The sequence below is a fragment of the Bos indicus genome, chromosome 5 (genome assembly GCF_029378745.1).
Source record: "Bos indicus isolate NIAB-ARS_2022 breed Sahiwal x Tharparkar chromosome 5, NIAB-ARS_B.indTharparkar_mat_pri_1.0, whole genome shotgun sequence".
NCBI lineage: Eukaryota > Metazoa > Chordata > Mammalia > Artiodactyla > Bovidae > Bos > Bos indicus.
In genome coordinates, this window is record NC_091764.1 from 79771520 (window position 1) to 80260325 (window position 488806).

The following is a 488806-nucleotide window of genomic DNA, read 5'->3' on the forward strand; positions in this document are numbered from 1 at the left end:
GTCAGGCGAGTCTGAGGACAGTAAGAGATGCCTACTATCTTGGTCTCTGATTTTTAGGGTGAACAGAATAGTTGGTTTTATTATCAGCAGTGTAGCACTCATTGAAAACTGTCCTTAATAGTTAAGGATAAGTCTTCTCTAAGTTTGAGAGAAAAAATGAAAGTCAGATTCCACATTACTAAGTTCATAAAGCTATTATTACCTCATTTTGTTTTTGTTCTAAGAACATCTCAAAATATTTGCCCTAATCTGATGAGTGTATTAGGGAAGCAATTCTAGCTCTTGCTTATGTACAAAATTCCAATTCCCTATTTCTAGCTAGAGGCCATGCACACAACGGAGAGTAATGCAGCAGAAGCAACTGCCTGTGGATGAATGCAGAATGTTGTCAGATAAAAGTGAAGAGATGATTTTCAAAATTTCCCATGGATTTACCCTTTCTTTGCTTATGAAGTAAGTTAATAACAACTTAGTCTTTACTGGAAATGCAATAAGCCTTGTCCCATGTCTTACGTTTTCTAATGTTTCTATTCTGTCTGAAGAAACCAGAAGATGCTAGATCCTTTTCTAAGCCTTCCACTCAGCATTGTAGAACCAGATATTTGCATTTAAAGAATTTACTAATCTATTTCAGTTGATTTAGTTCTGGAGGCTAGAATTCTTAGTTTCCAGTAGTGTAAAATCTTGGTAATTTTTTGTCTTTTCTCTTGGGAATTGAAGAAAGCCTTTTGCTTAAAATCTACCTATTACTCATTCTATTTTGGTAGATTTATTTTTAGAAGAACTTGTTACTCATCCTATTTTGGTAGATTTATTTTTAGAAGAACTTGTTCTTCGGGGAGGAAACACAGAAGAAGGATGTGTAAGGATATTGGGCTTTGCCAAAAGGGAAAAGCTTGCTGGAAGAAGTGAGAAATAGAAGGAGTCAGCATCTGGGGGCAGTATTTAAAGGAAGAAGAGTTAGGGTGGGGTTAGGAAATGACAAGAGTTTAGCAGAACCAAAAAGTCTTAAGTTGTTCCACATTTTTTCATTATCTTTGGACAAAAAAATCCTTTAATGGAGCTATATTGAAGTCTGAATTTTGGTTAGAAGCTTTTTACAAGTCTTTTTTGCTCTTAAGTTATGTCTATAAGATGAATAATTATAATCATATTAAAAGTTCACCAAAGTGACCATTTACATTCTAAATTATCCTCACTGAAATAATTTCATTTTATAGGATATGCACAAGAATTTAGGTTATGACTGAAATACATATCAGATGAAGACCTTTGGCCTGGGAGGTGTTCATGTGTCATGAGAGGATCCCATTAGACTAGAGGTTAGTAACAGGTGCCACCTCTTCAACTTTTGCATCAGGTCCCCCACTTTAGACCTGACCACTGTCGGCCTCCAGTAGGTGGAGATTTTGGAAATTTCACCTCCCAGATCAACTCACAGGAATACAAAGATCGATCAGAAAGAAAAATAGAACTTGCAGGGTTTCCAGATAGTGATGCATAACAAAATTTATTAAGGGATGCTGGCCTGACCAAGCCTTAAAATTGTCAGTTATCGCAGGTATTGAAAAAAATGACCAACACTCACATCACTGAGTTCTAGTTGAGACTTAACTAACCAGACTTGTGAGAGTCCTCCCTTTTGTTTGTCGTTGATATACTCATGCTTTGGATACATACTGTGGTCAGGTGGAGTTAGGGGTGGACTAGAATAGAGTTGGCAAACCCATGGCACTTATTATTGCCATTACTCTTTCATTACCTGTGGAGTGTACCGTTAATTAATCACAGTCATTTTTTTTTTCTGGTCTGGACAGTTTTCCAGATAAGCACTATCAATAGATAATATTGGCTAAAGCAAGCCCTTACTATGTGTCAGACCCTCTTCTAAGCACTTTACAGGAAATAACTCCTGTAATTTTCACCTCAGTGCTCTTTACAGATTATGGAACTTGCCCAGAGTCACACAGCTAGTAATGGCAGGTCTGGGGTTCAATCCCCAGTGAGCTGTACCCAGAGTTGATGGTATCAGGGTGCAGTGTAAAACAGGTTGTTAAAATATTTAAATACTTCTGTAAGGTATTGCAAATAGCACCCCTCTCCTGCCTTAGTCTAGCACCCTTCTTGGGACCTTCTCTCCTAATTCTCTAATGATAAGGAGCTCATTTAACCAGCACAGAGGAGGCTTCTGGAAGCCAGATCCAGAGCTAAGGCTGGACCCTCTTCTGGTTGTACAGTGTTGGCCACTACCCATGTCTCACATATCATTAAAGATGGAATTTCAAATATCATCTCTGGGTGTGACCCTTTCAGATTTTGGCTGATACAATATCAGTATTGCTTACATAAAATATTTTTAAAGTAACATCAATTCACACATCATACTACATTAAATAAAACCATAGAAAATATAGAAAAAAATTAAAGTAAACATATGATAATATTACTCTTTTCTAATGAACCCTTTTCATTATGTTCATGGCCATCTGCTGTGGAGAGCCAACTCACTAGAAAAGACCCTGATGTGGGGAAAGATTGAGGGCAGGAGGAGAAGGGGGCAACAGAAGATGAGATGCCTGGATGGCATCACTGACTCAATGGATACAAGTTTGAACAAATTCAGGGAGATGGTGAAGGACAGGGAAGCCTGGTGTGCTGCAGTTCATGGGTCACAAAGAGTTGGACACGACTTGGTGACTGAACAACAACAATTCCAAATTCCACTGATTCCAAATTCCTCAGTGGAATGAAATCTCACTTTTAAGACTTTTATTTGTGATGTAGACTTTCCTGTTCAGGATGATTTCCTCATGTATCTCTGAGCTACGTCTTATTGCTTATCAGAACCTGCTAGGTATCTTTGAGATCCCCAAGGACAAGAGTCCCTGCACAGAGCTGGCAGGTTATTGAAGGCTGGTCTCACCACAGCCCTGGGGAGGTGAGGTAGATCCTGGTGGCATGTTCTGGAGTTCACTCTGCTTCTGTTGTTCTGAACAAACACCCAGCTCCCCTTCTCTTCCAAGATTCCACTTCATTCCAGGGCTCTGATTTTCTGGCTCCTGCTCTGAAATAACCACTGGCATTTCCTCCTGTGAACCTTGGCTATGGACCCATTCTCTGTCTCAATTCTTCTACTCCTCTGTCTGCTGTGGACCCCTTCTTGCGGAAGCTTCCACCACTGACCCAATCAGGCCTGGACTCCACTTTCGCCAAGCTGTATGGGGCAGAACTGACATTCTTTGAGCTCATTCCTTTTGAGATATAGTTTAGAGATGGTAAAGCTTCTATGAGTTCAAGCTCATCAAGTTGAGGTGAGTCTGATAGCTGGCAAAACTGAATTTTACAAAGACCAAGTTTATTTTGACATTCAAGCAACATTGTTATATAAGAAGAGAACCATTTAACAATAACTAGGAAAAAAACAACAACAAATGTATATTAGGAATTGTTCTCTTTTAACACGTGAAGAATAATGAGAAATGGTATTAAACTGGAGACATTGATTAATGTTAAAGCTCCTCTCTAGGTTTTTATTTTGAGCAAGAAATTCTGAATGTTCCTTCTTTGGAGCTCTTAGAAGATTTGCAAGGTGTCTAAAAGAATAGCACTAATTTTAGGAGATTCCTTCAAAAAAGCAGGTATGCTGCTGCTGCTGCTGCTAAGTCACTTCAGTCGTGTCTGACTCTGTGTGACCCCATAAACGGCAGCCCACCAGGCTCCCCTATCCCTGGGATTCTCCAGGCAAGAACATTGGAGTGGGTTGCCATTTCCTTCTCCAATGCATGAAAGTGAAAAGTGAAGGTGAAGTTGCTCAGTTGTGTCTGACTCTTAGGGGCCCCATAGACTGCAGCCTACCAGGCTCCTCCATCCATGGGATTTTCCAGGCAAGAGTACTGGAGTGGGTTGCCATTTCCTTCCTGCAGTTCTAAATCAGAAGTCAGGATTTACATCACTCAAAAGAAGTAACAATGTAGAAAATGAATTGCATTTCTAGTGTGGCCTATCTCCAGAGTATGAATCAATTCAACTTCACTTAGAAATTTATGAAAGTATATAAATGTGTCACTTTTTTTTAACTTTGAAGATATATATTATATACTTTATAATAAAACAAAGACAAAAGTGAATTGCCCTCATGCCTCCAGGAAATCCTGAATATCCAGCTTCAGAATATCTTGTCTTCTATCCCCTTATTAATGCATTCAAGCATTTATCCATTCCATCAATTAACAACTATGTGATTTGTTACTGTGTGCAAGCAATTTGCTAAACTCCAGGGGCAGCCCAGTGTTGATCCTGCTTTTGTTAATTTAAAGTGACTGAAAATGGTTTACAACAGTAAAATTTTTATAAAATAGTTAAATATTTGTAAAGACCTAACTGGTGTGGTCACTCACCTAGAGCCAGATATTCTGGAATGTGAAGTCAAGTGGGCCTTAGAAAGCATCACTACGAACAAAGCTAGTGGAGGTGATGGAATTCCAGTTGAGCTATTTCAAATCCTGAAAGATGATGCTGTGAAAGTGCTGCACTCAATATGCCAGCAAATTTGGAAAACTCAGCAGTGGACACAGGACTGGAAAAGGTCAGTTTTCATTCCAATCCCAAAGAAAGGCAATCCCAAAGAATGCTCATACTACTGCACAATTGCACTCATCTCACATGCTAGTAAAGTAATGCTCAAAATTCTCCAAGCCAGGCTTCAGAAATACGTGAACCGTGAACTTCCAGATGTTCAAGCTGGTTTTAGAAAAGGCAGAGGAACCAGAGACCAAATTGCCAACATCCGCTGGATCATGGAAAAAGCAAGAAAGTTCCAGAAAAACATCTATTTCTGCTTTATTGACTATGCCAAAGCCTTTGACTGTGTGGATCACAATAAACTGTGGAAAATTCTGAAAGAGATGGGAATACCAAACCACCTAACCTGCCTCTTGAGAAATTTGTATGCAGGTCAGGAAGCAACAGTTAGAACTGGCCATGGGACACAGTATATTGTCACTCTGCTTATTGAACTTATATGCAGAGTACATCATGAGAAATGCTGGGCTGGAAGAAGCACAAGCTAGAATCAAGATTGCCAGGAGAAATATCAATAACCTCAGATATGCAGATGACACCACCCTTATGGCAGAAAGGGAAGAGGAACTAAAAAGCCTCTTGATGAAAGTGAAAGAGGAGAGTGAAAAAGTTGGCTTAAAACTCAACATTCAGAAAATGAAGATCATGGCATCTGGTCCCATCACTTCATGGGAAATAGATGGGGAAACAGTGGAAACAGTGTCAGACTTTATCTTTTTGGGCTCCAAAATCACTGCAGATGGTGATCGCAGCCATGAAATTAAAAGATGCTTACTCCTTGGAAGAAAAGTTATGACCAACCTAGATAGCATATTCAAAAGTAGAGACATTTCTTTGACAACAAAGGTCCATCTAATCAAGGCTATGGTTTTTCCAGTGGTCATGTATGGATGTGAGAGTTGGACTGTGAAGAAAGCTGAGCACCGAAGAATTGATGCTTTTGAACTGTGGTGTTGGAGAAGACTCTTGAGAGTCCCTTGGACTGCAAGGAGATCCAACCAGTCCATTCTGAAGGAGTTCGGCCCTGGGATTTCTTTGGAAGGAATGATGCTAAAGCTGATACTCCAGTACTTTGGCCACCTCATGCGAAGAGTTGACTCATTGGAAAAGACTCTGATGCTGGGAGGAATTGGGGGCAAGACGAGAAGGGGACGACAGAGGATGAGATGGCTGGATGGCATCACTGACTTGATGGACGCGAGTCTGAGTGAACTCCGGGAGTTGGTGATGGACAGGGAGGCCTGGCATGCTGCGATTCATGGGGTCTCGAAGAGTCAGACCCAACTGAGCAACTGAACTGAACTGAACTGAAAGACCTAGCTGTCCTCCTGTAAGTCAGTCATCTTATTTAAGACTTATTTTTCCTAGCCTACGGTAATCTGTATCTACTTTGTTTACTAAGTTTATTCCTACTGTACTGGTTGACTCATATATACTATTTTAGGCAGAAAACATAAAAATTTTATCTTTCCACTCTGTATGCCTGGAATCCACATCACTATTTTCTTAGGGAGTCTTTACAAAGGAACTGACTAGCAAACTGGACTGTTTGTTATTATTAACTCCTTTGGCTTAGTTGCCTCGCATTCTTTTTTAAAAGCGCGTGTGTGACATGACACTCCTATAGAATAAGCATAAAGCATAATTGTAAAGCCTAATGACTAATTCTAACTTACCCTGTTTCCAGACAGTTTAGTGACCTCAGAACACTTCAGGTACCTCCTTTTAATTTGCATGCGATTGATATCATACATTTTGTCTTCTTTTTAAAAAAATGTTCCATTGGGAGATAATTTACATACCATCAAATTCACTGTTTTAAAGCATAAAACTTGATGGGTTTTAGTGTACTCTCAGAATTGTACAAGCATCACCAAAATATAATTTTAGAACATTTTCATGACGCTAAAAAGAAACTCTGGGCTCATTAGCAGTCACTCCTCATTATCCTGCTTCCAGCCCCTGGCAACTGGTAATCAGCTTGCCGTCTCTGTAGATTTGTAAGTAGGCAATTTTCAACTAGATTTAATCACATAGTACCACATTTACCATTTAGATTGCATTCTTTTTCTCCCCCTATCTCTATACTTTCATCTAAAATCATTTTCATTCTGCTTGGTCACCACCCATACTGGTCTTCTGGCTTTGTTAGTAAAAATTCTTCTTTTACCTTTACTGAGATGATCAAGATCTCTGGAAGCTGGGCTGGAGTCAGAAGCAGTGGTCAACTTCCAGTTCCTCTTATTGCTAGGGTGCCTCTACAGGGCCCCACCCTTACACACAGCTAGGGTCACCAGTGCGGGTGGAAACTGAACTCCTCCCTAGTTCCTAGAGCACTGGCTCTTCCTCTCACTCATCCTTGGATGAAAAGGACCCCAAGTGCTAGGCTTATCTTTTGTCTTCTGGTGCTTCTCTACTCCTTAGATCTGCTGTTACGAGACAAGTGCTATTGCTTAGTCTGAATGTCTATGCTTCTTTGGACCTGATCCTCTACCATAGTGAGGAAAAGTCAGTGGTGTTTTATACCGAGGACTCTCCTACTTCCTCCAAGGTTAATAAGGATACCAGTGCACTGTCTCCCACATCAGAGTTGTTCCAGACCTGTAACTTTAAAGAAAGAAATCCAGGATTTCCTTGAAAATCCTAGGAAAAGAATATCCTAGGAAAAATAGGTCTTTTTAGTATCTTCTTAGTTTTTCACTAGTTCATTTTCACTATACCTACTTAATTTTTTTCCTAGTTCATTTTCACTTTAAAAGTTTCACAAGGATTTTTTAAAAAATGTTTTAAGCAGACTGAAGAAAGGGGTAAGCATTATTGATAAAATGACCAACTAACTGCTAGTAATTCCTTTGTAACCATGAGGAAATCTAAAATATTTCTTATGAAGTAATTTTTTAAAATGTATGCACTATGATGTTAAAAATTAAAGATTTGGAAAGAAAATGATTAAAGTTTCCCTGAGAAGCAATTTAATACTGGCAGTCAGATTAAAAAAAAAAAAAATGAATAGCTGCATGACTCATTGGTGAGAAAGGCATTCTCTGGCACCAGGATTTGAGAGGGTTGATAATCTTGATCCTGCAACTGCAATGAGGCAACGGTGAACAAGGTAGACTGTGGTTGTCCAGAGTAAACCCAGGTTTGTCTGATAGCCACATTCTCAGAATGAATGAAACAATCAGTTATTGGGGAGCAGATATCTAAGAGTTGCTTGACAGTGGGTTTTCTATTTTTCCATAATGGAGAGAAATAGAAATTACTGGGAGAAAAAAGAGACAGAAAAATCACCACTACCATTATCATAATCTTTCATTTTAGCTAATTTCTACTGAGCAGACTTATTCTGTGTCATTTACATCAGGCACTAGGAAAGCTCTTGATTGAGCTCACTCAGTTTTCTCTATTGCCCTCTGAGGCACTTTCACCAAGTAGGAAACTGGAACCCTGTACAGTTCTGGAGGCCTAGTTCTCTGTGCACATTTTTGCTCCTCCCCCCGCCCCGACTTGGGGATGTCAGTTCCTTGACCAGATATTGAACTCAGGCCATGGCAGTGAAGCCCAAAATCCTAAGCAGTAGGCCACCAGGGTATTCCCATTTGTGCACATCTTGACTGTAAACCATTTGAAGCGTAAACCATTTGAAGCAAAATAGAGTGATCCGTTCAAGAACCAGTGTGAGTAGCTGGAGCATCAGATTGCGCTATTTCTAGAGAACACAGATTAAGTGGAATCCTCCTTTATTCATAAATGAGTAATTTTCAATTTGGGGACAGACAGTAGCACTCAAGATTAGACCTAGTGATGATAAATTATAGCTAAAAGTGTATGTACCATTAGGGTACTTATTTGTGCCTAAGTTATTGACTTCCTTTACAAATGGCTCTAAATAGCATTTTTTTCATGAATTTTCACATTTTCTAGGCCTCATAGTCATAGAAATACTCTAATACAGCAATTTAGTTCTTGTGTGATAATTTTCACTTATTTGGCAATATGCTTTCAAAATAGTGAAAATTGTTATGGGAAACTCCTAAAAAACACTCCAAAATACAACAGAGGTATGATCTTCTTAGACCTACTTAAACATTAACCAGAAATAAATTTATTCAAATAGAAGTCATAACATATACAGTTAAAAAAGTTGTGTATATATATTTACTTTGTTATGAGATTAATATAGATAACAGATTCATAAATTCATATTTGTATATAAACATGAAACCACTTTTTAATGCTAAACTTTTATTTTTATATGTTCACATTATTGTTTTGGTTTCCATGCTCCCAGGTAGCCATATTCCACTGGCTCAGTATAATAGAGGAGTTTCAATTCATAGGCCAACTTATCTACAGAGTGGCAGCCTGGAGGGTTGTATTAAGGATTCTAAGATTGCATCTGGAGTTCATGTGCAAGACTATCGCAATTGATTAGTCATGTTTTTTCATGATCATAGAAAGGAGGAGGATTTATGGCGAGTTTCCTGGGTTTGTCATTCATGATACTACCTCTCAGTAGCTGTTACTGGAATTTTGGGTCAAGTATGAAGGAAAAAACAGCATTTGGGTGTTTCCGTAAATACAATTCAGCATTGCCAAGACACTCTGATTCTTAGATGGTAGGTGTAATTTTCATTTTCTTTAAAAAGTTTGTCAGATGGATAAAACTGTCTCCTAACCCTTCCAACTACATAAGAGGGAAAGAATGAAATCACTGAATGAATGGGAAATGAAAGTGACGGTGTTTGTGAAACAGACTATGAAGCAAGAATCTTCTACTTTGTCTTCTAACAGGAAAGGGCACCATATTTAGTAGTCATCCAAGATGTACAAAGAAGACTCAAAATTATTTAAAAACCACCACCACCTCCAAAACCACCCCAACAAAAACCTCTGGTTATCTTATTCATAGAAACATGGCCAACAATAAAATCCAAGAATATTTTTCTTTTTTGTAAGCTGCAGTGGGGCCTGAAAAGATTCATTTATCCCTCTAGATAAATTCACATGTGGAAAAATAGGCCAAGAAATAAGACTTAGCAGCACAGTGAGGAAAGACTGTAGACTGTTATTTCTCAAGGGAAACTGTTTATCTCCACACATAATCTTCACTTCTTGTCAAAGAAAAACTGGCTTGGTAAGTTCTCCAACTACTTTAATAATATATGATGTGAGCAGAGTCACTGGCTTTTATACGTATTTTATTAAGTCCCTTGTACCGTGAACCTACTAATTTTGGCGGTCCCTAGACCCTCTAAAAAAGGTGAGGAAATCTGTGAGGTCAGGGATTTCTTAGCAAAATAATTTTTATAATTTAATAAAACATAAAGAAATGTAACACATAAGCAAAGTGTTACTGTACCATACAGAATGCAAAACACTTACCACTGATGAACAATAAATAGTTCATATAGAGCAGCCAACTCTCAGATTCTTCTCATTATCTGTCATCTTTTCAAAAACAGTCATTAGTGTTGAGCCTCATCCTCTACAAACTGACAATCACATAGAAGTTCCTGAAGTTAACCCCCTAGAAGTATTTATGCAGTGGCTCCAGGTTTTTATAATTTTCTTTATGAATTCACTTCCTTTCCTTTCTTCCTTTCTCTGTCCCTCCCTTTCTTCCCTCTCTCTGTCCCTCCCTCCCTCGTTCCTTTTTTCACTCTATCTTTCCATCCCTTCCTTCATCCCTCCCTTTTTTCTCCCTTCTTTTGGTTTTGTTTTGTTTATAAAGCTTTTTACTTTGACTTTGAAGCTTTTTAGTGAGAAAAAGAAGAAAACATTATAGCTTTGAGGATGCCTACTGTTTCTTCCATTCTTCTTGGATGACAGCTATTACATCTTTTAAAAGAAAAAAAATGTATTAAAAATTTAAAAGTAGAAAAATAGTATTAAGGGGCATTTGGGCACAGTCCTCACAAGAGTGCCCTCACTTTAACAACAATTGCAAGTTTAGGGGTGAGTCCCCAAACCACCCTCAATTTCAAAATTTGCTAGAAGGATTCACAGAACTCACTGAAAACTCTTCTGGATTATTACAGGGAAAGGATGCAGACGGAAGTCCAAGAGGCAGAGTCCATGAGAAATGCCAAACGAAGCTCATGTTGTCTTCCTCCATGAAGTCAGGACATGTCACACCCCTGGCATTACTCTGTGACAAGACGCATGGAGACAGCCAACCAGGGAAGCGCACTTGAGCCTTTGGCACCCAGAATTTTTATTGGGACTCATCACATACTGCCGGCACGGCTGACATTTTGGCATCAGTCCTTCCCAGAGGTCAGACTAATGTCTTTAGTTTCTGGTTCCCCCAGCAGTCAGAACTAATCTTGTGTGACCCAAAGCGCCCATCACAGACTGCATTATTAGGCTGTCTGGCACTCAAAGCCTCCAGCAAAGATCCTCCTGTCAAGTAGGACATTCCAGGGACCTAAAAATTACCTCCTAGTAGCCCAGGGCAAAGGCTAGACCTCTCTCAAGGTAAGGTTAGTTCCTCACTACACAAGTATAATGACCTCCCTGCCTCTGCCCATATTTATCACTGAAATTCAAAACCATAATACCAACAGTGACCAATCTTATTTCATCTAAAAGTGTGCCAGAGTCAAACTCATTCTAGCTCACAAAAACTGTTAAATATTTAGGAATTCTGTCAGCTAGTTGTTAAACACAGTCATTATACAAAGTTTAATTATACAAACTTATAATTATTTATAAGTTGGCCAAAAAGGTTTTTAAACCCAAATGAACTTTTTAGCCAACCCAATATATAAATTGGGCTTCCCTGGTGGCCCAGTGGTAAAAAATATGCCTGCACTTCAGGAGACGTGGGTTTTATCCCTGGGTCCGGAGAAGGAAATGGCAACCCACTCCATTATACTTGCCTGGGAAATCCCATGGACAGAGGAGCCTGGTGGGCTACAGTCCAATGGGATCACAAAAGTCAGACACAATTTAGTGACTAAAAGAACAACAACAAATATATAAATTAGATTAAACACAAAGGTAATAAATGTTCAAAACTCATCCTTTTCTAATTATTTTACTATATTATACTATGAATCTGCTCTTGATCTTATCTACGTCTAGTGTAACTATATGGTGAAAATTCTGTAGAATCTCATGTTACTATTCATCTCTTACTGACTCTGTGTGCAGTAGTGTCCCATTGGTAGCATGAAATTAACCATGGTTAAAATATTTACACCATGAAATTCAGCAAATGCTAGGAATCAGACTTTTTTGGATACTGTTTGATTTTGAGAAGCATCTTTCTGCTGATCCAACTCTTACTAGAGCTGTTAAAAGTATTCTGTAGGTTGTAACAACATTGGGATAAATTTATGATAAATTATTTCAAAACATAGTATTTCTAGAGCTGATGAGTCTGATGGAATAATTTTTCTAAAAAATTAACTCTTCATACAAATGTTTGTTGTAAGTCTGAATTTAATTTTATGTTTCCTCTGACATTACCTATAAATTGTGGAGGTTATACAAGAAACCAGAAATGACTTAAAAAAAAAAACATTTTATTTATATTTTGTATTGGAGTTTTTTTATATTGGAGTTTTATTTTATATTAGAGTATGGCTGATTAGGGGCTTCCCTGATGGCTCAGATGGCAAAGAATCTGCCTACAGTGCAGGAGACTGGGGTTTGATCCCTGGGTCAGAGAGATTCCCCTGGAGAAAGGGATGGCAACCCACTCCAGCATTCTTGCCTGGAGAATTCCATGGACAGAGGAGCCTGGCAGGCTAGCCCTTGGGGTCACGCAGAGTCAGACATGACTGAACGACTAACACACACACACACACACACACACACACACACACACACAGAGTTAATCAACAATTTTGTGATAGTTTCAGGTGGACAGCAAAGGGACTCAGCCATGCATATTAAAAGTGACTTTTTGATTTGTAAATAATTAAAATGTGAAATAAAAATGTATGCAAATAAAATTTCATTCATATGAAAAATTGTCTTTCTGTTGTGTACAATAATCTTACATTTTAATTTCCATTTCTAATACTGTGGATATGTGCTTTGCAATGGTGTGGCAGTTTTCAATTAGAGATTCTAGGCTCTGAAGAGTCTAGCGAGTACTTCATATGCTTTATTGCAATGTACACGTGTATGCTTTTGTCTTGTAATTTGTTGACAAAATTTATTGCCTGAGAGACAGAAATTGCAAGATCACAGATAATTTTTTATATTCTTTAGTTTTAATTCTGTGCAGATGCCACAGTTGTATTGCAGGAATGGAAAGGAGAGCCAGTTTACCTCCATGAGGAGCCCCTCCTGTCTCCAGGGGCCAGTCTGGAACCAGGTCTGGGTGCAGGCATTCCTCAGATCACTTGGCAACCCTGATCCCCCATCTGCCCTGCCAGGTGCTGGGTCAGCTTCTTAGGGAGCATGTTGCCTGTGCTACCGTAGCCCAGGGGTAGTGGGTAGATATATTTCCATTTTCTTTTTTTTCTATTTTCCTGCATTTTCTTCAAGAACAGAAGAAATGGTTAATAGATAATAGTTAAATAAATTTACAGGTAATAGTTAAATAACAAGGCAGCAAAAATTTATTTTTTGATGTAAATTATGTTATCAGCTCTTTTCTTGAATTTTTATTTTGTAACATTGCATTTGTCCTGCCAACTAAAGAATGTTGCTCACCAACCAGTTCTAGAAAAAAAAAAAAAAATCAAGTTATTAGCCATTGTAGTCGCTGACCTACAAATCACCTTGAAAGGAACTCAGAGTGAAGCTTAGGATGAGGCACTCTGTGTTCTGAGAAAACTGGCAGAACCGGTCTCAGAAAGTTGGATATTTTTAGGAGAACATTCAATAGACCAAGATTCTTGCATCTTCCCATACTTAGAAAAGCACTAAAATTATTGACTGAGATATCTGTTCCTCGTGACTAGTGGTAACCTTCTACAAAGATCTGTGCTTGATTGCACATACTCCTTTTTTTTAAATTGATGCCTTTTAATTTTTATTTTGGAGAAGGCAATGGCACCCCACTCCAGTACTCTTGCCTGGAAAATCCCATGGATGGAGGAGCCTGGTAGGCTGCAGGCCATGGGGTCGCTTACTTTTTTTCAATTAATTTTTTATTGGAGTTAGTTGATTTATGATGCTTTGTTAGTTTCTGCCATACAGCAAAGTGAATTAGTTAAAAATACACATATATCCACTGTTTTTAAGATTCTATTCCCATTTAGTTCATTACAGAGTATTGAATAGAGTTCCCTGTACTATTCAGTAGGTTCTTACTAGTTATCTATTCTATATATTGTGATGTGTATACATCTCCATCCTAATCTCCCAATTAGCCCTCCCCCTATTTTCCTCTCTGGTGATTACAAGCTTTCTTTCTACATTTCTGACTCAACTTCTCTTCTGTAAACAGATTCATTTGTACCATTTCTTTAGGTTCCATATATGTGATATCATATTTGTCTTCTAGGTCTGACTTACTCCTTTGCACATACTCCTTTGCCAAAAATCACATGTATGTGGACTTCCTCCCCCACTCCACTTCCTCCCCCATCTCCCACTCCACCTAATCTGAGCAGTTCCTCAGAACTATCTGGGAGGTTTTCTCTCTGGCTGTAGTCTTCAGTCAAGGACTATAAGGTCCGTCTAGTCAAGGCTATGGTTTTTCCAGTGGTCATGTATGGATGTGAGAGTTGAACTGTGAAGAAAGCTGAGTGCCGAAGAATTGATGCTTTTGATCTGCGGTGTTGGAGAAGACTCTTGAGAGTCCCTTGGACTGCAAGGAGATCCAACCAGTCCATTCTGAAGGAGATCAGCCCTGGGATTTCTTTGGAAGGAATGATGCTAAAGCTGAAACTCCAGTACTTTGGCCACCTCATGTGAAGAGTTGACTCGTTGGAAAAGACTCTGATGCTGGGAGGGATTGGGGGCAGGAGGAGAAAGGGATGACAGAGGATGAGATGGCTGGATGGCATCACTGACTCGATGGACATGAGTCTGAGTGAACTCCGGGAGTTGGTGATGGACAGGGAGGCCTGGCATGCTGCGATTCATGGGGTCGCAAAGAGTCAGACACGACTGAGCAACTGAACTGAACTGATAGTCCTCAGTAAGTTCCCAGATAAAACTACAACCCATAGCTCTCACATCATGAGTTTTCACTTCCATCAACAGTTTCTTTCTATCTGGGTTCCTGAACAGGGTGTAATGCGCAAAACAGCACAATGGGCAGTCCTTTGAAATTTATTTTATTAAATTATCTACTGTCTTTGATTTACTTTTAGTTGTTAGTCGTGTCCATAGTCTTTCAGAACTATGGTTCCCTTTAACTTTCCTGAGTGACTTAATATGTATGAGCCTTAGAGAAGCCCTTTGTAATAATTTATGTTTTAAATTGCTCTGAGTGGACAAAAGGTGTCTTAGAAGGTAGTATTGCTCTAATGATAAATCCTTTCAAAATAATCAGAGACTAAGTAACAAGAATTAATTTAATTTGCTTTGGGGCCTCTTCATTAGGCAAGATGAGTACTTTACATCTTAAGAGAGAAGCAGAGGGATGACAAGCCAGCATATCAGTATAAACCTTCTCTCTGTGATATCAACACTTCCACAGTTTTTTGGTAACACAGAATAGTATTGGATCAGGGAATGATGGGACTGCAAAGGAACTGTTTACTTTTAAAATGTATTTACTTACTTACTTGTCCTTGAGAAGACTTGAGGTATCTCATTATTTCAAAGTACATTAAACCCGAATTCATCATCTGAACTAAATAGAATGGAGATGCCAGTCAACCTAGAGCAAACCTAGAGCAAAGCTTGATGAAACTCTCTGTGCTCAGAAACCTGGAACCCCACTTACAGGTTTCCTTCTTTTCTCTGTTTTATTGTCTTTTTAGAGTTCAGCTTTGCCTTTCTTCCTTTCTCTCCATTGTCATGGAGAATTCTGGTAAGTGTTTTCTTCTAAAAGAGAAAATATCTCAGAAGAGAAGGAGGTGGGCAGGCTGTACCTACTACAAGGGAGATTTAAGGGAGAAAAAAACTATAAAAATCTACCATGAGAAGCACTGTTTGGGACTAAGATATTGTCTCAAGAAAGCCTTTATTAATTGTAGATAACAACTGATACGTTGGTTTATTATAGCTACTATCATTTCAGTAAGCACATGTTTACTGTCTTAGAAAGTTGTTAGTATTTTATGGTGTTAATCTTACATATCACACACAATTTGAGAAGCTTTGGTCATCCAGCACAGTACTTAGCATATTGTAGTATAACATAAACATTCACACATTTTAATTAAATTAATGGACAGGCAAAGAAGAAAGACTGTAATGTGTCCCGTGGGGGAGATGGTAGACTCAGGTGTGTGTGGGGTCTGGATATGAAGGCTACCCACGGGTTAAAAAGTTTTGATGCAAGGACGAACACATTTCTCAGTCACGAATTATGAAGTCACTAAAACGCAAAGCGAAATGGATAAAAACATCCTGACTTGGAATATGTCGTCTTAATTCATTGAGTTTTCAACTGCTCAGATGTATCTTAATTAAAAAAAAAAAAAAAGGTGTCCTAGAGTGACATAAGCTTTTAGTCAGTGCAAGAAGAATTTTTGCTTTTTTTCCCCCTACTCTTCTTTCTTTTTAGATCATCAAAACTCCTAGCGATTTTGGAAGAATGAGAATAATACGGTAAATTTTGTATTTAAATTTCTCTATCTGGATGTGTCAAATTCCAGGTAACTTCAATATTACATAGCAATAAAAATTCACAAGGTCCATTGAAGAGTTCACAGATATTTCAAACATGGAGAAATTCTACTGAACTTCATCACAACGGTATACTTAGCTTATTTATATATTATAATTAGCAATATTAAAAAAAAAAAAAAACAAAAAACGAAAAGAACCTTGCAGAGAAACTGTAAGATGGGGAGCCGAAGCCAGAGGCCTTAAAGCTGTTTGGGTTTTGTTTTGAATCCTACCGACTTAGCAGGAAGAGTTCAAATACACTCACAGAGTAGGAAGTAATAATCAGGCCCATGTGATCCACTCATATGGGGACAAAAAGTAATTTGCTTGGCATCTCCCGGATTGTTTTAAGAACCGCAGTAAAAAACAAACGAGGAGAAATGTTTCAGAAGCCAACTCGGCTCCCAAACCCAAACTCGAACCTGAGACTTTTTATAAAGGCGAGCAGAGGAATGGGCGGTAAAGAAAAACAGCCGGTGAACAAACCCGGGCAGGGCGGGCAGGAAGCCCACCTCAGGGAGACCGTCTCTCGGTTTTCAGAAATACGTTTCGGAAGCTCCATTTCCCTACGGTTTCCACCCCCGCCCCGAGGCTGCAACCGCGGGACGCGGGCAGTGGGGACAGAAAGCCCGGGAAGAAGACGAAGGAGGCGGAGACCGGACAGGAGAGCGGAGCCGGACGGAGAGCATGGCCCAGCGGCCGCTGCTGTTGTCCGGGGTGCTGAAAAGCCGGGACGTCCCGGGCGGCGGCGGCCACTTCCCTCTCCCGGAGCGCGGGCGGGGGTTCCGGCTACGCACCTGCTAAGCCCGTCCTGGTCCGGGAAGGTGCTCGTCGGTGAGGTCCCCCCCCATCAGACCCTTAACGGGGAAATGATGAGGGGCAGAGGGCACCGCGGGCACAGGGGAGAGGACCCCGGTGCCCCTTCACCGCCGCTCCGGGCGGCCCCACGCCGCGACCTCTCTACCTGCACACGGACTCTCGCCACCTCTTAACGCCGCGCCTGCAGGCTGAGCGCTACACCAGCCGGGCTGGGGCGGAGGGTGCGGGGCGTGGGGGGAAAGCGGCGCCGGTCCCGGGATTGGGGGGTGGAGGCGATGGCGAGCGGGGCATGCGCAGTGGGGCGGAGGAGGTGGCGATGGCCCGGGGAGGCGGGGGGACTGCTGTTTATCTGCAGCTGGGCCAACTCGGCGGCGCAGGCGGCGGCGGAGCGCGGGACGCCAGCGGCCGGTCCAGCTGCCGCCAGCCATGCCCGAGCCCATCTCCCGGCAGCTGCCGCGCACCGTCCGGGCCCCGGCCGGGGAGGATGCCAGACACCCGGGAGAGACCAGGACAGCGGCGGCGGCGCGATGGTGGTGACCAGCTCTGCCCGAGGCGGCGGCGGGGACCGCGCGCCCTCCCGGCGGCGGGACTGCGGACTCGCGCCGGCCGGAGCCGCGGCGCTGCTGGCCGGGGCGAGCTGCCTGTGCTACGGCCGCTCCCTGAGGGGCGAGTTCGTGCACGACGACGTGTGGGCGATCGTCAACAACCCCGACGTGCGGCCCGGAGCCCCTCTGCTCTGGGGCATCTTCTCCAACGATTTCTGGGGCAAGGGCATGGCCGAGAACACCAGCCACAAGTCTTACCGGCCGCTCTGCGTCCTCACCTTCAAGTGAGTCCCTCACCCTGGGCTCGCAGCGGCCGTTTCTACTCACCCTCTACCGGGCTGGGAGAAGTTGAGGGACCCGCTTGAAGGGAGGGGAGGGCGTTTCTTTTCTTGCTGCCCCTTGCCCTCCACGCCTCCCTGCTCTCCAGGTTGCCCACGCCCCTCTGCTTGTTGACCTCGGCCCGGCTTCTCCGGGCTCCCGGGGCGGCTCGGAAGGCGCGGGCTGCGAGTTGGGATCGAGTTTCTGGAGTCTTCGCTCTGGGCGGGCTGGTCTCTGGGGCCAGGGCTGGAGGGGCCGTGGAGCCGCCCACGCACACCTCACTCCCGTGGGGCTGTGGCCAAGTGAGACCAGAGCGCGCCCGACGATGCGGTGGCTGTAGTGGTGAAGCTCCCAAGTTGAGCTTTTCTCGGCGGTTGTTGGGCAGCTTTGCAGATGGGAAGTTATCAGCCTCTTAGCAGCCCTGAGCTGCCGTGGCGCGGGGATTTGGGGAGGAAAGGACCGCAGGCAGAAGCTCTCTCCCGACCTGCAGCCTTGACTGTTTCTGGAGCCTCTCGGATCTTTGGGAAGAGCTCCAGATTTAGACTTTAAAAGATGCAAAGCAAAGGAGGACAGAAAAACGTGGGGTCCTCTGGGGATTCCGGCGTCCCAGTCGAAGTAGTTTTTCTTTTACAACCTCAGAGTCATGATTCAGCATTTCAAGTGTGAATGAGGTGCGAAGGGAGTCAGATTTTTGAAGGATGGAGTATTTTCTTGAATTTAAAAAGAGGGCTAGCTTCAGATGGGAGGGGAGAAGGGCTGATTCCAGGGAGTGCTGGCTCCTATGTCATGAGCTTGACTCAACCCGTTATGATTTGGCTCAGTATTTAAGCTTATAATGTGCCGGACAAAACTGTTGAAATAATTTTGGTTCAGTATCATCAGCGTTTTAAGCCTTCTCCAACGGGTGTAATATGAACCCGTCCTCATGGTACTGGTCATATGAGACAGGGTAAGCAGCTTGAAAAGCCTGCTCAGATTGGGAGGCCCCAGGTCTCTTGACAGGTGGCTGATGACTTAGAAAAGGAAACCAGAGCGATTGGAAGAATGACTTCCACTGAAAGTTGAATGTTTTCAGGAGGGTAAGGAAATTCCACATTTGACTCTGAAGATTATTTTATAAACATTTATCCTGCTGGAAAGTGGTCTTGTTTTTCAGTTGAAAGATAAGCTCAGCTACTAAGTTGCTCATTCCTTTTTTCCCTAAATTTTTAAAAATGGCACATTCTCAGGTGGCACAATGTGTGTAACTTCTAAGCCCACCTGCTTTTGATTTATTACAGAGAGAGTTGTTGGTTACTTTAAAGTGTGGAAGCTCACAGCAGGAGGTGTGCTGGGCTTATACTAGCCATGGGAGACTGCCTAGGTCCCTCCTTTGAATGTTTTCCATATACAAAGTGAAGTGAAGTGAAAGTCACTCAGTCATATCCAACTGTTTGCAACCCCATGGACTGTACAGTCCATGGAATTCTCCAGGCCAGAATACTGGAGTGGGTAGCCTTTCCTTTCTCCAGGGGATCTTCCCAACCCAGGGACTGCACCCACGTCTCCCGCATTGGTGGCGGATTCCTTACCAGCTGAGCCACAAGGGAAGCTCATATACAAAAGTCAGGGTCAAATGCCTGTGCCCAGTTGGTGGACAGAGAAGAGTATCTTCACTTCTTGGCTTTCTAAAAAAAATTGTTTAAAATTCATGCAGGAAAAAAATAAATAAATAAAATTCATGCAGAAAGTGGCAGGGGCAGAAGACAGAGGAGGGGAGGAAAGGAGTAGACAGTGAGGCAAGACCATTTATGAAGAGGAAAACAGGCATTGAGCAGAACAGGGGCTAAGGAGAAGAATTGAGGGGGCAGAGGGCAACTTCACTTGTGATACTCACTGGTTAGAAAAAGCAGTCTGGTTGCTAAGATGCATTGCTCTTTGTAGAGTATATCTTACTGGCTGTGTAAGATATTCTTTTTGTTTTGTTTTGTTTGTTTTTTTTTAAGATGATTGAGTTGCAAATCTAGAGTGCAACAGAGCACTGACTGGAAAGGAATAGTGCCTCTTCAGAAAGAGAAATTCAGCTAATCTTTCTGTTCTTACAGGCATTGATTTGAAGAAGTTGTGGAGACTTTCTCATCATAGTCACCTGAGGTGCAACTGCATATTCTGCTGCAATAGTGTGAGGCTGGGCATGTATAAAGGATGATGTTAACAATATTAGGCCAACACAACTCTGATGATTGTTTTGAAGAAGGACAGAAAATCACATATACTAACTGTTTAGTGTGAATCAAGCATTGGCCTGGGGACTTTACATAGGTCATGTCTTTATGCTTTTTAATTTAGGTAATAGGGCTTCCCAGGAGGCTCACTGGTAAAGAATCCACCTGCCAATGCAGGAGCCACAAGAGACTTGATCCCTGGGTCAGGAAGATGCCCTGGAGAAGGAAATAACAACCCACTCCAGTATTCTTGTCTGGGAAATCCCATGGGCAGAGGAGCCTGGTGGGCTACAGTCACATGAGATCACAAAGGGCTGGACAGGATTGAGTACACAAGCACAGCTGGTGAAAACACAGAGTGACCTTTGAGATGCGTGCAAGCTTTCTTACCTGTATCTTAAGCTTTTTAAGGAAAAATTTTGAAAATTTAAAGCCATTTAATTAACAGCTAATTAATTAATATTGTAAGGACATCTGACATGAGATCTACCATCCTAACAAGTTTTTGAGAGCACAATATAGTATTTCAACTGTAGGTCCAATGTTGTGCGGCAACTCTCTAGCACTTATTCCTCTAGTATAATTGAAACTAGGTACCTGTCAAAAAGCAACTCTTGATGCTGCTCTCACCTCACCCTGCCCTTGGCAACCAGCATCTTAGTATCTGTTTCTATGAGTTTGTCTATTTCAGGGACCTCACGTAAGTGGACTCCTGAGGCTGGCTTATTTCATGTAGCATAGTACTCTCCAAGGTCTTCTGTGTTGTTGCACATTTCAGGATTTCCTCCTTTTTAAGGCTGAATAATATTACATCATGTGTATATATCACTTTTCCTTTATCCGTTCATCTGATGATGGGCACTTGATTTGTTTTTTATCATGATTACTGTGAATAATGCTATAGTGAACACAGGAGTACATATATGTTTTCAAAGTCATAATTTCAATTCTTTTGGATATAGACCCAGAAGAAGGATTGCTGAATCGTATAGTAATTGTATTTTTAATTTTTGAGGAACCTCTATCCTGTTTTCCATAGGGGCTGTACCATTTTACTTTCTTAACAATAGTGTACAAACGTTCCCAATTCTTCACATCTTTACTGATGCTTACCTTTTGTTTGTTTGTTTTCATAAAAACGAATCTAACAGGAATGAAGTGGTATCTCATTGTGGTTTTGATTTGCATGATTAAAGCACAATTTGCATGATTAGTGATGTTAAGTATCTTTCCCTCTACCTATTGGCCATTCCTATGTCTTCTTTGGAGAAATGTCTATTCAAGTTGTTCTTTGCCCATTTTTAAAATCAAGTTATTTAATTTCTTTTGTTTTAAGTTGTAGAAATTCCTTATATATTTTAGATATTAATAACATGCCTGATATTTGGTTTGCAAAAATTTTCTGCTATTCTGTAGGTTGTCTCTTCACTCTTGATTTGTTTCCTTTATTCTGCAAAGCTTCTTTAGTTTGATGTAGTCCCACTTGTCTAATTTTTGCTTTTATTGTTTGTACTTTTGTTATCATATCTAAGAAACCATTGCCAAGCCTAACATCATCAAGTTTTTCCTCTGTATTTTTCTTGTAGGAGTTTTATAGTTTCAGGTCTTATATTTAAATTTTTACTATATTTTTGGGTTGATTTTTGTACATGTTGTAAGAGTCTAATTTCATTCATTTGTATGTGGTTAGCCAGTTTTCCCAATACCATTTATTGAAGACTATCCTTTCCCCATTGTATATTCTTGGAACCCTTGTCAAAGATCATTTGACCATATGCTGCTGCTGCTAAGTCGCTTCAGTCGTGTCTGACTCTGTGCAACCCCATAGACGGCAGCCCACCAGGCTCCCCTGTCCCTGGGATTCTCCAGGCAAGAACACTGGAGTGGGTTGCCATTGCCTTCTCCAATGCATGAAAATGAAATGTGAAAGGGAAGTCACTCAGTCATGTCCGACTCTTAGCGACCCCATGGACTGCAGCTTACCAGGCTCCTCCATCCATGGGATTTTCCAGGCAAGAGTACTGGAGTGGGGTGCCATTGCCTTCTTCATATATACATGGGTTAATTTCTCTGTTCTTTTCCATTGATCTGTAAGTCTGTTTTTATGCCAGTACTGCACTGTTTTAATTACTGTAGCATTGGAATATATTTTGAAGTCAGGAAGTGTGGTGCCTCCAGCTTTATTCCTGTTGATCAAGATTGCTTTATATATTCAGGATTTTTTGATTCAATATAAAATTTATGATTTTTTTCTTTTTCTGTAAAAAATGCCTTGGGATTTTGATAGGGATTACATTGAATCTATAATATATGAACAATATTAAGTCTTCCCATTTATGAACATGGCATGTCTTTCCACTTATTTGTGTCTTCTTTAATTTCTTTCATCAGTGATTTGAAGTTATAAGTGTGTAAGTCTTTCATCTCTTTGGTTAAATTTGCTGCTGATACTCAGTGGTTTCAGTCCTGTCCAATCCCATGGACTATAGCCCACCAGGCTCCTCTGTCCATGGAATTTTCCCTCCAAGAATGCTGGAGTGAGTTACCATACCCTCCTCCAGAGGATCTTCCTCCCATGTCTCCTGCATTGCAGGCAGATTATTTACCACTGAGGAAACTCCTTTGGTTAATTTTATTCCTCAGTATTTCATTCTTTTTGTTGCTATAGTAAGTGGGATTTTTTTCCCCCTTAATTTTGGATAGTTTATTATTGTGTGTGCTTAGTCGTTCAGTCGTGTTTGACTCTTTGTGACCCCATGGACTGTACTGTAGCTTGCTAGGCTCATGTATCCATGGGGCCTCTCCAGGCAAGAATAGTGGAGTGGGTTGCCATGCCCTCCTCCAGGAGTTTATTATTAGTGCATGGAAACACAGCTGGTATTTTATGCTGATCCTTGGAAGAAAAGTTATGACCAACCTGCTAAATCACTTCAGGCGTGTCCAACTCTGTGTGACCCCATAGACGGCAGCCCACCAGGCTCCCCTGTCCCTGGGATTCTCCAGGCAAGAACACTGGAGTGGGTTGCCATTTCTTTCTCCAATGCATGAAAGTGAAAAGTGAAAGTGAAGTTGCTCAGTCGTGTCTGACTCTTAGCGACCCCATGGACTGTAGCCTACCAGGCTCCTCCGTCCATGGGATTTTCCAGGCAAGAGTACTGGAGTGGGGTGCCATTGCCTTCTCCGATGACCAACCTAGATAGCATATTGAAAAGCAGAGACATTACTTTGCTAACAAAGGTCCGTCTAGTCAAGGCTATGGTTTTTCCAGTGGTCATGTATGGATGTGAGAGTTGGACTCTGAAGAAAGCTGAGTGCTGAAGAATTGATGCTTTTAAACTGTGGTATTGGAGAAGACTCTTGAGAGTCCCTTGGATTGCAAGGAGATCCAACCAGTCCATTCTACAGGAATCAGCCCTGGGTGTTCTTTGGAAGGAATAATGCTAAAGCTGAAACTCCAGTACTTTGGCCACCTCATGCGAAGAGTTGACTCATTGGAAAAGACTCTGATGCTGGGAGGGATTGGGGGCAGGAGGAAAAGGGGATGACAGAGGATGAGATGGCTGGATGGCATCACTGACTCGATGGACAGGAGTTTGAGTGAATTCCTGGAGATAGTGATGGACAGGGAGGCCTGACGTGCTATGATTCATGGGGTTTCAAAGAGTCAGACATGACTGAGCGACTGAACTGAACTGATCTGAACTGAGCTTTACTGAATTATATTAGTTCTGATAGATTTTTGGTAGCATCTTTAGGGTTGTCTATATATGAGATCATGTCATCTGTAAACAGAGATAATTTTATTCTTCCTTCCTGATGTAGATCCCCTTTATTTTCTTTTCCTTGCCTAAGTGTTCTACCTAGGACTTCCAGTTCTTTGTGAATAGAAATGACAGGAGTGGGCATTTATACCTTGTTCCTAATCTTAGAAGAAAAGTTTTCACCTTTTTGCTGTTGGCTATAATGTTTCCAGTTTTGGGGTATTGCAAATAAAGTTGCTACAAACATTCATTTGCAGGGTTTTATGTGAACATAGTTTTTATTTCTCTAGGGTAAATGTCAGGAGTACAATTGCCGTGTCATGTGGTAGTTACATGTTTAGTTTTTTGAGAAACTGACAAACTGTTTTCCATCCCATCCCATCAGCAATGTATGTGTTATCCAGCTTCTCTACTTCCTCACAAGTTTTTTGTCATTGTTTTTTATTAGCCATTCTGATAGGTGTGTAGTGACATGTCATTGTGTTTTTCATTGGCTCTAATGGCTAACTGATGGTGTTAAATATTTTTTCATGTGTCCATTTGACTTCTGTATAGCCTCTTTGTTAAAATTTCTCTTCATATTTTTGTCAATTTTTCTAAATAGATTTTTTTTAATGTTGAGTTTTACAATTTCTTAATATATTCTAGATATAAATTCTTTGTCAGGATTTCCTTCTACTCTATAGTCTGTTTTTCCTTCATCTTCATGAGTTTTTTCCCAGTGCAAATCTCAAACTGATTTATTTCATTAAATATAGTTTGTTATCTTCGAATAAATAAATGAATGTCACACATACTAACAGATAGAAATTCCCTTATAGTAAATGCTAAATAAACTTATTTATAAAAAGAGTAATGCTTGTTATCATAAAGGTGCTTGCTTGTATAGAAATATATTAATACTAATCACAGTTTTTCTTATGTAAGAAATGGGTAGAAGTTGAAGTGGGGAAGTGGATTATTAGAGTGTCTACTTTGACCAGTTTGGGGGTCCAAGCACAATGGAAGATGAAGGCAGCTTCCCAAGATGCGGTGACTTTGTACTGTATCAATTTAGCTAACTGGAACCTCATCTTAGAAGTTTCTTTCCTGTGCTGTACTGGGTTAGGGGCAGACAGGAGAAATTTGTTCGAGGTTTAGACAGTGAAAGTGAAATGACTGTGTTACCAAAAATGCAGTCCTGCTGCTCATTGGTAGAAAGCCAATACTTGAGAGACAAGGTTGGTGGAAAGGAAAGTTCGCTTTATCTTGGAGGCAGCAACTAGAAGAGAGGGTGGACCCATGTCCAAAGGCTGACTCTTCACTGACAATTATTGGACAAGAGTTTTTAAAGGGGCATTTCAGGGGTGTATAGGTGGAGGGAGGTGGCTACTTGTAGAAATAGCAGTCATCTCTGATAGTCAGTCATCTTGAAATTGGTCATCACATGTCTGACCAGCTTCATTTTGATCATTTGAAGTACAGTTGATCTTCATTTCCAAGTTGGTTTGTTCCCATTTCCTTGAGGCCCATTCTTGGAATCACGGCAGTTTATGTCATGGCTATAGTCTGGTCATCATGTAGTTATCTTCTTCCACCTGGTGGAGGGTTTCAGTATCTGCAAAGGATATGGCTTAGAGTATTATCTATAGCCCTTGAAAGTGAAAGTGAAAGTGAAGTCGCTCAGTAGTGTCTGATTCTTTGCAACCCTATGGACTGTAGCCCACCAGGCTTCTCCATCCATGGTATTCTCCAGGCAAGAATACTGGAACAGGTTGCCATTTCCTTCTCCAGGGGATCTTCCTGATCCAGGGAGCGAACCTGGGTCTCCTGCATTGCAGGCAGATGCTTTACCCTCTGAGCCACTAGGGAAGCCCAGGAACTAAAATTCTTTGACTTGTTTAATGGCTAAACTATTTAGTCTTATTTGACTGCTTTCCTTTGCTTCTACATTCTCTCATCTCTCTGATTAAATTTATTCTTCAACTAAAGTTTTGCTACAGACAGAAGGCAGGCTGAGGACATTGGAGGTGGGGGTCTCTCCTGGGAATGTCCCAGAGTGCCCTGCTCTGTTTCAGCCATGTCCTCGCTCAGAAGCTGGGTGTAGGTTTTGGTGTGTCACAGCTCATGCTGGTTCTCCCCGACTTGCAGACTAACCTGCTCTGCTGTGCAGCAGAGCTGATTCTGCAGCTCCTCCAGAGTTTTCCATATTTCCTGTAGCTACTTGAAATCATGGTGCCCATGTGTGATCAGCTGTATGGACACTGCTGGCCTGTTTGCAAGCCACTCCCATCGTTTAAGTTGGAGCCTAGGAGGTTGCAAGAGAGAAGTGTATTTTAGTTCTTCTTTGTGGATTCCAGCCCCTTCTTCTTTCCCCTACTTCAGGTTCCATCCCTGCTTCTGGAATGCCTGCCCTGCTGGCTTTCCACTTGTTACAGACACAGTAGCAGCAGCCCTGCATAGGCTATTAAATGAGTTTCTCTGGATTATGAAAGGTCAAATCTCTGTAGCAAATTCCTTTAGCTGTATCATTCCTGGTGGTTCTGCTTCTCTGGTCAAACTTTAACTGATACAAATGATCATTTCTTTGTGTTGCTTGGAGTGAATGTAGAATTCTAATGAATTTCTGTCTCTAGTCAAATCTTCTATTCAGTCTTTTCATAATCTCATTTCCAAGGGCACACAGGAATATTTTTGGACTGTTGTAGAGCAGAATCAAAACATCTGTGAAAACTTAATCTGCAGCAGTAATCTTTTTTGTTTTCTTTCTTTATCCTTCACTGGCCATGACCTGTTTTTAACACTGGAATCAGGAGAAGCACTTGAAGTCCCTTTGTAGACGCTGAACTGACCCAGAACCAGACCCTGTAATGCCCACATTGAAAAATGGTCCTAATTGATTTAAAAGGTGCTTAGCTTTTTAACTTTCATGGAGAAGCAGCTCCTGCTGAATTCTTGGCTGTGCTATTCCACATCGAAAAGCAAGGAGAAGCTTCTTTCAACAAGAAAGAACCACTGGTTTTTCCATGATATAGAAGGAGAAGGAAGGCAAATAAAAGACCTTGATCTCTTTCCATGCTCAGGCTATTAGATCATAGTGTTCTACTAGTTTTCTGTAAAGTTTTATTTTATTGAATGCTTCTGATGGTAATATAAACCATATGAGTGAAAGTGGGTGGTTTAAATGTCAGAGTTAAAAAATAGAATATCTTAATATGTGCAGCTGTAAGGATTTTCAACATTTTAATATTTGGATCTTGAGAGGTTTTTTTTTTTTTTTGCAGCACTTTGCAACTTTAAGGCACAAATGATATGCCAACCATGAAAGTCAGCTCTAGCCTCTGTGCCCAAAACCTTTTGGTTCTGTTCCTTTTGATTTGACCTCTCTGGGCATTCATTTTGAAATAGTCTATTGCTACAAGACTGATAATCTTAAGACAAGTGAAGACTGTTTAGGATGTTTGACTAGATTTTCTAGGATGTTTGGTAATGGATGTAGTGTAGCTAAGAAAAAATGTGATTGGAAGTAATGAAGATTTTTATATAAAAAAATGAAAAAAATGTTCTCTGAAAATTTCATTCTAAATGAAGTTTATCTTAGAAACCCCAAGAGAAGAAGGTTATGATTCTTGTCTTTTAGAATATGCTTTAGATGTAAAATAGACTTTAGACTACAGTCTGATGGTGTAGGAGGGATGGGAAATGAGAGGAATATATTTCTGAATCATGAGAGTTTTTAATAGGTAAGTTCTTCAAATCAGTGAAGGTTTGGAAAACATCTTCTGAAGCAGTCATTTTTGTTTTAATAAAAAATGTATTTCCTATCATCCTTGGGAGCTACATTCAGCTTTTTCAAACTTTGATTATGTAATCTCCCCACTTAAAAGGGGGATAAGGAATGCTAATCTTGCATCAGTAATGGCCTTGTTCCTTTTCCAAATGATAAGAAATGGTTCCTGTTTGATCTGCTCCTGGCCCAGACCTATAGTCTTCAGTCTCCACCTCATTCTCTCTGTGTCACGTGGTAGAGTCTGTATTCCTGGTACAGACCAAACTTTTGGCTCTCAAGGGATTTTGCACTTGGCTTCTTCTTCCTGGAATGCTCTTTCCCCAGGTCCTTGCATTGTTTCTTCTCTCACCACCTTCAGTCTCTGCTCAAATGTCACTTTATCCCAGATGCCTTCCCTGGCCACCTGATCTGAAATAGCTGGCACTCCTCCATGTGCCATCCTTACTCTCAGACTCTCCTACCCTCTTTGCCTTGGTAGCCCTCACTGTTATCTGGCATCATGTATTTATTGCTGCTTTTTGTATCTCCTCACTATTGTGTGAACTCTATGAGGTTTATCTTAAGCACTTGGAACAGTGCCTGACATGCAACGTAGATAGGAGCTTGATAAATTAATTGTTTAAATCATGTTTGTGAATGCCCTACTTCTTCAGGTAAATGTTTAGGTATGTAAATATTCAGTTAATGATTTAGGTAGGGCTACACCTTTACAGGGTTTCCCATGTAGCTCAGCAGTAAAGAATCTGCCTGCCAATGCAGGATGTCCCTGGGTTGTGACGATCCCTGGAGGAGGGAATGGCAACCCACTCCAGAATGCTTGCCTGAAGAATCTAAAGGAGAGAGGAGCCTGGTGGGCTACAGTTCATGGGGTCACAGAGTCGGACATCACCTAGCGACTAAACAATGGCAACAACACCCTTACAAGGTAGAGGGAAAAGTCTGCTGGACTTATTTCTTGGCTTATGTATCTTTTTCCCTTCCTCCATCAAAGACAAAAGTGGGAGCAGACCAGGAATTTGCTGGACACGCAGAGAGTTGCAGTGGGTCCTACTTACTAGGAGGTGAAGGGGCAGCTCTGATCCTGAAAGGGCTCCTATGGCTCTGCTGTAATCTGCTAAGACCGTGACCCTCTGTGGAGAGGGAGAATGAGATCTTTTGCACTTTTAAATCATAAGCTTCTTTTGTGGCAGATTGAAGCATTATGGTTGGGGGTTGCTTGCTGTAAACTGGACACAATTCTGGCAAACCTCAGAATTACATGGGATTCTCTCCACACCCTGCTCATGAAGACCCAAATTCCTCCATGCCAGTGTCCTGCTATCTGTAATGAAAGGCCATTTTTTTTCCCAGTTAATGAGTTAGACAATGAAATATCATTTCTGGTTGGATTAAATGGAGTATGCGTGTGTGTGTGTGTGCACTAAGTCACTTTAGTCGTGTCTAACTCTGCGACTCCACAGATTATGGTAGCTCGCCAGGCTCCTCTGTCCATGGGATTCTCCAGGCAAGAATACTGGAGGGAAATGCCATGCCCTCACCTCCTCCAGGGGATCTTTCCAACCCAGGGATCGAACCTAAGTCTCATGTCTCATGCATTGGCAGGTGGGTTCTTTACCACCAGGGCCACCTGAGAAGCCCACATGGAGTATAAGGACCTGAAAATACTTTCTCAAGGGTGCTATGGTTAAGTGGGAGAGACTTCCTCTTCCCTGCAGCTGTGCAAGAATTTGTCTGGCCTTTCTCCAGATTTCTGGGAAGGAGCTTCTAAACTATTCGAGTTTCCAGAGTGATAGGAGTGATTTTGTTGTTCATGGGGACTCCCTGGGACCGCACCTGAGTTTACGCTAAGGAGGAGTTGATTCACGGTGGGCCTCCAGATAGCCTTAGAATGCAGGTGGTCCTGCTGGAAAGACTAGTCTTATGATTCAAGAGTTGGGACTTGGAGCCAGATGATTTTTGTTTCTAAGCCAGGCTGGCTGGTAATGGTGCTGTGGCACTGGCTATTGAGAAAAGGACGTTATTGTGAGGTCAAGCAGCAAGGAGACAGCAAGCAGGGTTCAAGCTTTTAGGGTTAGTGGAGGAGGGTCGGTGTGCAGAAGCCCTGTTGGGTGGTTTGGATTGGAGAACTTTGTTACTTGGCCTCTGATGCTAAGGTGTGATGAAGGGGTGTCATACTGGATCTTCCTGAACAATGGATCGTTCACTTCTGAAAGGTGTTCAGGTTGCAGTCATGTTCCTGTCTTTTAGTTCCCTGTTGGGGGTTGGAGGGTAGGGTTGAGAGCAGAGAAACTTTGGTTCTGGGCATTATCTGAAGTCACAATTTTCTCCTAAGAGCATGCCTCAGCTGCATGACTTGTGGTTTTATTCTGTTGTCTCTGAAAAACACCTTGGTGTCTTGTTAGAAACAGCATGGGGCCAGTTTGAGCTGGTTCTGCAGTTACAGTATCTAGGAAGGCCCTACCCTCCAACCTCTGGGAAGGGAAAGGGGTGCTGGAGTGGCCAGTGCTGGAATCAGTTAGCTTCCCCACTGAAACCCTGGTTAAGTTTGGTTGTGATTTCCTGGTCGGCAGTTCTACATCAGTGTGCTGAGGGGCTGATGTGTCCTGAAGACACAGAAGGCTCGTGCTTAGGACCCTTTCAGACTTGGGCCCCATGGGTCTTTATTTTTTTTCTATCAGTTTTGGTTCATATCTTTTATATTAAAACTGTAATCGTAAAAGAGTATCATGCTTGGAGTGGGAGGTAGGAGAGAGGTTTAAGACGGAGAGGACATACATATATTCTTGTTGTTACATTGCAGAAACCAATACTATATTGTAAAGCAATTATACTCTAATTAAAAATAAAGACATCAATTAAAAAAAATAAGTATTATGCTTTCCTGAATTCTATGAGTCATTCTTACAAATTGTTGAATCTAAGGGCGGCATGGGAACCCCTGAATTTGTGGCTGGGAGGTCAGAGGTGCAGGTGGTCTGGTGTCTGAAGTGAGGGAGTCTTGGGCAGGGCTGTGTCAGGTAGTTGGTGTCTGAATGGCATTGCATCCAGGAACTCCACCAAACATACATACCTTGAAAAGAAAGAAACCCATTTCCTTAAAATTGACAGGTCAGATATAATTATATTATGTTTGGTGTTGATGTGTTAATTTTTATTCTTTGTGGACTCACATTTTCTGGGACTTGCTTCCTTCTATGGCCTCTGATCTTCCTGCCCTGTTTCCCCACCCTTTCTTTGCTCAAACAGTGACTGTGGCCTCCTCCTGACCAGCTCCACGCAGCCTGGTCCTTCCCTACAGCTTCTTCAGAGCTGGGGTGGGAGGCGGGGTGGAGGGTGTATATTGTGCCTTTGCCTCAGGGCACTGTCTCATCTCCGCACTCTTGTTTGCACCGGTGCCTGTGAATCACATCCTTTGGTTCTTTAGAGACATGAAGTGATGCTGATTTGTTGATTTATTCCTGGTACTGGAGGGAATGCAGAAGAAAAGCAACCAAAATGATGAAGGGCCTAAGGGACAGGCCTTAGAGGAAAAATGAGAAGATCCAGATGTTGTTGTTTATTGGCTGAATGATCTAAGAAGACTATGGGAAGCACTTAGAAGCATTTGAGAGCTGTAATGAAGGCAGGAGATGAGAAGAAGAAAAATGAGTGGTGAGAGAGGAAGACAGGAGAATTAGTACTGGGCTGTGGAAAGTCACCAGGGAAGTGTGGGAGAAGCCATCACTTGAGACACCAAAAACAGAAGATGAGGGGTACATTTAGTTTTTTCTTTCCCCCGTTTATGGTTTTTACTGGAGAAGAATGTATGTTATGTTATTGCTGAGAAACCTGGATTTTTTTTCTGGTAAACATAGCAACCATGTGCAGCTTTCCCTTAAGCTTTGAGATCTGAGCATTACAGTTCTGAGTATCACCTGTCTTGAATTATTGGGTTGCTTAGGGCAGATCTCTGGGCCCCGTCTCAGATCTGCTAGCTTAGAATATTTTGGGATGGGATCAGGGAATCAGCAATTGTAACCAGCACACTGGTGATTCAGAATCCCGGGAAGCCCTGCGACTCAGTGGGGCCTATGTTTAATGAGGTTGAAATGCCAAAATCTGCCTGGCATAACAGAGAAAGGAATCCAGACGCTCGTTGAGGTGGGAACATTGAGGTCCATTCATCACATCGTCTACACATGCCTTTCTTGTACCCCCTATCCTGCATCCCCTGAGAGGGCCAAATGCTTCTCTCTGCACTGAGGCATTGAGAAATTCATAAATAGGAGAGTGCCTGCAAGGTTGGGAAGCTCTGTGGCATTTCTTTGCTGTTGGCCAAGTGTGATGTGGGAGATGCTGCCACTGCAGCGGGCTTTCTGACTCCAGTGGGGTTGATGGGACCCTGGAGTTCCAGAGGCCGGGTGGCAGAGCTTAGCGGCCAAAGTCTAGGTGAGAGCATTGACATGGCAGGCACGAGGATGTGGTGAGAACTGGAATGTTGTGACCCACAGGAATGGTGACGTGAAGCGGACAGGCAGCCCTCTTAAATCTTACTTGACCTATTTATATAACCAGGAAAATTCCAGGTTCAGGGCCCCAAACTAGACTTGAGTCACCACAATGGAGAGCCAAGACCTCACACGGTTTCCATACCCCTGCCAGTTCACTAAGGTATGGCTCTTTGACTGAAATAGAGTTGGGGTCCCCTTGGGGATGGACCCTAGTATATTCTCAAGCAGAAGTCTCTTCCAGAGATATACTTGCTTTTATTTTCTTCGTTTACATAGGTGTTTTTCAAGAGGGAAATTAAAGTGATGGGCTTTATCTGGAAAGTGATGGGCTTTGCCTGGAAAATCCCATGGATGGAGGATCCTGGTAGGCTGCAGTCCTGGGATCGTGAAGAGTTGGACACGACTGAGTGACTTCACTTTCTCTTTTCACTTTCATGCATTGGAGAAGGAAATGGCAACCCATTCCAGTGTTCTTGCCTGGAGAATCCCAGGGATGGGGGAGCCTGGTGGGCTGCCGTCTCTGGGGTCACATAGAGTCGGACACAACTGAAGTGACTTAGCAGCAGCAGCAGCAGTCTGTGAAAGTGTGGATTCAGTTCAGTTCAGTCGCTCAGTCGTGTCTGACTCTGCAACCCCATGAACCGCAGCATGCCAGGCCTCCGTGTCCATCACCAACTCCCGGAGTTTACTCAAACTTGTGTCCATTGAGTCGGTGATGCGATCCAACCATCTCATCCTCTGTCGTCCCCCTCTCCTCCTGCCCTCAATCTTTCCCAGCATCAGGTTCTTTTCCAACGAGTCAGGTCTTTGCATCAGGTGGCCGAAGTATTGGAGTTTCAGCTTCAACATCAGTCCCTCCAGTGAACACCCAGGACTGATCTCCTTTAGGATGGACTGGTTGGATCTCCTTTCGGTCCAAGGGACTCTCAAGAGTCTTCTCCAACACCACAGTTCAAAAACATCAATTCTTTGGCGCTCAGCTTTCTTTATAGTCCAACTCTCACATCCATACATGAGTACTAGAAAAACCATAGCCTTGATTAGAAGGAACTTTGTTGACACAGTAATGTCTCTGCTTTTTAATATGCTGTCTAGGTTGGTCATAACTTTCCTTCCAAGGAGTAAGCGCCTTCTAATTTCATGGGTGCAATCACCATCTGCAGTGATTTTGGAACCCCAAAAAATAAAGTCACTGTTTCCACTGTTTCCCCATCTATTTGACATGAAGTGATGGGACCAGATGCCATGATCTTCATTTTCTGAATGTTGAGCTTTAAGCCAACTTTTTCACTCACCTCTTTAAATTTCATCAAGAGGCTCTTTAGTTCTTTTTCACTTTCTACCATAAGGGTGCTGTCATCTGCATATCTGAGGTTATTGATATTTCTCCCGGCAGTCTTGGTTCCAGCTTGTGCTTCATCCAGCCCAGTGTTTGTGATGATGTATTCTGCATCTAAGTTAAATAAACAGGGTGACAATATACAGCCTTGACATATTCCTTTTCCTATTTTGAACCAGTCTGCTGTTCCATGTCCAGTTCTAACTGTTGCTTCCTGACCTGCATACAGGTTTCTCAAGAGGCAGGTCAGGTGGTCTGGTATTCCCATTTCTTTCAAAATTTTCCACAGTTTCTTGTGATCCACACAGTCAAAGGCTTTGGCATAGTCAATAAAGCAGAAATAGATGTTTTTCTGGAACTTTCTTGCTTTTTCGATGATCCAGTGGATATTGGCAATTTGATCTCTGGTTCCTCTGCCTTTTCTAAAACCAGCTTGAACATCTGGAAGTTCACGGTTCATGTATTGCTGAAGCCTGGCTTGGAGAATTTTGAGCATTATTTTACTAGCATGTGAGATGAGTGCAATTGTGTGGTAGTTTGAGCATTCTTTGGCATTGCCTTTCTTTGATCATTCAGGTATGACTTAAACCAAATCCCTTATGATTATACAATGGAAGTGACAAACAGATTTAAGGGACTAGATCTGATAGATAGAGTGCCTGATGAACTATGGACGGAGGTTCGTGACATTGTATAAGAAACAGGGATCAAGACCATCCCCAAGAAAAAGAAATGCAAAAAAGCAAAATGGCTGTCTGAGGAGGCCTTACAAATAGCTGTGAAAAGAAGAGAAGGGAAAGGCAAAGGAGAAAAGGAAAGATATACCCATTTGAATGCAGAGTTCCAAAGAATAGCAAGGAGAGATAAGAAAGCCTTCCTCAGTGATCAGTGCAAAGAAAGAGAGGAAAGCAATAGAATGGGAAAGACTAGAGATCTCTTCAAGAAAATTAGAGATATCAAGGGAACATATCATGCAAAGATGGGCTCAATAAAGGACAGAAATGGTATGGACCTAACAGAAGCAGAAGAGTGTGCATTACTGGGGGGCAAAAACAATGAGTCTTTTTCTCCCCTCCTCACCCCTCCTGTGACTACTCGGAGCCACACTGTGTGACCCTGTGGTCTTTCCTGGGGACTGGTGCCCTCCGATTGCTGTGTGCTGCATGTGCCCCCTCCCTTTTCTGGGCGGTTTTACAAGGAGGCAGAGGAGTTCAGACGGAGAACGGGCTGTTTGCGTTTTATCTGCCAAAGTCTGGAAGGCTTTCAGCCAGGCAGACATGACTATTAAGATTTTTTTAGGAAAAAAGTTTTATTTCCTACTGCTTGGCCTAGTTTTAAATTAGAAATGAAAGTTAAATCAAGTAAACTTAGAGATTAGTTGAGAAGAAAGGAAAAGATGTTTTTTTTTCCCAACCTCCAGCTTAACGTCAGTTTATTTGTTCATTCATAAACCTTTATTTAGAACCTACTGTGCTCCAACTGAGATGGATACCATGACAAAAATGTTAATTTCTAACAATGAAGGAAAAATTCTCATAACACTTGAGGGATATAGTAAATGAGTTTTTAAAAACTGATTATATGCTGTAATGGAAGTACATTCATGGTGACATGAAACCTGAGATTGTTCTCTGTAGATGGTATTTAAGGTAAGCTGTTGTCAGGCTTCTGTGTGAACATTCCTGCTTATCCCACCACTGATTTTAGTTTTAGATATTACATTTTTCTTTGAGCTGAAGTCTGCCCCCCAGTAGTTGGAAGACCCCGTGGCAAATTATGAGTACTTGAACCACCTAAATTGGCACTCAGGTATTTCCACGCAGCCATGGAGGCCCAGAGTTGCCACATATTTTAAGATTTGAAGAAAAGTTGGAATTTTTATATGAAATCACCTGTTTTATTGTGTGATAGCACATACCAGGGATAGACACTGGGAATAAAGCTGTAAATATGCCAAAGAGCCTTTCCCCTGAAAAACTGGTTTCATACCTGTCTGTCATCTTTCTGCAGGCTAAGCATTACCCATTCCTCAAACCTACTTCCCTGAGACATCACTTTGAGACTCCCTCCCCCAGCATCCTGAAGCTGTCCTGTGAAGGTGCTCCAGCATTTAAGTAACACCCTGAGGGGCTGCTGCCCTGTGTTGGAGATCACCCCCTTCCCTCTCCCATCCACAGGGAGAACGCCTCTATCTGCCTTATCTCAGTACCTGGTAGGTTCTCCTGCTGCTGGAATTCTCTCACTATGAAGTATTTTCTCTCTTTCTCCTACTATGCTATTAACTCCTTGGTGGCAGGTGCCATGTCTTCTGTTTGTTCTTCTGGGCCCTACATTGTACCCAGCAACTAGCAGGTGTTCAGTAAATATCTGTTAGAGTGCATTGAAATGAAAAATACTGACTTAGGCAGTTCCCTGACTATCGGTGTTGGTGCTTTGGACTGTTTTGATAGCTAGGACACAGTAACTCTGACTTTGGGGTAGACTTAATAACCCTTGGACAATACCACATGTAGAGTTTTAATCTGGATTGCAAGGATTTTGTTCTGTTTTGTGTCTAAAAGTGGGTCTTTACTATTAGCCATATTCTGTCTAATTGTTAGAATTAGATGTCAATTTTCATCATTTAAGCTCTTTGTGAAGCTCAGTCTTCAGTACAGTTTCTCTCCTTCCCTGATACAGGCCACGTGCAGGCTTGGTTAGCATACACTACGGATTCATTTAAGCCTTTGATAAAAATATTGGACAGACCAGAGATATTATCAGAATGCTGTGACATACCCTGGAGGTCTCCAGCCAAGGAGACATTGATTTAGTATTCACCACTCTCTGTTAGCTCATATCTATTTTATTCTGCCTTGTATGCCAGGAGATTCTGAGAGGTCCTATTTAATGACATTCTTAAAGATGTAACATGTCTATCACACCCCTCTCCAGAAGTTAATCAGTTAAATCCCTTTTTGTGAACCTGTAGTAACTCAGAATCAGATATTCTTTTTCCAGTGCCCACACATAGGATATACTCAAAAATTTTGTTACCATTTCATCTTAAACTTACTTAGCTATCATTTAGAGAGTTCAGGCTCCATCTTTTTAGATAATTTGGGAAATTCTCATAACTAGATTTTTGGTGACTTCTCAAAGCTTAGATTTAGGTACCAGGTGAGGGGCTTTCACACTGTTACCTTATCTCTACAGTGGTTCCACATTCAGCAACTTATTTTTATATTTTTGGATCTAATTGAATTCATTTGCAACACCAAACACTCCCTTCTAATCAATTTCCAGAAATAATCTATATGGATAACATCTGCACATTTTTAGATATGATACATATAGATACATGGATGAGTCATACCTACTATTTTATATCATTTTGGAAGGGGAAAGGAGTGTATGTTAAGTATCTCATAAACATGTCATAACATAGTAATAACATCATCTTTAATGATGCTTTTACTTGTTAAATGGTTGAATAACAAATAAATGGGAAAAATAGCAAGTCCTTTGTCTTAAAAAAAAAAAACCTGCTATTATTTGTAATCCAGGGTTATGATTTAAAGTATATCATCGGTGGGAATGTGCTCAGTCACACAGTTGTTTCTGACTCTTTGTGACCCTGTGGACTGTAGCCCACCAGGCTCCTCTCTGTCCATGGGATTTCCAGGCAAGAATACTGGAGTGTGTTGCCATTTCCTCCTCCAGGGAATACATAAATACATAGAGGTTTATTAGATGTTTTGCCATCTCTGTGTTGCCATTTTTATAATTAACACAATCTTTGTACATTAACAGGAAAATTCCTCTTTCTTCCTCTACTTATACTCACAAGATTTCTAACACCAGATATGTGGGTTTACTCCTACACCAAACAATTCTCTCACACTTGCTGGGTGTCCTGGAGTTCAATTCAATTTGGACACTGTCTACCTGGAGTTAACATCAGATCCCCCAGGCTAAGGGCTCAGTTCTGCAAGAGTGTCCCTACTTCAGATGGCAATCACAAGTACTGGTCCTCAGGTTACTCACATTTATGTCTGACTTGGCCACAAGTTGGGTCTTCCCTGGTGACTCAGATGGTAAAGAATCTCTCTGTGATGCAGAAGACCCAGTTTGACCCCTGCATCAGGAAGATCCCCTAGAGAAGGGAATGGCTACCAGCTCCAGTATTCTTGGCCTGGAGAATTCCATGGACAGAGGAACCTGGCAGGCTACAGTCTCTGGGGGTCTCAAAGAGTTGGACACGACTGAGAGACTAACACTTTTACTTTTTGGCTACAAGTTGGGGTTTCCCATGACCTCCCCCTTCAGACTTGATAATTTGCTATAATGGCTCACAGAACTCAGGAAAACCAGTCTATTATATAAAGAAGGGCATGATAAACGGTACAGATAATAGCCAGATGAAGAAATGTATCAGGCAGAGCCTGGAGAGTCCTGAATACAGGAGCTTCTGTCCCTGTGGAGTTGGGTTCTATCACTCTGCTGGCACGTTGACGTGTTCACCAACCTGGAAGGCTTCCAAAACCCATAGTTCTGGGAACTTTTTTGGAAGTGTCATCATGTAGGCATGATCAATTATTAGCTCAGTCTCCCTCAATTCTCCTCTTCCTGAGGATGGGGGTGGACTAAAAGTTCCAAGCTTCTAATCACATGTGGTCTTTCTCGTGACCACCTCCCATCCCGAAGCCACCCAGGAGCCTGGTAAGAATCACCTTGTTAAGACAAAAGTCACTCTTATCTCCTAGGGAATTCTAAGAGATTTAGGAGTTCTGTGTCAGGAACCAGAGCCAAACACCAAGTATTAGAACAAAAGGTGCTCCCAGTGCTCTTATCACTTAGGAAACTGCAAGGAATTTAGGAGAGTGGTGCCAGGAACTTGGGGGCAGAGACCAAATATTAAAACAAAAGATATTTCTAGCACCTTTATCGCTTAGGAAATTACAAAGGTTTTAGGGTCTCTAACCAGGAGTTGGGATGAAGATCAAAATACATATTCTTATTGCATCACAGTATCACATATGTATAATGTGATATATATATATATATATATATATTTGAATACTTTTCTGTTTTTTCCTTACAGAAAATTTCTAGAAGTGGAATTTTGGGGCAAAGGGTGTGCAATTTGTAAAGTCTTTTATATATATTGACAACCTAGAGACCTATCACATATGAGATTGCCTGTTTTCTCTCACTGAGATGAATGTGAATGAATTTTAAATGAATGGCTTAGCTGGTCTGGAAAACTCAGCCTGGTGAAGTGGAAACAATATAAAATTAATGTCAGGGGAGTGGGCTGTCGGGACCACCCCCACCTTCCCCGAGGACAGGGACTCAGTCTCATCCTTCTCACAGCTCCTCCATCCTGTGCTTTCTTTCTTTCTTTTTTAAAATCTTATTTATTTATTTAATTTTGGCTGTACTGGGTCTTCATTGCTAAGCAGCTGCTGCTGCTGCTGCTGCTAAGTCGCTTCAGTCGTGTCCGACTCTGTGTGACCCCATAGATGGCAGCCCACCAGGCTCCATCTCCAGGCAAGAACACTGGAGTGGGTTGCCATTTCCTTCTCCAATGCATGAAAGCGAAAAGTGAAAGTGAAGTCGCTCAGTCATGTCCGACTCTTCATGATCCCATGGACTGCAGCTTACCAGGCTCCTCTGTCTATGGGATTTTCCAGGCAAGAGCACTGGAGTGGGGTGCCATTGCCTTCTCCGATTGCTAAGCAGGCTACTTTCTAATTTTGGTGCAGACGCTTCTCATTGTGGTGGCTTCTCTTGCTGGGAAGCCTGGACTTTAGGGATCACGGGCTTCAGTCAGTGGGCTCAGGAGTTGAGGCTCTCGGGCTCCAGAGCACAGGTTGTGCACAGTAGTTGTGGTGCACCAGCTTAAGTGCTTTGCAGCATTTGGGATCTTCTTGGATGGGGGATCAAACTCATGTCGCCTGCATTGGCAGGTGGGTTCTTTACTACTGAGCCAGCAGGGAAGCCCCGTCCTGTGCTTTCTGATTCCCAGCAGCTCTCTCAGCGTGTGTAGGTCCTCTTGTCCTGGAATGGCAGGGATGCTGTTCTCCCTTCTTTAGCCGAACACACCAGTCCCCTTGTTCACGGCCCTTTCTTCTTTCCCTCTGAAGGAGGTATTTCGCACCAGGTTCCTATCTTCAGCACCTTGGAGTGTGAGCAGATGCATAGGTCTGCAGCACAGCTGTCTTGAATTTTGCACTGAGCCCCTGGAGTTGGCCAGCAATTCATTTTTTTAAGGCTTAGTTGGGACCATGATTACTTCAGTGGAAATGAAAATTGAGTTGATTAGTGACTATGACATTTAGATTCGTGTGTCCAAATAAAGCTTGAGATGTTTAAAATTCTGTAAATTAAAGCTGAATCAACTCAAGTATTTAGAATATGCGTATGCCATTGCTAAAGTTGACTTTTAGATTCTCAGCTGTTTTTGGCAAAGCGGAGGTAGCTGTATAAGAGAAGCAGATCAAGAGTGTGAGGATAAAGATATGGAATTACTGTTTTGGTAAAATGGACTGGAGTCTAGATGACTATAGACAGTACCACTTAGGGTGTGTGTGTTCTCCCAAGAGAGTCATTCCCTATGCAGTTACATTTTTTTCTATAACCCCACAGACTTATTTGAGGACATTATGTCCTATTCTTAACATAAAGGCTACATTCAGAAGTCTCTCTGTGAAAGTGTTTAAAATTTTGAACAACAAATTTCTCTTCTCATTGTGGTCCTCTTTTTATTTTCTTTTTGTTGTAATCCTGGAATTCAGATTCTGAGATTCTATAGGAATTGATATTAGAGAACATTTAATACAAATTCTGAAATGCTATGCTCATTCTCACCCTTATATTAATAATTTCAGCTACAGCTGGTAATGGTGGGTAGATGCCCTGGAGATGCTTTGTGGGGTGGTAATTAACAATGATTCCTTGTACATAATCTGGAAATTTGCTTCCTGGTGGCACTGTGGGTGAGAGAACACAGTTGTACTTGGTTTATCCCACCCTTGACCACAGGTGCCAGTTTCTTGGTCTGTTTCTCATCGCTGGTGACCATGGCTCCAACCTACAGCACTGAGGACTTGCCTGTGAACACTCAGCTGCTTAGGAAGAAGCAAGAAGCAAGAACATTCAGCTGTTAGTGAAGCAAGAATTCTGGGAGGTGTTTGGACCAGCCAGGGAGTGAGGGAAAAAAGCGAGTGAGGGAAGAAAAGCATTCCACACCTGTCTGCCTTTTCAGTGAGGCCACCAAGTTTTCTGAAGTAATATCATATTGCATTTACAAAGATTTCTGCAGATAGAAAATTTTTTAGGTAGGAAAAAACTTATATACAGAGTAACCTGATAGTGGAATCATTTAAAATAATTAAATAACTTACCTTTTAAAGTGATGGATTCCCTTTGCTTTCCTTGTGCTTACCTTCTGTTTGTAGCTAATTCGGTTTTTATTTGTTGTCACAGGCTAAACATCTTTATGACTGGCATGGACCCATTCTACTTCCACGCAGTAAATGTCATTTTACACTGCCTAGTGACCCTTGTGCTGATGTACACCTGTGACAAAACTGTCTTCAGGAATCGTGGACTTGCTTTTGTTACAGCGTTACTTTTTGCCGTGCATCCTGTTCACACAGAGGCGGTGAGTGTCACTGAGACTCAATGAAATAATGAAGCACAAAAGTCATCTTTTTCTCCTCTCAAAACCATGTGAATTTAAAGCTCTACTGAAGTGTTTATATATAAATCATTCTGCTTGACCACTTTTCTTTTTAAATGTTCTAATGGCCAATGCACCTCCAGGACTTAACTGCTTTTCTAAATAACCACTGTCATTATTACAGGTAGTCATAAATGACCACAGTTCTTTATTTGTGGAAAATTTAAGTCCTAATGTGTTTTAAACAGCAAGGGGCATTTTGAAATACTTAGCATGCTGAGTTATTGTTCCCGCTCTATGATTTTTTAACCTATTCTTGCTCTGCTTAATATTTATAACATTCACGATACAGAACTCTTAAGTGCTAGGGTTGTTTAGTCACTAAGTTGTATTGGACTTCTGGTGACCCCATGGACTGTAGCCCACCAGACTCCTTGTCCATGGGATTTCCCAGGCAAGAATACTGGAGTGGGTTGCCATTTCCTTCTCTAGGAGACTTTCCTGACCCAGGGATCAAACCCATGTCTCCTGCTTGGCAGGTGGATTCTTTACCACTGAGCCACTAGGAAGCCCAACAGCTGGGGGAAGACCATAAAAAGTTGAACTGACATTCTTCAAATTAAACACACATTCAAGACTTACCAATAGTTTTCCAAGTTATTTAGTATGAACTGTAGTTATTTGGAGGATGATGAGAAATGGGTTTAGAAAGTATAGATCTGGAGTCCTATTTAAAATATGGGCTTAATCATGCACCAAGATGGTGTCATCTAGCCTGGCTTCACATCTCAGTAACCACAGCTGGTTTATTTTATGTATTGCTGAGGGTGGATGAAGACTTTCTAAGCAGTCCATGCCTACCACAGTTTTATAAGAATTGTCTCAAGAGTCACAGATTGCATCCAGGCATTTTCCTACAGTTCACATCCTACAGTTTACATCCAGACCTGAGAACCTGGGGGAAAAGTGTCAAGTTGATTCTCTTCTCCCTCTTCCCTTTTCAGTTGCCTTTTGCTTATATTAAAAAAATAAGGAATGTCTTGCATACATCAGAATCTTACTATGCCCCAGGGGTACAAATGGCACCATACAGTGAAACAATTTGATATATTGGTGTCAGCCAAGTCTCCCCTAATTAAGGCATCATAAACCCAAAGTAGGTTTATGTCCTTTTCTGTCTATACATGTTTCTGTGAAGAAGGCAGCAGTGTATTAGAAGTAGGGTAAGGTGGCCTGCAAGATGTTTATCATGGGGATGCATAATACTTTCATTTGATCTGAAGCAAGACGTCTGATTTGGCCAATTGGTTTGATGATGAGGACTGGTTAGGCCATATGATGGACATTTGCCACAAACAAAATTCTAAATCTGTAAGCCCAAGGTTTTGACACAAGTATATTTAGAGTGATAAGGAAGAAAATTATTTTTATAAACAATTACGTTGTTAAGTGTAATTTTCCCAGTCCTTTCTGAGTATTTTGGACTGAACAAGGTGCCTGTAAGTGGAGGGCTGTAAAGTATACATAATAAGCCTTTGCAAAGTCTCAGTCAAGCCTTTTTTCCTTAGTTTTGAGAAACTATGAAAGCAAATGAATCCAATGACGGGTAACTTTAATGATTGGTACACTTCATTTATTTGCTTTCAACCAGGTTAAAGGAGAACCTGGAGCTGATAGATCATTAAACATTATGCAAGATGATAGATCGCTATGATTTTGCAGATAACTTGGGTGTTCAAAGAACTGTCACTGCTGTAACATGGTTACTTCTGTCCTCATTTATGTGAACTGCGTTCAAATACAAAAGCTACAAATAGAATTGATGCCTCATGCTTCCTTATTCTAACAAAAAGTAATATTCAGTCATAGATAAATGAATTTATTAAAAAAGCCTACACCTATATCATTGAGGACTATTCTTTATTTAATAATTTTTATCATTTTTTTCTAACATACTGTATTTAGCAATTGAAAATAATACTAATTGGAATAATAATACAAAATTGAAAATTCAACAATTTTGAAAATTCAGAAAATTTAGGTGCTTTTGATCACAGGAACTTTAAAAAATTAATCTGATTATACATATATTTTTATTATAGAGTGAGATGATAAATAGAACATTTTAAAATGTAATTGTATAGCATATTAAGAAAAAAATGCTGAGGTGGAAATAAAATGGGAACATGATTTCAAGGGGAAAGGGCACGTGAAATGTCTCTCATTTAAAGAGCCTGTTCATATTTGTGTAAATGGAAGATGATGAGCTTCAAACTGCTGTGGTATGTTTCAGGTTCATTTGGTACATTCAAAACAGTAATATTATGGCCTATTTTAAAATATCAATTTCTAAAATGCACAGGAAGTTAAATCCTTTGAAGTATTTAAAATTATGATGAAAAACTTTAGATATGAATTTTAAAAGATAAGAGTGATGCATAAATTTTCAATATTATTGTTGGATGAAGAGAAATAATCAAGGACCACTACTCCTCGCCATATAGAACATATGACACTGGGTCAATGGCAATGTTTTAATCTAAGCCCATTGACTTCATTATGTTTCTGACAGTTTCTTAGATAGATTTGAAAATTCATGCTTAGAGGGTGTTGGGGAAAATTTGTGTAGGAAAGAACAAATGAGTAGAATAAGACCAGTCCTGATTCGGTGCTTGCAGAAAAGGAGAGCATAAAATTCAGTGTGATCATGAACTGATAGAGTTAGGTTGAAATCTAAGAAAAAGGGAAAATTCTGTTAGCAAAATGACCTTTAAGAAAGAGTTTCAACCAACTTTCATACTAATTGGGGAAAAAAAAAATCCATGGTAACACAATTATGGGGACAAAGCAGCCTGAGAGATGGACATTTATTTAGGGAAAAATTTTAAACTATTTGCATTTACAAGAAGATAGGGGAGGCATAAGAAAGTAAAGAAATTAGACCTACATAATAGACTATACTGGAAAGTAAAATCTAGAGACCATTATTTAATTATAGATATTAGTTTAGGTTTCTAAAAAGGAGGACAGAGGAATAGTAAAAAAAGAAATGTGTGTTATGAAAACAGTGATAAATGATTAAAAAAAAGAAAAACAGACCATAGTGTGGTGAAAGAATAATGTATATTCTACATTAGTAGAATATATCCCCTCTCTGTTAAACAAGAATAAATATGGGACCATCAATTATGACAGGAAGGATAGTGGGTTTGAATTGGGGGGGAGGAAGGTTTAGTTTAAGCATGTTGATATGATTAACGATTTGTTTTCTTAATTATATAATCAACAAATTGTTAATGAGTACTTGTTTGGTACAGGCCCTATGTCAGGTGCCAAGGGGATATGTGAATGGGCAGTGGGGTTCCCTACCCACAGTTTGTTCATAAGCCTCTAGAAAGCCAAAGAGCGTACACATAAAAACATACAAGACAAAGCAATATGTTCTAATAAAACTAGAATTTCAGTGAAGGAAAAATTATTTCCACCTTAAATAGAGATGAACAAATTAATTTATTTACTTAATTTTTCAATAAATATTTGAGTGACTGGAATCTAGTCAATCAATGCAGGGCTATACAGTGAATAAGATAGACTTTCCTCATTGAAAACCTTGTGATTCTTGGGTTTCCTGATAGTATATTTCTTGGGAAATTTATGGGTTTTTTCTTAACTCTGAATCATGAGAAAAATCAGTAGAGAAATTAGGAAAATGGGGGAAATCATTGAAATTATCCTATGAGAATTAAAACTTAAGTCATTAAGAGAGACATTACTGTTTGAAGGAATGCTCATATGTCAAATCAAAAACAAGAACAGGAAATGCTTACACACGGAGTTGAAGGTTAGGGTGAGCATTTCCAAGGCTGGAACAGAGTACTAGGGGAAAAATTGGTCGTGATCTAATCAGCATGTCAGCTTTCAGCTGTGGCTCTGTGTTAAGTGTGTGTTCCTGCTCAGTCTGACACCAGGAGAACTCATTTTGCAGATAACATAATTAATAACTTTGTACATATAGTATACTTCATACAAATCCTATGAGTGATAGTCCAAGAAGTAACAAGTTCTGGGGACAAATGAAGTCCTTAATTGGCAGTTTCCACTTGTGATTCTGTAAAGCTTGCTAAGAGAGCTGAACGTTACATTATTTGAATTCAACTCAATTAGGTTCACTGATGTTTTTCAAATGTTTAAGTATTTCTTAAAGGAATACATTTCCCAGGTTACAACTACCCAATTGGTGATGGAAACCTGCAGCTTGAGGGCAAAAATAATTACTGTCCATCTCTGTATTGATATCTTTGACCGGTCTTTCTGTACTTCCCAGCACCCTATGGTTCAGCCTCCATTGTTGTGGAATCAGGCCCAAGGGGCTGCAACTTATTTCATCTTTGCTTTCTGTTGCTCACTGCTGCCCCCTTTTCAGTAATCCATGCTGTCATCACTTTGTCTTGGCTCAGTGGGTAAAAATCCTCCTGCTATGCAGGAGATGTGAATTCGATCCGTGGGTGGGTCGGGAAGACGCCCTGGAGAAGGAAATGGCAATCCACTCCAGTATTCTTGCCTGGAAAATCCCATGGACAGAGGAGCCTAGCAGGCTACAGTCCATTGGGTCACAAAGAGTCAGACATGATTGAGCGACTAAACACACACCCACACCCACACACACACACACACACACACTCATCACTTTATGCCTTCCCAGCCAGAAACACCCACATGCTTACAGACCTCTCTTTCCTCTCCCTGGAATGCTGCATTCCCTTTCTGGCCCAGAATTCACATTTTCCTGTCTCGAGTTTCCTGAAGTCCTCTGTGCCTGACCTGTAAGTCCCAGTGAATACAACCAGCATTTCCACAAACCCTTCCTGGATCCTGCAGTCCAAATTAATCCCTTCAGTCTTCTGTGATTTCTCCCCTTTACAATGCATGCAGTTTCCTTGTAACTTCTTAATACCCTTTTTTGACTCCCCACCAGATACTAACTGCTTGGGGCAGGCTTTATCCCTCCAGCTGGCATAATATCTGGCAAAGAGGAGGCGCTTGGAAAATGTTTGTTGAAGGGAGTGATACATGTAATTACTGAACAAGATGACATTGACAAATTGACTTGCAGTATTTGGCTGGTCTGGACATATATTAGCTAATGACAGTCACTTTGTTTTTAAGACACTAGCCTTCTTGCCCCCAGAGACCCCAGCTTAACAAGGATGTAGAATAGGGGTTCAGTGACTGTGTGGGGGTTTGGAGCCGGCAGCAGAGTCTCGATGTTAGCGCTGACTTTTCAACACCCCTTCTGAGCCTCTGCTCCAAGGGACACTACATTCTTTATATCTGGGCACATCCAGCTGGCACATGCTGCTGTTGCCGCTGTTTCCCAGCAGAGCTAACTGACTACAGTTCGAGAAGCAGGGCTCCAGACGCCTTCACAGCGTTGGTTTCACTCACCTAGCTTGTGATTGCCTTGCTCCAGCTTGGTACTCCCACTACCGACTTGTGAATCTTGCTGTGTCTGAGTTGGCCACCATCAGTTGTGCTGTGGCAGCTGTCCCTCTGGGCCCAGATGCCTGGCCTCATCCCAGGACTTTGTTGCTGAGCAGCTGGGCTCTCTGTTTAACCTTCCAGAAGTCTTGCAGGTGATGCTGAGCTCAGTGCTCTAGGAGGCAGTGATATAGAATGAGCAGAACTAGACTTCAGAAGTGAATCGAGTGCAGTTGTAGCTTTACAGACTGCGAGTCTGAGCCGGGCCTTGACACTGAGTGAAACCACACTGTCACTGCCTACTTCCCTCATGCATTCTTCCTGACGTGGCATGCAAGTTCCTTATAGATTAAGGGATCAATGAACAGCATGTGGCCTGAACAGCCACTTTAGGTAAGAGCTTTCAGTTCTATACTGCCAGTGAAATTCTTTGGCCATGTCCAGGTTTCTCTTGATGTGGATTTGACTAGAATTTTTCTCAATTATGTGACTCGCTATCCATCCTGATGCAGGTATTTAATTGAATTATTTTTTTATTTAGATTTTAACTAATAGATATATTAGATTATCTAGTAAAGTTAACATAAAATATCACACATGTAAACTTCAATGTAAAAAGATGATTTCTATACGTCACACAGGAAAACCTCAGTGATAAGAGTCTCCTTTCCTTGCTCTGCAGAGAAAAGGAAGACAGAAGGGCATCAACACCGAGTGGGCACTTTATATATTGGGTTGGCCAAAAAGTTCATTTAAAAACCCAAAGAACTTTTTGGCCAACCCAATATATCATTTTACTTATTACAGCAGTAACATGAGGTAGGGGGTGTAATAGTCATTTTAAAAATAACAAAACCAAATCTCAGAACTTAAAGATGACAAAGTTGAGTCTCACTCAGATGGCAAGAGGAGTCTATATTGAAGCCTTGGGTGGTGTAGCTCCATGTGTGTGTCATCACCTTTCCTTTATGACTGCAAAGTTTGCTCATTATTTGAGGATATTTATAGGTATATTTCCCAGAAATCTATTTTCTGCTATTAACTGTTGATTGATTCTTCAACACATCATGGGCTTCAGGTCCTCTGTGATTTGGGTGAAACTGTTTTCTGTGCCTGAATGTCAAATCTGTTTATTTCTCTTGCAAACTCTTCCTCCCCATGTGAGCTTTTCTTTGAAACTTTCTTTTAACCATACCCTAGTTTTTCCTTCATAATTTTATTTCTTGGATTTAAAATAGTTAAGAGAAATGTACACGTTTTAAATAGTGAAATAATACAAATATTTATAAATAGGCATCTATCCCCCACCTGTCTTTCATTTCAGTCCCTTTCTGAAGTAACACATTGAAAACAAAATTTCAAATTTAAGAAGTGTAAAGACCATATTACTCTTTGTCCAGAGTCACCAGTTTTTAACCTTTTGCAGCATTTGCTTTATCATCCTTGCTTTCTTTCTCCTTCAATATATAGAAATATTTTTTATTTTCTGAAACATTTGATAGTAGGTTGTGTAATTCATGCTACTTTATACCTTAATAATTCAGTTGTGATGTATATTTTCTAAAACCATGGTCATTAGTCACTGTTTCTTTTTAGCTTCTTTCTTTTTTTTTTCCTCTTTATTTTTCTAATTTTATTTTATTTTTAAACTTTATATAATTGTATTAGTTTTGCCAAATATCAAAATGAATCCGCCACAGGTATACATCAATCTTAGGTTTGTAACAGTTACAAGTCTTCATTGTCTTTCTGTTATATTATTTATATCTTTAGATGTAATTAAAATTATATATTATGATGTATATAATGTTATTATATATTATTAATGTGATATTTGTTATAATAATGTATACTATGTTGCATAATTATAGTATATATAAATTATAATATATACATATAAATTATAAATATACAAACAACTTTATATTATATAATTTATAACATGATTTACATATATAGCATATTATATTAAAATTTATAATATAAATAAAATAATGAAATATATGTAAGTACAATAATGTAAGAACATCTGAATATAAAATAGGAATTTATAATGTATATAGTATATTTGTAAGTATAATATATGTATGATATTGAAAATATGTTATATGTAATACTATATTATGATAGATTATGAGTTGTATTATAGTCAAGAAAGGTTAAAAATAAAGTTAAGCATGAAAATCTTGCCCCTTTCTTCCTATCTCCTTCTTTAAAATTATTGTTAAATGTTTAAGATAACCAGAAGTCATATATCAGAAATTGAAGAATAATGTGTTTTCTAGTGTACTGTTTCTTTCACTCCTCTAAAAACAAATACATTTCTGTTATGGGTCTCTGAGAAAGTGGTTTTCTAAGGTTTTTGTTTTTTCAAAATTTGTAGGTGGCTGGAATTGTTGGCAGAGCTGATGTGTTGGCATGCCTGCTGTTTCTTTTGGCTTTTCTCTCCTATAATAGGTATGTATGGCTAAGAATGCCCTTGTCTGTGTTTACAATCATGCTCTTCCCTGGGAGTTTCTGCTGTGTGTGTTTGTGTGAGCTTCTGAGCTCCTTCCTGAGAGAGGAGGGAAGCTTCTTGGCTGTGAGATAACCGTGAGCTTCCTGGAGACTTGGCATAGGAAACTGTCTCTTAACCAAAGACTAGGCTGTTCTGTTTTCCAGCCATATTCTGAACTATGTCCTAGCCTCTTAAAAGGACTGCTATCCCAGTGCTGGGAAGATAAGCTCTAGCTTCTTGATTTCTCTTACTGAGAATGGAATTTGAAATCAGCTCTGAGCCAAATTATACTGGGTATAGTCCTGTCTTCTATTTAACTATGATTTGTTTAATTTGTCCTTTTCATTTTGGTCTTAGTTCCCCCCCGCCTCTTTATTATACTCATTAAAGGAGCTTAAAGCTTAAAATGACAAGGCTGAATTGAAAGCACTATTTCTCAACTGTGATTTTCTAATTTGTACATCCTTTCATCAAAATACAGAAGCTTCTTGCTTTGTGAGACTGAAAAGCAATAAAACAATCTCCCATTATATTGCCTCTTTCCCCGAAAGATGATCAGATTCTCACCTGAGTTGTGACATAGCCACATAGGCAAAGGGGTGGGCTAAAAATAGGATGTAATACACAATGGAATATTACTCAGCCATAAAAAGGAATGCATTTGAGTCAGTTCTGATGAGGTGGATGAACCTAGAACCTATTATACACAGTGAAGTGAGTCAGAAAGAGATAAATATCGTATTCTAACACATATAGACAGAATCTGGAAAAATGGTACTGAAGAATTTATTTACAGGGCAACAGTGGAGAAACAGACATAGAGAACAGACTTATAGACATGGGAAGAGGGGAGGAAAGGGTGAGTTGAATAGAAAGAGTAACATGGAAACTTACATTACCATATGTAAAATAGATAGCTAATGGGAATTTGCTGTATGGCTCAGGAAACTCAAACAGGGACTCTGTATCAACCTATAGGGGTGGGGATGGGAGGGAGGTTCAAAAGGGAGGGGCACCCCACTCCAGTACTCTTGCCTGGAAAATCCCATGGAGGGAGGAGCCTGGTAGGCTGCAGTCCATGGGGTCACTGGGAGTCGGACATGACTGAATGACTTCACTTTCACTTTTCACTTTCATGCATTGGAGAAGGAACTGGCAACCTATTCCAGTGTTCTTGCCTGGAGAATCCCAGGGACAGAGGAGCCTGGTGGGCTGCCGTCCTTGGGGTCACACAGAGCCAGACATGACTAAAGCGACTTAGCAGCAGCAGCAGCATGGCTGATTCATGTTGAGGTTTGACAGGAAACAGCAACATTCTGTAAAGCAATTATCCTTAAATTAAAAATAAACAAAGTTTTAAAAAATCTTAAAAAAAAGAAAAGAATGTAATGGGGGCAGTGACTCAGTGGCTGGCCCAGATAAAGGGGGGACAGTGAACCATTGCCCTGCTTCATGGAGTGATGCCTAGTTAAGGATTTATAAACTTTGATCTTTGGGTCAGTTCATTGGCCTATAATCTTAGAAAACACAGTGACTGCAAGGAACACTGTTCTAAACCAGTGGTTCTCCATATGGGAGAAATTTGTCCATGTTGTCCCCAGGGACATTTGCAATGTCTGGAGATATTTTTGCTCACCTGGCATGTGAGTGGAGGCCAAGGATTCTGAAGCCTGTACGACAGCCCTTGTAACAAAGAATCATCTTCCCTGAGCTGTGCTGAGAATCCTTGTTGTAAACTAGCTTAGACCTTGGGTCAAGAATGAACTTAATTAAACCTTATAAAGTTTTGGTTTAAGAGCAAAACCTTTTCTTAATATAGGACCAAGCTTCTATCCTGGCTTTGTAGCCTCCCACTGCATTGCATGAGTGTTTGCTTAGTCGCTCAGTTGTGTCCTATTCTTTGTGACCTCATGGACTGTAGGCTACCAGGCTCCTCTGTCCATGGGATTCTCCAGGCAAGAATACTGGAGCGGGTTGCCATTTCTTTCTCCAGGGCATCTTCCCGATCCAAGGATTGAACCCGTGTCTCTTGGGTCTCCAGCACTGGCAGGAGGACTCTTTACCACTGTGCCACCTGGGAAATCCTCATGGCATTGCTAGTTATATACGAGTGTTGTGAAAATATTAAAAATGTAAACCCAAATTCAACAATTGTTTCCTGTTTACTCTGGTGTTAGAATAAGATTAACAATCACTCTTGAGTGTGAACTTGATCTCTCAGGCCTTTTCTGTGTGTTAATAAACTTGGGAATGTGAGTGGGTCTGCAGCCTATCCGTACCTGTGTGGTAAGAAGCCACATTGCTACAGCTTTCTGTTGTGCAGGTCATTCACACTTTGAGTAATTTTAGGTGTCAACAAGCTTCAGAGAAAAAGCTTGTCTCCTACAAATTTGGAATATAATTTAGGCAGTTGTTCCAAGACATAACAATAACGGTGAGACGTCACAACTGCAGATGTATTGTCCTACCAAGGAGGGGGAACAAATCGGTGTGTCACCTGCAGAAGGAGCTGTGAGGTTTCTTGCTGGGGAGCCGATTCTGTTTTGTAAGGTTAAAAAAGACTTTACAGCAACTGGAGGGTTTTAGAAAATCCCTGCTGGAAATTATGCTGAGAAAAAAAAAAAGTTTTCCCTAAATATTCTCATGGAAAATATACTTAAAACTACAGATTAGAAACTAATACAACATTGTAAATCAGCTATTCTTCAATTTAAAAAAAAAACAGATCAGCCAGAAGAAAAGAAAAAGACTAAAACATCTGTATTTTCATCATATTAATGATGATTGTGTTTTGGTATCTATCCAGTGTTTTCTTTGTACAGAAACATATAAAACACCTTCACAAAAACAATAATAATAACGATGATAAACACAGGATGAGGCACAGGGAGGCATTGACCTGCCCCTTGTTACCTTGTTAGTTAACAACAGAGCTGTGATCTGAACCCAGGAAACCTGGCTCCAGGGTTCATGCATGTGGCTTATGCTGCTGCTGCTGCTAAGTCGCTTCAGCCGTGTCCGACGCTGTGCGACCCCATAGACAGCAGCCCACTAGGCTCCTCTGTCCCTGGGATTCTCCAGGCAAGAACACTGGAGTGGGTTGCCATTTCCTTCTCCAATGCATGAAAGTGAAAAGTGAAAGTGAAGACACTCAGCCATGTCCGACTCTTAGCGACCCCATGGACTGCAGCCTACCAGGCTCCTCCGTCCATGGGATTTTCCAGGCAAGAGTACTGGAGTGGGGTGCCATTGCCTTCTCCACATGTGGCTTATATTATTCACTTAATATATATTCACCTAAACATCTTTACATGTCACTAAGTATATCTCTGTATACTAGCATTTTAAGTTGCTTTTTAGTGTTCCTCTGTTATATACCATATTTTACCATAACTTATATGCTTTTATCTAAGTACCAAATTCAGCATTGTCAGTCATTTACTTTTTCCCACCTTTGCAAATTATATTCTTAAAGATATCTTTGCTCATCTACTTAGAATAAAATGAAATCTGTGTTGGATCTTACCTTTAAAAGGTGGCATTTCTTAGCAACCCATATTTCTTCTTGGAGTAAAACCATGTCAACTTTATTTTTCAGGAGTGTGGACCAGTGTTGTGTTGGGGAAAGTTTCCCTCCCACGGCTTCTCCCTTCTTCCTGCTGCTCAGTCTGTTTCTGGGGACCTGTGCAATGCTGGTGAAAGAGACGGGCATCACAGTGTTCGGCGTGTGCTTGGTTTATGATCTCTTTTCTTTATCCCACAATCATGATAAATCGTAAGTCATGTCAAAGTTTTGCTGTCAAGCAGTGCATGATATGCAAAGGAAAATTACTTAAATCAATAGTTTTCAAATTTTCTTTAAAAAAATAGAGATACAACATTCTGTTAAATGTAACCTCATCTTGGGGGTTTTCATGGTGGCTCAGTTGTAAAGACTCCATCTGCCAACACTGGAAACACAAGAGATACAGGTTCAATCCCTGGGTTGGGAAGATCCCCTGGAGAAGGAAATGGCAACACACTCTAGTATTCTTGCCTGGGAGATCTCAAGGACAGAGGAGCCTGGTGGGTTGCAGTCTGTGGGGTCACAAAAGAGGCAGACAGGACAGAGCGACTAAATAAAAACAAACCTCACCTTAGACCATAATATGCTGCTAAGTCGCTTCAGTCGTGTCCGACTCTGTGCAACCCCATAGGCGGCAGCCCACCAGGCTCCCCGGTCCCTGGGATTCTCCAGGCAAGAACACTGGAGTGGGTTGCCATTTCCTTCTCCAATACATAAAAGTGAAAAGTGAAAGTGAAGTCGTTCAGTCGTGTCCGACCCTCAGCGACCCCATGGACTGCAGCCTTCCAGGCTCCTCCATCCATGGGATTTTCCAGGCAAGAGTACTGGAGTGGGGTGCCATCACCTTCTCCAACCATAATATAGTAAGGCTTATTTCCTTAAGACAGTTGCATTGTATGTGTTCAGACTCTTCACACTTGTGTCAATGAGGATTATAAAGTTTTTGTGAGCACCAAATTTGGAATTGAAAAGTACCTATGCTAATTGCAAGTTTATATCACTAGATTGTTTTGCTTGTATAACACTGAGAAATCTTGATTCACACAGGAGAGTAGTTACAAATGGTAACAGTTTGTTAACAGCTTGCCTAGAATCTCTGCATTCACATAAGTGCTATCCTTCAAAGAACACTGCTAAATTGGAGTCTGTTCACTAGCTTGAGGGGTGGTGTATTTACCTAAATTTTGAATGGGGCGGTGGGGGGCCGGGGGGTGTGTTTTTGGAATTCTACAACAGGCCAGTCTAAACCATACAGGAATAATTAATTGCATATCATATTCAAGTTAAAGAGTAAGTTTATTTAGTAGCCTGTTTTCATTTAAAAAACTTAGGCACTTTCATATTGTCCTGTGGGTTATAGATGATAAGAATGACTAAGGCGTTTTAAAGTTCAGGCACATACTGTGATTTTCTTCCTCAGGATTTACTAACAATTTGACATGCAAACCCCATTTTTCAGTAATTATAAGGTCCTTACATTTGAACTTTTAATAAATGCAGCTGATTTATTCTCTGGCCTTGTCTGGAAGAATTTTATCTTTTAAAAAAAAATCCTGCCTTTTTATCCCATTCGCTACCTCTTTATACTTCTTGACACAAAGATAAGAGCAGTGCTATTGCATGTCAACAAGCTGAGAGGAGTCATTAAATTCTGATCACTTTCCTGCCTGGGTGTACTTGGAGATAATTTAAATAGATTTTAGTACTCTGTTAGGTCTCTCCGAATCTCAGAGGCGTGTAAAAGGAAGGAGCCTAGTTATCATTTTGACCCAAGCTTAAACCGGGAAAGCCAGAGGACCTCCGCTTGGCTCATAGGAGTCCTCTTGACCCACCGCAGTAATTGCATTGCTGGCCTTCCTATCCGCTCCTCTGGCTCTCCACTTGCTTCTGCCTCCTCTTTGTGTGTACCACCTTTGCTCTGTGACAAGTGGCGGGAGATCTTCCCCTCTGGTCCTGTCCAGAGATATTTTCACCTCATATCGACTGAAAAAAACACCCACACAACTTGAAAGTTGAGAATTGCGTTTTATTTGGGACCATTACTAAGGACTTATAACCTGAGAAAGTCCTCAGATAGCTGTAAGGGAACTGTTCCATAGAGGTGAGGGAGGAACTACGATATATGAATTTGTGCTGCTGGGGGGAAAAAAGCCTATAGTTGAAACTCAAAAGAGTGCTAATCACAAAAAATCAGACATCTCAAGTTAATGATTTAGTGCTTTGCAGTATATTGAAAGATGCAAGAGTCTGGGCTCATTAAATTTTTCCTTTGATATGCATGTCAGCTGTCTAGGGTCAGTATCCTGTTTTTCTCCATTCTGAATTCCCTTAGGGTACACATGGGGCCAGCTTCAGTGGCTGATAATTTGATGGCAGGCAGCATTCTTTTGTGTATACTTATACTCGAAGTCTTAGCTCCTTTGGTCTTAGGACTCCGCAACACATGGTTCCTTATAGTCCTTTCTTCTTCATTTGGTCACTATTGAGCTAGGCTTTTTTCAAAGAGGATAATTATCTCTTTTAGTGCTTTAGTAATTTTCTTGACCTTCACCATACCAAACTGCTGAAAGTTCTATGAAAAAAATAATAACTGCTGATATGTAGCTTGGAAGTTGCATACTTCATAGTTTATGGGGTTTTTTGGTTTTAGTAACTTTTAGCTCTCACAACCACCAGCATCTATGCGTAGGTGGAGGCGTTCTTTCTTTCCTGCATCATTTTATCCACCTGTTTAATGCATTCCCATTTTGTGCCTGGCCACAAATAAGACAGATAAGATTCCTTCCCACAAAGGGCAGTGCTGGGGGAAGACAAACATTACGTAAGTAATTACATGAGGACCTGAGTACAGTCATGAACTTGGTAGAAAAGAACTGAGAACAGGTAACAAGGATTCAGTTCAGTTCAATCGCTCAGTTGTGTCCGACTCTTTGCGACCCCATGAACCGCAGCATGCCAGGCCTCCGTGTCCATCACCAACTCCCGGAGTTTACTCAAACTTGTGTCCATTAGAGTCGGTGATGCCATCCAACCATCTCATCCTCTGTTGTCCCCTTCTCCTCCTGCCCTCAATCTTTCCCAGCATCAGGGTCTTTTCCAATGAGTCAGCTCCTCGAATCAGGTGGCCAAAGTATTGGAGTTTCAGCTTCAACATCGGTCCTTCCAATGAACACCCAGGACTGATCTCCTTTAGGATGGACTGGTGGGATCTCCTTGCAGTCCAAGGGACTCTCAAGAGTCTTCTCCAACACCACAGTTCAAAAACATTAATTCTTTAGTACTCAGCTTTCTTTATGGTCCAACTCTCACATCCATACATGACCACTGGAAAAACCATAGCCTTGACTAGATGGACCTTTGTTGGCAAAGTAATGTCTCTGCTTTTGAATATGCTATCTAGGTTGGTCATAACTTTCCTTCCAAGGAGTAAGCATCTTCTAATTTAATGGCTGCAATCACCATCTGCTGTATTTTGTAGCCCCCCAAAATAAAGTCATCCACTGTTTCCACTGTTTCTGATCTATTTGCCATGAAGTGATGGGACCAGATGCCATGATCTTTGTTTTCTGAATGTTAAACTTTAAGGTAACTTTTTCACTCTCCTCTTTCACTTTCATCAAGAGGCTATTTAGTTCTTCTTCACTTTCTGCCATAAGGGTGGTGTCATCTGCATATCTGAGGTTATTGATATTTCTCCCAGCAATCTTGATTCCAGCTTGTGCTTTATCCAGCCCAGCATTTCTCATGATGTACTCTGCATATAAGTTAAACAAGCAGGGTGACAATATACAGCCTTGACGTACTGCTTTTCCTATTTGGAACCATTTCATTGTTCCATGTCCAGTTCTAACTGTTGCTTCCTGACCTGCATACAGATTTCTCAGGAGGCAGGTCAGGTGGTCTGGTATGCCCATCTCTTTCAGAATTTTCCACAGTTTCTTGTGATCCACGCAGTCAAAGGCTTTGGCATAGTCAATAAAGCAGAAATAGATATTTTTCTGGAACTCTCTTACTTTTTCCATGATCCAGCGGATGTTGGCAATTTGATCTCTGGTTCCTCTGCCTTTTCTAAAACCAGCTTGAACATCTGGAAGTTCACGGTTCATGTATTGCTGAAGCCTGGCTTGGAGAATTTTGAGCATTACTTTACTAGCGCGTGAGATGAGTGCAATTGTGCAGTAGTTTGAGCATTCTTTGGCATTGCCTTTCTTTGGGTTGGAATGAAAACTGACCTTTTCCTGTCCTGGGGCCACTGCTGAGTTTTCCAAATTTGTAACATATTGAGTTCAGCACTTTCACAACATCATCTATTAGGATTTGAAATAGCTCAACTGGAATGCCATCACTTCCAATAGCTTTGTTTGTAGTGATTCTCCCTAAGGCCCACTTGACTTCACATTCCAGGATATCTGGCTCTAGGTGACTGATCACACCATCGTGATTATCTGAGTCGTGAAGATCTTTTTTGTATAGTTGTTCTGTGCATTCTTGCCACCTCTTCTTAATATCTTCTGCTTCTGTTAGGTCCATACCATTTCTGTCCTTTATCAAGCCCATCTTTGCATGAAATGTTCCCTTGGTATCTCTAATTTTCTTGAACAGATCTCTAGTCTTTCCCATTCTATTGTTTTCCTCTATTTCTTTGCATTGATCGCTGAGTTAGGCTTTCTTAGCTCTCTTGTTATTCTTTGGAACTCTGTACTCAGATGCTTATATTTTTTCTTTTCGTCTTTGCTTTTTGCTTCTCTTCTTTTCACAGCTATTTATAAGGCCTCCTTAGACAGCCATTTTGCCTTTTTGCATTTCTTTTCCATGGAGATGGTCTTGATCCCTGTCTCTATACAATGTCACGAACCTCCGTCCATAGTTCATCAGGCACTCTGTCCCTCAGATCTAGTCCCTTAAATCTATTTCTCACTTCCACTGTATAATCATAAGGGATTTGATTTAAGTCATACCTGAATGGTCTAGTGGTTTTCTGCACTTTCTTCAATTTAAGTCTGATTTTGGCAACAAGGAGCTCATGATCTGAGCCACAGTCAGCTCCCGGTCTTGGGTTTTGCTGACTGTATTGAGCTTCTTCTTCTTTGGCTGCTAAGAATATAATCAGTCTGATTTCAGTGTTGGCCATCTGGTGATGTCCATGTGTAGAGTCTTCTCTTGGCAATACCTGGTCACTAACAGTATCTCTTGAGTGAAGGCTATGTTCCAGGAATAGGACCATGCCATTTACAGATATGAAGTCACTTACTACTAACAACTGTTACCCTTGTTTCACAGAGCAGAAAGTACAGGCATAGAAAGTAACCTCTCCAGGGTCACCCATCCCCAATTTAGACTCTGTCTGTGTAACTCCAGACTCACAGGGTTACCCCTGAGCACTTGCCTCCATGGGGCACATGTGACTGGGGCCAGTAACCTCCCAGGGCATCTGCAGCCCAGAGCCTGGGCTCACATTAGTAGCAGGATACGAGCTCAGAGGATCTGCCTGTATTGGAGAGTCTTAACTCGTTGAGAATCTCACAAAATTGTGTCTCCTTTTCCCAGAAATTCTTATCTGCTAATTTAGAATAAGGGCTTCCCAGGTGGTGCAGTGGTAGAGAACCCATCTGCCAACGCAGGAGACATAAAAGATGTGGGTTCAATACCTGGGTCGGAAAGATCCCCTGGAGGCGGGCACAGCAACCCACTCTGGTATTCTTGCCTGGAGAATCCCATGGACAGAGGAGCCTTGCGGGCTACAATCCTTAGGGTCACAAAGAGTCGGACAGGACTGAAGTGACTTAGCATACACGCATCCATCCTTTTGGATTCTGAATTTAGGTTGTTTCCCCTTTTTCGGTTATTATATACCATGCTGCAAACAAATGTTGTGTGCACATACCTGCAGGTTTCTCCAGGGCATAACCACAGAAGTGAGGTTGTGGGCCCACAGATAGATACACATTCAGTGTATTGATGTGGAGCCATTCTCTTGAAATAACTGCAGCAGTGGATGAGAATCCTCTTGTTCCACATTCTCCCCATCCCTGAGTAGTGTCAGACTTTAAAATTTTTGCCCAGCTAATGTTATGGAATATATCTCAGAGGATTCATGGAAGAACATATGAGAATATGTTGCATGGATCTTCTGTGAACACAATTTTACAAGATCATAATAATGTAAATCCCAAATATCCCTTCAGCTAAGTTATGAGAATTCAACTTATATTTATTATGAGAGAAATGTATGAGGAAGATAAGAAATGAAGAGTGTCTGTATGTGTATTGGTGACCACATAAGAGGATTGAATATACATCTTCTCTTGTAATGAGCCAATATGACAAGTTCTAAAATTGGAAATAACATTATTATTTAATGTTATTTTTAAAATATTGTGATAAATACCAGAAACAAAAGAGCTAAAAGATTGATGAATATTTGCTTCCAAGGAACAGGGCTTGGGGAGGGGATAGGGGATGCTGTTCCTTGTTGCAGGTCTTGTTGCTCCTTTTGACGTTGTTTCCTCCTCACAATTAGGAGCAACGGGGTCATCCATCAGCGCAGCCCACAGCAGCCTGGAAGCTCCCCGACAGCACACCCTCTCCGGGAGAATGGGAAGCAGCAGCGGTTCCCTCACAAAGGAGCCTGGGGTGGCTGCCATGCCATGCCGTCTGAACCCAAGAGCAGTGGATTCCCTGTGTCTCCTGGAGCTGTGTGGTCCTTGATGAGGTACTGGACTGGGCTCCTTGACCTTGTGTGTTTTCACCATCCAGCATCACCTGTTGCAGGGGGATCACTGGAGAAGTGAAGCACCGAGTCATTTCTTTGGAACACCCCCACTCCTGTTACCCTCCTTTCTTTTCCCTTCCCCATTTCCCTTCCTCCTTCTTCCTTCCTTCTTTTCCCTATCCCTGGCCTTCCCTGTGTCATATCAGATAAGAAAGGAGTAGCTGGAAGAAGTAGAAGCCCTGCTGGCTGCTGTTATTTGGAAGAAGAGATGAGGCTGTGAAGCCTCAGTTAAGCAGTACAAGCATTCTGCTGCTTCCCTGGGGGAAGAGCCCTGCACATCAGGGCACAGGCCCCTCAGTTTTCTTTGGGAGGAGAGCTCTGCCTTCCCCTACCCTGACTTCCTGCTTTTGGTGTGTGATAATGAAAGGTTGTTGCTGAGCCGTGAAAAATGCCAGGATTCATTTTTGGCCTTGGATTCAAAAATGGCCTCTGGAGGAGAGGAATTCAATCCAGGGCCAGTGACAAGGCTTGATCACTCAGAGCTTTTGTGTATTAGAGTTTTATTAAAGTATAAAAGAGACAGCTTCTGACATAGACATCAGAAGGGGGCAGAAAGAGTGTCCCCCTGCTAGTCTTTAACAGGAAGTTATATACCTACTCGCAGGCTGCTAATTAGAGAAAAGAAATGTCTCATAACTCAGAGAATGGCACCAGGCCCCTCACCCACAACATGCATTTTGAGATTGCATTGGCACAAGGTGAGTCATCTGGGCCATAAAATGATTGACATGAATCTTGAAGAAAGGCAGGTTTCCAAGCAAATACATAATCTCATTAACATAGATGAGGTGAACAATTGTATGAGTAAAACATACTGCTTTTTTGGGCCATTATCTGAGTCTTAGGTGGAACCAACTTGAGGAAAGACAGAGTTTAAGGTAAATGCATTGTTCATTAACATAGCTTAAGAAAAATATTTCCATAAAAAAAAAAAAACCTGCATTAGTTAGCTCAAAGTTTGAGAAAAGTTAAGTTCAGATGGAAGGAGGTGTTGTCATGACAACACAGAATTTTGAAAGAAACCTTCTTTTAATTCTGTATAGAGAAGGGAAAAAAAATCTGACACTTGTAGTTTGTTTCCTCCTGCCACTTAAGAGAGATTAAAAAATGTCTGATATTTCCAGCCTATTTCCTCCATTTGGGGGCCCCTAGCCTTCCTGCCTGTTACCCTCTCAATAGGAATTTATTACAACGCAGGTATATGAGGTAGCCCAGGGGATGCTGCCTCTCAGGCATGTTTCTGAGGGTTCAGGAAGATCTTCTTTAAAGTACAAAATTTTCTTTCCCTTTAAAAAATCTTTTGACCTAGCCATGAAAATTATCATAGATTCATCAGAACAGGTACTTGGCTAAATTAGCTTGTCACTGAAAGAAGGAAATGGCAACCCGCTCCAGTACTCTTGCCTGGAGAATTCCATGAACGGAGGAGCCTGGTAGGCTACAGTCCATGGTGTTGCAAAGAGTCGGACACGACTGAGCAACTTCCCTTTGAAAATAACTCAAGCCATGGTCAAGTAAGAATTTAATAAAGATGGAAATTTGACTCATACTATTAGCACTTAAGTAGCAGATTGCTGGAGAAGGCACTGGTGACCCACTCCAGTACTCTTGCCTGGAGAATCCCATGGATGGAGGAGCCTGGTAGGCTACAGTCCATGGGGTCGCTAAGAGTCGGATGTGACTGAGCGACTTCACTTTCACTTTTCACTTTCATGCATTGGAGAAGGTAATGGCAACCCATTCCAGTGTTCTTTCCTGGAGAATCCCAGAGATGGGGGAGCCTGGTGGGCTGCCGCGTATGGGGTCGCACAGAGTCAGACATGATTGAAGTGACTTAGCAGCAGCAGCAGGAGCAGCAGATTGCTATTCTTATTCTTCTCTACAGTCCCAGACAACTCCCTCTTTTCGGGTGTCTTTGTTTCCAATTAGTCCTGCCTTTACCTGTCTTTTAGATCATACTCCACTTATTCATTCATCAGCAAAGACCTACTGAATTTCTGCCATGTGCCCGGCATGTTCCAGGCAGGCACCAGGGCTGTACTGGGGTTTAAGGAGGACAAGATCCTTGCCCCTATGTAGCTTTCCTTCCAGTAGAAGAAGACAGACACTAAGTAACCAACAAGGAGTGAACAGTGTGGTGGAGAGTGGTGGGTGAGCCTGGCTGGGGCGAATTCCCATTGATTGGTCAGGGAAGGTCTCTGAATCCTTGTGGATGAGAGGAGGAGCTCACCCTGCTCAGATCTGCACAGAGGGGTCCGGCCTTGGGATAATTAGCAAGTGGGGATGGGAAGGGGCTAGTTCAGGGGGTGGGCAGGCCTAGATGATGAAGAATGTTTTGGCCATGGGAGCGAATTTGGATTTTATTCTGAGTGGAATGGGGAGACTTTGGAGGGTTTTGTTGTTGTTTGCTTGTTTAATGTGGCAAGATGTGGTTATATTACAAATGTTCAGTCTTATTTCTTGTAGTGCATTATTTAGGGGCAAGAGTAAAGCAAGGAGACTTTCATACTGACTGAGGGGAGAAAAGAGGTCTTAGCTGAGGGTGATGGAGCCTGAGATGTAGGCATAAGGTGGCTTTTGGAGACGTTTTAAATATAGATCTAACAGGACTTGACGATTTAGGGTAAAGGGGTGAGGGAACAGCAAGAATCGAGGGTGTTTGGGTTTCTAGCTTCAACTGCTGGGTGGATGGTAGTGTGAGTTACTGAGATGGAAAGGCTAGAGGAAAAGTTGGTTTGGGAAAGGATAAAGTCACAGAAATGCATGAAATTCCTGAGCAAGAAAGAAGAGCGATAAACTGTCAAAACCTTGAACTAATCTTGACTCTTTAGTACCGGGTATGAAAAAAAGAGGGCAAAACATCTGGGGAAATTGTAAATATTTTAAGGAAGGCAAAGGAGAAGAAAAAAGAATAAATAGATCATTGGAGACTCTCATGAAGGGACAGAAGGCAGGCTGCAGTGTGACTGACTTCCACCAGTCGGACTGTGTACATACAGTGACTGAGTTCCATACAGATCCGATTGTATAGGCTTCTGCTCTCAGTTGTATCCCCAGATCCTCTTATAGTGTCTAGTTAATCGTAGTTGTGCAAGTATTTGTGAAATGAATAAATTAATGGGTAGATGGTAAGAAAGTATTGAAATTAAGCAAAAATAGAACATTTTAGTCAGAGAAGGCGATGGCACCCCACTCCAGTACTCTTGCCTGGAAAATCCCATGGACGGAGGAGCCTGGTAGGCTGCAGTCCATGGGGTCGCTGAGGGTCAGACACGACTGAGCGGCTTCACTTTCACTTTTCACTTTCATGCACTGGAGAAGGAAATGGCAACCCACTCCAGTGTTCTTGCCTGGAGAATTCCAGGGACGGGGGAGCCTGGTGGGCTGCTGTCTATGAGGTCGCACAGAGTCAGACATGATTGAAGTGACTTAGCAGCAGCAGCAGGAGCAGCAGAACATTTTAGTAAATTTGGCAATAAAGAAATGTTAACAGGCAGTTAACATGCCTGTTAACTGCAGGCATGTGAGGTTTTTGTTTTCATTTTATTTTAAATTTAATGGATGTGTGTGTGTATGTATGTAAATAACTTGTAGAGAATATAGAGGTAAGTGCAGGAGCAAAAAGGAATAAGATGAAGTACGCATACCAGTGGTGTGCTGGTAATGCTTAATCATTGGCTGTCCAAAGAAAGTAAATCCTCACTTGTTGTGTTTACAGATTTCCATGTAACTCCTACCCTGGCTGATTTGAAGCTACAAACATGACATAGCTGAAACTGGAGTTGGGAGAGGTGTGCCATAGCCCACCATCTTGAAGCATTTCTACTGCCCAATAAACTGTAGATGTCAATAATCTCAGGAGCATAGACAAAAGTAAAATGAAGGAAACTGATTAGGAAATGATATGATTTGTGTACTCATTACCTTCATTTTTAGCTTGATTTATTTAAGCTTATATAATTCATTTTATTATAAAAGATATATAATATTATAACTGATATAAATATAGAATATATATACATATAATTTATTATAAGTTATTTAATTTAATTTTAAATAATGGCTGTATTTAATAACTGGCTTGCAAAATTCCAGAAAATTTAATAGTCATTTCTTATAGAACAATGTGAGCTTCAGTACTCCAGTGAAGAAGGTCCTTCAGGAGGGGAAGAGAGCTTTACATCTGTTATCTATCACTAGGTACCAGGAAGTGGCCTAGCCCTTCCTACGTGGTATTCCATGCAGCCATCACATTTGTTTAGGGTAAATCTTATAGTTTGCTTATCAGGTGGAAATGGAAGATCTTAGCTTAAATGGTCATTTAACACATTTACATAGTTGGTAAGTGGTAAAGTCAGGATTGGAATTACAACTGCACAGCCACTAATCCCGTGCTTTGCCTGTTTGCTGTGCTCTGAAGTCTAGAATCCCAGGTGAGAACTTGGCCTTGGGGAGGAGGCAGGGCAGTGATGTCATGCTCTGTGCAGCTGGCCTCCCTGCTCAGCTCTCAGTGATAGAAGATTCTTGCAGCCATCTGTGGGTCCACAAATGAGGCCTCTCCTGACTGGCTTTAATATAGACTGTTGGTGCTTATACATTGAATTAGGCGATATGCTTAAAAAAATTTTTTTTTTTCTAACTCCGAGCCCCAGTCTATTTAGAAAGAATGATGCTTGGAGAGCAGGACACAATACGACAGGAACTGGGTCAGGATCTTACTAAGTCAACATGTTTGTGAGCAAGAAGGACCATTATCCTTCCTTGAGAGGAAACTTGTCATGTATTTTCCTTCTCTGGAAAAGAAAGGTATCATGTATTTGACTATAAATTTGATTAATATCAAAATTAGTTTTAAAAACTATGCTTGTCCTTTTTTCAGAAGGTGATCAGGTAAAGAAAATAAAAGCTCAAAGAGGCAATGTTATCTTAGTTCTGAAGATCTCTGTGGATAGTGTTTAAATCATGAATCCTTCACTTAGTAGGTCCTGGATAAGTTATTTTATCTCTGAGAGCATCAGTTTTCTCATCTCCCCAAAAGGGGAACTAATTGTAACATTTTACTCACAGGTTGTTTGTCAGGACTCAGAGCTATAGTAATAAGCAGGTAATAAGTCTGTAAATAAGTGCCTGGCACACAGTGGCCATTTGGTCTGGCAGCCAGCAGCATCATTAGTAGTAGTTCAGAATTATAAATATTATTATTCTTTATGACTTTCTAAACCCTGGAATGTGACTTTCCAAACACTGAAACTGGTGAACCTGCAGTATACAGGCAAGGAATATGTTTTTATGGATTTTTTTTTTCTTGCTAGTATGTATTTGCATTGCATGGATGGCATTAGGCTGACAGAAATTAGTCTACATGTTGCAGGAAGGCGGACACCTTCCAGGGCCTGAAACTGGGCTCTTGTCTAACACTCAGAAATGAATTGTCCGAGGGACACATGTGCTGACAAAGCAAGAGATTTTATTGGGAAATGGCACCTGGGTGGAGAGCAGTAGGGTAAGAAAACCCAGGAGAACTGCTCTGCTGTGTGGCTTGCAGTCTTGGGTTTTATGGTGATGGGATTAGTTTCCGGGTGGTCTTTGGCCAATCATTCTAATTCAGAATCTTTCCTGGTGGTGCACGCATTGCTCAGCTAAGATGGATGCTAGCGAGAGGGATTCTGGGAAGTGGACGGACACACGGTGTCTCCTTTAGAACTTTCCCGAACTTCTCCTGTTGGTGGTGGCTTATTAGTTCCGTATTCCTTGTCAGGATCTCCTATCATAAAACAATTCATGCAAATAGTTACTATGGTGCCTGGCCAGGGTGGGCGGTTTCAATCAGTGTGCTTCCCCTAACATACATACTATTGGATAAAATGTATTCAGAAGTTACCAAACACAGGGGGACCATCCCAGCCCAGGGAAAAATCGTGCTGTAAGTCATTTACTTAGTTGCCTGTTTTTCTGTATAGTTTAGTGATTGTGTTATAGGTAGCAAGTGGCAAGTGCAGTGAACCTAGGACTTAGGGTAGACACTCTGGAATCAGATGAAATTTCAGTTGATTCCATCTTTTGCTCAGTTGCTCCATGTGAAGTGAGAAATGTAAATCTTCCTTCTCCCACCCTCTTCATTACATACAGTTCATTCACATATGAATATCCTTTCCCTTTCACCTTAGAAAACTCAGTGAATTCTACCTGAAATCTTATTCTCATAACTCACATCTGTTTCTGTAACTATATGTAGTCATTTTTACAGTGATTGCAATTGGTATTGAAGAGAATTCTTGGCCCAAGAGCTGTCTTCTTTATTCTGCTGCTCTGCGACATCTGTCATGAATCATTCATTCTGTCAGTATTTACCAAATGCCTCCTATGATCAGGCACTGTTTTGGGTGCTGAAAATATATGATAGTGAAGTGAACAAAGCCCTGCCCTTATGGAACTTAGCTGGATGATGATCATGGTGTTTTTATTTAAAATGGGCTCGTTTTCAATCTTTGTGGGTAAGAGAGTGGTTAGATTTTTCACTTCAGTGTGTTTTAAAAGTCTTTATTGTATTGCTTGCATAGAGGCCTGCAAATAAATACAAGTTTATTAAAGAGAACAGGTTGTCACTAAAGTGAAACTGTGAAGTCATTAAATTCAGGGGAATTAGAAAGGCATATAAATATTTTACCCTTTACTGATGGAATGTATTACTGACCTTTTAAGTGTTGTTTTAATACTTTGGGGTTTCCCTGGTAGCTCAGATGGTAAAAAACCTGCTTACAGTGCAGGAAACCTGGATTTAATCCCTGAATCAGGAAGATCCCTTGGAGAAGGGAATGGTAATCCACTACAGTATTCTTGCCAGGAGAATTCCAGAGCGAGGAGCCTGGTGGGCTGCAGTCCTACTTCTGTAGACACTGCCCTGTACTCTTCTTCCCTGAAGTAAGAAATGTTTTGTAGATTAAACTCCTGAAGTCAGATTTTGAACTTTCCACACATTGATCTTGTGAGTAGGGCAAAAGTGTTTCAGATCATTATTAATAGCCTTATGTCAGGAAGGAGGAGCTAAGATGGTGGAGGAGTAGGATGGGGAGAACACTTTCTCCCCCACAAATTCATCAAAAGAACATTTAAACGCCGAGTAAATTCCACAAAACAACTTCTGAATGCTGGCAGAGGACATCAGGCACCCAGAAAAGCAACCCATGTCTTCAAAAGGAGGTAGGAAAAAATATATAAGACAAAAAAAGAGACAAAAGAGGGAGGGACGGAGGTCCGTCCCGGGAAGGGAGTCTTAAAAAGAGAGAAGTTTCCAAACACCAGGAAACCTTCTCACTGCCGAATCTGTGCCGAGCCTTGGAAGCACAGAGGGCAACATAACAGGGAGGAAAAATAAGTAAACAATTAAAACCCGCAGATTATGAGCCTAAGGTAACTCCCCCAGTGGAGAAGCAGTGCAGACGCCTGCATCTGCCATTAGGAAGCAGGGGCTGGGCAGGGAGGCGCAGGGACGGCTGCATTGCAAGGATCTGGCCTGAACACCCCGAGCGCTATCTGAGTGAAATAATTTGGGCTTGCAAACCAGACTGTGGGATATCTACCACACGAAAAGCCAGCCCTAACCTAAGACACCACCAGGCCTGCGCATGGAAAAAAGGACTGTACAGAGATAGCCGGCTACAGACCGTCCCCCTCTGGTGACAGGGAGCCAGAGCTGGAAGGGGGCAATCACAGCCCCAGAAGGACATTATCTACAAAACTGTAAGCAGGCTTCTTTGCTAACTAAAACTTCTTGGGGGTCTGGACGGTCAACAGCCGCCTGAGAAGGTGTGCCAGTTGTACACCTAGATAACCAAGCCGCGGGGAGGCGATAAGTCGCAGCAATCATGCTCGCCAAACACCGCATCACCTGAGCTGCTCGGGCCTGGGAAGGGCACAAAACGCAGGCCCAACCGAGTCTGCGCCTCTGAGGACTACCCGAGTGCCTGAACCTGAGTGGCTTAGACCTGGGAGGTGCAAGCAGCCCAGGGCCGGCCACGGATGGTTCCCAGTGGAGCAGCCTAGAGCCTGAGCAGTGTGGGCAGGGAGGCTACACGCACCGTAAGCGGGGGCAGACCCAGTGTGGCTGAGGCACTGCGAGCACACGCCAGTGTTATTTGTTTGCAGCGTCCCTCCCTCCCCACAGCACAGCTGAACAAGTGAGCCTGAAAAAAAAAAAAAAAAGTGTACACCACAGTCCCCTTTGTGTCAGGGCGGAAACCAGACACTGAAGAGACCAGCAAAAAGAAGAAGCTATAACAGAGGGAACCACCTTGGAAGCTACAGGCAATAGATTAAAACCCTGTGGTTAGAACTGAAAACATAGGAAGGGGTCTATAGATCTTGAGAAATATAAGTCGGACCAAGGAACTAGCCGAAAATGAACTGACCCCACAATACCCAAAACAAAACCAGAGAAAGTCCTAGATATATTTTTACTATTTTTATGATCATTCTTTCTTTTTCCTTTTTTTTTAATTAAAAAAAAATTTTAAGTCCTCTATTATTACTTTAATTTTCACTTTTATAACCTACTATTACTTTGCAAAAAAAAAAAAGACCCTATTTTTTTTTTAAAAAGCAAACTTCATATATATATTTTTTATAATTTTTGTGACCTTGTTTTTTTTCTTCTTTTCTTTAACATTGTATTTTTGAAATTCCAAACTCTACTCTAGATTTTTAATTTTAGCTTTTTGGTATTTGTTATCAATTTTGTACCTATATATATATATTTTTATAATTTCTGTGACTTTTTTTTTTCTCTCTCTTTCTTTCTCTTCTTCTTTTATGTAACATTGTATATCTGAAATTCCAAACTCTACTCTAAATTTTTAATTTATGCTTTTTGGTATTTGTTATCAATTTTGTACCTATATTTTCTTTATAATTTTTGCAATTTGGTTTGTTTTTGTTTTTTTCTCTATTTCTTTTTCTTCTTTTTTTTAACATTGTATTTTTGAAATTCCAGACTCTAGATTTTTAACTTTTGCTTTTTGGTATTTGTTATCAATTTTGTACCTATATTTTCTTTATAATTTTTGAGACTTGGTTTGATTTTGTTTGTTTGTTTTTCTCTCTTTCTTTGCCTTCTTCTTTTCTTTAACATTGTATTTTTGAAATTCCAAACTCTACTCTAGATTTTTAATTTTTGCTTTTATGTATTTGTTACCAATTTTGTACCTTTAAGAACCCAATCTTCAGTACCCATTTTTCACTAGGGAGCGAGATTACTGGCTTGACTGCTGTCTCACTCTTTGGACTCTCCTTTCTCTCCACCAGGTCACCTGTGTCTCCTCCCTAACCCCTCTCTACTCTATGCAACTCTGTGAATTTCTGTGTGTTGCAGACGGTGGAGAACACTTAGGGAACTGATTACTGGCTGGATCTGTCTCCCTCCTTTTCATTCCCCCTTTTATTCTCCTGGCCACCTCTGTCTCCTTCCTCCTTCTTCTTTTCTCTGTATAATTCCGTGAACATCTCTGAGCAGTCCAATTGTGGAGTGCACATAAGGAAGTGATTACTGGCTAGCCTGCTCCCTCCTCTATTGATTCCACCTCATCTCATTCGGGTCACCGCTAACTCCCTCCTCCCTCTTCTCTTCTCCATGTAATGCTGTGAACCTCTCTGGGTGGCCCTCATGGTGGAGAAAGTTTTCATCTTTAACCTAGATGTTTTATCAGTGGTGCTGTATAGAAGGAGAAGTTTTGAAACTACTGTAAAAATAAGACCGATAACTGGAAGCAGGAGGCTTAAGTCCAAACCCTAACTCCAGGGAACTCCTGACTTCAGGGAACATTAATTGACAGGAGCTCATCAAACGCCTCCATACCTACACTGAAACCAAGCACCACACAAGGGCCAACAAGTTCCAGGGCAAGACATACCAAGCAAATTCTCCAGCAACACAGGAACACAGCCCTGAGCTCCAAGATACAGGCTGCCCAAAGTCACCCCAAAACCATAGACATCTCATAACTCATTACTGGACACTTCATTGCACTCCAGAGAGAAGAAATATAGCTCCACCCACCAGAACACCGACACAAGCTTCCCTAACCAAGAAACCTTGACAAGCCACCTGTACAAATCCACACACACTGAGGAAACGCCACAATAAAGAGAACTCCACAAATTGCCTGAATACAGAAAGGACACACCACACTCAGCAATTTAAACAAGAGGAAGAGACAGAAGAATACCCAGCAGTTAAAGGAACAGGATAAATGCCCACCAAACCAAACAAAAGAGGAAGAGATAGGGAATCTACCTGATAAAGAATTCTGAATAATGATAGTGAAATTGATCCAAAGTCTTGAAATCAAATTGGAATCACAGATTAATAGCCTGGAGACAAGGATTGAGAAGATGCAAGAAAGGTTTAACAAGGACCTAGAAGAAATAAAAAAGAGTCAATATATAATGAATAATGCAATAAATGAAATCAAAAACATTCTGGAGGCAACAAATAGTAGAATAACAGAGGCAGAAGATAGGATTAGTGAATTAGAAGATAGAATGGTAGAAATAAATGAATCTGAGAGTAAAAAAGAAAAACGAATTAAAAGAAATGAGGACAATCTCAGAGACCTCCAGGACAGTATTAAACACTACAACATTCGAATCATAGGGGTCCCAAAAGAAGAAGACAAAAAGAAAGACCATGAGAAAATACTTGAGGAGATAATAGTTGAAAACTTCCCTAAAATGGGGAAGGAATAATCACTCAAGTCCAAGAAACCCAGAGAGTCCCAAACAGGATAAACCCAAGGCAAAACACCCCAAGACACATATTAATCAAATTAACAAAGATCAAACACAAAGAACAAGTATTAAAAGCAGCAAGGGAAAAACAACAAATAACACACAAGGGAATTCCCATAAGGATAACAGCTGATCTTTCAATAGAAACTCTCCAAGCCAGGAGGGAATGGCAAGACATGCTTAAAGTGATGAAAAAAAATAACCTACAACCCAGATTATTGTACCCAGCAAGGATCTCATTCAAATATGAAGGAGAAATCAAAAGCTTTACAGACAAGCAAAAGCTGAGAGAATTCAGCACCATCAAACCAGCTCTCCAACAAATACTAAAGGATATTCTCTAGACAGGAAACACAAAAATGGTGTATAAATTCTAACCCAAAACAATAAAGTAAATGGCAACGGGATCATACTTATCAGTAATTACCTTAAACGTAAATGGGTTGAATGCCCCAACCAAAAGATAAAGACTGGCTGAATGGATACAAAAACAAGACCCCTACATATGCTGTCTACAAGAGACCCACCTCAAAACAGGGGACACATACAGACTGAAAGTGAAGGGCTGGAAAAAGATTTTCCATGCAAATAGGGACCAAAAGAAAGCAGGAGTAGCAATACTTATATCAGACAAAACAGACTTTAAAACAAAGGCTGTGAAAAGAGACAAAGAAGGTCACTACATAATGATCAAAGGATCAATCCAAGAAGAAGAGATAACAATTATAAATATATGTGCACCCAACACAGGAACACCGCAATATGTAAGGCAAATGCCAACAAGTATGAAAGGAGAAATTAACAATAACACAATAATAGTGGGAGACTTTAATCCCCACTCACACCTATGGATAGATCAACTAAACAGAAAATTAACAAGAAAACAGAAACTTTAAACGATACAGTAGACCAGTTAGACCTAATTGATATCTATAGGACATTTCATCCCAAAACAATGAATTTCACCTTTTTCTCAAGCGCACATGGAACCTTCTCCAGGATAGATCACATCCTGGGTCATAAATCTAGCCTTGGTAAATTCAAAAAAATTGAAATCATTCCAAGCATCTTTTCTGACCACAATGAAGTAAGATTAGATCTCAATAACAGGAGAAAAACTATTAAAAATTCCAACATATGGAGGCTGAACAACACGCTGCTGAATAACCAACAAACCACAGAAGAAATCAAAATTTGCATAGAAACGAATGAAAATGAAAACACAACAACCCAAAACCTGTGGGACACGGTAAAAGCAGTCCTCAGGGGAAGGTTCATAGCAATACAGGCATACCTCAAGAAACAAGAAAAAAGTCAAATAAATAACCTAAGTGTACACCTAAAGCAACTAGAAAAGGAAGAAATGAAGAACCCCAGAAGGAAAGAAATCTTAAAAATTAGGGCAGAAATAAATGCAAAAGAAACAAAAGAGATCATAGCAAAAATCAACAAAGCCAAAAGCTGGTTCTTTGAAAGGATAAATAAAATTGACAAACCATTAGCCAGACTCATCAAGAAACAAAGGGACAAAAATTAAATCAATAAAATTAGAAATGAAAATGGAGAGATCACAACAGACAACACAGAAATACAAAGGATCATAAGAGAGTACTATTAGCAATTATATGCCAATAAAATGGACAACGTGGAAGAAATGGACAAATTCTTAGAAAAGTACAACTTTCCAAAACTGAACGAGGAAGAAATAGAAAATCTTAACAGACCCATCACAAGCACGGAAATTGAAACTGTAATCAAAAGTCTTCCAGCAAACAAAAGCCCAGGTCCAGACGGCTTCACAGCTGAATTCTACCAAAAATTTAGAGAAGAGCTAACACCTATCCTACTCAAACTCTTCCAGAAAATTGCAGAGGAAGGTAAACTTCCAAACTCATTCTATGAAGCCACTATCACCCTAATACCAAAACCTGACAAAGATCCCACAAAAAAAGAAAACTACAGGCCAATATCACTGATGAACATAGATGCAAAAATCCTTAACAAAATTCTAGCAATCAGAATCCATCAACATATTAAAAAGATCATACACCATGACCAAGTGGGCTTTATCCCAGGGATGCAAGGATTCTTCAATATCCTCAAATCAATCAATGTAATACACCACATTCACAAGTTGAAAAATAAAAACCATATGATTATCTCAATAGATGCAGAGAAAGCCTTTGACAAAATTCAACATCCATTTATGATAAAAACTCTCCAGAAAGCAGGACTAGAAGGAACATACCTCAACATAATAAAAGCTATATATGACAAACCCACAGCAAACATTATCCTCAATGGTGAAAAATTGAAAGTATTTCCTCTAAAGTCAGGAACAAGACAAGGGTGCCCACTTTCACCACTACTATTCAACATAGTTTTGGAAGTTCTGGCCACAGCAATCAGAGCAGAAAAAGAAATAAAAGGAATCCAAATTGGAAAAGAAGAAGTAAAACTCTCACTGTTTGCAGATGACATGATCCTCTACATAGAAAACCCTAAAGACTCCACCAGAAAATTACTAGAACTAATCAATGATTATAGTAAAGTTGCAGGATATAAAATCAACACACAGAAATCCCTTGCATTCCTATACACTAATAATGAGAAAACAGGAAGAGAAATTAAGGAAACAATTCCATTCACCATTGCAATGAAAAGAATAAAATACTTAGGAATATATCTACCTAAAGAAACTAAAGACCTATATATAGAAAACTATAAAACACTGGTGAAAGAAATCAAAGAGGACACTAACAGATGGAGAAATACACCATGTTCATGGATTGGAAGAATCAATATATTGAAAATGAGTATACCACCCAAAGCAATTTATAGATTCAATGCAATCCCTATCAAGCTACCAATGGTATTCTTCACAGAGCTAGAACAAATAATTTCACAATTTGTATGGAAATACAAAAAACCTCGAATAGCCAAAGCTATCTTGAGAAAGAAGAATGGAACTGGAGGAATCAACCTACCTGACTTCAGGCTCTACTACAAAGCCACAGTCATCAAGACAGTATGGTACTGGCACAAAGACAGAAATATAGATCTATGGAACAAAATAGAAAGCCCAGAGATAAATCCACGCACATATAGATACCTTATCTTTGACAAAGGAGGCAAGAATATACAATGGATTAAAGACAATCTCTTTTAACAAGTGGTGCTGGGAAAACTGGTCAACCACTTGTAAAAGAATGAAACTAGAACACTTTTTAACACCATACACAAAAATAAACTCAAAATGGATTAAAGATCTAAACGTAAGACCAGAAACTATAAAACTCCTAGAGGAGAACATAGGCAAAACACTCTCCGACATACATCACAGCAGGATCCTCTATGACCCACCTCCCAGAATATTGGAAATAAAAGCAAAAATAAACAAATGGGACCTAATTAAACTTAAAAGCTTCTGCACAACAAAGGAAACTATAAGCAAGGTGAAAAGACAGCCTTCAGAATGGGAGAAAATAATAGCAAATGAAGCAACTGACAAACAACTAATCTCAAAAATATACAAGCAACTCCTACAGCTCAATTCCAGAAAAATAAATGACCCAATCAAAAAATGGGCCAAAGAACTGAATAGACATTTCTCCAAAGAAGACATACAGAGGGCTAACAAACACATGAAAAGATGCTCAGCATCACTCATTATCAGAGAAATGCAAATCAAAACCACTATGAGGTACCATTTCATGCCAGTCAGAATGGCTGCGATCCAAAAGTCTACAAGTAATAAATGCTGGAGAGGATGTGGAGAAAAGGGAACCCTCTTACACTGTTAGTGGGAATGCAAACTAATACAGCCACTATGGAGAACAGTGTGGAGATTCCTTAAAAAACTGGAAATAGAACTGCCTTATGATCCAGCAATCCCACTGCTGGGCATACACACTGAGGAAACCAGAAGGGAAAGAGACACGTGTACCCCAATGTTCATCGCAGCACTGTTTATAATAGCCAGGACATGGAAGCAACCTAGATGTCCATCAGCAGATGAATGGATAAGAAAGCTATGGTACATATACACAATGGAGTATTACTCAGCCTTTAAATTTGAATCAGTTTGAATCATTTGAATCAGTTCTAATGAGGTGGATGAAACTGGAGCCTATTATACAGAGTGAAGTAAGCCAGAAAGAAAAACACCAATACAGTATACTAACTCATATATATGGAATTTAGAAAGATGGTAACAATAACCCTGTATTTGAGACAGCAAAAGTGACACTGATGTATAGAACTGTCTTTTGGACTCTGTGGGAGAGGGAGAGGGTAGATGATTTGGGAGAATGGCATTGAAATATGTATAATATCATATATGAAACGAGTCACCAGTCCAGGTTCGATGCACGATACTGGATGCTTGGGGCTGGTGCACTGGAACGACCCAGAGGGATGGTATGGGGAGGGAGGAGGGAGGAGGGTTCAAGATGGGGAACACATGTATGCCTGTGGCGGATTCATTTCGATATATGGCAGAACCAATACAATATTGTAAAGTTTAAAAATAAAATAAAATTTAAAAAAATAGCCTCATGTCAGCTTTAAGAGAAATTTCGTAAGCTAATGAAATGATATTTTCAGATGACAGCAACAGATCTATGTTGAAAGCCATCTGTATTACTTATGAATAATTGGGCTCTCCCCCCAACCATTTTACACACTTTTCTGGCTGACTGATCTCAGGTGAGCCATTTTCAATTTCATTCAGTTACTGCTTTGATAAATGAAATAACCAAATGAAAGAGGGGTGGAGTTAACTAATAATCTACAGGGAAAATACCTCCAACAGTAAAAAGTGAAGTTTGTAGGTTCATATTGAGAAATACCCTTTCCTACTTTAAAATGTCTTAATGCAAGTATAAACCTAGTGATGAACCCACCTTAAGAACACAGACACCTCATGGAAGTGGATTTGAACTCAGATCTTATTTTATAGAGACTTGGTGAATTCTTCCACTGCTGTTGATCATTTTTCCTCATTTCCTTTTCCTTGTTTAAAGGTGAGATCTTTCACTGCTCTTCATTTTTCCTCATTTCCTTTGCTTTGCTATGGAATTCTATGTCTTCTTCAATGGTGTAAATACTTCCGTCTTCAGGTGTAGTTCTTAGGTGGCTGCAGCCAGATCACTATGACTTATTTGGCACGTCATGACAGTGGACCCAAGAAAGCAGTAATTCCCAGGCTGTATTTTATAAAGACAATGACCTGATTAACTAGCCTAACTAATGTCAGAGTTGTTTCTTATTAAAACAACTTTATTACTGTTCACACTCATGATTCTATGTTTTGTATATAATATCCAAAGGATATCCTCTTCTTACCTTTGTTCCATACACCCCCGGAGTTTTTCATAGTTTGTCAATTTCTTTTTAATGTACTGAGCTGACTGTAGCTTTTACTGAGATCCTATAGTGGCTCCCGGTGTGACTGAACCGCAGACAGGCTTAGTGGCTGGAAAGGGTCTGGAGAAGGAAGGTGGGTAATGGCTGCAGGCATTTGTCCTACAGAGAAGGACACATTTTACTAGGAAGGGTGAACAGTGCTGTTTTGATATAGGAATGATGGAAATAGTGGGAAATTTATTTTTTAAATCTTAGATAAAAAAGTTATTTTTCAAATGAATTGTCAGTGTTATCAGGCTTCTTAATTTTGAACTGTTCATTGATACAGTGTCATTAATACGTCTTTAATATCCTTTGGGGGTGTAATCTACCAAAGCTTGGCTCCCAAGTTCTTTTAAAGTAGCTTTTCTTGAATGTGGAATTTACCAGAGAGGTGTTCATTTCTGTGCATAGAGAATTAGAAGAGAGTTTTTTCTCTTTCTGTTTCCTAACCACTAGTTGACGGTGATGTTATTCCTTCTGAACCAGACCCAGAGTATATGGGAGAGCAGGAATTACTTTGATAAGTTTGTCTCAAAGCTTATTGAAATTTGCTTTGCTTCTTGAACTGAACTCAGCTTGAACTGAACTAAAATGAATCATTTCAATAAAGTGTCTCTTGGCTTCATTCAGAACTTAGCGCTTAAAAGCTTCTTCCAAATAAATCACATGCTAAAGAGGCAAAATTCCTTTTAATTTATGGATAGCACTTGGTAGAGTTCCTAACTGCTGACAGACCCTGGTTCATTCTGCTTAATCTTGACTGGATACCAATTCTTGGCAGTCTTCTATCCCCTGTGAATTTGAGTCAGTGGATGATAAGTTCTTTCCTTTCTCAGTGGAGAGCAATCAAGCTTGGGCATCTGCTTTCCAATTGGATGCATGGGGACATATGTTGAAAGAGAAAACTATCAGAATGTAGGCATTTCTGGTTGGCATCCAGTTGTGTCACTGCCTCGGTAAGCTCTTAGAAGAGGATGCCAGGACTCGTTTTCCATCAGCTCATCAGCCACCATATGGATACTCGATCTCTGTCCTATGTGGGTTAGAGCCTGGGTGACTTCAAGGACACCAAACATCTCTCCCTTCTTTTGCAGAACACAGGTAGGGCTCTTACGGTGTTTTAGGGAGTTTGCTGCCAGTTTCTTTGCTCTTTTAGTTAATGCAACTGTCATCCAGCTAAATTTTTTTAAATTTATCTTTTTTAATGTAGCCTGCTGAGAGGTTGTAGAATGACTGCAATAAAAGCAGTATCAGTTCATCTTAACTTTGTAAACAGAGTGTACATAGATAATTCTTTCATAGAACATTATTCTACAGTAGGCAATATATCATGATGGTTTCAGGTAATTTGGTGGGATTTCCAGTTTGTTGCTCTGAAAATTGTCTGCCATGAGTTTTGAACTGGTACTATGTTTTCTAGATTAAATGTGATGGAATTTTTAAAATGTAAATGCTTGGAAAAAATACTGAAAAAGTGCTCTATTGGGTTATTGTGAGGAACAATGAGTGAATACATGAAAAGAGCTTAACATGGCTTTTAGATGTGGCTTTTCATAAATGGTAGGGCTAGGACTTAGCTTTCCTGACCACCATGTTTTATGCCAAAGCCAGTGTGGAAGAATTACTGTTTAGAAATCATTTTATAGTGATCACTTATCCTTTGCTGTATTTATGGAAGTGGTATAGTCTTGATTTTATTTGTTTATGATATTTAGTTATTTTTTTCCTCTTTTTATGAGCTTACAGTACTTTAGAGGAAAATGATTGTAAAAGAGAAAAGCATTCTTATAGCAAAGGTGAAAAGTTTATCAAAATTTAGCAGGAAAACAGAATGCCTGTGTTAACACATTCTTAACTGGTAAATACCATCCTCATTATAAGTTGTGTACTTAGAGTTATTATTATTAGTTTCTGGAACTAAGAGCAGACTTTTTAATTAAAAAAAATTATGTATTTAGAATTACTATTGAATAAAACATTACTTTAATAAAAACAATTCACTAGGTTTTAGATTGATGACCTTATAGCCATATAGGAAAATGTGTTTCATGTTGTAGATTTATGAATTTTTAATACTCTTTGCATTACTGAAACCATGATCTTTACTACTTTATATATAACTTAGAAAATGCATATTGATTTTGAAATCACCCTAAGCAACAGTCTCCATGAGGAGCCTGGCATTAAAGGTTTGCTCTTAATGATTTAACCTCTAAAAGTATCGGTAAAATGTTTAAAGGGAACATAGTATGGGTTTTTAGGGGATGAAGGCAATTCATATATAATAATTTAGGGAAAAAAAAACAACCACATGCAAACAACCAGCCAGACTTGAACGGAGGGAAGGAATAATGTTTGTGTCTTGTGTTAAGAGCTAGACATGCCTCAGTTCCTAACGAATAACCAATGTGTTTCACTTTTCAAATGGTAGAGCTTTTATTTCGTGACAGTTAAGTCTGTATTATAGATTTCTTTTTGTACTCTATCTTTGGTTCCCTTAAGTAATTTTCTCTTTATGAGTTTTGAGAGGAATGTCACTTTGTGAAAACCATTATTCCATACTGCATTTATAATGAAAAATTTTTTATTTAAAAGTTGTTTAATTATAAAACCGTACTTTTGGTTTTCATGTAGAGTTAGGGAGAAACTTTACATATAACCTCAATGCAGTTTGTTTCTCTCTTCTTTTAAAAATTTTTTTATTAGAAATTTTTTTTTAAATTGAAGTATAGTTGACTTACAATGTTGTGCTAGTTTCAAGTGTACAACAAAGTAATTCAGTTATACATATATATATATGTCTATTTTTTTCAAATTCTTTTCCCTTATAGGTTATTACAAAGTGTTAAGTATAGTTCCCTGTGCTATACAGTAGGTCCTTGCTGGTTATCTATTTTATATATATTAGTGTACATCTGCGGAGAAGGCAATGGCACCCCACTCCAGTACTCTTGCCTGGAAAATCCCATGGACGGAGGAGCCTGGTAGGCTGCAGTCCATGGGGTCGCTAAGAGTCGGACACGACTGAGCCGACTTCACTTTCACTTTTCACTTTCATGCATTGGAAATGGCAACCCACTCCAGTGTTCTTGCCTGGAGAATCCCAGGGACAGAGGAGCCTGGTAGGAGGCCGTCTATGGGGTCGCACAGAGTTGGACACGAATGAAGTGACTTAGCAGCAGCAGCAGCAGCAGCAATGTACATCTATTCATCCCAAACTTCTAATTCATCCCTCCCCTCTCTTACCCTTAGTAGCCATAAGTTTGTTTGCCTGTGGATCTATTTCTGTTTTGTATATAAGTTAATTGGTGTCATTTTTTTTTAGATTCCACATATAAGTGATATCATATGATATTTGTTGTTTCTCTGTCTGACCTACTTCACTTGGTATGATATCTACATCCATCCATGTTGCTGCAAATGGCATTATTTCATTCTTTTTTATGGTTTATTGACATTTCGTTGTGTAAATATACCATGTCCTTCTTAACCCTTCATCGGTTGATGGACACTTAGGTTGCTTCCATGCCTTGGCTATTGTAAATAGTATAGCAGTGAATGTTGAGATAGCATATATCTTTTTGAATTATAGTTTTCTCTAGATACATGCTGAGGGGAAGTATTTCAGGATCATACTGTAGCTCTATTTTTAGTTTTTAAGGAACCTCCATACTGTTCTCCATAGTGACTATAGCATTTCACATTCCCACCAAGCCTGTAGGAGGGTTCCTTGTTTCTCTTTTCTTCACAGCGTTTAATTTATAGCCACAATGGGTTAGGTAAACCTTTAAGATAAGTTGAATTTGGACACCAATTCCCAGATATTTTTAAACAGAAAATACATGTGTGAAAATAGTCGATGACTAAGAGTACACGATGACTTGAACAATAAAACTCACATCATTGTGCTCATTGTTGTTTGTGAAAAATCTGAACATTGTATAATTGCTGAATTCTTCAAAAGAGAAGAACTATTTCCTAGGTTGTGCTGGATTTAAAGAAATGCACGGTAGTGTAAGTAGCCATGGCTTGGATGGAAGTAAACTGGAGTTCTGCTCCAATTCTGCTTTGCTCCGGTCCTTGGGCCAGTTGTTTTACTTCCCTGGATGTTTGTTTTTCTTATCTGTGAAATGACACAAGGAAGACAGGTAGTCTCATGTCTTTGGTACTCTGGTTAAACTCTTATGAGGCTATGCTGTACTTTTCTTTTTCTCTTTAATTGCTCCACTCCGTTGGTGTGCATGTAGTTGGAACTTGTGTGGGAGTTGGACGCTGACCCCGATTGATATACCATAATGGTATCCGCTTATAAGTGACCAAGCAGACTGTGGAGGAAATTTCACTAATGTGCATTTTGCTATTTTCTTTTCCTTTTCCATCTTGAATTCTTAAGTACTTAGGTCTTTGGAACTTTAGTCAAATGTATTGATGAAAAATATCAATATAAACAAGATTAAATTTTGCTTTCTAAGTATTTTTGCCTTCAACCGTCTTAGAGGTCATTAAAGCTGTGCATTCACAAACACCATAATTGGTGACTCTTCAGAGACGGTTGATTCATTTGATTTATAAACATTTATTAAACACTTACTGTATACAGATGTCATAGTGATCATTTGCTTACAAAGAATAAAATTTTTAAAGGAATTATTTAAACAAATTGAGGTTTTCATTAGAAAGATACATTGAACTCTAATGGCACCCCAGTCTGGTTATTGAGCCTAATTTCTGGACATAGAAACTGGCAAACTTAAAACATTTATTTTTTTTACCTTTTTGGGGCTTCGTGGTCTCTTTTTTGCTTTTTTAAATCCATGTTGCTTTCCTTTCCTCCTGTTCTTAAAGACTGACTTTTCTTAGGGCCACCTCAGTCCTGGCTCAGTAGAGCCTCTCAGTTCAATACTCTGTTCAAGATGGACTGGAATTATTGTGTTCTGACTCCAAATTCTCAAAAACAGAAATTCACATTGGCCCAGCATGGATAAGTTTACATCCCAGTGCGGAAGCCATGAAAATAAAAAAGATAAACTTACTGAGGGTGGCAGGTGTGTATACTGAATCATGGGACTCATAGAATAGGATACCTTAGTCAGCCTGGGAAGTTTTGTAGAAACTGAGTCTTTAACAGATGAGAAGATGAGCTAGAGAAAGGGAGGGTGGTCTTTCAGGCATAAAGCACAGCAGGAGGGAGGACACAAGAGGCTGTAAAGGTAGTATTATGTACCTGTAAAGTGTGCATGAAGAGTTTGTGTGTGCGTGTGTAACTACAGACAGCTCAGAACACAAGGACTGCAGGTGAGGCTGGGAAGGTGGGCAGGAGCACTGTTATGGAGGAGCTTGGGAGAGATGCCAAGGGACTGACTGCCCCTGTAACGGAGGGCAACCAGCGCAGGGCAGGCTCATCTTGTTTTTAGATTTATAGGTAAGAAAAGACTGATCGTAAAGCCAATTATTAAAGTATGAAGATTTAAAAATTCAAACTAGTTAATGTTAATTATTAAACTTTTGAGAATTAAAAACGATAATGCTGAGATTTTTACCATAATTGAATCCTGAATCTATATATGTGAAAGTTCAGTATTTTCTCTTTGTCTTTTGAGACAGTATCTTATATAAATATTTTTTATACATTTTTGTAATTTTGGAAGAATTCTCATATTTAAGAAAAATTGACAGGTGACCTAAGAGTACATTTGCCCATGATAGGGAGAAACTGCTATTTATACACACCTTAATTAATTTAAAACTTATCAATTTATGATTTTCCTCCAAAGGACAGAAATTAATGAAAAACTTCATGGAGGTAATAATCTCTTTCTGTTATGAATTCAGTATGCTAAGCTTATAATTTTGACTTCCAATTTCTGATTAAAATAATGACTTCTTGTGTGTATTGTGCCCGAGCAGTTGCATTTTGTATTGGTGCAGATAATTGCTTTTCTACTTGGCAAAGAAAATGAGCAGATGCCAAATAAGTATCTTTTTCTGGCATGATCGATTGGTAGCTCTGCAACCTAATGTTGACTGTGTTTTCAGAAGTGATGTAGCAAGCACAGTTTAGCATTAGACTGCAGCTGTTAGCTGTCAAGAATTCACTTTAGCAGAGATAATTTCTGACCAAATCTATATATTAGACTCTTAGTCTTAGAGCTTGAATTTAAGAAACAGTTTAGTTTTCACACAAGGAAAATTGTGTGCTAACTTGAAGGCCTCTATTGATGCAGTTTTCTCCAAAAGTTATTCTAGAGTTCTTACCTTGTTTACCTTTAATGATGGAACAATGGCATGCTCAGGGGTTAGGTGCATGGATCCTAGAGTAACAAAAAGTGGATTTGCATTTGAAATTTACTGCCCTAAAAATCCTCTGTGCTCCATCTATTAATCCTCTCCCCTCCCCAGCCCTTGACAATCATTCATCTTATTGTCTCCATAATAAGGTAAGATAGTTTTTTATTGTCTCCATATTGTCTTTTACCTTTTCTAGAATGTCATACAGTTGGAATCATATAGTATGTAGCCTTTTTAGGTTAGTTAATGTGCATTTAAATTTGTTCCATTTTTATGGTTTGATACTTTTTTTTTTTAGCGCTCAAGTGATATTGTGTTGTCCGAATATACCATAATTATATATCCATTCATCTACTGAAGAACACCTTGGTTGTTTTCAAATTTTGGCAATTATGAATAAGGCTGCTGTAGTATCTGTGTTTAGGTTTTTATGTGGACATAAATTTTTAATTCTTTTGGATGAATACCAGGGAGTGCAATTGGTGGATCATATGGTAAGATCAGGGCTTCCCAGGTGGTGCTAGTGGTAAAGAATTCACGTGCCAATGCCGGTAGATGTAGGAAAAGTGAGTTCGATCCCTGAGTTGGGAAGATCCCCTGGAGGAGGGCACAGAAACCCACCATAGTATGCTTGCCTGGAAAATCCCATGGACAAATGAGCCTGACACGTTGCAGTCCATAAGGTTGCACAGAGTTAGATATGACTGAGTCAGCCTAGCATGCACACATGGTAAGATCATAGGAAAAAACCCTGATGTTGGGAAAGATTGAAGACAGGAAGAGAAGGGGATGACAGAGGATGAGCTGGTTGGATGGCATCACTGATTTGATGGACATGAGTTTGAGGAAGCTCCTGGAGTTGATGATGGACAGGGAAGCCTGGAGTGCTGCAGCCCATGGGGTTGCAAAGAGTTGGACACAACTGAGCAACTGATCTGAATTAATGGTAAGATCATGTTTAGTTTTGTAAGAAATCACCAAACTGTTTTCCAAAGTGGCTGTACCATTTTGCATTCCCACTAGCAATGAATGAGAATTCCTGTTGCTCCATAATCACCATCAGCATCTGGTGGTGTCCGTGTTTTCAGTTTTGGCTGTTCTAATAGGTGTTAACGCATTGTTTTTATTTTAATTTTCCTGATAACATATGATGTGGAGCTTCTTTTCATATGCTTATTTGCCATTTGTGTATTTTTTTGGCAAGGTCTCTGCTAAGACCAGTTTTTAAATTGGGTTGTTTTTTAATTGTTGAGTTTTAGGAATTCTTTGTATGTTTTAGGTAACAATTTTCTACTAGCTGTGTCTTTTACAAATATTTTCTTCCAGTTTGTGGCCTGTTTCCTTATTTTCTTGACATTTTTCACAAGGAAGAAGTTTTTAATATTAATTAAATTCATTTTATTAATTATTTCTTACATGAATTGTGCTTTTGGTATTTTATCTAAAAAGTCATCACTATAACCAACTGTCATAATCTTGGTTTTCTCCTAGGATGTCTTCTGAGAGTTTCATAGTTTTGTGTTTTACACTTAAATCTGTGATCCCTTTGAGTTAGTTTCTGTTAAGGGTGGGAGATCTATGTCTGTATTTATTTATATTTTTTGCATGCAGATATTTAGTTGTTCCATTGCCATTTTTTTTTTGCAAAGATTATTTTTGCTCCATTGTAGGCTCTTTTGTCGATCAATTGACTGTATTTACGTGGGTTTATTCTGAGCTCTCTATTCCATTCCATTGATCTACTTGTCTAACTTTTTTTTTTTAATTAGTACTGTACTGTCTTGACAATTGTAGCTTTATTGTAATTACTGAAGTTGGATAGTGTCAGTCCTCCAATTTTATTCTTTTCCTTCAGTGTTGAGTTGGCTATTCTGGGTCTTTGACCTCATATATAAACTTTAGAATCAGTTTGTCAGTATCCCCAGTATAACTTGCTGGAATTTAAATCGGATTGCATTGAATCTATAGGTAAATTTTGGAAGAATTGAAATATTGCCAATATTGAGTCTCCCTGTTTGTTAACATGGGCTATCTCTCCATTTATTTAGTTCTTTAAATTCATTCATCAGAGTTTTGTAGCTTTTCTCATATACCTCTTGTACATATTTCATTATATTTGTACCAAAGTATTTCATTTTTTGGTACTTATGTAAATGGTATTGTATTTCTAATTTAAAATTCTACTTGTTCATTGCTGGTAATGATAATATAGGAAAGCATTTGACTTTTTAGATATTAATCTTGTACCCTGCAACCTTGCTATAATTGCTGATTAGTTTTAGGAGTTTTTATCAGTTCTTCCAGATTTTCTACATAAACCATGATGTCATTTTTTACGTCATTAGTTTTTTATTTTTATTTTTTAGGAAAGACACTTTAAGTAATAAAGGCTGCTTTTCTTTTTCCCCTGTTTTTGGTCTGAGAGACTTAAAATATACAGGTAGACATGAAAAGTAATATAACAAACATCCATGCTATGTATGGTCATATTTATTTCCAATCCTTTTTTGGCTTCCTAAGGAATGAAGCTGTATTGGTAGAGCTGAAGTCTACCTTAACATTATCTTTGGTCTCATTCCCTTCACTGTCTCCTCAGGGGCCATGCTGTCCTGTGTTTTGTATATATATATAGGATGTTTTTTTATTACCATATCTATTCCACCCAACTTATATGTCAACCTCTGATTAATCAGGTCATACAGTCAGTTTTCACACAGAAGTGAATTAGAGTATCTATGTACTACCCATAACAAGCTCCAGTTTCACCTTGTCTTGATCTCCTTAACTCATAGTCTATAATAGACCTAGAGAACATCTGAAAAGTCTGGATAACCTAGGGAGTGACTCTTACCAATACTCATCTCACGTTTTGAGGTTTTGCATCTGAGTTACAGGTATAGTCATGAAATTAAAAGACGCTTACTCCTTGGAAGGAAAGTTATGACCAACCTAGATAGCATATTCAAAAGCAGAGACATTACTTTGCCAACAAAGGTTCATCTAGTCAAGGCTGTGGTTTTTCCTGTGGTCATGTATGGATGTGAGAGTTGGACTGTGAAGAAGGCTGAGCGCTGAAGAATTGATGCTTTTGAACTGTGGTGTTGGAGAAGACTCTTGAGAGAGTCCCTTGGACTGCAAGGAGATCCAACCAGTCCATTCTGAAGGAGATCAGCTCTGGGATTTCTTTGGAAGGAATGATGCTAAAGCTGAAACTCCAGTACTTTGGCCACCTCATGCAAAGAGTTGACTCATTGGAAAAGACTCTGATGCTGGGAGGGATTGGGGGCAGGAGGAGAAGGGGATGACAGAGGATGAGATGGCTGGATGGCAGCACTGACTCAATGGACGTGAGTCTGAGTAAACTCTGGGAGTTGGTGATGGACAGGCAGGCCTGGCATGCTGCGATTCATGGAGTCGCTAAGAGTCAGACACGACTGAGCGGCTGATCTGATCTGATCTGATCTACAGGTATAGTCAACTTTCTTTCATGCCCATCAACTTATATACTAGAGTGTTTTATGAAATGTCATCACTTTAATGAATGTAATTTCTCAAGCATTTATTGAACACCTGCTAAATGAAGAGGTAACTGTTCTCTTATTGGATAAACTACTGAATTCCAATAATTAATCCTCCAGAATATACTGAGTATAATTAGTAATAATAGCTAACATTATTATATTCAAACACTGCTTTAAGAGTTTTATGTATGCTAACTCACCTAATCCATGTAACAACTCTGTGTACCATTTGATACCATTATTATCCACATTTTCCAGTGTGATAGTGGAGATACAGGGAGGATAAATAACTTATGCTGCATCATTAGTGAAGAACCTGGAAACCACACTTCTGCAGCCTGGCTCCTGAATCTTTGCTCTTAAAACCAATTCCTGTATTTTTCCTCTACAAAGAGAAAGCTGGTTTTGGTGAGAAATCTCATAAAAGTGATCAGGTTGTTAGTGTAAGGATTCTACCTCCTTGCAGAAAGCTGAGTTAGCCATCATGAGGATCCAGCCTTCTGAGTGGGTCTTGGTATTTCCTTCTGTCTTGGCCTTTCCTCTGCTTACTTAATCTAGACTCAGTTTAGTTCTGGGTTTTAATGAGAATATGGTGGGTATTTTATTGGTTGCTTAACAATTAGATATTTTAAACTAGTATAGAACAGGCTAATTCTTATGATGGAACTGAAATACTTTTGAGAAGCAGAGCGCACACAAACAGATCTACCCAATTATGTTCTGACTATTTACTTAAATTTGGAGCTGCCCCTGAGGTTTCAGGTAATCCCCTTAATCACACTACAGATTAAAGTGCAAATAGATGTCTTAAGGCACAGGGATTCCTGCCTCCTAGAAATATCTATCATAACAACTTCTCTTGTAAAAAGTGAAAGAAGAAGATAAAATTCTCAAGAAACCAATTATTGAAATTAAAATTGTCACTTTTTAAAATGAGCTTTGTGAAAAATTGCTAGTGCCAGTCTAACATGAAAGGCCTGGTAAATGTATATTCTTAAAGTAAAAAACTGCTCAGATTTCTCTGTCATGTGATTCATAATGCATATATTTTCTACATTTGGATTGTAAGTGTCAAGATAATATAGAGTCTTCTGGCTTCTTGGTGCAGGCGCTCATCTGCTTGCTGGGCGAGCTCAAAGGAAGGGCGTGCCCAATATGAGGAAACTCAGGGGAGGGCCCAGCACTGTGGGAAGGGGTCAGAGGTTCAACCTCATGAAAAATATCAGAGCTTGCCAGTTATTTTTCAAGTTAGAAAAGGCATGTATCCTTGTTAGAGACAGGCAAACTCAGCAGGATGTTCAGGACAAACAAATCGCCCCTGTGGATGTCACCATTGTTCTTTCCTGAAGTTTAAGAGACAGGTGAAAATGTAAAAAGACAACAGGCAGTACTGGAATAGGAAAGAATGAATCATACTTTAAATAGATGCCTTTTGTCTGCTCAGTGAAAGCAGACCTAACAGCATGTATTTTAAGGAGCGTTTAAGTTCCTCAGTTAAGTGAAAGAGAACAGGGCTTCTTTGCACTGTGAAAAGGTAGAGAGACTTATTTTTCCCAGTGAAGTGTTGGTTACATGTCCTCAAAGGGAAATAAGTAAACAACTTCATGTGCATTTATATTCTGTGGAAACTGTGTTGAAAAAAATGGCCTTGGGTTGTCGAAACAAAGTAATGGGAAGCTTCTCAAGAAAAACAATAGAGTGATCAGACCAGTGTTGAAGCAGGTACAGAAAAGAACATACTGTGTTGAGTAGAGAACAATTATTGATGGCACAACAACCGAGGAAGAGACTGATAAGAAGTGAATAGAGGAGTGGGTCATAAGAAATTCAGGCTCACACTGAGGCATAAGCCAACCTGATTACCATGTTTTGTCAGGTTGCAGCTCAGAGAGGAGAAGGCAGAATGTGTTCAGAAGATGAAAATTTTTATCAAAATATGTTAATTCTGAAAGAAAAAAAAAAGAGACATGAATGTGGTAACAGTTGGGACTTTAGCTTAACTCTTAAGTCCTCTCTATACCATCAAAATGACTCTTAGTCTTTTGTATAAGGGATAAAAAATGTGATAATAAGTAAGCAGCTTCCTAGAGAATGTGAAGGATTTCCCTCTGATTATGGCTTTTATGTCAACCAAAGACATTCTCGCAGTGACTGAATGACATGGTCAGGGCAGTCCTGAGCCTGATGAGGTTGACACTGGTCAATGTAATTACCTTTGTGGAGTTTTGAGAAGGTGGGGAGGAGTGAGACAGTGCTGGAGTCAGACAGCTTGATTCTGATGCTCTGCCATACATATCATCTGTGACTTGGCAGATTAATCTCTTTAAGCCTCAGTGTTTTTCATATAATGTGACTAAACAGAAGCATGTACCTCATAGCATTGTTTTCAGTGTTGACTATATAACAGTACATGCCTAGCCTTCTGTGTTAGATGATGTGCTGTTTGCTTTTGCTTTGCTTGTCTCATTTAAGCCTCATAAAAATATATCCAGGTTGGTTTTATTATTTGCATGTATTACATGTGAAAAAAATTGAGCTCAGAGGAAATAGCCTGTCAGGAGGAACACATGTAGTCAGCATTTGAGTCCAGGTCTTTCTTGCCCCATGTTCCATATTCACTGCAGCGTGAAGGTTAGCAGATATTGGAGCATATTGGGAACGTACAGTTGTGAGTAAGTGGTAAGGGGATAAGAGCTTGGTACTGGAAGCCTTTGGGTATAATGGGGTGATGTGGCTGGGTAAGAAGTTGATTCAAATCTCTGTTGTTGGATTGACTTCACACTGTGTTAAGAGAGCTGCATACAGTGTCTGTCTGAAGAGTGGCCCCCTCCCTTTGGTCAGGACAGTGCTCATTACTGACCAAATGAGTGCTGCATCACATCGCTCTACACCAAGACCTCTTTAACAGTGACACACGATCCAGGCCCTTCAGCGTGGCTAACAATAAGAACAGATTTAACCTTAAAAAAAAAAAAAAAACTCTTCATATGTGTTAAGCACTGTGAGAAGAGTGTTAAAATTTATTGCTTAGAGAATCTCTTTGAGACTGGTGCTGTTATTATCAGCATTTTATGGATGTGGAAACCCAGGTGGTAGGTAGCTGAACCAGATTTAGAACAGGATCTGTTTGACCCCAGAGGCAATTCCTGAAGCTTCCATCAGATCAGTTCAGTTGCTCAGTTGTGTCCAACTCTGCGACCCCGTGGACTGCAGCACGCCAGGCTTCCCTGTCCATCCCCAGCTCCCAGAGTTTACTCAAACTCATATCCATTGAGTCGGTGATGCCATCCAACCATCTCATCCTCTGTCATCCCCTTCTCCTCCTGCCTTCAATCTTTCCCAGCATCAGGGTCTTTTCAAATGAGTCCATTCTTTGCATCAGGTGGCCAGAGTGTTGGGAATTTCAGCTTCAGCACTGGTCCTTCCAGTGAACATTCAGGACTGATTTCCTTTAGGATAGAATGGTTGGATCTCCTTGCTGTCCAAGGGACTCTCAAGAGTCTTGTCCAACACCACAGTTCAAAAGCATCAATTCTTCAGCGCTAAGCTTTCTTTATAGTCCAACCCTCACATTCATATATGAATACTGGATAAATCATAGCTTTGACTAGACTCACCTTTGTTGGTAAAGTAATGTCTCTGTTTTTTAATATGCTGTCTAGGTTGATCATGACTTTTCTTCCAAGGAGCAAGCATCTTTTAATTTCATTGCTGAAGTCACCATCTGCAGTGATTTTGGAGTCCAAGAAAATAAAGTAGGTCACTGTTTCCATTGTTTTCCCATCTATTTGTCATGAAGCAATGGGAATGATCTTAGTTTTCTGAATGTTGAGTTTTAAGCCAACTTTTTCACTCTGCTTTTTCTATCATCAAGAGTGCTCTTTAGTTCTTCTTCACTTTCTGCCAAAAGTGTTGTGTTATCTGCATATCTGAGGTTACTGGTATTTCTCCCGGCAATCTTGATTCCAGCTTGTGCTTCATCCAGTCCAGCATTTCTCATGATGTACTCTGCATATAAGTTAAATAAGCAGGGTGACAATATACAGCCTTGACATACTCCTTTACCGATTTGGAACCAGTCTGTTGTTCCATGTCCAGTTCTAACTATTGCTTCTTGACCTGCATACAGATTTCTCGAGGCAGGTCAGGTGGTCTGGTATTCCCATCTATTTAAGAATTTTCCACGGTTTGTTGTGAGAAGCTCCCATAATACCTTTGTTTTCCTGTTCATAGACTGACTGGCTTCAAGCCCATCTGTTATCTACATCTCCCAATTCTTTCCTACTGGAAAGATTTATTTCAGCCAAATGGCTCTCTCATTTCCACTGAAATACACTTTGTGTTTCTGGTTGCCATCATTTTCTTCTCTGGTCATTCACCTCTGTGCCTTATCCTTTTCCATTCACCCAATAATTTCTTCCTGCCTTTGAATATCCTTTCCTGAGTAATACAGCTCTGCTGGTTGTCTCTTACCAGAAGCCCCATTGCGTTTGGTATTGCTTTACTGATTTTGCAATTATCACTGGCAACCAAGTATTTGCAACATTTGTTATGTGTGCCCTTTTCAAAAAGATTTCAAAGTTTTGTGTGAATCATTTTTTTTTAATCCCAACAGTGTTTAATACCATACTCTCTGCATAGATAATATTGAGTAAGTGTTCTTCAGTTAGCCATCTAGGGAGCCTGAAAGAAAGAATATTCTTAGCAAATGAAATAATCACAATACATATCTTATTTTATGGAAATTAGAAAAAAGTTGCTTGAATATTGTAGTAGAGAAAAAGGAATGAGCAAAAGAAAATAATACCCAAGATGGGATTTTCCTGGAGGTGCCCTGCAGGAGTCTGAGTTCCTGGTCAGGGAGCTAAGATTCTGCAGTGCCATGCGATGTGGCCAAAAAAAAAAAAAATAGCCAAGAAAAATTACATAGAAATAGAAAGAGTATGCCAGAACCACATAGGAATTGATATTCTGGTTTAGATGAAGAATTAAATTAATTAACTGTGTGCCCAAAATCTTTAAATGTATAACAAGTGGTAACAAAAGTGACTGGAAAATCTGTGTACATTTGTAGCAATACAATGAATTTTCCTTATTGTATTTTAATGGATTCCAAGCATAAACATTTTTTATATATTAATATTATTTGGTTATCTTCTTTCAAGTAAATGATAGGAGAAAATAAAATTAATATCAGATTCAGAGATTTTAAAACATTTTCTTTTAGTACTTATTTTATAAAGGATCAGTTTCTGAATAGCTTTTTCTTTTATTTTTCTTTTTGTTCCAAGGACATAAGCTTTATTCTCCATTGCTTTGCTATTATGTTGCTAAAAAATCCACTTTACTAGGTCAGTTCAGTTCAGTCGCTCTGTCGTGTCCGACTCTGCAACCCCATGATCGCAGCATGCCAGGCCTCCCTATCCATCACCAACTCCTGGAGTTCACCCAAACTCATGTGCATCGAGTTGGTGATGCCATCTAATCATCTCATCCTCTGTCGTCCCCTTCTCCTTTTAGACTGTTATTCAGACTGTTCCTCTGTTGAATTAGATTCTCCTGTAGTAGGAGCTAGAGTTCCCTGACAGAAAACTGCAGAAAATATAGATTTTCATTAATTTAAATTTACTACTAACAAATTATTCCTTCCTCCAAATTTTCATTCATGACCGTCCGCAAGAATATGCAGAATTCACTCCTATTTCATTTAGTGTTAATAGAGATGGTCCTTGCAGAAGGACCTACTGTACTTACTGCATAAATTCATTGCATAAAGCAGGGAGTAAAAAACTCTTGTTTAATGCTAACAAATTCTAACAAAATACCAACAGAGTGAGAACCTTCCCCCTTTTTTGAACAAATACTAAATGGAATTCCTCGTTATGATTCTTCCCCCTTTTATATCCCAAGTGAGTCAGTACTAAGTTGACCTTTAAAAATTTAGAACCTAAGAAACATTTTTACAGGTTTATTGGCCTTTATTCAGATTTGGGAACAGCTAAAGGAGGAGCTGGTGAAAAACCTTTGCTGTCATTAGGAAGTATTTACATGGTCTTAGAGCTAATCCCCACCAGCCTCTCCTGCAGTTGGCAATGCTGTCAACCTCTGGTGATCCTTCTCAGAGATGGTTCTAAGGGTAGAAATCTCTCTCTGCCTCCTAGGAAGTGTTTTCCACAAAATACATTTTTTTTTTTTTTAATAAGGCACCAGCCAGGATCTTTGTGAAGGGGATTTCCCATGGCAGATCATGGGAATTATGCAGCTTGCAATGGTTTGATATTAGGGAGAAGCTGCAAAACTCACCTTCTTGTGGTATTTATCTTTTAAGTCTCACTTTCTCAGGTAAAATATTTTCACAGCCTTTGATTTTATTAAATGAAAATAGCAGATTTGGATTCAAATCTGTAGAGCACTTATTTTCACTGTGGCTTCCATGAGACTCTGATTCCCTTGTCTGGCTAATCCCCTGCCCTCGTTTGGGTCTTGTTGGCATGTCTGCTTTTGTAACCAGCAGGCTTTTGGTGTGCTCTGGGGCCAGTGCTTCTGATACAGGATTAAGGAAAAGAGGAAATTATATTTATCCATTTAAAAGATTGTCTTCTCTGTGTCAGTCACAGTGTGAGATCCAAAATATAACTTCCACGAGTGCCAGGACTGCCATTTTAATTTTACCTCTGTATCTTCAGCCACTAGCATGGGTCTGGCTGGGCTGAAATGCAGGAATAGTTATTGGAAGAGACTTGGTGTGTTGGTCAGAGTCACACCCGTAAAGAGATGATACATTCAAAATAGGACAATAGGGGGAGGATTATTGACAAAGGGACTGTTTCCTCAGGTGAGAGCAGTAACATCAGAGGAGCAGTTATCACCCAGAACCTGGGAAGTGAGTGTCCTTCAGGAAGGGTCACCTTGAGACAAGCACCAACCCACCTGAGTGACCCTGGGCAATAGGCAGACATTCCTGTTAGTCCAGGGCTCCCTGCTGTGAACTGGAGGAGTCAGGCAGCTGACTGATACAGACCATACAGGCGAGCCTTCTGGGAAAGGTGGCTGGAGGACAGGTGGGAGAGATCTGGAGCACACAGACAAAATGCCCAGCCACTAAGATGTTTCTGATCCATCAGGGAGATAGAGGAGTAAGCAGACATTTTAATGTAGTTAGAATAATATTTAAATTATTGAGTACCCTCACAAGACACCTGTGAGATAGGTATTGTGATGATTTTTACAGATGATGCAAACTGAGGGATTAAGGGTTTAACTGAAGGTTTAAGGGTTTAACTGAGGGTCAGACTGCTAGTGAGCTGAGATTTGAACCCAAGAAGTTTGTCTGTGAAGTCTGAGCTTTGCTGGATTGCAGGAGTTAAGCAGTATGGTGTGGAGCAGTGCTTTCTTTCCAAACCTTGATGTACATGGGAATCTTTAAGGGCTCTTTAAGAGTACCTCCTAGTTCAATAGATCCTGCCACAGGGCCTGAGAATGTGCATTTCTGCCAACTGCTGTTGATCTGCTTCTGGCAGCGAGGGATCCAGGACCTGCAGTTAGACATGGAGTCCATGTCTTAAGGGTAAGACTCTCAACCAGTGGTCTCTCTGCTCTTCCTTTTTCTGATGTGTCACATGAGCAGGTCGGGTGGTATTAAGGCCCAGCCAAAACTGTGAACCCCGTGCTGCCTGATTTCAGCCTGGAAGCTCCTTCCAGCTGTCCTGGTGTGGGTCTCCTGGTCGTGATAGTCTAGGAGGCCCTGGAAGGGAGCTGGTGTGGCAGCCTCCTCCCCACAGGCTGAGTTCAGGTAACAGCACTTGACCTTTTGGCCACACAGGGGCTGCTCCGTTCTTAGCCGTTCCTTCCAGAACCAAGCCTCCCCCAGCATCTGGCACTGCTCCCTTTTGCCTCATGGGTTCTCATTCCTGCACACTGATTAGCTGGATCTATGAATGGAGCCTGATACTCAAGGTACCACATTGTGTCATTCTTGTCGCTCCTGTAATTGGAGCCCCAAATTGTAATAGGCCGGCAAAGCCACCTCTAGTATCTGAATAAAGCTCCTTTATTCTTTTTAAAAGCGTTTCTACTATTGGGCACGTCTAAAAGATGCCTAACATTGTGTGGCTTAAATTTTAAGCAGAGGCAGTGCTCTGCCTAAAACTCGTGATTTTCCAGGTCTTTTTCCTTTTGTAATAACTGGAGTATGCCACAGCTGGCACCAGCACCTGCGGATGGAAAGGGATAAACCCTCTCACTATGTAGCATTCGTAACAGTGTTTTGGTTTCCTAGGTCCCCAAGTTTTCTACCTATGATCTGGGGCTCCCATTTCTCTGTAATCCACAGCTGTATACACAATATGCAAAACTGCAGACTTCATGCTTGAGAAAATCAGATGGGGCCGCAATGCTGAGCCCTTTTCTCTTTTCGTTTCCTCTACTTTGATCATGTGGTGCTGTAGTACACGTTCGGTAAATCATGCATCGAATTTTTCCAGGTGCAGAACTCCTGCAACATTATGTATATGGTTTCCCCATCGTATTTTGACAGTCAAGGTGATTTAATTGCCTTTGATGATGCTCTCAGAGTAATCAGGCTGGAGCAGTGGTGTTATTCTCCTGCTGTGCTCAGCAGTGCCTTCTGGAAGGTTGCTGAGAAGGATGTTTGCTGTCCTCTTACCGTGTTTATGTGATTCATTATCTCTTAACTGCATCTAGTGCTACTTACAAGTCAAGTAGATATTTGGGAGGGATAATCATTATGTGTACATTTAATTTATCAATATAAACAAGTCTTTATGACTGTAGAATAATCTCTATATTAAGGATTTGGCTTTCCAAATTTTTTTTTTTTGATCTGTTCTTTGGATTGGTTTTATTTTATGCTGTTGTGTGTATGTGTTAATTGCTTAGTTGTGTCCAACTCTTTGCCACCCTATGGACTGTAGCTTGCCAGGCTTCTATGTCCATGGAATTCTCCAGGCAAGAATGCTGGAGTGGATTGCCATTCCCTTCTCTAGGGATCTTTCCAACAGGTATGAAACCTGGATCTCCTGCGTTGCAGGCAGATTCTTTATAGTCTGAGCCACCAGGGAAGCCCCTTTTTATGTTGTTGACACCTAGTAAATCATCCTGTTGTGGTTGGCGAACATCGTGTTGTTATGGCCAACACTTTACCAGCTACGGGATTTTTAGATCCTTGAAGAACAAGAGGTGCAGTAGTGTCAGATATCCTTCCAAAGCTTGTGATGAGTGTAGAGTGAAGGCAGGAAGGATTCCAAAACAAGTGCAGAGAGTCTAGGGCTGGCTGCCCTCCTGGGGGAGCACAGGTGGTCTGCACCTCTGTTGATGTGTTTGTTGGCCACTGCCTTATTCCCTCTTGAGCTTAAAGAATCAAACTTTGGTGGAAGAGAGCTTTTTAAAAATCTAGGGAGAGGTTAATATTAAGATTGGGAGATGGCATAAAAATCTCTATTATTTAGTGAATCACTGGTATTTACTAAGGAAGTAAATACTATGTTTAAATGTCCCTGGTGTTTATAAAGAGCAGCTTTCATGTTAATTGCTGTGACTTATGGTAAAGATATCAAAAACAGCTGGTGAGCTGGTTGAGATAATGAGCAGGCAGAGACGAGGACAGAAACCTGGGATGTTGTCCTGAGACAGGCTGCTCCCTTCCACCCTCCGGAACTCTCTGTGGCTCGGCTCAAAGTGCAGGCTGCAGCTCCCTCAGGCTTACGAGGTGGGTGGTGTCTCCTGGGACCGCATTGTTGTTTCCCAGAGCAGTGTTAGAGGAACTAGAACATGGTGTCTGCTTTTTAATTCCACTCAGGCTGAATACTTGGCAGCCAGCTCAGTCTAGCTGTGGAATTCTGAGCTTAGGTGGGTCTGTTTATAAACGCTTAGGTCTTGAAGAAGTTGAGAGGCTAGCATGGAATTCTGCCTCCAGCTGACAGCCCATTCTTTGGGGTCAGATGCACTTCTTTTGAAATGTCATTGGCAGAATTTGAAGGTTTGAATTTGAAGATTGGATTTTAACAATTGGGGGTCTTAAATATCATGTTTTCCCCCTGGAAGTTAGCTCTAATGATGACTTTGGAATGCTATTTATGGAAGATTAAATGCTTTAGCAAATAGTAGACTACTGTGAAATGGCAGATCAAATAAATATATTTCCCAAAGTGACAAAAAACTTTATTACTGGAGCATCTTGTCTCTTTAGGGCATGTAATTAATTGTGAAGCACACATAAATAATATATTTTATGGTACTTTTGTCATTTATCTGGTTTCTGTTTTATAAACACAATTATTCACTGGTAGTCTTTCAATTCTGCCTTTATTACGTGATCTGATAATTCAAAATGAGAAATTACTATATTAAGAACTTGTCAGAGATACAGCCAAGTTTTATAATGAATTTTAGGTTATCATTTGTAATAAAAAATGTGAACTGTCATTTTAGCTTGTGTTTGTTGGTACACTTTTATGTAATTTTTCTATTTTACTTTAAAAGTTAACTTTTGATTAGATAAAGAATTTTATTAAAATTTATTGAAAGAATAAGGAATTAATAATACAGTGTAACTGTGTGTGTAAGTCGCTCCATCATGTCTGACTCTTTGTGACCCCATGGACTTCACAGTCTCCAGGTCAGAATACTGGAGTGGGTAGCCGTTCCCTTCTCCAGGGGATCTTCCTAATCCAGGGATTGAACCTAGGTCTCCCACGTTGCAGGCGGATTCTTTACCAGCTGAGCCACAAGGGAAGCCCAAGAATACTGGAGTGGGTAGCCTGTCCCTTCTCCAGTGGATCATCCTGACCCAGGAATTGAAGCGGGGGCTCTTGCATTGCAGGCAGATTCTTTACCAACTGAACTACCAAGGAGACCTAGTAATACAGTGGTTCCTGTAAATTGGGCATCCTCCTTTCAACCCATTCTCCTCCCAGCCTCCCCAGAGGTAACATTATCCTGTATTTTGTGTTTATTTCCCCCTTTCTATTCTTTATGATTTTACCACATAAGTTTATATCCCTAAACAAGAAATTTTTGTAAACTGATCATACTGTATATGTATATATATATGTTACTAGGCCACTTGCACTTTTTATGGTTAGCATTTTTGAGCAATAAAGTATTTTTTAATGAAGGTATCTACATTGTTCTTTTAGATACAATGCTACTGCATGCTTAATTATACTATAGGGAAATTATAACTTTTATATATGCACTGGGAAACCAATAGATTTGTATGGCATACTGTGTGGTATTTGCTTTTATCGTAGTGGTCTGGAATGAAGCCCCCAGCATCTCCAAGGTATACCTGTGCCTGTACGCCGTTTGTATATCTTCTTTGAAAAAATGCTGGCTTTTTATTAAACATTATGTTTTTATGGTTAATCTTGGTTATTATCAGTAGCTATATTCATTTTCATAACTGTGTAATATTCCGTATCAGTTCAGTTCAGTCACTCAGTCATGTCCAACTTTTTGTGACCCCATGGACTGCAGCACGCCAGGTCTCCCTGTCCATCATCAACTCCCGGAGTTCACCCAAAGCTGTGTCCATCAAGTTGGTGATGCCATCCAACCATCTCATCCTCTGTTGTCCCCTTCTCCTCCTGCTTTCAATCTTTCCCAGCATCAGGGTCTTTTCCAGTGAGTCAGTTTCTTTGCATCAAGTGGCCAAAGTATTGGAGTTTCAGCTTCAACATCAGTCTTTCCAATGAAATTCTGGACTGATCTCCTTTAGGATGGACTGGTGGGATCTCCTTGCAGTCCAAGGGACTCTCAAGAATCTTTTCCAACACCACAGTTCAAAAGCCTCAATTCTTTGGCACTCAGCTTTCTTTTAAGTCCGGGCTTCCCTGGTGGCTCAGAGGTTAAAGTGTCTGCCTACAATGAGGGAGACCCGGGTTCGATCCCTGGGTCAGGAAGATCCCCTGGAGAAGGAAATGGTAACCCACTCCAGTATTCTTGCCTGGAGAATCCCATGGACGGAGAAGCCTGGTAGGTTACAGTCCATGGGGTCGCAAAGAGTCAGACACGACTGAGTGACTTCACTTTGTTTTTAGTCCAACTCTCACATCCATACATGACTACATTCTATAATATTCTGTATAATGTTGTATAAATTGTGTAATGATTCTATCACTATTTATCTAGAATATGATGGAAAGAAATTCAGGTTTCTAGTTTTTTCTATTGCAAATAATGCTTTTGTGAACATTTTTTGCATATGTAATGCATATATATGCACATGAATTTGAGTAGGTTGCATTCATACAAAGGGTGATTTTCAGGGTGTAGGCCATTCATATCTTCATCATTGTTTAGGCCATTTCCCCTAAAACTGATTATAACAATAGATACTGCATTCAGCAGAGTGTATATAATCAGAATGCTTTATATTTTTGTCAACACTTGCTATTGTCAGACTTCAGCATTTTGCCAAATTAGTGTGTTGTAAAATATTGTCTCACAGTGTTTTAATTTTTCTCCTAAATGCTAATGGGATTATTTTTGTATTTTTATGATTATTATTGGCTACTTTTTTTTTTTCTGTGAAGTACCTTTTCAAGTTTTTTGCCATTTTTTAATAGGGTGGTTAATTTTAATATAGTTGAATTTATCAATCTTCTCTTTTTATGCAAAACCATCTCTACTCTGAAGAAACAGAGAAATCCTTCTCTGTCCTGACCTCATGAATATGTTCTATATTATTTTCTAAACATCTTTAAAATATAATTTTGACTTTTTATATTGTCTTCACTTCAGATAAATCTTCTCTCCTAAATCTTATTTTTCATGTGAGTGATCAAGTATTTCAGTATGATTTGTTGCAAAGTCCAGCCTTTTACCATTGATGTACAAGGTCAGCTGTTCTTGCCTGGAGAATCCCATGGACAGGGGTACCTGGTGGTCTATGGTTCACAGGGTCGCAAAGAGTCAGACATGACTGAAGTGACTTAGCAGCGGCAACAGGGCCAGAACTGTCACAAATTAAATTTCCACATATGTGTGTCTGTTCCTGGTTCTTTGTTGTGTTCCTTTGTCTTCCCAATGTTAATACTACCTACTCTTAATTATTGTAGCCCTAAAATAATTCTAATATCTGTCAAAATAGCTACTCTGTAGTTCTAAATCCCTCTGTCTATATACACATGTACACAACCCCTTCAGTATTTGATGTCAGTTCTTTATTTCTTATTGACCTCAATTCTCCTATCTATAATCACTTTTTCACCTGAAAAATGTTTCTTAGGATTCCTGAAATAAGTGTTTGATGGTAGCATACCCCTTTGAGCGTGCGTGCTCAGGCACTTCAATCATGTTCAACTCTTTACGAGCCCATGGATTCTCCAGGTAAGAATACTGGAGTAGGTTGCCTTGCCCTCCTCCAGGGGAGATGCCTTGTCCTCCTCCAGGGGTAATCTTCCTGATCCAGGGATCAAACCTGCATCTCCTGTTGGCTCCTGAATTGAAAGCAGATTCTTTACTGCTGAGTCACTGGGGGAGCTCTGGCATACCCATTTGAAGTGAAGTGTAGTGAAAGTCGCGCAGTCCTGTACGACTCTTTGTGGCCCTGTGTACTAATACAGTCCATGGAATTCTCCAGGCCAGAATACTGGAGTGGGTAGCCTTTCCCTTCTCCAGGGGATGGATCTTCCCAACCCAGGGATCGAACCCAGGTCTCCTGCATTGCAAGAGGATTCTTTACCAGCTGAGCCACAAAGGAAGCCCAAGAATACTGGAGTGGGTAGCCTATCCCTTCTCCAGTGAATTTTCCTGACCCAGGAATTGAACCAGGGTCTCCTGCATTGCAGGAGGATTCTTTACCAACTGAGCATACCACTTTAGTTTTCTGTAAATTGTCTTTATTTCAGTTTAATTTTTAAAAGATATTTTTATCTCATTTATCTAAACATCTATCTTTCTGGATTGGGAGTTATTTTTTCTCAGCAGATTGAAGATAATGTTCTGATTTCTAACTTCCATTGTTGATTGTAAGAGGTCACCAGTCTGCCACTCCTTTGCAGTATAATCTGTATTTTCCTTTTGCCTGCTTTTAATACTTTTTATTTGGTCATCTGCATTTTCATCTTGATAGTTGACATGTGGATTTATTTTTATTTATACTGCTTGGGATGTGTTAGGAGTCCTGAACCTATGGATTAGGCTTTTCAGCTATCTGTATATTTATAATATATGTATGTGTATGTATGTGTGTTTGTGTGTGTAGATGAATTTGTAGCCGTTATCAGCTTAATTATTATCTCTACTTCATCTTTCTTATCTTTCCTTTTCCATCTCCTGTTGTTAAACTTTCTTACTCTTCCATTTCGGTTAACCCTGCTTTCATATATTTTTTGTCCCTTTATATTCTGGATACTTAGGTTCGATTCTACTTTACCAATTCTCTATTTTGATTCTTTGTGTTTGTAAAACTGTTCATGGAGTTTAATATTTCAAAACATACTTTAAAACATTTTACTGAGATATAATGACATATATAGAAAGTGATACATATTTAATATATAACTAAGTCGGTTTGAGAATAAATATTTACCTATGGAACCATTGTTGCCATCAAGTCCATGAACATCCACCACCTCCTTTATTATAGTTAGTAATTTATGTATGTGGTAAGAACATAAAGCACAATATCTACCCTCTTTGCAAATTTTAAATATATATATCTCTTTAGTTTTTCTTCAAATCTTCTTAGTCTTTTAGATATGCTTTTTCTTCTTACAATTATTTATAGATTCCTTAGACATTACAGAGCAAGAAAATGTAAAATACCTGAGAGTACACACCTCGGATTACCTGGCACCATTTATATTGGGGGATATTCACAGAAGAGGAGTCCATGTAGATATGTTCATCCCCCCCTTGCCCATTATTATGCAATATGTTCAGGGATATAGCATGGAGAGTTATAAGACAATAGGAAAAGGAATATGAATCTAGAGCTGTGAATGTCTAGGCTGCAAGATTAGTGTACTACCACTCCCCTCTTAATATGATAAATGAATGGAGTTCAAACCTTTGGGTATAGCATTCTGACAAGACTAAACCTTGACCTTCATCTCTGTTCTGCCACCTCAGTATTCAAGGATCAGGGGAATACCACTTCCTCCCTTGGGCTGATGAGGAAGGAGTCTGAGGTCCAAGCCTGGTTCCCAGCTTGATAGTAGACCCTTGGGTTGATCTGTAGCCTCAGTACTGTACAAGGATTGACCCTGAAGTCAGTTGTAAAAGGATTTGATTGAGCTTTGCAGGAAGTCAGCCTTCAGGGAATCAGTCATAAGATCATTCTTACTACACACTACTAATGTGTGTGTGTTCACTTCACTCATATCTGACTCTGTGTGACCCTATGGACTAGCCCACCAGGCTCCTCTGGGATTATCCAGGCAAGAATACTGGAGTGAATTGCCATTCCCTCCTCCAGGGGATCTTCCCAACTTAGAGGTCAAACATTCATATCGTGCATTGTAGATGGATTCTTTAGCCACTGAGCCACCAGGGAAGACCCAGTACTAACATACTGAGATACTAAGTGCATATCAGTCGTCCTAGGATAAGTGTTTTCCCCCCACATCTGGCATCTCTGAAGTTGAGATGCAGCTTACAGTTATAGTTGTTGTTGTCTAGGTGTTGTTTTCCTCTTTGTTTTAAATAAAATAATGGTGCATTTTAAAATGGATGGCTCTTTAGATTGATAAAATATGGAAGTTTATATTCCGATTCAGACAATTTTTATTTATGAAGCCTTTGTGGGTCTAATTTTGGCTTTTTTTCCCTGCAGGCCCTCTCATGGTGCTTTGTTTACTTGCATATTTTTGATGATTTACTCTGAGCCCATCTTTCTTGGAACATTTTCTGTGTGAATACTTACATGCCTGGGTTGCATAATTTGTATTTGCTTCATTTGCTTGGAGGACAGTACAAAACCCAGGAGTACTTTAAATTTCAACTGGTAGCTTTTTGGAGAATACGGTGATTCTCCAATTCTTTTGGTGAATTCAAGCTGTGAAACCTTATGCTCGTCCGTTTGTGATTATAAATTCTCAAAGGAGATTTTCTTCCCCTATTCATTGCCATTGTTTGTATCAATTAAGTTTCCTTGTAATGCCCTTACCCTGAGAGTGCAATCCTTTAGAACCCCAGCTTTATGCAGGGGAAGAGTCCTTTGGGGCTTCCCAGGTAAAGAATCTGCCTGCCAGTGTAGGAGCTGCAGGAGCCACGGGTTCAATCTTTGCATTGGGAAGATCCCCTGGAGAAGGAAATGGCAACACACTCCATTGTTCTTGCCTGGAGAATCCCATGGACAGAGGAGCCTGGCGGGCTGCAGTCCATGGGGTCACAAAGGATCAGACATGACTGAGCATGTGTGCACAGAGTCCTTTACTGATTCCCCATCTTGGGTGGTCACTGGGTTATTTTCTTTTATTCTTATAGTAGCTATAAGGCTAAGGACTAGAAAGTTCTACTATAATTTTGCTTGCAATTGCTTTCCTAGTCCCCTTACCCTTTTGATGTTCCATTCGCACCTGATATTTGGTCTCTGAGAAGTTCTTACCCAACTCATCAATATATTTACAAACTGGATTTTAAAAATATTTTATCTGACATTTTGTTTTTCCATGAGAGGATCTAACTTCCACACTACCAGAATTCGCCTCTATCTGTTCCAGACTATGGAGACAGTGCAGACAGAGCCCTGTACTGTTTTACGTGGGAACTTCATGGCTTTGAATCAATATTTGAATCTTGGAAATCCCATCTGCAATCTTGAAATTGGAACACTTTAAACACTTTGAGTTTATTTATGTTTGAGAAAAGCCCTTATGGAGGGTATACATGGCACTGTGTGGCAAGGGAGATTCCTTTTTCTAGAGCAACAAATTGTAGCCATTCTAAAACTAAAATAACTTTTGTATGTTATTCCAATAGCTTATACTTATCAAATTTAATCAAATACAAAGATCATTGAAGCTATTTTACAGAAAAGCAAACTGATTTTAAGCAACAAAGTTTATATTTACACTTGTAATCTTAATTACTGTGTAACATTTATAAACATACAGACACATTTACAGTTTCTTATGTGTCAGATATTGTTTCAAAAAATTTAATACTCTGCTACCTCGTTTGGTCTTTACAGAAACTGTATCAGATAGGCACTATTATTATTCTCATTTTCTTTTTTAAAAAATTAATTAATCTATTTCTTTTTAGTTGCACTGAGTCTTTGTTGCTGCACAGGGGCTTTCTTTAGTTGTGGGAAGCAGGGCTACTCTTCATTCAGGTGCACGGGCTTCTCACTGCGGTGGCTTCTCTTATTGCAGAGCACTAAGGTGCGGGTTCCAGGAGTTGCAGCTTGCAGGCCTAGTTGCTCCACAACACGTGAGATCCTCCTGGACTAGGGGTTGGACCTGTGTCCCCTGCATTGCCTGCACTCCCATCCACTGTTCCACCAGGGAACATTTTCTGAATGAGGAAACTGAGGCATTTATTCAAGGTTGCACAGCTAATAAGCAACAGAACCATGATTTGAAGCAATTTGGGCCAGCTTAAAACTGTGCTATCAACCATTCTGCTAAGCTGCCTCTCTGGTAAAATAGTATAGGGGACTAAATTGTGGCTTTTAAATATGAAATCATATTTTTTCTGAGTCTGTTGTACATCCTGTAAATGGAGTTATTGTTAAAGTTGAATGCAGATTAAGCTTCCAACCCAAATTCCCACTTCTCACTATCACGGAGCTTCACGAAGTTGGTTCCTGTATTATGCCCCTTCAGTTTTGTTGACTTTTCTTATCTGTGAGGTGCTTATCTTTATTATTTCTAGGTTTATTAAGGCATATTTTAATTGGGGAGCATTTCACTTGAAATGAAAAGGCAAATTCATAAGGAACATAGTTTTGATATAACAGATAGAAGCACTTTCTCCCTATGCTGAAGCTCAGGCTTATCTTTCTTGTGTGGGTTTTTTCCCTTGCCTCAGCTTATGGACTTCACTGACTTCTCCCTTGGGTGCTCATTTTCACTTCCTTTAGATTTATGGATGTATATTTTAATAACTCTTGACCACATCATTAGGCATGCAGTAGCAAATTAAAAGGAACATAGGCCTTATAACAGATATATGATGTATTTTTTATTGTTTAGGCTTTAAAATATTAAGCATTTCTGAATAGCTGTATTCAGAAGTCTGTATGAAAGGATACAGAGGGGCATTTGGTGGAAAAGGAGTTCCCTTGTTGTGTCTGTTCTGCCCCTGATAGAACTGACCACTGTTACTATGTTATTACCATATTGTGGGAGAGAGATTTTATCATCGTGAAATCATTTTGTCCTTCTCAGTTTCTTAGACTTGCTTTAAGATGACTGCTCCCTACTTGTTTTGTTTCAGCATTTTAATGGTAATGGTGCATTGCCTTATGTTGTCCTTTTTTTTTCAGTAATAGATCATCAGATATTATACTGTTATTCTCTTGTACTTATTTTCTTCTAGGTGTGTCTTTCTTTGCACTTATACTATATTGCGTTTACTGAATTCCCTGAATCTTAAATTTATACAGTTCACAAAATTTGGGAATGTTTTAGCCATTATTTCTTTAAAATTTGTTTTACTACTATATTCTCTCTCCTTTTTCTCCGGGGCTTCAGTTATACAGATCTTAGATGTTCCATACTGTTACTGAGATGCTGTTCATTTTTATTTTATTCTTGTACCTTCAGATTAGATCAGTTTGATCAATTCTTTTGATATATCTTCAATTTTACTCTCTTTAACATATCGTTCAGCTCATTCAGAGAAATTTTGTTTTATATCTTTGTGTGTGTAGGTATTTTAGTTGTAGAACTTACATTTAGTGCTTTTTAACATAATTTTGCTTAGGTGTCCTATTGGCTCATTAATTGTGATAATATTTTCCTCAGTTCAGTTCAGTTCAGTCGATCAGTCGTGTCTGACTCTTTGCGACCCCATGGACTACAGCACGTCAGGCCTCTCTGTCCATTGCCAACTCCTGGAGTTTACTCAAACTCATGTCCATGGAGTCGGTGATACCATCCAACTATCTCATCCTCTGTTGTCCCCTTCTCCTCCCGCCTTCAATCTTTCCCAGCATCAGGGTCTTTTCCAATGAGTCAGTTCTTTGCATCAGGTGGCCAAAGTATTGGAGTTTCAGCTTGAACATCAGTCCTTCCAATGAATATTCAGGACTGATTTCCTTTAGGATTGAATGGTTGGATCTCCTTGCAGTCCAAGGGACTCTCAAGAGTCTTCTCCAACACCACAGTTCAAAAGCATCAATTCTTCAGTGCTCAGCTTTCTTTATAGTCCAACTCTAACATCCATACATGATTACTGGAAAAACCATGGCTTTGACTAGACAGACTTTGTTGACAAAGTAATGTCTCTGCTTTTTAATATGCTATCTAGGTTGGTCATAACTTTTTATCCAAGGATCAAGCATCTTTTAATTTCATGGCTGCAATCCCTATCTGCAGTGATTTTGGAGCCCCCCAAAATAAAGTCTGTCACTGTTCCCACTATTTCCCCATTTATTTGCCATGAAGTGATGGGACCAGATGCCATGATCTTAGTTTTCTGAATGTTGAGTTTTAAGCCACCTTATTCACTCTCGTCTTTCACTTTCATCAAGAGGCTCTTTAGTTCTTTGCTTTCTGCCATAAGGGTGATGTCATCTGCCTATCTGAGGTTATTGATTTTTTTCCTGGCAATCTGGATTCCAGCTTGTGCTCCCTCCAGCCCAGCGTTTCTCATGATGTACTCTGCATATAAGTTAAATAAGCAGGGTGACAATATACAGCCTTGACGTACTCCTTTTCCTATTTGGAACCAGTCTGTTGTTGCATGTCCAGTTCTAACTGTTACCTCCTGACCTGCATACAGATTTCTCAAGAGGCAGGTCAGGTGGTCTGGTATTCCCATCTCTTTAAGAATTTTCCAGAGTTTGTTGTGGTCCATACAGTCAAAGGCTTTGGGATAGTCAATAAAGCAGAAGTAGATATTTTTCTGGAACTCTCTTGCTTTTTCGATGATCCAACGGATATTGGCAATTTGATCTCTGGTTCCTCTGCCTTTTCTAAATCCAGCTTGAACATCTGGAAGTTCATATTTTCCTAAAAAAGAGCATATTTTCCTAGCATAATTATAATAACTGCTTTCAAATTCTTATCTCCTAATAATACCTGGGTGGCCATGGATTGCTTTTTGTCTTGTATTTGAATCACATTTTCCTGTTTTTCATATGCATAGTGATTTTGGATAGTATTCTTGATATTGGTAAAGGCATCTTATAGTAGCAGTTAGCATGGCTACACAAAATTTTCAACTCTTTCTTCTGGTATTAGATGTCAGCTGAAATCTTTGTATCAATCTTATAGTCTTAAGGTCTATTTGGAGTTCTGCTTTGTATATGTACACTGGCTGCCAGCCAGAAGTTTGGGCAGAAGTTTTTGCACAGAATTTGGGGCAGTCTTCTGGGATTCTCCCTCACGTCATGGCTACCTTGGTTGTCTTGGACTCTGTCCTCAGCTCTTCAAGCTAGTAGGGCTGGGGCTTTCTGTCAGCATTTCAGCTGCTGTACTAAGTGGAGCTGGTTTTCCCTCCCTTCAGATGAAGAACCATAAAAAAAAAAAAAAAGGAAAAATAATACAGCATAAAAAAGTGCTGTTCCCTTCTTCAAATTTCCCTCTGATTTCTGCCTGCTTTTGATTACTCTCTAGTGCCTGCAGTAGTTATTTTTGGTATTTACTGCAAAATTTAAAGTTGTTTTTCATGGAAGCATTGGACCAATACAGAGTACTCCACGACTGTTAGAAACAGAACGCTCCTGTACTTGACATTTTAACTTAGAACATGCATAGTAATTAGGAAAACAGTGTTTGAGTGGGCTTAATTTATTGCAAGTGATATTCATTGTGTTATAGAGTATTTCTTTTTGTTTCATGCCTGTCATTACTTAATCAGAAATCAGTTGCAAGTTCAACATTGTTGCCTAACTGGAGAGTAATTACTGGATTATTAATTTATAATGAAGTACGCAAGCTTCCATTTATGGAAGGAATTATAAATCCCAATATGACAAAAGTTTTAAAATCCCAGTGTTTACCAATGATTTTGCTGCTATCAAATTAAAAGTGAAGGTTATAGGATAGTACTACTTCAAATCTAATATGAACATTTAAATTAAAGATTATAATTGCTAACTCTCTTCAGACTCAGACCTTGTTAAATTTATTTAATTTTTATTTAGGAACACAGGTGCGTTGCACTTTGATCATAAATAAAGCTGATCCCATTTCCAGTGGAATGACAGTTGGTAAATTAACAGTGTTGCGGTTGGTAAAGCTGATCCATCACATATGAGTTCCACAGACCTCATTCACTTTAGACATGTGGACTTCAAGTCAATCTACCAAAGCTCTTCAGGAGAAGATTCTGGAAATGTATTCATCATCAAGGACTGTATTATAAACATTTTGATGCACTTACTATCGAAATTAATTTGGAAAATCCATGGACTCTCTCTATATTTAGATTAGCATCTAAAATTTTTCTGCATAAGTTTGCACCACTTACAAAGGCTGTAAAATCCCTGTTGTTGTTCAGTCGCTAAGTCATGTCCAACTCTTTGCTAAGTCTTGTTTGACTCCATGGACTGTAGCACACCAGGCTCCCCTGTGCTTCACTGTCTCCCAGAGTTTGCTCAAAATGTGGTCCATTGAGTCAGTAATGCTATCTAACCATTTCATCCTCTGCCACCCCCTTTTCCTTATATGTTCAATCTTTCCCAGCATCAAGGTCTTTTCCAGTGAGTCATTTCTTTGCATCAGATGGCCATCCCATATATTATATATATTGACAATTTAAAATAAAATTATCCCTATTTTTAATGTGTCCAATGGAATATAAATGCTAAAAGTGATTTGTCATCTACCGTCATACATTTTTAAAACACATCATTAAGCTTCCTTTTTATTACTTCAAATTTTACATTATTTTTTTCCACTTTGAATTCATATTTCCATTCCATTTGACACATAAGATCTCATTCTAATGTAATACAGTTTTATGTTTTTATTAATCACTATATCATATTTCTTTGCAATAAAAGTCTGCAAATATATTAATATGATTTAAAAATTTTCCATGTCCTTAATGTCTAAGTATTAAAACTGTATATTAGTATTAATATTCAGTTTATCAAAACATTTTAAATAATGTATAAAGTAGCATAATATAGTAGTTGAAAACACAGACTCTTGAGTCTGAGTTTAAATCCTAGCTCTAATTCTTGTTGCTTTATGTCTTCAGTTGCTTTATCTGTAAAACAGGGATTAATATAATACAGGTGTTATAAGGATTAAGTGAATAAATATATGTTTATATATATAAAATATAAAAATTTTATATATAAATATTTGTAGTGAACAAACAATCTAGTGGAGGTGATGGAATTCCAGCTGAGCTATTTCAAATCCTAAAAGATGATGCTGTTAAAATACTGCACTCAATATGCCAGCAAATTTGGAAAACTCAGTAGTGGCCACAGGACTGGAAAAGGTCAGTTTTTATTCCAATCCCAAAGAAAGGCAATGCCAAAGAATGTTTACATTGCCACACAATTGCACTCATTTCATATGTTAGCAAGTGAGTGAGTGAAAGTTGCTCAGTTGTGTCCAACTCTTTGCAACCCCATGGACTATACCGTCCATAGAATTTTCCAGGCCAGAATACTGGAGTGGGTAGCCTTTCCCTTCTCCAGGGGATCTTCCCAACCCAGGGATCAAACCCAGGTCTCCTGCATTGCAGGTGGATTCTTTACCAGCTTAGCCACAAGGGAAGCCCATGTTAGCAAAGTAATGCTCAAAATTCTCCAAACTAGGCTTCAACAGTATGTTAACTGAGAACTTCCTGATATTCAAGCTGGATTTAGAAAAGGCAGAGGAACCAGAGATCAAATTGCCAGCATCCATTGGATCATAGGGAAAGCAAGAGAATTCCAGAAAAACATCTGCTTCATTGACTATGCTAAAGCCTTGGACTGTGTGGATCACAACAGGCTGTGGAAAATTCTTCCATCTCACCTGCCTCCTGTAAAACCTGAATGCAGGTCAAGAAGCAACAGTTAGAACTGGACATGGAACAATGGACTGGTTCCATACTGGGAAAGGAGCACATCAAGGCTATATATTGTCACTCTGCTTATTTAACTTATATGCAGAGTACATCATGCAAAATGCTGGGCTGGATGAAGCACAAGCTGGAATCAAGATTGCCGGGAGAAATATCAATAACCTCATATATGCAGATGACACCACCCTTATGACAGAAATCGAAGAGGAAATAAAGAGCCTCTTGATGAAAGTGAAAGAGTGAAAAAGCTGGCTTAAAACTCAACATTCAGAACACTAAGATCATGGCATCTGGTCCCATCACTTCATGGCAAATAAATGGGGAAGCAGTGGAAACAGTGACAGACTTTATTTTTTTAGGCTCCAAAATCACTGCAGATGTGACTGCAGCCATGAAATTAAAAGATGCTTGCTCCTTGCAAGAAAAGCAATGACAAACCTCGACAGCATATTAAAAAGCAGAGACATTACTTTGCCGACAGAGATCTGTGTAGTCAAAGCTATAGTTTTCCCAGGAGTCACGTATGGATGTGAGAGTTGGACCGTAAAGAAGGCTGAGTGGCAAAGAATTGATGCTTTTGAACTATGGTGTTGGAGAAGACTGTTGAGAGTCCCTTGGACTGGAAGGAGATCCAACCAGTCAATCCTAAAGGAAATCAGTCCTGAATATTCATTGGAAGAACTGATGCTAAAGATGATGCTCCAATACTTTGGCCACCTGATGTGAAGAACTGACTTATTGGAAAAGATCCTGATTCTTGGAAAGATTGAAGGCAGGAGAATAACACCAACTACAGAGGATAAGATGGTTGGATGGCATCACCAACCCAGTGGACATAGTTTGAGCAAGCTCTGGGTGATGATAAAGGACAGGGAAGCCTGGTGTGCTGCAGTCCATGGAGTTGCAAAGATTCAAACATGACTGAGTGACCGGACAACAACAACAAAGGGCTTAGAATAATTTCTAGCCCAGAATTAGTATTATAAGGTGTTGCTATATTATTTTGTTCATACTTATTAAAAATCAAAAGTAAAGTATTATTGGAAATGCATCTCTTAAGGAGGTGGAAATATCTTCTGAAATTATTTTACAATTAAATTCATATATTAAATAATGAAATTATTTGTTACCAGAAAGAATCTGGGTTTATAATCATGGTTATACCAATTTTTTATTTATATCCTTAGATGAGAAAATTTTATATATGAATGAGTAGATGAGATGAAAGGAGTCTTGATATAACAAAGTTTTTCAATTCCTTGAACTCTTTTGGATTATTTGTCAAAAAATCACTTACTGATCTTCTATCAGATATTTTAAATGATCTTTAAATGAATGACTCCATTAGACCCTGCTTCAATTTGTTGAAAGCATTCAGTTGGAAACCAGTTCACTTATAAAATGAGTTTCCTCCAGTCTTTATAGTCCTTTTCTTTTGCAACACAAATACCAGCATTTCTAATTATACTTTTGTTGGGTGCTCTGAGAGGACTTACCATCCAGACAGTACTCTATTCTGAAACAGGTACTGTTTCTTTTATAAAGAAGGAGTCAGAAATAATGTGAAAGGAATAGTAGACCCTAAGAACTAGAAGTAGCATCTGGCCTTTAGTGCTTCTGAAGGGAATTAATCTTAGAGAGTCTTTGTGTACCCTGGTCTGTGTACCCCAGTTTAGAGATCATGGCTCCTGGGGCCATCCCCTTTCAGTGACCAGTATGACCAGGGAATTACCCAGCCCAGCATCTGCATACCAGCTTGAGTTTCCCCTCTGGAACTTGTTGGTAGGTAAACTTGGAAGGCAGGTCACTTCTGTGGTTCCTAAACTGCTCTGAAGATCCAGGCCCTTTTAGGGGTCTGTGAGGTCCACCCATTCTGATGATAATAAAAGCAGCTTTTTGCCTTTTTTACTCTGTTAATATTTGCATTGATAATGCAAAGGCTGTGATAGGCAGAACAATTGCCCTTTTATCACAGATCAAGACAGTGGCACCAAACTGTGATAGCGGTCATTGTACATACTGCTGCACACTTGCAGTTTAAAAAAATGCCCTTTTCACTCAAGAATGTTCTTGATGAAGCAATATAAAGTAATTTTGTATTAAATGTCAACAATGGAGTATATTTCTTTTTAATATTCTGTGTGAAGAAATTGGCAGCCTGCACAAAGCTCTTCTGCTGTGCACAAGAGAATGATGTCTGGAGAAGTGTTGTGTGATTGTCTCAGTGGAAAGCCATACCAACTTCTCTTTTAAAAATGAAATATAGTTTTTAGTAGAAAAACTTACTGAAATGATTATTCAGACTATTTTTTAATAAGCACTTTCTCCAAAATGAGCAATGAAACCCATACTTCAAAGAAAACGACTAACAATATTTATTACTAGTGCAAAAATTCAAGTTTTCCAGCAGAAATCAAAATTTTTGAAAACTTTAAGCTGACATTGTGAGCTTAACGAACTTTCCAGTATCAAAAAGCTTTCAAAGATTGGTTGTGATAGTAGCAAATAGGCTTTTCAAAATATTGTATAATGAAATATGTATAAATATTTTGAAAGTTTGTGTAATTCAGTGACCTAGTATTTTCCAAATGACCAATGCATGATATTATAAGATCATGCATATATTTGTCAGAATTCTTCAGAGAATTGAACAAATAGAATATATTGATACATAGGTAGAGAGAGATATTTATTTTAAGGAATTGGCTCATGCAGTTGTGAGGGCTGGGTAAATCTGAAGTTTGCAGGCAGGCTGGTAGGCTGGAAATTCAAGAAATAGTTTGATGTAGTTCTGAGTACAAAGGTTGGAAAATTCAGGAACAATTTTCATGCTGCAGTCTGGAAACAGAATTCTCTTTTTTTTCTGCAGACCTCAGTCTTTTTCTTTTAAGCTCTTCAACTGAATGGATGAGGCCCACCCACATCCTGGAGAGTAATCTGCTTTATTCAGTATCTACTGATTTAAATATTAATCAATTTTACAAGAAATGTTCACAGCAAAATCTAGACTGGTGTTTGACCAAATAACTCGACATCATAGCCTAGTCAAATTGGCACATAAAATTAACTATTACAGTCAGTGTAAAAGATCTATTCAGAGTTCAAGATAGACCAGTGAACTCTACATTGCAACTAAGCTCTAAGTAACTAACCCTTGTTGACTGATGTAGTATCAAAAGATATCCATGATTACCTAGAAAACTATGAAAATGCTCTTTTTCCAGACACACTTAAGGAAGGACAGACTATCTTCCCATACTTCCACCCAAACAATGTATAGCAGAAGATTGAATGTGGAAGGAAATACAGAAATTTAGTTTCTGTTCTCTTAAATCAGCAGGTTTAAGAGATTTGCAAAAAATATTTTAAAAAATCCTACTCCTTTCATTATTTTTTTTTTTGTTTAGAAAATTAGATTTTTAAACTAAAATATCTTAATAGGCAATGGACTTAATGTTATTGCTGAGGATTAAAAGTTAATTTTTTTCTTCTTAGATATAAAATGTAAAAATTTTTTTGTTTCTTCAGTAATTTTTGAATGAGAGGTGTCCTCAGGTAAGAAATTGTTTGATAAATGCTACTTTAATAAAAAGGAGGTGATAGGTTGGGGGAAAAATAATTCTAATTAAGACAGCAGCACATGTGAGGATTAAACTTTTTTCAAGATGCTCACCGGTCTAAATACCTGAGTGTTTAGTGAGTGTCTTTACATAAGAGTGATTTGCATGCCCCACAGTAGTGCTGGCAATGGTGCCGCTGGATGTCAGATGATGAGTCTGCTCTGAGATGGTCAGGCTGGTCAGTTGGGGGCTTCTGTTCCTGGTGGTATTTATTTGAGAAGTCCATGTTCTGCTAGAGGTAGTGACCTCTCATGAAAAGCCTCCCAGATACTAGTGCACAGGCTAAAACAGGGCTGCTTTGCAAAGTGGGTCCAAAACCATTTGCCAAGTGCTTGCAGAATGCCAGCAGCTTTTTAAGGTCTTGCCCCCAAGCCTTAAATCCCTGACTGTCTGCTGCTTCAGTCCTTCTCAGTCCTTCTCACTTCATTATAGTAATGTTAAAAATAAGGTGCCATGTGCAGTTAATAGCTTGAGCTAAACTGGTGACAGCAGTGTTCCAGTTCAATGTCCATAACTTTTGGTATTAAGAACACAGAGGATGATGTAGATAGTAGTGACATATTTCAGAGGAAAGGAAAGCACAGTGCTAATGCATGGGAACTCATGGAAATCCGTTAATAATCCTATATAGTGTTCCTTTCTAGATCATCACATAAAACTAGCTCCTGTGTAAAATATGTCTCCTTCTGAACTTGTGAAATATCTAACTTTTATATTTTCTTCCATAAGAATGATCTTTTAAGGGTTCAGATGTGTTGCGCCAAGGCCATTTGAGTTCCAGGTTGATGACAAACAATGGGCATCAGCTTCATTTGGTATCTCAGTCACGTGGTTCCTGAGACATCCCTGAGATAGGAGTACGGTTCCGATGGCTGCAGAGAAAGAGCAGCCTGCAGACTAATTGGCATGCAGTGGGAGCACGAGCAGCCAAATGACTTACAAGGCATCAGCTGTGTCCTAACAGGCCTACTGAGTCTCTGCAGACCCCAGCCAGGGGGTACAGGCTGCCTTTGGAGTAGCTAGGTCTGGAAGCCAGCTAGCAGTGTGGCAGCTGCTTGATTCAGGAACGTTGTTCAATAGAAATGAGAGAAACAAGTGAGAAAACAGAAATAGACACAAATTCTGTTTGAGCAGAGGTGGAGAGAAACATGTTTTAGTGATGGGGTGCAGGAGAGCCCTGGCCGATCCTATCCCTCGGTCAACTCCTCTCAGCAACTCCTCTCAAAATACTCCTTTCAGGGTATTTTGCCCTCACATGTAGATTGTCTCTGTGATGACAGGGCAACTCCCCTTCTGTCATTGGATCGCACTTCTGGCTTTGTGCTGTCTCCACTGTGTCATTAGACTGTAGCAGAAACATCGAGAAGCCCGCCTCACAGGTGAGTGTGCAGGAAAGAACAAGACTTAAATTTGTAGAAGCACTTTTTAAAACATGTGACCATAAAGGTATTGTAAAATTTTTAAACTCTTTTTAGAAGGCATGTGTGTATCTGACACAACGTGTTCCTGTTGTGACTGGCTCTGTTCGTCTGGCATTTAATTCCTGCAGAGGATAGAGGGCAGAGAAAGGTAGGCAGGCTCCAGGAGGTGCAGAGTTTCTCTGGTTTCTCTTCCACTTTTTTCTCTCCTTTGAAAGTCTTGAGATATTTCATTCACAGTTTTTCTTTTGAATGTATTTGTATTTTAAAAAGTAGAACATGGAAGTGACTTGTTCCTTACTTGTGTCTAATGTGGAAATATTTTATCTTTGCTTCCTTTTTTCCTATTTCACTGTCCTGCCTAAATTAATTTCCTGACACACCAGGTATTGAATGTAAAATCTTTTGCATAGATTCTAGATGTATGTTTGGTTTGGTCTGGGTATGTGTGTGTGTGCTCTAACATGAAAGTATCTTGTCTTTAGAATGTATTCTACTGACCCAAGTTTTCCAAAAGACCTGGCTGTCTGGGTCCCCTGGAGTCTGCTTGGAAATGTACAGAGTGGTCCTGTCCTGAGTGGGATTATGGGTAAAATATCATTAAATTAAGCGTTTTTAACAGGGTCCCGGGGCTTGGAGTGTGCCACTGCAGTTCTATGCAGCTTTGGCTTGTTTTCAGATTGTCAGAGGGGCCTGGTGGTTAGTAACCACTTTTGGTGGTTTAGGTGGTCTCTGAAGTAACTTCCAACCAAATTATTTGTTCCTATGATTTTCAGTGTCCATTTTAATTGGATTTGCTCTGTGTCTTTCATATATATTTATTTAGTAAATAAAGTATATTAAATTGTTGTTACCTTTCTTGTCTTTAATTATTCATCCCTTAACTATACTCCGGAGAAGGCAATGGCACCCCACTACAGTACTCTTGCCTGGAAAACCCCATGGATAGAGGAGCCTGGTAGGCTGCAGTCCATGGGGTCGCAAAGAGTTGGATACGACTGAGCGACTTCACTTTCACTTTTCACTTTCATGCATTGGAGAAGGAAATGGCAACCCAGTCCAGTGTTCTTGCCTGGAGAACCCGAGGGATGGAGGAGCCTGGTGGGCTGCCATCCATTGGGTTGCACAGAGTCGGACATGACTGAAGTGACTTAGCAGCAGCAGTAACTATACTCATTCATCCACTTATTTATTACATCCTTAATGTACAGGCAGTGTACAAGAACAAAGCCTATGTCTCCTTAAAGTAAATCAGGTCACCTTGTTATACAGTCGTTATGCAATCCTGTATCCTTCCATTTCAGCTCTTAACACAGTCCTTGATTGTGTATTTGTGTGACGTCTACTTTAGGAAACTGAAAGCTCCCAGAGGTCAAGGCCTGTGTCTGCTTTCTGCTTTGGTGTGTCCCACAGTGCTGGGCACACTGCCTGGCACATAGAAAGGTCTGGGGCAGTGTATGTTGAATGAAGACATCTTTGTGTTACTTGAGTGAGCCAAGTATCTGAACAGGTATCTGAAGAGCTGTTTTCAACCTCTCTCTCCACTGTTCCCTTCCTCCCGGCCAGTGTTTTTTTTTTGGACATAAACACACAGGCAGCATCATCAACAAAATTTCTATTTATGTATGTAACTAAGTATATAGAAATGAAACACCTACATGGAATGCCATCTACAGAATTAACAGAATTGTCAGTGAACTGATTCTCGCCATACAGTGTGAAAATTATTTTCGTGGATGTCCGTCTCTGTGTGGTGTAAGATTCTTGGAGTGGGTGTTTTCAGGTGAAAACATTTGCTCCAAAGCCTGTTAAAGTACTTCCAGAATCACCCCCTTCACATTCCATTTTAGTGAAGAAGCCAAAATGTGGAAGTAATTACCTCAAACTCCATCATGGCACTAACAGCACTACCTCACTGGCATTGTGGCTCATGCACAAACCGAGATACACTTTTCTTTTCATTCCTTTAGAGCAGAGAGAAGATGAGTGTGGAACACTTGGGCAGAAGGGAAGTGCAGTTCCTTTAGATCTCAACATATAGGGAACCACAAAGTGGAGTGTGTTAGTTTTGTTCTTGTCTCTGCCTTTAATGTCCCTGGCTTCCCTTTGGGAAGTGCATGTCTCCCTTCACCGTGACCTTTTTCTTTCCGCAGGTCCCAGGTCAGATTTCACCCTCTCTATGAAGCTCTTTCTGTGAATTCTGGTGGCATTGTTTGGGTACCACATGCTGACTTTATGTGGGGGTGACAAAATTCTCTGCCTCCCTTTGAGTCAACATCCCTGGTAGATTGCTTGTATTTCTGGGACATTTAGGGAGAATTGTAGGAAACATATCCTGGGCCCCAGGGGAACCTGTGAAAACTAAAAACGAGAGAAATGGTAATGAGAATCACAGTGCTCCTTTTTATAGCGTTTTATAGTTTATATGATGCCTTTTTTTTCTGGCCGGAAGCAGACACATCTTTGGTATTAGAATTTCAGTAATGCAAGAAGTAGATCACTTGATTATGATTCTTTGAAACCAACCTGCACATGCTGAGGTTTCTCTCGGACAGGCTGGATCTAGCAACCAGTAACCAGAGAAGAGTTCCTGAGTTTGGTCAGTGCACCAACTGTAGACTCAGGGTTTGAAGAGACCTTGGTGGTTGATCATAGAGTTGACCCCTCCCATAGGACCCTCTTCATCTGTGTTTGGCCTCTACTCTGAACTCTGAGCAACCCTGGCCTCACTACTTTCTGAGGCTGCCCATTCCTTTGGGGTGAGGAAAATTTGACCCTTCTTCTACCAATAGTTCTGCACATATATTCAGGCAACATTTTCTCCTCCTATATCATTTTTTTTAAGGAGAAAAACCTTCCCATTCTTTAGTATTTCTTCATATACCAGTTTTCCATATTCCATATGCCATATCCCACAAACCAGTTTTCTTCATATACCAGTTCTTATTATTCTAGTCACTCTTCCTTAGATATGCTGTAATTAGTGAACATCTCTAAGAAGTGAGATGACCAGAGTTTAATTCTCCAAGAGGAATAGAACTTGCATTTTCTTCCTTATGGTCTAGGATTCTGTTCATGCAGCTATACTGGAGGAAAAATAATGTTCCTTTTACTTTTCTGAGTTCTTGAATGAGACCCTACAGTACTAGACAGGTTAATAAGAGAAAAGCAAAGGGAAGTTTATTAACACATCCAGGGAAAACTGAGTAATTCAAAGCAGTTGCTTAGAATTGTGGCTTATATAGCATCTTCAACAGAGAAAAGTAAGTTCACAGAGAAAGGATAGAATGAAGGGAAGTAGTTTCAGGATTCCAAGGGCAACAAACTATAAGAAGGTAAATATACTAGAGAAAACTAATGGTGGAAAAAAGCTAATTAGTAAAGTTTGTTCGTTTCCTCCAGTGCTGTCTCCAGGTTGGTAAAGGTCTGAAGTTGTCTCCAGTGATGAATTTTTGTCCTGGAGAGGGGAGGAAGCGTGCCTTTGAAGATTTATATCCTACTTTTAGGCAGAGAGAAGGAGAGCAAGGGACTTTGCTTGCATCTGCTGCTTCTCAGTTGCCTTCAGCTCAAAATAATTCTTATGCCAAATGGCATATTTTGGGGTATTATATTCTGCTGTTCTTTCTGGTCTACTGTTAAGTCCTGGGGCCAGACACACAGATCATTTGAGGATTACAGTAAATGTACTATCAGCAACATGGTCCCCTCAAGATCTTCCATTCCTGTTAAGCTTCATTTTCCTTCACTTCTTCTCATTACCTGTAAAATTATAAAGTCTTAAATTTGGATACTAAAAAAATTGTCCTATTAAATTTCAGCATTTTATATTTAGCCTCGTTCTTGTCTATTTGAGATCTCTTTGAATTTGTATTTGATTATGGATTTTCATTATGGTAATTACTGTCATCTCTCCCCCAACCTCCAAAGTTGCAGCATCTCTAAGAACTAGGGTGTTGAAGTCACCAGGTAGGCAATTTCCTTGTGAAATGATTTTATCAGCTACATCCCTGAGATTCATTCCTTTTCATTTTGACTTTCCATCATCAATTTATTTATTTGCTTGTTTATATTAGTCCTTCTGGTTGCATGGTTTGAAATTAAGCCACTTTAGTTTCTGATGCTACAAAGCTGTACTTGGCATTACTTTCTATTGTATTTTTTAAAAAATATTTATTTATATTTATTTAGCTGCTTTGGGTCTTGGTTGCAGCATGCAGGATGTTTGTTGTGGTACATGGACTCTAGTTGTGGCATGCAGGCTCAGCAGTTGAGGCACATGGGCTTTGTTCTAAGCTCCAAGGCATGTGGTATTTAGTTCCCTGACCAGAGTTTGAACCCATGCCCCATACATTGCAGGACAGATTCTCAACTGCTGGACCACCAGAGAAGTCCCTGCTGTTATATTTTTAATTAAAATAATTAATATATTTTAATAAAACATAGAAATATTTTCTCATCAACTGTCATGGTATTATATTTGGTTATATATAACCATTAATTGGTTATGAAAACCAAAAATTAATTTTCAATATAAAATGGTTTTAACTGAGATCAATGAAATCTATAAAATTATCATTTTTAACCTGATAATCAGGTACCAATTATTATAACAATTCAACCTAAGTAAATCCAAGAGTCTTGGAAAAAAGTAATCGTGACCACAGATTTAATGTTCCCCAATGATGGCAGGAAATATAAAAGGGTTTCAAAGAGTTTGTATAAGTTTATGAAGAACTGAGCTATGAAAGTTTAAAGAGAAGATCTGCTAAAGGTAGCCTCTAAAACTGACTTCCAGGAGCATCAAACAAGGGGGATGGTCTGGGAAATTTCTAGTCTTTCTCAGCAGAATAAGTTTTGATGACTATACAGCTCTCATTGCTTCCTCATGGGTTTTGTTGGCAAAAAAGTGCAGCTTGGGGTCGAGCAAAATCTAATCCACATTAGTGATGCTTTTTACAAACCAACCAAATTCTTTATCAAATTATTTTAAATCAATAAAGAGAAAAGTTTACCATATTTTGCAGGCTGAATTGGATGCTGCCAACAAAAAAAATGCTATAAGAATTCTTAAACCCATCATGGACATTTGCAGTGAAACAATTACTTTTTAAAAAGAATATTCTCCTGATAGTGACAAACTTCTTCTGGGCTTAATCGATAAAGAGAAAACTCTTCCCTTTTGAAAGAGGATTTTCTAGGTTACTATGTTTGAGGGAAACACTGATTCCCTGAGGACCTCACGTGACTCATGCTTTTGAGAGGCAGTTTTCCTGATTTTTTTTCTCCTCCCACAGGTTCATGTTGTACATCCAGATCTCTGGCTGTTGGTTCATACTGTTGGTTTATTTTTTTAATTTAAAAAAGGGCCACAGTCTTTCACTGCTTGGTATGTTTGTTGTTGTGGATTTAACTGAATGCATTGAGCTATGTTCTGGATATTGCTGCCATCGTGTGATGAAGTCTTAAAAGCCAAAAGAAAAAAAAAAAAGAAGGTGCACAAGGAATTCCCATATTAGAAAACCTGTACTTTATATTAGTAAAATAGAAGGATTCTGTCTCATGGAGTAGAGATTGGAAAGTTTATTGATTAATCTGTAGTCAAATCCAGGTTCTTGGTATGTCCTCCTTTGAAAAATTCAAATTAAGTTGCTTTCACCTATACTATTTTCCTTGAACTGTATGACACATTTTCATGTCAAAGAATAAGCTTTTTATTTAAAGATTAGATACAAAACTCAGAGAAAATGATAAAATCATGACTAACCATGAAAAAGGTAGAATTGTATATGAACAAGTACTTACAGGTTGACAGAGCATGAATATTTAGGGACCTTGCTTTGCATAGCTGTTACCTGTCCTTTTATATAATTCCATTTAAAGAAAGTATTTCCTTAGTGACAAACCTAGTTTCTCCAACTCCTCCCCTTTCTGCCTTGGAGCACAATATGACATTCCTAAGTAGAGCATCTTGTGAGGTCCAGAATTAAAGATCCAGCTTGTTCAGATAAACTCTGAACTCCTGGCAGTCTTCATGGTAGATTTATAACCCTACGTATCAAAAAGTAAAAATTCTGTTTCCCATTCATCCTAATAAAGCTGCAGGAGTTTCCTAGAAGGAATGCAGACAAGCCTGATTGTTCACAGCTGGAGAGTAGAGGGTGGTTCCAGGGAATGAGATTTTTAACCCCTTCTTTCCCACTTTCCCTCTTAATCTTATAGAGACTTGACAGGGCTCCAAGGATGAGTAACAGAGATCATTCAGATTTTCATGATAGTAAGGGTCTGTCCATACTTTGGCAAGACTGTGGGATGCTGATTTGAATTTGATAATATGGTGGTGATTAATACCGGAGATCTATATTTTAGGTAAGAGTGTAGGTGCTGAAGTACAACTGTGTTTATTGGATGTGAGAGTGTGTCAGATAAGACACTGAAACAGCAACTCTCCCTGATATTCTAAAGTTCTTCTACAATTTAAAAATAAGAGAAGAAAGAGGACATTATTTGTAAGCATCTCTAGCAGAGATATGGTGGGACACATATGCTAGCTTATCTGTAAAGGTGGTTGTATAGACACTGCCCCCCTTAAACATAGAGAAGGTTTTCCAGTCCCCCAGCATCGTCATCGTCCTTGGATACTGTCTGAGATGTGAGAGGGTGCTGTGGTGGACACTGGGAATGCAAAGAGGCTTACAGTAGAATCCAGGGAGGCAGGATATATGTGCTCACAAAGAGGTCAAGAATCCATTCAGGCAGGGGCTTACAGAGTGATGAGGGAAGAAGTGAAACTCAGTTAGTGTGCTGTAGACAGTGGAACCGGTACTCAGGCTGAGTGCTCCATGCCTGTGCTCTTGAATTCTTTCATTTCTTCCTTTGTTCATTTGACAAGTGTGTGGTGAGACCCTAGACAGGTCAGGCCTGGCTCGTGGTTCTGGGAATAAATTGGTAAACAAAGCTATGAAGTCTGCTTGCATGAAACTTCTAGTTTTCATAGTGCATGTGTGTGATTTCTAAGCAAGCTTTCAGTGTACTTCTGTAGACCTTTATGGTTTTCAGAAACCCTTTTACCTCCTTTCATGCTGTTTTTCTTTAAATAAGAGTAATATTTCTTATGCGTCAGTTATTTATAAAGCTCTTTTATAAACTTCTTCAAGTGCAAATTAGAAACAAGGAAATTAAAAATTTAAACATTTAAAGATAAATAATGTTAATTTGCACAAAATACCTTTTGCATGTATTAAGGGTTTTTGTTTGTTTGTTTCCTTCCTGTATATCATTCTACCCAACCCCAGAAGAACTTAAGCATCTAATCTAGTATGTTAATGATCCTAAGGAAATATTAGCATATATATATAAACTTTAAAAGTTAAAGGTATAGATTGATAAAATATAGTAAGTTTTCATCTTTTTAAATAAGAAAAGTAAATTGACAAATAAAAATGATGTTTTAATAGTAATTTTAGGTTTATTTAAATCTTTCATCTTAATGTATGTTATAGTATTTGACTTATGTAAATTAGGAGGCAGTCACCTGCTATCTTTGGAACAAAAGTGAGGCAGAAGCTCTAAAAGAAATTTAAGATCCATGACTTTATCTTTAGTTTCCTTGGAAATGTGTATTATCAAAGGCTTCAAGATTATCTGCAAATAGTGAATTTGGTGGTATAATTGGGAGAAAAGAGAATAACATTGGTGGTGGAGGTTGCCTCTTTACAGACCAAAAGATTTCTTTTGATTTTTCTTTTGAGTTTCCCAGGATTTTTAAAAGTTTAGATGGCGAATTTGCTGGTGGTCCAGGAGTTAGGACTCCGTGCTTCCACTATAGGGGGAACAGGTTCCACCTCTGATCCTGGAACTAAGATCCTGCAAGTCTTGCATCATGATCAAAAAATAATAATAAAATTAAATTTAAAAATAAAAACTTAGATGAAAAACTATAGAAATGCATTACAGCATTGGCAAGTTCCTTATTTAAATGTGGGGTAGTCAAGGTTGACTGTTTTTGACTTCTAGACACATCCAAAAGTTAGGTTTATTAATAAAAAGCTGTTGGCTCATTTTTAAAACATTTATTAATGTTATTCTTTTGTTCTCTCCTTTCATCTCCATTAAAGCAGTAGAGCTCTGTGCTCATGTAAACTGCAATGACTCAAATCTAGATGTATGTGACTAGGCCCATCCTTTCCCCAAACACAAACTAATACATATATAAAAGACTGAGATAACAGTGCTTCTGATCCTGAAGGCTGTGATAAAATGTCAAGATAAAGAGCAAAATTTCTTTTTATATTGCTCTACAGTTAATTAAAATATTTTATTTCAGTCCAAGATGTATTCAAATATGCCTCTTTGGAAAAACACCATTGGCAAGTTATAAGAACCACGGAAAATAACTACTATCAGTAAAAAGGAAAAATTTGAAAAGAACTAAAAACATGGGAGAATATCTGGCTCATGCTTCAGTGAATTATATTTGTTTCAGTCATGGAAAAGCTCACTTCATAGTTTCCCTTTAGGCCAAAGTCAGTGTCATCATAAAACCTACTGCCAGGATTTAGTTTAAAGACATAGGTGAAAAAAACAAAACAAAACTATTTTCCAGTCAAAACTTAATCAGTAAGGTGATTAAACTACTTTGTTTAATGTGGGTATTGTCAAGTTCTTTAAAAGACTTTTAAATTAATCTTTAGATTATGTAGTATAATGAGTAGATTGTGGCTTTGCTAGAAGATACATCCTCATTCAAATGCTTGGAACCTGTGAATGGGGCTCTGTTTGTGAAAAGTGTTGCTCAGTTGTGTCCAACTCTTTTGCGATCCCGTAGTCTGTAGTCTGTAGTCTGTAGACTGTAGTCTGCCGGGCTCCTGTATTCATGAAATTCTCCAGGCAAGAATACTGAAGTGGGTAGCCATTTCCTTCTCCACGGGATCTTCCTGACCCAGGGATCAAACCCATGTCTTCTACACTGCAGGCAGATTCTTTACTGTCAGAGCCACCAAGGAAGCCCATTCATGAAATGGGTCCTTGCAAATCTAATTATCTTCATATAAGGTCATCCCAGATTATCCAGGTGGGCCCCAAATCCCATGATAAGCATTCTCATAAGAGACCGAAGAGAAGGTCCTGTGAGATTGGAGTGGCAGAGCTTGGAGTGATGTGGTTGAAAGCCAAAGAAAACAAGGAATGTTAACAGCACCTGGAAGCTGAAGACACATGAAGAATTCTCCCCCAGAACCTTCAGAGGGAGACTGGCCTTGCCAACACCTTGAATTCAGACTTCTGGCCCCCAGAAATGTGGGAGACTAAATTTCTGTGGTTTTGCCAGCAGATTTGTGGTTATTTGTTGTCACAGCCACAGAAAACTAATACATAAAGGGTTAACCAAGATTCATTGAGTAGCAATGATGTGTTATTAGTTGTGATACAATCCATTGAAAACTGTCTCTCCTGCAAGAAACTTATACAAGATTAGTGAGTCAGATATGGGATGGACCATTACAGCATGATGTGAAAAGGTTTATCATAAAGGTAGAAAGATACACATGAGAACATGGAAAGAATACTGCCACTTTTCTGAAAAATGCGAATTTAGGTCAGCGGCAAGCAATGCTTGATTTTAAAATGAAAGTACTTTTTATAAAATAAGCTATTCATAATATATATTAATAATGTGAAAAATGTTTATGTTATTACATAAATAACCTACAGCTTTGAATTTGATGAACTTATAAACTGGGGTATATATCCCACATGAAGGGGATATTTCAATCTGCTCTATAAATACTAGGAGAACTAAAGTGTAATGTCCAGTGTACTATGAATCTGCCTGGGCATTTTAACACCTTTTTGAACTCAGGTTGTCAGATTTTTTTTTTTTCATATATTTTTTTCAAATATATCTCTAACTTTACAATGGAATTCACTGAATAGATACCTGTCGTAGTATTTATCACCATTTAAAAATTGATCTAGAGTATTTTTAAAGCTTTATTGAGGCATAATTTACACACTGCAAAATTCACCCATTTTAAGCATACAGTTACAATCTTTTAAATAAATTTGTTGAGCTGTGCAGACATTACTACAGTCTAGTTTTAGGACATCCCCACCTCCCCAGAAAGACCTCTTGTGTTTATTTGCAGTCAGTCCAGTTCCAGCCCCAGGCAACCACTCATCTGCTTTCTGTCTTTGTGGGTTTACCTTTTCTAGACATTTACATTAATATAACAATAATATAAATTTTCCTTTGTATCAGATGTCTTTAACTTAGGTAATATTTTTGAGGTTTTTCCCTTTTGTAGCATATTTCATTATTTCATTAGTTTTTATTGTTGAATAGTATTCAGTTGCATTTTGTTTATAAACGTCTTGTTTATCCATTCACCAAGCAGTGAATATTTGGATGGCTTCCTCTTGGGTCATTATGAATAATACTGCTATATACATTTGCATACAAATATTTGTGTGGACATATGTTTTTATTTTTATTTTTTTGGAGCAGTAGATAAATATCTGGATTGTATAGTAAGTTCATGTTTTCATTTTTGCAAAAGTGTTTTACAAACTGACTGTGCCAGTTTACATTCCTCACTAGTAATGTAAGAAGATTTCAGTTACTCTGCATCTTCAGTAATACTTGTATTGTCTGTCTTTTTGATTATGGCCATCCCAGTGGCTGTGAAGTGGTATCTCATTTTGACTAATGACTAATGATGTTGACTATTCCTCTAAGGCTATTCTCAGGTGAACTTTGGCTCTTAACCTCTGTCATTGGTCTTTAAGACTCAGTTTTGTTTTTTTTTAAACCAAGAATGCCATAGAACACACAATAGGAAAAGGTATAAGAGAAATTGAGGAGAAAAAATGAAATAAGAGAGATGGTGAGAGAAGAAATGATAATAAAGTAGATATATGATTATGGAAAAGGAGAAGAGAAGGAAAAGTATATTAAAAAATTGTGGTTTGGAAAGCAAGTCATATTATAATGGTATCAGTGAAGATACAAAACATATGAGCACATTAGAACCATTGGTAACAGTTTGAACATTCTCTGTCTAGGGTAATGACAGTGTCATTAATTTAGATCAAAATGTGCTCAGAAACTAAGTACTTTTGAGTTATTATCCATTACACTTGTCTATTTTGCAAAAAGAGCATTCTCATTTATTCATAGCTTCTTTCCTTGATGTATTAAGGCCTTCTTCTGTTACAACTTTCCCTTTAGTGACCTGTCACTTCTGGACACAGTGTTAGGCCTTCTATGGTCATTGGTGTCCATCTGAGCTTCGTAGTGTCGAGCCTGAATAATCTCGAATTTCATGTCCTTTCTTTCCACTAACACAAATGCATCTGGGCAGCCCAATTACTCTTGCTTTTTTCTCTGCCTCTGCTGCCTTCATCAAAGATCCAAGTACGTGATTGGGTGGGCATGGGGTTTAATTTTACTTTTAGGCTCAGGAGGTGTTAATACATAGCACAAACTTCCCTGTGAATACAAACATTTTATTGATTGAGAAGAGTTTCTCCAGTTTTAGCTTCAAGTGATGACCAGTGGAAAAGTCATGGTGAGTGAGTAATCCAAAACTTAGCATTTTCATTTTAGCTAACTGTTTAATCCTGCCTCAAAGGGTAGTCTAAAGATTTTTCCAAAATGTAGTTGAATAAAATGTATATTCACATTTGAAAGACTTCCTTAAAAAACTCAAAGAATAGCAGGAAAACACAGATATTCTTCAGTGTTTAATTTTGTCACCAAATTAGCAGTACTTGATCCTCACAATTCATTATATATGGTTTTAATAGACCAGAGCTTACATATATAAATGAGCGTCATATATTTTCAAATGAATGATCTTGGCTTTAAACCTGTTTCATCCATTTTGCAATTCCTCTGTCTTATTTTGAACTTTCCATCAGTGCCAGTTTATGAACCAAATTAAAAAACTTATCTCATTATTGTCACACTTCTTGTATAAAATGTGAAAGCAATATTCCTTAAGTAATTGAGATTATAAATAAATTGAGATTCTTATCTCATATATTGCCTGGTGCTTGGTTCAGCCAGTTTTGAGATATGAACACATATTTTCCTTCCATCTCATCTCATAAGAAGAGCAATATAATTCAAATGACATATGTACTGATTCTAGCAGTTACTTGCTGAGTCTATTACTGTCTTTAGAATTTAGTCCCAGGACCTTTTTATCCCAATTACTAGAAAATTCTCTAAGAGGCTATGAGTCACTATGCATTGTGATGATAGATACATTGCTGTCTTTATGGGAGGGATTGGTTTCAAAAGACATGCATTCATTCTGTTTTATCTGTTATTAGATTATCAAGCAGGGCCAGCCTTGATATATGTGAGTGGCTGTTGGGAGATGCAGTCTTGTTCAGGTAAAGGGCTTGGTTAAATATGAGTTGATCGATCCTATCATAGTCAACAACATTTTCAAGAAAGCAGTTGTTACTGTGAGAGAGAGATGTGAAGATTCAAGCAAGGTCATACCATTTCCTTGGTAACTGAGCAAGGTGTCGGTTAATGACTGACTTCAGAGCAGACAGAAAGGGGTACATTTACTCATTTATTCATCATAACAATCCTGGAAGATAATTATCACTTAATTTTAAAACATCCAGCATTTCATTATACATTTATGTTTCCAGTATTCAGGGAAGTATTAAAGATCTCTGTGCCTGAGTTTTCTCAATCATGTATGTTGTGAAAGTTGTCACAGTTAGATAGCAGAAAGAAGAAATCCAGGGTCCAGGTTCAGTCACATAGTATATATTTCACTAGGGAAAGGGTGTTTTTGGTAGAAGTTCAACTGAATATATTAAACACACACACATGCTGTGGATTAAACAAGATAGTAGCTTATTTTTCTTACATGTAAATGAAGTCTAGAAGTAGGCATTTGTAGGGTTGGTATGATGGTGCCACAAAGTTGTCTAATTCTTTTTGTTGTGCCAAGTTTTTTGAAGTTCTCTGTTTTTCTTCTTCTTCTTTGGTCATACTGCGTGGCTTGCAGGATCTTAGTTCCCTGATGAGAGATGGAATCTCTGCCTGCTGTGGTGGAAGCGTGGAGTCCTCACCACTGGACCACCAGGGAATTCCCAAGGCCTTTGTTCTTTGACTGCTAGGTTATGGGACCCACCCTTGTAGGCTAAGGGCTCCCCTGATGACAGCTAGTAGAGAATCCACCTGCAATGTGGGAGACCTGGGTTCAGTCCCTGGGTTGGGAAGATCTCCTGGAGAAGGGAAAGGCTACCCACTCCAGTATCCTGGCCTGGAGAATTCCATGGATTGTATAGTCCATGGGGTCACAAAGAGTCAGACACGACTGAATGACTTTCACTTATAGTCTAAAATAGTTGCTAGCACTCTGGCCATTGCATCCAAGTTCAAGGAGTCAGGACCGATGCACATAGGCTCTTCTCTGCTCCTTAAGATTTCTTAGGAGGTCCTCCTAACATTTGTGCTTATGTCTCATTAGTCATACGCCACACATAAGGGAGGGAAATGTTCTTTTAGTTGGTCAGTGAGTCTAGTAAAAATTGTTGCTGTTACTAAGAAAATAGGGAGAATGGGTACTAGATGGAAGGGTATAATCAATCATAAAATATAGCTATTATTTTCCTGCTTTTTTACTTAGCAGCTTTGTCAACTTATTGAGCCTTAGTTTTCTTATCTATGAGGTGAGGATAGTCATAACCTCCACGGGTTGTTATGAGTAAGCAGTAAAAGAGATTGCACATGCAAAGCACCGCTAGGTGGTTGCTCTATCCTGTAACTGGCAGCACCTGACTTAGGAAAGGCCCAGACTTGGAGCTTCCTGATGAGGGGCCACACTGGCTGGGTGGGGACATGGGTATGGAGACCTGGCAGCCCCGAAGCTGGGAAATCCATGGACAGAGGATGCAAAGAACTGACTCATTGGAAAAGATCCTGATGCTGGGAAAAATTGAGGACAGTAGGAGAAGGGGGTGACTGAGGATGAGATGGTTGGATGGCATCACTGACTCGATGGACGTGAGTTTGAGTAAGCTTTGGGAGTTGGTGATGGACAGGGAAGCCTGGCGTGCTGCAGTCCATGGGGTCTCAAAGAGCTGGACACGACTGAGCGACTGAACAACCACCTTAGAAGTGGAAGTTGGGTTTTTTTGTCTTTTTGTATCTTGTTGTTCATAATTTGCCCTAACAGCGCATTCATGTATAGTTTTGTTGTATTTTGTTGCTCAAGGAGATGCTTTTAAGGTGCAAGCACTGCAGCAAAGGGTCCCAGGTCCTAGTCTTTCTCAAGTTGATATTGTGAAAATCCTAATCCAGGGAAAGATGGTTTGATGTGTGAAACCGAAGCTCAGGGATAGTGCCTGGCAGGAGGTACAGGTTGGAGAGCATATGTGCCAGAGAAGAGAAGGAAGTGGAATTGCCAGTCACTCAATCATGTCCAACTCCGTGCAACCCCATGGACTATAGCCTGCCAGTCTCCTCTGTCCATAGGATTTTCCAGACAAGAATACTGGAGTGGACTGCCATTCCCTTCTCCAGGGGATCTTCCCCACCCAGGGTTAGAACCCAGGTCTCCTGCATTGCAGGCAGATTCTTTACCATCTGAGCCTCCAGGGAAGCTCACCAGAGAAGGGAGTGTCCTGCTAATTCAGCGAGCCCAGTTTGCACATTTCTTCTCAACTCCATTTTAATGCCATCATGTGGACGGCTTGAACTAGTCATGGAGGCAGTGTTTACACCACATAAATCAACAAATGATACAACTCAAGTCTTTCTGTCCCCCTTCTCACCTCCCCACCACAGCAGTGCACTGATCAACCACTATTGGGAGGCATTGGCATGTCTGTGAAATCTAAAGTTGTGAAACTGAATGAAATCATTTAGTGATCGTGTTTATTAATTTGACAATGAAATATGATAGTGAAAGAAGTCTGGGAGTGGCGTTACTAGGAGCGGGCAGAAGAAGAAAGGCTGCAGAAGAGTTTCAGGAGAAATGGAGAAATGTCTAGGGGGAACCCAAGGGTGTAGAGATTTCTAAGAAAGATTGATGAATACTGCCATATATAGGCAAGATGTTCCACATGGGTTAGCCCAGCGGTCTCCAGCCTTTTTGACATGAGGGACCTGCTTCATGGAAGACAGTTTTCCATCAGTGGGGAAGAGCATGAGGGATGGGGTGTAATGTGAGCAATAGGGACCTCTGTAAAACTTGCTTACCGTCTGCTGACCTCCTGTTGTGTGGCCCACTTCCTAACAGGCCACAGAACAGTACTGGTGTATGCCCTGGAGGTTGGGGACCCCTGCGTTAGACTATTAGATTGTTGAGGGACTTTAGTAGAAGTTTTAGCTGAGTGACTTGAGCAGATGGTGGATGGCATTTAGTAAAATTCAGTAGCTGTGGATTGGTCAATGGATTAAAATGGAGCTTTGGGAGTTGAGTAAAGTGAACCTTTTTTAAAAAAAAAATAACAATCCTACTATATAACATAATCTACAGTTTTAGATTATAATAAACATGAGGTGAAAGAATGGTTTGTTCACTTTCTGTAGGTGCTGTAAAGTGAAAGGGTTAGTCGCTCAGTTGTGTCCAACTCTTTGTGACCCCATGAAGCTGTACTACTTTGCTTATAAAGGAGGGAACTGATTTAGAAAGTTTGAATTTGCTAGATTTTAACCTTGGAATTGTGATTCACCATCAATGTTGTCAGCATATACAGAATAACCCTTGAAAACCATTTTCAATAAATAATTATTCTCATTTACCAAGCTTCTCAGTAGTAGTATTTCCTATATTGCCTACAAGACTTCTGTCTTTTTTTGTTGACAGTTTTGTTTCCAATAGGAAATAATAGTCCTTAAAACAGTAATTTGCACTTCTAAAAATTAGTTGTCAGGTTTGTGAAGGTTTTTTTGAGAATCAGGTGTACAGAATGAAATTTTGTTCCTTTTTTTTTTTTTTTACAAAAACAAGTTTTAATTTAGGTGGCAAAGCAAAAATGAGTCTTTAAGCATAAAGATCTTCATGTATTGCATTGTTTTAATATTGTGTCTTCCTGGAAAGTTTTTCCTTCTAAAGTAAATTTGGAAATAATGAATACTATCCCGTTGCATTTGAATAGAGAAGCGCAGGAAAAATTACATAAAAATAAATAGGGCAATTTTAAATTCTAGAATAGAGACTGTTTTGTACTGTGCCTGGGAATTGGTTTTCTGAATCTGAGTGCTAACAAAATAGCCCTAGTTGATTTATTTTGATGTTGTTGAATGATACTCTCAAAAATATCACTGAAAATCTTTTCCTTGAGTTGAACTAAGTTTCACTCATAGTATCTGTGAATACATTTTAGTTTAAAAATAAAATGTATATTGCGAAGAGATGATCTTTTCATCCTAAGCCCAATTACTCTTTTTATTTTCTTTTAATTTTATTTTATTTTTTAACTTTACAATATTGTATTGGTTTTGCCATATATCAATATGAATCTGCCACAGGTATAAATGTGTTCCCCATCCTGAACCCTCCTCTTCCTCCCTCCCCTTACCATCCCTCTGGGTTGTCCCAGTGCACCAGCCCCAAGCATCCAGTATTGTGCATCGAACCTGGACTGGCGACTCATTTCATATATTATACATGTTTCAATGCCATTCTCCCAAATTATCCCACCCTCTCCCTCTCCCACAGAGTCCAAAAGACTGTTCTATACATCAGTGTCTCTTTTGCTGTCTTGTACAACAGGGTTATTGTTACCATCTTTCTAAATTCCATATATATGCGTTAGTATACTGTATTGGTGTTTTTCTTTATGGCTTACTTCACGCTGTATAATAGGCTCCAGTTTCATCCACCTCATTAGAACTAATTCAAATGTATTCTTTTTAATGGCTGAGTTGTGTGTATGTTCCACTGCTTTCTTATCCATTCATCTGCTGATGGACGTCTAGGTTGCTTCCATGTCCTGGCTATTATAAACAGTGCTGTGATGAACATTGGGGTACATGTGTCTCTTTCAATTATGGTTTCCTCAGAGTGTATGCCCAGCAGTGGGATTGCTGGGTCATAAGGCAGTTCTGTTTCCAGTTTTTTAAGGACTCTCCACACTGTTCTCCATAGTGGCTGTACTAGTTTGCATTCCCACCACCAGTGTAAGAGGGTTCCCTTTTCTCCACACCCTCTCCAGCATTTATTGCTTGTAGACTTTTGGATCGCAGCCATTCTGACTGGTGTGAAATGGTACCTCACAGTGGTTTTGATTTGCATTTCTCTGATAATGAGTGATGTTGAGCATCTTTTCATGTGTTTGTTAGCCATCTGTATGTCTTCTTTGGAGAAATGTCTATTTAGTTCTTTGGCCCATTTTTTGATTGGGTCATTTATTTTTCTGGAGTTGAGCTGTAGGAGTTGCTTGTAAATTTTTGAGATTAGTTGTTTGTCAGTTGCTTCATTTGCTATTATTTTTCTCCCATTCTGAGGGCTGTCTTTTCACCTTGCTTATAGTTTCCTTTGTTGTGCAGAAGCTTTTAAGTTTAATTAGGTCCCATTTGTTTATTTTTGCTTTTATTTCCAATATTCTGGGAGGTGGGTCATAGAGGATCCTGCTGTGATGTATGTCGGAGAGTGTTTTGCCTATGTTCTCCTCTAGGAGTTTTATAGTTTCTGGTCTTACGTTTAGATCTTTAATCCATTTTGAGTTTATTTTTGTGTATGGTGTTAGAAAGTGTTCTAGTTTCATTCTTTTACAAATGGTTGACCAGATTTCCCAGCACCACTTGTTAAAGAGATTGTCTTTAATCCATTGTATATTCTTGCCTCCTTTGTCAAAGATAAGGTGTCCATAGGTGCGTGGATTTATCTCTGGGCTTTCTATTTTGTTCCATTGATCTATATTTCTGTCTTAGTGCCAGTACTATACCGTCTTGATGACTGTGGCTTTGTAGTAGAGCCTGAAGTCAGGCAGGTTGATTCCTCCAGTTCCATTCTTCTTTCTCAAGATTGCTTTGGCTGTTCAAGGTTTTCTGTATTTCCATACAAATTGTGAATTACTCTTTTTAAAGAGTAGTTTCTCCAAATGGCAATGGAAAGTACTGTTTATAATAGAAAGGAAAAAAAATTTCTGGAGTTTTATTAAAAATGACATGACATATCTGAACAAAACAAGGGACTAGTTAATATATTCTCTATGTAACTATTGAGTTGGAAATTTCTCTGCATTCACTATAACCTGTCATTTGCAATAACAGTATTAGAAAATGATATGATCCCCTTGCCCCGTGTGTGTGTGTGTGTGTGTGTGTGTGTGTGTGTGTATGTATGTGTGGCATGCCTTATGCTAAGTGTGCTCACTGTACTTTCTTAATCCTCACAAGTTCAGCTCAGAGCTAGGAAATAGCAGAGCCAGTATTTGAATACAGGTGTATGTCTCTAGAACCAGAAATCTTATATGCCATTCACACCAAGGTGTGTATGAGCAGTGTATCTTTAGCAGAGTGAGAAAAAGGGTCAAAAAATAATTAAACAAATGAAACATTTCTTAATGATCCTAATCTGATGTATCTTAACATTAGAAAGTAAACAGATGTGAATTTGTTCAGAGCAATTTAGGACTAATGTAGGGTTAAAAAGAAAGACAAGGCCATCTGTTTTTGTTATAATTGTAATGTTTGGATGTGATGTATTGAGGATACATTCTAATGAGAGAACCTATATATATCTGCTAAGATGAGAAAATGTGGCTGAAGTTTTTTAATATTAGTTTCACTCAAACTTTTAAGAATTTACAAACATTTGAGGTTCAGATTTTCTTTGTAGCCTTCTTTTTCTCTAACTTGTCAATAGTAATAAGACTGCTCTGGAAATCCCATATTTTACTCGGAAAAAGAATAAAAATGAAAAATTAACTGGGTGTTTTCTTTTTTTAACCATTCTATCACACCAATACTGTATTTTTTCTATTTAAAGTGAAAAGAAATGAATTATTTTCATTTTAATAACCAACTAGCTACCCTGTTAGTGAAAACATTGCCATTTTTTAATAGTTAGGTTATTTGCAAGCTTTGCTTTTTTCAGGTATGTTAAATTATTTTTATTTCTCTTGTTGGACTTTCTGCTTTGCATGAACTTAAATTATCTAAAAGAGATGATTGTGCAGTACATTCAGTGGCACTTTTCAGTAACATCCTGGCATGAGAGATTATATATATATGTGTGTATGTGTGTGAGTGTGTGTATATGGACATGTTTAGCTGTCGAGGTTTATGTGGAGTTTTGGTGAGTATGATTTAGGTTCAGACATTTGAAGGTTTTCTTTAAATTACTTCTCTCTGGTTTAGAATAACCATGCTTATCTCAATTTTACACATCTTCTCTCTTCTATTTTTGAGGGTCTTACGTTGAGTTCTTGAATGCTCTTGGGAAGAGTGATATAAATAATTTTGACTTTGCTTCTTGGAAGTCAAAGTTTCTACAGATTTCAGTTGTAAACCATCTGGGCAGTTGAATCCCAAATCTGGTATATTAAGGGAAGGAAGCCAGTAGTTCCGAAGATTCATTTGCTGACAGCAGTAACAAAATCCAACTTGTACTAAGCAATAAGTTAACTGCAGATACTGAATCTATGATTTTTTTTAACACGTCATGAGTGAGTGAGTGAAGTCTCTTAGTTGTGTCTGACTCTTTGCGACCCCATGGACTGTAGCCTGCCAGGCTCTTTTGTCTGTGGGATTTTCCAGGCCAGAATACTGGAGTAGGTTGCCATTTCCTTCTCCAGGGGATCTTCCCCACCCAGGGATCAAACCCATGTCTCCCGCATTGCAGCAGACTCCTTCTGCTCCTTTGTCTGAGCCACCAGGGAGGAACACCACTGTCATACTTTGAACTTAATGCTCTTCAGTGAGGCAGCATGACACAGGGAAACAGACACGGACTTTAGAATTAGATTAATTTGATATTTCTAAAAAATTTTTTTGTTTTAAAATACATATGAGAATAACAAGAAGATCCAAAGATAGTACAAGGAGGTCCCTTTCACCCTTCACCCAGTTACCCCCAAAGATTACACTGTAAATAACTAAAGTACAGTATTCAATCTAGGATTGACATTGATGCAACGCCTATATAGTTCTATGTCATTTTATTGTGTCTGTAGATTCATATAAGCACCATCACAATCAAGGTGCCCAATTATCATGTCAACACAAAGGTGTCCATTATGCTGTCTCTTGTAGTTGTACCTACCCTGTACCCTGCCCCAACCCCAAACCCTGGCAATCACTAGTGTATTTTTCATCTCTAACATTGCCATTTGGGGAACACTATACTGTGAAACTGTGTAGTGTGTGGCCTTTTACAGTTTTTCTTTTTAGCATAATGTTTTTGAGATCCATCCAAGTTGGTATGTTGCCGGGGTCCAGCCCCGGTGGATCCAGGGAATTCGAAGCGGGGATGGCGTCGGCGAGGATCAGGAAACAACTGCTTAATTAAACTTTAATTAAGGATATAAAGAGTAATGGAATAAGGATAGCTCAGTGAGGAAATTCAGTGGAGAAAAGAGGCTGAATAATTCAGCCAGAAGGTGAGAGAAAGAACGACATGGGGAGACCAAGTTTCAGTGAACAAGGCCCGCCCTTTATTTTCCAAAGTAGTTTTTATACCTTAAGTTATGCATAGAGGCAAGCCAGGCTTACTTCCCCCAAGCTTGTCATATGCAAAAGCTTAGGTGATTTGTATCATCTTCTGGCCCGGAGGCCTTTTAACATTTTAAGACCCTTTCTTCAGAAAACTTATTTTTCTCTAAAGGTGATAAGTCAAGCGCCACCCTCCAAAAGCATTAGATAAAGTTGCATTCCTACAGAGCAAAGGTGTGGTGGGCTATAACAAGAAAAAGAATTAACTCAAGGGTCCCAGGTTACAAACATTAAAGCTACTATTTACATCAATTATATTAATCAATACACTGCCAGGGACACAGCAGGTAAGGGATATGGAAACTTAGCAGCAAACATTGGCCCAACAAGTGAAAATCCCTTCACCAATACAATTTCTAATCAATCTTTTAACTGCTCAAAGGAATCTGTATTTAGACAGTTTAGAACATCTCATGCCTCTCACAGTTGGGAGGCTCTGAGCAATCACATATGGCCAGAAAAGCCTATTCAGGCAGGCTAGAGGATTTCCAAAGGAGTTTGTAGGTTGAAACACTGTCACACCCAGGAATTATTAACTGGAGCTGTAAGCTAACTCTTTTTTCAGAGAGGTAGGGGGGACAGCCCCCAGTAAAGTCAGAGGTGTAGGTGAAAGCACAAAGCAGAAAGTAGGCAGACTCTGGTTTGGGGGCTAGATGCTCGAGAATTTCCAGGGGGACCCCTGAGGCTTGATCCCGCCTTTGCGTATGCCAAGCCTCCTTCCGAATGACCTTTGTCGTGGGCAGAGTTCCTCACACTGGCTCCCAGCAGTGATAGAATTCCAGTTGAGCTATTCCAGATCCTGAAAGATGATGCTGTGGAAAGTGCTGCACTCAATATGCAATATGCAATATGCACTCAATATGCAATATGCCAGCTCCTGGCAGTATGTATATCAATAGTTTGTTCCTTTCTATTGCTGGATATGTAATATGGATGTATGGAATATGGATCTATTCCATACATCCATATTACACGGTATGGATGTATGGACTTACTAGAGTTTGTTTGAGCATCATCTGTTGATGTTCTAATGTCCGTCTGTGGTCAGTGGAAACTTGCTTCAGGTTGGTTCCTCTGTCCTTTTGATGTGTCCTCAGTTCTCTTCCCTGATGTTCCAGACATTCCATGTTTATCTTATCCACTTTCTACACTAGTCATTCCTCCAAGTGCTTTTGGTTCTTCCAAGATGGGAGTGATGTTTAGGACCAAAATTAAGGCTTTTGCAGTGCTCATTGCTACTGAATAATTAGTGTTTCTAGGACTTTCCAGTGGCAAGTTCTGTCAAAATCAATTATCTTTCAAATATGAAACTAGGTAATGAGTTCATCCTGATACCTTCGATTCACATTTAGAACTACAAGGATTCTGACCTCACCTCATCCATGGTGCATCTCTGTCTCCTCTGCCACTGAAAATTGTAGTTCCTAAGGACATAGCATAATTATGTATTAATATTTGTTTTGCCTCACATTATTCACATGACAGTCTCAAAACAACAAAACCAATGTTACATAGGACAATATGATTATTAAAAGCAGTTTGTGAGTTTTTAATAATTCTTTTTGTTTTTCAAGTATATGTATGGGATGTATGGGCTTCCCGGGTGTTACTGGTGGTAAAGAATCCATTGCCAATGCAGGAGACATAAGAGACATGAGTTTGGCCCCTAGGTTGAAAAGATCTCCTGGAGGAGGACATGGCAGCCCATTCCAGTATTCTTGGCTGAGAATCCCATGGACAGAGGAGCCTGGTGGGCTACAGTCCATAGGGTTGCAAAGAGTCAGATATGACCGAAGCGACTGAGTGTGCGTGCATGAGATATATACAGTAAAGGTGCTGTTTTAGACTCACTTGACATAGTTCCTTTTGCACACTTATGGCTCATTTGTTTCATGCGGCTTTTGACTTTTAGAGTTTGTTTTTTTCTTGCCTTTGATTTTGCTTTATAATCATGTAAACACTCCTTCTGAATCTACAAGGCAGTGTCTATTCAGGGAGATCTGTCCAATGCTCTCTACCCCATTGCCTCCCTCCATCTGTAGGTAACTCTTTCTTCTCTTTTCCTCCTTCATCTCCTTTTCCTTCTCTTTTCAGTTTGCTTTTGCTCTAATTTAAAATAAATGTCTTTCTTCCCATCTTAAATGAATGGATATGGCTATCCTTGGATATGACATTGAAAGTGAAAGTGAGGTTGCTCAGTCATGTCTGACTCTTCGAGACCCCATGGACTGTATCCTACCAGGCTCCTCCGTCCATGGAATTTTCCAGGCAAGAGTACTGGAGTGCGTTGCCATTTCCTTCTCCAGGGGATCTTCCCTACCCAGGGACTGAACCCGGGTCTCCCACACTGCAGGCAGATGCTTTTACCCTCTGAGCCACCATATTTTATACTTCTTTCTCACTGAATAATATATCCTAGAGATTACTCCATAGCACTAGGTTAGGGTAATCACTATGAACTTTGGTTATTGAACATTTATTATACTGTAATAGCTTCTTAAGAATTACTGATGTAGCCCAAATTATTTCACTTTTGTCTGCTCTTTAGCCTTTAATTCTCATTCCTGCTTTTGAAAATTCTATCTTTTCATATTTTTAACTTACTTTTAAAAACACTTTGTTTAAATAGTAGAATTCATTGACTTCTCTCTGATTGTAAAATATTTTTTATTAACTGTTGAAAAGTTTTGAACTACAGAAAATTGTGGAGAAGAAATTAAAGGATGCATAATGGTGGCTCAGATGGTAAAGCGTCTGCCTGCAGTGCAGGAGAGCCGGGTTCGATCCCTGGGTCAGGAAGATCCCCTGGAGAAGGAAATGGCAACCCACTCCAGTACTCTTGCCTGGAAAATTCCATGGACTGAGGAGCTTGGCAGGCTACAGTCCATGGGGTCGAAAAGAGCTGGACATGACTGAGCAACCTCACTTTCACTTTCAATATCATATCCAAGGATAGCCTCTATTAATATTTTGCTACTGCCTTAATCAGGCTTCCTTGGTGACTCAATGGTAAAGAATCTGCCTGCCAATGCAGCAGATGCAGGTTTGATCCCTGGGTCAGGAAGATCCCCTGGAGAAGGGAACGGTAACCTGCTCAGAATTTTTGCCTGGAAAATCCTATGGACAGAGGAGCCTGGCAGGCTACAGTCCACAGGGTCGCAGAAGAGTCTGAGATGACTTTGCAACACGACTAAACAACAACAACCATAACAGTTGTCATAGACTAGGTGGCTTAAGCTATCGACATTTATTTCTTACAGTTCTGGAGTCTGGGAAATCCAAGATCAAAGTGCTAGCAGATTCAGTTCTTGGTGAGGGCTCTTACTCATTTGCAGATGGTCATCTTTGTATTGTACCCTCACAAGACAGAAAGCAAAGAGAGAAGCTTTCTCATGTCTTTTCTTATAAGGGCACTAATTCCATTATGAAGGCTGCACTGTCATGACCTAGATACCTCCCAAAGTCTTCTTTTCCAAATACCATCACACTGGAGATTAGGGTTTCAATATGAATTTGGGAGATTATAAGCGTGCAGTCTGTAACAGCTTACCAGTCTTTTGACCTTTTAACAACTGAATTCATATTGTATAATGCTGCTTGTTCTTTTATTTTTGGTCATGTTCTCTTATTTTTGTTTAAGAATGTATAATGACTGTTTACACATGTCTTTAAATATTCTTCTAAATGTAATTTTAAATAAGTTAATGGTAATCATTCCCTTACATGGTTATGCTAAAATTTATTTAAGCATTCCCTTATATATAGCTTGTTTCCAGGTTTTTACTAATAATTCTTTCTGTGTGCCTCTGATTTGAGTGTGATTACTAAAGGTTGAGGAAATGTTTTAGGCTTTGATGCATGATGCCAATTGCTATTCAGAAAAAAAGTGCTCAGGGTTATATAAATTATCTCTCACATGAGAAATCCATGATTTTGTCTGTCTCATAGTATCCAAGCCAACATGGTATTCTGCTCTTTTAAAATTTAGCATTTATAAAAAAAGAGACACTAGTGTAAATCTCTCAGAGTGTCTCAGATTTGTTTTCAAAAGGTGAATCTGTAGATCTCTCTTTGCTTGTGAGAAAATGACGCTCTGTTGCTGATTGGTGAGCAGCTTACCTCCATACTGTGCTCTGGCAGCTTTATATAGTCTAGTAATTACAGTAATTACAATTCCATTGACTGTACATATAAGGGACTCTGTACAGTTTTAGTGATTGCTAAACTCTTGTTTCTTTCTGTCCTCCTCTCCTTTTTGTTGTTTTAACAAAATGATACTATAAAAAATAACTTATATTGGCTTATCCAAGCAGAAAAGATTTATCTGACAGCTAGAAAATGTGGGTGAGAAAACTCTAGTTCTCATGTTTTCAGAATTAACAGTTCAACCAATTAGTAGATATCTTCCACCAGAGAAACACTTGTTTTTGATTAAACTCTTACTCATGAGGAACAGCAAGTCATGGATTAAGACTCTGTGTGTGTGTGTGTGTGTGTGTGTGTGTGTGTTTGCGTGTGGGTGTCTAGAGCAAGAGAAAAAAAGCTAATTTTTTTCCTTTTAATTTCGCAGAATTTGTGGTTTGGTTACTCCTTAACGTTTTATTCTACTGTACTCTACCAACCTGCTAGACAATGGCATACGGGGTGACCTTCTACTCCTGTTTTCCCAGGGCATTTCCATATTGAACCCTGAATGTCCTATGTCCCAGCAAGCTGCTCAGTACTAGGAAGATTGGACTGATTGGTCACGCTTGATGACAATCCAGTTTCGTGTATGGAAATCTCTTGGGTTGGGAAATGTCAAGCTGGACAATTTTCAGAAGGCTTATAGCTGGGCTTAAACTTAGTTTAGGAGAGAAAAAATGCATTTGTTAAAATAACAGTCTCAAATTGGGCCCTGATGTCTATCAGTATGGTTTGTAAAGGGAGTATTATATAATTAGGATTCTAAATATTTCATTTGGATGAATTGAATGCCTACTGTGTAAAACTGTGCTAAATCTGCCTGAAACTTAACTGAGAGAAAAAACACTATTTTTTAAATTGAACATTAAGTTACTTTGCACATGGTTTGATGACTGGAAATATAGCAACGCCGTGATAGTATGGCAGTGAGAAAATGAAATTGGCTGCAAAGAAAATGGAAACATGATATTTAACAAGTTGTTCTGGAAGTCATTAGGACAGTGAAGCTGTTTCAGTTCAGTTCTGTTCAGTCGCTCAGTCATGTCCAACTCATTGCAACCCCATGGACTGCAGCAGGCTAGGCTTCCCTGTCCATCACCAACTCCTAGAGCTTACTCAGACTCATGTCCATCGAGTCGGTGATGCCATCCAACCATCTCATCCTCTGTCATCCCCTTCTCCTCCTGCCTTCAATATTTCCCAGCATCAGGGTCTTTTCCAATGAGTCCGTTCTTCACATCATGTGGCCATGATGTATTGGATTTTCAGCTTCAGCATCAGTCCTTCCAATGAATATTCAGGACTGATTTCCTTTAGGATGGACTGGTTGGATCTCCTTGCAGTCCTAGGGACTCTCAAGAGTCTTCTCCAACATCACAGTTCAAAAGCATCAATTCTTCAGCGCTCAGCTTTCTTTATAGTCCAACTCTCACAGCCATACGTGACTGGATCAGGGCTGCTGCTGGTCAATAGCAAAATTTATACTAAGTAGAGAAAGCTGTGCAGGCATGAGATGTGGTGGGTGGATGATGCTTTAGTCAGGACACTGTTTACTGTTTGGGGCAAATTGGAAAAGGCTACCTTCTCTAGGGCAGAGGCAGTCAGTACTAGAGCACACAGGTTGTCAAACTGAGCATGAACTGGATTTCAGTCCTCTCAGTTTCCTCAATTCCTCCTCAGCTGGCTCCCTTGTGCACGGACAACTTGCAGTTGAGTATTTGCCTTCAGTATCCAAGCTGAGACTTCCCTGGTGGGTCAGATGGTAAAGCGTCTGTCTACGATGTGGGAGACCCGAGTTCAATCTCTGGGTTGGGAAGATCCCCTGGAGAAGGAAATGGCAATCCACTCCAGTACTATTGCTTGGAAAATCCCATGGACAGAGGAGCCTGGTAGGCTACAGTCCATGGGGTCGCAAAGAGTTGGACACGACTGAGCGACTTCATGTTCACGTTCATCCAAGCTGAATTAAAGGAGCCCCATGAACAAGAAGACTGCTAAAAGCCAAATTAAAACTTTGTATTCTAGAAAAATATTTTGTTCTCTTCCAGGAAGGAGGGAGATAATAGAACTTGAGAGAAATGAAACCCTTTCTTATCCTTATCTTAGATGAACTTCACATTTTTTTTGTACCCCTGAAGGATAAGTCATAGGGTCTTAGTATTTTCAGCTGAGTTTTGGTAACTGTTATAGTGGTGATGACTTTGGGTGCCTTTATGAGCTGGGCACTCTGTTGACCACCTTATATACCTCACCTCATTGAAATCCTGCCCACAACCTTGTAAGGTAGAAATTATGATGAGTATCTTATGGCTGAGGTACCCAAGACCTAGGGTGCCTTATCTTCTAGGTTCACCATGCCCAGCAGCCCCTGTAATATTAAGAGTACATTACTTTGAGAGCTTAGGGCAAAAGACTCAGAGAGATCTTCTGCAATGAAGGCAATGTACACAGAGATAATGAAAACCTAGCAAACTGCTATTATAACATTGTTTTCTTAGTGGTAAATGGTTAGTTTGGAAAGTATAAGTAAAATAAAAATAAATGTAATTAAATATGTGAATATATGTATGAATTTTATGGCTGGGAATGGAGTTTCTAGTTTCTTTGGTGACTTTTCTACTTAGGCTTTTTATATTATGTTTTAAAATGGAACTGTTAGATCCAGAAGGATATTAAGAGAAAATTTTAAAAATTATATAACCAAAATAACTATTCATTTGAAAAAATATAGGCTTGATTATTATGGATTCCTAACTTATACAGTAACAATAGACATTTTATGCAAACATTAAAACTCTGACAGTTATCTGAATAATGATTGTTTCTATGTTATGTGTACTCAGTGCTAAGAACCACTGTGATTCATATTTTTACTGTGAAATCTTAGTTATAGTTGTCTCCTCAGGAACTTTTAGTGTGCATGAGCTTTGGAATTTAAAAACAAAACCAAATTACCCAGAGGTGAAGCATTAAATTTTTGAATTTTTAATAAATATCCTGTTATATTTTCCTCAATGTAAAAAATGGTGTTCCAAGGGAAATAAAACTTGATCCTCCCCCAAAGTGAGATTCTTGTAGGAAAAGTGAATTTTTGAAGATGTTTGCCCAAATCATGCAGGAATGACTGACATTCACTTTTTGGTCCTTGCAAATCTGACAGTCAACCCTCCTGCCTTACATACGAAAGGCTTGAGGAGTTGGAGCCAGAGCAATGGGCTGTCTCTGGATGTTTGTTTCTCTTCTCCTGTATCAGCACTGCTTATGTCCCTGTGAATGGTGTTGTGTTTCTTTAGGCCACTTATTCTGCTGCAGGCCTTTGACCACAGTAAGGGCAATGCTGCAGGGAGGTAATCTATTTCAGGAGAAGCTGTGGTCTGCAGGAAGCCCAGGCTGCCAGATCTCTTCCTTGGCCTCTACGTGAACTCAGTGCATAGAACCTTGTGTGCTTGGGAGCTTCTGGATTTACTGCTGTTATTACAGGTTGCTACAGAGCATGTGCATGAGGATCGGGGAGGAGTGATGAGTAGGCTATGCAAGGCCTTAGATGGAAAGCTGGATTGGAGAAAGTGGCCTTGTTAAGGTCCTCTCCCTACCCTAAATCTAGGCTGCCTGGATCTGTAAAACAGTACCCAGCCTAAATTACTTCCCCAGTTATACAAGCTTGCAAGTGGGATAGAGAAAGGCCTGGTTGAGCCAGCCTGTCCTATGTTCTACTTGGATGGAACAGTAGACGATACACCAAGAAAGGATACTGATGTGCATCACAAAGTAGCCTCTACTGTTAGCAGTGGTGGCCCTTTTATGTTCTGGGTACCTAGGAAGCAGGTCCGAGTTGAGACTATAGGAAGAGGTGGTCTTGCTCCAGGTACTTAAAGAGCCCTGGTGACAGGGGTGGTAACACCAGGTAGGCAAGCTTAGGGGAAAGGGAGTTGCCTGGGTGAGATCTTTTTGTCCATATGTGTCTGAGCAAAAGGCAAATGGAATCAACATCAATCATATTTAGATATATTCTGCTGTTCAAGTCATCAGGGTTTTATAGTTTCAATTTAACTTTTCTTTATTCAGATTTCAGACACTTGACTTTGAAACACTGAGGAGTGTACCAAGTAGAGGAGTAGGGGCTCCTTTGCTGTGTTTTCAGGGAGACCTCATGCCCAGAGCAGGCTGTGTTCACTCGGTCCCTGTGCAGCAACATGGGCAGTTCTCCTCTTTGCCCCTCCTGCCTTCCCCGACTCTCCCATCTTTTGTCCCTCTAGATCCAGGTCAAGTTCACCTCTTCCCTGCATCCTCCCTTCCTTTCCAAGCCCATGTTGATTTCTTCATTTTCTGAACTCCTTTAGTCCTTTATTATGTGAAGTGCTCATTGAGGCTGTGAGGAAAGTACAGAAAGGTTGTTATAATGATGAAATGTGGGCTAGAGAATCAGGATGCATAGGTTCAAGCCCCAGTTCTGCTAATTACTGACTTTATGATCTTCAGCAAGGTCATTCACTGTTTTATGCCACAGATTCCCCATCTATTAATATAAAATGAGAATAAATATAGCACTTGCTTCATAGTTGTAATTTGTTGTTTTTGTGTGTTTAAAGAATTAATACATGTGCTTATGACAGTTTCTAGTTAAGATAACATAAATGTTATCTGTTATTTAAATGTTAAACATATGTATTTATTTCTTTCATACATTGATTCTAGTGTTCAATATTTACCTTGTTAAATTGAATATTGCTGGGGAGAGGGCTGAAGATGGCAGCATTGAAAGATCCTAAACTTACCTCCTCCCATGGAAACAACAAATCTGTAACCACATGTAGAATAATTCCCTCTCAAAGGGACCAGAAAACTTGATGAACAGAGTCTCTATAATAATAAAGGGTGAAAGGACACTTGGATTCCCTGAGGAGCTAGGGATCTAAACTCCACATCAGGTGCCCCAACCCTCTGATTCTGTACAGGAAAGATGAGGCCCCAAACACCTGGCTTTGAAAACCAACTGAGAATACATCCAGGAAAGCCATGGAGCTACAGGGAGTGGAAATCTGCCTTACAAGGGCCTGTATATAGATTCATCTAATAAAAAAACCAGTGTAAAAACACTAGATTTAAAAATGTGTGGAACATAGATTAGGGCTTCCCCTGTGGCTCCACCTGCAATTCAGAAGACACAGGAGACCTGGGTTTGATCCCTGGGTTAGGAAGATCCCCTGAAGAATGTCATGGTTACCCACTCCAGTGTTCTTGCCTGAAGAATCCCATGGACAGAGGAGCCTGGCAGGCTACAGTCCATAGGGTCGCAGGGTCTGACATGGCTGAAGCAACTGATCACACACACACACACACACACACACACACACGTGAAAAGGACCCACTTACTAGACTTGAAGCATCTCTTGGAGAGGAATACTCCCTGAAAACTGAGACAATGGTGGGGATCATTTTTATGACATCAGGCTACCTTGCTAATACTTCCATTGGCAGGTACCATTTTGGAAATCACCATCTAACCTGTTAGCGCCAGTGCATAAACCTTGCTAAGAACCCCACCCACCCCTGCACCTCAGCCAAGTCTCATAGTCCACCAGGCCCTGCAAATATTTGGGGAGCCAGCCCTAGCCACTAGCATACTGCAGCAGCAGGCATAGCTCCACCTCAGCTGAAGGACATATAACCCACACAGGGGACATCCCTTGAATGGGACGATTTAACGTTTATAAATATATATTCACTCAGCCAAAGGATGCTGCTGCTGCTGCTAAGTTGCTTCAGTCGTGTCTGACTCTGTGCGACCCCAGAGACGACAGCCCACCAGGCTCCCCCGTCCCTGGGATTCTCCAGGCAAGAGCACTGGAGTGGGTTGCCATTTCCTTCTCCACAACCAAAGGATACCATGATGTATAAAGTTAATATTAACAGACTTAAGGGAGAAATTGAAAGCAGTACAATAGTAGTAGAGGACTTATAACACTCCATTTACATTAATGAATAGATCATCTGGACAGAAAATCAATAAACATCAAACTAAATGATACATTAAATCTCATTGACTTAACTAGGTATATAGAGAATTTTCTTCCTAAAAACAGCAGAGTATAGATGCTTATCAAGTACATATGGAACATTCTCTAAGAGAGATTACATGCAAGATAACAAAACAAGTTGAATAAATTCAAGAATATTGAAATATCAAGCATCTTCTCCAACTACAATGGTATGAAATTGTCCATCAATCACAAGAAAACCTGGAAAAAAACACAAATCTGGAGATTAAGCAATGTGCTACTGAATAACCAACAGATCATCAAAGGAATGAAAGGCGAAATAAGAAACCTAGAGATTAAAGAGAATAGAAATTCAACGTATCAAAATCTGTGGGATGTAGCAAAAGTGGTTCTGAGAGGAAGGTTCAGAGCAAAACTTTCTTCAAGAAACAAGAAAAATTCCAAGCAAACAATCTAAGTTTACACCTAAAGGGGCTAGAAAAGGAAAAACAAATGAAGGAAATAAAGATCAGAGTGGAAGTAAATGAAATAGAGTCTTAAAAAATAGAAAAGATCAATGAAACAAAGAGCTGTTTTTGAAAAAAATGAACCAAATCAATAAACTATTACCTGGATTAACCAAGGAAAAGAGAGTGGGCTCAAATAAATCAGGAATGAAAGACAAGTTATGACTGATATCACAAAAATACAAAGGATCATAAGAGATTACTACAAGCAGTCATACACACAGCAAAGAGGACAAAGTAAAAAAATGGATAAATTTCTATAAACATATAGTTTTCTAAGGCTGAATCATGAAGAAATAGAAAATCTGAATAGGCCCATTACCTAACAAGGAATTTGAAACAATAATCAAAAAGCTCCTAACAACATATGCCCAGGACCAAACAGCTTCACTGGAAAATTCTATAATACATTTAAAGAAACTTTAATGCTTATTCTTCTCAAATTCTTATAAAAATCGAAAAGGTAGAAAACCTTCCAAATGCATTTTACAGAGCCAACATTATCCTAATTCCAAAAACAGACAATGACATCATAAAAAAAAGAAAATTACAGGTCAATATCTTTGATGAACATAGATGGAAAACTCCTCAAGAAAATATTAACAAACCAAATTAGCAATATATTCAAAGGATCATACATCACGATAAGGTGGGATTTATTCTAAGGAAGCAGGGATCATTCAACATGTAGATCAGTCAACATGATATACTACAATAACAAAATCAAGTATAAAATTATATGATCATCTCATTAGTTGGAAAAAAGCATTTGACAAAATTCAACATCCATTTATGATAAAATCTTTCAACAAAGTGGGTATAGCGGGAATGTACTTCAACATAATAGAGGCCATATATGACAAACCTATATGGCTTCCCTGGTGGTTCAGAGGGTAAAGTGTCTGCCTGCAATGCGGGAGATGGGGGTTCGATCCCTGGGTCTGGAAGATACCCTGGAGAAGGAAATGGCACCCCTTCAGTACTCTTGCCTGGAAAATCCCATAGACTGAGAAGCCTGGTAGGCTACAGTCCATGGGGTCTCAAAGAGTCGGACACGACTGAGCGACTTCACTTCACTTCACTTCATGACAAACCTATAGCTAACATCATACTCAACAGTGAAAAGCTGAGAGTGCTTCTTCTAAGATTAGGAACAAAACAAGAATGCCAACTCTTACTTTTATTCAACAAAGTATTGGATGTCCTAGTCATAACAGTTATATAACAAAAAAAAGTAAAAAGGCATCCAAATTGGAAAGGAAGAAATAAATCTTTCACTATTTACAGATGATGTGAGTTACTAAGTCATTGTCCAACTCTTTTGCACCCCCATGGACTGTGTAGCCCACCAGACTTCTCTGTCCATGGGATTTCCCAGGCAAGAAGACTGGACTGGGTTGCTATTTCCTTCTCCAGGGGATCTTCCCGACTCAGAGATTGAACCTATGTCTCCTGCACTGCAGGCGGATTCTTTACCGCTGAGCCACTGGGGAAGAAAATTCTAGACTGCACCAAAAAACTTTTGGAACTAATAAATGAATTCAGTAAAGTTACAGGATACAAAATCAATGTACAGAAATCTGTTATTTTCATACACTAATGATGAACTGTGATAAAGGGAAATTAAGAAAATAATTCTATTTACAATTGTATCAAAAAGAATTAAATATTAGGAGTAAATTTAATCAAGGAGATGAAAGACCTGTACACTGAAAACTATGATACTGATGAAAGAAATTGAGCAAGATACAAAATATGGAAAGATATTTCATGTCCAGGGACTTCAGGAATTAATATTATTAAAGTATCTGTATTACCCAAAGCAATCTACAAATTTGGTACAATCCTTATCAACATTTCAATGGCAAATTTCACAGAACTAGAAAAAATCACTCTAAAATTTGTGTGGAAACACAGAAGACCCCTATTAGCCAAACTAATATTGAGCAAGAAGAACAATGCTGGAGTTATCACACATCTTGATTTCAACCTATACTACGAAGCTATATTAATCAAAACTGTAAGATACTGGCACAAATATAGACATAGATCAGTGGAACAGAATTGAGAGTAAAAGAATAAACCCATTCCTCCATAGACAATTAATCTGCAACAAAGAACAACATACACTGGAGAAAGGACAGTCTCTTCAATAAGTGATGTAGGGAAAACTGAAAAGTCATGTGCAAAAAATAAAAATCAAATTAGACCACTATCTTACACCATGCACAGAAATCAAGTCAAAGTGGATTAAAGACTTGAAGGTGAGACCTGAAACTATTAAAATTTCCAGAAAGAAAACATAGGCAGTAACTTCATTGATATTGGTCTTAACAATGTTTTATGGATATGATTCCACAGGCAAGATAAAAAATTAAAAATTAAAAAATACAAATACAAAATAAATAGGACTAAATCAAACGGAAAGCCTTTGCATAGTGAAAGAAACTATCATAGAAACAAATAGGCAACCTATGGAATGGGAGAAGATATTTGCAAATTATATATGCAATAATGGGTTGATATCCAGGATATACTAAGAACTCGTAAAACTCAACAGGAAAGCAAGCAACTCAATTAAAAAATTGAGAGGTGATCTGAATTGACATTTTACTCAAGGTGACCATCAGGCACATGGGAAAATCTTCAACATTAATAATTATCAGGTAAATGAAATCAAAATCACAATGAAATATCACCTCCCACCTATTAGAATGACATATCAAAATGACAAGATATAGCAAAATGTTGAAAAGAATGTGGAGAAAAGGGGACCCTTGTACATTATTGGTAGTCTGTAAATTGGTGCAGCCATTATACAAAACAGTATGGAGATTCCTTGAAATAATTAAGAATAGAACTGCTATATGACCCACCTATTCTATTTGTGGGTATTTATCTGAATATCACAAAAATATTAAATAAAAAAAATTGATGCACCCTTCTGTTCATTGCAGCATTACAATAGCCAAGATATGGAAGCAATCTAAGCATTCAGCAAATACTAGTCAGTCATTAAAAACAATGAAATCCTGCCATTTAAAACCATCTATTTCTGCTTTATTGACTATGCCAAAGCCTTGACTGTGTGGATCACAATAAACTGTGGAAAATTCTGAAAGAGATGGGAATACTAGACCACCTGATCTGCCTCTTGAGAAATCTGTATGCAGGTCAGGAAGCAACAGTTAGAACTGGACATGGAACAACAGACTGGTTCCAAATAGGAAAAGGAGTACATCAAGGCTGTATATTGTCACCCAGCTTATTTAACTTATATGCAGAGTACATCATGAGAAATGCTGGACTGGAAGAAACACAAGCTGGAATCAAGATTGCCGGGAGAAATATCAATAACCTCAGATATGCAGATGACACCACCCTTATGGCAGAAAGTAAAGAGGAACTCAAAACCCTCTTGATGAAAGTGAAAGTGGAGAGTGAAAAAGTTGGCTTAAAGCTCAGCATTCAGAAAATGAAGATTATGGCATCTGGTCCCATCACTTCATGGGAAATAGATGGGGAAACAGTGGAAACAGTGTCAGACTTTATTTTTTTGGGCTCCAAAATCACTGCAGATGATGACTGCAGCCATGAAATTAAAAGACACTTACTCCTTGGAAGGAAAGTTATGACCAAACTAGATAGCATATTCAAAAGCAGAGACATTACTTTGCCAACAAAGGTCCGTCTAGTCAAGGCTATGGATTTTCCAGTGGTCATGTATGGATGTGAGAGTTGGACTGTGAAGAAGGCTGAGTGCTGAAGAATTGATGTTTTTGAACTCTGGTATTGGAGAAGACTCTTGAGAGTCCCTTGGACTGCAAAGAGATCCAACCAGTCCATTCTGAAGGAGATCAGCCCTGGGATTTCTTTGGAGGGAATGATGCTAAAGCTGAAACTGCAGTACTTTGGCCACCTGATTCGAAGAGTTGACTCATTGGAAAAGACTCGGATGCTGGGAGGGATTGGAGACAGGAGAAGGGGATGACAGAGGATGAGATGGCTGGATGGCATCACTGACTCAATGGACGTGATTCTGGGTGAACTCCAGGAGTTGGTGATGGACAGGGAGGCCTGGCGTGCTGCAATTCATGGGGTTGCAAAGAGTCGGACACGACTGAGCGACTGAACTGAACTGAGGGTATTTTGCTAAGTGAAATAAATCAGATAAATAAAAGACAAGTAATGTTTGATTTCACTCATGGAATTATTTTTTTAAAAATGAACAAGCAAAAAATAAAAACAAGCATAGATACAGAAAATGGATTAATTTTATCAGCCAGAGGAGAGGAGGAGTTGGAGGGTAGGGGAAACGGGTGATAGGGGCCAACTGTATGGTGATGGATGATGACTAGACTTGTTGTGGTGATTACTCTGTATTGTACACAGATGTTGAACTATAATGCAGTACACCTGAAACTTATATAATACAAATGTTGTTGGAATAACTTGTCATTTTTCATAGTGATATAGTTGTAGCAGCCTTTTTGTTAATTTCCTAAATTAATCCAGTATCTTCTGGTATCTTGAATTAACATCCTTTAAAACATGTAATTGATATGTTTGTACTTCTGAGAGTAGTTTTTGAAATTTAAGCATACCCCTGGAAGGTGAAAACAGATTTAGTTGGCAATGACTAAAAGGTAGCAGAGTTGGTGGTAAGGTCACAGGGTGAACTTTCTATCCTGAATCTTCTTGCTTCCTACATGTGGGACCTTGGGACAAGTTACTTGACCGTTTCTGCCTTAGTTTCTCTCTGTGAGAGGAAGATATTGAGAGTTTACAACTGATAGGAATGTGCTAAGAATTATACACATAAGAACTATGCACAGTGAACTTTCACTACTATTATTATTTCACTACTGTTAACTACTATTGTTAACAGAATGTATGTTTCTTCAGTTTACCAGGATAGTCCAATAGCAAATACTGCTTTTCACTAGCTTAACTATACTTGATTTATCAGCCCATTTTTCTTAATTGTTGTTTAGTCTCTGAGTCGTATCCGACTCTTGGCAACCCCATGTACTCTAGCCTGTGGCTTCTCTGTCCAGGGGATGTTCCAGGCCAGAATACTGGAATGGGTTGTCATTTCCTTCTCCAGGGAATCTTCCCAATCCAGGGAAACCAGGTGTCCAGCATTGAATCTGTTGAGCCACCAGATAAGCCCCATATATCCCAATACAGGGGATAAAACCAGAAAGTATTGTTATTGCTTGTTTTTAATCTTTTTCTTAGTGTAAAAGTTTACTTGTGTATCTGTACAAACATGTATTGCAATTAGCAGTGATTTCATTTCCATGGATTTCTTAAAGACTCCAGTGTGCAGCAAGTTTGGAGGATGGGAATAAGAGACAACCTATAGCAAATGTTGCCTTTCAGCATCATTGGAGAGGAGACCATAAGCACAGCTAAAAGGCATAGAATCGGGCATCAGGAAAGTCAGTTCTGGTTTGGATTCACTAGGTCTCAATCTGTAAGATGGGGCCAGTGCTGTCTATTCTGCCAAGTGCATATGGATGTTTCAAGGATTAAATGTTAGACTGGATTGAAAAATCTTTTGACATAGAAAATGCCATAAAAATATTTAATACGCATCTGGTGCAGGGAGGAAGCCAATTCTGACACCATGTTGGACATTGTTTCTTTGACTGCTTTTCGTTGCTTTTGTTGTTATAATCATACTTAACAGCTTGTCTGGAGGACCCTGCTCCTCTGCCTGACTGTAAAGTGCCTTTGTTCAGCTCATAGATAAATTGCCCCAAACTATCTGGTGGCTCAGACAGTAAAGAATCCACCTGCAAGGCCAGAGACCTGGGTTTGATCCTTGGGTTGGGAAGATCCCCTAGAGAAGGGAACGACTTACCCACTCCAGTATTCTGGCCTGGAGAATTCCATGGACAGAGGAGCCTGTCAGGCTACAGTCCATGGGGTAGCAAAGAGTCAGACATGACTGAGTGAATTTCACTTTCTTCACCTGTGAATAGAAGAGATTAATGCACTCCTTCCAAAAGCTGGCTGGCCATTCCCTTGGAGATGTTTTGCAAGACTGAAGACCCGTTCACTTTACTTCCCCGCTGTCTCTCCCTCTCTATTCTGCCTTTTGACTTTAGTTCCTCATTGCTTCTTTCTCTCTGATCTATAAAAGAACCTGACATCCAGACCCCAATGAGATGGCTATTTTGAGGCACTAGCCTCATCTTCTCAGTCTGCTGCTGCTGCTGCTAAGTCGCTTCAGTCGTGTCTGACTCTGTGCGACCCCAGAGACGGCAGCCCACCAGGCTCCCCCGTCCCTGGGATTCTCCAGGCAAGAACACTGGAGTGGATTGCCATTTCCTTCTCCAATGCATGAAAGTGAAAAGTGAAAGTGAAGTCGCTCAGTCGAGTCCAACTCCTAGCGATCCCATGGACTGCAGCCGACCAGTCCTCCATCCATGGGATTTTCCAGGCAAGAGTACTGGAGTCGGGTGCCATTGCCTTCTCAGTCTGCTAGCTCCCTGATTAAAGCCTCAACACCTTGTCTCTCGGATTCACTGGCCTGTTGTGTGGCTAGCAGAGTGAACTTGGACCCAGTTAACACATCTTCTTGTAATAAGTTCTTATTTTGGCAAATTGAATATTCTAGTTAGTAAAAATATTTTATACCAGCACTACATTAATGACTGATTAACTTAAAAGTATGTTAAGAAGAAACCAAACACCTGAATCATGTGGCTGAGTAGATGTAACAACACAAGCTTTTCTTATTTATCCTTATGAAAAATCTCTCTGGTTATCTGGACTAGATCTTCCCATCTAAATCTGATATCTCAGAAACTTTTGGAATAAATTCTGTCCATCATTTGCCCATTTGGGCTTTTGAGTCGTTTGTTCTTTGTTACGGATCTCAGTGTAGATACAATACCAGTGTCAAACAATGCTGATGCTCCTCTTCTAGAAATCAGATTAGGTCATCTCTGCCTAAAGCCCTTCACCTGCTGCTCAGGGCCATCAGAACAAAGCCCAAATCCCATAATGGGATAAGGCCTGTAGTGATGTGGTTCTGTTGCCGGTGAATTTGAGGTTCTTTCTTCACTGTGAAAGAATTCAGAGATGAAGTAGAGTGGTTAAGAAAGTAAAGTGAAAGTTTATTTAAACAAGGATACGCTCTTAGAGGGGGCTTCCCAGGTGGCTCAATGGTAAAGAATCTGCCCAGCAGTGCAGGAAACACAAGAGACTCGAGTTTGATCCCTGGGTAAGGAAGATCTCCTGGAATAGGAAATGTCAACCCACTCCAGTATTCTTGCCTGGAGAATCCCATGGACAGAAGAGCCTGGTAGGCTACAGTCCATGGATCACAAAGAGTTGGACGCAACTGAGCAAGTGGGCACACGTGCACATGCTCTCAGGGAGAGCTGGCAGACAGGTGAGGAATTGCTGCTCTGGGTTTCTTTAGCAAGCAGGTTATGAGGGGTGTACAAAAGAAGGGATGGGGAAGGAGTTCATTCACTGGGGAAGGAGTGTCATTCCTAGGCCTTGGTAGACAGCTGTCATTTCTAGGCCTCTGTAGATGCGTGTTTCACCTCTTCTCCTCACTCAGTTCACTCTTGCTCTTCCTCAGATGTCAGTTTCATTGTGCCTCCCTTGGGGCATCCTTATCTCCCTCTCTGTTTCTGCTTCTTCCTGTGGAGTTGGCTGATCATATCATACCTTCTCAGTCCTGCTCACCTTCTTCTTGTAGCCATTTCTTCTCATTTAGAGTTTCTGAATCAGCCTAGTGAATATGGAGTTTGCATTTTGAGCTGTGGCAATCACTACATATATTAACCTTTAAATAGATATTTCTTCAAAGATCCCTCAAGAATTATTCACTGCCTCAGACTGTCATTGGTATGAAGAACCCTTATTGTAGGTTTTATTGTAGATCTGTACAAACTGATGAAGGTATTCAAGTTTGTAAACTTTATCATTTTTAATTAATTAGAAGTCGTTTTGTGGTTATCATGTAAAAATGTTGTTTAATAAATGATCTATGTTGTAAGTGTGCTGAATAAGCAGCTCCATTTTATGTTTATGCCTTATCAAGCAGTGGGTGCTGTGGATTTGGGTTTGGGTCTCACCTCTGTTCCAAAATCACTGCAGATGGTGACTGCAGACATGAAATTACAAGATGCTTGCTCCTTGGAAGAAAAGCTATGACCAACCTAGACAGCATATTGAAAAGCGGAGACATTACTTTGCCAAGAAAGGTCCATCTAGTCAAAGCTATGGTTTTTCCAGTAGTCATGTATGGATGTGAGAACTGGACCATCAAGAAGGCTGAGTGCCAAAGAATTGATGCTTTTGAAATGTGGTGTCGGAGAAGACTCTTGAGAGTTCCTTGGACTGCAAGGGAATCAAATCAGTCAGTCCTTAAGGAAATCAATCCTAAATGTTCATTGGAAGGACTGATGCTGAGTCTGAAGCTCCGTTAATTTGGCCACCTAATGCAAAGAGCCAACTCATTAGAAAAGACCCTGATGCTGGGAAAGATTGAAGGCAGGAGGAGAAGGGGGTGACAGAGGACAGGATGGTTTGATGGCATCACTAACTCAATGGACATGAGCTTGAGCATGCTCCAAGAGATGGTGAAGGACAGGGAAGCCTGGCGTGCTGCAGTCCACGGGGTCGCAATGAGTTGGACACAACTGAGCAACTGAACAACAACAACTCAGCTCTGCCACTTGCCAGCTTTGAGGTCTGGAGTGAGTACATTCTTCAGCCTCACTCACAAGATGGAGACAAGTTTGGACTCACAGTACTGGTATGCAGGTTAAATGAAATGATGAAGTCACTTAGCACAGTGACTGATATAGATTAAATGCATATTGTATCTCCTATTTTTAATGTGTGCGCATACATGCTGAGTTGCTTCAGTTGTGTCGAACTCTGTCAGACCCTATGGAATGTACCCTACCACATTCCACAGGTTCTTTACCACTAGTGCCACCTGGGAACCCCATTTTTAATGAATTGAAACTAACCTGGAACTTAAACAGCAAGCAAGAGTGATAATCACCGAAACCGAATTATTGCTTTATATGTAGAAAGAATAAGAATTGGTGCCTCTGACTAAATTCATTGCAGCAGCAATATAAATTAGCCCGACTAAATTAATGAAACCTAAACTCATTGACCTTTGACCCTGAAGGGATGTGACCTTTTGCAAGTCAGATGACATTTCTGGGCTTATTTTTATTCACCTGTGAAACTACTTGAACTGTTTTGATCCCTTTCAGTTCTATCTTTGATTTTCAGAATGGTTAAGAGAACTGAAATCGTATCCCCCTTTTCTTTGCCAGTATTTCCACTGTTCTATGTGTGATAATCTAAGTAAATGTTTCTTTGTAAGTAGCGTGCTGAATTAAGAGTTTAAAACTTCAAGAAGAAATTTTACCACAGGTATTGGGGTATTGAAAGTCAATTTGGGCTTCTGAATAGATTGAACTTAGAAATTATTATTGTCTTAAAATAGCTCCTTCCCTTTAGAATCTGCATTTGAAAATCAAAGAAGACGCAAAAAGATAGTTCTGCTCCTCTATAGAATGCCATTGATTATTGATGTTTAGAGGAGGCAATTTATAGGTTCAAAGAGAGTGCATCAAAGAGAGAAACTGAAGGCTGCTTAAATTTCTTTTGTTGTTTTTGTTAATCTTTTCATCTCTTCTAATGTGAGCTAAGGCTTTGTGACTTTGATCAGCTGTGAGATCTTTTCTCTCTCTGTTTCAAAGAGAATCAGGATTTCTAAATTCCTGAAGATCTCCGGATTCAAATTCTTTTTATTTCTTTCTGCTTTTGGTCATATTATGTGACTGGAAAATTCTTGAAGAGATGGTAATGCCAGACCACTTTACCTGCCTCCTGAGAAACCTATATGCAGGTCAAGAAGCAACAGTTAGAATACCGGACATGGAACAATGGACTGATTCCAAATTGGGAAAGGAGCATTTTTTAAGCTGTATATTGTCACTTTGTTTATTTAAAGTATATACAGAGTACATCATGCAAAATGCTGGGCTGGATGAAGCACAAGCTGGAATCAAGATTGCCAGGAGAAGTACCAATAACCTCAGATATGCAGATAACACTACCCTAATGGCAAAAGGGGAAGAGGAACTAAAGAACCTCTTAATGAAAGTGAAAGAGGAGAGTGAAAAAGCTGGCTTAAAGCTCAGCATTAAAAAAACTAAGATCATGGCATCCAGTCCCATCACTTCATGGCAATAGATGGGGAAAAAATGGAAACAGTAAGAGACTTTATTTTGGGGGGCTCCAAAATCACTGCAGATGGTGACTGCAGCCATGAAATTAAAAGACACTTGCTCCTTGGAAGAAAAGCCATGACCAACCTAGACAGCATATTAAAAAACAGAGACTTTGCTTTGCTGACAAAGGTCCATCTAGTCAAAGCTATGGATTTTCTAGAAGTCATGTATGGATGTGAGAGTTGTACTATAAAGAAAGCTGGAGCACTGAAGAGTTGATGCTTTTGAACTGTGGTGTTGGAGAAGACTCTTGAGAGTTCCTTGGACTGCAAGGAGATCCAACCAGTCAGTCCTACAGGAAATCAATCCTGAATGTTCATTGGAAGGACTGATGTTGAAGCTGAAACTCCAATACTTTGGCTATGTGATGAGACAAACTGACTCTTTGGAAAAGACCTTGATGTTGGGAAAGATTGAAGGCAGGAAGAGAAGGGGATGACAGAGGATGAAATGGTTGGATGGCATCACCGACTTGATGGACATAAGCTTGAGCAAGTTCTGGGAGTTGATGATGGACAGGGAAGCTTGGCATGCTGCAGTCTGTGGGGTCGCAAAGAGTTGGACACAACTGAGCAACTGAACTGACTGAGTGACTGATGTGACTATTAATCTTTTTCATTACCTTGAAGGAGCAAAGAGAGATTAAGTTAGTATGACAGGTATTACTGAAGTAATTTTGTTTATAGTTTTTAAATAATTTATTGGTGTATTATTAAATGGCAATAACTTATAGCTGAGATGTTTGCCACTGCAGCTGTTGTTTAGGCAAAAAATTAGGAGGTTTTTGAGAAGAACCAGAAAATCTAATATAGTATTCTCATGTAAACTACCAGGACTCCTTCAATTTGCTGTCTACATCCCAAACTGTAAGTTTTTATTTTGTATCCAGTCTAGTACTGGAGGGTAAGAATAATACAGACAAAGAAAAGGGATTGAGTGGAGGCATCTAAGTATATTTAAAATTTTATTTGAGTCCGTAAGCATTTATTGATCATCTTGCTATGATATATCAGCTATCTATTAACACAATAATTCTATGTTACAAAGTTCAATGACTTAAAATAATAAGCATTCATTTTACCCTCAAGTTTATGAGTTGGTGACTTTGTTACCAAACTCAGATCTGGATACAAGGAATCAGTGCTGTTAGAAGGGAAATACTTGCTCTAATCAAAAAGCCAGCAATCTGGGGGAAAGGTGGACTCATGTTCCAAAACCATCTCTGAAGTTTCTGTGTGGCCATGAAAGACTTTCAAGGGAAAAGGGGGAAGTAATCTCAGTTGATCATTGAGATAGGTGGTTAGAGTCATCACCGTCCCCCACTGTGTGCAGGCTTGTCGACTCCTTGTGATCTTTTTTAGATGCTATCTTATTCTCACAGTTTATTTGTGAGATCCCTGAAGGGGAGGCTGGGGAAGAGATCTGGTCATCTGTTGCTGCTAAGTCGCTTCAGTCATGTCCAACTCTGTGCGACCCCACAGGCGGCAGCCCACCAGGCTCCCCCGTCCCTGGGATTCTCCAGGCAAGAACACTGGAGTGGGTTGCCATTTCCTTCTCCAATGCATGAAAGTGGAAAGTGAAAGTGAAGTCGCTCAGTCATGTCCGACTCTTTGTGATCCCATGGACTGCAGCCCACCAGGCTCTTCCGTCCATGGGATTTTCCAGGCAAGAGTACTAGAGTGGGGTGCCATCGTTACGTATTATTCATTTCTATATCTTTGATTTAAGGAAAGAACCAACAGATTAGGCAAAGTATTCTGTGATCAAAAATTTGAAAGGTGTATTTGGGTCAGAGTTTAGTTAAAATATAAATTTGCTAAAGTGACAAGACAAAAAGGACCTCCTGCAGAGAGATCTTTCCTGCAAAGAACACTTTCCTGGAAAAAAAAAAAAAAAGCATCTCACAGCTTTGGATGGCTGGTTGTCCTGGTCTCAGCTGAGATCTCTCAGTTGGGATTTGATGACTGAGTAGCTATGGAGGATAACTTCAGGAAGAAGACCCATTTAGCTTTGAATATTTGAACATGATTAACTAAGGAGGTAGATGTTAGTAGTTAGAAATTTTGCAGTCAGAAAAATTAGGGCATAGGGAGCATAGTTTAGAACATTTATTTTGGATAGTCTTGATCTTTTGCTTTTATTTTCCTAATATCAGAAATTGTTAAAAATGCAGAACTTGATAATGCTACTACCCCAGACTAATGTTAAAGTATTTTTTTAATGTGCAACAGCAAATTATCAAAGGTCTACTTAAAAGTGAAGGAACCATCTTTTTGCTTCACCAGGCAATGGCACCCCACTCTAGTACTCTTGCCTGGAAAATCCCATGAATGGAGGAGCCTGGTAGGCTGCAGTCCATGGGGTCTCTAAGAGTCAGACACGACTGAGCAACTTCCCTTTCACTTTTCATTTTCATGTATTGGAGAAGGAAATGGCAACCCACTCCAGTGTTCTTGCCTGGAGAATCCCAGGGACGGGAGAGCCTGGTGGGCTGCCGTCTATGGGGTCTCACAGAGTCGGACACGACTGAAGCGACTTAGCAGCAGCAGCAGCAATATTTGTTTCACCTTTATCACTTGGTGTTCCTTTTAAATTTTTTCAGTAATTTTTCTGTTTTTCTTTAGTTGTCATCTTTGATGTCATCAGTTGGTGAGAACATCCAAAGATCATAGTATTTTGGACCCAAAAGGGACCTTGAAACCACTTAGTCAACTACCACTGATGTAGGAAGGAAATGAAGCCCCTGTAAATTTGTACCAGCTAATGTGAGAGATTAGCTGGAAGCACAGGGATAGAATCCTGAACTCTTGCTCTATGCTAATGGTTTCCTCAATGGTTCAGTTTTGTTGTTTTCATGTTCTCTGTCTTTGCAGGGAAAATAGTGGAGAATTTAACTGAAGTTGAAAATTATCAATGATGAAATTTGCATAGTTCTTTGTGTTTGTAAGGTACACTCAGCTATATTAGCCTGTGATTGAAATGAGTAGCTGAGGTAATCTGATATTATGGTTAAGTATTAGTTTTAATTTTTCAGTATCTTCCTCTATTGAAAAGGAGTTATAATGTTCTTCCTCAAGGAATTGTTGAAATTACAAAGAAATTGTAAAGGGATTAGTACATTTATATCACTTATATTTGTGCCTGACACACAAATTTACTATTTTTACTATTTTACACAAGTTTACTATTTTTACCATTGTTATTATTTGTTATTGTTTGGTTCTAATTCAGAAGTATTGTGGACTAAGGGGAGAAATTCTACTATCCAATTTTTATAGGATAGGAGAGGGAAAGGAGTTGCAGAAAATTCAGTTCTCTGTATGAACTTAGGAATCTCAGCCTCTGACCTAGTGTTTACCAAAAAAGAGGACCATGTCATTTTGGCTCATTTTCTCATTTAATTTGGGTCAACAGCTGGAAATGGAGATCTTGAAAGGTCTTTTTATTCAACCACTGTTCTCTGTATCTTCCTAGGCTTTGTTACATTTTAAGAGTAAATTATTTGGTACTTTTTTACAGAAATAGAATTTTTCATGGAGGAAGAATTTCCAAACAAAGGGGCTCTTTTAAATATATTTCACTGAACTAACCATCATATACTGTGGTTCTAGTCAAGGCTATGGTTTTTCCAGTGGTCATTTATGGATGTGAGAGTTGGACTGTGAAGAAGGCTGAGCCTGAAGATTGATACTTTTGAACTGTGGTGTTGGAGAAGACTGGACTGGACTGCAAGGAGATCCAACCAGTCCATCCTAAAGTCCAAGTCTCCCTTGGGCTACAAGGAGATCCAACCAGTCCATCCTAAAGGAGATCAGTCCTGAGTGTTCATTGGAAGGACTGATGTTGAAGCTGAAACTCCAATACTTTGGCCACCTCATGAGAAGAGTTGACTCATTGGAAAAGACCCTGATGCTGGGAGGGATTGGGGCAGGAGGAGAAGGGGACGACAGAGGATGAGATGGCTGGTTGGTATCACCGACTCAATGGACATGGGTCTGGGTGGACTCCAGGAGTTGGTGATGGACAGGGAGGCCTGGTGTGCTGCGATTCACAAAGAGTTGAACACGACTGAGCGACTGAACTGAAATGAATTTAACTGAATTGAACTGAACCATCATATTGAGCTTTCAGTGAAACAAAATACCAATTACCTAAGTTTGACTTCTAAAACCCTGTGATTTGTTTTATAGAGAGGAAACCACTCCTAATTTTTCCACTGTGTTAAAATAAACAAGCAACAGGGGAAACCTGAGAAGTGTAGTTTCTCAAAACAGGCCAATCCAAGAAGGGCTTTTTCTTTCAGACGTGTTGCCAGTTCAGCCCTTTTCCTTCCCACACTGTCATTCCCTTTGCCTTCCTGCTGCCAATTATCCACATCCTGTCAAGGAATAGTAGAAATATCCACAGTTGGTCTTTGTTGAATTGGTCCGAAAATGATAGTGATGGTAGAGGCAAAACTAAGGAAAGGCCCAGAGCAGTGCTTTAACCTTTTTGGAATCACAGACCCGATCTGACACTGAAGATGAAAGCCAAGGACTTTGCCTCAGAGAAATGCACAGATGCAAACATTCATGAAATCTCGTGTACAGTTTCAGGAGGTGATGGACTCTCTCAAGCCCACTTTAGGGTGGAAGAGATCACCAGTGTCATAAAAGCTGACAGTATCCCTGACTTTCCTCCTCTTGAGGGCTTAGGGAGAACAAAGGATTTCAACGTCGTGCTTGGGGGTGCATCCAGTCCAGAGCTTGCTAAAAGGTGACTGTGAATTGCCTTTTGGAAAAAGAAAAGGAAAGCAAGAATGAAGGATCTGCCTCGGAGTGATACTGTTTCCTCCTTCCAGAGCCACTTGGACACACTTAGCTGTTATAAAATGGGAAGCACATGTGTTTTGTAAGGAGTTCAAGTTAGACATTTTTTTGTGAGATACTAACCCACTCAGGTCTCTCAAATGAAGCTTTCTTTGTGTAGAACATCCTTACTGTGTGAAGATAACACATTCATATACAGATTTTAAGAAATTCTTGAGGAAGATACCTTTGAGGAAAAATTAAACAAACAAACAAAAAAAAAAGTGAAAAGGGGCCAGGGAAATAAGGATGAGGTGGGAAATATTTGCTGGATTATGTGGTTTGATTTTTTCCCTACGGTTTGTACTTTAAAATACAGAAATTTGTCTGTAGGTGAAAAGGAGTTGCTTTAAGTTTTCCTGGGGAAGTTTGTTGACAGCTTCCTCTTCCTTCCTTTTGATCATCTTTATTAAACCAACCAATCACATGTCTTCCGTGTGGACATATAGTGCTTCCACTTTGTACAAGTGGCAGATGCAGGCTCCACACAAGTTGCTGCCCCTAAAGAAGTGGCATTCTCATTACCTGGTTTGGTTCCCAGGGTCATAGGCACATGAAGTAATTTTCCGTTGCATATTCATGAGCTCTGGTCTGACCACTGATGCTTAATAACTTTGTTTTTGTTTTGTTGTTTAGTCACTTGGTCCTCTCTGACTCTTTTGCAACCTCATGGACTGTAGTCTGCCAGGCTCCTCTGTCCATGACATTTCCAGGCAAGAACACTGGAGTGGGTTGCCATGCCCTCCTCCAGCAGATCTTCCTGAGCCAGGGATTGAACCCGCATCTCCTGCATTGCCAGGCAGATTCTTTACTGTTGAGCCCCTGGGGAAGCCCAATAACTTTAACTTTGTTACCTTGGATAAGTTACTTAATCTCATACAAGCTTAGCATCTTTTTTTTTTAGGGGTAAAACATTTGTGAGATGTTTTGTGGGTGAAAGACATTGTCCTTCTCAAGTTACATTCAGTAGGCAAATGAACTCTTATTTTGTTTAGGATCATCCCTGTGACTAGGGTCATCATATAGTAATAGTTGCCAGAATGCCTCTGTTATTTGGGGTTAGATAGGATAGTAATATATAACTGTAGCTAACTGTACTAGGTTGTATTCCCTGTATTATTGTACAGCTTATTATTCTTCACAACTTTCCTATGAAGTAGACACTACTCAACTTGTCCAAAATCTTCCAAACAGAAAGAAGCAGAGCTGGGGATTGAAACCTGCGTGGTGTGTTCCAGAAACCATGTTCTTAACGGCTATCTTTTCCAACCTTCTTTTGAGCTAGAGCCTATTCACACTGAAAAGAAAACGTTACATGTAGTGGACTCTGACACTTATTTAATATGCTTTTTCTTTTCTGTTTCAGGTATCTGACAGCAAGCAGCAATAGAAATTTCCTGCTTACCATGAGGCCCTTCTTAAAAAGGGCCACTTTGGTCATAAGTTATGTAAGTATATATATGCTTTTGAAATATCTAATAAGAAATATTTTACTTTGACTCAGAGACATGATCCAGATTGTTTAATAGAATCAGCAATCGAGCCTAACAATATGATTTTAAGATCAAACAGTTTACATACCATAAATGTTACAAAGCCTTGGAATGTAAATATGGAAGCATTCTAGGGATTTGTGAGTTCAGTGACACGAACAGTGTGAACTGTACTTTGTGAGTTCTTTTTAGGATGCTGGTGCTGAGTTGTTTCTGCAACACAAACCTGGCTGTATCAATTATCTGTTCCTGCATTACAAAACACCTAAAATGTAGTGGCTTAAAACAAAACCATCATATTAGCTTCCCTAAATGCTTTAGTTTGGGTCACATCCAGCTGGCTGGTTCTTCTATATTTTTGGCTGGGGTTACTCAAGCAAGTTTGTGCAGTTAACCTCTCTGTGATAACTCAGAGCAGGTAACCTCTCTGTGATAACTCATCCTCTTAGGCCTCTTTCTGTGGCTACTCTCTCTAGTTGGATGGACAGGATCTTTTTACAACCTGACAACTGGATTCTAGGACAAACTGCAAGACCTGGAAGTTTCCACTAGATTCTTTTGTTCAATGCAAGTCACAAGACCAGATTTAAAGGAAGGGGAAGTTGACTCCACTCTTGATAAGAAGAGCAAATAGAAGGTGCATACAGAAGCGATAGGGGTTCTTGGTCCTGATCTTCAGTGACTATCACATTGGGCATCTTCTTACACAGTTGAATGCTTCTATTCAAAGAAATTAGGAGATCAGTCTCTTTTGCTGTTGCTGTTTTTCATAAATTTTAAGTCCAGATTTATAATAAAGTTTGATAGGAAACTTATGAAAATGTTTTTGAATTGTAATATTAACAATTAATGATATTTTAAATCAGCATTAAGGCATGTTTAAGCACTGCAGATGGTGATTGCAGCCATGAAATGAAAAGACACTTGCTCCTTGGAAGAAAACCTATAACTAACCTAGACAGCATATTAAAAAGCAGAGACATTACTTTACCAACAAAGGTCTGTCTAGTCAAAGCAATGGTTTTTCCAGTAGTTGTGTATGGATGTGAGAGTTGGACTATAAAGAAAACTGAGTACCAAAGAATTGATGCTTTTGAACTGTGGTGTTGGAGAAGACTCTTGAGAGTCCCTTGGACTGCAAGGAGATCCAACCAGTCCATCCTAAAGGAAATCAGTCCTGAATATTCATTGGAAGGACTGAAGCTGAAGCTGAAACTCCAGTACTTTGGCCACCTGATGAGAAGAATGGACTCAATGGAAAAGACCCTGATGCTGGGAAAGATTGAAGGCAGGAGGAGAAGGGGACGATAGAGGATGAGATGGTTGGATGGCATCACCAATGTGATGGACATGAGTTTAAATAGGCTCTGGAAGTTAGTGAAGGACAAGAAAGCCTGGCATGCTGCAATCCATGGGGTTGCAAAGAGTTGGACACAACTGAGCAAGTGAACTTCTCAGTTCAACTGAACTGAAGCAAGAAGGTGTGCAAAAACTGAATGAGATGGAGAGCTTTGATTGGACAATTTCAGCAAAAGGGGCAGACGGTTTCTCTAAAGAATGCCCCAGTATCTTTGCATAAAATAAAGACAATTCAACTTTCATTTCAGAAGTGATTTATATCTTCGTGTTGTTTGGGAATACAAGAATTTGACAGTACTGCTGTGATGCCCTGTACTTCCTGCTATAGGGCAGTTAATTCATTTAGGCAGTTAACGGAGAGGTAGAAAGCTTTTCATAAGTCTCTTGAGTCTTAGTTGCCTTCAGTTCAAAACTACCTATATGCCAAAGTAGCGTATTTTGGGATGACATATTCTGTTACCTCTTAGTAGTTTAGGGAATTCATATTCTTTCAGGATACTTTTCCTGTTACTTTTATAGTTGACATTTTCCGTTGCAATATCTTTAAAATTTTAAATTTAGTTTATGTGAGTGTTAATTAAAATGATTTTTAATTTCTTCTTAGGCATTATTTACTGCCGATATGCTTTTGACTGACACTATATGTTTACTTTAGATTTTTGGATTTGGGGTCACTTATGTAAAAAAGCACTCATGAAATAAGTCAGTGATATTCCTTGGAAAAACTCCAGCCTTAATTCCCTCCTCATATTAATATTTTAGCTTTTAGTGAAGCAGAGATTTCCCTCTGACTCTGATAGGCAGACACAACATAATTGGTCCCTACTAAAATGAGAATTACATCTAGAAGGTCTGTGTGGGTGAATTCTATAAACAAATGTCATCCCTACTGAAGTGTCTTTGGCCTCTGGTTTTCTCAACCCATCTTTGGAATGGGATAGCACCATTCAGTGATAAAATTCTATTGAGTGACACAAAAGTTGTTTCTTGGGGTTGTTGAAATAACTCTTCGTGGGTAGTCTGCTTCAGAGCATTTGAGGGTTGGAACATTTCCAGATGTGTTTATTCAGGACACAGAGGTATCTTCTACCACAGCTGAAGTTAAGTTTCATGGGGTTGTATGAGAGCAGTGATTAAGACACAGGGCATTGGAGACCAGTGACTTGAGTCCAACTCCTAGATCCTGTAGTTTATTAACTGTTGGATTCTGGGCAGATTACCTTTAAGCTTCAGATTCCTCATCTTCCTATTGGACTGGTAGGCCTCAGGTGGAAGGATCTTTATAGTAAATCCCCTACTTATGAATGAGTTCCATTCCAAGAGCATGCTCCTTAAGTCCACTTTTTTGTAAGTCCAACAAAGTTAGCCTAGGTACCCAGCTAGGCTATATAGTACTGTACAGTGATAGGTTTATACTTTTCATGCAAATAATACTTTTAAAAAACACAAAAAATAAGGGAAACACTTTTAATCTTATAGTACCTTGAAAAGTACAGTAGTACCATACAACAGCTGGCATACAGGGGCTGGCACTGAGTGAACAGGCAAGAAGAGTACTGCCTGGAGGAGGGAGAGGAGGTGGGAGATGGTACTGTACTACTGATTTTTATACAATACTATACAGTGGTTTGTTTTAAAAGAATAAGAACCAAATATAAGTTTAGATTATCTTAGTGATTATATACTAATATTCCTAAAGAGTGGCTTGCCACGTGGCTCAGTAATAAAGAATCCACCCGCCAATGCAGGAGACATGGGTTCGATCCCTGGGTCAGAAAGATACCCTGGAGAAGGAAATAGCAACCCACTCTAGTATTCTTGCTGGAAAACCCCATGGACAGAGGAGCCTGGCAGGCTACAGTCCATGGGGTTTCAAACAATTGGACGTGACTTAGCAACTAGACAACAACAACAAAAGTACACAAAAGCACAACCACTGTGGAAGATGCACACACATGACAGTGTTCACCAGATGTGTGAACTAGCGTGTGATTAGACATGCAAATGCAAGTTCACATCCTTGAGATTTCACAACTTGAAGGTTCTTATGTAGGGGACTTTGTTGTTGTTCAGTCACTAAATCATACCCCACTCCTTGCTGCCCCATGGACTGCAGCACACCAAGCTCCTCTGTCCTTCATTTGCTGTTGGAAATGGCAACCCACTCCAGTATTCTTGCCTGGAGAATCCCAGGGATAGAGGAGCCTGGTGGGCTGCCGTCTGTGGGGTTGCACAGAGTCGGACACGACTGATGGGACTTAGCAGCAGCAGCAGCAGCAGCAATGGATAACAGTGACAGCTGTTATTAGATTTGTGTGCCTTTCCCTTGTCAACTTCATTGTTTTCTCTCCCCTCTAACTATTTCCATCTTTTCTACTCATCTTCAATGATAGAATTTTATAAAAACGCTCATTAAAAAATGTGTTTGTAGGACAAAATATTTGTAAAGCATCTGAAAGTATTTTCCAGAAAAGCAGGGCTTATTTCCAACAAGCAATTTTCTCAGCAAATCTTCCTTTTTCCAAAGGTGATCATTGTTCTGTACTTTCGTCTGTGGATAATGGGAGGATCTATGCCCCTCTTTTCAGAGCAGGATAATCCAGCTTCATTTTCGCCTTACATTCTTACAAGGTCAGTAGAAGTGAATTTTTTTAACTTTACTTGGTATTTATCTGATTGTTTTAAGTAATCTTAAATGATATATTGACTTTGCATTTTAAGGAAAGAAAGGTTGTGTTCTAGTCAGGGTGTATGGAAAAAAGATACCACTGTTTAGACATTTGGAATTCTTTTCAACAAATGGTGCTGTTTTATCAATATTACTATAATTTTGTCATTATTATTGTTCTCATATTGGTATACACTTTATTGAGCACTTAATAATAAATATCTATTGAGTGTCTCATAAGGCAAACCTTATGGAACAAGTACTGAGAGGTGTTTAGGGGTTAACTGGACATCATAACTATTTGTAAGATTGAAATCAGTGGGAAAGTTGAAAGTAACAAACAGAAGTGAGTAACAATTTTTGCTAAGATACAGTCAGTTATATATAACCATTTGGCCTTACGAGATTTAAGATAGGGGAGTAAGAAGTGATGATGACCACTGGATTTTGTTCATTTTAATTCCTTATCCAACCTGCTGTGATATACTTCTGAGGCTCTCAGATATAATTATATTTGATAGTTTTCATAACATTTCTTGAGGATGTATTATTGCTATAATATTTGTACGTTAAGTTTACTGTTCTTAAATTTTCATAGTTTTATATACTTTTTAAATATCTAATAGTTTTCATATTAGTAACTTACCTTCTCTTTTTTGTGTTTGCAAAGACATAATAAATCTTAAACCTTGACTGATAGCATGTATATAGTTTAGCTTATTTGTATCTCTTAGGTATAGGATATTGTTGAATTTTGTTTTTATAAAGCCAAGCAGTGATTTCTGTTTTATTTCACTTAACTTCAGTTATTTACTTCATATGTTTTAATTGGTAAATTTCTAGTATCTTTGCATTTTATATATTTCTTTTTTGTTCTTAGTGTTTTCTTCTTTTTAAAGAATATTTTCCATTCATAAAAGATAACTTCCAATTTGATGAATCCTTTTTTATAGTAAATTTGTGTCACAATTGCTTTCATTACTTGAAATATCTATTTGTGTTAAAAAAAAATCTTGAATATGCTTCAGAAACCATATGGTATACAGCCTTGAGTGTTGACTTAACCCTTTGAGGTAATCTAGAGGCTTATAAATTGTTGTTTATGTTTTATATTTTTCAAAAAATTATTTAGTCCATTTACTAAGCTTGACATTTCTAACCCAGATTTTTATTAATATTGCAATCTCCTTGTCCTTTTTTAGGTTTCTCTCACTGGCTTTCAACATCTCCAGAGTTCCTTGTCTGGGTATTTTTAGCTCATTGATAAAATGTTTCAGGTTCTGTAGCTCCTTCAGTAGCTATTTTCTGCCTTTAAGAGAAAAAAGCAACTTTGCCAGATCCTGTTCTTGCTTATGGCTCCATTTATTTCCCTTAGCCCTCTATTGGTCTCCCTCCAAGCTTTCTTGTCTGATGAATTTAAGTGATCATTCTTTATAGTTGGATGTAGCCTATTCATCTGGAGACTGAGCATACCAGTGTCCAAAAGCCAAGCTTCACGCAGGAGATAGACAGACGAGAACTAGAACAGATTGCTCTCAACTACCAACCAATCATTTCATTCGTAGCTCTGTCATCAGCAAACACATGCCTGCCCCCCAGTCCTTGGTGTCTGGACAAGGTGCTTTTGGTCTCTGGCTCACTTGTCCTCCTGTCTATACCATCTTAGCTGCCAGAGTAGTCAGGTTTCATTTTTACTCCTGCCAGTGGTTAAAAAAAAAAATTCTTTGGTGGAACCTCTGGCAGATTTAGGACCTTGGGGGCTATCATTCACTAGATTCTGCCTTTCACTTCCAAAGTATTTATGTATGTTTTCTGAGGCAGCTGATATACCCTTCATCCAGGACTTTCTGTCTGTGAATCTATCTGAGTTTATCTAAGTTTATCTCAGTCACTCAGTTGTGTCCAACCACTTTTGACCCCAACAGAACTGCCAGGCTCCTCTGTTCTTGGAATTTTTCAGGAAGGAATACTGGAGTGGATTGCCATTTCCTCCTCCTGAGGATCTTCCCAGTGTCTCTTGGATTGAAGGCAGGTTCTTTCCGACTGAGCCACTGGGAAAGCCAAGTGACTCCTCAGACAGTTCAGTCAGTATAAAGTGATAGAACAGAATGTCCTAACACCTTTATATTATTTATCTTAAACAAACAAACACATATCTTTTAGTTCTTGTGTTTCATACCTAAAATACTCTGGGACATTTCAATGATAGTTGCTATAAATGGCCTTTCACATTCCTCTAAGGTAGCTGTATTATAACTGATTCTTTTGAACATCCAGAAAATTGTCTTTAATACCTCTCCTGAGTAAAGTTTGTACACTGCTTGCATAACTGTTTGACTTCTAGTACAATGATGATTTTAAACTGGGTTATCTTAGTCTGTTCCAGTTCTCTTTTTTTCCCCTCTTCTCATCAGCTGTACAATTTAGCTATGACTTGGCTGGCTTTGTGGGTCTGTCTTTACCAATTACAGGATTGTCAGTCAGCCAAGTATTGTTAATGCTTCACCTCTTTTAGTGGATTTGTAAACTGAATAACTTTTATAGCATCTTTGCTTCCATCTTGCAAGGATGAAAGTGAAAAGTGAAAGTGAAGTCACTCAGTCGTGTCCAACTCTTTGTGACCCCATGGACTGTAGTTCCCCTGACTCCTCTGTCCATGAGATTTTCCAGGTGAGCATACTAGAATAGGTTGCCATTTCCTTCTCAAGGGGATCTTCCTAACCCAGGGATTGAACTTGGGTCAGGAAGATCCCCTGGAGAAGGGGATCTTAATAACTTTATTATCAGGTGAGAGTTTTCAAACTAGCTTTCTCGTTCCTTAATAATTGTTGAAGTTAATGATTACAGATAGTTTTTAAAGTATCCTAAAAGCTTTTAAGGGTTGCTTGGTCAACTCTTTGTTTTTTGGTTTCTTTCAAATGACTTCTTGTGACTTGAGATTCCTTCTCTTTTAGATGATCTATTCCCATGTATTAGCTAAGAGGAAATACCTGCCATTTTCTGCCTAACAAAACTGAGATTCAAAATCATGGTATACTCTTGGGAAACCTTTGTTAAGAAAAAGTATCTAAGACTTGGAAAAGCAAAGCGTGACTGTGGCATTCACTGTGATGCAGAGCATTGGCTAACAAATCTAGAGGAATCCAACTTTGGTTGACTTGCTACTTACAGTCACTGTATTTTACAACTCTGTTCACTTAAAATTTTATGTATAGAAATCTGACAGGTATGATTATTTCTTTTCTCTCTAGTAGAAAATAAAATTTCAAATGTTAGTTTTATTCTTTGTATATAATTTTCCAGTCTTATTACTTTTTACTTTTTCATGAACTGTGAAAACTTTTCTGAAATTTACTTTATATAGATACATATATATTTATGTTTCTGGAGTTAAGTTCAGTTCAGTCTGACTCAGTTCAGTTCAGTTCAGTTTGCTCAGTCGTGTCTGACTCTGTGGCCGCATGGACTGCAGCAGACTAGGCTTCCATGTCCATCACCAACTCCTGGAGCTTGCTCAAACATGTCCATTGAATTGGTGATGCCATCCAACCATCTCGTCCTCTGTTGTCCCCTTCTCCTGCTTTCAATCTTTTCCAGCATCAGGGTCTTTTCTAATGAATCGGTTCTTCATATCAGGTAGCCAAAGTATTGGAGCTTCAGTTTCACTGTAGGTCCTTCCAATGAATATTCAGGACTATATTTCTTACATAAACTCAATTTATATCTGTATTTAATAATAGCTTTATTGAGATATCATTTACATGCCATACAATTCATTTATCTCCAATGTACATTTTGGTCATTCCCAGTATACTCACAAAGTTTAGTGCAACCATCACCACAATCAAATTTAAAGCATCTCCCCAGAAAGAAACCTCATATCCATTAGCAGCCACTTCCCATTTCAGTCCAGTCCCCCAACCCTAGGCAACCACTGATCTATTTTTATCTCTATAGAATTATCTCTGTAGAGTTACTTATTCTGGACATGAGCCAGTGAAATTATATGAAATGCTATCTTTTGTGACAGACTTCTTTTACCTAGGAAAATGTGTTGAAGATTCATCATGTTATAGCATACAGAGATAAGTATTTTTTTTTTATTCCACAGTAATATGCCATTGCATTGGATATATCACTTTTTATTTTCTCATTCATCTGTTGATGGACATTTGGGTTGTTTCTACTTTTTGTCTGTTACATATACTGCTGCTATGAACATTCATGCACAAGTTTTTGTTTGAATATAAGTTTTCGTTTCCTTTACATATGTAGCCAGGAATGTAATTGCCAGGTCATATATGTTAACACTGTATTTTACGTTTTGAAGTACTGTGAGACTGTTTACCAAAACAATCTCTACCAGTGGTATATGAGCATTCTGGTTTCTCTACATCCTTTTCAACACTTGTCTTTTGAAAGTCTTTTTGTTGTTGTTGATTTGATTATAGCCCTACAAGTGGTATAAAATGGCATCTTATTGTGGTTTTGATTTGCATTTTCCTCCAGTACTCTTGCTTGGGAAATCCCATGGATGGAGGAGCCTGGTAGGCTACAGTCCATGGGGTCTCGAAGAGTCGGACACGACTGAGCGACTTCACTTTCACTTTTCACTTTATGCATTGGAGAAGGAAATGGCAACCCACTCCAGTGTTCTTGCCTGGAGAACCCCAGGGACAGGAGCCTGGTGGGCTGCCATCTATGGGGTCACACAGAGTTGGACATGACTGATGTGACTTAGCAGCAGCAGCAGCAGTGAGAGTGATGTAGACAACCTTTATATGTGCATGTTAGCCATTTCTATATCTTCTTTGGAAAAATTTCTATTCAAATCCTTTGACCAGTTTTTAATAGGGTTATTTGTCTTTTTGTTATTGAGTTATAATAGTCTTTATGTATTCTAAATGTGATATTTATATAGTCTATATATATGATTTATAAACATTTTTTACCTTTCTGTGGGTCGTTGTATCACTTTCTTGACGACAAAAGATTTTAACTTTGAAACGCACGCACACACAAAATGCTTTGAAGCATGAAAGATTTTAACTTTGATGAAATCCAATTTATCCATTTTTTGGTGGTTGTTCCTTATGCTTTTGCTGTCATATCTAAGAAGGTTTTTGCCTAACTCAAATTCTTTTTTAAATTGGCCTTGTTAAGTGTTTAATTCCCTAATTAATACATTATGTAAATTTTTAGTCTTCACTGTGCGTTTGTACAGGATTATGTTTTTAATATTTTATTTATTTTAATATAAATTTATTTATTTTAATCAGAGGCTAATTACTTTACAATATTGTATTGGTTTTGCTATACATTGACATGAATCTGCCACAGGTGTACATGTGTTCCCCATCCTGAACCCCCCTCCCACCTCCCTCCCCATACCATCCCTCTGAGTCATCTCAGTGCACCAGCCCCAAGCTTCCTGTATTGTGCATCAAAACTGGACTGGTGATTTGTTTCACATATGATAATATACATGTTTCAATGCCATTCTCCTAAATCATCCCACCCTCACCCTCTCCCACAGAGTCCAAAAGACTGTTCTATACATCAGTGTCTCTTTTGCTGTCTCGCATACAGGGTTATTGTTACCATCTTTCTAAATTCCATATATATGCGTTAGTATACTGTATTGATGTTTTTCCTTCTGGCTTACTTCACTCTGTATAATAGGCTCCAGTTTCATCCACCTCATTAGAACTGATTCAAATGTATTCTTTTTAATGGCTGAGTAATACTCCATTGTGTATATGTACCACAGCTTTCTTATCCATTCATCTACTGATGGACATCTAGGTTGCTTCCATGTCTTGGCTATTATAAACAGTGCTGCGATGAACATTGGGGTACACGTGTCTCTTTCCCTTCTGGTTTCCTCGGTGTGTATGCCCAGCTGTGGGATTGCTGAGTCATAAGGCAGTTCTATTTCCAGTTTTTTAAGGAATCTCCACACTGTTCTCCATAGTGGCTGTACTAGTTTGCATTCCCACCAATAGTGTAAGAGGGTTCCCTTTTCTCCACACCCTCTCCAGCATTTATTACTTGTAGACTTTTGGATAGCAGCCATTCTTACTGGCGTGAAATGGTACCTTATTGTGGTTTTGATTTGCATTTCTCTGATAATGGGTGATGTTGAGCATCTTTTCATGTGTTTGTTAGCCATCTATATGTCTTCTTTGGAGAAATGTCTATTTAGTTCTTTGGCCCATTTTTTGATTGGGTCGTTTATTTTTTCTGGAATTGAGCTGTAGGAGTTGCTTGTATATTTTTGAGATTAATTCTTTGTCAGTTGCTTCATTTGCTATTATTTTCTCCCATTCTGAAGGCTGTCTTTTCACCTTGCTTATGATACAGTTTATGTTAACAGCAGTTCAGAGCTCATTTAGAATTTGGCTTTATATTTTTGACTTTTGGGTGTATCCAGCCAACAAGATAGATCCATACAGAATGGAGAAGTCATCATTATTTACCATATGCTGCCAACAAACCCTTAATCTTTTTCCTTTTCATTTTATCCCAGGCATTCAGATTGTTTGGGGTCATATTAACTGTCAGGAATTCTGTGACTGATCAATGACTTTTACAATCTGTTGAGATTGTGTGGATCAGCTAAATGACATGACATTGAATTGTACATGTCTCTGCTTTTGACTTGAGAAGAAAAATATTGTTATAAGTTGAAGAACAGGGAGAATATTGTATTTTTATTGCCCAACTTTCTCTTGACAAGCAAGTTTAAGAAAATTTTGGCCTCCCATCCCATTTGGAATTTCTATTGTAACAAGAGCTAGAAGTTTTCACCAGAGGTAGAAGGAAATGAATGGAGACAAAAGCCTTGTACTAGAACAGAGACAACGAAACAGGTTAGTGATTTGGGACACCTGAGATTAAAAAATTTTGAAATTGGATTTGGAAATAGAAAGGGGCTAAAGCCCAGGATTGCAGGTGAGTATAGAGTAGAAGTCCCAAATTAAAGATTAAACCAAGAACAAGTGTGTGTGGGGAGAGGTGGAGGGTGGGACTGAGAGCCAGAGTGAATATGTAGATCTGTGGTGTTTACTACTAGAGCTGCGTGAGGCTGCCAGCTAGTCTGAATTGAGATCTGCTTTAAGTATAAATCAAATATGCACAAGATTTTGAAGACAAAATCCTATAAGAATGAAAAGATGCAGAACATCTCATTAATAATTTTATATTGACTATATCCCATTAAATATATACATGTTGAAATGATATTTTGAGTATATTCTTGAAACAAAATATACTGTTAAATTTATTTGGCATGTTAATTTCCTCTTTTATCATAGCTAATAAAACATTGAAAATATGCACACATTATTATATTTCTATTGGATAGCACTGGCCTAGAACAAGCGCTGGGGTTCTTGGCCCAGCTCTTAGAAGGATGGGTAAGCTGGCGAGTGGAGTTATACAAAGCCTACTCTGCAGCCTTCCTCTGCCTCTGATTTGGCTGTTTTTCTCTAATCTGCCAACATCTGTTTTACTCAGCTGATTCTGAGTGGTGGAGATTTTGCACTTTGCCTTTTGGTGTCAAGACTGACTTCGTGCCATCTGAAAAAGAAGTCCTTTAGGGACCAAGACTATGGATGCTTATGTCGCTTCTTATAAATTATAATACCACCCAAATTTATGCTCTGGTTACAACTGTCCTGGGCTTTATGATTTTACTCCAGACAGCTTGCCAAACCTGCATGCATCTCAAAAACACTTGTGAATCATGTTGAAACATCAGTGCTCGGGTCTGGTACCCGAAGACTCTGCTTCTGTGGTTATGGTGGACTCACATTTGAGGAGTGATGGAGTAGGTCTCTGAGCAGCTTGTTCTGTCAGAGAATTGGCATTTAGCACAGGATTTACTCATATGTTTATATGTGTCTCTTTAGAAATGTGGTGCTTTGACTTTCAATTTTGTGACTTAACACACTTTTGTAAATCCTGGATTAAAAATAAAAACAAAAGCCTGAGTTAAGTAAGGCTTCTGCATAGGGCTACAGCCTGCAGAAGAGATAACGTTATTTTCACTATTAAGGCACCTGCCTGCTGCCTAGTAACAGGTTTTCTATTTTATTTGATTCAAAGGAGACAGAACATACAGCAGTATATCCTTAACCCAAGAACTACAGCCTTTCTAATATTGAAAATAGTTGTCTTTCAAATCCAGGAAACAGATAAAATTGGATTTTTCAGTGAATTTAAGGCCTTCTATCGGCATCATGTTTTTTTCATGAGATGTGATTCTGGATAAGCAGGTGAAATATATCCTTTTAGGTGGGTAGATCTGCTTGTGCAGCTTGGCTACACAAGAAAAAGCATGTATTATTTTGTAGGAAGACATTAAGATATGAAATAATGAGATTAAGATAGAAGTCAATATATCATCCTCCAAAAGAAGCTTTTTTTTTCTGTCTCCATTTTAGTTGGTAATTTCAAACAGGCATGAAACCTTAGGTTTTGATAGTTACAGCCTTAGTGCACTATGCCTTACAATGTTTGTAGTCCTGTAAGTCCCTAACATGGGGACTAATAATAAACTCTGAACAAGTGAAATTTTAAGTTATCTTTAAAAACAAAACAACTGTGTGCTTAAAGAGAGGTAGGCAAAAGGCGTTGCTTTGTTCTTGCTTCAGCAACTAGCAGTGTCTCCATACATGAAATGAAATTGAAGTTATTCTGATTTCTAAAACAATAGTTGCTGAACTAGAATGAATATCAGAATCACCCTGGGAAGTATGCTAAAAATAAGACTTTCTGCTTCAGGTTGCAGAAGTTGTTTGAATAGGTATAACATTGGGTGAGATAATTCTGTGTTTGATCAGCACCTTTGTGGTGGTGGTGGGATGAGGTGTTACTCTTGAAATCTTCAGGTATGAACTGTGTCCTCTGTAACTAAAGAGCTCTCTACAAGGTGGGTGTTGTCCCATCGTATATTTTGTATTATGTTCTTAGAAATAGCTTGGAGATGAAAGAGATGATCAAAGTCACTGAGTGTAGTTTCCTCAACTGAAATGACACTGTGCAATAGTAATTCCTCTAATGCATCTTGGACCCTGGGAATGAAGGGGAGAGAAACAAGGAAGAGGAAAGAGGAGGGAGTCAGAAGGGGAGGCTGTGGAAGTGGTAAATTCTACCTGTGGACTAGGGAGTGGGGTTGAAAATGCTGGATAACTTGTTGACAATTTTCTGCTTCAAGAAAAAAATGCAATCCTTTAAATTTACTCATTGTGTTTCCATTATAATATTTAATCTATGAGAAGCTGATAAAAATTAGAGATGAATTTTTTGTTGTTTGCTAACAATGGAACATAAAGGCAAAATTTGCTTTTCATAATGAATAAAATGCCAAAGGTGAGCTTTTAAATTATGGATCCTGTTTCTTGCTGTGTGATGCTCTGACAAACATTTCCATCAGTTCAGGCATCTGTTTGCTGAGCTATAGGGAAGACTGCCTGCTGGTTTAAGTTTGTCGGTCCTGCTTCGACTAAAAGTTAGTGGCTTGGGTTTTTTGGTATACAAACTCAGGTTCTTCCAGGTGGCACTGTCCAGGGAATAAGTCAGAATCTCAGGCAGGTGTTTCTCCATGAAATACCAGTATTTGACAGTCATGTTTCCATTTAGTTTTCTGCATTGTACATGGGCCAGAAAACCCTGCCTAGTATGCAGGGTCTCCAGAGGGTCTCTTGCAGTGAACTGAACAATCTGCCTCTCTGTAGCTGTTTCCCTTGCTACGAGAATGAAGGTAACACTCACCTCATAGAGAATGAGTTGGGATCAGATAATCCTTATATGCAAGCACTAGAAAATGCTGTAAATGCTTAAAGTATGTTCAGTGTGATTGGATATAGTTCGTTAGTAGACCACCAGGATTCTGTGTGGAATATGGAGGCTGCACCTGATGTAAGATCAGCAGCTCTTGTGCAGGTTGTTTACGCCTGCTGTTTACACCTCTGCTCAATGAGAAGAAGTATGTTGGGTCTGAAATAAAGATGTTAAATGCTTTATAGAGAGAAACAGACTCTAGATAAGAAACAAACCCAGTATTTACTTTGCAGAAGGAATTACCTAATTTTTTCGAAGATAAATGAGTAAGAAGTTGTTACTGACAGACTTGCATGTTGAAATTGATGGTTTCTGCTCTGAGGAGACTGTCTCTGTTAATAAGATAATTGTATTAATGGTGCATTAAAAAGATCAAAGAGACTTAATGACATTTCAGATTCACTTTATATAGTGTGTCATGTAACAGGAGTTCTCATTTGAACTATATTTATTGCAGTTTAATGCAAAATAAGGAAAAGTAAACCTAGCCTAGTTTTATGATGATGCTATGTGACATGTGAGGGGAGTGAGTACCTTTACTCAGATTCTTCTCACTCCTGGATGGTGTCCCAGGATCCAGCTTTGCCCAAGATGCTAAGGGGGCCACACGAGGGTGGAATCTTCAGTCTGTGCCCTTTAGCTATAAGCCTGGACAGCTAGAAGCCTAGCAGGTATGGCTGCCTCAGGTCAAATAAAATTATCAAATTTAAATATTTTTAGATTTTTTAGGCATTATTTTACTATCAGACTAATTTCTTAAGACCTATTTAAAGAGCTGGGTGCTGGGGAGATAACTATCAATAAGACTCAACTCTGTCCCTGAGAAGCTTCTGTTTCAGTGGGAAGTCAGGCATGTTAACAGGAAGTTACAGGAGATGTGTACACCCCGAGGCTGCAGGCACTCACGTAGGGGACTCCAGCCTAGCCCTGGGAGGGGGCAGTGACAGGGAACACTTATCAGGAGAAGTGACATCTTCACTGGGACCTGAAGGATCAGGAGTTAGAGTTCAGCCAACCTGTGAGAGTTGATTCCAAGAGATGAGGTGACCCAATCAGGAGCCGGTCTCAGGACTTTGAAACCTAAGAGTAAGGCAACTGGCCACAAAGACTGAAGTGACAGATGCGTGAAGGCCAGAGGACAGGAGAGCTGGGCAACCCTGATGGCCACACCCAGCCTCAGTTATAAGAAGCATGAATGAGGATCCCAGGAGCAGAGGGAGGAGGTGGAGTAAAGACTGCGAGAAGCAGGGCAGCCATGAAGAAGGCCTGGAGCCTAGAGAGGAGCCTACCTTGTAGCCACTTGGTTCTGGTTCCTAAGAAGTCTGGTTTTATTCTTAATTTCTGATCTTTTGATTCTTACATGGATTGTCTAGCACTTTCTACTTTGTTGACACCAAGGAGCTAGGACATGAGGGCCATAGACAAGCTTCTACTCCAGTCATTCAGCCGGGCTTGCCTTGTGACTTTCTGTCCCAGCCCTGTGTGCTGGGGGTCAGGTCATGCTTCTGGTCACCCCATCCTTATCTATAAATGGTTTTCCTTGATCTCCTTTTCTTCTGTGACAGCTGTTTTTGCTCCACATCACCCATGATAACATTCATCCCTGTTGCATTTGTTGTCATTGCTGGATGGATTTCCATTCAATGGATATATAGCAATATAGGTATTGATTTTACTGTGGATGGACATCAGTTTGAAACTGTTAATATATACACATGCATACACATTATGGAATATTACTCAGTCATAAAAAAGAATAAAATAATGCCATTTGCAACAAGATGGATGGACCTAGAGAGTATCATACTAAAGTGAAGTAAATCAGACAGAGAAGGACAAGTATCATGATACCACTATGTGTAAAATCTAAAAAAAAAAAAAAAAAGATGCAAATGAACTTATTTATAAAATAGAAATAGAGGCACAGACATAGCAAGCAAACTTATGGTTACCAAAGGGGAAAGGAAAGAAGACATAAATTAGGAATTTGGGATTAACAGATACACACTACTATATATAAAATAGATAAACAACTAAGACCCATTGTATTGCACAGAGAATTATAAATACCTGTAATAAACCATAATGAAAGAATCTGAGAAAGAATATATATACACATAATATATGTATGTGTAAATATATATACATTAAATCAGTTTGATGTACACCTGAAATGTAAATCAACTATACTTCAATAAAATTTAAAAATAATAATAGTACTACTGTCAACAATGTTGTAAATGTCTTTTGCTTAAAATATATGTATATTGCTATTGGAATAAACTTAGGAGTAGAATTGCTGGATCATAAAGTAGGCATTTATTTTACTTTCATGAAACTGCCTGAACTTCTCCAACGTGGTTCAACCAATTCACAGTAGTGTTTCAAAATCCCAGTTTTCCCACATCCCCACCAATACTCAACATAAGTATTTTTCATAACATTTTTCATTCTAGCAGAGGCAGTTTATCATTTTTATATTATTCATTTTAATCCTATACTCTAGTTTATTCATGAGCTTCCTTAATGGCTCAGATGGTAAAGAATCTGCTTGCAATGCAGGAGACCTGGTTTCGATCCCTGGGTTGGGAAGATCCCCTGGAGAAGGGAATAGCTACCCACTTCAGTATTCTTGCCTGGAGAATTCCATGGACAGAGGAGCCTGATGGGCTACAGTCCATGGGGTCCCAAAGAGTTGGACATGACTGAACACCTAACACTTTCTAGTTTACCCATATTTTTAACTGTCCTCAGAAAGTCATGTTCATTTACAATTTGAAACCATTTTTATTTGTGGTCCTGCCTTGATTCTCTGTCTTCTGTCTTTCCACCTATTTAAGTTCTGCGTAGATTATAGGAGGGCATTCCTTAATTCTCTGTTTTTCATTACATTTCTTAGAACTCCACTGAAATTCGGTGTCTGTATTTCACTATTTCCCAACCATGGAATGTGTACATGTCTTCTCACGACTGATGCTGTCCATGTGGAGGACAGGGGCTAGCTCTGATTACCATTTAGTACCGCTAAAAGTGCCCAGAGTAATTATTCAACATTATTGAATTCGCGTGAGGGTCTCCTATTCATTGAGAACTTAGTTCAGGAAATGGCTTTCTTTGGCTCATCCTGCAGAAGGTTATAAGCAGGAAAAGATGCTAATGATGGTAATAAGCAGGTTTTGCCTATAAAGGCCTGTCGTTATTTCTCCACAATGAAACTGTGGAGACCCTTTTGAAGCATCAGTGGAATAGAGGAATTATGAGGATGAAAGTAAGGGACAGTCTGGGGAGGGGTAGGACAGATCACCAAAATCTGGAGGGCAGAGGCAGAGTCAGAGAAAGATGGGGTACTCCATTGTGGAGGTACCGTGGTTTACACCTCAGCTATTTAGACAGTGTTAGCCCGTGCATTAACTGAGAAGATGCACTATGCATACAGTGGACCCAATGACCTGTATTTATGAAATGATGGAGGATTCATAAATGAAAGAAAAAGGATCCTTTGAGCAGAAACATTTTATATAAAACAAGCAAGTGCTGTACATTTCTGCTTGCAGTGTATGATTTTTTTCAAATGTACCTGTCACAGGCATCTTACTAGAACAGGGAAATATCTTAGGCTCATGATATTTCTTTGCCAAAAGGTTTTTTCAAAGACAGAGAACAGATTCTATGTATATTTTTTGCACTTCAGTTCAGTTCAGTCGCTCAGTCATGTGCAACTCTTTGCGACCCCATGAACTGCAGCATGGCCAGGCCTCCCTGTCCATCACTAACTCCCAGAGTCCACCCAAACCCATGCCATTGAGTTGCTAATGCCATCCAACCATCTCTCTTCTGTCGTCCCCTTCTCCTCCTGCCCTCAATCTTTCCCAGCATCAGGGTCTTTTCTAATGAGTCAGCTCTTCGCATCAGGTGGCCAAAGTATTGGAGTTTCAGCTTCAACATCAGTCCTTCCAATGAACACCCAGGACTAGTCTCCTTTAGGATGGACTGGCTGGATCTCCTTGCAGTCCAAGGAATTCTCAAGAGTCTTCTCCAACACCACAATTCAAAAGCATCAATTCTTTGGCGCTCAGCTTTCTTTATAGTCCACCTCTCACATCCATACATGACTACTGGAAAAACCATACCCTTGACTAGATGGACCTTTGTTGACAAAGTAATGTCTCTGCTTTTCAATATGCTATCTAGGTTGGTCATAACTTTCCCTTCAAGGAGTAAGCATCTTTTAATTTCATGGCTGCAATCACCATCTGCAGTGATTTTGGAGCCCAGAAAAATAAAACCATCCACTGTTTCCACTGTTTCCCCATCTATTTCCCATTAAGTGATGGGACCAGATGCCATGATCTTCGTTTTCTGAATGTTGAGCTTTAAGCCAACATTTTCACTCTCCTCTTGCACTTTCATCAAGAGGCTCTTTAGTTCTTCTTCGCTTTGTGCCATAAAGGTGGTGTCATCTGCATATCTGAGGTTATTGATATTTCTCCCGGCAATCTTGATTCTAGCTTATGCTTCCTCCAGCCCAGAGTTTCTCATGATGTACTCCGCATTTAAGTTAAATAAGCAAGGTGACAATATACAGCCTTGACGTATTCGTCTTCCTATTTGGAACCAGTCTGTTGTTCCATGTCCAGTTCTAACTGTTGCTTCCTGACCTGCATACAGGTTTCTCAAGAGGCAGGTCAGGCGGAGCACTCTAACTTTTTATTTTATAAAAAAGAAGATTTATATTTAAGGAGCACTAGTTTCATTAGGTGCTGTTTGATGCCAGTTCCCCACTGGCCTCACCTTCCCTTTCATATATTTCATCCTGAAACATCTTCATTCATTCCTGGCTTATCAATGAAAATACATGACTAAATTAGCAACTGAATGCAGAGTTCCAAAGAATAGCAAGAAGAGATAAGAAAGCCTTCTTCAGCGATCAATGCAAAGAAATAGAGGAAAACAACAGAATGGGAAAGACTAGAGATCTCTTCAAGAAAATTAGAGATACCAAGGGAATATTTCATGCAAAGATGGACTCAATAAAGGACAGAAATGGTATGGACCTGACAGAAGCAGAAGATATTAAGAAGAGATGGCAAGAATACACAGAAGAACTGTACAAAAAAGATCTTCATGACCCAGATAATCATGATGATGTGATCACTGACCTAGAGCCAGACATCTTAGAATGTGAAGTCAAGTGGGCCTTAGAAAGCATCACTACGAACAAAGCTAGTGGAGGTGATGGAATTCCAGTTGAGCTATTTCAAATCCTGAATGATGATGCTGTGAAAGTGCTGCACTCAATATGCCAGCAAATTTGGAAACCTCAGCAGTGGCCACAGGACTGGAAAAGGTCAGTTTTCATTCCAATCCCAAAGAAAGGCAATGCCAAAGAATGCTCAAACTACCGCACAATTGCACTCATCTCACATGGTAGTAAAGTAATGCTCAAAATTCTCCAAGCCAGGCTTCAGCAATATGTGAACTGTGAACTTCCTGATGTTCAAGCTGGTTTTAGAAAAGGCAGAGGAACCAGAGATCAAATTGCCAACATCTGCTGGATCATGGAAAAAGCAAGAGAGTTCCAGAAAAACATCTATTTTTGCTTTATTGACTATGCCAAAGCCTTGACTGTGTGGATCACAATAAACTGTGGAAAATTCTGAAAGAGATGGGAATACCAGACCACCTGACCTGCCTCTTGAGAAACCTGTATGCAGATCAGGAAGCAACAGTTAGAAATGGACATGGAACAACAGACTGGTTCCAAATAGGAAAAGGAGTACATCAAGGCTGTATATTATCACCCTGCTTATTTAACTTATATGCAGAGTACATCATGAGAAACGCTGGACTGGAAGAAGCACAAGCTGGAATCAGGATTGCCGGGAGAAATATCAATAACCTCAGATATGCAGATGACACCACCCTTATGGCAGAAAGGGAAGAGGAACTCAAAAGCCTCTTGATGAAAGTGAAAGTGGAGAGTGAAAATGTTGGCTTAAAGCTCAACATTCAGAAAATGAAATTCATGGCATCTGGTCCCATCACTTAATGGGAAATAGATGGGGAAACAGTGGGAACAGTGTCAGACTTTATTTTTTGGGGCTCCAAAATCACTACAGATGGTGACTGCAGCCATGAAATTAAAAGACACTTACTCCTAGGAAGGAAAGTTATGACCAACCTAGATAGCATATTCAAAAGCAGAGACATTACTTTGCCAACAAAGGTCCGTCTAGTCAAGGCTATGGTTTTTCCAGTGGTCATGTATGGATTTGAGAGTTGGACTGTGAAGAAGGCTGAGCACCAAAGAATTGATGCTTTTGAGCTGTGGTGTTGGAGAAGACTGTTGAGAGTCCCTTGGACTGCAAGGAGTTCCAACCAGTCCATTCTGAAGGAGATCAGCCCTGGGATTTCTTTGGAAGGAATGATGCTAAAGCTGAAACTGCAGTACTTTGGCCACCTGATGTGAAGAGTTGACTCATTGGAAAAGACTCTGATGCTGGGAGGAATTGGGGGCAAGAGGAGAAGGGGATGACAGAGGATGAGATGGCTGGATGGCATCACTGACTCGATGGACGGAGTCTGAGTAAACTCTGGTAATTGGTGATGGACAGGGAGGCCTGGTGTGCTGTGATTCATGGGGTGGCAAAGAGTCGGACACCACTGAGCAACTGAACCGAACTCAACTGAAGTGACTTAGCGTGCACACACTTAGTGCATATAGCTACACTGTCATATTAGTTGTAAAAAAGAACAAAATTGCATTTCACAACAGATTAGATGGGCCTGGAGGGTACTATGCTTAGTGAAATGTCAGACAAAGGAAAACAAATACTGAATGTCATCACTTATATGTGAAATTAATAAATAAAGTAAAACATCGACAACAATGAAGCAGACCCACAAACGTAGAGAGCAAACTAATGGTTGCCAGTAGGGAGAGGGAAGGGGAGGGGCATGTTAAGGGTAGAAAATTAGGTACAAACTGCTGCTGCTGCTGCTGCTAAGTTGCGTCAGTCGTGTCGACTCTATGCGACCCCATAGACAGCAGCCTACCAGGCTCCCCTGTCCCTGGAATTCTCCAGGCAAGAACACTGAAGTGGGTTGCCATTTCCTTTTCCAATACATGAAAGTGAAAAGGGAAAGTGAAGTCTCTCAGTCGTGTCCGACTCTTCATGACCCCATGGACTGTAGCCCAGCAGGCTCCTCTCTCCATGGGATTTTCCAGGCAAGAATACTGGAGTGGGGTGCCATTGCCTTCTCTGGGTACAAACTACTATGTGTAAAATAAATAAGCGGCAAGGATACATTGTATAGCACAGGGACTATAGCCAATATTTTATAATAACTTTTAATGGAGTATAATCTACAAAAATTTAGAATCACTGTGCTGTACACTTGAAACTAATATATTATTATAAACCAACTATACCTAACAAGAATAAAGAAGGGTTAAGTTAATAGTCTTGAGTCAAATTAATGGTTTTGACCTTCCTAGTATTACGAGAAAGGAAAGTTTGTTTTTTTTAATTCCATGATTTGCTTTTATTTTTAAATCTATTTTTGTTATAATCTACATAAAAAGTCAAAATTGAGCATTAAAAAATATAAGTAACTATATTGAAATTGTAACTTTTGAAAAATATTATCCTTAGTATTTGTTTTTTATCATTCAGTTCAGTTCAGTTCAATCGCTTAGTCGTGTCTGACTCTTTGTGACCCCATGAATCACAGCACGCCCCCTGTCCATCACCAACTCCCGGAGTTTACTCAGACTCATGTCCATTGAGTCAGTGATGCCATCCAGCCATCTCATCCTCTGTTGTCATGGTATTGCAAATCTAGAAAATATAAGAGACTGAACACAACTTGTAGGGCAATGTCAAAATGTGGCCTGAATATTAAAGTTTCTACATAGCATTTGCATCTACTCCATAGTCAAGCTGCAACCAAATATAAGAAAGCATTCCTGTGGCAATTCTGTTACCTTTACCACTACTTAAAATTCATTTTTATTTGAAAATATTAAGTAAGTACAAAAGGAGAGAAAATAGTGTAAAGAACCTGCTGCTGCTGCTAAGTCATTTCAGTCGTGTCTGACCCTGTGCGACCCCATAGATGGCAGCCCACCAGGCCCTGCTGTCTCTGGGATTCTCCAGGCAAGAACACTGGAGTGGGTTGCCATTTCCTTCAATGCATGAAGGTGAAAAGTGAAAGTGAAGTCGCTCAGTCGTGTCCAACTCTTAGCAACCCCATGGACGGCAGCCCACCAGGCTTCTCCATCCATGGGATTTTCCAGGCAAGAGTACTGGAGTGGGGTGCCATTGCACGTGCCCATTATCCAGTTTCAGCAATAATAGTTCATGTATAATCTTATTTAATTCATATTCCCACGCAATTCTTCCCCCTTGTTTTAGTCGATAATTCTGAAGCAAATCCAAGTCATCATGTTGTGCATTTCTAAAAGACAAGAGTCTTTAAAGAATAGAACTACAGTACTGTCCCCACACTTACAAATTAACAGTGATTCCCTATTAGCATGTCTAGTCCACATTTCAATTTTGTCCGTCTCATAAGCAGTTATTTTTAAGAGCAGTTTGTTTGAATTCCCCGTTAGACAAAATCTGCATTTGTTTGATACGTCTCGTAAGTCTTGATTCATCTGTGCCCTCGCCCATGTTTTCTTTGCCACTGCGATGTGTTCGTTGAAGACACTGCCATCGTTTGTTCTTTAACACTCTGAATTAGTGTGTTGCTTCCTTGTGGTATTATTTAACATGTTCTGGTGTTTTCTGTATTTGATATAAACTAGTAATACAGGACTTGATTAGATTTAAGTTTAATTTTCTATTTGGCAAGACCATCTTATAGATGGTGATGTGCATAATCCATCAGGAGGACATCAAGATGTTTGTTTCCCTTTCTGTGATTTTAAAATTATTTAATAAGTTCCTGGCACCTGATATAGCCAGATCATCCATTATAAAATACCCCATCAACTTTTCATCTAATAATTTCAGCAGCCATTTATAATCTTTGCCTAGATCTATTACCTCAAGAAGGAGATACTGTTTTTTAAAGTAATTTATTAAATTACTAAATTAATGTAACTGAGTGACACAGCTGCATAATTTTCTTGCTAAGTTTGGTGGCTGAACATTCTCCTTTAAAGCCAAGTCGTAAAGAATCTTTACTGAGCTAAGAAGTAAATAACATCAGCTTAGAATCTATATGAAAAGAAGCCTTAAGTGACCCAATTATCTTTCTATGGAGTTGGTATTCTCATAGGCCCAAACCTAAATGGGATATGGTGACTTTTTTGTTTTTATTTTTGTTAAATAACAAAATTTGGTGGACTTCATCAAACCACATGGACTATAACCCTCCAGGCTCCTCTCTCCATGGAATTTCCCAGGCAAGAATACTGGACTGAGTTGCCATTTCCTTCTCCAGGGGATCTTCCCAACCCAGGGATCGAATCCACATCTCTCACATTGTCAAGTGGGTTCTTTACCATTGAGCCACCAGGGAAGTCCCTTATACTGCACTGTCTGTGTGTTATTTTATTTAAAATAACAACAGAGAGGAGAGTTTTGAAACACCACTGAAACATCTGATGCATTTCTCTGCTGGGGATTGACAGTGAAGACAGTGAATAACCCCCATCACTGAGCCTCTCCCGATCACTGTTAATGATTTTTCCACTGCCAACCTTGGAACAAGAGGAGGGAAGGAAAGGAGATATGTTGGGAAGGCCTGGGAAAGGTATTTTAATCCAGAGCTACTTAACTGAAAATTTAAGGTGAACTCACTCTTAGCATTGGATTTGGCCCATCTAAGATTTCCTCTAAAAGGACCTGGTGGTGCGGGAGGTCTCTTCTTCACATTCTGCGTCCTCATGACTCTTTAATTCTATATATCTTATTTTCACTATTGGATTTTACATTCCTTAAAGGCAAGGGATTTATCTAGGTCTTTGGTTTAGTTCCATATATAATGTTAAAGATGAACCCAGCTGGACATAAGTTAGAGCAGTAAGAGCACACTTTATTCAGTAATTCCTGACAGGACAGGAGCTGAGCTCCATTCTGGTTTGCGCAGAGGTGACTAAGTACTTTAAAGAGAGAATGGTGGCGGGGAGGGGTTTGCAAATTGATGCTTGGCTGAGTCAGAGAAGTAAAACATTACAATGGACTGATCCTCTAAGTGCATTCAGGCTGTGTTTACTGGCTGGCAGTTATCACAGTTCAGATTCTGTCCTCCAGCAGACTGGGAGCCAGGCCCCATGCTCCTGGTGATGACATTTTAAAGGAACAACTCCCGGGTCCTTGAGAACAACTTCTGAGTTCTAGGAGATACATATTCCCAGTCGTAAGTGCTTTGTAGTAAATGCTCTAGGAAATGGAGGTTGGGGACCTTTTGTCATGGTTTGGCTAGAAAAGAAGTAAATTCTCCAGGCAGTGATGATCTGTCTTTCTCAGGCTGGCATTTTAATGCCAGGGGAGGAGCTGGAGTCATCCTGGGGACATGGCCTTCTGCTGCTAGAAGCCATACGAGGGTTCAGTCATCCCTTAGTGCAGAGACGTGGATGGAGTTTGCTGTATGCTGGGGTTCTGCAGTTCTCAAGGGTCTTGAACACTACTTAATGATTTGTGTAGACTGAACAAACTTAAATAAATTCCATTTCCTCTGTGCAGAAAGGGAGGGGATCAGTTAGGATGCCTTCTGCTTTACCTTACTGCCTAGACACAGCCAGGAAACAGGAGTAATATCTCCATTCATTATTTTCCTTCCTGAGGTCCACCTGGCTATTCTTATTATCAGGGACAACTGTTTGTCCCTCCTTTTGAAGGTTAGCCCCTTGATTTGTGAGAGACTTTATCTCCCTACTACAGATATTTTGATTTTTTGAGATGGTTCAAAATGGATCACTCTATTTTAAATGGTTAATATTTGCATATCTAGTGCAGGATTTGGGGCATTATTAAAAAGAGACAATTCAAATGTCTCTTACTCAGGGAATTGTACCCAATGAGGCAGCATTTCATGTCAAATACTTCCATCAAACTTTTCTTTTATACCATTTATCTCAGTTGTTATGTAAGTATTTATATGATAATTTTTAAAAATAGGTCATGGAAACTCTGTCTTCTTCATCATTGAAAGGCCAGCAGCTACCACAGTGACTAGCAGCTGTTAGATATATTGCAGAATGGTCAACTTCATGACTAAATGAATGAATCGCCTTCCATTTACCTTGTCTTTTTATAACATTTTTAGCATAGAAAGGCTATTCAGTAGAAACATGGTGAATGAATGTCTTCAGAATGTCATGGATCTCGAGTTGTGTTTTAGTGATTCTTCTTCTCTTTGTAGATTCCTTACTTATTCCTACCTCTTGGCCTTCAACGTGTGGCTTCTGCTTGCACCTGTTACCCTGTGCTATGACTGGCAGGTGGGCAGTATCCCTCTGGTAGAGACCATATGGGACATACGGAATGGAGCTACCATCCTTCTGGCAGTCGTGATGGCCTTACTGAGTCTTCATTGTCTAGCAGCCTTCAAGGTAATTTTCTTAACATTCAAATGAACACTGCATTGGAAGAAAGATGCTCTATACTCAGAAATGCTTTTTTCCTGCAAGAGAATGTGGGTCTAAATTGAATTTATCCCTCTGTCTAAAAAAAAACTTTATATTTAAAAATTTTCCAGAAAAGTAATACATATTTTGAAGACTTTAATGGGGTTAGGAGACCGAGGCTATCTTAATTATATACTTTATTGTTTCCACGAACTGTGTAGAAATTGGATCTGAAATTTAATGTTCACAAATAAGAAATTTTTTTTTCCTGCAGTGGTTGACTATTTTTTGATGCAATTGTTTTATTTCATGTAATGATAAGTGAGATATTGATAACATTGTTGTAAGTGCTTAAAATATGGTTAAGACTCTACTTACATTAATGAATGCCTGCCTGAGTGGGTTGGAGGATTCTCATTTCAAAAAATACTACTACAAAGCTTTATTAATAGTTTTATTATTGGGAACTTGGGAAAATATTGGAATATGGAAAAATTATTAACTGTAACATTTAAAAATGATCAAAGATGGCAAAGAACTCGAAAATATTTACTTATTAAAAATGGCTACAGCCTTGGGCAAGATGCTTCTTGTCTGAAGATGTTCCCATGCCCCCAGAGCAGATGTTAAAAATCCACAGGTTTACTGGCTGAAGGTGACTGATTTGTTTGGGGAAATAGTGGACCAGCTAAAAATTTAAGGGGGAGATTTTGGAGGCAAGAGAGCTATAGAAGGGCTGAGATGATACACTCTCCACACATTCATGGATGACTGAGAAAACAATTAGTGCATGTGGGATGCCCTAGAAAGCACAGCAAAATTGAAAGCCTAGGGAGGCTTACTTATTTGCTGCAAATTTGAATGAATTCTTTAACCCATATACAGGTTGGGTGGCAGAGGATAGAAATTTCACTGGCTTGAGTTGTCTGTGTTTGATCTCTGTTGAAATCATTGGCTGATCTCAAAGATATGCTGGCACAAAAGATATTCCCGTAGAGATTCAGGCAAAAGAAAGAAAGAAACCCAATGAGCAAAAATTTCAGCTGTCTACAAATTTTTCAATTTGTGTCCAGGCAAGTTTATCACATATTAAAACAGGAAACCATCAGATTTCAGAAGAGCAGAACAGAGTAGAGTTCATGGACAGAGGAGCCTGGCAGACTATAATCCATGGGGTTGCAAAGAGTCAGACACAACTAAGCGACTGAGTACACAGCAAAAACAGCATAGTTATGGCATACTATATATGGTTTTTAATCAGATTACTGGACATTCAAAGAAATAGGATAGTATGACCCAAGGTCAGGAAAAAACAGTCAGCAGAAAATGGAATAGAATTCAGATTCCAAAGTGTAAGTACACTCATACAAGCTTAATTGATTTTTGACAGTTACTAAGGTAATTCAATGGGGAAAGGATAGTCTTTTAAATAGAAGATACTGAAATAACAAATTAATCCTTACCTCATACTATACATTTAGAAAGTATTTTTAAGTGAATCATAAGTGTTAGTGTTAGTCACTCAGTCGTGCCTGACTCTTTGTGACCCTATGGACTGCAGCCCACCAGGTTCCTCTGTCCGTGAGATTTTCCAGGCAAGGATACTGGGGTGGGTTGCCATTTCCTTAAGAGTTAAGCAGAACCAAAGTTTCTAAAAGGAAATAGAAAAAGATCTTTGTGAATTTGGGTTCAACAAAGATTTTTATGATACATAAAGTATAAATTATTTTTTAAGAGTTGGTTAATTAGACATCATTAGGGTTAAAAGCTTTGTTCCTCAAATGATAATGTTAATTAAATCAAATGGCAAGCTACAAATTGGGAGAAAATATTTGCTGGGATATTTAAAGAGTTGTGAAAATGCAATAATAAGAAAAACAGCTCATTTAAAATGTTCAAGAGATGCAAATGGATACTTCACAAGAAAAGATATACAAAGGTTAATAAGCACATGAAAAAATGCTTGGCATCATTAATCATTAGGGAAATTCAAATTAAAAACACAAAGGGAACTACTCTACATCCTCTAGAATAACTATAATTAAAAAAATTCACAATACTAAGTGTTGGCCAAGAATGGGGAGCAACTGGAGGCCTCATGTATTACTGGTGAAAATGGTCCAGTCACTTTGGGAATATTCAGCAGTTTGTTATTATTAAAAAGTTAAACATAAAAACAGACAATTCTACTCAGTATCCACTAAAAGGAGATGGAAACTTCTGTCTATACAAAAGTCTTACAAGTAGTCATAGAAGCTTTATTTGTACTAACTGAAAAATAAAAATAATCTAGTGACTTTACGTTGTAAATGGATAAACTTAATGCAGTAAATTATTGAAAAAATTTAAAGGAACAAATAATGCACTGATGCATAAATCAACATAAATGAACCTCAAATACTAAGTGAAGGGAACCCGGCATATAAGATCACATACTGTTTAATTCCATTCATATGAAATGTCTGTCATTATAATTTTACCTTTCCTAGAGTTTTCTATGTCTAGAAAAGGCAGAATTATAATGACAAAAAACCTGGGTTTGGGGATTGACCGTAACTTGTGAAGGAACTTTTTGGGGTGTTGAATGCTTTCTAAAATTTGACTGTGTGGTTGTTGAACTACATACATTTACCAAAACTCACCAGAATATATGTATAAAATGGGTGGATTCTATTGTATGTGAATTGTATCAATAAAGCTATATTTAAAAAATACTAAAATGTTGCAAATAGATTAAAGATTGAAATGAATACATAACTGAAAATAAAATATAAAACATACTATGTGATCCTAAAAGTGTGATGAAAAAGTCTTTGTTTTTTTACTTGAGGTGAAACTTGCATGACATATAATTAACCATTCTAAAGTATACAGCATTGTGGTACTTAGTGTGTTCACAGTCTTGAATAGTTCACTGCTCTATTTCAGAGCTCTTTCATAACTTCATTAAAAACACTCATGCATATTAAGTAATAACTCCCAACTCTCCCTACCCCATCCCCTGGTAACCTCTAATCTGCTTTCTGTCTCTGTGGATTTGCATATTCTGGATATGAAATAAATTATACAATAACTGCAAAAATATAATATGTAACCATTTATGTCTGACTTCTTTCACTTTGTGTGGTACTTTGAAATTCATGCTAATTATAGTGTGTATCAATACTCTGTTCCTTTTATGGCTGAATAATATTGGATTTTGTATTATTTTGTTTAAAGCATGGTGGGCATGAAGAAGTATTTGCATCTCCTTAATGATCAGTGATGAACATCTTTTCATTTGCTTATTGGCCATCTGTGTATCTTTTTTTGGAGAAATGTCTATTCAAGTCCTTTGGTCTTTTTTTTTTTTTTTAATTTGGTTATATTTTTGATGTTGAGTTATAAGAATTCAGAATATTAAATTCCCAACAGATAGATGATTTGGAAATATTTTCTCCCATTCTTTAGGTTTTCATTTCACATTGTTAATAATGTCCTTTAATGCACAAAAGTTTTTTTAATTTAATGAAGTCTGATTGCTTTCTTTTGTTATTCATTACTTTTGGTGTTAAATCTAAAACTCACATTTGAGGTCATAAAGATTTCTGACTTTGTTCTCTTCTAAAAGTTTCATAAGTTTTAGCTCTGATATTTAGGTTCGTAATCCATTTTGAGTTAATTTTGTATATGAGCACAAATTTCGCCTTCGTGGTAAAGCCTACCATAACTACTCTGTTTAAAATGCAAACATATACCCTCTACTCCACATCTTATCTCCCTAAACTTTTCTTCACTATATTTCCAATAGTTATATAACTTGGTGATTTTACCTATTGGAGTAGTAAGCCCCATGAGAACAGTAATTATTTTCTATTTTGTTTAATGCCATGTTTCTAACACTGAGTTGCTACCTCCAAAATTTATTATCTAAATTTTATTGTTATCTAAATGAATAAAACCATAAAAAGTTAGCAACTCTATTTATATTTTGGTATGCAGAACCTTTTTTTTTTAAGGTGAACTATATCTAAAGCCTATAAAAAGACCATAGTCAATACCAGTATGAAGTGTTAGAGGGTCAATATAAGGTTTGTTTGATTTTTTTTTAATATAAATTTATTTATTTTAATTGGAGGTTAATTACTTTACAGTATTGTATTGGTTTATTAGAGTCTGGCCTTTTCTTGTGGTTTGACATGCCTGCTATATTGGTATTGATCTGCAGGAGCAAATATAGTAGAGTGCTGGACCGGTATGTCAGGAAGGGTTTTTCTTGGCTCCCTCCCAACTAATTAAAGGGAGTGTTGCATCCCCACAGGCTGTCACCTTGGTCACGTTATGTTAAAGATGTACCTTAATGATGGCAGTAGAGCCCTACATACACAGGCAAGCCTTGGCTGTCCCCAGAGTGTCTTTGATAACATGATAAATGAGTAGAAACTTCTCCGTTGGAAGGCTATTAGTCCTTTTCTTTCATGGAATTTGTTCCAAAGTCACTTTCTTGCATCTGGAAAAACATTAGCAAAGCATTCCAGCTGTGGTGATAGTAAGATTGATCTCTTCTGTGATGGCTTTCATCTTGAAAATTCTTTGCAAACATTAACTAAAGCCGCTGGCAATTTTTGGAGCCTACTTGCACTTTCTACATTTTCTTCTTTCAGAGCTTGGAGACAGAGGTTTGGCATCTAGCTCGTGTTTATGTGGCCTGGCCTCTCTGTTCTTGATCTACTTACACATTGGAAGGTCTTAAGAGTCAGATTGTCCTGCTAGTTAGTAACTTCTTGAAGTGGGGATAATCCTATTTATTCTATGTGATGATCAGTTACTAAGGACATGATCCTCAGGGCTTTGACGCATGACAATAAGCAGTAGAACCAAGATTTTATGAAAATAGAGGTACTGCTTATGGATATTCTTCTGTGCTAAAAAGGAACAGTGGATGAAATGTTTGTAGTAATATCAACAAAATAAACCCAACTCTCTCCACCTAGAATATTTCCAAATGATGTGTGTACTATATTAATGTATTGAAATTATTTTATAACCCCGACTATTTCTTTAAATTTTGAGATAATAAGTCCATATGATACATTACGAGGGGAAAAATGCTTGGATAAACAAGCATAGACATTGAGTCCTGGGAATCATGGAAAATATTTCTTTTATTTTCACCTTTGTTTGATTCTCAATCATACAAAATCCACCCTGACTTATCCTCAGAGGACAGTATGTTCTCTTTAGCCTCACTACATCTTCCTCTTTAATTCTCATAATGTTGATTGAATATCTACTTTTTGCCAGGATTACAGCTGTAAACAGAATGGTCTTGCCTACATAGAGCTTACACTTAACCACTTAAAATTTGTCGTTACGTGCCAGCCATCAGTAGGGGCTATGAGGAGGTCAGGGTCGACCTCACAGATGTTATGACACTTGAGCAGAGACATAAAGGAAGTGAAGGAATGGGCCATTTGGCTGCTTGGGGAGGATTGTTTCAAGTAGTAGGAAAGCAAGTGCCAAGGCCCTGAGGCAGGAACGTACTGGAGAGTTTACAGAGCAGCAGGGAGACCGACACAACTGTAGCAGAGTGGGCCAAAGTCAAACCAAAGGAAATGATTTCAAGGAGATGAGGGTGTGTGTGTGTGTTTGTGGAAGGCAGGAGGCGAGGGCTGAAGATAAAGGGCAGTCTTAGCATCCACAATGCATGTGTAAGACATACACAAATTTCTTTTGCTAATATTTATTAACCAATTTTGGGGGGAGGGCATAACTTTGGGGCAATATATATGCTTACACTCTTTTTTCTCCTCCAGTTTACCAACATCACTTCTTTTATCTTACCTTGTCATCACCCAGGGCACTGGAGGAAGGGGATATAATCTACCCTGTTACAGTTGTATTTACACTTAATGAATTTTTCTGGAAAACATTACAAAACTACAAAGTACCACGTGTTAAGAAATAAAACAGCCATTATTTCCCAGTCCCCAGCCACAACCCGAGTCCCACTCTGCAGGCCGGCTTTGAATATTCGTCCTTGCACATTTTTTGCACTTATTGAAAGCAAAAGCAAATTCTCTCTCATACAAGTTAAGTTGCATATCATTATAAATTGCAGGCCCTTCCAGGCCACTTCTACAGCCAGTTGGAGTGTCCTGGTAGGTAAAGCAACTCAGAGATCCTGTGTTAGAATTTTTTTTTATTATTGGAGTATCATTGTTTTACAGTGTTATGTTTCTGCTGTGCAGCAAAGTGAATCAGTTATACATGTACATAGATGCTCTCTGTTTTTAGATTTCCTTCCCATTTAGGTCACCGCAGAGCACTGAGTAGAGTTCCCTGAGCAATGTAGCATGTTCTCATTCATTATCTATTTTAACCATAGTGCCTGTAGTGTATATATGTCGATCCCAATCTCCCAATTCATCCCACCTCCCCTTTCCCCCCTTGGTGTCCATGAGTTTATTCTCAACGTCTATGTCTCTATTTCTACTTTGCAAATTGGTTCATCTCAGATGTTTGAATTTTGACAAGCTCTTGTCCAGGGTTGACTGGGAGAACTAGGGCTCAGAATCTAAAGGTTTAAAGATTGTTTCTAATTTGTCCCATTTTTATGGCATAAGAAATTTAAGACCTCAGGAAGTCATTTATTATTTATCATAAAAGAGCTCACTTGTGTCTGAGAGTTTAAATATGAACTTCATCTTACTCTGTGCTTTTCCATCTCCTCTTCCTGTTTACACCTTTAATTCATGAGGAATGCATCTGAGCTCATAGTACATAATGTAGAGAACAATCTAGAAATTCATTATTGGATTGAATTCTTTTTAACAATGACTTTTAAAATGAACTAATTTGCTCTCACTCATTGTGATGAGGATAATCACTCTGTTGGAAGGTGTGCACAGTAGAGATTAAGAGCACTTAAGACGTCAAGGCTGGTTATTCCATTCTTACCTGTGAATAGTGTATGTCTGGATACCAGGAGAACAACAGGACGAAAATGTACTTGGTTTTTTCTTACAGATTGTGCATTAGACTATTGACTTGCAATAGTGACAGAGATCAGGAAAGTTTGGATTAATTTGGATTGTTTAAAGTAGTTAATACCATTGGTCCTGCTCTTTATGCTTATCCTTTCCCATGTCCTTTAATGTGACAGAGGAAACACCACTATATATTTAAGAGTAATTTATGTTATTGATTCTCCATTACATTTTCAGAGAGAATCTTGAGATGTTAAGTTTTTATATCTTTTATAGTATTGAGGATGCTTATAAAAGTTAAAACCTGAGGGAAAAAAGGGAGATGTTAATGATAGCCAGCTTTCCTAATAATGACCTCAACAAAAAGGTGTGCTTTGAGAACACACATCAAGCAGGGAAGTCTCCTCCCTCAGGTATGAGGTTTTAAAATTGGTTTTGTTTGGTTGTTTTGTTTTCATTTTCAGTAGGGGTCACAGCTTTGTCCCAGGTTTTCCATTCGTAGTCTTCCACATCATTCCCTTGAAACAAGCAAAATCATTGGCTGTATCTCTGGGCCCTGCAAAACCAGTCAGATTCTGAGATTTGCCTGGCAATGAATGTGCAGCCTGCCCAGTGGAGGTGACCACCAGTGATGACTTGATGGAAATGGAGAAGCAGGGCTGCATGGGGGCCCTTCTCTGGGAGGCAGCTGTGGGATTTCTGGGATCTCCCTTCATGCCTGTTTCCAACCTTGCTCTTGAATAGCCTCCACACTAGCAAAGTAATGCTCAAAATTCTCCAAGCCAGCCTTCAGTAGTATGTGAACCATGAACTTCCAGATCAAGCTGGGTTTAGAAAAAGCAGAGGAACCAGAGATCCAATTGCCAACATCCGTTGGGTCACCAAAAAAGCAACAGAGTTCCAGAAAAAAACATCTACTTCTGCTTTATTGACTATTCCAAAGCCTTTGGCTGTGTGGATCACAGCAAACTGGAAAATTCTTAAAGAGATGGGACTACCAGACCACCTGACCTGCCTCCTGAGAAATCTGTATGCAGGTCAAGAAGCAACAGTTAGAACCAGACATGGAACAACAGACTGGTTCCAAATCATGAAAGGAGTACATCAAGGCTGTATATTGTCACTCTGCTTATTTAACTTATATGCAGAGTACATCATGAGAAATGCTGGGCCGGATGAAGCACAGCTGGAATCAAGATTGTCAGGAGAAATATCAGTAACCTCAGATATGTAGATGATACCACCCTTATGGCAGAAAGTGAAAAAGAACTAAAGAGCCTCTTGATGAAAGTGAAAGAGGAGAGTGAAAATGTTGGCTTGAAACTCCATATTCAGAAAACAAAGATCATGGCATCTAGTCCCATCACTTCATGGCAAATAGATGGGGAAACAATGGAAACAGTGACAGACTTTATATTGGGGCTCCAAAATCACTGCAGATGGTGACTACAGCCATGAAATTAAGAGATGCTTGCTCCTTGGAAGAAAAGTTATGACCAACCTAGACAGCATATTAAAAAGCAGAGACACTACTTTGTCAACAAAGGTCCATCTAGTCAAGGCTATGGTTTTTCCAGTAGTCGTGTAGGGATGTGAGAGTTTGACTATAAAGAAAGCTGAGCACTGAAGAATTGATGCTTTTGAACTGTGGTGTTGGAAAAGACCCTTGAGAGTCCCTTGGATATCTAGGAGATCCAACCGGTCCATCCTAAAGGAAATCAGTCCTGAATATTCTTTGGAAGGACTGATGCTGAAACTGAAACTCCCAATACTTTGGCCAACTGATGTGAAGAGCTGACTCATTGGAAAAGACCGTGATGCTGGGAAAGATTGAAGCCGAAAGGAGAAGGACATGACAGAGAATGAGATGGTTGTTGGCAACAATGACTCAATGGACATGAGTTTGAGTAAGCTCTGGAAGTTGGTGATGGACAGGGAGGCCTGGCGTGCTTCAGTCCTTAGGGTTGCAAAGAGTTGGATGTAACTGAGTGACTGAACTGATCTGAACTGAACTGATGCTAGTGTTACCACAGCCCCCATCAATATACTCAGTGAAAGAGCAAACAGATGGACAAACAGAAGATCTCTCTTTTATTAACCACCCCCCCCCCACACACACACACATGTCCACAAGGAGGGAAGATTGGAAAGTGATTATTTTCTCGTTGACATTCTTGCCTTATTCCCCAAAGTACTTGTAACAGGAGTAACTTATGAGAATAATATAATACAGTATGGCAGAGCAAGAGGCAAACTTTTCTCTCCTTTTGGTGAAGAACTAGGTATAAATGTTTGAGGCTTTGTCATATAGTCTGTCATAACTCTTCTGCTCCACCATTGTCACATACATTATCTGACCCCTGGTGTACTACCATAGATTCACATGGTTGAACTAAAACATGCTTTTAGATTTCTGGAAGTTAGAAAACTAGTTTAGTTTAGAAGCTAAACTTTTCATTTAGCTCAGCCAAACAGTACGTTAAGGTATTATTGTGTCACGTAGATCATTGTGGAATAGCTCTTTTAAGTTCTAGAAGAGCCATTATGAGCAACATGTTTTAATATACCAAATGGTAAAATAAAATTGAACTTGAGGAATGAAGATTGCAGTTAATGGTAAATGGCTCTGTGCCAATGTTGATGGGTATTTTCCTTTTCTTCTGGCCTACATTTCTCTTTTCGGTTCCCATTCTCTGAAAACTTCACATTCTCCATCCTTTTTCTGTCCTCAATTTATGAGAATCCTCCTCATACTATTTTACAGGTCCAATCTTTCCAGCCCATTTACAACCCGTCCAGTTTTTCCTGCTCTGGGACCCCTGCAGGCACTGAGAGAAGAGGTCCTGTGGTGTCTTGCCATGGTCCATCTGTGTGTGACCACCAAGACTTCAGGAGAGCCATTGTCTTAGAGGTCTCTGTTTCAAATTTGGCCAGCCTAGTTGATCCAGCCTCTTCTTACTGCCCTCAGTTGACTTCTCCACTTGCCACTTTTTACCTGTAGTGATAACATCCTACTACTTGGGTCACAGTTTTCCAAGTCAGTTGTTCAGTCACCCAGTCCTGTCTGACTCTTTGCGACCCCATGGACTGCAGCATGCCAGGCCTCTCTGTCCCTCACCCCACCTAGCGAAAGGTGTTCAAGTCAGTACCTGTAGTCAATTTTGGCCATGCTCTGAAGCTCAGATTTCAGCTTCTATCATTTTTCTGATGAAAGTTGGAAGATGAGGCACTTATGCTTCCTCAGATGTGATTTTGAAAAGTAGAGAAGTTGAATTTTCACTTTATTTTAAAATGAAACACATTCAAAGATCCATTGCTGCTGTCTCTTCCCACATGTTTTTACATCACTGCTTTGCCATATATGATACAAATTGTGACTTATGTTCAGTCATGGTAATTTCATCTGGTAGTCTAAGTTAAATTCGTAATGACCATCTTCCAGTGGGAGCCATTCTTCTCCAGGTTGGAGGCAGCCCAGGTGTGGAGGAGTACTGCCCCAAGTTCCAGACCCAGAGTCCCAGGGCTGGGATGAGAGAAAGCTGCAGAGTAGAGTGATTAGTGCTTATCTGAGTCAGGCCGGGCTGGGCCCCTGCCCACTGTGAGTTCACCTTGTTTAACCCTGTTCTTACACTGTCCTGTCAAGTCATTGTGAAGCTGAACCAGGGCAAGCCATGCTGGACACTCAGCACAGTGGCTGACATGTGGGGAACACTGAGTACCCTGCAGCTGGTTTTTTATTCCTTGTCATCATCATCACCATTACCATCATCTAGAAATCATCACAGTTAAAAATCAGGAGCACAATCAGGGCTTTTATTTCCATTTTGTAGAAATAACCAGACTTGAACAAAATGTAACCCAGTTGACTGCTTTTTTAAAATTATATATATATTTCAACTTACAATTACACTTTAGATCATCAAAAATATTTATAATACTACCGCAGATTGATCCTGCCTTCCCACCTCCCCTTCTTTCCCCATCCTAGGTAACAGAGGTTAAATTCTTGGCCTGAGATCTTAATAGTAGAAACATACTTGAAGATTTTTAATGATTAAGCATATTTTAGAATTTGGAAGTAGATATGTGCAAATATTGGAGAAGGCAGTGGCACCCCACTCCAGTACTCTTACCTGGAAAATCCCATGGACGGAGGAGCCTGGTAGGCTGCAGTCCTTGGGGTCGCTAAGAGTCAGACACAACTGAGTGACTTCACTTTCACTTTTCACTTTCATGCATTGGAGAAGGAAATGGCAACCCACTCCAGTGTTCTTGCCTGGAGAATCCCAGGGACGGTGGAACCTGATGGGCTGCTGTCTGTGGGGTTGCACAGAGCCGGACACGACTGAAGCGACTTAGCAGCAGCATGTTCAAATATAATAGAAAGGCAGAATCCTAAGATAAAACTATTTAGTTAAAAAATGAATGTTAATCAAGGGAAAGAAAATAGTGACAAATATCACTAAATTATTTACAAATGAACATTGGAGTCATCACCTAAACCTCCAAATTATAGAAATATTATAGATTTTAAAGATATTTGAAAGTTTACCAGAATAGGCAAGATATAAGAAAAGAATCATTTTCTTTTATTGTTGTTTTTAAAACCTGTTACTGTCATTGCTAGATTTCTCCATTCTACTCAGTCCTGGGTATTGAAACAAAATAGCCATTGGAAATGCAACATTTTATTCAGTGGCTACCTGAAAATCAGAGATCCCTGTGCAAAGTCTTCCCAAGGCATTCTTTGTTGTCCGTTACTAATACCTCACCTGGGAAGTCATTTCTCTTTGTGATGTATCTGAACCTCGTGCAGATCTTTCTCATATAGGACACAGTTCGGTTGTAATGCTATGCTTGGCTTTTGATCTGGCCTGGCAGGAGTTTTTTCATATCATTAAATAATTTGTTTTATTCTTTGCCTTCACAGGGCAGTTACATTTTCACAAGTCACAATCTTTATTAAGAAAGTGACTTACTTACCCCTCTTATGTTTATACCTTAGTTGGAAACCTCACTGAAATTATTAATGAAAGAATTAGATAGTTGTGTAATGGGAAAAAGGAGTTTCAGACATCAGTAACAGTTTTATTTTTCTTGATTGTATGCTTTATGATTCTTAGCATGATTTTATAGTCTATATTATTATTTGCTTTTACTCAGAATAATTGTCACCTTTTAAGTGATAATCTTAGTTTTTAGCACATCCTATTATTTCTTTTAACTTAATGATTCATACTGTCATAAAAGCAACTTATTACCACCTAGCCTTGCAATGCTTCTGATTGTTTTAAACACTTATAAAGGTCAAAAGATGTTTTTGTAACTCCTGGAGTCATTCTGTCCTTATTATTTCCATTGAGAACATGACATTTCTATTTAAAGGAGCCCACCCTTTCCATACTGTTTGAAGAAAACCATGAAATATATAATTAGGATGACCCGAGATAAAAGCAGCTAAAGTAAGTTTCTCTAAACAGAAAACCCATTGAGAATAGCTTTTTGTATTAGAAGATAGAAAAGAGGCTGAAGTGACTGATAGCCAGATTCTGTAGGTGGTTTGTTCCAAGTTCTGTGCACAAGGAACTTATAAAGGGATGGCAAATGTGATAAATGCAACCTGGGGAGAATCATTCACCCCATTAAGAAATAAATAAATAAAACTAAAATGCCTTACTTTTGCATATGCTTTGCCTAAAGAGGCAGCATAGAGTATTAGAAGGAAAACAAGTTTGTTATATGAGCTTCTACGTGTCTATATTTACATTATTACACATTAAAATGTTGACAATAGGGTCTTCAAACTTTTTTTCTTACCTAAAATGTAATAAGAATAAGTGAAATAATATATAGGGTACCTGGGGTTGTTTAGCAGGGAACTTGCTATATAAATGCATTACCACATGGTATTTCAAACCAACAGTCTGCATTTTTACTCCTGAACTTACTCTTTCATTGTTTCCCTGACAATTTTCCACCTCTGTACGTTCTACTAGTTGCCAAGGCCAAAATTCTTGGGGTTTTCTTGTTGCCTCTCTGTCTCGCTCTCTAATATCACATTCAACCCATCAATAAATCTGGTCAACTCTTGTTTCAAAGTATATCCAGAATCTGACCATTTCTCACTGCCATCACCCTGGTCCAAGCCATTCTCTCACCTAGATTGTTGCCATAACCTAACTAGGTGGCCCGCGTCCATCCTAGTGCCAGTGGTCCATACCACTCTCCATACAGTGACCACCATGATTCATTAAAATGCAAATTAGATCATGCCCTTTTTGTACTTAAAGTCTTTCAGTGGCTCCATATTTTTCTCAAAGTCATAGTAGTCTTATAGTGGCCTAAAGATTCTACATGCTCTTGTCCCACCCCATTGTTTTTCTTGTGTCTTGAATTCATGTCTTCCTATGAAATGAATACTGTGGCTGACTTCATCTTTTGAAGTCTTTGCTTAATTGCCACCCTCTCAACAGGGCGTACTCTATCCACCATGTTTAGAATTGCATCCCTCTTCTTGTCTACTCATCCTCTGTTTCCGATATCCCTCACCAGATTCTTATTTTTTTCCTCTCTGGAAAGGCAAGAGTTTTGTTTGGTTGGTTGGCTTTGCTAACTGATATATGCCAGAGAGCCTAGAATAGTGCCTGGAAAATACAGAGAAGATGGAAGTGATTGACTGCTAAATTCTTTAAGTGATTGCCTATAAGCACATTGCCCAAAGGGATGATAAAAGAAGGCAGTAATATGTTTGTTGAATGAATGAGTAATCAGTGATAGTGTTATACCAAGAGACTCATTGCTGAGGATGGAAAAGTTCTAACGAGGTGGATGAAACTGGAGCCTATTATACAGAGTGAAGTAAGCCAGAAAGAAAAACACCAATACAGTATACTAACACATATATATGGAATTTAGAAAGATGGTAACAATAATCCTGTGTACGAGACAGCAAAAGAGACACTGATGTATAGAACAGTCTTATGGACTCTGTTGGAGAGGGAGAGGGTGGGAAGATTTGGGAGAATGGCATTGAAACATGTATAATATCATGTATGAAACAAAAAAAAAAAGAATACCTTGAGGAAGAAAATTAATTAGAGGACGTATCCTGTGGTAGCCTTGATGTTCAGGCACTTTGTGTGTCTCATGGCAGAGGCCAGGAGTCTGAGCAGCATGACTAGCTGCAATTAGCAGCTACCTATATATAGCTGTGTGTTGGAAATGGAAACTGGTCTTAAAAGCTGACAAGGTGTTCAGAGACAAGCAGAATAAATTTGTAGGTGCAGGATGATGTGTTTAGAAAAGAAAAGCCTAGAAGAAATGATAAGTTGAGGTATTCAGTATTTAATTTATTGATCATTCATTGGTTTCAAACAATATGCTGAGTATAGACAATAAAAATAGAAGAAAATCAGACGGTAAAGAATCTGCCTGTAGTGCAGGAGACCTGGGTTCGATCCCTGGGTCAGGAAGATCCCCTGGAGAAAGAAATGGCAACCCTCTCCAGTATTCTTGCCTGGAGAATTCCATCGACAGAGGAACCTGATGTGGGCTACAGTCTGTGGGGTGGCAAAGAGTCAGACACAACTGAGCAACTAACACTTTTTTCAGAATAAATTTGTAGGTGAAGGATGATAGGTTTAGAGAGGAAAAGACCAGAAGGAATGATAAGTTAAAGTATTCAGGTTTTAATTTATTGATCCTTTATTGGTTCCAAACAATATGCTGAGTATGGAAAATAAAAATAGAGGAAAGCTCTATTTTTACCTTGAAGAGCTGTTTCCTCCACTTTCAGTCCATTACCCCACCTCTGAGAGAATTATCCTTCTAAACACAGACGTGCTTCTCCACTGCCGAGAAACCTTCCTATTCTCAGGATTTATCCTGGCAGAAGCCAAGGCTATGCTGATAGATGACTCAATCAAGTTCTTTGGATGTGTAGTGATTTTTTTTTTACATGGAAAGTGACAGTCAAGTATTCTACATCTACAAAAGATAAACATAAAATGTGCTTCACCTGTAGTGTGAAGGCTCTAGAAGAGATGTAGGGAAGATTTCTGTTTGGCAGAAACTTGGTGTGATGATCTGGGGGACAGGTTACAGGTGGTACAGAATCTGCCTGCAATGCAGGAGATGCAAGCTCGATCCCTGGGTCAGGAAGATCCCCTGGAGAAGGAAATGGTAACCCACTCCAGTATTCTTGCCTGGAAAATCCCATGGTCAGAGGAGCCTGGCAGGCTACAGTACATGGGGTCACAAAGCACACACATACACAGACGCACACACAGAAACTCCTAATATGGAAACTTTTCTTTTTAACTTCATTCTGCTTGAGCGATTTTTACTTGCATTTCTCAAAATATGTTCTATCATCATACAGGTCATTAAGTAAGGTTACTCTAAGTAAAGATTCTGCATTTCAGAAACACTTGGTTTAGAGAAGTTAAACATTTTTCTCTACTGAGGGACTCTATAAACCCCTTTACCATGGTATAAGCAGCATTTTGAGTTTCTAAATGGGGTATATGTAGTAAGTGGCATTTCTTAAATTTATTTGATTTTGGAGTCTTTTTTAGGGCTTTCTTGCAGGATCAGTGCTCTGGTGGCATGTTTTGGGAAATATTGACTTGGAGATATCAGGGTGGGTGGCTAAGTGAATTTTGAGAGTCCTTTCTTGGGCAGTGTTTGAATACTTTCTTGCTGCCATATTTGTACTGTCAAAAACAACAGCCACCACCACAGCATCAACAAAACCATTTTTGTGTTACATTCCCTTTAGCAATACCATCTGTTAAAGGATTCCTTTGAGACCCTTCCTTTTAGAGATATAGTTTCTAAAAGTCAACAGCAAGGGAGAGGTAAGGCCTTGAAACAGATTCCTGGAGCCTTGGTTTTCATCAGATTGAGGTTGTAGTTAGATTTGAGGCAGTGACTATCATTTCTAAGGGTCATGATGAGATGTGGACACTGCATGGCCATCCTTCAGATGCCACCATTTGGGGAAGTGAGTATCACATCAAGCAGACAGTTTCCCAAGGGAGACCAGAGTGACATGGCATGTATCTCTGCACATGTGCTCCTTGTAACTGGAGCAGTTTTTTAAATGTATCTTTATTTGCTTCACTGTTGTTTTGTTTTTGTTTTTTTTGTTTTTGTTTTTGTTATTTAATTGAAGGATAATTGCTTAGCAATATTGCTAAGTTAGTTTCTGCCATACATCAACATGAATCTACCATAGGTATACATATACCCCCTCCCTCTTGAACCTCTCTTTCATCTCCCACCCCATCCCAACAGAGCAATGGATTTGAGCTCCTTGAGTCATACAGCAAATTCCCCCTGGCTATCCAATTTTATATATGATAGTGCATGTTTCCACGCTCCTCTCTCCATTCATCCCACCCTCTTCTTCCCCTCCTGTGGGTACACCCTTGTGCTCTATGTCTGTGTCTTCATTGCTGCCCTGCAGAAAGGTTTATCAGTACCATCTTCCTAGGTTCCATGTATATACGTGTTAAGTGTTAGTATGCAATATTTATTTTTCTCTTTCTCTTACTTCACTCTGTGCTGTTGTTTTAAAAAGAAGGTGCTTGACAGAAGACTGTGTGCCTTACCGGAGTGGAAAGTGAGCGGTTCTTCCTAAGAACAAAGCTCCTTTCATGGTAGATTCTTATAGAAAGACTGGAGGACAGAGAAAAGACTTCCTGGGGCTTCACGAAAAGCCAGTATGTGACTGTTTGATGATAAATTGTTGCACTTTTGGCAGAACTTCATGTAAAACTTGTGTTCATCTTTGTGTCTTGTATGGCTCCCATTGCCAGAGGCCAGAGTATTTACAGAAAGGCCTGGCAACTTTCGATGGCCAAATTGGCCTAGTCACTTTGTGCCCTGTCCCCTGGCATTTGGTATTAAAAAGTGGTTAACTGGGAACAACATTATTAACATCAGTCTCCCTGGCATTGCCTTGAACATTCTCTCCTTCCAGGGCACCATAGTTCCTTTTGATGTGGGTGACTCAGGCCAGCAAACTCTAGTTTTCTCCTGTTGCAGAGGTACTTGCTCTGTCAGTGTCTTTACTTGGGGTTAAAACACTTTTACCCTTTGTTTTGCCGTCTGAAAGATTTCTTCTTTTATCTTGTAAAAATTTCCCAAGGAGAAACTGACTCTCAATCAGTGATTAGGGGGTGGAATTCTTACTTTTATGTCAAGATTCATATGGGTCCTATGCTGCTTTTCTCTTATATGCACTTTAGAGATTTATGCTGTTGTGGTTTAGTAGAAAGGAGGCCTTATTGAAGCAATGACAATAGGTGCTGGAATGTCTGAACTTAGAAAATTACAAGTACTTGATACTATATTAAAACCTCGGGCCTCTGTTTCCATCCTTTGTTGCATTCATTAATCCATTAAATTTGCCCTTTTAGGCTGTGGTAGATAGGCTGTTCAGATGCACAGTTCAAGGTAAGGGAAGAACATTATTTAATCATGTCAGTTACTTGTTAAAAAAAAGAGAGAGAGAGAGAGCTTTAACAACTTCTGATAAAGCAAAGTGATCCATCACGCTTTTATTACTATATGTTTCAGAAGCAGGAAAGTGGGTCTTGTCAAAGAGATCCAACATATTTTGAATATAGAAGATTCTTTGATTTTGGAGGAGTACATTGATGGATAGTAGGAATCATATCCATTATTAATAGCAGTTACTTCAGAAGCTCAATTGACAAGTTAAAATTCACTTTTTTTTTTAGCTGTTGAGAGAAGCCACTAACTTTCTTATTACTTTCACACTTGTAACCTTGAAGTAAGCCAAACTGTAATTTGTTTGATAAAATATGATGAATTATTATTGTCTTTAAGGAATGCTGCTCTAAAACTTTTGCATCTTTACTGTGTGGAACTGTATGGGGTTTTTGTGGTTCCTTCTCCTTGTTCATTTTAGATTACAGAAGGGAGGGACTGTCCTCTGTGTGACAATCCAAAGTGGGAAGATGAATCATACCTCTGAGTGAGTGTGACTCACAGTGTGAAAAAAGTAACAATCATGTCTGTTTCTTAACAGAAAATAAGTCTATAGCATCCTGCTTTGAAAAGTTTTGGCAGAGGGACATCTTAGAAATGTTTAAACAGTAGTCATAGGTAGAAGACCACTTCTGCCAGGCATGTATATTGCCATAGGAACAAAGTTATTTATAAAATGCATCTAATTTATCCTCTGCCTCCATTTCCTTGTCATCAAAACTGAATTCACGCATGACCTCACTTGCAAGGTTAAATCCACCCTGGTTCTTAACTGAATTCTTACAGAGGGAAAAAAAATGGTTAATTGTTTCTGCCTCCCTCCTGCCTAAGGTCACTTAGTGTTACTGTTCTCCACAGAGAATTCAGTAGCATTACCTGAGACATTTTTGTTTCACTAGCCAGAGCTGGATGCAGGGAGCATGGTGGAAGACCCGGACCCCTAAGTGGTGGCCTTTTCTCCTTTCTACCCTGGACAAGCTCCAGGCACAAGAGTGAGCTTCTGCTGACAGTTTTCTCTTCTTGGACCCACAGGGCCCCTGTGCGGTACACCACTCACCCTCCTCTGGACAGGGCCTCCCCTGAAGCCAGAGGTGCCTGCTGGCCATTCTTGGTGCCTCCTCCCAGCTCCTCCTTTCTTCTGAGTCCACCCAGATAGCTTTAGTCTCAACACATATGAACATATAGCTATTAGAGCAACACTACTCTTTTGATTTTCCAAATCTACCCTCCTGAGCAAATATCTGGTATACATATGAATCTCACAGGTGTTACAAGAGTAAATGGTTATTAGATAAAGAGAAATACCGCAGGATACCACTTTATATGGAATCTAAAAATTCAACAAACTAGTGTTTACCAATGAGGAGAAGGAGAAGGCAGGGGCAACATTGGGATAGGGAGTTAGAAGGTACAAACTATTATGTATAAAATAAGCTACAAGGCTATCTTGTACAACACAGGGAATATAGTCAATATTTTGTAACTATAAATGGAGTATAAACTGTAAAAATTATGAATCACTATATTACACACCTGTAACTTTTGTAACGGGTTTCCCAGGTGTCTCAGCAGTACGAGCTTGATCCCTGGGTTGGGAATATCCCATAGGGAAAAGAATGGCAACCCACTCCAATATTCTTGACTGGAGAATTCCATGGACAGAGGAGCCCCTTGGGCTACAGTCCATGCGGTCGCAAAGGCATTCACAACTTAGTGACAGCACAAGTTCATTGGCATGAGCTTATATAATATTGACCAACATTTATATTTCAGTTAAAATATTATATAATATTGACCAACAATTATATTTCAGTTAAAAAAATAAATTTTAAAAAATGTAAAGGTTAAAAAATGCAAAAAATAAGTGGTTATGACAGTATTACATTTTTGCAAGATTTATACATAAAATAGTTCATAGATTTGAACTCAAGCCAAACAACACAGCCCCATCAATCAGCAGAAAATTGGATTAAAGATTAACTGAGCATGGTCTTGCTCACCACAGTAAGACCCGGTTTTCCCTGAAGCCAGTCTCTCCCTTCAGGAAGCTTTCACAAGCCTCTTAGCCTCATCCATCAGAGAGCAGGCAGAATGAAAACTGCAGTCACAGAAAACTAACCAAACTGATCACATGGATCACAGCCTTGTCTGACTCAATGAAACTGTGAGCCATGCCTTGCAAGGTAACCCAAGACGGATGGCTCATGGTGGAGAATTCTGACAAGAACTCCACTGGAGTTCCACTGGAGAAGTGGAATGGCAAACCATGTCAGCATTCTTGCCTTGAGAACCCCATGAACATTATGAAAAGGCAAAAAGATATGACACGGAAAGATGAACTCCCCATGTTGCTAGGTGCCCATTATGCTACTGGAGAAGAGTGGAGAAATAGCTTCAGAAGGAAATGAAGAGACGGAGCCAAAGCGAAAATGATGCCCAGTTGTGGATTTGTCTGGTGGTGAAGGTAAAGTCCAATACTGTAAAGAACAATATTGCATAGGAACCTGGAATGTTAAGTCCATGAATCAAGGTAAATTGGAAGTAGTCAAACAGGAGATTGCAAGAGTGAACATTGACATTTTAGGAATCGGTGAACTAACATGGACCAGAATGGGTGAATTTAATTCAGATGACCATTATAGATATAATAGTAGATCTACTGTGGGCAAGAAACCCTTAGAAGAAATGGGGTAGTCCTCATAGTCAAGAAAAGATTCTGAAATGCAGTACTTGGGTGCAATCTCAGAAAACAACAGAATGATCTCAGTTTGTTTCCAAGGCCAACCATTCAATATCACAATAATCCAAGTCTGTGCCCCAACCAGTAATGCTGAAGAAGCTGAAGTTGAATGGTTCTACAAAGACCTACAAGACCTTCTAGAACTAACACCCAAAAGAGATGTACTTTTCATCATAGGGGACTGGAGTAACAGGCGAGTTTGGCCTTGGAGTACAAAATGAAGCAGAGCAAAGGCCAACAGAGTTTTCTCAAGAGAATGCATTGGTCATAGCAAACATCCTCTTCCAACAACACAAGAGATGACTCTACACATGGACATCACCAGATGGTCAATATCGAAACCAGATTGATTATATTCTATGCAGCCGAAGATGGAGAAGCTCTATAAAGTCAACAGAAACAAGACCTGGAGTGGACTGTGGCTCAGTTCATGAACTCCTTATTGCAAAATTCAGACTTCATTTGAAGAATATAGGGAAAACCACTGGGTCTTCCTAGGTGGCACTAGCTGTAAAGAACCCACCTGCCAATGCAGGATACCCAAAAGATGGGGGTTTGATCCCTGGGTTGGAAGATCCCCTGGAGGAGAACACAGCAACCCATTCCAATATGCTTGCCTGGAGAATTCCACGGACTGAGGAGCCTGGTGGGCTACAGTCCACAGGGTAGCAAAAGAATCAGACATCATGAAAGCAACTTAGCCATGCCCACAGGAAAAACCACTAAGCCATTCAAGTATGACCTAAATCAAATCACTTTTGATTATACAGTGGAAATGACAAATAGATTCAAGGAATTAGATCTGATAGACAGAGAGCCTGAAGAACTGTGGACAGAAGTTCATGATATTGTACAGGAGGCAGTGATCAAGATGATCCCCAAGAAGAAAGAATGCAAAAAGGCAAAATGGTTGTCTGAGGAGGCCTTACAAATAACTGAGAAGAGAAGAGAAGCAAAAGGCAAAGGAGAAAAGGAAAGATATACCCATCTGAATGTAGAGTTCCAAAGAACAGCAAGGAGGGACAAGAAAGCCTTCCTAAGTGATCAATGCAAAGAAACAGAGGAAAACAATAGAGTGGAAAAGACTAGAGATCTCTTCAAGAAAATCAGATAACAAGGGAACATTTCATGCAAAGATGAGTACAATAAAGGACAGAAACAGTATGGACCTAACAGAAACAGAAGATATTAAGAAAAGCTGGCAAGAATACACCTTTAGTGTATTTAGAATATAGAAGAACTATTCAAAAAAGATATTCTTAATGACCCAAATAACCACAATGGTGTGATCACTCACCTAGAGCCAGATATCCTGGATTGCCAAGGCAAGTGGGTCTTAGGGAGAATCACTGCAAACAAAGCTAGTGGAGGTGATAGAATTCCAGCTGAACTATTTCAAATCCTAAAAGATAATACTGTGAAAGTGCTGCATTCATAGGCTAACAAATTTGGAAAGCCTACAATGGCCACAGGACTAGAGTAGGTCCGTTTTCATTTCAATCCCAAAGAAGGGCGATGCCAAAGAATGTTCAAATTACCTCACAATTTTATTCATTTCACATGCTAACAAAGTAATACTCAAAATCCTTCAAGCTAAGCTTCAATAATATGTGAACTGAGGACTTCCAGATGTTCAAGCTGGATTTAGAAATGGCAGATAAACCAGAGATCAAATTTCCAACATCCACTGAATCATAGAAAAAGTAAGAAAATTTCAGAAAAACATCTACTTCTGCTTCATCGACTACGCTAAAACCTTTGACTGCATGGATCACAACACTCTTAGAGACATGGGGATACCAATCACCTTACCTGCCTCCTGAAGAACCTGTATGCAGATCAAGAAGCAACAGTTGGAACCGGACATGGAGCAACACACTGGTTCCAAATTGGAAAAGGAGTATGTCAAGGCTGTATATTATCACCCTGCTTATTTAACTGATATACGGAATACATCATGTGAAATGCCATGCAAGATGAAGCACAAGCTGGAATCAAGATTGCCAGGAGAAATATCAAAAACCTCAGATATGCAAATGATACCACCCTAAAGAGCCGCTTGATGAAGGTGAAAGAGGAGAGTGAAAAACCTGGGTTAAAACTCAGCATTCATAAAGCATTTACAGGAATCATGGCATCCAATTCCATCACTTCATGGTAAAAAAATGGGGAAACAATGAAAATAGTGACTGATTTTATTTTCTTGGGCTCCAAAATCACTGTGGACGGTGACTGCAGCTATGAAATTAAAGGACGCTTGCTCTTTGGAAGAAAAGCTATGATAAACCTAGGCAGCATATTAAAAGGCAGAGACATCACTTTGCCGACAAAGGTCTGTAGTCAAAATCATAGTCAAAGTTATGGTTTTTCCAGTAGACATATACAGATGTGAGAGTCAGGCCGTAAAAAAGGCTGATGCTGGGAAAGATTGAAGGCAGGAGGAGAAAGGGATGACAGAGAACAACATGGTTGGATGGCATCACCTATTCAGTGGACATGAGTTTGAGCAAACTCTGGGAGATGGCGAAGGACAGGGAGGGCTGGCATTCTGCAGCCCATGGGGTCACAAATAGCTGGACATGATTGAGTGACTGAACAATGTCAAGTTCATAGATAAACAGGTGAATATTTAAAAAGGAGTTTAGAGCAACAAGCTACAGAGCATGTATAGATTTAACATTTATAAGGTCTTTTTCCACTCAGCTTATTCACTGTTTCTCTCTGGTCACTAGAATATGAATGCACTCTTATTTTCCTTGATAAGAAGGGCAATCTCATTGTAGTATTTGATTTTTTATGTCAGAAATAATCCTTATTCTTTTCTCAAGCCTTCTTAAATATAATTTTGACTTACAATTCAGTAACTAAAGAGCAGTCAAATGAATGGCATCTTCTCCTATTGTGGCTGTGGACACAGATATGTCCAGAGGCAGGTTGTAGGGGAGAGTAGGTGGGCCACCTGAAAGTGTTCATTGAAATGGAATCCTTGACAAGGAATACACATTTCGTGCCACACATCCTGCTTCATCCCTGCAAACTGGAAATTTGTGTCTGTGTTTATGTGGCAATGGGGCTCAGTGATGCCCTTTGTCACAGACCTCAGTGGTGAGATTTCTGGATCAGCCTAGCAATACCTTGGATATTGCCTAGCAATATCCAAATTGCTAGGTCTTGTCTTCTCTGTGTGTTTCTGCTACAAACCTAGGAAGACGAAAAGGGTTGAAATCTCCCCCATGCACACTCCCTTGACCTTGTCTTTGGATCCCAAAGCCCAAGGGATTGTGGGGAAAGAACAGGCTTTGGGCTGAATCAAACCTCAGTTTGAACCTCTTGATTTTCACTAATTGGATCAGTGTAGATGTGTCTTTAAGCCCTCTGAGCTTCAATTTCCTCATCTATATAACTGGGGATAATTACCTATCTTGTAATATTATCACAAAACATCAATGGGACAGGCTAAGTCAAATGTCTGGCATATGGTATTGCTTAAGAGCCTCTTGTTTTTCCTTTACCCTCTACCATTTGCAGCTTACCAGCTGGCTTTTATTTGCCCTTCTGCATGAGCCTTTCCCATAGCACATGTATAATAATCTATATGTTGAACACAATCTGAGATGAGATCTTATCTTGCTCCTACCTTTCATCTCTCTGGTCTTCCTCACAATTTTTTTTTAAAAAAATACACAGCTTTATAGTAAGTACTTTTCCATTTTTGTTCAAAACCACAGAGATGAAGAACGTTCATTCTTTTCTTCTCCCATGTCTCCATGAATTCCTATGGTATTTTCATTTGAATCAGGAAAAAAATTTCTTGAACAATATTTTTCTAACTTACTTAATTCCCTTAACTCCTTACTAGTGCTTGTTTATGAAAATGAATGGTGTTTTCGTGCACTAGACTGGTATTTTCCAATCACGCTTCTTCTAAAGTGCCTTTTAAAAGATATTTGCTTTTATTTGCCTTAGAACAATGGACTCTGTGGGAGAGGGAGAGGGTGGGAAGATTTGGGAGAATGGCATTGAAACATGTGAAATGTCATGTATGAAACGAGATGCCAGTCCAGGTTCAATGCACGATGCTGGATGCTTGGGGCTGGTGCACTGGGACGACCCAGAGGGATGGTTTGGGGAGGGAGGAGGGAGGACGGTTCAGGATGGGGAACACATGAGAAATAAAGGAATATAAAAAAAAAAAAAACACACACACACTTACAGAGAATGTAAGGCACATTTCCAAATAAAGTTTGAATTAGTTTATTCTCACTTGAGTAAAATAATCTGAGTGCTTCAGTCTTCCACCTGATTTGACTCTGAAACAACATAATTGTGTGCTCTTGTGAGATAAGAAGTTTCAATCCCAGGAACTAGTGTTTGCAGGAAGATTCAAACGATTGATTAAAAGCAAATCAAACAAAAACTCTGCCAAAAAAAAAAAAAAAAATGAAATCCTTAACCCAAGACCAGAAATCAGAAGTGTTGGTTTAGGAATGCTCTGATTTTAATCTCCCTCCGACTCCGTTCATCAGTGCGACTGGCAGAGCTCCTCGGTGAAGAAACCTTGGCATGGGACAAGCAGTGTTTAAATTGGCTCAGAGAAGACAGTGTACAAATCTGCTTTTGTCTCCAAGGAGATATAATTTCTTCATTCATTTCCCCTTTTAAAATTTTTTTCCCTGAACATTTATGAGTAAATTTTAGAGCACATGAAAATGAGGAAGTGATATCACCAGCTCGAGCCAAGTGTAGAATGTGTGTTGGCAGCTATGTTATTGAGATCCTGAATCAGAGCTATTTTTTCCCCAGCTTGGTTTATTCTGTTGATTTCAGACCAGTGAAGGAAAAAATTGCAAGTGGTACCTTTCCACACTTATGTGTGAGATGTGAATTGTGTTCATGTCATGGGCAGACTGTCCTTCAGCCTCTTGAGCATGTCACTGTGATCTAACATAGGGTCCCCATTAACTGTAAATTCACCAAGGAGTTTGACAGCTGTAACTGAAGCTCTGAGAATAAGCTTTCAAATTTTTTTCTCTTTGTCTTTAAGATTGTCCCAAGATTCCTCTCAATTCCTCCATTACTGATATGTTGATCAGGTTCTAGATCTTGTTTGAATCATTAAGAAGTGGACTGTTGCATTTGATATAACAATAGCAGTAAAAATTCAAAACTTTCTCTTCTCCCACTATTGAGTGATTGGTCTAAATATCATTTGCCAGATAAAGCTCTCTCAGACTGGCAGTTGTCTTCACTGTTTTTATACAACATTAGAATTTTTCTATAATCTTAATGGCCTCAAAAAATGGTGGTTCACTCAAGGGCTAAAACATGCTGGAAATACAATAGTGCAAGGATGGGACCAAGTCAGGAGTGATCTGGAGCTGGCTTCAGTTGTCTCATGAAAGCCAGAGTTCTGACTACTTTTCTGCATCCACAGCTCTGCTACCATCTCTGTGCTCTTTAGTCAGAGCCCTGGCACAGCCAATGGAGTGATCAAAGGGTTTATGAAAAGACCTTTGCAGACCTTTGCAGTGCCTTGGGCAAAATGGAGCTAACATGCCAAGGGACATATACCAGACGGCCTGAAACATCAAAGGAAGGAACTGTCACCAACACTAAGTGAGAGCTCTGACCTTGGAGAGGATCCCTAGACAGGAGCTATGCCTGGAGTTAGGCAAACTGAGCCACTATCAGACAGATGTGGAGGAGTTGTTGTTCAGTCGCTAAGTCGTGTCTGACTCTTTGTGACCCCATGGACAGCAGCATGCCAAGCTTCCCTGTCCTTCACTGTCTCCCAAAGTTTGAAACTTGTGTCCATTGAGTCGGTGATGCCATCCAACCATCTCACCCTCTGTTGCCCACTTTTCCTTGCCCTCAGTCTTCCCCAGCATCAGGGTCCTTTCCAATGAGTCAGTTCTTCGCATCAGGTGACCAAAGTATTGGAGTTTCAGCTTCAGCATCAGGTCTTTTGATGAATAATCAATGTTGATTTCCTTTAGGATTGACTGGTTTGATTTCCTTGCTGTCCAAGGGACTCTCAAGAGACAAAATGTGGTCCCCTGGAAAAGGGAATGGCAAGCCACTTCATCATTCTTGCCTGAGAACCCCATGAACAGTATGAAAAGGTGGAGGAAGGAGGGGCTGTCCAATTCCAAGAAAAATATAGACAAAAGTGAAGATCAAGTAGACAAGAGAGCAGCCCATTGGGAGGAAGGAAGTTCAAGACACATTTGTACAGAGCTCAGACAGAATCCCATTGCCCCAAACAATCAAGCTCTTTCTGTCCTTCCACTTCTGACTTGCCCCTTCCCATGCTGGGCCCGAGTTAGTCTTCTGAGGCCAGCTCTCCATCCATTTCATGCAGTCTGTATTATCATCATTTGAAAGCATCGAAGGACATCTGTAGATTCAAAGCTCATGATATTTTAAATAAGCCTGAGCCTCTGATTTGCTCAAGTGGAGACTCACAGATGCATTTCCTCTGGACAGTAATATAAGGAGTTGAGTTTTCAAAAAGTTATTAAAATATACACAAGCATCACAGGGAGAGCCCAGGTTTCCTCTTGCAGGAAGGAGACCTGGAGTCCTGTGCAGCTGTAAGGAAAATTTTTCACAGAAATAATGCGATGCATTTTTGCTGATTTGTAGTTGCAGTTATTTGTGAAGGACCCAAAAGTTTCAGCATTTGAGTTTATAACAGGGATAATAATACTCATCTCCACAGAACTGTCGTGAAGATTAAAGAGAATTTTTTAAATGGCATAAATGTATTGCCTGCTACTGGGTGGAAATTTGAGAGTCACTTAGCAAGAGAATGAGCACAGCTCACTGCCCAGGGCCCCTAGCTTATTACAGGAGATGAGGATTCAAAACAAGAGATGGGGCAGTAAAGTACAGTCAGATAAAGCAATGGAGATTTCAATTGATTAAATAACTTGTCTTCCTCAATTAAAAAGAATTTTCATAATAATATAATAGTGATTATTGAGTATTTTAATACACTGAAATATTCACAAAATTAAAATTGAATTTCAGTCATGTAAAAGATGTCATTTTCCCTGAGCATGAAAGTCCCACGACCTTTCAAGAGGAACACATGTATACCTGTGGTGGATTCATTTTGATGTTTGGCAAAACTAATACAATTATGTAAAGTTTAAAAATAAAAAAAAAAAAAGAGCAGATAGTAGTTAGTAGCAATGAATGGAGTGAGAAAGGCATGGAAGGGTCTGCATACATCCTGATTAAAAGTACCTGATTAAAAATGCTGTTGGTCAACTCTGGCATACAATCATAAGACAGTTTGGATATTCAAAGACTGAGGACTTCTCAACCCAAATTAGCATTGCAAATACTGTGTTTCAGAGGGTGGCAAAAGTACAAAGTTTCCATAGTAAGAAGTCTCTAAATTGAACCCCAGAGATGTATATGCAGCTTCTGTCACTAATCTTTCTTATTGCAACAGTTTGGTGAATGCCAACTATGTTTGTGCAGGTATCTGGATAAATTTAAGTAGGATGATGACTCCCATCAGGGAAGGCATAGTCTAATGGAGGAAATAGACCCAAGAACAGATGAGAAAAGAAGGCCTCGTATATAGCCCTGCCAGTTGTCAGCTTGGAGATACCTTACTCCCAGGGCTGAAGAGGAAGCTTTATGGTCATCAGCTTCCCTGAAAACTGATAAATTAGATGCAGACAGCTAGAGCCTAGAACTGCCAAATGCATCCTTAGTGAAATATAACTGTGCTCTTTGTAGAACTGTGAGAACATGCTGAATGCACTGTTTTATTTATCTGTAACCTGTTTAGAGCTGAAAGAAAATATGATAATAGGAATGATGGTGATAATTACTATAATGAGGCCTGTTCTCTGCTGCTCTGGGAGGGAGCAGACTATGGTGGAGGTTGTCTGGGTTAAGTGAAAGAGAAGTTGTTTTCTCATGACCACTCGTGCACACAGTGCTGGCCACGTGCATGTGCATCTATCTGTGTGTGTGTGTGTGTGCACGCGTGCTTGTGTATGTTTCCTCATCTGCGATTTGTTCTTTGAAAAGGAAACTGAGACTAGGAAGGGGATGGGATAAACCAAAAGCCACTAGGCTAGGCTCAGATTTCGGAGCTGGGACTTCTCTGAGGTAATCTATGTTTCTGAGGAGATCACTGCTTTTCCATTAGTGACTCCCACAGATACATGGCTGTGCAGTGGTGGCCGAGTGATTCTCTGGGCACCCTGACAGGTGTGTTAAGAGAATTTCATCTCTTTGCAGCTCAGGGAAATGCTTTTTCTGTCTCCTCTCGAGCCAGAAGAAAATCAAGCCTAACACCCACCACAGTGAATCTATCACACATTTTTCCTACAGATACAGTAGGTATCGGTAAACTTTCGTTTGTTTAACTGATCAGAGAAGTAAATTAATTTGTTGGAAGTTGCACAGTTAATCAGACAAGTAACGTGTATTTTTATTGGCTATATTACTAGCTGTTTTAATTCTTGTCTTTTCACTCCCTAGTGTATTTGAAATAAATTTCCAGTTGCCTCTTTCCTAGAAATGAATGTACTTCATGTACTTTGGAAAATGACACACATCTTATTTTTCCCCCACTCATATTTTGTTTGCATTTCATCTGAACCTATTAGGTTGAGATAAGCCATAAATTATTTAGCCAACTCTGTCACATCTGTGATCCACAAGATACAAAATTGGATTCCCTTCCAGTCTTTCTCATTCTAGGAAGTTCAGCCACATCCATGACATATTTTTCCCTAATTTTACAACATTCTGATTGCCTGATCAACTTGCAGTTTATGTCAATATTTAGTATATTCTTGAATATGTTCTACCTCTCTTGACTGAATGGGGAGGAGAGAAGATTATCATCAGTTTGATTTGAGAATCAAGAACTTTTTTCATAAGTATTATTTCTCTTGAGATAAACAATGGAACTTCATTGAGTTTGGGCACTGTGCCACTGTCTTAAGTTGAATGTTTTGAAAATAAAGAAAACACCACATAAGACAGCCCTTCTGGTAGCACATTCTGTGGAGTGGTGGCCTCTGAACTCATAACTCCAATGACATTGACTTTAACTGATCAATAAATCTTTGTGCTGATCCAACCAACCCCACTGAGCCGTGAACTGCACTTACATCATTTTATAGTTGAGGCAAGGAAGGGCTAATTACCTGCCTGCTCAAGGTGACTAATGATGGCAGGGCCCCAACTTAGATCTGGACATCAGCTTTGGGACACTGACTTGCTTTCCCTTCTATGTGTGTGGGACCCTTAACTTGTTCCCTGTTGCCTGTAGGTAAAAATCAGCTCCACTCAGGGAATACCAAACCCTTATAATTCGTTACCTGCTAACATGCACAGGGTTATTCCCTGCTTTGTACTTTCTGTATCTTCTGCCTGGAATGCACCTCACTGTGACCACTTCCCTTCTCTCCTAACACCACCACATTTACCTTGTGAGCATTCACTCCTCAGTCTTCAACCCCAGATTGTCCCCTCCACCAGGAAGCCCTCTCCATCCTCTCCCTGTCTCACACCCAGTTTCCTCTCTCACCTGGAACATTTATTCATTTATTGATTTATTCAACAAATGTTTCTAAACACTCATTAAGTGCCAGGCACTGAGCTGAGCAGAAACCACACACCTCTGAATACAGCTCACCAGCTCCTGTCCTCATAGAGCTTAGAGTCTGGTGAAGACAATAGAAAAATATGGTGAGCACACAGAAAAATATATAATTACAACTGGGATGAGAGTGAGGAAGGAAAGAAAGTTGGTGCCTGGAGCCTGCAGTCCCCAACTCAGCATCACCACTGCCTGCAGCAGTGGCACTCAGACTACCCACTGCAGGGGCTCCTGAACTGAGGGAAGAGATGGCCAAGGGGGCCTCTGCATGCCCGGGATGCCCGCCTCCTCTCCATCTAGTGGCTCCCAGAGCCTCGGGCTTCTGCTGAGTAAAGGACATAAGCATGTGCCACCACAGTGAGGAAGGCCTTTGGTCAGGCAGCAAGGGGTGATACTGGGGATGTGAAGGCAATGTCTTTTTCAGAGCTATGAGGGATGCTCACCAATAACTGCAATGAGCTGAGGAGGCATCTCATAGGGTAAAACACAATCCAGGGACATGGATATATCATGACCTGGTCAGGATTCCATCAGTCCCTCCCCTTGTCTTCATTCTTAGGATTAATTAATAGGGGATTTTACATTCTCTTTACAAATCTCTTTAGGAAGACACACTAATACTTTTGTAGAAGTATTTCAGTTTTTGAATAGTCCAAAAACAGAAAAGAGAGAGAGAGAACATCACTAATAGACTCAGAGGTCATAAGGAACACTTGGGCAAGACACTCATTCTCTGGGGTTTATTTTCAACTTTGTCAAGAAACACTTGCCTTTGTCAACATAAAATAATAGTCACAACCTAAAAGTTGAGAGTTATGTTTTAATTGGTGGGAAATTTTAGGACTTTAAGCACAGGAGACAGTGTCTTATGTAACCCTGAGAGAATTGCTCTGTTGAAGCAGGGGGAGTGGGTGGGGGTAGTGGGGGAGCGGAAAGGGAAGTGAGGGGAAGTTGGTTATACAGAGGTTTGCAATAAAGGACAAGTAGTCTGAACATCAAAAGTATTTTATGAATTAAAGAAAACCAGATAGCCCAAGTTAAGGAATTTAGCGCTTTTCTATCCAAGGGAAGAGTCTGGGCTCATTGAAATCATTCCTTTCATATGCATCTCAGCTATCTGAGTCCAGTATTCTGTGTTTTTCACATCCTGAGTTCCTCAGTGCTCACTGTAGGGAGTGGCTGCAGCCTCATGGCTGCCAGATTGCACAGGTATTTTCTTCCTTCCTGAGTGACCTTAGGGTCAGGGATTCACATTTGGAGGGCCAGAATCACTGATATCAATATGAAGGAAATATTCCGTTTCTCACCTTCATATTATAGGATTCTTAGCGTGTTTATTCCTTATATAAACTTTAAGTTCTTGCACTGAAATATACTTTGTAAACTGAAAGAATAATATAAATTACAAAGAGAGTTTTCATCTTTTAAATATAATGAACTTGCCACTTCTTACCTGTGTTTTTCCTTTAATTTAAATGCAGCATAGAATATATAACATTGCATCCATTTGAGTTGAAAGCTTGTTATGCAAATTTTTTTTCTTCTTTTTCTTTCATCTTTTAATTCTAAAGAGTATGGTTACTTTAGGTAAATTTTAAAAATGAGGTAATGACTTACAGAACCATTAATTGTTCAAGGGAAATAGTCCAAATCACATTTGCAACTTTATTATTCAATGTATTTTAATAAAGTCCAAGTATCAAATGTCTCAAGATGCTTAAAATCTTTTATTTTGTCTACTTAAAATATTAGTAGTTTGTGTTAGGGAGTCCTATTTATGTTTTTGAAATTTTTTGTTTAGTGTTTTGCAAATATTTAAAGTATTAGGCTATTTAAAAAGTTTATAAGAAAAAGTTTAAAACAGTAATATGGAAAGTTCTATTTGGTTTTCCTCTTCAATTATTTTTAAAAGAAAATACCATCCAATACATCTAGATTTGTTTTAAATGGATTTTCCTTCAAATGTGTCTATTTGGAAATACACACTACCTTTTACAGTGCCCATTACAACATATTATTTGGTAATAAATAAAAAACTTTTGTTAGTTGTGACAAAAATATTTACAAATTTTTATATACAATATAAGAGAAAGGTATTCTATCAGTTTAATGAATTATTGTAATGAATTTTTACTCCAAAAAATTTCATGGAATCAAGCAAGTAAATGCTTACTGTCTTACTTTGAAAGATGCTAAAAACACTTCAGCTCAAGTGATATCCCTCTCTGGTGCCCCTTATTTCGCCATTTGCATTTCATTTCCTTCATGCTAAGATTTGCCTCCTCTGGTGGGCTTTGTGTGGGTTTTTTTCTTTGTTTATTCATTTGTTTTTAATGTGTTCTATTTTGAGAGGACAATAATTCTCCATGATGCCTTAGCGAGCTTTATCCTACCCAGCTGCTGTGCTCCCTGGAATGAGTTGCCTGGGGGCACAAGGACTCTGAAAGAAAGCAGACCAAGTAGTGTTACTGTAGAGCCAGCCCAGAACAAGGAGTAATGGTCACTGATTATGTTATGCAAATAGCAGATGTTCTGGGTGGCAAATATGTGTCAGGCAAACATGCGAATATTTCCATGAGCCAGAGGTTTTAGCCTGAAGGCTTTCTCTGATGAATCAGTACACTGATCAAAAGGTCCACATTGGTCTAGTTTATTCATTCCTTGAATAAGAACTTGATGGTTAAATGCTGACTGAAGTGGAATTAAACCCAGATTAATTTGTCCTCCACTGTTGTGTGTTTCAGAGACTGGAGCACAGGGAAGTTTTGGTGGGCTTGTTGTTCCTGGTTTTCCCGTTCATCCCAGCCAGCAACCTCTTCTTCAGGGTGGGTTTCGTGGTGGCCGAGAGAGTCCTATACATGCCTAGGTAATTACTGTTTCTGGTTTCCTCTTTACGAGACCAACATTGATGGCTCCAGAGAGACTGTTGTTTGCGTGTATCACAGTTAGATCCTTGTGGAGCTCAGTTGTTTATTACTTCAGCTTTAAAAACAGCCACAGAGGAAGCTGGATAATATTGACTGGAGTATATTCAGGATTTTAGCAGCTATCATTTTACCGTAACTTCTTTGTTCAAGTATCTGTGCTTATTAAACATAATGACTTACTTTATAGAAATATTTGTTAATTTGCATAAAATTATTGACTGTGTTAAGTAGCATGATTTTAATTGACTTCTATCTTCTTTTTCTCTCTTTATTTGTTCTTGAATTTAAAAATAGGAACAATCTCAAAGAAACTTGTCCTTGAGAAAAACATTGGTTAAAAGTTATAAAGGGCATTCAGACATGTATGATTACATAATGGCACTTAGCTTTGAATATTTGAACTGTGTGATGCTTGTCTGTTCTCTTATCTTATTGAAATGTCAGCATTCCAAGGCCATGTTTCTTTTCAGAAGCCTGAAAATGTCCCTGAAATGGTTCTGCCATTTATCTATTGTGTGACCTTAAGCAGAACATGATTTTTTTACACTCATTTCTTTTTAAACTTTAGAAAGTTATTTCTTTATTTTTATTTTGGCTGTGCTGGGTCTTCACTGCCACACATGGGCTTTATTGCCACATGGCACGTAGGATCTTAGTTTCCTGCTGCTACTGCTGTTGCCAAGTCGCTTCAGTCGTGTCCAACTCTGTGAGACCCCATAGATAGCAGCCCACCAGGCTCCCCCGTCCCTGGGATTCTCCAGGAAAGAACACTGGAGTGGGTTGCCATTTCTTTCTCCAATGCATGAAAGTGAAAAGTGAAAGTGAAGTCGCTCAGTTGTGTCCAACTCTTAGCGACCCCATGGACTGAAGCCTACCAGGCTCCTCCATCCATGGGATTTTCCAGGCAAGAATACTGGAGTGGGGTGCCATTGCCTTCTCTGGGGAATTAGTTTCCTGACTAAGTATCAAACCTTCATCCCCTGCATTGAAAGATGCATTCTTAACCACTGGACCACCAGGGAAGTCCACAAACTGAATTTTTTTTTAACTTATAGAGCTTTATTTATTTATTTACTTTTGGCCACATCATGCAGCTTGTGAGATCATAGTTCCTTGACCAGAGATTGAACCTGACCCTTATCAGGGAAAGTACTGAGTCCTAATCACTGGGCTGCCAGAAAATTCCCTCTCATTTTTAAAACAGAGATTTTAATAAGCTTTCTAAAATTAAGTGATTTTATGAATTATAAGTAAGAATGAACTTTTCTAAAAGGCAACAAAATAAATACAATAAACCAAAATATTATCAGGAAATTATTCATTCATAGTGAGTTAGAAATTTGTTAACTTTAAATAAAATTAATTTAAGTAATAAGAAGATTTAATTTCATTTATGGATATTGACTGAGAATTTTTAGATGCATATAATTAGAAATGAGTTTCATAACCTTGGACGCTCCTCAAACTAAGTACCTCACAGCTTTCCTAAGGCTTTACAGTCTCTTGTTTTGACTTGGTTAACGAAAAGGTGGCCTTTAATTTTCTTTATGTGTCTACAGCACAGTTTGGGAAGGAGGTTATTCCTTGCTAAGAACTACTTGATAAGACAAAAATACAGCACAATTTCTTTGCATTCTGTGTTGCCTTAAGATAACAAGCTTGTGAGGCTTTGTCAGTACTAAGGAATATGGTGGGCAAAGGCAGGCTTCAGTGTCTGTTCTACGTGTGTTTTTGCTTAGAGCAGCTGAGAGTGGCTTCAGTCTAGTTTTGTCTGCAGTACTCCTGATTCCAAGTAGAATCTGTATTCATTCTTCACTTAACAGATATTCACAGAACACCTGTCCCAGGCATATGCTCTACTAGATTTGAGGCTACAAAAATTAATGAATCTCTGGGGTTTTTTTTTTTTCCACCAAGGATTTTAACTGCTGATTAAAAACAAAATGGCACCTTTCAATCTAAACACTTGATGGGTTGGATATGTTTTAAAATAATATCACAGTCTAATTGTATCAGAACTTTTGTTGAATCTTTATTGTATGTCAGTCACAACACTAAGTGTGTTATATTTATTTTCTCAGTTAATTCATGCTGTATGTGGTGGTTCGAAACATGTTCCTGCAGTCATAGTGCGACATGAGTGTGACATCCCTAGGTCTGTTTCCTCATCTATGTAAAATGAAGATAATGGCACTGAACTCAGTGAGATATTATAAACATTAAGTGAGATGGTCATATAAAAATCTATAAAATGCTTTGCATTGTACATGACTAGTAAATATCAAGTGTTACTATTGTTGATGTCAGCTTTCTGAGGTAGCTGATACCATTATACTCATTTTACAAAAATAATGCCTGGGCTCTAAGTTAAGTAACTTGTCCAAGTGATATAGCTAGTAAATGGCAAAATGGGAGATTATGGATCCTTGTCTACTGACCCGTCTGTCACCTTCCAGCTTACATTGCTTCTCTGATAGTAACCTCAGTATTCTGCTCAGTTGAAAAAGATGAAGAAAATCTGAGCATAGTTAAGTATTCAGCTCAACTCCATTTAGAATCAGCACTTGATACTTTAGGAGTCCTGAGATCTGAATCCTCAGCCATCGAGGTTCTGAGTTCATGGGCAGTGAACTTTTCTAATCCAAATACAAGAGAAAATTTTTTGAGGAAATGAAAGGCTGGAATTTTAAACAAGAGGTTAAATTTAATTCTTCTGGAAGAGAAACTTAGGTAAACATTATGAAAGAAAAAGTGAAAGTTAGTTGCTCAGTCATGTCCAACTCTTTGCAATCCCAAGAACTGTAGCCCACCAGGCTTCTCTGTCCATGGAATTCTGCAGGCAAGAATACTGAAGTGGGTTGCCAATTCCTCCTCCAGCGGCTCTTCCTGACCCAGGGATTGAGCCTCGGTCTCCTGTATTGCAGGCAGATTCTTTACCATTTGAGCCACCGGGGAAGCCCATAATATTGTCATCAACCATGTGTAAGCTATCTTATTTAAAGTCAGGGGTTCTGTCACCCCAGCAGGTGTGTCCTCCACCCATAGAATCATCCAGCTCTGGCCCTCCCTGTGCCGCCACGTCACAGCTAGGCCTTTCTCTGACTCCATTCCTTTTATCCAAAATAGTCAAAGTTGTACCACTGCCCTTTTCCCACTATGAATACGCTGATTGGGATTAAAAGTTTGAAATAGAAAGAAAACATCAATATTACCAAGACCACGTGCCTGCCTCTCAGAACCTATTTGAATTTTGCTGCATTTGGCAAACTTGATGCAAAGTCATCTAAAAATCAGTTTCAGGAAACTGATCTTTATTAAAAGATGGCTGTCCTTTCCTCTCCAAGTTCCTGCATCTGTGCATTGTAGTGCTGATGCCAGTCATCATTTTCTGAGGGTTTGTCTTTACTGCACAGCATCTCCTGTATTCAGATCCATATTACAGATGCCAAGGCCGTGTGACAGGGAGGTGGTCCTGGAGCTGATGAAGGGGGCAGGTGACCAGGCCAGATACACAGCTCTGAACACACACCTGAGAGTTTACTTCTGATTCTGAGAGCCTGGGGTCAGAGGAAGCTGAGGAGTTTTTGAGAGAGACATTGTACCTCTCATGAACCCCAGCCTTCCTTCATGGTCGCTGTTGTAATGAGTACCACAAGGGAGCCATATTAATTATGGCACTGGATTTCCTTTTATCTAAAGTTGTACAACTGAGTCAGAAATCAAAGTTTTTGTGGTAAAACTTCTGTACTATGACTTAAGAGACTTAAATAACTTCATTGGAGCTGGTTACCCATGTTGACAGTTTTCATGAAAAAGGGGACTTTCTCCTAAAAAGATTTTACCCAGCAGAGACCAGCTGCCCCATCGGATGGTGGTAGACAGTTGGGTAAGGAGCTGCTGGAATCTTCTTCAGGGCTGCAAAGAATGTTACAGACACTGCAAGTGTCCCTTGGAAGGCGCCAGAGCACCAGGTGAAGCCAGTGCATTTAATAAACCTGCACGCTGGCTTCCACGATGCTGAAGCATGTGTCCAAGCTTTTTAAACACACAGGAATCCTCTCTGCATGGCTCTCCTCCCATTATTGAGCTCAACAAGAAAGAGCCATTTCCCACTGCATTCATACCCAACTGCTTTGAGGAAAATATGCACCGTCTATTCTGGCCTTCTTGAAGATACAGATCATCATCTTTAATACAGAAAATCATCAATGCAGAAAATCTGTGTTATCTCCAAAACTTTAGCAAACAAAAGGAAGATGAAATTAAAAATTCAATTGATAGGTAAATTTCCTGCTCACCGAATGTTCAAGTTAAGGATCCCATTCCGAGTTTTAAGATCCCATCCATGAACACTACAGAGGTCATGTTCACCCTCACTGAATCCGGGGTGGATCCCTGCAGCCCCAGGGGGCTGGTTTGGCCATTTTACAAGAAAAACCCAGAATGAGTCATATCCACAGTTCTCTTTCATCCTCTGCCTTTCTGCCTAACAATGAACAAGTCACTTAAATCTTTTGGCTTCTGTTCTCCCTCCGTCCTAACCTAGCGAAGACCCAAAATCTCACCTGCCTCTCACTTGCACTTTGAACTCTGTGGATAAAAGGAACAGAAATTGGCTATCTATTTAGCACACTGTTGTATGGCTTTAGGGTCAATGTTTTACCACCAAAAGCAATTGGAATAATCTTTTCTTCTGGTGATAAATGCCAGTTTTATGGATATCTTTTTTGAACAGGCAGGGGAGTTCGGGGCTTAAATCATTCTTTCACGGAAGTTTTGATCTCTTGTTCTTATCTCAAGAGTAGCATATAATTTAATGGCTACTTTTTGTATTTCATAAAAACCACTTTATAATGCTTCAAAGGACTAAAATTTCTTAGAATTGATGAAGCAGACATAGTTGTTGAGAGCTCTCAAATAAAATCATAGGATATGATCAGAGATCCATTCAAATGCCAGATTAAGGATGATTTATTTACTTCAGTGTCAAAGAGCAAATTCCTGAACTATTTTAAGAAAACATCTACGAGGGGAGAAGGAAGAACAGACAGGGGTAAGTGAAGGCAGAAACAAGAATGTAGACAGAACTGATCAAGAAAAACTGGGACCATGGAAGGAGAAGTTAAACAGATAACATGTGTTTGAGGGGAAAAGAGATACTATTTGAGTTGTATAGTTCTTCAGCTAATGGACACATCAGACATGGAAAATGGAAAAAAGGTGACTCATTTCCATTTTCAGTTCTGACAAATACCTTCAAATCATACCTACTAATACTTAAATGGAATTTGTAATCTTACACAGGTTATTTATTTCTCAGGATGCAAAATGAGACATGTTACCTCTAAAGGAACATTAGTCCTGTTATCTGACGCTGGGGACCCCTACTGATAAGCCCTCTATGCGTATGTTCCTTCAGAGTTGCTGGAAGAGAGTGATGATTGAGAGTGAATCAAAATTTTGCCAAATACTCAAATCAACAGAAAAATAATTTGCTATCAATAAAATCTTACGTTAGCACATCCAGTGGAAGGAAGACTGACTTGGGAATCAACACGCTGCCTGGCCATCCTGGGGATTACTTTCCTGTCTGTAAAATCTGAGTGTTGGCCTTGCCTGGTGGTCCGCAAATGTTGCTTATATCTTCCTGCCACGGTTGTCCCTGTCTGTGGCCACACTGGGGATTGAGAGCGCAACCCTCCCTTAATTTCTTCTCCCCAACTCAGCTCCTCCTTCTTGGACATTTTGCAGTTTGGGAAATCTAAAGTCCAGTTATCAGGATGCCACATGGTCTTGAAGGTCCCTTTCAGCTCCAAAGTTCCACTCTTTGTGACTTGGAATAACCTTGGGTAAAGCCTGAATTTTTCCTCTTAAGGTTTGAAACACAAGTTTGTCCTGTACTGGAATGGGACCACTTGTGTCTGCTTAGTTTAAGCATGATGCCCAAGTAGGGAAAGGGAGACATGTCCCCTGAGGGTGAGATGGGAAGAGGAGGAAGTCCACCTGCCATGTGGATAGGCCCTCTGCAGGGTCCAGCAGAGGGCATTGGGAGTTTGTCCAGGCAGCCCTGGTGTGGGGCCTCCTCATGAACTGATGGGGCGTCCTTGCTTAGCAGCAATAAAGAGTACCTGCCAGGAGGAAATAGGACCCTAATCACTGGAGTGGGACAAGAAGGGGCAATGGCAGATGCTCCCATTCAAGCCGTGATAGTGCAGGCAGCTTATCAAGAGAAGTTGCAGCCATGAGAACAGGTCAGATGTGTGCATATCCATATCAAGTCATAAGAAGAGACTCAGGAATTGTGCTGAAGCCTAATATCTAAATCCAGGCTCAAAGCACAGGTCAGATTGCTCACAAGGTGACTGGTACTGGGTCCAACACGTTGAGTCCCTCTGCCGCCCTACACTGGGGTTTCAAAAGTCAATTAACATTGGTCTTCAGAATACCACAGGGTAGGGATGGGAAGATTTGACTCCAGTGTTTGTTTCTCTGCTCTTGCTGTGCCAGCATGGACTATTCCATCAGCCTCTTGAGACATCAACTAAGAAGAGAGATGAGATCTAGAAGCTGGATCTTGTCTTGTGATGGTTACTTTCCAGAGCAGGGCCCAAGTAGGGAGGGTCCTGGGCTGCACCAGACTAGTGGTCAGTCATCAAGTCATCATGAGAGTGAGTGGGCTAGGTGACTGTCATGACCAGAAAGGAAGCAGCAGGACTTTGCAAAGGAACTCAAACAACTGTGTTACAAATCTAGAGACGGTAGATCACATAGAACAGAGCAGCAGTGAGAAGTGAGTGAGCTGAGAGGAGGTCAGTGTGCTCATGGGCTGAGGATCAGCTAGTCAGTTCCGTTGTGTTCAATTAATTGTCCTTGGCTATTGGCACAAAGGGAGGATAAACTTGAACAGTTATTTGCTAGGCTGGAATCACAGCCTTAATATTATAGAACCTTGTTACTTTGTTGGTTATAAAAGATAAATGTTTATTTCTGAGTTTTAAATGGAGAGCAGTAAATGTCTTGGAAACCATGATTTGAAAGTAAAATTTGGATAGTAGAATCTGAATTCAGATGAGACTGAATGGAATAATACATGTGCAAAATGTTGTAAGCTATGCTAGGTAACTGCAAGCCATTATTTCAGTCTGTCCTGTACAAATGAGAAGACTGGGGGAACCAAAGTGGAAGGAAGTCATTACAACGTAGGACAGGCCTCTCCTTCCCCAGTGCTTTTCTTCCTCTTCCTTTGCTCTACAAAACTCTTTGTCTCTTTTCTAATCTCATGTGCTCAAAAGTAAACAACCCTAAAAAGAAAAAAATTAATATTTTGAATCTAAACAAATGGTACAGATGAATCCATTTCCAGGGCAGGAATAGAAACTCAGATGTAGAAAACACACAGGTGGACACAGAGAGAGAAAGGGAAGGTGGGATGAATTGGGAGATTGAGATTCACGTATATACACGACCACGTGTAAGATAGCTGGTGGGGAGCTGCTGTAGAGCACAGGGAGCACTACTCAGTGCTGCTGTAGAGCACAGGGAGCACTACTCAGTGCTCTACAACCTAGATGTGCTGGGGGAGGGGGGTGACAGGAGGGAGGTCCAAGAGGGAGGGGATATAATGCCTATGCATAGCTGATTCACTTCATAGTACAGCAGAAACTAACACAACAGTGGAAAGTAGTTATACTCCATTAGAAACAAAAAAACTGAGCTCACAGACACAGAGAACAGATTGGTGGTTGCCGGAGACAGGGTGTGAGGGGTGGGCAAAATAGGTGAAGGTGGGCAAAAGGCACGAACTTCCAGTTATAAGTTAAAGAAGCCCTGGGCATGTAATGTGTCGTTAATAATACTGTGTTGTATAACTGAAAATTGCTGAGAAAATAGATCTTAAAAGTTCTTATCACAAGAAAAAAATGTGTAAATATGTAAGCTGATGGATGTTAATTAGACTTATTGTGGTGATCATTTTATAATATATAGAAATATCAGATCATGATGCTGTATACCTGACTCTAGTACATCACTCGTATCTCAAATTTTTAAAAAAGTGAGCAACCCTAGCTTAGCAGGCTAGGGTTCTGAAACATAATACTGAAGGAGGTTATGGAATGTGCCTCTGGGAGTGGAAGCGAGAGTAGCGAGTAGGTGTCACACACCCAGCATCCTGCACGGTTTGCCTGGAGGATATAAGTGGGCTTAAGTATGGCTATTTCAACCTCCCCTCCGTTAAGACTCCCTCGTCTTTATTAGTGAATCTCCTTCTTTCCTTGGTGCCTGGATTCTGTGCTGGGAAATACATCTCAAACCAGGGACTTCTTCTATACATTTTAGTTATTTTAAAATATCCTCCCCATTCATTTATAAACCCCAGTTGTCAGAGGTGGGACCACCATTTGTACATCTGTGTTTTCTCATAATACCCAGAAAAATACATGCTTCATTAGAGAGTATTGTGTAAAATTAAACAACATTGGATGCTCAGAGGTAGGGTCTACCTGCCAATGCAGGAGATGGAGATTCCATCCCTTGGTCGAGAAGATCCCATGGAGAAGAAAATGGCAATCACGCTAGTATTCTTGCCTGGGAAATCCTATGGACAGAGGAGCCTGGTGTGTTACAGACCACAGGGTCACAAAGAGTCGGACTTGACTGAGCGACTCAGCATGCATACACTGGCACGTGACACAGCCTATGCAGTCAGGGTGATGTTAGTATGGGGAAGAAACAAGGGTATAGCACCAGCTAGTGAGTTGTCAGAGAAGCACCCCACTCCAGTACTCTTGCCTGGAAAATCCCATGGACGGAGGGGCCTGGTGGGCTGCTGTATATGGAGTCAGACACGACTGAGCTGACTTCACTTTCACTTTTCACTTTCATGCATTGGAGAAGGAAATGGCAACCCACCCCAGTGTTCTTGCCTAGAGAATCTCAGGGACGGGGGAGCCTGGTGGGCTGCCGTCTATGGGGTCGCACAGAGTCGGACACGACTGAAGCAATTTAGCAGCAGCAGCAGTAAGTTGTCTGTCCATTATGCTTTTGCTTCAAAAGTGAAGATGCTCGACTCTAGAATTTGGTAGTTTGTGGAAGAATTAGTGGCAGAATTCAGGTCCTAATGCTGAGTATGCTGTAGGAGGGTTGAGAAGGATGTCTTAGATGTAGATTCATTTACTTTCGAGGTGTTTGGCTTTGACCAAAAGGCCTTTCAGCTCAGATGGAAAATTTGGATGTGGCCACTTGAACCAGCTGAGACGGAAATAAGCCAGGTGAAGGCACCTGCAAAGGGAAACACGACACCTCGAGTATGGACAGTTCCCCTGGTGACTGTCATCTTTGGGTTCCACTTTGAACTGATGCATTTTTAAGTTCACTTTTGTTTCCATGTTAGCTTTGATGTCAAAACTTGGCCTCTCTTCACTGATGCTGAACAGAAACACAGAGACAGTGTTTTGGGTGAAGTAGAAAAGAGCAGCTTTTATTGCTTTGCCAGGCAAAGGGGACGACAGTAGGCTAATGCCCTCGAGGCTGTGTGAACCACCCTGGAAGGGGTAGTGAAGAGTTTAACAGTGTTTAAGGAGCAGAGCGTGATCAGCTCCTGGACAGTTCTTGAATTGGCTTTCATTCAAGCATCATCAGTCTTCTGGTTTCAACCAGTGTAGGGTCTGTGTTCTGGTGGTCAGCAGTTTTCATCTGGACGGGGTCTGCTTCCAGTAAAAACAAGAATGTGTTTCAGACCTTTATCTATATATTTTAGGGAACTGGGAGTTGGGTGATTCTGCTGTGTGGCAGAATCATAGTCTAAATTTTTTCCAGTTCCCTAGCCCAAGACCTCTTTTTTGTTTCTATATCTTCCTATTTCCCAGTCATTAACTTGAGTCAACATTTTACTTCAAAAGACAAGGACACAGGGGCTTGTACACAGTTTTAGTTTCTGATGCCTTCAACCACAGTGTTCAATCATACTTATGAAGCAGCTCCTGTTATCTGCCCAGTACTTAGCCTGAAAAAAGGAATAAAACAATCAGATCAGATCAGATCAGTTTCTCAGTCATGTCCGACTCTTTGCGACCCCATGAATCGCAGCACGCCAGGCCTCCCTGTCCATCACCAACTCCCGGAGTTCACCCAGACTCACGTCCATCCAGTCAGTGATGCCATCCAGCCATCCCATCCTCTGTCGTCCCCTTCTCCTCCTGCCCCCAATCCCTCCCAGCATCAGAGTCTTTTCCAATGATTCAACTCTTCGCATGAGGTGGCCAAAGTACTGGAGTTTCAGCTTTAGCATCATTCCCTCCAAAGAAATCCCAGGGCTGATCTCCTTCAGAATGGACTGGTTGGATCTCCTTGCAGTCCAAGGAACTCTCAAGAGTCTTCTCCAACACCACAGTTAAAAGCATCCATTCTTTAGCGCTCAGCCTTCTTCACAGTCCAACTCTCACATCCATACATGACCACAGGAAAAACCATAGCCTTGACTAGACGAACCTTTGTTGGCAAAGTAATGTCTCTGCTTTTGAATATGCTATCTAGGTTGGTCATAACTTTCCTTCCAAGGAGTAAGCGTCTTTTAATTTCATGGCTGCAATCACCATCTGCAGTGATTTTGGAGCCCCCCAAAATAAAGTCTGACACTGTTTCCACTGTTTCCCCATCTATTTCCCATGAAGTGGTGGGACCGGATGCCATGATCTTCGTTTTCTGAATGTTGAGCTTTAAGCCAACTTTTTCACTCTCCACTTTCACTTTCATCAAGAGGCTTTTGAGTTCCTCTTCCCTTTCTGCCATAAGGGTGGTGTCATCTGCATATCTGAGGTTATTGATATTTCTCCCGGCAATCTTGATTCCAGTTTGTGTTTCTTCCAGTCCAGCATTTCTCATGATGTACTCTGCGTATGAGTTAAATAAACAGGGTGACAATATACAGCCTTGACGAACTCCTTTTCCTATTTGGAACCAGTCTGTTGTTCCATGTCCAGTTCTAACTGTTGCTTCCTGACCTGCATACAAATTTCTCAAGAGGCAGATCAGGTGTTCTGGTATTCCCATTTCTTTCAGAATTTTCCATGGTTTATTGTGATCCACACAGTCAAAGGCTTTGGCATAGTCAATAAAGCAGAAATAGATGCTTTTCTGGAACTCTCTTGCTTTTTCCATGATCCAGCGGATGTTGGCAATTTGATCTCTGGTTCCTCTGCCTTTTCTAAAACCAGCTTGAACATCTGGAAGTTCACAGTTCACATATTGCTGAAGCCTGGCTTGGAGAATTTTGAACATTACTTTACTAGCGTGTGCGATGAGTGCAATTGTGCAGTAGTTTGAGCATTCTTTGGCATTGCCTTTCTTTGGGATTGGAATGAAAACTGACCTTTTCCAGTCCTGTGGCCACTGCTGAGTTTTCCAAATTTGCTGGCATATTGAGTGCAGCACTTTCACAGCATCATCTTTCAGGATTTGGAATAACTCAACTGGAATTCCATTACCTCCACTAGCTTTGATCGTAGTGATGCTTTCTAAGGCCCACTTGACTTCACATTCCAGGATGTCTGGCTCTAGGTCAGTGATCACACCATCATGATTATCTGGGTCATGAAGATCTTTTTTGTACAGTTCTTCTGTGTATTCTTGCCATCTCTTCTTAATATCTTCTGCTTCTGTTAGGTCCATACCATTTCTGTCTTTTATTGAGCCCATCTTTGCATGAAATGTTCCCTTGTTATCTCTAATTTTCTTGAAGAGATCTCTAGTCTTTCCCATTCTATTATTTTCCTCTATTTCTTTGCACCAATCACTGAGGAAGGCTTTCTTATCTTTCCTTGCTATTAACCCTAATTGATGTAATAGTGTACTAAATACACACATGAACAGATAGACATTGTCCTTGAGATCACTGATACCTGTATTCAGTTCAGAGAACACATCCATGTGTTATTTCATTTACTCCATGCAACAGCCTTTCAAGGTAATTGTAGTACAAACAACTTCGCTTCATGGATCAAAGACTTGTCATGGCAAAGGGGCATGCGTAACTCAGCAGAGCTATGAGCCATGCTGTGCAGGCCCACCCAAGACAAATGGATCAGAGTGCAGAGTTCTTACAAAACGTGGTCCACTGCAGAGGGAAATGGCAATCCACTCCAATATTTGTGCCACGAGAACCCAATGAAAAGGGAAAAAGATGTGACACTGAAGATGAGACTCTGCCCCCAGGTCAGAAGGTGTCCAATATGCTACTGGGGAAAAGCAGAGGGGAATTATTAATACCTCCAGAAAGAATAAAGCAGTAGAGCCTGAAGTCAGGTAGGTTGATTCCTCCAGTTCCATTCTTCTTTCTCAAGATAGCTTTGGCTAATCGAGGTTTTTTGTATTTCCATACAAATTGTGAAATTATTTGTTCTAGCTCTGTGAAGAATACCGTTGGTAGCTTGATAGGGATTGCATTGAATCTATAAATTGCTTTGGGTAGTATACTCATTTTCACTATATTGATTCTTCCAATCCATGAGCATGGTATATTTCTCCATCTATTAGTGTCCTCTTTGATTTCACCAGTGTTTTATAGTTTTCTATATATAGGTCTTTAGTTTTTTTAGGTAGATATATTCCTAAGTATTTTATTCTTTCCGTTGCAATGGTGAATGGAATTGTTTCCTTAATTTCTCTTTCTGTTTTCTCATCATTAGTGTATAGGAATGCAAGGGATTTCTGTGTGTTGATTTTATATCCTGCAACTTTACTATAATCATTGATTAGTTCTAGTAGTCATACACACTACGGAAACCAGAAGGGAAAGAGACACGTGTACCCCAATGTTCATCGAAGCACTGTTTATAATAGCCAGGACATGGAAGCAACCTAGATGTCCATCAGCAGATGAATGAGTAAGAAAGCCACGGTACATATACACAATGGAGTATTACTCAGCCATTAAAAAGAATTCATTTGAATCAGTTCTAATGAGATGGATGAAACTGGAGCCTATTATACAGAGTGAAGTAAGCCAGAAAGAAAAACACCAATATAGTATACTAACACATATATATGGAATTTAGAAAGATGGTAACAATAACCCTGTATACGAGACAGCAAAAGAGACACTGATGTATAGAACAGTCTTATGGACTCTGTGGGAGAGGAAGAGGGTGGGAAGATTTGGGAGAATGGCATTGAAACATGTATACTATCATGTATGAAATGAGTCGCCAGTCCAGGTTCAATGCACGATACTAGATGCTGGGGGCTGGTGCACTGGGACGACCCAGAGGGATGGTATGGGGAGGGAGGAGGGAGGAGGGTTCAGGATGGGGAACACATATATACCTGTGGTGGATTCATTTTGATATTTGGCAAAACCAATACAATATTGTAAAGTTTAAAAATAAAATTAAAAAAAAATAATAAAAGAATGAAGCAGCTGGGCCAAAGCAGAAACACCACTCAATTGTGGATGTGTTTGTCAAGAAAACTGAAGATATCAAGAGAACATTTCATGCAAGGATGGGCATGGTTAAGGACAGAAACAGTAAGGACCTAAGAAGCAGAGAGATTAAGAAGAGGTGGCAAGAATACACAGAATTATATAGGAAAGGTCTTAATGACCCAGATAACCGCAATGGTGTGGTCACTCATTTAGAGCCGGACATTCTGGAGTGTGAAGTCAAGTGGGCCTTAGGAGACATTACTATGAACAAAGCCAGTGGAGGTGACAGAATAAACATTAAGAAGCTTCTCTTATTAATTAAGAACATTAATAAACCTAGACTAGCACCCCTGGGATGTGGAGCTAAGGAAATACACAAGTCTAGTCTTTCTCTAGACTATGAATAAACTTTCACATCCAGATACATTCTATCTTTGGGGATATTTCCCCATCCATCAAGTGTTTGAGATAATAAGTGAAATGGCAATAAATTGGGACACTGATGAGTCTGGGCTCATGGAACTGCCAGCTTCTGGGTTCAATCTGAGCTGAGGAGCCGCCATTGACTCCTGTTGTTTCCTTTGCTAGAGCATCAAACACTTGTTTTGGGTTCAAGGTTCCAGGGCTTTATTGTTTAACCATTTGGGGTCAGCATTCATGAGACTGGAATAAGATCTTAAGGTCAGATAAATTTCCAGATGGGGATTCAACAGATCAATGTGAAGTTAATCAGGGATGTGTTTCACTTAAACAGTCTAAAGTTGGGAATTTTTTAGAGTAGTAAAATAGAATGTGTCTGTCTTGTATCATTAATGCTACTTATGGGTACATTCAGTGGGTAATTTGAGCTTGTTAAATTAAAAGGTAGAATTTCAGTTCTACCTTAACAACTGAAAGATTCTCTTTGCTGCCTATAATTAAACAAAAAGTGAAACTAAAGCAAATTTCATTAAATCCTTGGCCCAGTCATAGAAAATTGTCATCTCTCCAGGTTGATGTAAATGGGAAGGGAAAATGTTGTTACTTTTATCACTTAAGAACTTCTTCCCCTTAAGGTTCCTGAAAGTACATTTGTACTATTTGCAGGATGATTAACTGCTCACAAAGTTCTCAAACAACAGGTGTAAACATTTTTTTATTCTAATTTGAAAGGAAAGACATTGTTGATTCAGATTTCCTATTCAGCTCTCTTTGGATTTGCGTCTTTTAAGGGAGAGATGTAAATTTCTTTAGTTAGTACAAGTGCTGCATGCTGAGCAGCTTGTCAATAAAATCTATTCAAAATTGGAGATACCTGTGGCCTGTGAATGAGAGAGCATTTCTGTGCTTTCTTCTCTGGGACAGCCGTGGTGCTTCTCAAGCGTGCTTTGAAAATGCCTCTGTACTGAGCTAAGCCATTCCACAGCCAGTTGGGTTCTGGGTTCTCCAGGTTATGATGTTGTCAGCTGTCAATGGTTTGCACTGACTCTTTTGGGCTCTCTGTGGCCATCTCTAGTCAGAATCCACATTTTCCTTCAACAGGTTAGCCAGACCAAACTGGAGTTTGGTTTCATTTCCCTGGAGGCCAAAAAAGTATGTAGTTTCTCATTTGCTTGATTTTTCCAGTTTCAAAATGAGGGCTTTTGCTGCCCCAGCAATGAAGAAAGCATTCGTACCCCCTGCAGCTGAGAGCTGCAGTAAAGCAGATGTTGAAAGATGAAATGTCATAATAGAGAAGTATCTTAATCTCTGATATTGTGTTCAAGTTCTTAAGAATGTGATATCCTCTGAGAAATTTGCAAACCTAAATGGAGATTATTTTATATGGCTTAACATTTCTTTAAACCATATGTCAACACAAGGACTTCTGAAAAGAAAATGACTGTGTTACTTGATCCCAAGGCCTGTGCTGAGTGGAAGGAGCGCTGTTCCCCTTCGTGTTGGCCGTAGCAAGGCTCAACGACAGGCCTGTGAGTGGAATCTGGCCCACCGCCTGTTTTTATAAATACATTTTGTTGGAATACAGCCATGCTCATTCGTTTACATAAGTGTCAATGGCTGCTTTCCTGCTACAAAGATAGAGTTGAGTAGGAAGGACAGAGGCCATATGGCCTGAAATATTTACTCTCTGGCCCCTTACAGAAAAGGTGTGCCAACTCCTGAATTACAGCAGAACATTAGGGCCATGGGACTTCTGATCTGACTCTCTTCCTAGCTTTTGGAGCTGTGGGCAAGTTATTTAAATTCTCTAAGACTCTTTAGAGTCCCTTGGACAGCAAAGAGATCAAACCGGTCAATCCTAAAAGAAATCAACCCTAAATTTTCATTGGAAGGACTGATATTGAAGCTGAAGCTCCAATACTTTGGCCACCTGATGTGAAGAGCTGACTCATTGCGAAAGACCCTGATGCTAGGAAAGATAGAGGGCAGGAGGAGAAGGGGATGACAGAGGACGAGATGGTTGGATGGCATCATCAACTCATTGGACATAAGTTTTAGCAAACTCTGGAATATAGTGAAGGACAGGCAAGCCTGGTGTGCTGCAGTCCATGGAGTTGCAAAGAGACACAACTTTGCAACTGAACAACAACAACAAAAGCTTTAGTTTCTTCATTTATGAAGTCGAAGATACTGAAGATTGAATTTTTTAATTAGGTAATATATTTAAAGCCAGTACTACCCTTGTTCCAAGCCCTACAGATATTGTGGACAGGTCCACATAAAGCTCTTAGCACAGCACCTGACGCGTATTGAACTGAACTGAACTGACACGTAGGAAACACTCAACAAGTGTGCAAACGTATAAAATAGTTCATTTGGCTGCTGTTATCTTAGTCATCCTTGTATTCTGCCACGTTCCTCTGGAGTTGTTGGGATCCCAGTGTTTCACTTCCCCACTGCTCTGCCAGATGGCAGCTCTGTTTCCTACAAGGAAACTGTTAACGACCATTGAGATTTCGTGAATGGAGTGCTTGGGAAGGAAGTAGGCGAAGCTGTGTGATAAGGTGTGAGGAACACAGGCATCCACCAGTCAAGGCAGAACCCCAATGTCAGGACAGCAGATGGAGTGTGGACTCTGGAATCCGGAATTTCTGGTGTTTTGTGCATGAGCCACATGACCAAATTCAGCAAATGTCTTTGTCTCTCTTCTTCAGTATCAGGAATTCAGCGCTGCTAACAGTGAACCCCAGGGATGTGAGGATGGGCTGACTTTCTGCCAAGAATGTGCTTGGCATATTAGATGTGCTCGATAAACATTGGTCCTCTGTGGTGCTGCTTTATGAAGGCAGGGGGAGAAGACAGCTGGTCTTGGGGACATGGGTGCCTTCAGAGTGCACCTCCTGCATTTCAATACCTGGTCCACATGTCACCTTTTCAGTTAGGCCTTCCCTAACCCTATGTACAGCTCATCTCCCCCACCTCAGCCTGGTCTCCGCCTTTTCTTTCCTACTTGATTCTTCTCTGCTTAATGTATTGTATTCTGTGTGATCTACTCTGTGTTTTCGGAGAAGGCGATGGCACCTCACTCCAGTACTCTTGCCTGGAAAAATCCCATGGACGGAGGAGCCTGGTAGGCTGTAGTCCACTGGGTCGCGAAGAGTCGGACACGACTGAGTGACTTCACTTTCACTTTTCACTTTCATGCATTGGAGGAGGAAATGGCAACCCATTCCAGTGTTCTTGCCTGGAGAATCCCAGGGACGGGGGAGCCTGGTGGGCTGCCGTCTATGGGGTCGCACAGAGTTGGACACGACTGAAGCGACTTAGCAGCAGCAGCAGCAGCGGTCTGTGTTTTACTTGCCTGTTGGCTGTTTTTTCCTTCCATATGAGTTCTAGGAGGAGAGGAATGATTGTGTTGTCCACTGATATGTTCTTGGTGCCTGTAACAGTAGGAGGTATATATTCTGTGTTTTACCTATAATTGTATTTTTAGTGCCCAGCATACTGCCTGTCATATACTAGTGAAAGAACAAATAAATAGTTGAGCAAAGTAAATGAGATATATTGATTTAAGGTTTCTTATAGTATTAGTGTCTGACTCATATAGGATTTCTTTATACAAGCTCCCTTCGTTGTTAAAATATTCTGTAATAATTTATATTGTCATCTTAGGGAAAAAATGACTGAAATGTACAAGCTAAATGTTTGTGTTTTTCTGAGGCCAGTCAGCAGGCAGGAAGCCTCTCTGTGGGTGCATAGATGATGGGAAGGAACATGTTCCATCCACCAGGCCAAAGCTTTCAGAGATATGACCGCAATGTGCCAGAGTCCCACTCCAGGATTCTTCTTGTCTCTTGGGAAAGCTAGGCCACAGTCAGCATGAGAATCAGATCAATGAAGCTTGTCCATGATGAGCTCCAAGCTGCCAGGCTCTAGAGTTGGCCTGTGAGAGGATTTTCCTTCCCACAGGAAGGAAAGTCTTAAGGACTTTTGCCAGAGTGGGGACTTACTAGGTGGCATGTTTCTGGAGACCAAACCCAATGCTCCTTGGTGACCAGAATCCCTCTCAAGATCTGATAGTCCTCCAGGGACTGTCTCTCTCAAGCCTCAGGGCCCAAATTTGAAACATGGTGCCAGAAGGTTTATACAATGTTAGAAGCACGAGGGACATTAGTTTAGAGGGTCCAGTCAAGACCCAAGAGCATACAGGATGGGCTTTTCTGGATGTGTGAGCTGATGAAATCTAGGAGCAGGAGTCTACAAGATGAACCTGTGGTTCTCCACACTTGGACAGAGAACTAGCAAATGTGCTAGTGGAGCCCACTGGAGCATTGATGTGGAAATGTATCTGACAGGGAGGTTGTGTCTGTTTTTCTATCATAGCACAGGCTCTGTTTGAAAGTTAGTTGTATGGGATGGAATGCTCAGAGGCCTCCGTCACACTCTCAGACTCACCTGCTTCTCCACTTTCTTTTCTAGCATGGGCTACTGCATTCTTTTCGTGCACGGACTGAGCAAGCTGTGCACGTGGCTCAATCGTTGTGGAGCCACCACCCTGAGTGTGTCCACGGTGCTGCTACTGCTGCTTTTCTCCTGGAAAACCATGAAACAGAATGAAATTTGGCTATCGAGAGAGTCCCTATTCAGGTATGACTAGAGGGATAAAAGTGAATCTCTTCCCATTTGCTTATGTATTTGTTTCCAAATGAATCAGGTGACATCTAGTAATATTTACTACTCCAGAAGTGTTTTTCAGTGAAGTTATAAATGGAAGATGTCCTTTTATTTTGGGTTTTAACTTCAGTTTTTTTAAATAGTATATTAAGTTTTATGGGAGCTCATTCTAAGTGAATTGATGAAAATAAGGATCACGGGAAGCTTTGGGGGGTCTGTGAATTGAGATGGAAAGTCTTAATGATAAGCTGGGCTGTAAAATCAGCTATAAACAAAATGAAGCAATAAGTCTAATTCCATTGTTCAGCTGAGTGAATGGGAAAGGTGAGTGCACAGCAAGAAGGAAGAGAAATGCAATACATTTTCTTTAAAATGTTTCAGGACATTAAGTCGTGATCTGTGATCCAGTTGCTTTATTTTGAATATTAATTGTGAACAGGAAACGGTGTCTCATCTCCTGGTAGGATTTTATATGGTGTAGAAGCTGTTTCAGAATATAGTGAAGTGTTAGTCACTTAGTCGTGTTTGCCTCTTTACAACCGTTGACTGTTGCCATTGACTGTAGTCTGCCAGACTCCTCTGTTCAAGAGATTCTCCAGGCAAGTATAATGGAGTGGGTAGCCATTCCCTTTTCCAGGGGATCTTCCCAACCCAGGGACTAAACCCAGGTCTCCTGCAATGCAGGCAGATTCTTTACCATCTGAGCCACCAATATAACAATGTCCTAAATGTCTAAAGTATAAACATCCTTTGGGTCACTCATCATGCTGTGTTTCTGCACTTGATTTGTCTCATTGATGCCACAGCCCAGGCAACCTTCACCTGGGCTCCTGGCTCAGCCACACCTGACCTCCCATGAGTATTTCCCAGTCTCTAGGAGTTCCTAGTTTTTGCCTGCCTCCTGCTTCTATCCTCACTTGTGGCCCAGTTGGCCAGTTCAGTCAATGTGGTTTTATTTGGTTCCCTGATCACCTGCTACCCTACACTTATTCTTTGGAGGCAAACACCTGAAAGTGTGTAGCAGACTGGTTGTTCGAATAGTCTGTCTTGAGGGGACCTGAATATTTGCAAAGGAGTGAATGGAGGGTAAATGAAGGAATGAAGTGTCGGGATTACTTTTTAAAATGAGAAAATATAGGAGGAACATAGGGGAGCACACAGAATTGGGGGGCAAGTGAGGAAGCTGGTGCCTAGCAGACTGGTTGTCTGAATAGTCTGTCTTGAGGGGATGTGAAAACTTGCAATGGAATGAATGGAGCGACTTAGCAGCAGGAGCAGCAAACTTACCCCTGTTTTCTCTCTTCACATCACAGTTCCAGGAAGATAAAGTCTTCTAACTGAGCCTGAACTTAGGTCACGTGCCTGCCCTTTGTCCCCCATCAGGGCACTGAGATGACAGAACTGGTCAAAGACTCTCCTCTAACTTCCATGGGGGTGAGGGGAGGGAAGTTGGCTTCCTCTGAGATAACACAGCAAAAGCAAATTCTCCACAGGAAGTCCACTTAAAACAATATATCTGATTTTGCTACTTGGCAATTTAACTTTTTTAATAGAAAAAAATGTAATTTGGCATGCATGTCTTTATTTATTATTACATGTCATTTATTGCCATTGTCATTATCATTATCACCATCATTATTTCCATGGGTACTGTAGGGACCTGTTGCTCTGTTTTTTTTTTTTTTTTCCTTTGCTATGAATTGTTTTTCATTTTTAGGCTGCAGAGCCTGTTCTGTTCCTGTCATACCCCTGACTTCAGTGCAGTGCTTACAGATGACAGTGAACTCGTTCCCTCTTACTGCCCAGTGCTGAGGTCATTCTGTAAACACAAGGGCATGGAAGTTCAGGAATATAACTTCCTCCTGGTTTCTGTTGACTTAATTCATTTTTTCTTTCACTTTTAGTAGTCAGTGATTTTATGAAAAATGTTTAAATGGGTCTGCCCTATGTTAAACCTTCTTGAGTACAGGTACTAAGAGTGATTGCATTTTATAATGATGTTTACTGCTTAATCGGAGCAACTCTGGGGATGGATTCTGACAGACAGTGGTTTATCTCAAGGATAACAAGTTAGTGTTCAATCCCTATACAACTGATGCCAGCAATTTTAAAAAGGGAAAACAAAAGAGCAAAACGCTCATTGACCTTGCATGCAGAGGCTTCTGATTTTTTAGATGGGAGCATGTAGGAAGTGAGCAGTTGATTACTAAAACACTCCACATATGTACATAAAGAAACTTTGTGTCTGAGAGTCCTTTGCTGATCAAATGGAGTTTTGTGTGATATGCAAATCAAAGCTATCAATAGGTTTTAGAAAACTTTACCTATTATAATTGATTTATATTCTGAGAAAACTTTTAAGAATCTGAGACTTTAAGTTTTTTCTTTTTCCTTCAAGACCAGATGTTTGTATATATTCATCTTTCCTTAGCAATGTTCAAATTAGTTGACCATTTAGCAGGAATCTTTGAGTCATGATAGGATTAGTAGTTGGTGTGGAGTCTGGAATTAGGCTTTTTGGCTTTGCTCCAAGTTCCACTGTTTAATAGCTCTGTGATCGTGGGTGAGTTACTCAACCACTTCATGCCTTAGTTTCTTTATTTTAAAATTTAGGAATTTGGGATTAACATATATACACTTCTTTATGTGAAACAGATAGCCAACAAGGATCTATGTATAGCATAGGGAACTATTCAGTATATTTATTCAATATCTTGTGATAAACCATAATTTTATATATATGTGTGTGTGTGTGTGTATGTGTGTGTGTGTGTATATATATATATATATAAGGAAGGAACCATATATATATATGGTTTCGCTAATGGCTTAGCAGGTAAAGAATCTGAAGCCTGCAATGCAGGAGACACAGGAGATGCAGGTTTGATCCTTGGGTTGGGAAGATCCTCTGGAGAAGGAAATGGCCTGAATCATTTTGTTGTACACCTAAAACTAACACAACATTGTAAGTCATCTAAATTTCATTAAAATTTTTTTTTAGTAATTTTTAAAAAATTTAGAATAATGATAGTGTCTGTCTTCTGTTAGGGGCTTCTCAGGTGGCACTAGTGGTAAAGAACCCATCTACCAATGCAGGAGACATAAGAGAGGTGGGTGGTTTGATCCCTAGGGAAGATCTCTAAGAAGATCCCTCCAGAGAAGATCTCCTGGAGGAGGGCATGGCAACCCATACCAGTATTCCTGCCTGGAGAAACCCATGGACCAGAGGAGCCTGGTGGGCTACAATCCATAGGGTCACAAAGAGTCAAACACGACTGAAGTGACTTAGTACACTCGTGCATCTTCTGGTGTATTTATAAGAATAAAAGAGTGTGTTAAAAGATGCCCAGGGCAGTATGATAAACACTATGTAAGGTTATTGCTCTGCATTGTGTTCTAGGACAGGAGCGAGAAGTGGGTTGGGGGAGAGACTAGAGGAGCCCAAAGTCTGGATGGGAGTCAGATGCATGAACACATTTTAATATAATGTAGCAGGTAGTAGGATCTTCCCTGGTGGCTCACTGGTAAGAATCCGCCTGCCAATGCAGGAGATATGGGTTCAATCCCTGGGTCAGGAAGATTCCCTGGAGAAGGAAATGGCAGCCCACTCCAGTATTCCTGCCTGGGCAATCCCATGGACAGAGGAGCCTAGCGGGCTACAGTCTGTGGGGTCGCAAACAGCTGGACACAACTTAGCAGCTAAACAACAACAAAGCAGGTGGTAGACAAGAGGAAGGGCAGGACACTGTATAAGTGTAGGCAGGCGACTGTAGTCAACCCAAGCCTTCAAGGACTGTTCTCTTGTGGGCCTGAGCTCGGTATGGTAGGATGAGGAAAACCTAAAGTAGCTGTAATGGTCAAAACCAAGAGCTGGCCCACTGAGTAAGAAAAAGTTCTAAATAAGCTGATGTCCTTACAGAGGTCCTGATTCTGTTTTCTCCTCTCTTCCAAACTAAACTCATTGGCCATCCCAGGTCATATGGTCTCAAGACCTCTCTAACTATATGGAGTGGTTTTGCTTGGCAATACTATGAGCAATCTTACAGAATATCTTAGGACAGACCTTTGTGTTAGAGAAAATCCAAATTTCAGTCAAGTTCCAGTGTTTCCAGCTAAGGCCTCCTCCCACAAAAAAAGATGGCAGTGAATGATGTATTTTTAGGAGATACCAATGCAAAGCTGCCTCACATCTTTGTACATCTATTCTTGAAAACCTCTCACACAAAAGCATAAGAATCCAATCCTTGTGTCTCACCAAGGGCTCAGAGAGAGAGTAGTTTGTCCAAGTCAGATAGCTGTGAAAGGAGGAGCCAGGATTTGAACCCAAATCTAATGTAAAAGCCAAAGAATGTATATACTTCACCACACCTATATTTTGCTTTATGTTGTCTAACTTAATCTACGCCCAATGTAAACAGAGACAGACAGACAGAGAGACGGATGGAGACAGAGTGAGAGATATTTGTAATCATAGTTGCAAGGTACATTTTCTTTAATCTCTTAGAACAGGAAATTATTCTGCTATCTAATCTGAGGAGATAGAAACTGCATACGTCCAGCTGAACTGAGTGATACCCAAGACTCTTATGTGTGTTTGCAGGAAATTGTACCAAAATAACACAATTTGATTAAATATTTTCTTCCTATCCCCCAAATCTTCAAAATACCTAGAATGACAAAGATAGCATATTTTGTTTTGCATCCAGTTTGGGTTCTCTCTGAATCCCATTCATGAACTGTTTAAATGATCTGTGGACCACCCTTAAGAATATACGGCCTAGATCTTCCTCCCTTTCTGTAGGAAACACATTTCTTTTTCTTCCTCTGGAATTGCTGAGCCAGAAAGATAAGCAGATCTCTCAGGGCAGAGAACAGAAACCAGAGATTGGCAGATTCCTTTGTAAAAGCCAGACTATAAATATTTGAGGCTTCGTGGACCCTCTCGTCTCTTTTGCAGCTACTCTGCTGTTACCTTGGGAAAGAGGCCAAAGACATTTTTGTAGAAGGGTAAACCCATGGATGTGTCTGTGGCCCATCAGGCTGTAGTTTGTTTATCAATGATATAAACATAGTCACAGTGACATTCTAATGTACCTAGTATCTTGTGGTACCTTTTAGGTTTATCCAATACTGACCAACTTCAGGAATGATTCTGACCTTATATTGGCCTTGGTTGAAATCTCTGCTCAACTATTTACTCAGTCTGTAACCTTAGAAAATAGCCTTCATCTCTCTGAGCTTCAATTTCCTCAACTACAATATGGGAGGTACAGTATACTACCCATCTGATGGGTTGTTGAAGGGTGGAAAGGAGATAGCCCTTGGAAGTGGATGCTTAGCTCAGCGCTTGATTTAAAATGAGCCGGTGTAAGCACTGGCCATCCTGAGTGTGGTGTTGGAAACCTTAGGTTAAATAGGGTCACAATCGAGGAGAACCACAAATTCTTACTTTCCTTTCCTGTTAACCTCTGGCCAAACACTACTTGTTTTTAAAAAGTGTTTGTTTTCTAATCAGGAATTTGGAGATGGTTTTCCTGACCTATTGTTCCAGTAATATCAACAAAACAAACGTTCTACAAGCTTGGAGAGATACCTGAGAGAAGTGTCTTGATATCTCTGGTATTTTTCAAGTCTTCTGCAAATGAGAGGTGTGAGGGAGAAATGTAAAGTGCATGAATACAGACCCTGCATTCAGAGGGAGGCTTTTATTCATAATCCTTGTTGTAGTTATTAATAGGGCTTCCCCAGTGACTCAGTGATAAAGAATTCGCTTGCCAATGCAAGAGACACAGGAGATGCGGGTTCAATCCCTGGAGAAGGAAATGGCAATCTGCTCCAGTATTCTTGCCTGGGAAACCCCATGGAGAGAGAAGCGTGGCAGGCTACAGTCCATGGGATCGCAAAGAGTCAGACACGACTTAGCAACTAAACAGTAGCAGCAGCAGCAGTCATGAATAGGGTTTGAGATCCAGCACCATAACTCATGAATCCTACATTTCCTTGTGGAGTAAATGTGTGTAAGGCTGCACATTCTATTAAGACAGTTGGGACGACTGAATGACAACATCCGAGTCACAGGCTGAGGAGGCTGGCCCGGGAAGGAGAGGCAAACTGGCCACTCAGTGACACTGAAAGTTTTGCCTTTGGCTAGTTTATCTTTCTTTTTTCATAAACTGTTCATTGTAAAATGAGAGACTGGAAAAACAAAGCAGGAAAACATTACGTAGAGAATGTAAAGGTCAAAAACAACAATGGGAAATAGCAATGGGAAAAGCAGCAGAGTCACAGGATTGCAGTTCCTCCACCCACACCCGCTCGCCTGCTACGAGTGTTACTACTTCCTACTGCCATCCCTGAACAATGCCCTCATCTTCACAAGGATGTGTTTTCACAGACCGAACTTGGGTGAAACATAATAGAGCGGCTATGCTAATTGCATAGAAGGAAGGATCAGTTCCAATAAATATTACAGTTATATCTATGCTGAAATCAAAGTTATCTTTAAAATCTCCCTGTACCATGCACTGTGTAGTTTCGGAGAGAAAAATCAGACATTTTCCTGTATAAAAATTAAATTTTTAAGAAGCCATCACTATCACTCTGACCTTGGTCCTGCCATGACTAAATATACTTTGGGTAATGTCCATTTGAAATGTTACATTAAAATTCTAGCTTTGTTTGTTAGCTAGTGAGCTGTACTGTGGGAGTGATTGAAGAGATTGATGGTTTCACTGGAGCACCCAAATGGTAGCATTTGTAAATCTTTTGTTTTGGGTTAGTCATTTTCCAGTGAGAGGATTCCTCCAGTCTCCTCCCTGAGAGTCCAATCCTGGCTGCCAGTGTGTAGAGCTTTGCATGGATACCACAGGGTTAGGAGGATCCACTGTTCAGAATGCATATTGTCACTTAACCTACTTTGAAGGTACATCTCTACTGGCCCTCAGCTGTACCTGTTGTTTCTGAATGCAGGAGCTCTCTGATTCAGTTCTCTAGGGAGTAACATGAGTGTGTGCTAAGTCCAACTCTTCAGTGTCCAACTCTTTGCAACCCCATGGACTGTAGCCCACCAGACTCCTCTGTTCATGGGATTCTCCAGGCAAGAATACTGGAGGGGGTTGCCATGCCCTTCTCCAGGGGTCTTCCCGACTCAGGGATTGAACCCAAGTATCTTACATCTCCTGCATTGGCAAGCAGGTTCTTTACCACTATCGCCACCTGGGAAGCCCTCTAGAGACTAAACTTCCTGCCTTTTGCTGGGAAGGGAAAGAATAGTGAAATAAGTCACCGGGATGTGCAGGTCCAGGAAGAGGTAGCTAGGGCCATGCATTTGACCTCACCTCAGCAGCTCCACATAAGGTGGAGTCTGCTGCTTTCCCAGGATGTTGCCCTTGGGTTGGTCTCTAGCTTCACCCACTCCCTGTACATTCTGTCCTCTGAAGAGTTCCTCAAGGAGCCAGCCAGTGGATTTTAAGTGGGACAGTCTTTGCTGGTCCTAAGGGGCTGTTAATTTTTTTTTCTTTCATTTATGTTTGCCTTTGCACATTTTTCTTTATTTTAAAATTAAAAACAGTTTTTATTGGCTTATAACATTAAATAGGGGCTATTTCAACAAAAGCTCAACAAAGGTCACAATACCCTGACGTATTTCCCTAACCGCTTTAACACTTTGTATGGAATTTCCCTAGTGTTCTTACCTAGAAGAGGTACTGCATTTGAAATACAATTGCCCAGAAATTAGGTTGTCATCATGTCTCCTTCCTCTCACCTTTAGCCTGTTGCCCTCCCACATTTAACCTACATAAGTTCTGGAGTTTTCTTCCCAGATAGCTCCCAAACCCATCTACCTTTGTCACTTCCCTGCCACCACCTCCTTGCAGGTGAGGGAACGGAGACTCTAGAAGCAAATTCCTTGGGTCAGAATCCCATTCTTGGTACTTACTACCAGGCTGATCTTGTGCAAGGTGAATTTGTGGTGCAGTTACAAGTGACTTGTATCACCTTCAAAACTTCAGTGTTACCCTCTGGGGCTCCCCAGGTATTTTGTTTTGCCAGTCTGAGCAGACTAATACACTCATGACTTAAGAAATTTTTAACTTTTCTGAGCCAAACCTCCTTTCCTTACCTCCAACTTGTAGAATATTTATTAATAATTACACCTGCCTTTAAATAAAATTAGCCCTGGCTTAGTACATGAGAAATATTTATTTCCAACAAACCTTAGTAGGGAGGCTAGTCTACAGTCATCCTTCTTGTAATGATTTATTTTTATAGACAATCTCAATTTTTTTAAAAAAAGAGGAAGGCTATAAGTGAAAGAAGTAAGGAAAAAGGAAAAAGCTGAGTTAACTTGAGCATGCATGATTGTCCCCCCAAAGAATCATCTCTCACTACTTCCTGCTCCTCTGCTTCACATGCAGTTAGTGTATTTTGCTTGTGCATAATTGTGCACAACCTTCACTGTTTTCCACAGAAGCATGTTTAGTAACTCATAAGGTCCACAAGTTTTGAAAGAGGCTTTGGTGGATGCAATGAACATTTCAAATGCAGGTTCATAAATCTGTGATTAAAACATGAAAGCAACTGTCAACATTCCTAAGCAGTACTCTTTGTTACTCATTTTTTTTTAATTTATTAACTTTTAGGTCTGGAGTTCAAACTCTGCCCCACAATGCCAAGGTTCACTACAACTATGCCAATTTCCTGAAGGACCAGGGTCGGAACAGGGAAGCCATCTACCACTACAGAACGGCCCTCAAGTAAGCTGCAGCTGGGTGTCTGTGCTTTTCAGGCCCTTGTTTATTTCACTCACCCCTCCCAGTATATAGAGACCTTGTTTCTCTTGATAGTGACCATCTCCTTGGAGGTGGTATAGATCTTGGACTCCAAATTTTTTGGCTTTTTGTTCAAGTCTGTTACAAGTCTACTTTGCTTCTAACTTTCGGTGTTTTCTTATAAAAATTTCCATTGCTACACATTATGTAATGAAGTGACACAGTTAAATACATATATACAGACCTATAGGAATTGGTTATAAAAAATATTCTCGTAAATTCATAGGATATTTACTCCAATTAATTCTTCCCAGTCTAGGCTTCCCATTATCTAAAAGGATTTATATAAAAACTTTTGAGAATAGAAGTAAAATACTCTGATCATTGTGTTAAATTTAAAAAAAGTGAGAATTCACTTAATTACTCTGTTGGGAATATGTTAACAAGGTATGTATATACATCAGTTCAATCGCTCAGTCATACATACATGTATATATAGTATATTTTTTAATGTTTTAACATTTTAAACATGAGCAGCCCTGACACTCTCTTTGTACTTATCTACTGGAAGAGAATATACCATGTATGGCTTTAGAGATGATTTTACTGCGTGCCTGTTCAGTCATGTCTGACTCTTTGCAACCCCATGGACTGTAGCCCACCAGGCTCCCCTGTCCGTGGAATCTTCCAGGCAAGAATGCTGGAGTGGATTGCCATTTCCTCCTGCAGGAGATTGTCCCAACCCAGGGATCGAGATTGTGTCTCTTGCATCTCCTGTGTTGGCAGGCATCTCTACCACTGCACCACCTGGGAAGCCCCAGAGGCGATTTTAGATTCAGATTTAAGTTCTGCATGATCAGCAGCCATCTGTATTGCTTTTAGTTGCCCCAACTGCAACTCTGATTTGCAAGGTGGTCTTTCCCCTCCCCGCAAAAAAGAAGGTCTGCCCTAGAAGATCACAGATAATAAATGTGTTTAACCTGGAAGGAGTGAAGACCTGATAACTAAACACAGCCTCAGAATCTCCCCGTGTGAGCTCACAGAAGTGTTCTCAAGAGGTTTCCATGCCTCTACAGTGTGTCCCACATTTAGTTGAATTTTCTGATGCTGCTCCACTTTGGGACATGCTCTAAAATATGTGTACCAAACAAAGCACGCATTTCACTGAACACCCTTCTTGGATTGTCTCAAGGTTTAGTTTGAAATTGTCATTCTTAAAGTAACTGACCTAATTTTTTAAAGTTATCCTTTTGAATAGTGTTCTACATAAGTATATTTGGTCATCAAGCAAAATCTTTTAGACTTTAGGACTTGTTATTTAATATCCAATATGGGAAAAATTTTAAGCTATTCACATCAAGTTCTCTTTCCCAAAGATTTCAAGAAATATGAGCCCCAGAGGAATAATTGCAACAAAGCTCATTATTGTGAGAAGGAAGTTTTTATTAAGAAATAGAAAGCATTTTGAAAGATTTAATAAGGAATTGTATTTTTTTCACTGCAAGCCAATTTATCCAAATGTTTACACTGCTTATCTCTGGTTAGTGAGATTATGGTTTAATTTCTTTCTTTATTCTTTCCTTTGTGCTCCAGAAGTTTTACAATGAACACACATTATTTTTGAATTGAGGAAGTGTCATTTTTTTTTTAAAAGGCGTGTTCTTTCAACGGACATTCAAGCCAATAAATTATGTTTTATCTTCAATAATTAATTAGTGTGCCATGATTTCAGGTGGCATTCTTAAAGGGAAGAGAAGAGCAGTAAGTTTGCCTGAAAAATATTGGTGGAAGGGAAATGTACCCGTATCTTTTTAAGTTTCTTTCATTCTAACACACTATTTTCTGTCAAGTTCAAACAAAAAAATAAGGCAGATCCTAAGGCACAGCTTGGGGCAAAAGTATAAATTAAGCAAAATTCTCCTGTAGCTGATTTTATAGAATCACAGTAGCTGGTTGGGACTTCCTCCTGTTTCCTATGAAACAATAAAGATAAATGTTTGCTTCAACAACTGTGCTTCAGGAAGAAACATGTCCTTTGAGAAATGCGGTAAAAATAATTAAAGCTAAAAATATACTGCATAGTAATTAGTGAAGTAATTCATCCTCTCCCCACCAGGCTCAAAATACTTTTGATTTAAATTATTATTATTTTTGTGTGGATACCTCTATGTGAATTTTCAGTGGATGTGGGTTTTTTTTTTTAAGTAAATTGTCACTCTTTATGTTAAAAAAAGGAAGATACTATGACTATTCATCATTTTGGTGATTATTTATCCCCGGTGACTGGAAGACTATCCTTCCTTTAATGTAACTCTTTGTGGAGGTTGCAGACTCTGGGGTTCTGCTCTATCCCAACTGTTTCATTCTACTGCACCTTTGCTGTCTCTGATGTTTTCCGTATTTGCACACAGCAAGAAAGAGAATAATGAGGGAAATGCAGGATTAAATGTGGTGTTATCTGAAGTCAGTCCCCAGAGTTATTCATTCCTGTTGTAATAACTGTATAAATTCCAAAGACAATGGTGAAGTTAGTCATAAAGTTTGTATCTGTATCTATATCTTTTTGGCTGGCTTATAGTTCTCAAAATAACACTATATTAAATTGGTAATTATATATGGCATGAACACTGTGCTTCTTTTAAACTTTATTCTGTTTTTTAAACAATGTAGAAGTACCATTAACTTCATTTTGGTGTACCTCTTTTATGACATTTCTGTATTGCAAGGGAGGTCGCCCTTGGATAATGCCGCAGCCGAGGTCATAGATTCAGATTAAGACTCAAATCATCAAAGGAAATTGTCAGAACCATTTCCTTAAATCCTCCACAAAGACAGGTGTAAGTTTTCCTTTGCTGTTGGGGTGGCTGTTGTGTTTATTGGGGTGTTATAAAGGTTGGGATTCTGTACACTGGAAAATCAGAATACTCGTGGTGAAGCTGCCATTTTCCTTCAAAAGTTTTTGACCATTGAGTTACTCTGGAGAAGGTTCCTACCATTTCACCTCATATGATGGGAGTAGAAAGTCCAGAGGCCACCCAACCATTAAGCTCTTCCTGTACAAAACCTCTCATGAAATGATTCACTTGGTAAGCCCAAAAGGATCAAGAGTGGCACTTCCCAAATAAAGTGCAGTTAATACTGTATGTGTAGTTGGCCAGTGGCTTCTTGATTAGTTTAAAAAGTCAGTTTAAAGTGAAGAATCACAAAATAAATAATGCACACTAAAATGTTTTACTGTACCCTAAAGTTTCACAGGTACCCCCATTTACCAATTCTCTTAATGTCATACCAAGTCTTTTTCTTTGAGTAAGAGTCTGCTGATTAGAATTGGCAAAAAACACATACATAATTCATTTCTGTGGTGATGAGTTTTGATACTTTAAAGTGGACTAAAAATGTAAAGACTGAGACTTCTGATTTTTCTTTTCCAGTCTTTTACAATTAATCTTATATTGAATTCAACAGCAATTTTTGAGCAACTTCCCTTCTTTGAGTTTTTTTTTTGTTTTCATAAAAATTACAACTCTCTTTTTCACATTTATATTTTATCAGTTTGCAAGATATTTCATTATATCATGAAATTGCAATAAACTGGAATAAATTTGTTAATAAACACAACTGACTCAAGCAGCATAACTTACAGGAACAAAAGGGCCCAGACTTACAGAGAGGGTTTACTAAGTTGTCTGTATCCCCCAAAATGCTTTACAGAGAAGAGAGAACATCTGGAAATCTGATGACACATTTACATGTCTGTTTTAAAAGAGTCTTCATTAGAAGTCTCATGGAAATTATTTTTCACCTTAAGTATAGATTCCCTACAAAAATCAATTACTGATTGGCTAATATGGGCTAGGCATTAAGAACCCTGAAGCTGGCAATGAGAATAGAGTTCACCTTTATTCGAGTGGATCAAAAAAGTCTCTCTGATGTCAGGAGGAATCACTCCATGTTCCTCTGAACATTTGTTCACTTAGATGTCCTCTTCCTTCCAGCCCCTGACAGTAAGCCCCCGCCACACCCAGACTGGCTGATGCATTCCAGGTAGTTGGATATCAGCCACATATAAAAAGGCTGTAATCCTCAGCCACCCAGATAACTATTTTCTTTTCACAGTTATGGTTTCACATGAAATTCACAGACATAGTCTAAGAAGTCACCCTCCTGTAAGTTATATTGAGTAGGAGATGCATTACTCAGAGGTCCCTGACCTGAGGGATCTCTCAAGTGTCTTTCGGTCACCATGGCTCCTTAGAGAGGACTTTTCCACTCCTAATATATCTATTGTTGATCTTTTAAATAGAAAATCTGAAGAGGAGGGAAGCTGTTAGTGGGGGGGGGGGGGGGGGTGGCAAGGTTTGAAGTCCCTAACCAGGCATAATTAAAAGGAAAGGAATGTGCTTTTAAAACTCTTGTACAAAAGAAATATTCAACTGATATATAATTGGCTAACACATGAGAAAGGAGAAGCTAAAATTTTTCTGACTGGGATTTTTTTTAATGCGTAAAATAGAGACTTGTCATAAGAACAGTTCCCACTGCTATCATTCTTTATATTCCCTCATATGTAGATAACTGGAAGTCTGCAGAGAGACTCCATGAGATTGTAATAAGTGTATGTGGAAAAAAGGAAATCATAAGACAGTGATTATTGAAGAAAGCCACATCATTAGACTGTAAAGAAGTCTGTGTCTAATTAACCCACTGTTCATTGATGTCCTGAGTCTATTAATAAGATTATTATAATGCCTTTGAAAAGTGTTGTCTATAAAACTGGTAGAGCTTGAACATTTTATAAAAATCAGGATTTAATGATTACTTAAAAGCCCTTCTTTACCCAGGCTATTTTTGAATGAGCATTTAAAATAACTCGCATGACTACAGGTGGCATTAACTACCAGCTGCCATGTATTTCTGGAAAGAATAAAAATTGCGATACCATTTGTTAACCTAGTTTAACAAGTGGAGATGGATTCTTCTGCTGGTATGTCATTTTCATTTATAAAAGTCTAAATATGCTTTCCAGTAGGACAATTGAAATTATTTTTGTTCCTTTTTGTTGAAATTATATTCTTACCCCGTGTATTTTGTGTTAATTAAGTTTAACAATTTTATTAATTAAATCCAAGACATTATACATTTCATTTAGAAAGCCAGAATTTTAGTCATATTGTGATCATACTTATGGACTACATTTCAGCATGAATGTTCTATAATTTATATTAAAAAACATTTGCTCTCTTCTTTTCTGCCTTAAACCACCATGTCACTTCAAAACCTCACTGTAGTTCCCCAGGAAACAGAATCCAAGGCAGAGATTAACAAACAGGAAGATCATTAATGCTGGCCAAAGAAACAAGATGGGCAGAGGGAGAAGCTGAGATGCAGTGTACTCCCAGGGGATCAGAGGAACCCTTAGAGTGCTCGGGAGCTGGGCATCCTCAGAGTTGTCATGAAAGGAATGGAACATTTATACCCCCTTATCAACCAATCACTGGTGCTAGGCAATTCAGTTCCGTTCAGTTCAGTCGCTCAGTCGTGTCCGACTCTTTTCGACCCAGTGTATTGCAGCACGCCAGGCCTCCCTGTCCATCACCAACTCCCGGAGTCCATCAAGTCAGTGATGCAAGCACCAAAGAACTGATGCTTTTGAACTGTGGTGTTGGAAAAGACTCTTGAGAGTCCCTTGGACTGCAAGGAGATCCAACCAGTCCATCCTAAAGAAAATCAGTCCTGGGTGTTCATTGGAAGGACTGATGCTGCAGCTAAAACTCCAATACTTTGGCCACCTGATGCGAAGAACTGACTCATTTGAAAAGACTCTGATGCTGGGAAAGACTGAAGGTGGCGAGGGCAGGGGGATTGGGTGGGGGAGAAGGGGATGACAGAGGATGAGATGGTTGGATGGCATCACCGACTCAGTGGACATGAGTTTGGGTAGGCTCTGGGAGCTGGTGATTGACAGGGAGGCCTGGCATGCTGTAGTCCATGGGATCACAAAGAGTCAGATACAACTGAGTGACTGAACTGAACTGAACTGAACAGAATATCATTTAGATTTTCTGTTAAAATGAGAATAGTGGTGTTATCTACTTAATAGTGTTAGTGTTAGTCGCTCAGTCATGTCCTACTCTTTGCAACCCCATGGACTGCAGCCTGCCAGGCTCCTCTGTCCTTGGGATTCTCCAGGCTAGAATACTGGAGTGGGTTGCCAGTTACTTCTCCAACCTGCCTCATAGGGCTGGAATATTAGAAGATAATTCACAAACAAGGTGTAAAACAGTATCTAAATACCTGGCCATGCTAAACTCAGTAAATGTTATTAAAACATCCTAAATCAGACCCCTTCTCTCTGCCTCCACTGCCCATCTTCTCTCACCTGGATTGCTTCAGTGTTCTCTGGTCTCCACATTTTCACTTCTCCCTTCTGCCCTCCTGCCATCTGTTCTCAACCCAGCAGCCCAGGGGAGTTCATTAGCAGTACTGGGCTCAGAACATTCTGCTTGCTTCCATCAAGAATCAAGGGCCCTGCAGTGGTCTCCATGTCATGCACTGTTTGACCTCTGCCACTCAGACCTCACCTCCTATTGCACCTATCGCCATCAGCTCCAGGAACGCTGGACAGCAGTTGCCACATTCCTATATCAGTTGGAGAGAAAAAAAAAAAAATGCATGACCTGAAAATAGAGCATTATGTTTTATTTGGCAGATGGCCCAGGACACAGCATCTCAGATAAGTCTGAGAGACTACTCTGAAGAAGCAAATGGGGGTTGAGGATATATAAGAGTTTTTGCAACAAAGACCAGGTAGTTGGAGCAACAAAAGATTACTGTTTATTAAAGAAAATCAGATATCTTAAGGAACTTAAGTGTTTTTTAATGTAGGGGAAGATGCAAGAGTCTGGGTGCACTGAAAACCATTCCTTTGATGTGTACCTCAGCTATCTGGGGCCAGTATCATGTGCTGTCTCATCCTGAGTCTCCCCAGGGTGCACCATCAGAGGTGGCTGCAGCTGCTGGCTGAAGGATGGTGGGCATCTGGTTTCTATCCTGAGGCCCGCAGGGCTCACCATCTGGGCAGCTGTAATGTGATTATGTGATGGCTGCAACATTGTTTGTTTGCTGATACGGTGGTCAGTATTTTTTCATTCACATCTATTACAGGGACTCTGCATTTGTCCTTCCTTCTTCCCAAGACACTTTCCCCCTTCTGTAAATGGCTGCCTCCCTCCCTTCAGGGTGCCTTAGGTAACCTCATCTTGTCCATGAGTCTATCCCTGGTCTCCCAGCCAACCCCAGCATACCCTATTCTTCTGCTTCACTTTGTTTTTCTCCACTGCAGGTTTCAAGCTCTAATACACTTATACACTTTTAACACCGCTAGCTATTGTCACCCTGCTTATTTAACTTATATGCAGAGTACATCATGAGAAACGCTGGGCTGGAAGAAGTACAGGCTGGAATAAAGACTGCTGGGAGAAATATCAATAACCTCAGATATGCAGATGACACCACCCTTATGGCAGAAAGAGAAGAAGAACTAAAGAGCCTCTTGATGAAAGTGAAAGAGGAGAGTGAAAAAGTTGGCTTAAAGCTCAACATTCAGAAAACTAAGATCATGGCATCTGGTTCCATCACTTCATGGGAAATAGGTGGGGAAACAGTGGAAACAGTGACTGACTTTATTTTTCTGGGCTCCAAAATCACTGCAGATGGTGATTGCAGCCATGAAATTAAAAGATGCTTACTCCTTGGAAGGAAAGTTATGACCAACCTAGATAGCATATTGAAAAGCAGAGGCATTACTTTGTCAACAAAGGTCTGTCTAGTCAAGGCTATGGTTTTTCCTGTGGTCATGTATGGATGTGAGAGTTGGACTATAAAGAAAGCTGAGGGCCGAAAAATGGATGCTTTTGAACTGTGGTGTTGGAGAAGACTCGTGAGAGTCCCTTGGACTGCAAGGAGATCCAACCAGTCTGTTCTAAAGGAGATCAGTCCTGAATATTCATTGGAAGGACTGATGTTGAAGCTGAAACTCCAACACTTTGGCCACCTGATGCGAAGAGCTGACTCATTTGAAAAGACCCTGATGCTGGGAAAGATTGAGGGCAGGAGGAAAAGGGGATGACAGAGGATGAGATGATTGGATGGCATCACCGAATCAATGGACATGGGCTTTGGTGAACTCTGGGAGTTGGTGATGGACAATGAGGCCTGGCGTGCTGTGGTTCATAGGGTGTCGAAGAGTTGGACACGACTGAGCGACTGAACTAAACTGAGCTGCTGACCATTATATGCCTCTGTGTGTGTGTGTGTGTGTGTGTGTGTGTGTGTGTGTGTGTGTCTGCTCAGTCACTCAGTCATGTCTGACTCTTTGCAACCTCATGAACTATAGCCCACCAGGCTCCTCTGTCCATGGAATTTTCAAGCAAGAATACTGAAGTGGGTTGCCACTTTCTTCTCCAGAGGATCTTCCCAACCCAGGGATTGAACCCTCATCTCTTGTGTCTCTTGCATTGGCAGGCAGATTCTCTACCATTAGCACCACTTGGGAAACTATATGCCAGTAGTGACCCCCAATTCCTGAGGTGAATCTTCAGGATATACACTACTTTCCCTCCCACTCATGACCTCCTAGGCTGGCACTATTAACTGTAACATTGGACACACTCCTGCCCACCACTGTCCTTTTTTTTTTTTTTGCCTGTCAGTCTAACAGCCAGAGTGCTACACATGCTGCAAAGTGTTATTACAAGAAGGATTCTACGAGCTCACTGATCTGTCATATAGGACTTTGAACCTCCTTATAACCTTGGGTGTAACTCTTAAAATTGTGCGTGTCTAGAATCCCATTTGATGTTGAGCATGTCAGAAATGTTTGGAGGAAATTACCCTGGTGCCTGTGGGCATCATTTATTTCAGATGATGAAAGATTGACAGGCTCTGTTGGGGTGAGTGCTTGACAAGGAACCGTCCTACATTCTTAAAATGGAGTGGGCCAAGTGTCCTTCACATCTGAAAACCCATGATGTGGGAGAAACAGATGGATATGAGAAGACTTGAGCATTCCCTGGGTTAGTGGTGAAAAAATAATGGATGTTATTTTGACTGATGGAAGCAAGTTAGATACCTTTGACAGCAGTGAGAAGAATGATTTTTTGGAGGATGAGAAATACACATGAAAGAAGAGTGGCAGTTTCAGCCTGCCATGGGTTCATTAGGGCTGTGGAGGGAGCCAAGCGCAGCCCCCCAGAGGTTCTGCAGCCAACCCCAGAGCATCAGATGAGTGGAATGTACCAGCGATGATGGTAGGCATCTTATACCCACCATCCTTTTTGGTCACACAGGTTAATATGTTATGGACCTTATTGTTACAGAGAGAGCAACTAAGGCACAGGTGTGAGTTCAAAATCACCCAGCAAGAAAGTTCCCCAAGGCTTCTGACTCCCAAGTGCAGTTATTTTTCCACTCCACCAAAATAATTTCCTATACTTCTGCCACAGAAAACCAAAGTTCACCATGGTCACCCCAAGCCCTTGAGAAAAGTTAAATTGCATTGACCACTTTCTGTTTAAAAGAGCAGAGAAGTCTTTAAATCAATGCATTTCCCAGCCTCCTGAGGAAAATTCCTGGGAATCAGGAAAATTCAGTCACTTAAAATGAGTCATTTCCTGAGGGCATGGTTTTACTCTAAATTGTCTGGAAAAGTCAGATGGGCGAAGTCCTGCTGAATCCTGACTGGAGGTCATCCATTTTGAGAGGTCAGATCATTTAGTTGGCTCCTCACTGAAGAGTGAGTCCTGTTTCCCTAAATTGCATTTGAGGTTTTTATTTCCCCAAGGCTATCTAATGAATGGGAAGAAGTACAGAACCAAAAGAAAGTGGCAAGACTTACTTCTGGGTGTCAATGGTGATTTCATACAATTAAAGAAGCAGACTGGTAGATGATCAATGTCATTCTGGCACAATTTAATGACCTGATGATTCATATTTTATAGCATGAAGGAACCAGACACTTCAGAAATGCCAGGAACTAATGTGACTAAAAATATGCTGCTGCTGTGGACTCCTGAAATAAAGCTTACTTTGGGTACTTTTTAGTTCAGTGAACTTTAGGTCTCATGATTGAATTTTTTCCCAGTCATGTTTTTCTTTCGGGTCCTTTTTTTTTTTCCCCCTTCAACAGGAAATAGAAAATAAACATCTGACCTTAGCATACTTAACCTCAAATAAATTAATGTGTGGAATGAAAATCAGACAAATCAGGGTGTGTATATTCCAAAAGGAAACTGCAAACTGGAGCACACGATACAGTCTTGTTTGAACAATGAAATGCCTTAGAAGTTTCTCAAACAGTAAAAAAGGAACATCATTCTTAACTTTTGAAAACTAAACTAGAATCATATACATTTTATCTTCATGGATCTTTAGTTGAGATTGAAGCTTGAGACCAGTAGATCTGTGAGCATGTATCTGTGCCTCATATCACACAGTAAACCACAATGTTAGTCGTTCAGTCATATCCGACTCTTTGTGACCCCATGGACTGGAGCCCACCAGGCTTCTCTGTCCATGGAATTTTCCAGACAAGAATACTGCAGTGGATTGCCATTCCCTTCTCCAGAGGATCTTCCTGACCCAGGGTCTCCTGCATTGCAGGCAGATTCTTTACCATCTGAGCCACCAGGGAAGCCCCACTGCCTTACATACTTACTTAATATTGTTGGTTCCAAATAACTTCCCATAATACTGTGCTTTGCAGAGATAACATAAGTATTTTGTATGGCAGAAGACAAGTTTTCCCAGGGAAGGAGAACCTCAGCCACGTTTCCTGAGTATTGACTTTATTTTGCTTCTGTCACTGAGTAGTTCCTATAAGATCATAGCTGAATGAATTGGCCCAAGGATACAAGGGGAAATTCTTCTAAGTGAAAGCTCTAATTGGTAGCAGTATATTTCTTTACTGAAGGTTGAATGACTCATGGATTGTTTGGGAAAATAAATAGATTTACTGGAATTATCTGACTTTCAACACTTAACACAACTGCTTCTGAGATATTTCTTTTTTGAAGAAAGTAATTTATTTTTTAATTTCCCCACCCTCCCTTTCTACAACTGTAAAACAGTACAATAATTCTACTTGAAGAATTAGAATTAAGTTAGATAGTGTATGAGAAAGCGCTCTAAAATGTAAAGTATCATTAATACATGCTCAGTGTTTGGGGCCCATTTTCTTCTGTTCCTGCTTTCTGTTTGCCACTTAGGCAGCTGCTACCTCAGTGGTTCCTGTTAACATGTTGATGTTTATTCTTCAGAGATAAGGTGACTGGGAATGAAAGGGAATAATAATAGTGTCCTTAACTACCTGCCTTATTAATTCTGCTTAAGGAAAGGCTACCAGATAAAAAGTAACAAGCACTTCAATGCTCAAATGGATGTGTGCTTATCAAGAATGTAAATCAGCCAATTTTGAAACGATATTCTCTTCAGCTCGTAGAATTGTATTTCTATATCTAGATTTCTTTTTTTAAAAAGAAAGAATACACTTCCTTATACTAGTGGCTGTTCACACTGGTTTTTTAAAAATGTGTTTGAAAAGAAAATCACCACTCTCCTCCAGTTCAGTGGAGCTTTCGTAGAGATTGTTTTGCTGGGGAAGGGAATGATCACTACCAGAACTTTGGTAAAACATACCTGTAGTCGTCAAAGTCAAGGCACACTTCATTTATTCTGACAATTGATGGAGCATTCCCCTTCTGGAGACCTCAGGATTGAATTAGACCTGAGTTCATTTAAACACAAGTTAATTTAAAAAGTAAACACACAAAATAAGTTTTGTCCTTGCATAGATCTTCTGTAAACAAGAGCAGAATATGTTTTAAGAAAATGTCTACATCTATATAAACATCAAAATTAAAAGTGACTTTTTTTCTTGGCCCTCTTAAAGAATTATTTTTATGAAATTCAGCTTTGTTTCATAAATAATGCAATGCTTGCTCATGATTAGGCGAACCTAACCAGCTCAGAGAAGGAGGCTATTCCTAGCAGACCCTTACTACTACCAGGAATAAACAATATCACACATTTTTGAGGTGGAGCACTGTGAGTGGTAACAGAGTCAATGTGCCAAGTCATTTTAGTCTTGTCAGACTCTGCAACCCTATGGACTGTAACCCACCAGGATTCTCTGTCTTTGGGATTCTTCAGGCAAGAATACTGGAATGGTTACCATTTCCTTCTCCAAGGGATCTTCCTGACCCAAGGATCAAACCCAAGTCTCCTGTGGCTCCTGCATTAGATTCAGTAAAATCACTGTAAATGCCAGCAATCCCCTTCCTGGACAGGTTAGGATTTTGTTACAGCAGAGCTGCTTTGCTGCCTGTGGCTGACCACGAAGCCCTGTCCTAAGCTTCTTGGAGCACAAGACATGCTGAAGACTTTTTTCCCCTCATGGTATTTATATTTGTTTCTTTTTTACTTTCCTTCTCACTGATTGTTTCTGTTTTGGAGAGTTCAGTGTAGGCTTATGTTCTGTTTCTGGTTTGAAAAAAGAGAGAGAGAGAGAAACATTTTTGTAGTCAGTAATCTTTGAAAGTGCACGCTGTTGCTTTAAATGGCAGTGAGACAGTGATGAAGTCATAAAAGGTGGACTGAGAACCAGCAGGAGAGGCTGTTGTGTGACAGGGAACCCATGTAGAAGCTCTTAATGAATGTAGACTGTCCTTTCCCGTATTTGGGCTTCCCTGGTGGCTCAGAAGTAAAGAATCCACCTGCCAATGCAGGAGATGCAAGAGACTCCAGTTCTATCCCTGGGTTGGGAATATCCCTTGGAAAAGGGAATGGCAACCTCCTCCAGTATTCTTGCCTGGGAAATCCCATGGACAGAGGAGCCTGGTGCGCTCCAGTCCATGGGGTCGCAAAAGAGTCAGACATAACTGAGCAACTGAACAACTTCCTAAATTTAGTGTTTTCATCTCAGACATTTATTTTGAGGCCTCCAAAACCTAAAGAAATAAGAAAAAGAGCAAGTTTTAAGAAGTGAGTTCTTCTGAGAAGGCAGAGGTTCCTAGGACCTTCTGTTGCTGTTTGTTATCAGAGAAACAATTAGAACTGTTTTCATCATGTTCACTGGACCCATCCCCACCTTAAATCTTTAGGTCAGAGAGCTTTGCTCAGCATCCAAAAAAAATTTTTTTCCCATTGGAAGAATTTAAGTCCTGGCTCTGATGTGCTCTCCATGACCATTCCCAAAGTAATTTTTAGACATAGCTTCCCAGGAGGCTGTTCAGGGCATGGAATGAGTGGCCAAGCATTAGAGCATCTTCTCTTGGCTCTGATGTCCTATAGAGGCACTTCAGAGACCTCCAAGGGCTTGCATCTCTATGGAGACCCCCTAGGAACTGTGAGGCTGGGAGTCAGGGGATTGGTATCAGGTACCTGCAGATTGTCTTTGCTAATTAAAGGTAACCAAGCAGTGTGTATGTGTTTTTTCTCTTCCCAACTTCCTCTCATAATATATGTCTCCCAGCAGCCTCCAAAGTCGTTGTGAAAAATTAGGGGTTTCAAGCCTTGGGAGGATGTAACATTCATCTAAATTGATTCTATCCTTTGTCAGTCAACAGGAGCACTACCCAGTTTGTCTTCCTGAAAGTACTGAGGGATGCTTATAGCTGAGCTATAAGAAAGTTGGGTTATGCAAAGGTTTTTTGTTTTTTTTTTTTTTTAAAGCTATACAGCTTGTCTTCCTTGGCCTTTTAATAGGAACCCCTCTGTCCCCAGATTATATTGATCTTCTTAGAAGGTATGGAACAGGCTGGGAGAGGGGAAGCATGGCTTTTGATCATCAGGAGACTTGACAGGTTCAGATCCTGTTTTTATTACTTGGGCTTTATCTTGACTTTCCTACATTAAAAGCCAGCTCCACAGGCTTATACAAAGTCCTCTGGGTGACAGAGACAGGGCAACCTCTTTGACGGCTATATATGCCCCCTCTGAGCACAGCAGGAACAATTCAGCTGAAGAAGCAGTGCTGATTTGCCTTCCTTATAGTTTTGAGCTAAGGGAGTAAATTGTTTCTCTTCCTTTCTTAATCACCATAAATTTGGTTTGCTGATGTACATGCAGCCCTTCTTTACATTTGCTTTTGAATATTAGGATTGCTATTTTCACTTCATTGTGCATTTTTAAATTTTTAAATATTTGTCAGGATTTTCATTCCCAGACTCTATCAGGGCAGGTGGTGCCAAATTACAGTAGGGGGGAAAATAAGATAAAATGGTAAAAGAGTCAAGACAGAGAGCCATTTGAAGGAGGAATATTATTTTTGTGGGGAGATGTTTGTATCACCTTCTCAATAATTGTGGTGTCACTGATGCTTCAAATATTCAAAGATCCCTCAGCCGAGGAATTGCCAGCATCTTGTGTTAATAGTGGGCATTATCCAGGCAGCTGGTCAGCAGTCCCCTAGACCAGAAACTCAACACCTGAAGCAATGAGGATTTTCTATCAAAGGAAGTTGAAAGTAACTGTAGGCTCCAAGCGAAGTATCTTACCCGGGTTGATTGGCATATTATTTATTTTTGCACTCTTTGAGGCTAATTTACTTATACCACTGAATGTCAAATATGTGCTTTCCTGCCGTCTTTACATGCCGGTAGCTGCACAAACAGTTGATGGTTAAGATTTGACATAGAGAGACTGCCCTGGTGGTTCAGTGGTTAAGAATCCACACGCCATGAAGGCACACAGGTTCAATCCCTGGTCCAGGAAGATTCCACATGCTGTGGGACAACTAAGCCCAGGCACCACAACTACTGAGCCCTGTGCTCTAGAGCTTATGCTCCTTACCAAGAGAAGCCACCTCCATGAGAAGCCTGTACACAGCTACTGGAGAGTAGCCCCTGCTGGCTGCAACTGGAGAAAGCTGTGCATAGCAACAAAGACTCAGCGTAGTCATAAAGAAATAAAAAAGGATTTCACATAGGCATACTGTGAAATAAAGGAAGAATTCAGTGTTTCATTTTGGTTCTGGCATTCCTGAGGTGGGGAGGGGTGAAGAACAAGTAAATCATGACCAATGTAGAAGCCTTTGAACAATTATGGCTTAAGATTTCTAATTTTTCAGGTTGTATCCACGCCACGCAAGTGCCCTGAACAACCTTGGAACCCTGACTAGAGACACGACAGAGGCAAAGATGTACTATCAGAGGGCTCTCCAGCTAAACCCGCAGCATAATCGGGCTCTCTTCAATCTCGGGAATCTCCTTAAGTAAGTAGAACAGGTACCTTTGATCAGAAGACCTTGTAATTTTAAGAAATCCTTTCCTCTTCGGCACTCGTTTGGTTGTGCTGTTGTCTCCTCTTCCTAGGGCAGAGTAGGTTTTTCAAGCTTTGGGAGGATGTAATATTCATCTGAATTAATTCTGTCCCTTATCAGTCAAAAGGGTATTTCCCAATGTCTCTCTGGAAGTATTAGTTCTGGGAGATGTTCCTAGATTGCCTGTAGAGGGGTATGAATACAGAATGGTTGCATGGTCAAATAAACTCAGGAAATGCTGAGCTAAGCAAAGATAGTTCCTTTATTGCAAGCATCTTTAACATGCTAAATGCTCTGTGAATATTCAAGAGGGGAATACGGAATATAGCACTTTCCTTAGTCATTTTTAATAGGCGTTACCCAGGTGTTTCGTGAATATACCTTAGGGAAAGTGCAGTGTGCTCTAAAGGTGCAGCCAAAAGGCATAACCACAGTGAGTCCAGTTTGTGCTATAGATAAGAAGCAAAGTGGGGCTTCCTTGGTGACTCAGTGGTAAAGAACCTGCCTGCCAATGCAGGAGACACAGGTTCAGTCCCTGGGTTGGGAAGATCCCCTGGAGAAGGAATGGCAACCCACTCCAGTATTCTTCCGTGGAAATCCCATGGACAGAGGAGCGTGGCATGCTGCAGTCCATGAGACTGCAAAGAGTCAGACAGACTAAGCAACTGATCATGCAAGAAGCAAGGTGAGCCTAGCTTGGAGTTAGTAATGGTAACTCTTGCTCTCGGAAGACCTTCCAGGTGTAATCACTGGTGTTCACTTTTCACTCACTGCCCTGGAAATGGTTAATAGTGCAGTTGGTCTCCCTGAAGGCAAAGAAGTACTTTTGTATCTTGTGTTTTTGTTAATGTAAAGTCTAGGCTTGTTGATGATGGTGTTGACAATGGTAGTTAAGACAGTAGTCATAGTGGAAATGGTGGTGGCTGTGGCATTTAACTTTTACATATAAAAAAACAGGTTTAAAATACCAGAAATGGAAATAAAGGGTAAAAAATGATTAGAGTCAGTGTTGGTGATGCATTATCTGTGCTTCTTAGGTTACTGACAATCCATACACTTTCTGAATTGGTTTCCACGTCTCTGAACTTCTGGAGAGCACACTTGGTACTTTCAGGGCCCTTGGTTTGCTGTCTTATTTAATCTTTTCCTTACCAAGATTGGCTTAGTTGCCTTAGTATCTCAGTGGATGCATCTTCTTCACTTTTCTTTTTACTCCTTGAGTTTTCCATATGCACAGAGATACTAGTTCTTTTCCTTAGTGTGCTCATTTGTTAAGTCATGTTTTTATTTAATCCCATTTGAACAGAAGCATTGTGTAAAGAATAGGTGGCATCCCAAGTCTGAAGTTTTGTTTAATAATGGCTTCGTCCATGTACTGGGATAGTAAATCAAGAGAGTTCTACAGAAAAATTAATAAATGCAAGGAAACTACATATAAAATGAAAAAATAAAAGTTTAAGTCAGCAAAAACTAAATGAGCTTAATTTTAAAAATTAGATCGTTTAGGTAATTCCCTGGTGGTCCAGTGGTTAGGATTCCACGCCTCCACTGCAGGGGGCATGGCTTGATCCCTGGTTGGGGAACTAAGGTCCTGCAGGCTATGTGGTCCAAAAAAAGTTAGAAAGCTTGTTAACATTCTGTATAAATTGAAAGTGATGAGAAACAACTAAGAATGAAGAAGTACACACTGACAGAAAAGCCTTTTAGTACCAGTATGTTCTCTTTAATAAATAACATGAAATCAAAAGATGTGGGGAAAATGTGTCAGTTATGTAGGTAGCTATTTACAGGTCAATAGGATGCCTTTATTTTACTCTTCCATTTTTATGAGTTCTTATTTATTTATGTGAAGTTTTAAGGACTCATTTATAAGCATCATTGTTGCATCTATATATGTCCAATTTAGAGCCCTAATAATTAAAGAGTAGATAAATCCTGTTCATGTCTTTTGGAATACTTGCATTTCAAAAATAGTACTGATTTAAAAAATACTGCAGATGAGTTTCTTTCTTTCTTTTTTTTTTTTTAACAAAGAAGCCAACTTTGTCAGCCTGAATACGAACTGATAGTTCTTGTTGGGAATGATCTCCTGCAGTTGTGATTATTACACTGTGCTGAATGTGGCTGTACTTGAAAATGATGGCATAGATGCTTTTAAATTTCATCTTACTCAGACCTGAACAAGACATGCATACTGCAACCTTCCTTTTTCAATTGGCATATTATTGCCCCTATTATCTTGAGTTAGCCTATGTGAGTTAAGAGCACAAGGAAATATTTTTTGGAGCATAGCAATGGCTACTTATCACAGTAGGAGGGACTCCTAGATATTCAACATAAGATTTTTCTGTATTTTTCAGTAAAATCAACTCAGTGATTATCCAAACCAATAATGCTTCACACCTGTATAAGAATTTGAGTGCTTTTTTAAAAAAAAAATAAAGCCTTCCCAATGATTTTTTAAAATACATTGGGAAGAATAGGAACCAAGGTCCTGATAGGTTAACCGTCAGGTACAAAATCACCCTTGTTTACCTTCTGCTCTTTATATTAACCAGAGATCACAGTGGCTCCATCTGTGTAGATGAGTCTTAGAATCAACTAGAATCAAATCATGATAGTAGCTAATACTTATGTAATATTTTCCAGTTTACAGACAAGTGGGTTTTATATCCACTATTTAATTTAATCTTTAAAACTATTGTGAGAAGCATTGTCATCCTCATCCCCATTTTCATTATGGACGAAAAAAACAAGATTTGAAGACTTCATGTGACAATGGCCCAGGCTGTAGTTGATCCAGGGTTGAGTGCATGCCCTGTCTTATTCACTTTCCATTATCCATGCTGCCCAAATAGCTCTCCAATCCAAATATTACTTAATGTTTAGTTATTGAATGATATGTGATTGATTACCTTTGGGGAGGAAGGAGGACCTTCCTGTTTTTCATCAGGAAACTGTAAAGTTTGTTTCCATTATGTCCTTTAGTAGCAGAGAAAGGTGACCCAGAAAACAGCAGAACTAACCCATATTTAGATTTGGAGTTTTACTTCTGCTTTCTTTAATGTATTTCTGCTGTTAAGTAGCAATAGGTCAAAGGCATAAGTTCAGTTCAGTTCATTCGCTCAGTCATGTCCGACTCTTTTCGACCCCATGAACCGCAGCATGCCAAGCCTCCTTGTCTATCATCAACTCCCGGAGTCCACCCAAACGCATGTCCATTGAGTTGGTGATGCCATCTAACCATCTCATCCTCTGTTATCCCCTTCTCCTCCTGCCTTCAATCTTTCCCAACATCAGGGTCTTTTCAAATGAGTCAGCTCTTCCTATCAAGTGGCCAAAATATTGGAGTTTCAGCTTCAACATCAGTCCTTCCAATGAACACCCAGGACTGATTTCCTTTAGGATGGACTGCTTGGATCTCCTTGCAGTCCAAGGGACTCTGAAGAGTTTTCTCCAACACCACAGTTCAAAAGCATCAATTCTTCGACACTCAGCTTTCTTTACAGTCCAACTCTCACATCCATACATGACTATTGAAAAAACCATAGCCTTGACTAGATGGACCTTTGTTGACAGAGTAATATGTCTGCTTTTTAATATGTTGTCTAGGTTGTAGTAACTTTCCTTCCAAGGAGTAAGCGTCTTTTAATTTCATGGCTGCAGTCACCATCTGCAGTGATTTTGGAGCCCCAAAAAATAAAGTCAGCCACTGTTTCCCAATCTATTTTCCATGAAGTGATGGGATGCCATGATCTTAGTTTCCTGAAGGTTGAGCTTTAAGCCAACTTTTTCACTCTCCTCTTTCACTTTCATCAAGAGGCTCAAGAAGATAAGAATATTTTAAATGTTTTTATTTGATGCATTTTACTATTTAAGACTCATGACTTATCTATTTCTCATTAGGCAGATAACTTTTAAAAATTGTGTCCTCTTCTATAACCTGGAACTCATGCTCATTATAAGAACTCAAGTGGTCTCCTTAGATGTGAGTGGTTTACACTCCATCATCCCTAAGTGGAAAGCAAAATCGCTTTTCCTGTTTTATAAGTGAGAATACTGAGACTTGGAGAAGATAATTTAGGTGTCAAGGTCCCTTAGTGAAGAAACAGAATTTGTGGGAATTAAACCTCAAACTTCCTGGCCAAGTACCCTTGCTCTCAATCACTATACTCTACTGCCTCCTAGCGGCTCATCTCAAAACTGGGATACAGCCGAGACCAGCCCTGCCCAACGGAAATATGAGAGCCAGAATATATAATTTAAATTTTTCAGGTAGCTGTATTTTAAAACATAAAAAAGGTGAACTTCATAATATATTTTAAACCTCAATATATCTAAAGTATTATCTTTTTAATGTGTGCTTATGTGTGTGTGTGTTAGGCACTCAGTCGTGTTTGACTCTTGCAACCCATGAATTGTAGCCTGCCAGGCTCCTCTGCCCATGGAATTCTCTAGGTAAGAATACTGGAGTGAATAGCCATCCTGTGCTCCAGAGGATCTTTCTGACCCAGGGATTGAACCCCGGTCTCCATGTAATTAATAATATTAAAATTGATTAAGTTAAACATGTGAAAATATAAATAAGATAATATACATTCTTTTTTATAATTAATCTTTGAAATCCAGTGTATTTTTTACACATACAGCATACCTGAGAGTAGTCATATTTCAAGTGTTCAATAGCCACTTGTGGTTAGTGGTTGATACGTTGAACAGCACAGACCTTTATAAATGACCTTGACCTTGAGAGAAATGAATCTTTGTCCAAGCCAGGAGGTCTAACTAAGATGTGATTCTGTCAGAGCATCCCAGAAACCTTAGAGCACTGACGTCCAGTTTCATCTGAATTCTTGGAGTTATATGACAGACAGTTTTAGACCTATTCACAGCAGTGCATGTCACTGACTCTTATCTAAATATATTTGACCTCTTTCATGGCCATTTCCCTGGACTTGGAAGCTTTTCTGTTATGATTCTGTGCAGCACATTTATGGTGTTCCCTGAATTAAAGAATTCTATTATGTTCTCTTGTGCCATCAGGGCATGGGGAAACACTTCTTTGACTGCTTGGGTAAAATAGTTATCTGGTGTTTGTTAGTAGAACAGAATATTTTCATATTAAAGAATCACATTGTCCCTTTGCCAAAATTGCCTTTCATTCACATAATAGGATATGGATGTTATAAAGGTGTTACAATAAATCTTATAATCAAAAGTCAGAAGAAAATGAAATATAGTATCCAAAATTGAGCTATATAGATGAATTTGATAAGAGTATACATTTGATTTTCTTTAGTCTGATCATTAGAATTGAATTTCTAAAGAATAAAAGAATGTGGAAAGAATTAACCATTAGCTTTGATATAAATGTAAATATTTGGGATACATTTCCTTATAGCTTTGGCACTAGGCACACTACCTTTTATTTCATAAAAAGGATATTTACACACTCAAGATAATAGTTCTCCCCTTTTCTGCTTCTTACCTGAAACCCCAGAGAATCCAAAATGCCAGCCCACTGGATAAACAAAAGCATTTTGAGGTCCTTCTCACCATATTAGGATGTCAACTTTGGGTGGGCGCCTTCTTCATCCCCCTCTTGGAGTGAATCCTCCTCCCCACTAGCACCCCATGGTGACCTATTAACATCCAGATTACTTCCAAGCTTATCTGTAATTTTAACCACATTGTGATTTTTCCTCCCTCATCTTTATGCAGCTCACACCTGTCTCTCTCTACGTGTCCTTCTCCAGCTCCTTTGAAGCCCAGTCCATCAGCTCATTGACACCATCTTCATCCTTATCAAGGCCATGTCACCGTCTTGTACATTTTCTCATCATCCTTAGGGATTTGAGCACTAGGTCAATGACTTTGCCTTGCTATCCAAACTGTGCTGCCTACTTCAGTGAATTCAGTTTTACCCATCACACGGTTCCTCTGCTGCATTCCCTCCAGGTTCTGACACTTCTGCTCTATCTTCCCCATTCACTGATGTGACCATTCCATGGCTTTCTAATTACAAACATCTTTGCATCCTCTAGTGTCTGAATTCTGAAATGTTCCTCTTTGACCTCATTACCTCTTCCCCGACCTTCTCTTCCTCTCTTGGTCACTCCTTCTGACCTTTGGAAGGTGTCATGGGATAACAACTTGCCACCTCCAAGCTCTTCTCTTTGTTCATGTGTGTCTTTTAAGACCTTGAGATTGACATACCTTCCTTCCAGGACAAGTGTCATTCCCCTCTTTGTCTCTCATTCCAGGATGTCTCTGCTCTTTACCATTGTTAGAATCTCTATTCTCTCTGAATTGTATGTTTATAATTTATACACCCATTTCAGAGAAGGCCAGATGGAAGGATGTGAGCTCACTCTTTCTTACAATAACACCCAAATCACAACTAACTGCTGAATAATAATTAACCAAAAAAAGCCCTGGAACCTAGCAAGAAAGATACCCTACATCCAAAGACAAAGAAGAAGCCATAGCGAGTTAGTAGGAGAGGCACAATCACTATCAAGTCAAATCCCATATCCACCAGGTGGGCAACCCACAAACTGGAAAACAATTATACCACAGAAGTTCTTCCACAGGAGTGAAAATTCTAAGCCACAATCAGGCTTCCCAGCCTGGGCATCCAGCAACTGGAGTAAGAGCCCCTAGAGAATCTGGCTTTTAAGACCAGCAGGGTTTGATTGCAAAACTTCCAGGGGACTTGAGGAAACAGAGACCCCACTCTTGGAGGGTGCACACAAAGTCTCATGTACACCAGTACCCAGTGGAAAACAGCAGTGACCCTATAAGAGACTGGGCCAGATCTGCATCATAGTATTGAAAGGTTTCCAGTAGAGATGGGGAGTGGCTGTGGCTCACTGCAGGAACAAAGACTAGCAGCAGTAGTCCTGGGGAGTATTCGTTCATTGCCATGAGCCCACCCAGAGGCTGCCATTAGGCCCACCCAACAGCCTAGATGTTCCAGTGCTGGGATGCCTCAGTCCAGACAACCAATAGGACAGGAACACAGCCCCATCAATCAGCAGACAAGCAGCTTGAAGTCTTCCTGAGCACAGCCCTTCTACCAGATGGACAAGATCTTCACTATCATTGACAAGACCCAGGTCCACCTACCACTGGGCAGGAACCAGTCCTTTCCATCAGGAAGCCTGCACAAGTCTCTTAGATAGCTTCAAGAGGATAGACAGTAGAAGCAAAAAGAACTATAATCCTGAAGCCAGCAGGATGGAAACTGCAACCATAAAAAGTTAGACAAAATGAGATGGCAGAGGAACATGCCCCAGACAAAGGAAAAAGATGAAACCCCAGAAAAACAACTAAGTGAAGTAGAAATAGACAACCTACCAGAAATAAGATAAGTAATAATAATTCAGAATAATGATAGTGAAGATGATCCAGAATCTTAGAAAAAGAATGGAAGCAAGGATCAAGAGGATACAAGAAATGTTTAACAAAGACCTAGAAGAACTAAAGAACAAACAGAGGTGACTAATAAAATAACTGAAATGAAAAATAAACTAAAAGGAATCAATAATAGAATAACTAAGACAGAATGCATACGTGACCTAGAGACAAAATAGTGGAAATCACTGCCATGGAACAGAATAGAGAAAAAAAAATGAAAAGAAATGGAGACAGTCTAAGAGACCTCTGAGACAACATTAAACATACCAACATTTGCATTATAGGGGCCCCAGAAGGAGAAGAGAGAGAGAAAAGGGACCTGAGGAAATAGCTGAAAAGACAATAGCTAAAAAAATTCCCTAATAAGGGAAAGGAAATAAACACCCAAGTCCAGGAAGTGCAGAGAGTCCCAGACAGGATAAACCAAGGAGGAATATACCAAGACACATAGCAATCAAACTGACAAAAATTAAAGACAAAGAAAAAAATATTAAAAGCAACAAGGGAAAAGCGACAAATACCATACAAGGGAACTTCCATAAGGATATCAACTAATTTCTCAGCATAAATTCTGTAGGCCAAAAGGGAGTGATACAATATATTTAAAGTGATGATAGGGAAGAATCTGCAACTAAGGATACTCTACCCAGTAAGGCTCTCATTCAGATTTGAGGGAGGAATCAAAAGCATTACAGACAAGCAAAAACCAAGAGAATTCAGCACCACTAGACCAGTTTTGCAACAAATGATAAAGGAACTTCTCTAAGCAGAAAAGAAAAGGCCACAACTAGAAACAAGAAAATTATAAACAGGAAAGCTCACCAGTAAAGGCAATCATACAATAAAGGTAGGAAATCATCCATACACAAACATAATAACAAAACCAGTGATTGTGAGAAAAGGAGAGTACAAATGTAGGATATTGGAAATGCATTTGAAATTAAAGGAACAGCAACTTAAAACAGTCTTCTTATATTTGTTTTTCAGTTGCTAAGTCATATCTGACTCTTGCTGACCCCATGAACTGCAGCATGCCAGGCTTCCCTGTCTTTCACTGTCTCCTGGAATTTGCTGAAACCCATGTTCATCGAGTCGGTGATGCCATCCAACCATCTCATCCTCTGTTGTCCCCTTCTCCTCCTGCCCTCAATTGTTCCCAGCATCAAGGTCTTTTCAAATGAGTCAGCTCTTCGCATCAGATGGCCAAAGTATTGGAGTTTCAGCTTCAGCATCAGTCCCTCCAATGAAAACCCGGGACTGATCTCCTTTAGGATGGACTGGTTGGATCTCCTTGCAGTCCAAGGGATTCTCAAGAGTCTTTTGCAACACCACAATTCAAAAGCATCAATTCTTCAGTGCTCAGCCTTCTTTATGGTCCAACTCTCACAATCATACATGACTACTAGAAAAACCATAGCTTTGACTATATGTACCTTTGTCAGCAAAGTGAGGTCTCTGCTTTTTAATATGCTGTCTAGGTTTGTCATAGCTTTCCTTCCAAGAAGCAAATGTCTTTTAATTTCATGGCTGCAGTCACTGTCCACAGAGATTCTGGAGCCCAGGAAAATAAAATCTGCCACTGTTTGCACTTTTTCCCCATCTATTTGCCATTAAGTGATAGGACTAGATCCCATGATCTTAGTTTTTTGAATGTTGAGTTTTAAGCTGACTTTTTCACTCTCCTCTTTCACCCTCATTAAGAAGCTCTTTAGTTCCTCTTTGCTTTCTGCTGTTAGAGTGGTATCATCTGCATATCTGAGGCTGTTAATATTTCTCCCAGCAATCTTGATTCCAGCTTGTGATACATCCTACCCAGCATTTCACATGCTATACTTGGCATAGAAGTAAATAGGCAGTACGAATATACAGCCTTGTCATACTCCTTTACAAATTTCAAACCAGTTAATTGTTCCATGTCCAGGTCTACCTGTTGCTTCTTGACATACATACTTTTTTTTATATCAAAACCTCATGTTAACCACAAACTGAAAATCTACATTTGATACCTGCACAAAAAGAGAAAAGAAAAGGAATCCAAACACAGCACTAAAGTTGGTCATCAAATCAAGAGTAGAGAACAAATTAGAAAGAAAAAATAAGAAAGACCTACAAAAACAAATCCAAAACAATTAACAAAATGATGTAAAAACATACATATCAATAATTACCTTAAACATAAGCAGATTAAATGCTCCAACCAAAAGACATAGACTGGCTGAATGGATACGAAAATAAGACCCATCTATATGCCATCTATATTAAAAAGCAGAGATATTACTTTGCCAACAAAGCTCTGTCTAGTCAAGGCTATGGTTTTTCCAGTGGTCATGTATGGATGTGAGAGTTGGACTGTGAAGAAGGCTGAGCACCGAAGAATTGATGCTTTTGAACTGTGGTGTTGGAGAAGACTCTTGAGAGTCCCTTGGACTGCAAGGAGATCCAACCAGTCCATTCTAAAGATCAGTCCTGGGTGTTCTTTGGAAGGACTAATGCTGAAGCTGAAACTCCAGTACTTTGGCCACCTCATACAAAGAGTTGACTCATTGGAAAAGACCCCGATGCTGGGAGGGATTGAGGGCAGGAGGAGAAGGGGACGACAGAAGATGAGATGGCTGGATGGCATCGCCAAGTCAATGGACATGAGTTTGAGTGAACTCTGGGAGTTTGTGATGGACCAGGAGACCTGGTATGCTGCAATTCATGGGGTTGCAGAGTCGCACAAGACTGAGCGACTGAACTGAACTGAACTGAACTGATATGCTGTCTACAGGAAACCCACTTTCAGATCTAGGGACACGTGCAGATTGAAAGTGAAGGGATGGAAAAAGATATTCCATACAAATGGAAATCCAAAGAAACAAAACTATAGTAGCAATCATCATATCAGATAGAATAGACTTTAAAATATAAAGACTGTTACAAGGGACAAAGGAGGGGCACAAAGGGATCAATCCAAGAAGAAGGTATAACAATTATAATTATATATGCATCCAACATAGGAGCACCTCAATATATGAGGCAAATACTAACAGCCATAAAGAAGAAATCAACCATAACGATAATAGTGGAGGATTTTAACACCCACTTTCATTAATGAACAGATCATCTAGACAGAAAATCAGTAAGGAAACACAGCCCTTAAATGATACATTAGAGCAGGTGGACTTAATAGATATTTATAGAGCATTCCATTCAAAAGCAGCTGAATATACATTCTTCTCTGTGTACATGGAACATTCTCCTGGATTGACTGCATGCTGGCCAACAAAGCTAGCTTTGGTAAATTTAAGAAAGTTGAAATCATATGAAGCATCTTTTCTGGCCACAACACTATGAGTTTAGAAACTAACTATAAGAATTTATAATCCCATCTCTCATTTATCTGCTCTATTTCATTAATATATGTAACTTCAGCTTAGACTCACAGCTTGAACATCATTTACTTGCTCAGTTGTATCCCCAGCTCAGGGTACCCCCCTTTGCATGCATTTTACTTTTCCTCAGACCGATATGTCTCAATTTTTTTCTCATTATCACTCACCTCCCCACCCCAGGAGCCATTTTAAGCATTTTTTTCTAAACACCCCTCCCCAAATTAAATATTCAGTTATAAGATTTGTTATGTATTGTAGTTTGAGAGATCACAAACCATTCTAATATCTAATTTTATTTTTATAGTAATCTAATACTGTTTTTCACTGCACCATTCCCACTCCAGGATGTATATGTATGTATGGTTATCATCTCTGTATGTATGTCGTAGACCTTCATCCAATCTATCAAGTGTTAAAGGTAAAAACATACATCTGAATTGAATGTGATCCTTACAAAACTCTAAAGACACCATCATGGGAAAAAATACAATCAGAGATTATAGCTGTTAGAAATTCCTCCATTATGGTCTAGTAATACCTCCCAAATATTTTCTGTCTTCCTAATGTATGTATCCTTTGTTCCCCTCCTCAGTGCCTATACACACACCCAGAAGATGACATAATGCCTTATTTTTACTAAGAATATTCAAGTCATTCAAGGTTAATTTTTGTAGCTTCCCTTGCCCCTGTCTCATTTCCTACATATTCATAGATGTCCTCTTTTTTTGCTCTTCCAGCAGAAGAAGAATTGTGTTGTCTCCCTAATAAGCCTAGTGGTCACACCTGTGTTTGTGTGGCTTTAAATTGAGGCATAATTAATATGCAAAAATGCACAATATTTTTTGTTTGGTACAATTAGTTTTGACATTTTTATATACTCTTGTATTTACCTACAAAATAACATATAACATTTATCCCAGAAAGATGCCTCATGCCTCTTTCCAGTAAGGTACTCCCTCCTCTGAGGCAATCATTGTTCAGATCAAAATTTTTCACCACAAACTAGTTTTAGCCAGTTACAGAAGTTCATTTAAAGTTCATTTAATGTATACTTTTGGGCATCTGTATAATTTCATTTAGCATGATTTTTTGAACCTTATCCATGTTGTTACATGGTACATTTTTTTAAATTGATGAGTAGTAGTATTTCATTGTATAAATTCCTGAATTTGTTTATCCATTTTCCTGTGGGTAGATACTTGGTTTATTTATAGACTTGAGTCAGCATGAATATTCATGCCATGACTAGTTATGTCCCAGTCTTTGTATGTTTGTTTTTCTTGGGTAAATATCTAGAAATAGAATTGTGGGTAGATAAATATTTATTGTTTTAAGAACCTGCCAGATAAACAGTTCTCCAAAGTAATTGTACCACTTTTCACTCCATTGGTGAAAAGATCCATTTGCATTGGTGAGATATCCACTTGCTTAGCATCCTCACTAACATCTGGTGTTGTCAGTCTTTTATTTTAGCCATTAGCTGTTAGTGTAAAATCCACATGTTATTGGTTCTTTTTCTCTCCCTTTCCCTGCCCATTATCATGAGCATTCTCTTCGGTCTTCAGATTCTTCCCATTCCACAAACTTCCACATGCCCTACTTCTTCTGGGGAATGTCTCCATTCAGCTACTCCATTAAGTGGTTCTCTTCACTCCTTCCTTTCTCTGATCAAACTGGCAAAAAGAATAGTTAGCACTTACTGCTTCCCTTTCCCCCTTACCTGTTCATTCAGCTTCTGGAGCTGCTCTCTTAATATCAGCTGTGAATTCTAAAGACTCTCTCAGCTCTCACTCCCCTTGATTTCTCTGAGGTAAAGAATATGATCCTGTTGACCCCTGGTGCTCTGAAGCTCTCTATTTTGTTGCTCATAACACATTATCTTTCTTTTCTATTTCCTGCATCTGCTCTTCTTCTGCCTTCCCACTACATGTAGGAGAACTGAGAAATTCATTGATTGCCCATCACATACACACATATAGTGTGAATATACAAAACTTCCCACAATCCTGCCCCTTTCTTCTTTATTTTCTGCCACTCTGCCACACTGTATAAACCCAGACTCCCAGCCAAGCTGACTCCTTGTCACCATTCAAGACATAGAAACATGCAGACTACATTTGAGAGACTATTACAAAGATTTTTAAGTGACAATTCTTCTAGTTCATCCAAAATATTATTTCTTTGCATTTTATCATCTTATATTCCATGTCTGTACAAAACTGAATTATCAGAGAAATGATGAGAATGTTTACCTACTTTCTTAAGATTTGGGTGTTATTTATATATATACATATATATGTGTGTGTGTATATATATATACAGATTGCTAATTGTTGAAATATTTTCATAAGTAACTTTCCCCCAACAAAAACTCTTCTGAGTCATGCTGTGATTACTAATGATGAGAGCATGAGTGAGTTGTTTTAAATCTATAGCATGGTTTGCAAGGAAGAGGGAAGGGTCCCTTTTCTCAGTCCTTTCTTTTGCTGTGATGGCTGCAGTAAACACTCCTGAGGCCAGAAAACAGTTGTGCACAGGAAGCGCTGTTGGGGAAAGCAAGCTTTCAAGAACCCCAGTTTTGTTTATATTCTCTTGAAAGTGTTGGATGGTCATCATTTTTTCCTTGCATAAGTATTTCTGACAGAATATAATTAAACAGGCCAGACCACTTTGTCAAGCATAGGAGTTTTCAGTGGTCTTACCTGTCCTGAAAATCATGTTCCCACTCCTTTAATTCTCACAATCTTTCCTGGCCTCACTTTCAATCTAGTGCTCTTTAACTCCTGTACTGGGAATAGGCTCGGAATAACTGTTGACTCATAGCTTAAAGAAGGTACAATTCAATGAAAACAATACTAGAAATGCAGGTGTTCACTGGAAATTCACTGGAAATAAAAATTGAGCAACTGTTTATCTCAAATTCAGTTGGAGATCAACTTTGCCTTCACATAGAGGTTAAATTCAGAATTTAATGTGGTAGAGATCCGCAAAAAATTTCAAATCTAAAAATGCTCTGTGTAGGCCTGGAAGAGAAATGCCAAGGATGGGACTGTGCATGCTGTCTGTGTCCCCTCTGGCCATGCTTGCCTATGACCTACAGTTCGGTCCTGGGAAGCACCTTGAGGAGGAGAAGGAGGCCTTTGAGACTCCCTCCCTTCTTGCTGACTTCTTACTAATTCTGCCAAACTCCCTGCCTCATGCAGGGCCCACTCTGGTGCTTTCCTGCTGTGCCGCCTCTCTGCTGAACAGCATTGTAGGGCTGTATGCCCTCAACCTTTCTGCCACCTCTCTTCTTCCAGGTAAAAAGAACGGTAACTAACACTTGAATGATAAATTACAGAGCACTTCCTCACATCTCATGTACCTGCCTACTAAGGGTTTCCCGAGGGCAGGTACCTTCACTCCCTCATTACCAACTGGGAGATGGTGAGGGACGTCATGTGCCATGAGCTGTGAAGCGAGACCTCCAGAGCCAGATACTTGCTTGCATCACATGGCTGCACTCTGCACTCTCCCTGCGCTCTCCTCAGGAATAGGAGCTGTAGAGCTTAGTGAGTTTGGATCTCTGCTTTACCACATAGTAGTGTGTGACCCTGGGAAAACAATTTGATCTTGCAATGGCTCCAGTTACTCATTTACAAAGTAAAAATAGGACTTCCCTGGTGGCTCAGATGGTAAAGAATCTGCCTGCAATGCAGGAGACCTGAGTTTGATCCCTGGGTCAGGATGATCCCCTGAAGAATGGAATGGCTACCCACTCCGGTGTTCTTATCTGGAGAATTACATGGCTGTAGCCTGGCAGGCTATAGTCCATGGGGTCGCAAAGAGTCAGACACGACTGAGCGACTAACACAAAGTAAAAATACTGCTAGTAACCAGGTCCTTCATGAGTACTAAACAAGAGAATGCATGCAAATACTTAATGTAGGACCTAACCCCCAATAAAGATAAAATAAGCCTTAGTTATTATTACTAGCCTAGGGATGTAATTTTTCACTTCAATTTGGAGCTCATATTCTTGGCTAAAATTAATAATAAATCAGAAGTAGGTGGTACATTTTCTGTTCCTGCTGTTGAACAGCTTTAGTCAATATTCCACTTCCTTGAGACTCACTTTCCTTCTTTTCAAAATAAGAGATGGGACCAGATGATTCTGTAAGGCTCTCTTGCTGCAAAAATCAGTGGTTTTCACTATGACTCCAAGTTTCTCATCTCTATACTGAAATGGAAATGGAAGATCAGAAATTTGAAAGTCCCTGTTCCCTTCAGAGGCAATCCTGCCTTGGAGCAGCATTGCCCCTTTGCTGAGAGATTAGTGAGCCTTCAGGTAGAAATTCCAGATGCTTATTCAGCTGGAGAGGAAGGGAGGAGCACATGGAGCTAGCAGTTACCGCATCCTCCCACACGCTCCACGCTCTGGTAAGCACACCGTGCGTGCATGTTTATTCCACTCTTTAGAGGAACCCCGAGAGGTAGAGATAACTGTGCATCTTTTACAGATTCGGCCACTGAGGCTCATGGAGGTGTAACATCTAACCCAAGTCCTATAGCTGGTGAGAGCAGAGCCGGGATTTAGATAGCAATCCGCCTGAGCCTAAACCAGGGACATGCATTCAACTGTGTCATCCAGATGATCTGTTATCTATGGGGTAAATGAATCCTGCCTAAAGCAAGCTAGTCTCAGCTGCCTTATTTTCCAGGAACAAACCTGGGGACATTATTTCTCTGCTTTCCTTCAAATTGCTAAAGAGCTTAGCATCAGCATTTTGTTTGCTTCAAAGACATGCTACTTGAGACTGGCCCCACCCCTCAACCCACCTCTGTGTACTCATGGTACAGAACTGGCTTCACACATGCAGGAGCAAGGCCATCAGGAACAAGCTTCCTGCTGCCAGGGTTCAGGGCAGGGACCTCACCAAGCAGATAAAGAGCCAAAGGAGCATAAGAGGAGGAGACTTGGGAAGAACCTTTTCTCAGGACCCACTCCTACCAGCCCTGTGTGAGGTCTTTGTGTGAGCCCTGTTTCCATGTCTGTAGCTTGGTGACTAGACCATGTCAGAACTGTCCATCATTCCCTGCCTTGGCTTTCAGCTGGGGAGAAAAGTGTTAAAGACCACCCACACCACACAGGGTGGGCCCCCCTGTCACCTCCTAAACTATGGCTCCAGACACCTGACTCTGGTTCTGCAAACCCACTGCAAGCAGGAGGGAGACGTACAGGGGATCTACTCTCATAATTCTAACTATAGTGAGTATGGCTTTGAATTGAAAAAAAATTCATTCTTCACCACGAATATATATGAATCTGTCCTCCAGACTGTTCTCCTATGTGGCTTCCATAAAGAATGAAGCAGAAAAACTAGGGCAAGCACCCGTAAACTAGGTTTCCATTGCATCACCCAGTAAACTAGAACATAAAAGAGGCTACACAGGGTAGGATCCAGTTTTCTTCTTTACTTCTGTTAGGAAAGACAGTAGAGCCACAGAAAAATATGCACTCTGTAAAGACAGCCTTCTAGTCAGACATTCACAATTTGACTTTCACAGTTCAGTTTTTCAGAGGAACTGGTAAAGATATGTCAGCTTCCTCTGCCCCTCCCTTAAAGTCACTATCTTTTCCCTTTGTGAGAGACACTGTTCCTGGATCCAACAGCAAAACACCCCAGCAAAGGAATGGTAGTTAAGAGACTGCCCAGCACTCCAGGTTCACACTGTGGTTAATAGGAAATTTTACTGCATGCAAGGGGATTGCCAAATCCATTTATTTCTGTTATTGCATTTCCTAAATTCTCCCCAAATGTCAATATTTTTTTCAAAGCAAGCATCTGCTTTCAGTTTAAATGCATGTGTCATGAGATTTTACACAGGATTTGAAAAAGTTTTCTAAATTGACAAACTTAACAGGTCCTTAATTACCACAGGAAAATGTGCTGAAGCCTTATTTGCTTTTGCTAAATATCTGTTACTGAGGCAGAGCGAATGTTGTTACTTAACACATGAGAAAAACAGTCCCACTGCTGTATAACCAAAGGGAAAATTCCCTGTGAAACTACAAATATTCAATGGCAAAATTTGCACATTATGAACAAGATCTAATTTCTAGTTAATATTTCTCTTATGAAATCAGTGAGGAAGATGTTATTGGTCCCAGGATCCCCTTCTCAGGATTTTAGCCTTTTGGAAGTTCCTAAGGGAGACCTAAGAGAGGCATTTTGCTTGCAAAATATTAGGAGACTTTTACTGCTGTCGATACATATGTGGACAACACAGGAGCTAAAACTTGGACACACAAAAGAACTTGGCCACAGAGCTTCTATGAGCAAAACAGCTGCTCTTCCAATTGCAGTGTCACCCTCCAGGCACCCCATCTGCAGCCTCCCTATATCACTTGGCATCTGGAATGTTGCTCATCTGGGCAAATCAGCTTTTTGCTCTGATTGTTCCAGAAAATCTTATCTCTCCTTTTTCTAGCTTTCCTCATCCTGATACATGTAGCTTTATATTAAGGATCGACTGATCATTCAGATCCCACATAGTAAGCAGGACAGGGTTTTTAAATCATAGACTGAAGACCACCCTCAACAGAATCACCTGGGGGGCTTATTAAGATTCCTCAACCCTACCCCTGACCTACTGAATCTTAGGAGGCCTGGGATCCTTCCTTATACCAAACCCATATTGATTTTTTTTAAGGATTTTATGGAATTTGTTATAATACTGCTTTTTTGTTTTATATATATGTATATATATATATATATATATATATATATATATATATTTCTTTTTTGTGTGTGTGGGGATGCTGTGAGACATGTGGGATCCTACCTCCTTGGCCAGCGTTGGAGCCCGCACCCCCTGCATTCATTGGAAGACAAAATCTTAACCACTAGACCACCAGGAAAATCCTTTCCTATACTGATTCTTAAGCACTAAAGTTTGAGAACAGTTGATCTAAGGGAAAAGTGAAGACCGAATATTTTAGGTCCTACAGGATTATCAGTCTTCAGCTGGTGACTGTTTGACAGATGAGGATATTCGGGATGCAGACAGGAAATAATATTGCCTAACCCAGGAGCAGATTTACTTCTCCCTGGTTCTTCCACTTTTCTGGAGTTCTCTGATAGTTCCATCAGTACCTGCAGAAGCCTTCATAGAAGCTCTGACAGGCCTCACAGTGTGATATGAATTTCCACGTCAGTTGTTGTTGTTCAGTCACTAAGTCGTGTACAACTCTTTGCGACCCCATGTACTGCAGCCACCAGGCTTCTCTGTCCTCCACTATCTCCCAGAGTTTGTTCAAACTTATGTCCATTGAGTTGTTCATGCCATCCAACCATCTCATTCTCTGTTGCCCCTTTCTCCTCCTGCCCTCAGGATAAAGAAGTGTGCCCATGCCTAATTAGATGGGGGATGTACTGAGGTTTCATTTTGTCATTTTATTCACCTGTTATGAAAAGCTCAGTTCAGTCGCTCAGTTGTGTCCGACTCTTTGTGACCCCATGAATTGCAGCACGCCAGGCCTCCCTGTCCATCACCAACTCCCAGAGTTCACTCAGACTCACGTCCATTGAGTTGGTGATGCCATCCAGCCATCTCATCCTCTGTCGTCCCCTTCTTTTCCTGCCCCCAATCCCTCCCAGCATCAGAGTCTTTTCCAATGAGTCAACTCTTCGCATGAGGTGGCCAAAGTACTGGAGTTTCAGCTTCAGCATCAGTCCTTCCAATGAACATTCAGGATTGATTTCCTTTAGGACTGACAGGTTGGATATCCTTGCAGTCCAAGAGACTCTCAAGAGTCTTCTCCAACACCACAGTTCAAAAGCATCAATTCTTCAGTGCTCAGTTTTCTTTATAGTCTGACTCTCACATCCATACATGACCACTGGAAAAACCATAGCCTTGACTAGACGGACCTTTGTTGGCAAAGTAATGTCTCTGCTTTTCAATATGCTATCTAGGTTGGTCATAACTTTCCTTCCAAGGAGTAAGTGTCTTTTAATTTCATGGCTGCAATCACCATCTGCAGTGATTTTGGAGACCAAAAAAAAATAAAGTCTGACACTGTTTCCCCATCTATTTACTTAAAGCATTTTCTCTGAAATTCAGAAAAACAGCCTGTGGACTTGCTTGGTTGTTGAGAGGAAATACGCATCCTTGGTGAATCATATGCTTGGTGAAAATGTTACTTTCATATTTTCCACCTTTTGAATTGACTTGTCAATTCCATCTAAAGGGCTAACAGAGCATTCCTATATAGATGGAGGCTTACATTGATAATGGGCTTTGGATTTCCCTAAATTGCCTATTATAGAGCCAAAAGAATGCATTAGGGAGTTTTAATACTGTCGAATGCTGTCCCAGAGGTGATCTGTACTGTCAGAATACATAGGTAATTCCCTTTATTAAGCATTTTGTAATGTCTATTTGAAATTTTCTGCCTCTCTTGTTATTCGTTTTTACATGGAAATAACTACTTAAACCTTTCTTTTCTAAGAAGCTTTCCTGGCATGACTGAAAAAGAGGCTTAAAATTGCTCCCGATTCTTTCTTGCCTAAATATTCACCTTTAGCCATCACCCCTGCAAAATGAAGACCCACTCCTTTGTGTGGCTCCAACATCAGCTGAGGGGATTCTGAACTATCAGCCTGCCATTTAGGCCTTCTCAGCTTGGCATTTGCCTAAGAATGAGGTTTCCAGGGGTTTTGACTGCTTCAGTTACTGGGTTATTTTACATTCAGTGCAGCGCTATTCATTTGTGTACTTAGTGACAACTTTATACTAAAAATCCTTTGTGATATCAGACCAGACACAGGAAAAATTACTCTACCATCTAACTTTAATTTCTTATGAGTAGTTTGAAATGTGACAGTAAAGCTGTTTGGTGGCATTTCAGGGGAGGGAGAGGGGAGGCTCTGAAGAGCTCCGGCACCATAGTCCTTCATGTCTCAGCCAAGAAAGAATTCACCATGAGGCAAAGGAATAGATAAATGATTTATTAGAATAGGACACTTGGTAGGCTTACAAGCAGGCTGGTGAGAGAGTGCCACACCTGAGAACTTAGTGGACTAAATTTTTTAATCAAAGAAAAAGTGGAGAGGTGGAGAAGACCTTCTTTGACTTTCTTGAGTCGACATCATGCTTCCATCATCATCTCCTCTCCCAGCTTGAGCAGGGAAGTTTTCTTGTCCCTATATGGTCAAAAAAGATCCACATATTATTGTTTTTTTTATTTTTTTAATGTATGCAGGGAGTGTGTCCTAGAGATTATTAACTTGCTGAGTTCACTGGGCAGGATGTAGGTCTCATGCCGCCATTGTTTTGTTGTTTGGGGGCATGTCTCGTGCTTCGGTTGCATGGTTTTATTGCTAAGCAAGCCTGCTTGGTTTTGTTGTTAAGTGAACCTGCTTTCTTGAGTAATCATTAATTTACAGGGGTCTCACATATTTTTTTCTACTTACAATCCCCTAGTAGGATTAACTATTTTTAATCACCTACTTTGACCCTTTACTCTCTCCCTATCAGAAGTATATTACTTTGGAAGGAATTTCAAAAGCACTGCATTCTCCTTAGTTTCAGAAACTAATTTTTAAAGACAGAATATAAGTTTAATGGACACAGGGCAATCAGACAGTTGCCTAAGAAAGCAGTAATATTGGAGGTAGAGTCAGAACCAAGTCATTCTGGTTTTTGAGTCTGTGCTTTTAGCTACTACGCAGAGAAGCTGCTTAGCATTGCCTGGTAAATAAGAAGTGCTCAATAAATGGAAGCTATATTGTAATTTTCTTATGAGTCTAAGGCTTGGGGTGCTTCTTTGTTCCTAGGATCACTCCTATAATATTGAAAGGGCTGTAGAAACAGAGATATAAAATAATTATATCACTCACCTCTGTTATTTTTTTTAAAGCTTAATTGGGAAGACTTATAAAGATCTAGGAATGAAGAAAATAGTAAAAACATGGTTTAAAAAATAACTTAGTAATTATTGGATTTGTGTTTGTACAGATTACCTTACTAGTCTCTGGGATGAAAGAAGTAACTAAAATTAATAAGACATGGGTCCTGCCTATGAAGGAGCTTACAGTCTAATAATGGTCACAGACAGAGAGTGACAAAAGGATGCAGAAATGCCAATCATGGCCCAGTGATGGAACATGCTAAATTTGAAGTTCCAAGTTGAATCCTAGTGTTATAGTAGCTGTGTGCTAAGAGCAAATCCTGTGAGCACTCCAAATCTCAGGGTTTTTAAAAATTTTTGTTGGTCTGGTGGTTACTAGTATTGTTTTCTAAATCTTTAAAATGGAAATAATTATGCATAATTCAAAATGCTTAATAGGAATTAAATGATGCAAAGGAATCACTTACTCTGTCTTTAGCAGTGAATAAATGTTCAGCAAAGAGCTACTGTGAAACATGAAGCTTTGAAAACTTGACTGTGTGGAGCACTCAGTGACAGACTCGCACCCTCCTGCTGGAGGCAGTGGGGGTACCCTTTAGGTGCAGTGCCAGGATCTTGAGAAGCAAAATAGGCTCAAGCCTAGTTGCTCTTCAGAATGTTGAACTGAAGAACAAGGGGGCAGTTGCCCCTTTGGAGGCCAGATCCAGGCTTTTATTCCCCTACTATCTTTTTTTCTTAATGGAGACTCAAAATAAAGTGAAAATTTAAGAAAGGTAGCATATATATGGTCTGTGATTGTGTTACATGGTTAGGAGATCTGATGAGAGGATAATCAGAGCTAGTAAGAGCACTACAATCTCAGAACACTAAGGTCTCTTATGAGTACACCAAGTGATTTTAACATACAGTGAGGGCAGAGATGTGCTGGAGTTGTGATCTTTTAGGTTCTGTAGGATAGATGTCAAAGGTCACTCAGTCTGGCTGGACTCATACCCACTAGTCCACTCCACTGGGTATGTTTGTAATGGTGCTTAGAATCATATTATAGGGGGTTTTAAACTAAGAGTCTGCGAGTAGTAGGGAATTAATGAAGATTTTTTTTATATAAGGCAATGTGTTGAGAGCAATACTCTAGGGGAAAAAAAAAGTATCATTTAGTTGTCTGTATATAGTAGAAGGAGGGCAAAGAGGGAACTAGAAGTAGGGTATGAAATAAAGTGTTAGCAAGTAAAACTGAGTAAGATGCACTCCAAGCTGGAATAATAATCCAATAGAATTATAGGAATATCATCCTTGTTTTTTTAATATAGGATAATTAACAAAGAAACATGGGCCATACATAATGCAGATATGAAAAGGATGCTATTGAATTCAGAAACAGGTTGAAACAGAGTTTAATTCTCACATAGTAATTACATACTATATGACAAGGAAGGTTCTACTTAGGTGATTATTTGCTATAAGTTAATGTGGAATGAACCAGGGCAAAGGCTAATACAGTTCTGCCAAGACAACGCACTGGTCATAGCAAACACCCTCTTCCAACAACACAAGAGAAGACTCTACACATGGACATCACCAGATGGTCAACACCGAAATCAGATTGATTATATTATTTGCAGCCAAAGATGGAGAAGCTCTATACAGTCAGCAAACACAAGACCAGGAGCTGACTGTGGCTCAGATCATGAACTCCTTATTGCCAAATTCAGACCAAAATTGAAGAAAGTGGAGAAAACCACTAGACCATTCAGGTATGACCTAAATCAAATCCCTTATGACAATACAGTGGAAGTGAGAAATAGATTTATGGGAGTAGATCTGATAGACAGACTGCCTGATGAACTATGGATGGAGGTTCGTGACATTGTACAGGAGACAGGGATCAAGACCATCCCCTAGAAAAAGAAATGCAAAATGGCTGTCTGAAGAGGCCTTACAAAGAGCTGTGAAAAGAAGAGAAGCGAAAAGCAAAGGAGAAAAGAAAAGATATACGCATTTGAATGCAGAGTTCCAAAGAATAGCAAGGAGAGATAAGAAAGCCTTCCTCAGCAATTAAAGCAAAGAAATAGAGGAAAACAATAGAATGGGAAAGACTAGAGATCTCTTCAAGGAAATTAGAGATACCAAGGGAACATTTCATGCAAAGATGAGCTCAATAAAGGACACAAATGGTAGGGACCTAACAGAAGCACAAGATATTAAGAAGAGGTGGCAAGAATACACAGAAGAACTGAACAAAAAAGATCTTCATGACCCAGATAATCATGATGGTGTGATCATTGATCTAGAGCCAGACATCCTGGAATGTGAAGTCAAGTGGGCCTTAGAAAGCATCACTATGAACAAAGCTAGTGGAGGTGATGGAATTCCAGTTGAGCTATTTCAAATCCTGAAAGATGATGCTGTGAAAGTGCTGCACTCAATATGCCTGCAAATTTGGAAACCTCAGCAGTGGCCACAGGACTGGAAAAGGTCAGTTTTCATTCCAATCCCAAAGAAAGGCAATGCCAAAGAATGCTCAAACTACTGCACAACTGCACTCATCTCACACGCTAGTAAAGTAATGCTCAAAATTCTCCAAGCCAGGCTTCAGCAATACATGAACCATGAACTTCCAGATGTTCAAGCTGGTTTTAGAAAAGGCAGAGGAACCAGAGATCAAATTGCCAACATCCGCTGGATCATGGAAAAATCAAGAGAGTTCCAGAAAAACATCTATTTCCACTTTATTGACTATGCCAAAGCCTTTGACTGTGTGGATCACAATAAACTGTGGAAAATTCTGAAAGAGATGGGAATACCAGACCACCTGACCTGCCTCTTGAGAAACCTGTATGCAGGTCAGGAAGCAACAGTTAGAACTGGACATGGAACCACAGCTTGATTCCAAATAAGAAAAGGAGTTCGTCAAGGCTGTATATGGTCGCCCTGCTTATTTAACTTATATGCAGAGTACATCATGAGAAATGCTGGACTGGATGAAGCGTAAGTTGGAATCAAGATTGCCGGGAGAAATATCAATAACCTCAGATATGCAGATGACACCACCCTTATGGCAGAAAGTAAAAAAGAACTAAATAGCTTCTTGATGAAAGTGAAAGAGGAGAGTGAAAAAGTTGGCTTAAAGCTCAACATTCAGAAAATTAAGATCATGGCATCTGGTCCCATCACTTCATGGCAAATAGATGGGGAAACGTTGGGAACAGTGACTGACTTTATTTTGGGGGGCTCCAAAATCACTGCAGATAGTGATTGCAGCCATGAAATTAAAAGACACTTGCTCCTTGGAAGGAAAGTTATGACCAACCTGGACAGCATATTAAAAAGCAGAAACATTACTTTGTCAACAAAGGTCCATGTAGTCAAGTCTATGGTTTTTCCAGTGGTCATGTATGGATGTGAGAGTTGGACTATAAAGAAAGCTGAGTGCTGAAGAATCGATGCTTTTGAACTGTGGTGTTGGAGAAGACTCTTGAGAGTCCCTTGGACTGCAAGGAGATCCAACCAGTCCATCCTTAAGGAGATCAGCCTTGAGTGTTCATTTTAAGGACTGGTGTTGAAGCTGAAAGTCCAGTACTTTGGCCACCTGATGTGAAGAGCTGACTCACTTGAGAAAACCCTGATGCTGGGAAAGATTGAGGGCAGGAGGAGAAGGGGACGACAGAGGATGAGATGCTTGGATGGCATCACCAACTCAATGGACATGGGTTTGGGTGAACTCCAGTAGTTGGTGATGGACAGGGAGGCCTGGCATGCTGTGGTCATGGGGTCGCGAAGAGTCGGACATGACTGAGCGACTGAACTGAAATGAACTGAATGTTTCAAAAGCACACCAGTTTCATAACTCCTACCAAAGGGTGAACAAGAAAGATCTACAGGAGAAATATATCTTTCCTACTAGTCCTCTCCCTTTCAGAAACATAAACAACAGCAACAGAATTACCACTTACCAATTTCTTGGACTTTCTTTAAAAACTTTTATAATTATCTATCAACTTGTCATGTTCCTGACCCCTGCTGGGAACTAAGGACTGTCAGAGGCTCCCAGGGAAAATAGAGTCCTCCAGGAATGCAGAGCCAAGACGAAGAGTCTCCTCTGCCCCAGTCTTTGTATCTTGTAATATTTACACACCACATGAAATTAGAGGATGATGTGTTTTCTTAAAAATTTATCAGTCAGTCCCTGCAGAGATGAACAGAGGTACAGTTTTTCATAAAGAATTCAAAGTTCCCTGTGAATAATTTTGATGCTAACTTTTTCAATATGTCACATGAATGTGAATGGACAACCTCAAGTATTTAGATTCATGGACTGCACATGGTAATTAATCTCACTGAGTTTATATACAAAAGGTTAAGCTGTCATTCTAATTGATGTGAGTCATAACAAATGCAAGTCATTAAATCTTTGCTGTCAAATTGTTGTGGCTTTTTCTTTGCTGATTTTAAAGAATATCCGAGCTAAATTATGTCCTGAGGGGCTTGATTTTCAGCCTTAATTTTCTAAATCCGTATCTTCCTTTGGATTTTGGGGAAATTTCCAAATTAATGTTAATAAAGATTCACAAAATCCTTGGAGGAAGAGTTCTTCTAACCATGAAATCAATACTTAAATTACCAGGATTAAAAATATGTTTTCATTTAAAAACATGTGCCCATGGAAGAATTACTTGGAAGTTTATTTTAGAAGAGAAACCCAAGTGTATGTGAACATAGTGAGCTTCCATAGAGTCTTATAGACTCTCTTTGAATGTTTAACGACTAAATGAATGGATCAACAAGAAAACAACTTAGTGCTTTAAGAGCTGTAATGCAGATTTGTTAAACTATGCATCTTTAAAGCCCCATCCCAAGGATGAGCCACTTAAGGAGGCAGGTGTTACACCTTGATATCAAGAGGAGCCCAGTAGGAGTTAGCTAGATCCCAAAAAGGAGAGGATAGCATGGACAGGCACATCCCCTGGGAAACAGCTACAATTTATGGTGATAAATGTTTGCTCAACCGAATGGTAGTAAACACAGTATCTGTGCTGGAAACATGGCTTTTTTCCCAAGGTCTGTGATAGAAAACAGCCTTGTAGCATGCTACTTTTAGCACTTGGAACTCAAACGTATGGAGTCAGTACTGGGTTTCCCCTATAGATCTTCATCCCATAGAGCCTGAAGCCCTGCATAGACGTTTTGTGGCAGGAGTTACTCTCAGGTGCCTTTGATAATTCAGGGAGCAGTGCTGCTGAAATCTCAGTGTGTGTACAAATTACCTGAGAATCTTTTTTGAATGAAGGGTATGAATTTTTTACCTCCTATTGGGGCCTGAGACTCTGCATTGCTAACCAGAGGCTAGGTGATGTCGAAGATACTGATCCATGGATCACACTTTGAGCATCAAGGTCATAAGAGGTGGATTTTAAGCAATTAGAGTAAGCAGATACGGTATGAGGGAAGAGCACTGGTGCTTGACTCAGAGTCCTAGTTATGTGAACATGATAAGTCACTTAACTTTTCTGAATCCAAATTTTCAGATTAGAAAAATGAGTATGATAAAACAATAATACTTGCTGCATGAGATTGTTGTGAGAATTAATGTTATGTGAAAACTGACCAGAGCATTTGGTATATATTCATTGCTGAATAAATGATTGTTGATCCTATATAGTAAAAACATAAGCATACAATTCAGCGTTGGTAACTGATAAAGTTGAGGGGCCCTTAGGCTACGTGCCCTTCATAGTTCTAAGGGTTCTATTCTTTATTCCACCTCTGTTGTCAGTTACAGTGTCTAGAGTTTAGCAAGTGGTCAGGGTTTGTGGCATTGCATTGATGGCAGCGTTGATCACTGCCGGTGTACATTTTTGGCTTCTAAGACACTGATATCATACTAATGACCCAGTGTTTTCCCATAGCACTAACAGAAAAGAGAACTTTCACCCAAAATAATAACTTTCAGGCCTTGAGTCCTCTTTGAATGAAAAATGTAATCACTGGGAGAAAACTAAAATAAAGAAGACCATCAGACCAATTTTCAATAAAAATATGAGGATAAAATAGCTGGTCATTCTTTGCCAGCCAGTATCTCATAATTTCACAAATTATGTATAAGAGCTATCTCTCTTAGATAGAAAAGCAAAGATGGACATGGGCAGTTTGGCTGGCTTGCTTCTATTAAGAGCCCAGCCTGTAATGGTGTAGCTAGTATGAGAGGGGCTCGAACCATCCTCCACGTTATAAGTGGCTCCCGTGCCGCCCAGGTCATGTGCCCAAAATTGCTCCTCTGAAGGTTGAACTTTCTATTTAAACAACTTATAAAATTTTAAATAGAATTCTCAAAAAGTGCATAGCAGGAAATGGAAGGTAGAGAAATCAGTGAATAATCTGCAGCATCATTTACATCTTAACATCTCTTTCCACTGAGAATTCAGAGACAGAAACTTGTTAGCACCTGGAGGAAGTCTAGTTTAATTTATTTGCAGTAAAATCCAGAGTGAATCCGTTAATCTTTGTTAAAAGAAATGAGATTTTCAAGTCTAATCAGAGGATTTCAAGTTTTATTAAAAGATATCCTTTTTACCTCTCTTATAATCCATAGGTCTCAGGAGAAAAAGGAAGAGGCTATCACCTTACTGAAGGATTCCATTAAATATGGTCCAGAGTTTGCAGATGCATATTCAAGCTTAGCTTCATTATTGGCTGAGCAGGTAATTGTTTCCATTTAGTTTCATATAATATCTTCTTAACTGTTTCTGTTGAATGTATAAATTAATGTTATAATACACAGATTTTTTTATATCATTTAACTTGTAAGTTCATGCTGCTGCTACTACTGCTGCTAAGTCGCTTCAGTCGTGTCCGACTCATGTGCGACCCCATAGACGGCAGCCCACCCGGCTCCCCCATCCCTGGGATTCTCCAGGCAAGAACACTGGAGTGGGTTGCCATTTCCTTCTCCATTGCATGAAAGTGAAAAGTGAAAGTGAAGTCGCTCAGTCTCGTCTGACTCGTAGCGACCCCATGGACTGCAGCCTACCAGGCTCCTCCATCCATGGAATTTTCTAGGCAAGAGTACTGGAGTGGCTTTCCATAATGGACAACTAATTTGTATGTCAGTTTTCCTCTTGATAGAAATCACAAATCTAGGTTTCTCACTCCAGTATTCTTTGTGCACGTATGGGGTCTCTAGACTAAAATGGTCCATTATAAACCACTACTAAATTCTCTATCACTTTGGGACAAAATCCGTCATGAACAGTACGTGATATTTGCTTGTTCAATTACTACTCATTTATATTTTTCTGGGGAATTGCTAATGGACTAAGATCTCTGAACTCAATATGGAAACAATTAGCAATAATCTTATAGATCCTATGTCTTAATACCTATCAGAAGATCACAGAGTCTCATAGGACAGGCTCCTAAGAGAGAACATTTTTCATGGCATAAAATGGAGAAGTATTTTGATTTCCCTCCTTTTCGCTGTATCTAAAATTCCCAGGTGGCTCAGTGGTGAAAGAATCCACCTGCCAATGCAAGAGGCGTGGGTTCAATCCCTGGGTGAGGAAGATCCCCTGGAGAAGGAAATGGCAACCCACTCCAGTATTCTTGGCTGGGAAATCCATGGACAGAGGAGCCTGGCGGGCTGCAGTCCAAGGGGTTGCAAAGAGTCAGACACGACTCACTATGCATGCAGGCTCCTGGCTGCAAACCATTGGATCCCATGTTTCAGTGTCCTGGATGCATGCCCCATGCTGTGGGAAAACAAATAGAAATTGTCTTCTCTAAACTGATGATAGAGTTTTGTTGACACACATAAGTGCCCTCAATAGCAGGTAGATTCTGCTATTATACAATTTCCAGAGTGTCTTTAAGATTAAACTCAAACTCAACACCTTTGAAAGATGCCCTCCAGCATTGACTTAAATGTAATGAATGATTTGATGTTGTCAGGTACACAGGGGTGCAGTTTGCATTTGAAAAACCTTGGAGATTTCACCAGGAAACAAAATTAGGACATTCAGTGGCTATTTAAATGTCACAAGTGATAAATCTAGTTGTCTTGCTCTGCTAGTCTCCATATAGTGTAGGTGGGCTTTAGACAAAGGCCTGTGTCTGTCGTGAGAGATTTTAATGCATGTTTTAACACAAAGTTTAAGCTAAAATGATGATGCTCATGTTTTATGGTAGACATGGCAGTCCTCAGCTGCCTTGGTTTGTGTTGAAGCAGACACAGTAGGAGTTTTCTGGAGAAAAGATTCCATCATTATTCCCTTTTCTCACTTCATCCTGGCTCCTTCATTTTCATGGAAGACCTTCCCCTGCCTCTGCCTGGCTGGTGGCTTGCAGCTAATCAGACAAGCCACACACAGTTGTGGCCTTTGCACTAACTGTGCCCTTTCTCCCAGCACTGTTCTCCCAGACATCTTAGAGTTTCTTTCCTCATCTTGTGCTGGTTTCTGCCCAAACATTTCTGTATGGAAGGGCTATCTATGATTACCCTTTCGAAACAACTCCTTCACTGCCCCGCACGTTCTTTGATTTCTCTCTGAAGCATTCATCAGCATCTAACATACATTTATTTATGTCTGTGATCTTCCTCCCACCATTAGAATATTTCTGTGAGCCAATCTCCATGAGAATGGCTGTCTTTTTTATTCATGACTTTCCTCCCTTGTCTGTCACATTATATGCAGTCAGTAAATACTGAGTGAATGAAAAGTGAAAGTCACTCTGACATGTCTAACTCTTTGTGATCCCATGGACTATACAATCCACGGAATTCTTTAGGCCAGAATACTGGAGTGGGTAGCCTTTCCCTTCTCCAGGGGATTTTCCCAACCCAGGGATTGAACCCAGGTCTCCCACATTGTGGGCAGATTCTTTACCAGCTGAGCCGCAAGATGAATGGATAAGATCTAAAGACCATGTAACCCTTCCAGTCCAGCACATGACCAAGGTTTTACTCATCTTGAAAGTAAAAGATGAGTAAAAAGATGAGTAAAAGATGCTGGGCATGTGGGCAGTGTTTCATGTAACAAACTGTGCCTCAGGGTCGTGCTCTTGGGCTGCAGTGAGGGACAGTGTGAGAACAGCCAGGTGAAGTTACTCCTTCCAGCTGCAGACCAGGGTTGGGTTGAGGGCAGCACTTGCTACATTGTTCAGTGGCTTCTGGATGAGGACTCAAGGGAAAATTTCTCTCATGGCTCAATATTAGATTTCTCCTGAACTACAAGTTTTTTGCTTTATTTTTTAATCTAACGCATGAAAAATCTTACAAATGCTAAGAAAATCAATTCTAGCTTTGTCTCCATTGGCCCCACCCCCCAAATAACTGCCATCTTGACAGGATAGGCTACTTTTCTGTGTGTACTGCTTTTACTGGGTTTATCATTTTCCTTAACAATTTGTTTTATTCAATTTGTGTTCTCTATGTTTGAAAGCTGCTTCAATTCTCTGTAAATGAATAAAGCACTGCATTAAAATCAGGCTTTCCTAGTAGCTCAGTTGGTAAAGAATCTGCCTGCAATGCAGGAGACCTGTTTCGATTGCTGGGTTGGGAAGATCCCCTGGAGAAGGGATAGGCTACCCACTCTAGTATTCTTGGGCTTCCTTTGTGGCTCAGCTGGTAAAGAATCTGCCTGTAATGCAGGAGACCTGGGTTCGATCCCTGGGTTGGGAAGATCCCCTGGAGAAGGGAAAGGCTACCCACTCCAGTATTCTGGAGTGGAGAATTTCAAGGACTGTATAGTCCATGGGGTCACAAAGAGTTAGACACGACTGAACAACTTTCACTTTCAAGATCAGTCACATCTTTTTTTTCTTCACAACTTGCCAGGACATACAATAAACATTTAATTGTTCTTCTTGATGAAAATTACCCTGAAGGTAAAAGACAATGTCACTCACTCAACTAATACCAGTGATAACAAGGTATGTTGTTTTAGGGGGAGCTCTTTACCGACACTGACACAGTTCCATCTCCCTGTAATGCCATCTTTTCTTTCTCTCTTTCTAAATCATCCCCACTTTTCAAGATTCAATTCAACTTTCACTTCCTCCCCCAACACTCACCCACCTCCCCATCTCATGGGGAGTTAGATTTCCTTGGAGCTTTTATGAAATCTTTAGGAACATGCATCAACTCACAAACCAATCACATATTTTTATTTCTTGAACTAATGTCTGAACTATATAATGTAAACAGTTTATCAGGTTTATTTTTCCTCGCAAGACTGCAAGTTTCTTTAAGAAAAGCCATGTCTTTGTATGCATATTGCTTTTCTAGGGCTCAGGGTACTTCACTGTATAAGGCAAGCCAGGCAAGCATACATGCGGCATCTCTGGACTTAATGCACTTCGGGGTCAGTTCCTCAAATTAGGAGAATTTGACAGTGAACCAGGTGGCCTATTCTAGACCCCACTTCCTAGTAACACCTGTGCAAACTTGAGTGAGAAGTGTTCCACCTCTCTGGGCCTCAGTTTCCAAATCTAAAATTGATAACTACTCTAAATAACTACTCTTATGGCTCTAACATTTTAAGAGCGTCTAAAAGTACCTCCTTTAAAGTCAACTAAGTGCTAATGAGTTTTTTCATGAATAACTTAAGGTTTCACTTCAATTAGTGCTATTGTTTCTATATAAATAAAGCATTAACATGTTAATATTGTGAAAAGCTATTTGCCTTAGTAAATTCCAAAAGTTTCAAGTTGTATTCCTTTTGTAAATTGATGAACTCCAAGTTCATGAAAAGTTACTTTATTAAAAATGATGACAATGTTTGGTGACACTGAAATTTTAGTTCATTCATCAATATCTTACTATTAACAAATTTTATAGACATATATATCTATAAAACATAGTATTAATATATATGTTTAAAAAGGGCAACATATATACATTTTCCCAGTTACGTTTTAAAAGTGTCAGATGCCTTATTTAAAATCAATTATGTGGTAAATTCAATTTTTGAGAACCATAATGGCAAATTGATATAACATTATTGTATGCCACATAAAGTTATAAACAAGTTTTAAGAAAAAACAAATTATGACTATGACCACGACCTTTCCTTACATACAAAGATCACATCTTTTGCCAGCCTTTCTTATTCTCGATTCAAATGTAGAATATTATGAACTTGAAGAATGTAATTGAAAGATTGAAAGGTTCTTCTGCTCCTTTGGGCAATTGATTTTAACATCAGAGAGAGCTCATGAGAGAGGAGCTGTTGGGCATAACTTAGGATTGCTTTCGCTCTCTTTCAGCATCTTATCTTCATGCTTTGAATTATTTAATAAAAGAATGCTTCAGATGCACAAGCACCAAGCTCATATCCTTTGTTAGCAAATAAATTCATTTCTTAATAGCACAACTTTATTTATCAGCCTTCAAGAAAGCAAACCATAGTCAATCTGTAACACACCAGTAACCCTTCCGTCACTTTACTGGTCATCTTCCAGGACCACCATGTATGCACGTGCCCAGCCCATGCTCATTGTGGTTGTGGTGGCCCACAATGTTAGAGAACCCTTTCCTGTATGGAGTTGAAATCAACAGTCCTGTGATTTGCTTCCTCTGGGCTGGGCCCAAGTGATAGCTTATTGAGCCCAGTTTTTAGATTTTGGGATTTTTTAATTTATATATTCTTAATTGGAAGGTAATTGCTTTACAATATTGTGTTGATTTCTGCCATACATCAGCATAATCCAATCATAGGTACACATGTATCCCCTCCCTCTTGAACCTCATTAGAACTGACCCATCCACTTCATTAGAACTGACTCAAATGCATTCAGTGTCATGCCTGAGTAATATTCTATGGTTTATGAGCACAACCGCCTTGTCATTTTTCTGAACAACTCTTTTCTATACTAAACTTGTTTCTAGTTTACCCTGATTTCTAAATACTTTCCTTCTGGTCATGTGCTTTACGTAGGCTCTGGATTGTCCATTTTCTCTATGACAAAATGGCTCCCAAATGGAACTGCTTTCTTAAATTATAGTTTGGTAATTTCAGGAGGATAAGAAATACTTTCCTGGCTTGAGACTATGTTTCTATTACATAAAACCCTAAAATTAATGATATTAACTGTTTCAGACTTTGTCTGAAACTAACACTTTGCTCCTTATTCTGTTGGAACTTGAAGGTAGCAAGTAAGTCTATTTGGGCATAATAGAGAATTTGAGAAAGGAAATCTGTAAAGTAGGCCAATAATTTGAAAACACTTTATATGAAGGAGCATATTAAGGCCCATGGTGAAGCACAGATTTGAAAGTGATATATAATAGGAAGAAAATTAGGCGTCTGAAGAAAGTGTTTTAAACATTGTAGAAATATGGCAGTATTTTGGAGAAGGCTTGTAAATGCATAGTTGAGAGCCATGTTTCAGGAAGATAGTGTGGGAATGGATAGACTCTATTGTGGAAGAAGAATCCTTTTGTACTTAGAAACTGTGTGCATGTGAAGGCTGAAAGAGAAAAATATTAGAAAATTAAAAACTCCAGAGCAGAGCATCTAAAGGACTTAGGAGATACATGGCCAATGAGAGCTGTGGGGAAGCCAAGGATAAGCAAGATTTCAGAAACAGAAGAAATAAAATTACACTAATAGTATAAAAATCTAATGGAAAACATGGAAAGATCAAAGAAAATAAAGTTCACCTTTCACCCGTAATATCTGGAAACAACAAACATTACCATTTTTAATATACTGTAGTTCTTTTTAATATACCTATTTTTCCAGTGGAGGTATAACTGAGATATCGGGGGTCTCCCAGGTGACAGGTGACACTAGTGCTAAAGAACCCCCCTGCAGGAGAGTAAGAAACACGGTTCACTCCCTGGGTTGGGAAGATCCCCTGAAGGAGGGTACGGCAACCCACTCCAATATTCTTTTTTATTTAAACCTTTAACTGCAGTTATTTTCTTTTTTTGTTAAATTTATTTTTAATTGAAGAATAATTGGTATACAGTATTGTGTTGGTTTCTGCCAAACATCAACATGAATCAATCATAGGTACACCTATGTCCCCTCTCTCTTGCACACCCATCCCACCCCTCTAGGTTGCTACATAGCAGTTTGCCACGCCAATATTCTTGCCTGGAGAAATCCACGGACAGAGGAGTATAGTGGGCTACAGTCCATAGGGTTGCAAAGAGTTGGACACAGCTAAAGTGACTTAGTATGCATGCATGCATAATTAACATATTTGTTTCAGATATGCAATATAAGGAATGACACAATATTTGTATATCTTGCAAAATGATTATCACAATAAGTTCAGCACCATACATAGTTATAAAATTTTTTGTGTGTGATAAGAACTTTTAAGATTTACTCTTCTATGCAAAGACAGTGTTATTAAGTACGGTCACCATACTATACATTACATCCCTAGGGCTTAATCACCTTATAAGTGAAAGTTTGTGTCTTTTGACCCCCTTCACAGATTTTATCCACCCCTTTCCCCTGCCTCTAGGAATGTATTCTCTGTGTTTATGATCTTGGTGGTCTGGGTTTTTTTTTTTTTTACATTTTTAATTGAAATATAGTTGATATATGATATTATTGGGCTTTTATGGTAGCTCAGTTGGTAAAGTTTGATTCCTGGGTTGGGAAGATCCACTGGTGAAGGGATAAGCTACCCACTCCAGTATTCTTGGGCTTCCCTGATGGCTCAGATGGCAAAGAATCTGCCTGTAATGCAGGAGACCTGGATTCTATTCCTGGGTTGGGAAGATCTCCTGGAGGAGGGAACAGCTGCCCACACCAGTATTCTTGCCTGGAGAATTCCATGGACAGAGGAGCCTGGCAGGCTACAGTCCATGGGGTTGCAAAGACCCCTTTCTCCTGCCTCTGGGAATTTATTTTCTGTGTCTATGATCTTGGTGGGCCATGTTTTGTTTTTTTTTTTTTACATTTTTTAATTGAAATATAGTTGATCTTTGTTATTATATGTTACAGGTGTACAATATACTGATTCACAGTTCTAAATATCATGCTGTATTTATAGTTATTATAAAAATTGGCTGTATTCCCTGTATTGTAGAATATATCCTTGTAACTCATTTCATACATAATAGTTTGCATGTCTTAATCCCCTGCCCCTATATTGCCCATCCCCACTTCTTTCTCCCTACTGATAACCACGGGTTTGTTCCATCTATGAGTCTGTTTCACTTTTGTTATATTCACTAGTTTGTTGCATTTTTTAAATTCCACATATGAAAGTGAAGTGAAAGTGTTAATCACTCAGTCGTGTCCGACTCTATGCAACCCCATAGACGGCAGCCCACCCGGCTCCCCCGTCCCTGGGATTCTCCAGGCAAGAACACTGGAGTGGGTTGCCATTTCCTCTCCAGTATATGAAAGTGAAAAGTGAAAGTGGAGTCTCTCAGTCATGTCCGACTCTTAGCAACCCCATGGACTACAGCCTACCAGGCTCCTCTGTCCATGGTATTTTCCAGGCAAGAGTACCGGAGTGGGGTGCCATTGCCTTCTCCTAGGGAAGCCCAATTCCACATATAAGTGATATCATATAGTATTTGTCTTTCTCTGATTTATTTCACTTAATATAATACCCTCTATGTTGTTGCAAATGGCAAAATTTCATTCTTTTGTATGGCTGTGTGGTATTCCATTTCTGTAGATAGATAGATATAGATTATATATCTATATAACTTATATAGATAGATATAGATATATATTAATATGATATATTATTTATCCATTTATTGGTTAATGGACACTTCGATTGAGTCCATATCTTGGCTGTTGGAAATAATGCTGCTATGATATTAGAGTGCATGTATCTTCTCAAAATAGTGTTTTGGGGTTTTTTGGATATATAATCAGGAATCGAATTCTGGGTCATATGATAGTTCTATTTTTAGTTTTTGAGAAACTGCTATACTGTTTTTCACAGTAGCTGCATCAGTTTACATTCCTGTCAACAGTGTACAAAGATTCCCTTTCCTTTACATCCTCACCAGAATTTGTTCTGTTCCTTTTTTAAAAGTCATTAATTTTTTAATCTAAGTATGGTAGGTTTACAATGTTGTATTAGTTTCAGGTGTACAGCAAAGTGGGTTAGTTATAAATACACACACAGACACAGACACACACACACACATATATGACACTAAGTGACACATATATATATGTATGACACTAAGTCACTTCAGTCGTGTCCAGCTCTTTACAACCCTGTGGACTAGAGCCCTCCAGGCTTTTCTGTCAATGGGATTCTCCAGGCAAGAATACCGGAGTAGGTTACCAAACCTTCCTCCGGGGGATCTTCGGACCCAGTTATCAAACCCAAACCCATGTCTCTTATGTCTCCTGCATTGGCAGGCGGGTTCTTTACCAGTAGCACCACCTGGGGTACCAATCTTTTTCAGATTCTTTTTCCACATAGGTTACTACAACCTACTGAGTATAGTCCCTGTGCTATACAGTAGGTCCTTGTTGTTTATCTGTTTTACGTATAGTTGGGCTCTTTTTGATGATAGCCATCCTGATTGGTGTGAGGTGATATCTCATCATGGTTTGATTTGCGCTTCCCTGAGGATTAGTGATACTGAGCATCTTTTCGTGTGTCTATTGGCCATCTGCATCTCCTCTTTGGAAGAATATCTCTTCAGGTCTTTTGCCCATTTTTCAATTACATTTTTGTTTATTTTGATATTGAGTTGTATGAGCTCTTTATATATTTTGGAAATTACCTCCTTATCCATCATATCATTTGCAAATATTTTCTCCCACTCAGAAGGCTGTCTTTTTGTTTTGTCAGTGGTTTATTTTGCCATGCAAAGCTTTTAAGTTTAATTAGGTTACCTTTGTTTATTTTCGCTTCTATTTCCTTTGCTGTAGGACACAGATCCAAAAAAATACCACTATGACTTATATCAAAGAATGTGCTGACTATATTTCCTCTGGAGTTTTATGATTTGTGGTCTTATATTTAGGTCTTACCCATTTTGAGTTTATTTTTGTACATGTTAGAGCATGTTCTGATTTAATTATTTTACATGTAGCTGTCTAGTTTTCCCAGCAACACTTATTGAAGAGGTTGTTTTTCTCCACTGTATATTCTTACCTGCTTTGTTGTAGATTAATTGATCGTAAGTGCATAGGTTTATTTATGAACCCTCTATTGTGTTCCGTTGACCTGTGTGACTGCTTTTGTGCCAGTACCATACTACTTTGATTACTGCAGCTATGTAGTATATTCTGAAGTCATGGAATATTATTCATGTTTTTGTTTTCTGTGAGGTTTTTATATGTGAGATTATATAATATTTGTCTTTCTCTGACTTATTTCAGTTATAATAATGTCCTTAAGTTCTATCCATGCTGCTGAAAATGGCAAGATTATGTTCTCTTTTTGACTGAATAATATTCACTGCGTGTGCATATATGTGTGTGTGTATGTGTCACATTTATTTATCCATTCATCCATCAATGGACACTTTATGTAGCTTGGCTATTGTAAATAATGTTGCAGTGAACATACAGGTGGAAATATCTTTTCAAGTTAGCATTTTTTGTTTTCATGCTTAATAGTCACATGTAGTTTATATCCTGTTATTTTGACTTTCCATTATGTTATATATAATATTATACATATTTTCATACTGTTAAATGATCTTTATAAATACCATTTTAATACCTACTTACTAGTTTATGAAATGATGAATTATTATATAATATCTTAACTGTTGGTCATTCAGGTTCTTGTGTGTGTGTGTGTGTGACTTTTTCTTCTTTATGATCCAGTATTTTGGATCATTTCCTAATGATAGATTTCCAGAAGTATTCCCATATCAAAGTGTATCTGCATATTTCATGACTCTCGAGATGCATTACTAAGTTGGTTTCTAAAAGAATGGTACTAATACAGTATGCCACCAGCAGTCTGTAACCTCTGTCTTGAATGTTAGTGGGACGTTTAAATGGAAATAGCATGTGGACAGGTAACAGTGCAAGAGATCGGGACTGGAAAGATAGATTTAGGACTTCAAGTAAATGCATCTATATTGTGATTAGCTAATTTATCTTAGGAGAAAATGGAAGAGTAGTGTGTAGAGGGAACCTTAAAGAACTGTTAAACCTCCCCATTTTGCAGATAGAAATATGAGGTGCACAGAATTAAGTTTGCTCAAGGTCATTCAGATAACTAGTGTCAGGACCAAGACTGGAGACTGTAACTTGACTCCTCTCCCACTGCTCTTTCAGCATATGATGCTGGGGTCCCAGGACTGGACTGTGGTAATAGGCTGTAGTTAATGAGGTTAGATGTACAAATATCCATGTGGAAAAGGAGAGGAAAAACAATAGACAAAACCCAGGAGAGTGGGTTGTCATAGATGTTAAATACATAAAAGGATGCAGAAGAAAGCTGCCAGTCTGTGTCTAATGCAGCACAGAAGTCAAGAAAACAGAATAGAAAATACTCTTAGGTTCAAAGTCTACGTGGTCTCTGGCTTACTAGTCTCTTTTGGTTCTTCATTAGCATTCAGAACTGGCTATACTCCAGCTTCACAGATAGGGTTGTAAACATTTACAAGCCCACCATCATTTTTAACCAGCCTCCTCTTGCCATAGATTATATAGCTTGCATTACACAGCAATAAAGGAAATAAAGTTAACATTATCATCCTATAAATTATAACATTATCACTGTAAATTATTGCCAGCCTATGGAAAAACTCAATTAATTAATTTGATAACACTTAAAATATGTTTCTTTAAGTGTCTGGGGATATGACTTTAACTGATACAAGAATGGAAAGAAAATTGGAACAATAAAATATAAATTAGAAGTATAGATCAAAAATAAGGTCAATTTCTCTTGTTTGACAAGTGTCATCTTTGGGGTAGATTCAGACACATATACCATTGCATGTATGGTCAGGTCACCTTGAGCTGAACCCTAACATAATTTATCGATTTAAGTATTCAATTCTTATTTATTGAGCACTTAAGTGTCACCAAGTATTAGAAGAAGTTGCAAGGTATGGGTCTTGACTCATGGAACTTAAGAGTCTAAAAGGGAAGAATACTCTTAGGGGAATAATTACCACCCTCTGCCCAACACCTCACCCAGTTGTGACAAGTGTGCAAAGAGTACCAGTGCGAGTGTCATAGGGACCCGATCTCATGTGAGCAATGGGTGTTTGGGGAGAGGATCACTGGCCAAAGAGTGAAATTCAGCTTGGTACCTTAAGAACATATAGATATCAACGAGATAAAAAATCATTAGGAAAAGTTTTCTGGCTACAGAAATTAGACCAGGTGAGGGCTGTGCAGTGGGGAACAGTATGATTCCTTCCTCTTTGGGGAGCAAAGTTGTGTGCCTGGAAGTACGTAGAATGAGGACAGAAGAACAGGAGAACCGTTTGGAAATGGCTGCTGCTGCTGCTGCTAAGTCACTTCAGTCGTGTCCAACTCTGTGCGACCCCATAGATGGCGGCCCACCAGGCTCCCCCGTCCCTGGGATTCTCCAGGCAAGAACACTGGAGTGGGTTGCCATTTCCTTCTCCAATGCATGAAAGGGAAAAGTGAAAGTGAAGTCACTCAGTCGTGTCCGACTCTTCGAGACCCCATGGTCTGCAGCCTACCAGGCTCCTCTGTCCATGGGATTTTCCAGGCAAGAGTCCTGGAGTGGGGTGCCATTGCCTTCTCCAGTTTGGAAATGGAGAAAGCTGCAATTCCATGAACATGTAGCTCCCCTTCCACTCTTTCTGGTCTTTCTTTTTTTTTGGGGGGGGGGTGGTTTCTTTGGCCACCCTTTTCCTGGTCTGTTGACTGTTACACACTGTCACATTTGTCATATTTTAGCTTTTTTGATTCTTGGCATTTCCTCTTTAAAGTCATCATTTCTTTCTTAAATTGTCACAGGGTAATGTTGATCACAGTCTGCTGGGTAAGGAGAAAATTGAGGATTAGAAATGCCCAAATTCCTTGGTGAAGAGGAATGCCAAGTTAATTGATTCATTTCAGTCAAATGAGAAAGAGTGTTAGACATCAAAATATTGGCAGCATCTTTCTCATAAACGTCCATGTCAGTGACTGATGGGGGAAGAACTGTTTTACAAAGAAAATAAAAGCAAAGAAGAGGCTGAGAAAAGAGGCATCTCTGCTTTGTGTTCTGAGCCATTGTGTTTTAAAGAGCTACTTGGAGAAGTCACTGACATGAATTTAAATGTCGAGTGGTCCTACATTTGCCAGTCTTGTAATGGTAAATAGTCATTTGGCTAATGGGGAGATCCCTGGCAGATCTGTGTGCACACATCATTGGTCAGAGTCAGAGTAGTGGGAAGCAGACCAGACGCACGGCCGTAATGTCAGAGCGCACAACCTTCCTGCTCCATCTCTGTAGGTCTTTCACCACTTTAGAACGTCACACCCTACACCTGCTATACAGTAAGAACATGTTCCAGGCCATTCATTAAGCAGCTGTTCACAAAGGGTTGACTAGGCCCCCTGTGGTCCAAGAAGGTTTGTGCAGTTTTTATAATAGTCACAGGTAATTTGCCTTTTTTACTCTCATTCTTGCCCAAGTATATAGTAATTTTTTATAGGCTACATGATGTATTCACAGTCATGAAAAGAATATGAAAATATACTCCCCTTTCCAACTGAATGTCTGTGTGACACCACATTCCTTCACATACTTTAGCTAAAAAACATACAGAAATAGATTCGTGCAAAAGTAGATATAAGAACCCAGCTATCTTCTATCAATTCAGATATTTAAAATACTTGGAAAAATAGAAAATAATATCAGTCTTCTCACTGAATTTTTTTTGCTTTGGAAAAATATATTTTCTTATGAATGTGTTATTGGTTGTTGGTTTATTATTTTAAGTAAATATAGTTTATTATCAGTTTATTAAAGAAAAATGTCTGCTTCATTTCTGTTGTGGTAAATGTTCATAAATGTACATCATATAAACAAAGCTCTTTGGGGTCCTCAGTAAGTTTTAGAGTGCAAACCAGAAGTTTGAAGATAGCTGCATTGAGCCCATGTCCATTTGCTCTCCTGGTTGCTGCAGTTTGAAGTATAAGAAATCTTTTCCAGACATATCAGTTGACCTGAGAGAGTAAATGACAAAAGGCCCGTTTTCAGATCTACTTCTCACTTTCCCTTCCTTGAGGTAAAAAGCACGCCACGTCGGTAATTACAGCACGTTCAACGTGGAAATGTTGACAGCATTTTCTCTCTCCCCCCGGGCTCTTTTGTTTCCACCCCACTGAAAATTCTTTTGAGCCTTGGAGTGGGGCCCATGGCTGCACGCTGCCCATTTTTAACCACTGTCCTCGAAGGCTGATTTCATGCTGAGGCAGTGGTTGGTTGGGGACTCTGATGGCCATATTATTTGTCAGAACTATTCTCCAGGTCACAAACATTTTAAATTAAAGTTGTCCTATAAATAGCTTATATTCATTTCCTCTGGCTGTCACAAGTCAGTAGAGATTGGGAGTGATCAGCTTAGGTCAGGACATCTAGCCAGATGAGGTAAATGAAACTGAACTTGAGGGATTAAGAATACTGCTTTTGAAGATAAATGCACTGCCCTTCCAGAGAAGGCGAAATTTGTTTTAAATAAATACCTAGAAAGCATTTTTCTCCTGCACTGGTGGCTCCTTTACGTTTTTTAATAAGTGGAGTTAATCATTCTTTGAAATTTACAGTCAAGTGAAAGGACAAGAAAGACAGATATTGAAAACATTTTTCATAGAACCCGAGTCTGGAGGCTGCCCTTGGGGATACCAAAGGCACAGGAATGTGATTACTTTCTCTAGACATGGATGGTCTTTTAAATCGCATTACTTCTTTGGACTTTGAAAATTGCGTTTCTAGTGGAGACCCAGCTCATAAATCCAAAAATGGATTTTAGATGAAAAAGGTGATCTCTTTGCCTTTTTGGAGCAGCCAGGAATGTGGGGGGAAAGTAAAATTAAATCAGGCACAACAGTAATTGCACTTGAAAGCTCTTGTATTTGACTTCAGCAACTTAGAATATGAGGACATCAATTTTATTCCTTTCAGGAAAAATATCTTTCAACTCTCTCACAGTTTAGTTATAAGGATATTTTTAAGATCTCAAATAGCACAGATTTTTTTCAAGCACATTTTCATATTATACAGTTTATGGAGTTAATGGTAACCTGCATTTCCTGGCATTTGGATCTTGGCAGGTGTAGAGAATCTATTAAACACCAGTCTGGGTGTCACTCCTGTTTGCTTCCCAAGCACCTTGCTTTTGTGACACTGTTCCCAGCCATCACAGTGTCTCCCTCTTGCCCAAATCTCACTTTCTTGTCTGTGAGGGTAGAACTGTCTGTTACCCACTCTTCTGTCTCCGCTATATACTTGACACATGGGTGGTGCTACTACTTATACCCCTGGGAGACAGATGCCCAAGACCTGGGGAGGAATGAAACAAAATGCGTCTATTGAAGGAGCTCAAAGACAACTGAACTACGGAATACAATTCAATGTGAGCAGTGTAGTAAAGAGGTAAGTGCACGCGATCTTGAGCCCAGGTTCCCTGGTATTGTTGCTGTGGCCATATCAGGTGTTGCAACGCTGTCCACGTGGCATTTCCCATCAAAGCCCTTTAGTTAACCCTATATGAGAAAGAGTAAGTAACCTGAATGTTCTTCCTTTTAATTTTTTTAATCATCTCTGATTCAGAGGTCAGTAAACAATTTCTTAGAGGCAACCAGAGAAACAATGCCCTGGCTAATCTGAAACTGGGTAACCATTTCTTTAAAATCTCGATTTTCTTGTGTTATGACCAGTGTTAGTGTTTGATACTAATGCCATCTTTGTATTTAAATGTGCTCAACAAATACTACTCCTAGTAGTAGTAATAAGGGTAGAGGCTACCATGACAAAGTGCTACTTGCTAGGCATTGTCCTGAGGGCTTCAACTGTTTTAATCCACTTAATCTTCAGAACAACCTTCTGAAATAGGTTATTCCTTTACACTTGGCAACATAGAGGGGAAGTAAAGTCATAGGGACAGTAAATGGCGGGGTTGGGATTCCAATCCATGTGCCAAGCACTGGTAGCCCAATTCCTTTTTCTAGTTTTATTGATGTAGAGTTGATTTACAATATTGTGTTAATTTCTGCTGCATAGCACAGTGATTCAGTCATGTGTGTGTGTGTGTGTGTGTGTGTGCATGCATGCACACGTGTGCTAGGTCATTTCAGTCATCTCCAACTCTTTCTGACCCTATGGACTGTAGCCCACCAGGCTCCTCTGTCCATGGGATTCCCCAGGCAAGAATACTGGAGTGGGTTGCCCAGGGGATATTCCTGACCCAGGAATCAAATCCATGTTTCTTATGTCTCCTGCATTGGCAGGTGGGTTCTTTACCACTAGTGCCACCTGGGAAGCATATATATATATATATATAACTTTTTCTTTTTTATGTTCTTTTCTGTTCTAGTTTATCATGGGATATTGAATATAGTTCTTTGTTCTATACAGTAGGACCTTGTTGTTTATCCATCCTATATATGAAGGTTTGCTTCTGCTAATCCCAAACTCCCATTCCTTCCCTCCTCTTCTCTCCTACCCACCTTCCCCTGCCTTGGCAACCAAGTCTGTTCTCAGTGTCTGTGAGTCTGTTCCTTTTTTGTAGTTATGCTCGTTTGTGTTGTATTTTATGTTCCACATACTATAGTGATGTCATATAGTATTTGTCTTTCTCTTTCGACTTACTTTGCTTGGTGTGATAATCTCCAGGTCCATCCACGTTGCTGCAAATGGCATTATGATGTTATTTCATTCTTTTTGATAGCTGAGTAATATTCCACTGTATAAATACACCACATCTCTATCCATTCATCTGTCAATGGACATTTAGGTTGTTTCCATGTCTTGACTATTGTAAATAGCACTGCTATGAACATAGGGGTACATGTATCTTTTTAAATTATACTTTGGTTGGATATATGCACAGGATTTGGATTGCTGTATCATATAGCAACTCTATTTTTAGCTTTTTTGAGGCACCTCCATATGGCAGCCCAGTTCTTAATCACTATGCTATGCTTTCTATAGCAATTACTGAAAACATGTGCTGAATGAATGGGCAAATGAATAAATATCCAATACTACTCTCTATTAATTCAATTGGGATCATATGTAATTTGTGACTTGCCTGTCTCCATCTAACACACACACATGTACACTCACCAATTTGTGAGACCTTCAGTGGGTGATGGGGCTTCCCAGGTGGCACTAGTGGTAAAGAACCCCCCTGTCAATGCAGGAGATTTAAGAGATGAAGTTTGACCCCTGGGTCAGCAAGGTCCCCTGGAGAAGGGCATGGCAACCCACTCCAGTATTCTTGCCTGGAGAATCCCATGGACAGAGGAGCCTGGCGGGCTAAGTCCATAGGGTGGCAAAGAGTCAGACACGACTGAAGCGACTTAACATGCACACATGCAGTGGGTGATATCTTCATTAAGGTTTTTTTCTTCAATAGATTAAAAAGAGATAGCTTGAGATTTTTCATTCATCTTTGAGGTTTTTTTTTGTTTGTTTTAGTTTGACAATTCTTTTGAGTTTAGCAGTTAGAAAACACATTTTTAGAAACATGGAAATCCATTTTTGCTGGACTATGGATTTGCACTTCAAATAAGAGAAATCTGCCAAATTTAAACCACACTTTGTTCCCTAAATGGTACTTAAGTATGTAGATTAAGAGAGATGGCATTGGTCATTCTACCGAGAGTTAAGTGTCTTTGCCTTTCTGTGTCAAATCAGATTTAGACGTCTTGACTTCTTGTTCAGTACTCAGGGCATTTTTAGTCACAAGCTTAAGGTGTCATGTCTGAGAAAAATGATGCTGTCATTCCCTTTTCCTGTGTCTGTTTGAATGCTTAGTAGTAGTAACTTCTGATAAAATTATGGACAGTGTCCATGATCAGAGCACACGAAAGGAAAAGTTGCTCTGTGTTTTATGCCAAACCATTGCCTTTCACCTGACATTCATAGCAGTACTAGGAAGTGGTTTACTTGTGAGTTATTGTTAGAACCTGAGTGGCTTTGAGTCATTAATTAGCCATTACCTTCTATATTGTAAAGGAAAGTGTGACATGACAATCTCAGATGGTTGTGGAAAATGTGCCTAAAAGCTAATTCAGGATTATTGAAGTCTGTTAAAGTGGATCATTAGAGGAGAAAACCAAAGCACCTGGAAGAAGATCTGTTGAAGCTGTGGCAACTGATGTGGGCCATGCCACAAAGGGAGGAGTTGGAGGTGTGCCTCAAGGGACCCTGTATTCCTATCGGAAGGATGCAGCTCAGAGATGGAAAGTGGAGAGTGATAAGGGAAGTAACAAATGGTTTGGTAAGCTATAGAAATATTTTTTTAAAAAAGGATAGGCAAAGCCCTCCTATAATTAGCATCAACCTCCAACCCACCTCCTTCAAAAAATTCTCTCCCCAAATTCATACAGTATAGGTGGGAGAGCTAGCCATGCAAATGCAGCTGATAGACAATTAGCCAGGCCTCCTATGAGTTTGAGCAAACTCCAGGAGATAGTGGAGGAAAGGAAAGCCTGGCATGCTGCAGCCCATGGGGTCACAAAGAGTCAGACACAACTTAGTGGCTGAACAAGCACCATAACCCTGTCTCCCAGTGAGATCACCCAGCCCAGAAGACATTCCTATATGAATGGATCACCTGTTTTCATCCAGAGAGTTGCTGGGATGGAAGGCATCCTTTCAAACATCTGCTTTGAAGCTTTTTCTGTAGGGCAAATCCTTTCAGATGTTCAGTTCAGTTCAGTCACTCAGTCATGTCTGACTCTGCGACTCCATTAACCGCAGTACGCCAGGCCTCCCTGTCCATCACCAACTCCCAGAGTTCACCCAAACCCATGTCCATTGTGTCGGTGATGCCATCCAACTTTCTCATCCTCTGTCGTCCGCTTCTCCTCCTGCCCTCAATCTTTCCCAGCATCAGGGTCTTTTCCAATGAGTCAGCTCTCCACATCAGGTGGCCAAAGTATTGGAGTTTCAGCTTCAACATCAGCCCCTCCAATGAACACCCAGGACTGATCTCCTTTAGGATGGACTGGTTGGATCTCCTTGCAGTCCAAGGGACTCTCAAGAGACTTCTCCAACACCACAGTTCAATAGCATCAATTCTTCGGCACTCAGCCTTCTTTATAGTCCAACTCTCACATCCAAGATGTTGCTTCTTAGTAAACATCAGCTGGTTTGTGCTGAAGGAACTAAACACAAGTATGATATCATTGATATCCGTGCAGTTGACACTGACTTTAACTCAAAGTAAGTAGTGTTTGATCTTGGTGCCTATTGCATAGCAGATGTTCAGTAAGTTATTTTCTGCTTTTCCCATTTCTGTTATTCAGTTTATTGCTGATTTAAAAAAAGAAAAAAACTCTCTCATGTATTTTTCTTTGTTCTTTTTTAAAGGAGAGATTTAAAGAAGCTGAGGAAATATACCTGGCTGGAATAAAGAAATGCCCAGACAGCTCAGACTTACACAACAACTATGGAGTTTTCCTAGTTGATACTGGTGAGATTAAAGAGAACCTGTTGAGATGAGATAATACTATCTAACAAGCTAAGTGGCAATCCACCCAAATAATGCTTCAAAAGTAGAACTCACTGGGCTTGGCAGGAAACACATTGACCGTCCCATTGTACTTGCTGTCAGTTTTCTAAATCTTCAGTCTCAGTTTGGTAAAATCTGCCCAGTTCTTATAGTCAGATTGTTCAAGAAAACTTCCCAGGTGGCCAGAAAGTGGCCTTGATGATTTAATGAGTAGCTGTCTCCTTTGAATAGCACTTATACAAATTTATAAATCTATAATGATGAACTGTTCTCTACAATGATGCAGAAACTGCCTCTGAATCAATTTACTGGCAGATGGTAAATACTTTTCTACAGCTGATTTAAAAGTCTCCAGAATTATTTCACCGTTCCTTATGTGATACTAAGGAACTGTTCCATTATAATTGATATACTCTTATAGAACAGGTGCTATATAAAATATACTTGCTTTATCTCATTTAATGTAAAACTTTACTGGGCAGGAATCCGGTCTTCTTTATGATTTGCGCTCCCACATACTGTTGGCATGTGATGAATACTTAGAAAGGATGAAAAGATACTTGAATTTAATACAAAAACACCACTTTGTTCTCATTACTATTAGACTACCTTCCCTGCAATCAAATTCAATTTTAATTATTTTGTCGATATGAAATGCTCAAGAGGGTTTTTATTTTCTAGGATATTTGAAGCTCTTCTGTTCCATAGGACATAAATTTACATTCTGATATACCTAGGAAACATCCCTTATTTTTGCATGTAAAACTGTTTCAAAATTGTTTCATGGTGCCACCTGCTGGTTCATTAGCAACATAATAATCAATTAGGTATCAAAAATTTTACCAAAAAGGAAGAAGAGACCTCCTGTTGGCCTGATCTAGCCCTCTTCCTTCTACTTCAACAACAAAATATCCCACCCCAACTCCCAACCCCCAAATCTCACTAACCACTGTGTACCTTTCCACACTCCCACTATATTCATGCTTTTGCACTGGTATTATTCTCCCTCTCACCTGTGACCTATACATAGACCCTTACACATGCAGAGGTTTTTTTTGGCACCTCCTGGTCAAACTTACATTCAAAGAAGATAGACTTGAGAAGATGTCTGTGCAGGTAAACACACCATGTAGAACTTTAGACTATTCCACAATTCATTCATTTACACATAATTTCACAAGGAAGGTTCTTTGGGGAATCTCATCATACCAGAGAGACTTGATTCTAGTTCTGGCCTTTATCCTCACTTGTCCTGGGATTTTTGTTGAGTTTCCTAATGTCTTTGCACTTCTGCATCTATATCTGTAAAGTGATAATATTTTTTAATATCATTTAAATCCCAAGAGGGAACTAAATGCTTTCAAAAGACAGCTAAATAGGATCAAAACATCTGCAAAAATCATATGAGGTTGTTTAACTAAAAGGTTTTAAAATATACAGTGCATTGGACAAATGCAAGTTGGTATTATTATTATTATTAAAGTCCCATTCAATAAATACCATCTAAACCAAAACATACTATTTAAAAAGATATTTTCAAAATATAGCAGCTGCCTTATTTAAAGGAGTGTCTCAGTCACTAGGTTGCAGTAGAATAATTGTAATAGACCCTCAGAAGTTGCCTCAGGACAGTTTTCTTTCTATAATAGCACATTCTACTTTGCATATAGTGAGAAGCAACAATATCTTGTGTAAATACCAATCACTGATAATTTCAAAACATCCTATCAGCTAGGGCAATAGCCAGAAAACACTTCGATGAAAATAATATATTTAATAAAATAAATAGGTTTTAAGTGAAAGTGAACAGTGAAATGGTCCAAAGTTAGGTGGTGGCAAGAAGCCAAAATGTGTGCTAATTTACAAAGTGAATAATTTAATGGTATGGCTGCAAGAAGAATGATCATCACCAGAGGAGAAATTAAAAGAGTTCATATGTTAAAAAGGAAGAAAAAGAGTTGGTCTGTTTTATAACTAAGGCATGCTCTGCTCTTACCAACCTGCCTTTGGTTGCAGGCTTTCCGGAGAAGGCAGTGGCCCATTACCAACAGGCCATCAAACTTAGCCCAAGCCATCATGTGGCCATGGTGAACCTAGGGAGGCTCTACAGGTCACTGGGAGACAACAGTGTGGCTGAAGAGTGGTACAAACGGTAAAGGTCCTGTTTTTCACTTTGTAAGTCACCCAAAGCTCCTGCAGTTGGCCATCAAAGTCTTGGTTATTTGGAACAGATTCTTTCAGAGTACTAGCAAATTTTGCCAATGCAGGCAAAACAGATTCCCCTCTCCAGAGAACAGTACCATAAATGGTACTATGAGGATAAATGATACCCTGATTAATGACATTTTTGCCTGCCGGTTAAAATATGGTGCTAAACCAAGTTTGGAGTTTAATTCTCATTTTAGTTAGTCCACTGTTTTCTGAAGCTATGGACTTAACAACCCAAACTAAAAATCACAGTTTTAAAAATGGATCTGAATGAAAAACTTGCATACATCAAAACAAGCCTATCTCGGTGAATGGAAAAGATCCTTGGGGCCCAATTTACGTATTGCTAGGTCACTAGAAACATTCTTATAGTCAGAGGATGGCACCATGATCTTTTTTTTTTTTTTTTTAACATTCTTCTTGATATAAAAACAAAGACCAGGTCGGAACAGAGTCTCAAACCATAGACAGTGGTCCCTGAATCTAAATTTCAACCTTTGGAAATGTACCTATTAGAAGAAAAATGTCCATTTATTTCCTCAAAATTCAGCGCCCTACAGGTAGCACGCAAAACTGAGATACTGTCACCTCTGGGAGCGCTGTATTACAACACTGGCAGATACGAAGAGGCTTTGCAGACTTACAGGGAAGCCGTGGCCCTTCAGCCTTCCCAAAGGGAACTCCGCCTGGCACTGGTGAGTAGACAGAGGAAAGAAAGAAGATGGAGAAGAGAAGAAATGCATGGCATGCAATACAGGGAGCTGTAGTTAGTAAGCCTCGTAATGGGAACTAGAATGCTATACTATATCCATTTAATGAATATTCATATTTAACCAATGTTAGACCCATTCACCAAACACATGGACCCTAAAGACACTTTTATGTTTTTTTTTAATCATTTCAAACCTACAAAATCTTGCAAGAATTCTATATAGCATCCTGCACATTCTTTTACCCAGATTGATAAATTTTTAGCACCTTGATGCATCTATCACCTCTCGAGTATGTATGTGTGTATGTGTATGTGTACACGTATGTATGTGCATATTTAGATATGTATGTGCATATACATATTATTAATACATGTTATTTTTTTCCTGAGCTATGTGAGATTATCGATCTCTTAATCTTTACTGCTAAATACTTCAGCATACAGTTTCTAAGAACAAGGACATTCTCTAACATAACCACAGAACAGTTAGGTATCAAATTTAGGAAAATGAATATTGGCAATATTTTTTATTTCAATTTTTGGATCATTACTCTTCCTTTTCCTTAGATTTACAGTAAAACAAACTTGTTTTCTTGTTTTAAAAACAGTGTTCTGTTGAAACCATAGGGAAATATTTCTCTTTCACATAGTTCACTTTTTTAAAAAGGCACAAGTCATTTCATTGAATGACTTTGATATTCCGGCCATGCATGCACAAATGCAGGCACGTGCCTACATAAAGAAACAAACAACAGAAGACTAAAGTCTGTTATTAATAACTGTGATAAGTTAGCCCTCTCTGTGTGTCACAAATAGATGCTGAGCACTTTTGTGGGAAATGTTCCCTGAATGATTTCTTTGATAAGATGATAACCAAGTGCTATCTAAGCCAAGGTCCGTGTGGTTTTGCAGGCTCAGGTTTTGGCCGTGATGGGACAGACAAAAGAAGCTGAGAAGATGACCAGTCACATTGTGTCAGAGGAGACTGGGTGCCTTGAATGCTATCGCTTGTTGTCCGCCATCCACAGCAAGCAGGAGCAGCACGACAAGGTAGAGAGCACACTGTTTGGAATTGTCTGTGTTCACGGCACAAATCGGGTGTAGCTGATGACCCTCCAGCCTGCACTCTCACAAGGGCGAGCAGTCTTGAACATTATCCCTTGGCACTTTGCACAGATACCTCCTTGACTGCTTAGATGACCCCTTGAAATGTTGTTTTCTTGGTTTGTTCTGGGTCTGAAGGTTTTATGTGGTGTCATTCAGTTTGTTTTCAGCTAACTCAATAAAGACTAACATTGGTATGTTTTATAACTTTGCATGTTCCCTCAAATATATCTTATAGAATCCTTATAACAACCCTTTTAAGGCATGTCAGTGGCCCTGTATTACAACTGCACTGTTTATCTTCATTTTTAAGTCACATAACCAGTAGATTCATGAACTGATTCAACAAAATATTTATCAAATGGGAATAAAGTGGTGTTGGGGGAAAAAAAGAACACAAAAATTATTTCCCTTGTCCTCCTGGAGTTTACAATCGAAGAGGAGACAAAGGTTGAACAAGTAGTCACAAAACTAGTGCAGAATTATAGTTGTGTCCAGCGATGTCATGAAGAGCAGCATGGTCCCTAACGCGCATGTCCAGGGAACCCGAATAGTCTGGGTGGTAGGGTTCTCTATAGAGTGACGTGAAGTTGAAGGTTGAGTGGCGAATAGGAGTTATTAAACAAAAAAGGGCAGTGAATAGCATTCCAAGCAAGAAAAGGCACATGAAAAGGCCCCAATCAACAGCAAATGGCCCGTCTGCGGGATGGGCTTGAGGAAATAGGGGGCGTGTGAAATGTAACCACAGAGGTTGCTGGGCACTCTATCCTAAGGCTTGGGACCAGGACAAGGGATTTTTTCCTTATATTGCAAGAAGCTTTGAGGCTTTAAGGAGAAGAAAGGCTTGTCAGATTTGTGCTTTGAAGGGCACTCTATCCTAAGGCTTGGGACCAGGACAAGGGACTTTTTCCTTATATTGCAAGAAGCTTGGAGGCTTTAAGGAGAAGAAAGACTTGTCAGATTTGTGCCTTGAAGGGATCTCTGGCTGCAGGGGGCGGGGTAGTGGGTGCTGGGGGCAGAGTGAGCACCAGGCCCAAGATGAGGCTGCTGGAGCGGTCCAGAGGGACATGTGGCCGGGGCAAAACATCCAAGCCCGGATGCTGTTTCAACAGGATCACACAATGTTCCTGTAAAGTGATCAGGGACATTTCATTGGAAATAAATAGGAAACCTGGAGTATAGGGAAATTATTTGGTCAGGGCTGCATTATTCCTCAGTGAGAACATCAGATAAGATGAAGAATGTGTTTTGATCATCACTCACCACACTAGCCAATACATAAAAACAAAAAGAATGGAAGATATTGTTTAAGTTAGTTTTTCTTTATCTAATCTATACTTATTGTGTCTTAATTTCCAACCTATACAGGCACTTGATGCTATAGACAAGGCTCTCAAGCTGAAACCAAAGGACCCAAAAGTTATATCTGAACTTTTTTTCACAAAAGGAAACCAATTGAGAGAGCAGAACCTCCTGGACAAAGCTTTTGAGGTATAAACACTTAATAAAATTGTTATTAAATTCATGGATTAAAATTAATACTCTCTCAATCTTTAATGAAATATATACTTTGAAAGCTAAGATCAATGGCATGTTGGTAGAGTGATTTTTCTGATTAATTGACATTGTAAGGTTGTTTTTTTTTTAATAATTGAGCCTCTGGTTTTTGACCATTAGGAGTTCTACAATACCTCCACATTATTTTCTGAATTATCACCTTTAGCTTGATGTTTAAAGCATTCCACATTTTGCCCTCTGGTAAGCTTTCCCCTCTCTCTCTCTCACTCTTCTGCGCTCTGTTTGCCTTCAGTAACCCTCTGTTTCAGCTAGACTAGTGCCCCAAGGAGCTTTGGCATTCCACATGTCCTATAACACTGTCCACCCCATCCACCAGTCCCTGCGGAATCCCGCTCATCTACCGACACAGGCCTGTGTCTCCTCAGGGAGCCCTCCCCACCATCCTTTCATCTAGTGACTTGAAAGCATCATATATTGTGTTGGGAGTCTCTCTCTCTCCTCTCCATCTCCCATCCTCTCCCTCTTCCCTCTGTGCACATGCATAAGCGCTGGTTAGCTCCCTATTTTGACTGCATTTTCCTTGTGGAAAGACTGCTTCCTTCTGTGTTCTAAAACATAGTATGTTGCATCTTAGGGGTGTTAATGTGTGTGTCTTTGGAATGAAATTGATAACCCACTTTGAAATAAAAAGACATTTACAAGCATAATGAAATGTTACAGAAGTGCCATATATTTTCCTCAATAAAGCCACAGGTTATAATTAAGGAAGTCATAAAATTATGCAAAAAAGTAAAATTTCAAATGATAAGATTGTTTTTGAAAATAAATAGTAAGTGGCTTTTAAATATTATTGGAAAAGCATGTAAAGATATTTGGAGAAACTAATTTGAATGTCAATGTTAAAACAGAAACGGTGGCCTATTTGAGCAGAAACTAAATTCTTCTCTGCCTTATGAAACTTTCAATGCTGTCTTTCTTTAATTATTTATAACTTACATGATCATTTGTATGAGTACTTATATGGTATCTATATCTGTCTGTATTTTATATATTGTATTAAAAACAAAAGTATTTTCTAGTTACTTGACTAATGGATTAAATAGTCATTATGGCTTGATTTGTGAAGAGTAGGAGTAAAGCCATTGGCTAATAATAGCAGCTACAATGTTAGTTTTTTAATGTATAATTCATACTTATTATAATCTTCACAACAATCATATAAGAAAGACATGCTCATCGTCTTCATTTTATGACTGAATTGAGACTCAGAGCTTTTCTAACTTATTCAAGGTCATACAGAGAATAAGAAATAGACACTTTATTCTGCTGATAAAAATTAACACAAAACATACTCTTCAGTTAACTTTAGCAACTTTTTAGCAATACAATTTCTTAACATTTGCTTCTTTCTCTTCAAACTGAAGTAGAGGAGTGATGGACAGATTCTAGTTATTTATGGATCTGTTCAGGTGGATTCTTATTCAGGAAAATAGCAAGGAACATTAATATATACACATGGATACTTAGCTTTGTAAGCAAAGACAGTACTCTTAGCCTTTAGTTTTATTTAAAGTGACAGCTCTTAAAATCAAAGCTCAATGGTGAATATACCCTTTGATGCAAAACAATGTGCAAATGTTAAAAATGTACTTCACAGATAGGACATTATGATACATGTTATTCAGACAAAAAATATTTGAGAAACAAGTAACTCTCTTCAAACACTTTAAGATCTCTTAAAAGGCAGAAGAAAAACAAAGGCTTTCTAATGATTAAAACTATCCTCTGGTAAAAAATTATTAGATTTCATTAAAGAAATACAGAATACCAGTCCCTGCAAGAATTTAAGCATGGGCTGAATAATCAGATCAGATTTTGCGAGAGGGTTAAGCTGTTTAGGAAACAAAGATTCTATGATTATAATTTTTTTCTTGCAAAGTCCATTTACAGTGAAAAGGTCTAAGAGCACCATTTTCTAGCAGATCAAGGCCAGTGGGAAATGATGCGTGTAATAGAAATCACCTGCATGCCTGGCAGGTGTCTTCAGCCTTTGTAAGTCCAGAGGTTAGCTCTGCAAGGAAATTACACATTTCAGTTTCCTCCACTTTAGAATCATCAGCTTTGAAAAATAATAGAAATAAAGGGAACACCTGAGAACTAGACATGACTGTTCATTTTATCAACCATTTAAATTTCCACATATATAGAAAATGCTTTCCACAATCCTACAGTGTTAAAGATGGGTTCTCATTTCCCAGCCTGAAGATATTTCTTATGTATTTAGAGCTATAAAGCGGCCGTGGAGTTAAATCCAGATCAAGCACAGGCCTGGATGAACATGGGTGGAATTCAGCACATCAAGGTAAGAAAATAATTCCCGTTCATGTGAACCAGGTTTTCCCTTTGTGTTTTCTCTTTCTTCCCTTTAAAAGTTTGAAAAACTATTGTTAATTTCCTCTTTGAATTATTTGAATACTGAAAACACAGGTGCTTAAAAGTGTTATTAGCAGGATTTATGTTCACTTTGTATTATCTAGACATTGAATATCATGAAGCCATTTTAAAAAGCAAATCTATATAAATTAGATGTCATAATTTTATCATAAAGAAAATAATACCTACTTAGGTATCATCATATAGTAGATAAAGTCTGCTGTGTGAACTAAAGTTTTGTTGGAGCTACACTAATACAGCTTATTTTTCTGTAGCTTAACTTATACTTAGTGTATCTTTTATTACCTGACATACTGAAAAACGTAGTTGTTTGTTTTCAAGAGAAGAAGCTACCTTTGAGTTAATAACTGGAAGCTACCCTTTGCAGGAAATCAAAGATTCACGGACACTCATTCATCCATCCATTCATTTGATAAGCATTGCTAGAGAACATCCTATGTACCAGGTACATGTGTAGGTATTGGGAATAAAGCAGTGAACACAAGGCAAAAATACCTGTCCTTGTGGAGCTAACATTCTAGTAGGGGAAAACAGGTAATGCTAAATACGTGTGTGTGTATTGTGTGTGTGTGCATGCTCAGTCATGTCTGACTCTTTGCAACCGCAGGGACTATAGCCTGCCAGGCTCTTCTGTTCATGGGATTCTCCAGGCAAGACTACTGAGTGGATTGCCGTTTCCTGCTCCAGGGGATTTTTGCAACCCAGCAATCAAACCCACATCTCCAGCATTGGCAGGCAGATTCTTTACCACTGTGCCACCTGGGAAACCCACATATATACATATACACATGAAATATATCAGATAGTGATAAGTGCTATAGAGAATAAAAGAATGAAAGAAGATAGGAAGTGCTGGGGGTAAAAGCTGAAACTTTAAATTGAGGTGGTTAGGGATGGCCTTAGTTAAAAAGTGGTGTTTCAACAAAGATCTGAAAGGAGCAAGCCACATGGCAAGAGTAGGACAGCGCACGTGCAGAGGTCCTGAGGTGTGAGTGTGCCAGTGTATCTGAAGAGCAGGGAGGAGGCAAGTGAGAGGAAACGACAGAAGCCCGGGCGGAGAGGCCACAGGGACAGACAATGCAGGGCACTGAAGGACGGGGACTGTAAGGTCTTCAGCCCTTATGCCAAACAAGTTTCCATCCTTGGAGGACTTCGAGCAGAGAAATGCAGTGGTCTCACATGATTTTAAAGGATCACTCTCATTTAGCTAGCTTACCTTCAGGCTTCTCTCAAACTTTACCCTGAGAAAATAGCAAGATGGTGATTATAATTTAAACAAAGGATAAATAGGGTTTATGATTAAGTGGGAACTGATCACTCCCAGAAACACAACAAAACAAAAACATGATCCATAACTATACAGATGGAAAGGAACAACAGGATAGTTACTCTGTAGCTATTAGCCTTGATCTAACAGAGGAACACAGGGCTTCCCAGGTGGCACTAGTGGTAAAGAGTCTACCTGCCAAGGCAGGAGATGCAAGAGATGCAGATTTTATTTCTGGGTTGGGAATATCACTTGGAGGAGGAAATGGCAACCCACTCCAGTGTTCTTGTCTGGGAAATCCCATGGAAAGAGGAGCCTGGATGGCTACCATCCATGGGGTCACAAAGAATTGGACACGACTAAGCAACTAACTCTTTCATTCAGTCCAACACAGGTATATAGATCAGGCACATGGCTTGGATGTGGTCATTTTGATGTCACTGTCAGGTTGCAGGATTATCATCATGAGGCCTTTAAGAACAACCATTAAGTTTCCGTGACCTTTGCCTTGCCGGGAAATATGTGCCTCGGGCAGTATTATCCCATTCCTGGGCCCTACTCCTTGCCTGAGTCTGGCTGAAGCTTAGGAAATACTGAGGGCTGTGGCAAGGTTGATAGTTGGAATAAAACTTTGCAAGGAGATGACAAACAGAGGGAGGGAGAGACTTGCTCATACTATTAGCAATAAAAGATGATCTTTTTCATAAAGTTCTATGTAAAATGAAATGGATGAAGCAGAAAAACTATAATACATTTTTTATTACTGGAGTTTCCCTTGTGGTTCAGATGGTAAAGAAACTACCTATAATGCAGGAGACCTGGGTTCGATTCCTGGGTTGGGAAGATACCCTAGAGAAGGAAATGGCAATGCACTCCAATATTCTTGCCTGGAGAATTCCATGGATAGAGGAGCCTGGCAGGCTACAGTCCATGGGTTTGCAAAGAGTCGGACGCGACTGAGTGACTAACACTTTCACTTTCATGATCAGAGCTCCAAAGAACAGCAAGGAGAGACAGGAAAGACTTCCTAAGTGATCAGTGCAAAGAAATAAAGGAAAATAATAGAATGGAAAAGACTAGAGATCTCTTCAAGAAAATTAGAGATGCCAAGGGAACATTTCATGCAAACATGAGCACAATAGAGGACAGAAACAGTATGAACCTAACAAAAGCAGAAGATATTAAGAAGAGGTGGCAAGAATACACAGAAGAACTATACAGAAAAGATCTTCACGACCCAAATAATGACAATGGTGTGATCACTCAACTAGAGCCAGACATCCTGGAATGCAAAGTCAAGTGGGCCTTAGGAAGCATCTCTATGAACAAAGATGGTGGAGGTGATGGAATTCCAGTTGAGCTAATTCAAATCCTGAAAGATGATGCTGTGAAAGTGCTGCACTCAATATGCCAACATATTTGGAAAACTTAGCAGTGGCCACAGGACTGAAAAAGATCAGTTTTCATTCCAGTCCCAAAGAAAGGCAATGTCAAAAGAATGTTCAAACTACCACACAATTGCACTCATCTCACACGCTAGCAAAGAAATGCTCAAAATTCTCCAATCCAGGCTTCAACAGTATGTGAATTATGAAATTCCAGATATTCAAGCTGGATTGAGAAAAGGCAGATGAACCAGAGATCAAATTGCCAACATCCCTTGAATTATAAAAAAGCAAGGGAGTTCCAGAAAAACATCTACTTTTGCTTTGTTGACTACACCAAAGCCTTTGACTGTGCGGATCACAACAAACTGTGGAAAATTCTGAAAGAGATGGGAATAGCAGACCACCTCACCTATCTTCTGAGATATCTGTATGCAGGTCAAGAAACAACGGTTAGAGCTGGACATGGAACAACAGACTGGTTCCAAATAGGGAAAGGAGTATGTCAAGGCTGTATATTGTCACCCTGCTTATTTAACTTATATGCAGAGTACATCATGAGAAATGCTGGACTGGAGGAAGCACAAGCTGGAATCAAGATTGCCAGAAGAAATATCAATAACCTCAGATATGCAGATGACACCACCCTTATGGCAGAAAGTGAAGAGGAACTCAAAAGCCTCTTGATGAAAGTGAAAGTGGAGAGTGAAAAAGTTGGCTTAAAACTCAACATTCAGAAAACTAAGATCATGGCATCCAGTCCCATCACTTCATGGGAAATAGATGGGGAAACAATGGAAACAGTGAGAGACTTTATTTTCTTGGGCTCCAAAATCACTGCAAATGGTGATTGCAGCCATGAAATTAAAAGACGCTTACTCCTTGGAAGGAAAGTTATGACCAGCCTAGACAGCATGTTAAAAAGCAGAGACATTACTTTGCTGACAGAAGTCCGTCTAGTCAAAGCTATGGTTTTTCCAGTAGCCACGTATGGATGTGTGAGCTGGTCTATAAAGAAAGCTAAGCCCTGAAGAATTGATGCTTTTGAACTGTGGTGTTGGAGAAGACTCTTGTGAGTGCCTTGGACTGCAAGGAGATCAAACCAGTCAATCCTAAAGGAAATCAGTCCTGAATATTCATTGGAAGGACTGATGCTAAAGCTGAAGCTCCAATACTTTGGCCACCTGATGCAAAGAACCAACTCATTGGAAAAGACCCTGATGCTGGGAAAGATTGAAGGCAGGAGGGGAAGGGGAGACAGAGGACTAGATGGTTGGATGGCATCACCAACTCGAGGGCCATGAGTTTGAACAAGCTCTAGGAATTGGCAACGGACAGGGAGCCCTGGCTTGCTGCAGTCCCTGGGGTTGCAAAGAGGTGGACATGACTGAGCCACTGAACTGAACTTAACTGAACTGAATCAGAGTTGCACCAGCTGGGCCATATCACCTTGGTCAGGTGATATTTTCAATTCTGCCTTATGACATTAATGCATTTTCTAAGATGGAACTGGCTAATAGAACTTTCTTCAGTGATGAAAATATTCCATGTATGTACTATCCAAGGCAGTAGCCACTAGCCCATTGTGGCTGTTGAGAACTTAAAATGTGGTTGGTGCAGTTGAGCAACTCAATTCTTAATTAATCATCATTAACTTAAATTTAAATAGACACGGAGTACTAGTGGCCTTCATAGTAGCTAGCAGAGTTCTAGAAATTGGATAATTCAAATTCCCCACCTAGCACCTAGAAATTGGGGACGTTGAATTAAGGGATATAACTTTAAAAAGACTTCCAGTTTCATTAAGAAAAGAGCAATTAGAGTGAGAGAAAATAACTCTATGACTAGATTTTGTGGAAAAGACAGAGAAAGCTGGTGATCCGAGATGGCAATGCCTGGTACCAGGCTGAGGCCTAAATTCAGAGAAACCTCTTGGGTAAACAATTTCAAAATCAACCACAGTAAGAACACAGTTTGAGAGCAATCTGAGAGCCACAGATGTCCGGTTGTCTGCATATATGTGGTATGCTTAAGAAACGTCAAGAGACAACCTGAAGATTAAATACTTGAATTTTTAAAAATAGTCATGTAGCTAAATCCAGGTTCTTATTTGTTCAGAATTCTGTTTAGCCTCTTATCAGAATCAGTGTTAATAATCTGAAATACTTTCATTTATGCACATGCCAGTGCCTAGATTCCCAATGTAGAATTACCTGTTCTGTGATTTTTACTCTCCTTTTCACCAATATGACAAGTGAATATCATAAGAAAGAGTGCTTACTCATTTACACACAAATAGGCATTTAATGGGCTTCCCAGGTAGCACTAGTGGTGAAGAACCTGACTGCCAATGCAGGAGACGTAAGAGATGCAGCTTTGATCCCTGGGTTGGGAAGATCCCCTGGAGGAGGGCATGGCAACCCACTCCAGTTTTCTTACCTGGAAAATCCCATGGACGTAGGAGACTGGCAAGCTACAGTCCCTAGGGATGCAAAGAGTCAGACACGACTAAAGCAACTTAGCACACGTACACACAGTCATTTAATAATGACAGTAATGATGGCATCAGATTGAGTGCTCATTATATGGCAGGCAGGTGTCTAAGGTCCTGACACTTGGGAGGTAGTTCATTTAAGCATTCAATAAATATTGATATTGCTACATAGTACTTTTACTCTAAGAGGTACTGTTTTAAGTTGTAATGAAAATTTAGAGAGTAACTGGTCTTTGTCCACATGGAGCTGTAACTGAGAATAAAATGGAACAAATTCATGGTTTTTTAGAATGAAGAGATCTCTACCAATCTTAGTGCTAAGACTTGGCAGCACACAGATCTTAAAGAGAGTCAACCATACAGAAGGAATACATGTAGTGGCAGAAAAGAAAAGAATCTGGGGAAAAAGTTAATAATTCTGACTTGTTGTCAGGGACCTTCTGGGACCAGTTTAACTTCAGTTAAACTGAAGTATTTGATTTTTTCAAAAACAAAACAGATGGGTACCAATAGAGTGTGGAGACAGGGGTCTTTAACAGGGACCAGGCACATGTGGTTGCCAGTTAAACTGAAATATTTAATTTATTCAAAAACAAAACAGATGGGGACCAATAGAGGGTGGAGACGGGGGTCTTTAACAGATCTGGAGCAACATGCCTTCCCTCCTGCCTTTAGAGTATCCAGCAGACATATATGGTCACACACCTTGAGTATGGGATAAATTTGACTCTATATTATTTATTATCAGTTCTCTTCATTTTATAAAAGCATATTTGCACTAAAGCCTGTGTTAGGCAAAAGTGGTTTTTATGTTTTAAAGTGAAGATTAAAATATTTCCTAAGTAGGTATAATAGATTCCTAAACTATCTACTTTTTAATCATTACTCTTACAATTTCAAAAATATGTCTCTCTCTCTCACACACACACACACACATGCACACACACACCCCTCTCCCCTGACTCAACCTTCTCTCTCTTCCCTTTGCTCTAATTATGAATTTCCAGTGCTTTGGTTCCATTTGATTACAAAGGAATAGTGTTAACCCTATGAGAACACTGTGAGATGATAGCTTCATACCCTGTATTAATAGAATTGAAAATCTGTTTTCCTGCCATTTAACCTTATGGCATAAGGTTATCTTTCACATTCTCCATCTGGTCAAGTACTTAAACAAATGGATTCTCCAAGGCAGCAACAGATAAAGATGAAATTACACAAGCAGACAGGGTCTCCTTATGAGGACATTAATGTTAAAATGGACCAGAAGATCTGTTTCTTGGTCTCTGCATTCTTCAAGCAAGCATTCTGATGGATCAGAATATAATTATCCCTTTTCTTTTTCTCTGCAGGGAAACTACGTGTCTGCAAGAACTTATTATGAAAGAGCCTTACAGCTGGTTCCAGACAGCAAACTACTGCAGGAAAATCTCGCCAAATTGGATCGCCTTGAGAAAAGATTACAGGAAGTTCGAGAAAAGAACCAAACGTAGCCAGCGTTTGACCCAGTCTCAAGGGACAGTGCTGGTGTCTGGAAGAGGAAGAAGTGATGGAAGCTTTGCTTTCACATCATTTGGGGCACGACCAATGGCATTTTCCTCTCACTCCAAGTTCAGGGTGACACATTTTGGGACACCTGCTGGTAACGCTGTGCTGGAGACTTGCATTTCCATGAAAGAAGACAAAAAGAGCAAGCAGGGGCTAGGAGACCTGAGATGGAAGGAAAACAGCAGCTGCACATTTTACAGAATTTTTTCTTGCTTTAATTCTAGATTTCCTTTCATATATGCATCTGCTTTTTTAACCTGGAGATCTATTTCCATTTCTTAGTGTAGACATTTCTTGGTGTAGCCTCCCAGAAATAGAGGCTTGAAATGCTATGAAGTCATGGCATCTCTTCTTTATGAGAGGAGATATTTCAGAGAGGATAAATCCTCTGGGATAAACCATTTGGGAAATTCTTCCAAGAGGTATCTCATTTAATTCTCTGGAACTAGAAATGAGTATCTCACAGTTTTTGTAAAAATCTTCTGCAATATATGGGGAAAGAGGCTGTTGTTAAGTCAGCTTTATCTTATATCCTTTTGAGGATATTGCTAGAGCCCTATTGAGAAGTAAATTAAATTCCCCTCTGATACAAGCTGTTTTCCCATTGCCTAATATATCAATAAGGAAGTTTCTGGAATTGTGTATGGGTATTCATATTCCTATGGGAAAATCAAGGATCTCAGTACCCCTGATTGTTTATGGAAATGTTTTAAATTATTTTAATTTTATTACAAGTATTATTGGAGTAGTGGCTCTGCTCTAAGATTTCATAAGTGCTTTTAAAAATCATAAATGTTTCCACCTCCAAATATATTGTTATTTTGGTGGAGAAAAAATAGTATATTCTACATGAGAATTATTAAAGATATTGAGAGAATGTTCTACTTTATTATCTTAACTTTCAGAGATTATTTTTTGAAAATATATTTAATCATTGAGGAATATTTACAGTATATTACAGAAATCTTCATAGACTCTAAATGGGTGTAAAGAAGCTCTATTGATTGATCTTCCTAGGCTTAATGAGAATTCTGTGCTTAAAACATGAATGATAGAACCTGCAGTTCTTGGTTCTGTGTTTGGAATTTTGGAGATTTCATGGAAAATGCTCAAAAAAATCTAGGAAAAAAATCTAAATTCATAATTTTAAAATATATATATTTCTATTTAAAAGGTATGGATGGCAAAGTTGAACTTACAATTTGACATTTGTCTTTTAGTGTTATTTATTTCATAACTTATAAAATATTTAATATATGAACACATTTTTCTCTGTACATAGTGGTTTAGTAGCAGCTTTTCATACAAAAATTATAAATCTAAACTACAAAGTAATTAAGTTTCAACAGTCCCTCAAAAATTTTATATTGATTATTCACTTGCTAAAGTTAAAGAAATTAGGAATCAGCCATCAGTGTTTGGGTGGTAATACATTTTGGAGTTGAAGAAATTGGAATATGTGATTCTAATTTGGTTTTCATCATAAACTTAAAAAAAAACAAAACCTACTCTGGATAGTGCTGTTCCTGGTGCTAAGCCAGGTGTCATACATATTTAGTAGCTTGAGGCACACGTATGTCACGTGCTCCAGCCAGAGCAGAAGCTTTCTGCTTCTTTTTAGCCCCAGTAGCAGAAAGCACTGCCTCTGTGTTGTTAGTATTACTTTTTGTCAAAAATTTTTGAAAAAAAATTTATTTGGAAAGGGATGATGCCAGAATATTTTAAATACAAAGGATTATGGAATTTAAATTAGCATACATGTTTGTGTGTATCAGTAATCCAATAATGTATATATTACAACTATGATCTTCTGTTTCTAATAGTCTTTAATGTTATAGATCATAAATGTGTCTAAAATTTCATTTCAGATATTTTTAGTCCCCCAAATTATACTTCTGTAGTCCTAAGGTCAAGAAATGTACTATAATATTTATTATAAAATAACTACTCCACCCCCAAAATGAAAAACATGGAACCCTAGCTAAAAACAATATCTAGTACTGTAATTACAAACTTTTTAGAATAATCAGTAACAAAAATTTATACTTAGAAAGTTAATGGAAAAGATCAAGCACCACATTTTGAAAAGCAATTATGCCTTATCTGAAGGGCTGCTAAAGATATGAGAGTACATTTGTTGGAATAATTGCATTGGCTATTACAACCTAAAAGTTTCTGAGAGAAAAGGGTCATGTGGCCTTCAGGAGACTTTTTCTGCCTTCTTTTGGATGTTTTTCTCTCTTGTCTCTCTCTCTCCCCTTCCCTTTCCCCTCTCCCCCCACCAACCCCTTCCATCTCTCTCTCCCTCTCTTTGTCTTTCTCACTCTGTCATTCTGTCTCATTCTGTCTGTGCACACTGGCATCTCTTTGAACATTAGAAGTAAGCACTTTTTGTTGGATCAGGTATTTCTGTCCTGAGTTAATACTTTCACTTAGATGAGGCCAATGAAATAGCTTTCATAGTTGGATGGTACCTATAAGAAAGTAAATCACACATTATTTTTCAAAGATATTAAGTGTATTTTATAACTATTTTTATTTGCTCTTGTAACATGAAATATTATGTGGAACTCATCCTTATAAAAATAAGAATGGGGTGCCCTGGCTAGTCATGGAGTTCATCCAGGTTCCCTTAACAAAAGCAGGCTTGGCTGAGTTCGTAACCTCTTTCCGAGATGGAATTGCAGAGCCAGCTTCATGGATATGCAGTTTCTGCAGGCCTCAGGGTCTTGCACTCAGATGCACCTTGTGCTTGGTTGGATACTATGCTTGAAATTTTTAGTAATTTTTGAACAAAGGATCCTACAATTCTATTTTGCCCAGGACAGGAAGGAATGTAACTGATAACAAGGCTGGAGTTGGTTCAGTCTATCTAACTTGTCCTTCTGCCCTGTATAGAACCAGTTCTCCTTGCCTTCAAATTCTCCAATAAGTGGCAGTCCTTTCACATGCCCTTTGACATAGAAGCCATGAGAATGGCTTTACAAGCTTATGTTAACCTTAAGAATTATTCAGGATTTCAAAGCTGACTCAGATGTTTTCAACCTGTTAATGGTATTCATGAAATATGGCTCATTAGATTAACTGTAGTGAACTAAACCAAAGATTCAAATACCTTGAAGGAAAGGAAATTTTATTTTAGGGACTCTTGAGATATATCCTCTTAGGTCTGTTTATTTTAAAGCCCATCACAAAACAAAGAGGATTGTCAGCACTTGGATTCCAGCTCCCCACAGTACCTCAGAGCCCCCAGTGTAGGAGTCGGACGTGCCTAACACGCAGGACCTCATTCGGTGCAGGGGTTTGCAGTGGTGGTGCCGCTGCTTTTCATCAAGGCTAAATGAGAAAAGTCCAAAGCTTTCCACACAAGCCGACTGAAAAAACTAATTTGAGGAGGAGTAAAAAGCAAATGTGGGTTTCATACTGTTTCTTTCAAACCTTCCAAGCGCCTCACATTGAAACACCACATTCAGCTGACAGCTGAGATCTCGCCCCTCACACACAGGTGCTCTACCTAGGCCCTAGTGGACTTGAAAATAACCTGGGTGCGCACTTTGGGAATCACTGGACCTCGGCCGCTCAGGTTAAGATTCTAATATGCAGCCAGGCTGGAGAACCACTGCAAGCTAAAACCTTTAATAAGAGTTTATGACTTTTACCAAGAGATGTTTACAGTCTTTTACAATTTTCACTTCTAAATTTAGACTAAAGTGAGCCAAGGGATTTCAAAGAATGACTTAACAGTACACTTGGTTAGTTGAAGCTGCCATGCTAAGATTGACAAACAGGTGGGTTGGCTGAGGTGGTTTTGCATTTGTGGCAACGGGACTATAATTTGATCTTATATTTAGAGAACTCTTGGTTCTCAGATGGAGAATGGCCCTGCTATTTTCATGTACTAGATGAGGAGCCCAGTATATAAAACTCATGTTTTGTTATGACTCATAGAAGGATCCATGACATAAGTTTATGCCTACACCTGTATCTCTTTTTTTTAAGTTATACATGTCAACTTTTGTTAATTATTTCTTAATTGTACTCATTACAATAAGTTTTAAAAATATTTTTCTCTGGTTTATGATAGATTTGTACCTTAGATCAATAAATCTATAGGTTATAGTAACAGCACTCAAAGCAAATGTAGTTATAGGCATTGTTTATTTTAATTTTTTCCTAGTTTCCAAATCACATTTACTTTGATAAAAGTGTATGTTGGTATTTCCCATTAATAACAACAAAAACAACTATCTAAATGGCATCTTTTGACATTTTTAAAAGATTAAAAAAAAAAAAAACCCTGTCAAATCTTATATTTAGGCTACAATTGAATAAGATAAAAACTTACAATGCCAAAAATGTAGGGAAATATAACTTTTTATGATTATTCTTGAAGTTTCTGATGTGAAAAGTATGTTGAGCAATCTTTAAAAAAATAGCACTTCCTTATTTTTGTCTTTTAGTAGCTATATAACTTAAAAGAAATGAAATAACTTCAATCAAGCTACGGTTTATTATCAGTAAAAATACAATGTCACAACAGAATACAAATGACTCATATAAAAATGTTCTAATTTTATCACCAAGGATCCTTTCCATAAAAACCTTTAGGGCACATAACTGATAAAATTAGCATCATCACAATATGGGGTCATTATTAGTTTGTAAGTTTAGATCAACATTGGCCACAAACTAAAAAGAGCTCTCCATGTCCAGAAATCCAGGACATTTTTTCCCATTCTCAGTGGTATTTGTATCACTGTGCATACAAGTAATACAAATGTGCATAATGTCCTTTTGGGGTTATCTTGCTGCTCCATAGGAGGGGAGACCCAATCCAAGAATCTGGAGATCTGGAATTTAGTCCTGCTCTGCCACAAAGGAGTTGCCTCACCCGGGACAAGTTACCAATTGTCTCAGTCACGTTTATAGTACATTAAAGGAGTGGTTAATTCTATGGGCCTATCAAGCTCTGTGCGGAGAAGGCGATGGCACCCCACTCCAGTACTCTTGCCTGGAAAATCCCATGGACAGAGGAGCCCAGTAGGCTGCAGTCCATGGGGTCGCTCAGAGTCGGACACGACTGAGCGACTTCACTTTCACTTTTCACCTTCATGCATTGGAGAAGGAAATGGCAACCCACTCCAGTATTCTTGCCTGGAGAATCCCAGGGACAGGGGAGCCTGGTGGGCTGCCGTCTATGGGGTCGCACAGAGTCAGACACCACTGAAGCGACTTAGCAGCAGCAGCAGCAGCATCAAGCTTTGTGAGTCCCCCGAATCCAAATGGAAAGCCCACTGCCTCCGAAGAGGTAACTGTTGAGTGTGGCTCTTAGTTTTAGAAATTCTTAAGATAATTATTGCAGCAAAACACAGAACCCTAAACGTGACTGAACTGCCCGTATACTTTAACGTGACAGAGATTAATTAATACTCCTATTTTGCAGTCTCCATTCCCTTCTCCAGGGATCAGCCCTGGGTCAGGAGGAGCCCCTGGAGAAGGAAATGCAACCCACTCCAGTATTCTTGCCTGAAGAATTCCATGCACAGAGGAGCCTGGCGGGCTACAGTCCATGGGATCACAAAGAGCTGGACATGACTGAGTGACTAACACTTTTACACGTAAAAATTAGCGATTTTGTTGTGTTTCTGGGAAAAAGAAAAAAAAATTAAAATTTCCTCCAAAGACATTAAAGTATCTGTAGAAACCATGGCCTGCTTTTATAATGTGGAAATCAGCTGACCTGCTGTGACTCACCCATCCTTCCTTTTATTAGATGGAAATACTTGTATCATGTTTTTAAGATTGCTTTGATCAGTTATATATAAATGTACTCTTTTGTTACTTTTGCTGTGCCAGTTAGAAATATATCTCCCATAAAGGATTTCTCCTATCTAAGTCTGATTATGTACACTTTGCCTAGGTCTTTCCAAAATAAAATTTATGTAAATGTATATTTTATATAAAATATGATGAAAATAATTAAGTCTTGTTTCAGTCTCTCAAGTGGTCTGTGGTTAGTACCCACTGAAATTTATGTCACCATTAGGTGCCCACTTTTAAAATAAAAAAATACCATCTTTCTTCCTTTCCCCCATTGTTCATTCATTCGTCGCATTGTTCTGTGTGCATGGTGCCTGCTGTCCTTTTCATGCCACACGATGACCATTTCAGTACTTACCCCTTCCAGATACCCTCCCCTCATCTTACTGAGGAGCTGCCTTCACCTCTTTCTTGATGGTGTAAATACAAAGTAGAAAACAGGTACTTCCTCAGTATTTTGCACTCTGTCTGCAAACTTACCTGCACCTAATTCTCCCCTCTCTCCTGTTGCTGCAATGGAAAAAGAGGATCCTGGGCCCTGGATATCACTTCTTGAAGAACTTCATTCTTTAACCTCTTTCTTTTTCTTTAACTTCTTCCTTTTGCTGGCTCTTGTCAGTTCAGTTCTATTTTAAAACACGGATACTGGTGGCCACCATGAAGATCACTTGGAAAAAACCTTTCCTTTATTCCTTTTCATGCGGTAGCTACTACTGCATCTGTTTATGTCCTTCACAGCCACTCTATCAGAATAAATTGTCTCCACTCATTCTATCTCCGTCCTTCACATTCTGTCTGCATCCTAGTGAAATCTGTCCCTGCAACAAATTCAAAGGAAATTGCTGTTTCTAGTGTCACCAATGATCACTTTACTGCCGATTCCTAGGCCTTGTGGGATTTGGGAGAGTGTTCTAGAGTTTGGACCAGTGTTTTAGTAGGGATGAAAAAACTTATTTTTTAAACAAAACATTATGTACCCATGGTTTACTTATTGCTCCCGGGTTAGTCTCCTAACACTCCTAATTTTTCAACTATCCTTAGAATTGGGGCATCAAGCGTCCTGGAAGGCCTCCAATAGCAGATCACTATTATGCTGCCCTAATGAAATTATGTTCAAATTCAATGCAGGTTTCTCAATCTAGTTTGGGATAGTCCAGCTCACTCTGCTTGACATCCTTTCCTTTTCTATAGTTTTGTGATTTTTCCTTAAATAAGAGAATACTTCCATTTCAGCATCACCACAAACTCAATTTATATTTAAACCATCATCTTACTAGCAAATTTCTATTTGAAACTAATGACTTGGCTTTTGATATGTATGCAATTCACAATGAATGAGTCTTTTTCTATTTAATGGAAAGGCATTATTTTTTTACGGCTGTAAGGGAACAATCCTCTGTATTAGAAGGACAAGGTCTCATTTAAGGCTGGGAGTTTGAACTCTGGAAACAAAGGGAGCTATGCTGTAACAGGAAATGATGTCCGACCCCATGGAGACTTCGGGTCTGAAACAAAACACTAATGATCCTGCAAAGCTGTGTGTGTACCACGTGTACAAGACTGCAAGGGGACACGGTTTCTGAGCTTCATGAGAAAGTTAGCCATGTACTTGAACATTGTGGGTCCAACTTGCATTTTTTCCTTCCTTCTCTCTCATTTTGTAAGAGCTTTGTAGTAGCTTTAATATGACCCACTCTTGCTAAGAAAAAAGAGAGGAGTTTGGGTCCATTTAGAGGATCTGAGCTTTTTTGGAGAGTAGTGAGTCCCTGAGGCCACAAATGGTTATGGTAACACTTGTGGGATTGCTACAGTAAAAGCGAAACTCGGAGATAAGCGTGTTGAGGGCTACTACCTGGAGATAACCTGGAGAACTCAGGTGTAATTGTATATCTTCAGGAAAGAGCTGTTTACCTTACCAAGCGCCCCCTCCTGGTGTTCCCCCAACACTCAAGCTCAAAACCCGGGAGTCATCTACTCAAACTGTCATCCAAGTTGTATTTGCTTAAAACGATGCTACTCAAAAACAACTCAGTCCAACAGAACTATATGATGACGACAGTGTTTTGTATCTGTGCTGTCCAATGTGGTAGCCACTAGCTACAGGTGGCTGGTGAGCTCTTAAAATGTAGCTAGTGTGACTGAGGAACTCAGTTTTTATTTTAGCTAATATTAATTTGAATAACCACCTATGGCTAATGTCTACTCTATTGAATAGTGCAGCTGTAGAGCTTTTCAGTGATCTAAGACTTGAGATATAAAGATCACAGAAACTCCTTTTAGGTTCATGAAACAAAAAGGTTTGAGATGGTATGTCTCAAGTTTGGGTGTCAATCCCATTCTTTGAGCTTTTTGCCCCAGGTTCCCAGTTCACCTTCTGCTCCTTCTTCCCTCAGCTGTCACCTGCCTGTCACTGTACCTGCCTTCACTTTGACCTTCTCTGTTTTCCTGTCCTTCTGTCTACCACTTGTCTGCCTGATTTGTTTACCCTTCTACCTCAAGGAGCTTTTATTTCTATTTTATACAGAAGTGAGACAATTGGGCCTGGGTGTCTAGGTTAGTTAATATATATATATAGTGTTCACTTAACTTTGTCCTCATTTTTTGATAAATTATAAATCAATTACAAATTCTAGCTTTATTCCTCTCCCAACCTCAAGCTAATTTGTTACAAATTACTTACTAGAAAATGATATTGATTGAAAAAATGCTAACATACAGTGAATTCATTTTAATAATCTTAAATGCTGGATCCTACAGCTTGGTCCATTCCACTGAAGCTGATGATAACACTGACACCCAGAAAAGGAGTAGGGCAGAATTCTGATCATTCATATCCAGTCCTTTTGAAAACTCAGGAGTGTCAAGGTCTTCAACCAGCTTTTTAGAAGCTAGGTGGGATCTTTAAATACTCAAACTTTCAAGAGTCTTCCTCCTTTCGGGGTCAGCCTGCGTGTGTCCTGCATGGGTGCCGGGCTTCCTTTACCCTGGGACTTGGGCCACATTCCCTGACTGGGAACCAAATTCACCTGCGCCGAGCATTCTAGGCCATTGATCCCCTTGGTCCCGCATCTGTCCTAGCATCTCCTGCATCTGACTCTGGCTCGCCTGCAAGGTTACCTCGCGCCTGTTTGCAGGAGTGAATGGCGGGGACGCGATGACACCTGGGCGGCCGAAGAGCAGCTGCGGCTGGGCTGGTCCTGAGGAGGGACACCTGTGCGCCCGGCTGCTCAGTAGATGCATCCCCCCCCTCCCCGGCTGGGAAGGACGGAGTGGTGTAGGCAGGCGCTTCCGGGAGCTCAGAGCCCAGTGAGGCCGGAGCGCTTCTCTTCGCTAGTTTGCAGCGCCTGCGTGTGGGCGAAGATGGACCGGTCACCACGCGTGGGAGCCATACGCGCATTGCCCGGGGCTGTTTCACTCCTGCTGCTGCTGTTGCTGGCAGTCCACTCCCCGCCCAGCCGAGGTGAGCCAGGTCCTGGGTGTCTTTCCCTAGACCAACAAAGACAACGGCCAGGTGTGCCCAAGAAGTGCCTGGGCCAAATATTCTTCTGAAATCTTTTAGATTCTGGAGTTCCTACTTTTTAGGCACATCTGTTAACTTTGCTGGTGCTAAAGATTTTCCTCCAAGGAAAGATAACCAAGTGGAAGTAACTTAAAATCCAGTGACTCTGTTTCAGAGCAGTGTATGTTCTCCAGTATCTTTCATTCCACCTAAATTATGCCATGCTAACCCTCCCAGAGAAGGCAATGTCACCCCCACTCCAGTACTCTTGTCTGGAAAATCCCATGGACGGAGGAGCCTGGTGGGCTGCAGTCCATGGGGTCTCAAAGAGTCTGACAAGGGTCGGACACGACTGAACGACTTCACTTTCACTTTTCACTTTCATGCATTGGAGAAGGAAATGGCAACCCACTCCAGTGTTCTTGCCTGGAGAATCCCAGGGACGGAGGAGCCTGGTGGGCTGCTGTCTATGGGGTCGGACAGAGTCGGACACGACTGAAGTGACTTAGCAGCAGCAGCAGCAACCCTCCCAGGGAAAGCCCCGAATCCCTCACCAGAGGGAAAGGGGCCTCATTCAGTGGCCAGGTCTATTTTTGTTGAGGCAGCTCAGGCTGCAAAGGGCAGGGAGAGTCACCAGGCAAGTGCTAGTCAATGAGGTGTGACTGGGACAGTCTCAGGTCGGGGATATTTTGAGAAAAGGGGACAGCCTGCAGCTGAGTGAACATCTGCACCGGGGGAACAAAACCCCAGAATGGAAATCTTGATAAAATGAACCCTGACATAAGGAGTGGTGTGTGTGTGTGACACATATGCTCTCCCACACAGGACTGAAGTACGGAATTCGTGCAGTTGATTTGAAAAGTATAGAAACTGTCTTGGAATCTAGGTTCTTCTCTAGAATTAGTAGTTGGAGAAATTCAACAGTTGGTGGACACCCATGGCAGGTGAGTTTGATAAAGACATTGATTTCTTAATGAGCTAATGGTGAATTATTTCCCTATTTTTAGATACCATAACTCCAGCTTAACAGGTAATTTTACAATGGACCCCCACTTGACCTCACTGTCACAAAGTTTGCTTCATAAGAAATCTCTTATTAACCAGTTTATTGAATGTATCAGTATCTTAATGTGACATCATATTAGAAGAGTTGATTTCAAATGTTTCTGAAGGAGGTGACATCTATGTGGAGATGTATATTAGTTGTGTTCCTAACTTTTTTCTTGGGCAGATCTCCCTGAAATTAGGTGGACACCACTTCTGTGGAGGAAGTTTGATTCAAGATGATCTGGTTGTTACAGCAGTACATTGCCTGATTGGCCTCAATGAGTAAGTTGTGGATTTCCACTACTTATCAAACCTTGATCCATGGCAACTGGACTGGGACAGTCAATGCGCTAAATACTATGCATTGTTCAACCTTAGTCCCTTTCTTAATTTTTTCCATCTGGTCTACCTGCTGACTGACTCCTGATTCCCAGATGCTTGCGTGTAGCCCAAGATTTCTTGTGCTTTCTACTCTATTAATCAGAGACCTCAAAGATTCCACACATAATCTATGATTTGTAGAGTTAGTGGAGGGTGGGTTGATGGTTACTGATTCTAATAAAGTATTAACATTGAATGTTAAGTGAATAAGCCAATGTTTTAATAATCTACTTTTCAGTAATTAGGAGGGAAGAATACTATTAAAAGAGGGTGCTAATAGGAGAAAAAGGACAGTAGGAACAACTTTTATATCTTGTTTAAAATGGTAGAGCATATAGAGAGAGACTGGTTTATGTACAAAAGATACCTGAATATTTTATGCAGAATTATGAGTGACAGTAGAAGAGTTCACAGAATGTAAACACTCCATGATTGAAAACCATGACTTTTTATAGATAGCTATAATTTATAGAAATTATAACAATAGTAATAATTGCTAATAAAGTACATCTTCTTTTAAGATTTGGAAATCCCTAAAGATACATTAATCATGTTAATTACATGAAATCAAGACAGTCTTTTCTAGAGGAAAGGATTATACTTACTGAAAGATTTCTGTTTGGTTTTAGGAAGCAAATTAAGAGTCTGACAGTGACTGCTGGGGAGTACAACCTCTTTCAGAAGGATAAGGAGGAACAGAATATTCCTGTCTCAAAAATTATTATCCATCCTGAATACAACAGACTTGGATATATGAGTTTTAATATTGCACTGCTGTATCTAAAACTCAAAGTCAAGTTTGGTAAGTAGGGAGAGTTAGAATACAAAAGATGTAACGAAAAAAGCTATATTTATTAATTTTTACCAGTTAACTTTAATTTCTCTGTGTGTGTGTGTATATATATATATACATATAGTAATATTAGAATGGCTAAATTTTTTTCCTTAAAAATAATTTTGTTTAATCTATAACATATAAAAAGTGCTGCACAGGCTATAAGTACCAGCCACGACTTATGTATGCTTAATCAGCATTTTAAGTACTCCAGTGTCTTGGCTGGGCAATATTCTAGACCATCTACCTGTACTCATCTCTAACCAAGGAGTATGGGACATTTGAAAATGTCCTCAGATTTCTCCTTTCTGTCATTATTATGGACAAGATATTTGACACCATTCTCAGTACAGATAATCTAAGCATTCTAGACAAAATATTAAAAGCCTACTTTAAATACAGGAAAGGGAAGTGTTCAGTGACTAAAAACAATGAAAGAGAACAAATTCAAAGGAGTTAGCCAGACACTGAAGTTAAGTGACTGCCGTTGAAGCATCTAAATGATCTTTAAGAACTTATAACCTTAACTTTCCATGGAAGGAAACTTACTCCCATGCATGCGTGGGACTAAGATATGGGAGCAGGGAGTCTGACTGGAACCTCCCATGTATGTAACCTGGGACTTCTTGAAAGGTGATTCTTTACAAGAGGAAGAGAAAGAGACAGGAAAATATGCCACATAAAGTGAGGGAATAAGGAAAATTCACCTGCTTGAACCTTGGCCCTGGATGGAGGGCTCTCAGAAATATCTATTTTCCTGAGCTAGCATTCATTCAGGTTTGCAGCTGGCATTCACATTGCCTGTCCCCAAAACTCTAAGCCAAGATTTTAAAGTTGTTCCAGGTGAGTAATTGGGTTTCTGGCAGAAGCAAAGGCAGTAAATTCTCTTTGAAGACATGAACCTTAAGTCTCAGCTTGAATGTACTCCCATAGAGCTTTAGTGATTGAGAGCACACACAATTAAAAGCATGCAGAGAAGGTTGCCACCAGAGTGCAAAGTAATCAACCGGAATCAGACGTTCCAAGATGACAGATGTTAAAATGATATACATAACTACAAAGTAAGTTTTAAGTTTAAATAAGTAAAAGTCTATAAAAAATGACTAACAAGAAACTATTAACTGAAAAGGAAGACTTGAAATGGAGTCAATAAAACTTAAAGATATGAACATAATTGGAATTGGTAACAATAGTTGAATTAAATAGAGACACTGACCATACTCATTGCTCATTCTTCTTTCTCTCACACTCTATATCGAATCCATCAGAAAAAGTCTATTGCTTCTGTCTCACCCTCTCCTCTCCTACATCCTGCTCCAGGCTCCCATCATTTCTTGCCTGGGTTAATTTGAATGGTCTCTTGAATCCTCTCCAACTTCCTCTCTTGCATCCCTAATTTTTATTATTAACCCAGCAGCCAGAATAATACTTTTGAAATGTAAATCAGAGTATATTAGTCTACTCAAAACACTTCGGTGGTTCTCCATTACACTCAGATGCAAATCAGTATTCTTAGCTGACATCATCCATCATCCTAACCCTGTAGCCAACCTCTTTTTTTGTTCATTTTTTACTAGAATTTCTTTTGTTTAGTCTGCTCCAGACATCCTGGAATCCTCACTGTTCCTTAGACATATATGACATGATTCCACTGCGGGAAATTTCCATTTTGTTTTTTTCTTCTTCAGATACTTTCCACAGATATGACTGCCACAGATATGATTTCTTCCTCAACTTCTTCAATGCTCTGCTCAAAGGAACTTGGCATGACTGCCATTTTACAAATTGCATCTCCCTTGCCATATTCCCTAATCCCCAGACTTATCATCCTTCTTATCCTTTCCTGATTTTTTTTTAAATCAGAGCACATATTACCTGATAGCTAAATTATTAGAATTACTTGTACTTCACCCCAAACTCACTCTCTCTTTCTCTCTCACTCACACTCACACTTATTCATGCCCAGATCTACATTCTGTCAGGGCAGGGATTTTTCCTGATCATTTACTGAGGGCTAGAAGACCGCTTGCTACATGCTGCTGCTGCTGCTACTGCTAAGTTGCTTCAGTCATGTCCAACTCTGTGCGACCCCATAGACGGCAGCCCACCAGGCTCCCCATCCCTGGGATTCTCCAGGCAAGAACAGTGGAGTGGGTTGCAATTTCCTTCTCCAAAGCATGACAGTGAAAAGTGAAGGTGAAGTCGCTCAGTCGTGTCCGACTCCTAGCAACCCCACGGACTACAGCCTATCAGGCTCCTCCATTCATGGGATTTTCCAGGCAAGAGTACTGGAGTGGGGTGCCATTGCCTTCTCCACACAACTGTGCTCAATTACTTGAGTGAAAAACTATCCCTTAAGAACAAGTGAAGTGAAGTGAAAGTCGCACATTTGTGTCTGACTCTTTGCAAGCCCATGGACTACACAGTCCATGAAATTCTCTAGGCCAGAATACTGGAGTGGGTAGCCTTTCCCTTCTCCAAGGGATCTTCCCAACCCAGGGATCGAACCCAGGTCTCCCACATTGCAGGTGGATTCTTTACCAGCTGAGCCACTAGGAAGCCCAAGAATACTGGAGTGGGTAGCCTATCCCTTCTCCAGAGGATCTTCCTGACCTAAGAATCGAATTGGGGTTTCCCTCATTGAAGGCAGATCCTTTACCAACTGAGCTGTGAGGGAAGCCCCTTAAGAACAAGGGCACATCCTAAAATGTTGGTAGTTGGGGAAGGTCATTTTGGTACTTTTAACAATGAGTTGTTTTCCTTACTTGCACTTTCTAAATTTCTATAAATATGGGATAGTTCTTTTAAGAGAAGAAAAACCTTTAAAATATCATTACTTACATTTAGGAAGAAACTGTGAAAGCTATGACGTCAACGAGATGTCAGTTTCCAAATATATTTAGGATCACTTGTCTGTGACTCTTATGATTTTTTGTTATTGTTGTTTTTTTTCAGGAACTACTGTTCAGCCAATCTGTATTCCCCATAGAGGTGATAAATTTGAAGAAGGAATTTTTTGCATGGCCAGTGGATGGGGCAAGATTTCAGAGAGTAAGAGACATCAAAAGAATGTAATATTTCTTCTAGGCTCCTTTACATGCCCATTGGAATCAGGAATTTTGTTGGTCTTAAATAATACATTTATCCTTGTTTTATCCTCTCTGAGTTCTTACTCAGGGAAGACTTCTGCTTGTCTTCACCAAAAAAAGGCTATACTTAAAGGCTCTACATAAAATTCCTCTGCTGCCATTTTGGTCAGGTGTATCAGGGTCAGGAACAGGAAGTAAATATAATAGATGAAGAATACAGTAAAGTAACAATAGTTCAGCTTCCTTATCTTTGGTATTGTGTTTTTTAAAAAGCGAAGAACGTTACAAAATATTGCCTTTACTGACTAAAGTTTTCCTCTTGAGGAAACATTTAAACATATATTCAGAGAAGCTACAATTGCCTGCTGCTGCTGCTGCTAGGTCACTTCAGTCGTGTCCGACTCTGTGCGACCCCATAGACGGCAGCCCACCAGGCTCCCCGTCCCTGGGATTCTCCAGGCAAGAACACTGGAGTGGGTTGCCATTTCCTCCTCCAATGCATGAAAGTGAAAAGTGAAAGTGAAGTCGCTCAGTCGTGTCCGACTCTTCTCGACCCCATGGACTGCAGCCTACCAGGCTCCTCCGTCCAGGGGATTTTCCAGGCAAGAGTACTGGAGTGGGGTGCCATCACCTTCTCCAACAATTGCCTATGTTACATTAAAAATCTGATTTAAAAAAAGCCCTTTGTCACTAGTGTAAGATTTTAGGGAAAAATATCATTCAGAGCTATACAAAAAATTACTTCTACATTTTGGTCAAGCATCTACCAGTTCTAAACTTGTAAGCTTGTTATTGGTTTCTTTAAGTGGGGACAGTTGTTGACCAACTAACCAGTCCCTTCTCCACAGCATCAGAATATTCAAATATCCTACAGGAAGTGGAAGTTCCCATTACGGATGACAGAAGATGCGGTGCCATGCTCAGGGGCATGAACCTTCCTCCCCTGGGGAGGGACATGTTGTGTGCCAGTTTTCCTGATGGGGAAAAGGATGCCTGCCAGGTAATAAGCATTGTTGTTGTCAGTCAGTTGCCCAGTCACGTCCAACTCTTTGTGACCCTATGGACTGCAGCACACTAGTCCTCCTAGCATAAACCAGTCCATTTGTTCACCCACTATCATATGTATGAGAGTGCCTTCTGCGCTGCTTTTGAGGGGTTACTTCTTTAAGATTTCGCTTTTCCCTCATCTTTCCATCTGATTGCTACTGAAAAACTTTCCTTGACCAGAGCTGAGAGAGTTCTTTTCTATCCCACTGCATTCTTACCCCTGTACCTCTTTGTGGGGGAGTGAAGAGGTCAGGCAAGGAAGGTGGTTTCAACATTTCCAGCCTAACGAAATCAAACAAGATAACCACCTTGGCAAATGAATTAGGCTAGCTGTGATTATTTTTCATTCTACCTTTTGTTAAACATTTTAACTTTTCTCGAGCTTTAGTGAGGAATGCAATGTTTACACAGAGTTTGACCAAAGATAGGCAATGGCACCCACTCCAGTACTCTTACCTAGAAAATCCCATGGACGGAAGAGCCTGGTAGGATCTCCAAGGGATCACTAAGAGTCAGATACGATTGAGCGACTTCACTTTCACTTTTCACTTTCATGCATTGGAGAAGAAAGTGGCACCCCACTCCAGTGTTCTTGCCTGGAGAATCCCAGGGATGGGGGAGCCTGGTGGGCTGCCATCTATGGGGTCGCACAGAGTCAGACACAACTGAAGCAACTTAGCAGCAGCAGCAGCAGCAGCATAGCTACAGTAACTGTGGGGTTAAAGATGTTGTATACGACAATAGTCCAAGGCCAACACAACAACTTCACAAAGAAGACCAACTCTGACAAGAAAGGAAAGGGAGGCCAGTTTGTGATAGATGTGGATTTTAAGCTTTAATTATAATTGTTTTTCTTAAAATGGAGGACCAGGGAGTCTTTATTCTTTGCCGACAAGCAGCTTGAAACTGCATTGGGGAGCTCTCTAAAATTTTCTGTTGGGAAAATGTTTAATTTTTCTTCTAGGGGGTGACAGAATAAGGGCCAGGGAGAGTTTGGTAGGAAGGAGATAGACATTTACAATTATTCTGCTTTCTAAATTGGAATATAGGTAGACTTACTGTCTCATCCTTTACAGGTAAGTATTTTCTGGATAAAGTTGTCAATTCTGTGCCTTTTGTGGGGATTCAATCTGATACCAATTGGCATGTGTTTTCAAAGCAGCACATTGTTATGAAGAATTATTAAAGAAAAGATCCTGAAAGTGTGGCTCCTTTATCCTCTAGTCTCAGAGCCAATGGATCCTTTATATATAGCCCCTGGGACAAAATAAGTTTCCCAGGCATTCTATTTTAAAAGCCTTGAGCCATTGCGTGAACTTGGGGGCTCTATTCACTGGTATTGTGGGCTTGGAATGTGATCCAGTCTTCCCTAGAATGCTATAGTGGAAGCATTATCTGTGATCTAAGCGTTTATCTGTGAACTCCCCCTCCTCCTTCCATTGATTTTGAATTGTTCCCAAAAGACTAGGAGGAAGAGAGAAATTAAAGGTTAGCTTGACAAGATTGCGTGAAGTGAGTGGAAGGAGTTTACATCTGAATAAAAGGATAGTCCTTTGAAACCAATGATGAAGAAACAAAATGATGAACACAAAACGTTGATGAATAATGACCATTGAGTTTTTATGCTTCTACTACTTCTCTCTCTGAGATGAGGGCTGATCTTTTTGCACCTGATAAAGTATTTTTAACTTGTAACTGTTTTAAAATTTCCTCTTTCTCTACCATAAAAGAGGGACTCTGGAGGCCCACTTGTTTGTAGAAGAGATGATGGAGTCTGGGTTCTTGCTGGGATAACTTCCTGGGCAGCTGGTTGTACTAGAGTTTGGAATCCTTTCAGAAATAAGCAGAGAAAGGCATCACCTGGCATTTTCTCCAAGGTATTTGTGTTGATGGATTTTATCACACAGACCATGACAGGTGAGTGTAATTTCTGTGGATTCTTCCTTCCTCATCCACTGCAACTCAAAAAAATGATCATGCCTATTTCAAGGATACCCTATGTTGCATATATAATCAGAAATAAGCTTTAAAATAAGAAGAAGATGGCTGGGTTTTGTTCTTAATCCAGTGTATATAAATTTTTAACTCTGATTTCATGAACAATAATACCTGTCAATTTAACTTGAACATCAACTGGATCGTCAAGTTTATGGTCATGTAGATTTTCATGAGATATGTTTTTTGTACTTAGGAGATTTTAAAATAGTTTTTGAGAATAGTCTCATTAGAAGATTCTTTTTTATAAATTTATTCATTTTTTAATTGAAGGATAATTGCTTTACAGAATTTTCTATTTTCTGTCAAACCTTAACATGAATCAGCCATAGATATACATATATCCCCTCCCTTTTGAACTTCCCTCCCCATCCCACCCCTCTAGGTTGATACAGAGCCCCTGTTTGAGTTTCCTGAGCCATACAGCAAATTCCTGTTGGCTATCTATTTTACATATGGTAATACGTTTCCATGTTACTCTTTCCATACATCTCCTTCTCTCCTCCCCTCTCCCCAAGTCCATAGGCCTATTCTCTATGTCTGTTTCTTCCATTGCTGCCTTGTAAATAAATTCTTCAACACCATTTTTCTAGATTCTGTATATATGCATTAGAATACAGTATTTAGCTTTCTCTTTCTGACTTACTTCACTCTGTATAATAGTTTCTAGGTTCATCCACCTCATTAGAACGGACTCAAATGCATTCATTTTTATGCCCAAGTGATATTCCATTGTGTTTATGTACCACAACTTCTTTATCCATTCGTCTGTTGATGGGCATCTAGGTTGCTTCCATGTTCTAGCTATTGTAAATAGTGCTGCAATGAATAATGGGATACATGTGTGTTTTTCAATTTTGGTTTCCTCAGGGTATATGCCTAGGAGTGGGATTGCTGGGTCATATGGTGGTTTTATTCCTAGATTTTTTTAAGGAATCTCCATACCGTCTTCCATAGTGGCAGTATCAATTTACATTCCCACCAACAGTGCAAGAGCATTCCCTTTTCTCCACACCCTCTCCAGCATTTATTGTTTGTAGACTTTTTGATGATGAACATTCTGACTGGTGTGAGGCAATTTTTCATTGTAGTTTTGATTTGCATTTCTCTAATAATGAGCGATGTTGAGCACCTTTTCATGTGTTTGTTAGCCATCTGTATAATCTTTGGAGAAATGTCTGTTTAGGTCTTCTTCCCTCTATTTTATTGGGTTCATTTTTCTGATATTGAGTTGTATGAGCTGCTTGTATATTTTGGAAATTAATCCTCCCCTTGTCAGTTGTTTCATTTGCTATTATTTTCTCCGATTCTGAGTATTGTCTTTTCACCTTGCTTATAGTTTGCTTTGCTCTGCAAAAGCTTTTAAGTTTAATCAGGTCCCACTTGTTTACTTTTGCTTTTATTTCCATTACTCTAGGAGATGGGTCATAGAGGATCTTGCTTTATGTCATCGAGTGTTTTGCCTAGGTTTTCCTCCAAGAGTTTTATAGTTTCTGGTCTTACATTTAGGTCCTTTAATCCATTTTGAGTTTGTGTATGGTATTAGGAAGTGTTCTAATTTCATTCTTTTACATGTAGCTGTCCAGTTTTCCCAGAACCATTTATTGAAGAGGCTGTCTTTTCCCCATTGTATATTCTTGCCTCCTTTGTCAAAAATAAGATACCCATAGGTGTATGAGTTTTTTGCTGGGTTTCTATCTTGTTCCATTACCCTATATTTCTGTTTTTGTGCCACTACCATACTGTCTTGATGACTGTAGCTTTGTAGTATAATCTGAAGTCAAGAGATTGATTCCTCCAGCTCCAGTCTTTCTCAAGACTGCTTTGATTATTCAGGGTCTTTTGTATTTCCATATGAATTGTGAAATTTTTGTTCTAGTTCTGTGAAAAATGCCATTGGTAATTTGATAGAGATCGAATCTGTAGATTGCTTTTGGTAGTATAGTCATTTTCACAATATTGATTCTTCCTACCCAGCAACGTGGAATATCTCTCCATCTGTTTATGTTGTTCTTTGATTTCCTTCATTAGTGTCTTATAATTTTCTGTGTACAGTTCTTTTGTCTCCTTAGGTAAGTTTATTCCTAGATATTTAATTCTTTTTGTTACAAAGGGGAATGGGATTGATTCCTTAATTTCTCTTTCTAATTTTTCAGTTAGTATATAGAAATGCAAGTGATTTCTGTGTATGTATTGATTTTGTATCTTGCAACTTTGCTAAATTCACTGATTATCTCTAGTAATTTTCTGATACTATGCTTAGGGTTTTCTATGTACAGTATCATGTCATCTTCAAACAGTGAGAGCTTTACATCTTCTTTTTCAATCTGGATTATTTTATTTCTTTTTCTTCTCTGATTGCTGTAGCTAGGACTTTCAGAACTATGTTGAATAATAGTGGTGAAAGTGAACACCCTTGTCTTGTTCCTAATCTCAGAGGGAATGCTTTCACTTTTTCACCATTAAGAATAATGTTTGCTGTGGGCTTATCATATATGGCCTTTACTGTGTTAAGGTAGGTTCCTTCTATGCCCATTTTTTGAAGAGTTTTAATCATAAATGGGTGCTGAATTTTGTCAAAGGGTTCTTTTGCATCTATTTGAGATTATCATATGGTTTTTATCTTTCAATTTGTTAATATGGTGTATCACATTGATTGATTTGCATATATTGAAGAATCCTTGCATCCCTGGAATAAACCCAATTTGATCTTGGTGTATGAGCTTTTGGATGTGTTGCTGAATTCTGTTTGATAAAATTTTGTTGAGGATTTTTGCATCTATGTTCATCAGTGATATTGGCCTATAGTTTTCTTTTTTGTGTGTTGTCTTTGGTTTTGGTATCAAGTGATGGTGGCCTCATAGAATGAGTTTGGAAGTGTTCCTTTCTCTGAAATTTTTTGAAGAGTTTTAAAAAGATAGGCATTAGCTCTTCTCTAAATGTTTGATAGAATTCTCCTGTGAAGCCATCTGATCCTGAGCCTTTTGTTTTTTGGGAGATTTTTGATCACAGCTTCAGTTTCAGTGCTTATAATTGGGTTGTTCATAATTTCTATTTCTTTCTTTTTTTTTTTTTAAACTTTACATAATTGTATTAGTTTTGCCAAATATCAAAATGAATCCACCACAGGTATACATGTGTTCCCCATCCTGAACCCTCCTCCCTCCTCCCTCCCCATACCATCCCTCTGGGTCGTCCCAGTGCACTAGCCCCAAGCATCCAGTATCGTGCTTCTTCCTGGTTCAGTCTTGGAAGATTGAACTTTTCTAAGAATCTTTCCACTTCTTCCAGGTTATCCATTTTATTGCCATATAGTTGTTCATAATAGTCTCTTATAATCCTTTGTATTTCTGCATTGTCTGTTGTAACCTCTCCTTTTTCACTTCTAATTTTGTTGATTTGATTCTTCTCTCTTTCTTGATGAGTCTGGCTAAAGGTTTGTTAATTTTATCTTCTCAAAGAACCAGCTTTTAGTTTTATTAATCTTTACTATTATTTCTTTCATTTCTTTTTCATTTATTTCTGCAGATCTTTATTATTTCTTTCTTTCTACTAACTTTGGGGGTTTTTTGTTCTTCTTTTTCCAGTTGTTTTAGGTATGAAGTTAGGTTGTCTATTTGATGTTTTTCTTATTTCTTGAGGTAGGATTGTATTGCAGTCAACTTCCCTCTTAGAACTGCTTTTGCTTCATCCCATAGGTTTTGAGTAGTTGTGTTTTCATTGTCATTTGTTTATAGAAATTTTTTTATTTCCTTTTTGATTTCTTAAGTAATTTGTTGGTTATTTAGAAACATATTGTTTAATCTTCATATGTTTGTGTTTCTTACAGTTTTTTTCTTGTAATTGATATCTAGTCTCATAGCACTGTGGTCAAAGAAGATGCCTGATATGATTTCAGTTTCCTTAATTTTACTGAGGTTTGATTTGTGACCCAAGATGTGGTCTATCCTGGAGAATGTCCTATATGCACTTAAGAAGATGGTGTGTTCTTCTACATTTGGATGGAATGTCCTGAAGATATCAAAGAGATCCACCTCATCTAATGCATCATTTAAGATTTGTGTCTCCTTATCAATTTTTGTTTTGATGATCTGTCCATTGGTGTGAGTAGGGTGTTAAAGTCTTCTGCTATTATTGTGTTACTGTCAATTTCTCCTTTTATGTCTGTTAGTGTTTGTCTTATGTATTGAGGTGCTCCTATGTTGGGTAAATAGATATTTGCAATTGTTATGTCTTGGTCTTGGATTGATCCCTTGATCATTATGTAGTGTCCTTCCTTATCTCTTGTAATCTTCTTTATTTTAAGGTTTATTTTGTCTGATATGACGATTGCTACTCCAGCTTTCTTTTGCTTCCCATTTGCATGGGATATATTTTTGCATTCTCTCACTTTCAGTCTATATGTGTCTTGGAGTCTGAAGTGGGTTTCTTGAAGACAGCATATGCTGCTGCTGCGGCTAAGTCACTTCAGTCGTGTCCGACTCTGTGCAACCCCATAGACGGCAGCCCACCAGGCTCCCCCATCCCTGGGATTCTCCAGGCAAGAACACTGGAGTGGGTTGCCATTTCCTTCTCCAATGCATGAAAGTGAAAAGTGAAAGTGAAGTCGCTTAGTCATGTCCGACTCTTAGCGACCCCATGAACTGCAGCCTACCAGGCTCCTCCGTCCATGGGATTTTCCAGGCAAGAGTACTGGAGTAGGGTGCCATTTCCTTCTCCAAGACAGCATATAGATGGGTCTTATTTTTGTATCCATTTAGCCAGTCTGTGTCTTTTGGTTGGAGCATTTAATCTGTTTACCTTTAAAGTAATTATTGATATACATTGCCATTTATTGCCATTCCTGTTGCCATTTTCTTAATGGTTTGGGATTGATTTCGTAGATCTTTTTCTTCTTTTGTATTTCTTGACTATATAAGTCCCTTTAAGATTTGTTGTAAAGCTGGTTTGGTGGCACTGAATTCTCTTAACTTCTGCTTGTCTAAAAAGCTTTTGATTTCTCCATCAATTTTGAATGAGATCCTTGCTGGGTGCAGTAATCTTGGTTGTAGATTTTTCCCTTTCTTCTTTAAATATATCCTGCCATTCCCCTCTGACCTGAAGAGTTTCTGCTGAAATAGCAGCTGTTAAACGTATGGGATTTCCCTTGTATGTTACTTGTTGCTTTTCCCTTGCTGCTTTTAATATTCTTTCTTTGTGTTTAGTCTTTGTTAGTTTAATTAATATGTGTCTTGGTGTGTTTCTCCTTGGGTTTATCCTGTACAGGACCCTTGGCACCTCTTGAACATGACTATTTCTTGTTCTATGTTGCGGAAATTTTCAACTAGAATCTCTTCAAAAATTTTCTCATACCTTTTCTTTTTCTCTTCTTCTGGGACCTCTATAATTCAAATATTGGCGTATTTGATAGCCTCCCAGAGGTATGCTACAGCTTCAGATATTCTACTATTGATTCCTTCTAGAGTATTTTTAATATCAGTAATTGTATTGTTTGTCTCTATATGTTTATTCTTTAATTCTTGTAGGTCTTTGTTAACTGATTTTTGCATTTTCTCCAATCTGTTTTCAAAGTTTTTGATAGGGTGAGATTTGTGCTGAGTAAGTTTGTTTTTCCTCTGATGGGCAAGGCTGAGTGAGGTGGTAATCCCGTCTGTTGATGATTGGGTTTGTATTTTTGTTTTGTTTGTTGTTTAGATGAGACGTTCTGCACAGGGTGCTACTGTTGGTGGGATGATGCTGGGTCTTGTATTCAGGTGGTTTCCTTTGTGTGACTTCTCACTATTTGATACTCCTCAGGGTTAGTTCTCTGGTAGTCTAGGGTCTTGGAGTCAGTGCTCCCACTCCAAAGGCTCAGGGCTTGATCTTTGGTCAGGAACAAAGACTTCACAAGTGGTTTGTTATGGCATTAAGTGAGATCAAAACAAATACCCAAAAATGAGAAACCAAAGATGAACCTCAGAAAATGGCAGTTACAAAATTAGGCAAATAATAATTAAAATAATAGAATATACACATATACATATATACCTATAAGTGAAATCAAAACAGTCCAACAAAAACAAAGTACAATAGATTGACCTGGCGAATGAAGAAAACCAAAAATTATACCTACTGGTTAAGAACAAGATTCTTTTTTAATTTATCCAGTTAACATTTTTTTTCTAAACTAGTGAAGAGCACTAAAAATAAATCACTCCTCTTCTGCTTCTCCCATTCACCCTTGTTAATTTTACTTCGCAAGAGTGGAAACATAAGGCAGGCTTTGAAGAGTTATTTTTGTTCTGTGGCACTAAAATCTAGATTAGGAAAATAAATATGGGTCTGGAGATGTCAAACTGTCCTCGAATATTTGGGAATACAAAGAAGTAAATGAACAGTTGTGATAAAAGGTCAAGTTCTAACTCTACTGGCTATCTATTATGGTGATGTATATGTTTCAGTGCTATTCTCTCAAATCATCCCATCCTCTCCTCCTCCTACTGAGTCCAAAAATCTGTCTCCTTTACTGCCTTGCGCATAGGACCATAGGTACCATCTTTCTAGATTCCATATACAGGTATTAATATGCAAAATTTGTCTTTCTTTTTCTGACCCACTTCACTGTATAACAGGCTTAACCTGGAGGGATGGGGTAGAAGGGAGCTGGGAGGGGGGTTCAGTAGGGAGGGGACACATGTGTGCCTATGACTGATTCATGTTGATATATGCAAAAACAATCACAATATTGTAAAGTAATTATCCTCCAATTAAATAATTTTTTTTAAAGGTGAAGTTCAAAGTTCAAAGGACTGAGGAGAGGTCTAAGGAGCTCAATTCTGAGGGACCCAGAAGGTTTGCCATAAAAGGGGGCAGCATCTGCTTAAGAAAATGGCACAGAGGTTAGCCTCTGAAGAATAAAGAGGCATAAGGAAACACAACTTACAAGAATAAGTAGTTTAGTAGAACCAAATTTGTTAAAGGCCAAGACCCAGAGCTGCAGAAAACAGTGTTCCCTCCCTTCCTCCATCCTTCCCTCCCTCCCTCCATCCTTTCCCCCTCCTCCATCCTTCCCCCACTCCATCCTTCCTTCCTTCCATCCTTCCCTTCCTCCAGCCTTCCCCGCTCCATCCTTCCCCACTCCATCCTTCCGTCCCTCCCTCCTTCCATTCCTTCCTCCCTCTCCCATTCTAGTCCAAGATCAGCCACCTAGCTGATAATTTGAAAAGCAACTCTGCTGCTGGTCCAGCTGAATGCAAGAGCCCACCTCTCAGTTCACTTTCATTTCGTCTTCAGAGTAAATGTGTTCTGTTCATTGCCATGATCACAGGGAGAACTTGTCTCCTGGTAGCAATTCTATTCGGTTTTCATCACCTAGAAGAAAAAGTTAAAAGGTTAGCAAGCCCTGAACAAATGTTAACGATACCAACATTTTAAAATGGCAATGAAATCAGGCAATAACCATCAATTCCATAGTCAAATGAATATCAGAATGTGACAAGTAACTTAGTTAAACAGCACCTGCTTAATATCATCCTTCTAATCTTCTCATTCCCTAGTTGCCTGTTCTCAGTAAGTTCAGTTCAGTCACTCAGTCATGTCCAACTCTTTGCCACCCCATACCATTCAGGTATGACCTTGGCGGATTCATTTTGATATTTGGCAAAACTAATACAATTATGTAAAGTTTAAAAATAAAATAAAATTGGAAGAATAAAAAAAAAAAAAAAAAAATACTGACCTTTTCCAGTCCTGTGGCCACTCCTGGGTTTTCCATATTGCTGACATATTGAGTGCAGCACTTTCACAGCATCATCTTTTAGAATTTGAAATAGTTCAGCTGGAATTCCATCACCTGCATTAGCTTTGTTTGTGGTGATGCTTCCTTAGGCCCACTTGACTTCACATCCCAGAATGTCTGGCTTTAGGTGAGTGATCACACCATCATGGTTATCTGGGTTGTGAAGATCTTTTTTATATAGTTCTGCTGTGTTTTCTTGCCTCCTCTTTTTAATATCTTCTGCTTCTGTTAGGTCCATACCATTTCTGTCATTTATCGTGCCCATCTTTGCATGAAATGTTCCCTTGGTATCTCTAATTTTTTTGAAGAGATCTCTAGTCTTTCCCACTCTATTGTTTTCCCTATATTTCTTTTCATTGATTGCTGAAGACGACTTTCTTATCTCTCCTCACTATTCTTTGGAACTCTGCATTCAAATGGGTGTATCTTTCCTTTTCCCCTTTGCCTTTAGCTTCCCTATTTTCCTCAGCTATTTGTGAGGCCTTCTCAGACAACCCTTTTGTCTTTTTGCATTTCTTTTTCTTGGAGATAGTCTTGATCACTGCCTCCTGTACAATGTCACGAATCTCTGTTCATAGGTCTTCAGGCACTCTGTCTATCAGATCTAATCCCTTGAATCTATTTCTCACTTCCACTGTATAATCATAAGGGATTTGATTTAGGTCATACCTGAATGGTCTGGTGGTTTTCCCTACTTTCTTCAATTTAATCTGAATTTTTCAATAATGAGTTCATGAGCCACAGTCAGCTCCCGGTCTTGTTTTTGCCGACTGTAGAGAGCTCCTCCATCTTCAGCTGCAAAGAATGTAATCAATCTGATTTCAATATTGACCATCTGGTGATGTCCACGTGTAGAGTCACCTCTTGTGTTATTGGAAGAGGGTGTTTGCTATAACCAGTGCATTCTCTTGGCAAAACTCTGTTAGCCTTCGTCCTGCTTCATTTTGTACTCCATACTTGCTGTTACTCCAGATATCTCTTGACTTCCTACTTTTGCATTCCAGTCCTCTATGATGAAAAGGACATCTTTTTTGGGTGTTAGTTCTAGAATGTCTTGTAGGTTTTCACAGAACCATTCAACGTCACCTTCTTCAGCATTACCAGTTGGGGCATAGAGTTGGATTACTGTGATTTGAATGGTTTTCCTTGGAAACGAACAGAGATTATTCTGTCATTTTTGAGATTGCACCCAAGAACTGCATTTTGGACTCTTTTGTTGACTATGAGGGCTACTCCATTTCTTCTAAGGGATTCTTGCCCACAATAGTAGATATAATGGTCATCTGAATTAAATTTGCCCATTCCAGTCCATTTAGTTCACAGATTCCTAAAATGTCTATGTTCACTCTTGCCATCTCCTGTTTGACCACTTCCAATTTACCTTGATTCATGGACCTAACCGGAGAAGGAAATGGCACCCCACTCCAGTACTTTTGCCTGGAAAATCTCATGGATGGAGGAGCCTGGTAGGCTACAGTCCATGGGGTCACTAAAAGTCGGATATGACTGAGTGTCTTCACTTTCACTTTTCACTTTCATGCATTGGAGAAGGAAATGGCAACCCACTCCAGTGTTCTTGCCTGGAGAATCCCAGAGACGGGGGAGCCTGGTGGGCTGCCATCTATGGGGTCACACAGAGTCGGACACGACTGAAGTGACAGCATGGACCTAACGTTGCAGGTTCCTATGTAATATTGTTCTTTACAGCATTGGACTTTACTTCCACCACCAGTCACATAGGATGTCTAGTTAATATTTATTGATTATTTACCCTGTACCAGGTATGGACTAACCACTTCACATACAGTATTACTTTATTCCTCAGAATAAACCTAAAAGGTTTGTATACTCTTCTGCTTTTCACAGATGAGGGAATAGAGGCTTAGAGGAGTTCAGTAACTTTCCCAAAGATGCATAGCTGGCATGAGGTAGAGCCAAAGTTCAAACCCTAGCGGTAACATAGAAGATGGCAATCAAGGTTAGGGGTAAACTCACTTGGAGGAGAGTGTGAGCAAGTCATTGTAAGAGTTTATTCTGACATTGCTTGATTGGTTATGTTGTAGGGGAGGAGGTATATGAAGAAAATTTCCAGCATGATTTTCAGGATTCTAGCTTGAGTGGCTGGGTGGATGGTAGAGTCATTAAATGATACAGGGAAGCATTGCAAGACCATCTTGACTGTTAAAATCAATGGATTCTGTTTGAGATACCCGGACTTTTATGAGATTGTGAGAGATCAAGATGGACATATCCAGCAGTCCTAGAATTTGTAATTCTAGATCTAGTCAAGGTCTAGAATTCAGGAAGGAGATTTAGATTGAAGAAAGACATTTGGAAGTCATATATATGTAAATGAATACAAATAAAGCTATGTACAGTACTTTCATGGAATATTTTTCAGAATAAAGAATAGACCCTGAAAAAAAGACTGAGATTGGGAATAGATGACCATAGATATATATATATATTTTAAAAAAGAGTAATGTCATGAGGCCAAAGAAGGAGGTAATGTTTAGAAAACAACAGGAATATTAAAGGGTATGCAACTTAAGAGTGGTTTTATGATTGACCAGCATAAGCAAGTGACTCAGCTAGTTTAGGCTACTGTAAATACTTTGAATTATTTTTTTTTCTCTACAGACTCTTTAAACAAAATTGGATCAACATCATTTCCCAAAACCAATCCTAAATCTTCTGCAAAAGTTATTCCATATGGTGAGTTGATAGCCATGTGATTATGATCTATTTAATCTTCTTTCTTCTTTAACTAGATATCTCTCTTCAAAAGCCTCATCTTACTTTGATAATACTTTGCAGTGAGGAAGAATGGGTTTTATATTTAGGCTTATGAAATTTTTAGAATTCTTTTTAGGTTTTTGCATGGACTCCATAAATAGAGGGAAGAAGAATTAAGCTTTAAGATAGGAAGAAAGATAAAAAAAAAAAAAAAAGATAGGAAGAAAAAGATAGGAAGAAAGAGGTACAGAGAGCAATCTTTTTTCCTCATCTATTCATATGCAAATTTCATATTTAAAATATCTTTCCAGATTCTGTAATATGATTTTGCATTTAGGGGCAAAGGGAGAAAGCAAAGTTTTTTTGGTTTTGTTTTTTAACACACTTTTAATTTTTAATTTCATTATAACCTTAAGTGTTATGTTAAATATTATGATCTTTCATTGCTCTGTATGCATGTGTTATATATATTATAGTTGATGATTTGTAATAGAAAGTTGCACAGGGAGCTGTAAAGAAGGAAAGATGTCTGCTTCTTGAAGGGGAGTCAGAGAAGGCTTCATGGGGAAGACAGTATACAGCAGTATTCTAGACAAGAGAATGGCATTTGGATGTCTAAGCAAATTTGGCATGTCTGGGGATTGGTAAATGGTTTCAAACAATGAGAAAGAGACATAAAATAAGAACATATAATAAAGAACCACATACCCTTTACTAACAAACAGAATTTTCCTACTAGAATGTAAGATCATGAGGGCCAGGATTTTTGTCTGTTCTATTCACTGATACATCACCAATGTCTAGAGCAGTGCCTGATAACACCAAGTACTAATTAAGTATTTGTTAAATGAATGAATAAATACAATTCTGTAGTTATTGTTGTTCAGTTACTAAGTCAGACTCTTTGCAACCCCATGGACTGTAGCCCTCCAGGCTCCTCTCTCCATGGGGTTTTCCTTGGAATACTGGAATGGGTTTCCATTTCCTTCTCCAGAGGATCTTCCTGCATTGGCAGGTGGATTATTTACCACTGAGCCACTAGGGAAGCCCATAATTCTGTAGACCAGTACCTATAAAACCTAACTGGTTAGCAGAGTCACCTAGGCAAGCTTTTAAAATCAGATTCTTCAGAGATGGGTCTTAGGAATCTGCATCTTCTTGAAACTCATCTGGTGTTTGGGAATTGCTACTGTTGACTAGTTGTGAAGTTGTTGTGAAGTCACCCAGTCGTGTCCAACTCTTTGTGACCCCATGGACTGTAGCCCAGTAGGCTCCTCCATCCATGGAATTTTGTAGGCAAGAGTACTGGAGTGGGTTGCCATTTCCTTCTCCAATTTCCACTGTTGACTATGGCAAGACATATTGGGGAGGGGTGTGTTCTTAATTATTTCAGTTGAATGGGTCATTAGTTTGATCTCTTTTGCTGTAGGTGTCTGTGGCATCCCTCCGTTTAGTCCCCAGTGGCTTTCTAGAAGAATTGCAGGAGGAGTAGAAGCCTGCCCCCACTGTTGGCCATGGCAGGTGGGTTTGAGGTTTCTCGGCAATCACCAGTGTGGAGGTGCCATCATCAACTCGATTTGGATTCTGACTGCAGCGCATTGTGTGCAATCGTGAGTGAGGCTGATGATATTTTATTAATGTATTTATGTACCATGTTGTTTGCTGAAGCTGAAACTCCAATTCCTTGGCCACCTGATATGAAGAACCAACTCACTGGAAAAGACCCTGATGCTGGGAAAGACTGAAGGCAAATGGTGAAGAGGGCAGCAGGGAATGAGATGGTTAGGTAGCATCACCAACTCAATAGACATGAATTTGAGCAAACTCTGGGAGACAGTGAAGGACTGAGGAGCCTGACTTGGTAACTGAACAACAACAATAATCACGTTGTTTGTTGTTTTAGTCACTAAGTTGTGTCTGACTCTTTTGAGACCTCATGGACTGTAGCCTACCAGGTTCCTCTGTCCAAGGGATTTCCCAGACAAAATACTAGAGTGGGTTGCCATTTCCTTCTCCAGGGGATCTTCCAGACCCAGGGCTCGAACCTGCATTGGCAGGTGGCTTCTTTACCACTGAGTTACCAGGAAAGCCTTTTTTGTATCATACCTAGAACATAAATATAATTGTGTAACTCCTAAAACCATGCAGGCTGATTCTAAAGCATGAATCTTCCTTTCAGTGTTTCTGACCCATGTCCATCTAGCCTCTTTTTAAACAAAGTCAGTGAAGAAAAGCAAATCAAATCTTGAAATTGTTCATCCCATTTACAGGCATCTTTGATTATTATGTTGAGCCCAAGTCTGCTTCTCTATAGCAATAATTTATTAATCTAAATTTACTGCAGTTCCAGAAAACAAGAACTCAGTCTCTTTCTACTTGCATGTAATCATCCTTCCTAGACTTGAAGATCCCTCTCACATTGCCCTTAATCTTTACGCTGAATGCTTACTATTCTAGTATTTGTGACTCCACAGCCCTCATCATGCAGTGCTCCATATCCTGGATTGGTTTAGTGTCATTCCTCTTAAAGTGGGATCACGACAGTGGAGAACACAGTAGGGTAATTCACCACCTTGATCACTGAGCTTCAATGTTTTTTAATTGTAAACTATGCCATGATGTGAAAAAATATACAAAATATAAACATGTAGTCTAAAGAATGGCCCTACTATTTAGTGTAAGAAGGATCTTTACACTAGCAAGCCCTCTCAGTGCCCCTCCCAGAGAAGTAAACATTATGCTAAATTTTGCATTTATAATGTCTTTGCTTTTTGAGGAGTGGTTTTAACATCTGTGAATTCCTAAAACCAGTATGTTGTCTTGTTTTCCCTGTATTAATGTAAAACAATTACAGTTTATATTCCTCTGTGATTTGCTTTTATCTTTATAGCATATCATATGGATTATCATGTGGATGTGTATAACTATAATTAATTCATTTTCAATACAGACTGATTAAGTTGATCACACTTGTAGGCAGGTTCTGGACACTGTATATTTATATACACCCCAGGACTAACAACAAGATCCTACTGTGTAGCACAGAGAACTGTATTCTCTGTTATATATATATCAGTATCCTATGATAAATCATAGTGGAAAGGAATATTTTTTAAAATACATGTATATTTATAACTGAATCACCTTGCTGTACATCAGAAATTAACACAACACTGTATATAAATTATTCTTCTAAATAAATATATACTCCCCAAATGATTCCAATGACTCCCCAAGTCAGAGTCCAGAACCACGCCCTGTCCATGGGTCCATCTTGACCCTTTCTTGCTTGTCCCCAACAAGCCCACCTCTTTTCTTAAACATGCTGTGCTTGTTCCTATCTCAAGGTCTGTGTAGTCGTTCCCTCTGCCATTTGGAACACCAAGTTACATTTAGTTGTCCTTTTTCCTTAGGCTCCTCTTGGCTCTGAGTCTCACAGACCTTTTTTTTAATGGTCTTGGCGGTATTTAGGAGTACTCATCTGGTTTTTTGTAGAAGGTACCTCAGTTTGAGTTCATCAGATATTTTTCTCATGGTTTTTCTGGGACTCCACAGGAAATCCACAGAGGGACATGTCCTTTTTTATCACATTATATGAAGGGTACATGCTACCAGCATGATTTCTCACTGATGATGTTAACCTGGTATTTGCCAGGTGTCTCCACTGTTAAGTTCCATCTTCCTCCCATTCTTACCTATTCTTTGCAAGCAAGTGGCTAAGGGTAGCCCACACTCAAGCAGTTGGGCATTAAGCTCTATCATCTTGAGTGCAGAGTTTTCTCCATAAATTAAAGTTATTCTGTATGGGAGATTTACCTCTTCTCTTCCTTTTATTGGGGCTTCCCTAGTGGCTCAGTTGGTAAAGAATCCACCTGCAATGCAGGAGACCCCAGTTTGATTCTTGGGTCGGGAAGATCTCCTGGAAAAGGGATAGGCTACCCACTCCAGTATTCTTAGGCTTCCCTGGTGGCTCAGCTGGTAAAGAATTCACCTGCAATGCAGAAGACCTGGGTTCGACCCCTGGATTGGGAAGATCCCCCTGGAGAAGAGAAAGGCTACCCACTCCAGTATTCTGGCCTGGAGAATTCTATGGAATGTATAGTCTGTGGGATTACAAAGAGTCGGACACAACTGAGCAACTTTCACTTTCCTTTTACTTATTAAATTGTGTATTAAACCAGTATGGGCAGGAGGACATTTATTTTTTGTAAATACTACATATTTATTTTGTTGCTTGAATTGCTCCAGCTTTGATCCCTGTGAGTTTTTTCAGGGTGAGTTTTCCAGTTTTGACCACTGTAAGTTCTTGTCTTTTTGATATGCCACCACCCTTTTGGGACAAAGATACTCCAAGTTCATCTTATGTATCCCCTCTCAGTCTTAGAAGCAGCCATTTCTCCCATAAGCTGCACAAGAAGTTAAAATCTGGGTGCTGAGCATCCCAGTTGCTACTAGGGTGTTGTTATTGCTTATAGCCCCTCTTAGCTAACAGAGCTAGAAAATGTAAGAAGGCATACTAACTCACTTACATAAACCTGTTTTTCTGTCTATACCTATATTAAGGTAAACATGAGATCATACAGATATTTCCAACTCAACCACATGGTTCATTCTAGCACCCCCTGGCCCTTGGAGAAATTCATTTTATAAGAATTCTATCAAAGTGCATTTTTATGTACCGTGGAAAAGCCTCAATCACAGCTGACTAATTAATGGAAATTAAAGTATTGGAGAAACCAGCTATTAGTACTGATGCCAGAGGCACAGAAGAAGCTTTGTCAGACTCCCTTGTCAAATAGTTTATTCTTGAATTTATGTCATAGACTATGATTCCTTGCAGCAAGATACAGACCACACCAAACCATTCTTTACAAGGTGAACTAGTCAACTTGATGAGTCAGCTGAGATTAATAAACACTGCTGCTGCTGCTGCTAAGTCGCTTCAGTCGTGTCCGACTCTGTGCGACCCCATAGACGGAAGCCCACCAGGCTCCCCCATCCCTGGGATTCTCCAGGCAAGGACACTGGAGTGGGTTGCCATTTCCTTCTCCAATGCATGAAAGTGAAAAGTGAAAGTGAAGCCGCTCAGTCGTGTCCGACTCTTAGCGACCCCATAGATTGCAGCCTACCAGGCTCCTCCGTCCATGGGATTTTCCAGGCAAGAGTACTGGAGTGGGGTGCCATTGCCTTCTCCGATTAATAAACACAGTCAGCTATAAATGTTTGTGAACCATTTAAGTTAACCACAAAAAGATTTGTATGTAATTTTAGTGGCCCTTCTTGTTTTCTTTGTAAAATTTTGCTAAAGTAGTAGTATTGCTTGTTTTTAAAAAGGCAGTTCAAATAAAGTTATCAAGTAAAATCTAAACTACCCTCTCCATTTCTCTAATCCATTCCTCCTTTCTAGAAGTAATCAATATTAAGAATGTTTTAATTATCTGATTTTACATTAATGTTTATACATATATATTTTATGTAGGGTTTTATAATTTTTACACAAAATATTGTGCCTTATACTTATTTGATGTGGAAAAGGTTACCTCATTTTTTCTTTAACTTTTATAGTTGTTTAATTTACTTGACCAGAGAAATATCTTTTTTGAAGTTGGAACTGTGTATATCTTTACCCAGAATCATTTGGGATGCTAGTGTGAAGAATTAGTATGTTCACTCATGCCTTGTCTTTGGGAATCCTTCAGCTGATTCCTTCAAGAACTTACTTCTCCTTGTCTCATCCTCATCAATCTTATGGACATCCAGGGCTCCAGCCTCCATTGAAGGGGTGTACCCAAATCCATTGGGAAGGCAAGTTTACTGCATGGAATGAGCCAGTTGGGGAAATGTACAAAATCTGGGAGCTGAGATAGACATTTTTGCTGAAGGTCACCACGTGCCAGGCTGGCTGACATTGCTACAAAAGGCGATAAGGACAACCGACAGCAACATTGTACTACACCCCATGTGCTACCGTCTCTAGCACTGGTTACCCTTAGTATTAGCCCTAGCAAATACCAGACTTGTCTGGAAGGTTTCTTACTTAAAGTCTGGTGTGGAGCCAGAGAATCTTTATTTCTAACAAGTTGCTGGGTACTGTTGTCCTATTTTTAGGGAAAACCTGGCATGTTCTCCTTTTGTTGACTCCACACTCTTCTTCATGCTCGTGTGGGATTTTAGGTCCTAATGTATAGCACAGAGAACTCTTCTCAATGTTATGTGGCAGCCTGGATAGGAGGGGAGTTTGGAGGAGAATGACTGGATGCATGTATATCTGAGTCACTTTGCTGTCCACCCAAAATTCTCACAACACTGTTTATCGACTATACTCTGATATAAAATAAAAAGTTTAAAAAATAAACTTAATTTAGGGGAATAAACTCACTTTGCAGTTGTACATTGGAATCTGTCTCAAACCTAAATCAGTGGATTTTTTTCCAGTTTCAGCGACCTTTATTTTCTTAGAAGCTGCCTTTTAAAATATTTATTTATTGGGGCTTTCCAGGTGATGCTAGTGTTAAAGAACCCACCTACCAATGCAGGAGATGTAAGAGACGTGAGATGTGTGGGTTCCATCCTTGGGTCAGGAAGATCCCCTGGAGGAGGGCATAGCTACCTACTCCAGTATTCTTGCCTGGAGAATCCCATGGACAGAAGAATCTGGGGGGCTACAGTCCATGGGGTCACAAGAGTCTGACATCACTGAAGCAACTTAGCACACCTGCACTCGTTTGTTTATTTCTTTATCCATTTATTTTTGGCTGTGCTGGATCTTCTTTGTTGTGTGGGCTTTTCTTTAGTTATGGCAAGCAGCAGTTACTTTTCATTGCAGTATGCAGATTCTTCATCGCGGAGGCTTCTCTTGTTGCCGAGCTCAGGCTGTAGGGCTCTCAGGCTTCAGTAGCTGTGGCTCCCAGGCTCTAAAGTGCAGGCTCAATAGTTGTGGTGCATGGGCTTAGTTGCTCCATAGCTTGTGAGATCTTCTTGGACTACGGATAGAAACCGAGTCCCATGTACCAGCAGGCAGGTCACTTATCACTGAGCCACCAGAGAAGCCCTTTCTAGGGTTAACCAGTTCTTGTTTTTCTCTTTGCAGCTTCCTTCCAAAACTTAGATAAGAGCAATTGGTTTCCATCCAAGGGAGGGGCAGGGGTATGATTCTAGGGCAGCAGCCTTAGTAACAGCTTTAAGAAATACGTTTCTTTACTACCAAGTAATGATTTAGAGAGTGACTTTGAAAATAAAGTTGATCCTTCCATTAGAGTGCATGACAGATAATAACAATGATAATGGCTACCATTATGGAGTCATTACTATCTCCGTATACTTACCAGGCACTTTACTTGAGTTGGCTCCCTTAATAAAGGCACACTTAAACACATCAGTGAGTCAGACTCATCATGCAAGGAACTGAAATGAGCATGGTTATGATTAGAGAGAACATGCCTACCTGTATTAAGAAACTTCTTTGACTAAATGTATTGAAGAAATACTTTTCATAACTTTACTTTTACTGAAAAGACAGTTTTGAAAAATGAAGAATCAGTGACAATATATTTGTGGCAATTGAGGGACTCTTTCCTTGGATATTTTTTCAGCTGGAGATCTTGATGTGGCAAATTAATGGATGTAGATTCAAATTTTTAAACTTTTTTTGAAGTATATTAAATGTGTGCAAAACATTAATACAGTTAGAGGAATTTATACAAAGCAAATAACCATGTAACTAGCACCCAGACCAAGAAAGGAAATGGTGCCAGTACCTAGGGGTCCCCTTTATGCCCTCTCCCCTTTAAAAGTAGTCAGTGTCCTAATCTCTGATATCAGATGTGAATTTTACCTATTTAGGAATTGATAAATTGGTCTTAGTTTCATAAATTCTGATTATTTTATAAAAGATGATAATTTAAAAGATATATTCCTATAATATAGTATTTGAATATTTTTAACAGTAAAGCATAGATCTCATTAGAAATGTAATTTTCTTCATGTATTCCTAATGTCACTATGAAATTAAAATAAGCTCTAGGTTTCTTTTTTCCTTCTCAACTTAAAAATAAACTGGTGATATTTGATAAATGCTCCAGAAACATTTTATGGACAAAAGTAGGGGGCAAGATAGACAATTAGGAACTTGTGCTCAGATAGACCAGAAGGCATGGTGCAGCTTCTCTGGTTACATGAAGATTCCAGACAAGGTAGTGGGTGGCCCCTGGCTGGACTGAACAGTGGATGTTATAGTGTTAGACCAAATGGTGAAAAATGTGTTTTCATATCAAACTTTTGTTGTTCCTCCTCCAGGAAAAACAATCCACTCTTCTGGACCATTGTTGCTGGAGACCATGACAGAACCTTGAAGGAATCAACTGAGCAGGTGAGAAATGTTTTTAAAGGTCATTCTGCCTGTTCCCTAAATTGTCACATGCCAGGGAATACATTTGGGCTTCCCTTGTGGCTCAGCTGGTAAGGAATCTGCCTGCAACTCAGGAGACCTGGGTTCGATCCCTGGATTGGGAAGATACCCTGGAGACGGGAAAGGCTACCCACTCCTGTGTTCTGGCCTGGAGAATTCCTTGGACTGTATAATCCATGAGGTCGCAAAAAGTCAGACATGACTGAGCGACTTTCACTTTCAGGGAATACATTTATCTAAAACATGAGATTAGTTACTACTTTCCTAATGCCCTCTTACACTTATCATTTATACCAACATTTAAAGATAGAATTTGAGATCACATTTAATCTGAGAATGAGGGGAAGTGAGTCAGGAAGTGCAAACTGAGGTCCATGTACACAGGTCCACAGAGTCTAATTTTCCCAGGACCTCCATTCCTCAGAAAGTGCTTCATGGATTCCTGCAAATTATTAACAAAGATTTCCCTTCTAAAGTTAGTACAAAGTCACCTTCATTGGGTGACGTGTGGAAATGCAGAGATTTAGGATGATTTTGGACCAGTATACAAGGAATTTGTTTGAATCATTGACTCTGCCTTGTAATTTCTTGCTTGCTCATGATGCAGGTGAGAAGGGCAAAACACATCGTGATGCATGAGGACTTCGACTCACTGAGCTATGACTCTGATATCGCCTTGATCCAACTGAGCTCTGCCCTAGAATTCAACTCAGTGGTGAGGCCAGTATGTCTTCCACACAGCTTGGAGCCTCTGTTTTCTTCTGAGATTTGTGTTGTGACTGGCTGGGGAAGTGCTAATAAAGGTAAACCTTTTACTTTTGCATGAACATCACTACTGATTGACAGTTTCGAGAACATGGCATGGAAACGTTATCAAACGGTATCTGCTTTAGCCCTTCTTCCTTCTGAAAGACAGGAACCATGGTTTATTTAACTGTAATAGTTCATCAGAGTAGAGAATGAACTATTTTATAACTTTTCCATCAGGATGCCTTAATCATAGGTAGGCTAGATCTGTGAAAGGCCAGATAGAAGTATCTTATCCCTTGTAGGCCATATGGTCTCTGTCACAGCTATTCAAATCTGCTGTTGTACCACAAAGCAGCCTTAGACAATATGTTACAGAATGGATGTGGCTGTGTTCCAATGGAATTTCTCCATGAAATTGAAATTTTATGCAGTAATCTTGTCACAAAATGGTATTCTTTTTTTTGGATTATCTTTTCAACCATTTAAAAATGTACAAACCATAATTAATTCATGGATTGTAATAAATAGACTCAGAGTTGGTATCGGGAGCTGGTAGTAGGGGCTGACATGGATTTGGCCTGCGGACTGGAATCTGATGAGGCCTGGGCTAGATTCTATAGTTCTTAAAGCCATAGTGAAATACCAAAAGACCTGAATGAGTTGATGTTGTTGTCCTGCTTATTTGCACTGTATAAAGTTATTTTCTCTTATATTTTCCTTCTGTCTATATGTCATTTAAACTCTGTAAGCTTATAGATGCTGAAGACAAACGTATGGTTACCAAAGGGGTAAGGGGAAGAGAGGGATAAATTAGGAGTTTGGGATTAACATGTACATACTACTATATATAAAATAGATAAACAACAATGTCCTACTGTATAGCATAGGGAACTATATTCAATATCTTATAATAATCTGTAATGGAAAAAAATCTGAAAAAGTATATATGTGTGTCTGTGTATATGTAAAACTGTATCACTTTGCTATATAGCAGAAACTAAGACGACTATGTAAATTAGATATTGTTGCTGTTGTTCAGTTGCTAAGTTATTTCTGACTGCAACCACATGGAATGCAGCACACCAGGCTCCTCTGTCCTCCACTGTCTCTTGGACTTTGCTCAAATTCATATGCATTGAGTCGGTAATGCTCTCTAACCATCTCATCTTCTGCATCCTCCTTCTCCTTTTGCTGTCAGTCTTTCCCAGCATCAGGGTCTTTTCCAATGAGTCGGCTCTTCGTATCAGGTGGCCAAAGTATTGGAGCTTAAGCTTCAGCATCAGTCCTTCCAAAGAATATTCAAGGTTGATTTCCTTTAGGATTGTCTAGTTTGATCTCTGTGCAGTCCAAGGGAAAACTAGCATCACAGTTTGAAAGCATCAGTTCTTCACTGTTCAGCCTTCTTTATGGTCCAACTCTCACATCCATACATGACTACTGGAAAAACCATAGCTTTGACTAGATGGAACTTTGTCAGCAAAGTGATGTCTCCACTTTTTATTATGCTGTCTAGGTTTGTTATAACTTTTTTTCCAAGGAATAAGTGTCTTTTCATTTCATGGCTACAGTCACCGTCTGCAGTGATTTTGGAGCCCAAGAAAATAAAATCTGCCACTGTTTCCAGTTTTTCCCCATCAATTTACCATGAAGTGATGGGACTGATGCCATGATCTTAGTTTTTTCTGAATGTTGATTTTCAAGCCAGCTTTTTCACTCTTCTCTTTCACCCTCATGAAGAGGCTCTTTAGTTCCTTATCACCTTCTGCCATTAAAGTGGTGTCATTTGCATATCAGAGACTGTTGATATTTCTCCCAGCAGTCTTGAATCCAGCTTGTGATTCAGCCAGCCTGGCATTTCCCATGATGTACTCTGCATAGAAGTTGAATAAGCAAGGTAAAAATATATGGTCTTGTCATACTCCTTACACAATTTCGAACCAGTCAGTTGTTCCATGTGTGGTTCCAACTATTGCTTCTGGTCCTGCATACAGGTCTCTCAGGTGATAGGTAAGGTGGTTTGGTATTCCCATCTCTAAGATATACACAGTTTGCTGTGATCCGCACAGTCAAAGGCCTTTTAGCATAGTCAATGAAGCAGAAGTAGATGTTTTTCTGGAATTCCCTTGCTTTCTTTATGAACCAACGAATGTTGGCAATTTGATGTCTGGTTCCTCTGTCTCTTTGAAACCCGGCTTGTGCACCTGGAAGTTCTCAGTTCACACGCTGCTGAAGCCTAGCTAGAAGGATCTTGAGCATGACCTTGCTAGCATGTGAAATGAGCGTAACTGTACAATAGTTTGAACATTCTTTGGCATTGCCCTTCATTGGAATTGGAATAAAAACTGACATTTTCCAGTCTTGTGGCCACTCCTGGGTTTTCCAAATTTGCTGACATATTGAGTACAACACTTTAACAGCATCATATTTTAGGATTTGAAATAGCTTAACTGAAATTCTGTCACCTCCACTAGTTTGTTTGGTTTGGTTTGGTTTTTTTTTGTAGAAATGCTTCTTAAGGCCCTCTTGACTTCACACTTCAGTATGTCCATATGTGGTGAGTATGTAGTGAGTGACCACACCATCATGGTTATCTGGGTCATTAAGACCTTTTTTTGTATAGTTCTTCTATGTATTCTTGCACATCTTCTTAATCTCTTCTGCTTCTGTTAGGTCCTTACTGTTTCTGACCTTTATTATGCCCATCCTTGCATAAAGTGTTCCCTCAACATCTCCAATTTTCTTGAAGAAATCTCTAGTCTTTCCCATTCTGTTTTTTTCCTCTAATTCTTTTTATTGTTCATTTAAGAAGGCCTTTTTATCTCTCATTGCTATTCTCTAGAACTCTGCTTTCAGTTCAGTGTATATTTTTCCCTTTCTCTCTTGCCCTTCACCTATCTTCTTTCCTTAAAAATTTGTAAAGCTTCCTGAGACAGCCACTTTGCCTTTTTGTATTTCTTTTTTGAGGGCATGGTTTTGGTCACCGCCTCCTGTACAATGCTATGAACCTCCATCCATAATTCTTTATGCACTCTGCCTACCAGATCTAATCCCTTGAATCTATTTATCCCCTCCACAGTATAATCAGAAGAGATTTTATTTAGGTCATACCTGAATGGCCTAGTGGTCTTCCCTACTTTTTTCAGTTGGAGCCTGAATTTTGCAATTAGGAGCTGATGATCTGAGCCACAGTCAGCTCCAAGTCTTGTTTTTGCTGACTGTAGAGCTTCTCTATCTTCAGCTGCAAAGAATATAATCAATCTGATTTCAGTATTGACCATCTGGTGATATCCATGTGTAGAGTTGTCTCTTGGGTTGTTGGAAAAGGGTGTTTCTATGACCAACGTGTTCTCTTGACAAAATTCTGTTAGCCTTTGTCCTTTTTCATTTTGTACTCCAAGGCCAAACGTGCCTGTTATTCCAGGTATCTCTTGTCTTCCTACTTCTGCATTCTAATCCCCTATGATGAAAAGGACATTTTTGTTGGTGTTAGTTCTAGAAGGTCTTGTGGGTCTTCACACAACTTCATAGGTCAACTTCAATTTCTTCAGCATCAGTGGTTGGGCATAGTCTTAGATTACTGTGATGTTGAATGGTTAGAGCATTCTATCATTTAGGGATTATACCCAAACCCTACATTTGTGATGCTTCTGTGGATTGTGAAGGCCGCTTCATTTCTTCTAAGGGATTCTTGTCCACACTAGTAGACATAATGGTCATCTGAATTAAATTTTCCCATTCCCTTCCATTTTACTTCACTAATTCCTAGGATATTAATGTTCAATCTTGCCATCTCCTGCTAGACCACATTCAGCATACCTTGATTCATAAACCTAACATTTCGGATTCCTGTGCAATATTCTTTACAGCATCAGACTTTACTTTTACCACCAGACACATCCACAACTGAGAGTTGTTTCCACTTTAGCCCAGGCACTTCGTTCTTTCTGGAGCTAATAGTAATTGTTCTCGGCTCTTCCCCAGTAACATATGGACACCTTCCAACCTGGGGGGCTTATCTTCCAGGGTCATACCTTTTTGCCTTTTCATACTGTCCATGGGGTTCTCTAGGCAACAGTAGTGGAGTGGGTTCCTATTTGCCCAAGCACAAGGTTGTGATTCATGAAAGGGAAGTCAAATATACTTCAAACAAAACAGTGGCAAAGTCTGTGAGCTTGAAGGAGAGGGGAATTACTCTTTGACCCTGTACAGCATTCATCTTCTCGGCTTACTGTGGTACCTGCAGCCAAACTGCATTTTTCTAAAATCTTTGCAACTGCCATATGAGGAGATTTTATACTCCGGTTTTGCAAATGAGGGGGTTATGGCCCTGAAAGTTAAGTCATTTGCTAAGACTCCATGGCTAATAAGTATCAAAAGGGAATTTAAATCAGTGTGGCTCAGCTGATAAACCTTGAATGGCTTTTTGTTACATAAGAAACAATTTCCATCCCAAACTGAATGTTAAGAATGTTATGGAAATATTTACTTTTGGGTAATAATAATAATAAGTTTTCATTAAGAAAAAAAGAATAAATCTGACCTCCTAGCGCAGCACTGAAGAATCTGCACGGGACCTCCCAAACCCTCTCCAGCATCTGTTCCTCGTTTGTCCCATTGTTGGCTGACCTTCAGGCACTGTGTCTTCTTTCTCTCTCAAGCTCTGTACGTTGTTTCCTTGGCCCTGGAGCACTCCTATTTCAGTCTCCTCACAGCCTCTTCTCATCACTCCATCCTCAACTCAAATCTCAGACCATTTTCTTGCAGCAGGACTGTCCTTCTTCACTCTCTTCATTGCCTGGTTTTATCATCTCCTTGCACATAAAGGGACTTGACATTATTTTACAGACTCGTTTTCTATATCTCACCCCTTATAGCGGGAGCCTCTTGGAGGCAGATCTCTGCCTAATTTACTGCTCTCTCCCCAGGGGTCAATATCTACCTTGCATAGAGGAAACAGTAACTTTTTATGGACTGGCTGGCCTCAGTGCCCTTGAGTAAATGTGCCTGTTCTCTGAAACCTTCAGCCTTCACCAACTCTGTGACCACCAGGTGATAGAGGTAGTTAAAGTTTTACAAAAGGTGACTTCAGTCTTTCAGTCTTGGAGAGAGAACAAGTTCTCCATTTTGAGACGTGATAATAAAACAGCACTTTTAGGGATCGTCTCTGAAAAGAGGATTTTAAATATATTAATTTATTTTTGTATTCGGTTATTGCATTAAAAAAGTAAGATATAGAGTCAGACCCAGGCTAGTTCTTAGTTCTATCCCATAGTTGCTGAAAGATCAAATCTTCAGAGTTCTGGCTTTTTCAGGTGTGAAATCAGTGTGACAGCCCACCTCACAATGTTGTGAGTATTAAGAGCTTGGAGTAAAAAGCAGAAATATTGTACATCTTGTCTTAGTTGTTCAGTCATGTCCAACTCTTTGCAACCCCATATGGCCTACCAGGCTCCTCTGTCCATGCTGTCCATGAAATTCTCCAGGTAGTAATACTGGAGTAGGTAGCCATTCCCTTCTCCAGGGGATTTTCCAGACCCAGGGATTGAAACCAGGTCTCCTGTCTTGCAGGCAGATTCTTTACCATCTAAACCAATAAATGTAAATTAATTTTTAATTTTAATATATTTTTAAAAAATGTTTATTGGAGTATAGTTGCCTTACAATGATTTTTTAGTTTCTGCTGTACTGGAAAGTGAATCAGCTATATGTATACATATTTGCTGTTGTTTAGTCACTAAGTTGTGTCCTACTCTTTGTGATCCCATGAACTGTAGCCCTCCAGAGTCCTCTGTCCATGAGATTTCCCAGGCAAGAACACTGGAGTGGGTTGGCAGCAAAGGGATTTTTCACTGAGCCACTGGGGAAGCCCCATATGTATACATGAACCCCCTTTTTTATTTTTTAAAAATTGTTTCCAGAAAGTTACAGAACTATGAAATAGTAAACTTAGCTTTTTTAAATGAGTCATAAATCTAAAGTAATGGAATAAGTCATGCAGAACACATGTTAACATAGGCCTGCCTGAGGGTCAGGCCAAGGTAGAAATTCTTTAGTATTCATCATCAAAGTCATCTAAATTGGTTGAAATTAGGCCCCAGTGATACTAAAGGATGGAGAAGGCAATGGCACCCCACTCCAGTACTCTTGCCTGGAGAATCCCATGGACGGAGGAGCCTGGTAGGCTGCAGTCCATGGGGTCGAGAAAAGTCGGATATGACTTCCCTTTCACTTTTCACTTTCATGCATTGGAGAAGGAAATGGCAACCCACTCCAGTGTTCTTGCCTGGAGAATCCCAGGGACAGGGGAGCCTGGTGGGCTGTCGTTTATGGGGTCGCACAGAGTCGGACACGACTGAAGCGACTTAGTAGTAGTAGTAGTAGTATAAATGTATTATTGTTATATAGTTATAATATATTTACATAAATATTTACAGTTGACCTTTGAACAATGTGGAGGTTAATTCAAGTATCATTTATAGTCAGCCTTCCATATCTGCAATCCCACATCCATGGGTTCATCCAACCACAAGCTATGTAGTACTGCTATATCTGCTATTGAAAACATATCTAAGTATAAGTGGACCTGTACAGCTCAAACTGATGTTGTTCAAGGGTCAACTGTACATGTATAAATATATAGTCACATATATTTATAATATGAATTATCTAACACCAAGTCATATATTACTGAATTTCTGAATTCTTACATGTAGCAATCTTTGAAACACTAAGATTTAAATCAGAATTAAACTAGAAAAAAAAAGTGCTTTTGGTCTTGTTCTTGCCAATGGATTTTCTTCCCCAAGATGCCACATCTGGAAATAAAGATATTCTGCACAAGACACTGTGTTTGGATTCAGAAGTCTGCATCGACTTAGGCAAAACCAAATGATGGAGTAGAGAAAGCTTGAACTTAAATATATTTCTTTAACATCACCTGCTGTTTACTTCACAATCAAGCTCTTTCTCAATCTACTTTTTAGATGGTGGTCTAGCAAGTCGCTTACAGCAGATTCAAGTGCCTGTGTTAGAAAGAGAGGTCTGCGAACGCACTTACTATTCAGCCCATCCAGGAGGAATCTCAGAGAAGATGATCTGTGCTGGCTTTGCAGCATCTGGAGAGAAAGATGTGGGTCAGGTGAGAGGATCCTGATTTTGCCAAGGAATACAGGAAGTTGTTATCTGCTGGAGATTCTCCATAGACAAGAAGAATCCACTCTCAAAGCCATAGACAAGCGTGCCCACAGCATCACACCACACCCCTATTCAAAAGCCAGACAGAAGCAGGCATCAGTCAGAGGGCAAGTGGGTACGTAGAGGAGCCCATGAGAAGGTAGGAGAGGGCAACACCACTCAACTGACCTGCTGGTGAGATGTGTTCAGATATGCTTAGGGCTTTGGTAAAAGGGCAATGAGCAAATAAGGATTCTCAGTTAATGTATCCAACTTGTGATATAAAAATTTTATTATTTAAAATTATTACTAAATTCCTGTGTACTCACACAATTTTCTACCACAGAATAAAATATAACAATCATGAGGAAAATGAGAACCTTTGAAAAAATGGTTTTCATATGCAATGGAAAATAAGTCAGAAAGCAGCAGTTGAATTTCAGTGATACTACAGTGGTGCAAAGCTACACAGATGGACTTACAAGTCAGCTGGGCAAGCGTGCTGTTGGCGAGTTCAGCATTAAGTAAGAAAAAGACAGGATGTGTGCAAAAGGATTGCAAAATACCAGCTTTAATATCCACATAGCCAACTGAGAAATGTGACTTAGGTATGCAACCGAGAAGCATTTCCAACAGGAAGTAGCCCTACCTTTAGCTCCTAGGCTGGATTTGAGGGAAGCTGCCTGAAGGAAGGCAGACCCATACCTCCAGATCGGTATTTCCTTTCATGCTGGGCTAGAGAGGCAAGAAAAGAATGTGTCTTGAATAGTTGTAGCTCTTTGATGGTACACCCCAGCCCCTACCATCAGGAAACATGAACCAATGGATATCACCTCTAAAGAGAGAAAACTGGGCTATAATCTGGGTAGAAGTCTTCCCATGTAAAAACATGAGGACAAAAGGAAGAAGACCCGTCTTAACTTTGAGTATAAATTTATTGTGGTTAAGCCTTTTATGATGTCAAGTTCTATACAAATTCTGTTTTATGTTGTATATTGTCCTAATTTGCATTCTCCAGAAGCCAACCCTAAGAGGAGGATTCAGTTGTAGTCTGCCTAGAAGTGCAGTATCAGCTGTAGGAATGTGAAGAGGTGGTACAGGGAAGGGGAAGCCGCTAGTCTAGGATGTGCAGTTAAGCCAGCCACCACAGCGGGGGCTGAACTGAATCCTGCAGTGATAAACACATGTAGTACACTTATTCCCTTGGAGGAGTGAGGCAGCTTCCCCAAGGTGATGGCTGGAGGGCTGCAGGGGGCCACCTCTCATATTCTGGTCATATTCTGGCTTATCTCTTGGGTGGGGTGGATAGGGCAGGATCCCTGCGGCACAGAGCCAGCCACTGACTGGAAGGTCTGAGGAGTATGAGAAGGGTTTCACACCCTCTGCTAGAGGATATTACTGTTACAGAAATCAAATAGAAAAGTGTTCTGATTCTGAATTAATGTGTTCTTTCTCCCTTTTTTGAAGGATGGTTTTTCTATTTTGAATCAAGAAAATTACAAATAGCTCTGCTGTCTCTGTCATGTTTAATAGCATCTAACATTAAGGAAAGACCTTAATCTATCAAGAGATCATAAAAGAACTAGAGAGGGAATTAGATCTGTGTAGAGGTGAGCCAAATACCATGATCTCACTTGGCATCTATTCTTACTTCAGCTACATCCAGCTGTCACTTTGGCTGCAGTGTGACCAAATTTATAGCCAATGTGAGAAGAGGAAAACAGGAGCTGAAATTCTGACCAAGTGTGGCTAGCTTTCTCTTACAAAGAATACTGAATTACAGAAAGGGTAACTTCAGAAACTTGCTTTGACAGAATGGACTCTAATATATCTGTCAGGTAATTGGTTTTTACCCTCCTGTGTATACTCGGAGGTAATGGACCCGCTAATGTAATTTCTCATCCAGGAAGGTGAACATCAGAAGGTTGAAATGCAGAGACATGGGAGTCTCAGACAGTCAGTGTGGAATCCTGTGATTCTTTGCTCACCACATATTTCAGATTGTTTTAAAAAATTTCAGGTTCTTCGACCTATCAAGTGATTTCTGTCTTCACAGAGTAGATACTTGTCTGGTTCTTGCTGACTTTTCCAATGTATTTCTTATTTCTTTCCCCTTGCTTACTAGAGTCCAGCCACACTGCTTGCCTTCTGACCTTCAAACTTGCCACATCCGTGTCTAAATTGGGCCCTTAGCCCCAATATCAGTTGTGCATATAATGCTGTTTCTCTAGATTTTAAAAAATACAGCTCCTTCTATTGTTCATGTATGAGCTCAAATGCTCATACACACACACACACACACACATACATATATATAATACATATGTGCATGCTAAGTCGCTTCAGTGATGTCCAACTTTGTGTGACCCTATGGACTGTAGCCCACTAGGCTCTTCTGTCCATGGGATTCTCCAGGCAAGAATACTGGAGTGGGTTGCCGTGCCCTCCTCCAGGGAATCTTCCCAAACAAGGGATGGAACCTGTATCTCTAACATCTCCTGCATTGGCAGGCAAGTTCTTTACCACTAGCACCACCTGGGAAGCCCTTAACAGTCACATCTGAGTGTTAATATGTAGTTTATTTTATGTAATTTATTTATTATGTAATATATTTATCATGTAAGTTAATATGTAATTTATTTATATGTGTGTATGCATATGTATTTATATGTGTGTATATGTATATATATTTATATATGCATGTGTAAACATACACACAGCTACCTTTTTTCTCAACATTCACTCTGAGTATTCTTTTTATGGGTATCATTACAATCTAATTTGTTTATATTCTTTTCCATAATGGCTAGCGCACAGTAGGAACTGCTACTGCTACTGCTAAGTCACTACAGTAGTGTCCGACTCTGTGTGACCCCATAGATAGCAGCCCACCAGGCTCCCCCATCCCTGGGATTCTCCAGGCAAGAACACCGGAGTGGGTTGCCATTTCCTTCCCCAATGCATGAAAGTGAAAAGTGAAAGTGAAAAGTGAAAGTGAAGTCGTTCAGTCGTGTCTGACTCTTAGCGACCCCATGGACTGCAGCCCACCAGGCTCCTCCGTCCATGGGATTTTCCAGGCAAGAGTACTGGAGTGGGGTGCCATTGCCTTCTCTGTTTAAAGTAACTAATAGGCACCATTTGTTTATTAAAGATTTACTTTGTACTAAACCGTGTGATAAGCACTGACAAAAGAAGATAAATTAGACAGACTTTTTCTGTATCGTGACATGTTTGTAATTGCCTGGAAAATTCTATATTGGGTATGTGTTGGTACTGAATTAATGAGTGAATAAAAGACACATCAGACCATTTTCAAACTGGAAGGAAATCTTAAGTATAATCTTATGTGGGGAAAAAAACTAGACCCAAAGAAAATGTTAATTGTTCTACAATACAAATTAGGGAATCTGTCTCCTATTCCCAATTCAGGATATCTACTGTAAAATTCTTTGTATAAAATAAACAGCTATATCAAATGTGTTATCAGCTCAGTTTATTTTAGAAGAAGATAATTAAAAATTTAGTTAGGGTCTAAATACACTTGTGTGTATATATGTATAAAGCACTGATTAAAAATCAGAAAGGCTGTCTTTAAAAAATGCAAATCCTATATTTTAAGGTCTGATTATCTTCAGCTTTATTGAGATTAATTGACATGTAACACTGTATACATTTAAAATGTACAGTGTGATGATTTTTATACACATGTGTTGTGAAGGGGCTTCCCAGGTAGATCAGTGGTAAAGAATCCACCTGCCAGTCCAGAAGATTCATGAGACAAGAGTTCAAGCCCTGGTTTGGGAAGATCCTCTGGAGGAGGAAATGGCAACCCAGTCCAGTATTCTAGCCTGAGGAACTCCATGGGCAGAGGAGCCTAGCAGGCTACACAGTCCATGGAGTCACAAAGAGTCGGACAAAATTGAGCAACTGAGCACACCTTGCACAATTACTATTTCTTCTTGTGTTGAGAACACTTATGATCTACTCTGTTAGCAACCGTATATAAGATCCTAGTCGCTAAGTCATGTCCAGCTCTTTAAAGCCCCATGGTCTGCCAGGTTCCTCTGCTCATGAGATTTCCCAGGCAAGAATACTTGAGCAAGTAGCCATTTCCTTCTCCAGGGGATCTTTCCATCCCAGGGATCAAACCCATGCCTCAAAGAATTGGCAGGCAGATTCTTTACCACTGAGTCATTCAGATCAGATCAGATCAGATCAGTCACTCAGTCGTGTCTGACTCTTTGTGACCCCATGAATCGCAGCACGCCAGAAGTCCATTTCTGTGAGTTTAATTTTTTTAGATTTCACATATATGTGATGTAACATAGTCATTGTCTTTCCCTATCTGACTTTTCACTTAACATCATGTTCTCAAGGTCATCCATATTCTCACAAATGGCAGGATTTCCTTTGTTCTCATAGCTGAATAATATTCCATCTTAATATTTAGTATTCTTATAGATAAATAACAAATAAACATATATCTTATATATATATGTGTGTGTATATATGTATATATTGCTTCCCAGGTGGTTCAGTGATAAAGAATTTGCCTTCCAATGCAGAAGATGTGGGTTTGATCCCTGGGTTAAGAAGATCACCTGGAGGAAATGGCAACCCACTCCAGTATTCTTGCCTGGAAAATCACATGGACAGAGGAACCTGGCAGGCTATAGTCCACAGGGTCACAGAGTGTCAGACATGACCTAGCAACTGAGCACTCTTAAAGTATCCATAACACACACACACACACAAAACATCTTTTTTATCCATTCATCCTTTCACAGAAAAATGGATTGCTTCCATATCTTGGCTAATGTGAATAAGGCTTCAATAAACATGGGATTGCAGTTATCTCTTCAGTATCCTAATTTTATTTCCTTTGGCTGTATACCCAAAACTAGGATTGCTGTATAATATAGTAGTTCTATTTTCCACAATGATGTATCAATTTATATTCCTACCAGTGGTGCAATAGGATTCTCTTTTGTCCACATCCTTGCAAACACTTTATTTCTTGTCTTTTTGATGACAGATGATTAAACGGGTATGAGATGATATCTCATTGTGATTTTGACTTTCATTTTCCTGATGCTTGTGATGTTGGGCACATTTACATATACCTATTGGCCATCTGCACGTCTTCTTTGGAAATATGTCTATTCAGATCCTCTGCTCATTTTTAAACTGTGTGATTTTTGTTATTGATTTGTATGAATTTTATAATTTTGAATAATAACCCCATATCAGATATATGGTCTGCAAATATTTTCTCCCATTCCACATGTTACATTTTGATCTTGATTGCTTCTTGTGATGTGCAGAAGCATTTTAACTTGATGTAATCCCACTGACTGATTTTTGCCCCTTTTGCTTGTGCTCTTGGTTTCATATCCAAAAATCTGATGCCCCAAGCAAAGGAGCTTTTCCCCTGTTTTCCTCTAGGAATTCTGCCTTTTGGAGCCTTATGTTTGTTTAAGTCTTTAATTTTTTATGGTGTAAACAGGGATTCAGTTTTATTTCTCTGCATATGGATATCTAATTTCTCCAACTCCGTTTACTGAAGAAATTAATAATTCCTCACTGAATACTCTTTGTTCCCTTGTCAAATATTAGTTACCTATATAAATTAAGGTTTTTTCCTAGGCTCACAATTCTGTCCCTTAGGTCTACATATCTGTTTTAACACCAGTACCATACTGTGTTGATTACTATAAATTTGTAATATATTTTAAAATTAGGAAGTGTGACGCCTCCAACTTTATCCATTCTCAGGATTGCTTTGACTGTGTGGGGGGTCTTTGTGGTTCCATGTGAGTTTTAGGATTTTTCCCTTCATTTCTGTGAAAAACACCATTAAAATTTTGATATGGACTGTTTTGAGTAGTATGGACACTTTAACAATATTAATTCTTCCAATCCATGAACATAGGATATCTTTTCATTTATTTGTGTAAATAATTTTCAATTTTTTTCATCAAAGTGATAGTTTTTTGTATAGAGATCTTTTGCCTCTTTGGTTAAATGTGTTCTGAAATATTTTATTATTCTGATGCTATCATATATGAAATTTTTTTTAAATATGTTTTTTATTGGTATATAGAGACACGATTTCTTTTTTTCTATTTCAAAGAAGTTTGTATTTGAGCCTTAAGCTTTTGAAAATAAAGTTTAGAGACACTGTATATGAATATCACCGTAATACACATGAAGTATTCTATCAGACCCTTAAAATTAACATAAACTATCTCATAGTCAAAACAAAATAGGGGCTGGGTGCCAATTTTATTAGATAAGTTGGTACAGCATTTTAATTATCATTCTATGTCTATCTAGGTGTAGCTGAAATTCAAAATTCACACCAAAGTAAAACTATATCATAACTCAGTGCCATACTAAATGTACTTGGCCTGTGCAGTAATATTTTAGTCAGATTTCATTTTGATTCCCTTCTCATTCATGGCCCAGGTGGCCTTGAGAGAAACGCAGGACTTAGTGCTGATCATCACACCACATACCACTGTCTTTTTATAATTTCTACAAAATTTTAAAAGGGAGATGTAGCATTAGCCCTGTGGAGCAGATCTTGCTTGATTCCCTCAATGACACTGGCCCAGTATTTGTCCAGCAGAACCCACCGGGAACTAGCGCAAGGTGCACAGCCCCTCACTGACTACAGGCAAGAGACAACGGACTTCTGCATGTTTGTTTTGTATCCTGAAACTTTACTGTATTCACTGATAAGTTCTAACAGCTTTTTGTGAAGCCTTTAAGATTTTCTGTATAAAAGATTATATCACCTGAAAATAAAAACAATTTTACTTCTTCCTTTCTGGTTTGGGTGCCTTTATTTCTTTTTCTTGCCAGATTGCTCTGACTAGGATTTTCAGACTGTATTGAATAGGCATGGTGAGGATGAGTACTTTTGTTCCTGCTTTTAGAGGAACAGCGTTCAACCTTTCACTGTTGAGTAGGATGTTAAGTGTGGGTTTGTTATATATTACTTTTATTATGTTGAGTTATGTTTTCTTTATATCCAAGTTCTTGAGAGTTTTTAATCGTGAAAGAATGTTGCATTTTTCAAATGTTTTGTTTGTACTATTGAGACGACATAACTTTTAACTTTCACATTTGTTGATTTGCATATATTGAAAAACTCTTAACATCCCTGGAATAAATCCCATTTGATTATGGTGATTGATAGTATATTTAATATACTGCAGAATTCAGTACGTTAGTATTTTGCTGGGGATTTTTACATCTATATTCATTGGGGATATTGGCCTGTAATTATCTTTTCCTGTAGTATTCTTATCTAGCTTTGGTATGAGGATAATGCTGACTTCATAAAATGATTTTTGGAGTATTCCCCCCTCTTTAGTTTTTGTGAGGAATTTGACAAGGATTCTTTATTTAAATGTTTAATGAAATTCACTAGTAAAGCCTTCTGGTCCTGGACTTTTCTTTTTTATGATATTCTTCATTATTGATTCATTCTCCTTTCTCATATTAGTCTATTGTGATTTTCTTTTTCCTCTTACTTTGTTGTTAGTAGGTTGCATGTTTCTGGGAATTTATTTCTTATAAATTACCCAATTTTTGGTTTATAAGTGTTCATAGTGGTCTCTTATAATCCTTTGTATTTCTGGAATACCAGCTGTAGTGTCTCCTCTTTCCTTCCTTTTGCCATTTCATTTATTTATGTCTAAGTGTTCTAAGGTATACCAAATGACAAGGAATAAATCTTTTTAAAAAATTAAAGAAATATGTTTTTAATAAATTAATTATTCATGTTCCAAAATTGAAAGCAGGAGTTCTGATTAAAGCAATTTTAGAACACGTTTTCTTGGTGTTTCAGGGAGATTCTGGTGGACTGTTAGTGTGTAAACATGAAAAAGGTCCCTTTGTCCTCTATGGCATTGTCAGCTGGGGAGCTGGCTGTGCCCAACCAAGGAAGCCAGGTGTATTTGCCAGAGTGAGTGTCTTCCTGGACTGGATTCAATCCAAAATCAAAGGTAACTATTTTTCATATATTATAAAAAGTTTCTTCTGTTTTTAGAGTGGGCTTGCGAGAGGTGAGAGTGATAGAAACAGCATTATAAAAGAAAAGACAATAACATAGTATTTCATTTTAGTTTCTAAATACATTAAAATATACATTAAAATTCTATAAGAATAACTTCTTCCTTCGGCAATGTTATGGTAAAATTGACTTTTCCTGAGGCTGCTTTAATCCTAGATTTGCATTCTCTTTTGAAAATCTCTGCTCTAGAACAGACAACATTTTGTCCTTAGGCTTTCATCTTTATTTACTTTTAACATGTCTCCCCAGATGCAGGTCCTGTTTTACTCCAGATAAAAAATGAAAGCAAAATCTTAACAAGACAACAACTGCCACCACCCACACCCTCAAGAGACAGTGCATCTGGGCCAGGTAGTAAATGTTCACATTATCCCATTAATAGAACTAATAAGAATTTAGCAAAAAGCATTGCTTATCTGGATTCACTAGTTTTCTTTGGAATACCATAAACTGTTTTCATTCTGGTTGGTAGTTTAAGTTGAAAGACAGGAGAGTTATTTATTGTTACTGTCTAGGGATCTTTTCTAGTTCATCAGTCAGTTCAGTCGCTCAGTCATGTCCTACTCTTTGCGACCCCATGAATTGCAGCACGCCAGGCCTCCCTGTCCATCACCAACTCCCGGAGTTCACCCAGACTCACGTCCATTGAGTCAGTGATGCCATCCAGCCATCTCATCCTCTGTCATCCCCTTCTCCTCCTGCCCCCAATCCCTCCCAGCATCAGGGTCTTTTCCAATGAGTCAACTCTTCGCATGAGGTGGCCAAAGTACTGGAGTTTCAGCTTTAGCATCATTCCTTCCAAAGAAATCCCAGGGCTGATCTCCTTCAGAATGGACTGGTTGGATCTCCTTGCAGTCCAAGGGACTCTCAAGAGTCTTCTCCAACACCACAGTTCAAAAGCATCCATTCTTCGGCGCTCAGCCTTCTTCACGGTCCAACTCTCACATCCATATATGACCACAGGAAAAACCATAGCCTTGACTAGATGGACCTTTGTTGGCAAAGTAATGTCTCTGCTTTTCAATATGCTATCTAGGTTGGTCATAACTTTTCTTCCAAGGAGTAAGCGTCTTTAATTTCATGGCTGCAATCACCATCTGCAGTGATTTTGGAGCCCCAAAAAATAAAGTCTGACACTGTTTCCACTGTTTCCCCATCTATTTCCCATGAAGTGATGGAACCGGATGCCACAATCTTCGTTTTCTGAATGTTGAGCTTTAAGCCAACTTTTTCACTCTCCACTTTCACTTTCATCAAGAGGCTTTTTAGTTCCTCTTCACTTTCTGCCCTAAGGGTGGTGTCATCTGCATATCTGAGGTTATTGATATTTCTCCCGGCAATCTTGATTCTAGTTCATAGACACAGCTATTACAGGTTTAAAAAAAAGTCTTATGGTTATAAACAGTGCTTGAATTTTGGAAAAGTTCACAGAATTATTCTGATCTCTGAACTGTTTATTCCTGCATGAACAAAGGTCCTTAGACTTTCAGATATCTTGCTAAACAAAGATTCTGGATATGAGATAACTAAGACCAGCATTGGTGTTACTGTCTCTTTTAGTCCTTCCACACTGTCAGTCTCTGTTTGCTAATAGGATTTTATTTTTAGTTAAAAGTTTAAAGCACCTGGTCTTTTGAAAAGACTCTGATGCTGGGAAAGATTGAAGGCAGGAGGAAAGGGGACGACAGAGGATGAGATGGTTGGATGGCAGCACCTACTCAATGGACATGAGTTTGAGTAAACTCCAGGAGTTGGTGATGGACAGGGAGGCCTGGTGTGCTGCAGTCCGTGGGGTTGCAAAGAGTCAGACACGACTGAGAAACTGAACTGAACTGAAAAGCACCTGGAGATTTAGAAGTCTGTGAAAGATTTACAAGAAGATAAAAGTTCCATGATAACCATCATTCTTGGTTTCCAAATGGTCAGAGTCTTTCCCTTTTCACCCATTTCTGCTTCATCTACTCCAACATACGCTCAAGTCCAGGAGACAACTAGGAAGAGTTGGAGAAAAACTGAAGAGGAGTCCAGAGAGAAGAACAAGACTTGCTAGAGGGATAACTTTCAGTAGAAGAAAGTGGATGAGATCTAGTGTCCAGGTGGAAGGACTGGTCTTGGGCAGGAGCAAAGTGCAGTTCATCCATTGTTGCCAAATGGAAAGCAGAATATTTAGGCATGGGTGCTCTGGTATGGGTAGGGAATGAGAGCTGCTGGCAATTCTCCTCTAATTGCTTATTTCATCAGCAGGTGAAACAGAGGATTGTAGAACAGAGTTTGAGAGTTTTTAGAGAAAAAAGAGAAAGTATTAAATGGCTTTCGAATAGCTATCAGGGAAGCCCTATGGACTAGGGAAATGTAGTAGAACTTTTTGGCAGCATAAAAGCCTCTGAGATTAATGACCATAAATTTAGAGGAAAACCAATCCGTCTATGGGGTTGCATTGAGTTGGACACGACTGAAGTGTTAGCAGCAGCAGCAGCAGCAGCAGCAATCAGTTGGTCTGGTTGTTTCCCTCTGGAGACACTGAGGTGTCCCACATAGATGCAGCACAGGTGCAGAGAAGATTCAATCACAGTGGGTTTTTCCAAGTATACAAGAGTATAAGGGAATTGAGAGTGTGTGTGTGAGGAAGGGATTAAAATGATACGTGGTTGGAATTTAAGCTGGGGGAAAGAGTAAAATAAGGATGAATGATAAGTTAAAAAATAAGAAAAGGTGGTGGGATAGATGAATTACAAGTCTCAAAAGATGTGTTGGTGTAAGCGGAAAAATAGAAGGTTGTGGTTGGAGATGGTGGTTCTTGAAACTGAGTTTATGTGAGGCTTGTAATTACTGCTAATGACCAGGTGTGTAGGGGCTGATCACTAGGATGAGTGAATGAGGTCAGGTGAAGGACAGGATTATTGGAGGGAAGTTGAGAATTGAGAAGCTTCAGTGCTAGAGTCATCATCTATGTGCCTGTTGAAATCAGCAAGATATAAGATAAGAATAATGTTGGAGAAAATGACTGCTAAAATCTTCTAGGAATGAAGTGGAGTAACTCAGGGACCAGTTACCTTACAGGTGGTATGTTCTGACAACACAAGAGTCAGGAGTCAAAACTAGAGTCAAAGAGTCATATTTAAATTAAAATTAAATCTGGAATTGGGATTGAGATGGAGAGCAGACTTTAAGATCGTAAAACCTAATGATTTTGATGATTTGAGTTAACAATTTTAATGAGTGCTGAAAGAAGTAATATATGTTAAGCCCTTAGAATAGGGATGGTATGACCTATGAAAAGAGTCAATAAGTGTGGGAGTGGTGATAGTGACCATCAAATGTATTCTTTGTTCTGTCTCTTTCAGACTGTTAGAAAGTGGGGGCTTCCCTGGTGGTCCAGTGATTAAGACTCTGTGTTTCCAATGCAGAAGGTGCGGGTTCAATCCTTGGTCGAGGAGCTAAGATGGACATGCTATGCAGCGTGTCCAAACAAAACAAAACAGGCCATTAGAAAATGAACATTGTTAAAATGTAGAGAAGATATTGCACATTTGCATGTGTTCAGAAATAATTATGCATACCAGAGAACTTTGAAAGCTTTACGTATAAAAGGGTATTGTTTTGTTCTACTTCTTTGAATATTCTGTGAGAAAAAGTATTAGGACTCTGCCATCTTTAACAGCCACCCACTCCCACCACTTGCTTTTCACACAAGAGAATAAATGAATCTTAGCAATGGTTTTTTGAAATTGTTACCCTATTTATAAAAAAATAGGGACTGCTCGGGAATTCATGACTTTATATGATTCAGTTCCTTTTCCAGGCAGATTTACAGTGGAGGATTCATGTAAAGAGGAAAAAAAGATTGCAAAGACACGTTGGGACTAGACTCAGAAAGACCCTGCAAGCCACTGTAGTTGGCTTTGAGCAAGCGAGAAAAGAGCCTAATTCTTCTGTTTCATCATTCTCTGATTGAAGGACATGATGGGGGAAGATTCGAGACTGCAAAATCAGTTAGGTTACTATAACATCCAAATAGACCTAAGAAATACCTAAGTTAGACCATAATAGCCATGTAAATGAAAAAAAAGAAAAATTCACAGAAGTAACAGAAAACCAAGCAATTGAATAGAATCCTGAATTCTTGGAACACTTCCTTTCACCTCTGCCACTCTTCATCTGTATTGTTCAGTAAAGTGTATTAACATATGGGTCTCCTCAATTAGAATGTTATTTCTCTATGGCAGAACATGTATAATGATGTATGTATTGCTCCAGGTCCGGTCTGCAAAGGACCACACTGGAGAAGAGACTACCCTCTGAGGTGTAGTCCCTAAGGGTTGGACTCTTAAGACAATCTGGACTGAAGGGGCGGCAGATTAGTTGGTCTACAGGTTACAATTCTCACCTCTGGTGCAAGAGGTCCCAGATTCAGATCCTGGACAAGCCCCCAGGATGATAGCTAACGGTGAATGGTGTCAGATCCGTGATCTCTGAAGAAGATTTAACTCTGGGACCAGGGACCAGGCTTGATCACTCAAGAGCTTTTGTAGAGCAGAGTTTTATTAAAGTATTAAAAGAGACAGAGAAAGCTTCTGACATAGACAATAGAAGGTGCCCGGGGATCCCCACACAAGCTCCCGTCCTAATTACACGCGAGGAACCCTGGGTATTAATAACTGGGAACGGCCAATCAGTTGACTTCTTTTGGACACTGGGGCAACTTTCTCTGTGCTCACTGAAGCCCCTGGTTTGCTTTCCTCCTGATCCACTACTGTAATGAAACTGTCTGGATGAGCCAAACATTATTATGTCAGTCATCCTTTAAGTGGCAACTTTCTCTGTGCTGTTTCCTCACGAGTTTCTTATCATGCCAGAGTCTCCCTAGCCCCTTCTGGGGAGGGATATATGGAACAAGGTCCGGGTCTCTCTTTTCATGAATATGGAACCAGCTCTTTTTAATGGAACAAACTAAATCCTCAAGTGTGGGCTGATGAAAAATTCTTTGGGTTGAGGACAAAATGCTGTTCCTGTCCTTATCAAGCTCAAAGACCCTCACCTATTTCCACATCAAAAGCAGTATCCCCTAAAGCCCGAGGTTAAGGAAGGGTTAATACCCATCATTGAGAATTTGAAGGAGCAAGGACTATTAGTTCCCTGTAATAGTCTGTGCAACATTCCTATTTTGGGTGTGGAAAAGTTAAATGATAAATGGAGACTAGTTCAAGATTTATAAATAATAAATGAGACTGTGGTTCCTTTTACTCATATGCCAAAAACAAATGGATTTTCTTGTTTACAAGTCTATGTCAGAAACTTTCTCTATCCCTTTTTATACTTTAATAAAACTCTGCTCTACAAAACTCTTGAGTGATCAAGCCTGGTCCCTAGTCCTGAAGTTAAATCTTCAGAGATCACAAATCCAACACCGTTCACCATAAGCTATCATATTCATCCATCAAAATGTGAAATCAAACCAATATTGTAAACCAATCATCAACCAATTAAAAATAAATATTTTAAAAATGTGTTCATTTGAATACAGAGTATTTCAATTGTAATTGCTCAAAAAATTGTTATCAAGGGAATAGACATAGGGAAAGAAGGAAGAGCCAAGGATGTCACCTGAAGGAGGAGAAGCCAATGTCAGGGTCAGTGGGACAGAGCGCTCCTAGCATCTGAAGCTCTACAGGTACTCGTGCAGGTACAGCAGTGCCCTTAGACTTAAGTACAAATTGAAGATGACATTCAAAGTGTATTCAGCAAATTCTCCTTTCCTGACCTCAATTGCAAACTTCATGAATACAATCATTTGTCCCAGCAAGGTAAGTGCTTATTGAAACCAAAGAAGCTTTTAGGAACAGATCTTCAGTTGTATCTCAAAGAAGGAAAGAAATGAAAACAGGCTGCCATTAGAGAATACAATGCAGTCCACCTTCATTTTCTAAGAAATTTTTAAAATTCAGTTAAAAGTCATTTTTAATAATTATTATTTAAATTCTACTTTTACAGTCTCATTTCACAAAACTAGGACACATTAAATGGGATGATCATTTTATCCAAGAAATTATAACTGATGGTAATTTTTATTTTTCTTTTTGCAAGCCTAAATTATTCAAATTTATGGTAGAATCCCACTTTTCTTTGTCTTATTTGAGTTGGTCCCTGGTGTCTGTATGTTCTAAATCATAGGCTGTTACTCTGAAGTGGAGTTAGAAGAGCCCAGAGGCTTTTTTTCATCTCCAAGATATCCACTGGATTATAGAGGAAAACTGGAATGTTCTTGGGTCCTCCGAGTTTCACCAAGCAGTATGGCAAAATTTACAGTTGAGTATCTGTTACTCCCTTGGTCTCATATGTGTCAAGATTCAGCTCTGATTATTTATGAAGAAAACCACAGTGAGAGAAGGATGTCAGGTAAGGCTTAGGGGCATTTATATGTGTGCTTTTCCTGTGTAAGCAGCATAAGATCAAAGGGAGAGTTAAACTTGGCAATAATACCTCTGAAATGTAATGTAATATATTCATGTAATGTAGGCATATTTTTTGGAGAAGGCAATGGCACCCCACTCCAGTACTCTTGCCTGTAAAATCCCATGGATGGAGGAGCCTGGTAGGCTGCAGTCCATGGGGTCCTGAAGAGTTGGATACGACTGAGCGACTTCACTTCCACTTTTCACTTTCATTCATTGGAGAAGGAAATGGCAACCCACTCCAGTGTTCTTGCCTGGAGAATCCCAGGGACAGGGGAGCCTGGTGGGCTGCTGTCTATGGGGTCGCACAGAGTCAGACACGACTGAAGTGACTTAGCAGCAGCAGCAGGCATATTTTTATGCGTTTATTTTTAGACATATTTAATATTTTCAAGTTTGAATTTACAAAACAGGTATACTAAAGGTTGAGTGGGTGTGTTTGTATGTATGTGTATTTAGGGGGAAAAAAAAGGCAAGAGAGCCCATCTTCAAATGTAGCAGAACCATACTGGAATGCCAGAGTGTATATATGACCAAGGAGGGATTAAGATAATTAAAAATCATGTAGGACCTAGAGTGCTGAATTTTAAAATACAGCAAAACACATTAGGCTTTTAAAATGATGGAATTGAAAAGTTTGCTAATAACATACCAACTGTCATTTCATTTCATGTATGGGCAAACCTATTTTGTTTAACAAAACAAACTTCCCACCTCTTGTTTGTATAGGTATAATACAGGGTTTTTGGCTCTCAGTAAAGAGGAATGGCGCTAGTGGTAAAGAACCCGCCTGCCAATGCAGGAGACATAAGAGATGTAGGTTCGACCCCTGGGTCAAGAACATCCCCAGGAGGAGGACATGGCAATCCACTCCAGTATTCTTGCCTGGAGAATCCCATGGACAGAGGAGCCAGGTGGGCTATAGTTCTTGGGGTCCCAAAGAGTCAAATATGACTGAAGTGACAGCATGCACAAAGCAGGAGGTGGGAAGGTGCTGGAAATAATTTGGTTGATGGGGACACCTGGAAAGAAAAGTTTATGTATGTTACTGTGAGTGTAGGTGGTTGACACACAAATGTGCGTGCTTGATTCAGGAGTATATGGAAGCCAGGGAATTGCTTTGAGGTTGAGATTGTTTTCTTTGGAAAAATTGAGAGATTGAATTATTGACTTAGAAGGCACAACCATTTATTTAAAGATTCTTTCTTTAGAAATACTGTCTCATTTAAACTGCAGAGGAAACCATTAACTGGCCTGTCCACTGCACATTTTCCCCCTATGATCAGATCACCTCCCTATCCACCCTGATTGAAATGGCTTGAGGTCTCTTTGTAGCTGCAATGAGATCCAGAATGCACAGCATGACATTTGCCTCCCGGTCCCTTAACTCATCACACTCCGCTCTCAGGGCCCTTGTCCATCTACCTCTCCCAGCTCTTCAAACAGCTCTTCTCCATCCAGTCAAGTCTTGACTAGGATGTGCTTTCATTTTTTTATTTGACATTTTAAATACAATTTTAAAGATTACTTTCAATTTACAGTTATTACAAAACAACACATCCTTGAGCCTGTCTTACACCTGAACAGTTGGTACCCCTCTCCCTCATCCCTCTATTGCCCCTCCCCCTTCCCCACTGGTAACCACTAGTTCGTTCTCATATCCGTGAGTCTGCTTCTTTTTGCAATATTAACTAGTTGTGGAGTTTTTAAATCCACATATAAGTGATATCATACGAGTATTTGTCTTTCTCTGTCAGCATAATGCCCTTCAAGTCTATCCATGTTGCTGCAAATGGCAAAATTTTGTTCTTTTTAAATGACTGAGTAGTATTCCTTTATGTGTGTGTGTATGTGTGTGTGTATCACATCTTCTTTATCCATTCATCTATTAACGGATGCTTAGGTGCTTCTATATTTTGGAGAGTGTAAGTAAAGTGCTATGTACACTGGGGTGCGTGTATCTTTTTGAACTGGTGTTTTTTTTTATTTTTTTGGATATATACCCCAGGAGTGGAATTGTTGGGTCATATGGTAGTTCCATTTTTAGCTTTTTGAGAAACCTGATACTATTTTCCACAGTGGCTGTACCAACTTACATTCCCACCCACAGTGTACAAGAGTTCCCTTTTCTCCTCAGAGAACACACTTTCTTAATGAGGCCTACCTGATTGATGTAAATCACATCACCTCCCACCTCTGTAATTCTTAGTGGCCCTTCTCTTGGCATTATTGTCTTCTAACCCATGATGTTGTTTCATGTTTTCATACCTATGTCTTCCCTATTAACATGAGCTTCTCGAGGACTGAAACTTGTCTCTTCGTGTCAGGAATCCCATGTTTAGAATAGCCCTGGATACACAGAAGGCATTTAGTAAATGACTGACTGACTGAAAGGTCACCTCCTCAAATAGACATTCTAAGTCTGAAGGACCATCAACTTTCCCTCTCATGGTCTTTTTCTATCATATTCTGCTATTATTTCATGTGTAGCAGTGGTCTCTATTTGAAATCATCTTCATTTACCTGACCAAAATGAAAGTGCCATGAGAGCAGGGATCTGGCTATTTTCTTCCCCTCCTATATTTTCCCAAATTGAAGTAATAGAGACTCGGAACATTTGTTTTGCATGAATGCATACTACTAAATTTGAGCCTCTTTCACCATGCCTTTAATCTGATATTATCAATTTAATCACTTCTACTTTGTTTAATTATTAATGGGGATAATTTTTTTTCCATTTATTAGTTATCTGCATTTTCAAATTCCTTGTTACGACCGTTATTTTTAAATTTGAGTATTGATCTTATAATTGGTTTATAAGGGCTATATATATATGTGTGTGTGTCTGTGTGTATATAATTATATAAAACAATTTTTCCTTTGTCATAAATTACAAGTACTTACTTATAAGGTTATCATTTGCCTTTAAATTTTGTGTATTTGTATGTTGATATAAATATTTTTAAATTTATTAATTTAAATATATTTCTATGTATTTTCATCTTTGATTTATCTCATTGCTTTTATTTTTAAAAATTAATTTCCCAACTAAGGTCAGAAATTTTTAATTAAAAAAAGCTTAATCCTGCTGAAATAGATTTTCTCATATGGTGTTAGTGTAGTGTTAATGTTAGTCACTCAGTCGTGTCTGACTCTTTGAGACCCCATGGACTGTAGCCCACCAGGCTCTTCTGTCCATGCACTTCTCTAGGCAAGAACATTGGAGTGAGTACCCATTCCTTTCTCCGGGGGATCTTCCTGACCCAGGGATCAAACCCAGGTCCCCTGCATTGCAGGCAAATTCTTTACTGCTGAGAGACCAGGGAACCCCTCTCATATGGTAAAATGATCTTATGACTGATTCCGTTTTTGGAAAAAATGATTTCCTCTTTAATTTATAGCTATCTTTATCATATACTGGGGCTTCTCTCATAGCTCAGTTGGTAAAGAATCTGCCTGCGATGCAGGAGACCCCAGTTCGATTCCTGCGTTGGGAAGATCCATTGGAGAAGGGATAGGCTACCCACTCTGGTATTCTTGGGCTTCCCTTGTGGCTCAGCTGGTAAAGAATCTGCCTGCAATGAGGGAGACCTGGATTCGATCCCTGAGTTAGGAAGATCCCCTGGAGAAGGGAAAGGCTACCCACTCCAGTATTCTGGCCTGGAGAGTTCCATGGACTATGCAGTCCATGGGGTCACAAAGAGTTGGACATGACTGAGTGACTTTCACTTCACTTCACTTTATCATATACCAGGCTCCCAAATAGAAATAAATGATTTCTGGAAAAACCAGGCTTCCCTGGTGGCTCAAACAGTAAAGAATCTGCCTATAGTGCAGGAGCCTTGGGTTCGATCCCTGGATGGGGAAGATCCCCTGGAGAAGGGAATGGCAACCCACTCCACTATTCTTGCCTGGAAAATTCCATGGACAGAGGAGCTTGGTGGGCTGTAGTCCATGGGGTTACAAAGAGTAGGACATGACTGAGTGACTAACACTTGCCTTTTTCATTGTTACCTACTGAAAACCATGCTTGACTTTGTTTTAGATTAACTGTGGAAACCCTATAATTTTTCAACCTAGCATTTCTTTGATTTGAAATTGTCAGCTTGAAACCTGTAAAATTGTTCTGTCCTTTAGATGATAGCTAGCAGAACTGTGAGGCTATGATAGAGATATTACCTCTTACTCAAGTTGGATAGTATCCTTGTGCACTGCAAATGCTATGTTTTTCCCTGTGGGAGCCAGCAACCATTCAAGAGCTGCATTCATCTCTATTTGCTACAAATAAATATTGGCTTATTCTTCAAATAGTATTTCAGCATCATTTACTCTAATATATCATGCCAACTAATGATTTTTTCTTCTTGTAAATAATCTTTTCCCTTCCTTACTCCCAACAAATATATGTGGAACACCTACTATGGGTCAAGGATTGACTCTTCTTGGTTGTGAGCATTCAGAAGTGAACAAAATGGACAAAAAGTCCCTGCCCTTACCACCATATATTCTAGGGGGGAGAGGACACATGATAAAATATATAATACATTAGACAGAAGGATTAAGGGGAAATGAGGTGGGAAGAGAGAGAAAAAGCATATGGGATTGCAGATGCCATAGAATTGGGTGCAGAACAACCAGCTTTCTGAGCAGATGACATTTAAATAATTATTACAGAAAGACATGGAATTATTCTTAATAGTAGGTGAGTTTGATTCTAAGAAACTCATGGGTTCTTTCTATACCTTCTTAATCAGCCCTCTGAATCATTTTAGAATTATGGTTATAATTTTACATTCTCTTTGACTTAGGTTCTCAAAATAAAGCAATCAAAAGAAGATTGGCTGTAGGGAAAGAATAAATTTTCACATAAAAAACTTTCCATCATGGATTTTCACAGTGATGTATTTTTAATAAATAGGTTACTTTCCTAGGAGAGAAATGGCATATCAGCCTCATAATAAAGATAAAATAATGTGCTACCTACGGTCTTTCATGGGAACAATGGGACATAGCAGACTGTAACAGGTATTAAATTTTGGGACCTAGGTTCTGCTCCTGACTCCCCACCCCCTAGTCCGTGACTTTGGGTGAGTCATTTGAATTCTAGAATGCTGTTCCTCAATTTGCAGAGTGGAGTTTAGTTGCCATGCCTAAACTAGAGAAACTTTTTTAAATGTTCTTCTTTTTTAACAAATTTGATTTTTTTTAACCTAGGTAAATTATGCGGAAGAAGGCTTTATCCAATGGTTTTCATGAGCTCTGGACCACTGGTGAGGGTGACATTTCATTCCAGTGTGCAAGGTGCTTTTGGCATAAATTATATTGTCTTTAGAGTCCAAGGTATGTTCTAACTTATAAAGTTAAAACCAGCATTGAAACATGTATATTATCATATGTGAAATAGATAACCAGTGCAAGTTTGATGCATGAAGCAGGGCACACAAAGCCAGCGCTCTGAGAAAACGCAGAGGGATGGGATGGGGAGGGAGGTGGGAGGAGGTTTCAGGACAGGGGAACACATGTACACCCATGGCTGATTCATGTCAATGTATGGCAGAAACCCCCACAATATTATGAAGTAATTAGCCTCCAATTAAATAAATTAAAAAAAAATCTCAGTGTTTTTCCTTTTAGGGATATTTCAAAATTTATGCACTGTTTTGTAAGCAAAGTTATGTTTCTGTGGGGAATGAGTTTATATTTGAGGGAAAATCATTTTAAATGATCTGATTTTGGTCTGATCCAAGAGAAAAACTACTTAGTGAATAACTTGACTGACTTGTACATCATTCAGAATTGTGACTCATGGACATGGCGATACAATATATTAACTGCAAAGTAATATTTTTATCGTGATTGTCATTTTATACCACAGTTAGCCTTTCCTACCACCATTATCCTTGTGGATTAAAAGATTTGGGTTCTAAATCTTAGCTGGCTGATTAGCTCCAGACAATTTTTATCTCTACAGGAGTTCCCTTTATAGTGATATTATAAAAATAAAAGGTTAGAATGAGTTTTGAGGACAAGCTAAAAAAATAGTAGAGGCTGATATAAATGTAAACTGTACACAATTCAGAGTTATTAGATTTTCAGACATGTAATTAATGAGATTTTTGACTCTTGATGAGCATAGGTAACCAAAAACTAGTTTCTCTCCTTGGCACTGAAAAGCTTTGCAGGGATATACATGGAAAAATTTAAGTGAGAAATAAAAAGAAAAGCATGTATATCATATGAAATTTGTTTTCCTAAAGAACTATAGTATAAATATTGCTTTAACAAATATCATATATCATTTGTACGTGGAATCTAAAATGTGATACAAATGAACTTATAAAACAGAGACAGACTGACAGACATGAAAAAACAAACTTATGGTTACCAAAGGGGAGATGGGGTGGGGGAGGGGAAAGTTAGGAGTTTGGGATTAGCAGATACAAACTATTATATACAAAACAGATAAATAGCAAGACCCTACTGTATTGCACAGGGAACTATATTCAGTATCCTGTGATAAACCATAATGGGGAAAAAATGTATAAATATATATGTATAACTGAATCACTTTGCTGTATACCAGCCACTAACACAGCACTGTAAATCAACTATAGTTGAATTAAAATTTTTTAAAAAGAATACTGCTTTTAAATGGACTTGAGTAGGGAAACTACATCATCTACAGTCATTCCTCTTTATCTTCCATAGACCCTAGGCTGTGCCAAATATAATTTGAGAGAGGTGCTGGTTTTCTGTAACCTTTGAATATTTCAGATAGAAAAATTTTTAGTGAAACTAACCACCTCCTGTTAACTTTTTCTAAAACAGGGAGGAAAACTGACAGCTCTGACCTGAAAAAGCATATAACAAGCCTCTTAAAAATTAGTTTTATCTCATTTTTTTTCTTCTTTATTTCTAGGTCCAAAGGGCAGTAAAAGCACCCAGTCTCTTCAGAGTTCAAACCAAGAGCATGTGGCCACTTGTGAAGATGTTATTCTGACCAAACCAGCAGGGATCATACAATTCCCGAGAAATTTTCACAGAACCATTATGAGGTGAGGAAGGAATTTGTATTACGATGAAAGTTTTTGAATGATCACTTGACAAGCAGCAACATTTGTTATCTGTTTAAGGAATTATTTCCCACCTGCTTTCCTGAAAGAATGGACTTTGAGACAATACCTGATTTGAAGTCTTAAGTATACAGAACCTGAATGTGAGATTACCCCTGCTGATAAACTGTACTTTCCCAACAAAAGAGATCACTTGTTAGGTAAAGTGAAATGCTGAATCTCTATCAAAGAGCTTTGGAGATTGAAATAATGTATGTAAAACCTTCTGGCACATAGTAATACTCAATAAGTGGTTCATATAAGAGAACTTTCCCTAAATTAAACATTAGAATAAACTTAATCCTAAGTAAATGTGTATGATTTGGGGATGTTTAGGGCAAATTGACACAGGAATACTTGGTTAACTCTTATGGATTGCCAATTAGAATTTAAAATAACACATGTGCCTGACCAGCCATTCATATAATGGGTGTATTTGGTTAAAACTTTTGACAAATTCAAAAGTATTAGAGAATATTTTTACTGTTATAGTTTAAAATTTTCTTTCACCTAAGCACAAAAGAAGCAGGTACAGTCAATAACAGTGACTCACTGAGTGATGCATTAAATTCTGAACAAAGTAAATAACAATATATGCTACTGAGAAATAATTTCTAACTTTCTTTCATTGTGCTGTAGCTGCCACTGGAGATTACTGGCCCCTATAAATCATATCATTCGCCTTGATATTATCAGCTTCCAGAAGCAACCAATGCCCTTGGCCTGTCAGGGTGACCTGTGGGTTTATGAAGGATTTGGATCAGGCAAAAAATTAATAGGTAACCAATTTCCCATGAAGAACTATGCTATTGATTTTCTTTTGTAAAATATTCTTAGATCATTTTATATTCAGTGTGTGAATTACAGATGACATAAATTAGTCTCTTCTTAAATGTGATATTGAAATAACCTGTTGCTATTACTATATTTGTAATTGAAATTAACTTAATACTCTGATTAAGTTAAAAACAAAACCAAACTATGTGCTGTTTACTTGAGTCATACATAGATTAAACTTGGCCAGAAATACTAAAAATAAAGGATGAATAAACAGTCTCAGACAAATGCAGCACAAGAAAACTGAGAGTATAATATTCAGTTCACTTCAGTTCAATTCAGTTGCTCAGTCGTGTCCGACTCTTTGCGACCCCATGAATCGCAGCACGCCAGGCCTCCCTGTCCATCACCAACTCCCAGAGTTCACTCAGACTCACATCCATCAAGTCAGTGATGCCGTCCAGCCATCTCATCCTCTGTTGTCCCCTTCTCCTCCTGCCCCTAATCCCTCCCAGCATCAGAGTCTTTTCCAATGAGTCAACTCTTCGCATGAAGTGGCCAAAGTACTGAAGTTTCAGCTTTAGCATCATTCCTTCCAAAGAACACCCAGGGCTGATCTCCTAATGGACTGGTTGGATCTCCTATATTAGTCAGGCAAAATAATATTTCAGGGAAGGCATTAAATGGCCTTATTAATTAGATAGTAGTCCAAAACCTGATTACAGTGACTTAAATTCATTATTGTGAAAGAAAGAGAAATGCTGAGGCATGCAGATGCACCACCAACTCAATAGTTCAACTCTGTGAAGACTGGAATTATTGCAGTTCTCTTGGCCTTTTCCTAGTGGTTCCATCATGGCTATTTCAGTTGTGGCCATTACAATGGAGAGAAAAGAAGAAAGGGCCCAGGGAAGGGTTATCGCCATGGAGAAAGCAAATATGTCTCCAAGAATCCTGTAGCAGATTTAAGTCACTTTGGCCAGATTTTTCACATGGCCACACCTGACTGAGAGCGAGATGACTAGAGAAAAGGGAAATGGAAACGTAGTTTGGGCTGGGTGACCAAAGTTGCTCAATTAATTAGGATATAGCAGCCTAGAGTTCTGAAATCTGATGATCCTGGGTCCAGTAGATTGCAGTTCTACCACTTGGTAATTCAGTGACTTTGGGAATGTTCCCGAAGCTTTCTCAGTTAGTCAGTGTCCTCACTGGTAACGTGACAATAACTACCTGTAACTTTTCATGTGATTTAAGTGAAAAGACACAGCATCACTAGCACACATGTACATGGGTATTACAAATTCCCAATGTGCCTAAGTCAGAGATATAGATGCCTAATGTAACAAGATGACTCCCAGAGAGAGAAGATGTATAGCATTTTGCTGGCCTTTGTCTCTCTAGGAAGGACCCAGATGTCAGTGTCCCTCTCCATGTTGGTAGAGTCTTGCCAGAGTTGATCAAACAGCCAATTGCTAAACCACTGTTCTTTTATTCTGTAGGCTTACACCCATTAACATCCCAGAAATAGGTGCATTGACAGTCTTTGTGTTTCTACTTAAGGGAATATTAGTAAACATGGAGCTTTTACATAATATCAGAAGGGCATAGCTTTCTGTGGGGAGAGTGCAGCATCTAAGCTAGTATCTTTGGAAATTATCTACGCTTCTTGCTTTCTTGCCTTACAGAATACCTGTAACTTGTACTGCTTCATGAGGTTACTTTGATAATTAAATGACAGAGTGCATGTTAATCAATATAAAAGAAACCAAGCACCTGCAGTGTTTGAATTAGAATTACACCTCTAAATTTGTATTTTTAAATTGTGCTGCTTAGAAGAAAAGATTATTGTCCCTCCCTATTGTCCCTCCATCAGTGGAGTGTTTAAGAACACAAGGTTTGAAAGAACAAAGAAATACAGAAAAAGGGAAAAAAGTACATTAGCTATGTCAGTTATAATTTGTAATATTGATGAACTGTATCTCTGTTGTTCTTATAATTTGTTCTTCACTTAGAATTTGTTCATAAAATATATGTATTATTTCCTATCTTCTTCCACAAAAAGTTTTTGACTCTACTTCAATTTTTGCAAATAAGACAGCCTCTAGTGGTTAACTCAGTTTTTGAAGTCAATAGGTTATTGAATGAATATTTTAAACATAGTCAACAATGCTATATCCCCAGAATGCACAACTAGTTTAATATTGAAAATGTATTATCTAAAAGCTAGGTCAAATTAGGAAAAATAAATATAAATCAATGATAAAATAATCATATCCTTAAAACCATCCAAGTGAAAATTAGTTAGAAGTTATAATGTAAAAATCACTTTGGTTATAATTAGTCACAAAAACCATGTAGCTAGGAATAACCTTGAAATGTGAGTTTTATTGCACAAATATGAAACTTATACTTGTGCACACGTGCACACACACACACACATATCTGAATAGAGAAAAGTACCACGTTCTAAAACTGGAAGATGAAATTAACATTAATCCACCCCAAGTTAATTTAAAAATATAGCAAAATCCCAATGGTAATTGTCTTTGGAGAGCAAGGAGGAAATTGATAGTAACTCTAAAGTTTATCCTTAACTAGAACTAGCTGAAAATGTTTTGGGGGGAAAAAAATGACCAGATGATGAGGTGAATTATCAAGATAAAAACATACTTTGAGGTAACCATAATTAAAACAGAGCAGTACTGGTATAAAAGAGACACACATGAGTAGACCAGAAGGGGCCCAAGAAACTATAAGGCATTTAAATGTGATAAATTTTGCATTGCAGATCAGGGAGGGAAATATAAATTATATTTTCCATCACCTCATATAACAGTTGAGTAAAGAGCTAAGCATTTTTCTTAAGGCATTAAAAGTTTATAAAATAAGCAATTATCTTAGTTATGGATGGAGAAGGATTCTAATGTAAAAGCAATTGAAGACAACAGGAAATTATCAATAAATTCCTGTGTAACTAAAAACTTCCTTCAACAGAAGCAAAATAAAAAACAAGTAACCAAGGATTTTCAACAACTCTGAGAAAGGTTTAAGGTAATTAATATAGGGGATGTGTATAAATCAGTATTAGAAAAGCCCAAATATGTAAAAAAAAAATTATAACGGCCCAAATATGTTTGATTTAGCATTGAAAAAATATCAGGTTAAAACCAGAGTTCTCAAAGCTTTTGAGTCTTTTATTCATTTTCCTAAAGAATTGTGAACTATTGACCCAAGTGATTTTGCAAAAGCACTGGATTAACCCTCAACCTCTTTTGATCGATAAGGAAAGTTAATGAATATTTATATATCAGTTACTATACAATCTAAATTAAATCTCTCTTTATTTTTTTCTGTCACAATGAAGTTAATCCTCTGGCCATCCGTTTACTAAGAAGGGCAGTTTTCTTATAATAGTGAAAAGCTTAATAGTTCTAGAATTGTTGACTTGAAACTGTGTGTGCATAGCAAACTACCTTTGTTAGAATGTTTGTTTCAGGGAATACTATGTATGGTCAGTTAAACTTAGAAATGGTTTGTCACAGGAAGCACACTTGAATCATCAGCCCTATAATAATTAACAGTGACTCAACAATTATAAAGCACAGATGCATTCTTTTAGAATCAAGAGGATCCCTAATATAAAACAATTTAAAAATAGTACAATAAATAATAGTTTAACCAACTGATTTTAAAATACAATTCAGAATTACTATTTTCCTAGGGTGGTTCCATGGTAAAGAATCCACCTGCCAAGCAGGAGACATGGATTCAATCCCTGGGGTCAGGAAGATCCCCTGGAGAAGGAAGTGGCAACTCACTCCAGTATTCTTGCCTGGGAAATCCCATGGACAGAGGAGCCTGGTGGGCTACAGTCCATTGGGTCACAAAGAATCGGACACGACTGAGTGACTAAACAGCAGCAGCAGCACAATAATACAAAAATGGGCAAGTGATCTGAATGAGCAATTAATAGGCAAATAGATGTGAGAAAAAAATACTTAGCCTTTTTAAAACATAAATGAAAAAAATTTTACCTACTTAACTGACAAAAATATTTGAAGAATGATTATACTTAGTAAATAAAATGCAGTGTAACAGACATTTTCATGTTGTTGTTTAGGTATAATACATAGTTTCTTTCTGGAGCAAGATAGAGAAATGTTTTTCAAAAGCAATAAATCTATAACCTGTCATTCAGTGTTTCTATTTTTATCCATACTTTTAAGAAATATACTTTACATTTATGTACAAGATATTCATTCAGCTAGTGTTATTTATGATAATGGCCCCCGCAAAAAAGTATCAAAATAGGAAATTGGTTAAGAAAAGTATAGCAAATCCATAGGATAAAATGTTATACCACCACTAAATGAAATATATTCACCTAACTTTTTTAGAAGACAGGAAAGTCCTACTGTGATATTAAGAGAGAAGATTGGAATGAAAAAAAATTACATAATATATTTTATTTTTTAAAAAAAAGTATGACTAAAGGCCTAATAGAAACCATTAGGTGTCATTTTCAAGGCTGTGCCTAAATCCTTGAGGAAGTCAGTCCAGGTGTTTTATCGGGTTTCTTTTGTTTCTGGGCCTGTCCACTCAAGGACAAAAGGGAATTGAAGTTCCTGGGCCAAGGGCATGCAGAAAAAAACATCCTTTGGGCTTCCCTGATAGCTCAGTTGGTAAAGAATCCACCTGCAATGCAGGAGACCCCAGTTTGATTTCTGGGTTGGGAAGATTCCCCTGGAGAAGGGAAAGGCTCCAGTATTCTGGCCTGGAGAAATCCATGGAATGTATAGTTCATGGGGTTACAAAGAGTAGAACTTGACTGAGCGACTTTCACTTTCACTTAAATCTAACACAGTAAACCAATTGGCTTCCCCTGGATTTGAGTTAGGATAGTATTAAGGATTAGGCACAATAGGATCAATGGGTCCAATAGCTTCATTAATAGCCCTTAGGTCTTGTACAAATCGATAGTCTCCAACAGGTTTAAGAATAGGTAATACCAGAGTATAATATGGTGACTGACAAGGTACCAGTAATAATCCATATGAATCATACTTCTTCACTGTAGGAGAAATTCCTCTCTAGGCTTCTAGCTTTAGGGGATATTGTTTTTCACAGGCATATTCTCATCCAGGTCTTAGCTTGATAACTACTGGTCAGATGTCTTTGTCTAAGCCCGAAACCTCAATGTTCCAAACTTCAGGGTTTACTAGGGCTTCTATCTCAGTTGTAGATTCAGTCTGTTCATTTTCATTCTCTGTTAAAATCATTTGGTGATGAATAAGTTTTCCTTAAGGGCTTCCCTGGTGACTCAGCAGGTAAAGAATCTGCCTGCAGTGCAGGATACACGGGACAATGCAGTTTCCATTCCTGGGTCGGAAAGATACCCTGGAGGAAGAAATGGCAACCCACTCCAGTGCCTGAAAATTCCCGTGGACAGAGTAGCCTGGCAGGCTACAATCCAAAGGGTTGCAAAGAGTCAGACACAACTGAGGGACTAAGCACAATGTGACACAAAGTTTCGTTGTTCCCTTTAGGAACAGAGTGGCCTCTAACTAGTTTAATAAATCTCTTCCCATTAAAGGGACAATCAGGCACAAACAAAAAGGAATGTAAAAGTAGTTGGCCATGAATGTTACATATAAATTGTTCTAGGAAAGTGTACCCTTGTCTTTTTCCTGATATTCCCATTATATATTCTTTATGATTGTTAAGATTTCCAATCCTTTAGGTTAAGACTGAGAAGATTGCACCAGTGTCTATAAGAAATTCTATCAAGTTGCCTGCTACTTCAATGACTACCCCAGGCTCAGCATTAATTATATAGATGATATCTCTAGGCAGAGTCACTTCTGGCCTCAGGCCCCTCTATCTTCCAATTGTGAAGTCTAATGGCCCCCATCACTCGCTGGCAACTGAGGTGTCCCCTCTGCCCATGCACTGACTGTTGGCAAAGGGTACATTGATCACAATCTTTCCTCCAGTGTCTCTTCTGTCCACACAGGGCACAGTGATTTTGTTTGGGTACCCATGAGCCTCATGGTCCACCATGGTCAGATTGGCCCAAAAAACCTGGCCTCTCCTTTGGTGGCCCCTGAGTGGACAAATCCTTTGTAATCATTTGAGTCTTTTGTTTGTCTCTCTGCAGGCATTCAGCCCTGTGGGCTACATCCCTATAATGAAAACTGAATAAGCCAATTGGAGTAAATCATTCATAGGGGTTTGAGGATCAGCAGATACCTTTTGAATTTTGTGCCTGATGTCTGGGACAGATTGGGCTTTGAAATGCATAGCCAAAAGGACAAAGGGTCTGTCCCTCGGGGGAAGGGGATCCTCATTTGTATACTTCTAAAAGTTTCCTCTAATCTCTCTTGAAAAACTGCAGGGTTTTCATTTGGTCCCTGTTGGACTTCTTTTACTTTCTCATAATAAACAGACTTTACCATTCATGTCTTCTAGCAAACAGTTAATCATATTGTCCTATCTGTCCCTGTCAGTAGAATTCATCTGGTGATTCTACTGCGGATCAGCATCAGGGACAGTGCCATTCCCCACTTGAAAAACTGCATGTCCTTGTTGGGCCCTAGTTGCCATTTGGTCAGCACTGTCCCTGGCTGCTAGTGTTATACCCTGTTTTTCCTCTGGGATGCGGCAATGGAATAGTAAAAATCTGCAAATCTCCCCAGGTGAGATCAAAAGTTCTCATTAACCTGGTAAACTCCTTAGTGAAAATTACAGGGTCCTCAGTAAAATTTCCCAATTTATCCCCAGCCAGACTTAGAGCGGATATTTTGTAAAGGGCCCATGGACTGTTACTGTTCCTTGACTCTCATCAGGAACTTTGCTCAGAGGCAAGATTGTAGGGGCAGGTGGCTGGTAATTTAGGCCACTATGGGTGCTAGCTGGGCTGAGATTGTGTTCCTTGGGTGACTTGAGGAACAGAGAAGGAGTTCTGGAATATGGTGGTGGCCTCTCCTCACCTTTGCACACACTTTCCTCTGGGGTTTTAGCCTCAGCTGGAGCAGTAGCTGTCTCAGATCTGAGAACCTCTGTTGGCACAATAGCTCCTCCAGGAGGGTGCGGAACAACTCCCACTGGGCTGACAGCTGCTTCAGGAGCAACAGCTTCTTTCTGTGGGGGGTCTGGTCTTTGCATGGCCCTGTACACTGGGTCAGGTAAACTGTCATCTGATTGGTTCTTTAAATTAGCTTTCTGGGTTACACATATATTAAATCCCTTCCAGTTACAGTTCCCAAATACAAGGTCATAAAAACTTGAACATGTAGTATTTCACCCCATTTTGATTCCCTTCTAGAGTATAAATCCAGTTGTAGTATAGTATTATAATTTAGAGACCTGTTCGGTGCTCACTTTTCTTGGCTCTCTAACTTATATTGCAGCCAAACCTGGTTACATAGGCTGAGAAGTTTTTTCTTTTTCAAATCTTGTTCACTTTTTTTTCCAGTCCTGGAGTACATGTCCCAGAGGGATGTCAACTGGGATTCATTCAATTTGACCATCTTAGACCCAAACCTGAGGAGAGGTCTCTGCTTCCTGGGCTATCCATAAGTTTTATTTTTGTGCAATTTGATCAAGATTGGCAGTTATGATTTTAGATGGTATCCCTTCCAAAGCAGTCTCCCAACCAGATGTTAGTGCCCAAGAAATTGCCACAAAGGAATAGTACAGAAGATGTCCCCAGTGGTGCTGACGATGATCTGGAACTTGTCTGGCTGCAAGTCAGAAATAAAAGGGTTAACATTTGCAAGGGCCTGGAGGGAGGAGAAGACTGACATCAGGGCCTGATAGGTCCTCAACTGGACACTCCTAGTAATTAAGGAAAAGTACTTTGAGTCTTGTAAGCTGCTTCCCTGCCAAATTGAGAGAGAAGAGTGAATTGTTACACCTTGGTGATCATACAGGTCTTTTGGAGTTAAAAGATATGGAACAGATAGAGAGCATAGAAGGAAAACCTCAGGGTCAAAGAGAAGAGTAGAGATTGCTAAATCCTGCAACATCATATAGCGACTGGATGTGTACAAGCACAGCCATTCCATTGCCACAGTATGTATCTATGTAGCCAGGGCTCAAACCTGGTCAAAGCAACCCAGACAGTGAAATTCCTTCTTTTTCACTTGCCATTTCCCTTGTCTCCTGCACCAGCAATAAGACTCTTTGTGTATTTCCATACTACCTTTCCATGGCAACCCATACTGATTGTCATCATTTCTCCAGTTCTTTAAACATCCATATCATTGTTCCCCCAGCTTGTATCTCAGAATCCAGTCAGAGCCATAAAGCTCTCGGGGTTGCTTGGCCTGACTGAAATGGGCTGTCATCAGTGGAGTGTCCTCCCCAGAACTTCTGACCTGTGGTGTCCCGTGGCCCTACTAGTACCCGACCCCAGACCTTCTTATCTTACCACAATCCTGCTCTGGTCACCAGCTGAAACCACTGGGTGTTGTTTCCAGGGCTCTGAAGAGCTCTGGCACCACAGTCCTTTATGTCTCAGCCCACAAAGTAGTTCAGTGAGAAGTAAAGTGATTGATAGGAAGTGATTTATTAGAATAGGACATTTGTAAGGTTCACAAGTGGGAAGACAAGCATTGCGCTGCCTGAGTACTCAATGGGTTTACTTTTTTGTAATCAAGAAAGAGTGAGGGGAGGGAGATCTTCTTGTATTTATTGAGTAGAAAGAAAGTAGAACTTCCATCATCAGCTTCCTGCCCCAGGTAGGCAGGGAAGTTTACTTCGACTATCAGAGCACTTGGAAAAATATTTTCAGGTCTCAGTACAGTGAGGGCCTTTCATTGTGAAAAATCATCTTTCCATAAATTTTTGTGTGCACAGAGCCTGTTTTGGTGGTCGTTAATTTGATGACATCACTGGGCAGTTTGTAGGCCTTGTTTTCTACTATTGTTTTGTCTGGGGGGCATTGTGCAAAGAACATGTCTAGGCCAAAGAACATGTTTTGGGGGTTACTAACTCACTGGCCTTACTGAGCAGGATGTAGGTTTCATGCTGCCATTGTTTTGTTGTTTGTGGGCATGTCCTCTGTTTCTGTTGCATGGTTTTGTTGCTAAGTTAGCCACGACCCATTTAGACAGCACATTAAAAAGCAGAGACATTACTTTGCCAACAAAGGTCCATCTAGTCAAGGCTATGATCTTTCCAGTAGTCATGTATGGATGTGAGATTTGGATTGTAAAGAAAGCTGAGCACCAAAGAATTGATGCTTTTGAACTGTGGTGTTGGAGAAGAATCTTGAGAGTTCCTTGGATTGCAAGGAGATCAAACCATCAATCGTAAAGGAAATCATTCCTGAATATTCATTGGAAGGGCTGATGTTGAAGCTGAAACTCCAATACTTTGGCCACCTGATGTGAAGAACTGACTCATTGGAAAAGACCCTGATGCTGGGAAAGAGTGAAGGTGGGAAGAGAAGGGGATGCCAGAGGATGAGATGGTTGGATGGCATCACCGACTCGATGGCCATGAGTATGAGCGAGCCCTGGGAGTTGGTGATGGCCAGGGAAGCCTGGTGTGCTACAGTCCATGGAGTTGCAAAGAGTCAGACACGACTGAGCGACTGAACTGAACTGAAGTTAGCTTGATTTTATCATTAAGTAAGCCAGTCTGACTTTGATGTTAAGTGGCTTGTTTTGCTTTATGAGTCAAGCAAGCCCACATTGTTTCAGAATTTTCCTATTACTTTCTTGAATGATCATTAGTCTTATTGTGGTCTCTGAAAGCCCCCTGTAGTTCCCTCTCTATCTACAGTTTCCTAATGGGGAACTCACCATTGTGCTCACTATTTGATCATCCCATTCTGTCCCTATCATAGGGAGAAACACACCAATATGTTTAAGTGGATATTTCTGGACTGCAAGGTTATAAGTAATTATTTTTTAAATTGTCCAGATTTTCTGTAGTGAAGGATTAAACATTCTGATCATAAAGAAAACTATAAAAATCAGGAGATGAAAGAAAAATATTATATTCTAGAAGTTGAACTAGATTCACAGGGTAGCAGTTACAGAGAACTTTATAACAGCAATCTGGCTATTACCAGTCAGCCTCACAAGAGAGAGACCATGGGTAAAGATCAGTCTCCATCATCTTCTGAAGGATGCTTTTAGAAATCCAGGGGCAACGGGAGGTTGAGCAAAACCATTACTAATTAGCCCTAGGATTCTGACTCACAGGAGACCTCTAAGAACTGTTGCCTAAAAAATCTCATTTAGACCAGCTAGCAGTTTTGACTTTTATGCCAGTTACTGTACCTTGCCTCTTATTCATTTGGTTGTGCTGTGGATAAATGAAAGTTGTATGTAACAAAAGCTCAAATATACTTCTTTATGTATGGTTATTTCAATCTGGTGACAAAATATCTTTTAGTTCCCTGATGACCTAGCCAGACTATGTTACCTTCTTTTATATTATATAGCTTTAAAAGATCTACTTAAGTATTTCAGACATTATGAGAATGGGGTACAATGTCCTAGTTGGTTAGGAACCACTTTCTTAGAACTGCTTACACTTGAAATCTAGGACATATCTGTTCTAATTGGGCTTTGTTATGCTTAATTTCCCATTATTAAATTGTTGGTAGTAGATAAAGTATAAATTTGTATTAAAAATAGGATTTTTTCCTTTTACTTTGCTCAATAACTTTTACCTTGATGAATGCTAAGAATGTTGTTTTGCGGGGGTGGGGTTGTTTTGTTGTTTTTTGGCTAGGAAATCTATGTGAAGGAGATTCACCTTCATTAAAGTCTCATGGTCCTCTTATGATGTTGATTTTCACATACAATGCAAGTTTGGCCATGAAAGAATTTTCTTTGAGATATTCTTTTCATATGTCTGGTAAGTCTGTTACTTTTTTCATATTTATATCTGTATGTTTTTGCTTTATTATGCTTTATTAGAAAATATGTCATAAAATAATTTGTTCTTCATTTCATTTGTAAGCTTTAGAAGAGAAAAAGATAGTATTTAAGGTTGTAACTTCTATAATCTGTGGAGGCATCAAAGTAAACCTTCATAAAGTATAAGATTTATCAAATTTTTCAGTTTTTATTATAGTACCTAATAATTCTGTAGTTTTCTGTATACTTGGAATATTATAACAATACAGTAGGAATTTTTTATCCCTAGCCTAAAAGTTTCAAGTAATTTTTCTATATTGAAATTGGTTTCCTTAATGTACTAATATCAAGAGTAATTGATTCCTTTTTTAAAACTTGTTTGGTGGATAGTTCATATACATTAGTTATAATCAGATTATTGACAAATATGCTTTGCCCAGCATTCCTATAGTTGGGTGAAGGCACTGATAGCATTATGAAAATTGAGAAGTACTGCAAATTACGGAAATTGAGTGTTATGAAGAAAACATTTGCAATTATGCTTAATTCTGAATTAAACATTAGAGTTGCTCTAGTTCTTAAGATTTATCAAATCATACACATTAAAAATGTTAATTGAAATATAATTGGAGAGTTATTTCTACAAAAAAATTTTTATTTTCTTAGTCTGGTAATGTGAGAAATGTTGGATGGAGAAAACGAAGATTTGCATCAAGTTCAAATTACATAAGTGAAAGGTGTACCATAAGGGGCTAACATAAACAGAATCAAATTTCCCATTTAAGCCTTTAATTATTCAGATTATCAGCAAATGGTTTTAAACTTATGCTATGCCATGTTTAAAGCACTGAGGATTCAGTGATGAGCAAGACTGTCCCTGCCTTAGAAGAGTTGACAGTCTAGTGGGGAGATAGTCAATATCTGTAAATAGAGAAGGACAGAGAGTGTTGCTTATCACCCAGTTCTACCAGGATTAAGCCACTGCAGTAGCTGATGGACAGTGCACTCTGTGCTTCAGAGAGAGGAAATTAAGGTGATAACAGGATGCTCTGTGCTTTGAACAAGCAGGCCCCTTACATAGCTAGATGTGTATTTCAGGAAGAATTTTAATGAACTCAGATTTCATATTTTCATGTAAAAGCACTAAAATCATTAGCTTGAGATATCTGTTCCTTGTGACCAGCAGTAATCTTCTTTCAAGACATGTGCTTAACTGTCCATACTCCCCTAGCCAAAATGACATTTAGACTGGCTCCCCCCTACCTCTTTGGAACAGCTTGTTCAGAGCTACTGAGAGGTTGTCTCATGGGTATAGTCCTCCGTAAGACCCTACGTGAAACAAAACTCATAGCTCTCATGTTTTGCGTTTTTGTTTCAGTCAACTAATCAAATAATCTCAGAAAAATATAGAGTGAAAAAATGACTATATTAAGATTTGACAGAGGGGTCTTATTATACTGTTCATCCTTGACTTTTCTTCTCACATCTGTCATCAGATTTAGTTCATCTGTGGACCTACAGCAAAATTAATCTAGAATCCAACTACCTCTCAACAATTCCACCATAACGTTCTGATACAAGCCTTTGCTTAGTCTGTTTTACTCTTAACAGCCAGAATGATCATTTTTTAAATATTTAAAAAAATTTTGTTTGATTATTTGACTGTGCTGGGTCTTCTTTGCTGCGTGGACTTTTCTCTGTTTGTGACAAGTAGGGGCTACTCTCTGGCTGTAGTGTGTGGGCTTCTCACTGCGGTGGCTTCTCTTGTTGCAGAGCACAGGCTCTAGGCAAGGGGTCTTCAGTAGTTGTGGTATCTGGGCTAAGTAACTGAAGCTCTGGGGCTCTAGAGCACAGCAGTTGTGGCACACAGGCCTAGTTGCTCCTCAGCACGTGGGATCTTCCCAGACCAGGCACCTGTCTCCTGCATTGGCAGCCGGATCCTTTACCACTGAGCCACCAGGGAGGCCCCAAAATAATCATTTTTAAATGAATAATTCACATCATGTTATTCCTCTGCTTAAAACCTTTCAATGTTGTCCCAGCTCACTCTTAGTTGGCTTTACAGTGACCTATGAGATTAGCTCAGTCGGTAAAGAATCTGCCTGCAATGCAAGAGACCTGGGTTCAATCCCTGGATCAGGAAGATCCTCTGGAGAATGAAATGGCAATCCACTCCAGTATTCTTGCCTGGAAAATCCCATGGACACAGGAGCCTGGTGGGCTACAGTCCATGGGGCCGCAAGAGTCGGACACGACTTAGTGACTAAACCACATGAGATTCTGTATGATCTGGTTCTTGGCTACCTCCTTGACTACCTCTCTGATCATTTTCCCCAGCCACACCAGCCTTTCTGCTGTCGCTCAGCCACACCAAGCACAACCCCCGCTGTTCCCTCCAAATCGTGCAACCACGCCTACAAATAGATGATGCTCAATAATTGTTTGAATAAAGGAAATGACATTCTAGCTGGGGTAGGTTAGTGAGTAGACAGTAAGGTAGTAGCTCCTTACCTAGTAAATGAGTAAGAAATACATCTGTCTTGCTTATGAAAATCCCTTTGGCTGAGAGCTAAAGAATGAGTACGAGTCAACTAAGCAGATTTTGTACACATGTTCAATTTCTGTTTTCAGATAAACATAAACAACCTTTAGCACAGACATTTTTCCAACAACAGCAGAAATGTTATAGGTTCACCCTGTATGTGAAGTTTGTTAAAAATCTGACTCATTCGGCTTTCCCTGGTGGCTCAGTGATAAAGAATTTGCCTGCTAATGCTGGAGATGCAAGTTTGATCCCTGATCTGGGAAGATCCCATATAGCGTGGAGCAGCTGAGCCCGTGCACCACGACTATTGAGCCTGTGCTCTAGAGCTCAGGAGCCACAACTACTGAGCCCACATGCCACAACCACTGAAACCCGAGCCCTAGAGCCCATGCTTTGCAACAAGAGAAGCCACCACAATGAGAAACCCATGAACTGCAACTAGACAAAAGCCCATGTAGCAACAAAGACCCAGCATAGCCAAAAATAAATAAATAAATAAATATTTTTTAAAATGTCTGACTCATCATTCATACTCATGAGATTACAAATCAAAATATATCAGTGGAAACTGTAACATTAATATCTATGTGAACCATTAAAATATATGTGTGATATTTAGTCATATGGAAAAATATTCACAATTGGGGGAAGTTACAATGATATAAAGTGAAATACAGTTTTAAAAAAATGTACACTATAGCTTAGGGAAAAGCAGGATTTACATTAAAATATGAGTATTGGTTACTTGTAGGATGGAATTACAGGAGACTTTATTTCCTTTTTTGAAATCTGTCTTTTGGAAATTTTCTCCAATGTAAGTGTATCACTTAAACAAAAAATAAAAAATATAAAGCATTAATTAGGATATATTGACCTTAAGAATTCTCTTATTCTAGGTTCCATGAGAGGAAACATTAAAGTTAATGGTAAAGAGGATAAAGGAGGTAAGGAATTGGCTTTGTTGATCTGCCTTTGGTTACCTGATATAGGAATAGAGTGAGGAATTTCCTTCTGCTAAACACTGTTTAGGAATAAGTATACTTTGACTGCTATCAAAGACTTCTCAGTGTTGTGTCCTTATTCTATTTGCTTTATAATGAGATATGAACTTATATTAATTTTCTGAGTGTCAAACTTTGGAGGTAGTGGAGACCTAGGGCAGATCAGAGAGTAGAGAGTAAGAAGGTGGCACCTTATCTGATTACTGTGTAAGAAATACATGTTTTGTTTATGAGATCCCCCTATTTTAACTCTGTTATTCATTAACATTCTTTCCATATACTTTATGTCCTCTGGATTGTGCTTTGACATCCTTCACCCTCTATTTTTGCTGGGCCATTGCACAGTTAACTAAAATGACAAGATTACTGATGAAGTAAATCAATTTGGAGTGGCATTAATTTTGTCTTGAATAATGCCTAGAGCATTTGGAGTAAATCCAAAATGTCATTAAATTCCTCAGTTCTCTTCTTGGTATAGTAGCTTCTTGGCCCTTGTGAACCTTAATATCCTGATTTCAACTATCTGAGAGTGATCCAAATTTCCTTACCAAATAAAATGATTATAATTTTTAGTATAGGCTGAATTTTAGAAGTATGTAATTTACTCAGGGGTTTAGAAGATTGCGTGCTAAAGATAAGCAACAAAGCTACATCACAATGTATATGTGGGTGACTTAGTGGTTCATAGTTTGTGAGTTAAAGTCACAGAACTTTGTCTTCTTTTGAGAAAGGTCAGTTTCTCAAAACAAAAGTCATTTATACCCTGTGTCACCATATATAAGGATCTATGGAAGTAAAGAGTAATATAACTTAATAGAAGTACATTGCAGTTTAAGGTTTTAATGACCTGTTGTAGACATTAAAACCAGATCCAAAAAGTAGTAACTCAGCTCCTTGACTATTGCATACAATATTTTTTTCTTTTTGCCTCAAGGGTGTCCAATATTGGATCTGATTGCAGTTAGTTCTTTTGAGATCACATCTCCCAATTATCCTAACATTTATCCTAATATGCTGAACTGCACTTGGACTTTTTATTCTATATCTGGAAATAAAATGAAGGCATTGATTAAAGATTTTATAATGGAAGAATCTTGGAACTGTGAATGGGATTATTTCAATATTTATGATGGACCAGATCAGCAATCAAGATTACTTGGTAAACTGAACCTTCTTAAATGTCCTATGTTGAGAACCATTCATAAGAACATTTATATAATTATATATGTGGCAAACATGATCTAGATTTGCCTTGGGAGCAATATCATTTGCTGTCAGAGACTTTCCATCAGATCTTTCATCAGAATCCTGAATATTATTAAACACAGTGGGATGAGCATAAGACCACACTCAATGGCTCTTCACCTTTAATTCCAGCTTTTCTTGATTTCAGTGATTCCTATCTCATTTTATCATCAGAGAGCACACTAATTTTGTTTTTCTCAGGAAGTCATATATTTGAAGAGTTTCTGTTGCCTAAACTGCATTTTTAGGCAGCTTTTTGAAAATGTGTTTACTTAGATTTCATCCTCACAATAAAGGTAGCTCTCTTTAGATACAAGGTAAATTACAAAAAAAAAAAAAAAAAGGCCCAATTAACTTGAATAATCTTTAGAGATTTAATGACCACATGACGTCTACTATATTTGAATGTCAGACAATGTCCTGAGACTGACTCATAGAGGGAACTTTTCCAAAGATTTTGTAATTCAATATTGTGTCCCATTCTCTAATTTCCAACCAGTTCTGCTAATCAGGATGCCATTACAATCCACCTATCACAAAGGACAGGAGAAGAGGTTTGAAGCTATCTTTTTACAAAGATCTTAACCACTTTTGTGATATTCTAGGATTTATAACATCAGTAGGCTTAGCAATGTACTTTGAAATTCCAAAGCTACTTAAATTTTTTCTTATCAGTGAGTTTGGTTCCTGCCAAGAATTCTAAAGCAATTAGAATAGAGGTGGTGGAGACACAAAATATCAAGCTGTTAGTTCTCCATAAGATTAATATGAATCATCTATGGTATCAGATCCAGAATTATCTGATCTAATTCTCCAGAATGCCTTTCAACCTAAGACCCTTGGAACACACCTGGAATTGAACAAGTTTGATTTATTACTCATTTTGGAAAAAGAAAACACATATCCTTGAAAACCATGGAGTGTTAACAGGATGGTAGAAAGAACCCTATAGGATTTGGGTTTTGAATGAGTAATTTTGGAGAGGGTCTAGGGAAGAGGACTTTCTTAAAAATTACCCATTCAAAGCCCAAATTCTAAATTCTAGGGAAGTGGAACGGCTTACCAGGAGGTGCAGTGGTAAAGAATCTGCCTGCCAATGCAGAAGATACAGGTTCAATTGGGAAGGCCAGGAAGATCCCCTGGAGAAGGAAATGGCAACTCACTCACTCCAGTTTTCTGGCCTGAGAAATTCCATGGACAGAGGAGCCTGATGGGCTACAATCCATGGGGGTGCAAAGAGTCAGACATGACAGCACACCCACACTAAGGAAGTGAAATTTGCTCTAGATTGCTTGCAGGAAGGGGGTGAGAAAGTGGGGCAAATTTATGATTGGGTATCTAGGCGTGACTAGAGTACGGAGGAGCCTGGTAGGCTGCAGTCCGTGGGGTTGCTGAGTCGGACACAACTGAGCGACTTCACTTTCACTTTTCACTTTCATGCACTGGAGAAGGAAATGGCAACCCACTCCATTGTTCTTGTCTGGAGAATCCCAGGGACGGGGGAGGCTGGTGGGCTGCTGTCTATGGGGTCTCGCAGAGCTGGACACGACTGAAGCGACTTAGCAGCAGCAGCAGCAGAGTACAGGTAAAACTGTAATTGGTAAAGAAGTAACAAGTCTTCATTTTAGCCGAGAGGTCAATGTTTGGTGTTTTGTTGGTTACAGATGACCTTGTTTTTGTCTTATCACAGATTCAGAGACAGTCTGATGTTGGTGTCCTGTGAGACTGTTTGTATCTAATAGGAGATCCTGATTCAGTTGTGAGTGCTGGACCAGTTTCTAGATGTCAGGGCTGCTTTCCTATTTCTCATTTTACTATTTTTCAACCTGGCAACATTATTCATCTTTAAAAGTTCCGATTAATCAAAAATTCATGGGTCAAAACATTAAAAATGTGACAACTCTTATTTCTGTAATTAGCTTACACAATTTTATATAAAAGTGAGGTCACTAACATTAGTTTGCTAGTTTACACAGTTTTATTTCATATAATTTTATATACTTACAGTAGTTTTAGTTCAGTGAAATATGCAATTTTATAAGCATTGTTAAACTGTTGAACATTGAACCCTATTGCTATTCTCCCATCTGATGAGAAGAGCTAGCCCAAATATAGATCCACATTGTCTATATTGTCTCAGTTATCTTTTCTTACTAAATATTTTCTCACCTAAAGAGAATTCATTAGCTACTTTTTAATTATTTCTGAGAATATAGATGGAATGGTACACAGCCTCCAGACTGGTTTCATTGCAATGGTTTTACACTATATTAATGAAAATAATTAGCAAAATTAAGGTTCATCTTTTCTTCATTCTTTCATTTACCCCATAAAGGTAAGACATCAGTAACTAGTTAACACCATATTAAATATACATGTCAGATTAATTCATGACTGAGCATTTTCTAGTGTTAGACATCTTGAAGACACAATGGTGAACAGTTCAGAAGTGATCATTGCCACCTTCTTCTGAAAAGACATAATAATAAAAAAAAACTAATAATAGTATTTAACAATAAATAATAATCAAATAATTACTGATTGTTAACATGTGTGCTGTGCTTAGTTGCTCAGTCATGTCTGACTCTTTGTGACCCAATGGACTATAGCCTGCCAGGCTCCTCTATCCATGGGGATTCTCTAGGCAAGAATACTGGATTGGGTTGCCATGCTCTCCTCCAAGGGATCTTCCCATCCCAGGGATTGAACTCAGGTCTCCTGCACTGCAGGTGGACTCTTTACCATGTGAGCCACCAGGAAAGCCCAAGAATACTGGATTGGGTAGCCTATCCCTTCTCCAGGGGATCTTCCCAACCCAGGAATCGTACTGGGGTCTCCTGCATTGCAGGTGGATTCTTTACCAGCTGAGCTACCAGGGAAACCCTATGTCAACATAGTCTGAAGGAAATTAGTTGCAGCAGCAGTATGGAATAATAGTGGGTACACAGTTGCTTTAGTTAAGATGGTCATGGAAGGCCTCATTGAAGGAGTGCATTTGAGATCCAAAAAATGACAAGGAAACAGTCAGGCAAGGCCAAGATAGCATGTGCGAAGGTGTCTAGTATCTCAGGTCTGACCTTACACCCTACCGTTCTCCTTCTCCTTCACCCAAAACCAGGCACACTGGATTCTTTATTCTTCCTTGGACTAACAGCATATTCTTGCTTGGCCCCAGTGTGACTTCAAGACTCACTTCCTTAGTTTGTTCAGGTATCTGTCCAGATATTATATAATCTAAGGCCTCTTGTACCACATCATCTAAATAATCCTCTTACACTTTTCCTTCTTGGCGTTAATCATGACCTGGCAGCATGTATATTTATTTGTTTAGAATCTGTTTCCCTCCACCAGAATGAAAATATCCTGATAACAGAACTTAGTCTCCTGTTCACTGCTTTATCTCCAATGTCTAAAGTACTACCTGAAAATAAATATTTGATGAAAAAATAAATGAGAAAAAGGCCTTGAATATGGGAATAGTTTGGTAACTTTGGGAACTGTCAAAGATCAGAGTGGCTAGAGATTGAGGACGGACTGGAATGAGGTGAGGTTGTAGAAGATGAAGGTTTTTCCCTCAGGTCATACAGCTCAGGTTATGGTAATGAGTGGACTTTATTCCCATCCAGTGGGAGGTCATTAAAGGTTTTGGACAAGGAACTAATTTGAGAGCTGCTGTGGCTACCATGTTGGGAATGGATTTTAGAGTGACAAGTGAATTATTTAAAAAAAAAAACTTTTTATTGTGTATTGCTGGATAACATATTAATGATGTGATAGTTTCCAGTGAACAGTGAAGGGACTCAGCCATATATATGTGTGCTTAGTCGCTCAGTCATGTCCGATTCTTGTGACCCCATAGATTGTAACCTGCCAGGCTCCTGTGTCCATGGGATTTTCCAGGCAAGAATACTGGAGTGGGTTGCCATTTCCTACTCCAGGAGATCTTCCCGACCAAGGAATCCAACCCAGGTCTCCTGCATTGCAGGCAGATGCTTTACCAACTGAGCTACAAGGGAAGCCCAACCATACATATACATGTATCCATTCTCCCCCAAACACCCTTACCATCCAAGCTGCATGACATTGAGCAGAGTTCCATGTGCTATACAGTAGGTCCTTGTTGGTTATCCATTTTAAGTATAGCAGTGTGTATATGTCTGTCCCAAACTCCCTCACTATCCCTGCCCCCCTTGTCAGGGTGAATTACACCTGCAGTTACGAGGCAATTATGATAATCTATACCTATGCTGTCTAACCCATGTTCTTATTTAAATTCAAATTTTAAAATGAAATGGAATGTAGTATTAGCCATACTTCAAGTGCTCAACTGCTACATGTAGTGAATGATTACTATAGTGGACAGCACTCATATTGAACTTCCCATTATTGCAGAATGTTCTTTTAGTACTGTTTAGGTACTAAAGTTGCCTTGCAAGAGGATGGTAACAAGGGAATGCAGGTAAAATGGACAGATCTGGAGAACTGATAGGCTTTCTTGATGGAATAAATGTGAAATTAGATCTGCAGATCAAGGATGGCTCCTAAGTTTATAGTAGGAAGTTTTCAGAGGTGGTAGTATTTAGAGAGATGGGAAATACTAGAGGGAGAAACGGATTTGTGGTGAAAGATCTATTTGGGTCATGTTAAATTTTTAATGCCATGATACATCTAAGGTTGAGTTGGCAGTAGGGAGTTAGAAGTAGAACTCCTGAAGTTTGGACTTAAGATATAGATTTGAGAGTTATTAGCTTCTCATAAATTTCCTTTAGTTATGCTTTCTCTGACATCATCAATCTCCTCTATCATTCTCATCAGTTTCAAACATATTCTATTATTACCCATGATTAAAATAAAAATAGAACAAGAAAGTTAGCTGTTGCCCCATTTCTCTGCTTCCCTTTACAGTAAAATCTCTCACTTTCTTAGAGATTGATGGATGTACATAGTTTATGGGATTATGGGTAAGAAGTCATGGAGAGATCAATTATAGCAAGGGAATACTAATAGATTAGGATACATAAAAGTGGTAATTTGGGAAGTAGAATATTTGAAATCAAATTTCAAAAGTCTCAAATGATTCCAAATTTTCAATGCAGTGTTGTTAGTAAAGAGTTATGACAAAAGAGATAAGATCCCTTGTATGGTTAAATTTAGTGTTGGCACTGAGCTGGCATTCACTAACTTGGTCTCACGAGTCTTCACTGTAAATATCCAGGCTGTCTGGTTGTTGCCCCTGACATACTGGTTATGAAATATCATCTTTGGTCAAGCAACAACTTTAAGGAACATTAAAAATTTGGAACACATCCATAGAACACAATGACCAGGATGCTGAAGGGTGTGGACACCTGGGAATGTTTATCTTAGAGAAAAGAGAAGACAGAAGGATCACAATTTCTTCTCTTCAAGTATTTATGGAATTTCCGTAGACTCTCAGCCATGTATAAAACTTGTTCTGCCTAGTAATATCTAATAGTTGTTGAATGTTTACCATTATTCATGCATAGCCCTGAGAACTTATAACTCAATCTTCTTAACAGTCCTATGGAGGTAGGTTGTGTTATCCTCATTTTAAATATAAGGAAACACAAAAATGTTGAGGAACTTGCCTCTGGTAACATAATTAAAAGTAAAGAAAGCTGATTTAAAGCCCAGGCACTCTGATTCATTTATATCCTTAGCCACTCCATTAACCATATGATTACACTGATGCCTTTTGATTCAACATAAGGAAGAACTGTCAAGCAATTAGAACTGCTTAAAAAGAGAAAATAAATGCTCATAAGTCCCACATAATATCTTCAGATGCAGCTAACATATGTCCAAGGTTATTTTAGAAGGAACTCAGTGCTAGATGAAAGATTAAACTATCACTAAGATTCTATATTTAATGTAGTTCTTTACTTCTCATTCAGCTACCCATTTCAAACCTACATGTTTTGTAAATGTGTTACCTGTATTTCTACCTAAGCCATTAACAGCAATACTGTACTTGGCAGAACCGAGGGTAGAACTATTTTCATACCCATCAGATCTTCCCTTCAGGTTAACATTGTATGGTTATTTAATCAGCTGTGAAGCTCCCTAGTCATATAATTATCCACTTACACTTTATATCTGTTCACAGGGACATCGTAAGGTACTTTATTAAGTGCTCCACTGAAATCAAAATTCATTAAGTTTATCTCATTCCCCCTAGCCACCATCTAATTAGCTCTTTCCAAAAATTAAATTAGGTTAATTTAATATGGCCTGTAGAGGATCCCATGCTAGTTGCTCATGACCACTGATTCCTTCTTAAAGTGTTCAAAAACCACCTAATAATTTGCTATAAAATTTTGCTGAGGTTTTTTTTACTTAGTAAATGTTTATAATGCTTCATAAATATAACTTTATATAATCCCATATTTTTTTAATCTAAATTATACAGATGAGAAAATTGTGGCAGAGAGGTTAAATAACTTGCCTAGGGCCACATAGCTAATAGAACTAGTCCAGACTAGCAGTTTGACTTTGGAATCCAAGCCTGTAAGGACTAAGCTACACTACTTCACTGATATAAGACTTTGCAAATCCTTTAGCCTCTTTGTTTTTCTCTGTCTCCTACCCTTCCCCCTCTGCCAACCCTCAATCTCCTTTTTGAAAAGCAGAATAACATTTTCCCATTTCCATTATGTTAAAACTTGCAGAGTGTTAGTTGACTTTACACAGATTGCCTTTATTTGACATGGTGCCTCTCCAAAGCTACCCACGACATCCAGTTCACCAAACAGATTCTTCAAGGATAAGAATGATGTAGAGATTAACTTTCTCCTATTCCCCATCTCTCTTGCCCAGATTCCTCAAAAAACATTATCTTTAAGACAAATCAATAGTGTATCATTTAGTTTGAGAGAATCTCAGTTACAGCTTGTATAGATAAATTACAGCAAATGTCCTGTCACCTATCAGGACAACCCTTGTGACGACTTTTGTGTTTCTGTATTAAGAAAGGATCATCATTAGTCTGTATTTGGACAGACTACATGTCTTAGTTTTAGCTACTATAATAAAAATGCCATAGTTTGGGTAGCTTAAATAACAAGTATTTATTTCACAGTTATGAAGAGTTGAAGTTCAAGATTTGCTGTCTGGTGAGGGTTTGCTTCCTGGTTCATAGCTGTCTTCTTGCTATTTCCCCATAAGACAAGAAAAGGGTCTAGAGAGCTCTCTGGGTTCTCTTTTATAAGGGTTTATAAGGCTCCACCCTCATGACCAGGTCACCCCTGCAGGCCACACCTCCTAATACCATCACATGGGGGATTTGGATTTTCACATATGAATTTTGGGGGCACACCAACATTTGGTCCATAATGGTATCCCATTACTTCCATTTCTCTGTCCATATATCTTCATTGAAATGCTTCTTAAACCACCCTTATAATCAAAGATTGCCACACAAATTGTATATTGTTTCCATATCAATTGCTAGCCCAGTCTTTTCTCTTTGATCTTTTAAACTCTATACCCTTTTATTGTCTCAATCAAATCATGACTTTCATCCTCAGAATCTTGATTTTACATTATTGATAATCATTCTTTTGTCAAGATTTGTTTGGAATTTAATGTCCCCTCTCTCCTTCCTCTTTTACCCATGTAATTACACAGAAGTATTTTGATTATTGAGTATACTTCACATTGCAGATCATTTATGTGGCTCCAAGAAAGAATTTGTCTGGATATCCAGTGGTGCTTACCTAACTGTGAATTTGAAAACTGATGAGTCTGTGGGAGAAAGAGGTTTTAAACTGATTTTGGAAGATATGACACAGAAGCCGTCACAGAAAAGCAATATTGGGATCCAACTGCCTATTAATGGTAAGTAATTGTTTTAAAATATCTACTAAAGCAGGTACCATATATGCGTTAAAACAGAACCTGGAGCCCACTGGTTTAGGGATCAGTGGCAATCACTTTAATACTAAAAACAGGATAAGCTCATTTCAGACCATTCCTTACGGACTGAGACTTTGGCAGTTCACATAGATCATGTGAGGTAATAAAGTTAATTGGGGTGTGTACATGTCTATATGTGTGTATGTTGTTTTTAATTGAGAAATAATAAACATGAGAGACAGTGAGTTGCTATTTAAAAGATCCTGTGGGGCTTTCAAGCTGAAACAAGAGGAGAGTTCAATGTGTTTCCATGTCTTTGTTTACATATCTCTTCTATTAAGTAACTATCTCCTCACCACCACCAAGAACCCTCAAAATATTTTAGATATATTACCTTTTCTGCATAAAATAGAAACAAATGTACTGATTTTTTCCTACTTAGTCTATCTAATTTTAAGCTAGCGTTTCATTAGTTGTGCTTAAGACTAAACCTAATGAATCTGTTATTAGGAGATTTTCTTGATTAGAGTATAATAGCAGGAAAATTCAAATAATCCACATTAATGCAAAGTTGTCTTTTTTTTTTTTTTATGACAGTCTATCTTAAGATTCCAGGTGACTCTAGTGGTAAAGAATCCACCTGCCAGTGCCAGAGACTCAAGAGACACGTGTTCAATCCCTGGGTTGGAAAGATCCCCTGGAGAAGGAAATGTCAACCCACTCCAGTATTTCTTGCCTGGAGATCCCATGGACAGAGGGGTCTTGAGGGCTACAGTCCATGGGATCACAAAGAGTTGGACACAACTTAGCAACTAAGCAACAACAATCTTTCTTAGGATAGTGAAATGAACAGGCTCTCCTAAGAGTCCTGAATTTGAGCCCTAGACTAGTGAACCACATTGTCCTATAGGTGTGATCTTTTTCTTTTTTTGGCTGTGCCGCAAGGCACGTGGCATCTTAGTTCCCTACCCAGGCAGGGACCAAACCCCTGCACTCTGCAATTGAAGCACAGAGTCTTAACCACTGGACCACTAACAAAGTCCCCTATAGATGTTATTTTTAATTGTTAAAAGCCTGCTCACCTAATTGACCCTTCTTCTGTGTCCATTGCTTTTGTTTTTCCATTGCTTTATCTTTAAACTGACCTTTAGCCTCATTTCTTTTTTAAAGTATTGTAAAGTAAGTTGAATACTAGTAAAATATTGCTATGATACATGTATACAAACAACCCCAAAATCTGAGTTACCACATAAAGTGTGGATTACCAATGCAATAAAAGCATACAGTAATGCAGTGAACTTGATGCATAAAAAATATGTTTTAGTAAATACCTTTTGTGGGTTTTTTCCCCCTAAAGTCCAGGATAGTCTTAATTTTGAAGAGTTTGCATATTTGTAAAGGAAGAGGGAATCCATGTTTTATGAATATCTGAAAAGAAAGTAGAAATGATTTTACTTAAGTATTGAATAATCAAGTGCAAATCCGCTATGCTATAAATTTTTTGTTTTAAATAGCTTTCTGGTGTAAAAAATAATCTCAAGTAAAGAATTAACAAGTGAGCATATCTTAGGAGACCTGGGTTCAATCCCTGGGTTGGGAATATATCCTATCACTCCAAAATTATATGGTTATGGAAAAATTTAGTTTTCTTCATATTTAAGGAAATGCTTAACTATTAAATTTCTTTTGAAATCTGAGAATGGAGTAAACATATTGCTATACATTTTCCTTATGATTTTCCTTTATATATACAACTTATTTTGAATACACAGAGCATAAAATATTTTGATGTGTCTAAATATATGTACTGGGATAACACAAATGATGCTACAGAAAGAACAATCTCCAATAATTTCATGATTAAGTGCAACATTTTTATTTCTTTTTTAAAAAAATTGATTTGTGTTCCAATTCACCTAAAGATATGTGTTTTAATATGAGTATATTAACATGGTGTGTATATTAATACCTTAGTAAACTGTTGATTTTTGCTCATTTAAAAGCATTGGAAGAAAAGATGAGTCTCATCTCTTGCAAATAATGCTAGTTTTGAACTGACAAAAGGAGTAAATGCCTTCTGAGATTTAAATAGATATTCATAAGTATTGCTATCTAATGTTTTGCTGTTGTTTTTTTCTAAGGGCTTCCAGTAGAAAACAATACCAGAAGACAGCCAGCTCAAGACTCATGTGGCGTTCCATTTGTTGACCCATTTCTCATTGAAGGATTTGAGAGGAATACAAATATCTTGCCTGCAGAGGTCGGGGAGCCCAGGGTGGTTGGTGGCCGTGCAGCCGCTGTGATGTCGTGGCCCTGGCTGGTCAGTCTGCAGCACCAAGGCCATCACTACTGTGGAGGTGCTCTGATTGGGAGGCGGTGGGTCCTGACAGCGGCACACTGTAACTTCAGGTGTGTGCCTGGGTGGTGGGGGTTCTGGGATGCGGCGGGTGCTGATAAGGAGCTATTTGAGGGCCCATGGTGGGTACACTCCTTCTCTCCCCACATCATGAGAAACATTAAGCACCAGCTCCCACTGATACAGTCCCCAACTTGCAAATGAATGAATGTATTAGGTTGATGAAACTTTCTGTGCTTCACTAATAAAATTACTACTAATAGCTTTTAATTCTAAGAGCAGCTTTCTGCTTCTAGGTATAATTTAATTAGTAAGTAACTAACAACACCCTCCCTTCCAACCATAAAAATGGAGATCTCACATTTTTGCATCAGTTTCTCAGCACGGAGCCTAGAGCCCAGGGGTTGCTTATATGTGGCTTCCTTTCCTCCTTACTCTCCTGTGGATTGTCTGATGATCATACCCAGTCCCAAAATAAATCTGTAAAGTTTGAAAGAATTTCAAGGAATGTCCTTTAAAAAGGAACATTTGTTTTCTTTGATTTTATCTTACTTTTGATCTTAATATGATATGGAGATATCTGAAAACTCCCTCAGAGGAGTCTTAGCTTGACGTTTTTAGTATTATCTCCCAGAAGCAGCATGACAGCTGACGCTGTTGCACAGTGTCCCATAGCTGCACAAGTAGATACAACATTTTCAACGTCTCTGAAATTGGCTTTACAATAAAAGCATCTAATCAAATAATGTGGTTATCATGAGCCTTCAGTGAACTAAAAACTCAATTTCTATACTATCCCCCAACTCTTCCTTTTGATACAGGTAAATCATAAGAAGGCATACTTATTAAGACAGTTTCAGACTTTCATGTGCTTAAAATTACCTGGGGAGTTTTTTATAAATGGAATCTTAGAGTATTAATTTTGAATTTTGAGTTGATGAGTTATGTTTGGAATTTTGCACTTTTAATACCTGTGCTAGACTTAATGCATGTGGTCCCTAGACATTTCTTTGAGAAGCACTGTATTAGGGAGTAAATATAACTTTCAGAATAGTTTCAGTGACCATTATATAAGTACATCATATAATGCATAATATTATGATTATAATACATATGATTATTACCTTGAGGCAGCATGAATGTTAATTGTAATAAAAAATACTGAATAAAAAATTCTGAATTTTTTATTCAGTATTTTTTATCTGACATTATGAAGACAAGGAAGTAGACACTTTAAAATTTTTCTCAAGGGCTGAATTAATAAGAAACCTCTGTTTCCTATGAATTCAAGATAATAAGGATTTTAATGTGGATTAGAAATGTTAAAGAATATATTTTTAGTAATTCTGAGAAATGATGGCCTAATTAAAAGTGGAATCTATTTCCTCACTCCCTTTTATTGTGACAAGTACTGTCACAGACTACCTGGTAATAGGAAGAAGTTACCTGGGGAATATAAGAAATAGTGATTTGATACCAGTGAAAGCTGTGTACATTCACCCCAGCTTCACACAATTTCCTCCCAGCGATGATCTATCTTTGCTGCATCTGGAAAAACCTGTTGAACTAGGTCAGTATAAATAACTTTTTTCCATTTTGAACCTTTGCCATATAGTTTTTATCTTGTATCTTGCTTAGAAGTGCTGTATGTACTTTTCTTCCCCCAAACTTATTTATTTTTAATCGAAGGAAAATTGCTTCACAATATTGTGTTGGCCTCTACCATACATCAACATGAGTCAGCCATAGGTATACATGTGTCCCCTCCCTCTTTAACCTCCCTTCTCACCTCCCACCCCTTCCCACCCCTCTGTTTTGTAACAAAGCCCTGGTTTGAGTTCCCTGAGTCATGAAGTTAAATAATTATTTTTAAATGTTCTTTTATACTAACTGAACTTCCTTTCTCTAAAAGCTGAAGTATCTGTGTAAACATTTTACTTTTATGTGTATTTAATTGATGGGGGTCTAGAGAATATTTCAAAGAAATATGTTTTAGGGACTTTCCTAGCAGTCCAGTGATTAAGACTGTGTTCTCAATGTAGGGGCACAGGTTTGATCCCTAGTTGGGGAACTAAGATCCTGCATGCTGCACAGTGTGACCTAAAAAAATAAAGAAAGAAAGAAATATGTTTTTAACTTTGTCCTATATATATATTTTTGAGACTCATTATGTTCTCAGAGGTTAATTCAAATACTTAGAGAACATCAGTTTGAACTATGAGATGTTCAATTTTCTCTTCTTTTATAACTTAGTAAGATATTGCTTTTTTTAAATTTTTACTTAAGCTGAAGCTAAGCAAAAATGTGGAATTGTTAATCCTCACACTGTCACGAAGTAGTCATGTGATCTTGGGCAGTAATGTAACTTCTGTGAACTTCAGCTTTATCATTTGTAGATGGGGAATGGCAATTAATCCACCTACCTTCTTAGGTGGAAAATTTATTGAGGGAAATGTAACTAAGATCCATGGATAGTCCCCACCCACACATCCAAGCTTTTTCATGAAATCACAGGGCTCTGGACACTTTTCCTGCTCTGCTCCAACTTTCTCCTCTGTTTATGCCTATAGACCTCACTTTTTATGTCATTTCGGTACATCCATTCTACAAACCCCAAATCATTTGCTTTTTACGCTTTTATAACTGAGTCAGTGACAGCATTCAGAGCAGTGCTTTTTAACCTTGACTATGACTTATTTTTTCTCCCTACCCTGCTTTTAAATTTTATTTTTAGTTAAACTGTCAATGCTGAGAGAATTGTAGATTCACATGCAATTATAAGGAATAATACAGAGACACCAAAGTACTTTTTACCTTGGTTTTCACCAGTGGTAACAACTTGCAGCATTTGACATTTATACAATTGAGATACAAAACATTTCTATCTCCAAGAGGATCGTTACTATTGCCTCTTTATAGCTACACCCATCTCCTTCCTCCCCACTCTACCCTCCCCACCCAGATTTCTGTCAATCATGGATCTGTTCTTTGTTTCTATAATTTTGTCAATTCAAGGATATTATATAAATGGAATCATATAGTATGTAAACTTTTGTGATTGATTTTTTTTTCACTTAGCATTAACACCCTGGAGCTTCATTCATGTTGTTACATGTATCAATAGTGCATTGCTTTTAATAGCTGAGTGGGAGGGATTGGGGGCAGGAGGAGAAGGGGACGACAGAGGATGAGGCGGCTGGATGGCATCACTGACTCCATGGACGTGAGTCTCAGTGAACTCTGGGTGTTGGTGATGGACAGGGAGGCCTGGCATGCTGCAATTCATGGGGTCGTAAAGAGTCAGACAGGACTGAGCGCCTGAACTGAACTGAACTGAATGTTCATGGTATGAGTGTTTAACCACTCATAACTGTTTAACCATTCATTTGTTGAAGAACATCTGGATGGTTTCTAGCTTTTAGATGTTACAAATAAAGCTGCCATGAACATTCATGTAAAGGTTGTTTCCTTTTTTTACTTAAATGATGCTGGATTGACTATCTTTATATGTACATTTTTCTAGGTCTATTGCCTTAAAATAAATTTCTCAGATGCAGAAATGCAGGATTTGGGGCATAACTGTTTTCAAGATTCTTGACATATTTTTCCGTTATAAACACAGCTGAATGTAGATTACAAGTCAATACCTCTCCCTACCCCCATCCTGCAATTAGGCAATATCTGACAATTTTTGAAGTGCAGGCCTTGTGGTCTAGCAACTCAACTATCCAGGATACTGGCACCGTCGCACAGATATGTGATCTGGAAAACTTGATGCAGTTTATAAAGGAAAAAGTTAAAGTCTAAATATTTGCCAATGGGATTTAATAAATTGCAGTGCATTCATTATCTGAATACTGTGTGCTGTTAAAAGAATGATGTAGTAGATCTGTGTGCAATGATATAAATAATATCATAATTTAGTCAATGAAGAGTATCAGAATAAGAAAAAACTATTGATGGGAAAAATATGTTGGTAGAGGGAAAATGCTTTAGCTCAAGGAAATTTGGGAGGAGATTATGATAGAGCAATGATCATCTATGAAGGCAGTATAACATAAGATTTGCTACACGTGTAGAGAGATGAGTAGGAAAAGAATAGACAAGTTACAAAGAGTTTTATGTAGTTTTGTTAAGAGATAGCAGTAAAAATAAAGAACATATCATTGAAATTAATGGCCTATGATAGCAGGTATGCTGAGGCACTTAAGTGTGTAAAAGCCCAGACGAAAATGAAGTGAAACAGCCTGGGAAAAGGGAAAACAAACACAAGAGCACTGCATTCAGTGTGTGTGTGTGTGTGTGTGTGTGTGTGTGTGTGTGTGTGTGTAGCATATATACACACAGAGTCACAAACCCACAGTATTTATATATATACAAATTTTGGTGATAAGAAAAACAAAGTGAATGTGTAATATGTCAATATATTTTATAATGCAACTGTGAAGATAGATATTTGCTGTAAAAATACTTCAAAAGTTTAAATTGCTACAAATATATTCTTCCCCATTCTTCATGTAACATAGTTGAAAAAGGAAGACAATTTTATCCTTCTCCATTGTCATCTCAGATTCAGCATGGTGATGTCCTCAAGGCACACGGGTTGAAAAACAAATGCATTTTTAAAAATGGTTATGGATGAGAATCCCCACATCTCAGTGCAGGACATGTGTTTCTGTTTTCCTAGGAGGATATGGAAATACTTGGAGCAAAATGGTATCATGTACATTGATTGGGACCCTCCCCTCTGAGTAACTAATAGGTGGAAGCTTCTGGAAGATTTTATTTATTAAATTATAGGGTTACAGAGGATAATGTCAGGTCAAAGACATTTCTAGACCTATCACTGAAGAGCAAACAATATAGACAATGTTAATATGAATCTTATAGACTAATTGATATTTGTCTTTTTCTTTCTCATCCTTTTTATTAGGAGAGTTTGTATCTACAATCTGTTTGCCAGGGAAAGATGATAAAATAAATTTACTTTCCAAATGTTTGACTGCCGGATGGGGAATAACTGAACCTCATCGTGAGTATATTTATTAACTCTTCTAAAATTAGAATCCAAACAATTATATGTGAAGTCTGAGTATACTGTTATTTATTTTCAATTGCTCTGTAGTTTTCATAGGAATGATAGTAGAAAAACTTTTTTTCATAATAGGTCTAAAGGTTACTGCTTGAGTTTTAGGCCATCATATTCATTAACACAAGTTCATTGATTCTAGTTCATTGATACTTCTAAAAACTTGTGTTGGTAACTATCCAGTGATGTTATTACCCAATAAATATTTGTGTGTATTTACTCCCCAATTGTGCTGTGAGTGCACCCACAGACACACACACACACACACACACACACACACACAGAGTTTGTTTTCACAGTAGTGTAGATATTGCTATTGTAAAAACCCATACTTGAAGATGTATGTGCCTGTTCTTAAAGCTGTCAGGCATTTTTCTGAAATGATAGGGTTGTATAAAAGGTAAGTGTGTAGATATGATATTACTTATATGTGGAATCTAAAATGTAACACAAATGAACTTATCTATGAGACAAAAACAGACTCAGACATAGAGAACAGACTTTTGGTTGCCAAGGGAGAGGAAGGGCAGGGGAGGGTTGGATTGGGACTTTGAAACTAGAAGATGCGAGCTATTATATATAGGATGGATAAACAACAAGGTCTTGTTGTGTAGCACAGGGAACCAAATTCAATATCCTGTAATAAATCAGAAAGTAATATGAAAAAGAACATATATATACATTACATATATGTATAAAATGTATATTTATGTCTGAATCACTTTCCCGTATACCAGAAACTATCACAATGTTGTAAATCAACTATACTTCAATGTTTTTTAAAAGGTAAATGGGTGGAAAGATTATGTGAAAATATTCTAGTCCATATAGAGATCAAATCCATGTCTCTGGTCTCACCTACACCCTATTTTCCAAATGAATTAACTAGTTACAAATATCCAACAAAGTAAAGAGTTAGAATGTAATTTCAGTTGTCAGCTTCCAGTCAGTGTCAGCACTTAGAATGTCCTGCTCAGCAGAAGTCAAATCAAAAGAATGAAAAGATGGCAAAACCAATGAAATAAAGTATAGACTTCATATGTCAAAAATGAATTATGTTGTTTGCTTTGTCAACAACTGATTTGGGTGTAAATTTTGTCTTTGTTTTCATAAGGTGGTATCATTTTTATATCTTTTGAGGACTATACTAATGACAAAAGAATGCACATAAAATGTGTTTTGTTGTTTCTGTTGTATAAACCACTGTGGAATAATTGGTTTTTTACAAGTCACCTAATGGCATCATTGAAGTACTGAGAGAGGAAAATGAGTAGGATTTACCCCTTGGAGTCTGTGTATATGTAAGGCTAATTTTGTTTTATCCTTTAATAGCATTTGCCTATGTATTTTTCTTTCTTTTCTACTAGAAGATGAATTTCCTAAAACTGTGCAGCAGGCAAAGGTACCACTGATCAGTAGTATATCTTGTCGAAGCTACTGGGGACTGGAAATTAAAAACACTAATATATGTGGAGGGGCTTCCGGATCATCCTCCTGTATGGTAACTAAGGCCTGCATTCACGAGGGCAGGAGGTTCATTTCAGTGTTGTCTTCTGAATGTTTGTTTGCTGACCAGAAAGAGGTACAAACGTATGGCAGTTTTAAAGTGAAAAATGAGAGGAATAAGTCCATTGCTAAGTTGATGTACTGCGACTGCTAATTTGATATTTGCATAGATTCAGTTTTCAAAAGGAATTACTCATTCCATTGCTAGGTTGAACTACGTGAAACTGATGATTTTCAGCTATTTTTGACCTACAAAAAAATGATGATTTCTTATGGTTTGACATCATAGCTGAATTAGGTAGCTCAAACTACCTATTTCCAGTAGCACTGAAAATATAAAAATGCTTTTGTGTAACTCAAAGCCATCATTTGCTCATTTATATTGATTAGACACATGAAACTTCCTGCATGGTAGTCTATGGTCAGCATAAAATGAATTCATGTTTCTTTCAGCATTGCTTTGAAAATATAAATTTTGATCTGAATCAGAGATCTGTAACATCAGCCAACGAGCTCAGTGGTCCTAGTTCCTTGAGCTGTTGTGATGGGAGAGAGACTTACACTCTTGTCTGATCATCCCCTGCAGTTGGGGGTTAGCGTCCCCCAGGAATCATGCAGTCGGGAGAGTGAACTTTTCTTTTTGCTGGTTGCAGGGAGATTCTGGAGGACCGCTGCAGTGTGGTGAGGGTGGACAGTACAAGCTCATCGGTATTGTGAGCTGGGGCAGCAGTAACTGCCATCCTGCCGCACCAACAGTCTTCACCAGAATTTCTGCCTACACAGACTGGATCACATCCATCACTGGAGGAGAAGCAGGATCACTGGGAGACCAACCTGGTGGGACTGTGATCACAAGTGGGAAAGGAAATACATAACCACATATCTGGAAAACATGTCTCTTGTCATTGCTAAAAAAACTCAATGTCACTTTTCCCAACTTTTGTCATTGAGGAGCTTGGATTTGGTGTATAAATACATTCAATATTAAACATTGGTCACAGAAAGTTAATGTTGGTTCGTGCCTCCTGGGACTTACAATCTTAAATGCCGTTAAATTCATATCCATGTACTATGTATATGTCACATTTGAATACCACCATATATACTTTTTGGGGTTTCCCAGGTGGTGCTAATGGTTAAGAACCTGCTTACCAATGCAGGAGATATAAAGAGGAGATAAAGAGATGTGGGTTCAATCCCTGGGTCTGGAAGATCCCCAGAAGAGGGCATGGCAACCTACTCCAATATTCTTGCCTGAAGAATCCCATGAACACAGGAGCCTTACCAGGGTCCATATGGTTGACTATGGTTCATATGGTCCACAGGAGCTGACTGCAGGTCCATATGGTACTGACTATGGGTTATGGTCCATAGGGTTGCAAAGAGCAGGACATGACTGAAGCTATTCAGCGCAGAACAGCAGCAGGTGGTGCTGATGGTAAACAATCTGCCTGCCAACGCAGGAGACTCAAGAGTCGTGGGTTCGATCCTTGGGTCTGGAGGATCCCCTGGAGAATGGAATGGCAACGCACACCAGTATTCTTGTATGGAAAATTCAATGGGCAGAGCAGTCTCACATGCTACAGTCCATGGGGACTCAAAGAGTCAGACACAACTGAGCATACATATATACTTTTACTATTTTTTCTAATTTGGTTAACATTGAAAGATATGAAGAGAAATGCTACTCCCTCCTTGTAATTCTTAATTTTACTCACACAGATAAGCACAAATATAGGAATGGTCCCAGTAAGTTTCACAATTTCAATGAGCAACTGACATTTAAGAAATGATTTATCAGGCTTATCACTTGAGTTTTAACTTTTTAGGTACAATTTAAGATATTTCCATTGTTTTCAAAACATTTATCTGAATTTCAGCTGACCAGTACCATTACCCTCATCTTTCAAAGCTTAGCCAAAAATTAAGGAAGGCCCTTGAGACCAGAGACGTAATGCCAGAGCCCATCACAAAGATATATAATGTAGAATGAGAAAGAGCTTGAAGCAACTATTTTTTTTCTTATTTCCCACCAATATTTATCATTTGTTTCCAAAATTACAGCATTCAAAAAGGGAGGATAGTTTAACTTTTTAGGTAAGCACAATATAAACAAATCAAAGAACAATCCATAAAGAAATAACTAAAAGATAATTTTTGTTTCTTTTTCTGATCTCCCTTTCTCTTACCCCATTCTTCCCATTCCCTCTCTATTTCTCTTTCTGTCTCTCCTCTCTTTTGCAAATGCTACAAAGGGAAAGTGTTTTTAAATTTCCTAGTATTTACTAAAAACATCTTTTATGAATTTTGGCCTAAATTGCATTCATTGATTTAAATTATACTGTTCGATAGGAACTCAGTAAATTGAAAGATGAGATTTATAATGAAGATTCTCTCATTCTTATGTTAATTTGTCTTGTAGTATTTTTACTTTGTCTCATTAAATTGCTCTCATCTTTTCAGTTAGATGACATTAGGAGAGTTAAAGATGGACTGTATTAAAACATCAGGCCTGTCTAAAGCATTTTTCTTCACAGTGTGACCTACAGGTGGTTAATTTGGATGCTTGTACAATCTCTGGTCTCCTGGGACGGTGATCTGGTGGTGATGCTTGAGGGCTCTGCAGCAAAAGATGTAGGGTTAGCATTTCATGTACTACTTGGGGAAGCTGCCTGACTTTTCTACAAGGGTCAGAGACTATTTGGTGATCTCTTTTCAGCTTCAGTTGGCAGTAATTTTTAAATTGTTCTGTATTTAATCTTTTCCCTGTTGAATAGGACTGTGTTAGACTATTTTACAGTTAGACTGCTTTACTTTCCCTTGTCCTAGTTGAAAGCCAATTTCACTCAGGAGGGACATAAGCTTTATTTCTTACTTCGACTGTTTCTTCTTCCCCAAAACTCTCTTTTATTCTTTCATTTCAAGGTCAAGCTCTATGTATATTAAACTGCAATCAACTGTGTACATTGATATAGTCTGTAAAAGTTATGTAGCCAAATTAAAAAAAAATAGAGACCTAATAACCTAAGTTTTTGCTCATGTGTTTATTTTAAAATGTCCTCCATGAGCACCTGCTGTATGGCAAAGAGGGGCACCTTGAAAGAGGAAATTTCCCTCATCTTTAGAATCTCATTCTAGGGGAGAAGAACGATATACAAAGTTAATTACGATTCTGTATGCCATGGAGCTGCCAGTCTAGGAGGAAACAATCAACACTTTCTGCAAAGATGGATGGAGGTTTTGCAGGAAGAGTAATATTTGAACTGAGTTTTAAAGCTCTAATATTAGTTGACTTGATTTTTGTTTTATGTCTTAATGGTTTATACACTGGTATCTGATGTTAAAGAAATCTGTATCAAGCTATTTTCCTATGAACAACTCCACATACTTTGAGTGTCTCCTATCATTTGGATTCTTGGAACATTTTTGTTGCTGTTGTTCATCCGTCAGCCATAAATTGCATTACCTAATATTCTCTAACTCCCCATCTTATCTTTTTCACAAAATTTTCAATAATGTGAAGTGAAGTTGCTCAGTTGCGTCCGACTCTTTGTGATCCCACGGACTGTAGTCCATCAGGCTCTTCTGTCCATGGGATTTTCTAGGCAAGAGTACTGGAGTACGTTGCCATTTCCTTCTCCAGGGGATCTTCCAGACCCAGGGATTGAACCCAGGTCTCCTGCATTGCAGGCAGATGCTTTGCTGTCTGAGCTACCAGGGAAGTAGTAATAACACAGTTCAATAACATAGTTCCAGTTATTCATACATATTGTCAATTTAACAGTCAACAACTTAGATCCAACAAGTGTCTAATTCTCATCAAAGATTAACTGAGGAGTTAATGTGAGGCTTTGGGCACTTAACTGATTTCATCTTGGTCTCAACTTTATTATCAGTAGCATAACCACTTTCATTTTTCTCTTCCTTATAGATATAAAATAAGAGTAATTTTAACCAAAGTTTCAGTTAGTAGCAACACAAACCACTGTTGGGGCCAAAATATCTAATACATTCATAAAGAGGCAGAATAAAGTGGAAAATTACAACAGAGGCAGTTAAAGCTATAGTAATTAAAACAGAATTCTCCAGGCCAGAATACTGGAGTGGGTAGCCTTTCCCTTCTCCAGGATATCTTCCCAACCCAGGGATCAAACTCAGGTCTCCCACCCTGTAGGTGGATTCTTTACCAGCTGAGCCAAAAGGGTGATATTGCTGCAGAGATGACGAAATCAATCAATAGAATAGAAAGCAAAAGCAAGAAAAAGTGCCATCTTACATTCTCTAAACTGGTAAAATGCATGGTGTGACAATATAAACAGATGAGAAAGTGGAGTGAAGGGAACTCTCCTCACTGGTCAGGGGTGGGGTGCAACTCAGATAACATGGGTAATATTAAAGATGTTAATGTCCTCTGAGTTAGCAATTCTACCTCTAAGGAAATGCCCTAAACGGTTGCATGGCTGCAATTAAATGAAAACATTTGGGGCATGGGTGGGGGTGGTGTAATTTTTTTTTTTTTAATTTTTTACATTGATTCTAACATGAGGTTAGCTTTAACAGTGTCCTGGGAAAGTGATGCAGTCATGACAACTGAGCATGAACAGGAAACTTTACGGAAACATGAATATCAGCAAAAGCTGTCACTCCACATACCCAATACAGAAGCATGGATAATCAAAAGGTAGTATCCTCACATCGGAGAAGGTAATGGCACCCCACTCCAGTACTCTTGCCTGGAAAATCCCATGGGTGGAGGAGCCTGGTAGGCTGCAGTCCATGGGATCGCTAAGAGTTGGACACGGCTGAGCGACTTCACTTTCACTTTCCACTTTTCTGCATCGGAGAAGGAAATGGCAACCCACTCCAGTGTTCTTGCCTGGAGAATCCCAGGGATGGGGGAGCCTGGTGGGCTGCTGTCTATGGGGTCGCACAGAGTCGGACACGACTGAAGCGACTTAGCAGCAGCGGTATCCTCACATAGCAGTAAAAAACACAACACAGTCCACAGGCTCTTTGGATGAATATTAAAAGCAATGATGAGTTTAAAAAGCAAATTTCAGAAGAGTAGGTGCCATAGAAGGGCCAGTAACAGGCAAAATTAAACTGTTTAGCTTCATATATGGTTGAAAAAAATGCCAGGGAGCAAGAATCCACCATTCAGAGCAGTGGGAAGATGGTGGGATAAGACAGAGGAACCACACATAAATGGTTTTAATAATTTTCAAGTTGGGTGGGGGTTTTACAGATGTTTATGATCTTGCTCCATAACTTACATATATTTCTGTGTATATTAAATACTACAGAATATACATATACTTAAAAGTCTTTCAAATAACACTTGCTATTCAGCATAGAACCTGTTCTTCTCTCCAGGTAATTAGAGTTTCACACATGCAGAGCACTAAAGTCTTGCATTTCTGGCAGTCCCCTTTATCTGGAAAGCACAGATTGTCACTGTGTCTTGTGTTCCCTGATATCACTTGATGTCACTGTTAACTTTGCTTAGTTAACACTGGCAGTTACACTTTCTGCCATCCATTCTCTTCCAGTGGAAAAGGGTTTAAAGTTTGTGTTATCTTCTGTGTTAGATATTACCTGACTTTTCCATTTAGATCATTTAACCATTAAAGCTAATCTTATGAAAATATTTGAATATCATATTAATAACCCCTGGGCATAGGGACAAGTGTTGGTTCTGAAATCAGACTTCTTGGGTTCAAATCCCATCTTCATCATTAACTAGCCTTATGTCTTTGGGCAAATTAGCCTCATTATACTTTTACTTTCTCACCTACAGAATGAAGGTAATAAAAAAATATTCATAGAGATATCTTGTAGTTAAAGGAATTTATAAATTTATCTACTTAAAAGAGTGTCAGTCACCTAGTAAACTTTCAATTTATGTTAGTTACTGTTTTGTGCACTTTTTAAAAATAAAACTTTTAAAGAGGATTCCCTCCCCCACCAATCTGACCTTGGGTCCTTTAAAAAATATTTGAACAAAAGAGAACAGTTAAAAAATTGTCACAAAAATGAATGAACCTCAAAATCATTATGCTGACTGAAAAAAAGCCAGTTGCAACAGACTACATGTTACAGTTACACTTATATGGAATGTAGACAAATTTATAGATGGAAAGCAGAACAGTGGTTCCCTAACATTATGGATGGGATTCCATAATAGCTCAGTTGGTAAAGAATCTGTCTGCGATGTAGGAGACCCCAGTTCAATTCCTGGGTCAGGAAGATCCCCTGGAGAAGGAATAGGCTACCCACTCCAGTATTCTTGGGTTCCCCTTGTGGCTCAGCTGGTAAAGAATCGGCCTGCAATGTGGGAGACCTGGGTTGGATCCCTGGGTTGGGAAAATCCCTGGAGAAGGGAAAGGCTACCCACTCCAGTATTCCGGCCTGGAGAATTCCATGGACTGTAAAGACCATGGGGTCGCAAAAAGTTGGACACAACTGAGCAACTTGCACTTTCACTTTTCAAGATTTTGAGTAAATGCAAGAAATAAAATCAGGGTGATGGAAATGTACTAAAATTAGATTATGGTGATGATTGCACAACCCCATACATTTAATAAAATCAGTAAATTGTACACTTATAAAGAATAGTTTCAGTTTTACTTCAATGACAGTTTAATCAGGAGGGGTAAAATCTGATTAAATTCTCATGTTTGAATGTAATAAAATTCAGCAATAAACCATTACATGTAAAAGAAAAAGACTATGTCATATGTTACTTGGGGAAAGATTGATTTAATTAAGCCTTGCTGTTCAACAATATAGTGTATCTAATTATTCAGTTCTTTCTTATGGCCTCCATTTTTTTCAATAATTCTCTCCATAAATTCCTTAAGGATTTAATTTAGGAATGACAATCCCATGAGGCTATCTTAGTAAATTTCCTTGTGCTGAATATTTTATATATATTAATTTAATTCTGAGCACAATTGTATCAAAAAGGCAGTCTCTTTCCCATTTTATCAATGAAGACATTGAAGCTAGGGAGACTGACTTGTTTTATATCAAACACCTGGTTCCAGAGAAAGATGAATACATAGGTTTTACTGATTACAAACCTTAATTACTATATATCACGTGACTGATGGGAGTTTTCAGAAGATAATGCAGGCAAAAGTGTGGAGTTTGGACTGGGGAGATAAGATTAGGAGCATGGAGATATTGGAATTGGGCTGGCTTCAATCACAAACTTAAACATGAGAAGGAAAATCAAATGGAGAGAGATAATAAGACGTACATGTAATAAGGGAGGTTCAATTTTCAGAGAGCTTAAAAATAGTATAAATTTCCTTGAATCCACCAGGAATTTTACTTTCCAGCTGCTTGTTAAAAAGACTTTACTACAGTAGTTTTAGGAATTAGTATTTTTATTCTCTTACCTAAATGAAGTCAGACAGCTGATAGTCTGTCTAAAGGGTTAGAAGGCCTGAGACTTTCCTGTCTTCCTCCTCCACCATCCTCAGTGTATCAATTCAGTTGTCAAGCCATAAAACAGCTGCAGGACTCAGGTCATCACACTCACATTCCAAGATGGGAAATGAGGAAGGGCAAGGAGAAAAGGGGACAAACGGCTTTCAGGAAAGCCCTACTCAGTGACTTTACTTACATGTCTACCTGCCAAGCCTGAGAATTTCATTCTTCACTTGGGTTTAATTGTCCAGGATTCTGGTACTGAAGAAGGAGAGATGAGTATTTACATGCAACCAGAAATCTCTCTCACATTCCTAATTATTATACATTGCTTTAAATTTCACTTTTATCACCTTTTCTAGGAATAAGTACAGAAGAAATAGTGCCAATTAAAAATGATACTGTGGTTGTATAAAGAAAAAGCTATAATTCTTTATTCCACTGCTTTTGATTTCCTATTTCTTCTAGTTATCATTTTTAATAGTCCAGGGCATCTCATAACAATAAATAGGAGTTTCAGAATGAGACAATAGAGAAAATGGAGGGGGAAAATTAATCAAGACAACAAGTCAAGAAAACTTCCTAGACTTAAGGGTATGTGTTGCCAGGTGGAAAGAAGGCATTGGATGCCCAGCACCAGTGTGAGGATGGACCAGATCACAGATGTCACTGTGAGGCTGAAGAGCACTGGAGATAAGAAAATGATAAAAGATTCCAGATAAAAAGAGGTCTCATACTTTGGTCAAGAATTTGAGTGACTTGAGACTCAGAAATATTTAAAGCACGAAAGTGCTTTGCCATGTGGGCCTCTCCCCTGGGCTTCTTGACTCTGCTGATGACAAAACAGCTGCATTTCGCCAACAGATGATGCAAGGTGGGGGTGAGGGGGGAGCAAAGGGGAAGCTGTGCTGTTCTTTATGGCTGTTGCTAGCACCTTTAAAACTTTAAAATGATTTTTAAAAAATTCACCCTTGACAAATCACAGTTTAACTGAATCAAGCCTTTTTGCTTGATGTATGAGTGAGTGAGTGAAGTTACTCAGTCGTTGTCTGACTCTTTGTGACCCCATGTCCTGTAGCCTACCAGGTTCCTCCACCCATGGGATTTTCCAGGCAAGAATACTGGAGTGGATTGCCATTTCCTTCTCCAGGAGATCTTTTCAACCCAGGGATTGAACCCAGGTCTCCTGCATTGTAGGCAGACACTTTACCATCTGAGCCACCGAACCTAGACTTGGTGTATAGACCAAAAAAAAAGACAGTACTAATTTCCCAACCTTATTTTTTCTATCTTTTGCCTCCAAATGGAAGACTCTAATGGATTCCCTACGTGTTCCTTCAGCTTGGACTTGGCTTAGAATAGACATGATGTTAATAGCTTCTCCCACCTTGGGCTCAGCAATCCCCATCTGTATTATGATGAAAGTGCCAAAAGGGATCAATAAGTTATAGATCATCACCCTTATAGATGTGTTAGATGGATGTGATACCAAAATATCAGCCTCAATCTGTGTCCAGGACTCAACTCTTCAGTGAGTTTCCCCCAACCTAACTACTTCTCCATTAGAGGAAAAATCAACTTCTGATCAAGTTTACTCATTCAAAACCTGGTTCATGAGAAAGTGGAGGGCAGGGGGGAACAGGTCTGACTGGCTTCTTCTAAGATCCAGACAGGGAGGAGAGGGACCTCATTGTTGTTGGCTCAACTATCCTTTACTTACAAAAACAAATTTAATACATAAGAGTATTTGGCAGGTTAATCCTGTTGAATAGTAATAGTAAGATATACAATATGTATTCATAATTTTTTGTCAAAGCATCTGAACTCTGACCATATATTTTTTATATATTTGGCTGCTTCTGTTTACATGATATGAAAATCACCTCTAGGGACATATCTTGTGTATGGGATGGAAATTATTTGACCATTTTAGATCAACATCAATATTATATAATATCATAAAATGGAAAAATATCTTCTGCTGTGCTGTTGAAAGTTGATTTTCTGTCATGTTATCCTGTTTTATCCTCTGTAATTATGATAGTTTGACACATCCATAAAATCACAGTCTGCTGTGTAGCATGAAACTGGAAGTAGCTTTAATGAAAGAAATTGATCATTGGGATTGGTAGCTAGTGACTAAATCTGAGGTTAGTGGTGTCATTGACTTTCCTAGGTACAGTGGAGAAGAATAGATTTGGGGGTAATTTATAAAATCTACTTAGGATATATTGAATTTGAGGTGTTTCTAGGGCACTCATATAGCAAAAAGTATTAAATTACCTTAATTTTGTTACTCACTTGCTAAAACTTTTATGCAAATTATAGAGAACTAAAACAAACAAACAACAACAACAAAAACTCCAGCATGAAAACACCTTTAGATCATTTGTACAAAATACAGATTGGTTAGCACTGACTGTTAATTCCCAATCTAACACCTATCTCCTGGTTCTCTTCTGCAGGCAACACTACCAAACCAGGTTCCTTTAACCTAACATACAGCAAGCCCAAACGCTGAGATGCTGAGGTTTGCTGCAACGGCAGGGTTTTTTTTTTTCCACAAGATAGCCAAGCAAGGGGACTAGAAGACAAATCTCAAATCTGGCTTCCTGAAGGCAAGGGGCTTTGAGTATTTATGGAATAAAAAAGCAGGGATATATCTTGTATATGGGATGGAAATTATTTGGCCATTTTATCTCACCACCAATATTATATAATGATATCAGAAAATGGAAAAATATCTGAGTGGCAGAGGCTGGATAAAGGTGAGGTCATTCTGTGAAGGCATTACTAAGCTATAGGCCACTGTGCCTTTAAAAGGTCACCAAACAGACACTCTCACATGCTCAGTTGGTGGTCCCGTCCAGCCTTAACAACTGGGCTTGAATGAGACACAGATGACCTCAAGTTCCTTAAAAATAATGGGTAGACAATGTGTAGGCTATGTACTGCTTGCAGGACAAGTCTAAAAATGACCTCAATTAGTGAAAGCAGGTGAAATGGATTTGACTAATCATTACTGAATGGACATTTTTATTTTTGGAAGCAAATTTTTTCCAGATATAACACCACCATAGCATTAAGTACTTGCCCCTTCCAAGTTAAGTAAGGTTTCAATCTTCAGGAGGAAATTTAGTCTTCACTGAGTAGCTTGGAAGATCATGAGCTGTTTTTTAAATAAGTAAGATCAAATTAGTCAGTTCTGTTTTATTGGGACATCTGATTCTTATGGGGTAGTTGTTACCTTGAAAGTAGACTATTTTAGAGACCAGGGATCAGGTGTAACTAAACAGCAATCAGTTTCCAGCCACACACGAGCTCAATCACACCCACAAAGAAGGAAGGGCTGATGGTATCTTTGCAGCTAAGATAAAGAAACACTTTAAGCAAGGTGAAAAGACAGCCTTCAGAATGGGAGAAAATAATAGCAAATGAAGAAACTGACCAAGAATTAATCTCAAAAATATACAAGCAGCTCATGCAGCTCAATACCAGAAAAATAAACAACCCAATCAAAAAATGGGCCAAAGAACTAAACAGACATTTCTCAAAAAAAAAAAAAAAAAAAATACAGATGGCTAACAAACACATGAAAAGCTGCTCAACATCACTCATTATCAGTAAAATGCAAATCAAACCAAGCTGAGGTACCATCTCATGCTGGTCAGGATGGCTGCTATCAAAAAATCTACAAACAATATATGCTGGAGAGGGTGTGGAGAAAAGGGAACTTTCTTACACTGTTGCTGGGAATTCAACTAGTATAGCCACTATGGAGAACAGTATGGAGATTTCTTTAAAACCTGGAAATAGAACTGCCATATGACTAAGCAATCCCACTGCTGGGCATACACAGGAAACCAAGGAAACCAGAATTGAAAGAGACACATGTACCCCAATGTTCACTGCAGCACTGTGTACAATAGCTGGGACATGGAAACAACCAAGATGTCCATTGGCAGACGAATGGATAAGAAAGTTGTGGTACAAATACACAATGGAAGTATTCAGTTCAGTACAGTTGCTCAGTCATGTCCGACTTTAGCAACCCCGTGGACTGCAGCACACCGGGCTTACCTGTCCATCACCAACTCCCAGAGCTTACTCAAACTCATGTCCTTTGAGTCAGTGATGCCATTCAACCATCTCATTCTCTGTCGTCCCCTTCTCCTCCTGCCGTCAATCTTTCCCAGCATCAGGGTCTTTTCAAATGAGTCAGTTCTTCGCATCAGGTGGCCAAAGTATTGGAGTTTCAGCTTCAGTATCAGTCCTTCCAATGAATATTCAGGGATGATGTCCTTTAGGATTGACTCGTTCGATCTCCTGCAGTCTAAGGGACTCTCAAGAGTCTTCTCTAAAGCCACAGTTTAAAAGCATCAATTCTTCAGCACTCAGCTTTCTCCACAGTCCAACTCTCACATCCATACATGACTACTGGAAAAGCCATAGCCTTGACTAGACAGACCTTTGTTAACAAAGTAATGTCTCTGCTTTTTAACATGCTGCCTAGGGTGGTCATACCTTTTCTTACAAGGAGCAAGCATCTTTTAATTTCATGGTGGCAGTCACCATTTGGAGTGCTTTTGGAGCCCACAAAAATAAAGTCTGTCACTGTTTCCATTGTTTCCCCATCTATTTGCCATTAAGTGATGGGACCAGATGCCATGATCTTAGTTTTCTGAATGTTGAGTTTGAAGCCAATTTTTTCCACTCTCCTCTTTCACTTTCATCAAGAGGCTCTTTAGTCCTTCTTTACTTTCTGCCATAAGGGTGGTTTCATCTGCGTATCTGAGGTTATTGGTATTTCTCCCGGCAATCTTGATTCCAGCTTGTGCTTCTTCCAGCCTACATTTCGCGTGATGTACTCTGCATATAAGTTAAATAAGCAAGATGACAATATACAGCCTTGACATACTCCTTTTCCTATTTGGAACCAGTCTGTTGTTCCATGTCCAGTTCTAAATGTTGCTTCTTGACCTGCATACCGATTTCTCAGGAGGCAGGTCAGGTGGTCTGGTATTCCCATCTCTTTCAGAATTTTCCACAGTTTGCTGTGATCCACAGAGTCAAAGGCTTTGGTGTAGTCAATAAAGAAAAAGTAGATGTTTTTCTGGAACTCTCTTGCTTTTTCTATGGTCCAGTGCATGTTGGCAATTTGATCTCTGGTTCCTCTGCCTTTTCTAAATCCAGCTTGAACATGAGGAAGTTCATGGTTCATGTACTGTTGAAGCCTGGCTTGGAGAATTTTGAGCATTACTTTGCTAGACTGTGAGATGAGTGCAATTGTGCAGTAGGTTGAACATTCTTTGGCATTGCCTTTCTTTGGGATTGGAATGAAAACTGACCTTTTCTAGTCCTGTGACCACTGCTGAATTTTCCAAATTTGTGGGCATATTGAGTGCAGCACTTTCACAGCATCATCTTTAAGGATTTGAAATAGCTTAGCTGGAATTCCATTACCTCCACTGGCTTTGTTCAGAGTGATGCTTCCTAAGGCCCACTTGACTTTGGATTCCAGGATGTCTGGCTCTAGGTGAGTGATCACACCATCGTGGTTATCTGGGTCATGAGGATCTTTTTTGTATAGTTCTTCTGTGTATTCTTGCTGCCTCTTCTTAATATCTTCTCCTTCTGTTAGGTTTCTATCCTTTATTGTGGTCATCTTTGCGTGAAATGTTCCCTTGGTATCTCTAATTTTCTTGATGAGATCTCTAGTCTTTCTCATTCTCTTTCTAATTGTTTTCCTCTATTTCTTTGCATTGATTGCTGAGGAAGGCTTTCTTATCTCTCCTTGCTGTTCTTTGAACTCTGCATTCAAATGGGTATATCTTTCTTTTTCTCCTTTGCCTTTAGCTTCTCTTCTCACAGCTTTTTGTAAGGCTTCGTCAGTCAACCATTTTGCCTTTTTACATTTCTTTTTCTTGGGGATGGTCTTGATCACTATCTCCTGTAAAATGTCGCAAACTACTCAGCTATTGAAAAGAACACATTTAAATCAGTTCTAATGAGGTTGATGAAACTGGAACCTATTATACAGAGTGAAGTAAGTCAGAAAGAAAAACACCAATACGGTATATTAACACATATATATGGCATTTTGAAAGATGGTAACGATGACCCTCTACACGAGACAGCAACAGAGACACAGATGTAAAGAACAGACTTTTGGACTCTGTAGGAGAAAGAGAGGGTGGGATGATTTGAGAGAATAGCACTGAATCAGGTATATTACCATATGTGAAATAGATGACCAGTCCAAGTTCAATGCATGAAACAGGGCATTTGAAGCCAGTGCATAGGGACAACCCTGCATATGGGAGGGGGATAGAGGTGGGAGGGGGGTTTGGGATGGGGACACAAGTACACCCATGGCTGACTTATGTCAGTGTATGGCAAAAACCACCACAATATTGTAAAGTAATTAGCCTCCAATTAAAATAAATAAATTAAAAAAAGAAACACTTTAGATATATATTAACTCAGTTAGTCCTTACAACAATCTTTGAGACATTATTGTGCATTTTATAGATAAACAAAAGAGGACAAAAGAGATAAAATAATATGCCTAAGGTCACAGGCTAGTAAGTGATTGAACTGGAATTTTAGCCCAAGAAATCCTGGCTGCAGTGTCTGTGATCCTAACCACGCTACTATGTTTCTTCTTAAATATCAATTTAAGCTTTAAATCAATTTAGAGGTGGTTTAAAGTTTTGGGGCTAATCTTGAGATGAAAGTCTGGAAGTGAAATTCCATCTGTGCAAATTATTTGCCCTTATTTTCTAGGATGTTTTAAATTTAGTAAAATTTTATATTTCAGTAAATGTTAATTCATTAAATAAAATGATTTTTCCTTTGAAAGGCAGTTTGGTTCTATGGTCAAGATTTTTCTGCATCTCCTAGTTTTTTGACTTTGGGTAAATTACTTAACTGCCACTTATCTCTATTTCCATATCTAGTAAGTGAATAGTATTGTGAGGGTTAAATGAGAAACACACAGTAAAGCATATAAATATTGCTTACAGGGGGGAAAAAAGTGCTGTTTACCCTTTAAGAATTAGTCATTATTATCTTTTTGTGAGAATTTTTGGTCAATTAATCTTAAAATTGAAATCTCAATGTCTGCAAAATCTGGTAACACGTGGGCTTGCTCTTGAACCCTTTCTTTTCAAAGTCCCCTCTGTTGCTTCTTATGATAGCAAGTGTTAGAAAAAGCTGAATGAAGCATTAATTTTCTTTCTCAATAAATAGTTGAGTGCTTAGAAATGTACTGGTGATATAAGATTGACGGAGACAGATGTGCTTTTTTAAATTTAATTTTTAATTGGAGGATAATTACAATATTGTGATGGCTTCTGTCACACATCAACATGAATCAGCCATGGGTATACATATATCCCCTGCCTCTTAAATCTCCCTCTCCCTTCCTCCCCGTCCCACGCCCTAGGATGTCACAGAGCACCAGCTTTGTGTTCCCTGTGTCATACAGTATATTCCCATTTTACATGTGGTAATACACCTGTTTCAATGCCACTCTCTCAAATCATCCAACCCTCTTTCTCCCCTACTGTGTACCAAAAGTCTGTTCTCTATGTCTGCATCTCCATTGCTGCCCTATAGATAGGTACATCAGAATCTTTGTAGATCAGATGTACTTTCTTATGGAGCCTACTAATTGTTGGCCAAAAAGTTCGTTTGCATTTACCCATAAGATACTACGGAAAGATCCGAACGAACTTTTTGGCCAACCCATAGACAAGAAAAACATTTAATAAATGTTACCTGGTCTTAAAAGCAAAGTTTAAACGTTCTTGACGGAAGAAAATAAAGAGGTAAAGAGAGACTGCACAAAACGTCATGAGAGTTTTGGAGGAGTGATACATATAGGGCTGTAAATGTTAATCCCTGCGTGAGATTCGTTCTGTGGTCTCTAACTTTTTGTATGCGTGCCTATGCGGGTGTGTATTCCCTTTTCCCTCGCTCAGTGGAGTCCTACTCTTTGCGACCCTATGGACTACATAGCCTGCCAGGCTAGTCTATCCGTGGAATTTTCCAGCCAAGAATTCTGGAGTGGGTTGCCACTTTCTACTCCCGGAGATCTTCACTACTTAGGGATTAAACCCATGTCTCTTGTGTCTTCTGCATTGGCAGGCAGATTCTTTACTAGTCGCGCTAGTTGGGAAGCCCCAGGTTTCCAAATTGGTAGATTACAAATCCCTCCCTGGAGAAGTTACTTCCGTATCAGCCAAATGGGTATAACTGAAATAAATTTAAATCTCTTCTATTTAGCCACACCCTTTTAATTTGAACCACGCCTCTTGATTCACAGAGCACGGCGTCAGCAAAGGGAATATCGCGAGAGCTCTTTCACCAACTCCGTGTTGACGTTTTCAACGGTGGTAGTGGCTTCTGTTCTCGCGATATTTCCGGGTAAATGGGAGCCCGGGCGACCCGGGCTTCTGTGAAACATGGCGGTCGGCTGGGACCGTAACACAAGGTAAGATACTGAAACCCCGCCGGGTGCTGTTCCCTCGCTTGCTCCAGGGCTGTTCAGGGCATGAATGTGGTTAAAGTAGTGAGAGCCAGTTGTAGGACTGGCTCCCGGTCTTAATTCCTCTCTTCTGGAGAACGGGCCGGACCTGGGAGCCACTCTACCTATCTTCCCGGGGGCGTTACTGGCAGGACCCTGGGCAGCGCTGCGCCGGGAATCTCCTCGTTCTCCGGTCCAGTGTTTCTGCGCTGTCTTACAACTTGAAGGAGTTTAGGTACTTCCCCGTAGCTTCTGACCCTGGCCCATTGCTGCTTATAGCGCCCCGTGCCCCGGTGGCTCCTCCCGTCCGCAGGCGAGGAGGGTCCCACGTTGTAAAGACCTGCCTGATGGTGTCCGGATTTCCCGGGTGTCTGGCTTCCATCTCCGTTCAGACAAATACCAAATTCTTCGCAGCAAGTTGCTCCCTGTCTGAGAAAGACCTAGATCTTCTTAGCCTCTCCTCAGGAGGTTCGCGCACCGCTTAGGAAAATGAGAAAGGGGTTAGGATAGGACGAGATGCTATAGGAGAGAGAGGTTCGAGTGTCAATACTTTTCAGAAATCCTCGAGAGTTAAGAAACCATCGTTAGGTAACAGTCGACTCGTGGTAGAGAATACCCTTCGGTATTGGTAATATATAGAATTAGTAGGTAATTGTTTGAGAAAAGGCGTTCTTGTAACTTTTATATTTAGGATTTAATGCCCTCAGGACAACGCAAAGTTACATAATATCTGTTAAAATGTTGCAAGACGGGCCTTCAGAAGCAGTCAAAGATACAGTTAAAAATGGGATTTACTTGTTCGCAATTGTATTTAAATATTTCACTGTACTCTAGTATACAGCCATTATAAAGAAATGAATCAGGTTTGTTCACGAAAGAGTCTAGTAGGTATGTTTGTTTACTTAATTTGTTTATTCGTATCTCCACATTGTTGCAATTATTCCAGGTCTCTTAGAGGAAAAACATGAAAAAAAGAAATTTCAGGTTTTCTTTAGGGGGAGAAGAGGGAGTGAATTTCTTTCTTTGTGATGGTAGAATTCAGTCACAGCTGATTGTTATAATTCAGGGTACAAATCATAAAAATATTCCAAGCTTTAAAGTCTCAGAGGAAATTAGTACTGACTTGGAATAATAACAGCAAAAAAAAAAAAGAAAATGATAAATTTCCTAAAGGGTTAGTGATTTAATTGGAAGAAATGGTGAAACTTATTTTTAATAGAAGTTACTTTTTAGGCTGCAACAAAGTAGCAGCCTGGTACAAATCCTTTTCAACAGTTTTTCAATATTTATTATGATTCTGCCTCTTAATGTCCTGATGGATAAATTAACCTCTTTTTGCTTTAGTTTCCTTATTTGCAAAATGGAGGTAATAATACCAGACTCAGAAGGTGGGTGGTGATGCTCAAAGTGTTAGCTCTTGTTAATTTTTAATTTTTGTTTTCTATTTTCTATAACTACTCACAAAATGTTGCTTTTGTACTTAGCCAAAATATAGAATGAAGAAGATGCTTTTTAAAGTAATTTATTTGATTCCAAAGTTGATTATACTTTTCAGTCTATATGGTTAATTTGTGCTTAAGCTCCATCTTCCAACTGCTTGCTTTCTTAAGCTGTTATCCTCTCTTTAATTACTAAGTTACAGATTTCTTCTTTCTACTACTTCATGCAGTCTTAATACAGTCTAGGTCAATGACCTAGTGCCTTGGTAACCCATTCTCCTTGCTTTTGGGGAGCTTCATTCTATTGTCAATATATTTCATGTGTCACTGACCTCTTCTTCACACTTTCCTTACTTTCTTAATTCAATTTTGTGTGCTTTTATTGAGTAGTTACTAGAGTCAAACCTTGCTTCATCTTGTTATTAGGTGCATCCAACTTGTGTTGCCAGCACTCTATGTCTCTCAACTTTTATTCTATTAATTTACATAATCCTCAGTCTATTCATGGTATTATCAACTAATTCAGATACTCTTTCCACCTTCCTAAAGACTTTAACAAATCTCAGCTATCTTATAAGTCTTTGCATTTCTTTTGAAAATTAGACACAGACATTTGTCAAATGACTCATTTTTATCTTGATTAAAAACTGTGAGGTAAACCATTATGTCTCCATCCCTCCTTTTAAAATAAAATTATAATAGAGAATTGTGAGAACTTGAGGATCTTTTCAAATTTGTCATATAGCTAGTAAGTGCCTAGAAGAACCCCAAGTATTTCCAATCATAGAACTCACATTTATGCCATCTTATTTGCTTCCAAGTAAACATTTTTTAAAAATGTCACTTGGAAGGTTGTTAGATTTGCTTGAATTATGTTAGTGTAAATAATTGTAATTATTTAACATTTTACTCTATTGTAAAAAGTTTTAAAGTAAAAAGAATGAGTCCTTTTTTGATATCTAGTGCTGTAAAGTGAAACTAAATTATCTTTCATAAATTTTTTCTTTTGTATTCTAATGCAGTATTATTAAGTGGCTTAAATTTACAGATAAGTCATAGTTTTGTTTTTCATTTTTGAAGTTCAGTGGCAGCCTGAATAGTATTTATTCCACCTCTTTTCTCATTCATATTAATGACGTGTTAATTTCACAGGGCTGACTTAGCAAATTACCATCTGCCTGGTTTTAAAAAATAGAAATTTGTTTTCTTTCAATTCTGGAGGCCACCAAACTGAAGTAAAGGTGTCAGCAGGGCCATACTGCCTCTGACAGCTCTAGGAAAGAAACCTTCCTTGCCTGTTCTAACATTTGGGCAATCCTTGGCTCCTTGGCTTGTAGATTCATCACTCTAATCTCTACCTGTCTTCACATGGCATAGTCCCCAGTGTGTCTGTGTATCCTCACATGGCTTGTCATAAAGGCACTGGTCATGGATGTCCGACTCTTTGCTACCCCATATACTATATACAGTCCATGGAATTCTCCAGGTCAGAATACTGGAGTGGGTAGTCTTTCCCTTCTCCAAGGGATCTTCCCAACCCAGGGATTGAACCCAGGTCTCCCATATTGCTGGTGGATTCTTTACCAGCTGAGCCACAAGGGAAACCCTCATTGGATTTGGGGCCACCTTAATATGGTATGATCTCATCTTAATTAGTTGTATTTTTGAAAACCCAGCTATTTTCAAATAAGACCCATTCACAGATACCAGGGATTAGGACTTGGATGTATCCTTTTGGGAGGCATAGTTCACCTCACAACAATGCATATGTATTAACCAATTAAATATTTTTCATATTGTCAAATATATGTTAAAAATAGAAGTTAGCTCATAAAGTGTGAGTAGCAGGAGTAAATTGTGTCTCCACAATTCCCACTTTTCTTCTTTTCTTCCTTTTTGTTTATAGAAATAATTAAATGTAATGGAGCCATAGAAGTGTCATGAATTCTGTATTTTAATTTTGGCAAAGCATCTGATAGTCTCATTGTATTCACATGGACGCAGATGATGAAATACTGGCTGTGTGGTATTACTTAGATTGAGTGTTGATAATATGTGCCTGTGTTCCAGCATGAAAGTTGGTTTCATATTTCTTATCCAGTTTTTCAAAGCATTGTTTGAGTCTCAGTTGTTATCAATGACTTAGTAGAGCTTACGTGTTTTATTTTTTAGTATACACAGCAGTATAGGAGAGAAATTGAAGATATGGTACTGGAGATTGTCAAATTATGAAAACCGCTGGGCAAAGGAATCTAGCATAATGGCTCCTAAATTTTGTTAACCAGTACACAAAGTATGTAGAAATCAGGGAAAGGGGCTGGGCTTAAGGGCTAATGTAGAATTGAAGTTTTTAATTTTATTAAAGAAAGACATCCAAAAACAAAACAAAAAACTTTCTGTCTGCTTTACCCTTTCACCAAAGAAAGGATATTTGGCACATTAAAAAAAAAAAATAAAGGAAAGGAAATAATTTCAGAATAAAACACAGATTTTTTTTAATAGAATAAATTTAACTTTAAAAATTCTTATTATTGTTTTTTTCATTTAGTAGGTACTGATTAGAAACTTTTGTGACAAAATGGCAGTCCTGTGGCTCTGGAAATCACCGATCTAGGGTCTTTCTAAATGTGTTTTTGAAAATGGCTAACTGAGCTGGATGGAGAAGCAAATTCAATGGGAATGGGAGCAGTGGAACTGCATGACGGGGAGGAATCCAAGGGATTGAGAACACAGGGAAAGTGAAGAGTAGGTTTTTCCCTAGTCAAGAAATTAAAGAACTGCAAGGATAATTGTTTCTGCTCAGAGAAGAAAAGTAGTGTTTTGGGTATTAGCAGCAGAGCAATTTTAAATTTGAGCTTCCCAGGTAGCTCAAATGGTAAAGAATCTGCCTGCAATGTGGGAGACCTGGGTTTGATCCCTGGGTTGGGAAGATCCCCTACAGAAGGGCATGACAACTCCTCCAGTAGTCTTGCCTGGAGAATCCCATGGACAGAGGAGTCTGGTGGGCTACATACAGTCCATGAGTTTGCAAAGAGTTGGAGAAGACTCTTGAGAGTCCCTTGGACTGCAAGGAGATCAGCCCTGGGATTTCTTTGGAAGGAATGATGCTAAAGCTGAAACTCCAGTACTTTGGCCACCTCATGCGAAGAGTTGACTCATTGGAAAAGACTCTGATGCTGGGAGGGATTAGGGGCAGGAGGAGAAGGGGACAACAGAGGATGAGATGGCTGGATGGCATCACTGACTCGATGGACGTGGGTCTGAGTGAACTCCGGGAGTTGGTGATGGACAGGGAGGCCTGGCGTGCTGCGATTCATGGGGTTGCAAAGAGTCGGACACGACTGAGCGATTGATCTGATCTGATCTGATCTGGACACGACTGAGCAGCTAACACACACACAATTTTAAAAGTTCAGAGGAGCCAAATGTGACCTTGTTCGTGTGTGGCTTTGTATAGAATTAAGATGGAAGTGATTGGAGAATAAATGTTATGCTTACATGATAAAAGAGTTATCACTGTGAGTGAGTGCCTGAGTGTCATAAGATGGCAATGGGATGGGGAAGGAGAGAAGTATAGACCTGGGTTCGATCCCGGGGTTGGGAAGATCCTTTGGAGGAGGGCATGGCAACCCACTCCAGTATTCTTACTTGGAGAATCCCATGGACAGAGGAGCCTGGTGGGCTACAGTCCATGGGGTCTCAAAGAGTCGGATACATAATATGAAAGTTAGGTATAATTCTGTATAGTATGTGTGTTTATTATTATTAGAAGATAGACTTAAAAAGGGAAGAGACGGTCAAGAAATCATGTTGAAACCTGCTCTTTCTTTACCTGAGAGTCTCATAAAAGAAGTAGGATTCAAAGAGAAATGCCACTAGGAGAATGTCAAGTTTCATAAATAGCAGGTAGAAGGCTTGCTTTTAGAAAAACTAGAAGTTTTCAGATGACTTGTTCATATCAAAATAGTGGCTCTATAGAGCAGACTGGCAGTTTTTGAGGTGGAACGAATTTCTCGGGTGTAGATTAGTGCTGAGGTAATAAGAATGAAATAAGAGCAGCAGAGTGGCGGGTGCTCAAGTGTAGAATAGAGCTGCCTTGAGGGGAAGGTGAGACCCTCGCCAGTTCACCAGGGACATGGCCTGTTGTTGTCAGCTTTTCTGTCCTAGGTTTGGGGAGAGCCAATGAGAGTGCCCTCTATGCGTTCTCTGGGTCAGGCTGTGGAATTGTAGAAACTAAAAATGGGAGAGGGAGATAGCCAGTGAGTACACTAGTTAAATGATTAAGGGAGGAGTACTGGATAGGCTGTATGAATTATTAGAGTGTTGGGAAAACCAACTACTTGCTTGCCATATCTTTATACTTAGATTCAATTTATAAGAAAGCATTTGTAAGGCTTATTAAAATACATAGAATGTTTAGAAAAGAAAATTCACAGTTTTATTCTTTTGCTCAACAATGCTGTAGCTACTAGGAGCCAACCACTGTTAAAGGTGCTGGGGATATACTATAGTGAATGAAATAAGAAAAATTTCTACTTGTAGATCTTATGTTTTTACATATTTATCTAAGTATGGATGTTTTGATTGGAAAGCTGTGCTGTCATGAATGTTAATGGGGAATTTCCCACCTTTCTTCTTTTCTTCCTTCCATAAATATTTACCAAGTAACCTCATGTGCATTGGAGATACGAAGGCTAAGTTACCCATGGTCCCTGCCTTAAAATTACTATGGAGCAATCAAGCAGGTAGAAATAGTGTGATAAAACTACAGTGTTCTAGGAGCAAATGCTGTAACTCATGTTCGAGGTCATTGAAGGTTTTTCCTCCTTGAGAGAGATGTTTAGACTGAGACATGAAGAAAGTTAGCCAAATGTAGAGGTGGGGTAGGAGGGGGAGGATATTTCTAGTAGACAGAATAGTGTGTTTAAGGAATAGAAAGTGATTTTGTAAGTTGGGTCTGTGTTTTCAGTGCTTTGTAAAACATGTTGGGATAGATAGATTTCAAACTCCTTAAATGTAATGAGAACCTATATAAATGTTTTAAAATGAAACTTATATGATAAGTTTTATGTATTATATTAAAAATATTATTGACTATCATATAGAGAGTGAATCGAAGGTTTGAAGATCGTTTGAAGCAATGAAGAAATAGATTATGGCAGCTGAGACTAAGATCCTAGTAAGGAATTTCTCTGGGCCTGGAAAAGTTAGAATTGCGAGAAATTTAAGAAGAGTTTAAGGATGAAATCCATGTTTCTAGCTTGTGCATTTGGATGCATGTGTCATCATTAATTTAGGGACACAGAAGGAGAAACAGGTTTGGTAGGGTGAAGTGTTTATTTTTAGGCATGTTTACTCTAAGTTGTCTTTCCAATGCGCCAATGAAAATATAATAGAAGGCAGAAAGATATTCATGTCTGCAGAAAGATTTGGATTGGTAGTAAAGTTTTGAGAGAAATCAACGTGTTGATGAAAATGGAAGGGATGGGAGACCACTTGGGGAAAGTGTGGAGGTTGAGAGAAGGGCCTAGTGCAGAATCTGAGAGGAAGAAGAATCTGCAAAATAAGCCAAATCAGGAATGTAGTATTACCTCAGCCAAGGTATGAGACTGTTTCAAGAGGACTGTTTCAAGAGGAAAAGAAGTGATGAACAAGTGAGAAAATGTATTCTCTCAGAAGCAAAACTGAATTAAGGCCAAAATTGTCCTTTGGATTTGGTACTAAGGAAATTGTTGATGACCTTGTTGAGAGCAAATTTAGTTGAGAACTGAGGAATTAGTCTCAGGATATGAATGGAGACAACTCATTCCTTTAAGTGTCATATCTTTTTGCCTTTTCATACTGTTCATGGGGTTTTCAAGGCAAGAACACTGAAGTGGTAGCCAGAGATCTGTACAGTAGTTGAGTTGGATTTGAGCTTGCCTTGAGAGTTTTGTTTTAAAGTTAAGTGGCTTGAACCTATTTATTATTTAACTCCTGTAGGAGAGAATGAGTAGAAATTTGAAAGATGGAAGAAGGATCAGTCTTGGTGCTATTACTGCTAAGTGGATGTAGAAAATAAATTTGATTACTGAGTTGAACAAACATGAGGAGCCATGGCTTATGCTTAATAAACACTCAGAAGCTTAATTTACATCTATCGTGGGAATCAAACTCTGCCTTCTCTTTTGTCTACATGTTATTTTTTTCCTTAGGAAAACCATCTATATGAAAACCAAATTATAATCTGAAGGCCACTTTTAAACATGGAATCAGTAGGGGGAGTTAGTTGGATGTTTATAATAGCAAATGAAATCAGCCCTGTAATGCATTCAGCTTCCCTTTAGGGCCGTGGTTCTGCATGGGCTGATTACGTAGTGCCCCTGGTTAGGGCCTGCTCTCTTTTGGGCAGTGTTTGTGATTCCTGTCAGTGTTTACCTCTCTGGTCTCCTTTTTCTCCATGAATACTCTTTCTATGGTCTGTTCTTTCTGTATTAATACTATTTAGATTTTAGATAAATCTTTCTGCTTTCTTCTAGACACTGCTTTTCTTTTAGTGACTTCTACAACCAATAGAATTTGACTTATTCTGTTAGGTGTTAATTTTTTCAATACAGCTTTGATTTTGGTAATGCTTGTAGTATCACCTATCATGTTAATATAAATCAGCCATATAAAATTATATAAATATTTGTGATTTCAGTTATGGCTAGCATATTTTAGATATAGTTGGCATACTGATCAAAAGGAGAATAGCAAGCAGTCAATTTTTAAATAATATTTTTACTATCAGAGCAGATCACATCAGTCGCTCAGTCGTGTCCGACTCTTTGCAACCCCATGAATCGCAGCACGCCAGGCCTCCCTGTCCATCACCACCTCCCGGAGTTCACTCAGACTCACGTCCATCGAATCAGTGATGCCATCCAGCCATCTCATCCTCTGTCGTCCCCTTCTCCTCCTGCCCCCAATCCCTCCCAGCATCAGAGTCTTTTCCAATGAGTCAACTCTTCGCATGAGGTGGCCAAAGTACTGAAGTTTCAGCTTTAGCATCAGTCCTTCCAAAGAAATCTCAGGGCTGATCTCCTTCAGAATGGACTGGTTGGATCTCCTTGCAGTCCAAGGGACTCGCAAGAGTCTTCTCCAACACCACAGTTCAAAAGCATCAATTCTTTGGCGCTCAGCCTTCTTCACAGTCCAACTCCCACATCCATACATGACCACAGGAAAAACCATAGCCTTGACTAGACAAACCTTTGTTGGCAAAGTAATGTCTCTGCTTTTGAATATGCTATCTAGGTTGGTCATAACCTTCTTTCCAAGGAGTAAGCGTCTTTTTAATTTCATGGCTGCAGTCACCATCTGTAGTGATTTTGGAGCCCAGAAAAATAAAGTCTGACACTGTTTACACTGTTTCCCCATCTATTTCCCATGAAGTGATGGGACCAGATGCCATGATCTTCGTTTTCTGAATGTTGAGCTTTAAGCCAACTTTTTCACTCTCCACTTTCACTTTCATCAAGAGGCTTTTGAGTTCCTCTTCACTTTCTGCCATAAGGGTGGTGTCATCTGCATATCTGAGGTGATTGATATTTCTCCCGGCAATCTTGATTCCAGCTTGTGTTTCTTCCAGTCCAGCGTTTCTCATGATGTACTCTGCATATAAGTTGAATAAACAGGGTGATAATATACAGGCTTGACGTACTCCTTTTCCTAGATAATTTGTAAAGTTCAAAATTTTGTAAAGAGAACAAAATTCTCCCATGATCTACTTAAAACATTTTGTGTATAGGCTTTCAGTTTTTTTCCCAAATATCTTTTTCCCTGCCTCTAATAAAACTGGAATATGGCCTTCTAGTCTTTTCTTAACATGTTACGAGTATTTTTGTACATTATTGTATTTTCTTTTATAAGATTTTCAGTGCTTACCTAGATTCAGAACTTTTAATTCACTGAATTTGTATATTGGATATGAGAATTTTGTGAAATACTCTCATAATGAAATTTTTGTGCACAACACATATATTTTCCTTAGGATACATTCCTAAAAGAGGAATTTACTTGGTGAAAAGAGGAGTGGTGAATATTTGTTTTGTTGTTAGCAATATATGAGCATGTCTGTTTTACTTCATTGTCATCCTTTAATGGAAATGTGTTATTTTTGTATGTTTTGTTAATTTAAAATAACCATTTTAATTTGTATATTCCAATATTACAAATATGATTGAGTAACTTTTCACATTATTTGGCTGTTACATGTGTTAGTGTGTGTAAATTGCCTTTCATTAGTACTTTTTTCAGGGTGGGAGTGGAGAAAGAATAGTGTTAAGCATTTTTTTTTTTCCCTTGAGGAGGAATTAGACTGTTAAGTTGTTCCAAGGACATTTGTGAGTTATCTAAAAATAAAATCAGCCGTTTAATCTTTCTGAAGGATGCATTTATTCATTTTTTTATTTCTTAGCATGACTATATGAAAGAAGAAGAAGGTTTTCCTGAAGATGAGGCGACTGAATCGGAGGAAAACCTTAAGTTTGGTGAAGGAGTTGGATGCCTTTCCAAAGGTTCCTGAGAGCTATGTGGAGACTTCAGCCAGTGGGGGTACAGGTGAGTATCAGTTCAAATCAGAACTCCTTCAGGAAGTTCATCTTCTGAGTTAGCATGCTAGTGAGGGTTGGGGGTGAAGGCATGTCCACTAGAGGGGAGTGTATGCGTACATATGGCTGATTCACGTCATTGTACAGCAGACTCTAACACATTGGAAAACAGTTATACACCAATGAAAAAAAGAAGAAAAAAGGTTAAAAAAAAACTTTCTTTTCAAAAAAAAGAACTTACAGAAATGTCGCTATGAGGAAGAACTCATCAGTGAATTTTAAAGTAACTTTAAACTCATCAAAGTAAATTTATAGCTGGTCTGTCCTCATGTCACAGTATTTGCCTTAAATTTATTTATCTATGCTTTTTGTCATCCAACCCATCCAACCCAGCCTATGCATTTAGCACTGTTTATTAAAGCATAACTGAAGAAATTAATTCAGTTATACTGCTTTGGTGCTCTTGAATTATTATTAAGATTTTTATATGTAGATAGACTTGAAGTTATTTAATGATGTTGAAACTGCCTTAGTCTGTTTTGGTTAAGAGTAAGTCACTTTAGATATCATAATAAAAGTCTTAAATTTCACATTACTGAAGAAAGGTATCATAGGATAGTAAGTTAAGAGCTTTTGGAATCAGACTGTCTGGATTTAAATGCCACCTCTGCCCCTTCCTAACTACTTGATCTTCAGGAAGTTCCTCAACCTGTCTATGCTTTAGTTTCTTCTTACACAAAATGGGGATGTTATCAGTGTTTACCTGGTAGAGTTGCAGTAGCAATTAAATAAGTTAATATTCATAAAATACTCATAGCAGTGCCTGGTACAGAGAGAATTTGTTAAATAAATTAATAATGAAATATATCAGAAAAATATGCCACTATAACGGTATTTACTATAACTTTTTTCTATGTGAAGAACTGATAAAACAATATTTCTCATAAGATTCACATTTCATTTGGTAAAATCTATAGTACATCGGTTGCTATTTCTAATCTCCTGTGATTAACTTTTGTTAATGAATATAGTACAACTGTTCATTTTAAGTGTTTTTTGTCAAAGTAGATGATAGTTCTTTTTCTTTTAATTAGATCTTTTAAAATGAAGTGAAATATTTGTGATATTTCCAAGTAGATAGAGTTTTATCTATCTACTTTGGTGAGTACAGAGGGAGATTTTATTTGACTTTCTGGCACAGATTGTGAACTCTCAAGATCTAAGAAATTAGGCTGTTTTTTTGTTATTTTAATTGGACTACAGAATGGATACCGTTTTTAATTATGAGGGGACTACTTTCAAATTTGTGTTGTGAAACTTATGCTTACTTTCATCATTTATCATGTCTGTGACACTGCTATTTGTAACAAGGTAAAAGTTTTGTGTCTTTGTGTAATTTTGACAGATACATTTAGTGAGAAATGTCTTTAATACTGAAGAAATAACATGCTTTCTCAATAATGCAAATGTTTGTGTTCATTAAATCTTCATTTTTAAGTTGTTTTAGAAAAAAATTTATAATATTTTAAGAAAAATGGTTTACAGTATTCATTCATATGGCAATCACATTAGGGTATTCTTTGCTAATTTTAATCCCAGTGTCCTGCTGTTTACCTTTTAAAAATTATTTTAATTCTTTCTTTTTTGTTGGTTTCTCAGTTTCTCTAATAGCATTTACCACTATGGCTTTATTAACTATAATGGAATTTTCAGTATATCAAGATACATGGATGAAGTATGAATATGAAGTAGACAAGGATTTTTCTAGGTAAGTGTTTTTAGTTTTTGAAATGCCTTTAGATTTAAATTGTTCTGAAAATAACATGTTTTAATTTTTATACATAGTTTATTTTAATTCTGAAGAAATAGTCCTGAAAAATTCTCATTATGCATTAGGTAAAATATTTTAGAATCATTTGAATACTGGTTAAATTTTAAAAGAGAGGTTCTCTGATTGTTTATACATTTGTTTAAAAAGGTTAGGAGAACAGAATGTATTTTTCCTTAGAAGTTGAAAAGATGAAAATTGTTTGATGTTCTGAGACTGTTTACTCTTTAGATTGTGAAATATCTTACTGATCTGTGTGAGCTGGAAAACAAATTATGGTAACATTGTTTATACTTAAAGCTTGATTGTTGTAAATTATGTATAAACTATATTTTAAGGTAAACATCAGTTTTAAACCTTTGAAAATAATAGTATCTTAATTAGGAAATAAAACATGCTTTATTCATATCATTTGGATTTTTTAATTGATTGAAGATAACAGGTTTATAACATATAGGTTGCATTAGATAGCAGGAAACATTTACTTATTAATTTCAGTCCCAGATCTGCCAGTTACTTTGTGTGTGACTTTCGAGAACTGACTAAATCTATATCTGCATGTGCTCCAGTTTTCTTTTCTGTAAAATGGGGATAATATTTATACTACTTTGCTCTTCAGATCAATGAGAATTCAATCAGCCAACATTTGTAATAGGTCCTGTGCAACCCTGGGCAAGTCATATAGCTGGCTTCTTTTGGGCCTTAGTTTCGTGATCTGTAATGTCAATATTATTCTTAATGCCATTAGTTTTTAAGGAGTTTGTTGCTTTTCTTATTTATTTATTAATTTTTTTAGCCCCAATGAAACACTTTTTATTCTTTACAAATGAAGTCATGTAGTTCACCTCAAGTGTAGTGGGGATGTCCAGAAGCCTGTCCACTTGGCTTCATTTTCCGGTTCCTATAAAATCTCGTGAGCCTAAACTCCGTGGTTATTTGAGTACAGTTTGAACTTTAGACAACTTTAAGACTACATGAAATTCTAAAAATCCATACTCTATGTTGAAACCAGATGAAAATTATTAGGGTGAAAAAAAGTTTTGATAGAAAGCACAGGACAGACAGGACTGATACTGATTGTACTCATTCTGTTATTCTTGGTGCTGAAGTCTTTTTGAAAATTTGATTTGAACTGATCATTTGAAAATAAGGCATTGATTTTTAAAAGGCCATGCAAAACTTTTTAAGAATCAGATTTCTTTTTTTCTAGTAATTTCGGTACATTTATTTTGAGTCACACAGACCTAATTTCCAGTATGCTACATCAGTGGTTATCTGGTCTTAAGCTAGGCATTTATTTATACTTCTGTAAACACCATTGCTTATCTGTAGAACTGAAGCTGTCCATTTTATAGGTCCATGATAAAGAATAAAGATTGTGGTATTTGTAGCATATCAGGCATAATGCTGTATGTATGGTATTTATTTGATAAGGGAAGAAAGACTTTCAATTCCTACCTTTTGATTTTGAAAGTTTTGCATTCTTTAGTCACATAGTCTATAAAAGATTTATGTAAACAGAGGTTAATACTTTTTTCTGAGTTGCTTAGAGTTCTTAGTTGTAAACTTGTCATTAAATTAAAGGATACTGTGCTAAAAACTTGTAAGTCAGAATGGCTTTTGGAATAATTACAAAATAGAATTTTTACTTTTGAAGAGCCTTTGTTTTGGCCATATGAAATGCTGTACAAGTTGTAATTGACATATTCTGTATGAAGTCCAAGTTTTTCATAGATCAGTTGATTTTTATTGCTCATGTTTTGCTGATCAATTATTAGATTATAATGTTTCCTTTTCATTTTTTAGCAAATTGAGGATCAATATAGATATTACTGTTGCCATGAAGTGTCAGTGTAAGTACATCTTTAACTTGATGAATGCATATATAAATTATGGTTAAATAATTGCTGCTGTTGCTAAGTCGCTTCAGTCATGTCCGACTCTGTGCAACCCCATAGATGGCAGCCCACCAGGCTCCCCCATCCCTGGGATTCTCCAGCCAAGAATACTGGAGTGGGTTGCCGTTTCCTTCTCCAATGCATGAAAGTGAAAAGTGAAAGTGAAGTCGCTCAGTCGTGTCTGACTCTTAGCAACCCCATGGACTGCAGCCTACCAGGCTCCTCCATCCATGGGATTTTCCAGGCAAGAGTCCTGGAGTGGGTTGCCATTGCCTCCTCTAAATAATTGCTAATAAAAAGTAAAAAATACTGGCTGTTTTAACTTTATTTTCCCTTTATGATATTGTAAAATACTGTTGTAGTGTTATTTAAGAATGCAAATAAGAATGTTTTTCTCCACAGCTTGTATTTTTTAAATTTCTTCTCCATGAAGGGATTTAACTTTTACATTAGTATGATTAAACTGAAAGAAAATTGAAGGTAAATTTGATAAATCAAAGTTCTAGTTTAGGTGTGTCCTGTTTGGAGGTATTTCTTATTTGGTGTACCAGTTTTTACACCCACCTTCTGCAAACATTGTCTATCACTGTTTCAATTTACAACCCTTTACTTTTGCACACAGATTCAAATCTTTTAAGTTAATGGTGGTACCGTTTTCTGTTTTCTTCACTGGCTTCACTTAATTATACTGGTAGAAGTGAAAAAATGTTTTTATTCCAGATAGATACTGTTTGAATCAGTATTGCTCTCAGAAATGAGGATGCTTTTTCATCTTAAATTGTATGGTAAAATACTGCTTGAAAAGTAGAGACCAAGAATTCAGTAATTCAGACAGAACTTTTTAAAGTTGTGAACTCATTATATCCAATGTGAATCTCATTATATCCAAATTAATTTCTAAAAGATTTCATCTAAATCTGTTTCCCTTTTCCATTTATATTTTTTTATGTTAGTGGTTTTAAGATAAATATTTTGTATCTAAACTATTGAGTTAGTGTTAATACTGAATTATCATATTTTGCTTTATTATAGATGTTTGAATACCATTAAAATTTTACCCTTTTCAAAATAAATTTTCCCTATTTGTTGACTATTTAAATGTCATCAGTAGCTTTGCCTTAAGATTTTTTTAATCTCTAAAAATAATTCTTGTCATTAATATTTTGTCAGGCAGCCATTTAATACTGTGATTAGTTTATTGCCAGTTTTTGCAAAGCTCTTCAGTTCAGTTAAGTTTATACTATTTTTACTGTGAGATTCCAAGTCATCTTTCTTACTGAGTAAAAAGTAGAAAAAGCATTATTAATTTTTGGAGTTATTTCCACCAAAACTATATAATACTACTGTTTTAACTTGAATAAATAAGCAGTATAGGAAAGTGATCCCACATACTTGTGAGTTTTCTATTATTCATCTTAATTTGTTAGTGTACATCACATAAAGTTTGGTTCTGAGCATAAAATATAAAACTTCTAATTTTTTTTTATGCAGATGTTGGAGCAGATGTATTGGATTTAGCAGAAACAATGGTTGCATCTGCAGATGGTCTAGTTTATGAACCAGTAAGTTTGATTCACATATCGTTTTCAGTTGTATGCTTTGAGGAATTTTCCCCTTGAAAACAGTTTTGATATTTGCTTTTAGTTTTGTCTGAGCTAGTTTTTAAAATATACATTTTCTTAATACAGAAGTCACGTATGACAATGTAAATCAGCTATACTTCAATAAAAAATAAAACAAGGAAATAAAAGTGATACATATCATTTGTAAACATTTAGGGGAAGAAAAAAGTTATATTTGATACTAAAGCCTTGAGATAACTATTGTTAGCATTCTGGATATGCCTCTATAACAATAACCTTGTACTTGTTTTATATTTTTTGTTAATTCTTCCTAACAGTTTGCTTATCTCTCTTATACAGTTGCTAGAGTGATGACATTCCTTTTTTTCCGATGATTTAGAAATTCTGTGTTCTATTTGTATTCTTCTTTTACCAAATTTAAGCCCTTAAAAATGTCTGAGCTATATGTCTCGTGTAATGAAGAATGAAGCAGTACCTAGGAGGAGAATTTTATATGCAACACCGCCATTTCCCAGACGCAGTGAAATACTGACATTGTCTTATCGTTTTCATCGCACAAGTTGTGTGTAATAAAATTAATTTATCAGAAGACACCAGCACATTACAGGGGCAGGTAATAAACAGGTCCTGATCAGAACTAGGCCTAAAGAAGCTTTAGAGAAGGACGTACAGAACTCCCAGCTAGTTTGCCTGCGGGCTGCTCTGTTGGCTTTGTGGTACTTACGTTTACTTATGCATTCTTGAGTTGTTTGTTTACCATTGACAGTTGTGAACTCTCTAGAAACAAAATCGGAAAGTGAAGACTAAAGGTGATGGAGGATTAGAAGTAACTGAATGTGTGGAGGAGAAAAAGGAAGCCCTTAGGTTAGTTTTGATTACCAAGTTATTTTTAGTTTATAACAATAAAATGTATTTATGTCTTTTCATACACACTTTTTAAATAAAATTTTGTAAAGAAAAAGTAACTTTTGTTAGTGCCACTCTGAATCTCTCTACTTCCTAACTCCTCTACTCCACTCAAAAAATTGGTATCACAGTAATTTTTAATGAGGTTAGTTACCTTACAAAGTCAGGTACTGTGTTACTGCATACTGTTATCTGGAAGTTTAGATGGTGATTATTGTCAGGCACGTTCACATTTGCATTACATTTCATACTATTTTAGGAATAGTTCTTCAACTTTCACTGAGTTTTACTGCTTTTATTTTTAGTCTTCTTTGTTTCTTTATTTTTATCATTTTTTAAGGGACTTTTTGTGACTTATTTATCACAGAAAGAATATTGGGATGGACATGTACACTCTGCTATATTTAAAATAGATAAACAACAAGATCCTATCCTATAATACAGGGAGCTCTACTCAACATTATGTGGCAGCCTGGTTGCGAGGGAGTTTGGGGGAGAATGGATACATGTATATGTATGGCTGAGTCAGTTTGCTGTCCACCTGAAACTGTCAGAACATTGTTAATCGGCTATAGTCCAGTATAAAATAATTTTCTTAAAAAGAATATGTGGATTATGTTTTGTGACAGACTGCCATTCTGTCATTCCGTTCTTCATACATGTTGGCTTAGGATAGAATTCTTGCTTTATGATACTTTGCACTCAAAACTTTGTAGACATTCCTTTATTGCCTTCTGGCACAATATTTTTTTCCTTGTAGGGAGTGTATTTATCTACTTACATGCTTTCTTTCCTTTGCTTTTAAAATTCAAATATTTATCCTATATATATATCCAAATGTAGATCGCCTTTAGTTGTTTTTGGCTTCTGGTGGTATTAGTGATCTGGATTTTTAAGTGTTTTTTGGTTGTTGGTTTGCTTTAAAGATGTTCAGAATAATACTTTTGTTTCTGCTTTTAAAGATTCTTATCAAATGATGTTGACTTTCCTGGAGTGGTTCTCAATATTTTATCAACTCCTGCATAAGATGTATATTTGGAACTCTACCTCTGACTTCTGGATCAGTCTTTTTTTTCAATGCCTTCATTATGTTTTAAAATTCAGTGATTATACTTCCCACCTCTAATATATTGCAGATCACTCTATTTTTTTCTATCTTCATGATGTTAAATCTCATTGAGAGATAATTAGAAAAACTTTTCTTCTTATTTTTAGAAATGGTATCATAGAGGAAAGTTAGGCCTTGGGCCTCAGATTGACCACATCCTTCAAATTAATGAATCTTTTTTGTCTGTTTTCTTGTTCTTCTTTTGGATGGGAAAATACATGGCCAAATAACTGACTGAGAGTTGAAGTAGACTGTTACGTCAGTTCCCATTTCCTCCTCACCTCCACTTTTTTTTTCCCCAGACCTAAATGAAACAAGAAGGATATATAGTTTAGGTATGCTATGTTTCTTCTAAGTAAAATTAAAGCTTCAGATGTTTTTGAAAAGAAACGAAGAAGTCACACTGGATTCAGGATGGCAGAGTGCTTCACTGCTGCTGCTGCTAAGTCGCTTCAGTCGTGTCTGACTCTGTGTGACCCCATAGACGGCAGCCACCAGTCTCCCCCGTCCCTGGGATTCTCCAGGCAAGAACACTGGAGTGGGTGAGGGCGCTAGTATTTCTTTTCCATGTTTATTTTTTGATAGGTTCAATTTAGCTAAGGTAATTCCTGTTTTGTTTAACTGGTGTGACTGTCCTCATTAGCAGGCAGCTGTGGCAGTAATTTTGCTTAATTTATATTACTGTCCAGGTCACATATAAGCTGGGACTAATACTGCTGTGGAATGCAGTCTGTGGCATTGATCAAATTATTAAAAGTGTTCTTAGGATGGACGCTGTCTCTTCCTCAAGTGTGTTATTGTCTTTTATCACCTGTTTTCCTTGTTACTGTGAATTGGCAGTTTAATTGCTGCTTACATGAACTTTTCTTGTCTCATGAAATTAATTATGTGTTGGGCTGTTTTCTCAATTTAGTCTCCCTTGTATGCTGGCTTGCATAAGTTTTTAAAAATTTCCAGCAGGTGGATGCTGATTTAAAATAATTCAAAACAATGATATAGTTTGTGTCCTCATTTTTCTGTTTCTTTGAACATTGTGAGGATTTGAGGAAATATCATCTTGAGTTTATCCTCTGAAATTTATTTATGCTATTTTCTAGCAGTCTCTCCATATTCTGAGTGTCTGGCATTCTTCACGTTTATTAAGTCTCTGATTTTTTTTTTTAATGTATATTTTTTCTGGATAGCTTGTCTCTCTAGCTAGATGCTAAACTCCTGAGAAGAAATTGCTTGACTTTTTCTTTTTTTCTAGCTCACAAAATGTAAAGCATAATGCATTACAGAACTGGGGCAAGATCATTGATTATTCCATTGTAACAATTTATTCCATTTCTTTCAATCATTTGTAAATAGGAAAGTTTTATTTTAACTGTCATATAATAAAAGTCATGTCTTAGTCATAAAGCTGCTGCTGCTGCTGCTGCTAAGTCACTTCAATCGTGTCTGACTCTGACACCGTAGACAGCAGCCCACCAGGCTCCCCTGTCCCTGGGATTCTCCAGGCAAGAGCACTGGAGTGGGTTGCCATTTCCTTCTCCAATGCATGAAAGTGAAAAGTGAAAGGGAAGACGCTCAGTCATATCCGACTTTTAGTGACCCCATGGACTGCAGCCTACCAGGCTCCTCCGTCCATGGGATTGTCCAGGAGAGAGTACTGGAGTGGGGTGCCATTGCCTTCTCCAAGTCATAAAGCTAGAAACTTTAAAATATGTATACTTCTTATATGTATACTTAAAAATTGTATACTTTTTATCAGTAATTTTTAAAATGTTTAACAATGTTTTTGATAAGTATTCACTCCCTTGTCCTAATTTATATTAAAGTATTTGAGGATTATTATTAATGTAAAATTATTTGAGATAACTTTTACTTGTTTTTAAATTTTCACTCATTCTTTTAATATGCAGTCTGAATATAAAAATTCTAATAATTTTATAAATTTCTAAACCATGATCACATTATGCTATGTGATAGCTATTATTTATTTAAAGAAAAGAACCATTTTTAGGGATGTGAGAAAGTGAGAAATCTGAGAATTGGGCTTATACACTGACCCTTACTACCTGTGATTTTGAAAAAAAGTTTTTAACCTTTTGAGTTCTTTTTTATATATAAAAGAATAATAACAAACTCACAAGATTGTTATGAAGATTGAGATGTTAATTTAAGTAGCATGTGGCCTAGCCCAAAGCCACTCTGTGGTTCCTTACCTGCTGTGTTAATCTGTTTTGTGTTACCTGCTGTGTTAATATGTTGAGCAGTTTGGGGATACCAAAGGAAAAATGGCATAGTCCCTGCTATCAACAGTTTTATTCACAGAGTAACTGGGGAGCAGGTGTATGTAGCCTTGTGTGTTGGCCTTGGTGTGTTTTTTAGATGTGAGCATTTTCTCTGTGTGCCATGGTATGAAAAGGTTGCAGGAGGAGTAACCAAAGTAATTTCATTGTAATCAGAAAGAGGGGGGCAATTTAACCTGGAACAAATGGTGTATAGAATTTAGACCGACTTTAGGGTCACAATTACAGGAGAGGAAGTCTCCAGGTTAACATAGTTAAATAACCAAAGGCACAGAATTAGAGCTGTTTGATGGAATGAGTGGTTAAGACCAAGAATTTGTAGAGAGTAGTATATTTAGGGCATGTTATGGGCGGCATCATTAATAATAATCATGAGTTAGAATGTAGAATTAATATGCCTAGTTATGAATTGTCTTTATAAATATCAAAGGTGGACTTGCTGTTTGAAAATTAAATTATGAGTATTGCCACAAATTATGGGTATTGCCACAAACCATGAGAAGCTTGCCTTTTTCCTTCTGAGTCTACAAAATAACAAAATTTGTCTTTGAATTGATGAATATAGTGCCTAGATAACATTTCTTGAATTATTCTTTTTTGGTTAATACATTTGGGAATTACAGTATTACAGACATTGTTTAGCTTGTTTCAAAACTTGTTGATTTTATCTTGGTAAAATACCATGACAGAAACATAGGCTTTGGATGCTTGAATACTATACTTAAGCTGTATGAGTTTTTCATTTCTTCTTCTTTTTTAAATGCTTAAGTTTCTTGCTGGCATCATTTAAATGATTTTAAGCCGTAAATTATCATTTTGTATATGTGATAGATTGCATTGTATCCATTCCTATAAATGTAGGTTTCTATAACAGGAAAATATTTGCAGTTAGTAAAATTTCTGTGTACTACTTTTGAGTATAAGTATCATATATTTAAATTTATTAGTTTGACTTATGGAAGATTAAATGTAAATTATGAATACTTGTTTTTAACGGCACTATAAATTTGTTCCTTGCTCAAAGAAAATTGTTTTAAATTATAATATTAAAGCTGGGAGAAATTGACAGTTCTAGTGATTATGTTTTGTTTTATTTCAGGCAATATTTGATCTTTCACCACAGCAAAGAGAGTGGCAGAGGTAATAAGTAAACAAAGTATTGTGGTTCATAGAAATCTAGATCTTGCTTTGCTTATTTTGTCTACTGTGAATTATGTATAGATTCCTCTAGGCATTTGTTTGAATGAAATATTAACAGAATACAGTATATAATACAGTCTTTTCAATTTCAAGTTTTATCAAATCTTTGGAATGTCATATCTTTTCTCTAATCCACTTTGAACCATAAATACATTTTATTTTACATTTAAAATTGTATTATCTATTTAAATATTTTTAAAAGCATATGTGATCAAATTTGAATACAAAGGATATTAAGTGAAAATAGAAGCCTCCTTATCATTCTCTAAACCTAGTACCACTGACGAGTGCTAATAACCAGTTTTCTGTATGTGGCTGTATTTGCTTATGTTACTTTTTTCCTAATACAAATGGGGTCATTCTATACATCTATTTTATAACTTGCTTTTTCCAACCTAACCTTATATTTTGGACATCTTCCCACTTAAGTATATACAGTGGTATATTTTATTGACAAACTATAATAGTTTTTGGATACTTATTGATGGGTATTTAGATTGCTTACAGGTTGCTAATATCAATGCTCAGTGAAAAGTCTTGAATCTAATTTCTCATGTGAATATATGTATATATTCCTTATGTACTTGTGTGAACATATGTATATAAAATTTCTAGAAATGAAATTTCTCTTTTAGATAATATTTAATGTTTTGATAAGTTGTCACACAAGGAAAAAACATTTGTAATGATGAGGCAGTTGTTAATTAAACTTATTGTGGTAATCATTTCACATTATGTATGTTTATACCTTAATCTTATACAATGTTATATGCCAGTTATATCTCAGTAAGATTGGTAAAAGATTTTGATAGATAATGCCAAATAGTTTGATTTATACTCCACAACTATGTGAGGGTACTTGTTTCTTTTAACCTCACCAACAGTGGGTATAATCAGACGTTTTTAAAAAAATGTTTGCCATTTTGATGGGTGAAAACTGATAATGCACTTTTAAATTAGCATTTCTTTATAAATAAGCTGAATATCTTTGAATTTTTTTTTCCCATTTGTATCTTTGTATGTAACTCCTTGTTCATGCCATATGCCAATTTTGCTTGGTCATTGGGTTTCTTCTTACTACTGTTAAAAGAGTTCTTTGTATATTAAAGAAATTACTTTTTTATGGTAAATGGTTGCTGCATCCCATCTCTGTCCTTTCTTTTTGGTTTCTAGGCTGTGTCTTGTGTTTAAAAAGGCATTAACTAATTTAAGATTATTAAAAAATAAATTTTTTTACTCATCCTTTTCTGTCTTTCTAGTCCCTAAGTATTGGTTCATTTCAAATGCCTTTTTCTTTTAAAAACACTTTCATTGTTTGGAGAGATTAAAAAAAATTTTTTTTTTTACGTATAACTAAATCACTTTACAGTACACCTGGAACTAACATAACATTGTAAATCAACTTCTGATATAAAGTAAAAAAGAATTAAATTATAATACCATTATTGCACCTTAACAAACTAACAATAAATGTTTTATATCATCATATTACGATTTAGTATCCAAACTTCCCCCAATTGTCCTTTAAATTTTACATCATTTGTTTGACTCAGGATCCAAACTGCATCATTGAATTGGTTAATGATGCTTCCATTTTTTTTAATGGACAGATTCTCCCACCATATCTTCTTCCCTTTTGCAGTTTTTTTGTTTAGGAAATTGAATCATTTGTCCTGTAGAAGTTACACAGTTTGGGTTTTGCTGATTGTATTCCTAGGTTATTACTATACAAGCTCCTCAGGACTGTGTGTTTCTTGTAAATTAGTAGTTCTAGAGGTTTGGTCAGATTCACGTTTGATTTTGTGCCAAGAATACATTATGGGTGATGCAGTGGCCTTCCATCAAAAAACACGTAATGTCTCTTGATCTGTCCCTTTGAGAAGTGAGCAGCCTGTAATAATCATAGTCCAGATCCACACATTTTGTTAGAGGTTACAAAATGGTAATATTCTAAACCTACCAGTAGTTTTCATTTTTTAACTGAAAATGTTTCTATAAAGAGAAACCTTCATCATGATGTACACTCTACATAGGAAAAGAAAGATAACAGATTCTTCCCCTTTTACAGCCAACTTTCGAAATACTCTAATCACCAAAGGTGACAAGTGGGTTTTGTTGTTCTTGTTACTATCTTTGGCATATAGTTGAAACAAATTAGTTGAACAAAATAACTTAATGTTTTGGTGTCTCTGGGCTTCTAGACCTTTTAGTAGAGAGCTGTCCAGGAATGAAATGTATTACTTTATTCTAGAAATGTTAAAAGTTATAAGTCTGCTTTCATGTGGAATTTTATTCAGTGTTCAAAACTAGTAATAAGTGAGAGACAACACTGTGTTTTTACTGTTAAAATTATAAATATGTTCCAGCGTGCAGTTTTCTATTTTCCATCATAGTGCACTTTTTCATATCCCTTCATCTATGGAATATTAGCTCGGGTTTTTACTGGCCTATTTGAGGCTCACAACACACACACACACACACACACACACACACACACACACACACATGGTTTGTTGTCATCAAGCTCTTTTCCCACTGCCCAAGCACTAAAATTTGAACTCTGGAAATATATGACATACAAAAATATGAAGGTTTCAATTTCTGCTAGCATTAGATATAAAGTTTTTGAGTCTCTGTACATACATATATCTAAAGATGAAATCTGACCTCTTGAAGCTTCCTAAATTATTTGTGTTCTGCTTCCAAACAAGTATTTGTGAATGGACTACAGATGCCTAAGGCCTAACAACCTTAATAATGTGCATACCAAAATGTTCTTTTCCTACAGAATTTGCTAAAAGATATTTAAGTTTTCTTTGATTTGTTCTGCTTTCTTAAATATTCAGGATCCCAACTAATCTTTTTCATCTCTCACTTGCCCTTCTAGAAAATGTTTATTATTATATCATGATAGTATGTAAAATATATTCTGATTTATATTTGCTTCTTCAGGTGTTTGTTTATAATTTTTCAAAATTATTTATGTATGTTTATATATGTTTAAAAACTTTTTATGAGTATTTTTAGTTTCACACCAAATTTGAGTGAAAACTATAGAGTTCCCAAATATCCCCTGTCCCTTCATATGCATGGCCTCCACCATTATCAGTATCCTGCACCAGAGTGGTACATTTCTTCCAGTTTATGCACCAATATGAATATATCCTTATTGCCCAGAGTCTGAAGTTTACATTAGAGTTCTTAGAGTCTTAGAGATGTACATTCTGAGTTTTAACAGATACCTAATGACATATACCCACCATTATAGTATATGTATTTTTGCTGCCCTGAAAATCCTGTTTTGTCTGTTCATCCTTCCTTCCCCTCTGGGTTATAAATTTTGTACTAGCTGAGTTTGAGTTCTAATATAGATGACTTTGGATGTTAGTTATATAAAGGTATAGAGTTAAAGTAGGTGAAATAGGATTATATCTAAAGATACAAAGTTATTGTTAAAAATGGTAGAAATAGAAGTAATACTTTTATTCTTGGTCTTGTTGTTCAGAATAAGTAGTTTCATGAATTTAGTTTAAAAAAATGTCTTCAAGCAACTCTGTTTTATTTTGGCTAAGTATATTTAAAAAGAAAATCTAAGCATGAGTTCTCAAATGTATACTAAGCTCTCTATAATCCTATATCTTATATGCTGATACTTTTTTTTAAAACTTATAGGTAGAATGTAATATTTTGTTTAGAATGGTCATGTCATAGAATAAAGTTCAGGTTACTTCGGGAAAGGCAGATACTAGGTGATGTTAAATTTCACTGTGGCCTAATTTGTACTGAGAATTGGAAGCTCATGTTGTAGATTTATACCCCAGTCATCTCCACTTTTTAGTTCAGTTGCTCACTTGCGTCTGACTCTTTGCGGCCCACAACTGAAGCATGCCAGGCTGCTTCCCTGTCTATCACCAACTCCTGGAGCTTGCTCAGATTCATGTCCTTTGAGTCAGTGATGCCATCCAAACTTGTCCCCTTCTCCTGCCTTCAGTCTTTCCCACAATCATGGTCTTTCCAGTCAGTCAGTTCTTCGCAACAGGTGGCCAAAGTATTGGAGCTTCAGCTTCAGCATCAGTCCTTCCAATGAATATTAGGACTGATTTCCTTTAGGATTGACTAGTGCGATCTCCTGGCAGTCCAAGGGACTCTCAAGAGTCTTCTCCAATGCCACAGTTCAAAAGCATCAATTCTTTGATGCTCAGCTTTCTTTATACTCCAACTTTCACATCCATACATGACTGCTGGAAAAACCATAGCTTGGAATAAACAGATGTTTGTCAGTAAAGTAATGTCTCTCTTTTTCAATATGCTGTCTAGGTAGGTCATAGCTTTTCTTCCAAGGAGCAAGCGTCTTCTAATTTCATGGTTGGAGTCATCATCTGCAGTGATTTTGGAGCCCAAGGAAAGAAAGTCTGTCACTGTTTCCATTGTTTCCTCATCTATTTGCCATGAAGTGATGGGACTGGATGCCATGATCTTAGTTTTCTGAATGTTGAATTTTAAGCCAACTTTTTCACTCTCCTCTTTCACTTTCATCAAGAGGCTCTTCAGTTCCTCTGCTTTCTGCCACAAGCATGGTTTCATCTGCATATCTGAGGCTATTGATATTTCTCCCAGGAATCTTGATTCTAGCTTGTGCTTCATCCAGCCCAGAATTTTGCATGATATGCTCTGCATGTAAGTTAAATAAGCAAGGTAACAGTATACAGCCATGACGTATTCCTTCCCCAAATTTGAACCAGTGCGTTGTTCCATGTCCAGTTCTAACTATTGTATTGCTTCTTGACCTGCATACAGATTTCTCAGGTGGCAGGTCAGGTGGTCTGTTATTCCCATCTCTTGAAGAATTTTCCACAGTTTGTTGTGATCCGCATAGTCAAAGGCTTTAGCATAGTCAATAAAGCAGAAGCAGATGTTCTTCTGAAATTCTCTTGCTTTTTCTATGGTCCAGTGCATGTTGGCAATTTGATCTCTGGTTCCTCTGCCTTTTCTAAACTTGAACATCTGAAAGTTCTCGGTACATGTACTATTGAGACTGAACTTGGAGAAATTTGAGCATTACTTTACTAGCATGTGACATGAGTGCAATTGTGTGGTAGTTTGAACATTCTTTTGCATTACCTTTCTTTGGATTGGAATGAAAACTGACCTTTTCAGTCCTGTGGCCATTTCTGAGTTTTCCAAATTTGTTTGCATATTGAGTGAAACATTTTCACAGCATCATCTTTTAGGATTTGAAATAGCTCAACTGGAATTCCATCACCTCCACTAGCTTTGTAGTGATGCTTTCTAAGGCCCACTTGCCTTCGCACTCCAGGATGTCTGGCTCTAGGTGAATGATCACACCATCATGGTTTTCTGGGTCATGAAGATCTTTTTTGTATAGTTCTTTGTGTTCTTGCCACCTCTTCTTAATATCTTCTGCCTCTGTTAGATTTCTGCCCTTTATTGTGCTCATCTTTGCATGAAATGTTCCCTTGGTATCTCTCATTATCTTGAAGAGATCTCCTGTCTTTCCCGTTCTATTGTTTTCCTCTATTTCTTTGCATTGATCACTTAGGAAAGCATTCCTCTCTCTCCTTGCTGTTCTTTGGAACTCTGCATTCAGATGGATATATGTTTTCTTTTCTCTTTTTGCCTTTCGCTTCTCTTCTTTGCTCAGCTATTTGTAAGGCCTCATCAGACAACCATTTTGCCCTTTTGCATTTCTTTTTCTTGGGGATGGTTTTGATCACCATCTCCTGTACAATGTTCTCTATCCAGAGTTCTTCAGGCACTCTGCCTATCAGATCTAATCTCTTGAATCTATTTGTCACTTCCACTGTTCGTTGCTCATTCATGTCCGACTCTTTGTGACCCCACGGGCTGTAGCCCACCAGGCTCCTCAGTCCATGGGATTCTCCAGGCAAGAATACTGGAGTGGGTTGCCATGCCCTTCTCCAGGGAATATTCCCGACCCAGGTATCGAACCTTTGTCTCCTGCATTGCTGGCAGATTCTTTACCATCTGAGCCACAAATGAAGCCCCCAAGTCTGTTATTTGACCCTGTATTTGTCCTGTTCTTTTTATCTATAACACTTGATTCAGTATCTGACAAAAGCTAATAATTTTGTGATTGCTGCATATGTGCATGAAGAATGAATTTAGATATTCAGATGAACAGAAAGTCTTTCTCGGTGGCCCTCATTCCACCTGTGATGGACATATAAACAGGATCCACACGCTCATTATTTGTAGAAATAGACAGGATTAGGGACCCCAGCTTTTAGACCTCTAGCCACACTATCTCTCTTTTCTTACTTTCCAGGAAATGACCAAAGAATACTTGGAATTTTATTTTAGAATAAGTTTCTGTAATAATAAATATATGACTTAGCTAAGTCAACTAGCCATTGTTATTTTTCAAATACTGTTGACTTTCTCTTTGTGTCTTATTGTATTTTTAAACTGTTGCTTGTTTGTTTTGTATTTAGGATGCTACAGCTATTTCAGAGTAGACTGCAAGAAGAACATTCACTTCAAGATGTGGTATTTAAAAGTGTTTTTAAAAGTGCATCAACAGCACTTCCACCAAGGTGAGATGTGTATTTTAACTGTGAGACTATTTACTAAGGATTTACTGTGACATGATTTAGTAATGGTTTAGTTCTCTGAATCTCCTAGTTCCTAGAGAAAATATAATCATTCTGTATGATGAAGATGCTTTTTTAATTCTTGAATTTATGGCCAGTGATATTGATCAGGATTATCATAAATAGTAATATTTTTATTTAATTTTTCTCTTTTATGTGTGTATGGTATACCTTCATATAAAATTGTACTAAGTTTTAAGAACAAATTAATTGCATTTACCATTATGGTGATGTATAAACTTTGGTTAGGAATTTCATGTTTTTATGTTACTTTTGTCTCTTTTATAGATTAGAAGAGCTGATATTTGGAAATGCTATTGTCATAAAAATGATTATTTAAATTTAAAACTATATAGAGGTTTTACATTTGTTGAGGAAGAAAATGTTCTTATGTATATGAAGTTAAGTGTCATGCCCTTCCCTTACCTCATTCTTTTTCCCATCCCTTCCTATCTCCGAAAGTACCAGAAACAAATGATGAAAGAGTCTTTGTTGGACTAATAATTCTTTACTTTTCATTTTTCTTCTCTCATTAGATTTAGTGTTCTGATTAAATTTGAATAACTATGAAATTTTAGGTTTGTGTAAATATATATTCAATAGTTGGGCTTTCCTGGTGGCTAAGATAGTAATATCTACTTGCAGTGTAAGAGACCTGGGTTCAATCCCTGGGTTGGGAAGATCCCCTGGAGAATGAAATGGCAACCCACTCCAGTATTCTTTCTCGGCGAATCCCATGGACAGAGGAGCCTGAGGGCTACAGTCCGTGGGGTTGCAAAGAGCCAGACACAATTGAGCAACTAACACTTTGATTTACTTTTCACTTTTATATATAATTTTTTTCATTTTTGTAGTTTTTAAAAATAAATGTTTAGATTTCAAAAAACTGCTATTCTGCTTTTGACATTTAGAACATTACTTAAAAATTGATCTTTAGGAGTTTTTTTCTTCTATAAAATTTCCTCACCAGTAAATGATAACTACTGACTATGCTGTAAGTAATTGTAATGTATCTTGTAACAGGGAAGATGATTCATCACAGCCTCCAGATGCTTGCAGAATTCGTGGTCATCTGTATGTCAATAAAGTAGCAGGGAATTTTCACATAACTGTGGGCAAGTATGTTCTTTTCACTTGCTGAAAATACTTTAGACAAGTTGGCAGTTTGGTTAAAAGTCAGATCTTTGCTAATTGAATAATATCTAACTAACAACTAAAGGACTCTTCAAATGTGTATTTTTGATGTCTTCAGATTGTTTTGGCCTTCAGCCTCAGGATAGAGAAGACTACTGACTTTAAAAACTTCTACTTTAAAACAAAAGGATACCAGTCATGTTATCTTTCATATATTAAAGTATAGAAAATATAGGTAAATGTGAATTAAAACCTTCAGCTTGCCAAGTGTTGGTAACAAACCTCTTACTTAGACATTTCGTTAATTTGTTCGTTTTGTTGGATGATATCAGGTTTTTTGTTTTTCCTTTCAGTGATTCTCATCAAAATGGAATCCCTAATTCAAGACAATATTTTGATGTAGGTAGAAATGTGTCTGGGATAAGGTTAAATTAGGTGAATGTTAAAGAAAAATCTCAGACCACCTGCCTTTATGAACAGAACCCAGCACAGAAACTGTCATATGGTAAACACCTGGTAAATTTCTGAATAAATAGATTCTCTGATTATCTCTTCCCTCTTTCTTTGCTTCTTTCCCTCCCTTCTCTCCTCCTAGCTAGTTTCAGAGCTGAACAGTTGTTCATTGTGAAAAACATTTCTTGAGTATTTGCTACATGGCAAAGTACCATGCTACATACTATAGATTAAACAGTGAAAACCAGAGAAAGGGTTTGCCCTTATGATGCTGACATTCTATGAGAGAATCTGAACTTTAAACAGTGAATTACACTAATAATTACTTAATTATAGTTGTAGCTATAAAGGAAAACTGTGGCTGATAAAAAACTGTATAACAAGGTTGCTGGTCTACTCTCCAAATCAGTGGAGGCTTTATTGAAGAAAACCTTTGAACACTAATGGATGATTCAACATTTTATATGTAAAGGAGAGAATAGCATCTAGGCTGAAGGAAAGGTCATAAAACAGGAAAGAGCATGGCTGGATGGATATTTTTTTTAATGTACAGAGAAAACATTAGACTTTGTTTCCGTGTTTACAGTGATCAGGTTGAGCATTGCTTTGTTTTTGTTATCCCACTCCTCTTAACATTCATGTTTTGTTACTGTCGCCAGGAGCTATTCTCCCCATTCCCAACCTGTAGATGGAAAACTTAGAACTTCTTCGTATCATGTAGTCCAACAGATAATTGTTGGCTCAAAGAAATTTAGAAGAGTTTATTGCATCTCTGGATACAAACAAAATATCCTATTCCAAAATTAACTGAAAGAGGGAAACTGACAAATACATTTGGAACCTCTATATTTTGCCCTTTTTTCTTAATTTCATTAAGAACATTCTTAATTTCATCACACATCTTTCTGTGTGATAATTACACGTTCAGTAAGAGAGGTAAAACGGAAAATCATTTGATTTGTATCCTATCCATATCATATCTGGGATTTTGAAAATAAGGAATGCCAACTCTAAAGCCCAATTAAGCAAATTGTTCTCTCCCAGAAAAAATACCTGGATTCAAAAAAAAAAAAAAACACAACAACCTAGATTCCATAAAAGTACTCAGTTACTACTATTATAATTTGAAGTTTATTAGTACGTTTGTGAAAATTTGTTTTCTCTCTTGTTATGTAACTACATGATATTTTCAGTTTTGCATCTTGACCCACAGACCTAAAATATTTACTGTCTAGGTCTTTTCAGGTGGCTCAGTGGTGATGAATCCACCTGCCAGTGCAAGAGACATGGGTTCAGTCTCTGGGTCAGGAAGATCCCCTGGAGAAGGAAATAGCAACCCACTTCAATATTTCTGCCTGGAAAATCCCATGGGCAGAGAAATCTGGCAGGCTGCAGTCCATGGGGTCACAGAAGAGTTGGATATGACTTAGCAACTAAAACAATAACAACTTTACAGAAAATGTTTGCTAACCCCCAGTTTATGGCATCGAGATAAATAGATTGAACTACTTAAATCATAGGTCAAGTATGTTATATTATTTAATTCTAAGAAAATCATATAGTTTAGGAAGGACCTGCTTTCTGATTTTAATTCATTATGTATTTAAATGTTATTACTTTAATCTTTTTTCCCTCCTTTCAGGGCAATTCCACATCCCCGAGGTCATGCACACTTGGCAGCACTTGTCAACCATGACTGTAAGCAGTTTCTGAAATTTCTTTCTGGGACGATATCCTTGGGAAAAGTTTGTTTTTAAATTTTTAGTGCAGGTACAAGGTGGGGCTTTGATAGTGGGCTGCTCTGAAAGAAGATATCTACAGGAGAAAATAAATGATCGAACTTAATGACTAATCCATTTTCTCTTGTCTTTAAGTTACCTATAATTCTATTTAGTCATAGCTCAGAAGTTGCTGAGGTTAGGGGAAGAGCCTTAGTGTCCATTTTATCACTTGGTACACATTTCTGTTAATTTTTACAATAATGAAGAGAATATATTTGAAGTTTCCATATGTAAATTTAAATAGGGATATTTACACATGGATATAAAGTATTCAAGTTAGTGTCATGTAATAGTTATCATAAAATTTAGTTTTTAAAGTCTCTGCTGGAGAATAAAAACAAGTAATAAATTCCATAAAAAACAAATTGGGTCACATTTAGCAGTGATGTGTATTAAAAATATATCTGATCAGTTTCATGGACATCACCCCAGTTCTTCTAACAACACAGTTCTGTTTCTATATGATGATTTGGACTAGAAAAGAATTATTTTTTTGGTTATCAGAATTAGATGTTGTATTATTTCTTAGATGTTAATTTGTATATAAGTATGAAATTTGTGATATAGCATTCCTATGTATTCATATACATTTTTCTCAAAATAATGTGGTTTTAAATACAGTATTATCATACTACCAGATTTTAGATACTTTCATTTGAGAATAGATAAGAATGTGAACTAGTCTGTAACATGTAGTTTTAAATAATTTAATGTCTCTACTTAATAGTTTTATTTTTTTGCTTCTTAGCTTACAACTTTTCTCACAGAATAGATCATTTGTCTTTTGGAGAACTTGTTCCTGGAATTATTAATCCTTTAGATGGAACTGAAAAAATTGCATTAGATCGTAAGTATTTAAAAATTACTGTTGGAATTTGCATGTAGGCAAATTGTTCTTGTAACTTTGATAAAACATTTTAATTAATTCTTTTCCTAACCCCCTTGTAACAGATAAACAAATCTTTTAAGTGGTTTAAATGGTTGATAATCATTAAGTGACAATGTTTTGTGGAGAGAATGTCCTAGTAGTGGATGAATTTGAATGTTAAAAATGTACCATGAAACAGAATAAGGAATTAGTCAAAAGTAAGCAGAACAAGGAGTAGAATTTAAAAGCTCTCCAAATGTATGAAAGGTTAGTGTAAGAGGGTATAACTGCTTTTCCATATTCAACAAAGAAAGAATAAAAGAAAATTTGAACATTATAAGAAGAATTTCTTTGTTTTTATAGATTCAGAGTTCTAAAATGCATGCTATGCTTACCATATCAGAAACCTCTCTGGAGAAGTTTACAAACATCAGAAACCTAGAGTTTTTCTAGAATGGTTTGTTGTTAATACAGAAGTAGTACAGATATCTTTTATAACTGTTTGTTTTAACCATCTGTTCAAACCAAATATAAATAGATTATTTTCTTAAGTTTTGTAGCAAGTTATCAGTTCTCATATTTCCTGAAGATTTTTGGTTGCTTTTCTTCTTAAATACTCATATTGTGTGACTTACCTTGAGGACTTCTAAAGCTTCCTATGCTTTCATTTTGCAAAAGAAGTCTAGCCTCTGCAAAATTAATTAAGGATTTTGTTTTTTTAAATTCAAATAGATTTATTAATGTACAGTATTTTACTCTGTTAGCACAGTGTTGTAATCAGATACATTAAAGATGTTTTATTTAGAATATTCACATTCATGAGTATTTTATGTTTCTGTTTGGGAATGTTTCACTTAAGGAAACTTGAAACATGTGAGTAGAAACATTCTGAGAGTTATAAGCTTTGTTCTCTGTAACCTCATGTTAAGTATATGTTCATTCCACACCGAAATACATTAATTATTACCTGAGGTGCTCATTTGAAACATGTTGGTTAATACTTTGTTTCAGGATCCTAAAATGAACTATAAATTTTTATAAGGAAGCAGATTTAAATGTGAACAGGTTAATTTTCAAAAGACTCTTGAAGTTTACTTGTTCCTAAATTCAGGGAGACTAAGGTGTTTAGAGTTATTTCGTAAAATGCCATGAGATGAATGTTAGCAGGTTTTCAAATCTTTAAAGCAAGTATGCTCTTCTCCTGCCTAATATATATTCTATTGGGCCTCTCTTTCAAAAAAGAAAAAAAAAAATTCAGCATCACAGATCCGGTGGGTTCAGGTAACTGCCCCCTCTGATGTAGGAGTTTGCAAGGGATTACTTAGCAGTGACATCTTTAATGCTGTGCCGATTTGGACAGCAAATCTTGCAACAAAATGTAATGCAACAGCATTGTCTGCCTTGCCTGGTCATTAAGTTATCTAGCAGTCTTATATATTAGACAGTCTGTAGCTTAAAAAACTCTGGTGTTTCTTTGACCCTCATGGGTTATTATTCATTGCACTGGTACTTCACTCCTCATGGTAGGGGATTTCGTTTGTCTCTCCTTTTTTCCTACAAGTCTTAATTTTCCCACACATGTGTACAGCATTGGTTGTAACCTTACCACTCTCAATTTCATCTTTTTTCATAAATACTTAACACTTAAACACCTATCATTTTCATGTTGCTATTTTTGTTTATCATAAATAGAGTTATGAAACATCTAAAAAAATAAGCACAGATTGAGCAGTTCACTTCATATCAAAGAACGACTCAAAGGATGAAAGCTCAGCTGACAAGCCAGTTATTGGTGGTAGACAAAGTTGACACCCTCTTGCTCTAATATTATCTGTGTTAATATTTAGGATTTAAATTGAAATGTATAATAGAAGAACTGGTCAAAAACTGTTGGTGTTTTTGAAGGTGATAGTGGTACAAGCATTAGGTGAAATAAATGGTGAGGCTGAAACAGTCTTTGGTTTATTTTGTCAGAAACTTATCTAATGTTAGTGTCAAACAGACCATTACTCTTACTTTTCCCTTCTATCTATAGTTTTACCTTTCCCTCTTCTACTCTGAATTATGCTGAGATAAGAGACTAAAAAATTGAATTGATGGAAATAAAAATTTATTCATGCTGAGCAAAAGAAGCAAGACACGCCAAAGTACATACATATACTTCCATTCATATGAAATTCTGGAATAGGCAAAACTAGTGTGTAACAATAGAAGGTAGGTTAGTGGTTGGCCTAGGCCAGATATGGAGGGAATGGACTGAAAGGGATTCAAAGGAACTTTGGCGGGTGATTTTCATAGACAATTATTACCATATGATGTGAAATATGTCACAAACATAATGAGGCCGTATCACTTACCTAGCTGAAATTATAGATAGGTATATCTAGTTCTGGAGAAGGCAGTGGCAACCCTCTCCAGTACTCTTGCCTGGAAAATCCCAGGGACGGAGGAGCCTGGTAGGCTGCAGTCCATGGGGTCACGAAGAGTCGGACATGACTGAACGACTTCACTTTCACTTTTCACTTTCATGCATTGGAGAAGGAAATGGCAATCCACTCCCGTGCTCTTGCCTGGAGAATCCCAGGGACGGTGGAGCGTGGTGGGCTGCTGTCTATGGGGTCGCACAGAGTCAGACACGACTGAAGCGACTTAGCAGCAGGAGCATATCTAGTTCTAAATTTTCTAGAGTGTAAGACCTAGAGAATTAACATTGCTTTTTATTATGTGAATTGTTTAAAATCAATAGTTAGTAATATATGCTTTTTCTGACATATTAAACCTAGAAAAGCTTAATGACTATATAATCCCTTTAATTACATAGTGACCCCAGGCCATCATTGAGTAGCTTCTTTTTTTACCTGCTATCGTATTGATTCTTTGTATTTATCCAAAGACTACATTTTGATTCATTTGCCTGAGTGGTACATGCTTACTCACTCAGTCATGTTGGACTCTGTGACCCCATGGACTAGCCCACTAGGCTCCTCGGTCCATGAAACTTTCCAGGCAAGAATACTGAAGTGGGTTGCCATTTTCTACTCCAGTTCGGCTTATTTATCCAATGGCTAATTCAATTTTGGTTTATTTTTTTATCTTAAGATATTAGTAGAAACCGAAAATGTATCTCCTGGTGGTTATATACTATTATAACTTTATTTTTATTAGTTTCTGTACTATAAAGAACTTTTTTATTTTCCATATTTTATAAAAGGATGCTAATGACTATAAAGGCTATCTAACGAGGTCACTAGCTCATCTATTTTTTTTGACATCTTCTAATAGATATGTGTTACATCTATTTCTGCTTTATTGACTATGCCAAAGCCTTTGACTGTGTGGATCACAATAAACTGTGGAAAATTCTGAAAGACATGGGAATACCAGACCACCTGACCTGCCTCTTGAGAAACCTATATGCAGGTCAGGAAGCAACAGTTAGAACTGGACATGGAACAACAGACTGGTTCCAAATAGGAAAAGGAGTACGTCAAGGCTGTATATTATCATCCTGCTTATTTAACTTCTATGCAGAGTACTTCATAAGAAATGCTGGGCTAGAAAGAAGCACAAGCTGGAATCAAGATTACCGGGAGAAATATCAATAACCTCAGATATGCAGATGACACCACCCTTATGGCAGAAAGTGAAGAGGAACTCAAAAGCCTCTTGATGAAAGTGAAAGTGGAGAGTGAAAAAGTTGGCTTAAAGCTCAACATTCAGAAAACGAAGATCATGGCATCTGGTCCCATCACTTCATGGGAAATAGATGGGGAAACAGTGGAAACAGTGTCAGACTTTATTTTTGGGGGCTCCAAAATCACTGCAGATGGTGACTGCAGCCATGAAATTAAAAGATGCTTATTTCTTGGAAGAAAAGTTATGATCAACTTAGATAGCATATTGAAAAGCAGAGATGTTACTTTGCCAGCAAAGGTCTGTCTAGTCAAGGCTATGGTTTTTCTAGTTGTCATGTATGGATGTGAGAGTTGGACTGTGAAGAAAGCTGAGTGCCGAAGAATTGATGTTTTTGAACTGTAGTGTTGGAGAAGACTGTTGAGAGTCCCTCGGACTGCAAGGAGATCCAACCAGTCCATTCTGAAGGAGATTAGCCCTGGGATTTCTTTGGAAGGAATGGTGCTAAAGCTGAAACTCCAGTACTTTGGCCACCTCATGAGAAGAGTTGACTCATTGGAAAAGACTCTGATGCTGGGAGGGATTGGGGGCAGGAGGAGAAGGGGACGACAGAGGATGAGATGGCTGGATGGCATCACTGACTCGATGGACGTGAGTCTGAGTGAACTCTGGGAGTTGGTGATGGACAGGGAGGCCTGGCATGCTGCGATTCATAGGGTTGCAAAGAGTTGGAGACGACAGCGACTGAACTGAACTGAACTGAATAGATATGTGTGTGTGACTTTTATGCTTACTGAGAACTTACTTGTTTTATCAAGCATGAATTATTGCTTTCATTGATTCTTTTATAATACTTTTTTTTGTTAGACATTGTTATAAATAGCATTAAATCTCAGATTAAATGTATTTAATAGAAGAATGGTATATTTGGAAGCAGTTTCATTGCTACTGGATTGATGGAAAAAACTACATTTTGTTTTTATTCTAGACAACCAGATGTTTCAATATTTTATTACAATTGTGCCAACAAAATTACAGACATATAAAATTTCAGCAGACACCCATCAGTTTGCCGTGACAGAAAGGGTAAGTTGAATCCAACTGGTAAAATGATCTTTTGAATCTTGTATCCTCCACAAATATTTTTAAAAGTTTGTATCATGTACATTGTTATTAGATGTTCATAGGACATTTAGAAAAACTGACAAAAAGATGAACATTAAATTTCAAATTTAAAAAAATTTAAATTTCAAAAAACATTAAATTTCAATAAAGGTCAAAAGCATTAAATTTCAAAAAGTAGAGTTCTTTTTTTTAACACATATTATTTTTGAAATTATTTTCCGTTATAGGTTTAAAATGAATTTTTTAAAGCATTTATATTTCTGCTACAAAATTAGGTTGAAGTATTAGGTAATGCCCTCCCTCATTTAAAATTTGGAATGCATTGATTGACCTTTTATTTTAAGCAAATAAAATATCAGAAATGGGTACTAAATATATGTTTTAGAAGAAGAAAAGAAGTAGATTTTAAAAATCTAGAATGTTTTCTGTCAATAAACTGTTAAACTATGATGATATTAATTATTTTTCTCTTAATATCTTAATTTTTGATGTTTTCCTATGTATTGGTATAAGCAGGTTTTTATCTGCCAACAGATTTTCTAATTTCACCATTATTTTTTAATTAATGCACCTACCCTGGGGCATGCATGGTTATTGTGACTCACACGGCAGGTTTAGAGGGTTTTCCTTCTTAAGTTAGGGCTTTGTATTCATCTATTAATAATTGAGAGGAAAAAGGTTCTGTAACCTTAGGGTAGAGTAGCTCTATAAATAAATATTGACAGTGAGGAGCAGAGTTTTAGAATTGGACAGTTTAACAGATTGTTCATCTACTCTGGGACCATATTTTCTTTCTTTTCTTCTCTTTTTTCTTCTTTTGTTTATTTTTATAAGTTATATTTACTTATTGTGTTCAAATATGGTGAATATTCAAATACTAGTGTCCAGAAAAATTCCAAAATTTAAGTGCTTTTAAAAATTTGCTTTCCTCCATATGAGATTTTCCTTTGATAATCTTATGACTTACGTTGATTATGAGCTCAATAACTATAGAATTTTCTTTATTCTTAGGAATCTAAGTACTAAAGTTTTTATGGATGTAGTATCATGTGTTTATAACTTTTCAAATGGTTCAGAAGGGAAAAACCAAGTATACATATATAACTGTGTGTGTGTGTACACAGAGAGAGAGAGAAACTAGCTAAAGTGTCTATAAGTATATATTGTGTTTGCTTTTCTGTATGGCTGGGGAGATACCATTTCTTGCTAAGGTTGGCAACACTGGAAAGTCAGGCAGTCTACACAGTGACAAGGCTTTGGGGAAAATGAGTGATATACATTGCTAAGAAAGTGTAAAGTGGCATAATAGCTTGGAAGGGAGTTAAGCAATATCTGAAAAATGATGTATGCATTTATCCTTTGACATAGCAATCCTACTTCTATAAATTGAATCCAAAGATTAAGAGAACAGAAGTGATGTGTGTATGAGGCTGTTAGTTGTGTTATTTGTAATTGCAGAGACTGGAAACAACCCACATGATACATCCATACATGGGGGAACATGCAACTTTAAAAAGAGAGAGAGAAAAAGATACCTATTTACTGATATGAAATTATCTCCAGGATATAAGTAAATCAAAAAGAAAAACAGAATCCCAGAGCATTTGGCCTTTGTGGGGTGTGTTTGTACTGATAGGGTAACTACAATAGTTGTGTTTCACTGTCAGAAAAAGTAACTGAAGTTGGCAGAATGGATGGATGATAAGGTCAGCACTGACCTTCATTGGTCCTGGACCAAAAGTGAACCGTTACGAGTCTTTTGTTATGTAGACACCATGATCCCTGAAACGACATCATCTCATATAGATGGCGACAGTATATTTATTATTTTGGCATTATATTTAACTTATCAGAACTCTTAAGATGAAGTCATTTTATATTGGAAACTTGATCAATGGCTTATAAGGAAGCTTGTAAGGAATAAGCTTATAACAATAGTTCTGTTGTGCTAACAGGCAAAGAGATTTTGTAGTACCCACATGAGTTGCTATAATTTTCCTTCTTATTTGTCTTCTTGAAGCTTGTAGTTTAGTTACAACGTAGTAGAAACAGGTAAGGCTTGACACAAAAGTCGTAACAAAGCACTGGGTATCATAGTTGTTTCATGCTATGATGCTGTTGTTCAGTTACTCAGTCGTGTCTGACTCTCTGCCACCCCATGGTCTGCAGCATGCCAGGCCTCCCTGTCCTTCACTGTCTCCTGGAGCCTGTTCAAACTCATGTCCATTGATATGGTCCTCTGTCGTCCCATTCTGCGTTCAATCTTTCACAGCATTAGGGTCTTTTTTGATGAGTCAGCTCTTTGCATCAGGTGGCCAAAGTATTGGAGCTTCAGCTTCAGCATCAGTCCTTCCAATGAATATTCAGTATTGACTTCCTTTAGGATTGACTGCTTTTGAACTGTGGTGTTGGAGAAGACTCGAGAGTCCCTTGGAATGCTATGATAGAGATGTATTAGAAGTTTGCAAGCTTGATTTTTGAAGTATAAACAGCATAAAACAAAACATTATTTTCTCACTTAGTGTGCACACTATGGTAGGTTTGTAAATTTAGTTACACTCCTTTCAAGAAAAAAATTTCATATAAAAACTGAACCAGTAGTCAGTCTTTCAAATTAATGCATTCTTTCTTCCTGTGCTATATCTCATATAGTTTAAAATGAACAACAGAAAGTGAAATTGTTTTTAAATTTTTTCAAATGACAAGGAAGTATAATTATTTTGTAAAATCTTAGCAAAGAAATATTACAAAAAAGTATGTTAAAATAGGAATGTATTGGGTTGGCTAAAAAGTTCATTTGGGTTTTTCCTTATGATGCTACAGAAAAACCCAAATGAACTTCTTGGGCAGTGTGCTGATTTTCAATGATTTGGCCAGTGAAGAATGTGCCATATAGTTGTAAAGTCTTGGGTTAATAGAAACCTTGTACGTAAAGTGATTTTTTTGAGAAAATGGGAAAGAATGATTCAGTTCTTTTGATTGCTTCAAAAGCCAGTCATACAAAGAATACATAATAGAGAACTTGATCTAGCAGGACAATTCATGAAGAGATTTGGATGTCGTTCTTGTTCAGGAGGGCTGGAGGGCTTCTTGTTGACTGTATGCAAGTAGCCTAATGACGTGAATCCTGTTGTGTCTTCCTTCTCTCTTTCCCCTTCCTTTTGCCTTCCTTTAGGAACGTGTTATTAACCATGCTGCAGGCAGCCATGGAGTCTCTGGGATTTTTATGAAATATGATCTCAGCTCTCTTATGGTGACAGTTACCGAAGAGCATATGCCTTTCTGGCAGTTTTTTGTAAGACTTTGTGGTATTGTTGGAGGAATCTTTTCAACAACAGGTTAAGATTCATTCCTGTTTTGTTTTTTTTTTTTTGTCTAATTTCTAAAAGTATAGCTCACACTCAGTCAAGATACTTTTACTCAAAAGGGGCAAGAAATATATTTTGTATATATTGTATATATATACATTTTCATGTTTCGATATTTAAAGAACTTTTTCTTTAAGATTTAATTTCAGATGTCACAGATTGTATTGATTAAGTGTTACACTTAAGTTCACTGTATTCAGTGACTTAAGGGAGATTATTTAGTGTGGTTGGGCTTCCCAGGTGGCACTAGAGGTGAAGAACCTGCCTGCCAAGGCAGGAGATGAGAGAGATGTGGGTACATTCCCTGGGTCAGGAAGATCACCTCAAGGAGGAAATGGAAACTTATTCTATTATTCTTGCCTGGAGACTCCCATGAAGAGAGGAGCATGGTGGGCTATAGCCCATAGGGTTGCAAAGAGTCAGACACAACTGAAGGGACTACACACACAGTGTGCTAGAGAGAGCCTAGAATTGAACCCAGGTTGTGTCGTTTACATGGTGATAGCCCTGTGTCAGTCACCTACATTTTCTAAAATTTTCTCTCTATAAAAAATGGGAATAATAATATCTAACTTGCAAGTGTGTTGTAGGATTAGATGAGAAAATGCCTGGAAGCAGTAGATAGTTTGAACATAAATTTTCTTTTTCAATTAAGGTATTTTTAACAGTATAGAATACAAAATTATATTTTATGATACATTGTACTATGAAATATGTGCAGCCAGCTTTTTAGTTAATAATATTTTATGAGTTCTGATCATTTTGCTTTAAGGTTATGGGATTTTCTTAAAGGTAATCTGAAAGAAAAAAGAAGTGCTATATTGTGAAAGTTAAAGTGTTAGTCATTTAGTCATGTCTGACTCTTTGAGACCCCATGGACTGTAGCCTGTCAGGCTCCTCTGTCCATGGAATTCTCCAGGCAGAAATACTGGAGTGGGTAGCCATTTCCTTTTGCAGAATTGTAATTGTGAAAATTTGAGTGTTAAATATAGAAAGAAAAATAAAATAGAAAGGATAAAGGAAATATTAGGTTGGTGCAAAAGTAGCTGTGGTTTTTACATTGTTGAAATTTACCATTTGATATTAGAATAAATGTGCTTATGTATACATCATTTTAATGTTCATTTCTCACTTTATGTTTTTGGCTAATGACTTATTACTTACTGTTTATTTTATATTTATTTTAGACCATGGAAATGATGTTAGACAAAAAGCAAATTTAAGTGATTTTCTTATTTGAGTTCAAAATGGGTTGTAAAGCAGCCAGTCTGACAACTTGCAACAGTGCACTTGGCCCAGAAACTACTAATGAATATACAGTGCAGTGATGCTTCAGTAAGTTTTGCAAAGGAGACGAGAGCCTTGAAGATGAGGAGTGTAGTGGCAGGCCATTGGAAATTGACAGCTTCAATTGAAAGCCATCATTGAAGCTGATCCTCTTAGAACTACAGAAGTTGTAGTGGAACTCAGTGTCAACCATTCTATGGTCATTTGGCATTTGAAGCAATTTGGAAAGGTGAAAAAGCTTGATTTAAGTGGCTGCCTATGAGCTGACTGAAAATAAAAAAATTCATTTTGAAGTGTCTTCTCTTTGTCTGTGCAACAAGCCATTTCTCAATCGGATTGTGATGTGCAACAAAAAGTGGGCTGTATATGACATCCAGAGATGACCAACTCAGAAGCTCCAGAGCACTTCCCAAAGCTGAATTTGCACCAGAAAAGGGGTCATGGTCACTGTTTGGTGGTCTGCCACCCATCTAATCCTCTGTAGGCGAAATCATTACATCTGAGGGGTATGCTCAGGAAATCAGTGAGAAGCACTGAAAGCTGCAGCACCTCCAGCTGACACTGGTCAACAAAAAGGGCCCAGTTCTTCTCTACAACAGTGCCCAGCTGCAGGTTGCACAACCAACGTTTCAAAAGTTGAACGAATCAGGCTATGAAGTTTTGCTCATTTGCTGTATTCACCTGACTTTTCACCAACTGACTACCACTTCTTCAAGCATCTTGACCACTTCTTGCAGGGAAAATGCTTCCAAAACCAGCAGGAGGCAGAAGATACTTTCCAAGACTTCATTGAATCCCAAAACATGGATTTTTATGCTATAGGAATAAGCAAACTTATTTCTCATTGGCAACAATGTGTTGATTGTAATAGTTCCTATTTTAATTAAAAAAAGATGTGTTTGAGCCTGGTTCTAATGATTTAAAATTCAGTCTGAAACTGCAGTTACTTTTGTACCAACCTAAATAGTTCCTTTTTTATGCTAACTTCTGTTTAATATTACATGGAGTTTATAGTTTGAAGTATATTTTTTAAATGAATAAATAGCTTTTGTGGTTACTGTTTTATTTACAACAGAGTCATTTAAATTTGTGGTGGTATAAGATACATTAAGCACCTTTGAAAAGATTGCTTTGTCAAGGTCATGAATTATGTGGCCTTCTGATTTTGAAAAGAAGTTCATTTATTTTAAAATCCAATTGTCTTGATATTTTTAACTGTGGATGTCAATAAAGCAAACTGTTAACCTTCCTTAACCTAGTCCATTGTAATTAGTTGAGTTTTATATTCTTACAAATTTAGGAAATAAATAATATAGGAAGAAATTTCATTAAAAGCATAATTTAATTAAAAACAAACATTTTGTTGTTACAGGCATGCTACATGGAATTGGCAAATTTATAGTTGAAATAATTTACTGTCGTTTCAGACTTGGAGCCTACAAACCTGTCAATTCTGTAAGTGATACAGTGATTTCCATCCCAGGTCATAGTATCATTGTTAAATATAAATATTAGTTCTTGGTGCCTGAAAGAAATTGCCCAAAATGAAGCATTATGTTTAGAGGAAATAGTGTAAGAAATAAAACTCATACTTTGGTCTTTTTGTTCCTCTCTAGGTTCCCTTTGAAGATGGCCACACGGACAACCATGTACCTCTTTTAGAAAATAATACACATTAACACCTCCCAAGTAAAGGAGAAGAACTTTTTGCCTGAGACATAAAACCTTTTTTAATAATAAAATATTGTGCAATATATTCAAAGAAAAGAAAATATGAATGAGAAGCAGAAATCACACCTAGGGAGAAAAAAAAAGAAACCCAAACTGAAATCCTATATGTTTCGTGTCTGTTACAAATGTTCTAGAAGAAATTATGCAGCTAATCTAATCAGTGAATACGCCCAGCTGAGTATTGCTTTGAACATGACCCCTTCTGATATTTTCAGAGCAGATGGGCAGTACTGAAATCAGACCTTGCTTCTTGATGACAAAGAGCCTGAAGGAAGAAGTCAAATCACATCTAAAGAAAATGGCATTGATAAGTGCAAATATTTTCATCTCTTTGTTTTTTTAAAGATATGATGTCAGAATAAAATATGTAAAACATATGGAAAACTAGTCTAGACTTTAAAAAGTGTGGTCAGGTCACATTGTTAATAAAGGAAAAGGCGGGGTCCCTATGTTATAGCCATATTACTGTTAAGCCATAATGACAAGACCATTTATCCAATTTTGGGTCTTAGGGTGGTAACTGCTTTTCTTTAAACTCTGGCTATTGACATTTCTGATTGTTCAAGGCAAAGTCATGAAAGACTAAGGTAAATACTTAGAAGGGCAGATGCTGTAATATGTAACAGAGGTAGATGCTGTAATATGTAACAGAGGTATCATTCACAAATTGTATAGTGGGCACGTATGCAGGGATAAGAAAGCACATTGTTAAAAAAAGATGCTAAGTTTCCTAATATGATCCTTATTCTTGTTATAGTTTGGGAACAGGGGATGAGTAATAAAAAGATCCACTGCTAATGATGGAAATTATCAGTTTGTAAAATATTAAGAGGAAAAGTAGCATTTTTTATGTGTTGTGGTAGTGGGCAACAGGGTAACTTAAAAATAGAAGTATGAGGCAAATATTTAAGTAAGACAATGTCAGATCTGAGAGATTATCATATTAAACTGTCATATTAAACATTAATATGATTAAATGTTGATCATATTAAACATTTAAACTGTAAAACTGTATTATGAAAGAACTATCTGCATTCAGTGTCCTGAATGTGATTGATTCTGTATTAGATTGTGTTGGTCTAGATTTCTTAACTATTTTAGGATTAATTTTAAATTTCTAGGTGATATAAAAGATTTAAAAAAGAGGGGTATATCACTCAGGTGCTGTTAAAACCTAAATTTGGAATATATGTGCCAACATCATTTTTCCTTTTGTAATGCTTTATAATGACAGTAGAAGAATCATCAACCAGTTCCTCATGGTTTAAGTCTTTTAGGGAAATGGGGAAACAAAAATTCCAGGTAAGTAACAAGACCAAGACTAAAAGACAAGATTTTAAATGGTTTTTAGAGAATAGGACACCACAAGTGAGAGTTTTTCAAATTCCTTTCTGTTAAAAGGTAAAAGAGAAAAATGTCCTGTTGAAAGCAGTTGGGGCAGATAATGGAAAGAAGAAGAAATACTGATAAAACTACTTTATAGTAAAGCTTATATAAGAATGCTATTTTGAAAATAATAAGCATCATTGTTTAAAATACACAGTTAATATGATTAAGAGCCATTAAGTTAACTAATATGTGACAAGTTTATGCTTTGAAAGATTTTCAAATTCAGAAAATTCCAAATAATGAATGGCCTTCTCATTATTTAGAAACTTCTGATTTCTTCAGATGTTATTTCCAGTGAAGGTAGACTGGGAAAAGGAATTTTTAATTAGAATTTTAGCTATTTTAGACTGAATGTTGGTTCTGTGAATCTGCTTGTCAGAAAATTCAGTTAAGTTTCAGGGTTATTTTAATAGGAAGAACTATTGATTTAGAATTATTTTCTTTCAATTAGGATTATAAAAGTTGAGTATCTTTAAGAAGGATTTTAAAAATTATTTTGGTACTTATATATGATTTTTAATTGTTACCGTTTTGTTTTCCAAATACCATATTAAAATTGTAATGGTATTAATCTGTCCCATTAAAACTGAGTATAAAAGGAATTTCATTGAAGCAAAATAACTACTTTGCCATTGATTTCCATTTTAAAAGTTATGAAAGGTTTTCACCTGAAATCCCTCGAATAGTCAGGGTCAGATTTTGGGCGATCAAAGTATTAAGATTCTGACCAGCCCTTTGTATGATGGGTGATGCCGTACACTTGTGTATTAGGATTTAGTAGCAGTTTTTGACCTCACCAAGTGTTTCTTTTCCGTGGCAGAGAACACTGTACTGGCCTATCTATCTATGCCTCTAGTAGGGGATACCTGAGTTTATTACTCAATTTTTTATTTTATTAGGGCATTCATAGTATCTATGTGTATATATTCCATCCTAAATATTTTAATATTGAGATCTGGAATTATGTGAAATGAGTTTTCTTTTTCATCTGTGTTTGCATACATACAGCCTATAAAAAGAGATGAAATGTTTAAATGAAAAAGATGAATAATTCTCTGCTGCAGTATTTGTACACTTCAGACTACCTCTTGGGAAAAGCTTAACTCAGAATTACACATTTCTAATTCTTGACTTAGATGATTAATATTATGCTTTTCTCATATACATTTTATGATATAAAGCACTGAATTTTTGTAATAAAACTTTACTAACGACAGAGTTTATAATCTTTAATACAAGCTTTGGAATTCATAAAGGAATGACTAAGATCTAATTTTTTTAATGGTATAAAGACACATGTTGTACATTGTCTTTTGATGTCTTAGGTTAGTAATTCAGGTACCAAAAATTAAATGTACATGCAGCTCCTTTGTTTCACAATTTAAAACCTTTAAACTTAAGTTTGAGATGTGTGTATTTTTTAAATTACTTAACCTGAGCCTTAGGATCTTTAAAATCTCATCAGGCTTTAAATTAGTACTTAAGCTCTTCCCTGTCTGTTTGGAGGTCTAGCAAACCTTTAAGCCAAAATGAGTCACCCTTTGTCAGCACTATCCAAATAGATCACTACTTGTTCACTACCTTATGGTATGAAGCCTGGAGTAATATCCAAGTACTATTTATTTATTGTAATTCCTCCCACCCCTTTTGGAATATTTTAGTGATTAAATCAGCATTATTTTAAGAGTAGGAAACAAAATGCCTTGGATTTTTTTTTTCTTGTAGTTTTTAAAATTGTTTTAACAGAAAGAAAGACAAAAGACTCATTCAGTGTCTCAATTCTAAAGATGGGACTCAATAAAATAAATTGTACAATAATTTTTTGTCCTTTTACGATCATGTACCCCCAAATAAGCCTTAGTTCCTCATATTTAAGTTTCTTTTTCCTCCTAGAAAAACTACAGCAATCTTTATCATTCAGTATCTTTCCTTTTGCTTCAGATGGAGCTAAATTATTGTATCATATGCCATTTATTCTATATTTTTTGTGTTACGAGTGAGTGAGGAAAAGATTTGACTCCAATGTGTCTGACTCTTTGCGACCCCGTGGACTGTAGCCTATCAGGGTCCTCTGTCCATGGGATTCTCCAGGCAAGAATACTGGAGTGGGTTGCCATTTCCTTCTCTAGAGGATCTTCACAACCCAGGGATCGAAACTGGGTTTCCCTCATTGCGGGTGGACGCTTTACCATCTGAGCCACCAGGGAGGCCCCAAACAGATTATAATCAGCAAACCATTTAATGGTTTTGTTTCAGCGACTGCAAGTTGTATTTATCAAAAGACATTAACAATTCTTCCAAATTCATTTATGCTATTTGTGTAATAATTTTAATGTAAAGCCCAGAATGAGGAGGTGTGGCAAAAGGTATACATTGATGTAAGATACATACTACATACTAAAGCAGACCTTCAACAACACAGCATATAATTATGTAGTAAATATTTTGTAAATTCTCTTCTGCTTTCAAGCAACTATACAAATTAATTGGGTGATTTCTTGTATTATACTTACCTTTGATTTCTTTAAGATATTTTTCTAGAATTGGTGAAATTGACCCAACTCCACATCTTTCCAACCCATTTATGATTCTGGCTTGGAACTGATATTTCAAATAAAGTAGGGATACACCTAAAATATTAATCTATTTTATATCAGAGAGCTCTTCTAGCTGTTAACACTCAATTTCAGTTAAGTATCTGTTGTCATATTTGTATCTGCACCTCACAGGGCATTCCTATCTCTCAAGTCAGTTATATCTTAAAATCAGCAATTCTGGCAATTTGTTATATTTTTAAAAGGTAATCTAGGTAGTGAGCATTTTTTCATATATGTATATGGTTCCCAAAACATAATTTTTTAGATTTGCATAGAAAATGTACAGGGGAAAAGTTACACGGAAATTTGCATGTGATTCTTGGAACTTTGAAACATTGATATTTTTAGAAATGTTCAGTTTATTCACTCAGTTGTGTCCCACTCTTTGCAACCCCATGACTGCAGCACACCAGGCTTCCCTGTCCATCACCAACTCCCTGAACTTGCTCAGACTGGTATCCATCGAGTCAGTGATGTCATCCAACCATCTCATCCTCTGTCGTCCTCTTCTGTTTTCAATCTTCCCCAGCATCAGTCTTTTCTAAGGAGTCAGTTCTTCGCATCAGGTAGCCAAAGTATTGGAACTTCAGCTTTAGTATCAGTCCTTCCAGTGAACATTCAGGACTGTTTTCCCTTAGGATTGACTAGTTTGATCTCTTTACAAGAAACTTTAGGCTGACCTAATTGTTAATGTTCACTATGAGATACACTACTTACTATTAGTCCCTTCTCAAGTCAATTTTACCTTGAGATTCTAAGTCAGTTATTTAAATGAGCTAAAAATTTAAATGAGTTAAATTTTATACTAGCTGGAGATGTTAGGTTAGTATAAATTTGTGAGAAATGTTTTTCTGATTTGTGTGCCCTTCTGCCTCAACTTTTTCTAGAATTAACTGCCTCATGTGTTGACTGTTTTCAGTTCTGTAATGTTTGTTACTGTAATATCTTGTGGGTGCAGAATATAGGGATTACCAAAGCTTTTAAAAAGTAACCTTTTCTTTGTACTTACTGTCCCCTTCTCCATCAAAAGTAGAAAGTTCTTATTGGATTGTATATATTAGGCACTCAAATAATTGTTACTGGTCTTGATATAAAGTAGCTAGGGGTTTTCTTTCATGCAGATTCCTACTTTTACAGCTTAATCATCACAAGAGAAGTTTGTGTCATTTCTCTAATACCACAGGTAGAACATTCTTCAGCATGTGTTACAAATTGCAAGTCCATGTGCCTGATGCACAGGTGAGGTCTGTCAATACTAAAACATCATAGAGTTTGGAACAGAGAAAGGTTTATTACAGATTCATACAAGGAAATGGGTGGCTGATGCCTTAAGAAACCCAGTTAGTGAAAGCTTTCAACAAGCCCCTTTAAAAGCAAAAGGTGAGGGAAGGGCGTGGTTAGTTGTTGCAAACTTCTTGGCATCAGATCCTTTGTTCCTGAGGTCAGGTCGTGATCAGGGAACAATGTTCCTGTAAATCTCTACCAAACCAATGTTATTCTCTGTCCTGTTAAGAAAGGGCAAGGTCCCAAGGCACAACTTGCATCCTCCAAGGTCCTGGTCCTGGCTAAGAGGAGGCAGATCTCAGTTGGCAGCTCCCTTAGGTCCAGGTCCCCAAACCCTGCCAAGCTGTCATCTCTGCCATGCACCCAACCCACTTTGCCCTCAGTCTCCTCAGGTTGCCCAAAAAGAGGGGAGATCAGGTCTCACAGACTGCAACCAAGGCAGATGGCTGTGCTATTTGGTAGCAGAGACAGGGATGGGGGGGAGGTTCACTGCTCCTCAAGGTCTGGGCCAAGACTAGTGGAGGGCCTTAGTGAGCGCTCTGGAGCCCTGCAGGACATAGTTCCGTCTGTTCCCTGGGTCCTTCAGTTCACTTGCTGGCCCAAGGCTGGATGAGCTGGAGGGCCTCCAGGAGAAGGCCTGAATCTGCCTTTCCACCTGATGACCACCACACCACTGACCCTTGGCTGAATCACTTCCTCAGTTGTCCCTCATTGACAGTTACTTGTGGGGCGTGCCCACTGTGGCACTGACCAATAACTGAGCAGGACAACTAACGGTTGTTCATTGACAGATTGCTGCTTGTGGGTGGGGCCCACTGAGGCACTGACAATGACTGAGCAAGACCTGTTGCCTAGTAACGGTGCAGCGTAATGAGGCACAGCAATGGCTACCTGTAAAGGCTGTGTTCATCCTGCTCTGTACGCTATTAATGGTGTCTGAAAAAGCATTATGGGAATGTGTTAATTCATATTCATCTGGTAGTTTCTTTTTATTTTCCTAAGGATGAGGGAGAAGATCTACTGCAGTAGTCAGCAGTTAAAGATACAATACTAGAAGAGGAAATCAGTCTTTAATTCAAATTTTCATTTAATCAAGTCAAAACTGAATGATCAGTGGAATTTATTGAGTTGGTGAAACATAAAATAACCAAAAGATAGTAAATTCTTAGAACTATTATGTGTTGTCCAATTTCATTGAATTATATCTTAATTTCCTTTTTATCATCTATAGTTTTTATCTTAAACATAATCACAGAAATCTCAAACTGAAGATAACCAGCTGCTTTCTTTCAGAGCTGGGTTTTCTGCCCTGGAAAGTAGTTCACATAACTTAGATGAGATTGAGAAAGACATTGCCCAGAAGAGTCTCCCTGCCCCGACCCCAAATGTGCTTTATGGGGTTCAGAAAAATTTCAAATAATACTGGGCTAGAAGTTGCCCTCACAGCTCTAGTACACTTCTACCACATGAATGTGCCTTTCTGAGTATTAACCAATTATCCCAGGAAGTGAGCCATATGTATAACTAACATTGAATGTTTTATGCTCATATAATTTTCTAGTAGTTATGATTATTTTTAGTTACTTAGGCCCCAGGTACTGTTATTTGAATCATATCCCACGTTTTTAACATGAAGTGCTGCAATCTAAAATGCACTC

The 488806-nt window shown here is 38.9% G+C and overlaps 3 protein-coding genes across 6 annotated transcripts; all 3 read left to right on the forward strand.

Moving 5' to 3' along the window:
* Positions 1 to 17538: 17538 nt before the first annotated feature.
* Positions 17539 to 329688, forward strand: TMTC1 (transmembrane O-mannosyltransferase targeting cadherins 1). 3 transcript variants are annotated; one of them, XM_070789893.1, is made up of 21 exons: positions 17539 to 17980; positions 41048 to 41225; positions 49105 to 49178; positions 52817 to 52993; positions 59304 to 59495; positions 89218 to 89310; positions 161641 to 161722; positions 165654 to 165757; positions 187017 to 187206; positions 219829 to 219950; positions 238331 to 238498; positions 247168 to 247281; positions 262421 to 262564; positions 289890 to 289998; positions 308768 to 308870; positions 310926 to 311061; positions 311668 to 311812; positions 312742 to 312879; positions 314302 to 314424; positions 316736 to 316813; positions 323404 to 329688. In XM_070789893.1, the coding sequence occupies exons 1-21, from the start codon at positions 17679 to 17681 to the stop codon at positions 323542 to 323544; spliced, it is 2913 nt and encodes a 970-aa protein (XP_070645994.1). In that variant the 5' UTR covers positions 17539 to 17678; the 3' UTR covers positions 323545 to 329688. The 3 variants fall into 3 exon arrangements, with proteins under 3 accessions (XP_070645994.1, XP_070645995.1, XP_019816953.2); XM_070789894.1 differs by lacking the exon at positions 247168 to 247281; XM_019961394.2 differs by lacking the exon at positions 89218 to 89310.
* A 123-nt stretch (positions 329689 to 329811) lies between these two features.
* Positions 329812 to 424082, forward strand: OVCH1 (ovochymase 1). 2 transcript variants are annotated; one of them, XM_019961395.2, is made up of 26 exons: positions 329812 to 333862; positions 334150 to 334247; positions 334976 to 335148; positions 338137 to 338232; positions 339119 to 339270; positions 341048 to 341234; positions 351730 to 351804; positions 353255 to 353435; positions 360121 to 360193; positions 360840 to 361035; positions 367966 to 368120; positions 376014 to 376170; positions 376488 to 376589; positions 382410 to 382634; positions 387905 to 388030; positions 389610 to 389745; positions 390442 to 390581; positions 401329 to 401454; positions 404898 to 404945; positions 405937 to 406161; positions 413931 to 414104; positions 416264 to 416531; positions 417888 to 418048; positions 421412 to 421510; positions 422935 to 423068; positions 423727 to 424082. In XM_019961395.2, the coding sequence occupies exons 1-26, from the start codon at positions 333728 to 333730 to the stop codon at positions 423946 to 423948; spliced, it is 3864 nt and encodes a 1287-aa protein (XP_019816954.2). In that variant the 5' UTR covers positions 329812 to 333727; the 3' UTR covers positions 423949 to 424082. The 2 variants fall into 2 exon arrangements, 1 of the variants encoding a protein (XP_019816954.2); XR_011566712.1 differs by lacking the exons at positions 422935 to 423068; positions 423727 to 424082 and having other exon boundaries at positions 416264 to 416442; positions 421412 to 421513.
* Positions 424083 to 438854: 14772 nt separating this feature from the next.
* On the forward strand, positions 438855 to 482903 carry ERGIC2 (ERGIC and golgi 2). Its single transcript, XM_019961397.2, has 14 exons — positions 438855 to 439004; positions 448917 to 449059; positions 450709 to 450817; positions 452684 to 452730; positions 454267 to 454337; positions 459766 to 459806; positions 466340 to 466441; positions 467522 to 467617; positions 469728 to 469783; positions 470615 to 470713; positions 475356 to 475453; positions 478668 to 478830; positions 481520 to 481602; positions 481764 to 482903. Exons 2-14 carry the CDS (start codon positions 448954 to 448956, stop codon positions 481824 to 481826), a joined length of 1134 nt encoding a protein of 377 aa, XP_019816956.2. The 5' UTR covers positions 438855 to 439004; positions 448917 to 448953; the 3' UTR covers positions 481827 to 482903.
* Positions 482904 to 488806: the final 5903 nt, after the last annotated feature.

Excerpts from the sequence above, each read along its gene's own strand:
- TMTC1 (XM_070789893.1), top strand. The coding sequence starts at position 17,679 with ATGGTGGTGACCAGCTCTGCCCGAGGCGGCGGCGGGGACCGCGCGCCC. Across the intron at positions 89,311-161,640 it reads TTGGAGTCCAAGAAAATAAA|GTATCTGACAGCAAGCAGCA; the intron begins GTAGGTCACTGT and ends TTTCTGTTTCAG. Across the intron at positions 311,062-311,667 it reads GCTGAAGAGTGGTACAAACG|CGCCCTACAGGTAGCACGCA; the intron begins GTAAAGGTCCTG and ends CTCAAAATTCAG.
- ERGIC2 (XM_019961397.2), top strand. The coding sequence starts at position 448,954 with ATGAGGCGACTGAATCGGAGGAAAACCTTAAGTTTGGTGAAGGAGTTG. Across the intron at positions 467,618-469,727 it reads TTTCACATAACTGTGGGCAA|GGCAATTCCACATCCCCGAG; the intron begins GTATGTTCTTTT and ends CCCTCCTTTCAG. Across the intron at positions 469,784-470,614 it reads AGCACTTGTCAACCATGACT|CTTACAACTTTTCTCACAGA; the intron begins GTAAGCAGTTTC and ends TTTGCTTCTTAG.
- OVCH1 (XM_019961395.2), top strand. The coding sequence starts at position 333,728 with ATGCTCTCCCACACAGGACTGAAGTACGGAATTCGTGCAGTTGATTTG. Across the intron at positions 339,271-341,047 it reads GGGAAAAGGATGCCTGCCAG|AGGGACTCTGGAGGCCCACT; the intron begins GTAATAAGCATT and ends CTACCATAAAAG. Across the intron at positions 361,036-367,965 it reads CTGGGGAAGTGCTAATAAAG|ATGGTGGTCTAGCAAGTCGC; the intron begins GTAAACCTTTTA and ends TCTACTTTTTAG.